The sequence below is a fragment of the Peromyscus maniculatus genome, chromosome 1 (genome assembly GCF_049852395.1).
Source record: "Peromyscus maniculatus bairdii isolate BWxNUB_F1_BW_parent chromosome 1, HU_Pman_BW_mat_3.1, whole genome shotgun sequence".
NCBI lineage: Eukaryota > Metazoa > Chordata > Mammalia > Rodentia > Cricetidae > Peromyscus > Peromyscus maniculatus.
In genome coordinates this window covers 27,924,288-28,483,998 of record NC_134852.1, presented here as the reverse complement: position 1 = coordinate 28,483,998, position 559,711 = coordinate 27,924,288, and the positions used below count along the sequence as shown (strand labels likewise).

At 40.9% G+C, this 559,711-nt stretch overlaps 9 protein-coding genes across 19 annotated transcripts; 1 reads left to right on the top strand and 8 right to left on the bottom strand.

Moving 5' to 3' along the window:
• Nucleotides 1-57,196: 57,196 nt before the first annotated feature.
• Nucleotides 57,197-67,087, bottom strand: LOC102914707 (cell adhesion molecule CEACAM3-like). The gene is made up of 5 exons (XM_006975254.2): nt 66,876-67,087; nt 62,415-62,774; nt 60,428-60,787; nt 60,050-60,229; nt 57,197-57,364 (listed from the first exon to the last, which is right to left on the bottom strand). The coding sequence occupies exons 1-4, from the start codon at nt 66,937-66,939 to the stop codon at nt 60,057-60,059; spliced, it is 957 nt and encodes a 318-aa protein (XP_006975316.2). The 5' UTR covers nt 66,940-67,087; the 3' UTR covers nt 57,197-57,364; nt 60,050-60,056.
• A 15,510-nt stretch (nt 67,088-82,597) lies between these two features.
• Nucleotides 82,598-131,457, bottom strand: LOC102913786 (pregnancy-specific glycoprotein 22-like). Of its 3 annotated transcripts, XM_042272573.2 has the most exons (10): nt 131,161-131,427; nt 129,722-130,081; nt 126,505-126,864; nt 124,788-125,147; nt 95,792-96,151; nt 92,411-92,770; nt 90,797-91,156; nt 86,702-87,061; nt 85,076-85,435; nt 82,598-84,065 (listed from the first exon to the last, which is right to left on the bottom strand). In XM_042272573.2, the coding sequence occupies exons 1-10, from the start codon at nt 131,222-131,224 to the stop codon at nt 83,782-83,784; spliced, it is 3,228 nt and encodes a 1,075-aa protein (XP_042128507.2). In that variant the 5' UTR covers nt 131,225-131,427; the 3' UTR covers nt 82,598-83,781. The 3 variants fall into 3 exon arrangements, with proteins under 3 accessions (XP_042128507.2, XP_076424781.1, XP_006975314.1); XM_076568666.1 differs by lacking the exons at nt 124,788-125,147; nt 126,505-126,864; nt 129,722-130,081; nt 131,161-131,427 and adding an exon at nt 97,238-97,536; XM_006975252.2 differs by lacking the exons at nt 82,598-84,065; nt 85,076-85,435; nt 86,702-87,061; ... (1 more) ...; nt 92,411-92,770; nt 95,792-96,151 and adding an exon at nt 123,092-123,768 and having other exon boundaries at nt 131,161-131,457.
• A 39,942-nt stretch (nt 131,458-171,399) lies between these two features.
• LOC102905673 (pregnancy-specific glycoprotein 22-like) lies at nt 171,400-180,728 on the top strand. Its single transcript, XM_006975253.2, has 5 exons — nt 171,400-171,678; nt 172,764-173,123; nt 176,134-176,493; nt 177,861-178,220; nt 179,266-180,728. The coding sequence occupies exons 1-5, from the start codon at nt 171,615-171,617 to the stop codon at nt 179,547-179,549; spliced, it is 1,428 nt and encodes a 475-aa protein (XP_006975315.1). The 5' UTR covers nt 171,400-171,614; the 3' UTR covers nt 179,550-180,728.
• Nucleotides 180,729-204,199: 23,471 nt separating this feature from the next.
• LOC143272904 (pregnancy-specific glycoprotein 22-like) lies at nt 204,200-400,878 on the bottom strand. 2 transcript variants are annotated; one of them, XM_076569810.1, is made up of 5 exons: nt 400,830-400,878; nt 213,918-214,277; nt 210,775-211,134; nt 208,818-209,177; nt 204,200-207,787 (listed from the first exon to the last, which is right to left on the bottom strand). In XM_076569810.1, exons 1-5 carry the CDS (start codon nt 400,861-400,863, stop codon nt 207,516-207,518), a joined length of 1,386 nt encoding a protein of 461 aa, XP_076425925.1. In that variant the 5' UTR covers nt 400,864-400,878; the 3' UTR covers nt 204,200-207,515. The 2 variants fall into 2 exon arrangements, with proteins under 2 accessions (XP_076425925.1, XP_076425878.1); XM_076569763.1 differs by lacking the exon at nt 400,830-400,878 and adding an exon at nt 217,845-218,117.
• Nucleotides 262,956-312,732, bottom strand: LOC143272877 (pregnancy-specific glycoprotein 22-like). Of its 3 annotated transcripts, none has more exons than XM_076569700.1 (6): nt 312,416-312,732; nt 269,790-270,149; nt 268,259-268,618; nt 266,689-267,048; nt 265,410-265,684; nt 262,956-263,397 (listed from the first exon to the last, which is right to left on the bottom strand). In XM_076569700.1, the coding sequence occupies exons 1-5, from the start codon at nt 312,477-312,479 to the stop codon at nt 265,413-265,415; spliced, it is 1,416 nt and encodes a 471-aa protein (XP_076425815.1). In that variant the 5' UTR covers nt 312,480-312,732; the 3' UTR covers nt 262,956-263,397; nt 265,410-265,412. The 3 variants fall into 3 exon arrangements, with proteins under 3 accessions (XP_076425815.1, XP_076425772.1, XP_076425725.1); XM_076569657.1 differs by lacking the exon at nt 312,416-312,732 and adding an exon at nt 271,494-271,764; XM_076569610.1 differs by lacking the exons at nt 262,956-263,397; nt 265,410-265,684; nt 266,689-267,048; nt 268,259-268,618; nt 269,790-270,149 and adding exons at nt 304,687-307,052; nt 308,104-308,463; nt 309,621-309,980; nt 310,755-311,114 and having other exon boundaries at nt 312,416-312,716.
• Nucleotides 344,445-513,368, bottom strand: LOC143273031 (pregnancy-specific glycoprotein 22-like). Its single transcript, XM_076570899.1, has 6 exons — nt 513,360-513,368; nt 352,837-353,196; nt 349,792-350,151; nt 348,329-348,688; nt 347,011-347,285; nt 344,445-344,968 (listed from the first exon to the last, which is right to left on the bottom strand). The coding sequence occupies exons 2-5, from the start codon at nt 353,039-353,041 to the stop codon at nt 347,014-347,016; spliced, it is 1,197 nt and encodes a 398-aa protein (XP_076427014.1). The 5' UTR covers nt 353,042-353,196; nt 513,360-513,368; the 3' UTR covers nt 344,445-344,968; nt 347,011-347,013.
• LOC143272926 (pregnancy-specific glycoprotein 22-like) lies at nt 440,240-449,206 on the bottom strand. 2 transcript variants are annotated; one of them, XM_076570045.1, is made up of 6 exons: nt 448,936-449,206; nt 447,435-447,794; nt 445,276-445,635; nt 443,783-444,133; nt 442,454-442,728; nt 440,240-440,438 (listed from the first exon to the last, which is right to left on the bottom strand). In XM_076570045.1, the coding sequence occupies exons 1-5, from the start codon at nt 448,997-448,999 to the stop codon at nt 442,454-442,456; spliced, it is 1,410 nt and encodes a 469-aa protein (XP_076426160.1). In that variant the 5' UTR covers nt 449,000-449,206; the 3' UTR covers nt 440,240-440,438. The 2 variants fall into 2 exon arrangements, with proteins under 2 accessions (XP_076426160.1, XP_076426101.1); XM_076569986.1 differs by having other exon boundaries at nt 440,240-442,728.
• LOC143272924 (pregnancy-specific glycoprotein 22-like) lies at nt 477,886-486,598 on the bottom strand. Its single transcript, XM_076569903.1, has 5 exons — nt 486,339-486,598; nt 484,692-485,048; nt 481,492-481,851; nt 479,922-480,281; nt 477,886-478,892 (listed from the first exon to the last, which is right to left on the bottom strand). The coding sequence occupies exons 1-5, from the start codon at nt 486,400-486,402 to the stop codon at nt 478,621-478,623; spliced, it is 1,413 nt and encodes a 470-aa protein (XP_076426018.1). The 5' UTR covers nt 486,403-486,598; the 3' UTR covers nt 477,886-478,620.
• A 5,390-nt stretch (nt 513,369-518,758) lies between the features above and the next one.
• On the bottom strand, nt 518,759-528,427 carry LOC143272829 (pregnancy-specific glycoprotein 22-like). Of its 5 annotated transcripts, none has more exons than XR_013050425.1 (6): nt 528,175-528,427; nt 527,089-527,448; nt 523,905-524,264; nt 522,331-522,690; nt 519,103-521,288; nt 518,759-518,954 (listed from the first exon to the last, which is right to left on the bottom strand). XR_013050425.1 is itself a non-coding variant. In XM_076569134.1 (6 exons), the coding sequence occupies exons 1-5, from the start codon at nt 528,389-528,391 to the stop codon at nt 521,017-521,019; spliced, it is 1,569 nt and encodes a 522-aa protein (XP_076425249.1). In that variant the 5' UTR covers nt 528,392-528,427; the 3' UTR covers nt 518,759-519,224; nt 521,014-521,016. The 5 variants fall into 5 exon arrangements, 3 of the variants coding, with proteins under 3 accessions (XP_076425249.1, XP_076425156.1, XP_076425312.1); XM_076569134.1 differs by having other exon boundaries at nt 518,759-519,224; nt 521,014-521,288; XM_076569041.1 differs by having other exon boundaries at nt 518,759-521,288.
• Nucleotides 528,428-559,711: the final 31,284 nt, after the last annotated feature.

Sequence of the window (559,711 nt, the reverse complement as noted above, 5' to 3'; positions counted from 1 at the left end):
GCCTCGAACTCACAAAGATCCACCTGCCTCTGCCTCCCGAGTGCTGGGATTAAAGGCGTGCGCCACCACCGCCCGGCAAGCACAGCAATTCTTATAAAGGAAAATATTTAATTGGGATGGCTTACGGTTTCAGAGGTTTATTCCATTATCATCATGGCAAGACATGGTGGTGTGCAGGTAGACATGGTGCTGGAGAAGAAGATGAGAGTTGTACATCTTGAGCTTCAGGCAACAGAAGGAGTCTCTGTGTTACACTGACCATAACTAGAGCAAGGGAGGCTTCAAAGTCCACCCACAGAGTAACACACTTCTTCCAACAAGGCCACACCTACTCCAACAGAGCCACCTCTCCTAATAGTGCCACACCCTATGGGGGCCATTTTTTTTAACTAATCCCATGTGCTGAATTCAATCATGTTCAGTTTCCTTATTGTGTCTGTATTATTGTATCTTGTATCTTTGCTATCCATGGATGAAAGCTATTCATTGATGAATCACCAAGCTACTCATGTCCTCCACTCAGAGCCAACGCAACTCTTCCACACCTTAGATCATTCCAGAGCCAGAGACCATACAGATAGCAAACACCACTATCATCCAAAAGTCGTACACACCAGACAAACCTATGCAGGATCTCCTGCCCTCCCTGGCTCTCTCAGAAACATAACAAGGACTCGGTCCTGCTTCTCCCTTTGGAACATATTGACTGCTTTTCCATGTGTCCCTGAAAAACATGCTGGCCTCTCTCCAATAAACAGCCATATCCCACAGTTATTTACTCCAATTGACCTGTGTTTTTATTTCCATAGACTAAAATCTCATAAGTGTGAATGAGACAGGCATTTTTTAGCCTATTGTCTCTGACAGAATTTGATGGTTCTGTGTGTTTTGTGCAGCTTGACTCTAACAGGGAACTTCAGCAGACCTCACATGGACTCCCAGGGCACAAGTCTGTCCCCTTTTAAAAAGTGTTTCTCTTGTTTGTTTGTTTTTCCAGACTTTACTTTTAATTATTTTGTGTGTGTTGGAGGATGGGGAAACAGGGCATGTGAACAAGACTGCAGTGCCCTTGGAGGTCAGTAGAAGCTATCATAACCTCTAGAGTTGGAGTGAGAAGTGGTTGTCAGCTGATCTACATGGACACTAGGAACTGAACTTGCGTCCTCTGGAAGAGCAATACACACTCCTAACTTCTGATCCATCTCTTCAATTCTACCTACTTTTGTTGATACCATACCTGAGAAGGCCCAGATCCCTTTGCTGGCCAGATAATTTGCAACTGTAAATGACTGCCTCCATGCTCACTTCATCTGAGAAGTGGTCCCAGGGAAACAGGCAGGTCTGAGGGCTGGGATGAAAGGCATTCATGAACACATTCAGTTATTTCTAACAGTTTCAAAGATGTTCTGATCAGTGAAGGTCACCTGACCCAGTCACTGCCCTCAGAAGTAAATGGGAGATATTTCATCTTCAGTTTTGAAGGCTATTAGAGCAAGGTATACAAGTCAACATGTGCTGTTATTTTCTGTTATCATTTTAAATTGTTATATTGCAATTCTGTGGTTATAAACAAAGTCTCCAAAAGTGCTGTTCATGTCCTTGTTGAGCTTTGGTTTTAGGGCTCCTCATTTCACACTACCTTTTCATTAATGCAGGTCTTCATTTGGCACTCACCCCAGTCAGGTGATTTATGGATCAAAGGAAATGCCAGAGAATTAAACAAGGTGATCAGGGACATTGAGCTCAACAGCAGTAAAACATTTCTCATTTTTATTACCAAAGCAAGCAAAACCTTAGGTGATGTTTACTGTTGGCTTAAGCAAATAAACTACAGCAAGGGAATAATATTTTGTCATGTGAAAGAACCAAGAATATTCTTTCTAGGCTTTCACCTTTGCCAAACAAATTATGTGGATATAAAGAATTCCCTTTATGTCTTTGCTTTCAAGTGCATTCACTTCTCATAGTTTGTATAATTATTTCTACAAAAATACCTTGCTGGAAGAATATTCTATTTTCTATTCCATCAATAGGTCAGAGTTAGTTCACATCTTTCTTACACAGGCTCCCATAATCTTTAGTTCAGTGAATGTTGAAATTTTATTTATTCATGTACCTGTTTATTTGGTGTGAACATTGCTAAGTTCTCTCTTGGAAAGGATATGCCCATAGAGTTGTATCTGAGAGAACTAAGCCAAATGGTACTAGTATGGTGATTCAAATAAAAATGTCCCCTATTGGCTCATATATTTGAATGCTTAGTCATCAGGGAATGGACTTATTCAAGAAGAACTTGAAGGATTAAGAGGTGTTGTCTTGGAGTAGATGTGGCCTTGTTGGAGGAAGTCTGTCACTAGGGGGTAGGTCTGAGGTTTCAAAAGCTCATGACAGGCCCAGTCTCTCTTTTTCCCTGACCTGCCTGACCTGATAGCACATTCTCATACACAAGGTTGCATGTCCAGAAACCCAGCTGCCACACCTCAAAATCACAAGTATGACTTCATTTTGTCAAAGGTGTGGATCATGTGGGTCTTGAAGTAATATAATTACTTGTGGTCCCCCATGAGGCCCATGTTCTCCTCTAGCTATTGCTGTCAGCTAGGCTGTGCATAGTCCAGACTACCAACTGGAATTTCTCTAATTCAGACCCCCAGAACCCTTGAATCCTTGAAGAATTTGCTGTTTGGCTGTAATGTAAATTTTCAGTCTGACTCAGATGAGTGATACCCTCAAAGACCTCTCTCTCTCTTTGTCTCTCTCTCTCTCTTAAACACACACACACACACACACACACACACACACACACACACACACACGGTCATCAATGGAACCCCTCATCAGAATTTAATGGGAAATAGAACAACTACAGTCTCAGACAATGGTTCTGAAGTAAGAGAAGTTCTTATGAAGGCTCACATCTTGTATGGACTTTCCCAGATGACCTATTCATTCAACTCCAAACATATGTGGAACTCACAGATGCTGTGGGATGGTCTGTATGTCAAATTTCTTTGATTGGTCAATAAATAAAACACTGATTGGACAGTGGCTAGGCAGGAAGTATAGGTGGGACTAACAGAGAGGAGAAAAGAAAGGACAGGAAGGTGGAAGAAATCACTGCCAGCTGCCACCATGACAAGCAGCATGTGAAGATGCCGGTAAGCCACGAGCCATGTGGCAAGGTATAGATTTATGGAAATGGATTAATTTAAGTTGTAAGAACAGTTAGCAAGAAGCCTGCCATGGCCATACAGTTTGTAAGCAATATAAGTCTTTGTGTTTACTTGGTTGGACCTGAGTGGCTATGGGACTGGAGGGTGACAAAGATTTGTCCTGACTGTGGGCAAGGCAGGAAAACTCTAGCTACACAGATAGTTCACATGAAGGTCAACTACATCCTATCCTTGGCACCAAGGTCTTGGTCAAGTATTATCATTATCATCTTTCTGGATTCAAGCAGCCATTCCAGGATGACATCATTCTCCCCATTGCATAAGAGGAAAGGAAGTCTCAGGTAGCTAGAATTCTGGGAGGTTTTTCTGCCATGGTGGCATAAGGTCACATCAAAAACATATTCCCCTGGACTATAGGACCAACAGCTCAGGAACTTGCTACTTTTTTATGTTCTGAAGGATTTGAGGGGTGTTCTTATTTTATTTTTTTACCCCAAGCACAGTTCCCCCTCCCTCTTCTTCTAGCCTCTCCCACTAACCTCCCCTATGATCTCTCATCTATTCCTCCATTTCTATTGAGCAAAGTACAGGCATCCTATGGAAATTAAAAAAATCAAGCATGGCATATCAAGTTGCAATACAACTAAGCACCTACCCTCATATTGAGGCTGAACAAAGCAACCCAGTATGAGGCATAGGGTCCCAAAGTCAGCAAAAGAGTCAGAGAAAGACCCTGCTCCCACTGTTAGGAGTCCCTCGTGGAAACCAAGCTACACAATTGTAACATATATGCAAATGACTTAAGTCAGTCTTGAGGAATGTTTTATATTGTTCCAGTCCCTACAGGACAGGAGTTTTCTGACAGAGTGATGCCACCAAGAAAAATGTCTTCACCTATGTCATTAGGGTCTCCTTTGTGTCTTGGAAAAGATAGTGAATTTTTTTCTTTCTTTAAGTAAGCACACATTTCCACCTATGGTCAAAATATCCTTGAAAGATATGAGAGCTGCATTCTTCAGCTCTCATCAAAAACACTTTTGTTTGCAATAGATGGTGATTAATAGAGGTTCGCAACAGGATAGCTTATAAAGAATGAGACTGAAATGTTCTACCCTAAATGAGGATTTATATACACCCCTCTTATCAAGGCTGAGGGATCATCACAGAAGAAGGAAGTGAAAGATTATAAGAGCCAGAAGCAGTGGGTGACTACAGGATAGTGTTTTCTGGACACAATAGGGCAGTTGCACATATGAACGCACAACAGTTGTGACAGCATGCACAAAATGTGAGAAAGCTCAAGGAAGACAAAATTGAAGTATGGAGAGTGGAGGTAGGCATCAAGCCCCACCACTAGCTGAAGAGGTGCTGGCAACTAATAGCTTCTAGGTGAGGGAAAGTTTGTTTTCTTTAATATTATAGTCCCTGGTAGGTCAACTATACTCTAGAGGACAAGCAAACACCCAAGACAGTTTGAGCACCACAACTGGACTAAATGGCTTAAAAAGACATAAAGATTGGTGTCTATGGAGGTGTAATGGATCTGGGAGCATTTGTGAAGGGTGAATATGGTCAAATACATTTTAGGAAATTCTCATAAAATATTCTTATTTTAAAAATATCTCCACCTTGGCCAGCTTATTCACATTTCCTGTGTTATCTATCTGAAAGCTTTTTCTTATATCCTCATTAAAAATGTACATTCCTACTTCCTCTTTGAGTAAAGAATATGATAGGGTTTTGGTTTTGGACATGCTAGCTGGTGTGAAAGAAGTAGCCACCACCTATGCATTGTCCCACCAAGATGTGATCTACTTGTTCAGTCTGATAGTGTCCTCACAGAACTAATCAACATCATCTCCAGAGCTCCAAGCCATTCCATAGATGTGCATCTTTTCACAAGCATAGTGGTCCAACAGGGTATGGATGGTAATATAATTGATTGTACATTGATTTCAGCCAAAGTGAAAGACATTGAAGTTTAGGCACTGTCAAATGATGGCATCAAACTTAGGGATGTTGGCTATGGTTGTAGACAATGATAATGGGGCACAATGAATCAAAGACTCACAATAATTATAGGGTGTATTTGTAACAAGCTTTCAGACTGACCACTGACTCCTTGATGGAAGTACCATCAGGGAGTAAAACTCAGCATTAGACACCATCTACCAAAATAAAAACAAAGACCTAGTCTACCAAAATCCATAGTTATGAGAATGTCTCTAAATGCACTAACCTTGTTTTACTTTTTAATTCTGTCTTTAACTTCTAGCTAACTGTCTTGTTAACTAAGGTACATCAAGCCAGAATTTGGTTCTTGTGTTTAAAAGCTTGCCCTGAAAAATGCTCAGGGCTCCACTGAGAATCCAAATACCCAGTGTAATTGCTAGCTGGATAATAAAGACTTTCTATTGACTTAAATTGTGTCCATGCAGTCTTTGATGAATACCCCACAATATTTCTGGAGGTCTGACTGAGCTCCCAGGGAAACCAGATATCAGGCTGTCTCAGAGCTATTCAGAGTGTGGAAGAACACTTATGACAGGGGTTCCTAGGGAGTGAGCATCCTGAGATGTTCCAGGTCCCCAGGACTCTCTTTGATCATACCGACTAACACTTCAGAGGAGTCTGACACCACCAACCCACAAGGAAACAAATTAGATAGTTGGCTGGTCTGTCACCTCCAGATGTAAATATGGTTAAGGCACCATTTGTTTGGATATATAGGAGAAGTTGGGCATGGCTGCTGATATAGTGTCCTGTCAGGACATTCTGAGATGCCACATGATTCTCCTGTCTGTTCAGGTGCATGAATGTGTGGAGTCATCCCTAGTTGTCTTTACTGTGTATGTCTGTCTTTATGTGGTTCTGCCAGAATTGGTTTCCTGTATTGGCTAGTTTCTTTCTCTGATGTGAGACCACTACCCCAGTGCCTCTTTTGGGGTACCTGCTAGGTCACCCAGAGAAATTTATTAAGCCCTCTACCTGCCCAATTCCTATATTGTATATTGACTTCTGCTTACTGTCTAGGTTGTTCAGTCGCTGTGTGGAGGCAGGAAGGGGCCAGGCCTCTCATCTTGTGCCTCCTTCAACTTAAACAAATGTGCACATAGTGGGAAAATAGTTTCCTCTGGTATGCATTTCCACAGCTCCCTTGCCTGTTCTAAGAAGCCTCTGGGGAAGAGAAAAAGATGAAGTTCCACTCCTTCCTTTTTTTTCATTAATACATTCCTTTCAGGCAGTCATATGTATAATTGGAAAGCTTAAAACCCATCATTCTCTGAAGAAAATGCAGAAAAATTGCTCTGGACACAGACAAGAAGATCTCAGTTGGATAATACAACCCACACAACACAGTTTTCCCTTCTGTTCAACACTGACCAAGGAGACTTAAAACAACTTTCACTTGGTCCTTTTTAGAAGAGTTAATGAGAGCTTCTAGGAGCTCCTCTTTCTTATGCAATAATTTTCAGAAATTAGGAAAAATGTTGGAAAAATTAAAAAAAAATTTAAAGTAAAAATAGATCCCAATACCTGGCCTTACTCCTGGACTACCCTCTAGTATAGTTTGAGAAATCCACCCACAGCAATCCTGCTATACTCTTGCGTGATGATGGCCTGCAGGAGATCATCAATGACTGTCATGAGTTGAGAGATAAAACCAGATACATGGGAGCTGCCATAGTTACTTTATCTAAAATAATTTGGGCCCAAGACAGGTACCTTAGCCCAGAGAGCAGAACTGATTGATCTAACTCAGGCTTTAAAAGGGGAAAAAGGAAGTCCACCACCATATAAGTGGACAGTTGCTATGCTTTTACTAATTTAAATGTTCAAGGTATGATCTACAGAGAAAGAGGATTTCACGCCTCTGAGGCAAAGGACATTAAAAACAAAGGAAAAATTACTGGCCCTTCCAGGAGCACATTGGCTTCCCCTATGAATTCCTAATCTCCACTGCTGAAGACATCTAAAAATGACCCCCTTGATGGAAGAGGTAGCTAGGCCACTGACCTGGCTATTCAAAAAATGGCCCTATGATCAATGGGGGCCTATTGATACTATGATGACATGCCATGACCCAGTAATTCCTAAGACTCCATGGTACAGCCAAGAGAAAATAGAGGATGCAAACAGAAAATAATGTAAACTTCAAACACACAGGCTGGTGGAAGAAACCATAGGGAAAGATCATTCTCACAGAAACAATTGGCAAGACTCTGGTAACTGATCTTCACCAGGCTATTATTTACCTGGTGTCCACAAAACACTCTGGTTTGCTCAGAGCAAGGTGTGTCAGACCTAGATGGATAGTATGGAGGGGAATGCCTCAAGCACATGCCAAGTTTGTGCTCAAGTAAATGCAAAAGAAAGCCCTTACACAAGAAGGGGTCCAGATGAAAGGCCAACACCATAGCAAACTCTGAGAAACCAACTTCACCAAGATCTTGCTGTCTAGATACAAGTGCTTGCTAGTTTTTATAGATACATTTTCCAGATGGGTAGAAGCTTTTTTCCATCCAGACTGAAATTGTTCCAATCGTAGCTTAAAATGCTCTTCCAGAAACTGGTCTCCCAAGTTAACCTCCCACAACAAAGGAATTTAATAATGGCACAGCTTTCATAGCTAAAATCTCTCAATTAATAGCTAAAGCTTTAGACATAGATTGGAAACTTAATTGTGCATATCGACCTCAGAGTCCTGGGCAAGTAGAACTAATGAACAGGATTTTAAAAGAAAGTGCAAAAAAAGCCTCTCAATAAATTCCAGTAAAGAGTGGATAGATCTACTTCACTTTGCTTTACTTGTGGCCTGCTATACCCCATATAGGGAGGGATTTATTGCCTATGATACTCTGTTTGTGAGACCCCCCCTCACTGCTTCCCTGGCTCAGAGACCAGCAGTTGTCAGAACTCTCTAACCATTTCTTTCTCAAATCACTACAATTCCTTCAGTTTTCCATAAAAAACTATTCATCAGGATATCTTAGAGACCAAGGTAAACTCAGAGTGCACCAGAAGTTTCCCCCTGTTCAAACAAAGTGATACTGTCTGAGTCAAGCATGTAGCCAAAGAGGCACTGGAACCAACTTGGAAAAAACATACCTAGCTGTTCTCTCCACTCCTATGGCGTGAAGGTAGCTGGTGAGGTACCACGGATCCACCACACTCAGGTCAAGAAAGCAAAAGCCATAGATGATGACATAAAATGGACTATCTCCTAACTATGAACCATTAAAATTAAGGTTTCATTAAGCCCCAGCCCCTTTCACTCTCTCTGTCTCCTCCTGAGTCTTATGTTTCACATAAATACAGGGTCATTGTCCAGTGTACACTGTCCTCAGGACTGGACCTGGGAATTTAGGAAGAGACATACAGGGAAGACATTAGCTAGTATACTACATCCCAGCAAGCCATATCCATCTTGACCTTTGTTCACTAATGCCCATTTTAAGTGTTTGGTTGTACTGGAGAAAGAAAAGATGTGGGAATTTATCTTTTGAAATAGGAATATAGAGTTTACAATTCTATGTATACTCTGTGACAGGGTCCCTTAGTTGCCCCAAACAAGGGAATTTCCATTGCAACAAGTGGGATTGTAAAACAAAGGCTTCCTGGAAACACACAGGTGAATATATGTGTATACAATCCAATGGCCATAAAATTTTAAGTCTAGAAATTATTGAAGAAAGATTCTGGCCATTGGAGAGCAGGGAGAAAATGGGAAATCAGGTTCTATGCCATAGGAAGAGAACCTGGGGATAGATTTACTATCTAGAAGAAAGCACCCTTGGGGTCCTAAGACTTTTGAATCCTGAAAGATCTCCTACCCATGCCAAGGCTCCAACTAATTCTCTCCTCCAAAACAGAGTCCCCTTTCTACTGTCCAGAAAGCTGATGATGCCCACCCCCATTTCCACTTTTGACAAGGTCCAATACTTAGTTCATCATCTCCAGACAGATCAGTCAGGATTGCTGGTTATACTGAAATCCCTGGTCCCCATACTACATAGCATAGGGATAGAAAGAAAACAGACTCTCAGCCCATTGATGGACAAGACTCACTGTGACAGGGCACAGCTCAAATTAAAGTTTGAAGATTTACAAGGGGATGAAACTTGTCTAATATCCAAAACCTTTAACCTAGGTATGCAACATGAATTACTAAAGGGTCTTATTAATTTAAAAAACCCTGGAGCCAGATATTGGGGTGAGAGATGAAATATCAGAGAAGCAGAACAAGCCACAGCCAACCTCAACTTACCAACTCCTCAGCCGATCCTGTTTCCGTGAAATCTAAGACTGAAAGCCTTTGTGTCTTCACCCTTGAGGGTCTCAGTTGAACTGCTGCTTAGTTCCTGTTTCCTCATGCCCTGTATACCATTTTCCACCAGCCATGCCACTTTCTGGGATTAAAGGCATGTATGCTTTCCAAGCAAAGGCATGGGATCTCAAGTGCTGGGATTAAAGGTATGTGCTACCACTGCCTGATTTTGTTCCCAGTGTGGCCTTGAACTGGCTCAGAGAGATCCAGACAGATCTCTGCCTCCCAAGTGATAGGATTAAGGGTGTGTGCCACCACTGTCTGGCCTTTTATTAATCTAGTGATTGGCTCTGTCTTCTGATGCCCAGATAAGTTTATTAGGGTATACAATATATCACCACATAGGAACTTCCCCTTATTCTGATGCCTGCTATTCTGCCTTGTGGGTTAGTTCATCTGGACAACAATTATGTGGCTGAGTCCCTCAGACTATTTGGTGGGCATGTAATGTTTTAACTAAATGTGCATCTTCTGATTCTTTGAAAACTAAGAAACCCATTTTATGTGTCTTAGTACAGATTCTTTCCCAGATATTCATATATATTTGGAGGAAAAGGAAAAATAATTTAATATAGACCTTGGAATACAAAGAAAAGAGCTGCACCTGTTCTTGTTACACTTCTAGTTGGAGCCAGCAAACTTTAAGAAACTAAACAAATAGGTTTTTCAGGATCTAGAGGTGTTAAAAATTTCCATCTCTGAATTAAAAAGATAGTGAAGTCTCTTGCAAAAATGGTTCCACAAAACCAGAGACTTAGGCTTCCTTCTCATACGTTAATGAGATTTTATAAGGATTTAAAAGAAACTTGTTTCTATGCTAATTGATCAGGAGTAATTAGATAAAAATCTTACCAGGGTTGGAAAATATACCCTCAAAATAAACAAACAAACACAAATCATATAATTGGTACCAATCTCTGTTTTCTTTGTCCCTCTGGCTAGATATTCTGTTATCAACACTGGATTGGGCCTTTAATTATAATTCTAATTGGATTAATGGCAGGTCCTGGCCCCTTAAACTATATGGCCAATTATGTATCAATTGAGTAAAATTAATAATTCTTAGGACTAAATACACCTCTTCAGAGCAGGATGAGTCCCATGATTTAATTCATTTACTAAGACTAGTAGGGAGTATAACAGGCCCCCAGACCTTAGTTTAACTGACTCCAGGATGGAAGTCACATTCAGGCCATAAAACTCAGCACATAGACATCTGACAAATGAAAACAAAGACCTGTAGGAGGCACAGCTTACATTAAGCATTAGAAAACCCAGAATTGTTAAACACAAGTGTGTTTTCTTCAAGGGAAGAAAATAACTGATGCCTGTTTACCTAGAAGGCTGGAGTAAAGGTTATCTAACAACCTGGTGATTGAGTCAGCCTTCACCTGAATCCCCACAAATCCTGAGTATTGTTTAGGCCCTAATCTTGAGCTTTGTCTCTCAGGGAATAGACCCCATCCCCATTAAAGAAGGCTTATGTGCTTTGCATCCTATATCAATAGAATACATCCTTATGCTTATTAAAAATCCTTCTTCCTTAGGCCTTTACCCTGAGTTCTTTTTATCAAAAGAACTTATTCTGATTGTAATGGTCATAGGTGATTTGCTATTTTGTAAGAGAGTTTTGATGTAGCCATCCCTGAATCTTTGTTGTGATAATTTTCACATGGAAAAATTTTCCCTAAAGTTTTACTGTGCTTAAATATATAAGATAATAAACCTTGAGATTAAACTCTTTAAGGTTTTGATCCTGTGCCTCCTAAAGTGGTGTTGATCCACGTTTTGTTCTTTACCTCACACAGGTCATTTTTCTGCCAACAATGATGCTTGCAGGGACCCCAACAAAGGCCTAATTAAGCAAAATCTTTAAATGTACTAATCTTGGTTTTGGCTTCTATAGTTTCACTTGTGGGTAACTTTTGATGTTGTAAAGGCAATACAGACCCCATGTTAGGGTGGGACAACCATCTTATACCATCTGCTATACTCAGTTCCAAAAAGAATCTCAGGAATGTGCCATGACATTTAGAACAGATACAGGGCAGTATGCTCCTGCTGACATTCTGTCCGTGGTTTATGGCCCTTGAAGATATTTAGATAATCCTGCTAAACAGTCCAGATAGTCCTGCTGAACAAGTTATGGTCCAAACCAAAAGTACAACCAATGGTTTCAAAATGTGGTTTTGCACCCTAAGTCTAGACCAATAGTTAAAAAAAAAATCACCTTGCCCCGTATCTCTTCTACTCAGTCTCAAGCATGTAATTCCCAGCTTGTAGTTTTTCCCTACAAAACCTCTCTAGACCTGGGCCCATGGCCACCATTGCATTTCTCTCCATCTGCAAGCAGTCTTCTATGGTTGATACCCCACAAGATACTGAGGTCTGATGAAGCTGTCAGCCAAGGGATCAAAGTTGTCCTGGTAACCTGGAAAAATTTCATCCCACCAGAGAGTCCTATGATCATTCTGGTGGTCCTCAGCAGCTCGCGGAGAAATCCCAAAGCAGGCATCATCTCACACTCAGTGAAAGAAAGACTTATTGTCTTTGGCCAGATTAAAGTTTTTGCCCCATGTGTTGATCATAAGCCTCAGAAAAGAACCCAGAAAATTGCTTAAATATGATATGCAAATTCTGTTTTTTGTAGAACTTGAAGCCTACATAAAACTAGAGGCAGAATATTTCTAAGTCAGACTGGCCACTTCACTTTGAAAACCAACCTGAAATTGTCAGCCATAATGTAAATGCCAGGCACCAGGCCTTTGAGTTTCCCAGGTCATTTTTGGAGTTTGGTAGGATATTCCCTTGAAAGAGACCCAAACCTGAAATCAAATGATTTCTGAAATATCTATCACTTCTCCAAAATCTACACCATATTCATTGCCTTCAGAAAGATGGTTGATCTATGTACAAGGCTACATCTGAGATGCTATTTTTACCTTCAGACTCTACAAGGAGTAAAAATGAGTGATTCTGGGCACTTGAATGAATTATCAAGGCTACCAGACACATCCTTTATCCACCACTGCTGAATTTTTGCCCAATGTTCCAAACTCTTTTTATTGTAACCCTTCTACAGAATTGTGGCAGCCAGTTTGAGTTGCTAGAGACCATCATGGAGAGTAGGACAGGGAAGCAGGCATCTCTGAGGTGGCAGGGGTGTGCACCTGCCCTTCCTCAAGTTTTATTGGAAAGAGCAGCAGAACTCCACTATTATCTTTCCTTTGAAGACTGAAGAAAATTGCAAAGCAGAATGATGAGTGAGAAACCACTCACAAAGGGTAGAAAGATACAGAGGAAATGACCTGGGAAGTAGACCGACAGATGGAGCAGAGTGGAGGAGGGTTAAGAGATTCTGTTGCTGATACTAACAGGAATAGTCATTGGGTAGATCCTAGAACAATATTCTATGCCAGTCCTTGACTGGGAATAGTCAATAAGGTGACCAGGAAAAATGAATAATACACACTCCTTTGAATGTCTGCTTCCTCCCTCATATTCATCAACTAAAAGATCCTGTGAGTCAGGTTTCAGATGGGTGAGAATGGAAACTACCTTATGGAAAATAAACATATTTAGCAACTAAGCTCATCCATAGTCATCGGTTCATCACTGGGGAAAGGCCCTAGACTTGTTCTGGCATCACCCACATCACACTCTTGTTCTATGAGGTGAATTCTCTTGGGATCTAGCTGGGTAGGAGGGAATACAATCATGTCAGCTTGTCTGGGGCTGTCAGCAATGCAGAAAGGAGAAGCAGGAACAGAGCTCATTAAGAATGAGATGAAGATTCAGGGAAGAACATATTTCATGACTGGATTGAGGGTGGTCCTGGGGTAGAGCATCACCAACAATGAGGACATGAAGGGGAGTCAAGACTGAAAGTAAAACTGGCATAGGAAGTGATATGTAATGATGAATGGAGATATGTCAGGATGGAGTTTTAGTTCTATTCTTCTGATTCCAGTTGCAGCTTCCTCCAGCTGGCTTTGGTTTTAAAGATATGAGGACATTAGAAGTAGGAATTGTTAAGGCAGCCTGAAGCTTATGTCCACCTCTGGCAGAGTCTTTCATTCAACACAGACACTAAGAATGTGTGACAATCTGTGTCATTCTGATGATGACATGACTTGATGTTAACCTGATCTGGAATTGAGTTGGCCCAATTTTAAGAGATATTTAGTGAAAATACTTAAATTTTATAGATGTTCCTCATGCACACTTTCCAACTATGTGCTCAAGAAATATTAGCACCTCCTTTGCCTTGAATCTAGAGGTCCATTTTATAGATTTGCAAGTGAGTATAACTGTCTAAAGATTCCATATTTAGGAAATAAGGAAAAACCAAAAAATTTCAAAGAATATATTGTTCAGCTTTTATGACCATAACAAAACAATTGAGGTATGGTATCTATGAAGGAATAAGTCTCTTAGCTATGAGCAAGTCTGAGGGACAGGATTCAAACATTCCAGATCAATGATGGGTGGCATGTTTGGACCCTAATAAGGCTCCTGGTGTCAGATTCTTCCAGACACAGGGGGTGTTTATACCAATGTGTTGTTTGATACAGAAAATGAAAGGAGAAAGAGAAGGATCCTCAAGTCTCCAGAGCCTCCCTTATTGTTCAAGAGAATTACCCCTTCCTGAGGCATGTGGGCAAGCTTCTATTTAGTATTTTGAAACTTCAACATCTTTTTATTCTTAAAAAAAATTTTAGATTTTTGTATTTTATGTGTATGAATGTCTTAAGCATGCATAAGTCTATGTATCATATGCATCCTGGAACTGGAGTTACTGATAACTGTGAGCCTCCATGTGGATCCTGGGAATTGAATCCAGGCCCTCTATATGAATAAGCGCTCATAACTGCTGAGCCATATCTTCAGCCCTGAATCTCTAACACCTTCAGTGAACATGTTTTTTACTGTAGGAGTTGAAATAGAAGTTTAAGTTTCTCATGTTCCTATATAATTTTGAACATTGGTATCAAATCATTTTAAGGTTCTCATTTAAATGCAGTAAACTGTCTGGAAAGAAAAATAGTAACCAGCTTTTGGAACTCTGAACCTAAAAGAAAGAGTAAGAATGTGAGTGAATGTGGATGACTGGAAGCAATGGAGAGAGAAGAGAGTCAAGTTTAAAGATTCAGAAAGAAGACCTTTGTGGTACAAGTAAAAGTCTAGTGTGAAGAAAAAGCTGGGACAATGAGTTGGATGGTTTAAATATTTTCTTTGTTTGTTTGTTTTCTGAGACAAGGTTTCTCTTGTGTAGCTTTGCGCCTTTCCTGGAACTCACTTGGTAGCCAAGGCTGGCCTCGAACTCACAGAGATCCACCTGCCTCTGGCTCCCGAGTTCTGGGATTAAAGTCGTGCACCACCACCGACCGGCGGTTTAAATATTTTTTGAAATTACAATATAATATAACTGTCATGTCTTCCTAACATTTCCACCCTCCATAAACTCCTATGTAATATATATATATATATATATATATATATATATATATATATATATATATAAACTTAATAGCCTCTTCTTAAAAAATTATTTACACACACACACACACACACACACACACACACACACACACACGTACACACAAATACATATTCCTAAAGACAAGTTGGGGTTTGAAAGAATGGGCTCTAATCCAGGGTTTTTATGTTTATCCTAAGACAATCTTAGCCTCAAGAAGAGACCATGTTTTGACAAGCTTTAACTGTTCAGTGGAAATAGTCTACCTCCAGGTGTCATTACATAAACTGTCTGAAATCAGTTCCTCACCTGGGCAAACATTTTTCAGTTCCATTTTGAGTCATCTTAAAAAATGATAGCCGGGCGTTGGTGGCGCATGCCTTTAATCCCAGCACTCGGGAGGCAGAGGCAGGTGGAACTCTGTGAGTTCGAGGTCAGCCTGGACTACCAAGTGAGTTCCAGGAAAGGCACAAAGCTACACAGAGAAACCCTGTCTCGAAAAACCAAAAAAAAAAAAAAGAATTAAAAGTCACTGACAATTTCTCAGAACATGGAAATAAATGTCAGAGTGAGTGGTGACAGGAATTCCTGCCCAGGCCACATTCATATACTACAAGAGAGACTAAAGAGGTATTGAAATATTTCGCTTCCAACCTGAGCCTTCTCAAGAGGCAGCCCAAATAAGTACTGAGTAATGATCAGTCTGCTGTGAACAAGACCTTCACAGTCCTAGACATTCAGTGTGATTCTAGCCACAGGTGACAAGTGAACTCTTGAAGTGGAACAGCACAACAGAGGGATAAAATATTTTCATTGTCTTTGGATTACATACATGAATATTTCCATAATGAGTACACTTTCCTCTCCAAACTCCTCCTGTGCCCCCAACTAGCTCTTAAATCAAGGATCTCTTCTATCTGTATATCTGTATCTATATGTATCTATGTATGCATGTGTATATAGTGAATCTGTTTAGTGTTGCTATGTACATATGTTTAGGGCTGACCACATGGGATTGGATAACCTATCAGGGAGCTTGATCCCTGGAGAAAACTGACTTCTCCCTCTCTCAGTGATTATTGATTGCCTATATCTTTTTATCTAGGTGTGCAAGCTGATGAATCTTTCCCACTCACAGTGCCATGTCAACTGATGTTGTTATACAAGTCTTGCTTAGACAAACATATTGTTGATAATTAATGGGAACAGCTTTTCCCTCAGGCATTCTGATTCTCTGGCTCTCACAATCCTCCTGCCTCTTCTTCTATGATCCTACCTGCACCTTAGGGATAGGATTGCACCGTAGATGTGTCAATTAGGGCTGGGAAGACCACTGCCACGTATTCTTCACACTGACCAGTTGTGAATCTCTGTATGTTCTACATTTATTACAAAAAGAAGCTTCTTTGATGAAGCATGAGAGCTGTATCTGTGTGCATAAGGATGAAGTTTTAGACTACAGTGAGGAAATATATTGGTTTAGGAGAATGGCAGCAATGAGTCCTCCTTTGGGGTCTGTGCCTTTCAGCAATAATATACAGCCCAGCCCTAGGCTAGCTAGCACTCACCGTTGCTCTTCAGACCCTGCTGACTGTCTCTAGAAAGATCAAGCATACTGGGCTGAGCAACAGTTTATTCCATTGTTACCAGAACAACAAAATTTAGTATTTTGAAATGTCTCAAGCTATTTTATCTAATTTGTTGTTTCTCAGACAGCTTTAACATATTGAATGCAACTGGTAAAATATTCATGATTCTATTTGTATCTCTTCTTAAATATCTGTAAACCATTCTCCTACTTACAAGGGCCAGACCTGAGTTATCCATTATAGTATCTTTATAAATTTGTGTCATAATACTTTGTTTTGGATTTGTTCTCTTTTACTTCTGGCTTCTTCCATGCCCACAGCCACCTCAAACTGGTTCCTATCCTTCCTCGAGTTATCCCTCCACTCTGTGGTCATATCACATGCATTACCTTACCCTGTGTGTTTCTCAACCTCCTTTGAGATGTTTTCCTCAATTATTATAACCCCCTTTCCAGTTTCCTGACCTGCACATGCCTATACATTTACACACACAGACACACAGACACACACACACACACACACACACACACACACACACACACACACACACACACACACATAAGCCTGCATATATAAAAATGCAGGATTTATCTTTTTGGATCTGGCTTATTTCACTTGATATAATTTCCACTTATTTTCCTGAAAATGTTATGATTTCATTTTTTCTTCATGGCTGCATAGAATTTCATGTGTCTAGGCACCATATTCACCTTGTCTGTAAACCTGTTCATGAACATTTACACAAATTCCTCTTCATGATTGTAAATAGTGCAACAATAAACATGGATATACAATTATACTAATTCCTTTTCTGTTACAGGGACAAAATAACATGACCGAAAGCAACTTAAGAAAGAAAGTTTCTTTCAGCTTGTAATTCCACAGGAATAGAGTGCATCATGTTAGTGAAGATATGAAATGTCAGCAGGAGCTAGAAACAGAGATCACATTTCATCTGCACACAGGAAATACAGAGGAGGCAGAGGAAGTGGGGCGAGGCTAGAACATCTCAAAACCAATCCAGAGTGACCTACTTCCTTCAGAGTGATCTACTTCCTCCAGGAAGCCTCTACTTTTTAAAGGTTTCATGACACACCCTGCAAACTGCTCCACCAATGGAGGACTAAGTGTTCAAATATGTAAGCATTTGGGAACATTTCTTATCAAATTGATATCTTCCCCTTTCCCTCTCTCTTCTCCTCGAGGCTGCACACACCTCTGATTTCCCTTCTCTCCTGGTTTCTCTGTCTCTCTGTCTCTCCTCTCTATTATAATAAACTTTCCATGTTGATGCATGTCTGCATGGTTTGAGTAACTTCCCAGTATACCACACTGTCACTTGCCACACCTGCATGGTCTCCCTCACTCACCAGGAAACCTTGGTCCAACCCACCAAGGCTTCCCATGTACTGTATCATTACAATAGTGCTGCATGATTGGCAGGTTCCCCCTGGCATTTTCTCCTACCCACTGGCAGTCTAAGGGATGCTGGGACCCTGTACCTTCCAACTAGAGTATTAGTGGGACCCTTCATCCTGTCAGTAAACTCCCTTCTGGCCATTTTCCACAAGTAAGGATTTGTTTAATCTCTACTATGGTTTCCCCCAGGCCCTTGTGCCTATGTGATGGCAGGTATATGAGACAACTTGTGCCTACTCAGTACTCCATGGCCCATAGCCTTTAGATGACAATCCACTGGCTATCTTGTGCCATCATTGATCCTCACTTACCCTCAGGGATGCTGGATGTCAGTCTGTTGGACTTGTGGGAAATGGAAAATGTGCCTACCCTACCACCTAACATCTATCCCAGCTCTAACCTTCTGGAGTCCTTCCTTATCTCCACATCCTCATACTCCTCCAGTCTCTGCCAAAGCAGTTACATAGTTATATCATCACCTGTTGCCAGGTCCCATTCCACAATATGTTTACCCTTTAAAACTGTCCACCATGCAGACCTCGTTCTCTTTGCCTGTCCCTTGTCCCTTCTTCTCTTTCTCTGTAATTTCATTCCAGCTTCTTTTCTCTCTATTGCTTAACTCTGTTGCCAGGACCTCATTTGATTGTTCCACCCAGGAATGCCCTGACTTGTTGTGGGTGCCCATGGAGGGGACACGTGACCCTGAGCTCTCCTGGTTGATGATGCATGACACCTTGAGGCCCACCCCCCAGGCCAACAGGTGGGCCAAGAGCTGGTATGGGAATGGGCACCCTCTGGTGCTTGGGGGTCCCAGGTCCTTATGGCTGCCAAGGAGAAGGGATGGTGGGTGAGCCTCAGAAATGTCTGGCCATTTGACTGTATTTCTGTCAGATATTTTAAATGCTTGAGGTTCTCTGGTCCTCATCTGTTCAGTATGTCATGGAAAAAAAAAACATGTGACCCCACGGTCAGGTGCCAGAGGAAAATCAAGTGGTCAGGGGTGCCATCTTGACTGAGGTCAAAGAGAGACAGATCATTTCACTTTGTCACCATCTTTGATTTGGTCAGGGCCTGCCTCTCCAACGTCTCCACCCCTATGCAGCCCATCTGCTCCCTCCCACTTGTATCAGGCCTGCTTTCTGATTCATCCTCTTACACTTATGACAAATTTGCTTTCTTGCAGCTTTACAGTTTACTACAACATGAGAGTCAGAGATGAAGAACCACACACTGGTTCTTCCTTACCTTAAGATTTATAGATTTATTTTATTAGATATGATTAAAATTCTGTTAAAATTAAAGAAAAATCAAAACTATTAGCAATGGGAATTAAAACAATGCTTGTTTAAGATATTAAAGCTGCACCTCAATGCTTTTATACCTATGAATACACCTTGCTCTGGCAGCTAAACTTTATAATTTAAGAGTTACCCAGATGATAAAGGTTTGATTATGATTATGCCGTATTTTCTCCCTCTTAAGTTAAAAGAGGATACTTTATGTTTGATGTTGCAGGAAGACATTTGAGAGATTTAAATGCTTCAGATCACTTTCCCCTTCTATGATATTGTTATATTAAGATTTCAAAAGTTCAGATTTTAAAAATAATAGAATTCTGATACTGTTTGAGTCACAAGCTCAGGATTTTAGATTTTCCCTAGTTGTCTTCTAAATACAAACCTAATGTTTCATCAGGCTAGAGATATCTCTGACCAATCTGTACCAGGCTCTCTCTAAACAAAGATTGTACATACCTTTTAACCTAAATCTGTAATTTTGCTAGGACTCAAAGATATGAGCCTAGATATCCATTGCCTGATTTTCTACAATTTGGATTTTAGTACTGATTGATAATACTAATATATCTAAAACTTTTATGTACTTTTATAAAATAAAAATTTATTTGATCAAAAAAGCCATTGGTCCACTTCACAGAGGTCAAAAGAACTTCAGGTAAATGAGTTTTCTCCACCTGTCTATTCCAGAGGATGCCATTTTTCTCTCTCCTGGTCTCCCCTTACCAATAACTAAGACCATGAACCTAAAAGCTCAAAATAAGTTCATAAATTTTAACATTTGTCTCTAGTCTATTTGCTTCAGCAGGTTTCTACTTGGCTGGCAGACACATCCAAGTAGCAGTTGCTGATTATAAGCTGCTCCAAAAGATCACAAGCTCTGGACTGGCTGAATGCCGATGTGATGTGGACCAGTTCAGCCAAACGTAATTGTTCTCTGTCTCTACAGCTAGGTCATATGACTACATACTTCTAATAAATACCCCATTGCCTGAGTTCCCTGCTTACCTTTAACTGGCCTTTCAGCACCCCCTGGGCTCTGACCATCTGTGCCTCATTTCAGCTTGAATAAGTTATGGAAGAGACTATGTCATCCTGTGCTACCTGTTCCCCAAACAGGCTAAAAAGCTAAGTTAAAGGTAAAACCCCTGGCATAGGGAACAAAATGGCTACCTAATGCCCAATGATATACCAGGAAATTGGACACCAAATTGTCAATTGGTAGATTAACTAAAATGATTCTGCAATAAGATAAGGCAATTGGCTGTGTAGCAGGAATCTTAAAGAGTCTTATTAATAAAATCAAACCTGAGGCCAGTTATTGGGTTGAATGCTGGAAGATCAGAGAAGCAGAACTAGTCACAGCTACCTCACCTCACCAGTTCCTCAGCTGGTCCTGTTTCCTCAGACTGGAAGTCCCTGAATCCTTATCCAGAATGAATCTCAGCTGAACTGTGCTGCTCGAAAGCCTGAAAGCTTAACCAGCCAAATGCTGCTAGTTCCTGATCCTCACGCCTATATATCTTTCTGTTTTTGCCATCACTTCCTGGGATTAAAGGCTCACTTTTTGGGATGAAAGGCGTGAGTCACCATGCTTGGCTGTATCCTTGAACAGATGGATTTCTGCCTCTGGAATGCTAGGATTAAAGGTGTGTGCTACCACTGCCTATCCAAAAGTAGCTAGTGGCTTTTCTGTTCTCTGACCCCAGATAAGTTAATTAGGGTACACAATATTTTAGGGAACACAATACTACCACATGGCTGTCTTTATTCAGAACCATAGAGGTATTATGTGACCTTAAGAAATTATTATTTCTATATAAATTGCCCAGGATTATAATCTGGCTGTACTCAAAGACAGGAACTACAAGGCCCTAAAAAATAACAGTACAATGATGTATGTCTAGCCTCCTTATCTTTGCTAGCTGTAACTAATTGGGGAAACTGATAAAATTAAAGAAATTCAGATTTAACTTATATGTGCTCTCAAAGTTAATTTAGAAATACCCAACAGATCTTGTTCCCCCAGTCCTCAAGCACCTTTAGACATCTGAGAATATGGCATTTAATATAAAGGCTTTTTATGATAGACAGGCATGTCAGCTCCTGGGAATATCCTATGTCTTCTCCAAGAAGATGGATGGCTGCAGTAGAACTTCCACCTAGAGGCTTGTGGCAAGGCTGGCCATGCAGTGAAAAGCCACCAATGCTGAGATCTTGTCCAGACTGTGAACTGGTGGGAAAATGGAGGAACTATTGCTTCATGCTGCAAAGTCAAGGTGGGTCAGTCTCCCCAGATTTCTACTCCACAAAAAAATCTGTCCGATTTTCTGGTCTTAGCACCTGAACAACTGCTGCCTTTGGGGCTTCTGTCCCCCAACAACCATGGAAAGACTTGGAACTGCTGCCTTGGTAGCTGGAAAGCTGTCTCAATTCTTCTAAAATTTATCCTTCTCAGATGTGATGGTGTTTGATGACTAGGGTACCAGTTTAACAGTTCCAATCCCAAGACTATAAGCATCTTGATAGCACATTAATACATTTCCTGTTAAAAATACAGACATGTAAGCCTCATTCACAGATTTCATGGTATGGAATAAACTTGTTTCAGATATAACTCAGGAGGTTCAAAGTTTTAATATTGATAAATGCAGTTTTGATAAACTGATAGAGCATTGACTTCAAATAGTTCTTAAGAATCTTTAAATTTTTGTGGATTTTTAACCACTTTGCTATGATGCCAAAATGTAAATCTCTTCCAGCTGTCTTACAGATACCTGCAGGTTTCTGGAAAAAGTTATGCTACTGTTATCAAGAAATCTGGTCTGATGTAAATCAAGTCTCCAGAGCCCATTTTGACTCCACCCATCTTCTGGCATATTTTGCAGCTTCACTTCTCCTGTAGACTCATGCCAAGACCAATCCACAGAGATCTCCTCTAGATACACCAGCCCCTGAATCAGCTCCACGGGTAACAACCACCAACCAAGGATGCCAACTGGGCAAATACTGGCAGGTTGATTTTACCCACATCTTTGCTCATAAAAGGCTCTGAATCTTTTGATTCTTATACCTTTACAGGATGGATACATACCTACTTCTAGAGAAACAGCAGATGTGATGGCTCATTATCCCTCAATTCACTGCTGGTACCACCTCTCCAGGCTCAAGCATGCACCTACCCAGCAACTAGAATCTGGTTTTCCAAGAAGTATCTACTCTAGTGTTTCATTCATTCACTCTTGCCTATTCTGTACAACCAGGACACTTATCTTTTCCATTCTTTCTGACAGTTATCACTTTTTCCATGGCTAGCCCTGATGGCCCATGATAACAGTTCTTTTTTTTTTCTCCTAGAAACCTGTCTTCTCAGCTCCCTCAGGGAACAGAGGCCTGAGGACTCCATAGTGACAGCCAACTGAATGCTTCTTCACTCACACCTTCAAAATGCATGGCCCCAATTCCCAACTTCCCCCTCCCACTTTGCCCCCAAAAGAGCAGGAAGCAATCTTAAGAATTCAGTGCCCATATTCCTCCACATGCTATCCATAACTCACCTTTTTATAATAATCAAAATGGAAGAATGTTGGCATTCTAGCCCGTCCCTTGGGAACCTGACCTACATCCTGACATAAAGTTCCCTTTACGAGGACAAATCCCGGCTAGGTGGCGGCGGCGCACGCCTTTAATCTCAGCACTCGGGAAGCAGAGCCAGGAGGATTTCTGTGAGTTCGAGGCCAGCCTGGGCTACCAAGTGAGTCCCAGGAAAGGCGCAAAGCTACACAGAGAAACCCTGTCTCAAAAAAACCAAAAAAAAAAAAAAAAAAAAGAGAGGACAAATCCCTACCCTTCCTTCTTCTTCCCCTTTCCCTCTCCTCCATGAGGTTGCATGTACTTGTTCTTTTCTTTCTCTCTTTCTCTCTCTCTCTTTGTCCCCCTCTCTCTATTCCCTCTCTATTAAAATAAACTTTCCATGTGGATGTGTGTATGCACAGTGTGAGTAACTTTCCATTATGCCATGCTGTCATGTGCTGTGCCTACACAGTCTCTCTCACCCACTGGGGCACCTTGGCCCAACTCGCCAAGGCCTCCTGTATACCATATCATTACAGATGGATGTATTGTTTTGTTTTGCAGTGCTTAATTGCTACAGTTCTTTGTTTATAAATCCTATGTATAAATATCTTGTCTGCTATGTAGTTGGCAACCAATTTTTCTAGCTTCATTCACCTTTTTTCACCATCACAATTGTTTTATTTTCTTTGCAGAATTCTTTAAACGAGGTTTATCGACTTCTTGGCTTTATGTATATGGGTATTTGCTGGCATTTATGTATGTTAACCATGTGCATGCAGCACCTACAGACCACAATAAAACATCAGATTCCCTGGAACCAGAGTTACAGATAGTTGTGAGCAACCATGAAGGTGCTGGGAATCAAATCTGGGAATCAAAACTTGCCTATTAGATTGATGAAGGAAATGTGGAAGCAAAGGCAGAGGAGATTGAGTGATACAGAAGCAGATTGTCATTTAATCAGAACAGTGAAGGGCAGCAGTCTCTCTGAGGACATGGAAACTGCATCTGGTGCAGGAGGCTTGGAACTTTATAGGGCAGAAAATGGAACTTTGTGGGAAGAAAGTTATCAGTATGTGTGTTCTCTGGAGTTCCAAAGCCAAGTGAGGTGGCAAATGTTCTCAATAAGATGCTTTGTTTCAAAAGGGTGTTCTTATCATTAAGATAAATCAGGAGTTTCTAGCTCATCTGGGTTTCCTTATTTTAGGTTATTAACCTCTCACTATCCACTGAGATATCTCTCCAGTCTCAAGATCATTGATTTTGCACAATCCCCCTGTCAGTCCTTGGGATTATATATGTATGGGGCTTCTTTGTCCTTGGGGATCATTGACCACTAGCCTTTGAGGGAAGAGGGAGCAAAAATCGAAAGCAGGATTCAGACACCTGTGAGTATGATGGAAAGAACCTTCCAGGAGTCACCTTCAGTGAGACAGATCATCTTTATTCCAGAGTGAGGGGAATATATAGGATGGGGACAGTGGCTGGGGCATTATCTAATTTACATTTGGCAGTTCAGTCTTATCATACAGCTGGAGCACAACCCCTAATTATACAAATGGCAGAGGGGGAACATTCTCAGGGAACTGTGTCAAAGGTCAAACTTAAGATAAGTCATGCATGCAAGCTCAGGGACAGCTTCCAAATTAGGTCAGGCAAAGAGCAGGAAGCCCCACTAATGGGGGAGAGGAGTCTTCAATTTTTCACTGAGCTTAGAGAGCTCTCTGGACATAGTGGACTGCAACCTTAAGCAGCAGGTCCCTCCAACTTTTCCCCTATTTTATTTCATAATGGAGAAATATCATTGTAAGCCCTTGAGGATCCTGTCATCTGTATCAGAAGGGTCCAGGACCGGTCGTGAACCATGGCCTGATTGATGTTAATTCTAACAATGGTAGTTATCTGACTATCATTGAATTTAATAAGGCAGAGAACAAGCATAAAAATAAGATATAATATAACCAGGGGGGCAATAAGTGATAGGAGTCAAGAAAACAAAGAGTTTTGGAAACAGGACAAAGATTACTGGGGCTGACCTGGGCCAGGAGAACTTTGAGTAGGCTCTAAGGGTTTTTACATTTTAATCCACTAAATTGGACTCATTGACAAAGATACAACATTCTCAATTCAGGATAATTAAGAAATACAGATTAGTAATTAGTCACTTACTATAATCAAACTTGTAGTCATGTTAGGTATGTTTTCAAAGTCAAGCAAAGATATTTTAGATGGACAGATCATCTTCATACGCTTCAGAGATTTACAGAGTACGGTATTTAACATGTTTTAATAATATACGACTTTTAGTGACAAGTGAGATATATCCACTTCTGGCAGCACTGATCTAATTCAGAGAAGATGATGGGCATTGAAGAGTGTTGGTATTAATACTTCTTTGAAGATCTGGTAGAATTCTGTGCTGAAACCATCTGGTCTTGGATGTTTTTTTGGTTGGGAGACTTTTAATGACTGTTTCTATTTCCTTATTGTTATAGATCTATTTAAATAGTTTATCTGGTCTTGATTTAATTTGGAAATGTGGCACCTATACAGAAAATTTTCCATTTCTTTTAGATTTTCCAATTTTGTGGGGTATAGGTTATTGAAGTATGACTTGATGATTCTCTGGATTTCCTCATTGTCTATTGTTATGTCTCCCTTTTCTTTTCTGTTTTTGTTAATTTGGATGCTCTCTTTCTTCCTTTTGGTTAGTTTGGATACTGGTTTGTCTATCTTGTTTATTTTCTCAAAGGACTAACTCTTTATTTTATTGACACTTTGTATTGTTCTCTTTATTTCTATTTTATTGATTTCAGCTCTCACTCTGCTAATTTCTTATTATCTATTGCTCCTGGGTCATTTTGCTTCTTTGTTTCATTGATTTTTTGTATTGTTCTCTTTGTTTCTATTTTATTCATTTTAGCTCTTACTTTGACTAGTTCTTGCCATCTATTGTTCCTGGATGTGTTTGCTTCTTTTTATTGTAGAGCTTTAAGGTGTGCTGCTAAATTGTTAGTGTGAGATTTCTCCATGTTCTTTATGTGGGCATTTAGTGCTAAGAATTTTCCTCTTAGCACTGCTTTCATAGTGTCCCATAAGTTTTAGTATGTTGTACATTTATTTTCATTGAATTCTAGAAGTCTTTGATTTCTTTCTTATTTCTTCCTTGATTCATTGGTTGAGCATTATTCAATTTCCATGAGACTGAAGGCTTTTGCCTGGTGGTGGTGGCACACACCTTTAATCCCAGCACTCGGGAGCCAGAGGCAGGCAGATCTCTGTGAGTTCGAGGCCAGCCTGGTCTACAAAGCAAGTTCCAGGAAAGGTGCAAAGCTACACAGAGAAACCCTGTCTCAAAAAACCAGAGAGAGAGAGAGAGAGAGAGAGAGAGAGAGAGAGAGAGAGAGAGAGAGAGAGAGAAGGCTTTCTGTAATTTTTGTTGTTGTCAAAATCTAACTTGAAGCCACAGTGGTCTGATGTAACACAGGGGGTTATTCTAATTATTTTGTGTCTGCTGACATTTGCTTTGTGACTGAGTATGTGGTTGATTTTAGTGAAGGTTCCATGGGGTGCTAAGAAGGTATATTCATTTGTGTTAGGGTGGAATGTTCTGTAGATATCTATTAAGTCCATTTGACTAATAACATTTGTTAGATCCCTTATTTCTCTGTTAAATTTCTGTCTGGCCTACCTATTCATTGGTGAGAGTGAGTGTTGAAGTCTCCCACTACCAATGTGTGGGGTTTGATGTGTGATTTGAGCTTTAGTGAGTTTCTTTTATAAATATGGGTGCCCTTGTATTTGGGGCATAAATGTTCAGAATTGAGACTTCATCTTGGTGGATTTTTCCTGTGATGTATATGTAATGATCTTCCTGATCTCTCTTGATTGATTTTAGTTTGAAGTCTATTTTGTTAGGTACTAGAATAGGCACATCAACTTGCTTCATAAAGTCCATTTGATTGAAAATTCTTCCCCCAGCTTTTTGCTCTGAGGTAGTGTCTGTCTTTGAAGTTGAGATGTGTGCAAGAGAAGGATGGTTCCTGTTTTCCTAACCATTCTGTGAGCTTGTGTCTTTTCATAGGCAAATTGAGTCCATTGATATTAAGGGATATTAATGACCTAATTCTTGTTATCTTTTGGTGGTAGTGTATGTGTATTTCCCTTCTTTGGGATTTGCTACTGTGGGGTTATGTATTGCCTGTGTTTTCATGGGTACATCTAACTTCCTTAGGTTCTAGTGCTTTCTGTACAGCTAGATTTGTGGATAGGTATTGTTTATATCTGGTTTTGTCTTGGAATATCTTGTTTACTCTGTCTGTAGTAATTAAAAGTTTTTTCTGCATATAGTACTCTGGGCTGGCATCCATGGTCTTTTATTGTCTGCATTATATCTGTCCAGGACCCTCTTGCTTTCAGAGTCTCCATTGAGAAGTTGGGTGTTATTCTGATGGGTCTTTCTTTATAAGTCACTTGGCCCTTTTCCTTTGCTACTCTTCATATTCTTTCTTTATTTTGTATGTTTAGTGGTTTGATTATTATATAGTGAGGGGACTTTTTGTGGGGTCTTGTCCATTTGGTGTTCTACATGCTTCTTGTATCTTCATAGGTATTTCCTTCTTTAAGTTGGAAAAATTTTCTTCTATGATTTTGTTGAATATATTTTCTGTACCTTTGAGTTGGTATTGTTCCCCTTCTTCTATTCCTATTATTCTTATGTGTGGCCTTTTCATGGTTTCCCAGATTTCCTGGCTGTTTTGTTATGACTTTTTTTGACTTTAGTGTTTTCATTGACTGGTGAATCCATTTCCTCTATTGTATTCTCCAAGCCAGAGATTCTCTCTTCCATTTCTTGTATTCTGTTGGTCATGCTTGCATCTGTAGTTCCTGTTCATTTACTCAAATTTTCTATTTCCAGCATTCCCTTGGTTTGTGTCTTCTTCATTGTTTCTATTTCAATTTTCAGGTCTTGAACTTCACCTGCTCAATTGCTTTTTCTTAGTTTTCTTTGCTTTCTTTGAGGGATTTATTAATTTCTTCCAATTTTTTTGTTTGTCTTTCCCTTAGTTTCTTTAAGGGATTTTTTATTTTCCTCTTAAAGGCCTTTTTTTAGTGTTGCTTTCTTCTGCTTCTTCTGCATTGTGATGTTCAGGTATTGCTGTTTTAGAACTGCTAGGTTCTGGTGGTGCTATATTGATCTTTATGTTTTTATATATATTTTTTTGCACTGGCATCTTCCCATCTTTTCCTCCAATAGGTGCAAGAGGTGTCTGTGTCTGAGGGAGCTGCTCTTGGTCCAATGTGTGCTTGCTGTGTCGGTTTCTCAGAGGGCCACTCTTGGTCCAATTGTAGCTCTTGGTCTAATTGGAGCTGGTGGATTCTGTGTCTGAGGGAGCTGCTCTTGGTCCAGTCAGAACTATCAGATTCTGTGTCTCAGGGAGCCCGTGAGGTCATAGAGGGAAGGATAGTTTTGGGTTATGGAGTAGGTATTGTAGATTGCAGGGTCTGATGGATGTATTGGTGGGAAAGCCTGCCCACAGGAGATTTCCTTGCTGGCTTATAACTGAGGCAGAGATGGGTGGGAGTTGCGAGGCACAAGTTGTACTCCAGGGCCTAGGTTCTAGAGGTAGAACTCTCTGCATGGGAGAAAAGTCACTTACCTCTTGGTCCAATCAGAGCTGATAGATTCTGTGTCTCAGGTAGCCACTGAGGTTGCAGGGGCATGGGTGGATTTGGGGTAGGGAGAGGGTCTTGTAGATTGCAGGGTCCAATGGGGGGCGTTGGTAAGAAAGCCTGCCTGCAGGAATCTTCCTCACTTGCCTGCAACTCCCAAAACTCTTTTAAGAAAGATATTTATTTGGGAAGGAGGAGTCCAAGAGAGTGACTGCCTCTGCCAGGGTGATGGACAGCCAGAAACTGGACTGGCAGCGGGGACTTTTGAGGTTTCATTTTAAAATCACTCATAGATGGCTATATAAAACTTGTCCCTGAAAATGAATTATATTTTTGATCATTCTGATCATTAGAAAGGTGACTATTAATTTTCATGCCTTATTTATCTTTAACAGTACACAAGTTAGCTCAACTTTTTAAAGATTATGATGTTACAGTTTTATCCCTATTAAGTTTAGCCTTTAAGAAATTACATTTTTTTAGTTGAAGTTCTTTTAGGATCAACATAAATCTTGAAATCATAAATACAGTCCATAGGGAGACTGACAACTTTATTTTCCTGGTCCTTTCATAGTGCACCATTGCACAATATCAGTTTCTTGCATGACACAGTTTATTAGAACAGCTAAGACTTAACAAAGTTAGCAAAGACAAGAAGGCTATGCATACATTATTAAGTCAGCTTCTTCTAGCTTGAATAGACCTAAGGTAAGAAGAGCCATTTTACTCTTGTAGACTGCTTAGGTCATTGTTATAAAATAGGAGTATACCATTTTCTGGTATTTAGTGTTTGTTGTTCTTGTGGCCTAAATTTAGTCAGCTGGTGATTATACTGAGTATTTGGGATTCCAGTGTAGCACTGAACCTTTCTCTTGGAGAGACTTTAAGTATACAACCAGGTTTGGGTTTGACATATTTTAGTTAACAAGAACAGGTAGCCAGAACTCCACCTTGGAGTTGTCTGTTCTTTATCTGTTGGCTCCTGCAGCTTACTACTTCTCCTTCTCCCTCATCTCCCTCACGGAGCTTACTCTGGCTCTATCAAAGTTGCATTGATGTGCCATGCAGCTTATCTTGCCCTCATGGGCCTCTATCACATGGGAAGAGATGCTTCTCTTTTATGATTTGGGACAGTTCTCTTCAACAAATCTCTTGGTCTACTTGTTGAATGCCCCAGATAGAAATTCCTGTCATCCAGGACAATTACCTTTCTCTGTCCCCTTCTTGCTTTCCCTCCCCACATGCTCTCAGTTTTCTTCTGGAGCTTATTGGAATCCTTCCTCTGGCTAAGTTCCTGTTTGTGATCCTCTTCCCTCCTTCTCTAATCTTTTCCTCCTCAACTCAAAGATTCTATTATGCCTTACCAAAAATGGCTTAGCCTCATTGCAGCTCAGTCAATGGCCAAAAGTGGGACACTCTATTTCAAAATTCTCACAGATTGTAACAACTTCTACTGCATAAATAAATGATCCCAAAATCTCCTACCTCTAAACTTTCTCTGCTCTACATTCTCATAAAAATCTCTTATCTCTAAGCCTTTTTTTCATTTACTTCCTCATCTCTCTTTCTGATTGCTAAATTCTGTTTTACAGAGACTCAAATATCTCTTGGGTATGGATATATTTTAAAACATCATTTTATGCTATTTTATTCAATAAAAGATGGCTCTGGAGTTGGGTTATGACTCTCTCTGCAGACCTGAGCGTGGTTGTTTAAAAGTTTCCTCTAAGTTTTTTGTACTGGGTTAGGCAGGCCACCTGACTCTGTGACAAGGAGAGCAAGAGAAAAACAGAACATTACAGGTAGAGGCACTTTGTGCATTAAAGCAGATACAAAGTAAACTGTTCCCAGTAGGGTCACTGCTTTTTATAGCATGCTCTTTTTCTTAGTTTTATTTAACACTCTAAATATGCACCTCTCTTACATTTACTTTTGTACTAAAGTATAAACATTATCTCAAGATTTGTAAGACTAAAATTGTATAAACTCTATTATCTCAGAATTTGTAAATTCACTGGTGTGTTTTCAAAATCTGCAACAAAAAGTTAGCCTAAAACTTGTAGCTAAAAGTTGATATCTTAAAATATATATATATGGAGGCTTAAATGAGAATAGCCTCCATCAGCTCTTAGATTTGAATGCTTGGTCACCAAGAAATGGCACTATTTGAAATGATTAGGAGGTATGGCCTTGTTGGAGGAAGTGTGTTACTGGGGTGGGATTTGAAGTTTCAAAAACCTAAGTCTGACCTAGTGTTTTTCTTTTCCTGTTGCCTGCCAATCTGGAGGTAGAAATCTTGGTTCCTTCTCCAACATCATATCTGCCTGCTTTGTACCATGCTTCCTGACATGATAAAAACTGACTAAACCTCTTAAATGGTAAGCAAGCCACAATGAAATAACCTTCCTTAATTAGAGTTACTATAGTCATGGTGTCTCTTCATAGCAATTGACCACTGACAAGTTGTGGTCCATGTTCTAGCTAGAAACCATGTTGAGCCCCACTTCCTTGTTGCTGCCAAAGTCCATGTTGATGTCCATTGTCTGTGTTGCCTCTGGAGAAAACCATGTTGGTGCCCATGATCCATGCTGCTACTAGAAAATATGTTGATATCAGTTCAACTGAAGAAGAGTCTTTCTGATTAAAGCCAAGAGGGTTTACTGTCTGTATTATAAATGCATGTATTTAGAACATGATCCAGTGCTTTTTGAATTTAACTCACCAGCAGATTTAAGCACCCTACACTCATGTGATGAGGTGCTGTGACCTCATCTATGGGCTTTGGAGTGGGTTTGTGGTGTCATATATGGAACCTTTCCTGTGCAGTGGACCTCCCATATAATTTGAGAACATGTTGGTTTGTGGTAGTATTGTGTTCCCCAAAATATTGTGCACTCTAATAAACTTATCTGGTGTCAGAGGACAGAACAGCCACAATATTAAGCATAGAGGTTAGGCAGTGGTAGCATATGCCTTTAATCCTAGCATTCCAGAAGCAGAGATCTGCCTAGATCTCTGTGTGTTCAAGGCCACACTGGAAACAGCCAAGCATGGTGACTCATACCTTTAATCCCAGCAAGTAATGGCAGGAGGCAGAAAGGTATTTAAGGCATGAGGACAAGGAACTACAGCCTGGTTAAGCTTTTAGACTTTTGAGCAACAGGTCAGCAGAGATTCATTCTGGATGAGGACTCAGAGGCTTCCAGTCTGAGGAAACAGGATCGGCTGAGGAACTGGTGAAGTGAGGTGGCTGTGGCTTGTTCTGTTTCTCTGATCATTCAGCATTCACCCCAATACCTGGCCCTGGGTTTGTTTTTATTAATAAGACCTTTAAGATTCATGCTACATTGGTTACCTTCATAATATCTTTGCCACTATTGTACAAGTGGACACATCTTGCTTGGCAGGGTTGATATCATAGTTAGGTAAACAGTGTGGTAAGAATTTTCTCTGCAAAAATCCTGCATAGCATCACATGGCGCTATGAAAGCTACCAGGCAGAAAATAGGTTTCCAACACAGCTCCAGCTTGATAGCTTTGTATCATGTGACTATAATGGATGATATATCAGAAATCAGGTCTTACTACCTAGTTCTGACGTAGGACCCTTACATAGGAGTCTCCAAAGACCATCAAAAACACGAATATTTACATTATGATTCAAAACAATAGAAAAGTACAATTATGAAGCAGCAACAAAAATGTTTTTATGGTTTGGGACTCACTACAACATGAGGAACTGTATTAAAGTTTATACCATTAGTAAAGTTGAGAATCACTCATCTAAGTAGTGCTGTAATGATTCATGTGGCATGAAAGTAGATGGAAGGACTGCATGACAAGGGAGATGGGACAAGTGGGGAAGAGAACAAACACGAATGATCTATAAGGATTGTCTTAGTTAGGGTTTCTATTGCTATGATGAGACACCATGACTATAGCAACTCTCATAAGGAAAATATTTAACTGGGATAGCTCTCTTACAGCTTCAGAAGTTCAGTCTATTATTGTCATGGCAGCATGCAGGCATGTGGTGCTGGAGCTGAGAGTGCTACATTTTGCAGGCAACAGGAAATCAACTGAAACACTGGGTAGTATCCTGAGCACAGGAAACCTCAAAGCCCTCCCCCACAGTGACACAGTTCCTCCAGTAAGGCCATATCCAATCCATCAAAGCCATACCTCTTAATGGTGTGGCTATGAGATTATGGGGTCCAGTTACATTCAGACTACCACAATGATATATATGTGAAAATACCATAATGAAACCTGTTCTTTTGCATGCTGACTTTCAAATAACCTTAAAAGGCTGGGTATGGTGATGTATGCATTTAATTCTAATACATGGAAGGCAGAGACATGTAGAGCTCTTTGAGTTGGAGGCTAGCCTGGTCTACATAGTGAGCTCCAGGACAGCCAGGAATGTATAGAGAGACCCTGCTTCAAAAAACAAAAATAATAACTAAAAAATAACTTCAAAAGCATATGTTCAGAGTATGACAGCTACTGTGTGTTGCCTGAATTTCCACTTACATATATCATTAAGTTGAAAATGACGTATCCCTTCAGGAGATACAAGCAGATCCAATGAACCAGCCTCAAGTTCTTATCCGAACAGTGCTATTTACTCTTCTCTTGCAAGAAACTGAGGCCTTCACTCCCAGATCTGTCTCTTCCAGATACTGGCCTATGGCTGTGCCAGATAGCTCCTGGATAAGGGGACCAGATCTACCACTCTTGGAACAATATGAAAATGACACCATTCTACTCAGAGTGGTACTCATTTTGGAAACTCCAGGAGTATGTTCTGGTCCTATGTTTTGTGCTACTGCCTGGGTTTCCCAGATTAAGGGTCATGAATTCCAGGACCCCAGTCACAAATCCTGATGGCACATCTTCCATGTCTAGAGTCTGTGACAATGGGGCTCCTATTTCAGTCCAGGCTTGAAGAGGACGGATCAGGGACAGCATGGTTGTGTTTCCCCAGAAGTGCACTCTCTGCTGAGACCCACCTTGCCATGCCTGGATGACCATGTGTTAATCCTTCTCACTTCTCTGTTTCTCCCACTTTATCTCCTCTCTTCCTGCAACAGTGCCATTGAAGCTATTCTTCCATATATGATTTATCTAGGCCATTTCAGCCAATGGATTTGCGGGCCACACACTACCAATCAGTTTTTAATAGGGAATATACATCATTTGTTTTCACAGTTGCAGTAGGGGAATTCCAGGCAGGCATATGCAGAATTCTGTGAGCATTCATAGATATTTTAGTGAGAAATCGGAATCTTAATACAGGGAGTGGGTAATGAATCTCAGGCATTGGTGTGCACCATGCAGTGTGGGTTAGTTGAAGGAAAAAGGCACTCCAAGATACATTTTTTTTGGCCTATGTGACAGCAGGAAGGCCCAATGTCCTATGATGGACTAAAGCCAAAATAGTCATACAAGGCATAATTATTGATTGTTACACAAAGTATTTCCTCATACTAAGGTCCATAATCTAATTTACATGTCTTACTAAAAAAAAGCATTACATGCCCCTATGACTGTAGTCCTTTATGATGTATTGTTTGCAACACACAATAATACAAGAGCCTCAGGTTTGCCTGGGGCATCTTATGACTGGAAGTTCCAACCTCCATTGAGAGTCTGGCAACTGTCACGCCTACGAGGCGGGGCCAGGGGAGGCGCCTGGAGACCCGAGAGCTGGATGGGCGAGAGCATGGGGCTCTTAATCCCAGGGGCGTGGGTTCGTGCCTTATGTTGGGCGCCAAATATTGGTGAAATTATTATGGCCACTCCATGTAGTTAAAAGGATATTTATTTAATAGCATAACTCACAAATTAAGGAATAGGTAGGTCGCAGGGTATACACTGGGGAAGGTGTATCACAGTCCAGCAGTGTTCAATGGAGCTCTGCTCAGTCCACCTCCATCGTTCAGTATCCTGGCACCCAGCAAGTACTCGCCCATCCAGATCTTGGGTCTCCAGGTGCCTCCCCTGGCCCTGCCTTGTAGGCGTGACAGTTGCCAGAGTCTCAATGGGGGTTGGAACTTCCAGATCCAAGCTGGAATGGCTACCCACTACAATGCCCCTTTAGCAAAACAGTAACTTTTTCCACAAGTATTCTTTGAGGTCAAATTATTTCTAAAATATAGCTGTTCATTCTAATATCTACCTCAATACAGTGATTCTGCTAAATTCCTATAACACCAGGTTCAGATGCTTGGCTACTGTGGTTGATGAGGGAGTCTATGTGTATTCCAGACTTCTGTCCAAAACATCACACCTTCCTTCTTATTGCAGGTAGTGAGTGCAGTGGGGATAACTATAAAGGAATGTTTTAGTGCCTTCAGTGAGGAGCAATACAAGATTGGAATCAGGACTTCCTGACCCCAAAGCACCCGCACCACATCAGCAACTCTCAGCCTCCACCGAGCCCTGGACTGCACCAGCCACCTTCCTACCATCCCAGCTGTTGTCACCTGCCCTTCTGCAATCTCTCACAACTTGTAGTCCCTTGTGATACACTTGAGTTCTCTTTGGCATCCTAGGATGGATAGGCCTTGGAAGAGAAGTGTATCTGGATTTGAATCTGCAAAGTGAAATCAGATGATTCAGGAAGGCAGATGAAGATGATGTTGAGCTGGAAACCCAGAGCCCTAGCCCCAGTACAGCTGTTATTAGTGTACCTGCTTGGGGAGGATTTGCTGGGCACATGTGCTTGTGTGCATTAGGAAGGGAGAGGGACCTAGCTATGTCCTTGTGTTGTGGGTTCAGCATGAGGGACCTTGGTGTGTGTGTGTGTATGTGTTTTATAGAAGAGTCCCTGGCAAGATATATTTGGTAGACATTTAGATGAACTTTTATGTCTAAAGGATACTTTGGACGTTGGGAGGAAGTGTTCTTGGTTGTCCTTAGCATAGTATCATAATCACAGATTGCTGAGAACTTGGTGGGAGCAGGATGACCAATGCTTATCCAAAGCTAATGGCTCAAGTTTTGTTAGCACTAAGTTCAGAAGGCATATTGTGGCAGTCCACTGGGCTGCTGTATTTCATGGCAACAAGTCTCTACAAGAAGACACAAGGAAGAGCACAGTGAGTGTACATCTTTGTAGCAGGGATGGTTGAGGATTTTTAGTGTCCCAAATCCCAAGACTATGGAGGAAGAGTAACAAACACATAAGCAAAGCCAGAAGGACATTGTAGAGTTAACTGATGTTGCATTGTTTGTACTGAGTCTCCTAGGTGCAATACCACAGCTTCTAAAACATTTAATTAACATAGCTTCTTATTTTGTGTCTATACAGTCTTGTGGTGCTGGAGCTACAGAAATATTATAAGCAAGCTGTGCAATAAAATGGGCAGTTTGCACTTGTTGGATAAGGGTCACTGTGGAAGTAGCTACAGATGCTATAGCCATGACTAATGCAAAAATACTAGTTAAAATTACACATTAAAATCATTTTTTTCTAGAAAGAGATTGATATAATCCAAGGAGAATAAGTTGTCCAAAAACATCATATTGGATATCATTAAGGTACACAGGATCCATAGTAAAGAAAAGCTGTGAAAGCAAGAAAAGGCTGATGGGGTAATGTCTTTCTGTATGCCGAAAATACGTGTTGCTCTGATTGGTTGATAAATAATGCCATTTGGCCTATGGCAAGGCAGCTTAGAGGCAGGTAGGAAATTCAAAGGGAGGGATAGGAAGAAGGCCAAGAGAGACACTAGCCAGCCACCTAAGGAGAAACATATAATAGGAAGGACACAGGTAAAGCCACGGAACATGTGGTGATATATAGACAAATAGTTATGGGCTAATTGAAGATATAAAAGCTAGCTAGAAGAAGGCTTGAGCCATGGCCATGCAGTTATAATTAATATAAGCCTCTGTGTATTTATTTGGGGGACACAAGTGGGAGAGATTTGTCCTGACTGCTGGCAGGCTGGGACACAGAAATTCTCTGATTACAAAGGCTCTTATGAACAGAAGAGGAATGATACATTTAGAGGGGCTATAATCGATGTAGGTCATTTTGAAGTCTTCCTTAGTCTCTTTATAGAGGAACTCCTAGTTAGTAACATATACAGAGGGTTAATAAGGCAGTGAGTTCAAACACAAAATGATGTCTATATCATAATTGTTTATTGTCTCCAAAAATCCTATAGACACTCACACAGTGCAGAGCTGTGGCTAACAGCCAAAGGTCCAGTTGAACATTACCCTCTGGAGACACTATAATAGATGTGGGCAATGAGGAGTCCTAGAAAGTTATTCTCATCCAGTCTAGGTGGGTACCCCCAGCACAAGTTGATCAGTACCTTAGGTTGTTCACTCAGTATGTCAGAATTATTTAGAGCCATGGAGCACACTACCCAAGAGAGAAATCCATTTTGAAAACAGAACACCAGATTCTCATTGCATGCTGGAAAATGTCCATCCAATGGAATAAACTGTGGGTAATAAGAGACTGGAAAACCCAAATGATAGATGAATTGATAATATTTGAAAAACTGTACAGTAGATCCCTCCCAGACCCCAAAGCTGTAGGCTTTATGGGTCACTCAGATGAGCACGTGTCTGTGCTGACCCACCAACGACAAGTAGGAATGGTGGATGATATCACAGCATGGTTAGAGAAGGCAGTCCAGATACTACATGAGAAACATCTAGAATATCAGTTATCTGATACTTTTAATTAACATGTAATAGTTTAAAAGCCAGTTATTTTAAAATAATCCTTGATTTGATACAAATTATAGCCAGTTTTTTCCCTATGTACTTGTTAATCTTAGGCCTTAGAAACTTCAACTTCATATATATTAAGTCTTTTCATAATTTCTGTATATCTTAAATAACTTATTCAGACCTCTGACTTATAAAAAATTTATAAAAGTTTTTAGTTATCTATTTTGTAAACATATCAACTTAATATTCAAATATAAATCCTTATTTATAATTTGTATTTTACATATAATTCTTACATGTCATATTTAATAAATAATTTTTAATTAATAATTTTTAGCTTTTTTCCTAGTAAAATTTCTATTATTTAATACCATATCACTTAATAGTCATATAGGTAGATCTCCCCTTTTTTATTTTAAAGTAGGAAGACAGCAGCTGTTTAACTTAGAAAATAGGGAATAAGTCCTGTATTGGACCTTTAAAAATTCACTTGATTATTAGTTTGTATGTAAAGAGATAGTAGAGTTAAAGAAAATCTTTGAAATCCTTTAAATGTTTATATATATATATATATATATATATATATATATATATATATATATATATATATATAATAATTAAAGGCACAGACATAGGCTATTCTTACCCAAAGCAACCGTCCAATGGGAAATGTGTGTCCTGGATGGAGTAGGAGCAATCACCTCTAGAGGCATTAAGACCTCAGCGGCTCTTCAGAGGCCACAGCTGTCATACTTAGCTTTTCATGTATGTTAGTGTTTTGTATCATGTAAAAACTGTATAAAAATTAAAACAAAACATCAAATAATAACAGCATAAACATATTCCTAGCTCCAGGAAGCTGAGCCCATGGGTAGTTGAGAGATCCATGGTTTTTAAGAGATAAAGATTAGAGGATGACAGGACAAAGTTAATTTTCTAAGTCTCTTTAAGGAATGTCACCAGGTTGGTTTTAACTTTAACCCTGTGTGTATAACATCTTGAGCTTTTTTTGTTCTCCTTTTTCCTGTTACAGAGCCAGAGGGCCTGTCTGGCCCAGGAAAGGGGTTAAGTAAGCACAGACCTAGCAAAAACAGACTTGAATCTGAAGTGGGATGATGAAACTCCACACCCCAGTCAGTGTCCCAGTCAGAACCTAATCAGACAGGACGGTTCTCAAACAGCAGTGGCTCTATTCTTACAGAGATGGTTTATTAACCAAACTAGTATCCAAGTTGAGCTGGAAAAACCTGATGTGTGGAAATACAAACCTGAAGTGGAAATACTGAAGTTGCAGGACTGCAGGGCATGGTGGGGATGCTGGACCAGGAGCAAGGAGTCTGCACAGCACCTGCCTCCATGTTCCCACTGTGTCCTTTTTCTCCACTGTCAAATCCCCTGCTACAGCAGAGGAAAATCCAGGGAAAAATAAAAACAAACAAAATAAACCAAACAGCCTGTTTTTGTCCAAAACATTTTATCCTGGGGCTTAGTCCCCTATGGCTTCCACAAATGAAGTGCAGAAAGCTTTAACAGGGGGCTTCATAATCTGTGTGTGATGAAAGAGAAGGAATGTGTGGCTTCACTAGAGGAATAGGAGCCATTTCAGGGAATTTTAAAACTGTATCATCAAAAAAAAGAAAAAAAGAAAGGAAGGAAGGAAGAGAGAGAGAGAGGAAGAAGAAGGAGGAGGAGGAGGAGGAGAAGAAGAAGAAGAAGAAAGAAGGGAAGGAAGGAAGGAAGAAAGAAAGAAAGAAGAAGGAAGGAAGGAAGGAAGGAAGAAAGAAAGAAAGAAAGAAAGAAAGAAAGAAAGAAAGAAAGAAAGAAAGAAAGGAAGAAAGATTAAGCCGGGCGTTGGTGGCGCACGCTTTTAATCCCAGCACTCGGGAGGCACGAGGCCAGCCTGGTCTCCAAAGCGAGTTCCAGGAAAGGCACAAAGCTACACAGAGAAACCCTGTCTTGAAAAAAAAACCAAAAAAAAAGAAAGAAAGAAAGAAAGAAAGAAAAAAACTTTCTGTTAATCCTCTGAGACATCATAAAGCAAATGTAATCCAAAAACTGACCTTGCTTGGTTCTTGAGATTTTTATGTTGTTTTGACATTTTATTTTTTATCTTCTGTCTCCCTGTATGTTTTGGAATAAAATGACCACATTTACAGGGGTGTTGAACTACAATTGAATGAATTTTGTGCTGTGTATTCGTTCCTATTGTTACTCCTCCACACAATTACTCTTCGTGTTCCACCCTTTCCAGGAAGGTTGGCTGTATGATTACTTAGCACCTGTGTAGTTTCCACACCTTTGTAAGTCAATAGCTTCTATATCCATGCAGCAGAAAAAGAACCGTGCTTACCAAGATCTTTGGTAAGGAAACATCAGAGGGAGGACCCAGGTGTTAGGACATCCATCCTGTTTTAACTGGTGACATTACTGCTCTATGTTATGTTAAGGGGAAGGGTTTGTTTTTTGTGTTTTGTTTGTTTGCTTTTGTGGATAGGAGAGAGAGAACAGCCAGAGGCAACTGGAAGAGTCCAGACCAGAGAAAGTAGTACACTGAACTTAACCAGCAGACTGGCTGGTGGCCATGAGAGGGAGAGAGAAGAGAGAGAGAGAGAGAGAGAGAGAGAGAGAGAGAGAGAGAGAGAGAGAGAGAGAGAGAGAGGGAGGGAGGGAGGGAGGGAGGGAGGGAGGGAGGGAGGGAGGGAGGAAGGGAGGAAGGGAGGGAGAGAGAGGTGACATAGAGAGTGCAGGATAGCTGAGAGAGGGGGAGAGAAACAGATAGAAGGGGATAGAGATAGATAGATAGATAGAGATAGAGATATAGATAGATAGATAGATAGATAGATAGATAGATAGAGAGAGAGAGAGAGAGAGAGAGAGAGAGAGAGAGAGAGAGAGAGAGAGAGAGAGACTATCTAGAATAGCAGGGTTATAAGGAAAATGAGTAGCCTGGGCAGCAAAGCCCAGGAGCTGGGGCAGTTTAGGGTAGGGGAGATGATGAACCTAGCCAGAATGCTAGCTCAGACTTTGAATGTGTAACAAATACTTGCCATACTGAGAGATCCTGGAGGCCAGCATGTTCTTTGATATGCTAATAGGCACTAGAAATAGCCATTTGTCCCTCATGACTTTTGGAATTTGGGGAAATGGAGTTTCCCTTGGATCTGTCATCCTTTCCCTTTCAATCCTCCCTCTGCAATTCCTGCTCTGCCCACTAGCTCCTTGTTTGTCTCTAAAAACCTAGACTCAAACCCAAACTCACCTCCACTTACCTTTCTATATATCTACCTTTTCCCCTACAGTCTCCCCTGCCAGTAACAACAACCCCCTCCATGACTAACCCTCATCCGATTAGTCATACTGGGTGAGAATAAAACCACTACATTTTTTGAGCCAAATTTCAAGCAAGTTTTATTTTATTTTATTTTTGTTGAAGTACACCCCAGAGCTGGCCAGCGACTGCCTCCTAAATCAGACTAGGGAAAGAGCAGCATTGAGCCCATTTCTTAGGGCACTTTTAAGGAGTAAAAACATGAGTAATTGCAAAGCAGGTTATAGAAATGAGAAAATGGAGCAGTGAGGAAGTACAGAAAAACTGCAAAAACAACAGCTGTCACCACATAGTCACTTATTAGGAAAGGTTTGGATGCTCTCAAATACAAGTCAAGGTCATGGGTTGGTGGAGGCAAGATCCAAAACAGAAGCTCAGCTCTTCTAGTAAATGGAAACTTATTTTTTTTTTTAGCAACATGACATAATGGTTACTGCCTTCAAAATGGAATCAGGCAACTTCCTCAGTCCTCACCCCTCATACTTCACCCTCATCAGGCTTCTATCCTGGCCACTTGATTCTCAACTCCAGTCCACCTGTCAGCTCCAATCCATCAGACCCCACAGATACTTCACCCAACCACCCACCCCCTTACCATCCAGGGCAACAACCTTCTCCTACATCAGGCAGTAGGAAGGGATGGCCCTAATTGAACTCACATACCTTTCACAACAGTGGAAATAGACATTATGGAACAAAAACTTGGTTCATTCTCCAAAACCCGCTCCTTTTCAGAAAACAATTCACCCAAGTAATTCAAATACATGACTCAAAAATAAGACATAAGAATTTGGGCAGGTATTGCATTAATTCTGCAATTAATTTTGATAGTGTGAGTATTTTCACAACATTAAGTCTAATTATCTAGAAACATGGAATATTTTCCATTGTCTAAGAGCTTCTGTGTTTCTTTTTTCCATATATTTAAGTTGTCACTGTAGAGATCTTTCATTTCCTTTGTTAAATATATTACTAAATATTTAATTTGAAGGGAGTTATTTTGGATGGAATATTTTTTTCCAAAGTCTATTCTCAGAGAGTGGACTGTTAGTTTAAATGAAGGATATTGTCTTTAATTGTTGATATTTTGTCTTTACTATGTATTTATTAGGTCCAAGTGTTTTCTAGTAGAGTCCATAGGGTCTGAGAGGTTAGCAGCCCCAAACCCTGTGACTTAGTCTCCAAGGGTACAGGAGAATTCACCACTATGCAGTGTCTGAGAGTTTTTGTTGTATAGAGTTTTTATGGAAAAACTGAAGGGTGGGAGAGAAATCAGGTTGCTTGTTTTTGTGAATCCCACACTCCTGATCATGTGATGGCACTGTCTGCTTCCTGTATTTCTACATTCTTGGTCATGTGATGGGGTTGGCTCGATTCTGTAATGGCTGCTTCCTTTTTGTTAATTTTTTTGTGATTTTAAATATAATTACATTTCTCCCTTCCCTTTGTGACAGGGTAAAGCAGTGCAGATTCCTCCATCTTTCATTCTTACTGAGGCCATCTCAAGTTTAACTAGAATTTTATTTTCTTAATGGAGAATCCCATGGAAAATTACCCAACTCTGTTCTAGGAGCACAAAGTCAAGATGCCCCTGCTAACTTAGCTTCTGTTATACTTCTTCATTGTGCATACTCTGGAGTCCTGACATGACAGCTGTGTGCTACCCCACTTGGTATGAACTAATTTTTTAATCACCCAAAGGACCTGTTGACATTTTGTCTTTATTTCTATGTCAGTTACCATATGATTACTTTTCTCTAAACATGTTGGAGATAGCCTCCATTAGAGTGATGTATTGGCTACACCCAATGAACTGTGAAGACTAACAATTATAACTTGGAGTCCATAGGGCACATAGTAAACACCCTGAAAGTATATTTGATCTTGATAAAGAAATATTTCTCTCTCTCTAATCTGATCCACATCCCATCACGAATCTCAATGTTCAGATGCCATACATTTCTTCAATAGAATTCTCATCTTATATACTTGTAGTGGGTAGCCATTACAGCTTGGATCTGGAAGTTCCAACCCCCATTGAGACTCTGGCAACTGTCACGCCTACGAGGCAGGGCCAGGGGAAGCACCTGGAGACCTGAGAGCTGGATGGGCCAGCACACTCTCTGTTCTGGGACCCTGAACGGTGGAGGTGGACCTAGCAGAGCTCCAGAGAACACTGGTGGACTGCGATACACCTTCCCCAGACCCCGCGACCTACCTATCCCTTAATTTATAAGTTACCCACTAAATAAACTTACATGGCAGAGAATGCCTAAGTAGAAACTCTACGGATGGTCACTTACGTTAACCAACACACTAAGTACACCAGCCAGTCAGGACCACCCTGTTTCATGTGTTGGAAATTACTTGTCACAAAACTACAAAGCAACTCACCCTTATTGAATGAATAGGTGTCCAAATTAGAGACTACCCCCCCCCACACACACACCCTATTCTCTCATCCTTTCCACCATCACCTCATTAAGACACACCTCTTGGCAAGCATGCTACCACTGAGCCATGTTCCCAGCCCCTCAATGGGTGATTTTAGGCAGGGGCTCTAACATTGAGCAACATGCCCAGCCCCTCACTGGAGGATTCTAGGCAGGGGCTCTACCATTGGGCCACATGCCCAGCCTCTCTCTGGGTGATTCTAGGCAGAGGCTCTGCAGCTCAGTTCACCAGTCTCAGCTGAGTGGATAAGCACTTACATTCTTAAGTAGAGATGAGATTGTTCAGAATTTTATTTATTTTACATCAGTCACTGTCATTTGTATTTCTTAGGGAAAAATGACAATTTAGACTGTATCATCAAATTCAATGTTAGGATAATTTCACAATATTAAAATCTCAACTTTTTCTACTTTCTCTACATTTACATCTTAATACTATATTTGATATTTTCTCATATTCACTCATTATTTATGCTGCATATTGATTAATTTTAACATTTTGATGGAAGTTTAGCACTGATTCACTGTCCATTGGTTTTTTTTTTTAACATTTCAGCATTTCAGTGAGTTTTCCCCTTTTCATTTCTTCTGCTCTTCTTAGTACTCAGGTAAGCACAATAATTACTGATGGTCAAATAGTGGCACCCATGTTCCATGCAACCACATTCCCTTGATGTGATGTAGACTGAGAGACATCTTCTTAACTCATGGAATGTGCCAAAGGTCACGTCAGAGATGAGGCTCTAAAACCCTTGATCTCCACCTGCTCTTGTGTTTCTCTGGTTCCTCTGTCACCTGCCTAGATTGTCAGGATCCTGCTGAGGAGCTGACTCTGTCCCTCAGTACAGCTGGTGAGAAACTCAGGCCCCAAGAGTACAGTCTTTGGATAACTAATTCCTAGCAATGGCCTCAAGCCTCTACTTGAATGTATCCCCACAGACAGCTGCTGGTAGCAAAAGGCCATGGGAGTATACAGCAGATGACAACTAGTGTTCAAAAGGTCAACCTATCAGAACCTAGGGTTCTGATGGAGGAAACCATCCTGCAAGGCATTTAGGAATTACTCTTTTTTTAAATGAATTGACTGTTTCTTGTTATAAACTTCTTGTGCAATAACAGCTATGATATCTTTCCATTACCATGCATCTTCATAAAATGTATACATGTAATCTCATGACTATATCTCCATCTTATGGGCACATATATTTGTGGGTGGTCAGGAAGATAGCTTTTCATTTAGCTGTATAATTTTGACATATAGAAAATATACTAGGATATGCTTCATAGCCAGATCCATTGTCCCATGAGACTGTAGACACTTAAATCCTGCTTTGTTCCTTTTGCTTAGATTAACACAGAAAATAATAATCTCTCCTCAGTCTAACACAAACTGCACATATTTAGCTCATTTTTACCTCAGAGCAAGTTCAAACCAGACTAAAGTCCTTTGTATATAGAACATAAGTTTAAAACTTCACAGTTATGCACAAAGTCAGAGTTACAGGTATCTACCAAGGCTATTAATATAAAACATCCCAAGGAAAGCTGGCCAATTCTTCACTTACCAAGTCTGTTGATAAAAAGCTGTGTCTCAGAGTTTGTTGCACTGGACACTGTGCTCCCATCCCCTCTGGTCCTGAGGCTTTGGAACCTTGTGTTACTAAGGTAATGACTCTGCTCCTTATTGTCTGTTCTAGGAATGTACTATGACCTTGGGAATTTTGAAACTTTTCTCAGGATTTCAAGGAGTCTCCTAATAGAAATGTGAGAAGTTAGGCAGGAGAGAAGAATCAGAGTTTAAAAGAGGCTATAGACTTAGAGAAAAAGCAAAGAGAGAACAGAAAAGAGATCAGGGAACTGACTTAGAACAATGAAGTGAATGGACTGAAAGACCATAGTGTATATAGATTCTTTTGATATTCCTAAGATTAGATTTCCAGCTCATTGTTAGTTCCTTCCTCAGATCCTGAGAGGGAGTTATCCAGAGCTGGACCCCAATAGCCATCATTATGTCCCCACATATGTGCGTGCGTACACACACACACACGTACACACACACACACACACACACACACACACACACACACACACACCCCTCACACACATTGTTAGATAAGATCACAGCCCTGACCAACACTGTGTCTTCCTGCCTGGAATCTCTGCTGACATTCAAAGGGTGGTGTCTGACTCCTTTGCCTGGGAAGCTCAGAATGATCAACTTTGTATGTTTTTATGTTAAGCCAAGAGCTACCCCTCCTTCATACCCACTCAAGTTTGACCTCTTTATTTCAAATACATCAGATACATCAGTCCAATATGTGCTGCATGTATGTATATGTACATAACTCATATATATATATATATATATATATATATATATATATATATGTTCTGTTTTTCTAAAGAACATTGACTAATAAAAAGTCCTTTTATTTGTTCCCTTACTGCTCTTTCAGGATGTTTCTGCACATATAAAAATCCTATAGATTGTATAGATAGAATGGGAGATTCACCTTAGCACAATTTAGGGACCATATCCAAGCACCAACCATCAATGGCTTCCAGTACTGTAACTGGGAAGGAGCTAGATGTTAGGCGTCCCCTGGTGAAAGAATGGATGATGATGTTCTTTTGTTTTGTAATGTGTTTGGCTACTTTGGATGTCTGACTATGCAGTACCTGCATGTGGTAGCCCTGGATGCCAGAAGAGAGCATTAATTAGATGACCTGAAACTGGAGCTAACTTTACAGATAGTTGTAAATTACCATGTAGGTACTGGCAGTTGAACCCCAGTCCTCTTCAGTGCCTTTAGCCACTGAGCCATCTCTTCAGATCCAATATTTTTATGTTTTAAGAGTATATATTCAACTTGGGAATGAAAATATGTGTTGGAAACTATGGTAGTTTGAATGGGAATAACCCCCATTTAAATGGTTAGTCCCCAGTTGGTGAACTGTTTGGGAAGGTTAGGAGGTGTGACCTTTGAAGGTGTGTGTCACTAGGAGAGGGGCTTTGAGGCTTCAGAAAACTTGTGCCATTCCCAGTGTGCTCTCTGCCCTCTTCTTACAGATGTGAGCTGTTCCTGCTGCCAGGACTTCACTCCACTCTCATGAAGTCTAACCCTCTGGAACTGTTAGCCCAATTAAAGACTTTCTCTTCTAAGTTGCCCTGGTCATAGTACCTTATTACACTGATAGGAAAGTAGCTAATGAAGCAACTCATTTCAGAACACTCAGAAAAATGTTATCTTGGATGGAAATAATGGAAGAGGACCGCCCCCGACTTCCCTTCTGGACCAGAGGTGAGTATCTGGGCCCATCCCGGACCCCATCCCTGGGCTCCAGCCACCCCTGGGGACACCTGCCCAACTTGGCCCCAGGTTCTGGCCACCAGGCAGGTCCCCTTCTAGCCCCACCGGGAAGGATCCCCTTGTCCAAGCCCCCGGCAGCCCCTGCAATCTCCACGCCCTGCCCCCATGCCCATCTGCCTGAGACCCCAGCCACTTCCTGAGACTTAGAGACTGGCCCCCAGCTCCCATCCTGCCCCTGACTTCCCTTCTGCACCAGAGGTGACTATCTGGGCCCATCCTGGACCCCATCCCTGGGCACCAGCCACTTCTGGGAACTCCTGCCCAACTTGGCCCCAGGTTCTGGCCACCAGGCAGGTCCCCTTCTAGCCCCACCGGGAAGGATCCCCTTGTCCAAGCCCCCGGCAGCCCCTGCAATCTCCACGCCCTGCCCCCATGCCCATCTGCCTGAGACCCCAGCCACTTCCTGAGACTTAGAGACTGGCCCCCAGCTCCCATCCTGCCCCTGACTTCCCTTCTGCACCAGAGGTGACTATCTGGGCCCATCCTGGACCCCATCCCTGGGCACCAGCCACTTCTGGGAACTCCTGCCCAACTTGGCCCCAGGTTCTGGCCACCAGGCAGGTCTCCTTCTAGCCCCACTGGGAAGGATCCCCTTGTCCAAGCCCCCGGCAGCCCCTGCAATCTCCACGCCCTGCCCACAAGCCCATCTGCCCAAGACCCCAGCCACGTCCTGAGACTTAGAGACCAGCCCCCAGATCCCATCCTGCCCCCGACTTCCCTTCTGGACCAGAGGTGAGTATCGGGGCCCATCCCAGACCCTATCTCTGGGTTCCAGCCACTCCTGGGAACTCCTGCCCAACTTGGCCCCAGGTTCTGGCCACCGGGCAGGTCCCCTTCTAGCCCCACTGGCAAGGATCCCCTTGTCCAAGCCCCTGGCAGCCCCTGCAATCTCCACACCCTGCTCCCATGCCCATCTGCCTGAGACCCCAGCCATGTCCTGAGACTTAGAGACCGGACCCCAGTGCTCATCCTGCCCCTGACTTCCCTTCTGGACCAGAGAGAGGGCTCCCATTCTGCCCTGGACTTCCCTTCTGGACAAGAGCTCACATCTTGCCCTGGACTTCCCTTCTGGACAAGAGCGCACATCCTGCCCTGGACTTCCCTTCAGGATAAGAGCGTCCATCCTACCACTGACTTTCTGTCTGGACAAAAGCTCCCATCCTGCCCCAGTTTCCCATCCAGATAAGAGCTTCCACCCTGCCCCAGAGTTCCCATTTTGACAAGGGAGCTCCCATCTGGACAAGAGAGAGATAATTCCTGAATCTGTCAGCTCTGTCAGAAACAAGTACACTGATAAGGCCAGGAACGAACCATAAGGAGATGGGTAGACATCAAGACAGAAGTACATACAACAAAATGAATAGCAATACAGCATCACCAGAACCTAGCCCGATTCCAACATCTAGATCTGAACATCAAACATTGGAAGAAGCAGAAGAAAACAGCCTTATGAATAACATCATGAAGAAGTTAGAGGCTTGTATAGAGGAAAAGACAAAAAAATGGGAAAAACACTGTAAACAACTAGAGGAAAGGGCAAACAAATAAAAAAAAACAATAAAGTCCTGGAAGAAAACAATAAAGTACTGAAAGAAAATCATGAAAAGCAATGAAACAAATAAAGGAAACAGTCCAAGACCTGAAAAGGGAAATGGAAAAAATGAAGAAGACGCAAACAGAGGGAATGCTGGAAATAGAAAATCTGAATAAAAGATTGGGAACTTCAGATGCTAGTATAACCAACAGAATGCAAGAGATGGAAGAGAGGATCTCTGGCATTGAAGATACAGTAGAAGAAATAGATTCATCAGTCAAAGAAAACACTAAAGCCAACAAAGTCATGAATCAAAATGTCCAAGAAATTTGGGACACCATGAAAAGACCAAACCTATGAATTATAAGGACAGAAGAAGGGGAAGATACCAACTCAAAGGCACAGAAAATATATTCAACAAAATCATAGAAGAAAACTTTCCCAACTTAAAGAAGGAAATGCCTATGAAGATACAAGAAGCCTATAGAACACCAAACAGACTAGATCCCCAAAAAAGTCCCCTTGACACATAATAATTAAACAACTAAATGTACAGAATAAAGAAAGAATATTAAAAGCAGCAAAGGAAAAAGGCCAAGTGACCTATAAAGGCAAATCCATCAGAATAACACCCAATTTCTCAATGGAGACTTTGAAAGCCAGAAGGACCTGGAGAGATGCAATGCAGACACTAAGAGACCATGGATGTCAGCCCAGACTAATATACCCAGCAAAACTTTCAATCATCATAGATGGAATGAACAAGACATTCCAAGACAAAGTCAGATTCAAACAATACTTATCCACAAACCCAGCCCTACAGAAAGCACTAGAAGGAAAATTCCAACTGAAGGAAGTCAGACACACACTCGAAAACACAGGCAATAGATAAAGCCACAGCAGTAAACCCCAAAGAAGAGAAGTACACACATGCTACCACCAAAAATAACAGGGATGAACAATCACTGGTCATTAATATCCCTTAATATCAACGGACGTAATTCACCTATAAAAAGACATAGGCTTACAGAATGGATACGAAAGCAGGACCCATCTTTCTGCTGCATACAGGAAACACATCTCAAATTCAAAGACAGACACTACCTAGAAATAAAAGGCTGGGAAAAGACTTTCCAATCAAATGGTCTTAAGAAACAAGCGAGGGTAGCCATCCTGATATCCAACAAAATAGACTTCAAACTAAAATCAATCAAAAGAGATCAAGAAGGGCATTACATACTCATCATAGGTAAGATCCACCAAGATGGAGTTTCAATTCTGAACATTTATGCCCCAAACACAAGGGCACCCACATATGTAAAAGAAACATTACTAAAGCTTAAACCACATATAAAACCTCACACATTAATAGTGGGAGATCTCAACACCCCACTTGCACCACTGGACAGATCTCCCAAATTGAAACTTAGCAGAGAAATAAAGGACTTAACTGATGTCATGACCCAAATGGACCTAATAGATATCTACAGAACATTCCATCCTAACAAAAAAGAATATACCTTCTTCTCAGCACCCCATGGAACTTTCTCTAAAATCGACCAGATACTTGGCCACAAAGCAATTCTCAACAGATACAAAACAATTGGAATCACCTCCTGTGTTCTATCAGACCACCATGGTTTAAAGTTAGATATCAACAATAACAAAAACTATAGAAAACCTACAATCTCATGGAAACTGAATAACGCTCAACTGAATCACCAATGGGTTAAGGAAGAAATAAAAAAAGAAATTAAAGACTTCCTAGAGATCAACGAAAATGAAGATACCACATACCCAAACTTATGGGACACTATGAAAGCAGTGCTAAGAGGGAAATTCATAGCACTAAATGCCCACATAAAGAAGTTGGAGAAATCTCACACTGGTGACTTAGCAGCACACCTGAAAGCTCTAGAACAAGAAGAAGCAAAGTCTCCCAGGAAGAATAGACACCAGGAAATTATCAAAGTGAGAGGTGAAATTAATAAAATAGAAACTAAGAGAATAATACAAAAAGTTAATGAAACAAAGAGTTGGTTCTTTGAGAAAATCAACAAGATAGACAAGCCCTTATCCAAACTAACCAAAAGACACACAGAGAGAGAATCCAAATCAACAAAATCAGAAATGAAAAGGGGAATATAACAACAGACATTGAGGAAATCCAGAGAATTATAAGGTCATATTTCAAAAACCTCTGCTCCACAAAACTGGAAAACCTAAAAGAAATGGACAATTTTCTGGATAGGTACCACTTGCCTAAGTTAAATCAAGACCAGATGAACCATTTAAATAGTCCAATAACCCCTAAGGAAATAGAAACAGTCATTAAAAGTCTCCCAACAAAAAAAAAGCCCAGGACCAGATGGTTTCAGCGAAGACTTCAACCAGATCTTCAAAGAAGAGTTAATACCAATACTCTCTAAATTGTTCCACATAATAGAAACAGAAGGGACATTACCTTTTAGGAGGCTGCAATAACCCTGATTCCCAAACCAAACAAGGATACAACAAAGAAAGAGAACTACAGACCATTGTCCCTCATGAACATTGATGCAAAAGTACTCAATAAAATACTGGCAAACAGACTCCAAGAACATATCAGAACAATTATCCACCATGATCAAGTAGAATTCATCCCAGGGATGCAAGGGTGGTTCAACATACGAAAGTCCGTCAATGTAATACACTATATAAACAAACTCAAAAAAAAAAAAAAACAACACATGATCATCTTACTAGATGCAGAAAAGGCATTTGACAAAATCCAACACCCATTCATGATAAAAGTCTTGGAGTTATCAGGAATACAGGGAACAAACCTAAACATAATAAAGGCAATTTACAGCAAGCCAACATCCAACATCAAATTAAATGGAGAGAAACTCAAAGCAATTCCACTAAAATCAGGAATGAGGCAAGGTTGTCCACTCTCCCCATACTTATTCAATATAGTACTTGAAGTTCTAGCCAGAGCAATAAGACAAAATAAGGAGATTAAGGGGATACAAATTGGAAAGGAAGAAGTCAAGCTTTCCCTATTTGCAGATGATATGATAGTATATCTGAGTGACCCGAAAGATTCCACCCAGGAACTGATAAAACTTATAAACACCTTCAGCAACATAGCAGGATACAAGATCAACTCAAAAAAATCAGTAGCCCTCCTATATACAATGGACAAAGAAGCTGAGAAGGAAATCAGAGATACATAACCCTTTACAATAGCCACAAATGACATAAAATACCTTGGGGTAACAGTAACCAAGCAAGTGAAGGACCTATATGACAAGAACTTTAAGTCCCTGAAAAAAGAAATTGAAGAAGATGTCAGAAAATGGAAAGATCTCCCATGGTCATGGATAGGCAGGACCAACATAGTAAAATTGGCAATTTTACCAAAAGCAATCTACAGATTCAATGCAATCCCCATCAAAATACCAACACAATTCTTCACAGACCTGGAAAGAATAATACTCAACTTCATATGGAAAAACAAAAAACCCAGGATAGCCAAAAGGATCCTGCACAATAAAACAACCTCTGGAGTCATCACAATCCCTGACTTCAAGCTCTACTATAGAGCTACAGTAATAAAAAACAGCTTGGTATTGGCATAAAAACCGACATGTGGACCAATGGAATCGAATTGAAGACCCTGACATTAACCCACACACCTATGAACATATAATTTTTGACAAAGAAGCCAAAAGTGTACAATGGAAAAAAGAAAGCATCTTCAACAAATGGTGCTGGCATAAATGGATATCAACATGTAGAAGGCTGCAAATAGATCCATATCTGTCACCGTGCACAAAACTTAAGTCCAAGTGGATCAAAGACCTCAACATAAATCCAGCTACTCTGAACCTGCTAGAAGAGAAAGTAGGATGTAGTCTTGAACACATTAGCATAGGAGATCACTTCCTAAATATAACAGCAGTAGCACAGGCACTGAGAGAAACCATCAGTCAATGGGACCTCTTGAAACTGAGAAGCTTTTGTAGAGCAAAGGATACAGTCAACATGGCAAAGCAACAGCCTACAGAATGGGAAAAGATCTTCACCAACCCCACATCTGACAGAGGACTGATATCCAGAATATATAAGGAACTCAATAAATTAGACATCAAAAAGACCAACAGTCCAATTAAGAAATGGGCTATAGAACTAAACAGAGAATTCTCAACAGAGGAAACTCAAATGGCTGAAAGACATTTAAGGAATTGCTCAACATCCCTAATCATCAGGGAAATGCAAATCAAAACAACTCTGAGATACCACCTTACGTCTGTCAGAATGGCTAAGATCAAAAACACTGAGGACACTTTATGCTGGAGAGGATGTGGAACTAGGGGAACTCTCCTTTACTGCTGGTGGGAATGCAAGCTTGTACAACCACTTTGGAAATCAATATGGCACTTTCTTAGAAAATTGGGAATCAATCTCCGCCAAGATCCAGCTATACCACTCTTGGGCATATACCCAAGAAATGCTCAATCATACCACAAGAGCGCTTGCTCAGCTATGTTTATATCAGCATTGTTTGTAATAGCCAAAACCTGGAAACAACATAGATGCCCTTCAACTGAAGAATGGAAAAATAAATTGTGGCACATATACACAATGGAATAATACTCAGCAGAGAAAAACAATGACATCATGAGATTTGCAGGCAAATGGATGGATCTAGAAAAAATCATCCTGGGTGAGGTAACCCAGACTCAGAAAGACAAATATGGTATGTACTCACTCATAGGAGGATACTAGATGTAGAACAAGGATGACTGGTCTGCTACTCACATCACCAGTGAGGCTACCTTTAATAGAGGACCCCAAGAAAGACACAGGGATCACCCACTGATGGAGAAATGGATGAGATCTACATGAACAGCCTGGACATGAGTGGGAGCAATAAATGGCGAGGGTCGACGGAAAGAGAGCGGGAGATCCCAGCTGGATCAAGATCAGAGAGGGAGAACAAGGAATAGGAGACCATGGTAAATGAAGACCACATGAGAAAAGGAAGAAACAAAGTGCTAAAGAGGCTACAGAAATCCACAAAGATACCCCCACAAAAGACTGCTGGCAATGGCCGAGAGACAGCCAGGACTGATCTACTCTGGTGATGGGATGGCCAAACACCCTAATAGTTGGGCCAGAAACCCCATCCAAGGACTGAGGAATCTGGATGCAGACATCCACGGCTAGGTCCCTGGTGGAGCGCTGGGAGTCTAATTAGTGAGAAAGAGGAGGGTTTATATGAGCAAGAATTGTTGAAACCAAGGTTGGATAAAGCACAGGGACAAATAGCCAAATGAATGGAAACACATGAACTATGAACCAAAGGCTGAGGGGCCCCCAACTGGATCAGGCCCTCTGACTAGTTGAGACAGTTGATTGGCTTGATCTGTTTGGGAGGCATCTAGGCAGTGGTACCAGGTCCTGGGCTCGCTGCATTAGATAGCTGTTTGAAACCTGGGACTTATACAGGGACGTTTGGCTCAGTCTGGGAGGAGGAGACTGGACCTGCCTGGACTGAGTCTATCAGGTCGATCTCAGTCCTCGGGGGTGGCCTTGATCTGGAGGTGGTGGGAATAGGGGGTGGGCTGGGGGGAAGGGGAGGGGAGCAGGAAGGGGGAGAACAAGGGAATCTGTGGTTGTTATGTAGAACTGAATAGTATTGTAAAATAAAAAAAAAATGGAAGAGGACTAAGGTGATAGATATCAAACGTGAATGATGGGTGTGTGGCCACTGTTTGTGAATACATGTTTTATTTCATAACGTGATTTTTAGTACAAATGTTACTTTCTGAAACTGGGAACTGGCATTGTACGCAGTCTTTTCAGTGTCCTGCCAGTCAGCTCTGTCCTGCCAGCCCATGCCCCCCAAAACACACAGAAATTTATTATCAATTAGAAATTCTTGCCTGATAGCTTAGGCTTGTTATTAACTAGTTCTTAGATCTAAACTATTCCTTAATTCCTATATACACTCTACAACATAGTGGTACCTTTTTTTTCCAGCATGGCGTGTTCATCTTGCTTCTCTCTCAGTCTCCTGGTGACTCTGTCCTTCTTCTTCTTCCCAGCATGCTCTCTGTTTGGCTCTCCCTCCTAACCTCTTCCTTCCTAGCTATTGGCCAGTCAGCTCTTTTATTAAACCAATCAGAAGACACCTAGACAAAGACACATCTTCACAGTATACAAAAAGTGTATTACATAACTGGGTACCACATGCCCTGTAAGAAATACAGTTCCTGATATCCTGACAAGATGAGACAAAAGCCAGTAAATCACTAGGATAGAGATAAAGTCATGAATCAGTGGAAAGAGATTGTCTGTCTTCCCCCCAGCCCTCTCCTTCTCTTCTTATTCATTTTGAGTTCTCACCCCTTTGGATACTCACTTCATAGTATGTCTATCCCCTGTTAGTTCTCCACTGAAATGTCCTCACAGACACATCAGAGGTGTGTCAAAACTTCTAAGAAACTTCTAAATCAAACCAAATTCATAATGAAAACTGGCCGTCACAACTCCCTCAAGACATTAGAGATATAAGAGGAGGGCTATAAGCCAGGAAGTGGGTAGATTTATTTTTTTTAAATTGTATTTTCTTTATTTGTGTGTGCATACCTGTTTGCATGTCCTCACTTGTATGTGTGTGCCTGTATGTATGTCTGAGTGTGTGTGTGTGTGTGTGTGTGTGTGTGTGCCATGCAGTATGGAAATCAGTTTTTTTAGAGCAATAGTGATAAACCAAGAACAATTTAATTCACTTTCAAAAGACAAGTGACACCATAAATTACAGTTTCAAAAAATGAAAGTCTAATATGTCTATGAGAAATATTTCTGTTTTTGGGCCTTCAAAGTGATTTGTGTAGCATTATCCTATCCATACCAGGAAAAGTGTGAGACTGTGTGTGCATACTTATACAAATATAGAAAATGGAAACACTGTATTATAATCACAGTTACCTTTGGATTGTGAGCACAATTTATATTTCAGAACATAGAGAATAACAGTATTAATTCTTTGAGAATTTCATATATTGTATTTTGATTGTAGTCATTGTCCACTGTGCCTCTAAGAGTTATAACTCCTTCACACCCACTCAACTTTGTCCTCGTTATTTTAAATCCATCAGTTCCAGTCTGTGCTGCCTGCATACTTGTGGATATGGGACTATCTACTGAAATATGGTCAACCTTCCACACCCTTAAAGAAAACTAACTCTCCTTCTTCATGAATTTATCAGTTACCAATAACTCCTCAACTAGTGGTGGGACTTATTCTCTGAACATTGCTCAGTTATGGGTCTCCATATTAATCACCATTTACAGCAGAAAGATGAGGGTTGAGAGATTTACTAATCTCCCTATAGCCATAGTACCCTGAATGTGTCAGATCTTGTCTGATCTCAGAAGCTAAGCAGGGTCAGGCCTGTTTAGTACTTCAATGTAAGGAGGCATGCATTAATCTATGCTTATAATGACAAATCATTGAGAGTTGGCTTAGTGCTATGTTTACTTAGCCCAATAATAGTACTAAGTTTTCCCATAACACCTGTAACCTGTCTAGCCACAAGTTCATGTCCTGAAATGCCATAAACATAAAATAAAAAGCATAAAGGACAGCTGGGCAGTGGTTGTGCATTTCTTTAATCCCAGAATGTAGGCAGTAGATACTCATGCATCTCTGAGTTCAGGGACAGCACGGTTGACAGAGAGTGTTCCAGGACAGTAAGAACTATACAGGGAAAACCTGTCTTGAAACCTTCAAAAAGTTTAAAGGAAAAAAAGAAAGAATATGAGACATAAACTCGACCTGCATGCATCTGAGGCAAGAAGTTTAAATATACAAATCCAGGTAGTGCTGGAAGAGGCTTCCCCTAGCCTTGTCCAGCTTCTATCACTGAGGAAAAAAATCCTGAAAGTAATATATTCCCCAGGGTTCTATTATATAAGATATAAGATCACCATACACAAATCTCCATCTTAGGTGAGAATGGCAATCAATGTATGATAGGTGATGGACCACCCAGGGGTGCAGCCAGCAACTATGACCTAATATCCCAAAGGATCACCCAGAGCTGAGACACTCTACTGGGAACTAATAGAACGGTTCTGGGATGCGAAACTGAAATGAGTAAACAGACAGTATTGTACTGTCAGGGATGTTCTAGGGATTATGTTTGTTTTCAACTCCACAACAACAAACTCTTTCACCAAAATCATAATAATAGAATAATATTTTCAATGAAGAAGATGTTGGTTGAAATCTTTCATCTTCATTCTTTTGATAGAAGTGTTTGCTGTAGAAGTATTGGGGTCTCATTTTCTTTTGCTCAATTTGTCTTCTAAGCACCAGACTTGATCCCAAAACAAATCACATAGTTGGGAAAAGGACCTAATGGGATATGGCAGAATTGTCCTGAGGAAAATGGAGATAGATAAGATCTCATTTTATTGTACACAGGTATGAAATTCTCAATAATAAAGAAAGATGGGAAAGAATTTAACTAATCTAATAAGCTAACTCAAAACCACAAGGCATGTGAAAACCAAGGTGATGACACCTCTCCAAATCACCTATTCCACAGTAATGGCTTTCAGTGACAGGGAAATAGACAAAATTCCACACAAAAATAGACAAAATTCCACACAAAAACATCAAAGGGAGCTGTGCATGGTTATGAATGGCTTTAATCCCAGCACAGGGGAGGGAGAAGCAGGCAGATCTATGTCATTTTAAGTCTAGTGTGGTCTATTTAGTGAGTTCCAGGACATCCAGAGGTATGTAGAGAGACCCTGTCTCAAACAAAAAGGCCAAATAAATGAGTGCAAGATGTTAAAAAATCAAAGGAGACACAAATAAACTGACACATTAATTGCAACAAAACACAACAAGGTAAAAATTAAGGAATCCAATACAGGATAAGAGGGTGGAATTCAATTAAGAGTTAGAAAGATTGATGAAAATTTATCTGCTATGGAAAATTAGCATTGAATAAGTCTAAAATTCTGTGGAAGCTTTATGGATAAAATGGGTCATGCATAGAGCAGCACTATCCGGGCTTGGAGACAAGGTAAAAAAGTAGCAGTGCTCAGTCAAAAACAAACATTAATTTGCAGGAAGCCATGCATGGAACGTTCTTGACTTAACCACACATTAGCACGGCAGAATTCAAGAGCACTGGGGGTTCACACCATGTGAACCAAACTGGGTTTAGCCATCCATCCTCAATAAGTCAATTAAAAGACCCAAAGGAACACTAGGAAGTAGAAAGATATTTATTTAGAATGGCTAATTTGGAGGAAAGGGCCAAAAAGACAAGTGAATTGCCAATTCCATCTTCGATTCTTCAAAAGTCCATTTTTCACTATCCTCAGCTGATCTTTGACTCTCTGAAATCCAACTTTCAGATCCTGAAGTTAAGATGAACCTTTAAATAGAAAACAAAGGATATATACATCTAAGCAGTCCAGTCAAGCTGTAGACAGGCTCACCACTGCCCCATCATTGTGTGGGCTTCCGTCTCATCGTACAAAGTGGTCCCCTTCGGCTAGAACCTCTTCATTCTCCCAGCATGAGACTACTGGTGAGATTCCCATTTTGGAGTGGACTCCACTGTTTTAATAATCTGATGGGTTGAGAAACACAAATGTCTCTTTAGAATACCATCATTTGTGCCAAGCCAGCTACAAAAGGCAAAAAAAAAAGTTATAAATACCCAGGATCTAAGACCAGTTCCTGCAAGGAATACTTCTCTACAGCACAGAAAGGCCTTAGACCAAGCTCTGAGTTCTTGGGTCCCATTTTGATTAAATGCAGAAGCTAAACCTTGGTTTGAAACTGGTGACTCTGAACAGACAAAGATTTTAGTCCTGTTGAGGACAGCACTGACCAGAGGAAGAGTGTGTGGTTTCTCTACTGTGCAAAATGAGAAACAACCCCCAATGTGCAGCAGTGTCACATGTCACAGTTAGAGTCCATTTACAAGATATCTGTGTGCCAGTTTCTGTGAACAGTGAGGCACAGAGGAACTGGGCCAGCACAGTGTGAAATGTACTTTCTTTTCTTTGGGTCCTGGGAATCACAAAGTAAGTGGCATGAAATGATTTCAGAATGAGCAGTGTAACTGCTGGAGCTTTGTATGGAGTATGTCACTGGGTCACAGGAGCCACCTTGTGGCAGTGTAATGTTATGAAGTGTAGGTTCATATGGCAAAGCCATGAGCCCATTAGACATTGCTGACTGTGTCACCTCTCCTTTGGAAGGCTCATAAACCACAGGAGGATCATGAGCCACACAGGGAGGAGGATATCATTAAAACTGAAATGGAGGAAAGAATCAAGACTTTGGGGCTGCAAGTCCTGTTCTTCTACCTCTAGTCCCCAAGGATTCAATAAGGAGTTGCAGGATATGTTTGTTCCTGTCTCTTGGCTTATTCTACATATCAGCAATGCAGAAGTCAAGAGTCCTGGGCAGGGACACAAGGGGGACTCCTTCTGTGGTGTGTGTGTGTGTGTGTGTGTGTGTGTGCGTGTGTGTGTGTGCGCGCACGTGTGTGTGTGCACGTGTGTGTGTGTGTGTGTGTGTGTGTGTGTGTGTGTAGGGTATTGGCATATTATGGAGCCTCAGAGGAGTGGCTGTTGCACTGATTTCTGTGCCCTTTTCTGTGGCTTGCAAGGGAAGGCCTATGTCCAGGTGTTGGTGAGAAAGGACCGGGAAATGCAGCCATTCATGTGGGGAAGTTAAGGGAACATTGACCTGGGCAGGATGGAGGCATACCTGCCTGAATAAAGGTACAGATCATGAGTGACAGGGAAGGAATAGTAACAGCAGAAATGTGCATGGTAGTGGCAATGGGGGTTAAATGACTTCCAGGACCCCAAGGAACTCTAAATGACTGCTTGAGGGGTATCACTGTGAGAATGCCTGCACACACCAGCATCTCAAGGATCCTCATGTACTTCTCTTTCTCCAGTGGCTTAGGAGAAGAAGGTTAGAGATATAGAACAAGGGTCTTACTTGCAGGATGGATAGAGCATGCACACAGCCAGATATAGTAGGACTTTCCATGTAGCTTCTAATGTCTGGAGGGAATTCTAAGACATCCATTCATAAGCCCATCCATCCATGCCCCAATCTGCTCATAAACCCATCCACTCATAAATCCATCTGCCCACCCATTCACTTGTTCATTTGTTACTCATTCTTTTCTTCCTTCATCACAAGAGTATTAAGAGTACACTGCAAACTAGACCCTGTGGCTTGCACGTTATTGATGGAGGGATAAGGCTGAGTATTCTCCTTATTCTCCAGGAAGAGTGAAACCACCACACCAAGAAACCTATCATCTGAAGTCCAGAGTAGTGGAAGTGGGCTGGGGAAGTCCAGGATTCAGTTGAGGCTTCATTACAGAGTCAAACTTTGTTGCTCATTTGCTTCTGCTGCCTGGACCAGACTTTCCCTGTGAGCTGCTGATTCCTAAGATGAAAGTTTCTGAACCCACAGCTCTGATATGCCCCCACAGACACCTTATGAAGTCTCCTGGGGTGGAGAAACTGGGGTTGTGGCTGTACACAGCTATCTTGTGCTTCTGATCTGACAGTCAAGGGCTGTGTAACTTTTATTCAACCAGTGTCTTCGCTATCTCTCAGTTTCCCTACAATAGGACACGTGGTAAATTATCATTGCCATGATTATAAGTGAAACTCAAGTATTAGCAATGACCTCATCTTGGGACTGAGGAGCTATTTAAATCAGTGGTGCCTGCTACTATTGGTCCACAGGAGACAATTCCCTGCGCTTGACCCTAAGGACAATTACATGGCCAAAAGGATCTGGGCCATCCACTCCTCCTATTGCAGACTCTGACCTTCCTGTGAACTCATAAACCCAACAGAACTGTTGGCTGATGACCTGGGCACCTGTCCAGCTATGCTCCCCATGCTGAGTCTCGGGAAAAGGAGATGACAGGTTACCTACCCTAATCATGTTTGTCATGACAGCTACTGGTTGGTTCCACATGTTCCAAGACTTGGACACATAATAAAGCATTGCTTCCAGTCAGCTCTAGCAGGTAGTCAAATTTAAGCAATATCACAAAACTCTCAGCGGTTACCTGGAGTTCACTTTGGAGCCAGGGTTCCTTGTTTCTCACCACTCTGCCAGGATTCCACATTCTCCTCATCCTCTTTCTGCTCAAGTCCCATCGCACCTTTCTCAGGGCCACATATATGGTGAGAATCCAGAGAGTCTGAGCTGAGGGTGGCATTCTTGGACTGAGCTGCCATCCTTTTCCCTGCAGGTTAGAGTCAGGTGAAGTCTTCTGATCTAGTGCAGTTTTCCTCTCCCATATACGTCCTGCCCTAAGTGCCCAAACCCAAATGAGAAGACACAGTTCAGAGGGGAGATAGGCACAGTCCAGGCCTCACTGTCCTGTGTATACAGAGTAGAACAAAGTCTGCTTATTACCCAGGAGTCACAAAGAATCACTCACTGTTTACTTGGAGGTGCATGATAGCCCATTCTGATCTCAAATCTGCAGATATGGTCCGTAGGGTATAAATTCCTGTGTCTTTCTGGGTGACATTCTTGAGTATCAGGGATCCATTGGAATATATTGTTGCTCTTCTATGATATGCATGCCCAAGTGTGCTTGAATTAATGAGGATTGCATGGCTTGCTATCTTTAAGTGGTCGAGTGGAAGTACCCCTTTGTGCCAAGCAAAACCTTGGAGCTTTTCTGGCAGATTATGAGCCAGTAAAAGAACATTGTCTCCTTCAGCAACCATGGGTGGCACCAACTCAATTGTGAGTTTGGAAGGGGCAGTACGCTTCTTGAAGCCTAAAATTGGTGCTAGAAGGAAATAGAAAGAAATCTGTCAATAGTGAATCCTCTGCATTGGTGGAAAAGTGGGGTCTCTGAGTCTTGAGCAGATGTGTCCATCACTGAGCCTTGGTGTGTGGGTGAGGGTGTGCCTATCCTCCTTGGTAGAGGTCAGCAACCTGAGCTCCATGCCCTCAGTGCCACTGAACTTGTCATTTTCTCTGTATGTAACTCTCTCCTCATCTGTCTGCATGACTCACCCTCACTGCCCCCCATCCCTGTTTACAGCCAGAGCACAAGGAAGAATGTGCCTCTACTGGTCTCTTCCTTGACAGAACCTGGGTCTTTACACTCTGACTTATTTTGCATTAGTTCCTTTGTGGTACTTTCTTGATACCCTTGTTCATGTGTCTTGCCATCCACTACTAGGACTTTGTTGCCAGGGATCAATTTGATCTTTTTAGAAAGCCTATAAAGAATTCAGTGGATAAATGAATGAATGAATGATGAATGAATGAATGAATGAATGAATGCATACTTCGGGAAACTGCAACTCTATGCATTAATTTACCAGATTCTCAGATTCCAAGTTAATTAGTTTTTCATGCTGTAATTTGATTTTTATGTTTATTTACTGTTTGTGGGGGGGCACAAGTGCACATTAATGTTGTATTAGTGTGTGCATGAGTGAGTGCATGCCACAGTACCTATGTGTAGGTCAGAGGACAGCTTGTGTTACTAAGTTCTCTCTTTCCACTATGTGGGATGTGAGGATTGAACTCAGGTCATTAGGGCTGACAGCAAGAGCCCATATCCACTGAGTCATCTCACTGGCCCACTGCACTTTGCTTTTCATTTGAACAGTCATCTTCTCATAGATGGGAACATTAGTCTCCAGAATATAGTTGCCAATGTGATTAACTTGATTAAAGAACAATCCAACTCTCTTCCTGTGCCCCTTAATATTTCCTGCCCATCAAGAGCTTCCTGCTGCAGAGTCTCTGTCTCCCTTGTTGTATTTTCTCCTCTCCAGCAGAAAAGAAAAACCCCAAGTCTCTTCTTAGGCTCTTATCCTCTTTAGGAGATTCTAGGCCATTTCTGAGTGAACCTTCTCCTTCACAGAATAGGGAATGGCCTCGGTATCTGTAGCAGGAGTTTCTGCCATTTTTTATGCCATTTGCAGCAGATGTGGAAGTGGCTCCATGGCCTCTGCTGTCTGTTCTGTTCTCCATCCCTGGAGAAGACATTAGCTCCAGCACTTTCCCCAAGCCCTATTGTTCTGGTGGCAGCTATACTGTCCTTCCTTCTTGTGATCTGAGTCTAGGACAGAAGTTGGGAGACAGAGCCATTTAAGACCTCATGGTTTCCTTATATTTTCCAAAACCCAAGGTTATGTTCATGATGAGAGCCCCAAGAGTCTCTGCTGAGGCTGACATTCTTGACTGAGTTACCCAGCACAGGTCCTCTCTAGAGTCAGGTGAGGAATTATGATCTATGGCAGTTTATCTCCATGAAGCATGTCCTGAACTAAATCCTCAAACCACAACACGAGGGCACAATGTAGAGGAGAGGTAGATCTAGTTCAGGCTTGACAGCACTGTGTATGTACAAGTGGAATGAACCCCATCCAGCACCAGAGGTTACAAGAATGACTTACTGTGTACAAAAAATTCCGCACGTGTTATTTCAGATCTTGAATTTGTATTAAGTGTCTGTAGGATGTAGTATCCTGAGTCCTTCCTGGTGACATTCTTGATCAGCAGAGATCCATTATTGAATGCTGTCTCTCTACCACTGTGTGCAGGACCCAGCACACATGAATTGGTAGCTATTGCACATCTTGCAATTTCACGGCTCTTGAGCACCATAACTCCTGTGTACCAGGAAAAGGCTTGACCATTCTCAGGAAGGTTGTGCACAAGCAGAAGAACATTATCCCCTTCAGCAGAAATGGGTGGCACTGATTCAATGGTGAGCTGGGCAACAGTAGGAGGCAGCCAGCAGGTTAAAAGGGAGGCTAGAAGGGAAAAGAGAAATCCATGAACATTGGGACTTCTATATTTGATGGAAAGATGGAGCTTGTGTCCTGAGCAGACATGCTTATCACTTAGCCTGGCTAGGTGGGTGACAGCAGGACCACCATATAGGAGGTGATGAGCAGATGACCTCTACACCCTCTGTAGCCCCGAACCTGTTGCTTTCTCTATGTGGAATTCTCCCCTCAGGTATGTGCAGGGCTCACCTCAGATTCCTGTTTATATCCAGAGTATATGGGCTGAGGTGATGCCTCCCCTTCTCTATTTGTCTAGAGAACCCAGGCCTTCACGTTCTTCTTTATCTTTTCTCTTTTCCCTCTTTTCTTTTCTCTTTTCCCTCTTTGTCCTCAGTTATCTGACTATTGTTGTGGAATAATCTTTTTGTACACTGTGAAGATTTGTTAGTCACGTTGGTTTAATAAAAATCTTAATGGCCAGTACCTGGGCAGGATTTTCAGGGCAGAGAGGATGCTGGGAAGAAGAAGGGTAGAGACATGAAGAATCAACAGCCAGAGACAGAGGAATCAGGAAAGCAGCACTGGCATTATAGAGTAAAAGTAATAAAGCCGCAAGGCAGAAAGTAAATTAATAAAAATGGGTTAATTTAAGTTATAAGAGATAGTTAGAAACAAGCCTAAGCTATCAGCTGAGCTTTCATAATTAACAATAAGTCTCCATGTTGTTTATTTTGGACCTGGCTGCCTGGACAGAAAAGTCCAACTACAAATGGCACCCAACATCTGGCCATATGTATCCACATAAGATCTGAGAAAGCTTAAACAAAGGTTCTAAACACACAAAAACAGAGCTGAGAAGGGCTTCTTAGTCTTGTGTCTCTCATGCTGGCCATGGTACAGAGACACATCTCCCAGCAGCTGCCTGTATGATTGAGCCACCAGTATGCCAAGAGATAAGCCACATGGCAGGTTTAAGGTTTTGCTCATGCAGACAGAAAAGGTTACAGATATGCAGTAAAGCAGGTTCAGATAGAAAAATCCTCTAAACACATTACAATGTGTTTAACAATATACATAGGCTTAAGGAAAAATGGGTATAGACACTCATAGAAAAAACAACTAGTTTAAAAATAATAAAGTCTTTAAAGGGAGAGTGAAGTAGTAGAAAAAATAAGCCATGTAAGGATGGAATACACAGGGAGTCTGGATCCTATATGGTGTCTTGTTAACTTTGAATTTTTTAAATGCTAATGTAAAAAAAATAGCTGCTGAGAGACATTGGATTATGGAAACTACTAAATTAAACCAACCTTTATATTTTTAAAATGTCTTAACTTCAAAATGGAAGTTGGGCAGTGTGTTGTGTTGGAGGAGAGGTAATGCTTTTGTTACCATGGGAAACAAAAGGCTTTGTATTCCCTCCAGATTAATAGAGATCAGATTTGACCATAGGAGACCTCCTGAGTATCTTGGCTACAGACATATGGGAGGAAGCCAAAAAAAAAATGCTACAGAACGGATGATCTATAAACTGATCCCTTGACATGGGAACAGCTCTGAGATGAGACATGATTAACCTTGTTGGTGACAGAGGCCTTATGACTTACAATGACATATCATACTTTCTTATGGCATGGATAGATGCACATAACAGTTTGATTATACAGTCCAAATAGGTTTACACAGTTGACAGATGCCTTTTACATGACCAAACATAAAATAAAAATTTATCTTTTACTGACTTTTGCATACTGCATATTCCATATTTGTGTTAATGCAGATAAGTATGTTACCTTTGAAAGTTTATGTGTTTTTAAAGCAATAGTACCAGATACCAATGAAAACAAATGGCCCAGGTGAACCAGTATCTCAGAGTGCTTCTGCTGCAGTTTCACGAGAGTTCTGCATCCAGAACAGCTTCAAGGCCAGCCAGGAATTCAGGTAAGCCTTGCACTTTCTGATTGCATGGAGACTGAACAACAAATAATACAGCTAACTCTCCCAAGATTTGACCATTATCCCAATTTTCTCAGGGTCTTCTAAAGATGCCAGTCCCCCAGATAACAGCAATCAGTCTAGAGAACATGACACCCATATTCTCAAGAGGTGGGGTGGATGGCTTTTGGTTATTTGATGGGTTACAGATGTTTGTCATCATTTAGGGGGTTGGTTACAAGTTGTTATTGGTAATGGCCAAGGATCTCTTTCTGAAGGAAAAAGGGGGATATAGTATAAAAATGATGAAATAAAAGGGTGGACTCTTGAGTCTACTTTTAAACAAACACTAGTCCCAAATATTTTACATTGGTCTGGATTTTTGTATATTGATGCAAATTTAATGTTATTTTGTTATACTGTATATATGTTTCTATTCTTGTTTAAGATATTATACCTATTCAGCTCATTTAAAAAGATTGTATAAAGCTTTATTCTTTGAAAGCTATTTAGGGTAATAAATACAGGTTAATAGTCATCTATATCTGTGAACCTAATAGCCATGGTAGGTATGTTTTCAAGACCACACAGAGATATATTTAAGATAGATAGGTGATCTTCAAACACTTAAAAGACCTACATAATATGGCATTTTAAATGTTTTAATAGCATAAAACTTTTCATTCCAATGACTCATGTCTTCTCTTGGTGTCACCAATCTACTTCAAAAAAGAATAATTGGCATCAAAGATCCTCTATATGGCATTTGCATTCTTTGCCACAAAAGCTAGCCATCTGAGCAGGAAACTGCTGTTGCCTCAATTGCTGACATGCTGTCCAAATTGGACCAGCAGGACACAAAGTAAAATGATTGCTGAACTTTGCTAAGACAGGGTAGGCTTCACAGAAAAGTCTGTCAGATATTCTAGGCCTATTGGCCAAAGATGGATGCCTCAACATTGTAGAGGAATCTTGGGTGACTGTCCAGGCAGCCAGTGTTCCTGTCATTTTAGTTTTGGAAATTGCTTGCTTTGCACTTCCTGTTTACTAAAGCAATATTATATCCTTCTGGGGTCAGTCTTTGATGGAGTTGAAGACTAGATGGTCATAGTTTTCCTTGTTTATGATAGAAGGTAAATTAGGTACAGAGCTTTGGCCTCATCAAGATAGAATAAATAATGGAGTATTTTCTTCAACTATGCCAAATACAAGTGGACAGGACATTGTAAATGTAATTTTTACCTGATAATTTTTCTTATTGTTTGTAGTTTCATTATGCTAGAGTTAAATCCTTTTCTTTTTATTTAGACAAAAAGGAGAAAATTTGGAATAATCTTTTCATACACTGTGAGATTTGTTTTTTGGATTGATTTAAGAAAAAGCTGAACAGCCAATAGTTAGGCAGGATTTTAGGGACAGAGAGCATGCTGGGAAGAAAAAGGGGGGAGATGTGGAGAAATGTCAGCAAGAGATGGAAGATGCATGAAAGCCATATGGGCAGTATATGGTAAAGGTAATAAAGCCATGGGGCAGAAAGTAAATTAATAGAAATGGGTTAATTTAAGTCATAAGAGCTAGTTTGAAGCAAGCATAAGCTATCAGCCAAGCTCTCATAATTAATAATAAGTCTCCATGTCATTTATTTGGGGGCTGGCTGCTGGGACAGCAACATCCTCCTTCTAGATATTCTTTCAGGTTTGTCTTTTATCTCACTAGACAAGGGCTGCATGAGAACCAAGATGAGCCTGACATGTTTGGAGAGCCCAATGCCTGATAAAGGCTTGGATGCCTTTGGATGAATGGGTGAATGTATGTTCTAGGATCCTCTTATCCAGGAGTGTATTTTCAAAGTTCTCACATCTGGAACTAGTGATACCTTTAGTACAAGAGTTTCATTTTTTTCTTAGTTTGTATTCTTTGTGTATGTCATGGGTGAATGTATGTATGTGTGTGTACTTGTGTGTCTCTGTGTATGGGTGAGTGTGTGTATAGCATGTACACAGATGTAAGACACTTTGTAGGTGTTGGGGAACTTTCTGCTGCCAAGTGCCTGTCCCTGTCTGTGTCCTCTCCTCTCAAGCCGAGAACAGAAACTCTGAGTCTCCCCTCAAGATCTTGTCTTCTTCAGGGGACTCTAGCCAGGCTCTGAGATGCCCCTCTTCCCACAAAGTCAGATAGTGACCTCCTCACCTGTGAGCAGGAGCCACTGCCAGGAGAAGCAACCCATGCAAGGAAGCACAGCAGAGTCCACCATGGCCCCCCAACCTGCTCTGTTCTCCCTTTGTGGAGAAGGGCTTCAGCTCCAGCACTGTTCGGCACCCTGCTGTCTTAGTGTTAGCTCTGATGTCCTTCCTCCCTTTTATCTGAGACTTCTCCCAGGTAGAAGCCCCTCCTAGAATCACATGTTGTACAAGACACAACACTTCATTTCCCTCTCTCTTCCATCCTCTATCTTTCTCCCCTTTCCTCTCTTTATGTCTCAGACCTCCAGACTGTGCAATGAATGAGCAATAAAGCTGATAAGTCTCCTCATGCTCTAACAGAACAACACCCTAGGGATGACGTCTGTGGTGTCCTTGGCCTTGGGTCTGTCAACATCAAAGAGGAGGACCCCCTCCAGTCCTTTCTGTGTATCCTTTTTGACACAGAAATCCAGCTAAGTGCTTAGTTATCTCTGTGTGCTCTGGAAAGGCAGGATTTATTTCCAGCAGGAATATGACAGAGATACCTATGAGGGATAGAAAGGGACCTGCTTACTGAAGCCTGTGAGAGGGAACTCAGTCATCACCAATCATTCACCATTCAGGGGCAGAGGACAAAGAACAATTGTATCAGGAGTTTCATGTTCTGGATGTGTGGGAGTAGGTCACCTGTGTGTCCTGGGTAAGAGAACTTCTGACTTCAGCATCATTTCTCTAAAATGCCCATCTTCTGTCTGGGTGATTACATTCTGGAATTCTGTCTTTCCCCCAAAGGAAATGACAGGGCACAGGGCTTACACAGGGTCTCCTGGCAGAGCAGTATGTTCAGAGACATAATAAGTAGCCAGGAGGCCAAAGAAAGCTTATGAGAGCAACGTCTGGAACTTTGGGGATGGGGACAAAAACCTAGTTGCAAGTTAAGGCTGTGTCTCATGAAAATAATTTCCTGAGTGTTGATTATGTGTCTGGATGTCACACCCTGGAGAGCATGATGAGACCTGTAGCACTTGTCTGAGGCTATAATAGGAATGATGATCAGGCTCAAACGTAATCTGACCTGATGTCCGAGCACAGGTGCATTGTGGGGACAACCATGTTGTTCACTGTGGCTCTCCAGACCTGATTCTATCCAGTTCCTGATGAGTCTAGGGAAAATTGGAGATTTTAATTGGAACTCCTAGTCCATAGGGAGAAGTAGGATACGCCTAGGGTATGGGCATCCATAGACAGAGCCATGTACTTCCAAAGGAAATCCTGGGGCTTTATCTTGAAATTTAAAGAAGAGCATGCTAGCATGGAGGCCACTCTTGCTCTTGGTGGATCCCTCTTTTGTGTCTACATTCTTGAATCACTTTACCCATATGGTGCTGTGGGATTTGCATATGCAGATATAAAACTACTGTGGGATCCAAATGAATATGCTTTGTGCTCTTGCCAGAAAACTGTTTGTTCTAACTTTGCTTCTACTGTTGTGATAAATGCCCTGACCAAAAGCAGCTTGGTGGAGCAAAGAATTTACCGGCCTGACTCAGGTCAAATCCATCATCGAGGGAAGTCAGGGTAGACACTCAAGACAGAAGCCTGGAGGCAGGAACTGAGGAGGAGAACTGCTGGCAGGGTCATTGTCTCTCTCTCTCTCTCTCTCTGTGTGTGTGTGTGTGCTTGTGTGTGTGAATCAAGACAGTCTTTAACACATTTAGGCAGTGACTTGCAGAAAACACTGACTCAACTGAGTCTCTTTTAGCCCTACATCTGGGACTTTAGGCTGTGTCAGTTTCACAATAAATGTTAACTAGGAAAGGACACTCCATGATCTCCAAGGCTGTGTCCATCCCTGCTGTCAGTGACACATGTGCTCACGTCCACAGCTTCACACAGCCAGATCTTCAAAGCCAGGACTCAGCTCAGAGGCAGCCTGCCCTAAGGTTCACTTTCCCACTTCACTGATCCTCAACCAAGGGACTCTTTGGTGTCCATCGGTGACATTTTTCACCCCCAAGATTAGTGAAATTAGTAACATGTTCTGTTCTGACTGAGGACAGGCCCTACAGGCACCTTCATTTCTCCTTCCAACTACAATGGCACCAGAGGTGAGTCAGGCTCCATGGGAGACAGGAGCAGACCTGGTAGCTCTAAGCTGCCTTTTGTCCCCCATCTATGGTACATGTTCACGAACCATTTGGGTTAACCAACTATGAAGCATGTTTCAAAACCCTGGGTGTTCTTTGGAGGTCATGAATGCCATAAAAGGAAAAGGAGAGGACATGAAGACATGGCTTAGTGACAGAAAGAAATCTACTTGGCCTTAAGGTTCCTACCTTCCCCTGAGATGTCCTACCCAGTACCTGAAATTTTTCAGATCTCCACACATCACAGGCCCAACATGGGAGAAATCAGAGAGGCAGAAAGAGAAGATGACTCAGCCAGATCTGGAGGCTCCATAAAGAGCTGAGATCGGTTGGATCCACACAGGCAGAAATTATCTTCTGTGTCTTTCCAGAGAACCAAAAGCCTTAACTCTAAAGCTTAGTGTAGATCCACTCATCAAAGAATGTAGTTTTCTCAACTGTGGTCCTATTGAGGCCAGTGGCAGAGCTATGGAGGAGGCAGGTATGTGGTTGCTATTAATAGTGATGTCCAGGAAAATGTGTTTTCATAAAGGATCCTGGAGGTCACCATTAATCAGCCCATTAAGACAATACAGATGGGTGAGGGACTTCATGGCAGGAGAGAGGCAGGGGTTTGTTCCTGAATGGAAATAAGAGTCTAAGTTACTGATGTAAATAAGTTACTGATGAGGTATCAGGTGAGAACAGAATAAAGCCTCTTCTGATATCAACAAAGGAATGGGGAGTTCCTGATCTACACAAGGCCACAGCATCTCTCCGGGTTATGATACAACTAAAATTAAATAGATTCCAATCACAGATCAGGGTGTAGCTTAGTGGGAGGGTACTTATCTAATATGCACAAGGCCCAGGCTTCTATCACCATCAGTACACACATTAAAAAACTGTTTTCATGTGTTCACTAAGACTGAGTCCAAGATGCCCCTTATTGTTCCATCACTGAAGGTAACCTGGTCGGTCCCACTCCAAACATAAAGGAACCTCAAGCCCATTCCTGTCCCAAGGCTGGTTTTCTTGGGGATAGCAAAGGATGTCATGTCCAACTTATATGTCCATGTGGGTGCTTTGGTTCATGAACCCAAGAGTAACTGAGAGACCATGCTGTACTCCTTATCTTTATGTAGTTGTAGTCATTAAGGAATGAAATTTATTCTCAGCTAGCATTCAAGTTGGCTGTGTCATTTCAGTTAGCACTCAGTATGTTACCAGTTCAACACTCATAAAATCCTAAGTCATTCATTGTGATACTGGTAAAGTGAGAGTCATGTTTCCTTCAGATGCATACACCCTGTCACCATGTGAGAGGCTCTGACCAGTTGACCACCATAGGCAGTTTGTATTCTGCACCTCAGGTTTACTCTGTGGTGTTAGAGCTGTCCTTGTGATGTTGGCCTTGGGTAGCAGTGCTGTGCAGACCATCCCCTGTGAGACCTCTGATTCTTGCAAAGGCTGCTTTCATCCAGTGTTGGTCTCCATCACCTACATCCTGAATCCATGTTTTTGGGAACCAGCCAGAAGATGACTCCCAGGCAGATGCAGAAGGACCTGAGTGCTCAGAGATGGTGGGTCTCCTGTGCTGTGTGGCAGAAACAGTCTTTATCATGTTTGAACTGAGCTGCAGAGATGGATGGTACAGACCTAAAGGGTGGAGTCAGAGCCCCATTGTCTCTTCTGGTCCTCACTGACTCATTGACCACCTGGCACCACAGAATACTTTGTCCTTCTAGCTGAACTGACATCCATTGCCTGGGCCAGTGCTCTTCAAGGCTTTGCTGTTCAAGACTGTCCTACAAATAGGGAATAATAAGACTTCCCATTGAGTTTTCCTTGAAAGCATTTAACCCTGTCCTTAGAACTTGATGTGTGTACAGAAATATCATGCCTGAAATCAGTTCTGACTGGTAGAATGTAGAAAGGAAGAATTTGTGGGAACTCCAGTTGGTGGGTTCAGGGGTGTTCGGCATATCTGGATTAGGGATTTGGGACACATTTTCTATGTGAGACCATTGTTACTCATATCCAGGATCTAAGGCCAATCCATGAAAGGATGGTTTCTCTAAAGAGCACAACGAGGTATGCTGAAAGACAGATGCTAACATTGTTTGAAATAGTGACACTTTGAGCAGAGAGAGCCCTGTGTTAGATGCAGGGTCTATTGGAAGTGACAAAGCAAAGCCCTGTCCTTCACATTCCAGGAGGAGAGATAGTAGCACATCAGAAAACACATGACTTCTTGTCTAGTATGCGGGCTGCAGAGTCATGCAATTCTGCAGAAATTCTCCAAAGGTAGGGGGCTGAGTTCTAGAATCAAATCTATCCATCCATTTGTTTTCATTTCCTGAGCCAGACATCCCATCAAGCTGCTGATGACAAAGATTAACTCCTCTGTAAAACAGCTCCTCCCCCTCCACAGACACGTGAGAAGGCCTCCAGGGTGGAGACACTGGATACGTGGCTGCAGACAGATAGCTGGTGCTTCAAATCTGCCATGCATGCCTCTCTAAGCCCAAGCAGAGAGAGCCCTGGGTTAGATTCAGGATCTATTGAAAGAGACAAAGCAAATCCCTGCCCTTTATGTTCCAGGAGATGAGAGTGCCACATCAGAAAACACATGATTTTCTCTCCGGTAGGTGGGCTAGGGACTCCCAGGATTCAGCAGAAGTTCTCCAGATGCAGTTTTTTTCTGTATCTGTTTCAAGATATAGGGCTCATGGCAAATGAATGTTGTAATGTCTATAATACAGTCTTAAACATGAGCAGGGCCCTGACACTGGGACAGGACAGCTGTCTAGATCAACAGTGTCTGTTACTCTTGGCCTGAAGGAGAGATGACTATAGACTTAATGATACCTGAGGATACTGAGGTGTCAGGATGACCCAGGTTCTCTGTTCCTCCCCTTGTGGACCCTGACATTCCTGTGAAGTCTCATAAGCCAATCATAACAGTTGCGAATGACATAGGCACCTGTGCAGTTAGGCTCTCCATATTGACTCATAAGGAGATGCCCATGTAACCTAGCTGAACTGTGGCTCCCTTGGCAGATCACTGACTGCCATGAGCTAGGAGACTCAGACAGCTGATCAGTCGTTCTTCTCTGTTAGCTCAAACAGGTCAAATTCCAACCCCACTGACGCTCCTCCAGGTCACCTAAAGTCAGGAGTCTGAGACAATGATCTGGATCCAGGACTTCCTGGTAGTTCTTCCCTTAAGAAGGTTAAGTATTTTGCTCAGCCAGAATCTTATCCAGTCCCAGAGAAATTTCTTAGGGCTAACATTTATGGTGAGGTCCACATAATATGGCCTTATTCCACCATACAACCTCCTCTCAACAGGGTGAATTCAGATAAAAGATCCTAATATTGCAGTTTATCTACACTGGTTGTGTCCTGCACTAAATGCTCAAATCTAATATGGGCACAATATACTGACAAGCATTAGGCAAAGTTCAGACACGATAATCTCTTTGTGCAAAGGAGAAACTCTCCACCTAACACCTAGATGTCAAATAGAACCATGGACTTTAATAAACACCCACAGAGGGGATGATACACATTTTTTTTAAGTTTCAACCTCACCATTTCAGATTTGTAGGGTAAAAATTCTTGTGTCCATCTGGATGATATTCTGAAATATTAGAGATCCATTGGTACACATGGTCTCTCTGCTACTGTGTGCAGTCCCCAGCATATTTTGATTGCTATTATAAAATGCATGAGTTCATGGCTGTCAACCACAGCTACCCCTTTGTACCAGTAAAAGGCTTTGACCATTCTCTGGCACATTAAAAACAAGTAGAACATTTCCCCTTCCACTGCATTGTGTAACAGTGATTCAATAATGTGTTGAACAGTATGGGGAGGGTCCTGTTGAAAATGGAGCTAGGAGCTGGAGAGATGGCTCAGGGCTTGAGAACACAGTCTGTTCTCTCCAGCATGTGCAGGGCAGCTCAACACTCCCTGTAACTCCAGTTCTAGGGAGTCTGATCACTCTTCTGTGTTCTACAGGCACGACACACAGGTAATACAAGAGAACACATGCAGGCAAAACACCTATATACATCAATAAGCCCTAAATAGTCCTTAAAATAAATTAAAAGTGAAACTAGAAGAAAGATAGGGGAATCTTGGGACCTTTGCATTTGGTGGAATGTTGGGACCCATGTCCTAAGCAGTTATGTTCACCCCTCTGCCTCCATGTGTGTGTCTGGGTGTGTCTACAGAAATTGATGGGCAGGACCTACATGACATGACCTCCTTTCAGTCAGTGCTCCTGAACATGTCACTCACCCTGTATGGAACTTTCTTCTCAGGTTTCTAAATGGTTCACCCTGACTGCCTTCAGATCTCTGCTCACACTCAAAAACATATGCGAGTGTGGAGGGGATGTCTTCCCTAACTGCTTTCTCTAGAGTCCCTGGGTCATCTCTTTTTAATTTTTATTTTATAAGATTTATTTTAATTTTATGTTTTGTGTACTTCTATGCCTTGTGTGTGCAGGAGCACTCTGAGGCCAGGGGGCTATGTGGAATCCCCTGGAGCTGGAGATAGGTGAGGCGGTGAAGGCTCCTAAGATGGGTGCTGGGAAATTAGCTCAGGTCCCCTGGGAGAGGAGTAAGTGATTTTAACCACCAAGCCATCTCCACAGCTCTCATCTCTCCTCCTCTTGCTCTGTTGCTTTCTAGTTCCAGTTAACCCCCAAATTTACCTTCTAGATGCCTGTCTGTCTTCCAGACCATTGCAGCTAGAGTTTGGGGATGATAGGAAGGTGAGAAGGTGCAGTGCCTGATAAAGGCTAGACACATATGGATGGATGGATGGATGGATGGATGGATGGATGGATGGATGGATGGATGGTTGGATGCATGGAGGGATGGATGGATAAGTAAAACAGCACACTGTCTTTAGAGGGAGTCTCATGTTCATAGATAATAAAATATACTAATAACCATAGTTTTATTTTTTAAATGTTCATATTTATGCATTTTCTGTACATGTGTATGAGACAGGAAAAGGGAGAACGTGTGTGCATGTTTACTCATTTACACATCAGTGAGTGGGATATAGAGGTTAGAGGACATGAGGGAGTTGTTTTTCTCCTCCCATCATCTGGGATCTGGGAATTGACTCAGCATGTCAGACTTGGCCACAGCCTTGGCAAGCCTTTACCCACTGAGCCATCTCAGTGGTCCACTCTGCTCTGATTTTCATTTGGAGAATTACCCTGTCATGGTGTGGAAAATTAGTCTTCAGAATATGAAGGGTAATGGTGATTATTATTATTATTATTATTATTATTATTATTATTATTATTATTATTATTTTGGTTTTTCAAGATAGGATTTCTCTTGTCTTGGAACTTGCTTTGTAGACCAGGCTGGCCTCGAACTCACAGAGGTCCGCCTGCCTCTGCCTCTCAAGTGCTGGGATTAAATGGTGATTAATTTTGAGTAGGGAACAATCTGTTTGCCCCACCTCTTACCATGTCCTGTTCACCAAGAAATTCCTGCTACTGAACCACTGTTCCCTCTGTCTTCTCCTTGTGCTCTGCAGGAACAAACCTAAGTCCCTACTCAAGCTCTTAAATTCCAGCCATTCACTGAGTTCCTTTCCACTTATTCACTGTCAAGGCATGGTCTCCTCACCTTAGGTAGGACACAGGTCTGAACTTTAGGCCAGATTCCCATAGCATTAGGCAACATCTTCTACAGCCCAGTCTAGGACAGAGAGACAGACATGGAGGAAGCAGGAAACTAGAGCATACAGAATGAAAGAAAGATAAAACCCCCAAGAAAAAAAGGTAGATGACTAGAAACATAAATTAAGTATTAAGAGGTAGTGGGACAGGCCTAAGCTAAAGCTGAGCATTAATAATTAATAATAAGTCTCCATGTCTTTATTTGGGAGCTGGTTGGCAGCCCAAAAGAAATTCCAACTACACCTTCCCTTGGCACTCATTAACTGCCTATAGGTTTTCATCCAGGGGTGAACCTCTGTGAGATTTCCCCATCCATAATGGTATGTGAAGTGATGGTGTCATTGTTCATGTCTCCTTAGATGGCCCTATGGTTGAAAGTTCTTAGATGCAACTTCCCTCTAATAAATAGAAAATACAATTCCACAGTAAGTGTCCTGGTTCTGTGACTCTTACAATTTCTTCAACCTACTCTTCTGAGATGCTCCCTAAGCTTCAAAAAAGGGGATTATGTCACAGATAGATCAATTGAGGCTAGACATCCCAGGGTGTAATTTGTTCATGCATTTGGAAAAGTTTTGGATCGCATTGGTGGTCTCTGTCTGTACCAATAGAGTGTTCTTTGATGGCAATGGGAGCTACAATTATCTGTGGGTATAAGGATGTGTATTTAGAATGAACCTAGAAATTATACTAGTATAAGAAAGTGGCCACAGTAGGTTTTCCTCTAGGATTCTTAACCTCACTAGCCGTATGTATTTTTCTAGGATTCTAATACAGGGTATGATTTCTCTCCTATCAAGGAGTTCTTAAGTCCAATTAGACATTTGTTGGTTACCTTCAAGCTATATGTGTTATTCTTGCACCTTTAGAGATATCTTGCCATGCTGGTCATACTATTGATTCTTTTCCTCTGTTGTTGGCTTGCATAGAGCCTATAAGTATTGTAAACTCAAGCCATTACGGGGGAGGCTTTAGGGTCAGATCCTGCTAGATTCCTCCAAGCCTTGTGTCCTATAACTTAATGGTATATTTAACAATAAAAACATATGTTCAAATTCTAGAAGGAAACCAAGGGGAACAGCCATACCCTATTTTGTTGGGGGAGTCTCTTGAACTCCCATGTCCAATAATTTTGAAGGAGGTTTCTCATTCTTTGTACTATTTATTGTTAGTCTATGGCTCTTAGGGGGAGCATTGTCACACCAGAAGTTTTATATATATATATATATATATATACACATATATATATATATATGTGTATATATATATATATATATATATATATATACATGAACACACACACACATATGTACATATACACATATATTTTAGGGAAACATAAAATAAGACTCCCTATATTTTTTCGAACACCCTGGTATTATTTATCCTACCTCCTTACTTCTGACTCTATATTGTAATCATTCCCTGTCCCAATATAAGACCCTCCTGTTTATCCTATTCCCCCTTTATAATACCTGTGCTCTGCTTCTTCTAAGCCCAATGTTTTGGGTTTTGTTTTGTTTTGCCTTGTCTTGTTTTGTTTTGTTTGAGACAGGGTTTTTTCTGTGTAGTTTTAGTGCCTGTCCTGGAACTCACTCTGTAGACCAGGCTGGCCTTGAACTCACAGACATCTGCCTGGATCTGCCTCCTGAGTGCTGGGATTAAATTGGTGCACCACCACTGCCTGGCCCCAAAGAACTTTTTAAACTTTCATGATTTCTCTGAATCTGCCAGATTATAAAAAACACATCTGATGATTCAGAGCTGAGAACTACAAATGGGAAACATGTGGCATTTGTCTTTCTTGGTCTTCATTAACTCAGTCAGTATATTTTCAATTTCCACCCATTTATCTGCAAAATTTATTATTTCATTTTTCTTTACAACTGAGTAGTGTTCCACTCTATATGTGCATCACACTTAATCATGAACCACACAATCATCCTAACGGAGGTCAAGAAAAAGCCTTGACAAAATCTCACATACCTTAATAATAAAAGTCCTTGAGTTAGCAAGGGATAGAGGAAGCATAATTCAATATAATGAGTCTACAGATGACAAACCCATTGCCCCTGAATCTAAAAGAGAGAAAAACTTGAACAGTCCCACTAAAAATAGAAATAAGACAGGGCTACCCATTAAACCAATGCACTTTAACATAGTCCTGGAAGTACTGGCTGGAGCAAGACAAGAGAATGAAATTAAAGAGATACAAATATGAAAAAGAAGTCAAACCCTTCCTATTTGCATAGTATATAATGTTGTACAGCAGAGATAACAAAATTAAACCACAAAGCCTAACTTTAGCAAAGTAGCAGGATATAAAATCAGTTTACAAAATCATTAGTTTCTCTTTTCACCAACACCAAGCACTCAAATAATTATAAGATATCATGGCCACACTACCATCCACAATGACCTAAGAAAATCTAGGAATAAAGGTAACCTAGGAGGTTAAATTCGAGTTCAATGAAAATTTTCAATCTCAGAAGAAAGAGATAGAAGAAAATATTATAAAATGAGGATATAACACATGCTCATGCATTGGTATAACTAATACTTTAAAAAATAGTCATTTTCACAAGGCAATTTGCACACTCAATTTGATCCTAATCAAAATTTCAGTAATATTTTCCACAGAAATATAAAAATCATGTGGAAGTGCAAAAGACATCAGACAGCCTAAGCTGTTCTGAGCCAAACAAGAATGTTGGAGGGATTGCTATTCCACATTTCCAAGTATATTACAGGTCTACAGTACTAAAAGCAGCATGGTACTGGCAACAAAAACAGACCTATAGACTAATGGAACAACATAGGGGACCCAAACACAAGTGTATGTAATTATGACCATCTGATATTTGACAAAGATGTTAAAAATTTTCGCTGGAGAAAAGACAGCACCATCAACAACTGCTGCTGGGAAAATGGGATGTTCACATGTAGAAGAGTGAATTAGATTCATATCTATCACCCTGCACTAAAATTAACTCCAAATGGGTTAAAGGCCCAATGAAACACTAAAAATGAGAAAAGAAAACATAGGCAGTATCCTACAAGATGCAATTATAAGAAAGGACTCTTTGACCAGGACTCCAATTGCCAGGAATTAAGTCTAACAATTGACAAATGGGAATTTGTTAAAATATAAGGCTTCTCTACACCAAAGGAAACAATCCAGCCAATGAAAAGTATGCCCATAGAGTAAAAGAAAATCTTTTCAAGCTATGCATCTGATAGAGGATTAATATTCTGAAGGTGTTAAAAAAATCTCAGAAATCAGAGATACATGAAAAGAAACAGAGCCTGTAATGGTGGAGTAGGCTTTTAATCACAGCAAACAGGAGACAGAGGCAGGCAGTCCTCAGTGAGTTCAAAACCAGCCTGGTCTACCTAGTGAGTTCCAGGATAGCCTGGACAATATACATAGATACCATGTCTCAAAAACTAAATAGAGTTAGGTAGCAGAGGATAGGGAGGAGGTAAGGAAGAATTGAAAAAAAAAGACAAGTCTAAAATGAGCTATGGATCTGAAGAGAGTTCTCAAAAGAAGGTATAAAAATGACTAAGAGCTATCTCCAAAAGTATTCATCATCCTGAGCAATCAATAAGAGAAATATAAGTTAAAACTACACTAAGACATCACATTACTCTAGTCAGAATGGCTAACAGCCTACAACAAATGTTGATGGGGTTATGGAGAAAAGACAGCCTTCATTCACTGTTGGTGGGGTTGTAAACTCAAGAACCCACTCTACAATTCAGTGTGGAGAACCACCCTCCACACACAAAAATACCTAAAAGTAAATCTACCACATGACCCTACTATAACACTCTTGGTGTTTGATCAAAGGACTTGACACACTGCTCCACAGTAACATGCTCAGCCATGTTCACTGCTACTGTATTTGCAATAGCTATAAAACAGAAACAACTTCAATGGCCTTCAACTGATGAAGTGATAGGTGACGAAGATATGGAATATGTACACAATGGAATAATTTTATGAGTATTGGTTCTGTGTGCTGATGGTATTTCATAGAGAACAAAGGGGACCAGAAGCTCATGCCTGTGGCCACAATAGGAATGGACACCAGGTTCAAATGCTGGAAGAGGCCCGATACTTGGGCACCAATGTACTGCAGGGCTAGTTATCCTGCTCACTGTGACTGCAGACAATGTAGAGTGTCTCTAGAGAGAATTTGTGGTTTGTCCTTGGAACACTTGGTCCAGAGACAGAAATATTATTCATACAGAAGTTAGGCAGACACAGGAGAAGCCTAGCGACTCTATAACTTCACGGAAATTCCTGCCATTGTCTCTTGAGATTCAAGGCAAAGAATAACAGATTAGGGATTGCACCTATAGTTGTCTGGTCTGTCTTTTGGTCTAGTTTTTTTTTCTTAAAAGATAATAAAGTAGCTGGGCGGTGGTGGCACATGCCTTTAATCCCAGTACTCGGGAGGCAGAGCCAGGAGGATCGCTGTGAGTTGGAGGCCAGCCTGGGCTACCAAGTGAGCTCCAGGAAAAGTGCAAAACTACGCAGAGAAACACTGTCTTGAAAAACCAAAAAAAAGGTAATAAAGTATATGAGTAGAGAGAACATTATTTATGCTCCAAATGGAAGTGTTTAATGTTCTCCACTAAAGACTGTCTCCTACTTGTGCTTCTGCTTCTGGGATAAACATGCTAATGTTAGCAGTGTAGGGAGCAAAGGATTTATTTGCCTGACACCTTGAGTTCAAATCCACCCCTGGATGAAGTCATGGAAGAAACTCAAGGCAGAAACCTGAGAGTAGAATCTGGGGAGGAAATTTGCTTGGTGCTTCATTCTCTCTCTCTCTCTCTCTCTCTCTCTCTCTCTCTCTCTCTCTCTCTCACACACACACACACACACACACACACACACACACACACATACACATACACACACACTCACACACACACACTTTCATACACACACACACACACACACACACATACACACACATACACACACACTCACACACACACACTTTCATACACACACACACACACACACACACACACACACACACACACACACACACACACACACTGTCTGCCAGGTTCTCTCTCTGTCTGGATCAAGCTCAGCTATCTTCCACAGACCATCTGCATAGGGATGGCACCACACAGAGTAACTTCGGCCCTGTTAAACATATTAAGACAATCAAGACAATCCCTCACAGATAATTATGCAGACTGCCCTGATCAACCTAATGATTCACTTAAGAAGTGGCCCCCACATTGGTGACAAAGGCCTGTGTGAGTCTGACAGAGAATGCTAACTAGGACAGGAAGTTCCCTGTTCACCAATGGAGTGGCACCCATTGCTGTCTGTGACATCACATGTGCTCATATCCACAGACTCACACAGCTGGACCTTTAGAGCCAAGACTCAGCTCAGAGGCATCCTAACCTGGGGTTCACTTTCCCATTTTCCTGCTGCCGAAACAGGGATTTTCTGATGTCCATCAGTGATATACTTTCACCTTTAAAAATAATCAACTAAGTAGCATCATCAAATCATTGATGATCTGCCTTATCCTGACACAGAAGAGACATCCCTGGCATCTTCCCCACCCAGAGAGTAGAACCAGTCACCACATGAGATAGGAGCAGAGCTGGGAGCAGATCTCTGAGCTGCTGGTTCCCATTAGTAGGGAGCTTTTTCTTCTAATATGAGAAATAAAAGTGTGTGAGCAAAAGTCAAAACCCTGGTGTCCATTCTGCATAACAGCTGTTGTAAAATTAATGGAGGGGCAGCAATGCATGAGTTTTCTGACAAAAATAAATCAACTTTATTTTTTAAGAACATATGCTCCACTGTGAAGTTCTTCCCTTACCTGAGACTGCCCAGGACTGGGAGATAATATACTCACATTCCATGGTGGAGAGTGGGACAGAAGCAATCAGGGAAGCAGGAACGGAGAGAGCTGGAGTTCAACTTCAAATTGTAATGATTAGGACTTGATGGTCCTGGGGACCCAGTCTAGGAACTAACTTCTGTATCTTTTTAGAAAACCAAAACACTTCACCCCAAAGGGTGGTATTGCAGTTCAGGGTTCTGATTAGAAAGGACTGTGATTTTCCTCGCTGTGGACCCAATGAGACCCTTGGCAGAGCTATTAATTGGGTCTGATAACTAGAAATGATTTTGGGGATAAAAATTTTGGGGTGTCTGGTTGAGGCTCCCCATTGATAAAGCAAGAATATTGGGCAGGTCAGTTAGAGGCAGCAGAGGAAGAGTTAGAAGTTTGTCCTTGTTGGTGGTTTCCATGAGAAATGTCCTCCTCATTTTCAGGAGTATGAACTCCTGGTCCCAAGTTGGTGGCACTGTTTGGTGAGGCTTGTGAGTCATATCCTCTGCAGTCAGATCATCACTGGGACAAGCTTTGTGTCTAGCAGCCCTGCACTATTTCCAATTCAATCTCTCTGCTTCGTGCTTACAGTTCAAGATATGAGCTCTCAGCTTCCTGCTCCTGCCACAATATCTATGGCTTGCTACCATGCTTCACTGCCATGATAGACCATAAACCCAAATAAATAATTTTCTCTGTAAGTTACCTTGTTCATGGTGTTTTGTTGCAGTAACACAAAAGAATGAATGCTTGTTGACATGAAGATTGGAAGGGGTGGTTTCTGGAGTAGTAAACTGAACAAATAGTAATGTGACAGTATGAGAGGAATCATAAGCTCCCCATCTTTGGAAGGCCATAATAGCTCTGAGAGCCATGTAAACCTCAATTAAATACCACCCAATTGAATCTAGGTATGTAGTGAATTAGCAAGATACGTGTATGCCAAGCACAACATCCCAGATTTCAAAACCAGCACATCATATCTTGTGAGAACCCCTAGTTACATTCATATGTGTTAACAGAGCCTGAGTCTGAGGTGTCATTTTTCTCCACCACAGATGGTAACCCTGAGGTTCTCCAAGCAGGAGATTTTCCTTCATGCCATTCTTGGCTTCAACCAAGGTCTGGCTGGATATACAGGAGCTAACACAGGATGACACGGCCAACCTAGGTGTTCATATAGATGGTTCCAGAGTCACCGGTTCCCCAAGAATGAAGCATGAATCTAGGAATGATCTCAGAATGTTAAGAATCAAGTCAGGATTTGCAACAGAGCCACCTTTTTCTTGTTGGGTGTTAACATACCTTCTTTTATATGCTTATACCATCTAAAGAACTATTTTGAGATTCAGGTGGATACTGAAGATGTGACCTATAGAAATTAAGGGCAAAAACTTCTGATGGACTGGATATGTTTGACAGGTTGGTGGCTTGTTTCTGCCACCTGAAAGAAGCCAGAGACTCCCATGAAACCTCAAGAAATTGCCTCTGTCAGTTTGGCCTCTGGGTGTGTCTATGGAGCACTTCCTTGGTCACTGATTGATGTTTGAAGTCCCAGCACACTGTGGGTGGTGCCATTCCTAGGGAGGTGGCCCTGAGCTGTACAAAGAAAAGGTAACTGAACAAACCTTGGGGAGTAATTAGGAAAGCATTGATTCTGTATGGTCTAACATCCACAAGTTAGAATAATGATACAAATGAATAACAGTAGGGGAAGTCATTGAATCTGAAGTTGGTTTTTCAAAATGATTAAAAGTATCAATAACCTTTATTTAGATTAGCTTTGCTTTAAATATATTACCATTAACGCTAGAAGTGAAGTTTGAGCCCTTACAGTTCATACTAAAATATACTAAGAGTTCCATGAGTACTCAATAGTTGTGCTAAATGTTGAGTGACCTAGATGAAACAGAAATATTCCTATAAGCCCAGGACCTACAGAGATGGAAGCATGAAGAAACACAAAACTGATTCAACATGTAACTCATAAAACTAAGTCAATAAAGACATTTGACAAAAGTGAACAGTTTTTAATGATGAAAACAGCTGAACAAGGTGTACTGGGCACCCAAGTGTAGTAGAGGAACACATGGAAACCCACAGTAAACTGTACTCAGTGGGGACACTGAGAGCTTTCCCTCTATGACCAGGATTGACACAAGGATGTTGCTGTGGCCACTTCTCTTTAGTGTTACCCTAGGAGTCTTAGAAAAAACAATTAGGCAAAACAAAGAACTGAAAGGTAACCCATCAATCAACTGTCACATATATCTGCAGATGACATGAACTTATTTGGAGAAAATAATAAAAAGATTCTACAGAAGGTTCTGGAACTGGTGAGCAACCATACCCATCTGTTATGTATTTCTATAAACTAATATTTACCACAAACAATTAGATGTTCTGATTTTTCTTATGCCTAGAGACAGAAGTAGAAGGGATATAGGTTTAGAAATGCCTTGTAAATGGACAATGGTGATGTTAACATGATAAAATGAATGTGCTTAATGCTACTCATCAGTGCACCTCAGAAAAGTTAAAGTAGAAAATCCCATCTATGTTTTAAAATATATATAAGCAAGGAAAATAATCATGAACAAGTTTGCACTGTGAGTGCCAGTGTCAGGGTAGAAGCAGTCCACTTGATCCTTACACCATGGATTTTACATCTGTGTATGAAACAAACTGAGCATCAAAGCTATTTAGAAATCAGTCATGTCCACAGATAAACTTGTGCAGTCACTTATCCTGTCACCACTCCTCACTTCACATGGATGATTGGTATCGAGGAAGCATTGGTATTACGTGAAACTACTTGAGCTTATGAGAGGATGTTTATCTCTATGTAAACACTGCACGATTTTAACAGGGACCAAGAGTATCCAGAAGTTTGGGGATCTAAAATTAGTTTCCATAGACTCTAAGAACTGGCTATATATTTGATGGACAACCTAAGCTCTTAACTCCTTTGTAGTTCTGTTTACTATATTTTTGTTTGCTTTTCAGCTTTAGAAACTGAGTATCCTTTTATGTTCTGGCCAGTCCATGTGCACATTTATCCCAGGATTATAAGCTTGAGTCATCTTACCTGAGTGGTAATTGACAATTTTTTACCACATATCTTTTCTCCTTGTTATACGCCATTGATAAAAACTGCCCATACTGTGCTATATAGATTGAAAGGAGAGGTTACTCATTCTTCACGACCAGGATGACTGGGAGACTAGTCTTTGAACTGACTGGGTTGGAGACCTCACATTTATACTCTCCAGCATCCTCCATCCTGACAGGATAAATGCTGAGCTGGCAATTTTGGGGGGACAGGGTCATCCTGTTTGAGAGCAGCAGACTCTGGTTATTGAAGATCCAATGGATGGAGATTCCAGGGTCAGCTGAGAAGCAAGTGAGGACCACAAAGCTTTGTACTGTGACTGTGGTGTCAATGATTCGAATGAAGGGCTGTGTCACAGGCTCTGTGAAGAGAGGAGAATAAATGACAATATTCTTCAGTGAGCTCAACCAGCTCCTCTATACTTCATAATTAATAAAGCCTACAGAGGAGAGAATTTGGACCTGAGAATATATATTGCATTGATCTGCCACCCACAGGCTATATGACTATGATTCAGATACTGAGTTTGCTGCATCTCAAATTACCTATAACAAGACACCTTGCAAATGATAACTGCTTCACTTGTGAGTTAAGCTTAGTTATGAGCAGTGGCCTGATCTTGGTATCAGGGAGATACTCAAATCAACAGCATCAGTTACTATTTACCTGCAAAAGAGAATTTCCTAGACTTGACCCCTGATAATAAGAAGGAATACTGAGTAAATATCATCTCTGTATTTACCCTTCGGGACATTGATCTTCCTGTGAAGTCTCTTAAACCTATCAGAATAATTGGCTAATGGTCTGGGAACCTATCCATTTGGACTCAGAAGGAGAGGATGCCCAGGTGACCTACCTAACTGCAGCTCCCAAGACAGTGCACAGCCAGTTACACACTCTATGGAACTTGGACAGTCAGTAAAGATTTGATCCCTATCAGCAACAACAGGAAATTAAAGCAAAACATTGACAAAATATCCCGTGTTGCCTGGAGAAGAGTCACGGGCAGAGTTTTGGAGCTAGGACTTCCTGGTACTCTCTGTAAGGATCCCATGGCTTCCTCAACCAATACCTGCCTGGAAACTACAAAATCTCTCTTGAGGCCTTGTATGGTGAGAGTCCCAAGAGTCTGGCCTGTGTCTGACATGCTTGTATTGTTATCCATCAAATATTCTCTTCTCTGCAGAGGAAGACCAGTGAGGGTTTCTAATCAATTGTTGTCTACTGTATGTGTGTCTTGCAATCAGGCATAAAACCCAGTGTGGGTACACAGTGCTGTAAGGGAAACAGCAGGCACAACCCAGTTCTGAGAGTGTAATGTATGAAGTAGGATCCACACCCAGCAGTTGGAAGCCATAAAAGCTCACTTACTGTTCACATGGAGTTGCACATATGCTTTTTCAATTTTGTAATCTTTGTTCAAAGTTTCTAGCATGTATAATCCTGCATCTTTCTCAGTGATGCCCTCGATCAGCAGGGATCCATTGGTGTACACTATTTCTCTTTGGCTGTGTGCAAGCCCCCAGAGGGTGGAATTTGTGGCTTTGCTATATTCTGCAATTTCAAAAATGTCTGTCCTATGCACTGATTTGTACCAGTAAAATTCTTGAAGATCTTCTGGCAGATTATGAACTAGGAGAAGAACACTTTTCCCTTCAGCAACATACTGAGGCACTGATTCGATTGTGACTCGGGTGGAGGTTGGATAGTTAGAGCATGTAGAAACGGAGGCTGGAAGAGAAAAAAGCCATCAATTGAAGAACATTAGGTTGGGGGAAGGATGGTAACCACTGTTCTGAACAGAAGAATTCATGCCTCAGCCTAGAGATGCAGATGTGGGTGTGTCTATCCTTCAAGGTGGAGGTAGCAACATGACCTCCAATCCCTGAGTGCTTCTGCATGTGTCATTTCCTCTGCAAGGAGCTCTCTCAGTGGTTGTTAAATGACTCTTTTTCATTGTCCTCAGTCTGACACTGTACACACTCATGAACACTGTGATTTGAGTTGATGTCTCCCTTGAAATCTACCAACCATAGAAGTTTAATTTCTGGCTTTTTTCAGTTTGCTTTATCACTCCCGTCTACTCCTGACCTCACTTATTGATCTCCTTGGTGATTTGTCCTGCAGTCCACAGGACTAGGGCTGGGTGAGGACAGGAGCAGTCTTATGTTCTTGGCAAGCTCAAGTCATAGAAAAGTCTTGGATACGAGGCTGACTTGTTTTATGTCAACTTGACACAAGTTAGAGTCCCTTGGAAAGCAGGAGAGTCAATTTAAAGTGCCACTATCAAATTGACCTGTGGGCAAGACTGTAGTACATACTATACCCACCCCCCACACACCATATTATTAAATTGTAGATTAGTGTGAAAGTATTCAGCTTACTGCAGGCAGTTACACCCCTAGGCTGTCAGTCTTGGGTGATAAAAGGGAGTCAGCTGACCAAGCCATAGGATAAAGTCGGTAAGCAGCACTCCTCTATGGTCTCTGGACCAGTTCCTGGATTTTATTTATGATGCTCTCAGTTTTGAGAGCATCATACATACACAAGTTTTGCAGGGGCAACTAAAAACCATTGTTCCCTATTAAGCTCTGAGAAGAAGTAAGAATAAGTCCTAGACAAATGATCTCCGGGGTCATATGTAGTCAAGCCGGGGAAACATGACAGGGGCCAGGGCTTTCTGGTGCTCATCTCTGTGAGATGCTATGGTTTCCTCACACACATGGATAGAACCCATAGATACTGGACAGAGTCAGACATTTTATGCTGAATTACCTTCCATCAATGACTTCCTCGATATTGGGAGTGGGGGAAGTCAGACTACAGGCAATGATCTATGGCCATTTGTCTCCACCAGATGTGTCCTGTACTCAAACCCCAGTACTCAAACCCCAGCATGGAGACACAGTGCAGAGAAGAGTCACACACAAGCCAGGCATGAGAGTCCTGTGTGTTTAAGCCTCACCCAGCACTGAACAATCACACAGAATCACTTACTGTTCACCTGGAGTTGCACATGGGCTACTTCAGCTTTTAGATCTGTAGTCAGAGTTCGTAGGGTATAGAATCCAGCGTCCTTCAAGGTGACATTGTGGAGCAGCAGGGATCCATTCCTGAACAATGCTTCTCTACCACTGTGTGCAGGCCCCTGCAAACTTGAATCCATGGCTCTTAGGTGTCGAGCAACCTCAAAATTCTTGTATGCAATCACCCCTTTGTACCAGTAAAGAGCTTGAAGATTCTCTGGGAGATTGTGAACAAGTAGAAGAACACTTCCCCCTTCAGCAACACTGGGTGGCACTGATTCAATAGTGGGCTTGGCAGAGTGGGGAGGTTGCCCATAGGTGAAAAGGGAGGCTAGAAGAGAAGAGAGATGCATTAATAATTTGAACTTTGTATTTTGCTAAGATGAGTCCCTCTGTCTTTTACAGCTGTGTCCATTGCTCAGCCGAAGTGTGTGGGGTTTTGTCTCACTTTCCTTCTTGTTGGGGGTCAGCACATGACCTCTACATCTCAGTGTCCCCAAAGTTGTCTTTTTCACTGTATGGCACTCTCTCCTCAGGTGTCAACATGGCCTGGCTCACTGCCCTCAGACCCCTGCTCACATTTATGGTAGATTGGTGTTGGGGTGATGCCTGCCCCTCCTCTTCCCCTACACAACCTGAATCTTCTCTCTCTGATGTTTTGCTATTGTTCTGTTCCTCTTGTGGTTCCAGCCAACACCTTACTTCACCCTCCAGCTTCTTGTACTTCAAGTCCACTCTAACTGGGGCATTGTAAGAACCATGATTTGTCTTATATTTTTAAAAGAAAATGCTGCCTAGAAAAATCTCAGATACCTATAGAGACTCAATCAATGAATGATGTCTCAGAACCCTGTATGCCCATGGATTATTTAAGAAAAACATAGGTTTGGGGGTACAGTGTAAAATTTTTTCACTGGCTTTTTTGGGCGTTTATTTACAAATTATATTTGTGTGAGAGTTTGTGTGCAAAAGCTTGTCTCAGTGTGCATGGGGCATGGGTGCAGGACACAGTACTTAGGTGGAGGTCAGAGGACATTTTGTGTTCCTTGCTTCTCAGTTCATCAGACAATGAACCAAATGCCCATATCCACTGATATCAGGGCCGTGTCACTGATCACTACCAGCTTGATTTTTTGTTTGTGAAGTCATAACTGAGAACATCAGTCTTCAGAATATTGTGGTCATGGTGTATAACTTTGGTTAAGAACAATCACCACCACCCCTTATGGTTTCTTGTTCATTGAGAGCTTCCTGCTGCTGAGCAACTCTCTGGCCTGTGTCTTCTCCCCTACAAACCCTGAAACTCCTCTCAGCTCCTTGTCCTGTTTAGGAGACTCCAAATGGTAAGTCAGACCTCTCTTCTCACACACTCTCAACTTGCAGTTTCACCTGTGAGCAGGAGCCCGTGACAGGTAGCGTACTCTTTGGAGAGGGGTACAGAGAGTGTATTCCTGGTCTCTGTGGCACTGTATGTCTTCTTCCTGTGGCACATCTACTCCAGCACAGCTTGCAAATTCTGTTTTCCTTCCCCACTCTGAGCTGAGCAGGCAGAGCAATCCACAGACTCCCATGGGCTGTGGGTGGGTCTGTGTTCAAAATATTTCTCTGCCCCCTCCACTGACAGTGTTGCCTGGTGTCTTTCTCCCCTTCTGTCTTTATGTTTCAGTTGTGTAGATCACATGTGGACAAGGATGATGAACATCCCTGGGCCTTGAAAGAGCAGCATCTTAATCTAGTGTTGCCCTCTGCTGTATCCTGGCGTTGGTCTGTCAGCACCCAAGAGGGAGTCTCTATACTACCTATGTGGGACAGAAACCCAGCTATATTCAGTCTCCCCTGTGATCTCAATGTTCTGGAAAGATGGAATTGCTTTCACCAGAAAGTGGTCAGAAATGTCTGTGAGGGCTCCAAAGGGACCAGTCATATTGTGCATGAGAAAAGGGACAAAACTTTTCTCTCTGCAGTCACTAGTCAGGGTACTGACTCAGGACAAAGGCCCAAAAGCAGATGTGTCAGGAGTCTCCCTGCCTGGGTGACTGGGAATAGGAGACCCGGGTCACAGAAGGAGGATGTGGATTCTACTGTCCTGTGTAGAGTTGCAAGGCAATGCTCCCACTTCCTCTGCTTACTGAGCTATGTGATGGGTCTGTCCTTTAGTTCTTTTGCCATTCTAAGATACCTTGGACTTCAGTCTAGGTCATTTTGCTTGGGTATCCTACCTTTCCCAAAGAAACGACATAAAGGAGGAGCTGAATATGATGGTCTATCAATGTAGCAGATACAGGAAGGAGACAGTAGATCTGAGAAGACTATCCATGACTTCCAGGTCTGAAGTGACAGAAGTGGAAAGCAGGCTACATGGTAAAGTCCTGATTCAGACAAATGATTTTCTGTGTACTGATTGTGTGGCCTGATAGGTCCCCCTGTTTGTCACTGGGTAACTGCAGCTCACATCTTTGTAGCTGTGCAGATCAGCAGAACCTCTAACCATTTGCCTCCAGGAGAGAATTTCCTGAGTTGAACCCCAGAGGGCAAATACTTGTCAGGAGATCCTGTGTTTTCTGTGCCCTTCTTTGGCAACCATAACCTTTCTGGAAGTCTTATGATTAATCAGAACATTTATTTAAAAGCTTGGGCACCTTTACTCTCCCTGCTTAGTCTCTGAACAAAATGTCTGGGGATCTAGCCTACTTGTCGCTCTCATAACAGTACACTAGCTGGTTCCACATATCATAAGATTTCAAGTGTTAAAATGTTCCCTGACAGCAGGAAGTAAAAATGTAACTCTACTAAAATGCTTCTCAGGGCTGCCTGGTGTTGAGTCTGGGACTAGGTCCTCAACCACAGCTTCCTGGGGCTCACCATTCTATCAGAATCCCATTCCCATTCAATCCATTAACCAGGCCCACTCTCTGTCCCTTGGGGACTTTCTCAGGGACAAATTCCTTATGAGTAATCCAAGAGTATAGACAGTGAATGATATCCTGGATTAGGTTATCCACCATGCATCCAGCTGCCTGCAAGGTATGGTCAAATGAATGATTCTGGTCAAGTACAGTTGTTCTCCACTTTGTGTGTCCTGCAGTAAATACTCAAACCCCAACATGAGGACACAATGCAGATCGAAAGTCTGTGTGTGTGTGTGTGTGTGTGTGTGTGTGTGTGTGTGTGTGTGTGTTGTGCTTTGATCTGCCAGCCATAGGTTGCATGACTCTAATTCAGATACTGAGTTTGCTATGTCTCAGTTTCCCTATAATAGGACACATTGCAAATGATCACTGCTTCACCTGTGAGTTAACCTTAGTTATGAGGTTGCAATGGGGGAGATGCTCACCTCAACAGATTCTGCTACTACTTACCTGAAGAAGAGAATTTCCTAAGCTTGACCCCTGAGAACAAGGAGGTGTACTGAGTAACTGTTGTCTCTGTTTTAATCCTTTGGGACATTGATCTTCCTGTGAAGTCTCTTAAACCTATCAGAATAATTGGCTAATGGTCTGGGAACCTATCCATTTGGACTCAGAAGAAGAGGATGCCCAGGTGACCTACCTAGCTCCCAAGTTAGGGCACAACCGGTTACACACTCTACAGTACTTGGAGAGTCAGTAAAGACTTGATCCCTATCAGCAATAACTGGAAATTAAAGCCAAACATTGACAAAATATCCCCAGTGTCACCTGGAGAAGAGCCACAGGCAGAGTTTTGGAGCTAGGACTTCCTGGTACTCTCTGTAAGGATGCCATGGCTTCCTCAGCCAATGCCTGTATGGAAACCACAGAGTATCTCTTGAGGCCTTGTATGGTGAGAGTCCCAAGAGTCTGGGCTGTGTCTGACATGCTTGTATTGAGTTATCCATAATATATTCTCTTCTCTGCAGATGGAGCCCAGCGAGGGATTCTGATCAATTGTTATCTACCCTATGTGTGTCTTGCAGTCAGTGCCTAATCTTCAGTGTGGGGACACAGTGCTGTGAGAGAAACAGCAGGCACAACCCAGTTCTGACAGGGTAAAGTATGAAGTAGGATAAGCCACACCCAGCAATTGGAAGCCATAAAAGGTCACTTACTGTTCACATGGAGTTGCACAAATGCTTTCTCAATTTTGTAATCTTTGTTCAAAGTTTCTAGCATGTATAATCCTGCATCTTTCTCAGTGATGCCCTCGATCAGCAGAGATCCATTGCTGTACACCATTTCTCTTTGGCTGTGTGCAAGCCCCCAGATGGTGGAATTTGTGGCTCTGTTGTATTCTGCAATTTTAAAGATGTCTGTCCTATACACTGATTTGTACCAGAAAAATTCTTGAAGATCTTCTGGCAGATTATGAACTAGGAAAAGAACGCTTTTTCCTTCAGCAACATACTGAGGCACTGATTCGATTGTGACTTGGGTGGAGGTTGGAGTGTTAGAGCATGTAGAAACGGAGGCTGGAAGAGAAAAGAGCCATCAATTGAAGAACATTGGGTTGGTGGAAAGATAGTAACCTCTGTTCTGAACAGAAGGATTCATGACTCAGCCTAGAGGTGCAGATGTGGGTGTGTCTATCCTTCAAGGTGGAGGTCAGCAACATGACCTCCAATCCCTGTGCTTCTGAATGTGTCATTTCCTCTGAAGGGAGCTCTCTCAGTGATTCTTTAAATGACTCTTCTTTCATTGCCCTCAGTCAGACACTGTACACACCCATGAACACTGTGATTTGAGATGATGTCTCCCTTGAAATCTACCAACCATAGATTTTCAGCTTTTGCCTTTTTTTTCAGTTTGCTTTATGGCTCCAGTCAACTCCTGACCTCACTTATTGATCTCCTTGGTGATTTGTCCTGCAGTCCAGAGGACTAGGGCTGGGTGAGGACAGGAGCAATCTTATGTTCTTGGCAAGCTCAGGTTATAGAAAATTCTTGGATATGAGGTTGACTTGTTTTATGTCAACTTGACACAAGTTAGAGTCCCTTGGAAGGCAGGAGAGCCAATTTAAAGTGCCACTATCAAATTGACCTATGGGCAAGACTGTAGTACATACTACACACACACACACACACCATATTTTTAAATTGTAGATTAGTGTGAAAGTATTCAGCTTACTGCAGGCAGTTACACCCCTAGGCTGTCAGTCTTGGGTGATGAAAGAGAGCCAGCTGACCAAGCCATAAGGATAAAGTCAGTAAGCAGCACTCCTCTATGGTCTTTGGACCAGTTCCTGGATTTTATTTATAATGCTCTCAAATTGGAGATATACATACCCAAGTTTGGCAGGGGCAACTAAAAACCATTGTTCGCTATTAAGCTCTGAGAAGAAGTAAGAATCGAGTCCTGGACAAATGATCTCCAGGGTCATATGTTGTCAGGCCTGGGACACATGACAGGGGCCAGGGCTTTCTGGTGAACAACTCTGTGAGATGCTATGGTTTCCTCACACTCATGGATAGAACCCATAAATACTGGACAGAGTCAGACATTTTATGCTGAATTACTTTTCATCAATGTCTTCCTCGATATTGGGAGTGGGGGAAGTCAGTCTACAGGCAATGATCTATGGCCATTTGTCTCCACCAGAAGTGTCCTAAGTGCTCAAACCCCAGCATGGCGACACAGTACAGAGAGGAGTCATGCACAAGCCAGGCTTGACAGTCCTGTGTGTTTAAGCCTCACCCAGCACTGAACAATACCAGAGAATCACTTACTGTTCACCTGGAGTTGCACATGGGCTACTTCAGCTTTTAGATCTGTAGTCAGAGTTCGTAGGGTGTAGAATCCAGCGTCCTTCAAGGTGACATTGTAGAGTAGCAGGGATCCATTCCTGAACAATGCTTCTCTACCACTGTGTGCAGGCCCCTGCAAACTTGAATCCATGGCTCTTAGGTGTCGAGCAACCTCAAAATTCTTGTAAGCAATCACCCCTTTGTACCAGTAAAGAGCTTGAAGATTCTCTGGGAGATTGTGAACAAGTAGAAGAACACTTCCCCCTTCAGCAACTCTGGGTGGAACTGATTCAATAGTGGGCTGGGCAGAGTGGGGAGGGTGCCCACAGGTGAAAAGGGAGGCTAGAAGAGAAGAGAGATGCATTAATAATTTGAACTTCATATTTTGCTAAGTTGAATCCCTCTGTCTTTTACAGCTGTGTCCATTGCTCAGCCTAGGTGTGTGTGTGTAAGTGTTTCACTTTCCTAGTCGGTGGATCTCAGCACATGACCTCCACATTCCCAGTGTCCCCACTCTTGTCTTTTCCACTGTATGGCAATCTCTCTTTAGGTGTCAACAGGGCCCCAGCTCACTACTTCCTACTTGGTGGCGGTCAGCACATGACCTCCATGTTCTCAGTGTCCCCAAAGTAGTCATTTCCACTATATGTCACTCTCTCCTCAGGTGTCAACATGGCCTGGCTCACTGCCCTCAGACCCCTGCTCACATATATGGTAGATTGGTGTTGAGGTGATGCCTGCCCCTCCTCTTCTCCTACACACCCTGCATGTTCTCACTCTGACCTTTTGTTGTTGTTGTTCTGTTCCTCTTGTGGTTCCAGCCAATACCTTACTTCACCCTCCAGCTTCTTGTACTTCAAGTCCACTCGAACATTGTAAGAACATTTGTGGCATTGTAAGAACCATGATTTGTCTTATATTTTTAAAAGAAAATGCTGCCTAGAAAAATCTCAGATACCTGTAGAGACTTAATCAATGAACGATATCTCAGAACCCTGTATGCACATGGATTTATTTAAGAAAAACATAAGTTTCGGGATACAGTGTAAAATTTTTTCATTGGCTTTGTCTTTGCATTTATTATAAATTATATTTGTGTGAGAGTTTGTTTGCAAAAGCCTGTCTCCTTGTGCATGGGAGATGGGTGCAGGACACAGTACTTGGGTGGAGGTCAGAGGACATCATGTGTCCTTGTTTCTCAGTTGATCAGACAATGAACCAAAAACCTATATCCACTGATATCATGGACATGTCACTGATCACTACCAGCTTGACTTTTTTGTTTGTGAAGTCATAACTGAGAACACCAGTCTTCAGAATATTTTGGTCATGGTGAATAACTTTGGGTAAGAACAGTCCCTTATCCCTTACCATTTCTTCTTTATTGAGATCTCCCTGCTGCTCTGGCACTGTCTTCTCCCCTACAAACCCTGAGACTCTTCTCAGCTCCTTGTCCCGTTTAGGAGACTCCAAATGGTAAGTCAGTCCTCTCTTCTCACACACTATCAACTTACAGTCTCACCTGTGAGCAGGAGCCCGTGACAGGTAGCGTACCCTTTGGAGAGGGGTACAGAGAGTGTATTCCTGGTCTCTGTGGCACTGTATGTCTTCTTCCTGTGGCACATCTACTCCAGCACTGCTTGCAAGTTCTGTTTTCCTTCCCCACTCTGAGCTGAGCAGGCAGAGCAATCCACAGACTCCCATGGGCAGTGGGTGGGTCTGTGTTCAAAATATTTCTCTGCCCCCTCCACTCTCAGTGCTGCCTGGCGTCTCTCTCTCCCCTTCTGTCTTTGTGTTTCAGTTGTGCAGAACACATGTGGACAAGGATGATGAACATCCCTGGGCCTTGAAAGAGCAGCAGCTTAATCTAGGGTTGCCCTCTGCTATATCCTGGCCTTGGTCTGTCAGCAATAAAGAGGGAGTCTCTGTACTAAATGTGTGGTACATGTAGTACAGAAACCAATATATACTCACAGTCTCCCCTGTGATCTCAATGTTCTGGAAAGATGGAATTTGCTTTCATCAAAAAGTGGACAGTGATGTCTGTGTGGGCTCCAAAGGGACCAGCTATGTGGTGCATGAGGAAAGGGACAAAACTATTCTCTTTGCAGTCACTAGTCAGGGTACTGACTCAGGACAAAGGCCCAGGAACAGACGTGTCAGGAGTCTCCCTGACTGGGTGTGTGGGAATAGGAGACCCGAGTCACAGAAGGAGGATGTGGATTCTACTGTCCTGTGTAGAGTTGCAAGGCAATGCTCCCACTTCCTCTGCTTACTGAGCTACGTGATGGGTCTGTCCTTTAGCTCCTTTAGCTTTCTAAGATGCCTTGGACTTCAGTCATTCTGCTTGGGTACCCTACCTTTCCCAAAGAAACTACATAAAGGAGTAGCTGAATATGATGGTCTATCAATGTAGCAGATACAGAAAGGAGCCAATAGATCTGAGAAGACTGTATCCATGACTTCCAGGTCTGAAGTGACAGAAGTAGACACCAGGCTACAAGGTAAAGTCCTGATTCAGACAAATACTTTTCTAAGTAATGATTGTGTGGCCTCAACCCCCCCCTCCTGTTTGTCACTGGGGAACTGCAGCTCACATCTTTGGAGCTATGCAGATCAGCAGAACCTCTAGCCCTTTGCCTTCAGGGCAGAATTCCCTTAGTTGGCCCCCAGATGGAAAGCAATTATCAGGAGAACCTATGTTTTTTGTCCCTCTCTTTGGCAACCATGACCTTCCTGGAAGTCTCATAACCATTTCAGGACATCTATTTAATGGTCTGGGCACCTGTGCTCTCCCTGCTTAGTTTCTGGACAAGATGTCTCAGGATCTAGCCAAACTCAAGCTCTCCTAACAGTACACTAGCTAGTTCCACATATCACAAGACTTCAACTGTTAAAAAAATGTTCCCTGACATCAGGAAGTAAAAATGTAACTCTAGTAAAATGTTTCTCAGGGCTACCTGGTGTTGAGTCTGGGACAGAGGTCCTCAACCAGGGCTTCCTGGGACTCACCATCGCATCACAATCCCATTCCCATTCAATCCATTGAACAGGCTCACTCTCTGTCACTTGGGGACATTCTCAGGGACATATCTCTTATGAGAACCCCAAGAATATAGATAGTCGAAATAGCCTAGGGTGATTTACCTACCATGCATCCAGACATCTACAAGGTCCAGTCAAATGAAGGATTCTGACCTACGGCAGTTGTTCTCCATTTTGTGTGTCCTGAACTAAATGCCCAAACTCAAACATGGGGACACATGTAGAGTGGAGGTAGACACAGGCTAGGTTTGATATTTCTGTGCATCTCCAGTGTAATGAACCCCAACCCGCACCCAGATTTCATACAGAATCACTTACTGTACACATGGAAGTACATGGTTGTTGTAGATACAATTTTACCAGCTCTATTCACTGTTCGTAGGGTATACAATCCTGTGTCCTTCTTGGTGACATTTTTCAGCCACAGGGATCCATTGCTGTACACCATTTCTCTGTCACTGTGTTCAGGCCCCATCACACTCTGATTAGTGTTCAGTGCAAATAGTGCAATTCTGAGGTTCACATTCCTCACCTCCTTGTACCAGGAGAAAGCTAGAAGATTCTCTGGCAGATTGTTGGCACGTAGAAGGACGTTTTCTCCTTCAACCACTTGGGGCGGCACTGATTCAATGGTGACTTGGGCAGTGGTGGACAGGTGCCAGCAGGTGAAAAGGGAGGCTAGACCAGAAAAGAGAAAGACAACCAACACTGAGCAGGTACGTTCATCACTCAGATTAGGTGTGTGGTAGGGTGTGCCCACCCTCCTTGATGGAGGTGAGCAACATGACTACCATTTCCTCAAAGTTTCTAACTATGTCATTTCTCTATATGGGGATTCCTTGCTCCAAGTGTCTACCTGGATCCCCACACAGTGTCCCCACATCCCTCTTCACATAAACAGCATTTGGTGCAAGGAGCAATGCTCTCTGACCTCCACCTCTAGAGAGCCCTCACTTTCTGACATTTTTCTCAGTTCCCTTCCTAGTTCTAGCCACCTTGAGACTTCATGCTCTAGACAATCTGATCTCTGTTCCACTATAATCAGTTGTTTGTGATAACCTGGAGTCTTTGGAAGGTTCAATTCCTGTAAAAGACACAGACACCAGTGGAGAAAGAAAAGAAAATGGAAGAAAGAAGGAAGGAGGACTGTGTCCATGGATTTTTCTACATAGTCTCTAGGTTTGGCAATAATGACAATAATTATAGTCAAGTGTGATTTAATTTTTTTTACATTTACTTATGTGTTTGATGTATGTATTTGTGAAGGACCTGTCTCAGTGTGTGCATGTGTCCGTCTATGAAATGGTGCTCATGGGAAGCATGTGTCCCAATGTGTACATCTGCAGGTCTGTATGTCAGGTCCTCTATGGAGGGCTGGGTTGATCTTTCAGGAGTCTGTTTTATTTGTGTGGGGACTGAGGAATGAATTCAGGTTGTATACCTGGACACTGAGCAATCTCACTGGTCCACCCCTTTTTGATTTTTGTCTGGAGAGTGAACCTGTCAGGGAATATCAGTCTTCAGAACACAGCAGCCAATATGACTGACTTCAAATATTTAGTGTTTGGGGCTTTTCACTTTCCCTCATCACCTCCTGTCTGCTGAGAGCTTCAGGCTGCTGTGCCTCTGACCCTCCCTGTGCCTTCTGCCTTGTGACTGCAAACAGAAACCCCAAGTATCCTCTTGGGCTCCTTTCCTCTTTAGAACACTCCATCCTGCTTCTGAGGTCCCTTCCCTCCACACTCAGAGAATAGACACACTTACCTGTGAGAAGAAGCCCCTGCCAGGGGGTGCAGCCCTTGCATGGAATCAGAGATGACACCTCCATCTCTCTTCTAACTGTGCTTTCCTCCCTTGGAGATGAGCTTCACCTTTACTTCAGGCTCCAAGTTTGGCTGTCCTTTTTTCCTCTAAGGTGTGTGTCTTCCCAGGCACATCACAGAATTAAATGGACTGTGGGTGGTGGGGTCTGTGTCCAAGGCACTGCTCTGTCCCTTCCACTCTCAGTGCTGTCTCAAATCCCTCTCACTTTTTCTCTCCTTATATTTCACCTCCAAGTAACACATCAAGCTACAAGGCTGATAAACATCCTCACACCCTCAGAGAATAAGGGACATCTGCTGTGATGGCCTTGGGTCTGTCAGCTGCAAGGAAGGTGGCTCATTTCTACCTATGTGTCCATGTGACACAGAGATCCATGTAATCACCCAGTGATTCTCAGTGCTGTGAAAAGGTGGGATTTACTCCCAGCAGTAAGGGTACAGGGATGCCTCTGAGGACTGCAAGGACCTTCTGAGTGATGACCAGGGAAGTAGATCAGTCCTTTATCATTGGTGTAACCAGTCAAAATTCTGATGCAGGAGAAACCTGAATCAGTTGTGTGTGCAGTTTCATGTACTCAGTGTTGGGGAAGAGGTGAGATGTATGACCTTAAAAGAACTGTGAGCTCCCTCTTCCTATGAAAGATTTCAAGGCAACCCTCCAGTATGTTGAGTCAGCTGAACTGTGTGAGCCCATGTCCTCTCTGATCTTGCTGGGTCACCTTTTCCCTTTGTCTATGTAATCCTCCTGCAATAATCCTGACTTCTATGGGATATGCTAGGAGGAAGGGTGCTTTCAGGTTCCCCATGTAGAAAGGTGTTCTCAAGCATAGAAAGCATCCAGTAGGTCAAAGCAGGGTTCAGGACAGGAACTCTGAAATAGTGGAGACAGGGATGAAAACTAGTCTGGAATGTGGGTTCATGGCTCAGGGAAGCCATTTTCTGAATGTTGACCATATGTCTTGATATCACTCCCCAGAGATCATTAAGAGGACTGCAGTCTCATGTCTAGGGCTACAGCAAGGATGGTCAACAACCCAAATGTGAACTGCCTGATACCTTCAGTACATGTATGGGATCAACATGCAGTTTCTAGTTCATCTCTGCTGTCTAAATTTTTCCCTTCTCTTTTCCCAAAGGGATCTCTGTATTTGAGTATAGAGAACATTGGTTCAAATGCATGTGTCATACTCTCTTCCCTATGAACTGTTCTAGGATTCTTTCCCTTGCTATAATAAAAACACGCTGGCCGGGCGGTGGTGGTGCATGCCTTTAATCTCAGCACTCGGGAGGCAGAGGCACGCGGATCTCTGTGAGTTCAAGGCCAACCTGGGCTACCAAGTGAGTTCCAGGAAAGGCACAAAGCTACACAGAGATACCCTGTCTCGAAAAAAAAAAACCAAAAAAAAAAAAAAAACCACCCTGGACACAGGAGAACAAAGGATGTGTTTGCCTTCCATGCCTGGGTCATAGTGTAGCAATGGTTCATATTGTGGCTCATGCTAAACTAGCTTTCTTATACAAGCAAGGACCAACTGCCTAAGGATGATACTCCCACAGTGTCCTGAGTCCTCCTATGTCAGTTAAGACAATGGCTCAAGACATGACCACAGCCCATCCTGATAAAGATAGTTACTCTGTTGAGACACATTTTTCACAGGTGACTTTGGGCTATGTCAAGGTGACAGTTAATGCTAACTGAGACACTATTTCAGACCATTAAGTCTTCCTCCTCCACAGGGAGATTCCCAAAGAAGTTCCCCATTCATCAATTAAGTGTCTTTCTCTGTTTGCTGTGGTCATCATATGTGCTGATGTCCACTCTCCCTCAGAGCTGGGCCATCAGAGCCAGGAAAGAGCTCATGACACCTATCCTGGGTTCATTTTCTGATTCCCCAAATCTTCAGCCAAGGGACATTCTGATGTCTACCACTGACATTGTGGAGAATAAGTAAAATAGCATCATCGAACCATTAGCTTCATCTTGATTCAGGAGAGGCTCCCAGGCACATTCATCACCTGACTCTAAAGACTTCACATGAATCAGAGCAGAAGTCATTCATCAACTGAAAAAAAGACAGCAGCTGGGAGGATGTGGGATAAAAGAATGCAAACATGGTTCAAAGCTCTGGGTGTTCCTTTGGGCCATGGAAATCATGAAAGCAAATGGAGGGAACAGGAAGGCATAAGTTATTGGCAGAAAGAAAAATCTACTTGACTTTAAAAACAGTCTGTCCATCTTGGAAATTACTGCTAAGTGGGAGAAATTATTCTCAGTGCAGTCTATCATACAAAAGAGAAATCAGAGATTCAAGGAAAGAGTTGGAGCTGAAATATCCTGAAATCACAGGAGTTTGTGCCAGTAGACACAGACTGGGGATTAACTTCTGTGTCTATCCATGAAACCAAGACTTCACACAAAAGCTCAGTGCTGATATTTACCAAGACCTGTAATTTTCTTAGCTATTGACCTACTGAGGCCAATGACTGAGTTCTAGACATGAGAGATATAGGCACCCTCTGGACCACTGCCAGCAGACCAAGGTGGGGTCAACCTTGTGGATTCCTGAGAGCCTCCCCAGCACCCTGCCTCTCTGCAGTTGTGGGTGATAGTCTGGCCATCCCTTCCCTCACATTTAGTATCCACTTATGAGTGAGTACACACTATATTTGTCCTTCTGAGTCTGGGTTACCTCACTCAGGATGATATTTTCTAGTTACATCCATTTGCCTGCAAATTTCATGATATCATTGTTTTTTACTGCTGAGAAGTACTCCATTGTGTATATGTGCCACATTTTCCTTATCCATTCTTCAGTTGAAGGACATCTAGGTTGTTTCAAGGTTCTTGCTATTACAAATAATGCTGCTATGAACATAGTTGAGTATGTGTCCTTGTGGTAAGGTTGAGCATTCCTTGGGTATATGCCCAAGAGTGGTATAACTGGGTCTTGAGGAAGACTTATTCCCAATTTTCTGAGAAACCGTCATACTGATTTCTAGAGTGGCTATACAAGTTTTCATTCTCACCAACAGTGGAGAAGTGTTCCCCTTGCTCCATATCCCCTCCAACATAAGCTGTCTTCAGTGTTTATGATCTTAGCCATCTGACAGGTGTAAGATGGTATCTAAGAGTTGTTTTGATTTGCATTTCTCTGATGACTAAGGATGTTGAGCAATTCTTTAAATGCCTTTCAGCCATTTGAGATTCTTCTGTTGAGAATTGTTAAGCTCTGTAGCCCATTTTTTAATTGGATTGTTCAGTATTTTGATGTCTAAGTTTTTGAGTTGTTTATATATTTTGTAGATCAGCCCTCTGTCAGATGTGGGGTTGGTGAAGATCTTTTCCCATTCTGTAGGTTGTCGTTTGGTCTTATTGACCATGTTCTTTGCTCTACAAAAGCTTCTCAGTTTCAGGAGGTCCCACTTATTAATTGTTGCTCTCAGTGTCTGTGCTACTGGTGTTATGTTTAGGGATTGGTCTTTAGTGCAAATTTGTTCCAGACTACTTCCCACTTTCTCTTCTATCAAACTCAGTGTAACTGGGTTTATATTGAGGACTTTATTCCACTTGGACTTGAGTTTTGTGCATGGTGAAAGATATGGATCTATTTGCAATCTTGGCATGTTGACATTCAGTTATACCAGCACCATTTGTTGAAGATGCTTTCTTTTTTCCATGGTACAGTTTTGGCTTCTTTGTCAAAAATCACATGTTCATAGGTGTGCAGATTAATGTCAGGGTCTTCAATTCGATTCCATTGGTCCACATGTTGGTTTTTATGTCAGTACCAAGCTGTTTTTATTACTGTAGATCTATAGTAGAGCTTGAGTTCAGGGATCATGATGTCTCCAGAGGTTGCTTTATTATACAAGATTCTTCTAGCTATCCTAGATTTTTTGTTTTTCCGTATAAAGTTAAATATTGTTCTTTCCAAGTCTGTGAAGAATTGTGTTGGGATTTTGATGGGAATTGCATTGAATCTGTATATTGCTTTTGATAAGATTGCCATTTTTCCCCACATGTGACAGAGGACTGATATCCAGAATATATAAGGAAAACAAGAATTTAGACATCAAAACGACCAACAGTCCAATTGAGAAATGGGCTTTAGAACTAAACAGAGAATTCTCAACAGAGGAAACCCAAATGGCTGAAAGACATTTAAGGAATTGTTCAACATCCCTAATCATCAGGGAAATGCAAATCAAAACAACTCTGAGATACCACCTTACGCCTGTCAGAGTGGCTAAGATCAAAAACACTGAAGACACTTTATGCTGGAGATGATGTGGAACTCGGGGAACTCTCCTCCACTGCTGGTGGGAATGCAAGCTTGTACAACCACTTTGGAAATCAATATGGCGCTTTCTTAGAAAATTGGGAATCAATCTCCCCCAAGATCCAGCTATACCACTCTTGGGCATATACCCAAGAAATGCTCAATCATACCACAAGAGCACTTGCTCAGCTATGTTCATATCAGCATTGTTTGTAATAGCCAAAACCTGGAAACAACCTAGATGCCCTTCAACTGAAGAATGGATAAATAAATTGTGGCACATATACACAATGGAATACTACTCAGCAGAGAAAAACAATGACATCATACGGTTTGCAGGCAAATGGATGGATCTAGAAAAAATCATCCTGAGTGAGGTAACCCAGACTCAGAAAGACAAATATGGTATGTACTCACTCAAAGGAAGATGCTAGATGTGGAACAAGGATGACTGGACTGCTACTCACATCACCAGTGAGGCTACCTGGAAAATGAGAACCCAAAAAAGACATGGAGAAATGGATGAGATCTACATGAACAGCCTGGTCATGAGTGGGAACAATGAAGAGCGACGGTCGAGGGAAAGAGAGTGGGAGATCCTAGCTGGATCAAGAAAAGAGAGGGAGAACAAGGAATAGGAGACCATGGTAAATGAAGACCACATGAGAACAGGAGGAAGCAGACAGCTAGGGAGGCCCACGGAGATCCGCAAAAGACTGCTGGCAGTGGTCGAGAGATGGCAGGAACTGACCTACTCTGGTGATGGGATGGCCAGACACTCTGATAGTTGTGCCATAAACCCCATCCAAGGACTGAGGAATCTGGTTGCAGACACCCACGGCTGGGCCCCTGGTGGAGCACTGGGACTCTAATTAGTGAGAAAGAAGAGGGTTTATATGAGCGAGAATTGTTGAAGCCAAGGTTGGATAAAACACAGGGACAAATAACCAAATGAATGGAAGCACAGGATCTATGAACCAAAGGCTGAGGGGCCCCCAACTGGATCAGGCCCCCTGAATGGGTGAGACAGTCATTTGGCTTGATCTGTTTGGGAGGCAGCTGTGCGTTGGTGCCAGGTCCTGGGCTCGTTGCATGAGTTGGCTGTTTGAATCTTGGGACTTATGCAGGGACGCTTGGCTCGGTCTGGGAGGGGGGGACTGGACCTGCCTGGACTGAGTCTACCAGGTTGACCCCGGTCCTCGGGGGAGACCTTGATCTGGAGGAGGTGGGAATGGGGGGGGTGGGCTAGGGGGAGGGGGAGGGGGCGAGAGGGGGAGAACAGGGGAATCTGTGGCTATTATGTTGAACTGAATGGTGTTGTAAAATAAATTTAAAAAAAAGATTGCCATTTTTACTATGTTGATTCTACCTATCCATGAGTATGGGAGATCTTTCCATTTTCTGATATCTTCTTCAATTTCTTTCTTCAGAATCTTAAAGTTCTTATTATACAGGTCTTTCACTTGCTTAGTTAGAGTTACCCCAAGGTATTTTATATTGTTTGCGGCTATTGTAAAGGGTGATGTTTCTCTGATTTCTTTCTCAGCCCCCTTTTCACTTGTATATAGGAGGGCTACTGATTTTTTTTAGTTAATCTTGTATCCTGCCACTTTACTGAAGGAGTTTATCAGCTGCAGGAGTTCCCTTGTAGAATTTTTGGAGTCACTTATGTATACTATCATATCATCTACAAATAATGAAAGTTTAACTTCTTCCTTTCCAATTTGTATCCCCTTGATCTCTCTATATTTTCTTATTGCTCTAACCAGAACTTCAAGTACTATATTGAATAAGTATGGGGAGAGTGAACAGCCTTGTCTTGTTCCTGATTTTGGTGAAATCATTTTGTGTTTCTCTCCATTTGATTTGATATTGGCTGTTGGCTTGCTGTAAATTGCCTTTATTATGTTTAGGTATGTTCCTCGTATTCCTGATCTCTCTAGAGGGGTGTTGGATTTTGTCAAAGGCTTTTTCAGCATGCAATGAGATGATTATGTGGTTTTTTTTCTTTCAGTTTGTTTATATGGTGTATTACACTGACAGATTTTCATATATTGAACCATCCTTGCATCCCTGGGATGAAGCCTACTTGGTCATGTTGGATAATTTTTTGATGTGTTCCTGGATTCAATTAGCCAGTATTTTTTTGTGTATTTTTGCATCAGTGTTCATGAGAGAGATTAGTCTGTAATTCTCATTCTTTGTTGCATCTTTGTGTGGTTTGGGTATCAGGGTAACTGTAGCCTCATAAAAAGAATTTGGTAATGTTCCTTCTGTTTCTATGGTGGGGAACAATTTGAAGAGTTTTGGAATTAGCTCTTCTTTGAAAATCTTATAGAACTCTGCACTGAAACCATCTAGTCCTGGGCTTTTTTTTGGTTGGGAGACTTTTAATGACGTTTCTATTTCCTTAGGAGTTATTGGTCTACTTAAATAGTTTATCTGGTCTTGATTTAACTTTGGTATGGGGAACCTATCCAGGAAATTGTCCATTTCTTTAAAATTTTCCAATTTTGTGGAGTACAGGTTTTTGACATATGACCTGATGATTCTCTGGATTTCCTCATTGTCTGTTATGTCCCCTTTTCACTTCTGATAAATTTGGATGCTCTCTCTCTCTGCTTTTTGATTAATTTGGGTAAGGGCTTATCTAACTTGTTGATTTTCTCAAAAAACCAACTCTTTGTTTCATTGATTCTTTGTATTCTTCTCTTTGTTTCTATTTTATTGATTTCAGCCCTCAATTTGATTATTTCCTGGCATCTGTTTCTCCTTGATGAGTTTGCTTCTTTTTGTTCTAGAGCTTTCATTTGTGCTGTTAAATCACTACTGTGAGATTTCTCTACCTTCTTTATGTGGGCATTTAGAGCTATGAATTTTCCTCTTAGCACTGCTTTCATGGTGTCCCATAACTTTGGGTATGTTGTACATTCATTTTCACTGAATTCTAGGAAATCTTTAATTTCTTTCTTTATTTATTCCTTGACTCATTGGTGATTCAGTTAAGCATTATTCAGTTTCCATAAGATTGTAGACTTTCTGTAATTTTTGTTGTTGAAATCTAACTTTAAGCCATGGTGGTCTGATAAGGTACAGGAGGTCATTTCAATTTTTTTGTATCTGTTGAGATTTGCTTTGGAGAAGGTTCCATGGGGTGATGAAAAGATGGTATATTCTTTTGTGTTAGTGTGGAATATTCTGTAGATATCTATTAAGTCTATTTGAGTCATAATGTGTGTTAGTTCCCTTATTTCTCTGTTAAGTTTCTTTCTGGCAGACCTGTCCATTGGTGAGAGTGGGGAGTTCAAGTCCCCCACTACTAGTGTATGGGATTTGATGTGCGATTTAAGCTTTAGTAATGTTTCTTTTATGAATGTTGGTGCCCTTGTATTTGGAGCATAAATATTCAGAATTGAGACTTCATCTTGTCGGATTTTCCCTGTGATAAATATGTAGTGTCCTTCCCGATTTCTTTCAATTGATTTTAGTTTAAAGTCTATTTCATTAGCTATTAGGATAGCTACACCAGCTTGCTTCTTAAATCCATTTGATTGGAAAGTCTTTTCTCAGCCCGTTGTTCTGAGGTGGTGCTGTCTTTGAAGTTGAGTTGTGTTTCTTGTATGCAGCAAATGGATGGATCTTGTTTTCATATCCATTCTGTTAGGCTGTGTCTTTTTATAGGTGAACTGAGACCATTGATATTGATGGATATTAATGACCAGTTATTGTTAATTCCTGTTTTCTTTTGGTGATAGTATTGTATGTTTCCCTTCTTTGGTATTTGTTGGTAAGGGACTATCTATTGCCTGTGTTTTCATGGGTGTATCTAACTTCTTTAGGTTGGATTTTTCCTTCAAGTGCTTTCTGTAGGGATGGATTTGTGGAGAGATGTTGTTTTTTTGTTTTTTTTTTTTTTTTTTTTTTTTTTTTTTTTTTTTGGTTTTTCGAGACAGGGTTTCTCTGTGTAGCTTTGCGCCTTTCCTGGAGCTCACTTGGTAGCCCAGGCTGGCCTCGAACTCACAGAGATCCGCCTGCCTCTGCCTCCCGAGTGCTGGGATTAAAGGCGTGCGCCACCAACGCCCGGCAAGAGATGTTGTTTAAATCTGGTTTTATCATGCAATATTTTGTTTACTCCATCTATGTTGATTGAGATTTTTTCTGGGTATGATAGTCTTGGTTGGCATCCATGGTCTCTTAGTATCTGTATGATGTCTGTCCAGGGCCTTCTGGCTTTTAGAGTCTCCATTGAGAAGTCAGGTGTTATTCTTGTGGGTCTACCTTTATATGTTACTTGGCCTTTTTTCCTTTGCAGGTCTTAATATTTTTTCTTTATTCTGTATGTTTAGTGTTTTGATTATTATGTGATGAGAGGACTTTTTTTGGATCTAGCCTATTTGGTGTTCTGTAACCCTCCTGTATTTATATAGGCATTTCCTTCTTTAGGCTAGGAAAGTTTTCTTCTATGAGTTTGTTGAATATTTTTTTTGTGCCATTGAGTTGGTATTCTTCTATCCTATTATTCTTAGGTTTGGTCTTTTCATGGTGTCCAAAATTTCCTGGACATTTTGGGTCATGACTTTGTTAGATTTAGTGTTTTCTTTGACTGATGAATCTATTTCATCTACCATATCTTCAATGCCTGAAATCTGATTTTCCATTTCTTGCATTCTGTTGGTTATACTTGCATCTGTAGTTCCTGTTCATTTTTTCAGGTTTTCTACTTCCAGCATTACCTCAGTTTGTGTCTTCTTTATTGACTCCATTTCAGTTTTGAAATCTTGAACTGTTTCCCTCACTTGTTTAATTCCTTTCTCTTGGCTTTCAAGGGATTTACTGATTTCTTCCCATTTTTTTGTTTGACTTTTCCTCAATTTCTTTAAGGGAATTTTTCATTTCCTCTTTTAAGATATCTAGTATCTTCTTAAAGTCATTTTTATGGTAGATATCTTCTGTTTTGAGATGTTAAGGTCTTGCTGATATAGGTTCTGATAGAACCATATTGTTTTTTATGTTGTTGACTGTATTTTTGCACTGGTGTCTACTCATCTCTTTCTCCACTTGGTGAAAGTGGTGTCTGTGTCTGAGAGAGTCTCTCTTGGTCTGATTGATACTCTTGGTCTAGTGGGAGCTCTTGGTGTAGTCGATGCTGATGGACTTTTTTTCGTAGGGAGTAGCTCTTAGTCCAACTGGCACTTGTGGGCCCTGTCTCAGAGAGTAGCTGCAGTCTTAGCATGTGGTAGATGGTGGTAATCTGACCTGTCTGCAGGAGATATGCCTGCTGACTGGCCACTTAGACCATTTGGGTGCTAACAGGCTCTGTCTCAGGGAATAGTTGCAGTCTCAGAGAGTGGATGGGATTTTGGGGGGGGGCAGGGCTTGGGTTACAGGGTCTGATGGGAGATGGTGGTAGTCTGTCCTGTGTGCAGGACTTCTGCCTGCCAACTGGCCTGAAACTGGAACTGCAATGGGTGGTGGTATAGGGGTGCAGGGTTGTGTCCCTGGGCTCAAAGTCTAGGGGCTGGGTGTTCAGGTATGAGGATAAAGACTCACTTCTTATTCTAGTCAGGTGCTCACAGGCTCTGTCTCAGGGAACAGCTGCCTTCCTCGAATTCTTTAAGTGAATTTTTCATTTCCTCTTTAAAGATCTCTATCATCTTCTTAAGGTCATTTTTTAAGGTCCATTTTTTTTCTGTTTCTTCTGTTTTGGGATGTTCAGGTCTTGCTGATATTGGTTCTGATGGAACCATATTGGTTTTTATGTTGTTGACTGTATTTTTGCACTGTCCTCTACCCATCTGTTTCTCCATTTGGTGCAAACCATGTCTGTGTCTGAGGGAGCCTCTCTATGTCTGATCAATACTCTTGGTCCAGTGGGAGCTCTTGGTCTAATCGGTGTTGATGGACTCTTTGTCTTAGGTAGCAGCTCTTAGTCCAATCTGGTGCTGGCAGGCTCTGTCTCAGGGAACTCTTACAGTCATGGAGGATAGGTGGGATTCGGAAGAGGTAGGGCTTGTGGGTTATAGGGTGTGATGAGGGGTGGTGGTAGTCTGACCTGTTTGCAGAAAGCCTGCCTATTGGCTTGAGACTAGGATTGTAATGGGTGGTGGTGTGGGGGACAGGGTTGTGCCCTTGGGCACCACATAGACAAAGAATCATCTCTTAGTCCAATTGGGTACTGGCAGGCTCTGTCTCAGGGAACACTTGCAGTCTTAGAGGGTCGGTGGGATTTGAGGAAGGTGGGGCTTGTGGGTTACAATGTTGATGGGAATGCAAACTTGTACAGCCACTCTAGAAATAAGTATGGTGGTTTCTGAGAAAATTGAGAATAAGTCTTCCTCAAGACACAGCTATACCACTCTTGGGCATATACCCAAGGAATGCTCAATCTTACCACAAGGACACATGCTCAGCTATGTTCACATCAGCATTATTCATAATAGCATGGAAACAACCTAGATGCCTCTCAATTGAAGAATGGATAAAGAAAATGTGGCACATATACACAATGGAGTGAAATCTGCAGGCAAATGTATGGAACTATAAAAATATCATCCTGAGTGAGGTAATCAAGGCTCAGAAGGACAAGCATAGTATGTACTCATTCATAAGATGATACTAGATGTGAGGGAAAGGATGGCCAGACTGCAATCCACAACTCCAGAGAGGCTAGCTAGCAGGGAAAGACTCTAGGAGAGACACATGGATGGACCATTGAAGACAAAGTGGAGAAGATCTACATGAGTGGACTGGGAGTGAGGGGTGGCAGAGGGCAAGGAGTGGGGCATGAAAACTTAGGGAAATGGGAGGTTCAAGCTAGAACAGGGACAGAGTGGGAGAGCAGGGAGGGAGATACCATGATAGATGAGAACATCATGGGAAAAGGAAGAGGCAGGGAGATGGGGACACTCTTAGGAATCCACAAGGATAACCCCACCTTGGAGTGCTGGCAGTGGTCTAGAGGGTGCCAGAATTGGTCTACTCTGTTGACCAGTCTAGTGAATACCCTAACTGTCATTATAAAGCCTTTGTCCAGTAACTGATGGAGGCATTGCAGAGATCCGTGGTCAGGCTCCAGGCTGAGCTCTTGAAATCCAATCAATGACATTGAGAAGGGATTCTGCAGGCAGGGGATGTCAAGATCATTATGGGTAGACATGCAGAGATGTCCGGCCTCACTAGTGGAATCCCATGAACTGCAGACTAGTGGCCGTGGAGCCCTCATGGGACTGGACTAGGCCCTCTGCATACTGAAGACAGTTGTTTGGTTCAAACTGTTTGGGAGGCACCCAGGCAGGGGGATCATGATCTATTCCTGGTGCATGGGCAGGCTTTTGGGAGGCTGGTGCCTCTGGTGTGGTGCCTTGTACAGTCTTGGTGCAGTGGGAAGAGGCTTGGACCTGCCTAGCCTCAGTGTGCTGGTTTTTGTTAACTCCCCATGGGAGATCTTGATTTAAGGGATGTGGGGATATGGGGTAGCTTGGGAAGGAGGGCTGGAGGGTGGGAGGAGGTAGGAGGGGGGAGTCTCTGGGTGGTATGTAGAGTGAATAGAAAATTTCTTAATAAAGAAGAATGAAAAGAGAAAAATAAGAAGTGAGTAAAACTGTAATTAAATGTAAACATGGAAAAACAGTTATATAGAGTTTCCTTTTGAATTAAACATGTGAAAAGTTTAAATATTGAGTATAAAAAGTGTAAATATTGAGTGTAAAAAGTGTAAATTTTGAATGTAAGTTTTTTAAAATATATATTGATGTTCATACCAGAATTGTTCTATTACTCTTTTACTGCTGGAAATGTCTGTACGCTGTGAATGTGTTGCTCTGATTGATTGATAAATAAAACACTGAATGGCCAGTAGCTGGGCAGAAAGTGTAGTATAGGCAAGATAAGCAGAGAGGAGAATGCTGGTAGTGGAATGCTGAGTCAGGAGACGCGGCCAGCCACTGCCACCAAGAGAAGCGAGATGTAAAGTACCAGCAAGCCACAAGCCAAGTGGCAACTTATAGATTATTAGAAATGGGTTAATTTAAGATATAGGAAGTAGATAGCAAGAAGCCTGCCAAGGCCATACAGTTTATAAGTAATTTAAGTCTCTGTGTGTCTACTTGGATCTGGGTGGCTGCAGGCCTGGGTGGGACTGGAGAAATCTCCTACTACATCTTACCTTTAGATATATTTGAACACTTTTTATGATAGCTCAAAATATAATTTTATGATTCAATGGTCCCTGGAAAACATAAGTGAACATGTCATAATTAGGGAAGGTTTTATATCTTCTTCCTTCTGTTTCTGCTCAAAAAGGGATAGGTGTCCTACAAAGGGGTAGACCTCCCACAAATGAATTAGTTTGTTCAGAAATTCTCCTGTGATAGGAACATGTGTACATATGAGGTACTTAGACAGCTAAAAGTGTCTTTATAATTAGCATGGTTTTTGTTTGAGTAGTTACTTTGAAGTGTTTTGAAATGACTATTTTATCCTGGGAATCAAAATAGTCTCTTAAAAATTTTATTGAACATCTCTTAGGAGAGAGTTTTGATTTAGAAAAAGGCTTGGTGCAGCTAAGGCTGCTGTAATTACTTTACACACATTCCAAAAGAGATATTCTATCTTTAATATTCTCTACTCCTTTACTAGAGTAGCTAGAGTTTTCCTGCCTTGCCCACAGTCAGGACAAATCTTTGTCACCTGCCAGTCCCACAGCCGCTCAGACCCAACCAAGTTAACACAGAGACTTAAACTGTATGGCCGTGGCAGGCTTCTTACTAACTGTTCTTATATCTTAAATTAATCAATTTCCATAAACCTATATCTTGCCATGCAGCTCGTGGCTTACCAGCATCTTTTCATGCTGTTTGTCCTGGTGGAGGCTGGCAGTGACTCCTGCCTTCCTGTTCTTTTATTTCTCCTCTCTGTTAGTCCTGCCTATACTTCCTGCCTAGCCACCGGCCAATCAGTGTTTTATTTACTGACCAGTCAGAGCAACTTGACATACAGACCATCCCCCAGCACAGCCAAGTGCAGACCATCTCAGACACCCACACTCAGGCCCGTGGTCCTAATCATCCTCTATGCGGACCTGCTGGGTAAAGCCATGAGGAACCCAAGAACGGGCTCTCACAGGACATACAGAACATTGCACAGCAGGAAAATGTGGCAGCTATGGAGATTGCTGTGGATATTTGAAAGCTCTTAGTAGGAACTTAGGTCAGAACTGAGTTAAGCTCTGTTTCCCCTTTTGCCAAAGGCTGGTAGCCAAAGATAGGTAACTTTCTTCTTGATAGCTTTCTGAATGTATGTATGTAAAATGAATCTAGAAGAATGACCTAAGACAGATACAGTCTATCTGAGGGGCCTGGGGAGCCCTTTATTACATCAAGAAGGAGGATTTGTGGAGGCCCACAAAGGTTTCCTAGTGAGATCTGAGCTTGCTATACCCAGCAGGGCTGCATTAGAGGATTGCTTGACAACATTTGTGGTTACCAGATGATTGGAAGGGTCTGTACTTGACTGTGCTATGCGGAGGTTTTTGCTCCACCCCTTGGAATTCCTATAAAAAGCCCCTTAGGAGAGACAGAAGGGGCATGTGGATGGTGATACAGAGTATCACATGTTTCTATGTTTCTCTCCCCTCTATTCTTTTCTTTCTGAGGCAGGGTTTCTATGTGTAGTTTTGGTGCCTATTTTGGATCTCACTCTGTAGACCAGGCTGGCCTCAAACTCACAGACAACTCCCTGCCTCTGCCTCCCGAGTGCTAGGAATAAAGGCGTGTGCCACCACTGTCCAACCCCTCTATCCTTTTATCTAATATCTCTTATACCTCACTTTTCAAGAGTACCCCGTCAATGAAGCATATAGTTTAACACCACAATTGGTCTTAGACATCAATATTGCTTACCCAGAATAATGTGCAAAATCAATTCTTTCCTTGCAATACAATTTTATTGATCCTGGCAATCACCACTATTTTTTGTTTCTGATAATGGTATAATAAGTCTGATTGCTTTTAATAAAATTGGAACAGCTTCAGTCTTGCAGTGGTCCTTCCAACCTGAGCCTGATTAATTCCTTGAGCAGCCATCACAGGTAATCTTAGCACAGTAGAAAGCATGAACACTTGGAAGATGGGGAATAGACAGGCTTGAAACAGGACGAGCTAGTTTGAATGTCCCCATGATTTCATAGGGAGTGGCACTATTAGAAATTGTGGCCTTGTTGGAGTGTAGTTTTGTTGGAGGAAATATGTCACTGTGAGGGTGAGCTTTGAGAGCTTGAGCATTTCTTATGCTCAAGATATCACCCAGTGGGTCAGTCAACTTTCTGTTGCCTACAGGATGTAACACTCTTTGCTCCAGAACCATGTCTGCCTGCATACATCATGCTCCTTGCCATGATAATGAACTGTATATCTAAAACTGTAAGCAAGCCCCCTCAGTTAAGTGTTTTCATATAATAATTGCCATAGTCATGGTATCACTTCACAGCAATAAAAAATCCCTAAAACAGAAGTTGGTAGAAGGGACTGGGGTATTGCTGTAATAGGCCTGACCATGTGTTTGTTTGCAGGAATTTGGACTTTGGTACTTGGTACTTTGGGTTGTGAAAGCAGAGGAATGCTTTAAGCACTGCCTAATTGGCCATACTAGTAGGAGCAAGGGAGACAAAGGTACTAAGAATTATTTGAATTGTTGGGGGTTCATTCAAGAGATTTCAGAGGAGAAGAATTTTCGTATCTTGCCTAGAGATTGTTCTTGTGATATTTTGGTGAAGATAGTGGCTGCTTTTAACCTTTGTCCAAAGAGTCTGCCTGAGGCTAGTGAAGAGTTTTAGACTATTTCCATTGGCAGAAGAAATCTCAAAGCAGCCTAGTATAGACACTGTTGAGTGGATATTAATGGTAATTCTAATAAAAATTTATAATGAATAGGGAAAAGCTGAGCAGGGTAAACTATAAAATGCAAAACTTAAATTGAAAAGGAACACCAAAAAGTCGAATGGAATTAAGTCATGTGTTCAATGACATAAACAGATCAAGAAATGGAATAAAGGGAGTGTTCACCTCAGGGAAAAATTGCACCCAGCGAAATTTTCACCTTGGTGAAAGAAACTAAAGAAAATCTTAGAGTTGGGTGTGGTGTGACACACCTTTAATCCTGACTCATCCCTGAAAAGGCAGAGGCTGACAGATCTCTAAATCTGAGGTCGGGCTAGTCTACAAACAAGTTACAGGACAGCTAAGCTTTGACAGTGAATACCAGAAAGTTGGTAAAGATGAAATTGAATGAGGGGCCCATGTTCCAGCCCCAGCAAGTAGTAGAAATTAGCAGCTTTGACCACCTGGTTCTGGCTTTAGTGTTAAGAATAGTAGAAACAGGTTATGGAATTTACCTCCATGCTAAGGAAAGATACTGAGGCCAAGCATGTGTCAGGAGTGTCCCTGAATTGAGACCAAGAGAAATCATTGTGTGAAGCTGTCAATTTGAAGCCTGAATTGTCTTGGGGACACCAAGATGTTATTGATTTCACAGTTGTGGGATACCTGTTGAGGAGGGCTGCTAACAGGAAGTAGAACCAGCCCAAGAGAAAAAAGTGTGTTTCAGTCAATAAAGCTGACAGGAGTTGGAGATCTGAAGAGTGTTTCAATATCAGATATCGAGGTGCACAGTTTTCAGTTTGCTCAGCTGGTTTTCTATCTTGATTTGGTATAGTATTTCCTCACTGTGCTCCATTTCCTGCATTTTGGAATGGTTTATCCTGTGCCACTATATGTTGCAAATTTGTGATTTATTTTTATTTTTATTTTTACAGGTGATTACAGTTAAAAGATTGCACGAATCTCAGAAAAGACTTTGGACTTTCAAATATTGTTGAGATAGTTATAGACTACGGGGACTTTTGAAGTTGAACTAAATGCATTTTGCATTATAATATTTTAACACGCTTATTGGCGCCCAAGAGTGGAATGTTGTAGTTTGAATGTAATGTGCCCCCATAATCTTATAGGGAGTGGCACTATTATGAGGTGTGGCCTTGATGGAGTAGGTGTAGTTATGTTTGAGAAAGTGTGTAACTATGGATATAGGATTTGAGGTTTCTTATGCTCAAATTATCACCCATTGAGTCAGTTGACTTCCTGTTGCCTGAAAGATGTAGCACTCTCAGTACCAGAACAACATCTATCTGCATGCACTGTGCTCCCCACCATGCTGATAATGGACTGCATCTTTGAAACTGTAATAAAAACCCCTAGTTTAAATATTTTCTTATGAGTTGCCATGGTTATGGTGTCACTACATAGCAATGAAGTAAGGATCATGTACAGGTATTTCGTGAAACAAAAGTGGATATTCTCTTTCTTTTAATTTTTTGTATATGTATTGTTATTTTGACTGTACACACATTTGTGAAACACAATCATGGTTGGTGTCAAGAGGCAAGAAGAGGACATTGGATTACCTAGAACTGGAGTTAAATGATGGTTATGAACTGCTATGTGTGTACTGGAAACTGAAGTTGAGTCCTCTACAAGAGCATCCAGTGCTATTAACTACTCAGCTATCATCTAGCCCTTGCTGGTAGATGCTTTCAGAGGCAGATCCAACTGGTAGAAGGTAGATATCAAGAATTTTCTAGAAGGGACAGGTATGTTTGGCAGATCTGGGCTAGAGATATGAGACACTAAATGTCAACATATGAGGCCATTCTTACAGATGCCTAAGATCTATGGCCAATCCGTGGAAGTATTCTTCCTCCAAAGAGCACAATGAGCTATGATTAGAGGCAGACGCCAAACTTGTGTGAATTCATTGATACTTTGAGCAGAGAGATTACTGTGTTAGATGCAGGATTTATTGGAAGGAACCAAACAAAGTTCTGTCCTTCACCTTCCAGGAAGAGTGACAATGTCACACCAGAAACATATGATTTCCTGTTTAGTACGTGGGCTGTGGAGTGCTGGAACTCTGCAGAAATATTCCAGAGGCAGGTGTTTTAGTTCTAGATTTAAATCTAAATGCATGTTTTTACCAGATGTTCCCTCAAGCTATCAATGAGTAAGATTAACATCTCTAAAATACAGCTCCTTCGTGCTCTACAGACATCAGAGAAGACATTCAGGGTGGAGACACTGGATACATGGTGGCAGATACATATCTTGTTTTTCACATCTGCCTGTGTGAGCCTGACATGGTCTGTATCTGTTTCCCAGATATAGGACTCATGGTTAACAATATTGCCACGTCCATATTGTAGTCTTAAATATGAACAGGCATCTGACACTAGGACAGGGTGCTGTCTACATCAGTGGTGTCTGTTACTATTTGACTAAAGAAGAAAATTCTCTAGACTTAGTCCCTGAGGATGCTGGGGTGTCAGGAAGACCTATGTTCTCTGTTTCTCCCCTTGGGCACTCTGACTGTCCTTTGAAGCCGCTTAAGCCCATCAGAAGAGTTGGATAAGGGCTGGGGACTTGTGAATCTATGTTCTCCATGCTGAGACTTAGGAGGTGTTGCCCAGGAGACCAAGCCAAACTGTGTTTTCATGGTAGTGCACTGGCTAGTACCATGAACTAGATGATTCAGACAGCTAATAAATTATTCTTTTTTGTTAGTGTTAACAGGTTAAATTCCAACCCTGTCCACATTTCCCCAGAGTCACCTGAAATCAGGAGTCTGTGACAATGATTTGGAGCTTGGAATTCCTGGTGGTTTCCCCAATAATATGTCATATTTTGCTCAGCCAGAATCTGCCTGAGTTCCAAAGAACTTTGTCAGGGCTACATTTATGGTAAGGTCCACATCATTTGGACTTATTCTGGTACTTTGGCCACCACACATCCTTTTCACAGCAATGTGAATTCAGAGAAAAGATCCCGATATTGTAGTTTGTCTATACTGGGTGTGTCCTACACTAAATGCTCAAACTCAATGTGGGCACAAAATACTGATGGGGAGCAGTCAGACTCCAGACCTGATACTTCTGGTTTTGCAAAGTAGAAACATCCCACCTAGCACCCATAAATCACAAAGAGCCAGAGACTGTTACATGATGATACACATGTGTTTCTTTGCTTTCAACTTCAGCATTTCAGAAATGATGGTTAAGAAATCTTGTATTCATCTGGATGGAGTTCTGAAACAACAGAAACCCTTTGGTGTATATTTTCTTTCTGCCACTGTATGCAGGCCCAAGTACTGGCTATTACAAAATGTGAATTCATGGCTGTCAAACAGCATCAGTAAAAGTCTTGAACAATCTCATTAAGAACAAATAGGTCATTTTCCCCTTTAGCTATATTTTGCAATGATGATTCAATAGTGAATTGAGCAGTGTGGGAATATTAGCATTAAAAGTGAGGCTAGGCACTAGGAAGAAGGCTTAGTAGTTAAGTGCACTGACTGCTCTTTCAGAGGTCTTGATTTCAATTCCAAAGCACACACAGGGTAGCTCACTACTGTATGTATCTACAGTCCTAGGAAATCTGACCACTTTTCTGGGCACTGAAGGTATTGCATACCTTTAGTACATAGACACATGTGTAGGCAAAACACCAAAAACACACATAAATTTTAAACAATCTTTAAAAATTAAATTAAAAATGAATCTAGAAGAGACAGAGGGGAATCTTAGGACCTGTGCATTTTGTGAAAAGTTGGTTCCTGTGTCCTAAGCAGTTGTGTTCATCACTCTGCTTCCATGTGTTTTCATGGGTGTGTCTACAGAACTTGATAAACAGAAGCTATGTAAAATGATCTTCTTCCTTTTTTTTTATTATCAAGACATTTTCTGTTCATTTTACATACAACCACAGGTACCCCTTTTCTCCCTCCTCCTGTCTCCCCCAGAATTGCCTCTAACCCACTCTCCATTCCTACCTCCTCCAAGGCAAGATGTCCCATGGGGAGTCAGCAGAGCCTGGAACAATCAGTTGAGGCAAGTCCAAGCACCTCTTCCTGACCCAAGGCTGTATAAAGTGTTCCACCACAGGCACTGGACTCCAAAAGCCCACTCATGCAGCAGGAACAGATCCTAATCCCACTGCCAGGGGCACCTTAAGCAGGTCAAGATAACAACTGTCTCACCTATGCAGAGTGCTGAGTCCAGTCCCATGGAGACTCCACAGCTATTGGTTCACATTTCATGAGTTCCCACTAGCTTGGTTCGGTTGATTCTGTACGTTTCCCCATCATGATCTTGATGCCCCTTGCTCATAGAATCCCTCTTCTCTCACTTTGACTGAACTCCTGGAGCTCAGCCTGGTGCTTAGCTATGGATCTCTGTATTTGTTTCCATCAGTTACTGGATGGAGGCTCTATGATGACAGTTAGGGTATTCACTAATCTGATTACGGGAGAAAGCCAGTTCAGGCACCTTCTACACTATTGTTAGTAGTCTAAAGTGGAGTAATCCCTGTGGATTTCTGGGAACTTCCCTAGTACCCTGTTTCTCCCTGTTCCCTTGATGTCTCCCTCTATCATGGTATCTCTTTCCTTGCTCTCCCACTCTGTCCCTGTTCCAGCTCCACCATCCCACTCCCTTATGTTCTCATCTCACATCTTCTATCTTCCATTGCTCACCCCTCATCCCCAGTTTACTCATGGAGATATTATCTATTTCCCCTTCCCAGGGTGATCCATATATCCTTCTTTGGGTCCTCCTTAATATCTAGTTTATCTGGAGCTGTGGGTCTCTTTATCCTTTGCTTTACATCTAGTATCCACTTATGCATGAGTACATACCATGTTTATCCTTCTGAGTCTGGGTTACCTCACTCAGGATAATATTTCCTAGTTTCAACCATTTGCCTGCAATTTTCTTGATGAATATCACCTCCTTTCAGTGCTCCTGAACATGTCATTGGCCCTGTATAGACTTCTCTTCTAAGGTTTCTAAGTGGATCACCTCTGACTGCCTTAAGATCTCTGTTCCCACTCAAAAGCATTTGTACTGTGGAATAATGCCCTTGTACACTGGTTTAATAAAATGCTGATTGGCCAGTAGTCAGGTAGGAAGTATAGGCAGGGCTAAGCAGACAGGGAGAATTCTGGGAAGAGGAAGAGCAGAGTCAGGAGTCACCAGCCAGACACAGAGGAATCAAGATGAAAAGGCAGACCTGAGAAAAGATATCAAGTCACATGACTAAACACAAATAAGTATTATGTGTTAGTTTAAGTGTAAGAGCTAGTCAGTAATAAGCCTGAGCTAATGGCCAAGCAGTTATAATTAATATAAGCCACTGTGTGTTTACTTGGGGGACATGAGTGGGAGAGATTGTCTTGATCACTGGCTGGCTGGAACACAGGAAAACTTCTGACTACACATTTGGAGTATGAGAACATGCCTTCCACAACATTTTCCTCTACAGTCCCTGAATCATATCTTTACCATTTTCTTTTTATAAGATTTATTTTAATTTTGTTTGTGTGTGATTCTGTGCGATATGAGCACAAGAGTCCTGTGAGATCAGAGGACTCTGTGGAATCCCCAGAGCTAGAGAAAGTTGAGATTGTAAAGTCTCTTAAAATTGGCTCTGGGAACTGAACCCCAGAATGGTTCCCTCTATCAAGATATCTCTTTCATTGCTCTCTTCCATTCCATCTTCAAGGCTATATCTGACCCTCTTCACCTGACTCAAGTCCCCCTTCCTTAGGCCCAACTAGGATATTTTGTCCCTTCCTGCCCTCTTCTTCTGACTTCACTTCAGAGCTGCCTGCAATCCCACAGCTCCTTTAGGCTTTCATGGCTTTTGTGACTCTGTTCTCTAACCTTTTCCTGTGGCTGAGACCATATTCTCCCAGAACTTATATTTTGTCCCCACCTTCTGGCCTCTATGGCTATGAAAGCCCTGGTACTAGGCACTGAGCCTCTCCTCCATGACCCTTGTTGAGAGTGTTGATGATCCACAGAATGGCTTGTCCTCATTTGATCCTTCCTGAGTCCCGAGAATGCCTGCAAATACAGGCTTCAGTGACATTTTTTTCTTCCCTTCTCTCATCCACGGTGTCTTCTATATCCTCTCGTTCCTCCTTTTGAAAACCTCTGTACTCTACAACTGGCCCTGGATCTGATGTATCCTAAAATTATTTACCTTTTAAATCAAATTTGGCTTCAATACCTCTTAAATAATCAATCCAAATGGCTAACTAATGGTATTCTAGATCCTAATATTATGCGAGATCTTTACATATACAGTAAGTAATTTGGGAAATGAAAAGAAATCCCCCATTCACTATTTCTCTTTTCTCTACTTCAAGCTCTATTTGTTTTGCCTGGTCTCCTCTCCCAACACCATGTAAATGTCCTGTCTTTTCAGTTCTTGTTGACGGGTCTTTAAGTTTATTGAAAAGTGGAAGCCAGGAGCCAGATCTAGCAGGAGTGGGGGAAAGCTAAGGAGTAGGTCATCTATAGTATGTACACATTCCTTGTTGGCTGGTGTGCCTCTCAGCTCTCTCTTGCAGCATCCCCCCTCTATAGGCCAGGCTCAAAAAATTTCTTACCTCTAGGCCTTCTTTGTTCACAGTTTACTATATTCAGTTCCACAGGAATTTAGGTATGTTTTAGGTAAGAGCATCATTAAAACATTGTTTTATGCTGTCCCATTTGAATTAAAATCTGTCTCTGGAGATGGGATGTGGCCTCCCTTCCTCTAGACTCAAGCATGTTTGTTGAAAAGTTTCCTCCAAAATCTCTGTCCTATGTCAGGAACTTGAAGGCAGGAACCATGCAAGAAAGCTGATTGCTGGCTCATTCTTGTCCCTCTCTCTGGGTGCTTAAGATTGGCTATCTTTCTCAGACATCCCAGGGTCACCTGCATAGAGATGGCACCACCCAGAAAGGCCCCAGCCCTCCTAAAACCATTAAGACAATCAGGACAATCCCCCACATACAATTCTGCAGACTAGCCTGCTTAAGGCAAAAACTCAATTAAGATAGGGTCCCCACATCCATGACTGTATGCTGTGTCAATAAAGCTCCCTGTTCTCCAATGAAGTGCCCATGACTGCTGTCTGTGACCATGACATGTGCTCCTATCTACAACTTCATGCAGTTATTTACTCTTGGGTGTGATTACTTCTTTTTGTTTTAGAGTTTTCAGGTGTATTATTAAGTATCTAGTATGATATCTATCCAGTTTTTTTAAATGTAGGAACTTAGTGCTATAAGCTCTTCTCTTATCACTGCTTGCATTGTGTCCCATAAGAAATAGTCAAACTAAGGGCTCAAAAGAATAAAATAGAAACAAATAGAACAATACAAAGAATTAATGAAACAAATATCTGGTTCCTTGGAAAAGTAAAAAAAAATAGACAAACCATTATCCACACTAACTAAAAGACAGAGAAGAAATATCCAAATTAACAAAATCAGAAACTAAAAAGGTGATATAACAAAAGACACTGAGAAATTCCAGAGAATCAATGGTCATAATTTTAAAATAAACTGTACTCCACTTAATAAGAAAATCAAAAAGAGTATTTTTGAGATATGTACCACTTAAAAAAACTTAAATGAAGACAAGGTAAGGAATTTAAACAGACTTATAACCCTTAGGGAAATAGAAAAACTAGCTAAATTTTTTTCTATCAAAAACTGCCCAGAGCCAGATGGTTTTAGCTTAAACTTCTGCTAGACATTCAAAAATGAGTTAAGGCCAATAATCCTCAAATTATTCCACAAAATCAAAACATAAGGAACATTGCCCAATTCAGTTTCTGAGGCTACAGCTACCCTGACATTCAAACCATATAAAGATCCTACCAAGAAAGAGAATTACAGCCCAATTTCTCTTATGAACATAGATGAAAAATACCCAATAAAAAACTAGCAAAACAAATTCAAGAACACATCAAAAGATCATATATCATGATCAAGTAAGCTTCAGGCAAGAGATGTGGGAATGCTTCAGTATGAGAAAATCAATAAATAAAACACACCATATAAACAAAGTGGAAGAAGAAAACACACACCATTAGGTGCAAAAAACAAACAACAAACAAACAAAACCCCCCAAAAAACCTGCCTTTGACAAAAATCCAACACTACTTCATTATAAAAGTCCTGGAAAGATAAGGGAAAACAAGAGAAATGCCTAAACATAATGAAGGCAATTTACAGAAAGCTTATACCCAACATCAAATTAAATGGAAAGAATATCAAAGCAATTCTACTAATATCAGGAACAGGACAAGGTTGATCAGTCTCTCCATATCTATTCATTGTAGTGTTTAAAGATATAGCTACAGTAATAAGACAACTTACGGAAATCAAGGGAATACAAACCCAAAGTATTCTTGTTTGCAGATGTTATGATAGTATATATAAGTGACCTTAAAAATTCCAACATAGAAACTTTACAGCTGATAAACACTTTCAGCAAAGTATCTAGATAATAAAATTAACTCATGAAAATCAGTAACCCTCCTATATACAATAAAAAACAAACCAAGAAAGACATCAGAAAAAGAACACCTTTCACAATAGGCTCAAATATTTTGGGGTAACTCTAACCAAGAATGTTCAAGATCTGGATGATAAAATATTCAAGTCTTTGAAGAAAGAAATTAAAGAAGATATCATAATATGGAAAGATATTCCATGTTCTTGGATTCCTAGGATTAACATAGTAAAAAATGTCCATCCTATTAAGAGAAATCTACAGATTTTAATGCAGTCTCCATGAAGATTCCAACACAATTCTTTACACACTTTGAAAGGACAATTGTCAACTTATTATGGGAAAACAAAAAAGCCAAGATAACTAAAAGAATCCTGAATAATAAAAACTGCTGGGGGTATTACCATTCCTGATTTCAAGTTCAACTCCAGAGCTATAGTAATAAAATCAGCATATTGTTACCATAAAAACCTGTTGATCAACGAATGGAATAGAAATGAAGACATAAACACAGACATAAATCCACATACTTGTGGACACCTGATTTTAAACAAAGAAGTCAAAATTATACAATGGAAAAAAGAAAAGCATCTTCAGCAAATGTGCTGGTCTCTCTGGATGTCTGCATATAGAGGAATGTTAATAGATCCATACTTTTCACTGAGCATCAAAACAGAAATCCAAGTGGATCAAAGACCTCAATATAAAACCAGATACACTGAACCTAATAGAAGAGGAAGTGAGGAATTTGCTTGACTGCATTGGCATAGGAGACAACTTTCTGAATAGAACACCAATAAGACAAGTACTAAGATAAACAATAAATAGGACCTCAGGAAACTTAGAGGCTTCTTCACAGCCAAGAACACTATCAGACAAAGAGTCAGTCTACAGAATGGGAAAGAGTTTTGCCAACTCCACATCTGATAGATAACTAATATCCAAAATATATAAAATACTAAAGAAACTAGATTTAAAAAAACAAATAATCCAATTAAATGAAGGGGTACAGATCTAAACAGAGAATTCTCAATAGAGGAACTTCAAGTGGCTGGGAAACACTTAAAGAAATGCTCAGTATTGTTAGCTATCAGGAAAATGCAAATTAAAACTACTTTGAGATTCCATCATACACCTTTCACAATGGCTAAAATCAATAATACAAGTGACAGCTCATGCTGGTGAATATGTGAAGCAAAGGGAACACTCCTCTATTGCTGGTGGGAATATAAACTTGTACAGCCATTACAGAAATAAATATGGCTGTTACTCAGAAAGTTGGGAATCAGTCTACCTCAATATCCAGCTACATCACTCTTGGGTATATATCCAAAGGTTGCTTTGCTCAGCCATGTTCATTAATGATACCCAGAAAGTGGAAACAATACAAATGTCTCTCAACAGAAAAATTAATAAGAAAATGTGGTACATTTACACAATGGGGTATCACTCAGCTTTTTAAATGACATTATGAAATTTTCAGGCAAATTCACAGATCTAGAAAAAAATCATTTTTCTAGATTCTAGATCTGAGTGAGGTAACACAGACCCATAAGATAAATATGGTATGTATTAGGACAATAGCCACACAACTCACTGAACATGGAATAGTTGAGTCTACATGGAGCCTTTGCCCCTAAGTTATATTTTCTTTGGTGCAGGAAAAGGAGAAATGTGAACACCCACCAAGCCACAAAATCTTTGCCCCACAAGTAGCCAATCAATGTCTGATTTTATCTATGACTCACTTCACAAGAAAGAACTGATACCCAATACGGCTTAGGTAAACTGGAACAACAGACTAGACAGCCAAAAGTTGTGAAAACAAATATAACTGCTAGAAATAAAAATTTTAAAAAACCAGCAAAATGATTCCTATTGATACTCTGCTATACTCATAGATCATTTCCTTTTCCAGTCATTATCAGTGAGGCTTTCTCAGGCAACAGATGAGAACAGAAGAGATGCAGAGACCCACAGAAAGACATTATGCAGTGTGAAACCAGTTATGTCCACAGTGAAACACGGGTAGTCCCTTCTGTTGTCACTCATCCTCACTTAAGATGGATTACTGGTGTCCAGACAACACTGCTGTTAGGTGAATTAGTTAAACATGAAATATATTGGGCATGTGATAAGATGTATTTATTTATCTCTATGCAAACACTGCACCATTTTCAAAGCAGACTCAGAGCATCCAAAAGGTTGGGGATCCCTGAAATTAGTTCTCAGGGATTCTGTGGTTTGGCTATATATTTTAAACACAACATAAGCTTTTAATGCTTCTGCATTTCTGTTTACTATATTGATGTCTTTATTTTCCTTTAGAGACATAATCTCACTTGAAATCCTGACCTGCCCTTGTAGACATGTGTATCCTAGGAGTACAGGCATGAGTCACCATGCTTACTGTACCTGAATGGTAACTGACACTTTTTACCACATACTTTTTCTCCTTGTTGTGCCCCATTGATAAACAATTACCCCCATTCTGTTGTAGTATGAGAGGAGAGGTCACTTATTCATCACGGCTAGGCTAACTGGGAGACTGGTTTTCGTACTGACTGGGTTAGAGACCTGACACTTATACTCTCCAACATCCTCCCTCATAATGGGATCTATGCTGAGTTGGCACTTTGTTGGGGACAGAGTCATCCTCTCTGTGAGCTGCAGACTTTGGTTATTGAAGATCCAACGGAAGGAGATTCCAGTGCCGGCTGAGAGGCAGGTGAGGACCACAGAGCTATGTAATGTAAGTATGGTGTTGGTGACTTGAATGAAGGGATGTTTCACAGGCTCTGCAAAGAAACAGAGGAGTAGACCAAATGATAGTAGTCCTTCAGAGAGCTCAACTATCTTCTCTATAGTTCACACTTACTAAAACCTCCAGGGTAGATAAGTTAGAGCTGTGACTATAGACATGTCTTGTACCCTGGATCTGTCACCCATGGCCTCTGTGACCTTGATTAAGCCACTGAATTTTCTGTGTCTCAATTTCCCTACAATGGGACACATTGTAAATGATCACTACTGTGTCTGTGAGCTAAGCATAGTTATGAGCAATGCCATGACCTTGGGATGCAGGAGCTGCTCAAATCAGCAGCATCTCTAACTATTTGCCTGCAGAAGAGAATTCCCTAGGCTGTGTCCATGACAATGTCTGAAGTAGCTGCTTCCTCTCTTTCTGCCATGGGGACACTGACCTTCCTTTAAGTCTTCTAAGCCCAGTAAGATAACAGGCTATGACACCTGTCTACTGAGAATCAGGGGAAGGAGTTGCACAGGTGACCTAACTGAAGCTCTCTTGGCAGTGAACAGCTGGTTCCGCAATCTATGGAACTTGGACAGCCAGTAAAACCTTGTTTCCTGTAAACTCTAACAGGAAATCAAAGCCAATAAGTCACAAAAATTTCCAGTGTCATCTGGATAGAGGTGATGGATAGGGATAAAGTTTGGGGCCAAGGCTTCCTAGTGCTCTCTGTTAGGACCCCATAGCTTCCTCAGCCAGTGCCTGCCTGAAAACCAAAGAGTCTTTCTTGGCACTGTGTGCATAGTGAGAGCCACAAGAGTCCGAACTGTGACTGACATCCTTGTGCTGAGTTATCGAAACATGATACTTTCTGCAGGTGGAGACTGGTGATGGCTTCTGATATATTGCAGTTTGTCTATCCACATGAATGTCACACAATAACAGCCCAAACCTCAGTTTGAGGACACAATGCAGTGCGGTAGCAAACAAGCATAAACCAATCCTGACAGATCAGTGTATGAAGTAGGATAAACCACACCCAGCAGTGGAGACCATAGAGTCACTTACTGTTCACATGGAGATGCACATCTGCTTTATCGATTTTGAAATCTCTATTTAAAATTTCTAGTGTGTACATTCCTGCATCTTCCTCAGTGACATCCTGGAGCATCAGGGACCCATTGGTGTACACCGCCTCTCTTCTGCTGTGTGCACTCCCCCAGGTGGTGGAATTCATGGCTCTGCTGTATTCCACAATTTTAAGAACAAGGGCACTATGCATTGATTTATACCAGGAAAAGGCTTGCAGATCTTCTGGAAGATTATGTACTTGGAGAAGAACACTTTCCCCTTCAGCAGCATACTGAGGTATAGGTTGGATCATGAGTTGGGAAGAGTTGAGAGGGTTACAGCATGGAGAAAGGGAGGCTGAAAGAGAAAATAGAAAAAAAACCCATCACATGGAGATCATCGGGCTGGGTGAAAAGACAGTGACCTCCATCTTGACTAGATGGACTCATCACTCAGCCTAGAGTTGCAGGTGTATGTGTGTCTATCCCACTTAATGAAGGGCAGAAACATGACCTCCTCCTTTCCAAAAGTGTCCTTGATAGTGTCATGTCCTTTGCATGGAATTGACTCCTCAGGTGTCTACATGGCTGCTTTCTTAGTCAGACACTGTGTGCACACATGCACACTGGGTTTTGAGAGGATGCCTCCCCTGAACTCAACAGGCCCAGGATGCTCACTTTCTGTGTTTTGTTTTTGTTTACTTTGTTTTGTTGTTTGTTTGTTTGTTTCCTTTGTGGTTCCAGTCAGCTCCTGACTTCACCTTCTAGATGTTCTTTCCCTCAAGACTGGGACTGAGTGAGGGCCAGGACCAGTCAGATCTTCAGGGCTCTGGTCTTCGAAATAACAGGTTTTATGTCAACCTGACACATGTAAAGTACTTTTGAAAGACAAGGCCTCAGTTGAAAATACCACCACCAGATTGGCCTGTAGGACTCTTTACACTGCTGTCCACCCAGTATATATATATATATATATATATATATATATATATATATATATATATATATATATATATATATATATATATTACATATAATATATTACATATATTATGCACACACACACACGTGTGTGTGTGTGTGTGTGTGTGTGTGTGTGTGTGTGTGTGCACGTGCACGTGTGCATACGTATGTGATTGATGTGGAAGGGTTCAGACCACTGCCTGCAGTCCAGTCCCTAGGCTAGGAGTCCTGGGTGATATATGAGAGCAGGTTGAACAAGCCATGAGGAACAAGCCAGTAAGCAGCACTCCTCTGTGGTCTCTGTGCAAGTTCCTGGATTTTATTTATGACACTTTCAACTTGGAGCTAATAATTACACCAGTTTCACATGGACAGCTAAAATGCATTGTTCCCTATCAGCGTTGAGAGAAAGTAAGTGTTGAATCCTAGCAAAATGCTCCCTAGGTCACTTTAGTTTAGCCTTGGACAGATGACAGAATTCAGGGCTCCCTGGTCTAGAGCTCCAAGAGACTGGGCTGCCTCTGACTTCTCGGACTGAGTTACTTTCCACCAAGGTCTTTTTTGATGCAGTGGGGGTAGTTAGAAGACGGAGTCTGATCTATGGCCATTTGTCTCTAACATTTGTGTTATGTACTAAGTGCTCAAATACCAATATGGAGACAGTACAGAGGAGAGGGAGGCACAGGCCAGGCATCACAGTCCTGTGTGTCTCAACCTCACCCTGCACTGAACAGTCACAGAGAGTCACTTACTGTCCATCTGGAGTTGCACATGTGCTAATTCTGTTTTCATATCTGTACTTAGAGTCCGTAGGGTGTATAATCCAGTGTCCTTCCAGGTGACATTGTGGAGCAGCAGGGATCCATTGCTGTACACTGTCTCTCCACCATTGTGTGCAGGGCCCAGCACACTTGAATTCATGGTTATTATGTGTCTTGCCACCTCAAAGTTGTTGGACACAATCATCCCCTTATACCAGAAAAGGGATCGAAGATTTTCTGGGAGATTGTGAACAAGTAGAAGAACACTTCCCCCCTCGGGAATGATGGGGGGCACAGATTCAATAGTGGGTTGGGCAGATGTGGAAAGGGGCCCACAGCTCCAAAGGAAAGCTAGAAGGGAAGAGAGAAATCCATCAATATTAAGAATTTTGTATTTTGGTAAGATGAAACCCTCTATTCTGAACAGGTTTGTTCTCTGCTCACTCTATCGGTGTGGGTGAGCATCTCCTAATCTGTATCCCTGAATTAGCATGACAACTAGCTCATTGCTGTCAGATCTCAGCTCACATTTACAGTAGATTGGTGTTGGTGTGAGGTCTGCTTGACCTCTTCTCTTACAGACCCTGTGTCTTCACTCTGACTCTTTTTGTTGTTGTTCTGTTCCTTTTGTGGTTCCACTCAACACCTCACTTCACTTTCTAGCTTTCTTTAATGATCTGTCTTCCACTAGGACAGAGGCATCAGAAGAACCATGATTTGTATTATATTAAAAAATGATGCCTAGAAAAAAACTCAGAAACTTGTGGAGCATAAATGAATGAATGAATGAATAAATGATGTTGCAAAACCCTTGTATATCCATGGACTTAGTTAAGAAATCCATAGGTTTAGGTATACAGAATTGAGTCATTATATTAGCTTTAATTTTTTACACTTATTTGCAGATTATATTTATATGTGACTATGAGTTCATGAGCATGCCTCAGTGTGGATGGGTAGATATAGGACACAGTACTGAGGCAGAGGTCAGAGGACTTGTGTTCATTAGTCTCACATTAGTCTCAGCTTGTCAGACAATAAAGCAAATATCTATATCCATTGAACCATGTCATTGATAATAACGCCTTGATTTTTTGTTGTTGTTGTTGTTTGGGATGTCAAGGTGAGATCATTAGCCTTTAGAATATTGTGGTCATGGTGACTAACTTTGGGAAAGAATAATGTCTCCTCCATCCTTATTTTCCAATATTGATTGTTTCCTGATGCTGAGCCTCTGACCCACCCTGTGTCTTCTCCCCTACAAACAGAGACTCCTCTTGGGTCCTTGTACCACTCAGGAGATTCCAGAGAGTAAATGAGTCCTCTCCTCTCACACACTGTTAAATCACATTCTCCTCACCTGGAAGCAGGAGTTCCTAAGAATCAGTGACCCTATGCAGAGGAGTACAGGGGGAAAACTATGGCCTCTGTGGCCTGATCTGTCCTCTTCCTGTGGCATACCTATTCCAGCACAGTATCCAAGTTCTTTTGCCCTTCCCCTCTCTGAGCTGAGCTTCCTCCCAGGCAGGAGCACCTCCCAGATTCCCAGGAGCTGTGGGTGGTTCTCTGTTCAAAACACTGCTCTGTCCCTCCCCGTCAGTGCTGCTCCATGTCCCACTCCACTTCTCTCTTTATGTTTTAGTTGTCCATAACACTGAGTAATCATCAAGGCTAATGAGCATCCCTATTATCAAGAAAGTAGCAGATGACCCTGGGGCTGCCCTCTACTGTGTCCTGGCCTTGGTCTCTAAGCACCCAAAAGGGAAAGTCTGTACAACTGTGTGGCACAGAAACCTAGCTGGTCACCCAGTCATCTTTCCTGTGTTTTCAGTGCTCTGCAAACATGGAATTTGCTCTCAGCAGGAAGGTGATGGAGATTTCTATGGGGCTTCAAAGGGACCAGCTGAGTGATACATGGGGAAGGGGACAGATCCTTCTTACTGAAGTCATCAGTCAGGATTCAGACCTAGGACAAAGGCCCAGGAGCAGATGTGTCAGGAGTCTTACATGCTGGGTGTGTAGAAGGAGGTGACCTAAGTCCTGGAAGGAAACTATGGGCTCTTTTGTCTCATGCAAGATTTCAAGACCAGGCTCCTACTTCTTCTGTTTGCTGAGCTGTGTAATGGGTAGGTCTGCCTATGTGCTCCCTGGTTTTTCTAAGATGCCTTGGACCTCTATCTAGTTGATTCCCCTTGGGTAGCCTATATTTCACAAAGGAAATACAGAAAAGGAAAAAATGGAACATGATCCCCTGGCAGTGTAGCAGACACATAAAGCAGCCAGTAGGCCTAAAAATGGTCTGTTTGTGATTTCAAAGTTGGCAAAAATATGGGATGGGGCCAGTCTTCTAGGTTAAGTTGTTGGTTCATGCAAATAGCTTTCTTAGTGTTGATGCTGTGTCCTGATGCTGTCCCTGGTGATCCCTGGGAGAACTACGGCTCATGATCTGGCAAGCTGTCAGATCAGCATAGCCTGTAGCCATTTGCCTACAAAAAAGAATTCCTTGAGCTGAACCCCAAAGGACAAGCACTTGTCAGGAGGACTTATGTCCTCTGTCCCTCTCCTTGATGACCATAGATGACCATAACCTTCCTGTGAAGTCTTAAAAGGCCATCAACACATAGAGTTAGTTGCCTGTGCACATATCCAGCTGAGATCTCCCTGATGAGTCTCTGGAGATGTCCAGGGGACTTAGACTAACCTTATCTATAATGACAGTACATAGCTGACTCAACATACCACAAGACTAGTAAGCACCATTTTCAACCATCAGGAAGTCAAAATACAACTTTTGTAAAATGATTCTCAGCGCCATCAGAACTTGAGAATGGGACAGAGGTCTGGAGAGTAAGGTTTCTTGATACTCACATCTCTGTAGAGATCCTGTGTTTTTCTCAACAAGGTCCAATGTTGATTCCCTAATGGTCTTTCTTGAGGGTACACTCCTGGTAAGAACCCCAAGAGTCTAGACAGAGGCTGATAGCCTTGACTGAGTTACCCACTGTGTATCCACTATACGGAAAGTGAAATGAAATGAAGGATTCTGATCTATTGCCATTATTATACATTATGTGTGTCCTGCACTAAATGCTCAAATGTAAGAATGAGGACACAATGTAGAGGGGAAGTAGGCACAGGACACTCTCCTGTGTGTGTGTCCAGTCGAATGAACCCACCCAGTACTGAGAGTTTGCAGAAAATCACTTACAGTACACGTGGAGGTATATGGATGTTGTTGATATGATTTCTTTATGTCTGTTTATTGATCGTAGGGTATAAAATCCAGTGTCCTTCTGGGTGACATCTTGGAGATGCAGGGATCCATTTCTGTACACTGTCTCCCTACCACTGTATTCAGGCCCTTCCACTCTTAAATTAGTGTCCAGCGAATAAAGTACAATTCCAAGGTTCATATTTGTCACCCCTTTGTACCAGACAAAGGCTTCAAGATTCTCTGGCAGATTGCGGACAAGGAGAAGGACATTTTCTCCTTCAACCACATCAGGTGGCACTAATTCAATAATGACTTGGACAGTGGTGGGTAGGTGCCAACAGGTTAAAAGGGAGGCTAAAATGGAAGAGAGAAAATCAATCAATATTAAGCAGGTAAGATCATCACTCAGCCTAGGTGATTGGGTAGGGGTGTGCCCACCCTCTTTGGTAGACATGAGCAACATGACCTTCATTCCTCAGAGCCTCTGACTAGAATTCCTCTGTAAGGAATTCTATGATCAGGTATCTGCCTGGATTACCACTTAGTGTCTCCCTATTTGGTATGAGGAATCCTCTCTGGCCTCCTTCTCTAGAGAGTCTCCCCTTTTGACTTTTTTCTCTGTTTGCTTTGTGGTACCAATCAGTCCTTGGTATCATTTTCCATCTATGCTGATGTCAGATCCACTAGAACCAGGTCTTTGTGAGGACAGGGATTAGTCTGACTGTTTCTGAGGGTTATTTTCTAGGAAAAGGCTCAGACACCAGTGGATAATAGAAAGAAGGAGGAAAGGAAGGATGGAAGGAAGGAAGAAAAAAGGAAGGGATGGAGGGAGGGAAGAAGAGAGGGAGGAAGGTATGGACAGGAAAATGTGTCCACATGGGTTTATGTACATAGCTCCTTGGTTTGGAGGTAACAAAAACAATTATAGACATGTGTGATTTAAATGTTTATACATTTCCTTGTGTATTGTATGTGTGTATTTGTGAAGGCGGGTGTTTCAGTGTATGTCTGTGCACACTCACGCTGCAAAAGATTTTGTAAGGCGAAAAAAGGCCAGCAGGAGTCTGTTTTCTCCATTTATTATGTGGGAGCTGAAGACTGAATGCAGATTGTCACGTCCCTACACACTGAGCTGTCTCACTGGCCCACCCCTGCTTGATTTCTATTTGGAGAGTCACTGTGTCATGGTAGGGAACATTAGACTCCAGACCATGGCAGCTGATGTGATTGGTTTGAATAGGAAGCAGTTAAGGCTTTTCCCTTCCATTTATCACCTCCTGTCCACCACCAGCTATAAGCAGCTGAGCTTCTCTCCCTCCCTGTACTTTGTGTTCTATGACTGCAAACAGACACATCGATTCTCCTCTCAGACTCCTGTCCTCTTTAGGAGACTACAGGTATCCTCTAAGTTCCCAGAGATCTGGTATCCTTACCTGTGACCAGTAGCCCCTGCCAAGAGATACAGCCCTTACAGGGAAGCACAGAGGACAACTCCATCTCTCTTCTCACTGTGCCTTTTTCCCTCTGAGGAGAAGAGCTTCAGTTCCAATACAGCTCCAGCCTCTGCTGTCCTTCCTTCCTCTGAGCTGAGTGTCCTTCCAGGTAGGAGGAGCACTTCCCAAAACCCAGTGGGCTGTGGGTTGTAGGATCTGTGTCCAACACACTGCTCTGTCCTTTCCACTCCCAGTGCTGTTCCACGTCCCTCTCAACTTTTCTCTCTTTATGTTTCACCTCCAAGCAACACATTGAACAACAAGGCTGATAAACAGTCCCATGCCCTCAGAGAACAATGGATCATCTAAGGGCTGACCTATGCTGTGTCCTGTCCTTGGGTCTGTCCGCACCAAAGAAGGAACCTCCAACCAGCCTATGTGTCCTTCTGACAAAGAGACCCAGCTGAGTACCCAGCGTGCACTGTGTTCTCAGTGCTCTGGGAAGGTGGGATTTACTTTCAGCAGGAAAGTGACAGAGATGTCTCTGAGGGATGGAAACAGACCAACTGAGTGATTACTAGGGATGAAGATCAGTCCTTTGCCACTAATGTCACTAGACAAATTCTTGATCCAGGAGAAGTTTATGAGGTGTTTTATGTCCTCAGTGTTGAGGAAGATGCAACGTTTGTGTCTTTGAAAGGACTGTGGCCTCCCTCTTTCTATGGAGGGTTTCAAGGCAAACTTCAGCGTTATGTGTTGGCTGAGTTGTGTATTGGATAAATCCATATCCTCTCTGATCTTCCTGAGTCACCTTTCCCATTTGTCTAGGTGATTCTCCAGTGGGAATTCTGTCTTCCCATATGAAGATGTCAGGAGGGAGGGGAGATCAGCTTCCTCGTGTAGAAAGGTGTGTTCAGACATAGGTAGTATCCAGTAGGTGAGAGCAGGGTTGTGGGACAGAGCTTTATGTTAGTAGGGGCAGAGATGGAAATCAGTCTGCTTGGCAAGGTCATGGCTCAGGGAGACAATTTTTTAAAGGTTGAGCATATGGCTTGTTATCACTCCCTGAAGATCTATGTTAGAAAGGAAATCTCATGTCTAGGGCTACAGCAGAGATGATAAAAAAGTCAACTGTGAACTTCTCTGATACCCTCAGCATAGGTGGGATGCAGGGCCTGTTATACTGATCACTGTGCTCATTAGCACTCCTAATTCCATCTAGTGTGGGGTAGTTCTAGACAGGATTTAAGATTTTTCCTGGGAAGCCCTGGACTAAAGTCAAAACAATGTGTAGCCAGAGGATAGGTATCCTTGGGAGGACTTTTGTGCTCAGAAAATTTCAGAGGAAATTTCTAGGACATTTTTCTTGATACTCAAAGGAAAGGACACTAATTTATGGTTGGCACATTCACTTTCTGGTTCATCTCTAGGGTCTAAGTCTTTCCATCTCTTTGCATATAGAGGGGTGAGAGGGTCCAATTTTGAGTACAGAGAAAATTGATTCAAATGAATATGTCATCTTCTCTTCCTTGTACACCATTCTAGGTTTTTCCTCTTGCTATGATAACATCCTGAGTAAAAGCAGCTTAGGAGGGAGCAAAGGATCCAGTTTTCTTCTGGGGCTATGTCATATTGTAGCGCTGAAGGAAGTCAAGGCAGAAAACATGCTGCTTGCTGGCTCATTCACTGACTTCCTCTATTGCTAACCCTGAGCTAGCTTTCTTGTAAAACCAAGAGATGGTCCTTGGTTGTACAAGAAAGCTAGCATGGGACTGGACTAGGTCCTCTCCACGTTCTGTAGCTTGATCTGCTTGGGGGCCCCCTGGCGGTAGGATCAGAATCTATCCCTGGTGCATGAGCAGGCTTTTTGGAGTCCACTACCTATGATGGGGCACTTCATGCAGCCTTGAGGCAGGAGGAAGGGCTTGGACTTTCCTCTTTGGGATGTGCCTCCCCATGAGAAGCCTTTCCTTCTTGTTAGCGGGGAGTAGGGAGTGGGTTAGGAGCGGGAGGCTGGGGGTGGGAGGAGGGAAGAGGGGGATCTGTGATTGGTGTGTAAAATGAATAAAAAATTTTTCTTAATAAAAAAAAAAAGAAAAAAATCCCTCACAGACATGTCCACAGCCTGACCTGATAAAGACAGTTACTCAGTTTAGATTCTGGTTTCAACCCACGTGACATTGGGCTGAGTCAAGGTGACAGTTAAGTCTAACTAGGACACTGTTTCAAACTGCTAAGTCCTCCTCCTCCATGGGAAGACTCCATAGGAAGTGAGTGTCCCTCTTTGTTTGCCACGGTCATGGCATGTGCTGGTGTCCACTCAGAGCCAGGGAACAGCTCAAGGACATCTACCCTGAGTGTCACTTTTCCCACTGCCCATTTCCTGAACTCAGGGACAATTGTGATGTCCACAACAGACACTGAGAAGAGCTAATGAAACATCATCATCAAAACATAAGTTTCATCCTGACTCATGATAGGCCTCCCAGGCACGTTCATCACCTGCCTCTGCTGGAATCAGAGCAGAAGCCAATTATCAGCTGACATGACCATTGTTCAAAGTTCCAGGTGTTCCTTCTGAGTCACAGAAGTCATGATAGCAATGGGGGTGGGACAGGAAGAAATGAGTTAGTGTCAGAAAGAAAAATCTATTTGACCTTAAGTAAAATATCTGCCTAGGAAGTTCCTCACACCTGGAAGGAGTTCACCCCTTCATATCTCAAGACCAATCAAGAGTCACCCAGGAGAAATCAGAGATTCAAGGAGAAGGGGATGAAATGGATCTGGAATCTCATAGGAGTAATGGGATTTGTTTCTGCCCCTGGTGACAAGCTGGGAATTAATTACTGTATCTACCCATGAACCAAATCTTCTCCCCAATGTTCAAGACTGGCATTTCAGTGATCCCCTCACCAAGACCTGTAATTTTCTTCAGTGTGGTCCTATTAATGCCAATTGCAGAGTTCTAGGCAAGGAAGATACAGGATTAGTAGTGATGTTTGGGATAAAGAGCCTATTGGAGGATTACTGGTGTTTCCCATTGATAAGCCAAGAGTATTAAGTGGGTAAATCAGTGGATGTATGGCAGGAGAGGTAGAGGTTTGCCCCTGGATTGAAATGAATATCTGAGGGGGATATTATTGAGACGTCCAGACCATATGGAGCAAACAGAATAAAACGGCATGTGATATCAGCAATGGGAGGGGAGAATTCTGATCTATAAAAGACAATATCATTTCTTTGAGTTGCACTATAACCTTAGATAAGTAGGTCCCAACCAGAGCTGGGGTGTGGATTAGTAGAAGACTACTTATGTAGTACTTATGTAGCATGCACAAGCCCTGATCAATCAGGAGCACAACACACAAAGCACCCCTACTATACAATCATGAGTGTATGGAGCTGAGTCTGAGATGTCCTCTGTCTCCATCATCCTAAGCCTTTCTAGGAAGAAGTCATTACACTCCATTGTACCTTGGGCCTTACTACATGTGCTTGGTCTAGGCCAGGGTGACTACATGTGCTTGGTCTAGGCCAGGGTGACTTGGCCCATGTAGGTATCTGTGTGTTGGGTTAGTGTCACAAACCAAAGAAGTACTGAATGTCCCAGCTCTGGCCCTCTGTATGTAGGCAATTGTAGCCATAAGGCAACAGAAATTACTCACAGGTAGCATGAAGTTTGAATGGGTCATGTAACAGTCATTTCCACATTACGCTGTCAGTGTGACACTGAATAAGTGACAGTTTACTTGCCCTCTGACAGCTTCAGCCTGTCACCTTCTGAGAAATTTTGACCATTTTATTTTTCCTCCACTGGTAGGTTGTAATGTAATGCTCAGGTTCTCACTTTAAGGCTATCATCACTAACCTCCATAGGGTTAGAATCGCCAGTTTTGGTATTGGCATCAGGTAGAAGTTCTGTGCAGGCAACAGACAGATGATGCCCTCCATAGGACCACTGATCTTTGCAAATGCCCCTTTCAACTAATGTTGATCTTTCTAACCTCTACCCCAATCCATGTCCTTACAGAACCAGGCAGAAGATGAATCACAGGCATATGTATGAGGACCTGAGTACTCAGAGATGTTGGGCTTCCTGAGCTCTCTGGGAGAAACCTTCTTTGTCATGTGTGAACTGACCTGCAAAGCTTTAAGGTACATACCTTATCTTCAGAACCCCATTGTCTATGCTGGTTCTCACAGGCCCACTGCCTGCCTTGCACCATGGGATGCTATGTCCCTCCAGTTGCACTGACATCCACTGGCTCAGTCTGGGCCAGAGCCATCCAAGGCTTTGCTCTCTAAGGATGTCCAATAGATAGAACATAAGACTCCCCGTTGACCTTCATTGAGAAGTACCCACAAAATCTCCCCAAGACTCGAAATGTGTACAGAAGCCTCATACTATAGAAAAGAAGCTGGCCTAGTATTCAGTTATCTAACCAAGCTGGAGCATGATTTGTGCCAAAGTTCCCATGTGTTTGATGGAAACTGACATGAGTCACAAGACCCAAAATGACCAAAAAAAAATATCCCAGAATAATGTAGGAATGTGAAGGGAATGGTTTAGGGACCCATGGAGTTGGCCTTTTCTACCTGCCTTCAGACGCCTGCATCCTAGGTTTTTCAGATTAGAGTCCATGGCTCCTCAGGCACTGTATGCTTTTTAGTTCATGAGAAACTGAACCACTCCCTCAGTTTCACTTTGTGTTTTATTCAACCCACTTTGTGTTTCTCTGTGCTATCACAGAAGTCAATGAAACATGCAGTGTCACAAAATAAATGGTCTTAGACATTAATCTTGTGTATCTGTATAGCTTGAAGATGTCATCGTATGCTGGTAACTACAACTGTATTGATCCTGGCAATTGCCATTGTACTCTGTTTCTAATAGAGGTACAAAACATCTGATTGCCCTCAATAAAATTGTCACAGCTTCAGTCTTGCTGTGGCCCCTTCAACCTGAGTCAGATTAATTTCTCACCAGCCATGTCAGATAGCCTTGGCCCAGTAAGTAAGTATGGGTGCTTACAAGTGGCACATTGAACAGGAACCTGGAATACGGGTATTAAAAAAAAGTAAAAGGGGAGGAACCCTTGTGCTTTCATGTGCACACAAGTATAATAGAGCTGGAGAATTAATTGGAGGTAAAAAGATGTGACAGGCTGTGTTGAAGGAAGAACATTTTGCAGAAGTTCTGTAAACTTGTTGCTAGCAAATGGAGTTAAAACAGAACACCAGCAGTGAATAAAATTCCTGAAGTTCATTATGGAATTTCAACCTTCTGTACATGATGAGGGATCTCTGGATCCCAGAACATGGTCCCAATTAGAGAGAGCAATTCAAGGAGAATTAGATGCAAGGGACTTTAAAAATTCCTAGTGATGTTTTCAGCTTTGGAAAGAAATAACAGCGGTAGTAGATAAAAGTGGCACAGTTAAAATTAAAAATGCAAGTTACAGGGGAAAAGCAGAACTAAAACTTGGAATGAAAGAAAAATTAGCTCCTGAAGATATACTATCTAAGGTCTCCCTCTGTGTGAAGCTGACTATTCTTTTCCTCCTTGTGCTGATCTGATTTTTCATCCCCTCCTTCCACCTCCAGCTTCAATTTTCACAGCTCCGAAATTTTATACATCACTGCTTCACTTCATTTCTTTGTGAGGTTATTAGGGAGGATTCTCACCTACCCTGAGAAAATTAATTCCTTTTATTCACAGTACAGGTCTCCCAGCCAAGAGATTGGTATTGAGCCCAGGAGACAGGAGAAGACATGGAAGGATTTTCTTTCACTGGTGAGTGAAATGTCAGATCCTAGCAACCTGGGGCAACAAGTTAAAATTATATAGCCATTTAATTTAAGGATCTTAATCCAGCTTCTACTCAATATGGGCTAACTACAACTTTTACATTTTAGCTCTTTGATTCTATTTCTGGGGAAGCTTTCCATCACTGACTGGAGGATGATAGCAGCGACTTGGAAGACTGTGGAAGACTGCTATTCAGAAAAACAATAGAACCAAGTTATTAGAAATCAACAAAATAATGTGATCATCACTTTTGAAATCTTAACAGGAGATGGTATGTATAATGATGCTCAATGGCAGATTATATATCCTCCTGAAGCATATGGACAAATAAATGCTTTGGAACTGCAAATATGGTGTAAGTTCCCAGATTCTGGCAGGAAAAGACAGAGGAACTCTCTGAAATTAAAGAGGGGCCTCAAGAGCCATATCAAGATTTTGCTTCTTGTCTTCTGTAGGCAGTTAGTCATCTGATAGTTGAATGGGAAGCAGGAATTATTATTGTTAAGCAACTGGTATATAAGTTTACTGATGCTACCTTCCAGACTGATATCTGTCCCTTTCAAAACAAAAGGAGATATTAATGATTGCATTTGCCTCTGTGATGACATTGGGCATTCATATACTTAAGGGTTAACTCTGGCTCTCACCCTTCAGTGGCAGACAGTCCCTCACATATTGTCAGTCACTCAACAAGGAAAAAGGATGGAATAATGGCAAATAACCTGTGGGAGCCCGTTCTGGGGTTCCTTGTGGCTTTACCCAGCAGGTCCGAATAGAGGATGATCAGGACCACGGGCCTGAGTGCAGGTGTCTGAGATGGTCTGCACTTGGCTGTGCTGGGGGAGGAGGTCTTTTGCTCCACCCCTTGGCGTCTCTATAAAAACCCTGGACCAGAGACAGTCCGGCCCGTTGGAATAGGTTCCAGGCCCTCTCGAGGCTATCCTTTATTTTCTATCTGTTTATCTCTGCAAGATTCTCTGCTATAAATCCTTCTATCTAATATTTCCTGCTGCTCGCACTCAAGAAAACTCTGGGAAGCTGTGGGCGTGGTGGTTAAATGCCCCACAATAACCCAACTTTATGTCATGTTTGCTGCTCCTGTTTAAAGAGAACTTAAAAGTTATTTCTTCATACTTTTCTTATACATTATATGAATGATATTCTGCTTTCTGCTAAAATTAATGAAATACCAAAAGATCTGTGTTATAAAAATAAAAATTAGATTAGCTCTTTTAAATTGTGTTTATCATAAAAAATTAAAATTTTTGAGGAATACTTCAGATGATTTAGCACTGACTTTTGCTCCATATCTCTTTCGAATTAGTAACCATTTTCCTTCCAGTAAACTTACTGATATTGTATCAAAACATTTTGTTCTATATCCTAAAAGTCCTAGGATTCAGTAGTTACCCAGTACAGATAGTATTTGCAGATGCCACACAGGATGATATGGTTTCTAGAGATGTTTCACTGATTTTTACTTACCCAGGTGCTTCTGTGCCTTACAATGCTTCCCTCAAACTCTAAACCTATATTCTGATTCACAATACACAGTCCTAACAGTGCAGCATCTGGAAACAGTGTGGATCACTTCATCAGGTACCTCTGTTTATGATTTACTACATTAACTTATCAGAAATTACACACACCAGAGAGTCCAGTTTATTTTGGCCATATTAAGTCACATTCTAATCATCCAGGACCTTTGTCAGAGGAAAATGCAAAGGCAGATTCCTGTTTAACACTGTCTCTTTTCCTAGTAATGAACAACCTAAAAGAAGCAGGAGAATTTCATGCGCACTTTCATCAAAATCCTTCAGCATTGAAAAAAAAAGAAGAGCTTTTCACTAACTAAAGAACAGGCTCATTGATAGATGAGAAATGCCCTTCACATGTAAGAGTTAATAACACATTTCTACCCTCCTGTGATATGAATCCCCTAGATTATTGCAAAATCATATTTAGCACATGGATGCTAGTCATGTTCTCTGTTTGGGGAGGCTTAAATATGTTTGAGTCATTGTGGACACATGCTCATTGCGCATATCTGCTGTTCCCTTATTAGGAGAAGCAGTATGGGATGTTATCAACTTTTTACTCAGAAATTTTGTTGTTTTAGGCTCCTGTAAAATATTTAACTGATAATGTTCCTTCTGTCACTGCCAAGACTTTTCAGGAATTTTGCCAACAGTTTGATATAAAACACTGTAAGGGGCCAAAGTCAACCTGTAAGCCCCACTTGCTTAAGGGCGATGACTTTCTGGAGTGCTGGAGGTTGGAGCTTATGGGAGATAAAAAAACAGGTATTTTTGCCCCCCCCAAACAAATTTGTTTAAATCAACAACAGATAATATGCTAAATCCCATGTAGGTGGGAAGTATGTGAGCAGGAAATAATTCATGATTTGTATTTACCCCTGATTGGCTGTAGGCAGGAGGTATGCAGAAAAAAAGTTGCCAGGATATAAGCTTGACCCTGATTAAACCTGATGGGCAATACAGTGTCCTTGTGGTTTTGCCTTTTTAGGCCTCTGCAAAATGTGATTCATTGCCATTTCCTGGGTACCCTGGAATGGACCTGGTGAGAGCCCATCATCCTGGCCAGTATTTAATTAAGCTTTCTCCAAATTTGGCTCAATCATTGTGTAACTTGTCTTTCTTGTACAAGTCTCAGGTTAACATTTGGGGGGTCCCAAGGAGACTCAACAACAACAACAACAATTCCATAATGTTTTTCTGTGGGCTTAGTGGTTGCACATGAATCTACCAATACTTTAATAATTACCACTTGCAGCCCCTCAGCACTGCAGTTAGTGCCCTGCCAGCCACTCAGGCCACAGCCTGGAGCGACTTCTGGACCTGAAAACCAGCTCTGCAATGGCCATGATATATAGGTTTAAACTGAGTCAGTTTCATTCTATTTTCTTTTTTTTTTGCAATAGCTCCAGCCAGCTTTATTTATACATCAAAAACAAGCATGCTTTTCCATAATAACAAACATGTTTTTTCCATCCTCCATTAACCCCTAGCAAAAACAAATATGTCAAATGTGTTTTTCCCAACTTTAACATCAAAACATCTTTAAACCCAAAACAACAGTTATCATTTTGCTGGCTTGGCCAAATATCGAGTTGGGTACATCCTGTCTTTACAAAACTAAAAGGTAATTGACATAGGCACACATTTTCAAGAACAACAATATCATTCAAAACATATTTACAGAAATAGGTGTGATCTGCCTCCGATCCTGTCAGCTCTGAATCAGAACAGCTCCCAGGCTCTTTGAGACAGCTGGCTTCCCCAGACAAGAAACCTGAGAAGCATCAGCTCCCAAAGAATTTTAGGGGAAAATATTGGAGAAAAATTGGGTTTCCAGGAATGATCACATCTGTTCCATGCAAGATTGACAAAATGACACAAAATCCACCAAGAGAATCATCAATATCACGAGAGAGAAGGGAGAATGCAGGCCGCGTGGTCCCAGCAGTATCCTGCAGTATCCTGAAGTCCACTGGTCCTTGCCGAGTAAGACTGTCCCTGTGGGCTTTAACTTCATCTGAACCTGTTGGACAAGCACTCATATACTGGTCCAAAACTAGACCGCAGGGCTCCCAACAGAGAATCAGTGGTCTGAGGGCATATAATCAACCCAATATGGCAGGAATTTAACAAAGTTGGTCATATTGCTCCCACAGTCAAGAAGCAAGGGTAGATGAATGCTAACACCCAGCTGCTTTCTCTTTTTTTCCTTTTTATTTATCCTTGGACCTTAGGCCATAGGATGGTGCCACCCAATTTCAGAGCTGGTCTCAGTTCAACTTCTCTGGAAATGTTCTTACAGATATGCCCCAAACTGTATCTCATAGGTGATTCCAAACTTGGTTAACTTGACAATGAAAATGAACCCTCAGAGCCCCTATTATCCAACATGACAGATTTCTACTCAACTGCCACTTGTATGTTCAAGAGATACTTTTGAGTCCTATTACATTTGCCCTCATCGTTACTCCTTCCACATTAAAAGCCTTTCTTCTGAGTTCAGTGCCACCCTTTTTTTCTCCTACTGTCTTCTGGCCACAGCTGGGTTTCTTTTTTTTTTTCCCTTTCTTTTTCCTTTTTTTTTTGAAAAAGAAAATATAACTTAAGATATTTGAAAAAAACAAGGTGAATACAGGTTCAAAAATAATTAAGATACACTTTCCTAAGGCTACCTAGAATTAGGCTTTAAAGAATTCTACCATTTCAAGTTTACCACTAGTTACTAGATACCAATTTACAAACAAGATATTCACTTTTTTTGTTCCTTTATCAAGAGAAAAATCTACCTTCAGACTATGAGGGTAGTGATGGGGAGGGACTAGAAAACAAGATTCAAACAATCCCATGTAAATATCACATTTTTCAAATGGAAGAACTCCAAACTGCACTAGAAGTTCCAATCACTAAGACACTTTCCATTGAAATGATTTAAGTACAAATACATGGCACCAAGGTTTAGGCCTAATATAGGCCTGACAACCAAGTCCTTGTTTTCTGGAAGAAAGGCCTCAAAAGTCCCACTCAGTTCCACATAACAATGCTTCAAAGATCAATTAGGTTTTCATTTCCTTAATATTTTTGTTTTTGACTTCTAATCTTAAAGACTAGATTAAAACTTAGCTCATTTCCCAGAAGGCATTGCTTCCCTTTGCTCTATAAAAGAGTCCACCAAGACCTCTTCCTCAAAACCATCTAGCCCCCAGCCTCCAGCCTGTGCTTATGATGCATCTTTCTCAACATCCTGAAAAGGTAATGTAGGTAAAATATGCTCATAAACATTAAAACTAGTTGTTAGAAAGACGTAACTACCTTTATAATTTAAGTTTTAAAACATAAATACTTGCAGCTTGATCTGCACTGACAATGATTGTCAGAGCCTAGAATTCAACATTTACAAATTCTCATTCACACACACAAAACACACTATTATCACACAACTTGTGTCTTGAGAGAATCTTCTGCTTTTTAAATCTTTGGCCTCCCAGTCAATCCCAAGTTCAACCAACTTTAACTAAAACTTCACTCAGAATTTCACCAAACTTTTCACCCACACATTAATGCTTGTCATATCTTTCATCAACTGTCAAAATCTGAAGCCTGTTCAGAGATCGCCAGGTAAAAGAAAATAAATGAAATACACAGAGGTTATTTCAAAACAGAACATGACCATCAAAAAAAATGTCACAATTCCCGATTGGGATCATCCTTTGTTTACTACCAGTAAGAAAAATCCCACAAAGGACACAAGAGCTGGTTCTGGAGCATGCAGTTTCTCACTCAGGTGTCCCTAGAGGAACACCAGGGACAAAGTCATGTGAGGCCTCTCCCATACAGAGGCTGTCTCACAGGGGCAGCGAGGACACCCACTAGTTTGTGGAGATCCCTGAGAAAGTATGATTCTTAAAATCTGGACTGTACATAATTCACATCAGCCCTGTTCAGGTACTCACTGGAAGAAAGATGCAGCTGTTTGCCAGAACTCAGCACTCCACTCTAGGTCAGCCATGTGGCCATGATGGCTTTCTCACAAGTGATATTCTCTAGTTTAAAGGATAATTATGTTGGGCTAAAGATTTTCTATTTCCAAGGATGACTTGGAGTTCATCACTCATCACTTGATTTGAGTAACCATCCCAACATCAACCATCTATTGAAAAAAGAAACTCTTCAAAGAATGACTTCTCACTCTGTAAGAAATAAGCTAGAAACAGCAAAGTAAAAAAACTCTAATGGCTGATACTGAGATTAAATTGTGTTCAATATGGGATCTAGTGGCTTAGTGCAAAAAACAGACCCAGAGAGCTGTAGAACTACACATATGCTCACCATCAAAATAACTTATATGAAACTGCTTCTGGAATAGATCAAGAGGTTAAGATTAAAAAAATAAAAACAAGCCGGGCGGTGGTGGCGCACGCCTTTAATCCCAGCACTCGGGAGGCAGAGGCAGGTGGATCTCTGTGAGTTCGAGGCCAGCCTGGGCTACCAAGTGAGTTCCAGGAAAGGCGCAAAGCTACACAGAGAAACCCTGTCTCGAAAAACCAAAAAAAAAAAAAAAAAAAAAATAAATAAATAAATAAAAACAATGGATTGAACCTGCATGCTCCATTGCTCATAAACTTGCACACACTATTGTTCTGCAAAAAAGACAACTGCAGCAAAGAAAAATGGCCCTTTTGCAAACAAGCCTAAAAGTAACCCCCCAAAAGAAAAAAAATAACATGCATATATGTATAAAGTGTTACTATTAAACACAATGCTATCTCTAGGGGGGGAATTAACTGCATAGGTTATAAAAGAAAAACAAAAAACCATGTGCAACATCTTAAGCCAGTAAAGCACCAAAATAAAAAAAAAATAAAAAACCACCAAAAATCACTTTTCATAATGATTAACATAGAAGCACAAAATATTGACCATAAGTCAGGAAGCAATTACCTGGACAGATACAATGTCCACTGTTGAAAGAATTTTTCTTCAATTTAAATGTCTTTTCTCATCTCTAAAGAAACCTTAAAGTGCTAACTTTACTTATATAAAGCAAGCAAATTCTTCAAGTAATTTGCTACGCCAATTTTTATCAGCCTAAACAAGGAACTAAAAATAGCAAGTGAAGTGAAAAAGGGCAGAACACCCGACCGGTTCCACACAGGTAGACACCCCAGAGAGCGTCACCTACCATCCCGCCTTTCTTCACTGCACTGCACAAGCTAACAGATTAAGTATCTGTTTTCTTACATTAACTCCCTTTTTGAAAGTCACTAGGTAACACATACAGTCCTAAGGAAATAATGTCACTTAAAAAATCAGCACTGGACACTAATTAAAGCGAGCCTGTGTGTGTCTACTGCCTTAAACTAAAAGTGAGGCATTGCTTACAAACAGTGATGAGCCACCCTCCACAGGCCGGCTCACTACTCCTGCCCCTTGGCTGCTTTTTCAAGGAAGCATACATTAACCAGGTGGCGATTGAGGTGCTTGCTGTAATCCTTTCCCTTTCTGAAAGACCGATCACAGAAAATACACACAAACTCTCCCTCGGTTATTTTAACTGCCAACCCCTCCTTCCCACCTTTTGAACTTGCTTCTTGTGGCACTGGCCGAGCCCCATGCAGCCCAGAATCATCACTTCCCTCGGACATATTATCACTCAGGTCACTTCCATCATGGCTGTGGATGCCTTCGTCTTCATCAATGTCCGGTGACTCATTTTCAGCCAAAGTGATAGGAGATGAGGCCGTTATGGTTGGTGATGGGACCGGAGGCAATGGTGACGCCGGTTCAGGTGTTGAGGCTTTCACAGGGACACTGTCTGGGTTCTTCTCAGTGTCCACTTCCATTTCACAAAGCCCAGCTGAACCCGTCTGACACTTAGCATGTAACGTTTCACCACCTGACCCATTTGAGTTTTGTTTCGAGGATAAGACACTGGTAGATTCCTTGGGAGCAGCAAGCGGAGCTAGACTCTTGCCAGCTTCCTCTGTTCCCACTTTTTTGATAGGGGCCATTTTATTTCCTTCCCCATCAGAGCCAATTTCTTGGTCCTTGGGTGTCTCATCTCTTCTTGAGTTTCCCTTTGGAAGATCCTGTGCGCGCCTGCTTCCCTTCAGATGCTGGTTATCTCTAACAGGCACTAAGCCAACTTCAATAAGGACTTGCTCCTGCTGCACCACCTCACTCCGCATGCCCGACCTCTCCTTGGTACTCTCTTTTCAGGGAGAAGACCTTTTGGTGACTGATTTCACTTGAAGAGGTGGCTCCATGACAGCAGGAGGCTCCTTCTGAACAGATCCCATGTGAGGAGGCCCTGTCTGAGCAACCTCCACCTGAGCATGGCCCAAAGGACAAAGCAGCCTCTTCTGACAATGTCCCTGCTGAGACTCCATGGGAGGAGGCGGCCCCATCTGATCAGGCTCCATGGGAGGAGGCTGTTCCATCTGAGTAAGCTCCATGGGAAGAGGCTGCTCCATCTTTGGAGGCTCCGTGGGAGAAGACAGCTCCCTCTGAGCAGGCTCCAGGGGAGGAGGCGGATCCCTCTGAGGAGGCCCCAGGGGAGAAGGCAGCTCCATCTGAGCAGGCCCAGTCTGAGCAATATCCATGGGAGAAGGAAGCCCGGGCTGAGTAGAGCCCGTAGGGGTGACCACCACCTGAGTGAGCACAGGACCGGAAGAGACCTCCTCCTGAGCCAGCTCCATGGAAGGAGGCTCTGCCGGAGCCGTCTCCTTCTGCGTCTCCCGAGCAGGTCTGCTGCCTTTCTTACTTGATTTACCTTTTTGAGGTTTCTTCTTTGCACCTTTTTTAATGGAAGTATTTTGCTTTTTATTGTCCCCCTTAGTCTCCTCCGTCTTGCTGTCATCCTTTGGCACCTCGGTACTATTTTTGGATTTGCTTTCCATCTTTTTTTTTCTTTTTTGTCACTGGTTCCTTGTTCACAGGCTCATCTGACTGATGGGCTTCAGCACCACCTTTATTTTGTTCTTCTTGGCTTTACTCACTTTTTCTTTATTATTTCCTGTATGTACATCTATGTGTTTCGTCTCTGCTGCCTTAGTCTCCATCATGGATTTCCGAGTTCTGGTAGTTACCTGGACCACTGAGGCATTGCCACAAGACTTCTCTTTTGAAACATCCTTTTTCTCTAGATATTAGGATAGCTACACCAGCTTGTTTCTTAGGTCCATTTGCTTGGAAAGCCTTTTCCCAGCCCGTTACTCGGAGGTAGTGTCTGTCTTTGAAGTTAAGTTGTGTTTCTTGTATGCAACAGATGGATGGATCCTGTTTCCTTATCCATTCTGTTAGCCTGCGTCTTTTTATAGGTGAGTTGAGACCATTGATATTGATGGATATTAATGACCAGAGATTGTTAATTCTTGTTATTTTCTGTGGTTGTGTTGTGTTGTCCTTCTTTGGTGTATATTGGTGTGGGATTATCTATTGCCTGAGTTTTCATGGATGTGTTTAGCTTCTTTGGGTTGAATTTTCCCTTCTAGTGCTTTCTGTAGGGCTGAGTTTGTGGACAGGTATTGATTAAATCTGGTTTTATCCTGGAATATTTTGTTTACTCCGCCTATGGTGATTGAGAGTTTTGCTGGGTATAATAGTCTGGGTTGGCATCCGTGGTCTCTTAGTGTCTGCATGAGATTTGTCCATGATCTTCTAGCTTTCATAGTCTCTATTGAGTAGTCTGGTGTTATTCTGATGGGTTTACCTTTATATGTTACTTGGTCTTTTTCCTTTGCGGCTCTTAATATTTTTTCTTTGTTCTGTGTGTTTAGTGTTTTGATTATTATGTGGTGAGGGGACTTTTTTTTTGGATCCAGCCTATTCGGTGTTCTGTAAGCTTCTTGTATCTTCATATGTATTTCCTTCTTTAGGTTAGGAAAGTTTTCTTCTATGATTTTGTTGAATATATTTTCTGTGCCTTTGAGTTGGTCTTCTTCTCCTTCTTCTATCCCTATTATTCTTAGGTTTGGTCTTTTCATGGTGTCCAAAATTTCCTGGACGTTTTGTGTTACGACTTTTTTGTCTTTAGTGTTTTCTTTGACTGACGAATCTATTTTCTCTATCGTGTCTTCAGTGTCAGAGATTCTCTGTTCCATCTCTTGCAATCGGTTGGTTATGCTTGTTTCTGTAGTTCCTGTTCGTTTAGTCAGGATTTCTATTTCCAGCATTCCCTCAGCATGTGTTTTCTTTATTGTCTCAAATTCATTTTTCAGATCTTGGAATGTTTCTTTCATCTGTTTAATTGCTTTTTCTTGGCTTGATTTGATTTCTTCCCATTTTTTGTTCATTTTTCTTCCATTTCTTTAAGGGAGTTTTTTATTTCCTCTTTAATGGAGTTTTTCATTTCCTCTTTAAGGGAAGTTTTTATTTCCTCTTTAAGGGAGTTTTTCATTTCCTCTTTAAGGAAAGTTTTTATTTCCTCTTTGAGGGAATGTTTTATTTCTTCTTTAAGGGCCTCTATCATTTTCTTAAAGTCATTTTTAGGGTTGATTTCTTCTGTTTCTTCTGTCATGGTATGTTTAGGTCTTGCAGGTGTAGAATCACTAGGTTCTGATGTTGCCATATAGGTCTTTATATTGTTGCCTGTATTTTTGCACTGGCATCTACTCATCTCCTCTTCTGTGCGGTGCAGGTGGTGTCTGTGTCTGAGAGTGCCTCTCTTGTTCTAATTTTTAGTCTTGGTTTAGTAAGGGTTCTTGGTTAAATTGGTGCTACTGGGCTGTTTCTTTAGGGGCAGCTGATTTCAGTCGGTGAATTATATACTTATGATTCTGGTGATCTGGTTTGGTGGCTGGGTAGCGCCTTCTTCTGTGTTCCCAGGTCACGTTTTGTTCATTTGTCGACTCCTCAGCTGATTTTGTTTCTTCAGACTTCAAACTGTAGGCATCTGAATCCTCTCCCAGATGGGTTTCAGCTGAGCAGGTAGTCTTACCAACACCTCCAAGTTGTTGGGTTTCACAGGATCAGCAGTTGGGCCCTGGGTTGTCCTCAGAGGGAGTGTTCAGATTCACTCCTGGTCCGACCCACGGAGACAGCCTCCTCCCCAGGTGTTGGGGCCAGGGGCATCCCCACTCCAAGCCGCATCTGCCTGTCTCTGTCCCCGGGCCTGTCCACCTCCGAGGTCCGCCGCCACAGGCCTACCTGCATTGCTGGGCCTGTATGTCCCTGTCAGCTGCCGCTGGGCCCGTCCGCCTCCTGCTATTAATTCTTAATGGTTGTGGTCCTGTCGATCCAAACTATCTCTCTACTGGACTCATCAGCACCTTTCTTCTCCTCCTAGCCACTAGCTTGTGAAGTACCGCTCGCCCTCATTCTGTTTTCTAACAAAGACTCAGAAATCAAATGTGGGGGCAAAAACCTGCTAGATCAGAGAAGTGGAGAAGCAACCAGCTGATCTCCCTTTATGGCCAGATGCCCAGCAAGAACACATCTCTCCATTCATCCCAAACCCCAAAAGATAGCCTGAAACCCCAAGCCCCACTCTACTCCTTTCTGTGTGTCTCTCTGCTGGTATTCCTGGCTCCTCTGAACCCTTCAGGGCTAATTCTGGTCAATTGGTTGCTGGCTTCATCCCCTGAAACAAGGTTGGTTTTATTTAATTAATGCAAATGCAAACTCAATATTTCAGGACTTGTGATTCTTGGATCAGGCAAGATTTACTAAAGAATAAAATCAATTAGGCACACTCATGACAGAGAAGAAGGCAGATGCTGCTGCTGATCCAGCTGTAATTTTCCTGCCATTCTGCCCAAGGGTGAAGGGAAACAAACTGAAAGTCACACTTCTCTGCTGATGGCTACCTGCTCCAACAAGCCCAATAGAGCAAGAGTGAACCCCTACTCATGAATCTGTAAAGGGTCAAATATACTCAGAGAAGACCACACTCATAGGGCCAAACTGCTCCCATTGTTCGTTGGTTTGAATGGCAGAAATCCTACAACATGTCTCCTTTTTTGTTTGAAATAAAAGAAAGGTTCTAATCCTAACATAATGAAAACTATACATAATAAGAACTATTAACATGAGTTGTCAAGAGCGATGGAAAGGTTATAATCTTAACAAAAATTGAAACTACATTCAACAAGAACAATATTCAAGTAAGAAGTACATCCTAGACATTCAGACCATAGGTAATACATAATTTTTGAGAGGGAACTCTAATAGTTGCCCTTTCCTGAAGAATCTAAGTTTTGTAGCTAATATGTTCTTGGTTAAGACTTGGGAGGCTTGTAACCATAACTATCTAGTATTCAATCCCATTAAAAACCTGAAAAGGAAAATAATATTACCTGCGTAAGCAAGTGACTTCAAAAAATTCAATAAAAGACAGAAACAGCTGACTGAGAGTCACTCGAGATTTCTCTATAACATTGGGGCATCCAACTTTGGCTTATAAGCCAATATCTGACAGACCTTCTTAAGAAGCAGGGAAGTTTGAAGGACTATCCTATCTTGTCTTGGCAAAGTTCAGCAGTTGCTTTTTTTTGTGTCCTACTTGTCTAGATTGGACAGTGTGCTTATTGTCAGCAGTTGAGGCTTTTTATAGGTGAATTGAAACCATTGATATTAATGGATATTAATGACCAGTGATTGCTAATTCCTGTTATTTTTTGTGGTAGTGTTGTGTTTTTCCCTTTCTTTGGTATTTGTTGGTGTGGGACTACCTATTGCTTGTGTTTTCATGTGTGTATCTTACTTTCTTATGTTGGATTTTTCCTTCTAGTGCTTTCTGTAGGGCTGAATTTGAGGAAAGATACTGTTTAAATTGGGTTTTATCATGGAATATTTTGTTTATTCCATCTATGTTGATTGAGAGTTTTGCTGGATATAATAGTCGGGCTTGGCATCTGTGGCCTCTTTGTTTCTGTATAATATCTGTCCAGGACCTTCTGGCTTTTAGAGTCTCCATTGAGAAGTCAGATGTTATTCTTGTGGGTCTGCCTTTGTATGTTACTTGGCCTTTTCTCTTTGCAGCTCTTAATATTTTTTCTTTGTTCTGTATGTTTAGTGGTTTGATTATCATGTGGCAAGGGGACTTGTTTTTTAGATCCAATCTATTTGGTATTCTGTAACCTTCTTTTATCTTTATAGGCATTTCCTTCTTTAGGTTGGGAAAGTTTTCTTCTATGATCTTGTTGAATATATTTTCTGTGCCCTTGATTTGGTATTCTTCTCCTTTTTCTATCCCTATTATTCTTAGGTTTGGTCTTTTCATGTTCCAAATTTCCTGGACATTTTGGGTCATGACTTCGTGGATTTATTGTTTTCTTGGACTGATGAATTTATTTCCTCTATCATATTTTCAACACCAGAAATATGCTTTTCCATCTCTTGCATTCTGTTGGTTTTGCTTGCATCTGTAGTTCCTGTTTGTTTACTCAGATTTTCCACTTCCAGCATTCCATCAGTTTGTGTCTTCTTTATTGCCTTGATTTCAGTTTTCAAATCTGAAAGCTCCAACCCCCATTGAGGCTTCAGTAATGGTCACACCTACAAGGCAGGGCTGAGAGAGGATGCTGAAGACCCAAGATCTGGATTAATGGGCCCTCTTGGTTCCTGGACCCTGGATGCTGGAGGTAGACTGATCAGAGTTCTCCAGAGAACACTACTGGACTGCACCACACCTTTCCCAGATCCTGTAAACTATACCTTAACTTGTAATTTACCCCACAAAATAAAGCTCCCTTTTAACTACATGGAGTGGCCTTAATAATTTCACCAGTCCTTAGAAAAAGAAAAAAGTGTCTAAAAAAGGAAAAGAAAAAAATGGAATGGATAGGTATAAGAAATTATGGTAGATTACTGTATATACTAGTAAACAAATTTAGTAAAGTAGCAGCTTTAGATAATTTGCACTGTAATGGATTTCTATATGTTGATACAAATGTAAATTATTTTTATATTCCTGTTTAAGATAATTTGTATATTCATACAAATACAGAACTATATTTGTTATAAGGTACACATATTTTTACTCTTATTTGAAATATTTGTATATTAATACAAATGTAAATTTATGTCTGTCATACTGTATGTATGTTTTATTTCTGTTTAAGATATTCTGTATACTGTTATATATTTAAGATTATTGTCATATTGTACATTGCACTATACATTCCTACCTCTGTTATAAATATCTTGTGTATTGTCACAATTTTGAAGTCATCATTCTTTACCATACATTTGCTTATAGACTGTTTACCTTGTTTACATGAAGCCTTAGTCCTTAGGTTATTTTGGTAGATAAGACTTGTAGATTTATACTCACCTATGCTTGTCATCTCTATAGTTAGGTTAGTTAGGTTATCCAGATTTAAAAATGCATAGGTCAGATGGACAGGTAATCTTCAAACACTTCATAGACCTAGAGAATATGGCATTTAAATAATTTAGAATTCAGCTGACTTGAGACACAATTGCTCCTGGCAGCACCAATTTGATCCTGAGAGAATGTTGGGCTTCTAAGACATTTCCATTTTGAAGTTTGTCTTCTTGGCACAAAATGGCCTATTGGGCACAGAACTGCCCTTGCCTCGACTGCTGACAATACGAGTGCTGTTCTTCTAAACAAGCGGGACACAAGGAAAAGTGACTTCTGAACTCTGCCATGGTCTTTCAGATTTCCTGCTTCAGAAAATGGCCGTTGGATACTCTAGGCCTGTAGCCAATTTGAATGCACCAACAATGCTGAGAAACATTAGGTGACTGTCCACTGTCCAGGTGGCCAGCTGTCTCTGTCTGCTCTTGCAAGATTCCCAAAAGTTGCTTGCATCCATCTTCCATTTCTCAGGTACTATTATATTCCTTCTCAGGTCTTTGATGAGATTGAAGACTAGCAGTTATAGTTACAACTTAGTGTGTGTGTGTGTGTGTGTGTGTGTGTGTGTGTGTGTGTGTGTGTTTGTATAACTTAATATATATAAAACTTAATATATATATATATATATATATATATATATATATATATATATATATATTAGATAGAACATAAGCATTAGATTCAGGTTCTTGAGGATAGTATACCTTTTGCAATGATCTTTGTAACATGCCATTTACCTATGTTCTGTACTTCTCTGGATTTTAGTATGTGTTTCTTGCTTGACATTGTTCTAATTGATTGTAGTTCCATCTTATCTAGGTCATTATTCTTCAGTACTCCTGGATAATATCAGACAACCATTCCTTTGTATATAGTCTTGTGTTAGGTTACAACCTTCTTATATAGACAAAAGGGGGAGATGTAGTGGGTAGCCATTCCATCTTTGGTCTGGAAGTTCCAACCCCCATTGAGGCTCAGTAATGGTCACACCTACAAGTCAGGGCTGAGGGAGGATGCTGAAGACCCAAGATCTGGATGCATGGGCTCTCTTGGTTCCTGGTCCCTGGGCGTTGGAGGTAGGCTGAACAGAGTTCTCCAGAGAACACTGCTGGACTGTGCCACACCTTTCCCAGACCCTGTAAACTATCCCTTCACTTGTAAGTTACCCCACAAAATAAAGCTCCCTTTTATCTACTTAGAGTGGTCTTAATAATTTCACCAATAACCCACCATAAGGAATGGGCTTCAAAAAGCCAGTTCATACACCAGGGATTAATCTTGATCAAGGAAGGAACCCCACAAACAGACCAAGCCATACAGCCATAACCCCAATTCAAAGGGCCTAGTTTGGTCCCATGCAGGTTCCCCAGCTTTCAGTCCAGAGTCAGTGCTCTCCCACTAGCTTGGATCAGCTGTCTCTGTGGGTTTCCCCATCATGATCTTGACCATCACTGCTCATACAATTCCTCCTGCCTCTCTTCAACTGGACTATAGAAACTCAGCTCAGTACCTAGCTGTGGATCTCTGCATCTGCTTCCATTGGTCACTGGATGAAGGCTCTAGGATGACAATTAGGGTAATCAGAATTCTGATTACAGGAGAAGGCCAGTTCAGGCACCATATCCACTATTGCTAGGAGTCTTAGCTGATGTCATCCTTGTGGATTCCTGGAAATTTCCCAAGCAACAGTTTTCTCCCTAAATCCATAATGGCTCCCTCTATCAAGATTTCTCTTTCATAGCTCTCCCTCTCTATTCCTCCCCCTACTCAGCCATCCTGGTCTCTCATGTTCACATCTCCCATCCCCTCACCTATACCCACCTCTCACTTTACCCAGGAGATCTTATCTATCCACCCTCCCAGGGCAATTCATGCTTGTCCTTCTTAGGGCCCTCCTTGTTACCTAGTTCCTCTGGGATTGTGAATTATAGCCTTGTTATCTTCTACATGTTGACTTCCAGTATGCCAGCACCATTTGTGGAAGATACTTTCTTTTTTCCATTGTACAATTTTGGTTTGTCAAAAATCAAGTGTTCATAGGTGTGCAGATTAATGGTAAGATCTTCAATTTGATTTAATTGAGCCACCTGTCTGCTTTTATGCCAATACTCCAAGCTGTTTTTATTTTTTTTCTTGGTCAACTTGGGAAGGTTTATTTGGTATATAGTCGTAGTCCACCATTAGGAACTTAAGGCAGGAATCTTGAGACAGGAACTGAAACAGAGGCAATGGAGGAATGTGATTTACTGGCTTGCTTCTCATGATTTGCTCAGTCTGCTTTCTTACACAACTCAGGACCATCTTCCCAGGAGCACCACCACTCACAGTGGGTGATTAATCAATTATTAATCAAGAAACTGCACTCCAGGCTTACCTACAGGCCAGTTTAATGGAAGGCTTTATCTCTCCAGTCCTTTATGAAACTCTTTTTTTTTGTTTTTTTTTTGAGACAGGGTTTCTCTGCGTAGCTTTGTACCTTTCCTGGAGCTCACTTGGTAGCCCAGGCTGGCCTCGAACTCACAGAGATCTGCCTGGCTCTGCCTCCCAAGTGCTGGGATTAAAGGCATGCGCCACCACCGCCCTGCTATGAAACTCTTATTAGATTTCTTCAGTAGGCATTGGACTTAGCAAGAGAACATGTTCCTAGAAATTAGAAGGAAGAGCAGGGACATGCCCCCAAATAGCAATGGACAATCTGAAGTGTTTCTGTTCTCAGAGTGATACAGAAAATTGTCTCATATATATACATTGTATATATATGAAAAGAATGGACTTCTATGCATTGGTCCTGGTGTCCCATCAGTCTATCTAATCTTGTACCTACTGCTCTCCAACACAACCTCCCAGATATTAGCATAGGATCAATATTCCACTCTACAGCACAAGCAAATGCTCCTGGTCCTTGAACAAGCTGCTGCTCCTTCTTGATGGCTCCATTACTCTTCTCCTAGTCTTACCCTACTTACCTCTGTATGACATATATCTTGCTACTATCTAGCCAGTTACTATCTGAATGTAGATGTTGTATACATTTGTCTGTGTTAGGTTTCTCTGAAATTTGTATTGTTATTGAATTCTAACTTTAAGCCATGGTGATCTGAAAAGATACAGAGGTTTATTCCAAATTTTTTGTATCTTTGAGATTTGCTTTGTGAGAGATTATGTGGTCAATTTTAGAGAAGGTTCTATGTGGTTCTGAGAAGAAAGTATATTTTTTTGTGTTTTGGTGAAATGTGCTATAGATGTATTTTAAATCCTTTTGCATTATAACATCTGTTAGTTCCCTTATGTCTCTGTTAAGTTTCTGTCTGGCAGACCTGTCCATTGGTGAGAGTGGGGATAAAATCTCCCACTACTAGTGTATGGGGTTTCATATGTGATTTAAGCTTTAGAAATGTTTCTGTTACAAATGTGTGTGCCATTGCATTTGTGTCATAAATGTTCAGAATTGAGATTTCATATTCATGGATTTTTCCTGTGACGAATATGAAATGTCCTTCCCCATCTCTTTTGATTAATTTTAGTTTGAAGTCTATTTTGTTAGAAATTAGGATAGATACACAAGCTGGTTTCTTAAGTTCAATTTGATTGGAAAATGTTTTCCAAACCCTTTACTCTAAGGTAATGTCTGTCTTTGAAATTGAGGTGTATTTCTTGTATGCTGCAGAAGGATGGATCCTGTTTTGGTATCCATTCTTGGCCTGTGTCATTTTACAGATGAATTTAATCTATTGATATGAAGAGACGTTGATGACCAATGATTGTTAATTTCTCTTATTTTTTTTAATTATTGATAGTGTGTGTTTCTCTTCCTTGCAATTTGCTTACGTCAGATTATCTGTTGCCTGTGTTTTCATGTGTGCATCTAACTTCCTTAGGCTGGAGTTTTCATTCTAGTCCTTTCAGTAGGGCTGTATTTGTGAATAGGTGTGTATAATCTGGTTTTGTCATGTAATATCTTGTTTTCTCCATCTATGGTGATTGAAAGTTTTGCTGGGTCTAGTAGTCTGGACTGGCATCTGTGCTTTCTTTGTGTCTGCAAAACATCTGTCTAGGACTTTCTGTCTTTCAGAGTCTCCCTTGAGAAGTTGGGTGTATTTCTGATAGGTCTGCCTTTTTATGTTACTTGGCCTTTTTCCTTTGCAGCTCTTCATATTCTTTCTTTATTCTGTATGTTTAGTGATTTGATTATTATGTGGTGAGGGGACTTTCTTTTTTGTCTAGTCTATTTAGTATTCTGCAAGCTTCTTGTATATTCATAGGAATGCCCTTCTCTAGGTTAGAAAAGTTTCCTCACATGATTTTGTTGAATGTTTTCTCTGTGCATTTGAGTTAGTATTCTCCTCCTTCTTCTATTCCTACTATTCTTAGGTTTGGTTTTTTCATTATGTCCCTGATTTTCTGGACATTTTGTGTTATGACTTTGTTGGATTTAACATTTTCTTTGACCAATGAAATTATTTCCTTGATCATATCTTCAGTGCCTAGGATTTTCTCTTCTATATCTTGTATTGTGTTGGTTATGCCTGCATCTATAGTTCTTGTTCATTTACCCAGATATTTTATTTACAGAATTCCATTGGTTTTTGTTATCTTTATTGCCTCTTTTTTAGTTTTCAAATCTTGAACTGTTTCCTTCACTCATTTGATTCTTTTTTCTTGCCATTCTTGGGTTTCTTTAAGGTATTTACTGACTTCTTCCAATTTTTTGTTTGTGTTTTATTCCATTTCTTTAAGTGTATTTTTCATTTCCTCTTTAAGGGCCTCTATCATCTTCCTAAAGTTATTATTAAGGTCATTTTCTTCAGCTTCATTTGCATTGGGATGTTAAGGTCTTGCTTTTGTAGAACCACTATGTTCTGGTTGTGCTATATTGCTTTTTATATTGTTAAATCTATTCTTACACCACCATCTAACAACATGGATTGGGGTACCTCTAGGTACAGGTGTTGATTCTTTGTCCAATTGGTGCAGGTGGTGTCTGTGCCTCTGGGGTTAACTGATGTGCAGCTGATTGGCCTGGGGGAGGATGATGGATTCCTTGATATTTTTTTGGGGGGGGCAGAGTGGAACTTGTAGGTTACAGGGTCAAATGTGGGACAGGGGTGGCAGAGTGCCCTGGCCACATGAGTCTTACCTGGAGATGGGATGCTGGGGCTGCAATGGGTACAGGAGAGGCATATATGTGCCCCAGGGCCTAGGGCCTAGAGTGGGGCTTTACAGCCTGGACAGCAGCTACTCACCTCTTCCTCCAATTGGTGCAGTTGGAACCTGAGCCTATGATGCATGGGGTATGGTTGCCTGGGGGGAGGTTGATGTGTTCTGTGTGTTTGGGGGTAGAGTGGGACTTTTAGGTTATAGGATTTGATGGGTGGAAAGGGTTGTAGCGTAGCCTGGCTGCAGGAGTCCTATGTGTTGGCTAGATGCTTAGACTGCAATGGGGAGTGCATATGATGTGCATGGAGCCTATGGCCTAGAGAGTAGTTATGTCCAGCTAGGAGACCAGCCACTTACCTCTTCCTGCAATTGGTAGAAGTGGAGCCTGTGCCTCTGGGGCCCTATGATGCAGTGGGGGATATTTGACCAGGGGAAGTATGGTGGGTTCTATCTGTTTTGGGGGCAGGGTGGGACTTGTAGGTTATAGGATCTGATGAGTGGTGGGGTGACAGTGCAGCCTGTCTGTACAAGTTTTACCTGATGACCAGCTGCTGGGGCTGTGATTGGTGGAGGAGCTAACCTTCATTTCTTAAGTACCCTAAATAGTTTATAATAATAGCTTTTAAGAACTAGAACTTTACATTTTAAATGAGCTGCATAGGTGCAATGCCTTCAACAAGAGTAGAATCACATACACAGTATGTTGCAACAAAAATATCCTTAAATTTGTATCAATCTACAAAAGTTCATACCAATGTAAAATATTTAAGATCAGTAGTTGCTTTTTAGTCTAAAAGTAGATTCAATAATTACCATTTTATCGTGTCATTCCTTTATCCCCCTTCCTTTTTTTTTTTTCCAGAAAAAAATCCCCGATTCTAACCTCTGTTACTTAGTTTCTTCCCTGATCATGACCAATAAAAACTTGGGACTAACCCCCCTAAACAATGACAAATATCCATAAACCATCAAGTGGCCAAAACTCACACACCCCAAATCCTGTGTGGGCATTGTACTCTTAAAATCACTTTCTATTGTCTGGGGTTGAGTGGACCCTGAGAAAAATGGGATAATGGTCAAGTCTTGGAAAGTCTAGCTGTATAATTTGTTGTTCAGTATCTGTGTGATGGGAATGTACAGGGCTTATCTGATTCTTTCTGGAATAGTCTGTAAGGCTGAACCACCTTATCTAAGGACTTTGAAGTTTCCATGAGCAGTTTGTAGTACAAAGCTAACATTTGGGTGGTGTTTATCAGCTAAGTGGCATTACCACAATCCAGATGGATTCATCATTGAAGGGCACCATCAGCTTCTTAGAGACCTGGGAGGTCACTGCCAGGAATGGTCAGTGTTAACTGCAGAAAACTTAAAACATTTTACATGTCATATATAGCAGATTTCCAAATGATTAGAGGGATGCAATCTATTAAGTACATCTGGGGTAAACAAACTTGTTTGCTAAATATCTGTTTCAGACTCAAACCCCAAAACAGGTACAGGAAGCTAGATAAAGCTGATTATTACTAGAATTAGTTATTACTCTGTATGACTACTAATATCCTGACAGAAAGTTGTGTGTATATATATGTATATGTATATGTATATGTATATGTATATCTATATCTATATCTATATGTAGATATAGAGATAATAACTTTATATATTTTGAGATAATATTTATATCTTAAGAAAAATATTAAGGAGTCAAAAAGACCCAAACAACAAAAGATTATGAGATTAATGGTGATAAAATAGTCCCTTAATTGTGTTTATCTTCTGTCCCATATCAGATGGCTCTTCTGATGTGAGATAGTGGTTTTAGATTTTTCTTTAACAAGCATACTTGAGTTTAGAGAAGGGGAGAGAACCAAACTCCACTCCAAATCCAGTTTTAATTTTTAATTAAATTAAGACCACATTCCTTTTATTTTTATACAGAGCAGCAAAAACAAGGTTTTGAGAAGATTTATGAAATTTGACCCTGTTAAAGATGTGCTATACCTTTAGACAAATTTCCTCTTTTTCTTTGGACATTTTCTCTTGATGAGTAGTTCTTCTTCTTCCCGGGTCTCATTTGTCCAGTTGTTTATAGATTTTTTAGTTGTACACTTTTATTCTCCTGGAAAGATAAAAACAAAACCCTGCCACAGTCTTAACTTTGTGGGGAGGTTTCCTTTTAGGCAGGCTATATCTTTATTAAAGCAAAATGTTTTTGGCAACAAGAAAGATATTGTCTTTTAATTTAAAAACATTTGAAACTAAATGTACCTTGGTATGCATGGATAAAAATATACTTATTTTCCCATTTCCCCCCCTCTCTCCATTACAAAAAGCTAAGATACATTTACTATTTCCTTTTTAGTCATAAAGACCCATCATTTTGAAATTGTTTGCCATACTTTCATTTACTACATGTACTATAAACATATACAATATATACTACAAAAAACATTTTTTAAAATTTTATCTATCAAGAAAGTGTATGATGTTATAATACAATGGCATGTTCATATTTTATTTCAAATTGGTTTGCTTACCACCCATTTCAAGTCATTAATAGTGAAATGTTGCTTATGTAAAATTAAAATTATCTATTTGCATTATTAATAAACAATTCTAAAAAGTAATTAAAATTAACCATGTCAAATATTAGTATCCAAAAATGGGTTCTCACAGAAGTGATTATATAAAACATGACAGCCAATTATAGTTTATTTTGCTCTGTGACAATGTACATGTGTCTTTGACTGGGATTCTAGCACTTGTTAGATTTGGAAGAATATTTGTAAGAAGTGCTTTAATCTCTTGAAGTCCAATAACTGCTACACTACACCCAGCCAAATCTAACCAAAAAGTTAATATAATGGCTCTGAACAACTAGTCACTGAGGAGTTCTTCTGATTCCATCAACAACACACGTAATGAAGAGAGAGGACAAGCCAGCACCAAAGGCAAAGTCAAAGAAAATACAAAAATTCAAATCAGCTGTGACAAGGATTTTCTACAAATATTTTAGATGCCACAATTTTAGGAACAGATTTTTTTTAATTTAATTATTTGGTTTTTGAGACAAGGTCTCACTTTGGAACTCTGACTGTCCTAGACTGCCTCTCTGTTGTTTCATAACTCCATCCAGATGAACACAAGATTTTTTAACCATCATGTCTGAAATGCTGAGGTTAAAAGGGAAGAAACACATGTGTATTATCATGTAAACAGCCTGTGGCTCTTTGTTATTTATGGGTGCTAGATGGGATGTTTCTACTTTGCAAAACCAGAAGCATCAGGTCTGAAATCTGACTACTTCCTGTCAGTATTTTGTGCCCACATTGAGTTTGAGCATTTAGTGAAGGACACACCCAGTGTAGACAAACTACAATATCAGGATCTTTTATCTGAATTCATTCTGCTGAGAGAAGGATGTGTGGTGGCCAAAGAACCAGAATAAGTCCATATGATGTGGACCTTACAATAAATGTAGCCCTGGGATAGTTCTTTGGAACTCAGATTCTGGCTGTGCAAAATATAAAATATTATTGGGGAAACCACCAAGAATTCCAAGCTCCAGATCATTGTCACAGACTCCTGATTTTAGGTGACTCTGGGGAAATGTGGACAGGGTTGGAATTTAACCTGTTAACACTAACAAAAAAGAATAATTTATTAGCTGTCTGAATCATCTAGTATGGTGATATTTTATTTGTGCTGAAATGTGATTTTATTTGTATGTTAATAAATAAAGTTGCCTGGGGGTCAGAGCTAATAGCAAGTCATAGCAGAAGCTGGGCAGTGGTGGCATACACCTTTAATCCAATCACATGGCAGGCAGAGTCTGTGTGTTCAAGGACATAGCCAGTTTGGAGACACACACCTTTAATCTCAATACCAACCATAGAGACCTGGAGGTCTGTATAGACAGGCAGTGACAAGGAGGTCATGTGGTTGGGTTTACAACCAATGAGAAGGCAGAACAGAAAGTCAGTAAAAAGATAGACACACAGAAAGTAGGTCCCTTTCTCAGGGGAAGGATGGCAGCAGCAGTGAGGGGTAAGAAGTCAGTTTTAGTCTCAGCTCTTAGCTACTGCTCTGACCTCTTGGGCTTTTAACTCTGCATTTGGCTCTGTGTTATAATGCAAAATGCATTTAGTCCAACTTCAAAAGTCCCCGTAGTCTATAACTATCTCAACAATATTTGAAATTCCAAAGTCTCTTCTGAGATTCATGCAGTCTTTTAACTGTAATCACCTGTAAAAATAAAAATAAAATAAATCACATATTTGTAACATATAGTGGCACAGGATAAACCATTCCAAAATGCAGGGAAGAGAGCACAGTGAGGAAATACTGGACCAAAGCAAGATGGAAAACCAGCTGAGCAAACTGAAAACTGTGCATCTCCATATCTGATATAGAAATACATTTCAAATCTCCAACTCCTGTCAGCTTTATTGACTGAAACACACTTCTGCCATGTGATTGGATTAAAGGCATGTGCTACCGCCACCTGACTTTTGTTTTATGGCTCTCTATGACCTCTGATGTTCAGTCAAACTTTATTTATTAACACACAACTAAAATATCACATTTTAGCACATATAAAATATCACCACATTTCCCCTTTTATTCTAATAAAAAATAAAAATTATAACTAATATCAAAAAAACTATATACAATAAGTACAATAACTATATACAATATATACAAGCAGCAAATACCTCAAAAGTGTCTAGTCCATTCGCATTTGACAAACTCAGAGAAAATATTCCATTATCTATCCTATTTTGGTAAGTAATGTACCTGAATCACTTTCTATTCTAACTTATATTACTAACAGAGAACTATCTTATAATGCCTTTCAAATTTATACACTTACACCTCTTTAGTGAGTTTCTTTTCTGAAATTATTAACAAGGAAAACTATATAACTATCTCATCTTCAACTAACTATAGCTATAACTACCTAATCTTCAACTCCTCCAGAGACCCAAGAAGGAAATAATATTACCTAGTAAAACATGAAATACAAGCAAGCAGCTTCCAAAAAAAATGTGAGTTAACAGAAATAGCCAGTTACCTGGACAGTCACCTGAGGTTTCTCCTCAATTTTGGGGCATCGTGTAACCTATAGGCTTAGCATATCTGACAGATTCATTTGTCAAGTGGGATGTACACAAGGCCTACAGTTTGACCTTGTATTTGGTGAGAGTAGTCCATGTACCACATTAACCTGAATTCCATCAGTGTTCTGTCATGATTCAGGATTTTAAATTTTGGAAATTGCTGATGATTTTGGAATTTGGCTGTCCATTCTTCTTGGCTTGTGGGTGGCTTCATCTCTTTTATTAAATGCCAGTCTACCATTGAGAGGTTAGACTCCATCATCCTAGTTACTCTTTCAAGAATAACTTTCAGATACTGTTCCACTCCACACCAGAATCTGTCAGTCCACTATATGTTCAGCTGCATTGAAGAAAGGGGCACTGAACCTTTTCTGGATTGCAAAGGTCACTTCAGCAATGGTGCCATATTGTCCTAACCTCAGAGGATGCCTGTTGCTAAAGCCACGACTGCACTCATCTTGGCAAGGATTGGTAATCCTTTGTTTAGTGTCCTATCTGTCCATTTTGTCCTCTTTGTCAGCAGTTGATTTGCGGACACTTTGTTGTTCAGTGACTAACGTTTGCCACAATGAAAATTAACTTGATATGCAGTTTCTTCAATGCCCATATCTTCTTTGAATTAGATTGGTGCTGCGAGGAGCTGACATGTCTCATAGCCATGAAAAAAAGAAAAAAATTCTAAGTTATTAAAATATTTTAAATGTCATATTCTGTAGAACTCTGGAGGATTTGAAGATGACCTGTCTATCTAAAATATCTCTGTTTGACCTTGAAAACTTACCTAATATGACTACAAATTTGGTTGTAATGTCTAATTACTAACTTTCATTTCATTATATCCCAATAGGTGGTAATAATAATATTCAAGGATTACCTAATTGCATTACATTGTTAAATGAACTAAGTACAATATCTTGAACAAGATTAGAAAAAATACATACAGAATTTTCTACCACTATCAATCTTAATATATATAATTTTTATACAATATAAAAATCTAATCCAATCTAAATTATTTAAAACTAGCTATTGTCTTATAAAAATAGATTCAATAATCTACCTTTTAATCTATATCATATCTATATCCTCTCTTTTCTTTTCTGAGTAGATTCAATAATCTCCCCTCCATTCTATCATTTATATATGTCTTCTTTTTTTCAAACAAGAACCTTAAATCTAATCTTCTTTGCTTAGCCCTTTTCCTAACCATTAACAATAACAACTTGTAACCAACCATCCTAAACAATGAAAATTATCCCAGACCTGTAACCAATAGAAACACAAAAAACCACCCACCCCAAACCACCTCTTTGGGAATGTGAGCATTGTGTTCTTAAAATGGCTTCCTGCTGGTTATGGGTGAAGGCATCTTCAGGGGATTCTGAAAAAAAAAACCTTTGGGATTTTTTTGTCAAGTTCTAGTAAAGGTAGCTATATCATTTGTCATCCAGGTTCTGCATAATGAGCTTATCTCAAGTCCTTGTTTGAGTAGTTTGTGAAACGGGATCATCTCAGCTAGCCATCTTGAAATTGTTCTGAGCAGTTTGTAGTCCAAAGCTGATCTCTGGATGATGTTTGTCAGCTTAGTGGTATTATTATTGTCAACTTGGAATCGTTGTGGGGCCCCATCATCTTTCTGGAGACTTCAAAGTCAATGTTAGGCTTGGTCTTGATTCTCTGCAGAAAACAGATAGAGACTAGAACAGAAAAAGTATATAAGCAGCTAACTGAAGCCGTTTTTTCTAGCATTAGTTATTACTCTATATGACCATTAATATCATAACAAAAGTTCATATATATATAAAATTTTATAAATTTTGATATAAAATCCATACCTTAAGAAAAGTTTAAAGAATCAAAATAGAATCTAAGAACTGAGATTAGTAGCAATAGAATAGTCCCTTAAATTTTTATTCTCTTTTGTCCCATATCAGAAGATAGCTCTTTTCTTCTGGCATGATACAGAGATTTTGCATTTTCCTTTTAACAACATGCTTTGGTTTAAGGAAGGAGAGAGCCATTCTCCAACTTGAAATTCAGCTTTAATTTTTTTTAAATTTTATTTTACAATACCATTCAGTTCTACATATCAGCCATGGGTTCTTCTATTCTCCCCCCTACCACCCCCTCCCCTTACCCCCAGCCCACCCCCCATTCCCACCTCCTTCAGGGCAAATCCTCTCCCAAGGACTGCGATCAATCTGGTAGACTCAGTCCAGGCAGGTCCAGGTGATCTAGTGGTTAGGATTCGGTGCTCTCACCAGCTTTAATTTTTAATTGAACTGGAACTACAAAAAGACCATTTGTGTTAAATGTCTTTAGAGAAGAGCAGAAACAAACATTTAGAAAGACTTATGGAACTTTATACATGATATACCAATAGGCCAATTTACTCTTTTTCTTGGGATACTTTTTTCTAGATGATTTGTCCTTTTTCTTCAGATGTCTCATTTTCCCAGTGTTCTTCAGATTCTTAGCCTTCATTCTCCTGAAAGACAAAACCAAAAACCTTTCCCCAAGACTAACTTTGGGGAGGTTCCCTTTTGGCAAGTTATATATGATTAAATGAAAAGCATTTGTTACTGGATAAATTAGTTTAAATTGGATGGTCATGCTGGTTGATTAACTATCACTTCTTCTAGTTAAGAGGTTTCTCTTGTTCAAATCGAACCTTTATCAATGTTCATGATATCCACAGCTTATCTTTTCCTGTAGAAAAAAAAGCAAAACCTCGTCCCCAATTTAACACATACCCTGGTTTCTATTCTGAGGTCAGCACATCCTTAAAGTATATAGGCTGATTTAATTCTGTAGTTTTTGTTCTATTATCCAATGTGTCTCTGCAGCTAGAGTTCCTTTCTCATTGGCACTGAGAAAATTCAAAGTTAATAGAGCATTATGCAATCTATTTCTGGGGGAATATGCTGTTTATTTAGCATAATCTTTTAGAGTTCTATTTGATCTTTCTATAATTGCTTGGCCTGTAGGATTATGCAGTATACCTGTAATATGCTTTATATTGTAATAAGCAAAAACTTTTATTTTATCAGAGACATATACTGAAGTATTGTCAGTTTTAATTTGTACAGGTATACCCATAATGGCCATAACTTCTAGCAAATATGTGATTACAGAATCAGCTTTTTCAGAACTCAAAGCAGTTGCCCATTGAAATCCTGAATGAGTATCAATGGCATGGTGTACATATTTAAATTTTACAACTTCTGCAAAGTGAAATACATTCATTCCTATGAGTACCCTTTAGGTTACATCCTGCTGGTAATGGAGTCTGATTGTAAAAGGAACAAGTAGGACATTTCCTTGGCTTCTTGCCAGGTTATGGAAAAATCTTTTTTAAATCTTTACTATTGACATGATGTTTTTTATGAAATTCGGAAGCCTCCAGCACATTTACTATCAATAATTTATCAATCTCATCATTACCTTTCTGCTAGAGGGCCTGGCAGACACATATGGGATCATATGTGAGTTATATATAAGGGATTCATCCTATTCGTGATTATATCTCATAACTGAATAAATAATGAAGTTAATTCTGCCTCATCAGGGATAAATACTGCAGTCTCAATATGTAATACCACTCTTTCAGCATACTGAGAGTCAGTGACTATGTTGAGAGATTCTGAAAAATCCATTAATACCAACAGAATAGCATACAATTCTGATTTTTGAACCACTTTACTTAAATCTTCTGATTTGTAACTTGCCTTTCCTTGTTTGTTTGCATCTGTATAAAATGTACAACCTCCAGATATGGGTGTTTCCCAAACAATGCAAGGCAAAATCCAGTCAGCACTCTTTATTAGTTCAATTCTATTGCTTTTGGAATATTTGCTGTTAATCTCTCCCCAAAAATTACTGCAAGCTTATTGCCAAGGTTTCCTTTCTGCCCATAATTTTTCAGTGTCCTTCTTAGTTAAAGGTATGGCACTTTCTGCTGTGTCTATTCCTGCTAATTGATGAAGTCTCAATTTTCCTTTTAAAATCAAGTCAGAGATTTTTTTCCGACATAAGTTTTTAATTTTTTTATTCTGTTTATTTGGTAGAAATATCCATTCCAATATATTATCTTCCCTATGCATTAAAATTCCTGTAGGAGAATGCCTAGAGGGTAAAATAACCAAAATGCAATTGACCTTTGGAGCCACACAATCCATGTGTCCTTCCTGTACATTCTTTTCTACCAAGAGCAATTTCTTCTCAGCTTCAGGGGACAATTCTTTTGGACAATTAAGGACCTTGACACCTTCTAAGGTTTTGAACAAATTACTCAGTTCATCATTTTTTAACCCCAGCAATAGTTCATAGATGAGAAACATCTCCAAATAATATTTGAAATTCATTAAGAGTCCGTAATTGATCTCTCTTAATTTGCACCTTTTAGAGTCTATTTTTGTAGGCCTATTTTATATCCTAAATAATTAATAGAATCTCCTCTTTGTATCTTTTCAGGAGCAATTTGTAATCCCCAGCAAGGCAAAATTTTCTTTACTTCTTCAAACATTCATTCTAAAGTATCTGCATTTGAGTCAGCTAGTAAAATATCATCCATATAATATTAAATTATAGATTTAGGAAATTTTTTACGTATCATTTCCGATGGCTGTTGTACAAAATATTGGCACAGGATTGGGCTATTCAACATTCCCTCCATTGATATCTCTTAACCAGCTGAGAATTATTATAAGTAGGCACCGTGAAGGCAAATCTTTCTCTGTCTTTTTCTTGTAAAGGTATTGAAAAGAAACAGTTTTTTAAACCAATAACTATAAGAGGCCATCCTTTTAGTAACAGAGTAGGCAAAGGAATTCCAGATTGTAGAGAGCTCATTGGCTGAATTACTTTGTTAATTGCTCTAAGGTCTGTTACCATTCTCCATTTACCAGATTTCTTTTTAATAACAAATACAGGAGAATTCCACTGTTCTTCTACCAGCTCTTCTAAAGCCTGGAGTTTCTCTGTTGTTAAGCGCCATTGCTGAACCCATACAGGCTTGTCTGTTAACCATTTTAAAGGTAGAGCTGGTGGTGTCTTTGGAAGATCATCAGTTGTTGTGCCCTGTTCTTGTACAATCTGGATGGCTGGTAACCACTCATTAGACTAATACCTTCTAATATTCCTCTTAGAAACATGTGTTAGTTTATGATTTGTTTCTGAGGTTAGAGGAATGTTAATCTGAGTATTCAATTTTAATAGATCACAGTCCCATAAATTCATAGCTATGTTAGCCACATATGGCTTTAATTTTCCTCTGTCCTTCTGGACCTATACATTCGAGCCATCTTGCACTCTGTTTCACTTGAGATAATGTTCCAATCCCTGACAGATGAACATTTACCTCCTGAAGAGGTCAATTTGGATGCCAAAATTCTGGTGCAATTATTGTCATGTCTGTACCTGTATCTACTAAAGAATCCAAGAAATTATCATTTATTCATATTTTTAATTTTGGTCTTTGTTCATTTATAGAAGTTTGCCCAAAAATTGCTTTATGGCTTCTCCTGAATTTTCTGTTCTTTCTGCCTCACATGTTTTATCACCCTGAGCAGCCTGGTTTATTCCAATTGGCATTTGGTTATTTAATTCCTCTGAGTAGGGTTTTCTTCTATGATGGCAGAAAAGGTCTGAACTTGATTTGCTGTGGGGGCCTGCATGAGGCTCCTCTGGGAATTTCCCGAGGACCGAGGCAAAGGATTGTTTTGTCTGTCCCTTGTTGATCTACATTCGTTGGTCCAATGTTTACCCTTACCACACCTTCTGCATATTCCAGAAGAGAGTGCATTCTGTTGCTGTTGTTCCTGGAATAAACATTATTTCTAGAAATGCCCTGTTTACATTCCCATTTTAAATGACCTTGCTTTCCATATCCAAAATGTCTGACATTCCTTTTGAAATTGCTTCTCCTATCCATGTATCTTCATGGCTATGAGACTCAATATTAATTGTGTCCCTGATCCAGTCCTCCAAAGGTGCAGATCTTGCCTTTAACGGCCTGATTATTCTTTTGCATGCTGCATTTGCAGTCTCAAAAGCCAAAGATTCAATTATTATCTCTCTAGCTTCTGATTCTGGTACCATTCTATTTACTGCTAAAGACAGTCTTTGTAAGAAATCCATGAAAGATTCTTTTGGGCCCTGTATAACCTTTGGAATGACTCAATTTTCTTTCCTGGTTCCTCAACTCTGCCCCATGCAATCATGGCTGCCACGCAGCAAAGAATTAATGTTTGGTTATCATACAAACATTGTTTTTGTATTGGCCTTCTCCAAGAAGCTGATCCTGGGAAATTTCTATACCTCTAGCTCTACACTGGTTTTCTGTTGTCTTAGCCTCATCTCTGTACCACATAAACCACTGCAATTGCACTCTGTGTTCCAGGACAGCCGTTACTAATTCTTTCCAGTCTTCAGGAATAATCCCATTACAAGTTGACCAAGAGTTTAACATTTGCTTTTCAAATGGAGAATGCATGCCATAGAATACTATAGCTTCCTTAAATATCCTCAAATCTAACATTTCAACTGGAGTATGGTTACCAGATAAATTAAGTCTGATTGTTTGAAAACAGGCTGTCTCTCTGTAACCTTATAATCCAATCCTGAAATAATTTCACCTTTAAATTCTTCTGTCTGAGTCTGAATTTCTCTATAATTAATTTTCATAGGTTTTTCTAAAGCATTTATCTTGGCACTTAAATTGACCATCTTTTTAAATAGTAAAATAAGGGTAATTAAACAAATAATATGCATATTTGATGTTACATACATTCCATCAACACTAATTATCTCATGTAATTGTTCCATATTCAGACTGCCTAATATTTTATCAAACAAAGACCAATTTTCTTCCTTGCAAAGATATTTCCCATTTTCTAATGTAGAAAAAATTTTCTCTTTTAAGTAGTTTCTCCCTTTAAGATATCTGATATGTTAATTGAATTACCAAGACTATGTATAACAGTAGAAGTCTGAGGGAATTTCAAAACAGCTACCTAGTGTGGTTGCAGTCTGAGATGGAAATCGAGAGAGAGAGAGAGAGAGAGAGAGAGAGAGAGAGAGAGAGAGAGAGAGAGAGAGTCTACTACCTACCAGGAGAAGAGAGAAAAGCTAAAAAGCTTAAGTCCAGCCTGAGCAGGGCCTGAACCAGGGGCCTATAAACCCACAAGCAGTTAGCCACTAGTAACTCCAGCCCCTTTAATCTCCCACGATGTGAGTTTGCAGATCTGGGTATAAGTAGCTCCAGCTGCATGCACCCTGACCACATGTAGCTATATGATCAATTGCAGCTCTGGCTGCATTTAGCTGGACAGCTTGTAGCTCCATTCAGTACTGGGGCCTGTAACTCTAGCCAAACTGGGGCCTGTATCCCCTGGCCTGCAAGGCCACCTATGGTTTTTAAATGAATTATCACCATTTGTGTGCCAAATATAGACAAATTTCTAAACAGACTCATTAAATAAGAAACACAGAACCAAATATAGGGGTAATAGCCAAAGAGATCAGAGCAATAGTGAACTAGCTTACCACCATGCTATAGCTTCCACAGAGAGCTTCTTGCTGTCTAAACTGCACTTTTATTGACTTCCTGTCCTGCCTTCTCATTGGTTCTAAGGCCAGCCACATCACTTCCTCATCACTGCCTGTCTATATAGACCTCCAGGTCTCTATGATTGGCACTGGATTTAAAGGTACATGTCACCATGTTTGGCTGTATCCTTGTCCACTCAAAGACTCTGCCTGCTGTGTGATCAGATTCAGGGTGTGTGCTACCACTGCCAGACTTCTGTTTTATGGCTTGCTATGACCTCTGATGTCCAGGAAAGCTTTATTTATTAACATACAATTAAAATATCACATTTCAGCACAAATAAAATACCAACACAATTTTCTTTCAACAAGACAGAAAGTTATGCAAATCATTTCTAAAGTTCAGAGATTATAATCAGCTTTGATACCATTGTGAAAGTTTTCTTGAGAGTTTGAAGTCAGAGCCTAATCCATCAGTGGCTCTAAGCTTTATTTGGTAACTCTGGGTAAAATCCATTTTCTTAATTTTTTAAAGTTGCTTTTTTTAAGATTACCAGGACCATTTCAAAGTAGCTGGTTGACAAAAGGTATTAGCATTTTAATTGCATCCTGACAGGTAGTTTTTCTGCACAACAAAGAAAATTACAGGTCTTGGTCAATCTTAGCACTGAGCTTTGGTGTAAAGTCTTTGGCTTCTGGATAGATACAGAAGTTAATCCTCATTCTGTGTCCACTGGCACAAACTCCTATGATTTCAGGATATTCCAGCTTCAACTCTTCCTCCTTTCCTTGCATCTCTGATTTCTCTTTTGTGTGATAGATTGCACTGAGAATGCTTTCTCCCACTTGGCAGGAACTTCCAAGGTGGACAGACTGTTTTTAAAGTCTAGTAGATTTTTCTTTCTGCCTATAACTCATGCCTTCCTGTTCCTCCATTTGCTTTCATGATTTTCCTGGCACAGAAGGAACACCCAGAGCTTTGAACCATGTTCACACTCTTTTATCTCACATCCTCCCAGCTGCTGTCTTGTCTCAGTGAATGACTTCTGCTCTGATTCACGTGAAGTCATTAGAGGCAGGTGATGAATGTGCCTGGGAGCCTCTCCTGAATCAAGATGAAGCTAATGGTTCAATGATGCGGTTTTACTTACTCTTCACAATGCTGGTGGTAGACATCAAAATGTTCCTTGGCTGAGGATTTGGGGAATCAGAAAATGAAACCCAGGATAGATGTCATGAGCTCTTTCCTAACTCTGATGGCCCAGATGTGAGGGAGAGTGGACATCAGCACATATGATGACCATAGTAAACAGAGAAGGACACTTAATTTAAGACTGTGGAACTTCTTTTGGAGTCTCCCTGTGGAGGAGAAGGACTTAACAGTCTGAATAATGTCCTACAGCCCAAAGTCACCTGTGAAAAATACATTTCAGTTGAGTAACTATCTTTATCAGGTTGGGCTCTGGACATGCCTTGAGGCATTTGTCTTAACTGATGCAGGAGGACTCAGGCCACTTTGGGAGTATCATCCTTAGGCAGCTGGTCCTTGATTGTACAAGAAAGCTAGTTTAGCATGAGCCACAATATGAACCAGTGAATGAGCCAGCAAGCAGCATTTTTTTTGCCTTGACTTCCTTCATTGCTACACTATGACCCAGGCATGGAAGAAAAATACATCATTTGTTCTTCTATTCAGGGTGTTTTTATTATAGCAAGGGAAAGAAACCTAGAAAAGTGCATAGGGAAGAGAGTATGACACATGCATTTGAACCAATGTTCTCTATACTCAAAAGCAGGACCCCTTTGGGAAAAGAGAAGAGAAGAATTTAGACACCAGAGATGAACTAGAAACTGCAAGTTGATCCCCTACATGTACTGAAGGTATCAGGCAGTTTACATTTGGGTTTTGACCATCCTTGCTGTAGCCCTAGACATGAAACTGCAGTCCTCCTAATGATCTCTGGGGAGTGATATCAAGACATATGGTCAACATTCAGAAAATAGCTTCCTGAGCCATGACCTGGCATTCCAGACTAGTTTTCTACCCTGCCTCCGCTATCCCAGAGTTCCTGTCCTAAACCTTGCTTTGACTTATTGGATGCTTTCTGTGTTTGAGAATACCTTTCTGAATGGGGAACCTGAAAGTATCCTTCTTCCTAGCATCTATCATAGAAGAACACAGGATTACCAGAGGGGCATTTCATAGACAAAGGGCATAGGCGACCCATCAAGATCAGAGAGGACATGGGCTCACCCAACACACAGTTGCATTGGATATTGCACAGATGCTGGAAGGTGCATTGAAATCCTTCATAGGAAGATGGAGCCCATGGTTCTTTCCAGGTCATACATCTCACCTCTTCCCCAACACTGAGTACATGAAACTGCACACACAATTGATTCAGGTTTCTCGTGCCTCAGAACTTTGACTGGTTACACCAGTGATAAAAGACTGATCTACTTCCCAGGTCATCAGTCACTTGGTCCCTTTGCAGTCCTCAGAGGCATCCCTGTCCCCTCACTGCTGGAAGTAAATCCCACCTTTTCACAGCACTGAGAAGATAGGGTGCACTGGGTGATTACCTGGGTCTCTGTGTCACATAGACACATAGGCAGGAATGAGCCTCCCTCCTTGCAGCTGACAGACCCAAGGCCATCACAGCAGATGTCCATTATTCTCTGAGGGTGCGGGGATGCTTATCAGCCTTGTAGCTTGATGTGTTACTTGGAGGTGAAATATAAGGAGAGAAAAGGTGAGAGGGATTTGAGACAGCACTGAGAGTGGAAGGGACAGAGCAGTGCCTTGGACACAGACCCCACCACCCACAGATCATTGGGTTCTGTGATGTGCTCCTGCCTGGGAGTACACACACGTCAGAGGAAGGAAGGAGAGCCAAACTTGGAGCCTGAAGTAAAGGTGAAGCTCATCTCCAAGGGAGGAAAGCACAGTGAGAAGAGAGATGGAGGTGTCATCTCTGATTCCATGCAAGGGCTACACCCCCTGGCAGGGGCTTCTTCTCACAGGTAAGTGTGTCTATTCTCTGAGTGTAGAGGGAAGGGACCTCAGAAGCAGGATGGAGTGTTCTAAAGAGGAAAGGAGCCCAAGAGGATACTTGGGGTTTCTGTTTGCAGTCACAAGGCAGAAGGCACAGGGAGGGACAGAGGCTCAGCAGCCTGAAGCTCTCAGCAGACAGGAGGTGATGAGGGAAAGTGAAAAGCCCCAAACACTAAATATTCAAAGTTTGTCATATTGGCTGCTGTGTTCTGAAGACTGATGTTCCCTGACAGGTTCACTCTCCAGACAAAAATCAAAAAGGGGTGGACCAGTGAGATTGCTCAATGTCCAGTTATATAATCTGAATTCATTCCTCAGGCCCTACATGGAAAGAATAGACTCCTGAAAGATCAAACCAGCCCTCCATACAAGACCTGACATACAGACCTGCAGATGTACACATTGGGACACATGCTTCCCACGAGCACCGTTTCATGGACTAGCACATGCACACACTGAGACAGGCCCTTCACAAATACACACATCAAACACATAAGTAAATGTAAAAAAAAGAAATCATACTTGAATACAATTATTGTCAATATTGCCAAACTTAGGGACTACATAGAGAAATCCATGGACACAGTCCTCCTTCCTTCTTTCTGCAATTCTTCTTTCCTTTCTCCACTGGTGTCTGTGTCTTTTACAGGAATTGAACCTTCCAAAGACTCCAGGTTATCACAAACAACTGGTTATAGTGGAACAAAATCAGATTGTCTAGAGCATGAAGTCTCAAGTTGGCTAGAACTAGGAAGGGAACAGAGAAAAATGTCAGAAAGTGAGGGCTCTCTAGAGGTGGAGGTCAGAGAGCATTGCTCCTTGCACAAATGTTCTTTATGTGAAGATGGATATGCGGACACTGTGTGGGGATCCAGGCAGACACTTGGAGCAAGGAATCCCCATATAGAGAAATTATATAGTTAGAGGCATTGAGGGAATGGTAGTCATGTTGCTCACCTCCATCATGGAGGGTGGGCACATCCCTACCACACACCTAAGCTGAGTGATGAACGTACCTGCTCAGTGTTGGTTGTGTTTCTCTTTTCTGGTCTAGCCTCCCTTTTCACCTGCTGGCATCTGTCCACCACTGCCCAAGTCACCATTGAATCAGTGCCGCCCCAAGTGGTTGAAGGAGAAAACGTCCTTCTACGTGCCAACAATCTGCCAGAGAATCTTCTAGCTTTCTCCTGGTACAAGGAGGTGAGGAATGTGAACCTCAGAATTGCACTATTTGCACTGAACAAGAATCAAATTGTGATGGGGCCTCAACACAGTGACAGAGAAACAGTGTACAGCAATGGATCCCTGTGGCTGAAAAATGTCACCAAGAAGGACACAGGATTCTATACCCTACAAACAGTGAATAGAGCTGGAAAAATTGTATCTACAACAACCATGTACTTCCATGTGTACAGTAAGTGATTCTGTATAAAATCTGGGTGCAGGTTGGGGTTCATTACACTGGAGATGCACAGAAATATCAAACCTAGCCTGTGTCTACCTCCACTCTACGTGTGTCCCCATGTTTGAGTTTGAGCATTTAGTTCAGGACACACAAAGTGGAGAACAACAACAGTAGGTCAGATTCCTTCATTTGACTATAACTTTCAGGAAGCTGGATGCATGGTGGATAACTTAGCCTAGGTTATCTCTAGTATCTATACTCTTGGGGTTCTCATAAAGATGTGTCCCTGAGACCATCCCCAAGTGACAAAGAGTGAGCCGGTTTAATGAATTGAATGGAAATGGGATTGTGATGGGATGGTGAGTCCCAGGAAGCCCTGGTTGAGGACCTCTGTCCCAGACTCAACACCAGGTAGCCCTGAGATGCATTTTACTAGAGTTACATTTTTACTTCCTGATGTCAGGAAACATGTTTTTTAACCGTTGATGTCTTGTGATATGTGGAACCAGCTAGTGTACTGTTATGAGAGCTAGAGTTTGGGTAGATCCTGAGACATCTTGTTCAGAGACAAAGTGGGAGAGCACAGGTGCCCAGACCATTAAATAGATGTCCTGAAATGGTTATGAGACTTCCAGGAAGGTCATGGTTGCCAAAGAGAGGGACAAAAAACACAGGTTCTCCTGACAATTGCTTTCCTTCTGGGGGCCAACTAAGGGAATTCTCCCCTGAAGGCAAATGGCTAGAGGTTCTGCTGATCTGCATAGCTCCAAAGATGTGAGCTGCAGTTCCCCAGTGACAAAGAGGGGGAAACTATCAGGCCACACAATCAGTACTTAGAAAAGTATTTGTCTGAATCAGGACTTTACCTTGTAGCCTGGATTCTACTTCTGTCACTTCAGACATGAAAGCCATGGACAAGGCCTTCTCAGATGTATTGGCTCCTTCCTGTATCTGCTACATTGATAGACCATCATATTCAGCTACCCCTTTATGTAGTTTCTTTGGGAAAGGTAGGGTACCCAAGCAGAATGACCTAGACTGAAGTCCAAGGTACCTTAGAATGGCAAAAGAGCTAAAGGACAGACCCATCACATAGCTCAGTAAGCAGAGGAAGTGGAAGCATTGCCTTGCAACTCTACACAGGACAGTAGAATCCACATCCTCCTTCTGTGACTCGGGTCTCCTATTCCCACACACCCAGGCTGGGAGATTCCTGACACATCTGCTCCTTGGCCTTTGTCCTGAGTCAGTACCCTGACTAGTGACTGCAAAGAGAATAGTTTTGTCCCTTTTTTCATGTACCACATAGCTGGTCACTTTGGAGCCCTTACAGACAGTTCTGCCCACTTTCTGTTGAAAGCAAATTCCATGTTTCAGAACATTGAGATCACATGGTAGACTGTGAATATAGCTGGATTTCTCTCCCACATAGGTAGTACAGAGACTCACTCTTGGGTGCTGACAGACCAATGCCAGGATACAGCAGAGGGCAACCCTAGATTAAGCAGCTGCTTTTTCAAGGCCCAGGGATGTTCATCATCCTTGTCCACATGTGATCTGGATGACTGAAACACAAAGACAGAAGGGGAGAAAGACACCAGGCAACACTGAGTGTAGAGGGGCAGAGAAATATTTTGAACACAGACCCACCCACAGCCCATGGGAGTCTATGGGGTGCTCTGCCTCTTCAGCTCCGAGTAGGAAAGGACAGCAGATTTTGGAAGCAGTTCTGGAGTAGATGTGCCACAATAGGAAGACATATAGTAGTGTCATGGAGACAAGGAATACACTCTCTGTACCCCTCTACAAAGGGTACACTACCTGTCACGGGCTCCTGCTCACAGGTGAGACTACAAGTTGATAGTGTATATGAAGAGAGGACTGACTTACCATTTGGAGTCTCCTAAATGGGACAAGGACCTGAGAAGAGTCTCACAGCTTGTAGAGGAGAAGACACAGGCCAGAGAGTTGCTCAGCAGCAGGAAGCTCTCAATGAACAAGAAACCATAAGGGGTGGTGGTGATTGTTCTTACCCAAAGTTATGCACCATGGCCACAATATTCTGAAGACTGATGTTCTCAGTTATGACTTCACAAACAAAAAATCAAGCTAGTAGTCATCAGTGACATGGCCCTGATATCAATGGATATGGGCATTTCGTTGATTGTCTGATGAACTTAGAAGCAAGGATTCCAAAATGTCCTCTGACCTCCACCTAAGTACTGTGCCCTGCATCCATGCCCCATGCACACTGAGACAGGCCTTTGCATGCAAACTCTCATACAAATATAATTTGTAAATAAGTGCCAAAAAGCCAGTGAAAAAAATTTACACTGTATCCACAAACCTATGTTTTTCTTAAATAAATCCACGAGCATAAAGGGTTCTGAGAAATCCTTCATTGATTGAGTCTCTACATGTATCTGAGATTTTTCTAGGCAGCATTTTCTTTTAAAAATATAAGACAAATCATGTAAGCATTCTTACAATGCTCCAGTTTGAGTGGACTTGAAGTACAAGAAGCTGGAGTGTGAATTAAGGTGTTGGCTGGAACCACAAGAGTAACAGAACAACAGCAAAACATCAGAGAGTGAAGATGCAGGGTGTGTAGGGGAAGAGGAGGGGCAGGCATCATCCCAACACCATTCTACCATTAATGAGAGCAGGGGTCTGAGGGTGGAGAGCCAGGCCATGTTGACACCTGAGCAGAGAGTGACATATAGTGGAAATGACTACTTTGGGGACACTGAGAACATGAGGTCATGTGCTGACATCCACCAAGCAAGACAGCAGTGAGCCAGGCCATGTTGACACCCGAGAAGACAGTGCCATACAGTGGAAATGACTAGAATGAGGACACTGAGAATGTGGAGGCTATGTGCTGACCTCCACCAAGTAGAAAAATGAGACACTTATGCACACATGTAGGCTGAGCAATGGACACAGCTGTTCAAGACAAAGGGAAGCATCTTAGCTTCCTAATAGGACCCAATATTAATACATCTCTCTTCTCTTCTAGCTTCCCTTTACACCTGTGGGCACCCTCCCCCCTCTGCCCAGCCCACTATTGAATCAGTGCCACCCAGTGTTGCTGAAGGGGGAAGTGTTCTTCTACTTGTTAACAATCTCCCAGAGAATCTTCAAGCTCTTTACTGGTACAAAGGGGTGATTGCACACAAGAAGTTTGAGGTTGCCCGACACCTAAGACAAATAGATTCAAGTTTGCAGGGGCCTGCGCACAGTGGTAGAGAAGCATTGTTCAGCAATGGATCTCTCCTGCTCTACAATGTCATCTGTAAGGACACTGGATTCTACACCCTACGAACTCTGACTACAGATCTAAAAGCTGAAGTAGCCCATGTGCAACTCCAGGTGAACAGTAAGTGATTCTGTGTGATTGTTCAGTGCTGGGTGAGGCTTAAATACACAGGACTCTCATGTCTGCCTTTTGCATGACTCCTCTCCACACCGTGTCTCCCTGATGGGGTTTGACCACTTAGTGCAGGACACATATGGTGGAGACAAGTGGCCATAGATCATGATCTGTAATCTGAGTTTTCCTACTCCCAGTATTGAGAAAGACATTGATGGAAGGTAATTCGGCATAAGATGTCATACTCTGTCCAATATCTGGGGGTTCTATCCATGTGTGTGAGGAAACCATAGCATCCTTACAGAGGTGAGCACCAGGAAGCCCTGTTCCCTGTTATGTGTCCTAGGCCCGACTATATATGACCCTGGAGATCTTTTGTCCAGGACTTGATTCTTACTTCTTCTCAGAGCTGAACAGGGAACAATGGTTTTTAGTTGCCGGGGCCAAACTGGGGTATGTTTTACCTCCAGATTGATAGTGTCATATATAAAATATGGTACAGTAACTGGTACAGAGACCATAGAGGAATATTGTTACTGACTTGAGACTTATGGCTTGGCCTCCTCTCTTTTATCACCCAAGACTGATAGCCTAGGGTTGTAACTGCCTGCAGTGAGCTGGATCCTCTCACACTAATCTGCAATTATATATATATATATATATATATATATATGTATATATATATATATATATATATATATATATATATATATGTGTGTGTGTGTGTGTGTGTGTGTGTGTGTGTGTGTGTGTGTGTGTGTGTGTGTGTATGCATGTGTCTAGTATATACTACAGTCTTGCCCTTTGGTCAGTTTGATAGTGGCACTTTTAATTGACTCTCCCACATTCTAAGGGACTCTAACATGTGTCAATTTGACATAAAGCAAGTCATCTGTATCTGAGACTTTTCTATGACCTGATCCTGAAAAAAAGCTAAGACTGCTCCTGCCCTCACCCAGCCCTAGTCCTGTGGACTGCAGGACAAATCACCAAGCACATCAGTAAGTGAAGTCAGGAGTTGACTGGATCCTTAAAACAAACTGAAATCAGCCAGAAATTGAAATTCTATGGTCTGTAGATTTCAGGGGAGACATCTTCTCAAATTGCAGTGTTCTTGAGTGTGTACAGTGTCTGACTGAGGGCAGTGAGAGAGGAGTTATTTACTCAACCACAGAGAGAGCTCCTTGCAGAGGAAATGACACATTCAGAAGCACTCAGGGATTGGAAGTCATGTTGCTGATCTCCACCTTGAAGGATAGACACACCCACATCTGCATCTCTAGGCTGAGGCATGAATCTATCTGTTCAGAACAGAGGTTACCATCTTCCCACCAACCCAATGTTCTTCAATTGATGGCTCTTTTCTTTTCCAGCCTCCGTTTCCACATGCTCTAACTCTCCAACCTTCACACAAGTCACAATTGAATCAGTGCCTCAGTATGTTGCTGAAGGGAAAAGCGTTCTTTTCCTAGTTCATAATCTGCCAGAAGATCTTCAAGAATTTTACTGGTACAAATCAGTGTATAGGACAGACATCTTTAAAATTGCAGAATACAACAAAGCCATCGATTCCACCATCTGGGGGCTTGCACACAGCCAAAGAGAAATGGTATACACCAATGGATCCCTGCTGATCGAGGGCATCACTGAAAAAGATGCAGGATTATACATGCTAGAAACTTTGAACAAAGATTACAAAATTGAAAAAGCATTTGTGCAACTCCATGTGAAGAGTAAGTGACCTTTTATGGCTTCCAACTGCTGGGTGTGGCTTATCCTACTTCATAAACTAGACTGTAAGAACTGGGTTGTGCCTGCTGTTTCCCTCACAGCACTGTGTCCCCACACTGGGGTTTAGGCACTGACTGCAAGACACATGTAGAGTAGACAACAATTGGTCAGAATTCCTCACTGGGCAACACCTGCAGAGAAGAGAATATATGCTGGATAACATAGCACTAGGATATCAGACACAGCCCAGACTCCTAGGACACTCACCATACAAGGGCTCAAGAGAGACTCTGTGGTTTCCAGGCAGGCACTGCCTGAGGAAGCCGTGGGATCTTTATAGAGAGTACCAGGAAGTCCTAGCTCCAAATCTCTGCCCCTGACACTTCTCCAGGTTACATTGGGCATATTTTGAAATGTCTGGCTTTAATTTCCTGTTATTGCTGATAGGGATCAAGTCTTTACTGACTGTCCAAGTTCCATAGTGTGTGTAACTGGCTGTGTACTAACATGGGAGCTTCTGTTGGGTAGGTCAGTTGGGTATCCTCTCCTTTCTGAGTCCAAATACATATTCCCCAACTAGTAGCCAATTATTCTTATAGGTTTAAGAGACTTCCCAGAAAGAACAATGTCCCAAAGGATACAAACAAAAGCAATACTTACTCAATACTCCTCCTTGTTCTCAGGGATCAAGCCTAGGGAATACTCTTCTTCAGGTAGATAGTAACAGATTCTGCTGATTTGAACATCTTCCACATCCCAAGTTCCAGCCACTGCTCATAAGTAAGGTTAACTCACAGGTGAAGCAGTGAATATTTGCAATGTGTCCGATTATAGGGAAATTGAGACACAGCAAACTTAGGGTCTGAATCAGGGACATACAGGCTATGTGTGACAGATCCAAAGCACAAAACACCATATATATATATCCAATCCATCAGGTCCAACAAATTCTCTCCCATGGAGGCTTTATTAAGTGTGAAGTATAGAGGTTGCTGCTTGAGCTGGCTGAAGAATATTGTCATTTAATCCCCTCTCTTTTTTTCACAGAGCCTGTGTCACAGCCCTTATTGCGAGTCATTGACACCACAGTCACAGTACAGAGCTCTGTGATCTTCTCTTGCTTCTCAGCTGACCCTGGAATCTCCATCCGTTGGATCTTCAATAACCAGAATCTGCAACTCACAGAGAGGATGACTCTGTCCCCCAAAAACTGCCAACTCACCATCGATCCTGTCAGGAGAGAGGATGCTGGAGAGTATAAGTGTGAGGTCTCCAACCAAGTCAGTTCAATGACCAGTCTCCCAGTCAGCCTGCTTGTGAAGAATGAGTGACCTCCCCTCTCATCCTATAGGAGAGTGCTGGCATTGCTTTATCAATGCCACACAACAAAGAGAAAAGTTATGTGGTAAAAAATTTGTCAGTTACCAGTCAGGTACAGCCAGCATGGTGACTCAAGCTTATAATACTGGGATAAATGTGCACATGGACTGGCCAGAACATAAAAGGAGACTCAGTTTCTAAAGGGGAAAAGCAACCATAAATATAGTAAACAGAACTGCAAAGGACTTAAGAGCTTTAGGTTGTCGATCAAATATACAGCCAGTTCTTAGAGTCTATGGAAACTAATTTCAGGATCCCCAAACTTCTGGATGCTCTTAGTCCCTGTTAAAATCGTGAAGTCTTTGCATAGAGATAAACATCCTCTCATAAACTCAAGTAGTTTCATGCAATACCAATGCTTCCTCGATACCAATCATCCATGTGAAGTGAGGAGTGGTGACAGGATAAGTGACTGCACAAGTTTATCTGTGGACATAACTGATTTCTAAATAGCTTTGATGCTCAGTTTGTTTTATACACAGATGTAAAATCCATGGTGTAAGGATCAAGTGGACTGTTTCTATCCTGACACTGGCATTCACAGTGCAAACTTGTTCATGATTATGTTCATAATATATATTTTAAGACATAGGTGGGATTTTCCACTTTTATTTTTCTGAGGTGCACTGATGAGTGGCATTAAGCACATTCATATTCCCATGTGAACATCACTATTGTCCATTTGCAAGGCATTTCTAAACCTATATCCCATCTACTTCTGTCTCTAGGCATAAGAAAAACAGAACATCTAGTTATTTGTGGTAAATATTAGTTTATGGAAGAACAGACCAGGTGGGTCTGTTTGCTTACCAGTTCCAGAAACTTCTGTAGAATCTTTATTATTTTCACCAAATAAGTTCATGTCATCTGCAGATACATTTGACAGTTGATTGATTGGCTACCTTTCAGGTCTTTGTTTTGCCTAATTGTTCTTTCTAAGACTCCTAAGGTAACACTAAAGTGGCCACAGCAGCATCCTTGTGTCAATCCTGGTCATAGAGGGAAAGCTGTCAGTGTCCCCTCTGAGTACAGTTTACTGTGGATTTCCATTTGTTCCTCTACTACACTGGCCTGCCCAGTACACCTTGTTTGGCTGTTTTCATCATTAAAAACTGTTAAAGCTTGTCAAATGTCTTTATTGACTTAGTTTTATGAGTTACACATTGAATCAGTTTTGTGTTTCTTCATTCTTCCAACTTTGTATGTCCTGGGCTTATAGGAATATTTCTGTTTCATGTAGGTCACTCAACATTTAGCACAACTATTGAGTACTCATGGAATTCTTAGTATTCTTTAGAATGGACTGTAAGGACTCAAATTTCACTTCTAGTGTTAATGGTAATATTTTAAAAGCAAAGCTAATCTAATTAAAGTTTGTTAATACTGTTAATCACTTAGAAAAACCAACCTCAGATTCAATGACTTCCCCTACTGTTATTCATTTGTATCATTATTCTAACTTGTGAATGTTAGACCATACAGAATCAATGCTTTCCTGTTTGCTCCCAATGGTTTGTTCAGTTACATTTTCTTTGTACAGCTCAGGACCACCCCCTATGAATGGCACTACCCACAGTGTTTTGGGCCCTCAAACATCAATGAGTGAACAACGATATGCTCCATAGAAACACCAGGAGGCCAAACTGATGGAGGTAATTCCTTGAGGTTTCCCAAGTGTCTCTAGCTTTTGTCAGGTGACAGAAACTAGCCAGCAACCTGTCAAATAAATCTGGTCCCACTGGGCCTGTTTCAGAAGCTCTTGCCCTTAATTTCTGTAGGTCACATCATCAGCATCCTACTTCGAGCTCTGCCAGCTAACATATGGCAAATATTTTTTCTCCCACTTGCATTGGAGGCTCTGTTATCTCTGAGCCCTAAGATATCCCTGCATCTGCCTGTGATCCACCTCCTCGTGTATTTTCTTTAGATTCCAGTAGGCAGGGAGATGAGAAGTCAACACTAGTGGAAAGATGTCCTTGTAATGATCAGCACTCCTACACATGGCAATCTTCTCTCTGTCTTCTGCACTGCACTATTACACAAACACAAGCAGAAACTCCAGCCCGGTGGAGGACTCTGTGAGGACTTGGTAGCATTTGCATGTGAACCCAAGATTCGGGATATAAACTACCCTGTGGTTAGTGAGTGGTCAATGCCTCTCAAAAGGTGACAGGCTGAGGATGTCTGAGAGCAACAGGACTTACTCTTTTGTCAGTGCCATTAGGAGTCACAAAGGACCATATGAGTTTGGAATCTAGAACTCAGTGAAGGCAAAACAATGTGGCTCTGCCAACCTGTGTGTTACCTATGAGTAAGTGGTATTCTATCATGCACAGGGGTAGAATACTCAGTTCCTTTTGAACCATCTATATGAACACCTAGGTTGGCCATGTCATCCTGTGTTATCTCCTGCATATCCAGCCAGACCTTGGCTGAAGCCAAAAATGGCATGAAGGAAGATCTCCTGCTTGGAGAATCTCAGGGTTACCATCTGTGGTGGAGAAAAATGACATCTCAGACTCAGGCTCTGTTAACACATGTGAATGTAATTAGGGGTTCTCACAACATATAATGTGCTGGTTTTGAAATCTGGGATGTTGTGCTTGGCATACAGGTAACTTGCTAATTCACTACATACCTAGCTTCAACTGGGTGGTTTTTAGTTGAGGTTTACATGACTCTCACAGATATTATTGCCTTCTAAAGATGGGGAGCTTCTGATGCCTCTCATATTGTCACAATTGTATTTGTTCAGTTTACTACTCCAGAAACCACCCCTTCCAATCTTCATGCCAGCAAGCATTCATTCTTTTGTATTACTGCAACAAAACACCATGAACAAGGTAGCTTATACAGAAAATAATTTAAGTGTGTTTATGGTCCATCATGGGAGTGAAGCATGGTAGTAAGCCATAGATATTGTGGCAGGAGCAGGAAGCTGAGAGCTCATATCTTGTACTGCAAGCACAAAGCAGAGAGATTGAATTGGAAATGGTGCAGGGGTGTAAGACTCAAAGCTTGTCCCAGTGATGATCTGACTGCAGGAGTTATGACTCCCAAACCTCACCAAACAGTGCCACCAACTTGGGACCAGGAGTTCATACTCCTGAAAATGTGGAGGACATTTCTCATGGAAACCACCACCAGGGACAAACTACTAACTCTTCATTTGCAGCCTCTAGCTAACCTGCCCAATAATGTTGCTTTATCAATGGGGAACCTCAGCCAGACACTCCAAAATTTTTACCCCCCAAATAATTTCTAGTTATCAGACCCAATTCATAGCTCTGCCAAGGGTCTCATTGGGATCACAGGAAGGAAAATTACAGTTCTTTCTAATCAGAACCCTGAACTGTCAATACCACCCTTTGGGGTGAAGTGTTTTGGTTTTCTGAAAAGACACAGAAGTTAGTTCCTAGACTGATTTCCAGGGACCATCAAGTCCTAATCATTGAAACTTGAAGTTTAACCCCCAGGTCTCCCCATTATTGCTTCCCTAATTGCTTCTGCCCCACTCTCTACCCTGGAATGTGAGTAGTGGGAAGAACTTCACAGTGGAGAATATGTTCTTAAGGAAAAGTTGATTTATTTTTGTCAGAAAACTCATGCATTACTGCCCTTCCATTAATTTTACACAGCTATTATGCAGAATGGACACCAGGGTTTTGACTTTTGCTCATACACTTTTATTTTTCATATTAGAAGAAAAAGCTCCCTACTAATGGGAACTAGCAGCTCAGAGATCTGCTCCCACCTCTCCTCCTATCTCATGTGGTGACTGGTTCTACTCTCTGGGTGTGGAAGATGCCAGGAATGTCTCTTCTGTGTCAAGATAAGGCAGATCATCAATAACTTGATAATGTTACTTAATTGATTATTTTTAAGGTGAAAGTATATCACTGATGGACATCAGAAAATCCCTGCTTTGGGAGCAGGAAAGTGGGAAAGTGAACCCCAGGTTAGGATGCCTCTGAGCTGAGTCCTGGCTCTAAAGGTCCAGCTGTGCGAGTGTGTGGATAGGAGCACATGTGATGTCACAGACAACAATGGGTGCCACTCCATTGTTGAACAGGGAACTTCCTGTCCTAGTTAGCATTCACTGTCAGACTTACACAGGCCTTTGTCACCAATGTGGGGTCCACTTCTTAAGTGAATCATTAGGTTGATCAGGGCAGTCTGCATAATTATCTGTGAGGGATTGTCTTGATTGTCTTAATGTGTTTAACAGGGCTGGGGTCACTCTGGGTGGTGCCATCCCTATGCAGATGGTCCTGGGAAGTCTGTGGAAGATAGCTGAGCTTGATCCAGATACAGAGAGAGGCTGATAGACAGTGTGTGTGTGTGTGTGTGTGTGTGTGTGTGTGTGTGTGTGTGTGAGAGAGAGAGAGAGAGAGAGAGAGAGAGAGAGAGAGAGAGAGAGAGAGAGAGAGAGAGAGAGAGAGAAGAATGAACCAATCAACTTTCCTCCACAGTTTCTGCTCTCAGGTTTCTGCCTTCAGTTTCCTCCATGAATATACCCACAGGTGGATTTAAACTCAAGGTGTCAGGTAAATAAATCCTTTACTCCCTACTCTGCTAACATTATCATGTTTATTCCAGAAGCAGAAGCACAAGTAGGGGCAGTCTTTAGTGGAGAACATTAAACACCTCCATTTGGAGCATAAATAATGTTCTCTCTACTCATACACTTTTTATCTTTTAAGCAAAGAAATTAGACCAAAAGACAGACCAGACAATTGTGGGTGCAATCCCTAATCTGTTGTTCTCTGCCTTGAGCCTCAAGAGACAATGGCAGGAATTTCTTCTGAAGTTATAGAGTCACTAGTCTTCTCCTGTGTCTGCCTAACTTCTGTATGAATAATATTTCCGTCTCTGGACCAAGTGTTCCAAGGACAAACTACAAAGTCTCTCTATAGACTGCACTCTATGTTGCCTGCAGTCACAGTGAGCAGGATGACTAGCCCTGCAATACATTGGTGCCCAAGTATTGGGCCTCTTTCCAGCATTTGAACCTGGTGACTGCTGCGGGCCACAGGAATATCATGAGAACTCAGCTGGTTATGGCAAAGTCACTACCTGGAGGAATCATGGAATTCTTCCAGAGGAAGCCAAATCCCAAGGAGTTTTTGGTGTTACTTGGCTTGTTATATATCAGCTGTATTCTGTTAATGAAAATCATGTGTGCCTTCATAGTTTTCCCAATTGACTTTTCCCTAAGAAGGGCTAACAGTGTGGACTGATTACTCTCTGGACATACACATTCCAGGTGTTTGGAGAACTGCCTCAGGAAAGGCTTTCTCTGGACTCAGATTCTCCCTTGGCAACTTTCAAGGACTAGCAGTAATAACAGTCCACATGCAAATCTCCTGATTTAAGGTAAATTCCACAAGGAGACACCACCTAAGTCAGGTGGATGTTAAATAATAGCTTTACACAATTTAGCTCAGACCCTCCTTTCTTACAGCCTTACTAACTTTATAGACTGCTAACTCCTTACCTAACCACATCTAGGAATATTTAGATAACCTTCTGTGCTGACAGCTATGCTCAGCCAGGACCCCAGTTCAAGCCTCCCTTAAATTATCATCATTGACAGCATCTGGCCAGGTCCATTCCCAGTTGGAAGAAAGTACCTTATCAGAGATACCTCTGTACTCTCTAAGAACAGACTTAAGCATCCAGGCTACCTGTTTGAGAAAGCCTGGCGAATGTGCCAATTAAGCTTTACTTCTTCCTTTCCCAAATCTTACCTCTGGTTCCAGATTTCCTTTTAACTATCACCAGAGGCATCTTATTGTGCACAGGTTTCCTAGCAACTGATCACACTTTCCCCCACCCTGCAGAAAAACTGCAGATAGCTTGGACAGATAGGAGACACAGGAAAAAAGAAGTTTTATTTTCTCCCATTGACCTAGCAACGTATAGATTCTTAACATTGTCTACCAATCATGTTTAAGACTATAGTCAAGCACATAAGATTCCCTCTTCTTAGATATTACCCGAATTTAGCCTTTAGTTAATTCATTTCCCCATTGGTCACTTCTCTTTGGGGTTGCAAATGATAATTAATGGTTTAATAGTTATTTGCTCTCAATGTGATTCTTATCACCCCTCCGTTTGACCCTGGAAGCCTGGCTTTATATACCAGGACTTCCAGGGCACAGGAGGATGGAGAAGAGACAAGAGAATGGAAGAACTAGGTGGGTAAGAACTTGAGAGGAACAAACTCAGATGGGAAAGAATTAGATTGAAGGGCTAGAGGAGAGTACCAGAGGAATGAGATGGAAGATGAGAAAGAGTCAGATGGGGAAGTACTAGCTGTATAAGAACAAGATGAAAAGGACCTAGATAAGGCAGAGTTAAGACAAGAGAATTAAGATAGAACTTAGAGGAAGCAGTAGATAAATATAGAGAGAAATCAGCCAAGAAAGGAGCCAGACATGAGAACAGAACTGAAGCTGTGTATAAAGGATATTATGCCAGAGGAATTAATGTAAGTGGACTATAGAGCTCGGTGTGCTGAGATTCTGTTTCCTGAAAATAGTCCTCACTGTTAGTAGTTCTCTCTTCTGAGCCCCTAGGATGTATAATATTAAGGCTAGTCCCTGTAATATTATACAAGAGGTGACCATTTCTATTGCAGCCACAGGCATGAGCTTCTGGTCCCTTTTGTTCTCTATGAAACATCATCAGTACACAGAGCCAATACTCAGAAAATTATTCCATTGTGTACATACACCATATCTTTGTCACACACTCATCAGTTGAAGGGCATTGAAGTTGTTTCAGTTTTCAAGCTACTGTAAGTACAGTAGCTGTGAACATGGCTGAGCAAGTTTCTGTGGAGCCATATAGAAAAATCCTTTGATCAAACACCAAGAGTGTTGTAGTAGGGTCATGTGGTAGATTTACTTTTAGGGTTTTTTTTTTGTGTGTGTGTGTGAAGGGGGGATGGTTCTCCACACTGATTTCTAGAGTGGGTTCGCTAGTTTACAACCCCACCAACAGTGAATGAAGGCTGTCTTTTCTCCACAACCCCATCAATATTTTTTGTAGGCTGTTAGCCATAGCCATTCTGACTAGGGTAATGTGATGTCTTAGTGGAGTTTTCACTTATATGTCTCTTATTGATTGCTAAGGATGATGAACACTTTTGGAGATAGCTCTTAGTAATTTTTTAAGTATTTTTAATGATTAATTTATTTGCATTGGTGCATTTGTGTAAGGGTGTTGAAACCTCTGTAATTGGAATTACAGACAGTTGTGAGCTGTCATGTGGGTGCTGGGAATTGAACCCAGGTCCTCTGGGAGAACAGCCAGTGCTCTTAACTGCTGAGCCATCTCTCTAGCCCCTCTTAGTTATTGTTTTATAACTTCTTTTGAGAACTCTCTTCAGATCCATGGCCCACTTTAGACTTGGAATTTTTTCTTCCTTGCCTCCTCCCTATCCTTCTCTCTCTCACTATCTATTTAGTTTTTGAAACATGGTATCTGTATATACTCTATCCTGGCTATCCTGGAACTCACTATGTAGATCAGGCTAGTTTTGAACTCACTGAGGTCTGCCTGCCTCTGTCTCTTGCGTGCTGGGATTAAAAGCCTACTCCATCATTACATGCTCTGTTTCTTTTCATGTATCTCTGATTTCTTAGTTGTTTTTAACACCTTCTGGATATTAATCCTCTATCAGATGTATAGCTGGGAAAGATTTTCTTTTACTCTATGGGCACATTTTCATTGGCTGGATTGTTTCCTTTGGTGTAGAGAAGCTTTATTTTTTAATGAATTCCCATTTGTCAATTGTTAGACTTAATTCCTGGCAAATGGAGTCCTGATTAAAAAGTCCTTTCTTATAATTGCATCTTGTAGGACACTGCCTATGTTTTCTGTTAGCACTTTTAGTGCTTCAATGGGCCTTTAACCCATTTGGATTTAATATTAGTGCAGGGTGATTGTAGCTGAAGTTTTCCTGTGTTGCACCCAGTTTGCAGATGCTCAGACCCAAGTAAACATACAGAGGTGTATATTAATTAAAACTGCTCAGCCATTAGCTCAGGCTAACCATTGACTAGCTCTTGCACTTAAACTCAGTCCATTTCTGCTAATCTATATGTCACCACCTGTTCCGTGGCTTTACCTGCTTATCCTGCCTATACTTTCTGCCTGGCCACTGGCCAATCAGTGTTTTATTAAACCAGTGTAAAAAGGCATTATTCCACAGCAGGTGATAGATATAAATCTAATTCATTCTTCTACATGTGAGCATTCCATTTTCCCAGAAGTGATGGTGCTGTCTTTTTCCAGTGCACATTTTTTAGCATCTTTGTCAAATACCAGATGGTTGTAATTGCATACGCTTGTGTTTGGGCCCCCTATTTTGTTCCATTAGTCTGTAGGTCTGTTTTTGTGGCCAGTACCATGCTGCTTTTCATTACAGTAGACCTGTAATATACTTTGAAATGTGGAATAGTAATCCCTCCAACATTGCTGTTTGGCTCAGGACAACTTAGGCTATCTGATGTCTTTTGCAGTTCCACATGAGTTTTGTATTCTTTTGGAAAACATTACTGAGATTTTGATAGGGATTGCATTGTGTCTGCAGATTGCCTTGTGAAAATGACTATTTTCACAATATTAGTTATACCAATGCATGAGCATTGGATGTCTTCTCATTTTCTAATTATTTTCCTCTATTTCTTCTGAGATTAAAATTTTCATTGAAGAGGTCTTTAACCTCCTTGGTTAAGTTTATTCCTAGATTTTCTTAGGTCATTGTGGATGAGAGTGTGACCATGATATCTTATCTTTATTAGAGTGCTTGGTATTGGCGGGAAGTGAAAGTAATCATTTTGTAAATTGATTTTGTATCCTGCTACTTTGCTGAAGTTGTTTGTTTCTAGAATCTTTGCAGTTTAATTTTGTTATCTCTGCTGTACAACATTATATGATATGCAAATAGGAATAGTTTCACTTCTTTTTCTTATTTGTATCTCTTTAATTTCATTCTCTTGTCTTGCCCCAGTCAATGCTTGCAGAACTACATTGAAATCCCTTATCCATGTTTTTAGTGGGATTGTTCAAGTTTTTCTCTCCTTTAGTTTCAGGGACTATGGGTTTGTCATCTGTAGCCTCATTATATTGAATTATGCTCCCTCCATCCCTTGCTGAGTCAAGGACTTTTATCATTAAGACATGTGAGATTTCATTAAGGCTTTTTCTTCACATCCATTAAGATGATTGTGTGGTTCAAGTTTAAGTGTGGTGCACATATAGAGTGGAACACTACTCAGTTTTAAAGAAAAATGATATAATAAAATGTGCAGATAAATGAGTGAAAATTGCAAATATACTGACTGAATTAATGAAGACTGAGAAAGACCAATGCCACATGTTTCCCATTTGTAGTTTTCAGCTCTGAATCATCAGACCTGTCTTTTTTATAACCTGGCAGAGTCAGAGAAACCAGGAAAGTTAAAAAAGATCATTGGGGTTAGAAGGAGCAGGGCACAGGTACTATGGAGGGGGAATAGCAAAAGCAGGAGGGTCTTATATTGAGACAGAGAATGATTGCAATATAGAGGCAGAATTAAGGAGGCAGAATAACACTAGGGTGTTTGAAAAAGTATAGAGTCTCATTTTATGTTTCCCTAAATTACATCATATATAAGTATGCACATATATGTATATGTGTGTGATATGTGTTTATATATATTATATAAAAATTATATTATACACACTCATCACTTTTGGGGTGACAATACTCCCTCTAAGAGCCATAGGCTAATAATAAATAGTACCAGGAATGAGAGATTTCCTTTAAAATTGTTGGACATGGGAGTTCAAGAGACTTCCACAACAAAATAGGCTATTGCTGTTCCCCTTGTTTGCCTTCTAGAATTTGAAGATATGTTTTTATTGTTAAGTATACCATTAACTCAATGGACACAAGCTTTGGAGGAATCTAGCAGGATCTTAACCTAAAGCCTCACTCCTAAGGACTAGACCTTACAATACTTACAGGTTCTATGCAAGCCAACAACAGAGGCAAAGAATCAATAGTATGACCAGCATGGCAAGATATCCCTAAAGGTGCAAAATGATACCTGTATCTCGAAGGTAAGCAACAACTGTCTAACTGGACTTAAGACCTCCTTGATAGGATGGAAATCATACCTGATATTAGAATCCAAGATATGCATATGGCTAGTGAGGTTATAAATACTAGAGCAGAACCTACAGTGACCACTTTTTAAAGCTGGTATAATTTCTAGGTTCATTTTAAATACACATCCTTATACTCATAGATAAGTGTGGCTCCCATTGCCTTCAAAGAACACCCTATTTGTACAGAAAGAGGCCACCAAAGAATTCCAAAACTTTTCCAAATGCATGAACAAATTACACCCTGGTATGTCTAGCCTCAGTTGATCTATCTGTGACACAATCCCTGTTTTTGAGGCTTAGGGATCATCACAGAAGAAGGGTATGAAAGACTGTAAGAGTCAGAAAACCAGGATACTTCCTATGGGACTGTGTCTTTCTATTTATGAGTGGGAAGCTGCATCCAAGATCTATCAACCATACAACTATCTAAGGAGACATGAACAATGACAACACCACTTTACATACCAGTATGGATGAGAAAATCTCACAGAGGTCCACCCCTAAATGAAGAGCAGGCAATTAATGAGTACTGAGAGAGGGTGTAGTTGGAGTTTTCTTTGGGTTACCAACCAGCTCCAAAATAAAGACACAAATTTATTAATAATTCTGAATGCTTGGCCTTAGCTTAGGCTACCTCCACTAGCTCTTATGACTTAATTTATGTTTCTATTCATCTATGTTTTGCCTTGAGGCTTTTATCTTTCTTTCATTCTGTAGGCCCTATTTCTCTGCTTCCTCCATGTCTGTCTGTCTGGCCCTTGGTGTCCCCCTGGCATCTCTCTCTCTCTTTCTTCCCCAAGCTTAAATTCCTCCTCCTACTCACTCTCCCTGTATGTTTCCTGCATTCCTGATCTCTCCAAGACCTTTATTATGACAGGGTGTTGGATTTCATCAAAGGCCTTTTCAGCATCTAATGAAATGATCATGTGGCTTTTTTTTCAGTTTCTTTATATGGTGTATTACATTGACAGACTTTTGTATGTTTAACTAACCTTGCATCTCTGGGATGAAGCCTACTTGATCTCAGTGGATAATTGTTTTGATGTGTTCTTGGAGTCTGTTTGCCAATATTTATTGAATATTTTTGCATCAATGTTCATGAGGGAGATTGATCTGTAATTCTCTTTCTTTATTACATCTTTGTTTGGCTCGGGAATGAGAGTAACTGTAGCCTCATAAAAGGAGTTTGGTAATGTTCCTTCTGTTTCTATTGTGTGGAACAATTTAAAGAGTATTGGTATTAACACTTCCTTGAAGATCTGGTAGAATTCTTATATTGCTTAATATAAGTTTGTAAACTAGACCTATATAATTTCTTCAAGACATATAGTAATAAGCTCATAAGAAGTAAAGACATGTAGTAAATGTCCATACTAGTTGTAAATGTAAGTATAAATAAGAAGTATATTTTCTAAGATAGTCCTACTGAGTCTCTTTAAATATAAGCTTGTAAGAAATAAAGTAAATCATTAAAAAACCTAGGTTCATATATTAGTGTAGAATATGTGTTAAGGTAGTAAGAATATAAGCTTGTAAGAAGCTTTATGCATAAGACTTAGGTATTTAGGTCTTAGGGACATGATGAAAATTTAATATGGGGATTATTTGGTGAAGGAACCCGGGACACAGAAAACAGTGTCCATAGCATACACAAGCTTGGCAGTCTGAGAAATCTCAGAAGTTCCAGAAGCCACTAAGAATGACAGACACCAGAGACACACAACAGCCACAGCCAGGCATCCACAGCTGAGACCGGCAGAATACCAACATAATGCAAAAAAACCCTGAGCTACCAGCAAAGTCGTTGCAGTTTCTATTTGATAGCTAAAAGAAAGTCTCTTCTGAGAGGACTTTGCACCAACCAGCTCTTACAGAACTAATAGCTTTCATCTTGAAGGCAAAACTGCCACTGAATGCTACTGGAACTAAAAAGGTCTCTGGCCTGAGAATGAAAGTTGCAGAGATGCTTGTTTGAACTAAAACTATTAACTGCAAAAAGCTTTTGGTTGTAAAACATTTCTTCATATTTGGAAATGGAAGTCTAGTACCAAAATTTATTTGAAATTTTTTAACTTAAAAAATGAAATAAAACTATAAAAAGGTTTTGGTTATGAGTTTCTTCATATGTGGAAAACTGGTACCAGAATTTATTATTTGTATTTTGGGACTTAAGAAATGAAATGGACAGTAATAATTTAATTACAGTGGGACAGTTTGAATTTACTTATATAGAGAGACTCTATCAATGATAATGACTTATGAACTGGTTATGGAACTGTTTATGTAAAAATGGAACTGCTTAAAAATGGAACTGTTTAAATAGAGAAGTTTCTCCTAAAATATAAAGAAAAGGGAATGTTAATATTGCTTAGTCTATTTAATTGAAAAAAATTAGTGCTACTTGAGTGAATGTTATGTTTTGTATAGTTCTATTAAGAAATCATTTTTGAATGTATGTTAGAAAGTGTTAATGGTTATATTGAGAGGAGGTTTGTAGGAATTATAATGGTGTAAGTAATGTTCCTGTTAGAGTTATTATGTTGACTTATTGATATCGATGCACCATGGTGTGGTGATGTTAAGGAAGTATTTAAGTTTGATGTGAAAACATCAGAAGTTTTTTCTATGTTTCATTAGCAAGAAATTAAAACGGTTCTTTTTAGAGTTTGCTTTAAGATATAAGGTTGAGGAAATTATACCTATGTATAGCAATTTTTTTTTGAGACAGGTTTTCTCTCCATAGTTTTGGTGCCTGTCCTGGATCTTGCTCTGTAGACCAGGCTGGCCTAGAACTCACAGAGATCCACCTGGCTCTGCCTCCCAAGTGCTGGGTTAAAGGTGTGCATCATCACTGCCTGGTATATAGCAATATTTATGTTAGAATTATGTTAACTTGTTAATGTCAATGATGAAGCTAAGGCACTCTATGTTTGATGCAGTTGCATCAAGATTTTTTTATTTAAAGGGCTTGATGCAGCTATCACTGCTGTAGTCACCTTAGACCAAATCCAAAAAAGGAAATGGCATCTTTATCATTTTCTACTCCTGTACTGGGAGGTGTGGCAGCTATGGAGATTGCCATGAGCTCTTAATGGAGAGATGATTTTATATTTTTTCCATTTTTTAATTACTAAGAATTTTACTATTCACTTTACATACCAACCTCTTCCCTCCTCCTGCCCCCCAGGATTCCTCCCAACCCAACCCTATCCCCACATTTCCCAAATCAAGGTCTCCCACGGGGAATCAGCAGAGCCTGGCACACTCAGCTGAAGCAGGTACAAGCCCCTCCCATGTCGCTGCACCAAGGCTGTGGAAGGTGTCACATCCTAGGCACTTGGCTCCAAAAAGCCCACCCATGTACCAGGGAAGGATCCCAATCCCCCTGCCTCGGGGCCCCTCAAACAGTTCATGTTAAACAACTGTCTCCCATATCCAGAGGACCTAGTCAAGTCCTATGGGGCTCCACAGCTGTTAGTCCACAGTTCACGGGTTTCCACTAGTGTGGCTGGTCATCTCTGCATATTTTCCCATCATGATCTTGATATCCCCTACCCACAGAATCTCTCCTCTCTCTCATTGATTGGATTCCCAGAACATGGCCTGGCGCCAGGCTGTGGATCTCTGCATCCACTTCCATCAGTAACTAGATGAAGGCTCTATGATGACAGACTATTCACTAGTCCAGTGACAAGAGTAGACCAGTCTAGGTACCCTTTTGATCATTGCCAATAGCCAAGGTGGGGTAACCTTGTGGATTCCTGAGAACTTCCCTGGCACCCTGCCTCTTCCTATTCCCATGATGTCTTCATCTCTTCCCTTGCTCTCCCACTTTGTCCCTGTTTTAGCTTGAACCAATCATTTCCTTATGTCCTCATCCCCCATTCTTTGCCCATCATTCCCCCCCAACTAATTGTAGCTTATGTAGATATCATCTATTTCTCCTTTGCTAGGCTATCTCTGTGTCCTTCTTAGGGTCCTCCTTGTTAGCTAGCTTCTCTGGAGCTGTGGATTGTAGTCTGGCTATCCTTTACCTTACATCTAGTATCTACTTATGAGTGAGTACATACCATGTTTGTCCTTCTGAATCTAGGTTACCTCATTCAGGATGATATTTCTAGTTCCATCCATTTGCCTGCAAATTTCATCTTATTGTAGTTTTTTATTTCTGAGTATTACTCCAATGTACATATGTGCCACATTTTTAAAAATATATTATTTGGTTGAAGGGTATCTAGGTTGTATTCAGGATCTGGCTATTAAAAATAATGATGCTATGAACATAGTTGAGCACATGTCCATGTGGTATGATTGAGCATTCCTTGGGTATATATTTGGGTCTTGAGGTAGATTAATTCCCAATTTTCTGAGAAACTGCCATACTGATTTCCAGAGTGGCTGTACAAGTTTGCATTCCCACCAACATTATAGGAGTGTTCCCCTTGCTCCACATGCTCTCCAACATCAGCTGTCTTTTAGTATTTTTGATCATAGCCATTCTGACAGGGGTGAGATGGTATTAGTTGTTTTGATTTGCATTTCCCTGATGACTAAGGATGTTGAGCAATTCCTTAAATGGCTCTCAGCCATTTGAGATTCTTCTGTTGGGACTTCTCTGTTAAGCTCTGTAGCCCATTTTTAATTGGATTCTTGGGTATTTTGATGTCTAGTTTCTTGAATTCTTATATATTTTGGAGATCAGTCCTCTGTCAGATGTGGAGTTGGTGAAGATCTTTTCCCATTCTGTAGGCTGTCATTTTGTGTTATTGACCATATCCTTTGCCCTACAAAAGCTTCTCAGTTTCAGGAGGTCCCATTTATTAATTGTCACTCTCAGTGTCTGTGCTACTGGTGTTATATTTAGGAAGTGGTCTCCTGTGCCAATACATTCAAGACTACTTCCTACTTTTCTTCTAGCAAGTTCAGTGTAACTGGATTCATTTTGAGGTCTTTGATCCACTTGGACATGAGTTTTGTGCATGGTGACAGATATGGATCTATTTCCAATCTTCTACACATTGACATCCAATTATGCCAGCACTATTTGTTGAAAATGCTTTCTATTTTCCATGATACAGTTCTGGCTTCTTTGTTAAAAATCAGATGTTCATAAGTGTGTGGATTAATTTCAGGGTCTTCAATTTGAATCACTGGTCCACCTGTCAGTTTTTTACGCAAGTATCCAGCTGTTTTTATTACTATAGCTATATAGTAGAGCTTGAGGTCAGGGATGGTGATGCCTCCAGAGGTTTCTTTATTATACAGGATTCTTTTAGCTATCCTGGGTTATTTGTTTTTGCATATGAAGTTAAGTATTATTCTTTCCAGGTCTGTGAAGAACTGTGTTGGGATTTGGATGGTGATTGCATTGAATCTGCAGATTGCTTTAGGTAAGACTGTCCTTTTTACTACATTAATTCTACCTGTTCATTGGTATGGGAGATCTTTCCATTTTCTGATATATTCTTTGATTTCTTTCTTCAGAGACTTAACATTCTTATCATACAATTGTTTTACTTGCTTAGTTAGATTTACTCCCAAGTGTTTTATATTATTTGTGGGTATTATAAAGGATGATGATTCTCTGATTTCTTTCTCAGCCAATTTATCATTTGTATATAGGAGGGCTACTGATTTTTTTTGAGTTCATCTTGTATCCTGCTAGTACTGAAGGAGTTTATCAGCTGTAGAGGTTCCCTGGTAGAATTTTTGGGGTCACTCATGTATACTATCATATCATCTGCAAATAGGGAAATTTTGACTTCTTCCTTTCCAATTTCTATCCCATTGATCTTCTTTTGTTGTCTTATTGTTCTAGCTAGAACTTAAAATATTATAATGAATAAATATGGGTAGAATGGACATCCTTGTCTTGTTCCTGATTTTAGTGGAATCAGTTTGAGTTCATCTCCATTTATTTGATGTTGGTGGTCGGCTTGCTGTAAATTCCCTTTACTGTGCTTATGTATGTTCTTTGTATTCCCGATCTCTCTAGAACCTTTATCATGAAGGGATATTGGATTTTGTCAAAGGCTTTTCAGCATCTGATGGGAGCCATAAGCCTAAGGGACCCTTGACACACATGCTGCCATATTTGGACTTCTCTCCTCTTTTCTTAGATCTAGGCCTTGCTTAAGTCTCCATTGCACCAGAACCTCTTTTCACAAATACCAGAACCTCTTCTCAGATATCAGGTGATTGAGCTGCATTTAAGCAATTAGGCAGTTAGACGAGAGTAGATAGATAACTCTCAGAACAACATTCCCTGCTGGCCAAACAGCTCATAGTTAAGTCCCTTCCTGCTTGCAACCCCCATTACTAAGTCCCTTCCTGCTTGCAACCCCTTTTGCCTACCTATATATAACTTGAGAGAAATATAAAATTTTGGAGCTTGATCAGACGTCCTGACTTGTTCTCATTCTTTGTGTCTCTTGTCCCTCTCATTCTCTGGCCCTCCCTTTAGGTTCCCGTTGAGGACCCATCTGGCCAGGGCAAGCATCTAATGAGATGATCATGTGTTTTTTCTTTCAGTTTGTTTATATGGTGCATTACATCAACAGGTTTTCATATGTTGAACCATCCTTGCATCCCTGGGATGAAGCCTCTTTGGTCATGGTGGATAATGTCTTGATGTTTTCTTGGATTTGGTTTACCAGCATTTTATTGAGTATTTTTGCATCAATATTCATGAGGGAGTTTAGTCTGTAATTCTCTTTCTTTTTTGCAGCTCTTTGGGTATCAGGTTAATTGTAGCCTCATAAAAAAGTTTGTTAATGTGCCTCTGTTTTTATTGTGTGGAACAATTTGAAGAGTATTGGTATTAGCTGTTCTTTGAAAATCTGGTAAAATCCTGCACTGAAACCATCTGGTCCTAGGCTTTTTGTTTAGGAGACTTTTAATGACTGTTTCTATTTCTTTGGGGTTATTGTTTTATTTTTAAAATAGTTTATCTGGTCTTGATTTAACTTTGGTATGTGGTACCTATCCAGAAAGCTGCTCATTTCTTTCAGGTTTTCTAATTTTGTGGAATACAGGTTTTTGAAGTATGACCTGATGACTCTCTAGATTTCTTTGTTGTCTGTTGTTATGTCTCCCTTTTCATTTCTGATTTTGTTAGTTTGTATGTTCTCTCTCTGTCTTTTGGTTAATTTGTTTAAGGGCTTGACTATCTTATTTATTTTCTCAAAGAACCAACTCTTCATTTCATTGATTCTTTGTATTGTTCTCTTTGTTTCTAGTTTATTGATTTCAGCCCTCAATGTGATTATTTCCTGGCATCTGTTTCTCCTTGATGAATGTGCTTATTTTTGTTCTAAAACTTTCAGGTGTGCTGTTAAGTCTCTAGTATGAAATTTCTCTATCTTCTTTATGTGGGAATTTAGTGCTATGAATTTTCCTCTTAGCACTGCTTTTATAGTGTCCCATAAATTTGGGTGTGTTGTACATTTTTTCAATGAATTTGAGGAAATCTTTAATTTCTTTATTTATTTCTTCCTAGACCCATTGGTGATTCAGATGTGTTATTCAGTTTTCATGAGATTGTAGGCTTTTTGTAGTTTTGTTATTTTTGAAATCTAACTTTAAGCCATGGTTGTCTGGTAAGATACATAAGGTTATTCCATGTTTTTTTGTATCTATTAAGATTTGCTTTGTGACTGAGTATGTGGTCGATTTTAGAGAAGGTTTCATGGGGTCCTGAGAAGAAGGTATATTCTTTTGTGTTACGGTGTAATATTCTGTAGATATCTATTAAATCCATTTGAATCATAATGTGTATTAGTTCCATTATTTCTCTGTTAAATTTCTGTCTGGAAGAGCTGTCCATTGGTGAGAGTGGGGTGTTGAAGTCTCCCACTACTAGTGTATGGGGTTTGATATGTGACTTAACTTTTGTAATGTTTGTTTAACAAATGTGGGTGCCCTTGTATTTGGAGCATAAATGTTCAGAATTGAGACTTCATCTTGTCAGCTTTTCCCTGTGATAAATCTGTAATGTCCTTCCTGATCTCTTTCAATTGATTTTATTTTGAAGTCTATTTTATTAGATATTAGGATAACTACACCAGCTTGCTTCTTAAGTCCATTTCATTGGAAAGTTTTTTCCCCTGCCTTTTACTCTGAGGTAGTATCTGTCTTTGAAAATGAGGTGTGTTTCTTGTATACAGCATGAGAATGGATCTTGTTTTTGTTAGCCTGTGTCTTTTTATAGTTGAATTGAGACCATTGACATTAATGAATATTAATGATCAGTGACTGTTAATTCCTGTTATTTTTGGTAGTAGTGTTGTGTGTTTTCCTTCTTTGGTATTTGCTGCTGTGGGACTATCTACTGCCTGTGGTTTCACGGGAGTATCTAACATTTTAGGTTGAATTTTTCCTTCTAGTACTTTCTGTATAACTGGATTAGTGGAAAGATATTGTTTAAATCTGATTTTATCATGGAATATTTTGTTTACTTTGTCTATGGTGATTGAGAGTTTTGCTGGGTATAATAGTCTGAGTTGGCATCCATGGTCTCTTTGTGTCTGCATAATGTCTGTCCAGGACCTTCTGGCTTTTGGAGTCTCCATTGAGAAATCAGGTGTAATTCTTATGGGTCTGCCTTTATGTGTTACTTGGCTTTTTTCCCTTGCAGCTCTTAACATTTTTTTCTTTATTCTGTATATTTAGTGGTTTGATTATTATGTGGCAAGGGGACTTTTTATTTTGGATCCAGTCTATTTGGTGTTCTGTAACCCTCATGTATCTTTATAGGCAATTCCTTCTTTATATTGGAAACATTTTCTTCTATGATTTTGTTGAATATATTTTCTGTGCTTTTGAGTTGGTAATCTTCTTCTTCTTCTTCTTCTTCTTCTTCTTCTTCTTCTTCTTCTTCTTCTTCTTCTTCTTCTTTTTCTTTTATTCCTATTATTCTTAGGTTTGGTCTTTTCATGGTGTCCCAGATTTCCTGAACATTTTGTGTTATGACTTTTTTGGCTTTAGTGTTTTCTTTGACTGATGAATATATTTCCTCTATCAAATCTTCAACAACAGTGATCTTTTCTTTCATCTCTTGCATTCTGATGGTTATGCTTACATCTGTAGTTCCTGTTCATTTACTCAGATTTTCCACTTCCAATTCCCTCAGTTTGTGTCTTTTTTATTGTCTTGATTTCAGTTTTTAAGTCTTGAACTGTTTTCCTCACCTGTTTCATTGCTTTCTCTTGGCATTCTTTAAGAGATTTACTGATTTCTTCCAATGTTTTCTTTGCATTTTTCTCAATTTCTTTAACCGAATTTTTATTTCCTCTTTAAAGACCTCTATCATCTTCATAAAGTCATTTTTAAGGTTGATTTCTTCTGTTTCTTCTTCATTGGGATGTTCAGTTCTGCTGATGTAGGTTCTGATGGAGCCATATTTGTTTTTATGTTGTTGATTTTATTTTTGCACTGGCATCTACCCATCTGTTTCTGCACTTGGTGCAAGTGTTGTATGTGTCTGAGGGAACCTCTCTTGATCTGATTGATACTTTTGGTCCAGTGAGAGCTCTTGGTCTAGTCAGGGCTCTTGGTCTAATTGGTGCTGATGGACTCTTTATCGCAGGGAGCAGTTCTTAGTCCAGTTGGCACTGGTGTAATCTTGGATGGTTGTGGGGTTTGGGATGGGTGGGACTTATCTGTTACAGGGTCTGGTGGGGGATGGTGGTAGTTCAACCTGTCTGCAGGATGTCTGTCTTCTGGCCTGAAACTGGGACTGCAGTGGTGGTGTCAGGCTCAAGTTTGTGCCCCTGGGCCCAACACCTAGAGGCTGGGGTGTTTGGCTATTAGGACAAAGGCCATCCTCTTAGTCCAATCGGCACTGGTTGGGTCTGCCTCAGGGAACAACTGCAGTTTGGGGAAGTGGATGGAGTTTGGGAAAGGTAGGGCTTGTGCATTACAGGATCTGGTAGGGGATGGTGGCAGTCTGACCTGTCTGCAGGATGTCTGCCTACTGGCCTGAAACTGGGACTGCAGTGGATAGTTGTGTGGGGGCACAGGGTTGTACCTCTGGCCCCAAATCTAGAAGCTGGGGTGTTTGGGTATGAGGCAAAGACTCATCTCAGTTCAATTGGCACTGGTGGGCTCTTGAGAGTTGTTTTTTATATATATTTTAAGAAAGCAGGACCTGTTGGGGCACATTTGGGCTTTACCCAGCAGATCTGCTTAGAGAGGATGATTGGACCACAAGCTTGAGTGCAGGTGTTTGAGATGGTTTGCACTTGGCTGTGCTGCAAGGAGGTGTTTTGTTCCACCCTTTGGCACCCCTTTAAATACCCTAAAGCAGAGACAGTTGAGGCCCAATGGATTAGGATCCAGGCCCTCTCAAGGCTATCCATTTATCCCATCCGTTTCCCTCCCCTGTATCATTCTATCTAATAGTTCCTGCTGCTTCTACTCAAGAGACGTCTGGGGAAATGTGGGAATGAGGGATGGCACCCCACACCCAACTACATTAAGTTTCTGTTCAAACTCAAGAGCATTTGTGGGTGGGGCATGCCATACATAATTGTTTTTTCTGAGTCCCTGGGTCATCTTTTTCTTATTTTATTTTTATAAGGTTTGTTTTACTTTTATGTATGGGTGTGCTTTTGTACCAAGTGTGTGCAGAAACCTTCTGAGTCTTTGAGAAATTCTCTGGAGCTAGAGTTACAAAATGTAGGTTGTGAAGCCATCTAGCACATGTACTGGGATCTGAACTCAGTCCTCCGGGAGAACAAAATGTTCACTTAACCACTGAGCCATCTCCAACCCCCTCTTTCTAATTTCCTACTCTATGCATGGGAAAATGCGATGGTACAGTTGTGGAAGTTAGAAGAAATGAGGGACTTGATTCTCTCTCTTCACCATGTGGGATCTGAGGATTGACGTAGCATGTCAGCCTTGGCAGCAAGTGATCTACCCACTGAGCAACCTCAGTAGCCACCCTAGTCTTATTTTTATTTGAAGAGTAGCCCTGTCACAGTTGGGAACATTAGTCTTCAAAACATAATGGCCAATGGTGATTAACTTTGAATCAGGAACAATCTTGTTCCCCAACCTTTTACAATGACTTTTTCACCAAGAGTTTCCTGTTACTGAATTTTTGTGCCCTGGTCCTCTCTCTCTGTACTCTATAAGCAAAAGCACTGAGTCAATGTCAAGCTCTTATCTTAGGAAATTCCAGCTATTCTCTGAGATCCCCTCCTTTTATCCATTGTCAATGCATTCTCACCTTACTTTTGTGTTAGGACACAGGCCTGTAGCTTTAGGCCAGGTTCCTATAGCCTTAATCATGCCACATCTCCTGCATCTCACTCTAGGACAGAGTGTTGGAGCTGTCTGTGCTGTGACCTGACTACTCTCAGTTTATAATACCTGGCTCCTCCATGCTCCTTGTCATTTACACTACACTGAACTACATCACATGATGTGAAACTCTCCACCACCCCTAAAATGTTATAAAATATCAGATTTTTCTTTGTTCTGGGGATCAGGAGAAGACTGCTCAATGATGTTACCCAGAAATGGGGTATTATGTGAAGAGGCTCCTCAACTTCCCTCCATAATCACTCTCATGGAAACTATTTTTCATTCTCTCATTCTCCCTAACTCTCTCTCTCTCTTATTTCCACTCTTATTTTTAAAGCTTTTGAAAGTACTTCTTAAGAATTTTCTACATGCATATTGTATTTACATTCTTTTCACTCCTCTCCCACTCTACCTCCTCTCATGGTTCCCAAGTCCTCTCAACTTCATGAATTTTTTATAATTATTATCATATATAATTACATACAAAGTAATAAATTTATAAATACTATCTGCTAGGTCCATTTATTGTTGCCCATGTATATGTTTTTATGACGTACAATGTTCAATTGGATAACCTTTTAGAGGCTCATCCCTGAAGAATATTGATTCTCATTCTCATGATACTCTTTAATTTTCTGGATCTCTTCATTTAAGAGTGGAGTCTCTTGATATTTCCCCATGTATGTTTGTGGCATGTCAATTGGTGTCATTTTTCAGGTTGTGTTTAGGAAATTATGTGGTTGAGATTTCTTGGGGGCAGCTTCCCTTTAATATATAGAAGATACAATCTCACAATAGACATCTTGGTTCTCTACCTCTTACAGTCTTTCCACCTTCTCTTCTGACATGTGCCCTGAACTTCATACAAGGGTGTTGTATTATTCATAGATCAGTTGAGTCTGGCAATCCAATGGTGTCTGTTGTAGTTAGGGTTATATTGCTGTGAAGAGAAACTGTGACCATGGAAACTCTTATAAAAGAAAACATTGAAATTGGACATATTTACAGTTTCAGTTATTTAGTCCATTATATCACAGCAGAAAGCATGGAGGCATGAAGGCAGGCATGGTGCTAGAGAAGTAGCTGAGAGTTCTACATCTTGATCTTCAGGCAGCAGAAGGAGACTGTACAGCATAATGGGAGTAGCTTGACCATACAAGACCTTCAAGCCTGCCTCTACCTCAGGTTTCCTCCAAAGAGTTCACACCTACTCCATCAAGGCCACACTTCCTAGTAGTACCAATTCCTATGGGCCAAACATTCAAACACATGAGGCCTTGAGAGCCACTCATACAAACCATTACACTATCCATTATTTTCTGCATTTGGATCAGGTATGGATTTCTGTGGTGGTCTCTTTACAAAGGGGGGGGAAGCTTCTTTAATGTAGGGCAAGATCTATACTTATCTGTGGGAATATGGATGTGTACTTAGAATGAACCTTGAGATTATGCTGATTTAGGAAAGTGGCCATTGTAGGTTCTGCTTTAGGATCTGTAAAATCACCATCTTTGCACAGTTGAGAAGATTCCAGTACCAGGAATGATTTTCCTCCTATTGAGTAGCCTTAAGTTCATTTAGAAAGTTGTTGTTTACCTTCAAGGAATAGCTGCCATTATTACATTTTTAGGAATGTCTTGCCATGCTGGTCATTGCTGAGGTTTGCAGCCATTACAACTGGTTAGGAAAATTCATTGTTATCCATTGTTGTCAGCTTGCATAGAACCTTTAGGTACTAGTAGGTCTAGACCTCAGAGACGAGGTTTCTGCATCTGATCCAGGTAGAATCAGCTGTACTCATAGATGATTTCCTTACCCTGTCATCATCAGAAAAGCTACTATGGCAACAGATGGGAAGAAAAATGATGCAAAGACCCACAGCCAGTCATTATGTGGAGAGTCTTAGTGGGATGTCTCCTTCAAATCTATCCCCTCTGAACTCCAGGAACCCCCCCCCTCAGAAGAGGATGCAGAGTGTAAGAGCCAGAGGGAATGGAGGACCCCAGAAGTACAAGGCCCTGTGAATCAACTAAGCAAGTCACATATGAACTTACAGAGACTGAATCAGCATGCACAGGGCTACATGAGTCAGCAGCAGGTCCTCTGCATATATATTGTAGCTGTTAGGTTAGAATTTTATTAAAGTCCTGACTCTGGGAACAGGTGGGTAGCTGACTCTTGTGTCTGTTCATGGGACTCTTTTGCTCCTATCAGGTTGCAGGGTCCAATATCAGAGCAAGCAATATCGGAAACTATAAAAATGACAGGGATAGCTGGGTGCCTAGTCATCACCCAAGGTTTCTCTGTAACATTGGGGCATTCATCTTCAGCCTACAGGACTAGAATATCTGACAGACTTTTCTGTGAAGCAGGAATTTTGAAGGACTACCTTACCCTGTCTTACCAAAGTTTGGCAGTCAGTTTCTTTTGTGTCTGGCTTGCCCAGTTTGGGCAGCATATTGTCAACCATCAAGGAAAGGGAAGCTGCTTCCCCAGTGGCTAGCTTTCCCATATTGAAAGAAAACTCCATATGGAGGTTTTTGGGTACCCATCATTTATTCTAAAGTAGATTGTTGTTGCCAGGAACAGATATATCTCACCATCATAAAAAGTGTTGGTCTTTTTATTACTATAGCTCTATAGCAGAGCTTGACATCAGAAGTGGTAAAACCTCCAGAAGTTCCTTTACTGTACAGTATTGTTTCTTATTTTTTCATATGAACTTGAGTGAGTATTGTTCTTTGAGGTCACTGAAGAATTGTGTTGGGAATTGATGTAGATTGCCTTCAATATGTAGATTGCTTTTGGTAAGTTTGCAATTTTTACTATGTTAATCTTACCTATTCATTAACATGAAAGATCTTTCCATTTTCTGATATATTCTTCAATTTCTTTCTTCAAAGACTCAGAGTTGTCATATAGATCCTTTACTTGTTTGGCTAGAATTACCCCAAGATCTTTTATATTATTTGTGGCTATTGTAAAGGATGATGTTTCTCCAATTTCTTTCTCAACTGGCAGGATACACGATTAACTAAAAAAAAATCAGTAGCTCTCCTATATATAAATCTGTTGTTTTGTAATTTGTGGGTTACAAAGAATTTGACTGTGCACATTGACAACAATGTAAAAGTGAGAAATCTTGATTATTTATTAATATCTCCCACAGAGATGCCATTAATTGTAGCCCTTACAGCTTCCCTCCAGGAAAATATTCTCTTTCAGAATTAAGATGGCAGTGGTTTAGTTTGAATGGAACTGTGGAAATTAGCTCTCTTGTTAATGAACCTATCCAATGACATCAACTTGGTATGTCACATCCTATGTTGGAATTTGACAATTCAATTCAGATTAATTTATGGAAATTGGCACATGCCTGATATCCTTTAAAATATGAAAAGGAAAGTTAAACATTAATCATGGTAAGTATACTTTGCCCTTTAGTAATCTCTGTAGCATGTGTACCATTAGCTTATGTATTACTGAAAGGCCTTTACAATGTTACTTGAATAGCTATAGTATCATGTGTGAATTCTGTACTCCCCATACATGTGTTAATGTTAGTATGTCATGGGATATCAGTTCTGAACATTTATATATTCTTAAAGCAATGCTAGCAGTCTAAGTACCAGTGAAGTTGTCAGGGCCATGACAAGAATCACCTGTGCCAATCATAGTCCAGAAACTTGCTGAAAGAATATTAAGAAAAATCTATCAGATGATTGGTTTCTTTATTGCTTTGGTTATTGGAATTAATTACATTGAATGCTATTGTTGCAACTGCTGGATTGGCCCTTCATAAAGAAACTCGCGTTGCTAAATTTGTTTAAAATTGTCATCAGCATTTTGCAGAAGTTTAGGCTCAACAGAATAAAATAGATCATGAGATAGTTAATGAAACAGCTGACCTGGGACAAGTTGTGTTATTTTTGGGAGATCAGTTAAAGACTTTGTAAAAGCAAATTAAAGTAAAACGTTGTTGGAATATTACATCTTATTATATTATTACACCTTTAAGGTTTAATGAAAGCAAGAATGATTGGGAAAAGGTTAAAATTCATTTTTTGAGTCATCCCAATTCTTCTCAAATGATTTATTATTTACAACAAGGAAATCTTTCAAATAAGTTGTTGGATGCATTTGGGGTGGACGTTATGGAAAGTCTTGTGGCCGTGATAGCTTCATTTAATCCTATGGATCATTTTAATAGATTCGTTATCCTAATTATTGTTATACTTGTTTTTGCTGTAATAATTTTATTGGCTTTCAAACATATTCTGACTTATCTGCATAAGACTCTGAGAACAAAGACTGCCTTCACTGTGTGGCTGCATAATCATCAACATAATTAATACATCTTAAAAGGAGGAAATGTTATAGGAATCTAGCAGAGTCACTGTTTCAAGGGTGAATATTAGAACAAAATAGTTGTTTTCTAAATGTGCTTTAACTTTGAAGAAATCTTGTTGGAAATCAATGATTGTTTTCTGTCATTTATACAGTTGGTTTTTTCTGAAGCAGCTTTGCAATCTTTTCACTATTTTGGTCATAAGATACTTCTGGCACACCTGAAGGCCTTGGATTATTGGGTACTGCAAACAGTTCACAGTAAGGACTAAAGTAGCAAGGGTATGATGTTTTCCTTCAAAAAACATATAGATTATATGAGGGACTTTTTTATGAGGAACCTGTTTACCCCTCCAAAGCAATTTTATGCCACAATCAATAAATATATCTTTGTATAGCTTTTCAAGGTTAAGTTTATCAGAGGCTGGACCTTCCTCCTATCACATACTCAGGCCTAAAAATTTGATCTTTGATTGAACACTAACTCACAAAACACAGAATCCCTGACAATGATGGAACAGTACATGTGGGAGTGGCCAACCACTGACTGGTCCAACTTGAAGCCCATGACACAAGAGGAAGCCCACACCTGACACTGCCTGGATGGCTAGGACTCAGAGGCTGGACAATCCAGAAATTCATTATAGAATCAAACATGCCTGGAAATTTTTAAGTGAAATGATTATTAATGATATTCTGTTACATTCATAGATCAGTACCCAGCTTAACTGTCATTGGAGGTATCATGCAGCAATTGATAGGAGCAGATACAGAGACACACAGCCAAACACTCGGCAATGTCAGGGCCACCCCACAGAAGAGGGGGAAAATGGATTGCAAGTACCAAAGGGGCCAATGACACCTTGAAAACATGGAACACAGAATCAATTAAGGAGGGCTTAAAGAGAATTACAGAGACTAAGGTAATAATCACAGACCCTGTGTGGATCTGAGCTAGATCTTCTGCACATAAGTAATGGTAATGTATCTGGGTATTATTGTGGAACATCTACCAGTGGGAATGGGGGATATTTTATTACTTTGTCAGCTTTTCTTCGTACTGGATTGCCTTGCCCAGCACTGGTGTGAGACATTATGGCAAGTCTAATATAACTGGTTATGTCATTTGTGGTTTATCCCTAGGAGGCCTGCTCATTTTTTGAAGGGAAACAGAAGAGGAGTAGCTCTGAGGGAAAGGGGAGGTAAGAGGTTAGGGAAGAGAAACTGTGGTAGGGATGTAATATATGAGAGGAGAATAAAAGAGGAAAGAAATACATAATGACGGAAAAAGTAATCATGTGCAAGGTCCTAGTGCAAATGCCACTCTCAGGATGAAAACAATATGATCTGTCCCTATGTGAATAACTTTACGTCTTTACATAAAACAAACTGTGGATCAAAGCTGTTTAGAAACCAGCTATGTCCACAGTGAAACACAGGCAGACCCTTCTCCTGTCACTCTTCTTTGCTTCCCATGGATGACTGCTATCCAGGCAGCATCGGACTTAGTCAAATTAGTGAATTAGTTAAATATCAAATGTATTTCACCATAGGAGAGGATGTTATTTATCTTTGCAAACATTCCATCATCATTTTCACAGCAGACTCAGAACATCCAAAAGTTTGGCAGCTCCTGAAAATAGTTCTCAAGAATTCTAATGGTTAGCTATATTTGTACCACAATCTAAGCTCTTAACTCCTTTTCATTTCTGTTTACCATATTGTTGTCTTTATTTTCCTTTTTTAAAAAAAATTTATTTTATTTTACAATACAATTCAGTTCTACATATAAGCCACGGATTCCCTTGTTCTCCCCCCTCCAGCCCCACTCCCCTTCACCCCAGCCTACCTCCCCATTCCCACCTCCTCCAGGACAAAGCCTCCTCCAGAGGCCTTTGGAGACATAGTTTCACTTTAAATCATGGCCTGTCCTTGTACACATACGTATCCCAGGATCATAGGTGTGAGTCACTATGCTGGCTATACCTGAATGATAACTGATCAATTTCACTGTATAACTTTCCCCCATTTAGTACTCCATTGATAAAGAAATGCTAGCATGCTACTGTAGAATGAGAGGAGAGGTCACTCATTCATCACCAAAGCTGGACTGGGAGACTGGTCTTTGAACTGACTCGGTTGGAGACCTTACACTTATACTTGCCAAAGTTCTCCGTCCGTAGAGGATATATTCTGAGTCCACACTTTGTTGGTGACAGAGTCATCCTTCTTGAGAGCCGCAGACTCCGGTTATTGAAGAACCAACGGATGGAGATATCAGTGTCAGGAGAAACACAGTTTAAGATCACAGCTCTGTTTGATGAGACTACACTGTTAGTAATGCGCACAAAAGGCTGTGCCACATTCTCTGTGAAAAAAAAAACAGAGGAGAGTTCCAAATGATAATAGTCCAGAGAGTTCAACAATCCCTTCTTTAGTTGATACTTAATACAGCCTCCAAGGGGGCATAGTTTGGAGCTGTGACCATAGACATATCTTGTGCTTTGGATCTGCTACCTAGCGATTCTGCAACCCTGATTAAGGCACTGTATCCTGTGTCTCAGTTTCCCTGTAAATAGGACACATAGTGCCTGATCATTTCCCTGTCCATGAGTTACGCTTAGTTTTCCACAATGGTCTGACCTTGGGATGGGGAGCTGCTGACATGACCAGCATCTGTTACTATTACCTACAGAAGAGAATTCCCTAGGCTGGACCCCTGAGGAGAAGGCAGAATCTGGAGTAGTTGCCTCCTCTGTTTCTTACCTTGGTGCCTTGACCTTCCTGTGAAGTCTCAAAAGCCCATTAGAGCAAGAGGCTAGTGGCCTCGGCACCTAGCCACTGAGAATCAAGAGAAGGAGATAGAGAAATGACCTACCTAACTACAGTGGTCATGGCAGTGTGTAGCTGGGTCTACACTCTAAGGGATTTTGGAAGTAAATAAAGCCTTGTTCCCTGTCAGTTCTAATAGTAATTCATGACAGAGAGTCACAAAAATCTCCCAAGTGTAACCTAGAGTACAGCCAAGAGCAAAGTTTTAGAGTCAGATCTTCCTGGTTCTCTCTGTGAGAATCCCATGCTTTCCTTGTTCACTGTCTGCCTGACTAGCACAGAGTCTCTCTTGAGGCTGTGTGCACAATGAGAGCTGATACTGAGGCTGACACCCTTGCACTGAGTTATCCAGAATACATTCTCCTCTGTGCAGGTAAAGGCAGGTGAGGGATTCTGACATATTGTTGTTTTTCTACCCCATGTGTGTCCTGCAGTAAGTGCCCAAACCCTACTGGGGGGACACAATGCAGTAGGGAAGAGAACAGGCACAGCCCAGTCATGACAGTTCACTGTATGAAGCAGGATAAGCCAGAACCAGCAGCTGGAGGCAATAGAGGGTTACTTACTGTTTACATGGAATTCCACATATGCGTTTTCAACTTTGGAATCACTTTTCAAAATTTCCAGTGTGTATATTCCTGCATCATTCTCAGTGATGTCCTGGAGCAGCAGGGATCCATTGGAATACACAGTCTCTCTTCCGCTATAATGATCACCCCAGGTAACAGTATTCAAGACTATGCTCTCTTCTACAATTTCAAAATATGGGAGCTTATATATTGACTTGTACCAGGTAAAGGCTTGCAGATCTTTTGGAAGATTGTGAACTTGGAGAAGAACACTTTCCCCTTCAGTAGCATACCGAGGCACTGGTTGGATCATGAGCTGGGAAGAGTTGAGAGGGTTACAGCACGGAGAAAGGGGGGCTGGAAGGGAAATGAGAAACAAAAGTCATTACATGGGGATCATTGTCCTCGGTGAAAAGATAGTGACCCCCATCATGAGCAGGTGGGTTTGTTGAAAGGATGAAATGACACTGGTTGTTCAGCAGAAGAGTCATGGCTACCAGAGTTAGAATGGAATTTATTAGAAAGAAGAGGGGATAGGATGGAGAAGCCAGGCCTGGCAGAGAGGAAACAGAAAGAGAGGCACAGAGAGGTAGAGAGAGAGAGAGAGAGAGAGAGAGAGAGAGAGAGAGAGAGAGAGAGAGAGAGAGAGAGCAGGGACCATGGCGCCACCTTATAAAGGCCAGGATGCACCTGCACACACAGGCTCACATGCAGAGATCATGCAGTCATGTCTGCATGGGTTCGTGACCATGTAACCATGGGGCCTGGGTCACACAGGACTTATGACCCAGAAATGACCAGGTGGAGATGACTAAGCGTCCCGCTAGGCATGCACAACCATGGGGCATGGTTGGAATTCCTATCATTTGTCACTCAGCCTAGAGCTGCAGGTGTGAGTGTGTCTATCTAACTTAATGAAGGTCAGCAACATGTCCTGCTCCATTCCATCTGTGCCCTTAAAAGTGCCATTTCCTCAGGACAGAACTCATCCTTCGGGTGTCTTCATGGCTGTTCCCTTACTGCCCTCAGTCAGATGCTGCACACACTCATGCACACTTGGGTTTGAGATGATGGCTTGAGACCCTGAACTCAACAGGCCCGGGATTTTCACTTTATAGGTTTTTGTCAATTTCCTTTGTAGCTCCACTCAACATCTGAAATCTCCCAATAAGTGTTCTTGCTTCTCTGACTGGCAGCCCTCAGGACTGGAACTCGATGAGGCCTGGGTGCATTCTGACCCTCAGGACAAGCTAAGGTCTTTAAAAGGCTTGGGTACTAGGCTAGATGGTTTTACCTCAACTTGATATAACTAGAGTTGTTTTGAAAGACAAGGTCTCAGTTAAAAATGCCACCACCAGATTGGCCTGTGGGCAAGACTATAGCATATTTTTAAAATAGGGGATTGATGTGAAAGGGTTCAGACCACTGCAAGCATTTCTACCCCTGGACTAATAGTCCTAAGTGATATAAAATAGCAGCTTGAACAAGCCATGAGAAGCAAGACAGTAGGCATCACTCCTCCATGGACTCTCTACCAGGTCCTGGATTTTATTTGACACTCTATTTGAAGCTAATACACATCCCATTTTGACGTGGATGACTGAAAATCATTGTTTACTATCGATTTTGAGAGGAAGAGTTAAACACTGGGAAAGCACCCCTTTGGACACTTTATTCTGGCCTTGGAAAGATGACAGGGTTCAGGGATCCCTAGTCTAGAGCCCCAAGAGCCTGGGCTGACTCTGACATCTTAGGTTGAGTTACTTTCCATCAAGGTGGAGTCAGAAGATGAAAGATGACCTATGGCCATTTGTCTCTACCAGTGTGTCCTGCATTAAGTGCTCAAACCTCCCCATGGGGACACAGTACAGAAAGGAGGGAGGCCAGGCCAGCCATGACAGTCCTGTGTATCTAAGCCCCACCCAGCCCTGAAGAGTCACAGGGAATCACTTACTGTTCACCTGGAGTTGCACATGAGTTTCTTCACTTTTCAAATCTGTACACAGAATTCGTAGAGTGTACAATCCGGCATCTTTCCCAGTGACATTGTGAAGCAGCAGGGATCCATCCCTGTTCAACACCTCTCTGCCACTGTATGCAGGCCCAGTTATAATTGATTTCTCATCTTTTCTGTATCGGGCAACCTCATGTTCCCAGAACACATTCATTCCTCTGAACCAGACAAAGGCTTGAAGATTCTCCGGAAGATTGTGAATGAGTAGAAGAACACTTCCCCCCTCAGCAACAATGGGCGGCACTGATTCAATAGTGGGCTGGGAAGAGGTGGAAACACGTCCACAGTTCCAAAGGAAAGCTAAAAAGGAAGAGAGAGGTCCATCTAAATTGGGAATTTTGTGTTTGACTAAGATGAGTTCCTGTATCCTGAGCAGCTGTGTCCATTGCTCATCAAGGTTTGTGGATGAGTGTCACCTTATCCTACTTGGTGGAGGTCTGCACATAACTTTCACTCTGTCAATTTCCCCATACTTTTCATTTCTGATATGTGTCTCTCTCTTCAGTTGTGAACATTGCCTCAGCTTACTGCTATCAGATCCCTGCTCACATTTACACTGGACTGGTGTTGGTGATACCTGCCTGACCTCTTCCCTATAGATCCTATGTCTTCACTCACTGACTTTTGTTGTTGCTGTTCTGTTCCTCTTGTGGCCTGAATCCACCATCTAGCTTTCCTTACTTCACATTCAGTGGAACTGGGGCATCATAAGAACCATGATTTGTCTTGCATTTGCTTTAAAATGCTACCTGGGAAAATAACTCAGATACATGTGGAGACTGACTGAAGGAATGATGTCCCAGAACCCTGTATGCCAATGGATTTAAGAAACTCATAGGTTTAGGAATACAGTATTTGACCATTCTATTTGCTTTGTTTTTTTCTACTTGCTTACATATTATACATGTGTGTAATTAGTGTAAGGGTTAGTCTAGTGTGTGTGTGGGGGGCTAACACAGTACTTAAGTGGAGGTCAGAGGACTTCTGTTTATTGGCTTCAGCTTGCTAGACAATGAAGCAAATTTCTATATCCATTGGACAATGTTAGTTATCCAGACCAGCTTGATTTTTTATTTGAGCCATCAAGCTGAGAGCATTAGAATATTGTGGTGACGCTTCCTAACTTTTTGTTAGAAAAATGTCTCCCTTACCTTTACTGTTTAATATTCAAAGAGAGTATCCTAAGGGTGAGCCTCTCTCCCACTTAAACAATGAGACTCCAGAGAGTATGTCAGTCCTCTCCTCTCACACATGGTCAACTTTTGATCTCCTCATCTCTGAGCAGAAAACACTGAGATGTGGTGCATCCTTTGCACAGGAGTACAGAGGGGCCTCCATTGTCTCAAGACACTGATTTGTCATCCCTCTGAGGTAATTCTGCTCCAGCACTGCTCCAGTACTACCAAGCTCTGCTGTCCTTCCCCCATCTGAGCTGAGCTTCTTCCCAGGAAGGAGCACCTCCCAGAGTCTGATGGGTCGAGGGTGAGACTGTGTTCCAAACACTGCTCTGCCCCTCCAGTTTCAGTACTGCCCCATGTTTCCCATTCTCTCTCTATGTTTCTGTCTCTAGAACACAGAGTGAGTCAAGCGGAATGACCATCCCTGTGACATGAGGTAGCAGCTGACTCTGGAACTGCACTCTGCTGTGTCCTGGCCTAGGTTTGTCAGCACACAAAGGGGAAAATCTGCACAACTGTGTGACAAAGAAACCCAGCTGGGCACCCAGTCTGCTCTGTGTTTTTAATTCTCTGGAAACATGGAATTTGTTCCTAGCTGGAAGGTGATAAAACTGTCTTTGATGCTCCAAAGGGACCAGGTGAGTAATGTGTAGGCAAAAGAACAAATCTATTCTCACTGGAGTCTCCATCAGATTGGGATCTTACTGAGGTCAAAGTCCCAAGAGATGTCAGGAGTCTCACATCTTGGGTGTGGAAGGAGGTGACCTGATTTCTAGAAAGAGGCTGTGAGCTTCTTCATCCTTGTGCACGATTTTCAAGACCATGCTCTCAATTCCTCCATTTGCTGAGCTGTGTAATGGGTCTGCCCATGTGCTCCATGGTCTTTCTGAGATGCCTTGGATCTCTATCTAGTTGATTCCCTTTTAATATCATGTATTTCCCAAGGAAACACATAAAGTGGAAAGCATAAAATGAACTCCTGACACATTAAGCAGCTGGTAGATCTCTGAATGCTGTAGCCATGATTTCCAGGTCTATGAAAATGAGGGTGGAATCAGGCTACTAGGTAAGTTCATGGTTCAAGCAAATAATCTTCTGCAAGTTCATTGTGTGTCCTGATGACATCCCTGGTGATCACCAGGGGAAAAACAGCTTATGTCTGTGAAGCTGTCAGATCAACTTAGTCATTTTCCTGCAAGAGAGAATAACCCGAGTTGGACTCAGAGGACAAGTACTTCAGTAGAACCGGTGTCCTCAGTCCCTCTCCTTGAGGACCATAAACTTCATGTGAAATCTCATATGCCCAATGAGGACAGTTAATTAATGGCCTGGAAACCTGTTGAGCTATGCTCCCCTGCTGACTCTCTGAAGAAGATGGCCAAAGGATGTAGCCCAACCAAGGTTCTCATGACCATGTACTGTCTGGTTCCACACATCACAAGAGCAGTGTTTCCTGCCATTATGGAGTCAAAATCTCATGAACAAAATGTTTCTCAAGGACACCTGGAGTTGAGTCTGGGACAGAGATCTGGAGTCACACATCTCTAGGAAAATCCTGGTGCTCACATCTCTAGGAGGATCCCATGTTTTCCTCAACCAGGCACACTGTTGCTTCCATCAGGGACTTTCCCAAGGAAACATTCCTGGTAAGAATCCCTACAGTCTAGACAAAGGCTAATATTCTTAGCTCAGTTACCCACCATGCATCCAACTGTGTGCAAGATGAAGCCAAATGTAGGATTCTGATCTATTATCATTATTCTATACCATAAATGTCCTGCACTAAATGCTGAACCCCAACAGGGGGCCACAATGCATAGGGAAAGTAGGCACAGAGCACTCTCCTGTCTGTGTACAGTGAATTGAACCTGACCCAGCACACAGAGTTTGCAAAGAATCACTTACTGTCCACATGGAGGTACGTGGATGTTGTTGATACGATTTTTACATTTCTGTCATAGGTCCGCAGGGTATAAAATCCTATGTCCTTCTTGGTGACTTTTTCAAGCAGCATGGATCCATTGCGATATAATGTTTCTCTACCACTGTGCACAGGCCCTGGTGCACTTAAATTGATGTGCATTCCATATACTGCAATTGCTTTTTTCATATTTCTTAGCTCTTTGAACCAGGCAAAGCCTATAATATTCTCTGGAAGACCATGAACATCAAAAAGGACGTTTTCTCCTTCAGCCACTTGGGGTGGCACTGTTTTAGTGCTCACATGGGCAGTGGTGGACAGGTGCCAGGAGGTTAAAAGGCAGGCTAGAAGGGAATTGAAGAAAACCACCAATATTAAACAGATGTGATCATCACTCAGCTTAGGTATGTGAGTAGGGGTGTGCCCACCCTCCATTGTAGACATGAGCAACATGACTTCCATTGACTTGGAGTGTCTGAGTGTGTCATTAACTCTCTTAGGAATTCCCTGCTCCAGTATCTGCCTTAATCCCCTCTTAGGGTCTCATATCCCTCCTAATGTAGAGTATTTGGTGTGAGGAGCAATGCCTTTATGAATGCCTCCTCTGGAGAGTTCTCACTTTCTGATTGTTTTCTCTATTCTCTTCTTGTGTAATATTAGAAGGACCAGCTTAACATTATACTTCCCAGGGGCTTGGGAGAAAAAACTACAAACAGTGAGGACTATTTTTGGGAAATGGAATCTCAGTACACCGAGCTCTTAGTCCAATAGTTTATTCATCCAAATCTTCTTCTCCATCCTCCCTTGTCCTGGGAGTCCTGGTATATATTCACTTACAAGAAGTAATCCCTTGGCAATGCAAAGCCAGGCTTCTAGGGTCAAATGGAGGAATGATAAGAATCACAAAGACGGGCAGTAATTGTTAATCATCATTTGCAACCCAAAAGGAAAGTGACTAATGGGGAAATGAATTAACTAAAGGCTAAATTTGGGTAATATCTAAGAAGAGAGATCTTATGTGCTCAACTATAGTCTTAAACATGATTGGTAGACAATGTTAAGAATCTATAAGTTACTAGGTCAATGGGAGAAAATAAAACTGCCTTCTTTTTTCTTGTGGTTCCTATCTGTCTAAGCTATCTGGTGTTTTTCTGCAGGGTGGGGAAAGTGTGCTCAGTTGCTAGGCAACCTATGTACAGCTAGATGCCTCTGGTGATAGTTAAAGGGAGATCTGGAACTAGAGGTAAGATTTGGAAAAGGAGGGAGTTAAGTTTAATTGGCACATCTACCAGGCCTTCTCAAATAGGTAGGTAGTCTGGACACTTAAGTCTGTTCTTAGAGAGCACAGAGGTATCTCTGAATAAGGTACTTTCCTCCATCTGAGAAAAAAGGTAAAGAAATAATAGGATAAATAGGTAGATCACTGAATCTACACTGAAGAAAAAGGGGGAAGATATAAAAATGTCAAAAGGTAGACTACTGAATCTATTATGAAAAGAAAAAAGAGTGAATATGGATATAAGATAAAAAGGGAGATTATGGAATCTACTTTTAAATAAGATAAGTAATGAAAATTTTTTGGTCTAAGTTTATCAGATGTTACTGGACAGGACATTGTTAATATATATAATGGAGTTTTTATCTGAATCTGTCAAATGTTAATGGACTAGACATCATTAATGTAATTTTTGTCTGTATATATTGTATAAACTTATTAGATAGTTTTTCTTGTATTAGTTATAAGCTTTCTTTAATTTTAGACAAAAAGAGAGGAGATGTGGTGGTATTGTGTTCCCCAAAATATTGTGTACCTTAATAAACTTATCTGGGGTCAGAGAACAGACAGCCACTAGATACAAAGGCTAGAAAATGGTGGCACTCACACCTTTAATCCTAGCATTCCAGAGATAGAAATCCCTCTGGATCTCTGTGAGTTCAAGGCCACATTGGAAACAGCCAAGCATGGTGACACGCCTTTAATCCCAGAAAGCCAGCCTTTAATCCCAGGGAGTGGTGGTAGAAAGCAAAAAGATATATAAGGCGTGAGGACCAGAAACTAGAAGCTTTTGGCTGGTTAAGCATGTGGCTGGTTAAGCTTCAGGCTTTTCAGCTGAGACCCATTCCGGATGAGGACTCAGAGGCCTCCAGTCTGAGGAGACAAGACCAGCTGAGGATCCGGCAAGGCGAGATAGCTGTGGCTTGTTCTGTCTCTCTGATCTACCAGCATGGACCCCAATAACTCGCCTTGGGTTTGATTTTATTAATAAGAACTTTTAAAATTCCTGCAACAGTTATTCCTGTTAGTTCTTGAATGTGGCTAAGGGAGATATCTGATTCCAACACTAAAATGAGAAGAAATGGATGGGCCTGAGGGAAGGAAGTCTTTCCTGAGGTTGTTCTCCAAAAGCCTCAAACATATATGTCCAAATAGTGATCAGTCCACACTGTTAGCAATTCTTAGGAAAAAATCAATTGGGAAAACTATGAAGGCACATATGATTTTCATAACCAAGGACAGCTGATACATAACAAGCCAAATAACACCAAAAGTTCCTTGGAATTTGGCTTTCTCACAAGGAATTCCTTGATCCCTTCAGGTAATGGCTTTGCCATAACCAGCTGAGTTTTATACATATTCCTTTGGCCCATAGCATTCTCTTTGTGATTCTAGTAAACCCATGGCTTCATCTTTCAGATATACTGACCTCACATCCACTAGACCCAAGGCTTTTTGTTCATTTGTTTGTTTGTGTTTTAGTTTTAGTTCTGGTTTGTTTGTTTTTGTTTTTGTTTTGTTTTGTTTTGTTTGTGAGATAGGGCTTCTCTGTGTAGCCATGGCTCTCCTGGAACTTGCTCTGTAGGCCAGGCTGGCCTTAAACTCAAGAGCTCCATCTGCGTCTGCCTCTTGCATGCTGGGATTAAAGACATGCACCACCAATGCCTGGCAGAACCAGGGGTTTGTAAGGGCAGGATTAGTCTGACATTTTTGGAAGGTTTAGTTCCTTGAAAAGACTCAGACACAAGTGGATAAAGAAAAAAAGGACCAAAAAAAAAGCCAGATGGTGGTGGTGCACACCTTTAATCCCAGTACTTGGGAGGCAGAGCCAGTCAGATCTCTGAGTTTTCGTGGCCAGCTTGGGCTACAGAGTGAGTTCCGGGAAAGACACAACGCTGCACAGAGAAACCCTGTCTTCAAAAACCAAAAACCAAAAAAAAAAAAAAAAAAACACCAGAAAAAAGAAGAAAAGGAAGGAAGAGGGAATATGTATCTATGGATTTCTCTTCATAGTTCCTAGATTTGGAGCTTATGACAATAATTATATTCAAGTGTGGTATAAATGGTTTTTAATTTACTTATGAAAATATATATGTGCATTTGTGAAGGCTCGTGTCTCCTTGTACACATATGAAGATGTATGCCACAAATCTGTGTGGAGACATGTGTCAGGGTGTGCATGTGTAGGTGCATGCCACAGCACCTATGTGGAGGACATAGTAGAGCCTGAAGGTATCTGTTATTTCTATCTACTATGTGGGAGCTAAGGATTGGTTTCAGGTCATCATATCTTCACACTGAGACATGTTGCTAACCCTCCCCTGTTGGCTTTCTGTTTGGAGAGTCAGGCTATCATGGTTGGGAAAAGCTGTCTTCAGTTGTTCTTATCTTCAGTCACAATTCAGCCAAAGTAATTCACTGTGAATATGAAGTATTTGAGGCTTTTCTTTTCCTCACATTGCCTCCCATCCTCTCAGAGGTCCAGGCTGCTGAGACTCTCTCCCTCACTGTGCTTTCTGCCACATATGTGCAAACAGAAACCTTGAGTCTAATCTTGGGCTTCTGTACTCATAGGAGACTCCAGACTGCTTTTTGAGTTCCCCTCCCAATACAATCTGAGAATGGGTGCCCTTACCTGTCATCAGAAGCCCCTGCCAGGGGCTGCAGCCCTTCCAGAGAAGCACAGAGGATTTCTCCATCAATATTCTCACTGTGATGTCCTCCCTCCAAGGAGAAGAGCCTCAGCTCCAACACAGAACTCAGGCTTTGCTGTTCTTACTTCTGAGCTGAGATTCTTCTCAGACAGAAGCACTTTCCAGAATCCAATTGGTGGTAAGTGATGGAGTTTGAGTTCAACACACTGCTCAATCCCTTCTACTCTTAGTGCTGCCCAGCATCCCTCTCAACTTCCATTTATGTTTCTCCTCCAATCAGTGCATTGTGCAACAAGGCTGATAAGCATCCCCATGCCCTCAGAGAACAATAGCTCATCCCAGAGCTGACACCTTCTGTGTCCTTGCCTTAGGTCTGTCAGCACCAAAGAGGGAATTTCAGTCATTCCTATGTGTCCTTGTGACACAGAAACCCAGCTGAACACCCAGTCTACCCTGTATTCTCAATGCTCTGGGAGGGTGGTATTTACTTAATCCCTGCAGGGAGGTGACAGAAATGTCTATGAGGGCTAGAAAGAGATCAGCTGAGTGATGACTAGAAATGAAGATCAATCCTTTATCACTAATGTCACCAGTCAAATTAATGATCCAGGAGAGAGGCACAGGAGCAGTTGTGTGAGGAGTTTCATATGTCCAGTGTTGGAGAAGAGGTAACCTGTGTGTCCTTTAAAGGACTGTGGGCTCCACGTTCCTATGGAGGGTTTCAAGGCAATATTATAGCATTGTGTGTTGGGTATGCACAAGTCCTCACTGATCTTCCTGCATCACCTTTACCCTTTCCTAAATGGTTCCCTAATGGTAATCTTGTCTTCCCCTATGAGAGATACCAGAGGGAAGGAGACTTTTATGCTTCCCATGCAGAAAAATATTCTGACAATGGATGGAGTCAGAAGGTCAGAGCAAGGTTTAGGGAGGGAGCTAAGGTTGATTGAGACAGAGATGAAAAGTAGTCTGCTCGGTTGTGGCTCAGAGAAACAATATTTGGAGATTTGGGCATGTGCCCTGATATCACCCCCTGGACTAGGAGAACTGCAATGTCATTTCTAGGGCTACAGCAATCATGGTCAAGAAGCCAAATGTGAAATTCCCCGATAAGTTAGGCACAGGGGGGATGCAGGGCCTGTCGTCCTGATCATTGTGCGCTTTGGGATTCCCAATTACTTCTACTGTAGGGTTTGAGATTTGTCCTGAGAAGCCCTGGACTAACGTTGGATGTAATGTGAATCCAGAGGAATGGCATTCTCAGGAAGAACCTTTTGCTCAGGAAACCACAGAGGAAAGTCCTAGGACATTTCTCTTGAGAGTAAAAGAATAGGACACAACTGGCTCCTTTGGGATCCATTTTCTTTCAAACCATCACACTTGATTAGTGTTACACTAAATTATTTTCTATTATTTGTGCATACTCTGAAGTGTGTTTTAGCCTTGGTCTTTTTTTGTAGTCTATTTATCATTTGTATATAGAAGGGCCACTGATTTTTTTTAGTTAATTTTGTAACTCACCACATCACTAAAGGTGATTATCAGCTCTAGGGGTTCCCTGGCATAATTTTTGGGTTGAGTTATGTATACAATCATGTCATCTGGAAACAGTCATACTTTCAGTTCTTCCTTTCCAGTTTATATCCCCCCCACTTCTTTCAGTTGTCTTATTGCTCTAGCTAAAACTCCAAGTACTCCATTGAATATATATGGTGAGAGTGGACAACCTTGTCTTGTCCAGGATTTTAGTGGAATTGCTTTGGATTTCTCTCCACTTGATTTGATGTTTGCTATTGGTTTGCTGTATAGTGCCTTTATTATGTTTAGATATGTCCCTTGTATCCCTGTACGTTCCAAGACATTTGTCATGAAGGAGTTTTGGATTTTTTCAAAGGCTTTTTAGCATAAAATGATATGATCATGTAGATTTTTTCCTTCAGTTTTTTTTTTCTATGGTGGGCTACATTGAAAGATTTTTATGTATTGAGCCATCCCAGCTTCTCTGGGATAAAGCACACTAGATGACGAAGATGCACACTAAATAATGAAGCACACTAGAAGATGAAGCACATGTTGGATGATATTTTCGATGGGTCCCTGGATACTGTCTGTGAGTTTTTGTTGAGTATTTTTGCATCTATGTTCCTGAAGGAAACAGGCCTGCAATTCTCTTTCTTTGTTGAGACTTTATGTGGTTTGGGTATGTGTGTGGTGGTATTGTGTTCCCCAGAATATTGTGCACCCTAATAAACTTATCTGGGGTCAGAGAACAGAACAGCCACTTGATATAGAGGCCAGAAAATGGTGGCACACACGCCTTTAATCTTAGCATTCCAGAGGCAGAGATTTGTATGGATCTTTGTGAGTTCAAGGCCACACTGGAAAGAGCCAAGCATGGTGACTCATGCCTTTAATCCCAGGAAGTAATGGCATGAGGCAGAAAGGTATTTAAGGTGTGAATACCAGAAACTAGAAGCTTTAGGCTGGTTAAGCTTTCAGGTTTTCAAGAAGCAGTTCAGCTGAGATCCATTTGGGTAAGGACTCAGAGGCTGAGAGTCTGAGAAAACAGGATCAGCTGAGGAATTGCCAAGGTTGAGTTGGTTGTGGCTTGTTCTGCTTCTCTGTTCTTCCAGCATTCACCCCAATACCTGGCTCTGGGCTTGTTTTTATTAATAAGACCCTCTAAGATTCATGCTACATATGTGGATGACTATGACCTCATAAAAAGAATTTGGAAATGTTCATTATGTTTCTATCGTGTAGAACAATACGGGGAGTACTGGTATTAACTCTCATTTGAAAACCTAGTAGAATTCTGTGCTAAAATCATTTGGAACTGGGCTTCTTTGGTTGGGTGATTTTTTTTTTTTTTTTTTTTTTTTGCTTTTTCGAGACAGGGTTTCTCTGTGTAGCTTTGCGCCTTTCCTGGGACTCACTTGGTAGCCCAGGCTGGCCTCGAACTCACAGAGATCCGCCTGGCTCTGCCTCCCGAGTGCTGGGATTAAAGGCATGCGCCACCACCGCCCGGCTGGTTGGGTGATTTTTAATGACTGCTTCTATTTCCTTGGGGGGTTATCGGTCTATCTAAATTGTTCATCTGATCTTGATTTACCGTTGGTAAGTGGTATCTATTGAAAAAATTGTCTATTTTTGTTTGCTAACTTCATGGAAAATAGGTTTTTGAAGTATAACCTAGTGATTCTTCGGATTTCCTCACTGCCTGTTATTATGTGCCCCTTTTTGTTTCTAATTTTGTTTATTCTCTCTATGCCTTTTAGTTAGTTGTTATAAAGGTTTGTCTCTCTTTTTGACTCCTAGTTGCATCAACTCTTTCTCTTGTTCTCTTTGTTTGTATTTTATTGATTTGGCCCTCAGTGTGATTATTTCCTGCTGTCCTCTGCTTCTACTGAGTATGTTTGCTTCATTTTATTCTACAGATTTCAGGTGTGCAATTAAGTAACTAGTATGAAATCTGTCTAATTTTTTTTTTATGAAAGTGCGTAGTGCTATGAACTTTCCTCTTAGCATTGTTTCCATTGGGTCCCATAACTTTGGGTATGTTCTGCATTTATTGTCATTGAATTCTGGGAAGTCTTTAATTTCTTCCTTGACCCTCAGTAATTCCATAGAGAGTTGCTCACTTTTCATTAGTTTATAGGCTTTCTGTTGTGTTTATTGTTATTGAAATCCATCTTTAATCTATAGTGGTTTGATAAAATATAAAGGATTATTTCAATTTTCTTGTATCTATCAAAGTTTGCTTTGGTGACTAAGTATATGACAAATTTTGGATAATGTCCCATGAGGTGCTGAGAAAAAGATACATTTTTTTTTGTGTTTGGGTGAAGTGTTCTGTAGATATCAGTTAAGTCCATTTTAGTCATAATGTCTGTTAGTTTCTTTATCTCTTTGCTTATTTTCTCTCTGGATGATGTATCTGCTGGTGAGAGTGGGGTGTTAAAGACTGCCACTACTAATGCCTGGGGCTCAATGTGTGATTTAATCTTTAGTAATGTTGCTTTTATAAATGTGGGTACTCTTGTATTTGGGGAATAGATGTTCAGAATTGAAATACTGTCTTAGTGGGTTTGTTCTTTGATGAATATGAAATGTCATTCCCCATCTCTTTTGATTAATTTTGGTTTGAAGTCTATTTTGTTACATATACACCGGCTTTCTTCTCAGGTGGTTTAATTGGAACATCTTTTCCCAACTCTTTCTCTGATTTAGTAGTGAGCCTCTGTCAAGGTTGGAAGCTTGTCGTCTGGCAGTTAGTGTTGCCTTGTTGCAGCAGGACTTGTGTGGCTTGTACCTCTTCTTATGATTGTTGTGTCTGAGTACCGGGAGACAGCCAGAAATAGTGATAGGACCTGAGAGCAGTGCATTTGGTGATCTGGGAAAACTTACTCCGTGGTAAGTTTTGTATCTAGGGCGTGTTGCATTTCACCTGTTCTGACTAGTATAGACTATGCCTTAAGATTCTGTTTTCCCCTAAAGTGATTTTGGGTAGTCTTATAGTGACAGTTAATGCTAACTAGACATTGTTGCAAACTGTTAAGTCTTCCTCCTCCATAGGGAGATTCCAGAGGAAGTTCCCCATTCTCCAGGTGAGTGTTCCTCTTTGTTTGCTATGGTCATCACATGTGCTGGTGTTCAATCAGAGCCAGGGTAACAGCTCAAGGATACCTGCTCTGAGCGTCACTTTTCCTACTTCTCAGATACTGAACTCATGGACACTGTAATGTCCACAAAAGACACCATGAAGAGTTAATGAAACAGCGTCATCAAAACATAAGTTTCATGCTGACTCAGGAAAAGCCTTCCAGGCACAGTCATCACCTGCCTCTTCTGGCTCCATTGGAATCAGGTCAGAAGCCAATTACCAGCTGATACAAGACAGGAAATGGAAGCATTTGGGGTAAAGGAACATCAGCATGGCTCAACGTTCTGGGTATTCCTTCAGGGTCATAGAGATCACAATAGCAAATGGGGGGACAAGAATGCATGGGTTAGTGGAAGAAAGAAAAGAATATTTGACTTTAAGTAAATTCTGTCTGGGAGGTTCCTCCCTCCTTGGAGCACCCCTGGCTTCACATTCCAATCAGTCCAAGGTGAGCCAAGAGAAATCAGACATGCAATGAGAGGAGGAAGAATCATAGCTGGAATGTCATATAAGGATTGGGATTTGTTTGTGGCCACGACAGGCTAGGAATTAATTTCTGTGTCAATCCATAAAACCAAGGCTTCATCCAAAGCTTGATGCTATCATTGCCAAGATCTACTTTGCAAGATCTTTAGTTTTCTTTACTTTGGTCTTATTGACAACAATGGCTGAGTTCTAGACAACAGAGATATAGGATCTACAAGTATTAGTAATGACATTGAGGATCAAGAGCTCTTTATAGGATATCTGGGGTTCTCTATTGATAAGCCATGAGTATTGTGCAGAAGGGTCAGAGGCAACACTGCAGAACAGGTTGAGGTTGACGCTGTATATAAATGATTGTCTGAGAGGGATATGATCTGGATATCTGAACCATCTAGAGCAAACTAAGTAAAGCCATATGTGATGCCTGCAACGAAACAAGAAAAACCTGGTACATAGAAGGCCCTAGTATCTTTTCTATTACCTTATTTGGGCAGGTCCTAACCAGAGCTAGGGTGAAGATTAGTAGAATCTAATAAGAATTACTTATGCAGCATCCACAAGTCCTTGATCTGCCACTGGTACAACACACACACACACACACACACACACACACACACACACACACACACACAAATTCACTGAATTCTCATGTGTGCACTGATCCTGAGTCTAAGATGTGTCCTGTCTCCATCACCCTGAGCTTGTCTAGAAGGAGAAGTTTCCCTAGCCCATTCTAGCTCAATGCTGGGTGTTGTTCAAATGTTAAATATTCTTTTAATAAAAAAGTCAGATATGGGATGAAAACTAAAAGATCAGAGAAGTAGAGCAAGCCACAGCCACCACCTATTACCTCACCAACTCCAGAAATCCTTTTCCTGAAATCCTTTGAGTCCTCACCTGAAAGGGTCTCAGCTGAACTGCTTTAGTTCTTTTTTCTTCAGCCTTATATACCTTCCTCTGCCCTGCCATTAGATCATGGGATTAAAGGTGTGTGCCACCACTACCTGGCTCTGTTTCCAATGTGGCCTTGAATTTACAGAGATCCAGACAGATATCTGCCTCCCGAGTGATAGGATTAAGAGTGTGTGTGCCCCCACTGTCTGGCCTCTATGTCCTATCTAGTGGCTGGCTCTGTACTCTGATCCTCAGGCAAGATTTATTGGGGTACACAATGTATCACCACATCTGAGCCTAGCTGCATGTACTTTGGCTAGAGCAGGATGCCTTGGCCAGCTTAGGTGACTTTGTGGTGGGTCTATTTCAATATCCAGCTGTAGCTCTCTGTATGTAGGTAGTTATACATAAATAGAAATTACTCACAAGTAACATTCAGGCAGAATGGGTCACTTTGAGTGGCAGTCACTCATTTCCAGATTATACACTCATAGTGACCTGTGTCAGTGGTGACACTGAATAAGTAAGAGTCCTGTTGCCCTCTGACAGTTTCAGTCTATTAACTTCTGAGAGGCTTTGACCATTAATACCCAATAGGTAGGTTGTATTCAGACACACATGTCCATGCTCTAAGGCTTCAATCTTCAGCCTCCATGGGATTAGAATTCTCACTTCTGATGGTGACCTTGGGTAGCAGACAACAGACAGAAGATGGTCTGCTGTGGGACCTCTGAATTGTGTGAAGGCCTCTTTCAACCATTGTTGGTCTTTCTAACATCCACCCCCAGTCATTATCATTAGAGAACCAGGCAGAAGATTAATCATAGGCAGATGCAGGAACACTTGAGTAATCAGAGATGGTCAGCCTCCTGTGCTGTGTGAGAGAAACAATTTTTGCCATGTGTGAACTGAGCAATAGAACTTGATAATATTGACCTAGGATCTGGAGTTAGTTGCCCATTGTCTCTCTTGGTCCTCACTGACCTTGCACCAAAGAATACCATGATCTTATAGGGGTACGGATTCCTACTGCTGAGCCTGGGCCAGTGCCTCCAAGGCAATGATGTTTAAGGAATTTTAATAGATAGGACAGAATAAGATTTCCTATTTAGCTTCCCAGAGAAGCACCCACAAATATTCCTCAGGACTTGTGTGTACAGAAACTTCACACATGAGACCAGGAGTGGGCCTGTCATTGAGCTAAATGAACAGACTGTATCATAATATGGACCAGTATTCCCAGGTGTTTGTTGGTGACCGAAATGAGGCATGGATTCCTGAATTCAAAGTATGAGTCACAGAATGACCTAGAAGAGAGAAGATTATGGGTTAAAAGTGAGTTTGCAAGAGAACCATTGTCATTGTCTGTGATGCTCTATCTTGCACAAAGGCCATAGTAAGATATTTTCTGAAATGAAGGTTGTTGTTTTTTTCTTTGTCTCTTTCTTTTCTTCCTTCCTTCCTTTCATTCTTTCTTTTCTATCTTCATTCCTTCCTTTATATCTCTTCCCTTTCTCTCTCTTTTTTTTTGTTTTTTCGAGACAGGGTTTCTCTGTGTAGCTTTGTGCTTTTCCTGGGACTCACTTGGTAGTCCAGGCTGGCCTCAAACTCACAGAGATCCGCCTGGCTCTGCCTCCCCAGTGCTGGGATTAAAGGCGTGCGCCACCATCACCCAGCTCTCTTCTCTCTCTTTACTTCTATTTTTTCCTTCCTTCTTTCCTTATTTTCTCTTTCTTTTGACCTTCCATTCTTTCCATGATTATGGGTGTATGATTATTTTTACTGCATATATATCTTTGAACTGCAAGTATGCCTAGTGTCAACAGAAGCCAGAAGAGGGCATTGGATATCCTGGAAATGAAATTACAGATGGTTTTGAGATACCATGGGTGTGCTGAAAACAGAACTTGGGTTCTCTACAAGAACAATCAAAGCTCTTAACCACTGAACCATCTCTCCAGCACTCCTAGGTGGCTGTTTTCAGAGGTAGATCTGACAGGTAGAAGGTGTGAGCAAGAACTTGCTGGAATTCTGGCTAGAAGGGACAGGTGTGTTTGGCAGATCTGGATTAGAAATTTAGGGCTATAGCTTTCTCCATATGAGGCCATTGCTTCTAATATCCAGGATCTAAGGCCGATCTCTGAAAGCATTGCTTCTCTAAAGAGTACAATGAAGCAGATGTTATGATGTTTGAAGTCAGTGACTTCCTGATGAGAGAGAGTCCTGTGTTAGATTCATGATCTATTGGAAGGGTGAAAGCAAAGCCATGTCCTTGTCCTTTCTGGAATAATGACAGTGGCATACCAGAAAACAAATGATTTTCTGTCAAGTAGGTGGGCTTGAGACCCCTGAAATTTTGCAGGAATTCTGCAGAGCCAGGTAGCTTAGATCTAAAGTCAAATCGAACTGTCTATTTGTTTTCACTTCCTGGAACAGACAATCACTCAAGCTGCTGATGACCAACATTAACATCTCTGAATAACAGCTCTTCCCACTGCACAGATACTTGAGAAGGCCTCCAGGGTAAAGACAGTGAATACATGATTATACACAGACAGATGTCTGTCATCCATGGCCTGTGTGAGGCAGATGTAAGCACCATTGTTTCTGTGTCTGTTTCCCAGTAATAGCACATGTAAATAAATGTTGCCATGATGATAAAGTAGCCTCAATATGAACACAGTCCCGACACTGAGAATGGACAGATGTCCACATCAGCACCATCTGTTATGACTTGCCTGATGGAGAGAAATTACTAGACTTAATCCTTGAGGACATGCAGTCATCAGGAGTACCTAATGCCTCTGTCACTCCCCTTAGGCTCCCTGACTTTCATGTAAAGTCTCATAGACCCATCAGAACAGCTGGCTAAGGGCCTAGGCACTGGAGCAGTGGGGTTCTCCATGCTGAGACTCAGAAGAAGATGCCCAGTTCACTAGTGGATGCCTAGGAACTATGTGGAGTCCCTTGGAGCTGGAATTAGGTAATCTTGTAAAGCCTCTTCACATAGGTGCTGGAAACTGAACACAGGTCCTCTGGAAGAGCAGAATGTGCTATTAAACATTGAGCCATATCTTCAGCCTCCTTTCTCATTCTCTTCCTTTTTTTCCTTTGTGGTTCCAGTCAACCCTGATTTCACCTTTTAGATGCCTGTCTGCCTTCTGGTGAATTGCAACTAGGGCTTCGGGAGAACAGAATGCCCCTGCTCTTTGGGGATGTTCCAGTGCCTGGAAAAGGCTCAGACACATGTGGATGAATAAAATAAGAAACAACAGAAGGAAGGAAGAAAGGAAGGGAGGAAAAAATTATACAAGAACACTGAATTGAACAGATCTCATGTTGGTAGATAAGAAAATAGGTTAATTTCATAGTTTGACTTTCAATTTACAATTACTTATGCATTTTAAGTATGTGTGTTTTCTCATTTATGCATCACAGTATGGGTAAGAAAATGCTACTGCACATATATATGGAGATTAGATGACATGAGAGAGTTGATTCTCTCCTTCCACCAAGTTGAATCTGTGGATAGAAATCAGCATGGCAGCCTTGGGAGCAAGTGCATTTACACACTGAGCCATTTTAGTGGCGTACCCAGCTTTAATTTTCATGTAGAGAATGACCCTGCCACTGTTGGGAACATCAGTCTTCAGAATAAAAGGGCCAAAAGACAATGAACTTGGAGTAGAAAACAATGTGGTTCCCTCTCCCCTTACTGTTTCCAGTTCACAAAGGGCTTCCTGCTCCTGAACCTCTGTCCCTCTCTGCCTTCATTTAGGTTCCAAGAACAAACACTTAGTCTCATCTCAAGCCCCTGTCTTAGAAGACTCCAGCAATACTCTGAGTTCCCATCCACTGTCAAGTTATGGTCTTTGCACCTTTGTGTTAGGACACAGGCTTACAGCATTAGACAGAGAAAAGCACAGTAAGTAGAAAGAAGGGATGTTTGAGTGTGAGGAGGTTTGTTGGAGATGACATAAGAGAAGGAGACACCTGGGATGTCAGCTGAGGAGGAAGGTCAGCTGGGTGTTTCTCCAACTCTTTGAGATAGCAGGCTTTCACCTCAGTATCTGACTCCAGATTATTTATTGATAAGATCAAACTATAGCAATTTTGTTAAAAACAACATTTAACAATTCAAGGCATTGCAAGACTACATTGGCAAAAATCATGCAAGCCATTAGATTTGGTAAGACACCTGAGAATACCTCAAGGAGAAAGTTAAGTAATATTAAAAAGAAAGTCTTTCCCACATTAAGGAAGGAATTATAATACTGACCATTATGACCCTGTATAATGTTTCCATAGGAGGCTTGAAAATAGAAGCAGAACATGAAAAGGTAAATGACTGAACTAAGATTGGCATGGTACCTATTATAATTACTATCAATCTGCTAGTTTTATTCTTAATAGCCATAGTGGTTTTTGTGACACATATGAAGAGTGATTTGATACTTATGGCAAACATGAAAGTGGATTGATAAGAGACAACCTTAGAATGACTTATAAATGGGAATAAGAAAAATACTCAAACAAAGACAAAGGAATATAGACAAGAAACAACTGACCAGTGCATGGTGAAACTGCAAAAGGGTGGGCCAATGTTGCTAGAAAACCAATTTTAGTTTATCCACTTAGTATGTAAGAATGACCAGCAGACAGTAGGCAACCTTAAGGTTATGAAAAAGTTAAAAGGAATGCTACAGAAATGTTAGATTTGAGGCAATTTAAGGAAGCAGTTGTTTCATATGGTATGAACTCACCCTATATGAAGCAGATATAAAATTCATGAGCAACTCAGAAAACAATTATCTGAAGCACAATCCTAATCATTTCTAACCATAAAACCACAGAATCAGATATAGAGGGAAAATGTTGAAATACCAGAGAAGCAGAACAGTGATCAACCAGAGACATTTTACCTTTACAAAATCTCAGATGAATGGAGGAGGGTAATCCTGACTCTATGACTCCTCCAACTGAATGGGCTGAGATCCTGTTTCCACCCACCTTATAGTCCTATCTTTACCTCCTCAGAGCTGGGATCAAAGGCTTGAACCTCCCATGTGCTGCGATCAAAGGAAAGGGATCCTTCCAAGTGCTGGATTAAAAGATTGAGACATCTATGTGCTTGGATCAAAGGTGAGCACTGCCACCACTCATGTATATTTCTCTTTCAGACTAGATCAATCTCTTTTAGCCCAGGGTGGCCGTGAACTCCTGATCTCCCTTGGTCTTCCTCCTAAGTGCTGGGATTAAAGATGTATGCCACCACTGCCTGGCATCTATGATTAACTAGTGGCTAGTTCCATCCTCTAGTCTCCAGGCAAGCTTTATTTGTCAGAACACAAACACAATATACAACATTTTCACCATTTTGCCTAAGCTAAAATAGTGAAGGTTTTAACTAACATAGAAAAATTATATACAATAAGTACAATAACTATATATAAATATATAAGGCAATAAATACATTAAAAATGTCTAGTCCACAGAAATTAACAAATTCAGAGGAAATACTCCAATATCTGTCCTATCTTGGTGAGTCCAAAATGTGCATCAAATTCACTTTCTATCCTAACTTGCTTTACCAACACCAAACTTTCTTTTGATGTCCCTCAACCTTATACACTTTACAATTCTTTTGTGAATTTGTTTAAAAGGAAAACTATAACTATAAAGTCTTCAACTCTATCAGAGAGTTGTATATAATATTACCTGAGTAAACAGTAAATGTAGAGCAAATAGATTCCAAAACTAAGAAATGATGAAAACAGCAGGCTGACTGGACAGTCACTTAAGGTTTCTCGGCAACATTGGGACATCCATCTTCAGTCTACAGGCCTAGAATATTTTGTGACTAATTTGTGGAGCCAGATTTTTGTCTCACCTTGTTTTGGCAAGGTTCAGCAGTCACTCCAGTCTATGCCCTGCTTGTCTAATTTGGACAGCATACTCTCAGAAGTCTAGAAAATGGCAGTTTCTTGCTTAGTGGCTAACCTTTGCCACAAAGAAAGTCAACTACATGTGGAGTTTCTTTGATGCCCATCATCTTCTCTGAAGTAAATTGATGCTCCCATGAGAAGACATGTCTCATTGTTATCATAAAAAACTTCATGTGATTAAAACTATTTAAATGTCTAATTCTATAGATTTCTGAAATATTTGAAGACCATATGTCTATCTAAAATATATCTATATTTGACCTTAAAAACATACCAACATGACTGCAAGTTTGATTATAATAGGTGACTAACTACTAACTTGCATTTTTGTCATCCTAAATCATTTGTAATAATAACTTTGAAGGCCTAGAAAATTACATTACATTTCTAGATGAGCTGTATAGGTATACTACCTTGAACAATAGTAGAATTATATGTACAATATGTTCTAATAAAAACAACCTTGCCTTCTGCATAATGAGAGAGTTAAGTAACTTGATCTGCTTAAGGGCCCCCTGGCAGTAGGATCAGAATCCATCCCTGATGCATGAGCAGGCTCTTTGCAGCCCGCTACATATAATGGCACAACTTACACAGCCTTGAAGCAAAGGAAGGGACTTGGACTTGCCTTTACTAAATGCAAATCCCCATGGGAGGCGTTACCTTCTTGTAGGAGGTAATAGGGGATAGGTTGGAAGGGGGAGGCTGGAGGGGCAGGAGGAGGGAAGAGGGTGATCTTTGATTGGTATATAAAATAAATAAAAAAATTCTTAATAAATTTGTATCAATATACAAAAATCCGTATCAATGTAAATATTTTTAAAAAGTAGTTGGTTTTTTGTCTAGAAGTAGATTCAATAATCCATGTTTTTATTTTATGTCTATATCCCCCCTCTTTTTAAAGCAAGATCTCTAAATCTAATATCCTTTGTTCAGTTTTTTCCTGACCATTACTAATAACAACTTGCAACCAACCTCCCTAAATGATAACAAATATCCATAATCCACTGAATGACCAAAAACAACCCACCCCAGCCCTTGGGTATTTGGGTGTCATGTTCTTAAAATTGCTTCCTGCTGTTTGGGGGTAATGGCGTCTTTAGAGGATCCTGAAAAAAATTGAGAAAATTGTCTAGTCCTGAGAGAGTTAGCTGTATCATTTGTTGTCCAGTCTCTGTGTAATGGGAAAATACAGGTTTTATCTCATGTCCTGGCTAGAGTAATCTGTAAGGCTAGACTATCGCAGCTAGCCACCTTGAAATTGTCCTGAGCAATGTGTAGTCCAAAGCTGATCTTGAAGTGGTGCTTGTCAGCTTTGTATGGCATTATCATAGTCCAGGTTGAATTGTCATTGTGGGGCTCTGTCTTCCTTTCAGAGACTTCAGAGATCACTGTTCGGAAAATTTATCACTCACTATAGTAAACTAAAACATCATTAATATCAAAACAGAAAGTTTAAATTTTAAGATAGTACTACGCCTAAAAAAAAACTTTAGAAGAGTCAAAATGAATTGGTGAGGTAAGAGATTTGTTACAAGAACAGTCCTTCAATTTTGATTTTCTTCTGTCCCATACCAGATGGCTATTCTAATATGAGACAGAGACTCTGAATTTTCTTTTAACAACATGCTTGTGTTTAGAGAAGGAGAGAGCCATGCTCCAACTCCAAATCCAGCTCTAATTTTTCATTGAACTAGGACTGTAAAAAGACCATTTGTCTTATGTGGCTGTAGAGAAGAGAAGAGCAGAACCAAACATTTAGGAAGATTTATGAAATTTTATCCTGTTGGAAATTTGATATATCAATAGGCCAATTTACTCCTTTCCTTGAGACATTTTCTCTGCATGATTCATCCTTTATCTTCAGATGTCACAATAGGCCAGTGGTCTTCAGGTTCCATATCAGGTTGCCTTCATTTGCCTGGAAAAACAAAAACAAAACCCTCATCCAAACCTAACTTTATGGAGTTTTCCTTTGGCAAGTTATATCTGATCAAATGTAAAGGACTTGTTAATCTTATAAGTTAGTTGAAAAAAAATAAAAGCCAGGCGGTGGTGGTACACGCCTTTAATCCCAGTACTCGGGAGGCAGAGGCAGGTAGATCTCTGTGGTTCGAGGCCAGCCTTGTCTACAAAGTGAGTTCCAGGAAAGGCGCAAATCTACACAGAGAAACCCTGTCTCAAAAAACAAAACAAAACAAACAAACAAAAAAAGAAACAAAACAAAAAAAAGGACAAACATCCATAATTAATTTCTTGGGAATTTGGGCAAAATTTTCTAGGTTACTTCATGCTGAATGGAAATGCTGTTAATCTTATGGGGACCCTGAAAATTTTAAGATTATGGGTAAGTACTGAATGAAGTATTCTGTGAGGCTGGATCATCTGAGGCAGCATACTTGAAGCTTTACTGGATGCAGAACTCAGAGGAAACTGCAGCAGAGGTACTGTGAAATGTTGGATCATGTGGGTCATCTGTTCCCACTGGAGATTTTACAGGTAGTCTTGCTTGATCAAAGCATATTAACCTGGAAGCAATCCACAGGTTTTCTTCTTCTGTGGAAAAAAAAAGCAGAACCTCTTTTCCAAAGCAACATATGCTTAGACCCAAATGTTGAAGTCAAGATACCTTTAAAATGTATTTGTTGGTTTAATTTAGCAGCCTTTGAAGTCAAATGTCCTCTTGTAGTTAGCTCACTGACAATCAAAAAACTCAAAGAAAACACAAAAATATGCATAATTAAAACTCTGTGTATTTTCCATCCTTACATGGCTGAATTTTTATATTACTTTTTTTGTTTCTTTAAGACTTTATTTTTTATAACTATTTATTTTATATAATTGCTTATTCTCCTTTTCCTCAGTATTCCAAGCCTACACACATATTTATACACACTGTAAACTGTTTAGAGTTTTTTTTCCAGCTGAATCTGTCCTACTGTACCTGTAATCCTTTTCTGATCAGGAGAATTTTAAAATTGTTAAGCTGCATGGCTATCACATAATCTGCAGCTTTGGCTGCTGGCTTCATCCCATGGGCTTTTCAAAATGGCAGAGGTACAATTACTGCCAGCTCTAAGAGCTGTGCTCACTGCCAAATCTAGGAAGCAGAGGGTCTATGTCTCTATCAAGCAGCATGCAGTGCCAAAACCCTATAGCAAAAGGTAAATCTGCTATGCAGTATGCTGTGTATCTTGAAGACACCTATGTGTACTGTGACAAGAATCCACCATGCTGTAGCTCAAGCCCACATGCCTACAAACCCACCAGGCTGTAGCTCAAGGCTGCATGCCATGACATCTCTGTATCATGGCTCACATAAGAGACACAGCTAGGAATCAGTTCTTGACTCCAATTATGTGTTCTAGAACCATTTTAAGTTTTCTCAGGACTATGTGTATCAATGCCAAATGGTGAGTGCCAAATGAAGTCAGAAGTCTCTGGTCCCACCCAGTCCCTCCATCTCGACAACTCTTTCCCACCCACAATCCCACAGCCACTTATAAAATAATCACTCAGAGGCTTAATATTAATTACAAACTGTATTGCCTATGGCATAGGCTCATTACCAATTAGATCCTACAACTTAACCCATTCTGATTAATCTATGTTTTACCATGTGGCTTCCTAGAATTACCTGTTCTCTCATATCTTGCTTCTCCTGGCAGCAACTGGCAGTGTCTCCCCTGACTCTGTCTTCTTCTCCTTGTCTCTCTGCTTGAGTTTCCCATCTGGATCTACTCTGCCTTGCCATAGGCCATAGCAGCTTCTTTATTAACCAATGGGAGCAACACATATTCACAGTGTACAGAAAGACCAACCCAGGAATATAGGGTCCATGAAGACAGGGTCTCAGCCCATTTAGTTGGAGAATTCAGAGTCAGGATTACCCTCCTCCATTCATCTGAGATTTTGTAAAGGTAAGATGTCTCTGGTTGATCACTGCTCTGCTTCTCTGGTATTTCAACATTTTCCCTCTATATCTGATTCTGGGATTTTATGGTTAGAAATAATTAAGATTGTGCTTCAGATAATTGTCTTCTGAGTTGCTCATGAATTGTATATCTGCTTCATATAGGGTGAGTTCATGCCATATGAAACAACTACTTCCTTAAATTGCCTCAAATCTAACATTTCTATAGCATTCCATTTAACTTCTTCATAACCTTAAGGTTGCCTACTGTCTGCTGGTCATTCTTACATAGTAAGTGGATAAACTAAAATTGGTTTTCTAGCAACCTTGGCCCACCCTTTTTCAGTTTCACCATGCACTGGTGAGCAATTTCTTGTCTATATTCCTTTGTCTATGGTTGAGTATTTTTCTTATTCCCATTTATATGTCATTCTAAAGCTGTCTCTTATCAATCCACTTTCATATCTGCCATAAGTACCAAATCACTCTTCATATGTGTCACAAAAACCACTATGGTTATTAAGAATAAAATTAGCAGATTGATAGTAATTATAATAGGTACCATGCCAATCTTAGTTCAGTCATTTACCTTTTCATTTTCTGCTTCTATTTTCAAGCCTCCTATGGAAACATTTTACAGGGTCATAATGGTCAGTATTATAATTCCTGTCCTTAATATGGGAAAGACTTTCTTTTTAATATTACTTAACTTTCTCCTTGAGGTATTCTCAGGTATCTTACCAAATCTGATGGCTTCTCAGTTTGTCCACGTGTTGTATAATTGCTGCCAATGCAGTCATCCAATGCATTGGGGTGCCAAAAGTTGTTTTATCAAAATCTCTATCATTAAATTTTACTAATAAATACTTTGGCACTAGATGGTGGGGTGAAAGCCTGCTATCTCAAAGAGTTGGAGAAACACACAGCTGACCTTCCTCCTCAGCTGACATCCCAGGAGTCTCTTTCTCTATTGCTATCTCCAACAAGCCTCCTCACACTCAAACATCCCTCCCTTCTACTTACTATGCCTCTCTCTGTCCATAATCTTCATTCTCCTGAAATCTCTATATTTTTCTTAAGCATCCTATGGTCAGTTCCTGTGATATTGGTTTCATGCTCTGCCAATTGACCTGTGATTCACTTTATTCAATTCTGTATATAATATTCAAGAAGAAAAGGCTTAGATTAAGATATAGATTAGGCTTGAGCCACACCACAATTTGAAACAGTTTTTTTTACAGTAAATAACTCAAACTCACTGTTCACAGTATTACCAAATATCCTTCAATACAGTACCTCTGTAATATTTTGAAATCTGGAATTTCAACCCCTCCAGCATTGTTTTTTATGTTCACAATGGTGCTCACTACCTAAGTCTGTGCAATTACACATGGATGTTAGGATTTTTTCTCTTTTTTTTTTTTGAGAAAAACATCATGAGAATTTTGATTAGGATTGAAGTAAACCTGAAAGCTGACTAGTTAGAATTGTTATTTTCACAAAATTAATTATACCAATCCATTAACATGTGTTGAATTTCCATATTTGAATTTCTCCCTTCAATCTTTTTCTTCAGAGATTAAAATTTTTCATTGTAGAGGACTTACATCTCCCTTGTAATGTTTATTTTTACACTTTCTGAGGCTCCTGTGGATGGTAGTTTGGCCATGGTATTTTTTCTAGTGTTCTGGTTCCTATGGGATATCTTTCTGTACAGTGTGAATATGTGTTGCTCTGACTGGTTGATAAATAAAATGCTGATTGGTCAGTAAGCAGACAGGAATTATAGGGGGCAAGCAGATGAGGAGAATCCTGGGAAGAGGAAGGGTTGAGTCAGAAGTCACAAACCAGATGCAGATGAAGCAAGATGTCAAGGCAAAATTGAAAAAGGTTATCAGGCTATGTGACTAAACATAGATAAGAATTATGGGTTAATTTAAGTGTAAGAGCTACTCAGTAATAAGCCTGAGCTAATGGCCAAGCAGTTATAATTAATATAAGCTTCTGAGTGATTATTTTATAAGTGGACCATGGGAGGACTGGAGAAACCTTCTGACTACATTTGGCACTCACCATTGGGAATTGATCCACATAGACCTAAGAAAGCTTAAAGATACTGGATGTACAGAAATGGAGCCACACTAGGCTTCCTGGTCTCACGGTCTCATGCCAGTAGCAGTGTAGAGACTCATCTCTCAACAGCTGCCTATGAGATGGAGCTGGCTGTCAGCCACAAACCATCATATGCTAAGCAACATGCCAGATTCCTGCCATAGTACACAATGGTTTCTCTAAGCCATGCAGTGCACTGTGTGGTGGATTTAGTATTTGCTAGTCCAATATAAAAAGAAGAGGTTTCTGTGGTACAGGCTGCTGGATGGAGGCATGGACCCACTACCTCCCAGAGTCACCAGAGAGCAAGGCTCCCAGAGCTGGCAGTGACTACCTCTGCCATGTTGGGAAGCTGATTTGGGTGAAGTTATTAGCCAAGGCTGCCACTTCTGTCCTAGTCATGCAGCAGTTTAAAGCAATTCACCACAAGACAGATTCAGATGGAATAAACCTCTAAATGGTTTATGGTGAGTGAAAATGTACTTAGGCTTAGAAGAGAGAGGAAAAGGAATATATCCAGTGATATAAAGAAATGGATAGTTTTAAAAAATAAAGTAATTAAAGAGACAGTAAAAGTAATATAAAAAATAAGCCAGGTACCATGTAAAGATGGATATTACATAAAGAATCTGGATTGTGTTTTCTTTGGGATTTTTTTTTTTTTTTTTTTTTTTTTTTTTTTTGGTTTTTCGAGACAGGGTTTCTCTGCGTAGTTTTGCGCCTTTCCTGGAGCTCACTTGGTAGCCCAGGCTGGCCTCGAACTCACAGCGATCCGCCTGGCTCTGCCTCCCGAGTGCTGGGATTAAAGGCGTGCGCCACCACCGCCCGGCTTCTTTGGGATTTTTAATCACAGAAAGACATTTGATTGTAAAGGCTGCTGAGTTTATATATATATATATATATATATATATATATATATATATATATATATATATATATTATCTTGACTTCAAAATTTGTGTCAAAGGATATGTTGCTTTGGAAAAGAGTTTGTGCTTTTGTTTCCACGGAAGATAAGATCCTATGGATTGCTTCCAAGCTAATATGGTTTGATTAGCCAAGACTCCCCTGAGGGGTCTCTAATGATAGCCATGGCCCAGATGATCTAACATCCAAAAGAGCTTCAAAGCAACTGGCTGAGAAAATGGAGACTCACAGACTACTCCAGTTAGGACTTGACCATAATTTTTAACTTTCTCAGAATTCGCATAAGACTACCAGCACCCCCTATCAGCAGGAAGTAGCCTAGAACACTACACCCACATTCCCCCCAAAAATGGATTATGTATGTTTGTCTTTATTTAGGTTGTTGGTTACAAAATGTTACTGGTCATAGTCAATCTCTTTCTAAAAGAAGAGAGGAGGATATAATATAGATATATAGGATATTGATACAATAGGATAAAAGGTAGATTTTTGGATCTACTTTTAAAGAGTAACTACTTTTAAAGAGTAACAACTTGCTTAATGTATTTTACATTGCTATGGATTTTAGTTTATTGATACAAATTTAAAGTTAATTTTGTTATACTGTATGTATATTTCTACTCTTGTTTAATGTATTATGTTTATGCAAATCGTTTGAATTATAATTAAGAAATATAGATAAATAATTAGTCCTCTATGATAGTAAAACTTATAGTCATGTTAGTTAAGTTTTCTAGTTATACATAGATATATTTCAGTTGGGTAGGTAATCTTCAAACACTTTAAGACCTACAGAATATAGCATTTAAAATGTTTTAAAAACTTAGAGTTTCCTGACAGTGAGACACATCTGCTCATGGCAGTACAGATTTACTTCAAAGAGAAAGTTTTCTAGGTTAATTTTGTGTTTTTTTTCCAGTATAATATAATATAATCTGCAAATAGAGATAATTTAACATCTTTTTATCCTATTTGTATGCCTTCTATTTTTCTCTCTTATCTTCTTGTTCTAGTCAATGCCTCCAGGAATTTATTGAAAAGGACTGGATTTAGTCAACTTCCCTATCCTATTCCTGGTTTTAATAAGATTGTGTCAAGTGTTTCTCTTTTGGAGAATGAGGACTATGACTTTGTCACATGTAACCATTATTAAATTGATGTATGAACCCCCATCATTACACTCTATAGGACTTTTTCCAAGAAGACATGTTAGATTTTGTCAAAATCTTTTTCTACATCTATTGGGATGATTATGTGGCTTATGGTTACATGTGGTGCATATTCCTAGGGAAACCACTTAGCTGGAAGAAAGATGAAACCACAAGATTTGCAGGTAAATGAGTAGAACTAGAAAATATGCTGACTAAGGCAACTGAGACCAAGAAAGAAGCATATGTTCTTTTACATTTGTAGTGCCAAGCTCTGAATCTTCAGATGGGTTTACATAACCAGGATGTCCAGATAAAGTTAAAAGATACAGTGGGTGAAGGAGGACCAGAGTATGGATGAAATGAAGGGGGAATGGAAAAAGACAGGATCTTAACTGGGGAAGGGGAATGAGTGTAATACAGAGGGAGAAGGTTAGAAGATAAATAATACTAGGGATGTTTAAAAAGTTATACAGAACCAGTAGTTCTACTCAGCTGTGATGCCTTTGAACCAAAGCCGTGACCAGTATGGCAAGATATCCCTCAAACTGCAAGAGTGGCACTTATCTTGAAGGTAACAACTCTCCAATTAGACTTAAGATCTGCTTGATACAAAGGAAAATCATTTCTCATATTGGAATCCTAGAGAACTACAATTGGCTAGTAAGGTCATGAATCATATTGTCATTTTTCTAAACCAGTATAATTTCTAGGTATATATTAAGCACCAAATCCTTATACCCACAGCTAAGTGTAGCTCTCCTTATCATCAAAGAAGCCTCTACTTGCACAGATGGAGACCAGCAAAGAAATTCAAAACTAGTCTAAATTCATGAAAGAATATACTCCACAGGATTTCCAGTCCCAATTTATTTATCTGTATCACCATCCCATTGTTTGAAATTCAGGAAACATTTCAGAAAAGGAGATGAAGTGATTTTATGGGTCAGAAGAGGAGGATGCCTTCTGCGAGACTGTGTCATCTATATATGACAAGGAAGCTGTACCCAACCCTTTACTCTGAAGTAATGTCTGTCTTTAAAGTTGAGGTGTGTTTCTTTTATGCAGCAGAAGGATGGATCCTGTTTGCATATCCATTTTGTTAGTTGGCATCTTTTATATGGGAATTGAGTCAATTGATATTAAGAGATATTAATGACCAATGATTGTTAATTCTTGTTATATTGTTACTGGTAGTGGTATTGTGTGTTTGTGTGTGGGAGTGTGATAGAGGAAGTGTGTGTCTATTTCCCTTCTTTGGATTTTGCTAGTGTAAGATTATCTATTGTCTATGTTTTTGTGAGTGTAGTTAACTTCCTTGGGTTAGACTTTTCCTTCTAGTACCTCTGTAGTTGTGGATTTGTGGATAGGTATACTGTAAATTTGATTTTTTCATGAAATATCTTGTTTTATCTGTCTATGGTAATTGAAAGTTTTCTTGGGTATAGTAGTCTGGACTGGCATCCACAGTCTCTTAGAGTCTGCAACACATCAGTCCAGGCCTTTCTGGCTTTCAGTGATTCCTATCAGGAAGTTGGGGGTAATTCTCATAGGTGTGCCTTCATATGTTACTCGGTCTTTTTCTCTTTCAGCTTTCAATATTCTGTCTTTGTTATGCACATTTAGTGTTTTGCTTGTTATGTAACTTGGTGACTTTTTTTCTAGTCCAATCTATTTGGTGTTTTGTAAGGTCTTTGTACTTTTATTGGTATGTCCATCTTTAAGTTAGAAAAATTATTATTCTATGATTTTGTTAAATATATTTCTGGATCTTTGATATAGGAATCTTCTCCTTTTATTATTCATATTATTCTTAGGTTTGGTCTTTTCATAGTATCCAAGAGTTCGTGGATGTCTTCTGTTAGTTTCCTTGGATTTTGCTATTTCTTCTATCATATCTGCAATACCTGAAATTCTCTCTTTCATCTCTTGTATTCTGTTGATGATGCTTGCTTCTATAGTTCCTGTTAACTTATCCAGATTTTCCAGTTCCACAATTCCCTTAATTTATGTTTTCTTTATTGCTTCTAGTTGAATTTTTAGAACTTGAGTAATTTCCTTCAGCTGTTTGTTTTTCTTGGTTTATTGACATTCTTTAAGGTTTTTATTGATTTCTGCAAATTTTTTGGTTGTCTTTTCCTTGACTTCTTTAAGAGAGTTCTTCATTTCTTCTTTAAGGACCACCAACATTTTCATAAAGTTGTTCTTAATGTCATTTCCTTGTCCTTTGTCAGTACTGGAATGTCCAGGTGTTGCTGTCATATGATACCTGGAATCTTTTGGTACCATATTCCCCAGTCCTTGATTATATTCTTACACTGTTGTCCTTTGTCAGTACTGGAATATCCAGGTGTTGCTGTCATATGATACCTGGAATCTTTTGGTACCATATTTCCCAGTCCTTGATTATATTCTTACATTGTTGTTAGGCTACTGGGATGATTACATCTAGGACCTGATTTCTGAGTTTGTCTTTGTAGGATTTGTGTTTTGTTTCTTGATTCTCTTTACTCTTTGTTCTTCTGATCTTTGTAGACTGGATTTCTAGTCACCAGCATTACTTCTGATCTAGTTTAGAGTCTGAGAAAGTTGAGAATTGGCCTTCTGGTGGTTAGCTTGGTGTTTGGTGCAGCAGGGGACCTGTGTTCTTTTGACTGGTGTGGCCAGTGCATTATCATACGTCAGCCAGAACTGGGCACAGGGCTCAAAACAGGGCAGTTTTGAAGAGCCTTGGCTGTGGGTGGTCTTTGGGAACAGAATCTTGGGAGAGGGACAGTTCAGATGGCAGCAAGACACTCACCTGTTCTTCTGAGTGTGTGGTCTGTGCCTGAATACACCCTTTTCTGTCCAGGTGACCTTGGGCTGTTTCAAGGTGATAGTTAATGCTAACTAGGACACTGCTTCAAGCTGTTAAGTCCTCATTCTCCATATAGAGAATCCACCAGATGCTTCCTATTCTCAAAGTGAGAGTCTGTCTCTATTTGCCACAGTTAGCACAAGTGATGGTGTCCACTGAGAGGATAGGTAGAGTTCAAGAACATCAACCCTGAGTGTGACTGTTCCCACTTCCCAGATACTGAGCTCAGGGATACTGTGATGTCCACAACAGACATTGTAAAGAATTGAGGAAACAGTATCATAAAAACATATTTCATCCTGACTGAGGGCAGACCTCCTGGGCACATTCAACATCAGTCTCTTCTGGATCCATTGCAACTAGAGCAGTAATCAACCACCAATCTGTGACAAGACAGAAACTGTGAGCATTGGGGTAAAGGAACATGGGCATGGTTCAGAGTTTGTGTAATACTTCTGAGTTATGGTGTTTATGAAAGCAAATGGAGGGGACATGAAGGCATGAGTTAAAGACAGAATGAAAAATCTACCAGACCTTACTAAAGTCTATGCCTGAGAAGTCACTCCCTCTTGGGAGGACCCCACACTACAGATTCTAGCACTGGTCCAGGCTGACCCAAGTGAAATAAGAGATACAAAAAGAGAAGAATGATAGCAGGAATCTTATGAGAGGATTGGGGTTTGTTTGTGTATAAAACACAGGCTGGGAATTAATTTCTGTAGATACCAATTTGTAAAATCAATGCTTTATCCCAAAGCCCAATGATGTCATTTAAGGGATCCACTTTACAAGACCTGTAATTTTCTTCACTTTGGTCCTATTGATGCCAATTTCTGAGATCTGATATTTAAATATTAATAGCGATATTGGGAATAAAGTGTTCTTGGCAGGATATCTGGGACTCCCCACTGAGAAGACCAGAATAATGTGCAGGTGGGTGAGAGGCAATATAATAGAAGAGGTTGAGGTTTTATCCTGGATAAAAATGAATACATGAAAGGGATATAATCAGGTTAGTTGCACAATATGAAGCAAAAAGAATAAAACAACATGTTATGTCAGCAGAGGTAAGGGGAAATCCTGGTCTATAAAGTGTGATCTTATCTCTGGTATAACCTTAGTTGAGCAGATCGCACCCAGAGCTGATGTGCAGATTAGTAGAAGAGTACTCATGAAGCATGTACAATCCCTGATCCATCTCCAGCACAACACATAAAACAGCTGCACTGTACACTGTACAGTGTACATGTGTGCACTGAGCCAAGTCTGAGATGCTCCTCATCTCTATCACCCTGAACATCTCTATTCAGAAGTCCTTACCACCCATTCTAGCTCAATGCTGGGCCTGGGTGCATGTGTTTGGGATAGGCAAGAATTTATAGGCTAGCCTGGGTGACTATGCGGTGGGTCTGTGTCACAAATCTATGAAGGAACAAGTGGCCTGGCTTGAGACATCTGCATTTAGGCAGCTGTAATAATTATGAAACATAAAATACTCACAGACAATATCCAAGGTGAATGTGTCTCTTGGGTGGCACTCAGTATGTTCCCAGTTTTACACTCATAGAGTCCTCTGTCAATTGTGGCATTCATCAAAGTGAGAGTCCAAGTTGCCTTCTGACAGCTTCAACCTAGCACCTTCGGTGAGGCTTGGCCATTTTTCCTCCACATATAGTTTGCATTTTGACTCTCATGGACATGCTTGAAGGCTACAATCCTTAAGACTCATGGAGTTAGAATATTAGCTTGTGATAGTGGCCTTCAGTAGCACTGCTGTGCAGACAAAGGAGAAAATGGTCCTATGATACTTGAAAAGGCCTCTTTCAAACAGTGTTGTTTTTTCTAACATTGAGCCCCAATACTTGTCATTAGAGAATGAGGCAAAATATCAATCACAGGCAGATGCAGTACGACATGATTGCTCAGAGTTGATGGGCCACCTGTCCTATGTGTAAGAACCTGTCTTTGTCATGTGTGAGCTGACATGCAGAGCTTGATGATACAGACTGAAGATCTGGAGTCAGATGCCAATTTTCTCTTTTGGACCTCACTGACCAACTGCCTGACTTTCACCAAAAAATGCTGTGTCCCTCTGTCTGTGCTGATCAAGTGCTGGGAATGCTGTGAATGTGTTGCTCTGATTGATTGATAAATAAAATGTTGATTGGCTAGTAGCCAGGCAGGAAGTATAGTGTAGACAGGATAAGGAAAGTGGAGAATTCTGGGAAGTTGAAGGCTGAGTCAGGAGACGCTGCCAGCCACCGCCATGAGGAGCAGAATGTAAAGTACTGTTAAGCCATGAGCCACATGGCAAGGTATAGATTTATAGAAATGGGTTAATTTAAGATATAAGAACTAGCTAGCAAGAAGCATGAGCCACATGTCCATACAGTTTATAAATAATATAAGCATCTCTGTTTATTTGGGTCTGAGCAGCTGTGGGATTGGCAGGTAAGAGAGATTTGTCATGACTCTGGGCCAGGCAGGACCAGAAGATAACCTTAGCTAAAGGGGTCCAAGTGAGCTTAAAGCAAAACCATTGTTTTGGCCTGTAATGTTCTGTCTTTCACAGGTAAGGACCATAAAGAGATATTTACTGAAATGTAGGTTGTTGCCCTTCTTTCTTTCTTTCTTTCTTTCTTTCTTTCTTTCTTTCTTTCTTTCTTTCTTTCTTTCTTTCTTTCTTTCTTTCTTTCCTTCCTTCCTTCCTTCCTTCCTTCCTTCCTTCTTTCTTTCTTTCTTTCTTTCTCTCTCTCTCTCTCTCTCTCTCTCTCTCTCTCTCTCTCTCTCTCTTTACATTTTTATGGTTAATTTTATTCATGTTTATCTATGAACCACAAGTACACTGATGTCCATTGTAGCCAGAAGAGACCATTGGATCTCCCAGAAATGGAATTACCAATTGCTTATGAGCTACCTTGGGCGTCCTGGGAACAGAACCTCAGTCCTCTACAAGAGCAATCATTCCTCTTAACCACTGAGCCACCACTCCATCCCTCCCAGGTGGATACTTTCAGATGCACATATTAGTTGTAGATAGTAGAGATGTACTTGGCAGAACTAGATTAGGGATTTTGGACTTTAACATTTTCCATATGAGACCATTATTTTTCATACCCAAGATCTAAGGCCAACCTGTTAAAATATTACTTCTCTAAGGAGAACAATGAGGTATGATGAGAGACAGATGTGAAAGTTCTTTGAAATAGTGACTTTCTGGACACAGAGAACCATGTATTAGATGCAGGTTCCATTGGAATGTAGGATGCAAAGCCTTTTCCTTTTCCTTTCTGGATAGTGGCAAGAACATTGCATAAAAGGCATGATTTTTCTGTCCAGCAACTGGGTTGTAGAGTTCTGGAATTTTGCACCAATTCTCCTGAAACAGGTAGTTTAGTTCTAGAGTCAAAGTTAACTGTTCACTTGTTTTAACTTCCTGGAAATTGCTGATGATCAACATTGACATCTTAGAAAAACAGCCCCTCTTTCTCCACAGAAACCTGAGAAGGTCTCCAGGGTGAATACACTGTATATATGGTTGTACACCAACAGATTGTTTGTCACCCATGGCCTGTGTGAGACATATCTACACACTGAGGTTTCTATGTCTCAGTTTTCCAATAATAGCACACATGGTGAATGAATGTTGCCATGTCAATAAGGTAACCTCAAATACGAACAAGGCCTTGACACTGGGACAGGATAGTTGAATGAGTCAGCACCATCTGCTACTATTTGCCTGTTCACTAGACTTAATCCCTAAGGACATGAAGTCATAAGGAGGACCTTTGTCCTCTGTCTCTCCTCTTGGAGACCCTGACTGTTTTGTAAAGTCTCATAAGCCTATCAGAACTATTGGCTAATGGCCTGGGCACCAGTGAAGCTTGTGTGTCTTTGCTGAGAGTCATAAGGAGATGCCCGGTTAACTATTGGTTGCCTAAGGATTCTGTGTGATTTCTTTTCACATAAGTGCTGGGAACAAAACTCAAGTCCTCTGGAGCAGCAATAATTGCTACTAAACACTGGATCATCTTTTTCTCTCCAGTAACACCAAGTGCACTAGAAAAATATTGTCACCAAACTCTCATCCACATTGGCCTCAGAAAGACTAAGAATAAACATAATCAAGAAGGTGTAAGACCTCTACCATTAAAACTTTAAATTTTCTAAGAAAAAGATTGAGGAAGGCAGAAAATAGGGAAAAATAACCCATGTTAATGGACTCATATAATTAATATTGTAAAAATAAACTATATAACCAGACAATTTTGAAGACTCAATGTAATCCCAAACCAAGCCCTCATTTCATATTTTTATACAAATAGAAAAATTCCTAAAATTTATGTGGAGCTACAAAAGCACCCAGGTGTTCAGAGCTCTCCCAAGCAAAGAGAACAATACTGGAGAAATTGTAATGATAGATTTCATTGTATTACAAAGACATAATAATAAAAATAGTATAGTATTGGCACAAAGACAAACATATAAACTAATGGAACAAAGTGAAAAACACCAAAGTGAGTAAACATAATTACATCCCTCTGATATTTGACAAAGTTGCCAAATATCCAATGGTACTAGGGAATGTGCACTGTAGAAGAATGAAATTGGTCCAATATTTATTACTTTGCACAAAATTGACTCCAAAAGGCTCATGAACCTATTGTGAAATATGAAATGCTGAAAGTGATAGAAGAAAAAATCAGCAGTGTCCCACATGATATAAGCTTAGGAAAGGCCTTTATAAACAGGACTCCATTTGCCCAGGAATTATAAAAAAATTAACAAGTGGGATATCATAGAAATAAAAGGCTTCTATACATTAAAGAAAATAATCAAGCAGCTGAAAAGAGAGCTCATACTGTGCAAGAAAATGTTTTTCAGTCATACATCTGACAGAGGATCAATATACTGAATATTTTTTTAAATAGCTCATAAAAAGATAGAAGCAAACAATCAAAGCCTGGGATTCTATCACTATTTTTATATCAGTTCTCAGGCAGTAGAGACTGGAACTTTAAATTTGAGGCCAGTCTGGTCTACATAGTGATTTCCATGACAGGTGAGGCTATATAGAATGACATTGTCTCTAAAACCAGAGAGAAAGAAAGCAATGGAAAGAAAGGGTTGGAAGAAGAGAACAACTGAGTTTTAAATGGGCTATGTATCTGAACAGAGATTCCTCAAAAGAAAAAAAAATGAGTAAGGCCTATTTCTAGAAGTGTTCATCATCCTTAGCAATTAGGGAAATATACATTAAAACTACATTGAGATTTCACATCACCCCTATAAGAACAGCTAAAAGCCTACAACAAATGTTAATTGAATCCTTTATTCACTGTTGATGGGATCCAAACTGGTGTAATCACTTTAGAAATCAGTGTGAAGAACTCTCACAAAAGCAAGCAATCAAGCAAGCAAGCAAACAAACAAACAAACAAAAAAAACAAATTTACCACAAAACCAAACTATACCACTTCTGGCATTTGATCAAAGGGCTTGACATCCAACTCCACAGATATATGCTCAGCCATGTTCATTGCTACTGTATACACAATAGCTAGAAATTGTAAGCAACTTAAATGGCCTTCAAGTGATGAATAGTTTACAAAAATGTGGTTATACACAATGAAAAAATATTCTGAGTTTTGATTCTGTGCTTTATGTCACCTGCTTGAGAACACTGCTTGTGTCTGTGGCTACAAGCAGAATGGACACCAGGCTCAAATGCTGGAAAGTGGAATGATACTTGGGCAGAAGTGCATTGCAGGGTTAGTCATCTTAACACTGTGACTCCAAGAACTGTTGAATGAGTCTAGGGAGATTTTTGTAATATTTCCTGGTAATTCCTAGTCCAGAGACATAAATATTATGCATCTAGAGAATGGGCAGACTCAGGAGAAGCTGATTGCCCCCAAAATATCAAATGAAAGGCTTGTCATTTTCTCTTGAGCTCAAGGCAGATGTCAGACCAGGTGATGCTTTTGGGTGCCAAGGGTGCTCTAGTGATAGGATGATAATGGCTTTGCATATGAGTAAGAATATGATTAATTATAATCTAAATAGGTATGTTTTGTGCTCTCAACTAAAGACTCTGTGACCTAGTTGTTCTTCTGCTGTTGTGTAAACACTCTGAAATCAGCAATTTAGGGAGCAGATGATTTACTTGTCTGACATATTAAGGTAAAATCAATCACTGAGTGAAGTCAGGCTAGAAATTGAAGGCAGGAACAGAGGCGAAAAGTTGCTTGCTATCTCTCAGTCTCTGTCTGTATATATGTCTCTGTCTCTCTATCTGTCTTCCCCCTGGCTCAAGCTTAACTAGCTTACTTAAACAACCCAGGACCACCTACATAGCAATGACACTGCCCATAGCTGCCTTGGACCACTTTCATCCATTTAGGACAATCAAGAAATCATTGATAGACAATTCTGCAGACTGAGCTGATTCATAAAATGACTCAGTTGAGACATGGTCCCCACAATGGTCACTTTATGCTGTGTCAGTTTGACATTTATTGCTAACTAGGACAGGAAGCTCCCTGTTCTCCAAGGGGGCGCTCATTATTGCAGTTTGTGATCTTTAAAGGTGCTCATGATCATAGCCTTACACAACTGGACATTCAGCAGTCTACTCATTAGAGCACCCTTGGCACCCAAAAGCATCACCTGTACTCCAGGCCATGGAGATGTTCATTGTACAGACCTTCAACCAGAATGGAGTTGAGATCCTTTGGGGTTGGTGTGATGATTTTTCTCTGGCCCACCAATACCACTAACCTAACACTGTGTTTCTCTTGTCATGTGAAGTTGTTTCTTGACCCATTTTTAGTTTCATTCCACATGGTATTACTCTTCTCTTCAACATCATTTATGTTCTGTGTGCTCTGGCCCACCCACAGGTCTTTGTCATCCCCAACTTGCACATCTATTGTCTGAAGACATCAGAATTCAGAATGTGAACTTGCTTGTTCATTCCTGATGTTTTAATTTTTTTAAACATTTCCACATTTTTCCCCACCATGCTTATTAATTGCCTGGACTTCTCCCGGTGTGTTCTCCAGGAAGCCAGGAAACAGAACTTCTGCTATACTGGCTCCCTTCTACTGATGTAACATCTTCTAGGAGGCATATATAGTAGTTTAAACATCATGGGGGCTTTGCTTTTGTTTTCTTTTTTTTCTTTCTATTTTTGTTTGTTTCTTTGGTTGGTATGTTTTTTTTTTTTTTTTTTTATTTCCAGAATACAAAACTCAGGAAAGAATGTTGACTACTCCAAATTCAAGTTGTCAGTAAGGCTCTGTTCCACAGATTATGAGAGAAACCATTTCCTTACTTCCAGCTTTTAGAAGTTGCAAGACATTTTTCATCAATAAAAGATTTTTCTAGGAGGAGGAAAGATTGCAGGAGACAGAGAGGATTACTATATGGAAACAGTGTCTTCAGCTGGACATTCAGAGCCAGGACTCAGCTCAAAGACATCATACCATAAGGTTCACTTCCCTATTCCTCTGCTCCTGAACACAGGAACCCTCTAATGTTGATCAATAAAATATTTTCACCCTTCAGGAGAATCAATTAAATAGCATCATCAGATCAATGTGAATGTATATTACGCTGACTAATAACAGACTTGACAGGTAGTCTTCACTTGCAAAGTAGAACAGGTTACCCTGTGAGACAGGAGCAGATTTGGGTGGAGAGCTCTCAGCTGCTGTTCAACATCTGTGAGTAGTTTTCTCCTTTCATGTGAGAAAAAAGTCGTGAGCATGTTTCAAAACCCTGGTGTTCCCTCTTTATAGGGGCTGTTATAAAAATTAATGAAAGGGACATGAGTTTGTGACAGGGGCTGTTATAAAAATTAATGAAAGGGACATGAGTTTGTGACAAAAAGAAATCAACTTGCCGTTAAAGATACTTAACCTCCAGGAAAGTCTTTCCTACTTCATGAGACTGCCCAGGGTTGAGAAATAGTATACTCATGATCCAGGCTAGATGGACAATAGGACAGAAAAGCAGGAAAGCAATAATGGGGAGAATCAGGGTAAAATTTCAAGTTGGAAATATTAGGATTTGCTGGTACAGAAGGATACAGGCTAGGAACTTACTTCTGTGTCTTTTTGAAAACCAAAGTATTTCACATCAAAGCTTGGTGCTGACAGTTCTGGGTTCCAAAAGAAAGACTGTGATTTTCTTGACTATGGTCCCAGTGAGACCAGTAGCATAGCTTTGTATAAGATCTGGTTATTAGAAGTAACATTGAGGATAAGATGTTTCAGGGATTCTGGCTGAGATTCCCTATTGGCAGGGCAAGATTTGGGGCAGATTGATTAGACACTCACAGAAATTGCTCCTTATGGTAATTTGAATGAGAACTCCTCATTGTAGTCTCAGGAACATAAACTCTTGATCCCCAGTTCATGGTGCTGATAGGTGAGGTTTATGAGTCATGACCTCTGTAGTAAGATCGTCACTTGGGCAAGCCTTGAGACTAAAAGTGCTGAGCCATTTTCTAGTTCATTCTCTCTGATTTGTGCTTGCAGTTCAAGAAGGAAGTTCAACTTCCTGATCTCACCACAGTGCCTCCAGCAGGCTGAAGTGTTTGTCTAACATATTTTCTTCATATATTGGCTTGGCCATAGAGTTTTGTTACAGCAGCAGATATAAGCCTAAAACATACCTGAGTAAATATTCTAGGAGGCAGAACAGTTATGGCATAAACAGAACAAATCCAAATGTAGAATCACCAGAGCAAAAGGCAAGTTCCTGCCTTTAGAGAGCAGCAGTATCTCTGAGAACTATGTCAACGTCCACAAATATCACCTAATTGAGACTGGAAGTGTATTGAAGTAGGCAGGAGCTTCTAAGACAACCACAAAATCCCTGGATTCCAAGACCAGTGCATCATGCATACTGAAAATCCTTAACTACACTCACACGTGTTAAGTAACCCTGTTTCTGAGATGTCACATTTCTCCATCACAAGTGGAGAAACCCTGAGTGTTGCCACACAGGAGAAGTCCCCCTATGTCATACTTGGCTCCTGAATGGACCTGGATGGATGTGCATGAGTGAGCACAGGATAACATGGCCAACCTAGGTGTTGGAGGTATTGGTGTAGGTGGTTTTATGTCACAAAACCAAAAGGAACTGAGGAGTCTGTCTCTAGCCCTGTGTAATTACACTTTTTTATCCATAGTGGAACAAAAATTATTCACAGTTAATATTTATGTTCACTGGAACACATTTTGTTGCACTCACTGGGTCCCAGGTAATACACTCACAGCTTCCTGAATCAGTCCTAAGGAAACTGAGAAAATCGATAGTCCTGTTGGTCTCAGACAATCTCAGTCTGACACCTTCCAAGAGGCCACTTATCTATCACAACCTAGGTTATATCCTGAGACTCAGGGTAACACATTAATTATATAAAGTTGTTACTTATGATTGTGTGTAACAGAGCTGTTCAGCCAACAGTAACAGAGCTGTACAGCCAAAAGAGAGGAAATTGGCCTGTGTGGGAACTCTCATACTTAAAAAGAGTATCATTTGGCTAGTTTTGGCCTCTCACCAGAGATGGTGGGGCCTCTTGTGCCTTGAAGGAGAAATAGACTTTGTGACATGTGAGCATGAGAAACAGAGCATGCACCACAAAGTGCTGTGTCCTTTAAGATGCGCTGACTTCCACGGGTCAGTATTCTCCAACTATTTGCTGCCTAAGGCTGTCCCATAGATAGGTGGTGATAAGCATTCTCATGTTGCTTCCATGAGTATACTCACAAACTGTCCTCAGGACTTGATGTATGAACAGAAACTTCAACCACGAGACTGGGGGCAGGCCTACTTTTCAGTGGTCCAGCTGGACCACAACATGAGCCATTCTGCTCACATGGTTCATGGTGACTGACATTAGCCACTGGTTACCTAAGGATGAAGCATGAATCTTGGTATGATCTAGGATTATGAAGGATTAGCCAGGCTTTCAACAAACTACCTTTTCCATGAATTTTAATGTTGCTTCTCTCACATGTGTGGATCACATAGAAAGCTTTTGTGAGGTTCAGATGGATAGTGACAATATGACATAGAATATAGGAACAATAACTTGCTGCAACTGGACTGATGGACCTGGTATGTTCAACATGAAGTCGGTTATGTTGTGTCTCAAAACAGAAGCTGGAGACACCTGGGGAAACTCAAGTAATTGCATCCTTCAGCTTGGCCTGTGGATATGTATGGGGATTATTTATTTGTTATAGTTTGGTGTGTGAGCATGCAGAGCACTGTGGAAATTGCCATTCCTAGGCAGGTTATCTTAGGGTATACAAGAAGAAGGTGAAAGTAACTAAGCAAATCATGGAGCGTTTGCTAGGAAGCATCAGTCTTCCATGGTCTCTACTTGACTTCCTGTTGGTTAGAATAATGATACAAATATTAGCTTATAAAATCAATGGATCAAAAGTTTGTTCTTCAAAGAGATCAAAAATTTTGATAAGCTTTAATTAAATTAACATTGCTTTAAAGTGATTACCATTATTAATACTAGAAATGAAATTTAACACCTTACACTCCATTTTCAGAATTCTAAGAATTTCATGAGTACTCAAAGTTACTCGCTAACTGTTGAGTAACCCAGATGAAAAAGACACTTTCCAAGAAGCCCAAAACCTACAGACATAGAAGCATGAAGAAACAAAACTGATGCCATTTGACAAAAATGAACAATCTTTTTATTTTGTTTAGTCTTTCATAACAGGGTTTCTCTGTGTAGCCCTAGATAACCTAGAACACCCTTTGTGGACCAGGCTGGCCACAAACTGACAGAACTCTGCATTTTATTGCCTCCTAAGTACTGGAATTAAAGGTAAGCACTACCTCTACCCAGCTAAAATGAAGAGCTGTTAAGGATAAAAAAATGGCAATTAGGAATAGAAAATTAGGCCAGTACAGTAGGAGCACACATGAAAACCCAGAGCCAACTCTGTACTCAGTGGCAACACTGAGAAATTTCCTCTAAGATGTGGATCAACACAAGTATGTTGCTGTGGCCACTTCTTTGGTGTTGCCTTAGGAGTCCTAGACAGAACAATTAGGCAAAATGAAAAAGGGAAAGATGGCCAATCAATTGGTTGTAAAATATGTCTGCAGATAACACGAACTTATTTGCAGACAATCCTAAAGATTCTGCAGAAGTTTCTGTAGAGAAAACTGGTGAGAAAATACAGCCACTTGAGCTGCTTCTGTAAACTAATATTGACCACAATTAAATGTCCTGTTTTCTCACAGGTATAGAGAAAAAAATAGGTATGGTTATACAGGGCTCAAGGGAATGGGGCAGATTTAATAATGCTTTGGAAATGGTGAGGGCCACATGACTATATCGATGTGTTTATGCCACTTATTTTCTCTCATCAAAATGGCCAAAGTGGGAAATTCATTGGTCACAATAGTTAACAGAAAAGGAATCTTGTGTGATAGCATAAAAAACAGTCCAGGTCAGCATTTTGCTATTGTTTTTAACAAAAGTGCACCAAACAAACTGTGGATCAAAACTAAGAAGCAGTTACATCCACAGGGAAAGAGGGCAGTTCATTCTCCCATCACTCTTCCTCACTTCTCGTGGATGATTGTTATCTAGGTAGCATTGATGTTATGTGAATCAGTTTTATATGAAATATATGTGGGTATGTGAGAGGATGCATTCAACTCCATACAAATACTGCCTAATGGTAACAGGGGACTCAGAACATCCAGAAGTTTTAGGCCTCATGAAATTAATTTCCATGGATTCTATGAATTGGCTATATATTTGATCCAAACCTAAGCTAATAACTTCTTTGCAAGTTTGTTTACTACATAGATGTCTTCTTTTCTACTTTAGAATTGGAGTCACTATATCCTGGCCTTTTCTTGTACATGGCTTTACCTGAGGATTACAGGCATGACCCACCATGCTAGCTGTACATGAGTGGTGACTGATCATATTCACCACATAACTGTTCTCCTTGTTGTATCCAATCAATAAAAAATGTCCCCTTACCTGGTACCTTTAAGCACCAGCCAGATGGGCACTACCAGATTGAGCATATATAGCATGGGGTAGAGAGGGGGCGGGGGAAGAGGCTGAATGGTTCAGGACCTGTGCACACAGGCATATCTGAAGAGATGAAACAGCTAGGGAGCAGGCTGAGATGTTGAGGGGGCTGATCCCTTGACCAGCAGCCACACAAAGGAAAGCAAGCCCTACACCTTGTCTGGGCAGCACAATCACAGATGACCCTGTTGAGGAGAGAACCGATGAGATTGTGAGCATGGGAGACCTAGTCTCACCTCTCATTTCCCATGGGGCCACATGAGCTGGGGAGATTTACCCATCCCCTGCCCCTACCCATCAATGCCTAAGGCAGGTGGGAAAGGTGACCCTTAGGTCATGAGAATGAGAGAATTGTCCCGGCTACCCACAAGCTGCAACACTTGGGAGAACAGGCCCTGAACCTCACCAAAGAAGCACAATAGAGACAACCCTGTTAGTGCAGGTGTGGATGAGCAAGCCCCAAAGTATTGAGCAGTGGAAAGCCATCTCTATCACCCATCTATCCTCTAAGGGCATGAGAAGGGGAGAATTGCCCTCCTTCCTTCCTGCCTATCAATGCCTGAAGCAGATGTGACAACTGGCCCTAAGGTCACAAGAGTGGGAGAGATGTCCCTGACCCCTACCATCTGGAACACTTTGGAGATCCATCCCTGCATACCACCTGCGGAAAAAAATGGAGCCAACCTGCAGGAGGCCATAGGAATGTATTTACAACACCGACAACTAGTGTTTAACAAGTGGACCCACAAGATGAATGATTCCCTGTCGGAGGTCCCACTTGGTAAAGCCATTGGGTTACTGACTGTGAATGATTGGATTTTTCTGTCCATAACTATTCCTGTTTTCACTGGTATGCCTCCATAACATGAACAGCTTTGGTATCTTCCACAGCCCCTTGGTTGTGTGCTTTTCACTTTTGGGGCACACATTTAGCTGTGGCTGGTCAGGAAGATGATTTCTGTTTAAGCTGTATAATTCTGATGAACAGAAATAATATCAGAATATTCTTCTTTACTAACACAGCAAAGTAACAGTATTCTCAATCTCAAAGACAGCTGATTTTAGAGTTCAAAATGAATTCAAAACCAACTAAACTTCCTCTGTACAAAATACACAAAGACTAATTCCCAGGTGTTGTTTATTGCTAAATCAAGGCCAGACTGTTTACACTGAAATATAGATCTCTGCGGTAGTTCTCTTTCTGCACGTACACTAACCTCTCAGGGCTCAGAATGTTGGTTGCTATCTGGGATCCTTTATCAACTTACAGCTGTATACTAAGGTATGTGACATTACTAGCCTAAGAGAAACTACGTGACTTATCTTGTGTTATGAGTATGGGAATGGGCCCTAAATGTAACATAACTATCCAGAGTTTGGCTGTGATTGAGCAACAGTGGTGTGGATCTGTGTAGAAAGACAGCTGTGTAGAGCTATGTAAGAGCAGTTGCTGAATGTGAGTGAAGTGTGTGTATGTGTGTGTGTGTGTGTGTGTGTGCGCGCACACACACACACTGAGAGATGAAGAAACATGAGAGAACTGTGAGAAAGTCAGTGAGTGAAAAAGTGAGTGAGTAAATAGTGAGTGAACAATGTAGAACTATGTGTGTGTGAGTGAGTGAGAGAGAGAAAGAGAGCTGTATAAAAGAGTAGCTGCTATAGAGGCGCTGAGCCTAAGAACTGTGTAAAGTGCTATGTCATCAGAGAACTATGTAAATGAGGTAGTTAGCTGTGTCTGTGTGGAGATTTGTAACTGTGTGGAGACAAGAAAGATGCAGCTGTATAGAAAAAAGGTAGAGAAGAGAAATGTCTGCAAAAGAAAGATGTGCAGCCATGAGAAAAGATGTATGTAAAGAATGTAGCTGTGAGAAGATGGAGAGGATGTCAAGGAAGATTATGTAAGCAGAATGAAGAGAGGTTACCATCAGGAAAGCATGTGCTTGTTCCTTTTTTTCTTAGGTTACCAGCAGAAAACAAACGTGTTGCCTTATTTTTCCCTCAGATAGCAAAGTCCATGTGAAAAGATGTATGTATGTAAAGATATGTCGCTGTAGGCAGCAGTGTGGAGATATGCAGCTGTGGATTCAGAAAGAGTCAGAGACCATTTTTAAGATGAAGTAAAAGAGAAAGTTACCATCAGAAAGCATGTGTGTTTCTTTATTTTTAAAGTCAGATAGATAGAAACTTATTTCTAAATACCCTCAGATAAGAAAGTTTTCTTAACTCCTGGCTACTCTGAGGCATGCTTTTTATTTGCCCTGGATCACATCATAGGAGCTAGCCTAGCATGCTCTCCATTACCCATACTGTTGGGTGAAGCCTGGTTGAGCCTTCCCAGAATTTGTAAGTGTGGGAGAGAGCTGTTTCCACTAGTTTTTGTAATGTGGTGGTGTGGGAAGGTGATAGATGCCCCCTTACTCTTTGCCCCTTTCTGTCTGTAACAAATGAGAGAGCTGACCCACCTCCTTTCCAGCTGCAGCACTCAGGAAACAGACCTTGTCTCTCATGTATGTGGCACAGCAGTGCCACCCAGTGGCTATTGTGATACAGTCCTGATGTTATGAGCAGAGGAGAGCTGTCCCCATTACTCACCAGACATGTGGTAGCTTGGGTGGAGAAGAGATGCCCTCCCCCTGCCTCTCATTCATCAACTACTGAGACAGGTGGAAGAGAGGCTCTGGGGTTATAAGAGTGAGCAGGATGGCTGTCTCTACCCATCACCAGAGGCAGAATGTGGAAAAGTGCCCCTGTGCCTCACCTGGGAAACACAATAGCTGGCCCTAATGGTATAGGCATGGAAGAGAAAAGGCCCTGAGAGTGTGAAAGCAGGATAATCAGCCCCACCTCTCTGTCATTACTGCAAGAGGTGAATTGCCTGGGACACTGATGGAGAGCTCAGTCTGGTGGTAAGGACAGGGGAGGTCTGGCTGGCAATGAACCCTACAGCTGTGCAGGTTCAGAACCAGGGTTATGACTTGGCCTGTCCCAACATCTATCCCATTTATAATCTACTGGAGTGTGTAAAGGGACCTGACAACAGACCAAAATCTGTAGGATCTCCACAATACAGATCAACAAGAGTGTATCCAAGAAGAATCCTAGTGAGGACCTAGCATTAATAATGTAGCAGAAATCAAAGGCCTTGAACCAGACCTATGATTCTTTGCAATGAACAATTGCAAGTAAAGGTATATAGACGAAGGGGATTACTTCATGACTCCCTATGTCACACTGCAACTTCCATGATGACCTTTTTTCCCTCTTTAAAATTTTTCTCTTTATTTTTTTTTTAATTTTGGTGGGGGTTGTAGATGCGAAGAGATAGGGAAACCCATGTGATCAAAATGCATGATGTGAATATGCACAGAATAAATAAAGAGAAAGAAACCAAAAATGAGGTACAAAAAATAGAAATCCCATCATTCTGCTTTAGAGTGAGATAAGCGAGGTCACTCATTCATGAGGGCCAGCCTGGCTAGGAGACTGGTGTTTGATCTGACTGGGTTGGAGATCACACCAGCATCCTCCTTCCTAACAGGATCTATCTGAGTCAGCACTTTTCCAGGGACAGTGTCATCCTTTCTGAGCTGCAGGCTCCAGTTATGGAAGATCCATAAGGTGGAGATTCCAGCATCAAGGGAGAGGCAAGTAAAACAACAGAGTTCCATACTGTAACTTGGATAAATGGCTGTGTCACAGGCTCTGCAAAGAAGGAAGGGAGGGCAATTGTGACAATAGTCCTTCAGGTATCTCAACCAGTCCTGCTGTAGTCAACAGACACTTAATGGAGCTTCCAGAGTAGAGATATCAGGGTTGTAACAGCAGAGATATTTCTTGTGGTTCAGATATGAAACCCATGACATGTGTGACCCTGACTCAGCTACTCTTTCCTGGCTCTCTATTTTCCTTCACTAGTTCAAACATTGTGTGATCATCATTGTGTTCCAGAGTTAAGCTTCAATATGACAATGACCTGCTGTTGAAATGGGGCAGCTGCTCAAGTCAGCAGCATCTGTTACTATATACCTGCAGAGGCATATTCTCTAGGTAGACCCCTGAGGTAAAGCAGCTGCCTGGAATAGCTTTTTCCTTTGTCCTTCCCCTTGGGTGCTCTGCACTTCCTGTGAATTCTCATGCCTATCAGAAAAGTTGGCTTATGTCCACTGAGTAAGCTCAGAATATTTTCGAATGTGGTTACTGTACTCTGTATAGTTTCACTTCAGTTAAGAATAGTTAACCCAGCCAGACAATGGTGGCACATTGCTTTTCATCACATAACTTCAGAGGCAGAGGTAGGCGATGTTGTGTGTTCAAGGCAAGCCTGGTCTAGAGAGTGAGTTCCAGGACAGGCTCCAAAGCTACAGAGAAACCCTATCTAGAAGAAAAAAAAACTAAACAAAAAGGAATGGTTAACCCACCCATCCTCCCAGCCATTATAGCCAGAGTTGCAGGTCTGCTGGCAAGACTCCTGTATGCAGGCCTGACTACCAGCACAGACCCACTATGTTTCCCAAATGCACCCATTACCCCCCCCCCAGAGACCACAGCAGCTCCCTGAGAAACAAACACTGCTAGTGCTAATTGGACCAGGAGTGGCTCCCTGAGACAGAAACACTGTTTGCCCTGATTGGTGAAAGAAATGGGTAGGCACCAGTGCAAGAATATTTTCAACAACAACATAATGACCATTATGGCATCAACAGCACCTAGTGGTTCTGCCTCAGCAAGACCTGAATACCTCAATGTAGAAGAAGCAGAAAAAAATGACCTTAAAAATGACTTTACTAATATGAAATAGACCTTTCAAGAGGAAATGAAAAATGCTCTTAAAGAAATCAAGGAAAAGACAAACAAAAAAATTGAAAGAAACCAATAAGTCCCTTAAAGAAAGTGAAGAAAAAATAATCAAACATGTGAAGGAAACAGCTCATTACTTGAAAATTGAAATAGAGGCAAGAAAGAAGACACAATTTGAGGGAATACTTGAAATGAAAAATCTGAGTAAAGGAACAGGAACCATAGATGACAGCATAACCAACAAAATGCAAGAGATGGAAGAAAGAATCTAGGGGAATTGAAGGTACAATAGTGGAAATAAATAAGTTGGTCAAAGAAAACATTTAAGTCAATGAAGCCATAACACAAAACAGCCAGAAAATCTGTGACACTATGAAAAGAACAAACCCAAGATTAATAAGGATAATAGAAGGAGAAGAATAACAGCTCAAAAGCACAGAAAATATATTCAACAAAGTCATAGAAGAAAACTTTCCCAACCTAAAAAAGGAAATGCCTATGAAGATACAAGAAGCTTACAGAATTCCAAATAGATTGGACCATAAAAGTCCCCCCCCACATAATAATCAAAACATTAAACATACAGAATGAAGAGGGAATATTAAGAGCTGCAAAGGAAAAAGGCCAGGTAACTTATAAAGGCAGACCCATCAGAATAACACCCAACATCTCAATGGAAACTCTGAAAGTCAGAAATCCTAGACAGATGTTATGCACATGCTAAGGGACCATGGATGTCAGCCCTGACCATTATACCCAGAAAAAAAATCTCACTCATCATAGATGGAGTAAAGAAGATATTCTGCAACAAAACAAAATTTAGATAATACCTAACACAAATTCAGTCTTCCTGAAAGCACTAAAAATGAAAAATCCAACGTAAGGAATTTAGATGCATGAAGAAAAACACAGATAATTGTACACCAAGAAATACCATAGAAGAGAAACACACACACACACACACACACACACACACACAACCACTAAAAGTAGCAGAAATAAACAATCACTGGTCATTAATATCCCTTAATATCAATAGACTCAATTTGCCTATAAAAAGACACAGGCTAACAAAATGGATATGAAAACAGGATTTATCCTTCTGATGCATGCAAAAATCACACCTCAACTTCAAAGACAGTCACTACTTCAGAGTAAAGGGTTAATAAAAGACTTTCCAACCAATTGGACTTAAGAAGCAGGTTGGTGTTGCTGTCTTAATATATAACAAAATAGACTTCAAACTAATCAAAAGAGATTGAGAAAGAAATTACATATTCATCACAGGAAAAATCAAGATGAAGTCTCAACTCTGAACATTTATGCCCCAAATACAAGACTACCCATGTATTTAAAAAAAATAAGAAAGCTTAAATCACATATCAAACCACATGCAGTAATAGTAGGAAACTTCAACACCCCACTCTCAACGATGGACGGCTATGCCAGACAGAGACTAAAGAGAGAAATAGAGGAAATACCAGATGTTATGATGCAAAAGGACCTAAGAGATATCTACTCAACATTTCACCCAAATGAAAAGAATATACCTTCTCTCAGCACCCCATGGAACTTTCTCTAAAACTGACCATATGCTCAGTCACAAAGTAAATCTCAGTAGATTAAAAAAAAATTGAACAACCTCCTGTATTTTATCAGATCACAATGGCTTAAACTAGGAATTCAACAACAACACAAATATGAGAATGCCTACAAACTCATGGAAACCAAATAATGCTCAACTGAATCACCAATGGGTCAAGGAAGAAATAAAGAAAGAAATTACAGATGTAGAGAAAGGGGGATGGCTAAAGAAACCTACCCTGACCCTGGAGAGCAGAACTAGGGAAAGATGTCTCAGATAAAGCCAGTGAAAGAAACACAGTTTGGTTCAAATCAGAGCTATTTCTGCTCCTGGCCATCTGACTTGTAAAACCAACTAATCACAAAGCAGGAAGGTAGCACCCTGGTTCTGGGGCCCAGCACCAGGGAAAGAAACACAGCCTGGGTTTGGGACCTGTGCCAGAGAAATGAACACTTTATCCCCATACCCAGAACCAAGGAAACATGCCCTGACTCTGAAACTAAAGCTTCTATAGGACTGGACTAGGCCCTCTCCATAAGCAAGACAGTTGTGTAGCTTAACCTGATTTAAGGGGTCTCTGGCAGTGGGATCAGAATCATTCCCTGGTGCATGTGCAAGCTTTTGGTATCCCAGTGCCTATGGCTAGACACCTCACAGTGCCTTGGTTCAGGGAGAGGGGCTTGGACCTGCCTCAACTAAAGATACCAGGATCTGCTGACTCCCCATAAGAGGTCTTGCTTTGGAGGAGGTGGGGATGATGCAGGGGTAAGGGGGTGAATACTGGGGCTGAGAGGAGTGAGGAGAGGGGGATCTATGGTTGGTATGTTAAATTAATAGAAAATTTCTTAATAAAAAACTCCATAGTTCTGTTATCTAGACTCTCCCTGAGTCCCAAGTTTCTTAGGGCTGTATTTATAGTGATATCCAGACAATCTGGGAAAGTTCTGATCCTTTGCTGAGTTACCCCAACATACATCGTGCTCTCAGCAGGGTGAATTCCGATAAAAGATTCCAATTCCCAACATGTAGAGGGTGGCTCACCATAACTCCAACTCTAGGGAACCAATGCTTCTCCTGAACTCTGCATCCATTGCATGAAAGTGGTATACAGACATAAATGCAGGCAAAACACTCATGGATGTCAACAGATCTTGTAAAATTCTTTTAAAAATAAATCAAAACTATGGCCAGAGATTAAAGAGAGAAATCTTGGTCCTTTTACATTTCATGGAACACTGGGCCTATGTCCTAAGCAGACATGTTTATCCCTTAGCTTCAGTGTGAGTGTCTGGGTGGTTCTACAGAATTTGGTGGAGAGAAGCCATGTGACATGGCATCTTTTCAGTTAGTGCTCCTGAACAAGTCATTCACCCTGTGTGGAATGGTGTTCTCAGGTTTATGAATGGTCAAGCCAAGTGCTTTCAGGTCTGCTCACAACTAAGAGCATTTTGTGAGTGGGGGATGCATTCTCTGTTTGCTATCTCTAGAATCCCTGGGCAATCCCTTTCTCATTTTATTTTTGTAATATTTATTTTATTTTATATATGCATATAGTTCTGTACAAACTGTGTGGAGGAGTCTTCTGGCACCAACGGATATTGTGAAGTCCTCTGGAGCTGGAGTTACAGAAAGTTGGTGGTGAAGCCATCTAATACTGCCACTGGGAATGGAACTCAGGTCCTCTGGAGCGGGTATACTTAACCACTGAGCCATGTCCCCAGCCCTCCTTTCTCATTTTATTGCTCTGTTCATAGGAAAATCCTACTGTAGAGTTATGGAAGTTAGAAGGCATGATGGAGTTGGGACTATCTCTGAACTGTGTGAGACATGTAGATTGACTCAAAATGTCAGGCTTAGAAGCAAGTGCCTTCACCCACTCAGATATTTCTTTGGCCCACCCTGGTTGGATTCACCATGGAGAATCACCCTATAATAACTGTAAACTTCAGTCTTCAAAATAAAATGGTCAATGGTGACTAAGTTTCCCTCCTTTTAATATTTACTGGTCACCATGAGCTTCGTGCTGCTGAGATGTTGTGCCTCTCTGTCCTCTCTCTGTGCTCTGCAAGCACAAACTCTGAGTCCTACTCAAACTCTTATTTTAGGAAATTTGTTATTCTCTGAGTTCCCCTCCTCTTATCCACTGCCAATGCCTGGTCACTTCACCTTTGTCTTAGAACACAGGTCTGCAGCTTTAGGCCAGTTATCCACAGCGTAAGTTAGGGTTTTATTGTTGTTAAAAGACATCAAGGCGGGAGGCAGAGGCAGGCGGATCTCTGTGAGTTCGAGGCCAGCCTGGGCTACCAAGTGAGCTCCAGGAAAGGCGCAAAGCTACACAAGAGAAACCCTGTCTCGAAAAAACCAAAAAAAAAAAAAAAAAAAAAAAAAGACATCAAGGCAGCCGGGCGTTGGTGGCGCACGCCTTTAATCCCAGCACTCGGGAAGCAGAGCCAGGCGGATCTCTGTGAGTTCGAGGCCAGCCTGGGCTACCAAGTGAGCTCCAGGAAAGGCGCAAAGCTACACAGAGAAACCCTGTCTCGAAAAACCAAAAAAAAAAAAAAAAGACATCAAGGCCATGGCCTCCTCAGGCAGCAGAAAGTGACTGTGTGCCACACTGGGAGTACTTTGACCACATGAGACTTCAAAGCTTACCTCCACAGTGACAAACTTCCTCCAACCATGCCACATCTACACAAACAAGGCCTAGGAAGTTCTACTAGTACAACTCCCTATGGTCCAAGCATTCAAAACTATCATTCTATGGGGGACATTCCTAGGCATACCACCAAGCATCCATTATTCAGTACATTTGGATTAGTTTTGAATTTATTTGGTGGCCAATATCCGTGAAAAAAAAGCATCTTTATTGTAGGGCTAGAGCTCAACTTGTCCGTGGGAATAAGGGTGTGTATTTAGAATGAACCTATAAATTAAGCTAGTTTAGGAAATGGCCATTATAGGTTCTCCTCTAGAATCTATAATATCACTATCCATGTAAAGTTAATTGCATTACAGTATCAGACATGATTTCAATCCTTTTTAGCAGCCTGAAGTCCAAATACACAGTTTTTGGTTTCCTCCAAAATTAATTGCCACTCTTGCATATTTAGGGATATCTTGCCATGTTGTTAATTTCTGTAGTTTGTAGGAATCACATCTGGGTAGAAGAATTGATTGTTTTTCTCTGTTGTGAGTTTACATAGAAGCATCAATTACTATATGTTCTAGTCCTCAGAGAAGAGGTTACTGCATCAGATCAGCATACACAGGGAATACAGAAGTGGACAGAAGATCCTCTGCATGTATATTATAATTATTAACCGAGTATCTGTATGAGATTCCTGCCTCTGAGAACAAGTGGGTCTCTGACTATTGTGTCTGCTCCTGAGATTCTTTTGCCACTGTTAGATTGCAGGGTCCAACATCAATATGATAGTTTTTGTTTCATCTTATATTTTGTTTTGTCATGTTTTACAGTTTTTTTCTTAGAGGCCTGTTCTTCTCTAATGAGAGAAAGAAAGGGAGTGTATCCCCATGGTAGAAGATGTGGGGATGAACTGGGAAGTGTTGGGAGAGGGGAAAATATAAACAATATATATTGTGTGAGAAAATAATCTATTTGAATAAAAAGAAAAAGTTCATTTTCACAGTGAATAATGAGATTAACAACCTTTAATTAAATTAACTTTAATTTTCAAAGAGTAACATTATTAACATTAGAAGTGTTTTTTGAGAACTTGCTGTCTATTTTTCAGACTACTAAAATTTCCATGACTACACAATAGTCATGGTTGTAATTGTATAGCAACTTACATGAAACAGACAAATACATAGTTGCCCAGAACCTACAGGGATGGAAGCATAAAGAAACGCAAAATTTATTCCATAAATAACTTGTAAGGCTGAATCACTAAAGAAAGTTGACAAAAGTGAACAATTTTTAATGATGAAAACAAACTGGGGGTAGAAGAGATGCCAGTGTATTAGCAGCACACATGCAAATCCACTTCCAACTCAGTATTCACTGTGGACATTGACAGCTTTTCCTTCAAGGCCAGGATCAAGACAAGGATGCTGCAGTAGCCACTTTTCTTCAATACTCTCTTAGACATCCTAGACAGAACAATCATGCAGCACAAATAAATAAAAGTTGGCCAATTAATTGGCTGTAAAATAGACCCACAGTTGACATGAACTTAGTTTTAGAAAATGCTAAAGATTCTACAGGAGATTCTGGAACTAGTGAACAAACACAACCACATGAGCTCAAATAATGTAAACTAATGTTTCACAGAAATCATTAGATGTCCTGTTTGTCACATGCATAAAAAAGCTAAGTAACAAAGGAGACTCAAGCAGGACCCATATATCTCCCTGGGAAGAAGAATTAGAAAAAATTTTGCAGATGGAATAGGGGCAGGTGGGGATGAGAAGATGAGGAGACAGTTGGGGTAAGTGGGGGTCGAAGGAGGGAGTACTTGCGGTAATGACTGGAATGGTGGGGCAGTTTCAAAGCAATGTGGAAACACACTACAGTGCAATCTCCCTGGAATCTACAAGAATGGCCCTAAAAAAGACTACTAATAGTGAGGGATAGGTAGCCTGAAACAGCCATCTTCTACAACCACAGAAGACTTCTAGAAGTGGGATTGGGACACCAATCCAGCCACAAAACATTTCACCTACAATTTGTCCTTCCTGAAATATGTACTGTAGTAATGTTAAAACAGAACTTGTGGAATTGGCCAACCAATAACTGTTCCAAAATAAGTCCCATGCCATGGGAGAGACCACATACATGGTACTGCCTGGATGGCCATGAACCAGAGGCTTGACAGCACTGAAATTCAGGATGGAAACAAACATGACTGAAAAAAACATTTCAATGAAATGATTATTAATGATATTCACTTATAGTAGTAGATCCGTGTCTAGCCTTATTGCAAGCAGAGAAGTATTATCCACATCATATGGGAACAAATGCAGAGACATACAGCCAAACACTTGGCAGAGCCAGTGGAATCAAACAGAATAGGCAAAGGATGGATTGTAGTAGCCAAAGGGTCAAGGACACCATGAAAACATGGCACACAGAAACAATTAAGCATACCTTACAGAGGATCAAGAGACTGAATTGATGATTGCAGACCCTTTATGGGTTTGAGCTAGGACCTCAGCATATAAGTTATTGTAATATAGATGGGTATTCTTCTGGAACTCCTAACATTAGAAATGATGAACATCTATGATGCTGTTGCCTGGACTTTGAACACTTTTTCTTCCTATTGAGTTACTTCTCCTAGCTATTATATGAGGGATTGTGGCAAGTTTAATGTAACTTGCAGTGACATGTTCTATTCACATCACTGGTAGGCCTGTTAACTTTTTGAAGGGAAAGAGAAGATCTAGGATAGAGGGGAAGTTGGGTTGAAAAAGAGTGGAGGGATGGGAAACTGTGGTCAAATGTAATATATGAAAGGAGAATAAAAAGGAAAGAAATACATATTAGTAAGGAAACTCTCATATGCAAGGTCCCACTATGAATCAGGATGATCAAATCCTTACATGAAGGATTTTACATCTGTGCATCAAACAAACTGTGGATCAAAGCTATTTAGTAACCAGCTATGTCCACAGTGAAACATGGGCAGACCCTTCTCCTGTCACTCTTCCTCACTTCACCTAGATGAATAATGTGCAGCAGCATTGGGCCTAGATTAATTAGTTAGACACTGAATGTATTTGAGCATATGAGAGGATAATTTTCTCTATGCAAACAATGCATCATTTTCACAGCAGACTCAAATAATCCAAAACTTCATGCACTCTTGAAATTAGTTCCCATAAATTCTGAGGGATCACTATATATTTGAACCATAATCTAAGCTCTTAAGGCCTTTAATTTTGTTTACCATATGGATGTCGTTATTTTCCTTTTAAGACAACTTCACTTTAAATCTTGGCCTTTCTTTGTACACACATCTATCCCAGGGTTATAGGCATGAGTCACCATGCTGCCTGTACCTGATTAGTAGGTAATCATTTTCACCACATATCTTTTCTCCATTTTTAACCCCATTGATATAGAAATACTAGCATTCTACGGAGGAAGAAAGGTCACTCACTCATCATGGCCAGGAGACTGGGAGACTGGTCTTCAAACTGAATTGGTTGGAGACTTCACACTTATACTCTCCAGCATCCTCATTCTCAACAGGGTCTATTCTGAGTCCACACTTTGTGGGGGACAGAGTCATCCTCTCAGTGAGCTTCAGATTCTTGTTATTGAAGATCCAACGGATAGAGACATCAGTATCAGGTGAAATGCAGGTGAAGATCACAGATCTACGTCCTGCAACTGTGGTATCAGAGATTTGCACAAAGGGCTGTGACACATACTCTGTGAAGAAACAGATGAGGGTACCAAATGACAGGAGTCTGGAGAGTTCAACTAGGCCACCTTTACTTCATAATTTACAAAGCTTCCCAGAGGGAGGATTCAGAGCTGTGTCTATAGACATATCTTGTACTTTGGATCTCCCTCCCATGAATTGTTTTACCATAATTCAGGTACTGTTTCCTGTGTCTCAGTTTGCCATGTCCATGTAAGCTTAGTTATGAGCAATGGTCTGACCTTGGGATGGGGAGCTGCTCACATCAGTAGCATCTGTTATTCACCTGCAGAAAAGAATTCCCTAGGTTGGACACCATGAGTTGTAGGAGGAATCTGGAGTATCTGCCTCCTCTGGATCTTTAATTGGTGCCTTGACCTTCCTATGAAGTCTCAATCCCATCAGAACAATAGGCTAATGGGCCAGACACCCATCCACTGAGCCTCAAGTGAAAGAGAGGCACAGTTGACCTACTAAAGTACACTTGTGTTGGCAGTACACACCTGATTCTACACTCTATGGGACAGTCAGTCCCATGATTTTGTCAGTAAAGCCTTGTTCCCAGTTAGCTCTCACAGGAAATCTAAACAAACAGCAAATAAAAGCTCCACAATGTCACCTTGAGTCAAGTCAGGGGAAAGTTTTTCAGACAGAGATTTCTGGTGATCTCTGTGAGGACCTTATGGTTTAATCAGCCAGGGACTGCCTGACTCCCACTGAGTCCTTCTGCAGATACATGCATGGTGAGAGCTCCAAGTGTCTAGGCTGCAGCTGACACCCTGTGGCTGAGTTAATCCAGCACATTTCCTCCATTTTGCAGGTAAATATATGTGAGTGATTAAGATCTATTACAATTTGTCTTCCACATGTGTTTCCTGCAGTAGGAGCCCAAACTACATTGAGGTACACAATGCAGTTGGGGAGAGAGCAGGAACAGCCAAAACCTGACAGTTTAGTGTATGAAGTAGGATAACCCACACCCAGCAGTTGAAGACCATAGGGAGTTACTTACTCTTTATATAAAATTCCATATATGCTTTTTCAATTTTGGAGTCTTTCTTTGAAACTTCTAGTGTGTATATTCCTGCATCTTTCTCAGTGACATCCTGGATTATCAGAGATCCATTATTGAACACCATCCCTCTTGTTCTGTGTGCAGGCTCCCAGGAGGTGGAATTCATGGCTCTATTGTATTCAACAATTTTAAGAACCTCAGTCCCATACGTTGATTTGTGCCAAGAAAAGGATTGCATATCTTCTGGAAGGTTATGAACTTGTAAATGTATGTCTTCTCCTTCAGCAGCATATTGAGGCTCCAGTTGGATCACAAGTTGGGAGGAAGTGAGAGGGTTACAGAATAGAGAAAGTGGAGCTGGGAGGAAAAAGAAAAAAAGGCATCACAATGGGGATCATTGTGGTTGATGAAAAGATGGTGACCTCCATCCTGAGCAGATGGATTTGTCACTCAGCCTAGAGGTGCAGGTGTGTGTGTGTGTGTGTGTGTGTGTGTGTGTGTGTGTGTGTGTGTATCCCACTTAATGAGGGGCAGAAATATTACCTCTTCCTTTCCAACAGTGCCCCTGAAGGTTTTATCTCCTCTTCATGGAACTGTCTGCTTGGGAGTGAGTCTACATGGCTGCTCCCTCACTGCTCTCAGTCAGACACTGTTCACATTCATGCACACTGGGGTTTGAGACGATGCCTCCCCTGAACTTAACAGGCCTGGAACTTTCACTTTCTGTTTTTTTTCTTCATTTTGCTTTAAGGCAACACTCAACCCCTGAGTTCTACCAGATGCACATGCTGCTCTGTCAAGTACCCCTTGGTTCTGGGAGCAGTCTGACCTTCAAGGCAAGCACAGATATTTAAAAGGCTTGGGTATTAGGCTGGCTATTTTTATGTAAACTTGACACAGGCTACACTCATTTTTCAAGACAAGGCCTCACTTGATAATGCCACCACCAGATTGTCTTCTGGGCAAAACTATACTGCAATTTTAAAATTGTAATTGATGGAAAAGGATTCAGACCAATGTAGGAATGTCTATCACTAGGCTAGGAGTCCTTGGTGATATAAGTGAGCTGTCTAAGCAAGCATGAAGAGCAATCAATAGGAATCATTTCTCAATGGTCTTTGAACCAGTTCCTGAATTTTATTTATGACACTCTCAAACTGGGGCTATTAAATACCATGATTTGACATGGATGTTTAAAACCATCATTCTTTATTAGCTTAAAGAGTATGTAAGAGCATAGCACTAGAAAAAATCTTCCATGCATCACTTTAGCCCAGCCTTGGAAAGATGACAGGATTCCAGCCTCCCTGTTCTAGAGCTTCAAAATCCTGGGCTGGCTCTGACATTTTAGGCTGAGTTACTTGCCATCAAGGTCTTCCTTGATGCAGGTGGTGTCAGAAGATGGAAACTCAACTATGGTCATTTGTCTCTACCAGTGTGTTCTGCACTAAGTGCTCAAACCTCCCCATGTGGACACTGGGCAGAGGGAAGGGAGGCTAGGGCAGCCATGACAGCCCTGTGTGTCTAAGTCCCACCCAGCACTGAACAATCACAGAGAATCACTTACTATCCACCTGGACTTGTACTTCTGCTTCTTCACTTCTCATGTCTGTTCTCAGAATTCTTAGAGTGTATACCCCACGAGTGTTCTGAGTGACACGATGAAGCAGCAGGGATCCATCACTGTACAAGGTCTCTCTACTACCATATGCAGGCCCCCACACAGTTGATTTCTTATCTAGCATATGTCGGGCAACCACAAGGCTCTTGAACACAGCCATTCGTTTGAACCAGACAAAGCCTACTATATTCTCCGGGGGATTTTGAACAAGGAGAAGAACACTTTTCCTTTCAGGAACAATGGGTGGCACTGATTCAATGCTCAACTGGCCAGAGGTAGGAAGTCGCCCACACTTCCAAAGGAAAGCTAGAAGAGAAGAGAGAGATCCATCTAAATTAGGACTTTGGTATTTGACTAAGATGAGGCCCTGTGTCCTGAGCAGCTGTGCCCATTGTTCAGCCTAGGATTGTGGGTTCAGTATCTCTCTGTCCTACTTTGTGAGGGTCTGCATATGACCTTAATATTCTCAGTATCCCCACACTTGTTATTTCCACTGTATGACTCTCTTTAGTTGTCAACATTGCCCTGACTTACTGCCATCAGATCCCTGTTCACATTTGCAGTGGATTGGTGTTGGGGTTGATTCCTACCTGACCTCTTCCCCGATGGACCCTGTGTCTTCACTCTGATTTCATTGTTATTCTATTCCTTTTGGGGTTTCAGCCAATGCCTGAATCCTCCTTCTAACTTTCTTTACTTTGAGTCCACTCAAATGGGCACATTGTAAGAACAATGAGTTGTTTTGTATTTTTTTAAATATGATGGCTAGAAAATCTCGAATATATATGTGGAGACTGACTGCAAGAATGATGTCCCAGAACCCTGTATGCCCATGGACTTATTTAAGAGACTCATAGATTTAGGGATACAGTTTTGGCTCATTCTCTTTGTTTTGATTTTTTAAACTTGCTTACTGTAGCTGTAGTTTCACTGGTCCCCCACCCCCACCCCAGCTCCCAAGGCCCCATGGTCCTGCAGCTGCTCAGACCCAAATGAACACACAGAGGCTTATATTAATTATAAACTGTATGGCCGACTGACTCCAGCTTCTCACTAGCTACGTCTTACATCTTAAATTAACCCATTTCTATAAATCTATTTTTTGTCACATGGCTTGTGGCTTACTAGTATCTTTACATCTTGTTTCTCATGGGGGCAGCTGGTAGTGTCTCCTCCATTCTGCCTTTCTCCTTCATACTCTCTAGTTTGAATGTCCCACCTATACTTCATGCCTGGAGACTGGCCAAACAGCATTTTTTCAACCAGTCAGAGTAACATATTCATAGCATACAGAGTGACATCACCCATCAGCTTGCCTATTATACTTGTGTGTGAGTAGTGTCCTTAATCTGTACTAAATGTTCAAATCACAACACGGGACACCATGCATGAGGGAGTTAGGCACAGACCACTCTCTTGTATTTGTCCAGTAAAATGAACATCACCAAGCTCACAGAGCTCATAATGAATCACTTACCATGCACATGGAGGTAAATGGATGTTGTTGAAATGATTTTTCTGTGTCTATTAAAAGTTTGTAGGGTATAGGGTCCTGTGTCCTTCTGGGTAACCTTTTGGAACAGCAGGGATCCATTGCGATACACTGTCTCTCTACCACTGTGCACAGGCCCTGGCCCACGTGAATTGTTGTCCAATGTATACCATGCAATTCCTTGTGTCATATTTATTTGCCCTTTGAACCAAGCAAAGGCGATAATATTCTTTGGAAGATCACGCACAATGAAAAGGACGTTTTCTCCTTCAACCACTTCAGGTGGCAGTGATTCAATGGTCACATGGGCAGTGGTGGACAGGTGCCAGAAGGTTAACAGGGAGGCTGTAAGGTAATTGAGAAAAACCACTTATATTAAATGGCTGTGATCATCACTCAGCTTAGGTGTGTGAGTAGGAGTGTGCCCACCCTCCTTGGCAGACATGAGCATCAAGACTTTCATTGTCTCAGAGTGTCTAAGTGTGTGCTAACTCTCTTAAAAATTTTCTGCTCAGATGTCTGCCTCATTTCCCCCCTCAGAGTCCCATATCCCTCCTCACATAGAGTATATTGTGTGAGGAGCAATGCATCTCTGAACTCCTCTGAAGTCCTCACTTTCTGATTTTTTTCTCTGTTCCCTTTTTGGTTTGAGTCAACCCATGCCTTCAGATTTTAGGTTTACTGACATCAGTGCCAGTAAGTCAAGGAAATTTTGATTGTTTTTTTTTTGGTTTTGGTTTTGGTTTTACTTTTTTTAAAGACAGGGTTTCTCTGTACAGTCTGAGTTGTCCTGGAAGGCACGCTGTAGACCAGGCTGGCCTTGAATTCACAGAGATAACCTACATCTGCCTCCTACCTGCTGGGATGAAAGGCTTAAGCCTCGATCTCCCACTCAGAACAAGGAATTTGTGAAGACAAGATTAGTCTGAAAGTTTTGGAAGGTTCAGATTCTGAAAAAGTCTCAGACACAAGTGGATAAAGGAAAAAAGGAAGGAAGGAACAAAGGAAGGAAGGAAAGAAGGAAGGAAGTAAGAATGGAAAGAAGAATGGAAGAAAGGAGGAATGTGTCTACATGTATTTTTCTTCATAGTTCCTAGGATTGGAGCTTACAATAATAATTATATTCAGTGGTAGAATACATTTTAGATTAACTTATGTAAATATATGTGAGTATTTGTGAAGGCTGCTATCTTTTTGTGCACATATGAAGATGTATTCTACAAATCTGTGTAGGACCACATGTGTCTGGGTGTTCATGTGTGGGTACATGCCAGAGAACCTATGTGGAAGGTAGAGTAGAGCCTGCAGATGTCTGTTTTCTTCATCTACTTTGTGGGATCTGAGGATTGGTTTCAGGTTGTCATATCTTCACATACTGAGAAATCTCACTAGCCCTCCCCAATTTGATTTCTATTTGGAGAGTCATGCTGCCTTGGATGGGAACAGCATTCTTGAGCCAATGTAACTTACTGTGAATATGGAGTGTTTGAGCCTTTTCTCTTACCATCATTACCTGCTGTCCTCTGAGAGCTTCAAGCTGCTGAGTTTCTGTCCCATACTTTACCTAGTCTTCATAACTAAAAAGAGAAACTTTGAGTCTCCTCTCAAGGTCTTGCTCCCTTTAGGAGATACAAGCTTGCCTCTGAGTTCCCCCCCCCCATCATAGAGTCAGAGAGTAGGAGTACTTACCAGTGAGCAGAAGGCCATGCAATGGGGTACACCCCTTCCAGAGAAGCACAGAAGTCTCCTCCATCAATCTTCTCACTTACTGTCCTCCCTCTGGGGAAAAGAGCCTCGGCTCCAACACAGAACTCAGCCTCTGCTGTTCTTCCTTCTTCTTCTCACACAGCAGCACTTCCCAGAATCCAATGGGTAATGAGAGATGGGGTTTGAGTCCAAGGCACTGCTCAGTCACTTCCACTCTCAGTGCTGTCCTGCATCCCTCTCAACCTCAACCCTTCTTTATGTTTCTCCTCCAAGCAACACATTGAGCAACAAGGCTGATAAGCATCCCCATGCCCTCAGAGAACAACAGCTCATCCTATGGATGACATCTGCCTCATCCTGGCCTTGAGACTGTCAGCACCAAAGAAGGAGCCCCTGTCCTATCTATATGTCCTTGTGACACAGAGACACTGCTGAATACTGTATCTACCCTGTGTTCTTAATGCTCTCAGAAGGTGGTATTTACTTAAACCTTGCAGGAAGATGACAGAAATGTGTCTGAGTGCTGGAAAGGTATCAGCTGAGTGATGACAAGGGATGAAGATCAATCCTTTATCACTAATATCACAAGTAAAATTAATGATCCAGGAGAGAGGCCCAGGAACAGTTGTGTGAGGAGTTCCATGTGCTCAGAGTTGGAGAAGAGGTGACCTGTGGGTTCTTGAAAGGACTGTTGGCTTGATCTTCCTATAGAGGGCTTCAAGGCAACAGTCTAGCATTATGTGCTGGGTATGCACATGTCCTCTCTTATCATCCTGGGTCACCTTTTCTCTTTCCTAGAAGATTCCCCCATGTTAAATGTATCTTACCCTCTAAGAGATGCCAGAAGAAAAGAGAACTTCTTGGTCCCTCTGCAGAAAGTTGTTCTCAGAAAAAGGAAGGAGTCAGTAGGTCAAAGTAGGGTCTATGGAGGGAGCTCAAGGTTAGGAGGGACAGAGATGAAAAGCATCCTGCTAGATCAAGGGATCAGCAAAACAATTTTTGGATCATTATATATGCAACCTGCCATTTCAGTGATTCCCTTGAAAATACTGGGAGAACCTCAATCTCATGTCTAGGGCTATAGCAAGCATGGTCAAGAAACTAAATGTGAACTTCCTTGGTATGTACAGCATAGGCATGATGCAGGGCCTATCCTCATCATTGTGCTCTTCAGCACTCCTAATTCCTTCTACTGTAGGATAGATCTAGACAGGATTCAAAATTTGTCCTGGAAAGCATTGGACTAAAGGCGGAAGTATTGTGAATACAGAGGAAGGGCATTCTCAGGAGGAGCCTTGTGTTCAAGAAACTTCAGAGGAGATTCCTATTACATTTATCTTTAGATTAAAAGATAGGACACAGCTTGGCATGTTGGTGAATGCCTTTAATTCACCAACACTCAGAAGGCACAGGCAGTTGGATCTGTTTGATCTGTGCTAGCCTCGTCTATATAGCAAGTTCCAGGACAGCTGGGATTATACAGAGAAATCCTGTCTGATAAAAAAGGGAGATGAGACTAATGCAGAAGACTGCACATGAACTTTCTGGCCAATCATTGCTGTGTAAATCTTATCCTGTCTTTGACAAGTTAGTGCTGAGGGGATTTGCTCTTGAGTACAAATCACATTGATTTAAATAGATATGTCTTCACTATACACTCTTCTGTTTCTTCCTCTTGCTGTGATAAAAACCAACCCTGAAAAAGAGCATTTTAGGGGAAAGAGTAGAGTCCATTTCCCTACTGGGGCTGTGTTATGTTGTATCTCTGAAGGAAGTGAAGGTAGGAAAACTTAAGGTCTTCTGACTCATTGTCAGGCTCACACTCTGGCGCATGCTTACCTAATTTCTTATACAACCAAAGACCATCTACATGGAAATGATGCTGCCCATAGTGTTCTGGGCAGTTAAGACAATCTTTCTCAGTTAAGACAATCACTCACAGAAATGCAGCCGGACCCGACTTGGTTGTTCTGTGCTAGCCTGGTCTATATAGCAAGTTCCAATTGAGACTCTGTTTTCTTTGTTGCTGTCATTATTTATTTATTTTTGCATCCTGACCACAGTTTCTCTTTTTGCCTCTCCACCCAGTCCCTCTTCACACTTCCCCCTTTCCCATGATCCATCTGTCTGTTTTTATGCCAATACAATACTTTTTTTTTTTACCATGACTCTGTAGCAAAGCTTGAAGTCAGGAGTGGTGATACCTCCAGAAGTTCCTTTATTATACAGGATTTTTAAAAAAGATATCTTGTCCTTTTGTATTTCCATAAGAAGTTGAGTATTGTTCTTTTAAAGTTTGTAAAGAATTGTTAGAATTTTGATGGGAATTGCATTGAATCTGTAGATTGCTTTTGGTAAGATGGACATTTTCACTATGTTAATCCTACTGATCCATGAGCATGGGAGATCTTTCCATCTTCTGATATATTCTCCAAATTCTTTCTTCAAAGTCTTAAAGTTCTTTTCATAAAAGTCTTTCACTTTCTTGGTATCTTAGTTAGGGTTTCTCTATTGTGAAGAGAAATCATAACCATGAGCTCTCATATATGATAATTTATTTAATTGGGGTGGATCACTTATAGTTTGAGTTTCAGTTCATTATCATCATGGTGGAGAGCATGGCAGTATGCAAATAGATATGGGACTTGAGACCTCACAGAGTATCCTACATCTTCCAGACAACAGTTAATTGTCTATTTGTCATGAAAGTAAAGCTAGAGCAGAAGAGACCCCAAAGCCTTCCCCCAGAGTGACACACTTTCTTCAGCAAGACACCTCCTTACACTGTCACTCCTTTTGTGGGCCATTTTATTTCAAACCACCACACATGTTAAGAGTTAAAATAGTATGTTTTCTATTATTTGTGCATACTGTGAAGGGTGTTGTAGGCCTGATTTTTTCTCATCTGTAATATTATTTGTAAAAAAAACAGAGCTACTGAATTTTTTACTTAACTTTGTCACCAGCCACTTCACTTAAGTTTATCAGCTCTAGGATTTCCCTGGTAGAAACAGTTTTTTTCTTTGGGGCACGGTTATGTATACAATCATGTCATCTGCAAATAGTGATACTCTGAGTTCTTCCTTTCCTGTTCATATCATTTTGATCTGCATAAGTTGACTTACTCCTCTGGCTAAAATTTCAAAGTCTCTCTTCAGTCTATATGGCAAGGGTGGACAGCCTTGACTTGTCCTGATTTTAGTGGTATTGCTTTGATTTTTTCTACATTTAATTTTATGTTGGCTATTGATTGACTGCATATTTTCTTTATTTTTTTATATATGTTCCTGTATCCCTGATATCTTCAAGACATTTATCATGTAGAGTTGTTGGATTTGTTTCAAAGTCTTTGACAGCATTGAATGAGATAATCATGTGGATTTTTTTTCTTTCACATTGTTTATATGGTAGGTCACATTGACAGATTTTAATATGTTGAATTATCCTATTTTCTCTGGGATGAATCCCACTAGAATATGGTGCATGATCTTTTTAATGTGTCCTTGGATACAGTTTGTGAATTTTAATTGATTATTTTTATATCTAAGTTCCTGAAGGAAACTGGTAAGTAATTTTCTTTCTTTGTTGAGGCTTTGTGTGGTTTGAGTATCAGAATGACTGTGGCCTAATAAAAAGAATTTGGAAATGTTTCCTCTGTTTCTACTTTGTGGAACATTATGAAGAGTATTGAAATTATCTCTTGTTTTGAAAGCCTGTAGAATTTTGTGCTAAAACAATCTTCCTTGTTGTCTTTGCTTGGGAACTTTTAATGGTTGTTTCTATTCCTTGGGGGTTACAAGTCCATGTAGATTGTTCATATGATCTTGATTTACCTTTGGTAAGTGGCATCTATTGAAAAAAATATTTCTTTTATATTTTCTAACTTCATGGAAAACAGGTTTTTTAATTATGACTAAATAATTAGATTTCTTCAGTGTCTGTTGTTATGTCTCCCAATTTCATTTCTGATTTTGTTAATTTGGATATTCTCTCTATGCCTTTTAGTTAGTTGGGATGAGGATTTGTTTCTCTTGTTTTTCTCAAAGAATCAACACTTGGTGCTGTGGTATTCTAACTGTACTGAAATGTGATTTTGATTGTATGTTAATAAATAAAGTTGCCCGGGGGTCAGAGCTATTAGAGCCATAGCAAGAGTGTGGCAGTGGTGGCACATGCCTTTAATCCCAGTACTTGGTAGAAGAGCTAGGTAGATCTCTGTGTGTTCAGGGATACAGCCAACATTGGAGACATATGCCTTTAAGACCTGGGGGGCTATACATACAGACAGTGACGAGGCAGTCACGTGTTTGGGTTTACAACCAATGAGAAGGCAGAACAAAAGACTATAAAAAGACTTACACACAGGAAATAACTCTCTTTTGGAGAGCTAGGACCACGGCAGGAGGAAGAGTGAGATTTTAGCTCTGAGCTCTGACCTCTCAGCTATCTCTTTTACATTGGTTCTGTGCTTCTTATTCAATAAGACAGTTGGTTACATCTACATTTGGTGCCCAACATGACAAGAATCCATTAAAAACCACTTGGCTTGGTGGGAAGTTTGGTTTCCCACAAGGGCGGCTGGCTACCTAGCCTGGGCAACTGGCTTCCTAGCCTGGGCCCAGGTCTGCTTGGCCTCAGGCCGGACTAACTGAGAGCTGCTTGCTTAAAGCCTGCTTGCTTAAAGCTGGTGCTACAAACAATTTATTCTGCCCTGCCGAATAAAGCCCCTGCTTATAAAGCCAACGCACATGGTCAGAGCTTAATAAAGCCAGAGCCAAGCCTTGACTCGGCTCAAGAGGGAACACATGGCTGGATTTAAGCTTTAGCCAGCTACGCTTTCTTGCATGCTTTCTCTCTCTCTCTCTCTCTCTCTCTCTCTCTCTCTCTCTCTCTCTCTCTCTCTCTGGATTTACACCTCGGACACTAGGTGGCTGTTTTGAAATTTCCTCAGATTCCAACTGTTCTACACAGATTTGGTAAGTCATAACATATCAGATATTTTAAAGGAAACTATTTAAAAGTGAAATTTTTTCCACATTAAAAAAAATGGGATTTATGTGTACATTTGAAGAAAATTGGGTTTTGTTAGAAATTTTAGGCAGTCTGACAATGGAACAACTATATGAGAAGATTAGTATTGGTGGAATTATGCAGTTTATCACTATGCTTATCCTCATTTTAATATTTAAAAAAGATAGTCAATTTAAGTGCCGGGATAACAGCTTTAGAAAAACTTGTTAAACATGTAAAAATTCAGACAGAAGAAATCAACAGTGAAGTTGTTTCAAGTTTGGATCATCAGGTTACAGAAAGAAAGCCTGTTTTCACACAATAACACTTAATTTATCCTGTAACCATACAACAGTTGCCTGATCAAATGACTACACAAAATATTTTGGCTCCAATTGAAATATTGGATTTAAAAAGGTTTAAGGAGGCAATAGTATCTTATGGCATGCATTCCCCATATGTAAAGCAAGTGTTAAACTCTTGGTCAACATATAATAGGATTATACCACAGGACTGGTGGGAACTGGCACAAGCTGTTCTTGAACCCAGCCAGAGGCTTCAATTTCTAACTTTGTTCAAGGATGAGGCTAAAAACAGAAAAGCAATGGAGGGATAAAGGAACACAAGTTTACCAAGATCAGCTTATTGGAGAAGGCCAATATACTTCAGTACAAACACAATGTTTATATGATGTCCAAACCCTAATTTTATGTTGAACGGCAGGCTTGAATGCATGGGACAGAGTTTAGGAACAAGGAAGAAAATCTGAGTCATTTACAAAGGTTATGCAAGGCCCAAAAGAATCTTTTACAGATTTTTTTTTTACAAAGACTGGCTTCAGCAGGAAGGAGAATAGTCTCGGATTCAGAAGCTAGTAAGGCAATAATTGAATCTTTGGCCTTTGAGAATGCGAATGCAGCATGCAAAAGCATAATCAGGCCATTAAAGGCCAGATCTGCACCTTTGGAAGATTTTATTAGAGACACAGTTAATGTTGAGGCTCATGAGCATGATGATATGTGGGTAGGAGAAGCAATTTCAAAAGGTTGGAGGAATGTTAGATGTTTTGGATGTGGAAAGCAAGGACATTTGAAAAAGGACTGTAAACAGGTCATTCCTAGAAACAATGTTTCTTCAAGGAACAATGGCAACAGAATGCCCTTTCCTTCTGGAGTATGCAGAAGGTATGGTAAGGGAAAACAACAGACCAACAAAAGTAGATCAATAAAGGACAGACAGGGTAATCCTTTGCCTCAGTCTCCAGGAAACTCACAGAGGGGCCTCATGCAAGCCCCCATAGCAAATCCAGTTCAAACCTTTCCTGCAGCTATAGAGGAAACCCCTGCTCAGAGAGATTAAATAACCAAATGCCTATTGGAATAAATCATGCTGGTCAGGATGATGAAACAGAGAGAATAGGAAATTCAGGAGAAAACATAAAGAAAAATTTTTGGCAAACTTCTATTAATGAACAAAGACCAAAACTAACAATAAAAATAAATGGTGTTTTGTTGTCTGGTCTGGTAGACACAGGTGCGGACGTTACCATAATTGCACCAGAATTTTGGCATCCAACTTGGCCTCTTCAGGAGGTAAACGTTCAACTGTTAGGATTTGGGACATTATCTCAGGTGAAACAGAGTGCAAGATGACTCAAATGTAGAGGTCCAGAAGGACAGAGAGGAAAATTAAAACCATATGTGTCTAACATAGCTCTGAACCTGTGGGGTCGAGACTTGTTGCAACAATGGAATACTCAGGATCCCTCCAACCTCAGAAACAAATTATAAACTACCACATGTTTCTGAGAGAAATATTAGAAGATATTGTTCTAATGAGTGGTCACCAGCCATCCATATTATACAAGAACAGGGCACAACTGATGATCTTCCAAAGACACCAACAGCTCTACCTTTAAAATGGTTAACAGACAAGCCTATATGGGTCCAGCAATGGCCTTTAACAACAGAGAAACTCTAGGCTTTAGAAGAGCTGGTAGAAGAACAGTTAAATGCTCAGCATATTGAAGAATCAACCAGCCCTTGGAATTATCCTGTATTTGTTATTAAAAAGAAATCTGCTAAATGGAGAATGGTAACAGACCTTAGAGCAATTAACAAAGTAATTCAACCAATGGACTCTCTACAATCTGGGATGTCTTTGCCTACTCTGTTACCAAAAGGATGGCCTCTCATAATTATTGATTTAAAAGACTGTTTCTTTTCAATACCCTTACAAGAAAAGGACAGAGAAAGATTTGCTTTTACATTGCCTACTTATAATAATTCTCAACCAGTTAAAAGATTTCAATGGAGGGTCCTCCCTCAGGGAATGTTGAATAGCCCAACTCTGTGCCAATATTTTGTACAACAGTCATTGGAAGTGATACGTAAAAAATTTCCTAAATTTATAATTTATAATTATATGGATGATATTTTACTAGCTGACTCAAATGCAGATACTTTAGAAAGAATGTTTGAAGAAGTAATGAAAATTTTGCCTTGCTGGGGATTACAAATTGCTCCAGAAAAGATACAAAGAGGAGATTCTGTTAATTATTTAGGATATAAAATAGAACGACAAAAAATTAGACCCCAAAAGATGCAAATTAGGAGAGATAGACTACAGACTCAATTAGCAGGAATAGACCCAGCAGAAATTGTTGTACCATTAACTATGGAGGACATTGAAAAATTATGGACAGAAAGTGAACCTTGGCAAAGAGCTTGCAGTAATTTTTTGGGAGAAATTAACAGCAAATATCCCAAAAGCGATAGAATTGATATTATAAAGAGAGCTGATTGGATCTTGCCTCTAATTGTACGGCAAAAACCCATATCTGGAGTTTGTACATTTTATACAGATGCCAACAAACAAGGAAAGGCAGGTTACAAATCAGAAAATTTAAGTAAAGTGGTTCAAAGTCCATATAATTCAGTTCAAAACTCAGAATTGTATGCTATTCAGTTGGTATTAATGGATTTTTCAGAACCTCTTAATATAGTAACTGAATCTCAGTATGCTGAAAGAGTGGTATTACATATTGAGACTGCAGAATTTATCCCTGATGCTTCAGAATTAACTTCACTATTTATTCAATTACAAGATACAATCAGGAAAAGGAGTCATCCTTTATATATAACTCACATTTGATCCCATACTGGTCTGCCAGGCCCTCTAGCACAAGGCAATGATGAGATTGATAAATTATTGATAGGAAATGTGCTGGAGGCCTCAGAATTTCATAAAAATAGTAAAGGTTTTCATGTCAATAGTAAAGGTTTAAAAAAGGAGTTTTCCATAACCTGGCAACAAGCCAAAGAAATATTAAAGAAGTGTCCTACTTCTTCCTTCTACAATCAAACACCATTATCATCAGGATGTAACCCAAAGGTTATAGGGTATTCAGAGGAATGGGATCTAGAAGCTGGACTTGTTTCCCTTTGCAGAATTTGGAAAATTGAAATATATACACCATACCATCGATACTAATTCAGGATTTCAATGGGCAACTGCTTTGAGTTCTGAAAAATCTGATTCTGTAATCACTCATTTGCTAGAAGTTATGGCCATCATGGGTATACCTGCTCAAATCAAAACTGACAATGCTCCATCATATGTCTCTGTTAAAATGAAACAGTTTTTTGCTTATTATAATATAAAGCATATTACAGGTATACCACATAATCCTACAGGTCAAGCAGTTATAGAAAGATCAAACAGAACTCTAAAGGATATGCTAAATAAACAGAAATGGGTAACAAAAAACCCCAGAAATAGACTGCATAATGCTCTTCTAACTTTGAATTTTCTCAGTGCCAATGAGAGAGGAACAACAGCTGCAGAGAGACATTGGATAAGAAAAAAAACTACAGAATTAAATCAGCCTATATACTTTAAGTATGTGCTGACCTCAGAATGGAAACCAGGGTATGTATTACTTTGGGGACGAGGTTTTGCTTTTGTTTCTACAGGAGAAGATAAGCTGTGGGTACCATCAAAATTGATAAAGGTTCGATTTGAACAAGAGAGACCTCTTAATTAGAGGAGGTGATAGTTCATCAACCAGCATGAACATCCAATTTAAACTAACTTGTACCAGTAACACATGCCTTTTCATTTAATCAGATAATAACTTGCCAAAAAGAAACATCCCCAAAAATTAGTCTTGGGGAAAGGTTTTTGTTTTTGTCTTTTAGGAGAATGAAGGTTAAGGAATCTGAAGAACACTGGACAAATGAGACAACTGAAGAAATGGGACAAATCATCTATCCCAGGAAACAGAGTGAAATAGCGTATAGGTATATATTATCTAAGAAAATTTTATGTCTTCCTAAATGTTTGTTTCTGCTTTTCTCTAAAGATTTAACACTATTCGTATTCTAATAGTCCCAGTGCTCAGAGCAATTTTGAGATGATTAGCTGAGATGATGCAGTCTCAAAGACTACTTGAATAAGGACTTGAGATAAACCCTGAACTTTGGCATTATACACAGACTGGATAATGAAGGATATAGTTACCTTTCATAGAATTTGACAAGTAACCTAAAATTTTTCTTTCCAGATAATGATAACTTCACCTATACCCAGCAGGAAGCAATTTTAAGAATACGATGCCCACATTCCCAAAGAGGTGGTGTGGGGCGTGTGGTTTTTTGGTCTTTTTAATGGGTTTTGGGTCTGGGATAATTTTCATTGTTTAGGGGGGTTGGTTACAAGTTGTTGTCAAGGGTTAGGAAAAAGGCTAAGCAAAGGAGATTAGATTTAAGGTTCTTGTTAAAAAAACAAAGAAAGAAAAAGACAATTACTAGTTTTAAATACTTTACATTGGATTGGATTGCTTTATATTGTATACAAATTTGAAATTGATATTGTTAGAAAATGCTATATGTATATTTCTAATTGTATTCATACCATTCATTTAACAATGTAATGCAATCTTCTGATCCTTGAATGTTATTATTACCAACTATTAGGATATAAAGAAATGAAAGTTAGTAGTTAGACATTACAATAAAACTTGTAGTCATATTATATATGTTTTAAAAATTGAACAGAGATGTTTTAGACAGGTCATCTTCAAACCCTTCAGAGATCTACAGAATATGGCATTTAAAATGTTTTAATAACTTAGAAAATTTTTCTTTTGTGAGACATGTCGGCTCCTGGCAGTACCAATCTACTTCAGAGAAAATATGGGCATTGAAGAAACTGCATATGGAGTTAACTTTCATTATGGCAAAAGTTTTTTCACTGGACAACAAAGTATCCTCGAATCAACAGGACAAAATGGACAGACAGAACATGAAACAAAGGACTACTGATTCTTGCCAAAACAAGTGTTGTTATGGCTTTATCAAAAGGCATCTTCTGAGGCCAGGACAATATAGCCCCATCCCTGAAGTGGCCTTTGAAATCTGGAAAAGGTACAGTGCCCTTTTCTTCGAAGGCAGCTTAACAGGCAGAGGGTTGATGGCTTCTGTTGTGCAATGGAACAACAGCTGAAAGCTCACACCTCTCGATAGTAGACTGGCATTGAATAGACGGATGTAGAGAAGAAGGAGATGCTGAGATGAAGCCATATATACACAGCCAAGAAGAATGAACAGCTGAATTCAAAAACCATCAGCAATTTCCACAATTTAAAATCCTGAATCATGACATGATGCTAGTAGAATTCAGGTGTTTCTGGTACATGGACTGCTCACCCAATGTGAGGTTGAACTGTTAACCTTATGCACATCCTACTTCACAAATGAGTCTTTCAGATACACTAAGCCTATAGGCTGAAGATGATGCCTCAACACTGCGGAGAAACCTCAGGTGACTGTCCAGGCAGCTGGCTGTTTCTGTTAACTCACAAATTTTTTGGAAGTTGCTTGCATGTATTTCCTGTTTTTATTTTTGTTAGCTAATATTCTTTTCTTCTTGGATCTCTGAGGGAGTTGAAGATTTGTTAGTTATAGTTGAAGATTAGTTAGTTATAGTTGAAAATTAATTAGGATAGAAAGTGAATTAGACACATCTTGGATTTACCAAAATAGGATAGATAATGGAATTATTTTCTCTGATCTGTCCAATACAAATGGACTAGACATTGTTTAGGTATTTATTACTTGTATATATTGTATATAGTTATTATACTTTTGTATATAGTTTTTCTTAAGTTAGTTATAAACTTTTGCTTTTATTCTTTTTATTAAAATAGAAAAGGGGAAATGTGGTGGTATTCTAATTGTACTGAAATGTGATTTTGATTGTATGTTAATAAATTAAGTTGCCTGGGGCTCAGAGCTATTAGAGCCATAGAAAGAGCATGGCACTGGTGGCACACGCCTTTAATCCCATAGATCTCTGTGTGTTCAGGGATATAGCCAGCATTGGAGACATATGCCTTTAAGACCTGGGGGGCTGTACATACAGACAGTGACAAGGCAGTCACGTGTTTGGGTTTACAACCAATGAGAAGGCAGAACAAAAGACTATGAAAAGACTTACACACAGGAAATAGCTCTCTTTTGGAGAGCTAGGACCACCGCAGGTGGAAGGGTGAGATTTTACCTCTGAGCTTTGATCTCTCGGCTTTCTCTTTTACATTGGTTCTGTGTTTCTTATTTAATAAAATGGTTGGTTACATGTACAGCTTGGTTTCATTAATTTGTTTTATTATTCTTGATGCTTTTATTTTATTGATTTAGCCCACAGTTTGATTATTTTTTGCTGTGCTCTATTCCTCCAGAGTGTGTTTTCTTCTTTTTGTTCTAGCGTTTTCCCATAGGCTACCAAGTCACTAGTATGAGAGTTCTCTGATTTCTTTTTTTTTTACTTACAGATTTTTTATTAAGAAATATTTTACATATCAACCAAAGGTTCCTTCTCTTCCCTCCTCTCACCTCACCAACCTCCCCCCAACACACTCTCCATTACCTATTACAAGTAGTAAGACTTCCCCTGGGGATCCAACAGAGCCTAGTCCATTCATTAAAGGCAGATCCAAGCCCCTCCCTCTGCCTCAAGGCTGTGCAAGGTGTCCCACGTCATATAGTGGGCTCCAAAAATCCAGTTCATGCACCAGTGATGCATCCTGATCCTGCTGCGAGGAGGCCCGTTAAGTAAGTCAAGCTACACAACTGTGTGATTTAAGCTTTAGTAAATTAGGTACATTGTGTTCTGACACACATGTACATGCTTTATAGCCTACCATCTTCAACCTCCATGGAGTTAGAATTGTCCCTTGTAATAGTGGCCTTAGATAGCAGTGCTGTGCATAAAGGAGAGAAGATGGCCTGTTGTGGGACCTAGGACCCTTACATAGGCCTCTTTCAACAAGTATTTGACTTTCAAACATCCACCCCAATCCTTGTCCTCATAGAAACAGGCAGAAGATGAATCACAGGCTCAGAGATTGTGGGTCTCTTGTGCTGTATGGGAGAAGCAATCTTTGTTATATGTGTCCTGAGCTGCAGAACTTGATAATACAGACCTGGGATCTTGAGTCAGATGCTCATTTTCACTTGCGGACCTCACTGACCCACTGGCTGCCTTGTACCACAGAGTGCTGTGGTCCCTCTAGCTGACTGCTGCCCACTGCAGAGCCTGGGGCAGTGCCCTCCAAGGCAATGATGTCCTACGAATAGCACAGAACAGAACTTCCTATTCAGCTTCTGTGAGAAGCACCCACACACTGTGCTCAGGACTTGTGTGTACAACAATTTCACACAGGACACCAGGAGTGGGCCTGTCTTTCACCTAAATTAACAGACTGGATCATAACTTGGGCCAGTTTTCCCAGGTACTTGATGATGACTGACATAGGGACAGATCCCTGATTTCAGAGGATGAATCAGAGAATGATCTAGGAGAGGTAAGATTTGGATCAAAAGTGAGCTTGAATCAGAACCATTGTCTTGGCCTGCAATGCTCTGTCTTGCATAGTTAAGGGACATAGCAAGATATTTGCTGTTTACTTTCTTCAATCCTTCCTTTTTTCTTCCTTCCTTCTATCTTTTCTTTCTCTCTTACTTTTTTCTCTTTCTTATTTCTTACTTTCTTTCCTTCTTTCTTCATTTTCATGTATATAGATTTGTTTACTGCATGTTAATCTGTGAATCACAAGTATACCTGGTGCCCATAGAAGCCAAAATAGGGTACTGGATGGATGCCCTGAAATTTGAATTACAGGTTGGTTTTGACAACATATATGTGCTGAAAACAGAGCTTGGGTACTTTATATGAGCAATCAGAGTTCTTAACCATTGAGCCATTTCTCTAGAACTCCAGGGTGGATGTTTTCAGAGGCAGATCTGACTGGTAGAGGGTAGAGAGCAAGAACTTGCTGGAACTGTGGCTGGAAGTGCCAGATGTGTCTGGCAGATATGGACCACAAATTTAGGACTCTAACTTTCTCCATATGAGACCATTGTTATGACACCAAGGATTACGGCTGAAAGCATTACTTCTCTAAAAAGTACAGTGAGGTATGCTAAAGACAGATGTTATGTTGTTTGAAATAAGTATACTACTGACCAGAGTGAGACCTGTGTGAGATGTGTGATCTAAGGGAAAGGTGAAATCAAAGCCATCTCTTTTCCTTTCTGGTGTAATGACAGTGGCATGACAGAGAATCATTGATTTTCTGTTTAGTAGGTGGGCTTGGAAGTCCTGAAATTCTGTAAGAACTCTCAAGAGGCAGGTAGCTTGGATCTAAAGTCATATCGAACTGTCCATTCACTTTCACTTCCTTATAAATGAATTTCTAAATGATCTTATTAAATAAAGACAAACCCAGGAACCAGGTATTGGGGCGAACGCTGAAAGATCAGAAAGACAGTCCAAGCCACAGCTAACCTCACCTTGCTAACTTCTCACCTGATCTTGTTTCATCAAACTGAAAGCCACTGAGTCCTCCTCACATGAATGGATCTCAGCTGATCTGCAACTCAAAAGCATAAAAGCTTAAAAAGCCTCTAGTTTCTGGTCTTCATGCATCCTGCAATCATTTTCTGGGATTAAAGGCATGTGTCTTTCCCAAGTAAAGACATGAAATCTCAAGTGCTGGGATTAAAGGTGTGTGCCACCACACCTGGCTCTGTTTCTAGTGTGGTCTTGAACTCACAGAGATCCAGATGGATCTCTGCCTCCCAAGTGATAGGATTAAAGGTGTGTGCCATCATTTTCTGGCCTCTGTGTTTGTGTAGTGGTTGTACTGTTCTCTTACCCCAGTTAAGTTTATTAGGGTGCACAGTATATTGGGGAACACAATATCAGCACACTTTCTGGAGCAGAATCAAACTGTTGATGACTAAGAGTCAAGTCTCTGAAAACAAGTTGATCCCACTGCACAGACACTCCAGGGTAAAGACAGTGGATAAAGGATTGTACATAGACAAAATGTCTGTTACCCATGTCCTGTGTGAGGCAGATATAAATACTATTGTTTCTGTTCTCAGTTTCCCAGTGATAACACATGTGAATGAATATTACCCTGGTAATAAGGCCTCAAATATGAACAAGGCCCTGACACTGGGACAGGACAGCTGTCCAGATCAGCACCATCTGTTTCTAATTGCCTAAAGGAGAGAACTTACTAGACTTAATCCCTAAGGACATGCAGTCCTCAGGAGGACATATGTCTTCTGTCCCTCACCTTGGGGACACTGATTGCCTTGTGCAGTCTCATAAGCCCATCAGAAGCATGGGCTAATAACCTGGGCACTAGTGCAATTGTAACACTTGGGAGAGCAGGCCCTGCACCTCACCAAGGAAGCACAACAGAGCCAACCCTGTTAGTGCAAATGTGGGTGTGCAACTCCTAAAGTAGTGAGCAATCGAGAGCTGTCTCTATCAACCATCTGTCCTCTAAGGGATTGGGCAATGGAGAGTTGCCCTCCTTTCCTCCCTGCCTATCAATGCCTGAGGCAGGTGTGACAACTGGTCCTAAGATCACAAGAGTGGGAAAGCTGTCCCTGCCACCCACCAGATGCAACACTTCAGAGACCAGGCCCTGCACACCACCTGGGGAACAAAAGAGAGCCAACCTGAAGGAGACCATGGAAATGTACAACAAACTATTGTTTAACAAGTTGACCTACCAGATGCATGATTCTCTGTTGGGGGGCCCCACTTGGCAAAGCCATGGAGTTATTGATGGTGAATGACTGTTTTTTTCCAGTACATAGCCAGTTGTCACTGGTATGCCTCCATAACATGAACAGCTGTGGGATCTTCCATAGCCATTTGGTTGTGTGTTTTACAGTTTTAGGGCACACATTTAGCTGTGGATGGTCAAGAAGATGATTTCTGTTTAAGCTGTATAATTCTGATGAACAGAAATAATACCAGAATATTCTTCTTTATTTACACAGGAAAGTAATAGTATTCTCAGTCTCAAAAGAGCTAATTTTACACTTCAGATTGAATTCAAAACTGACTGACCTGCCCCTGCACAAAACACACAAAAAGTAATTCTCAGCTGTTGTTTATTGCTAAATCAAGGCCAGTCTGTTTACATTGACTTGTAAGACTCTGCAGGAGTTCTCTTTCTGCATGTACCCTGACTTCTCTCAATGTTCAGCCAATTGTTTACTGCCTGGAATCCTTCATCAACTTAGAGCTATGTATTTAGGTAAATGTGACATGATTAGTCTAAGAGAAAATGTGTGACTTATCTTGTGTTATGAATATGGATAGGGTCTTAGATGCAACTTACACTTATCCAGAGTTTGGCTATGGTCATCAGTGGTGGTGTGGAGGAAGAAAGCTGTGTAGAGCTTTGTGAAAGCTGCTGCAGAATGTTAGTGGTGTGTGTGTGTGTGTGTGTGTGTGTGTGTGTGTGTTTGTGTGTGTGCATATAAACACACACACTTAGTGAGAGATGAAGAAGCATAAGAGAAGTGTGAGGAAGTGAGTGGGTGAAAGAGTAAAGAGTGAGTGAATAAAGTAGAAGTATGTATGTGTGAATGAGTGAGTGAGAGAGAGAGAGCATTGTAAAAGAGCTGCTGCTACATAGGGGAGCTGTGCCTAGGAATTGTGTAAAGTGGTGTATTGTCAGAGAGCTATGCAAATGAGGTATTTAGCTGTGAGTTTCTGGGATTTGTAACTGTGGAGGCGAGGAAGATGAAGCTGTATAGAAAAGTGATGTAGAAGAGAAATGTATATGAATGAAAAGTGTATGGACATGTGAAAAGATTTATGTAAATAATGTAGCTGTGTGAAGATATAGAGATGGTCAAAAAGATTATTTAAGTTGAAGGAAAAGAGAAAGTTACTATCAGGAAAGCATGTGCTTGTTCATTTTTTTCTTAGGTTACCAGCAGAAAACAAGTGTGTTGCCTTATTTTCCCCTCAGATAGCAAAGTCCATGTGAAAATGTGTATGTATGTAAAGATATGTAGCTGTATGCAGCAGTGTGGAGATATGCAGCTCTGTGTATTCAGATGAAGTAAAAGAGAAAGTTACCATCAGAAAGCATGTGTGTTTCTTTATTTTAAAAGGAAGACAGAAATTTATTTCTAAATACCCTCAGATAAAAGAGTTTTCTTAATCCCTGGCTACTCTGAGGCATTCTTTTTAGTTGCCCTAGATCTGATCATGGGAGGTGGCATCCCATGGTCTGCATTACCCACCCTGTTGGGTGAAGCCTGTTTGAGCCTGACCAGAATTTGGAAGTGTGGCAGATATGGGAGGGTGATAGATGCCTCCTTACCATTCATGCCTCACTGTGTGAAACAGACGAGAGAGCTGACCCATCTCATTTCCAGCTGCAGCACCCAGGAAATAGGCCTTGCCTCTCACTGATGAAGTACAGCAGTGCTGACCAGTGGCTAGAGTTGAAACTTACACAGACCTGATGTTATGAGCAAAGGAGAAATGTCCCCATCATTCATCTAACATGTGGTAGCTTGGGTGGAGGAGAGACACACTCTTTCAACCTCCCATCCATCAACTACTGAGACAGGTGGAGGAGATGTCTCTGGGGTCTTCAGAGTGATCAGGATGGCTGTCTCTACCCACTACCAAATGCAGAATGTGAAAGAATGGCCTCTCTAACTCACCTGGGAAACACAATAGACCTGGCCTTAATGGTAGAGATGTGGGAGACAATAGATCCTGAGGGTGTGAAAGCAGGAGAATCAGCCCAACACTCCCTTATATGTGCAAGAGTAAATTGCCTGGAAAAATGATGGAAAGCTCAGTCTGGTGGTAAGGATAGGGGAGATCTGGGTGGCAGATCAACCCTAGAGCAGAGCTGCCCAGGTCCAGAACTGGGGTTATGACTTGGCCTGTTTCAACAGTCACCCCATTTATAATCCACTGGAGCATGTGAAGGGACCTGACCACAGACCAAAATCTGTAGGATATCCACAACACAGATCAACAAACAGAGTACCCAAGGAGAATCCTAGTGAGGACCCAGCATCAATAGTGTAGTAGAAATCAAAGGCCTCAAACTAGTCCCATGATTCTTTGCAATGATGAATTGAAATTAAAGATATATGGACAAAGGAGATTATTGAATGACTCCTTGTGTCATACTATATCTTCCACAATGATCTTTATATTTTCCCTTTTTAAAATTCTTTCTCTTAAATTTTGTTTTATTTTGGGAAGAGTTTTTGATGTGGAGCATGGGTAGGAAGAAACAAGAAAACCAATGTGACCAAAAAACACAATGTAAAAGATGTACAGAAAAAATAAAAGGAAAGCAACAAAATCAAAGTACAAAAAATTAGAAATGCCACCATTCTGCTTTAGGATGAGATGAGAGGGTTCACTCATTCATCATGGCCAGCCTGACTGGGAGACTGGTGTTTGAGCTGACTGGGTGGGAGACTTCACCAGCATCCTCCTTCCTGACAGGATCAAAGCTGAGGGAGCATATTTGCAGAGAGAGTGTCAATCTTTCTGAGCTTCAGGCTCTGGTTATTGAAGATCCACCAGGTGGGGATTCCAAAGTCAGCTGAGAGGCAGGTGAGGACAACAGAGATCTGTACTGTAACTGTGACGTCTGTAACTTGAACAAATGGCTGTGTCACAGGCTCTGCAAAGAAGGAAATATGTGACAATAGTCCTTCAGGTATCTCAACCAGCCCCTCTATCATCAACAGACACTTAAAAAAGATTTGAGGGTGAGACATTGGGGTTGTGACAGCAGAGAGATTACTTGTGGTTCAGACCTGATACCTACAGCCTGTGTGATCCTGACTCAGCCACTCTTTCCTGGGTCTCTATTTCCCTTCACTAGTTCAAACATTGTGTGATCATCATTGTGTCCCTGAGTTAAGCTTAGATATGAACAATGGACTGATGTTGGAATGTGGGAGCTGCTCAAGTCAGCTGCATCTGTAACTATATACCTGGAGTAGAATATTATCTAGGTAGGATCCCTGAGGAAAAGCATCTGCCTGGAGTAACTTTCTACTTTGTTCCTCCCCTTGGAGACCCGGAACTTCCTGTGAATTCTCAAGCTCATCACAAAAGTTCCTTATGTCCACTGAGCATATGTCCCCAGCATATATTTGTTTGAGGTTTTTACACTCTATATCATTTCACTTCTGTTAAAAATGGTTAACCTGGATGGGCTTTGGTGGTATACACCTTTAATCCCAGCATTTGGGAGGCAGAGGCAGGGGATATCTGTGAGTTCGAAGTGAGCCTGGTCTACAGAGTGAGTTCCAGGGCATGCTTCAAAGCTATAGAGAAATCCTGTCTCCAAAAACAAACAAACAAACAAACAAACTATGGTTATCCCACCCCGTCCTCCCACCCATTGCAGCCTCAGTTGCAGGCCAGCAGGGAAGACTCATGCAAGCAGGCCTGACCACCACCACCCTGTAATTTACAAGCTCCACTCTGTTTCCCAAACCCACCCACCTCCCTGAGACCCCAGCAGCTCCCTGAGAAACAAACAATGGGAGTGCCAACTGGACCAAGAGTGGGTTCCCGAGACACAGACACTGTTTGCACCAAATGGTGAAAGAGATGGGTAGGCACCAGTGAAATAATGCATTCAACAACAACATAAAGACCAGTATGGCACCAATAGAACCTACTGGTTCTACTACAGCAAGACATGAATACCTCAATGCAGAAGAAGCAGAAGAAAGTGACCTTGAAAAATGATTCTATTAAGATGAAAAATTACGTTTAAGAGGAAATGAAAATTTTCTTTAAAGAAATCAAGGAAATGACAAAAAAATTGAAAGAAACCAATAAATCCCTTAAAGAAAGTCAAGAAAACCAGCAGAAGCTGGGCAGTGGTGGCGCATGCCTTTAAGCCCAGCACTTGGGAGGCAGAGCTGGGCAGATCGTTGTGTGTTCAAGGATACAGCCAGCATGAGACACATACCCTTAATCTCAAAATCTCAATACCAACCATGGAAGACCTGGAGATCTGTACAGACAGGCAGTGACAAGGAGGTCATGTGGTTTAGTGGTTAGCCATTCCAGCTTTGGTATGGAAATTCCAACCCCCATTGAGGCTTTGATAACTACCATGCCTACAAGGCGGGGCCAAGAGAGGGCCCTGAAGACCAGAGATCTGGATGTGCCACCTTCTCTTGTTTGCTGGACTCTGGTTGCTAGAGGTAGACCAAGGAGTGTTCTCCAGAGAACACTGCTGGACTGTGCTGTGTCTTTCCCAGAACCCACAACCTATCTATCCCTTCATTTGTAAGTTACCCACTAAATAAATCTCCCAGTTTACCTAAGTGGAGTGGCCTCAATAAGTTCACCAATGTCTGGCTCCCAACATGGGGCAAATTCCCAAGGCCTTGGTGGTTCCCACCCTCAGCCTCCTCCCCTGATGGCGGGTACCTAAACCTGCCTGCAAAGTTACATATAACCAGGGAACGCCTACACAGTTCCATTCCTGAAAAATGGAGCAGCTAGTCTGGTCTCAGTTCCCTAGCTTAGCCCCCAGATGAGCGAAAAACCGCTGTGACTGAGGCATTCCCCTGCTCCCTGAGTGCTGGCTCTGGCTCCCTGCCATCTGGACTCCTGCCTTCAGCTGTGGCCAGCCAAGGTCGCCAGCAGGCCCTGTAATGTGGTTGGGTTTAACAACCAACGAGAAGACAGAACAGAGAGTCAATAAAAGGACAGACACACAGGGAGTAGGCCTCTTGCTGAGGGGAAGGACAGCAGCGGCAGTAAGGGTAAGAAAAGGTTTTTAGCTCTTAGCTATTGATCTGACCTCTTGGGCTTTTAACTCGGAATTTGGCTCTGTGTTTCTTATTTAATAAGACTGTTCATCTACAGGTGCCTGAAATGGCCTACTCTGGTGATCAATTGGCTGAATACCCTAACTGTCATCATAGAGCCCTCATCCAGTGACTGATGGAAGCAGATGCAGAGATCCATAGCCAGGTGCCAGGCCAAGCTCCCGGAGTCCAATTAATGAGAGAGAGGAGGGATTCTATAAGCAAGGGATATCATGATCATGATGGGAAAATGTACATAGAAGACCAGCAAAACTAGTGGAAATGCATGAACTGTGGACCAATAGATGAGGAGCCACCATGGTACTAGACTAGGCCCTCTAGATAAGTAAGACAGTTGTTTAGGGGGCCCCCAGGCAGTGGGGTTGGACCCATCCCTGGTGCATGAGCTGGCTTTTTTGAGCCTATTGCCTATGGTGGGACATTTTGCACAGCCTTGGTTCAGGGAGGAGAGGCCTGGACCTGCCTCAACTGAATGAACCAGGTTCTGCTGACACCCCATAGGAGATCTTGCCTCAGAGAATGTGGGATTAGGGGGTGGGTGTCAGGAGAAGATTGGTAGGCAGTAGCGGTGAGGAGAGAAAATATGTGGTTGGTATGTAAAATTAATAGAAAATTTCATAATAAAAAAACACCATATTTCCCTTTCTAGACTGTCTCTGAGTCCCAAGGTTGTTCTTAGGGCTGCATTTATGGTGAATCCTGACCATCTGGGCTTTTTCTTTTTTTTTCTTCTTTTGAGGCAGGGTTTCTCCGGCTTTGGAGCCTGTCCTGGAAATTGCTCTGTAGATCAGGCTGACCTCAAACTCACAAAGATCTGCCTGCATCTGCCTCCCAAGTGCTGGGATTAAAGGCCACCACTGCCTGGCTTCTGAACTTTTTCTGATATTTGGCTGAGTTACCCCAGCACACTTCTGCTCTCAGCAGGGTCAATTCAGATAAAAGATTTCAGTTCCCAACACCTAGAGGGTTGCTCATCATAGCATTTAACTCCAGTTCTAAGGAACCAATAACTCAGCATCCATTGCATGCAGGGGGTACACAGACACAAATGCAGGCAAAATACTCACCAACATCAACTGATCTTTTAAACTTTTTAAAAAAATAAATCAAAACTACGGCCAGGGAGAAAAGACAGGAATATTGGTCCTTGTGTATTTCATGGAACACTGGGCCTATGTCCTAAGCAGATGTGTTCATCTTTTAGCTTTAGTGTGAGTGTCTGGGTGGTAATACAGAATTTGGTGGAGAGAAGCAATGTGACATGGCATCTTTTCAGTTAGTGCTCCTGAACAAGTCATTCACCCTGTGTGGAATTGTGTTCTCAGGTTTATGAATGGTCAAGCCAAGTGCTTTCAGATCTGCTCATAACTAAGAGCATCTCTGGGTGGGGGATGCCTTCCCTGTTTGCTACCTCTAGAATCCCTGGGCAATCTCTTTCTTATTTTACTTTTATAATATTTATTTTATTTTCTATATGTGTATGGTTCTGTATAAACTATGTGCAGGAGTCTACTGGCACCAGAGGACTTTGTGAAATCTCTTGAAGCTGGAGTTACAGAAAGTAACTCAGACATCTCTTTGGCCCACCTTGGTTGGAATTTTCATTTGGAGAATTACCCTATAATAATTGTAAACTTCAGTCTTCAAAATATAATGGTCAATGGTGATGAACTTTGAGTAGGAAAAACTCTGGCTTTTCCCCACTCCTTTTAACATTTCCTGCTCACCAAGAGCCTCCTGCTGCTGAACTGTTGTTCTCTCTGTCCTGTCTAGGTACTCTGCAAACACAAACTCTGAGTCCAGCTCAAACTCTTATCTTAAGAATTTACAGCTATTCTCTGAGTTCCCCTTTTCTTATCCACTGTCAATGAATAGTCACCTCATCTATGTGTTAGAACACAGGTCTGCACCTTTAGGCAAGATATCCACAGCACAGGTTAGGGTTTTATTGCTTTTAATAGACACCAAGGCCATGGCCTTATCAGGCAGCAGAAAGTGACTGTGTGCCACAGCTTGACCATATGAGACTTCAAAGCCTACCTCCACAGTCACAAACTTCCTCCAAGCATGAGACATCTACCCAAACAAGGTCTAGGAGTTCTTAGTAGTGCAAATCCCTATGGTTCAAGCATTCAAAACTGTCATTCTATGAGGGACATTCCTACACATATCACCAAGAATCCATTATTTACTGTATTTGGATTAGTTTTGTACTTCTTTAATGGCTTATGTCTGTGCAAAAAAAAAGGATCTTTAATGTAGGGCTAGTGCTACATTTATCCATGGGAAAAGGGACGTGTATTTAAAATGAACATAGAAATTAAACTGGTTTTGGAAAGAGCCTATTTTAGGTTCCCCTGTAGGATACATAATATCACTATCCATGTACAGTTGATTGCATTCTAATACCAGCCATGATATCCATCCTATCGAGCAGCCTGAAGTCCAAATACAGTTTTTGGTGTCCTCCTAAATTAACTGCCACTTTTGCATATTTAGGAATATCTTGCCATGTTGTTAATTTCTGTAGTTTGTAGGAATCACAACTGGGTAGAACAATTGATTGTTTTCCTCTATTGTGAGCTTACATAGAATCATCAAGTACTATATGTTCTAGTCATCAGAAAAGAGGTTACTGCATCAGGTCCACATGCACAGGGGATACATGAGTGGATAGAAGAGTCTCTGCATGTATATTATAGCTATTAGGTTAGTATTTCTTTCAGAGTCCTGACTCTGAGAACAATTGGGTCTCTGACTATTGTTTCATCTCTTGAGACTCTTTTGCCCTTGTTTAGTTGCAGGGTCCAATATCAATAAGGTAGGTTGTGTTTCATCTTATTATATTTTATTTTGTCCTGTTTTATTGTTTCTTTCTTGTTGATATAACCAACCGTCTTATTAAATAAGAAACACAGAAACAATGTAAAAGAGAAAGCCGAGAGGTCAGAGCTCAGAGTTAAAATCTCATCCTTCCGCCTGCGGTGTCCCAGCTTTCCGAAAGAGAGCTACTTCCTGTCTGTTCTTTTCTTTATAGTATGTTGTTCTGCCTTCTCATTGGTTGTAAACCCAAACACATGACTGCCTCGTCACTGTCTGAATGTACAGCCCCCTAGGTCTTAAAGGCATATGTCTCCAATGCTGGCTGTTATCCCTGAACACACAGAGATCTATGGGATTAAAGGCGTGTGCCACCACCGCCACACTCTGTCTATGGCTCTAATAGCTCTGACCCCCGGGCAACTTTATTTATTAACATACAATCAAAAACACATTTCAGTACAATTAGAATACCACCACATTTCCCCTTTTCTATTTTAATAAAAAGAAAAAAAAAGCAACAGGTTATACTAACAAAGAAAAACTATATACAAAAGTACAATAACTATATACAATATATACAAGTAATAAATACCTAAACAGGTATTTGACAAATCAGAGAAAATAATTCCATTATCTAACCTCTTTTGGTAAATCCAAGATGTATCTAATGCACTTTCTATCCTAATTAATTTTCAACTATAACTAATTAATCTTCAACCATAACTAACTAATCTTCAACTCCCTCAGAGACCCAAGAAGGGAATAATATTAGCTAACAAAAATAAAAACAGGAAGTGCATGCAAGCAACTTCCAAAAAATTTGTGAGTTGACAGAAACAGCCAGCTGCCTGGGCAGTCACCTGAGGTTTCTCCGCAAGTGTTGGGGCATCATCTTCAGCCTGTAGGCTTAGTTTATCTGACAAACTCATTTGTGAAGTAGGATGTACACAAGGTCAACAGTTCAACCTCACATTGGGTGAAAGCAGTCCATGTACCAGAAACACCTGAATTCCACTAGTGTCCTGTCATGATTCAGGATTTTAAATTCTGGAAATTGTTGACAGTTTTTTAATTCAGCTGTTCATTCTTCTTGGCTGTGTATATATGGCTTCATCTCAGCATCCCCTTTTTCTCCACATCCCTCTATTAAATGCCAGTCTGCTTTCGAGAGGCATGAGCTTTCAGCTGCTATTCCATTGCACAACAGAAGCCATCGGCCCTCTGCCTGTCCAGCTGCCTTCAAAGAAAAGGGCACCGTACATTTTCCGGATGCGAAGGCCACTTCAGGGATGGGGCCATATTGTCCTGGCCTCAGAAGATGCCTTTTGATAAAGCCATAACCACACTTGTTTTGGCAAGAGTCAGTAGTCCCTTGTTTCGTGTTCTGTCTGTCCATTTTGTCCTGTTGATTCGAGGATACTTTGTTGTCCAGTGGCTAACTTTTGCCACAATGAAAGTTGACTCCATATGCAGTTTCTTCAATGCCCATATTTTCTCTGAAGTAGATTGGTACTGCCAGGAGCCGACATGTCTCAAAAAAGAAAAATTTTCTAAGTTATTAAAACATTTTAAATGCCATATTCTGTAGATCTCTGAAGGGTTTGAAGATGACCTGTCTAAAACATCTCTGCTCATTTTTTAAAACATATCTAATATGACTACAAGTTCTATTGTAATGTCTAACTACTAACTTTCATTTCTTTATATCCTAATAGTTGGCAATAATAACATTCAAGGATCAGAAATTTGCATTACATTGTTAAATGAATGGTATAAATACAATTAGAAATATACATATAACATTTTCTAACAATATCAGTTTTAAATTTGTATACAATATAAAACAATTCAATCCAATGTAAAGTATTTAAAATTAGTAATTGTCTTCTTTCTTTCTTTCTTTCTTTCTTTCTTTCTTTCTTTCTTTCTTTCTTTCTTTCTTTCTTTCTTTCTTTCTTTCTTTCTTTCTAAACAAGAACCTTAAATCTAATCTCCTTTGCTTAGCCTTTTTCCTAACCCTTGACAATAACTTGTAACCAACCCCCTTAAATACTGAAAATTATCCCAGACCCAAAACCCATTAAAAAGACCAAAAAACCACCCACCCCACACCACCTCTTTGGGAATGTGGGCGTCGTATTCTTAAAATTGCTTCCTGCTGGGTATGGGCGAAGTTTTCTTTATCCTGAAAGAAAAATTTTAGATTACTTGTCAAATTCTATGAAAGGTAACTATATCCTTCATTATCCAGTCTGTGTATAATGCCAAAGTTCAGGGTTTATCTCAAGTCCTTATTCAAGTAGTCTTTGAGACTAGATCATCTCAGCTAATCATCTCAAAATTGCTCTGAGCACCTTGTAGTTCAAAGCTGATCTGTGGATGATGTTTGTCAGCTTAATGATATTATTATTGTCCACGTGGAATTGTTGTTGTGGGGCCCCATCTTCTTCCTGGAGACATCAGTTGATGTTAGGCCTGTCCGTGATTTCCTGCCGAAAACTGATAAGAGACTCAAACACAAAAACATATATATATGCAGCTAGCCTTTTTTCTAGAATGAGTTAGTACTCTATATGACCATTCATATCTTAACAAAGTTTGAAATGTATATATATATATATATTAATCTTGTAAATTTTGATATAAAATTTATACTTTAAGAAAAGTTTAAAGAATCAGAATAGAATCAAAAGAGTTGAGATTAGTAATAGAATAGTCCCTTAATTAATTTTGCTTTTGTCCTGTACCATAGCAGAAGATGGCTCTTTTATTCTGGCATGATACAGGGAGTTTGCATTTTCCTTTTAACAACATGCTTGAGTTTAAAGAAGGAGAGAGCCATTCTCCAACTCCAAAGACAGCTTTAAATTTTAATTGAACTGGGACTATTAGAAGACCAATAGTGTTAAGTCTTTAGAGAAAAGCAGAAACAAACATTTAGGAAGACATAAAATTTTTGTAGATAATATATACCCATATACAGTTTCATTCTGTTCCTTGGGATAGATGATTTATCCCTTTTCTTCAGTTGTCTCATTTGTCCAGTGTTCTTCAGATTCCTTAACCTTTATTCTCCTAAAAGACAAAAACAAAAACCTTTCCCCAAGACTAATTTTGGGGATGTTCCTTTTTGGCAAATTATTATCTGATTAAATGAAAAGGCATGTGTTACTGGTACAAGTTAGTTTAAATTGGATGTTCATGCTGGTTGATGAACTATCACCTCCTCTATTTAAGAGGTCTCTCTTGTTCAAATCGAACCTTTTTCAGTTTTGATGGTACCCACAGCTTATCTTCTCCTGTAGAAACAAAAGCAAAACCTCGTCCCCAATGCAATACATACCCTGGTTTCCATTCTGAGGTCAGCACATCCTTAAAGTATATAGGCTGATTTAATTCTGTAGTTTTTTCTATTATCCAATGTCTCTCTGCAGCTGTTGTTCCTTTCTCATTGGCATTCAGAAAACTCAAAGTTAGAAGAGCATTATGCAGTTTATTTCTGGGAGTTTTTGTTACCCATTTCTGTTTATTTAGCATATCCTTTAGAGTTCTGTTTGATCTTTCTATAACTGCTTGACCTGTAGGATTATGTGGTATAGCTGTAATATGCTTTATATTGTAATAAGCAAAAAACTGTTTCATTTTAACAGAGACATATGATGGAGCATTGTCAGTTTTGATTTGTGCAGGTACACCCATGATGGCCATAACTTCTAGCAAATGAGTGATTACAGAATCAGCTTTTTCAGAACTCAAAGCAGTTGCCCATTGAAATCCTGAATAAGTATAGATGGTGTGGTGTACATATTTTAGTTTTCCAAATTCTGCAAAGTGAAACATGTCCATCTGCCAAATTTCATTTCTCTGAGTACCCTTTGGGTTACATCCTGATGGTAATGGTGTTTGATTGTAGAAGAAAGAAGTAGGACATTTCTTTACTATTTCTTTGGCTTGTTGCCAGGTTATGGAAAAATCCTTTTTTAAACCTTTACTATTGATGTGATGTTTTTTTATGAAATTCTGAGGCCTCCAGCACATTTCCTATCAATAATTTATCAATCTCATCATTGCCTTGTGCTAGATGGACTGGCAGACGAGTATGGGATCGAATGTGAGTTATATATAAAGGATGATTCCTTTTCCTGATTGTATCTTGTAATTGAATAAATAGTGAAGTTAATTCTGAAGCATCAGGGATAAATTCTGCAGTCTCAATATGTAATACCACTTTTTCAGCATACTGAGATTCAGTTACTATGTTGAGAGGTTCTGAAAAATCCATTAATACCAGCAGAATAGCATACAATTCTGATTTTTGAACTGAATTATACGGACTTTGAACCACTTTACTTCAATTTTCTGATTTGTAACCTGCCTTTCCTTCTTTGATGGCATCTGTATAAAATGTACGAACTCCAGATATGTGTTTTTGCAGTACAATTAGAGGCAAGATCCAATCAGCTCTCTTTATAAGATCAATTCTATTGCTTTTGGGATATTTGCTGTTAATTTCTCCCAAAAAATTACTTCAAGCTCTTTGCCAAGGTTCACTTTCTGTCCATAATTTTTCAATGTCCTCCTTAGTTAATGGTACGACATTTCTGCTGGGTCTATGCCTGCTAAATGACGAAGTCTCAATTTTCCTTTGTAAATCAAGTCAGATATTTTTTCCACATAAGTTTTTAATTTTTTATTTGGTTTATTTGGTAAAAATATCCATTCCAATATAATATCCTCCCTCTGCATTAATATTCCAGTAGGAGAACGCCTAGAAGGTAAAATAACCAAAATGCAATCCAGCTTTGGATCAATACGATCCACGTGTCCTTCATGCACTTTCTCTTCTACCAAGGCCAGTTCTTTCTCAGCTTCAGGTGATAATTCTCTTGCACTATTTAAGTCCTTGTCACCTTCTAAGGTTTTGAACAAATTAGTCAGTTCATCATTTTTTACCCCAACAATAGTTCATAGATGAGAAATATCTCCAAATAATCTTTGAAAGTCATTAAGAGTCTGTAGTCTATCTCTCCTAATTTGCACCTTTTTTGGGTCTAATCTTTTGTCGTTCTATTTTATATCCTAAATAATTAACAGAATCTCCTCTTTGTATCTTTTCTGGAGCAATTTGTAATCCCCAGCAAGGCAAAATTTTCATTACTTCTTCAAACATTCTTTCTAAAGTATCTGCATTTGAGTCAGCTAGTAAAATATCATCCATATAATGATAAATTATAAATTTAGGAAATTTTTTACGTATCACTTCCAATGGCTGTTGTACAAAGTGTTGGCACAGAGTTGGGCTATTCAACATTCCCTGTGGGAGGACCCTTCATTGAAATCTTTTAACCAGTTGAGAATTATTATAAGTAGGCACTGTAAAAGCAAATCTTTCTCTCTCTGTTTCTTGTAAGGGTATTGAAAAAAACAGTCTTTTAAATCAATAATTATGAGAGGCCATCCTTTTGGTAACAGAGTAGGCAAAGGCATCCCAGATTGTAGAGAGTCCATTGGCTGAATTACTTCGTTAATTGCTCTAAGGTCTGTTACCATTCTCCATTTAGCAGATTTCTTTTTAATAACAAATACAGGATAATTCCAAGGGCTGGTTGATTCTTCAATATGCTGAGCATTTAACTGATCTTCTACCAGCTCTTCTAAAGCCTGGAGTTTCTCTGTTGTTAAAGGCCATTGTTGGACCTATACAGGCTTGTCTGTTAACCATTTTAAAGGTAGAGCTGTTGGTGTCTTTGGAAGATCATCAGTTATTGTGCCCTGTTCTTGTATAAAATGGATGGCTGGTGACCACTCATTATCTTCTAATATTTCTCTCAGTAACATGTGCTAGTTTATGATTTGTTTCTGAGATTGGAGGGATGTTAATCTGAGTATTCCATTGTTGCAACAAGTCTCAACCCCACAGATTCATAGTTATGTTAGCCATATATGGTTTTAATTTTCCTCTCTGTCCTTCTGGACCTATACATTCGAGCCATCTTGCACTCTGTTTCACCCGAGATAATGTCCCAATTCCTAACAGTTGAATGTTTACCTCCTGAAGAAGCCAAGTTGGATGCCAAAATTCTGGTGCAATTATGGTAACGTCCTCGCCTGTGTCTACCAGACCAGACAACAAAACACCATTTATTTTTATTGTTAATTTTGGTCTTTGTTCATTAATAGAAGTTTGCCAAAAAATTTTCTTTATGTTTTCTCCTGAATTTTCTATTCTCTCTTTTTCATCATCCTGACCAGCATGATTTATTCCAATAGGCATTTGGTTATTTAATCTCTCTGAGCAGGGGTTTCCTCTATGGCTGCAGGAAAGGTTTGAACTGGATTTGCACTGGGGGCCTGTGCGTGGCCCCTCTGAGAGTTTCCCGAAGACTGAGGCAAAGGATTACCCTGTCTGTCCTTTGTTTATCTACATTCATTGGTCCAGTGTTTTCCCTTACGACACCTTCTGCATACTCCAGAAGGAAGGGGCATTCTGTTGCCATTGTTCCTTGAAGAAACATTGTTTCTAGGAATGACCTGTCTACAGTCCCTTTTCAAATGTCCTTGCTTTCCACATCCAAAACATCTAACACTCCTCAAACCTTTTGAAATTACTTCTCCTACCCATGTATCATCGTGCTCATCAGCCTCAACATTAATTGTTTCTCTAATCCAATCTTCCATAGGTGCAGATCTTGCCCTTAATGGCCTCATTATTCTTTTGCATGCTGCATTTGCATTTTCAAAGGCCAAAGATTCAATTATTGCCTTACCAGCTTCTGAATCCGAGACCATTCTCTTTACTGCTGAAGCCAGTCTTTGTAAAACAAAAAAAAAATCTGTAAAAGATTCTTTTGGGCCTTGCATCACCTTTGTAAATGACTCAGATTTTTTTCCTGGTTCCTCAACTCTGTCCCATGCATTCAAGGCTGCCGTTCGACATAAAATTAGGGTTTGGACATCATATAAACATTGTGTTTGTACTGAAGCATATTGGCCTTCTCCAATAAGCTGATCCTTGCAAACTTGTATTCCTTTATCCCTCCATTGTTTTTCTATGTTTTTAGCCTCCTCCTTAAAACAGGTCAGAAATTGAAGTCTCTGGCTGGGTTCCAGAACACCTTGTGCAAGGTCCCGCCAGTCCTATGGTACTATCCTATTATATGTTGACCAAGAGTTTAACATTTGCTTTACATATGGGGAATGCATGCCATAAGATACTATTGCCTCCTTAAACCTTTTTAAATCCAACATTTCAATTGGAGCCCAAATATTTTGTGTAGCCATTTGTTCAGGCATCTGCTGTATGGTTACAGGATAAATTAAGGGTGACTGTGTGAAAACAGGCTTTCTTTCTGCAACCTTATGATCCTGACTTGAAACAACTTCACTGTTAATTTCTTCTGTCTGAATTTTTACAGGTTTACCAGGTTCTTCTAAAGCTGTTATCCTGGCACTTCAATTGACTATCTTTTTAAATATTAAAATGTGGATTAGCATAGTGATAAGCTGCATAATTCCACCAATACTAATATTATATAGTTGTTCCATTGTCAGACTGCCTAAAATTTCGAACAAAAACCAATTTTCTTCCAATGTACACATAAAACCCATTTGTTTTTTAATGTGGAAAAAAATTCTCTTTTAGATAGCTTCCTTTAAAATATCTGATATGTTATGACTTACCAAATCTGCGTAGAACAGTAGAAATCCGAGGGGATTTTCAAAACAGACACCTAGTGTCCCAGGTGTAAATCCAGAGAGAGAGAGAGAGAGAGAACAAGAAAGCGTAGCCAGCTAAAGCTTAAATCCTGCCACGTTTTGCCTCTTGTGCCGAGTCAAGGCTTGGTCTGGCTTCCTTAAGCTCCGACCACGTGCGTTGGCTTTACAGGCAGGGTCCTGTTCGGCAGGGCAGGTCTGAGTTGTTTGTAACATCTGTAACACCGGCTTTAAGCAAGCAGGATTTAAGCAAGCAGCTCACCGATAGTCCAGCCTGAGGTCAAGCAGATCTATACCCAGGCTAAGAAGCCGCCACTCGAACTAAGAAGTCGACCGGCACCTGCCGCCGCCTGCCACTGCTGGCTGCCTGCCGCCTGCCGCCCTTGCGGGAAAGCGGACCTGCCACCAAGCCAAGCGGTTTTTAATGGATTCTTGTCACATTGGGCCCCAGATGTTGATATAACCAACTGTCTTATTAAATAAGAAACACAGAAACAATGTAAAAGAGAAAGCCGAGAGGTCAGAGCTCAGAGCTAAAATCTCACCCTTCCGCCTGTGGTGTCCCAGCTTCCCGAAAGAGAGCTACTTCCTGTCTGTTCTTTTTTTATAGTATGTTTTTCTGCCTTCTCATTGGTTGTAAACCCAAACACATGACTGCCTCGTCACTGTCTGAATGTATAGCCCCCTAGGTCTTAAAGGCATATGTCTCCAATGCTGGCTGTATCCCTGAACACACAGAGATCTATGGGATTAAAGGCGTGTGCCACCACTGCCACACTCTGTCTATGGCTCTAATAGCTCTGACCCCTGGGCAACTTTATTTATTAATATACAATCAAAATCACATTTCAGTACAATTAGAATACCACCACACTTTCTTTCTTAGCAGCCTCTTCTTCTCTAATGAGAGAAATAAAGGCATTGTATCCCCATGGTAGAGGATGTGGGGATGAACTGGGAAGTATTGAGTGAGAGAAAATTTACACATCATATATTGTGTGAGAAAATAACCTATTTTCAATAAAATTAAAATGCTCATTTTTCAAAGTAAATAATAGAATTGACAAATTTTAAAGTGAATAATGAGATTAACAACCTTTAATTAAATTAACTTAGATTTTAATAGAGTGACATTATTAACACTAGAAGTGAATTTTGAGAACTTGCCCTCCCATTTTTCATATTACTAAAATTTTCATGACTACACAATAGTCATGAGAGTAATTGCATAGTGACTTACATGAAACAGACAAATACATAGTTGCCCAGAACCTACAGGGATGGAAGCATAAAGAAACACAAATTGATTCCTTGAATAACTTATAAACCTGAATCAATAAGGAAAGTTGACAAAAGCAAACAATTTTTAAAGAAGAAAACAAACTAGGACTGGAAGAGAGGCCAGTGCATTAGCAGCACACATGCAAATCCATTGCCAACTGAGTACTCAGTGTGGACATTGACAGCTTTCCCTTCAAGGGCAGGATCAAGACAAGGATGCTGTGGTGGCCACTTTTCTTCAATATTTGCTTAGATATTCTAGACAGAACAATTGGGCAAAAAAGATAAATGAAATTGGCCGATTAATTGGCTATGAAATAGACCCACAGTTGACATAAACTTTGTTTTAGAAAATGCTAAAGATTCTACAGAAGATTCTGAAACTAGTGAACAAACACAGCCACATGAGTTCAACTAATGTAATCTAACATTTCACAGAAACCATTAGATGTCCTGTTTGTCACATGCATAGAGAAGATAAGTAACAAAGAAGACTCAAGTGGGACCCATGGATCTCCCTGGGAAGAAGAATTAGAAAAGATTTTGTGGGTGGATGAGGGGTATGTGGTGATGAGAAATGAGGAAAGAGGTGGGGGAAGGTGGGATGGAAGGAGAAAGTACTTGCAGTAATGACTGGAATAGTGGGGCATTGGGGAGCAACATGGAAACATACCACATTGGAAACTTCCTGGTATCTGCAAGAATGACCCTAGAAAAGACTACTAATAATGAGGGCTGGGTAGCCAGAACTAGTCACTTTCTGTAACCGCAGAAGACTTCTATCAGGGGGACTGGGACATGAATTCAGCCACAAAACATTACACCTACAATCAGTCCTTTCTGAAATATGTACTGGAGTAATGGTAAAAAGAACTTGTGGGATTGGCCAACCAATGACTTCTCCAAATTAAAACCATTACCATGAGAGAGAGCCTGGATCTGATTATGTCTGGATGGCACAGACCAGAGTCTAGACAACACAGAAATTCAGGATGGCAACAAACATGACTGGAAAAACATTTCAATGAAATGATTATTAATGATATTTGCTGGAGGCCAGCCTCAGCAGTTCAAGGGTCTCGAAGGGAAGGGACGTCTGTCAGGTACAGGAAAAGACTGGGACACAAGACTTGGTCCAAGCTGATGAGTCTTGTCATATCTGGAGATGTGCATTTTCTCTGCCTTCTCTCCTGATCTGACTCAACCCCCGTCTTTTATTGTAATAATACAATGAAATAGGGGATGAGAAAATTCATCAGGTGATTGGGTTCTTCACAATAGTTTCAATGGTTCTTTTTGTAAATCAACAAATTATACCTTGTACCCCTTGATTGCACATAGAAGTTCCCAGGAAGAAAGCCAAAGTATACCAGCTTATTCTTTCACAGGTTAATAATTATCAGAACATCTGAGGTTATCACCCCAGAGGCCATCTACTTGTGGTTTCTCAGAAAGCATAGAAGTACAAGCACTGGTTTAGAGTACCAAGCTGCCAGCTCCCACTCAGCTTAAGGCCTTCTTCATCTCTCTGTAATTCGTCAGGTGTCTTCTAACTAGTTCTGGACAACTCTTGTCTTCTATCCCATCTATATGTCACTCCATCTACAGTTTTCTGCCACCGGCCTTCTGGGCTTTACCTATGACCTGCATAATAGCTTTAACTCCTGCCATTTTCACAATTTCTAATTCCATGGAAACCATCACAGGAGAGAGAAAGAAAATCATAAAGAACAAATAGAGTAGGAGGATTATAAGAACCAGTAACAGTTGGATGGATGAGAACATGACATGCATACTCCATAAAGTCCGCCCTCGGGACACAAGGGTTGTTTTCTCCCTGGCCCACAGAAGGCAGGCTTAGTAGAATCCTGTGGGGCAGGCCTGGAGGGATTGATGTCATCATTCTCTGGTACCTCCAGCACATATTCCACTAACAACACATCAGGCTTTTCATATGCTGTCTTTGGTAGATATTCTCTTCTACTAGTAAATCAGTGTCCAGCCTACTGGCAACCAGAGAGAAATTATCTAGCAACATATGGGAAAAGATGCAAGGATATACAGCCAAACACTTGGGAGAGCTGGTGGAATCCATCAGAATAGGGGAAGGATGGATTGTAGTAACCAGAGGGGTCAAGGACACCATGAAAACATGCAACACAGAAACAGTCAAGCATAGCTTATAGAAGATCAAGAGACTGAAGTGATGATAACAGACACTGTATAGGTTTGAGCTAGGGCCTCAGCATTTAAGTTATGGTAATGTTTATGGGTATTCTTCTGGAACTCCTAACACTGGAAATGGAGAATGTCTTTGACTCTGTTGTCCACATTTTGGACTCATTTTCTTCCTACTGGGTTGCTTCTTCCAGCTCCAGTATGAGAGATTGGGGCAAGTCTAATATAACCCATTATGCCATGTTCTATAGATATCCCTGGGAGGCCTGTTCATTTTTTGAAAGGAAACAAGAGAGGAGTAGATCTGGGGTAGAGGGATAATGGGGCTTAATAAGGAGTGGAGTGATGGGAAACTATGGTCAGGATGTAATATATAAAAGGAGAATAAAAAAGAAAAGAAATACATATTAACAGGAAACATACTCATTTGCAAGGTCCCACTAATTATGCCACTTTCAAGATGAAAACTGTACGATTTGCCATTACATGAAGGATTTTGCATCTGTCCATTAAACAAACTGTGTATCAAAGCTATTTAGTAACCAGCTATGTCCACAGTGAAACATGGGCAGACCCTTCTCCTGTCACTCTTCCTTATTTCACATGGATGATGGCATGCAGGCAGCATTGGGCTGAGTTAAATTAGTTAAACAGGGAATGTGTTTGAATATATGAGAAGATACTTTTCTCTAGGCAAACAATGCATCATTTTCACAGCAGAATCAGAGCATCCAAAAGTTTGAGGGCTCCTGAAATTAGTTCCCATGAATTCTGAGGGATCACTATATAGTTAAACAACAAACTAGGCTTTTAATTTTTGTTTACCGCATTGATGTCCTTATTTTTCTTTTAAGACAACCGCACTTTAAATCCTGGCCTTCCCTTTACACACATGTATTCCAGAACTATAGGCATGAGTCTCCATCCTGGCTGTACCTGAATAGACACTGATCAGTTTTACCACATTATTTTTCTCCATTTTATACCCCATTGATATAGAAGTACCAGCATTCTACTGTGGGATCAGAGGAGAGGTCATTTATTCATCGTGGCCAGGAGACTGGGAGACTGGTCTTCAAACTGAATCGGTTGGAGACCTCACACTTATACTCTCCAGCATCTGCATTTCTGACAGGATATATTCTGAGTGCATGCTTTGTTGGGGACAGAGTAATCCTCTCTGTTCGCTTCATAATCTTGTTGTTGAAGATCCAACGGATAGAGACATCAGGATCAGGTGAAATGCAGGTGAAGATCACAGATCTATGTCCTTCTGCTGTAGTATCATTGATATGCACAAAGGGCTGTGACACATACTCTGTGAAGAAACAGATAAGGGTACCAAATGACAGGAGTCAGGAGAGTTTAACCAGGCTACCTTTAGTTCACAATTTATAAAGCTTCCAGTGGGGGATGGGAGGCAAGAATTTGGAGCTATGTCTATAAGCATATCTCATACTTTGGATCTCCCACCTAGGAATTGTGTTACCCTAATTCAGGTACTGTTTCCTGTGTCTCAGTTTCCCTGTAATACACACACAATGCAAGATCACTGCCATGTTCATGAGTTAAGCTTAGTTATGAGCAATGGTCTGACCTTGGGAGGCAGAGCTGCTCACATCAGTAGCATCTGTTACTATTCACCTGCAGAGGAGAATTCCCTAGGCTGGACTCCGTGAGTTGTAGGGGGAATCTGGAGTATCTGCATCCTTTGTTTGTTTAATTGGCACCTTGACTTTCCTGTGAAGTCTCAAACTCATCAGAACAATAGGCTAATGGGGCAGACACCTGGCTACTGAGCCTCAGGAGAAGGAGATATTCAGGTGACCTACCTAACTGCAGCTGTCATGGCAGTACACAGCTGGTTCTATACTCTGTGGGGTAATCAGTCCCATGACATGGTCACTAAAGCTCTGTTCCCTGATAGCTCTCGCAGTAAATCTAAACAAACAGTAACAAAAGCTCCCAAATGTCACTCTGAGTCCAGCCAGGGGCAAACCTTTGCAGCCAGAGATTCCTGGTGATCTCTGTGAGGACATTATGGTTTAATCAGCCAGGGACTGCCTGAATCCCACTGAGTCCATCTGCAGATATGTGCATGGTGAGAGCTCCAAGTGTCTGGGCTGCAGCTGACACCCTGTGGATGTGTAAATCCAGCACATTTCCTTCTCTCTGTGGGTAAATATATGTGAGTGATTCTGATCTGTTACAGTTTGTCCTCCACATGTGTTTCCTGCAGTTTGTGGTGAACCCCATTTTGGGAGACAATGCAGTCAGGGAGAGAGCAAGCACAGCCCAAAACTGACAGTTTAGTGCATGAAGCAGAATGTGCCACATGTAGCAGTTGAAGACTATAGAGAGTTACTTACGCTTTACATGAAATTCCACATATGCTTTTTCAATTTTGGAATCTTTCTTTGAAACTTCTAGTGTGTATATTCCTGAATCTTTCTCATTGACATTCCAGAGCATCATGGATCCATTATTGTACACCATCCCTCTTCTTCTGTGTGCAGGCCCCCAGGAGATGGAATTCATGGCTCTATTGTATTCTACAATTTTAAGAACCTCAGTCCTATACTTTGATTGGTACCAGGAAAAGCCTTGGATATCTTCTGGAAAATTTTGAACTTGGAAAACTACATCTTCGCTTTCAGCAGCATATGGAGGCTCCAGTTGGATCATGAGTTGGGAGGAAGTGAGAGGTTTACAGAACAGAGAAGGTGAAGCTGGGAGTAAAAAGAAAAGAAGAGCCATCACATGGGGATCATTGTCCTTGGTGAAAAGATGGTGACCTCCATCCTGAGCACATGGATTTATTACTCAACCTAGATTTGAAGCTGTGTGTGTGTCTATCCGATTTAACATGACTTTTTTTTCCAGCATTAGTGTTTTCTACTCTTCATGAAACTGTCCCCTTGGACAGTCTACAAGGCTGCTCCCTCCCTGCTCTCAGTCAGACACTGCTCTCATTCAGGTACACTGGTGTTTGGGATGATGCCTCCCCTGAACTCGACAGGCCTGGAAATTTCACTTTCTAGGTTTTTTCTTCATTTTGCTCTTAAGGCAACACTCAAACCCTGAGTTCCCCTACCAGATGCACTTGCTGCTCTGTCAAGTACTCCTTGGTTCTTGGAGCAGTCTGATCTTCAAGGCAAGCACAGATATTTAAAAGGCTTGGGTACTAGGCTGGCTATTTTTATGTAAGCTTGACATAAGCAATAGTTATTTTGCAAGACAAGGCCTCACTTGAAAATGCCACTACCAGATTGGCTGCTGGCCAAAACTATACTGCAGTTTTTTAAATTGGCAATTGATGCAAAAGGATTCAGACCAATGCAGTAAGTTTAAGCCCTAGGCTAGGAGTCTGGGTGATGTAAAAGAGCTGAGGGAGCAAGCATTAAGAGCAACCAATAGGAAGCACTTCTCAATGGTATTTGGACCAGTTCCTGGATTTTATTTATGACACTCTCAATTTGGGGCTATTAAGTACCTCAGTTTGACATGCATGTTCTAAAATCATTGTTCTCTGTTTGCTTTAGGATGATGTAAGAATAGAGCACTAGAAAAATATTCCCCTGCATCACTTTAGTCCAGCCTTGGAAAGATGACAGGATTCAGGCCTCTCTATTCTAGAGCCCCAAGAGCCTGGGCTGACTCTGACATCTTAGGCTGAGTTACTTTCCATCAAGGTCTTCCTTGATGCAGGTGGAGTCAGAAGATGGAGGATGATCTAAGACATTTGTGTCTCTACCAGTGTGTTCTGCACTAAGTGCTCAAACCTCCCTGTGGAGACACAGTGCAGAGAGAAAGAGGCTAGGCAGCCATGACAGTCCTGTGTGTCTAAGCCCCACCCAGAGCTGAACAGTCACAGAGAGTCACTTACTGTCCACCTGGAGTTGCACTTGTGCTTCTTCACATCTCATGTCTTTTCTCAGAATTTCTAGGGTGTACAACCCACGGTCATTCAGAGTAACACCACGGAGCAGTAGGGATCCACCACTGTACAAGGTCTCTCTGCCACTGTAGGCAGGTCCCCACACAGTTGATTTCCTGCTCAGTGTATATCGGGCAACTACACATTTCTTGGACTCAGTCATTCTTTTAAACCAGACAAAACCCACAACAGTCTCCGGGAAATTGTGAACGAGGAGAAGAACACTTTTCCCTTCAGCAACGATGGGTGGCACTGATTCAATCCTAAGCTGGGTAGAGGTAGCATGGTGCCCAGACTTCCAAAGGAAAGCTAGAAGAGAATAGAGAGATCCGTATAAATGGGACTTGGGTATTTGACTAAGATGAAGCCCTGTGTCCTGAGCAGCTGTGTCCATTGTTCAGCCTAGGATTGTGGGTTAAGTTTCTCTCTGTCCTACTTTGTGAGGGTCTGCATATGACCTTTATGTTCTCAGTATCCCCACTCTTGTTATTTCCACTATATGGCTCCCTTCAGTTGTCAACATTGACCTGGCTACTGTCATCAGATCCCTGCTCACATTTACAGTGTATTATTGTTGGGGTGATGCCTTGCCTGACCTCTTCCTCTACAGACCCCCGTGTCTTTACTCTCTGATTTCATTGTTATTCTGTTCCTCTTGGGGTTGCAGCCAATACCTGAATTCTCCTTCTAACTTTCTTTACTTCGAGTCCACTCAAATGGGCACATAATAAGAACAATGAGTTGTCTTATATTTTTTAAATGATGCCTAGAAAAACTCAAATGTATGTAGAGACTGAATAACTGATACCCCCAAATCCTGTATTCCCATGGATTTATTTAAGAAACTCATAGGTTTAGGGATAAACTTTTGGATCTATTTGCTTTGGTTTTTTTACACTTATTTACCTATTATGCTTGTATGTGAGTAGTATCATTACTCTGCACCATATCTGTCCTGCACTAAATGTTCAAACCTCAACATGGGACACCATGCATGGAGAAGGCAGGCACAGACCACTCTCCTGTATGTATCCAGTGAAATGAACCTCACAAAACTCACAGAGTTCACAATGAATCACTTACCGTGCACATGGAGGTAAATGGTTGTTGTTGATATGATTTTTCTACGTCTATTATAGGTTTGTAGGATATAGCTTCCTGTGTCCTTCTGGGTAACATTTTGGAGCAGCAGGGATCCATTGTGATACACTATCTCTCTACCACTGTGCCCAGGCCCTGGCCCACGTAAATTATTGTCCAATGTATACCATGCAATTCCTCGTGTCGTATTTGTTAGTCTTTTTAACCAGGCAAAGGCATTAAGATTCTTTGGCAGACGATGGACAAAGAAAAGAACGCTTTCTCCTTCAGTCACTTGGGGTGGCAGTGATTCAATGGTCACATGGGCAGTGGTGGACAGGTGCCAGAAGTTTAACAGGGAGGCTAGAAGGGAATTGAGTGAAAACACCTATGTTAAACGGCTGTGATCATCACTCAGCTTTGGTGTGTGAATAGAAGTGTGCCCTCCCTCCTTTGCAGACATGAGCATCAAAACTTTCATTGACTCAGAATGTCTGAGTGTGTGCTAACTCTCTTACAATGTTTCTGCTCAGGTGTCTGCCTTGTTCCCCCCTCATTCTTTCATATGTCTCCTCACATAGAGTATTTGGACTGAGGCGCAATGACCCTCTGAACTCCTCATCTGAAGATTTCTTACATTCTAATATTTTTCTCTGTTCCCTATATGATTTGAGTCAACCCCTGGCTTCAGATTTCAGGTATTGGTACATCAAATGCCCTATTCTGGGACTTTGGTTTGTTTGTTTGCGTTTTGGTTTTGGTTTGGGGTTTTCATTTGTTTGTTTGTTTAGACAGTGTTTCTGAGTATAGCCTGGGCTGTCCTGGAATGTGCTCTGTAGACCAGGCTGGTCTTCATTCACTGAGTTCACCTTCCTCTGCCTCCTACTGGTCAGAAGAAAGGCTTAAGGCACCTTCTTCTATTCAGAAAAAGGAATTTGTAAAGGCAAAGTTAGTCTGAACATTTTGGAAGGTTCAGTTTCAGAAAAAGTCTCAGACATAGTTGGATAAAGGAAAAAATTAAGGAAAGGAAGGAAGGACGAGTGTGTTTTCCTTTATTTTTCTTCATACTTCCTAGGTTTGGAGCTTACAATAATTACATTCAAGTCTGAAATACATGATTTTAGATTTACTTATGTAAATATATGTGAGTATTTGTGAAGGCTGCTGTCTTCTTGTGCACATATGAAGATGTATTCCACAAATCTGTGTGGGGCCACATGTGTCTGGGTGTGCATATGTGGGTACTTGCCAGAGAACCTATGTGGAGTGTAGAGTAGAGCCTGCAGATGTCTGTTTTCTTCATCTTCTCTGTAGGATCTGAGAGTTGGTTTCAGGTTGTCATATCTTTACACACTGAGAAATCTCACTAGCCCTCCCCAGTTTGATTTCTATTTGGAGGGTCATGCTGCCTTAGATGGGAACAGCTGTCTTCAGCCAATGTAACTCACTGTGAACATGGAGAGTTTGAGCCTTTTCTATTAGCATCATCACCTGCTGTCCTCTGAGAGCTTCAGGCTGCTGAGGCTCTGTCCCTCACTTTACCTAGTCTTCATGACTGAAAACAGAAACTTTGAGTCTCCTCTCAAGATCTTGCTCCATTTAGGAGACACCAGCCTGCCTCTGAGTTCCCTGCCCTCACAAAATCAGAGATTAGGAGTACTTACCAGTGAGCAGAAGGCCCTGCATTGGGGTACACCCCTTCCAGAGAAGCACAGAAGTCTCCTCCATTATTCTTCTCACTTGCTGTCCTCCCTCTGGAAAAAAGAGCCTCAGCTCCAACACAGAACTCAGCCTCTGTGGTTCTTCCTCCTTCTGAGCTGAAATTCTTCTCACATAGCAGCACTTCCCAGAATCCAATGGGTTATACGTGATGTGACTTGAGTCCAAGGCACTGCTCAATCACTTCCACTCTCAGTGCTGTCCTGCATCCCTCTCAACCCTGCTTTATGCTCCTCCTCCAAGGAACACATTGAGCAACAAGGATGATAAGCATCCCCATGCCTTCAGAGAACAACAGCTTATCTTGGGGATGACATCTGCCTCATCTTGGCCTTGGGACTGTCAGCACCAAAGAAGGAGTCTCCGTCCTATCTATGTGTCCTTGTGACACAGACACACTGCAGAATAATGTATCTACCCTGTGTTCTTAATGCTCTCAGAAGGTGGTATTTACTTAAAACTTGCAGGAAGATGACAGAAATGTCTCTGAGTGCTGGAAAGGTATCAGCTGAGTGATGACAAGGGATGAAGATCAATCCTTTATCACTAATATCACAAGTCAAATTAATGATCCAGGAGAGAGGCCCAGGTGCAGTTGTGTGAGGAGTTTCATGTGCTAATTGTTGGAAAAGAGGTGACCTGTATGTCCTTGAAAAGACTGTGGGCTCCATGTTCCTATAGAGAGTTTCAAGGCAATAGTCTACCATTATGTGTTAGGTGTGCACATGTTCTCTCTTATCTTCCTGGGTCACCTTTTCCCTTTCCTTGAAGATTCTCCCATGGTAAACATATCTTACCCTCTAAGAGATGCCAGAAGAAAGGAGAACTTCATGGTACCTCTGCGGAAAGATGTTCTCAGAAAAAGGAAGGAGTCAGTAGGTCAGAGTAGGGTCTAGGAAGGGAGCTCAAGGTTAGTAGGGACAGAGATGAAAAGCAGTCTGCTAGATCAAGGCTCAGCAAAACAATTTTTGGAGCATTGTGTGTGTAACCTGCCATCTCAATGATCCCCTTGAGAATACTGGGAGAACTGCAATCTCATGTCTAGGGCTACAGCAAGCCTGGTCAAGAAACTAAATGTGAACTTCCTTGATATGTAGAGCATAGGCAGGATGCAGGGCCTATCATCCTGATCACTGTGCTCTTCAGGACTCCTAATTCCTTCTACGGTAGGATGGGTCTAGACAGAGTTCAAGATTTGTCATAGGAAGCCATGAAATAAAGTTGGAAGTAGTGTAAATATTCTCAGGAGGAGCCTTGTGCTCAGGAAACTTCAGAGGATAGAACTGAGACATTTCTATTGACATTAAAAGGCAGGAGAAAGCTGGGCATGTTGGTGAATGCCTTTAATCCCAGAGTTGAGAAGGCACAGACAGCTGAATCTGTTAGATCTGTGCTATCTTGATCTATACAGCAAGTTCTAGGACAGCTGGGATTATACAGAGAAATAATGTTTGATTAAAATAAGGGGGTGGGAGATGAAACTAATGCAGAGGACTTCACATGCACTTTCTGGCCAATCAATGATGTGTAAATCTCATTCTCTCTTTGACATGTTAGTGCTGAGGGGATTTGCTCTTGCGTACAAATCACATTGATTTAAATACATGTGTCTTCCCTATACATTTTTCTGTTTCTTCCTCTTGCTGTGATAAAAAAAAACCTGAAAAAGAGCAGTTTAGGGGAAGAGTAGAGTCCATTTTCCTACTGGGGCTGTGTTATATTGCAGCTTTGAAGGAAGTGAAGGTAGAAAACTTGAGGTTTTCTGGCTTACTCATAGGCTCACACTCTGGTGCATACTTACCTAGTTTTTTATACAACCAGGGACCATCTACCTTGAAATGATGCTACACATAGTGTTCTGGGCAGTCCTTTATCAGTTAAGACAATCACTCACAGAAATGTGCAGCCTGACCCGACTTTGTCAGGTAAGACTCTGTTTTCTTTGTTGTTGTTATTTATTGTTTTTTGCAACTTGACCACAGTTTCTCTTCTCTCCTCTCCTCTCCTACTAGTCCCTCTTCCCACTTCCCCCTTTCCCATGATCCATCTCTCTGTTTTTATGCCAATACAATACTTAAAAAAAACTATGACTCTATAATTAAGCTTGAAATTGGGGATGTTGATAGCTCCAGAAGTTCCCTTATTGTACAGGATTTGTTTAATATCTGGGTTTTTTTGTTTGTTTGTTTTTACATCAAAAGTTGAGTATTGTTCTTTTTAAGTCTATAAAGAATTGTATTAGAATTCTGATGGGAATTGCATTAAATCTGTAGATTGCTTTTGGTAAGATGGACATTTTTACTATGCTAATCCTACTAATCCATGAGCATGACAGATCTTTCCATCTTCTGATATATTCTCCAATTTCTTTCTTCAAAGCCTTGAAGTTCTTGTCATAAAGGTCTTTCACTTGCTTGGTGTCTTAATTAAGATTTCTGTATTGTGAAGAGAAACAATAACCATGACCTCTCATATAAGAGAATATATTTAATTGGGGTGGCTCACTTAGAGTTTGAGGTTCAGTTCACTATTATCATCATGATGGAGAGCAAGATGGTGTACACACATGTATGTGAATAGAGACCTCGCTGGGAGTCTTACATCTTCCAGACAACAGTTCATTGTCTGCCTGTCAGGAAAGCAAAAGCTAGAGGGGAAGAGACCTTAAAGCCTGTTCCCAGAGTGACACATTTTCTTCAGCAAGACCCCTCCTTATAATGCCACTTCTTTGGAGGCCATTTTATTTCAAACCACCACACATATTCAGAGTTAAACTAATATATTTTCTATTATTTTTACATATTTTGAAATGTTTTGTTGCCCTAATTTTTCACCTCCATTGTATCATTTGTGTATAAGAGGCCAAGTGAATTTTTTAGTTGATTTTGTAAACAGCAATTTCATTGAAGGGATTTATCAGCTCTAGGGATCTCTTAGCAGAATTTTGGGGCACAGTTATATATACAATCCTATCATCTGCAAAGAGTAATACTTTGAATTCTTCCTTTTCTGTTCATATCCCTTTGATCTCCTTCAGTTGACTTATTGCTCTGGCTTAAACTTCAAGGACTTTCTTCAGTGGATATGAAAAGGGTGGACAGCCTTGACTTGTCCCTGATTTTAGTGGAATTTCTTTGAGTTTTTACATTTAATTTTATGTTGGCTATTGACTTGCTACATATTTTCTTTATTATTTTTAGACTCTGATGGCCTGTATCCCTGGTCTCTCCAAGACATTTATCATGTAGGATTGTTGGATTTGTTTCAAAGTCTTTGACAGCATCAAATAAGATGATCATGGGGATTTTTTTCTTTCAGTTTGTTTATATGGTAGGTGAAATTTACAGATGTTCATATGACAAACCATCCCATTTTCTCTGGGATGAATCCACTAGAAAATGGTGAATGATCTTTTTGATGTGCCCTTGGATATAGTTTGTGAGTTTTAATTGATTCTTTTTACATTTAGGTTCCTGAAGGAAACTGATAAGTAATTTTCTTCTTTTGTTGAGGCTTTGTGTGGTTTGGATATCAGGATGACCATGGCCTGATAAAATAATATGGAAATATTCCTTCTGTTTCTATTTTATGGAACAATTTTCGTTCCTGATTTTGCTAATTTGAATATTATCTCCATGTCTTTTAGTTTGTTGGGATAAGGGTTTGTCACTCTTGTTAATTTTCTCAAAGAACCAACTCTTGGTTTCATTAATTTCTTGTATTATTCTCTATGCCTTTATTTTATTGATTTAGCCTTCAGTTTGATTATTTTCTGCTGTGCTCTATTCCCCCAGGGTGTGTTTTCTTCTTTTTATTTTCACATGTGCTGGTAAGTCACTAGTATGGGAACTCACTGATTTCTTTTTTCTTTTACCATTTTTTATGAAGAAATATTTTATTCAGTTTACATATCAACCAAAGATTTCCTCCCTTTCCTCCTCCCACCTCCTGAATATTCTCCCACTACACACACCCCATTCTCTATTACAAGAAGTAAGACCTCCTCTGGGGAGTCAGGCAAGCCTGGTAATCCATTAGAAGCTGGTCCAAGCCCCTTCTCCTGCTTCAAGGCTATGTGAGGTGCCCCACCACAGGTAGTGGGCTTGAAAAGCTAGCTCATGCACCAGGGATGGAACCTGATCCTACTGACAGGAGGCCCCTTAAGCAAATCAAGCTACACTACTGTCTTACTAATGCAGAGGGCCAATTCTAGGCCTGTGAGGATCCATAGCTGTTGGTCTGAATTTCATGAGGTCCTACTTAGTTTGATTTGGTGTCTCCTTAATTTCTTTCTTTATTTCTTACATGATTTAATGGTAATTCCATAGAGAATTGTCCAGTTTCTATTAGTTTATAGTCTATCTGTCGTTTCTGTTGTTGTTGAAATCCAGCTTTAATCCATGGTGGTCTGATAAGATAAAGGGGATTTTTTCAATTCTCTTCTATCTATTGAGACTTGCTTTGGTGACCAAATATATGACAAATTTAATGTTCCATGAGGTGGTGAGACAACGGTAAATTCTTTGTGTTGGGATGGAGTGTTCTGTAGATATCTGTCATGTGTATTTTAGCCATAATGTCTGCTAGTTTCTTTATTTCTATATTTATTTTCTGTCTGGATGATGTGTCCATTGGTGAGAGTAGGGTGTTGAAGTTTTTGGCTATTAATGCATGGGGTTCAAAGTGTGATTTAAGCTTTTGTAATGTTGTTTTTATAAATGTGGCTGCTCTTGTGTTTGGGGCATAGATGTTCAGAATAGTGATATCATCTTGGTGGGTTTGTTATTTGATAAATGTGAAATGTCCTTTTCCAAGTCTTTTGATTAATTTTGGTTTGAAGTCTATTTTCTTACATATTATGATAGCTACACCAGTTAGCTTCTTATGTGGTTTGATTAGATAATCTTTTTCGAATTCTTTAAACTGATCTATTAGTGAGCTACTGTCAAGGTTTGTAGCTCATTTTCTGGCTGTTAACTTTTCCTTTGGTGCAGCAGTAGGGGGTTTTTTCTTACTGGTGTGGTCTTCACCTCTTCTTCTGATTGATGTGGCCTGTGACTGAGCACATAAGTCAGTCAGAAATAGAAAGAGGGCCTGACAGCATTGTATTTGATGCTCAGAAACAGCTCACTCTGTGGGATGGGTCTACATGAGCAGAATCTAGGAAGTGGTGTATTTCAGCTAGCAGGTGGGTCACTCATCTGCTCTTATGACTACTGAGGCCTGTGCCTCAAGATTCTCTTTCCCCCTAACATGATTTAGGTGGTCTCAGGGTGGCAGTTAATGCTAAATGGTTACTCCTCTTCCTCCATAGGGAGAATCTAGAGGAAGTTTCCAAGTCTCCAAGTGTGTGTCCCTCACTGTTTTCTGTGAACATCACATGTTTTAGGGTCCACTAAGAGCCAGGGTACAGGTCAGGAACATCTACCCTGAGTGTCAGTTTTCCCACTTCCCAGATCCTGAGCTCAGGGACACTGTAATGTCCACAGCAGACATAGTAAATAGTTAAGGAAACACCATTATCAAAACATATTTATTCGTGACTCAGGACAGGCCTCGTAGGCACATTCATCACCTGCCTCTTCTGGCTCCACTGGAATCAGAGCAGAAGCCAATTAACAGCTGAGACAAGACTGGAAGTGGAAGCATTTGGGATAAAAGCACATCAGCATGGCTCATCGTTCTGGGTGTTCCTTCTGTGTCATGACTGTAATAGAAAATGGGGGGACAGGAATACATGAGTTATCAACAGAAAGAAAAATATATTTGATATTAAGTAAAGTTTTTCTACCTCAAAAGTTCTTCTCTGTAGTTGGAAGTTTTCCAGTGTCCCAGCCAGACCATGGTCAGGACAAATCTCTCCCACTCTTTTCCCCCAAGTAAACACACAGAGGCTTATACTAATTATGAACTACATGCCCTAATGGCTTAGGATTTTTGCTAGCTAGCTATTACATCTTAAATTAACCTATTTCTATAATCCATACTTTGCCAAGTGGCTCATGGCTTATCGGTTTCTTTACATCTTGCTTCTTATGACAGTGGCTAGCAGCATCTCCTCTCTCTGCCTTTCCCTTTCTCCCTCTCTAATTGGAATGTCCTGCCTAATCTTACACTGCCTCACCATTGGACAAGCAGCTTTATTTATCAACCAATCAGATCTGCAATGCAGATATTTGCAGCATACAGCACAACATCCCCATCACCTCTTTTCTGGGAGAATGCCCCACTTCACATTTCAATACCAGTCAAAGGTGAGTCGAGAGAAATCAGAGATGCAAGGACAGGAGGAAGAATCATAGGTGGAATCTCATGAGATGATTGGGATTTGTTTGTACCCATGATATAGGCTAAGAATCAATTTATTTATCTCTCCATAAAATCAAGGCTTCACCCAAAGCTCATGCTGTCATTTCAGGGATCCACTTCCCAAGACCTGATATTTTTCTTTACTTCTAGTCCTAGTGATGTCAATGGCTGAGTTCTACTCAAGGAAGATATTTGATTATCAAGAATTATTAATGATGTTATGAAAAAAAGATAATTTGCAGGATATCTGGGGTTCTCCATTAATAAGCCACTAGTACTGTGCATGTGGTTGAGAGGCAGCTTTGCAGAAAAGGTTGAAGTCTGACCCTGAATACAAATGAATATGATCAGATCACCTGGACAATGTGAAGCATACCAAATAAAGCCACATGTGGTGCCTGCAAGGAAATGGGAAAATCTGGTGTATAGAATCCTTTAGTATCTGTTCTATTACCTTAGGTGAGCAGGTCCCAACCAGAGCTGGAGTAAAAATTAGTAGAAGAGTACTGATGTAGCTTACAGAAGACATAATCCATCATGAGACAAACACACAAAAAGTTCTACTGGACTGTAATTTGTGCAATGAGTCAGAGTCTAAGATGTCACCTGTCTTCATCAGCCTGAGACTGTCTAGGAAGGAGAACTCCCCCAGCCTACTCTAGGTCAATACTGGCCCTCAGTGCATGTGCTTCAGCTAGAGCAGGAATCCTTTGCCAGCCTAGGTATCTGTGTGTTGGGTCTGTGTCAATACCCAAGAATAGCTGAGATTCACAGCTCTAAATATCTGTATGTAGGCAGTTATATCCATGAGGAAACAGAAATTACTCACAAGTAATATTCAGGCTGAATGGGTCACTGCGTGGCAGCCGCTCACTTCCAATTTATACACTCATAGGGTCCTGTGTCAGTTGTTACACTGAATAGGTGAGAATCCAGTTGCCTTCTGACAGTTTTAGGATGTCACCTTCTGACAGGCTTTGACCATTAATACCCTATGGGTAGGTTGTATTCAGACATACATGTAAATGCTTTAAGGCTACAATCCTCAGTCTCGATGGAGTTAGAATTTTTCCTTGTGATAATGGCCTTGGGTAGCAGTGCTGTGTATACAAGAAAGAAGATGGCCTGCTGTGGAACCCGGTACCCTTGTAAAGGGCTCTTTCAACCATTGTTAGTCTTTCTAACACCTATCCCAAATCCTTATCATTAGAGAAACAGGTGAAAGATCAATCATAGGCAGCTGCAGGGGGACTTGCGTGCTCATAGATGGTGAGTCTCTTGTGCTGTATGGAAGAAACAATCTTTGTCATGTGTGTCCTGCAGAACTTGATACTACAGACATAGGATCTGGAGTCAGGTGCCCATTGTCACTTCCAGACCTCAATGACCCACTGGCTGTCTTGGACCACAGAGTACTGTATCCTTCTCACTATACTGATGCCATCTGCTTAGCCTAGGTCAGTGCTCTCCAAGGCAATGATGTTTAAGGAAGTCCTACGGATAGGACAGAATAAAACTTCCTATTTAGCTTCCTTGAGAAACACCCACAAACTGTGCCCAGGACTTGTGTGTACAAAAATTTCATACAAGACACCAGGAATAGGCCTGTAATTTACCTAAATGAGCAGACTGGATCATAACATGGGCCAGTTTTCCCAGGTACTTGATGATGACTGACATAGGCACAGATCCCTGATTTCAAAGGATGAGTCAGAGAATGATCTATGAGAGGGAAGATTGTGTGTTAAATGTGAGCTTGAAACAGAACCATTGTCTTGGCATCTGATACTCTGTCTTGCACAGTTAAGGGCCATAGCAAGATAATACCTGAATAGCAGGTTGCTGTTGCCTTCCTTCCTCCCTCCCTCCCTTCCTTCCTTCCTTCCTTCCTTCATTCCTGTCTGCCTTCATCTTCCTTCCCTCTCTCCTTTCTTTCTTCCCTTCTGTTTCTTTCTTCCTTTCTCTTCACATAAATAGTTATTTTTACCGCATATTAATCTGTGAATCACAAGTATACCCGGTGCCCACCAAAGCCAAAATAGGGCATTGGATACCCTGAAATTTGAACTACAGATTGCTTTTGAGGTCATGGGTGTGCTGAAAACAGAACTTGGGTTCTCTACAGGAGCAATCAAAGTTCTTAACCATTGAGCCAACTCTCCAGAACTCCCAGGTGGATGTTTTCAGAGGCAGATCTGACTGGTGGAAAGTAGTGAGCAAGAAATTTCTGGAACTGTAGCTGGAAGTGCCAGATGTGTTTGGCAGATACGGACTACAAATTTAGGATTCTGACTTTCTCCATATGAGACCATTGTTATAATACCCAGGATTTAAGGCCGGTCCCTGAAAGCATTATTTCTCTAAAATGCACAATGAGGTATGATAAAGACAGATGTTATGTTGTTTGAAATAAGTAACCTCCTGACCAGAGAGAACCCTGCATTAGATGCATGATCTAAGGGAAAGGTGGAATCAAAGTCTTCTGCCTTTCTGGCATCATGACAGTGGCATGACAAAGAATCAATGATTTTCTGTCCAGTAGGTGGGCTTGGAAGTCCTCAAATTCTGCAAGAACTCTGCAGAGGCAGGTAGCTTAGATCTAAAGTCATATCGAACTGTCCATTCTCTTTCACTTTTTTATAAATGAATTTCTAAATGATCTTATTAAATAAAAACAAACCCAGGAAACTGATATTAGGGTGAATGCTGAAAGATCAGAAAGACAGACCAAGCCACAGCTAACCTCACCTTGCTAACTTCTCACCTGATCTTGTTTCATCAAACTGAAAGCCACTGAGTCCTCCTCATGTGAATGGATCTCAGCTGATCTGCAACTCAAAAACCTAAAAGCTTAAAAAGCCTCTAGTTTCCGGTCTTCATGCCTTATATACCTTTTTGCTTCCTGCAATGATTTTCTGGGATTAAAGGCATGTGTCTTTCCTAAGCAAAAACATGAAATCTCAAGTACTGGGTGGGATTAAAGGTGTGTGCCACCACACCTGGCTCTGTATCTAGTGTGGTCTTGAACTCACAGAGATCCAGATGGAACTCTGCATCCCAATTGATAGGTTTAAAGATGTGTGTGCCATCATTTTCTGGCCTCTGTGTTGATCTCATGGCTGTACTGTTCTCTGACCCCAGTTAAGTTTATTAGGGTACACAGTATATTGGGGAACACAATATCACCACACTTTCTGGAATAGACTCAAGCTGCTGATGATCAAGAGTAAAATCTCTGAAAACCAGTTTCTCCCACTGCACAGATCCTGGAGAAGGCCTCCAGGGTAAAAACAGTGGATACAGGATTGGACACACACATGTTTGTCACCCATGTTCTGTGTGAGGCAGATGTAAATACTATTCTTTCTGTTCTCTGATTCCCAGTGATAGCATATGGAAATGAATGTTGCCATGGTGATAAGGTAGCCTCAAATATGAACAAGGCCCTGACACTGGGACAGGACAGATGTCCAGATCAGCACCATCTGTTACTACTTGCCTGAAGGAGAGACTTCACTAGACTTAATCCTTGAGGACATGCAGTCATCAGGAGGACCTATGGCCTCTATCACTCCCCTTGGGCTCTCTGACTTTCCTGTAAAGTCTCATAAGCCAATCAGAACAGGTGGTTAAGGGCCTGGGCACTGGAGCAGCTGGATTCTCCATGCTGAGACTCAGAAGCAGATGCCCAGTTCACTCATGGATGCCTAAGGACTGTGTGGAGTCCCCTCCAGCTGGAGTTAGGTAACCTTGTGAAGCTTCCTCACATAGCGTCTAGAAACTAAACTCAGGTCCACAGGAAGAGCAATGTGGCTATTAAACACTGGGCCATATCACCAGTCCTCCTTTCTCATTCTCTTCCTTTTACCCTTTGTGGTTCCAGCCAACTCCTGAATTCACCTTCTAGATGCCTGTCTGCTTCCCATGTATTGCAACAAGAGATTTAGGAAGGCAGAATTCCCCTGTTGTTTTGGGATGTTCCACTACCTGGAAATGCCTCAGAAACATATTGATGAATGAATGAATGAATGAATGAATGAATGAATGAATGAATGATACAAGGGCACTGATTTGAATAACTCTCATGTTGGTAGATAAGAAAATAGGTTAATGCCATAGTTTGACTTCTATTTTTCAATTGCTTATACATTTTAGATATGTGCATGAGAGACAGAGAGGGAATATATTTGTTTACTCATGCATACATCACTGTTTGGGTAAGAAAATGCTACTGCACATATATAGAGATTAGGTGATGTGAAAGAGTTGGTTCTCTCACTTCCACCAAGTTGGATCTGTGGATGGAAATCAGCATGGGAGCCTTGGAAGCAAGTGCGTTTACCCACTGAGCCATTTTTGTGGCCTACCCAGCTTTAATTTTCATTTAGAGAATGACCCTGCCACAGTTGGGAACATCAGTCTTCAGAATAAAATGGCCAATGACAATGAACTTGGAGTGGAAAACAATGTGGTTCCCTCTCCCCTTACTTTTTCCAGTTCACAAAGGGCTTCCTGCTGCTTACCCTTTGTCCCTTCTGTCTTCTCTTTAGGTCCCAAGAACAAACTCTTAGTCTCAAACTTATTTCTTAAAAGACTCCAGCCATACTCTGAGATCCCATCCACTGTCAAGTCATGGCCTCTGCATCTTTGTGTTAGGACACAGGTTTGCAGCTTTAGCCCAGGTTACCACAGCCTTAGTCAGGACATATCTCCTGCAGCTCACTCTAGGACAGAGAGTGTGGGAACTGTCTGTGCTGTGACCTGACTGCTCTCAGTTTACAATGACTGACTCCTCCACACTTCTTGTCACTTATACTACACTGAAGTAAACATATGGTGTGAAATTTCCCTCTTCCCTTATAAGGTTATAGTAGATCAGACATTTCTTTCTTTTTTTTTTTTTTTGGTTTTTCGAGACAGGGTTTCTCTGTGTAGCTTTGCGCCTTTCCTGGGACTCTCTTGGTAGCCCAGGCTGGCCTCGAACTCGCAGAGATCCGCCTGGCTCTGCCTCCCGAGTGCTGGGATTAAAGGCGTGCGCCACCTCCGCCCGGCCAGACATTTCTTTCTTGCCAGGAATGTGAAGAAGACTGCTCAATGATGATGTTGCCCAGAAATGGAGAGTGCTCTCAGAAGAGGCATGTTCACTCTCATGGCAGCTTTTTCTTGTCTCTCACTCTCCCTAGCTCTCTCTTACTTTCGCTTCTTTTTAAAGCCTTTAAAAGTATTCTTTTAGAACTGTCTATACCATTATTGTGTTTAGAGCACTTTTTATTTCTCAGTTTTGTCCTCCTCTGTAGATGTAACCAATGGTCTTATTAAATAAGAAACACAGAACCAATGTAAAAGAGAAAGCCAAGAGGTCAGAGCTCAGAGCTAAAATCTTACCCTTCCTCCTGCGTGCTCCTAGCTTCCTGAAAGAGACCTATTTCCCATGTGTATGTCTTTTCATGGCCTTTTGTTCTGCCTTCTCATTGGTTGTAAACCCAAACACGTGACTGCCTCGTCACTGTCTGGATGTACAGCCCCCCAGGTCTTAAAGGCATATGTCTCCAATGCTGGCTGTATCCCTGAACACACAGAGATCTACCTAGCTCTTCTACCAAGTGCTGGATTAAAGGCATGTGCCACCACCGCCACACTCTTGCTATGGCTCTAATAGCTCTGTGTGGTGATATTTTATTTGTACTGAAATGTTATTTTAATTTTATGTTAATAAATAAAGTTGCCCTGGGGTCAGAGCTATTAGAGCCATAGTAAGAGCGTGGTGGTTAGAAGAGCTAGGTAGATTTCTGTGTGTTCAGGGATACAGCCAGTATTGGAGACATACGCCTTTAAGACCTGGAGGGCGGTACTTACAGGCAGTGATGAGGCAGTCATGTGGCTGGGTTTACAACCAATGAGAAGGCAGAACAGAAAGATTATTTAAACAGGGACACAGGAAGTACCTCCCTCTCTCGGGGAAGCTAGGAGCACTGCAGGAGGTAAGATTTTATCTCTGAGCTCTGACCTCTCGGCTTTTCTCTTTTACCTTGGCTCTGTGTTTCTTATTTTAATAATACGATCGGTTACATCTACAGCTCTGACCCCCCGGGGCAACTTTATTTATTAACATAGAATCAAAATCACATTTCAGTACAATTAGAATACCACCACACTCCTCCTCTTCCAATTCCTTTCACTTTCTCTCTAATTCATGACTCTTCTGCAATTATTACTATTACCATTAATATTGCACACATATTTATTTATTTTTATTGTTAAAAGCATTTTACTCTGATCTTTTGAGTATCACTTTTTCCAGATACTGAGCTCAGGGACACTGTGATGTCCACAACAGACATTGTGAAGAGTTATGAAAACAGCATCATCAAAACATGTTTCATCACGACTCAGGTCGGGCCTCCCAGGGACATTCATCACCTGACTCTTCTGGCTCCATCGGAATCAGAGCAGAAGCCAATCACCAGGTGAGACAAATAGGAGAAGGGAGCATTGGGTTTAAAAGAACATGGGCATGTTTCAGAGATTTGGCTATTTTTCTGCATCATGATGCTCATGAGAGCAAATGGAGGGGACATGAAGGAATGAATTAGTGACAGAATGAACAATCTACTCCATTTTAGTAAAGTCTGCCTGGCAAGAAGTTCCTTACTCTTGTAGAACCCCATAAATTCACATTCCAACACCAGTCCAGGATCACCCAAGAGAAATAAGAGTTTCAAAAAGTGGAGGAATAATTATAACAGGGACTATTTGAGAGGATTGGGATTTGTTTGTGCCCATGACACAGGCTGGGGATTAATTTCTGTATCTATTTGTAAAACCAAGATTTCACCCCAAAGCCCAATGATGTTATTTCCAGGATCCACTTCCCAAGACCTGCAATTTTCTTCACTTTGGTCCTATTGATACCAATAGCTGAGTTCTGAACCATAAGATATAGGATCTTTAAACATTAATGGTGTTGTTGGGAATAAAGTGAACTTGGCAGGATATCTGGGGCTCCCTAGAGAGAAGACAAGAATACTGTGCAGGTGGGTGAGGGGCAACAGGAAAAAAGAGGTTGAGGTTTAATCCTGGATAGAAATGAATATATGCAAGGGATATAATCAGGTCATTTGAACAATCTGAGCAAAAAGAATAAAACAGCATGTGATGTCAGCAGAAGGAAAAGGAAATCCTGGTCTATAGAAGGTGATTCTATCTCTGGTATAACCTTAGTTGTGCGGGTCCCACTCAGAGCTGATGTGCAGATCAGTAGAAGAGTACTCATGTAGCATGTACAATCCCTGATCCCTCCCCAGAACAGCACATAAAACATCCCCACTGTACAATATACAGTGAACATGGGTGCACTGAGCCAAGTCTGAGATGTCCCCCATCTCTATCACCCTGTGCCTCTCTAGGCAGAAGTCCTTTCAGCCCATTCTAGCTCAATGCTGGACCTGGCTGCATGTGTTTGGTATAGGCCAGAATTCACCGGCCACCTTAGTTGTCTGTGTGGTGGGTCTGTCACAAACCCAAGAAGGACCAGATATCCTGGCTCTAGTCATCTGCAATTTAGGCAGTTGTAGCCATGATGAACCAGAAAATACTCACAAGCAGTGTTCAATTGAATTCATCTCTTTGGGTGGTACTCATTAAGTTCCCAGTTTTACATTCACAGAGTCCTCTGTCAGTTGAATTGAATTCATCTCTTTGGGTGGTACTCATTAAGTTCCCAGTTTTACATTCACAGAGTCCTCTGTCATTCATTATAGTGAGTGTCCATTTGTCTTCTAACAGCCTCAGCCTTTCACTTTCTGTTAGGCTTTGGCCATTTTTCCTCCACAGGTAGGTTGTATTTTGACTCTCATGTACATGCTTTAAGGCATATCCTTAACCTCAATGGAGTTAGAATAGTAGCTTGTGAAGGTGATCTTGGGTAGTAGTATTGTATAGACAATAGACAGATGGCCCTCTATGGGACCTCTGACACTTGCAAAGGCCACTTTCAAAGAGTGTTGGTCTTTCTAACATTGAGCCACAATACTTGTCATTAGAGAATGAGGCAAAATCAATCACAGGCAGATGCAGGAGGACATGATTGCTCAGAGACAATGGGCCGCCTGTGCTATGTGGGAGAATCAGTCTTTGCCGTGTGTGTGAGCTGAGCTGCAGAGCTTGATGGTACAGACTGAGTATCTGGAGTCAGACGCCCATTGTCTCCAGTGGATCTCACTGATCAAATGCTCAAAAAATGCTGTGTCCCTCTATTTGTGCTGATGTCCACTTCAGAGCTTGCAACAGTGCCCTCTAAGGCAATGGTGTTCAAGGAAATCCTACAGATAGGAAAGAAAAGGCCTTTTCATTGAGCATCCCTGAGATGTATCCACACACTATCCTCCAGGCTTGTCTGCACAGAAATCTCAAACACAAGACCAAGAGTACACCTGTCACTCAGCTAAATGAGCAGAATGGACCATAATTTGGGGCAATCTTTCCAGGTATTTGATGGTGACTGTGATAAGGCTCAGGTCCTCCCCCCCAAAAAAAAATGAGTCTCAGAATGAACTAGGAAAGGGACAAAATAAGAATCCAGGTGAGCTTGAAGCAAAACCATCTTCTTGGACTCTAATGCTCCATCTTTCACAAGTATGGACTGTAAAGAGAAAATTCCTGAAATTATGGGTCATTGTTCTCTTTTTCTTCCTTCCTTCCTTCCTTCCTTCCTTCCTTCCTTCCTTCCTTCCTTCCTTCCTTCCTTTCCTCCCTCCCTCCCTCCCTCCCTCCCTCCCTCCCTCCCTCCCTCCTTCCTTTCTTTCTTCCTTCCTTCCTTCCTTTCTCTCTCTCTTTCCTTCTTTTTTTCTTTCTGTCTGCCTGCCTTTTTCCCCTTCCTTTCTGTTTCTACAGTTATTTTTATTGTATGAATTTTTGTGAACAAGTGTGCTTGGTGCCCACAGTAGCCAGAAGATGCCATTGGATCTCCTGAAAATGGAATTACAAATTGCTTATGAGCTGCCTTGGGTGTCCTGAGAACAGAAACTCATTCCTCTATAAGAGCAATCATTGTTTTTAACCATTGAGCCATCTCTCTAGCCCTCCCAGGTGGATACTGTTAGATGCAAGTATTACTTGTAGATGGTAGAGGTGTGCCTGGCAGAACTAAGGTAGGGATTTTGGACTTTAATATTTTCCATATGAGACCATTATTACTCATACCCAAGATCTAAGGCTAATCTGAAAGAAAAGATTACATCTCTAAGTAGAACAATGATGTATGTATGATGAGAAACAGATGCAAAAGTTCTTTGAAATAGTGACTTCCTGAACAGAGAGAGCCCTGTGTTAGATGCAAAATCCATTGGAAAACAGAATGCAAAGCCTTTTCCTTTTCCTTTCTGGATAGTGGCATTATCTCTAATTGAACATCTATAATAGAACATTCCAGAAAGCACATGACTTCTTGTCCAGTAGTTAGTTGGGTTACAGAGTCCGGGAATTTTGCACAAATTCTGCTAAAGCTGGTAGTTTTGTTCTAGAGTCAAATCTAACACTCCATTTATTTTCATTTCCTGGAACAGACATCCCCTCAAGTTTCAGATGACCGAGATTACCCTCTTTGAAAAACAGCTCCTCTACCTCCACAGAAACCCGAGAAGGTCTCCAGGATGAGTAAACTGTATACATGGTTTTACACAGGCAGCTTGTCTGTCACCCCTGGCTTGTGTGAGGAGATCTGCATAATGGTGTTTCTGTGTCTCAGTTTCCCAATGATAGCATACATGTTGAATGAATGTTGCCATGGCAATAAGGTAGCCTCAATATGTTCAAGTCCGTGACATGTAAACACAGCAGCTGTATGGGTCAGCACCATCTGTTACTACTTGCCTGTAGAGGAGAATTCACTAGACTTGATCCCTAAGGACATGCAGTCATCAGGAAGACATATGTTCTCTATCCCTCCCCTTGGATACCCTGACTGCCTTGTGTGTCTCATAAGCCCATCAGAAGCATGGGATAATAACCTGGGCACCAGTGCAGCTGTAACACTTGGGAGAACAGGCCTTGCACCTCACCAAGGAAGCACAATAGAGACAACCCTGTTAGTGTAGGTGTGGGTGAGCAAGCCCTAAAGTATTGAGCAATAGAGTGCTGTCTCTATCTTTCCACCAAGGACATAGGCATGGGAGAGTTGCCTTCCTTTCTCCCTGCCTATCAATGCCTGAGACAAGTGTGGCAACTGGTCCCAAGATCACAAGAGTGGGAGAGCTGTCCCTGCCACCCCTCACCAGCTGCAAGACTTTGGACACCAGGTACTACACACTACCTGGGGAACAAAAGAGAGCCAATGTCAGGAGGCCATGGGAATGCACAGCAGCAACAACTAGTGATTAACAATTTGACCTACCAGATGCATGATTCTCTGTTGGGGCGACCACTTGGGTTATTGAATATGAATGACTGTTTTTTTCCTGTCTATAACTTTTGAAGTTTTCACTGGTATGCTTCCCTAACATGAACAGCTGTGGGGTCATCCACAGCCCCTTGGTTGTGTGTTTTCCACTTTGGGGGCACCCATTTAGCTGTGGTTGGTCAGGGATATGATTTCTATTTAAGCATTATAATTCTGATGAACAGAAATATTAACAGAATATTCTTCTTTACTGACACAGGAAAGTAACTAGTATTCTCAGTGTCTAAGACAGCTAATTTTATACCTCAGAATGAATTCAAAACTGATTAAGCTGCCCCTGCACAAAATACACAAAGACTAATCCCCAAGTGTTGTTTATTGCTAAATAAAGGCCGGACTGTTTACTTTGATCAACTGGTTCACACAATACAGCTTCACGGACTACCACATAGGCCTAAAATTTTCTTTGCGTCCCCATAAGATACAGCACCCCCCTCTAGCAGGAAGTAGTAAGAGATGCTACGCCCAAATTCCAAATATACCAAGCTTTATTTAGAGGTGGAATTGGCTCACTCCCCCTCTAAACCCAGACATATTGCTTTAAAAAAATGGTTAAGAGATTCTTGTGTCCCAAATTAGAAGAGCCCTCTGGTGTGGGACAGAGAAAAACCAATATTTTTATTTAAAACGGGTTGATTATAAATGTGATCTATTTCTAAAAAAGAAAAGGGGATATGATATAGATATATAGGAGGATATGGAGATGATAAGATAAAAGGGTAGATTAATGAACTTACTTTGAAAGAACAACTTGTTTAAAATGTTTTACATTGGTATAGATTTTAGTTTATGTTTAAAATGTTTTACATTGGTATAAATTTTAGTTTACTGATACAAACTTAAAGTTAATTTTGTTATACTGTATATATATATATATATATATATATATATATATATATATATATATATATTCTTGTTTGAGGTATTATGTTTAACTCATTTAAAATTGTAATGGATAATTAAAATAGATTAATAATTAGTCAGTCATCTATGATAATCATATTTGTAGCCATGGTAGTTAAGTCTTCTAGGTATACATAGATATATTTCAGATAGGTAATCTTCAAACACTTCATAGACCTAGAAAATATGGCATTTAAATAACTTAAAATTCTGTTGACGTGAGACACAATTGCTTCTGGCTGCACCAATTGATCCCGAGAAAATGTTGAGCTTCTAAGACATTTCCATTTGGAAGTTTGTCTTTTTGGCACAAAATGGCCTATTGGGCAAAGAACTGCCCTTGCCTTGATGGCTGACAGTACAAATACAATGCTGTTCTTTCTGGACAAGCAGGACACAAGGAAAGCGACCACTGTATTCTGCCAAGACAGGGTAAGATGGTCTCTCAGAATTCCTGCTTCTAAAATTGGTCTGTCAGATACTCTAGGCTTTTAGCCAATTTAAATGCACCAACAATGCTGAGAAACATTAGGTGACTGTCCAGGCTGCCAGTTGTCTTGGTCTACTCTTGCAAGATTCCTGAAAGTTGCTTGCATCCATCTACCATTTCTCAGGTACCATTATGTTCCTTCTCAGGTCTTTGATGTGGTTGAAGACTAGATAGTTGTAATTTCCTCTGTTATGATAAAAGATAAGTTAGATATAAAACCTTAAACTTACAAATATAAGATAGATAGGACATCTTCTTTAATATTGTAACTGTAATTCTTGCTCAATAATTGTTTTGTTATATGTACTTTTACCATGTTAAAGTTAAAACCTTCCTTTTTTAAAAAAAAGAAGAAGAGGGGAAGTGCTGTGGATATCATTCTATATAAATAAAACACTGATGGCCAGTGACCAGACAGGAAGTATAGGCAGGACAAGGAGAGAGGAGAACTGGGGAAACAAGAAGAAGGAGGAAGGGGGAGACACTGCAGCTACCGCCAGGACAAGCAGCATGTAAAGACGCCAGTAAGCCCCCAGCCACGTGGCAAGGTATAGCTTTATAGAAATGGGTTAATTTAAGATAAAAGAACAGTTAGCAAGAAGCCTGCCATGGCCATAGAGTTTATAAAAAATATACGTGTCTGAGTGATTATTTTATACGTGGATTGTGGGACTGCGGGGCTTGGTGGAGCCTGGAGAGAAGCCCTCCAGCAACAGAAAAGAGATGTAGAAGTGAAATAATTGTGAAAGAAAGATGTGTAAGTCATGAGAAAATATGTATGTAAAGAATGTAGCTGAGTGAAGATATAGAGATTGTAAAAAAGATTATTTAAGTTGAAGAAAAAGAGAATGCATGTGCTTGTTCCCTATTTCTTAGGTTACCAGCAGAAAGCAAGTGTCTTGCCTTATTTTCCCCTCAGATAGAAAAGTCCATGTGAAAAGATGTATGTATATAAAGATATGTAGCTGTAGGCAGCAATGTGGAGAAATGCAGCTGGGATTCAGAGTCAGAGACCATTTTTAAGATGATATAAAAGAGAAAGCTACCATCAGAAAGTATTTGTGTTTTTTTAAAGTCAGATAGATAGAAACTTATTTCTAAATGCCCACAGATCAAAAAGTTTTCTTAATCCTTGGCTACACTTTTTGTTTGCCCTGAATCAGATCATGGTAGCTGGCCTCCCATGGTCTGCTTTACCCAGCCTCTTGTGTGAGGCTTGGTTTAACCTGCCCAGAATTTGAAAGTGTAGGAGAGAGCTGTCCTCAAGACTGTCTGTAATGTGGTGGTGTGGGAAGGTGATAGATGCCCACTTACTCTTCACCCCTTACTGTCTGCAGCAGATGAGAGAGCTGACCCACCTCCTTTCCAGGTGCAGCACCCAGGAAATCGGCCTTGCCTCTCACTTATGCAGCAAAGCAGTACCACCCAGTGGCTAGAGTTGAGACCTACACAGACCTGATGTTAGGAGCAAAGGAGAGCTGTCCTCATTACTCATCTGACATATGGTAGCTCGGGTGGAGGAGAGATGCCCTCCTTCAACCTCCAACTACTGAGAAAGGTAGAGGAGATGGACCTGAGGTCTTGAGAGTGAGCACGATAGCTGTCTCTACCCACCACCAGATGCAGAATTCGAAAGAGTGGCCCCTCCAACTCACCTGGGAAACACAATAGACTGGCCCTAATGGTATAGATGTGGGAGACAATAGATCCTGAGGGTGTGAAAGCAGGAGAAGCAGCCCCAACTCTCCCTCATTGCTGAAAGAGGTGAATTGCCTGGGACAATGATGGAAAGCTCAGTCTGGTGGTAAGGACAGGGGAAATCTGGCTGGCAGACCAACCCTAGAGCTGCCCAGGTCCAGAACCAGGGTTATGACTTGGCCTGTCCCAACATTCACCCCATTTATAATCTACTGGACCATCTAAAGGGACCTGACCACAGACCAAAATCTGGAGGATCTCCACAACACAGATCAACAACAGAGTATCCATGGAGAATCCTAGTGAGTGCTGAGCATCAACAGTGTAGTAGAATCAAAGACCTCGAACCATACCCGATACTTTGCAATGAACAGCTGCAAGTAGAGATATGTGGACAAAGGGGATTACTACATGAGTCCTTGTGTCACACTTCATCTTCAATGATAATCTTTTATTTTTTTCCTTATTTAAAATCCTTTCTCTTAAGTTTTGTTTTATTTTGGGAAGAGTTTTTGATGTGGAGGGTGGATGCAAAGGGACAGGACAATCAATGTGACTAAAAAAACACAATGTAAAAGATGTACAGAAAAAATAAAGAGAAAGAAACAAAAAAAAAACAAGGTATAAAACAATAAAAATTTCACCATTCTGTGTTTGGATGAGATGAGAGGGGTCACTCATTCATCATGGCCAGCTTGACTGGGAGATTGGTATTTGAGCTGACTGGGTTGTAGACCTCACCAGCATCCTCCTTCCTGACAGGATCAAAGGTAAGTTAGCATATGTGCAGAGTGAGTGTCGATCTTTCTGAGCTTCAGGGTCTGCTCACTGAAGATCCGCCAGGTGGAGATTCCAAAGTCAGCTGAGAGGCAGGTGAGGACAACAGAGCTCTGTACTATAACTGTGACATCTGTAACTTGGATAAATGGCTGTGTCACAGACTCTGCAAAGAAGGAAATATGTGACAATAGTCCTTCAGGTATCTCAACCAGCCCCTCTATCATCAACAGACACTTAAAAAAGATTTGAGGGTGAGACATTGGGGTTGTGACAGCAGAGAGATTACTTGTGGTTCAGACCTGATACCTACAGCCTGTGTGATCCTGACTCAGCCACTCTTTCCTGGGTCTCTATTTCCCTTCACTAGTTCAAACATTGTGTGATCATCATTGTGTCCCTGAGTTAAGCTTAGATATGAACAATGAACTGCTGTTGGAATGGGGGAGCTGCTCAAGTCAGCTGCATCTGTAACTATATACCTGGAGTAGAATATTATCTAGGTAGGATCCCTGAGGAAAAGCATCTGCCTGGAATAACTTTCTACTTTATTCCTCCCCTTGGAGACACTGAACTTCCTGTGAACTCTCAAGCTCATCAGAAAAGTTGGCTTATGTCCACTGAGCATATGTCCCCAGCATATTTTTGTTTGAGGTTTCTACACTCTATATAGTTTCACTTCTGTTAAAAATGGTTAACCTGGATGGGCTTTGGTGGTATACACCTTTAATCCCAGCATTTGGGAGGCAGAGGCAGGGGATATCTGTGAGTTTGAAGTGAGCCTGGTCTACAGAGTGAGTTCCAGGACAAGCTCCAAAGCTATAGAGAAACCCTGTCTCCAAAAACCAAAAAAAAAAAAAAGAGAAAGAAAGAAAGAAAGAAAGAGAGAAAGAAAGAAAGAGAGAGAGAGAAAGAAAGAAAGAAAGAAAAATGGTTATCCACCCCCATCCTCCCACCCATTGCAGCCTCAGTTGCAGACCAGCAGGGAAGACTTGTGCAGGCAGGCCTGACGCCCCCATTCAGAACCTGTAATCTACAAGCCCCACTCTGTTTTCCAAACACACCCACCTCCCTGAGACCCCAGCAGCTCCCTGAGAAACAAACAACGTGAGTGCCAACTGGACCAAGAGTGGGTTCCCGAGACATGAACACTGTTTGCACCAAATGGTGAAAGAGATGAGTAGTTGCCAGTTCAAGAATACATTCAACAATAACATAAAGACCAGTATGGCACCAATAGAACCTACTGCTTCTACTACAGCAAGACCTGAACACCTCAATGCAGAAGAAGCAAAAGAAAATGACTTTAAAATAATTCTAATAAAACAGTTCATGACTTGAAAATTAAAATAAAGGCAATAAAGTAGACACAAAGTGAGAGAATGCTGGAAATGAAAAATCTGGGTAAAGGAACAGGGACAAAGTGGATACTAGATGTAAAGCAAAGACAATGTAAAGCAAAGATAGTCAGACTACAAACCACAGCTCTAGAGAAGCTAAGAAACAAGGAGGATCCTAAGACAGATGCATGTGTCACCTTGGCTGGGGAAACAGAGGGTATCTCCATGAGTAAACTGGGGATAAGGGGGACAATAGAGAGGAAGTAGTGGGGGGTGACAACATGAGGGAATAGAATGGTCTAGCTGGGCAAGGCCAGAGTGGGAGAAGAATGAAAGAGATATCTTGATAGAGGTTGACATTATGGGGTAAGGGAGAAACCTGGTGCTAGGGAAATTCCCAGGAATCTACAAGGATGAGACCATCTTAGACTACTAGCAATAGTGGAGAAAATGCCTGAACTGGCCTACCCTGCTAATCAGATTATTAAACAACCTGACATCATAGAGCCTTCATCCGGTAACTGATGAAAGCAGATGCAGAGATCCACAGACAAGCAACAGGTTGAGCTCCAGGAGTCCAGTCAAAGTGAGAGATGCAAGATTCTTTGAGCAAGGGGCATCAAGATTGTGATGGGCAAACATACAGAGCCAACCAAACCAAACTAGTGGGAACTCATGAACTGTGGGCCAATAGTTGTGGAGCTTCCATGTGACTGCACTGTGCCCTCTGTATAGGCAAGACAGTTGTGTAGCTTGACCTGCTTAAGAGGGCCCCTGAAAGTGGGATCAGAATCCATCCCTTGTGTATGTCCAGGCTTTATGGAGCCCAGTGTCTGTGGTAGGACACCTGACAGTGCCTTGGTTCAAGGAAAGGGCTTGGAGCAGCCTCAACTGAAGGTACCAGACTCTGCTCCCTCCCTATGGGAGGCCTTGCCTTGGAGGAGATGGGAATGCTGAATGGGTTGGGGGAGAAGGCTGGGGGGCAGGAGGATGGAGAAGAGGGGATCTGTGGTTTGTATGTAAATTACTAGAAAATTTCATAATAAAAATAGAATCCATACTTCCCTTTCTAGACTCTCTCTGAGTCCCAAGGTTGTTCTTATGGATGTATTTATGGTGTAACAAGACAATCTGGGCTTTTTTTTTTTTTTTGAGAGGCAGGGTTTCTCTGTGTAGCTTTGGAGCCTGTCCTGGAACTCACTCTGTAGACCAGGCTGGCCTCAATCTCACAGAGATTGCATCCACCTCCCAAGTGCTAGGATTAAAGGCCTGAGCCATCACTGCCCAGCCTCTGGACTTTTTCTGATCCTTTGGCCAATTTACCCTACCACACTTCTGCTCTCATCAGGGTTAGTTCAGATACAAGATTTCAATTCCCAACACCTAGAGGGTAGCTCACCATAACATTTAACTCCAATTGTAGGGAACCAATAACTCTGCATCCATTGCATGCAGGGGGTAAACAGGCACAAATTCTGACAAAACACTCACGAACATCAACCAATCTTGTAAATTAAAAACAATAAATAAATCAAAACTACAGCCAGAGAGAAAGGAGAGGAATCTTGGTCCTTTTGTATTTCATGGAATGCTGGCCCTATGTCCTAAGCAGCCATGTTTATCCCTTAGCTTCATTGTGAGTGTCTGGGTGGTTCTACATGTTGGAGACCGACTCTGGACAGCTGTGTCTTGAACCTTGTGTTACCTGCCACGATTTATCAAGCCTCGTGTAAATAAGAGGCTTTTAGTCTAACCTAGGAATGTAGGATTAAATAAACCTCTTTAAATCAGCTAGCTGCAGGGGCCTGGGACCAAAGCGACCTCCTGCTGACCCTCCTTAGGAATTTTCTTTGTCCTCTCCTCACTCCTGCTCCCCCTCCCTACCTGAAGCCCTGTTTATAAGCTCTAACACCAGTCAATAAAGCGAGACCTTGATGCAACTCAGACTGACTTTGTCTTTCTTCACGCGCTTGGTCTCCTTTCCCTCTCAGCCCCCATTGATTCACAGGTGGTCCCTCCTCGAGACCCTCGAATAACCTGGCCTGCTGGACAGAACAAGTGGCGCCCGAACGTGGGGCTCAAGGCACGGCGGCTCACTACTGGACGGCAAAGAGAAAACGTGGTCTGGCCAGACTCACTAGGGTAGAGGTGCCCCAACAGCATCACTCGTGCGCCGCGGGCAGCCTTGAGGTAAGTGCCGTTCATCAATCAATGGGTAAAGCACTCTCTAAAGAGGCTCTCTTCATTAAGGAAATGAAGAAATCAGGGAGAGGGGAATAAGAGTCAAAAACAAAGAAAGAAAAAAAGATTTAACTAAGTTTTTCTGTTTCGTGGAAGAAAAATGTCCCTGGCTGGTTATTAATGGCCCGGGCATCCACCCTTTGACGTGGAATAAAGTTGGAAAGGATATCAATAACTTGCTTAAGGATGGAGAGTACGTCCCTGATGCATTCTTTAGTTTCTATGGAGTAATCAGAGATGATTTAAAGGATTCAGAAAAAGGATAGTAGGGTGTCACATCTTCTGGCACTTGCTGAGGACCTATTAAACGATGTGTCCATCCCAGAAGACGGTAAGAGTGAGGTTGTCACAAATCACATTGAACAAAAGACCAAAAGGCCCCACTAGGACCCTCAAGGGTCCAGAGGTTTATTGACATCTACTGGTAAGAGCGCTCTCTGTCTTGTCTCTGTCTCTGTCTTGTCTCGTTATGTTTTGTGCCGGTCGACTGATTTGTACTTTGCAGACTCACTGGGACAGTGATCCTGGGAGGGAAAGAGAGACGTCTCATTCCCTGATTTGGGCAAGGGACCCCCTAGTCCCGAGCCATTTGGGGCCACCTCAGAGGTGACCATTTGATTTTAGGAGTCTCCTCCAGGGAGTGCTCAGGAGAGGAGCATCTTTGGGTACCTTTCCCCCTGGTGGGAGGAAGTGCCACTTTGTATTTTGTCCCGGGAAATTGTTAGAGACATTTTGTGGGGTTTTTTGTATGTTTTATTGTGGTCATTGTTACTTTACACTCTGTTTCTCTTCCAAGAAATAAGGTACATGTCTGACTGACAGGGATGTGAAAGTCCCCTGATGTCTGTTTGATCAAGGACAGAGATCCTCGAGTCTCGATTGTTTTTGGTGTGATTGAGCCTGGAGGGTCACTCTCCACAGAGCACATCAGGCTGTCATTGTTCTTGGAGCTTTGTTGGTTGTCTCGTTGGGGCAAAGTTTTTCTTTCGTGTGCCCTTGGTCTTGTGTGTAGTGTGTTAACTGTTCTCATTGTTGACTTGACTGTGACGGACGCTATGGGACAGTCCCCTTCTTCTCCACTAGACTTTTGCCTAGCCCACCAGAATGATGTGTGAGCCACAATAGAGGGGCTTGCTTGCTGTGAGTGAGGCCATCATCATCTCAGTGCTAATGTGCCGGTACTTGGATTGCCTGTCTAAATATCATCTGTTTCTGCTACTCATCTCCCTTATTTTCCCGGGGAGAAGGAGAGAGAGGCACAGCGAGGGCCACCTCCCTCCCTCCCTAGCTCTCTTGCTATCAGGACTGCAGGCAGCTGGCTACTCTCACGAGGGTGGGGGTGCGTGCTCTCAGTACAGGCGGGCTAAGATTCTCATGTCCTGCTCTGTACAGGACAATGGCTGCCTGCAACTGACAAAACTGTGTGAACACTGAACAGAGAATCTGACTTTAGTTGGAGGAGTTAACAAAAACTTTTTTTCAGGAACACTGGCAGCCAAGGACATACTTTATGACCACTGCTCCCCCTCCCTTCCTTTACTGTGATAACTTCAAAGTCTCTTCTGCCAGCCAGGAATTTCTCTTGTTAACCCTTCTCTGTCCTGATTGTGAAACCTCAGTAAATCCCCCCCCCCACTTCATCCCCTACAGACAAAGAGAAGTTAAAACCAGGATTCTTAAATGTAGATAAGAACTTAGACGTCTTTTTCCAGGTGGCTTTATCAACTACAGAAACTTAAGAAAACACAGAGTTAGGATATACAACCATCTGGCAGAGACTAAGTGGTCATAAAACATCCCAAACTCCCCACACCCCGGGGACAGCTCATAAAACCCCTAAACACGGTTGCTAAACAAATGAAAAATAAAGATAACATGAAAAACTACTGATATGAACCTAAAGAGGGACGCAGGCGGTGGGAGATGAATTATGTGGTCTGTATTAGCCTCACAAAGAAAGGCGTGTCCTCCTTCCAACCTCCCTGCTGTGTGTGAGAGGTTTAAAACTAGCCCCCCTGCCGAGGCTTGTAAACTTCATTTGTATAAACCTTGCTTTTGCATTCTGTACCTGAGGTCTCCAGTGGCTTCTTTGGGGATGTGATCTGGGCATAACACTGATATTGCTTGATAAAAAAATGTTAAATTACCAGTTCAAGATACTAGGAAAATTATGCTTTTATATCCACAGGAAAAGTAAAAATTTACATGGGTTTTGGTCATTTGAGTTCAATGTGTTACAAATACTTGCCATCATTTAAGAAAATTGGTTTCAAATTATTGTTGGTTAAAATAAAAGTTTAAATAAATGATTTTTTGACTTGAGGAAACAGTTTAAGATGTAAAAATTTAAAGGCTTAAGCATGTCATGAAGGTTTAAAAAATATAATAAAACTTTAAGGTCTAACTTTAAAGTTTAAGTAAACATGTCTCAGATTTCTTTCTCTTGTTATTCTGCTGTTACATGGAGACTCCAAAGGGTCATAGTTTTAAAAAATGTCTGTCTATTCTGCAGGTATGAATGAAAATGTGGCCACATGTATGTTTGGTTTTGAATGTCTGAGTTTGCATGAATGTCCTTCTGTACTAAGGAATACAAGTTAATACTAGTCATCTGGCTATCCAGATACTAGTTTAAAGCATAAACGGTTCTATTTAAATAAAAACAAACTGAGAGGTATATTTGACTAATATATCTATAGGAGAACAAATTAGCCTGGTCATTATTACCAAACTTAGAGATATTTTCAAGATTAGGCCTAGATTTGTTTGGCTCAGATACATTTAATAGATAATGGTCCTCAATCCTGTCAATGATCTGATGAATATGACATTTAAATTATTTGATTAAAAACTTACTATCAGAAACAGAGACTCCCAGCTCCCCAGCTCCTAGCAATGACTCCCAAGGTCTCCAAAGAAGATATGGAATGACAAAAAGATGCCACCTGAATTGCGAACGACACTGACCACAGGGCAAGATGCCCCAATGCAACGCCTGCCTCCAGGACCCAGCCCAGACTGTGGACAAGTAGTAGGACACTGTCAGTCTTCCGTGTCCCTATTCCACAGAAAAGGTACTCTGCCTTATGGGCTTGATGGTGGTAGAAGATTGATGTTATTCTGACTGGAGGTCCAACGCTATAGAGACCTGGGTAGGGATTGATCACTGTAATTTATAGGATTGGAAGCTTCTTGGTCTGCACTCAGATATAGTTTATCTTTCTCAGATTTCTGATAGTACTGATGGCTAGCTCTAACTTTGTCAGCATGGCAGCATCAACCAGATCCTTCTGCAAGGCCATAGCTAGCCTTTTAGCTCACTTTTAAGAAAATGTTCTAAGATGTAAAAATTTAAATAAATCATAAAGGTTCGGGTATGAGTCTAAAATAAGATATGTTTCAGATTACTCTCCTGTTCTATGGTTCAGAGCTTAACATTTAGGAGTCCTGATGAGCTGATAGAGCAATGACCACTTACTGTTCAGTCTCAAGCTCAACATTTTGGATTTGTTTTAGATGTGATCTAGATATGTCTACATGTAAACCTAAAAGTGCTTTTCACCAGGCTTAAAATCTCTGTCCAACTTACACCTGGCTTTCTGGACAGAAAAAAATGCCCAAATCTGTAGTTCTTGTTGGGACTCAAAGGTATAAGTCTACTTCTGCTGTTTTACAGATACCCATTATCTGCTTTGTCTACAATATGGATTTCAGTACAGATTGGTAATACTAATGTATCTAAAACTTTTATGTCATTTTGTAAGTAGGCCTCAAAGGATCAAAAGAGTCATAAAAACATAGACCCACTCCACAGAGGTCGAAAGAACCCAGATAAGTATTCCTAAAGATGGTATTTTTCCTCTCTCATGGTCTTGGGATTAGTGCTTTTCCTATTACTAAGGGTATAGGTATAAACCTAAGGGTTCCAAATAAATTCATAAATTTTAACCTCTGTTCCTAGTTCAAATCTGTTTCAACAGATTTCTACTTGGCTGGCAGACACCTCCAAGTTTCAGTTGCTGACTCCACCGCTCCAGACGACTGTGGACTCCGGACGTGCTAAAGGCTAACGTGGACCAGCCCAGCTAACATGATTCTTCTCTGTCACTATGGTGTCAGGCAGCTACATGCTACTGACAAATGCCCCCTGCCCAGTGTTTGACCAGCTTTTCAGCCTTTTGGGGGAGGGGCCCTGATAACGACACCCCAATGCCAGCTTGAAGCAGTTCCAGAAAGAGAATACATCGTCCCATTTTCCTTGTTCAAAAAAGGCTGAAATTCTGGGTCAAAAGAAAACTCCCTGGCATAGAGATGGCTATGATGGCTAGTTATACATGAACTATGCGTGGCCATTACAGGCCATGAGTTACTAAAATAGGCCATGAGGTACCAAATGTAATGCCATAATTTTAAGATTAAAATTTGCCAAAAAGAAATGGGGGAATGAAAGACCCTAGCCCTTCAGGCTTACACCCCCAAGCCTCAGGAAAAGAGAAAACTTCAAGCACCAGGAAATGAGAAACTAAAAATCTAGTTCCAAGAACAACCTGACTTAGCCATTGTTGAATCTCCCCTGCAACCATATAACAATGTAAAGAGATTTCTGTTAAGAGATGTGCTTAACTGTGACTGGGATAGTTGCAGGTGTTCCAGGAAGGACCACTGTGACCTTTGTGTAAACCCAACTCCCGCCTTGATACCCCCACCTTGAGGTTTCAGGAAAAATGTACCTGTTGATGCAAATTACCCGTCTGTGATCACTCTGTATCCAGACCATGATCTTGTGAAACGAAATTGTATGGGAATTGTAATCTTGTGGGTTTTTCCTTTATAAGCCTTTATGGGGCTGCAGTACGATGCAGCTCTTGCTCTTAGGAGCAGGGTTTGCCCTTCTATATAGAAGCTTTAAAGAATCCCCTTGGCTTTCTACCCTGATCCCCACCCTCCTGGACCCCTGATTATTTTCCTTCTCCTTCTTATTACCTTTGGTCCCTGGGCCTTTCAGCGGTTGACTCGGTTTATCAAAAATCAGATTGATTTGGCCTTACCACGACACGTCTTGATTCATTATCACAGAGTAGATTCCTAGGAGACCAGCCAGGAGCCCCATCAAGGACTCAGATTCAGTGTCCTAAAGCCCTAACGTCCCCACGGTCTTGCTAGAGAGTACTCAATGACGGGAATAGTACAGGGCCCACGCAGGAGACAACAGCGTACAGAGGTCGTTGAGACCGGCTCAACATGGCACCTGCCATGCGTGGGAGTCCCCCTGTATAGCCTAAGACAGAGGCTCTCTCGGACCTCCGCCACCCCGATCACATGGACTTGGTCCATTTTTGAGAAAAGAGGGGGAACTGTTGGAGACCGACTCTGGACAGCTGTGTCTTGAACCTTGTGTTACCTGCCACAATTTATCAAGCCTCGTGTAAATAAGAGGCTTTTAGTCTAACCTAGGAATGTAGGATTAAATAAACCTCTTTAAATCAGCTAGCTGCAGGGGCCTGGGACCAAAGCGACCTCCTGCTGACCCTCCTTAGGAATTTTCTTTGTCCTCTCCTCACTCCTGCTCCCCCTCCCTACCTGAAGCCCTGTTTATAAGCTCTAACACCAGTCAATAAAGCGAGACCTTGACGCAACTCAGACTGACTTTGTCTTTCTTCACGCGCTTGGTCTCCTTTCCCTCTCAGCCCCCATTGATTCACAGGTGGTCCCTCCTCGAGACCCTCGAATAACCTGGCCTGCTGGACAGGACATCTACAGAATTTGGTGGAGAGAAGCAATGTGACATGGCATCTTTTCAGTTAGTGCTCCTGAACAAGTCATTCACCCTGTGTGGAATTGTGTTCTCAGGTTTATGAATAGTCAAGCCAAGTGCTTTCAGGTCTGCTCACAACTAAGAGCATTTTCTGGGTGGGTGATACCTTCCCTGTTTGCTACCTCTAAAATCCCTGGGCAATCTCTTCTCATTTTATTTTATAAGACTTATTTTATTTCCTATATGTGTATGGTTCTGTACAAACTATGTGCAGGAGTCTACTGACACCAGAGGTCTTTGCGAAATCTGCTGGAGCTGGACTTACAGAAAGTTGGTGGTGAAGCCACCTAATATTGCTGCTGGGACTTGAACTCAGGTCCTCTGGAAGAGCAACAGGACAGGTGTACTTAACCACTGAGCCATCTGCTTAGCGCTCCTTTCTCATTTTCTTTCTCTGTGCATAGGAAAACCCTACTGTAGAGTTATGGAAGTTAGAAGACATGAGGGAGCTGGAGCTATCCCTGAACCATGTGGGACATGTGGATTGACTCAAATGTCAGCCTTAGAAGCAAGTACCTTTACCCACTCAGACACGTCTTGGTCCACTCTGGTTGGATTTTCATTTGGAGAATCACTCTATAATAATTGAAATTTCAGTCTTCAAAATATAATGGTCAATGGTGATTAACTTTGAGTAGGGAACACTTTGGCTTTTTCCACCTCCTTTTAACATTTCCTGCTCACCAAGAGCCTCCTGCTGCTGAACTGTTGTTCTCTCTGTCCTGTCTAGGTACTCTGCAAGGACAAACTCTGAGTCCTACTCAAACTCTTATCTTAGGAAATTACAGCTATTCTCTGAGTTCCCCTACTCTTAACCAGCATTAATTCAAAGACACTTCAACTTTGTGTTAGAATACAGGTCTGCAGCTTTAAGCCAGATAACCATAGCATAAGCTAGGGTTTTATTGTTGTTAAAAGACACCAAGGCCATGGCCTCATCAGGGAGTGGAAAGAGACTGTGTGCCACACTGGGAGTAGCTTGACCACATGAGACTTCAAAGCCTATCTCCACAGTGACAAACTTCCTCCAACCATGCCACACCGACCCACAGTAGGCCTAGGAGGTCCTACTAATGCAACTCCCTGTGGTCCAAACATTCAAAACTGTCATTCTACAGGGGACACCCCTATATATTCCACTAAGAATCCATTATTTACTGCATTTGGATTAATATAGAGTTTTTTGGTGGCCTATGTCTGTGAAAAAAAAAAGCATTTTTAATGTAGGGCTACGGCTACATCTGTTCATAGGAATAAGCATGTGTATTTAGAATGATTCTAGAAATTACACTGGTGTAGGAAAGAGCCCATTATAGGTTTTCCTCTATGATCCATAATATCACTATCCATGTACAGTTGATTGCATTCCAGTACCAACCATGATTTTCCTCCTTTTGGGCAGCCTGAAGTCCAAAAACACAGTTTTTTGTTTCCTTCAAAATTAACTGCCACTCTTGCATATTTAGGGATATCTTGCCATGCTTATAATTTCTGTAGTTTGTAAGAATCACAACTGGGTAGAACAAATGATTGTTTTCCTCTATTGTGAGCTTATATATAGAATCACAAAGTACTATATGTTCTACTCCTCAGAGAAGAGGTTACTGCATCAGATCAGCATACACAGGGGATTCATGAGTGGTCAAAAGATCCTCTGCATGGATATTATAATATTTCTATGAGACTGCTAATTAGGAGAACAAGTGGGTCTCTGACTATTGTGTCTGCTCTTGAGATTCTTTTGCTCCTTTGGGATTGCAGGGTCCAACATCAATAAGATAGTATTTGTGTCATCTTATTATATTTTATTTTGTCCTGTTTTATTGTTTTTTTCTTAGAGGTCTGTTCTACTCTAATGAGAGAAAGAAAGGGAGTGTATCCCTGTGGTAGAGGATGTGGGGATGAACTGGGAAGTGTTGAGAGAGGACAAAATATGAACAGTATATATTGTGTGAGAAAAAAAATCTATTTTCAATAAAATGAATACATTCATTTTTCAAAGCGAATGATGGCATTGACAACCTTTCATTAGATTAAATTTGATTTTAAAAGAGTAACATTATTAACACTAGTAGTAAATTTTGAAAAACTTGCTGTCCATTTCTCAGATTACGAAAAGTTCCATGACTACACAATAGTCATTGGGGTTAAGTTTATAGTGACTTACAGGAAACAGACAAATACCCAGTCGCCCAGAACATACAGAGATGGAAGCATAAAGAAACAGAAAATTGATTCTATGAATAATTCATAAGGTCGAATCAATAAAGAAAGTTGACAAAAGTGAACAATCTTTAAAGATGAAAACAAACTAGGGGTAGAAGAGATGCCAGTGCATTAGCAGCACACGTGCAAATCTACTGCCAACTGAGTACTCAGTGTGAACATTGACAGCTTTCCCTCGAAGACCAGGATCAAAGATCAAGGATGCTGCGGTGGCCACTTTTCTTCAATATTCTCTTAGACATCCTAGAAAGAACAATTATGCAGCATAAATAAATAAAAGTTGGCCAATTAATTGGCTGTAAAATAGACCCTCAGTTAACATGAACTTAGTTTTAGAAAATGCTAAAGATTCTACAGGAGATTCTGGAACTAGTGAACAAACACAGCCACATGAGCTCAACTAATATAAACTAATATTGCACAGAAACCATTAGATGTCCTCTTTTCACATGCATACAGAAGCTAAGTAACAAAGAACACTCAAGCAGGACCCATGTATCTCCCTGGGAAGAAGAATTAGAAAAGATTTTGTGGATGGATGAGGGGCAGGTGGGGAAGAGAAGAGTAGTGAGCAGATGGGGAAAGGTGGGATGGAAGGAAAGAGTACTTGCAGTAATGACGAGAATGTTTGGGCATTTGGGGAGCGATGTGGACATCTACTACAGTGGAAACTCCCTAGAATATACAAGAATGACCCTAGAAAAGACTACTAATAGTGAGGGCTAGGTAGCCAGAAACATCCATCTTCTGTAACCACAGAAGACTTCTACTAGTGGGTCTGGAATACCAATCCAACCACAAAATATTTCACCTACAATCTGTCCTTCCGGAAATATGTACTAGAGTAATGGTAGAACAGAACTTGTGGGATTGGCCAACGAATGACTGCTGCAAATTAAAGGCCATGACAGAAGAGAGAGCTGAGACATGATACTGCCTGGATGGCCATGAACCAGAGAAAAGACAACACAAAAATTCAGGATCGAAAAAACATGTCTGGAAAAACATTTCAATGAAATGATTATTAATGATATTCGCTTACACTAGTAAGTGCCCAGCCTACTAGTAAACAAAGAGGCATTATCCAGCAATATATGTGAACAGATGCAAAAACATACAGCCAAACAGTTGGGAGAGCCAGTGGAATCCAACAGAACAGGGGAAGGATGGAATGTAGTAACCAGAAGGGTCAAGGACACCATGAAAACATGCAACACAGGAACAGTCAAGCATAGCTTATAGAGGATCAAGAGACTAAAGTGATGATAATAGACCCTGTGTAGGTTTGAGCTAGGGCCTCAGCATATAAGTTATGGTAATGTAGATCAGTATTTTTTGGAACTCCTAACAGTGGAAATGGGGAACATCTTTGACTCTGTTGCCTGCACTTTGGACCCTTTTGACTTCCTATTGGATTGTTTCTACCAGCTTTTATATGAGGTATTGTGGCAAAGTCTAATATAACATGCAATGTCAGGTTCTATAGATATCCCTGGGAGACCTGTTCACGATTTGAAGAGAAAGAGAAGAACAGTGGATCTAGGGTAGAGGGGAAGTGGAGCTTAGGAAGGAGTAATGGAATGGGAAACTGTGCTGGTATTGTAATATATGAGAGGAGACTAAAAAAGGCAAGAAATACATATTGACTGGAAAAGGACTTATGTACAAGGTCCCACTCTGAATGCCACCCTCAGGATAAAAACAGTATGACTGCTCTTATGTGAAGGATTTTACATCTGTGCATTAAACAAATTGTGGGTCAAAGCTATTTAGTAATCAGCTATGTCCACAGTGAATGAAGGGTAGACCCTTTTCCTGTCACTGTTCCTCACTTTACCTTGATGAATAATGTGCAGGAAGCACTGGCCTTAGATGAATTAAACAGTGAATGTATTTTGAGCATATGAAAGCATGTCTTTCTCAAAGTAAACAATGCATCATTTTCAGAGCAGACCCAGAACATCCAAAATTTGAGGACTCCTGAAATTACTTCCCATAAATTCTAAGGGATCATTATATATTGGAGCCACAACCTAAGCTCTTAAGGCCTTTTAATTTTTGTTTACCATATTGATGTCTTTATTCTCCTTTTAAGACCACCTTACTTTAAATTCTGGTCTTCCCATGTACATACATGTATCCTAGGATTATAGTTGCGAGTCACCATGCTGGCTGTACCTGATTAGTAAGTAATCATTTTCACCACATTATTTTTCTCCATTTTGTATCCCATTGATATAAAAATACCAGAATTCTACTGTGGAATGAGAGGAGAGGTCACTCACTCATCATGGCCAGGAGACTGGGAGACTGGTCTTCAAACTGAGTCGGTTGGAGACCTCACACTTATACTCTCCAGCATCCTCAAACCCAGCAGGATATATTCTGAGTCCACACTTTGTTGGGGAGAGAGTCTTCCTCTCTGTGAGCTTCAGATTCTTGTTATTGAAGATCCAACGGATAGAGACATCAGTATCAGGTGAAATGCAGGTGAAGATCACAGATCTACGTCCTTCAACTATGGTATCAGAGATTTGCACAAAGGGCTGTGACACATACTCTGTGAAGAAACAGATGAGGGTAGCAAATGACAGGAGTCAGGAGAGTTCAACCAGGCCACCTTTACTTCACAATTTATAAAGCTTCCCAGAGGGAGAATTCAGAGCTGTGTCTAAAAAAAAATCTTTTACTTTGGGTCTCCCTCCTAGGAATTGTGTTACCCTAATTCAGGCACTGTTTCTTGTGTCTCAGTTTGCCTGTAATCCGCACACAATGCATCATCATTGCCACATCCATCACTTAAGCTTAGTTATGAGCTATGGTCTGACCTTGGGATGTCGAGCTGCTCAAATCAGGAGCATCTGTTACTATTTTCCTGAATAAAAAAAAATTCTATAGGCTGGACCCCATGAGGTATAGGAGGAATCTGGAGCATCTGCCTCCTTTGTTTCTTTAATTGGTGGCTTGACTTTCCTGTAAAGTCTCAAGCCCATCAGAAAAATAGGCTAATGGGCCGAACACCTGTCCACTGAGCCTTAGGTGAAGGAGAGGCACAGTTGACCTACCTAAATGAACCAGTGATGGCAGCACACAGCTGATTCTACACTCTATGGGACAGTCAGTACCATAACTTTGTCATTAAAATCTGTTTCCTGTTAGTTCTCACAGGAAATCTAAACAAACAGTAACAAAAAGCTCCCCAATGTCACCTTGAGTCCAAGCAAGGGGAATGTTTTTCAGCCATGGATTTCTGGTGCTCTCTGTGAGGCCTCAATGGTTTAATAAGCCAGGGACAGCCTGACTCCCACTGAGTCTTTCTGCAGATATGTGCATGGTGAGAGCTCCAAGTGTTTGAGCTACAGCTGACAACCTGGTGCTGGGTTAATCCAGCATATTTCTTCCTTTCTGCAGGTAAATGCATGTGAATGATTCTGATCTTTTACAGTTTGTCTTCCCCATGTGTGTCCTTCCATAGTGGCCCAAACCCCATGGGGGGATACAATGCAGTCAGGGAGAGAGCAGGCACAGCCCAATCCTGACATTTTAGTGTATGAAGTAGAATATACCACACCCAGCAGTTGAAGACTATAGAGAGTCACTTACTCTTTACATCAAGTTCCACATACGCTTTTTCAATTTTGGCATCTTTGTTTATAACTGATAGTGTGTATATTCCTGCATCATTCTCAGTGACATCCTGGAGCATCAGGGATCCATTATTGTACACCATCCCTCTTCCTCTGTATGCAGGCCCCCAGGAAAGGGAATTCATGGCTCTACTGTATTCTACAATTTTAAGAACCTCAGTCCTATACTTTGATTTGTGCCAAAAAAAGGCTTGCATATCTTCTGGAGGATTATGAACTTGGAAAATTACATCTTCCCCTTCAGCAGCATACCGAGGCTCCAATTGGATCATGAGTTGGGAGGAAGTGAGAGGGTTACAGAACAGAGAAAGGGAAGCTGGAAGAAAAAAGAAAAAAAAGCCATCATATGGAGATCATTGTGCTTAATGAAAAGATGGTGACGTCCATCCTGAGCACATGGATTTATTAATCAACCTAGATTAGCAGCTGTGTATGTGTCTATACGACTTAAAATGACCTCTTCCTTTCCTTAGAGTGTTCTGTCCACTTCATGGAATTGTCCCTTTGGGTGTCTACATCACTGCTCCCTCACTATTCTCAGTCAGACACTGCACACACTCCTGTACACTAGGGTTTGAGATGACCCCTCCCCTGAACTCAACAGGCCTGAAACTTTGACCTGCTGCTCTGTCAAGGACCCCTTAGTTCTGGAGCTTGAGGGGCCTGGTAGCAGCCTGTTCTTTAAGACAAGCTCAGATATTTAAAAGACTTAGGTACTAGGCTGGCTGTTTTTATGTAAACTTGACACAAGCTACAGTCATTTTGCAAGACAAGGCCTCACTTGAAAATGCCACCACCACATTGGCTTCTGGGCAAAACGATACTGCAGTTTAAAATTGGTAGTTGATGCAAAAGGATTCAGACCATTGCAGGAAGTTCAAGCCCTGGGCTAAGAGTTGTGGGTGATGTAAGAAGGCTGGCCGTGCAAGCATGAAGACCAAGCCAATAGGAAGCACTTCTCAATGACATTTGAACCAGTTCCTGGATTTTGTTTATGACACTCTCAAATTGGGGCAAATAAATACCTCAGTTTGACATGTATGCTCTAAAACCATTGTTCTCTAGTAGCTTTAAGAGGATGTAAGAGTAGAGCATTAGTAAAATGTTCCCCTGCATCACTTTAGTCCAGCCCTGGAAAGAAGACAGGATTCAGACCTCCCTATTCTAGAGCCCCAGGAGTCTGAGCTGATTCTGACATCTTAGATTGAGTCACTTTCCATCAAGGTCTTCCTTGATGCAGGTGGAGTGAGAAGATAGAATATGGTCTATGGCCATTTGTCTCTACCAGTGTGTCCTGCATTAAGTGCTCAAACCTCCACATGGGAACACAGTGCAGAGGGAAGGGAGGCTAGGGCAGCCATGACAGCCCTGTGTGTCTAAGCCCTACCCAGAGCTGAACAGTCACAGAAAATCACTTACTGTCCACCTGGAGTTGCACTTGTGTTTCTTCACTTTTCATATCTGGTCTCAAAATTAGTAGGGTGTATAATCCATGGTCTTTTGGAGTGACATCACGTAGCAACAGGGATCCATCACTGTACACGGTCTCTTTGCCACCATATGCAGGCCCCCACACAGTTGATTTCCTGCCCAGTATATATCTGGCAACCATAAGATTCTTGAGCATAGACATTCCTTTGAACCAGACAAAGCCCACAATATTCTCCGGGGGATTGTGGACAAGGAGAAGAACACTTTTCCCTTCAGCAACGATGGGTGGTACTAATTCAATGCTTGGATGGGCAGAGGTAGCAAGGCGCCCACACTTCCAAAAGAAAGCTAGGAGAGAAGAGAGAGATCCATCTAAATAGGGTTTGGGTATTTGACCAAGATGAGGCCCTGTGTCCTGAGCAGCTGTGTCCAATGTTCAGCCTAGGATTGTGGGTTCAGTGTCTCTCTCTCCTACTTTGTGAGGGTCTGCATATGACCTTTATGTTCTCAGTATCCCCACACTTGTTATTACTACTATGGCTCTCTTTAGTTGTCAACATTGCCCTAACTTACTGCCATCAGATCTCTGCTCACATTTGCAGTGGATTGGTGTTGGGGTTGATGCTTGCCTGACCTCTTGCCCTATGGACTCTGTGTCTTCACTCTCTGATTTCATTGTTATTCTGTTCCTCTTGGGGTTGCAGCCAATACCTGAATTCACCTTCTAGCTTTCTTTACTTAAATTCCACTCAATCAGGGATTTCATAAGAACAAGGTACACAGTGGTGTCTCCAAGCCACACAATGAACTGGGTGGTGGATTTAGCGTTTGCTAGTACAGACAAAAAAAGGGTTTCTGGGCTACATGCTGCTGGATGGAAGCATAGACCCATTGCTTCCCATAATTGGTGGTGAGCCTTTTTCCCAGAACTGGCGGTAAATGTAGTTCTACCAAAATAAAGTCTTAAAGAGAGAGTAAAAGTAACATAAAAAAATAACCACATAAAGATGGATATTACACTGAGAATCTGGATTGTGTTGTCTTTGATATTTTTAACTTCAGAAAGAAATTTTATTATAAAGACTGCTAAATTAAGCCAATATATATATATATATATATATATATATATATATATATATATATATATATATATATATATATATATATATATATTTTCAAGGTATCTTAACTTCAAAATTTGGATGTAAGAATATGTTGCTTTGGAAAGGAGGCTCTGCTTTTGATTTCACAGGAAGCAAGAGGCTATGGATTTTTTCCAGATTAAGATACATCAGGTTTGACCAGCCAAGTCTCCCTGAAAGGTCTCCAACAACACCATGGCCTAGATCATCCAACATCCAAAATCAACTTCAAGGCAACTGCCTCAGAGAATACAGCATCACAGACTACTACAGTCAGGATTGAGCATAATCCTAAAATTTTCTTTGTGTCCCCATAAGATTACCAGTGCCCTCTATCAGCAGGAAGTAGCCTAGAAAACTATGCCAACATTCTAAAAAAAATGGATTATGGGTGTTTATCTTTATTTAGATTGTTGGTTACAAATTATTATTGGCCATCGTCAATCTCTTTCTAAAAAACAAGGAGGGGTATGATGTAAAAACATAGGATAAATATTATACATTGCTATAGATTTTTAGTTTATTGATACAAATTTAAAGTTAATTTTGTTATACTGTATGTATAGTTCTACTCTCATTTAAAGTATTATGTTTATGTAACTCGTTTAAATTATAATGTATAATAAAGAAATACAGATTAATAGTTAGTCTTCTATGATAATCAAACTTATAGTCATGTTAATTTTTCTAGATATACATAGATATATGTCATTTAGGTAGGTAATCTTCAAACACTTCAAAGACCTACAGAATATAGCATTTAAAATGTTTTAAAAATAGACTTTCTGAACAATGAGACATGTCTGTTCCTGGCAACACCAAATTACTTCAAAGAGAAAGATAGGCATTGGAGACATTCTATATGGAGTTTATCTTCTTCTTGGCAAAAAAGCCATTTGAGCAATAAACTGTTCTTGCCTGGACCTCTTGAAAAAAATGTTGTATCAATTGGACATGGAGGACCCATAGGAAGGTTACTACTGAACTTTTCAAGGCAAAATGGTCCTTCAGGTTATTGCTTTGCAGAGGAGAATGCCAGATATTCTACAGGACACATAGAGAAGTGATTAAAAAACTCAAGGCTTGTAGACTGAAGATGGATGCCCTAACATTGTAGAAGAACTTTGAGTGACTAACCAGGTAGCCAGCTGTCTCTGTCATTCTAGATTTTTGGAAGTTGCTTACAATGTTTTTCCTGTTATCTTAGGTAATATTATATCCCTCTGAGGACTTTGATGTAGTTTAAAACTAGATAGTTATAGTTGTAATTTTTCTTAGTTATGGTAAAAGATAAGTTAGATATGAAACCTTAGACTCACAAATATAGGATAAATAGAATATTTTCTTTGAATTTGCCAAATATAAATAGACTAGATATTGTAAGTATAAAAATTCTTGCTTGATAACTGTTTTGTTATAAATAATTTTACTATGTTAAAGTTAAAAATATCCTCTTTTAATTAAACAGAAAAGAGGAAATGCTGTGGAATAATGCTTTTGCTTACTAGTTTAATAAAACACTGATTGGCCAATATCAAGGCAGGAAATGTAGGTGGATAATTAGACAAGGAGAACTCTGGGAAGAGGAAGGCTGAGGTGGGAGATGCCAGCCCACCATCCAGGGAGTAGCATGTAATGCCACACAGGTTAAGCCATGGAAAATGTGGCAACATATAGATTAACAGAAATGGGTTAAGTGCAAGAGCCAATCAGTTGTAAGCCTGAGCTATTGGCTGAACAGTTTTAATTAATAAAAGCCTCTGTGTGTTTACTTGGGTCTGAGCAGCTATGGACTGGGTGGGACACAGAAAAACTTTTAGCTACACTCTTCTGTGTATCTCCAGTGAAATGAATCTAACCAAGCTCACAGAGTTCACAATGAATCACTTACCAGTCACATGGAGGTTAATGGATGTTGCTGATATGATTTTTCCACGTCTATTATAGATTTGTAGGGTATAGGTTCCTGTGTCCCTCTGGGTGATATTTTGAAGCAGCAGGGATCCATTGCGATACACTGTCTCTCTACCACTGTTTAAAGGCCCTGGTCCACGTAAATTGTTGTCCAGTGTATACCATGCAATTCCGTGTGTCATATTTGTTTGCCCTTTGTACCAGGCAAAGGCTATAAGATTCTTTGGCAGACCATGGACAAGGAAAAGGACGTTTTCTCCTTCAGCCACTTGGGGTGGCAGTGATTCAATGGTCACATGGGCAGTGGTGGACCGGTGCCAGAAGGTTAATAGGGAGGCTAGAAGGGAATTGAGAAAAATCGTCTATATTAAACAGGTGTGATCATCACTCAGCTTAGGTGTGTGAATAGGGATGTGCCCACCCTCTTTTGCAGACAAGACTTCCATTGACTCAGAGTGTCTGAATGTGTTATTAACTCTCTTACAAATTTTCTGCTCAGGTGCCTGCCTGTTTCCCCCCTCAGTATCCCATATCATTTCTCACATAACATATTTGATGTGAAGAGTAATGCCTCTCTGAACTCCTCCTGTGAAGAGTTCTCACTTTCTGATTTTTTCTCTATTCCCTTTAAGATTTGAATCCATCTCTGACTTCAGATTTCAGGTATATTGACATCAGGTCCACTAGGTCCAGAGACTTTTGATTGTTTGTTTGTTTTTTCATTTGGGGTTTACATTTTGTAAGACAGTGCTTCTCTATATAGCCTGGGCTGTCCTGGAACATGATCTGTAGACCAGGCTGGCCTTGAACTCACATAGGTAACCTGTCTATGCCTCTCGCTTGGATAAAGGGCTTAAGCCACCACCTCCCATTCAGAACCAGGGGTTTGTAAAGACAAGATTAGTCTGATCTTTTTGGAATTTTCAGTTTCTAAAAAAGTCTCAGACAAGTAAATAAAGGAAAAAAAACGAAGGAAGGAATAATGGAAAGAAGGGAAGAGGAATGTGTCTTCATGGATTTATCTTCATAGTTTTTAGATTTGGAGCTTACAACAACAATTATATTCACATGTGAAATACATGATTTTAGATTTACTTATGTAAATATATGTGTGAATTTGTGAAGGCTACTGTCTCCTTGTGCACATATGAAGATATATTCCACAAGTCTGTGTGAGGCCACATGTGGCAGGGTGTGCACATGTTGATGCATGCCACAGGACCTATGTGGAGGGCAGAATAGAGCCTTCAAGAGTCTGTTCTCTATCTACTGTATGGGAGCTGAGGACTGAGTTCAGGTTGTCATATATTCACACACTCAGACACCTTGGTAACCCTCTCCAATTTGATTTCTATTTGGAGGGTCATGCTGTCACAGGAACAGCTGTCTTCAGAACATTGCTACCAATGTAACTAATTGTGACTATGGAGTGCTTGACCCTTTTCTCTTACTGTCATCACCTGCTGTCCTCTGAGAGCTTCACACTGCCGAGCCTCTGTCCCTCACTGTACCTAGTCTCCACAACTGAAGACCAAACTTTGAGTTTCCTCTCAAATCCTGGCCCCATTAGGAGTCTCCAGCCTACCTCTGAGTTCCCCTGTCTGACACAGTCAGAGACTAGGTGTTCTTACCTGTGAGCAAAAGCCCCTTCCAGGGAGTACACCCCTTCCAGAGAAGCACAGAGGATTGCTCCATCAATCTTCTCACTTGCTGTCCTCCCTCTGGGTTAAAGAGCCTCAGCTCCAACACAGAACTCAGCCTCTGATGTTATTTCTCCTTATGAGCTGAAATTCTTCTCACACAGCAGCACTTCCCAGAATCCAATGGGTTATGAGTGATGTGACTTGAGTTCAAGGCACTGCTCAATCTCTTCCACACTCAGTGCTGGCCTGCATCCCTCTCAACTTGCCTTTATGTATCTCCTCCAAGGAACACATTGAGCAACAAGGCTGATAAGCATCCCCATGCCCTCAGAGAACAGTAGCTTATCCTATGGATGACATCTGCCTCATCCTGGCCTTGGGACTGTCAGCACCAAAGAAGGAGCCTCTATCCTATCTATGTGTCCTTGTGACACAGAGACCCAGGTGAACATCTAGTCTACCCTGTATTCTCAATGCTCTGAGAAGGTGATATTTACTTAGAACCTGCAAGGTGATAGAAATGTCTCTGAGGGCTGGGAAGAAATCAGCTGAGTGATGAATAGGGATGAAGATAAATTCTTTATCACTAATGTCACCAGTCAAATTAATGATCCAGGAGCGAGGCCCAGGAACAGCTGTGTGAGGAGTTTCATGTGCTCAGTGTTGGAGAAGAGGTGACCTGTGTGTCTTTGAAAGGACTGTGGGCTTCATCTTCTTATGGAGGACTTCAAGGCAACAGTCTAGCATTATGTGTTGGGTATGCACAAGTCCTCCCTGATCTTCCTGGGTCACCTTTTCCCTTTCCTTGATGATTCCCTCATGGTAATCTTACCTTCCCCTCTAAGAGATGCCAGGAGGAAGGAGACCTTCATGGTCCCCATGCAGAAAGACGTTCTCAGACAAAGAAAGGAGTCATTAGGTCAGAGAAGGGTCTAGGGAGGGTTAGTAGGGACAGAGATGGAAAGTAGCCTGCTAGGTGATGGCTCAGGGAAACAATTTCTGGAACATTGAATATGTAACCTGTTATTCCAGTGATTCCCTTGAGAATGCTGGAGAACTGCAATGTCATGCTTAGGGCTACAGCAAGCATGGTCAAATAGCCTGTCATCTTGATCACTGTGCTCTTCAGGACTCCTAATTACTTCTACCATGGGAAGGGTCTAGATAGGGTTCAAGATTTGTCCTGGAATGCCCTGGACTAAAGTTGGAAATAGTGTAAATACAGAGGAAGTGCATTTTCAGGGAGAGTCTTGTGCTCAGGAAATTTCAGAAGAAAATCTTAGGGTATTTCTGTTGAAATTAAAAGGACAAGACACAACTGGATATGTTGGTTAATGCCTTTAGTCCTAGTACTCAGGAGGCACAGGCAGCCGGATCTCTTAGATCCAGGCCAACCTTGTCTATGGAGCAAGTTACAGAACAGCTGGGATTATACAGAGAAATCTTATCTGGTGGGGGGAAAAAGAGAGGAATCTAATGCATGGGACTGCACAAGAACTTTTTAGGCCAATCACTGCTGTCTAAATTCTACCTTCTCTTTGAGCAGTGGGTGCTCCAGTGGGTGCTAAGTGTGTTTGCCCTTGAGTACAAATCACACTGATTCAAATAGATGTCTTCCCTATACACTGTTCTGTTTCTTTCTCTTTTCAGATGACGAAAACACCCTGAAGAGCTGAGCGGTGGTGGCACACGCCTTTAATCACAGCAGCCAGAAGGCAGAGCCAGGCACATCTCCATGATTTCACAGCCAGTCTGGGCTACAGAGTGAGTTCCAGGGATGGTGCAAAACTACACAGGGAAATCCTGTCTTGAAAACAAAACAAAACAAAACAAAAAACAAACAAACAAAAAACACCATCACCAACAAAAAACACCCTGAAAAACAGCAGTTTAGGGGAGAGAGTAGAGTCCATTTCCCTACTGGGGCTGTGTTATATTGTAGCACTAAAGCAAGTGAAGGCAGAAAACCTGAGGTTTTCTAGCTCGTTCACAGGCTCACACTCTGGCGCATGCTTACCTAGTTTCTTATACAACCAAGGACCATCTACCTTGGAATGATGCTGCCCATAGTGTTCTTCTGGGCACTCCTTCATCAGTTAAGACAATCACTCACAGAAATTTGCAGCCTGACCTGACATGTTTGATTGAGACTCCATTTTCTTTGTTGTTGTTATTTATTTATGTTTGAATCCTAACCACAGTTTCCCTTCTCTACTCTCCTACCAGTCCTTCTTACTTACCCTATTTCCCATGATCCATCTCTCTGTTTTTATGCCAATACAATGTGTTCTTTTATGACTCTATAGTAAAGCTTGAAGTCAGGGATGGTGATAGCTTCAGAAGTTCCTTTGATTTTTTTAATATCTTGTTTTTTGTTTGTTTGTTTTTACATCAGAAATTGAATATTGTTCTTTGGAAGTCTGTAAAGTATTGTATTAGAGTTTTGATGGTTGCATTGAATCTGTAGATTGATTTTGGTAAGATGGACATTTTTACTATGTTAATCCTACTGATCCATGAGCATGCGAGATCTTTCCATCCTCTGATATCTTCTCCAATTTCTTTCTTCAAAGTCTTGAAGTTCTTGTTATAAAGGTCTTTCACTTACTTGGTGTCTTAATTAGGATTTCTATATTGTTAAGAGAAATCATAACCATGACTAGTCTTAGAATATATTTAATTGGGGTGGCTCACTGGTATTTTGAGGTTCAGTCCATTTTCATCATGGTGGAGAGCATGGTCATGTGCAGACAGAAATGGGAATTGAGACCTCACAGAAAGTCCTACATCTTGCAGACAACAGCAAAGTTTCTGTCTGTCATGAAGCAAATCTAGAGCAAAAGAGACCTTACAGCCCATCCCTAGAACAACACACTTCCTTCAGAAAAAACATTACTACTTCAACAAGGCCACACCTCCTAATAATGCCACTCCCTTTCAGGGCCATTTTATTTCAATCCACCAAAAATCGACAGAGTTAAACTAATATATTTTCTATTATTTGTGCATACTCCAGAGGGTGGTGTAGCCCTAATTTTTTTCTCACCCATTATATTATTTGTGTATAAGAGAGCTACTGAATTTTTTTAGTTAATTTTGTATCCAGCTACTTCATTTAAGATGTTTATCAGCTCTAGAGTTTCTCTGGTAGAATTTTGAGTCTTAATTATATATACAGTTATATCATCCACAAATAGTTTTACTTGTAGTTCTTCCTTTCTAGTTCATATCCACGTGATCTCCTTTAGCTGACTTATTGCTCTGGCTAAAATTTCAAAAGCTCTCTTCAGTATATATGGCAAGGATGGAGAGCCTTGACTTGTCCCTGATGTTAGTGGAATTGCTTTGAGTTTTTTACATTTAATTTTATGTTGGCTAATGTTGTAAGACAAATTGTTAAACAGACTTATTAATTAAAAAAAAACAGCAGCCAGATATTGGGGTAAAAACTGAGTGATCAGGGAAGCAGAAAGAAGCCAGCCACATTCTTACTGCTAGAAATCCTCAACCAAAGAGAGCTACTTCCTGTATACTCATACCTATATCTTTTCTGTGTCTTCCTTCTCACTACCTCTCTCTGTCCTACATCTATTCCTTTTTCTGTCCAGCTCTATCACTTCCTGTCTGTCTGTACAGACTTCAAGACCTCTATGTTTAGCTAGCATTTAGAATTAGAGGCATGTGCTACCACCCCTGGTTCTGTTCACAGTGTAGCCTTGAACTCACAGAGATCCAGATGTAGGTCTACCTCTCGAATGCTAGGATTAAAGAAGTGTGCTACCATTGCCTGACTTCTATGTTTAATAATAGTGGCTGGCTTTTTCCTCTGATCTCCAAGTTAGCTTTATTAATGAGAACACAAATAAAATATCACCACATTCCCCTTTTGGTCTAAAATAAAAATTATAACTAATATAAGAAAAACTATATATATATATGTATATATATATATATATATATATATATATATATATATATATATATATATATATGTTCAATAACTATATGGAATATATACAGGCAATAAATACATCAACATCTAGTCCATTTGCATTTGGCAAATTCAGTGAAAAAACTCCATTATTTATCCTATTTTTATGAGTCCAAAATGTATCTAATTCACTTTTTATCCTAACTTGTATTACCAACTGAAAACTATCTTTTGATGTCTTTTAAACTTATAAACTTTACACCTCTTTAGTGAGTTTCTTTTCTGAAATTCTTAACAAGGAGAACTGTAACTATAACTATTAATGAGAAGGAAATAGTATTACCTAGTTAAACAGGAAGTGCAAACAAGCTACTTCCAAAAAATGTGTGTTATGACAGAAACATCTAGCTGCTTGGACAGTCACCCAATGTTTCTCTGTAATGTTGGAGCATTCTCTTCTGCCTACAGCCTGGGTGTCATGTTCTTAAAATTACTTGCTGCAGTCTGAAGCTGAAGGCATCTTTAGGGGATTCTAAAAAAATAAATTTTGAATTAATTGTCAAGTCCTGGGAGAGGTAGCTGTATCATTTGTTGTCCAGTTTCTGCATAATGTAAAAATGCATGGCTTGTCTCAAGTTCTTGTTGAAGGAGTCTGTGAGGCTGGATCATTTCAGCTAGCCATCTCAAAATTGTCCTGAGAAATGTGTAGTCCAAAGTCATTTTTTGAGTTGTGTTTGCCAGCTTAGTGGTATTATCAGAGTCTGTGTGAAATCATCTTTGTGGAGTCCCATCATCTTTCTGGAGACTTAAATTTGATGTTAGGCATCAACATGATTCCCTTCAGAAAACTGATAGAGACTCAAATACAAAAACATGAACACACAGCTAGATTAAACCTTTTTCCTAGAATTAGTTATTACTCTATATGACTATTAATATCTTGACAAAGTTATATATATATATATATATATATATATATATATATATATATATATATATATCTTACCAATTTTGATATAAAATTTATACCTTAAGAAAAGCTTTAAAAAGTCAAAATAGAACCAGAGAATTATGAGATTAATGGCAATAGAATAGTTCCTTAATTTTAGTTTTCTTCTGTCCCATAATAGATGGCTCTTCTGACATGACACAGGGATTTTGCGTTTTCTTTTAGTAAGAATGCTTGGGTTTAGACAAAGAGAGAGCCATTCTCCAACTCCAAAGCCAGCTTTAATTTTTAATTATATTGGGACTACATAAAGATCATTTGTGTTATGTGTCTGTAGAGAAAAGCAGAAACAAACATTTAGCTAGAATTATGAAATTTTATATGTAATATACCAACGGGCCAATTTGCTTTTTCTTGAGATATTTCTTCCAGATGATTTGTCCTTTATCCTTCAAATGTCTCATTTGTCCAGTGTTCTTCAGATTCCTTAGCCTTCATTCACCTGAAAGAGAAAAAAACAAAAAACAAAAAACAAAAAAAAAAAAAAAAAAAAAAAAACGCCCTTCCCTCAGTTTAACACCAGGAGGTTCCCTTCTGGCAAGTTATATCTTATTAAATGGAAAACATTGTTAGTAGTATAAGTTCCTTTAAATTGAATGGTCATGCTGGTTGATGAACTATCACCTCTTCTAATTAATAGGTCTCTCTTGCTCAAATTGAACAATTATCCATTTTGATGATATGAGGAGCTTTTCTCCTCCTGTAGAAACATAAGCAAATCTCATCCCTAATGTAATACATATCCTGGTTTCCATTCTGAGCACATCCTTAAAGTATAGACTGATTTAATTCTATAGTTTTTTTTTCTATTATCCAATGTCTCTCTGCAGCTATTGTTTCTTTCTCATTGGCACTGAGAAAATTCAAAGTTAATAGAGTATTATGTAATTTATCTCTGGGTGTTTTTGTTACCCCTTTCTGTTAGAATTCAATTTGATCTTTCTATGAATGCTTGGCCTGTAGGATTATGTGGTATACCTGTAATGTGCTTTATATTGTAATAAGCAAAAAATTATTTCATTTTACAAGAGCCATTAGCTGGAGCATTGTCATTTTAAATTTGTACAGGTATACCCATGATGGCCATAACGTCTAGGAAATGTGTGATTACAGAATCAGCTTTTTGAGAACTCAGAACAGTTGTCCATTGAAATCCTGAGTAGGTATCAATGATGTGGTTTACATATTTCAATTTTCCAAATTCTGCAAAATGAAACACACCCATCTGCCAGATTTCATTCCTCTGAGTACCCTTTGGATTACATCCTGCTGGTATTGTAGTCTGATTGTAAAAAGAACAAGTGGGACATTTCCTTATAATTTCCTTGACTTTTGCCAGGTTATGGAAAAATCCTTTTTTAAAACTTACTATTGGCATGATGTTTTTTTTTTAAATTCCAAGACCTCTAGTGCTTTTCCTATCAACATTTAATCGATCTTATCATTGTTTTGTGCTAGAGATCCTGGTAGACCCTTATGAGATCAGATGTGAATTATATATAAGGGATGATTCCTATTCCTGATTGTATCTTATAACTGATTAAATAACAATGTTAATTCTGACTCATCAGGGATAAATTCTGCAGTTTTAATATGTAAGACCATTTTTTCAGCATACTAAGAGTCAGTAACTATGTTGGGAAATTCTTAAAAATCAATTAATACCATCAGAATAGCATATAATTCAGATTTTTGAACTGAATTATAAGGACTTTGAACCACTTTACTTAAATTTTCTGATTTGTAACCTGCCTTCCCTTGTTTGTTTGCATCTGTATAAAATGTAGGGGCTCCAGATATTTGTGTTTCCCATACAGTGTAAGGCAGTATCCAATCAGCTCATTTTGGTATTCTCCCAAAATTTTACTGCAAGCTCTTTGCCAAGGGTTCACTTTCTGCCCCAAATTTACCAATTTCATCATTAGTTTAAGGTACTAAAATTTCTGCTATGTCTATTATTGTTAATTAATGAAGTCTCTTTTTTCCTTTTAAAATCAACTCAGAGAACTTTCCCAAATGCTTTTAATTTTTTACTCTGTTTATTTGGTAAAAATGTACATTCCAATATAATATCTTCCATCTACATTAAAATTCCAGCAGGAGAATGCTTAAAGGGTAAAATAACTGACATGCAATCAAGCTTTGGATCCATATGATCTACATGTGCATCCTGTATTTTCTTTTCCAGTGTTCTTTAGATTCCTTAGCCTTCATTCTCCTGAAAGACAAAAACCAAAAACCTTTCCCCAAGACTAACTTTGGGAAGGTTCCCTTTTTGGCAATATATATATATATATATATATATATATATATATATATATATATATGAAAAACATTTGTTGCTGGTATAAATTAGTTTTAATTGGATGGTAATGCTGGTTGATGAATTATCACCTCCTCTAATTAAGAGGTCTCTCTTGTTCAAATTGAACCTTTATCAATGTTCATGATATCCACAGCTTATCTTGTCCTTTAGAAACAAAAGCAAAACCTCGTCCCCAATTTAACACATATCCTGGTTTCCATTTTGAGGTCAGCATATCCTTAAAGTATATAGGCTGATTTAATTCTGTAGTTTTTTTCTATTATCTAATGTGTCTCTGCAGATGTAGTTCCTTTCTCATTAGCACTGATAAAATTCAAAGTTAATAGAGAATTATGTAATCTATTTCTGGGGGATTGTGCTCTTTATTTAGCATAATCTTTTAGAGTTCTATTTGATCTTTCTATAACTGCTTGGCCTGTTGGATTATGCAGTATATCTATAATATGCTTTATATTGTAATAAGCAAAAAATACATAGGACATTTCCTTGGCTTGTTGCCAGGTTATAGAAAAATCCTTTTTTAAATCTTTACTATTGACATGATTTTTTGTGATATTCAGAAGCCTCCAGCCCATTTTCTATCAATAATTTATCAATTTCATCATTACCTTATTCTAGAGGGCCTGGCAGACCTGTATGGGATCTGATGTGAGTTATATATAAGGGATTCTTGCTCTTCCTGATTATATCTCATAAATGAATAAATAATGAAGTTAATTCTGACTCATTGGGGATAAATTCTGCAGTCTCAATATGTAGTACCACTCTTTCAGCATATTGAGAGTCAGTAACTATGTTGAGAGGTTCTAAAAAATCCATTAATACCAATATAATAGCATACAATTCTAATTTTTGAACCAAATTATAAAGACTTTTGAACCATTTTACTTAAATTTTCTGATTTGTAATCTGCCCTTCCTTGTTTGTTTGCATCTGGACAAAATGTACAAGCTCCAGATATGGGTGTTTCCCTTACAATGCATAGCAAAATCCAATCAGCACTCTTTATTAGTTCAATTCTATTGCTTTTGGGATATTTGCTGTTAATCTCGCCCCAAAAATTACTGCAAGCCAAGGTTTTCTTTCTGCTCTTAATTTTTCATTGTTCTTCTTAGTTAAAGATATGACACTTTCTGCTGAGTCTATTCCTACTAATTGATGAAGCCTCAATTTTCCTTTTAAAATCAAGTCAGAGATTTTTCCCACATAAGTTTTTAACTTTTTTACTCTGTTTATTTGGTAGAAATATCCATTCCAATATAATATCTTCCCTATGCATTAAAATTCCTGTAGGAGAATGCCTACAGGGTAAAATAGCCAAAATGCGTTCGACCTTTGGATCCACACAATCCATGTGTTCTTCCTGTACATTGATTTCTACCAAGAGCAATTTCTTCTCAGCTTCAGGGGACAATTCTTTTGGACAATTTAAGACCTTGTCACCTTCTAAGGTTTTGAACAAATTACTCAGTTCATCATTTTTTAACCCCAGCAATAGTTCATAGATGAGAAATGTCTCCAAATAATCTTTGAAAGTTATTAAGAGTCTGTAATCTATCTCTCCTAATTTGCACCTTTAGGGATCTAATTTTTTGTAGACCTATTTTATATCCTAAATAATTAATAGAATCTCCTCTTTATATCTTTTCAGGAGCAATTTGTAATCCCCAACAAGGCAAAATTTTCTTTACTTCTTCAAATATTCTTTCCAAGGTATCTGCATTTGAATCAGCTAGTATCATCTATGTAATGATAAATTATAGATTTAAGAAATTGTTTACATATTTCTTCCAACAGCTGTTGTACAAAATATTGGCACAGGGTTGAGCTATTTAACATTTCTTGTGAGAGAACCATCCATTGCTCTCTCTTAACCATCTGAGAATTGTTATAATAGGCATCAGGAAGGTAAATCTTTTTCTATCTTTTTCTTGTAAGGGTATGAGAAGAAATAGCCTTTTAAATTGTTAACTATAAGAAGCCATCTTTAGGTAAAAGAGAAGGTGAAGGAATTCCAGATTGTAGACAGCCCATTGGCTGGTTTACCTTGCTAATTGATCTTTTTTCTGTTGCCATTCTCCACTTACAAGATTTCTTTTTAATAACAAATTCAGGAGAATTCCAAATGCTAGTTGATTCTTCAATGTTCTGAGGATTTAACTGCTCTTCTTCCAGCTTTTCCAAGGCTTTCAGTTTATCTGTTGTTAAAGGCCTTTACTGAACCCATACAGGCTTCTCTGATAACCATTTTAAAGGTACAGCTGTTGGTGTTTTTGAAAGATCAGCAGTCACTGTGCCACTGTACAATCTGGATGATCAGTGAGTGTTCTTTACAATAATACCTTCTAATATTTTTTCTCAGAACCATGTTGGGTTGTGGTTTGTTTCTGAGGCTGGAAAAATGTTAATCTGGATATTCCATTGTTGTAATAGATCATATATCCATAAATTCATAACTATATTAGCCACATATGGTTTTAATATTCCTCTCTTTCCTTCTGCTCTTATACACTCAACTCATCTTGCACTCTGTTTCACTTGAGATAATGTTCCAATCTCTAGCAGCTGAATATTCACCTCCTGAAGAGGTCAATTTGGATGCCAAGATTCTGGTGCAATTATTGTTATGTCTACACCTGTGTCTACAAAACCCTCTATGTGAACATCATTCATTTGTATTTTTAATTTTGGTCATCATTCATTAACAGAAGTTCACCAAAATTTTTGCTTTGTGGCTTCTCCTGAATTTTCTGTTCAGCTATAACTGTTCTATCACACTAGGTATTATGGTTTTTACAATAGGCATTTGGTTATTTAATTGCTCTGAGAAGGGATTTATTCTATGATGGCAGAGTACTAAATTGAATTTGCCATGGGAGCCTTCTAGAGGCCCCTCATGGATTTTCCTTACGGCAAAGGCAAATGATTACCTTGTCTGTCCCTTGTTGATATTCATTCATTAACCCAATGTTTGCCTTTATGACACCTTCTACATAATCCAGAAGGGAGGGGCATTCTGTTGCCATTGTTGCTTGAAGAAATATTGTTTGTAGGAATTCCTTGTTTACAGTCCCTTTTTAGGTGAACTTGTTTACTGCAATTAAATCATCTGACATTATTATTTTTCTTCAAGCCCCTGGAAATCACCTTTCCTATCCAAGTATCACCATGGTCATGAGATTCAATGTTAATTGTATTTCTGATCCATTCCTCAAAAGGTGCTCATCTTGCCTTCAATGGCTTAATTACCCTTTTGCATGCTGTATTGACATTTTCAAAAGCCAGAGATTCAATTATTGTCTGCCTAGCTTCTGAATTTGATATCATTCTATTTACTGTTGAAGACAGTCTTTGTAAGAAATCCATGAAGGGTTCTTTTTGGACTTTTATAACTTTTGTAAATGACTCAGTTTTCTTTTCTACTTCATCAATTCTATTTCACTTATTTATGGCTGCCATGTAGCATAAAATTAGGGTGTGGTGGTCATCATATAAACATTGTCTTTTTATACCAGCATAAATCATTTTCTCCAAGAAGTTGATCTTGGGTAATTTCCATACCTCTAGCCCTATATCATTCTTCTATAATCTTAACCTCCTCTTTCCACCAGGTTCTCAACTGTAACTTTGGGTCAGCCTCTAGGACAGCTGTAAACAAATCTTTCCAGTCCTCAGGGAAAATTTTATTACTAGTGGACCACAGGTTTAACATCTGCTTTACAAATGGAGAATGTATACCATATGGGACTATAGCTTCTTTAAATCTCTTCAAATATAACATTTCCACAGGAGTCTAGTTAGCTCATACACAGCCTTCAGCATTTGGCAATTCCTATAGGTTACCAGATAGATTAAGTTTGGCTGTTTCAATACCTTAGGCTGTTTATCTGTTACTATGTAATTCAATGCTAAGACATGTTCACATTTAAATTGTTCTATCTGGATCTGAATTTATCTATAATTTGTTTTAACATGATTTTCTGAAACTTTTATCTTGGCACTCAAATTAACCAACTTTTTTAATGCTAAAACAAAAAATGATGAAACAAATAATATTCATAATTAATGATATGTAAACCCAGTCCTCATTGATTATCCTCACATTTAATTGTTCAATTTTCAGACTACCTAATGTGTTATCAAACAGAGACCAAATTCACTCCATTGTAAAAATGTTTCCTATTTTTTTTTTTTTTTTTTTTGGTTTTTCGAGACAGGGTTTCTCTGTGTAGCTTTGCGCCTTTCCTGGAGCTCACTTGGTAGCCCAGGCTGGCCTCGAACTCACAGAGATCCGCCTGCCTCTGCCTCCCGAGTGCTGGGATTAAAGGCGTGCGCCACCAACGCCCGGCTAAAATGTTTCCTATTTTTTAATGTGGGAAAAATTCTCTTTTAACTAATTCCTCCCTTTAAAGTATTTTACTCGACTCACCAAGTCTGCCTACTGTGTAGAACAGTAGAAGTCTGAGGGAGTTTCAAAGCAGCTACCTAGTGTGGTAGCAGTCTGAGATTGGAATCAATTGAGAGAGCCCAAACCCACGAGGAGAGAAGAAGCCAAAGAGACTCCGGTCCTCATGGGGTGAAGACTCTGGTTGTGTGCCGCTTGGGCCTGAGCTGCGGGCCTGCAACATCACAGGCAAGCAGCTTTTTCATAAATTCCTGCAACAAACATTAGGGCACCAACTGTAAGATAAATTGCTAAATGGTCTTATTAATAAAAAAAAAAACAAAACAGTGGCCAGATACTGGGGTAAAAACTGAGTGATCAGGGAAGCAGAAAGTAGCCAGCTACATTCTTACTGTTAGAAATCCTCAGCCAAAGAGAGCTACTTCCTGTATACTCATACCTATATCCTTTCTTTGTGCTTCATCCCACTTCTTCTCTCTGTCCAGCTACATCTATTCCTCTTTCTGTCCAGCTCTATCATTTCCTGTCTGTCTGTACAGACTTCCAGACCTCTATGGTTAACTAGTATTGAGAAATAAAAGTGTGCCACCACCCCTATCTCTTTTCCCAGTGTGGCCTTGAACTCACAGAGATTCAGATGAATCTCTGCCTCTTGAATGCTGGGATTAAAGACATGTGCTACCATTGCCTGACTTCTGTGTTTAATATAGTGCTTAGCTCCTTCCTCTGATGTCCAAGAAAACTTTATTTATTAGAGCACAAATGAAATATCACCACATACTGGTCTGTTGCATATTGCCTTATTATTTTTAGATATAAAGCCCTGTATCTCTGATATCTCCAAGACACTTATCATGTAACATTTTTGGATTTTTTTCAAAGGCTTTGACAGCATCAAATGACAAAATTTTGTAGATTTTTTCTTTCAGTCTGCATTGACAGATTTTTTTATATGTTGAACCATCCCAGTTTCTCTGGGATGAATCCCGCTAGAATATGGTGGATGGTCTTTTTGATGTATCTTTGGATGGAGTGTGAGTTTTTATTGAGTATTTTTACATCTAGGTTCCTTAATAAAATTGGTGAGTAATATTCTTTCTTTGTAGAGGATTTTTGTGATTTGGGATCAGGGTGACTGTGGCCTCATAAAAAGAATTTGGAAACATTACTTCTGTTTATATTTTGTGGAACAATTTGAGGAGTATTGGAATTAACTCTTCTTTGAAAGACAGGTAGAATTCTGTGCTAAAATCATCTTCTTTGGCTACGTTGGTTGGGAGACTTTTAATGATTGTTTCTATTTCCTTGGAGGTTACAACTCCATTTAGTTTGTTCATCTGATCTTGATTTACCTTTGGCAAGTGGTATCTATTGAAAAAAATCATTTATTTTGTATTTTCTAATTTCATGGAAAACAGTTTTTCTAAAGTATGACCTAGTAAGTCTTTGGATTTCGTTAGTGTCTGTTGTTATGTCCCCTTTTTCATTTCTGATTTTGTTAATTTGGATATTCTCTCTATGCCTTTTAGTTATTTGGGATAATGGTTTGTCTCTCTTGTTGAATTTCTCAAAGAACCAACTCTTGGTTTCATTGATTTGTTGTATTATTATCTATGCTTTTTTATTATTGATTTAGCCTGCAGTTTGAATAATTTCTGCTGTTGTCTACTCCTCCTGATTGTGTTTTCTTCTTTTGGTTCTAGAGTTTTCACCTGTGCTGCCAAGTCACTAGTTTGAGATCTCTCTGATTTCTTGATGAAAGTGCTTAATCTTATGGAATTTCTCCCTAGCACTACTTTCATTTCTCCCCACAACTTTGGATATGTGTGCATTCATCTTTATTGAATTATAGCAAATCTTTAATTTCTTTCTTTAATTCTTGCTTGACTCAATGGTAATTCTGTAGAGAGTTGTTCAGCTACCATTAGTTTATAGATTATCTGTGGTTTCTGTTGTTGTTGAAGTCCAGCTTTAATCCATGGGGATCTCATAAGAAATAGGGGGATTGTTTCATTTTTCTTGTATCTGTTGAGACTTGCTTTGGTGAACAAGTATATGACAAATTTTGATTAATGTTCCATAAGGTGCTGAGACAAAGGTATATTCTTTGTGTTTGGATGAATTGATCTGTAGATATCTGTTAGGTCCATTTTAGCCATGTCTGTTAGTTTCTTGATTTCTCTCTTTTTTTTCTCTCTGGATGATGTGTCCATTGTTAAGATTCGGATGTTGAAGTCTCCAACTACTAATACACGGGGTTCAAAGTATGATTTAAGCTTTAGTAATGTTGCTTTTATAAATGTGAGTACTCTTATATTTGGGGCATAGATGTTCAGATAGAGATATCATCTTGGTGGCTTTGTTATTTGATGAATGTGAAATGTCCTTCTCCATCTCTTTTGATTAATATTGGTTTTAAGTCTATTTTCTTACATGTTATGTTAGCTACACCAGTTAGCTTTTTAGGTGTTTTGATTAGAGATTTTTTTTCCATTTTTTATCTGATATGTGAGTGAGCCACTGTCAAGGTTTGTAGCTCATCTTCTGGCAGTTAACTTTGCACTTGGTACAGCAGTAGGGGGGTCACTTCTCACTGGTGTCATCTGCGTCTCTTTTTCTGATTGACATGACCTGTGCCTGAGAACAAGTCAGTCAAATAGAAAGAGGGCCTGACAGTAGTGTGGTTGATATTCAGAAACAGCTTGCTCTGTGGGATGGGTCTTTATAAACAGAATCTAGGTAGTGTTGAATTTCAGCTGGCAGGTTGGTCAATCACCTGATCTTCTGACTAGTAAGGCCTGTGCCTCAAGACTCTCTTTTCCCCTATTATGATTTTAGGCAGTCCCTGGGTGACAGTTAATGCTAACTAGGACATTGTTTAAACTATTATGTCCTCATCCTCCATAGGGAGATTCCAAAGGAAGTTTCCCATTCAGCAAGTGAGTGTCTCTCTTTGCCATGGTCATCGCATGTGCTAGTGTCCACTCAGAGCCAGGCTACAGTTCAAGAACATCTGCCCTGAGTGTTACTTTTCCCATTGCCCATATCTGAGCTCAGAGACACTGTGGTGTCCACAACAGACATAGTGAAAAGTTAAGGAAACAGCATCATCAAAACATGTTTCATTCTGACTCAGGACAGGCCTCCCAGGCATATTCATCACCTGCCTCTTCTGGCTTCACTGGAATCAGAGCAGAAGCCAATTAACAGCTGAGACATGACAGGAAATGGAACCATTTGCAATAAAGGAACATCAGCATGGTTCAATGTTCTACGTGTTTCTTCTGGTCATAGAGATCTTTATAAGAAATTCAGGGACAAGAATGTATGAGTTAGTGACAGAAAGAAAAATATACTTGACCTTAAGTAAAGTTTCTCTACCTGAGAAGTTCACCTCTCCTGGGAGAATCCCCCACTTCACATTTCAATACCAGTCAAAAGTGAGTCAAGAGAAATCAGACATGCAAGGAGAGGAGGAAGAATCATAGGTAGAATATCATACGAGGATTGAGGATTGGGATTTGTTTGTGCTCATGATACAGGCTGGGAATTAACTTATGTATCTCCCCATAAAACCAAGGCTTCACCCAAAGCTCGATGCTGTCATTTCAGGGAACCACTTCCCAAGACCTGATATTTTTCTTTACTTCCGGTCCTAGTGATGTCAATGGTTGAGTCTTACTCAAGGAAGATATTTGATTTTCAAGTATTATTAATGATGTTAGCGATAAAGAAAATTTGGCTGGATATCTGGGGCTCTCTATTGATAGACCCAGAGTACTGTGCAGGTGGGGGAGAGGCAGCTTTGAAGAAGAGGTTGGGGTTTGACCCTGGATAAATATGGATATGATCAGATCACCTGAACAGTAATGAGCATACCAAATAAAGCCACATGTGGTGCCTGCAAGGAAATAAGAAAATCCTGATGTATAGAAGTCTCTAGTATCTGTTCCATTACCTCAGTTGAGCAGGTCCCAACAACAGCTGGAGTGCAGATTAGTAGAAGAGTACTGATGTAGCTTACAGAAGCCATGATCCATCATTGGCAAAACACACAAAAAATCCCACTGGACTGCCATGTGTGCAATGAGCCAGATTCTAAGACTTCCTCTGTCTTCATCCTGAAATTGTCTAGGAAGGAGGAACACTCCCAGCCCGTTCTAGCTCAATACTTGCCCTAGGTACATGTGCTTTGACTAGAATAGGATTCCCTGGCCAGTCTAGGTATCTATGAGGTGGATCTGTGTCAATAACTATGAGTGTCTGAGTATCCCAGCTCTAGCTCTCTATATGTAGGTAGTGATAGCCATGAGGAAACAGAAATTTTTCACAAGTAACGTTCAGGCTGAGTGTATCACTTTCTGTGGCAGTCACTCATTTCCAGATTACACACTCATAGGATCCTGTGTCGGTTGTGACACTGAATAACTGAGAGTCCAGTTGCCCTCTGACAGTTTCAGGCTGTCACCTTTGGAGAGGCTTTGTCCATTTAGCCTTCACAGGTATGTTGTATTCTGACCCTCATGTACAGGCTTTAAGGCTACAATCTCCAACCTCCTTCAGTTTAGAATATTCCCTTGTGATGGTGGCCTTGGGTAGCAGTGCTGTGCATACAAAAGAGAAGATGGCCTGCTGTGGGAACTCTGACCCTTGCACAGGCCTCTTTCAACCAATGTTGGTCTTTCCTACATCCCCATTCACTTCTTGTCCTTAGAGAAACAGGCAGAAGATGAATCATAGGCATATGCAGGTCCTGAGTGCTCAGAAATGGTGGGTCTCTTGTGCTTTATGGGAGAGACAGTCTTTGTCATGTGTGAGCTGAGCTGCAGAATTTGATAATGCAGACATGGAATCTAGAGTCAGATGCTCATTGTCACCTCTGGACCTCAGTGACCCACTGCGTGCCTTGTACCAAAGAGTGCTGTGGTGCCTCTAGTGCTATACTAATGTCCAGTGCTGAACCTGGGCTAGTGCCCTCCAAGGCAGTGATGTTTAAGGAAGTCCTACAAATATGACAGAATAAGACTGTAGCATGAATCTTAAAAGTTCTTATTAATAAAATCAAACCTGAGGCCAGTTATTGGGGTCAATGCTGGTAGATCAGAGAGACAGAACAAGCCACAGCTATCTCACCTCGCCGGATCCTCAGCTGGTTTTGTCTCCTCAGACTGGAGGCCTCTGAGTCCTTATCCAGAATGAATCTCAGCTGAACTGTGTTGCTCCAAAGCCTGAAAGCTTAACCAGCCAAATGCTTAACCAGCCAAAATCTCCTAGTTTCTGGTCCTCACGCCTTATATATCTTTCTACTTTCTACCACCACTCCCTGGGATTAAAGGCTGGCTTTCTGGGATTAAAGGTGTGTGTCACCATGCTTGGCTATTTCCAATGTGGCCTTGAACTCACAGAGATCCAGAGGGATTTCTATCTCTGGAATGCTAGGATTAAAGGTGTGAGTGCCACCATTCTCTAGCCTTTGTATCTAGTGGCTGTCTGTTCTCTGACCCCAGATAAATTTATTAGAGTACACAATATTTTGGGGAACACAATACCACCACATAAGACTTTCTATTTAGCTTCCTAGAAATTTAGGGCTCTTTCTCCATATGAGACCATTGTTATTACACCCAGGATTAAAGGCCAATCTCTGAAAGGATTATTTCTCTGAAAAGTACAATGAGGTATGATAAGAGACAGATGTTATGTTGTTTTCAATAAGTGACTTCCTGATCAGAGAGAACCCTGTGTTAGATGCATTATCTATTGAAAGGGTGAAATCAAAACCATGTCCTTTGCCTTTTTGGAGTAAAGGACAGTGGCATGCCAGAAAACAAGTGATTTTCTGTTTAGTAGGTGGGCTTGAAAGCCCTGAAATTTTGCAAGAATTCTGCAGAGGTAGGTAGCTTAGATCTAAAGTCAAATTGATCTGTCCATTTGTTTTCACTCCCTGGATCAGACTCAAGCTGCTGATGACTAAGATTAACATCTTTGAAAACTAGTTTCTCCCACTCCACAGACACTGGAGAAGACCTTCATGGAAAAGAAACTGGATACATGGTTGTACATAGACAGTCTATCAGTCATGGTCTGTGTGAGGCAGATGTACACACTGGGGTTTCTGTATCTCAATTTCCTAGTGATAGCACACATGGTGAATGGATGTTTCCATCTAAATAAGGTAGCCACAAATGTGAACAAGGCCCTTACACTGGGGCAGGACAGCTGTCCAGGTCAGCACCATCTGTTACTTCTTGCCTGCAGGAGAGAATTCATTAGACTTAATCCCTGAGGACATGCAGTCATCAGGCGGACCTATGTCCTCTGTCCATCCCCCTGGGCTCCCTGTCTTTCCAATAAAGTATCATAAGCCCAGCAGAACAGTTGGCTGAGTTCCTGGGTACTGGATCAGCTGGGCTTTCCATGCTGAGATTCAAAAGAAGATGCCGAGTTGAGGAGTGGATGCCCAAGGACTGTATGGAGTCCCCTGGGGATGGATTTAGTTAACCTTGTGAAGCCTCTTCACATAGGACCTAGGAGCTAAACTCAGGTCCTCTGGAAGAGCAGCATATGCTATGAAACACTAGGTCTTATCTCTAGCCCTGCTTTCTCATTCTCTACATTTTTCCCTTTGAAGTTCCAGTCAAACCCTGAATTCACCTTCTAGATGCCTGCTTGCCTTCTGGTCCATTTTGCAACTAGGGCTTTGGGAAGACAGAATGCCCATGCTGTTTAGGGATGTTGCAGTACCTAGACAAGGCTCAGACACCTGTGGATGAATGAACTGATGAATGAATGATGATACAAGGGCATAGATTTTTAAGGAATCTCATGTTGGTAGAATAGCAAATAGACTAATGCCACATTTTGACTTTTAATTTAATTACTTATGCATTTTAGATATGCATATGACAGAGAGAGAATATGTGTGTTTACTCATTCATACATCAGTGTATGTGTGAGAAAATGCTACTGCACATATATGCAGGTTAGATGACATGAGGGAGATTTTTCTCTCTTTCCACCAACTAGGATCTGTACATAGAAATCAGCATGATGGCCTTGGCAGAAAGTGTCTTTGCACACTGAGCCATGTTGGTGGCTCACCCTTCTCTGAATTTCATTTTGAAGGTGACCCTGACACAGTAGGGAACATCAGTCTTCATAAAACAGTGGTCAATGACAATAAACTTTGAGTAGAAAACAATCTTGTCCTTACTCGCCTTACTCTTTCCAGTTCAGCAATGGCTTTTTGCTTCTGAAACTTTGTCCCTCTCCTCTCCCTTGGGATCCAAGAACAAACCCTTAGTCCCCTCTTAAGCTCCTATCTTAGAAGACTCCAGCCATACTCTGAGTTCCCATCTACTGTCAAGGCATGGTCTCTACAACTTTGTGTTAGGACACAGGTTTGCAGCTTTAGCCCAGGTTACCACAGCCGTAGTCTGGCCACATCTCTTGCAGCTCACTCAAGGACAGAGAGTGTGGGAGCTGTCTGTGCTGTGACCTGACTACTCTCAGTTTACAATGACTGATTACTCCATGATCCTTGTTATATACACTACACTGAAGTAAACACATGGTGTGACACTTGCCTCCGTCTCTATGAGATTAGAGAAGACCAGACCTTTCCTTTGTGCCAGAAACTGGGAAACGAATGTTAAATGATGTTTCTCAGAAACAGAGAGCTCTCAGTAGAGGCTTCTTGTCCTCCCTCCATGATCGGTCTCATGAAAAAAAAAATCATGTTCTCTCACTCCCCCTAGGATTTCTCATTTCACTTCTTTTTAAAGCTTTGATTCTTTTAGAATTTTCTACATGCTTATTGTATTTACACCATTTTCATTCCTTAGTTTTGCCCTCTACCTCTTCCCATGACGTTCACTCTCTTTCCAATTCCTGTCTCTTCTGCAGTTATTATTACTCTTGTCATTATGATTACACATGTATTTATTTATTTATTTATTTTTACAGTTAATAGCATTTTAGTCTATGTGCTCAGGATTAATAATGTGAATATTGCAAATTACATAATTTCTGTTTTAGATCTGCATTACAGAATACACAATTAGCTTTGTAGAAACAAACTAATGACTGCCTCATGACCTTTCAGCATTTATCTGAGATACTACCAAATTTTAATGAAAAATTCATATATATCATCCAAATAAGTTATATCTATGGAATCTGAGGGCTCCTGTATAGACCTAATGGTGGCTTTTCTGGAATATATCTTCTTTTTAGATAAATGATTATTTTTTAATAAATGGGTGTTATGTTAATGTAGTCATGTTTTGGAACACAGGACCCTAATGGCATATAATTCTAGCAGAAACAGGTTGCATCAAGTTCTCTGAGAAAGCCTGTGTCAAAATATTAGGTGAAGAACAATTGAGAAAGACATGTTGCATCATGTAGCCCCCACACCTGAACAAACACATGGGCTAGTACACCCACCCATGTGCATGTGCACACACACAGAAATTTTAGTAAATGGCAACCTTTTGAAACAAATAAATGTAGAAGAACTCTTGATTGTCTAGCCACTGAAGTTATGGGTGATTTAAGTAAACTTGAGAATAGATGCTGTGGTGTATTTTCTGCCAGAGAAGCATGCTACTAGCAATTTCTTCAGAAAGAGAAATATCATGTAGGAAAAGTCTTGGCACAAAAGTCCTTGTATTAGGTTCCCTTGGAAAAAATCAAGAAATGATGGGGGAATTTAACTCTTAGAAATGTGTGCTGTATAAAAAGCTGTTTTCCCCCATTGGTTGAAAGTGTTATATTGCAAGGAGACTTCATACAATGTATACTTATGGGAGAAGGGCTCAATGTGTTAGATTAATGTTTTGACAAGCTTCTACTTGGTAGTATTAAGTGCATTTTCTCTCTGAACTGCTGTGGATTTAATAGGCCTTTCTCTCTGTTTACAGGAGATATTATTATGGGAATTACAGTGGTGCTTTTCAACCCATATCTTTTTAGAGAGTTGAATACAGTTTTTGCCCCTAGTATGCTGCCCTAAAGCATACCCATGGGGGATTTAAATAGCTGAAAATGAACAATGCTATTCAGCACTGGGATGTTTGACAGATAAACACTTGACATAGTATTTAAATAAAGTGCTTAACATCTATATTTATGTGTCAATTCAATGCAAATATGTAGTGCTTAAAATTGACTCAACTACTCCAGTGCCTAACCTTTAGTTTCACATACATTTGCCTGAGAATAATGTAGGATATTGTAGAAATGTCGGAAATGTCTGAGATTACTGTTAGGTTTCAATATGCCCTTTAGATATGATATACGATATGCCCTTTGGATATGATATATGATATGATAACTTTACAAATTATTTCAGAATTAATAAGAAAAATTTTGAGTTCTCCTTCAGGTTTTGCTATCACATAGTATTAATCTTTTTTTGAGTAGGGCAGACTTTTTTATTAAATTAATTCATTTATTTTACATCCCAATGGCAGTTTCCCTCCTTACTCTCTTCCCAATTCCTCCCTACACTTTCACTCAGGCCTCCCCATCCACACCTCCTCTGTTTCTCTTCAGAAAGAGGCCAGTTTCCCATGGGTGTCAACAAAGTATGGCATATCAAGCTGAGGTAGGGCTAAGCTCCACCACTTACATTAAGGGCAAGGCCACCCAGTAGGAGGTATAGTATCCCAAAAGCCACCAAAGCAATAGGGGCACGTCCTCCTCCCACTGATAGTAGTCCTATAAGTAGACCAAGCCACACAATTGTCTTACTTATGTAGAGGGCCTAGTTTGGTCCCATGCAGGCTCCCTGGTTGTCAGTCCAGGCTATGTGAGCTCTTATGAGCAGAAGTTAGTTGGTTCTGTGGGTTTGCTCATAATGACCTTGACTCCACTGGCTCCTACAATTCTTGTTTCCTCTTTTCAATAGGATTCCCTGAGCTCAGTCCAGTACTTGCCTGTGGATCTCTGTATCTGTTTTTGTCAGTTAGCAGATGAAAACTCTCTCATGAAAGTTGGGGTAGTCACTAATCTGATCACTGGAGATGGCCAATTCAGCCTACCTATCCATCATTGTTAGCAGTCTTAGCTGGGGTCATCTTTATTGACGCATTGTAGTTTCCCTAGCACCAGGTTTCTACATGATCCAAAAATGCTCCCCATATCAAGACATCTCTTTCAGTAATCTCCTCCTTCATCCATCCTCAAACCAAATCCTTCATGTTCCAACCCCAACTGCTCCCAGTGTACCCAGGACATTACTTATTTCTCCTTCCTATGAAAATCCATGCATCCACCTTTGGGCCCTCCCAGTTACCTAGCCTCTCTGAGTCTAGTCTGTAGTATGGTTATCCTTTACAGGTACTATCAAGTTATGAGTGAGTACATTCCATGTTTGTCTTCTGGGTATGGGTTACTGAACTCAGGATGATTTTTTCTAATTCCATCCACTTGCCTTAAATTTCTTAATGTCATTGTTTTTAACACCTGAGTAATACTCCATTGTGTAAGTGTGCCATATTTTCTTTTTCCATTCTTTGGTTGAGGAGCAGCTAGGTTTGTTTCCTGTTTCTGGTTATTATGAATAATGCTGCTATAAACATACTAGAGCAAGTGTCCTTGTGATATGATTTAGCATCCTTTGGGCATATTCCCAACAGTTGTATAGCTGGGTCTTGAGGACTCACTCCCAATTTTCTGAGAAAGTGCCATATTGATTTCCAGAGGGGCTGTACAAGTTTGTACTCTCACTGGCAGTGGAGGAGTGTTTCCCTTGCTCTACATCCTTCCCAGAATTTGCTGTCACTTGTGTATTGATCTTAGCCATTCTGACAGGTGTAAGATGGAAGGTCAGAATAATTTTGATCTGCGTTTCACTGGTGGCTAAGGATGTTGAACATTTCTTTAAATGTATCTTGGCCATTTAAGTTCTCTGTTTAGATCTGTACCCCATTTTTATTTATTTATTTCTTTTTCCTTTTTATTTTTTTATTTTTTTTATCTTTTTTTTATTATTATTATTTTACAACACCATTCAGTTCAACATAATAGCCACAGAATCCCCTGTTCTCCCCCTCTCGCCCACCCCTCCCCCTAGCCCACCCCCCATTCCCACCTCCTCCAGATCAAGGTCTCCCCCGAGGACCGGGGTTGACCTGGTAGACTCAGTCCAGGCAGGTCCATTCCCCCCTCCCAGACTGAGCCAAGTGTCCCTGCATAAGTCCCAGGATTCAAACAGCCAACTTATGCAACGAGCCCAGGACCTGGCACCAATGCACAGCTGCCTCCCAAACAGATCAAGCCAAATGACTGTCTCATCCGTTCAGGGGGCCTGATCCAGTTGGGGGCCCCTCAGCCTTTGGTTCATAGATCCTGTGCTTCCATTCATTTGGTTATTTGTCCCAGTGCTTTATCCAACCTTGGTTTCAACAATTCTCGCTCATATAAACCCTCTTCTTACTCACTAATTAGACTCCCAGTGCTCCACCAGGGTCCCAGCCGTGGATGTCTGCCTTCAGATTCCTCAGTCCTTGGATGGGGTTTATGGCACCACTATCTGGGTGTCTGGCCATCCCATCACCAGAGTAGATCAGTTCCTGCCGTCTCGTGACTATTGCCAGCAGTCTTTTGAGGGGGTATCTTTGTGGATCTCCGTGGGCCTCCCTAGCTCTCTGCTTCCTCCCCTTCTCACCTTCTCATGTGGTCTTCATTTACCATGGTCTCCTATTCCTTGTTCTCCCTCTCTTTTCTTGATCCAGTTAGGATCTCCCACTCTTTCCCTCGACTGTCGCCCTTCATTGTTCCCACTCATGACCAGGCTATTCATGTAGATCTCGTCCATTTCTCCGTGTCTTTTTTTGGGGTCCCGTTTTCCAGGTAGCCTCACTGGTGATGTGAGTAGCAGTCTAGTCATCCTTGTTCCACATCTAGCATCTTCCTATGAGTGAGTACATACCATATTTGTCTTTCTGAGTCTGGGTTACCTCACTCAGGATGATTTTTTCTAGATCCATCCATTTGCCTGCAAACCGTGTGATGTCATTGTTTTTCTCTGCTGAGTAGTATTCCATTGTGTATATGTGCCACAATTTATTTATCCATTCTTCAGTTGAAGGGCATCTAGGTTGTTTCCAGGTATTGGCTATTACAAACAATGCTGATATGAACATAGCTGAGCAAGTGCTCTTGTGGTATGATTGAGCATTTCTTGGGTATATGCCCAGGAGTGGTATAGCTGGATCTTGGGGGAGATTGATTCCCAATTTTCTAAGAAAGCGCCATATTGATTTCCAGAGTGGTTGTACAAGCTTGCATTCCCACCAGCAGTGGAGGAGAGTTCCCCTAGTTCCACATCCTCTCCAGCATAAAGTGTCTTCAGTGTTTTTGATCTTAGCCACTCTGACAGGCGTAAGGTGGTATCTCAGAGTTGTCTTGATTTGCATTTCCCTGATGATTAGGGAAGTTGAGCAATTCCTTAAATGTCTTTCAGCCATTTGGGATTCCTCTGTTGAGAATTCTCTGTTTAGTTCTAAAGCCCATTTCTCAATTGGACTATTGGTCCTTTTGATGTCTAATTTCTTGAGTTCCTTATATATTCTGGATATCAGTCCTCTGTCAGATGTGGGGTTGGTGAAGATCTTTTCCCATTCTGTAGGCTGTCGCTTTGCCTTGTTGACCGTATCCTTTGCTCTACAAAAGCTTCTCAGTTTCAAGAGGTCCCATTGATTGATTGTTTGTCTCAGTGTCTGTGCTACTGGCGTTATATTTAGGAAGTGATCTCCTATGCCAAGGCGTTCAAGACTATTTCCTACTTTCTCTTCTAGCAGGTTCAGAGTAGCTGGATTTATGTTGAGGTCTTTGATCCACTTGGACTTAAGTTTTGTGCACGGTGACAGATATGGATCTATTTGCATCCTTCTACACGCTGATATCCAGTTATGCCAGCACCATTTGTTGAAGATGCTTTCTTTTTTCCATTGTATACTTTTGGCTTCTTTGTCAAAAATTATATGTCCATAGGTGTGTGGGTTAATGTCAGGGTCTTCAATTCGATTCCATTGGTCCACATGTCGGTTTTTATGCCAATACCAGGCTGTTTTTATTACTGTAGCTCTATAGTAGAGCTTGAAGTCGGGGATTGTGATGCCTCCAGAAGTTGTTTTATTGTACAGGTTTCTTTTAGCTATCCTGGGTTTTTTGTTTTTCCATATGAAGTTGAGTATTGTTCTTTCCAGATCTGTGAAGAATTGTGTTGGTATTTTGATGGGGATTGCATTGAATCTGTAAATTGCTTTTGGTAAGATTGCCATTTTTACTATGTTAACCCTGCCTATCCATGAGCATGGGAGATCTTTCCATTTTCTGAGATCTTCTTCAATTTCTTTTTTCAGGGACTTAAAGTTCTTGTCATATAGGTCCTTCACTTGCTTGGTTAGTGTTACCCCAAGGTATTTTATGTCATTTTTGGCTATTGTAAAGGGTGATGTATCTCTAATTGCCTTCTCAGCTTCTTTGTCCATTTTATATAGGAGGGCTACTGATTTTTTTGAGTTGATCTTGTATCCTGCTATGTTGCTGAAGGTGTTTATAAGCTTTATCAATTCCTGGGTGGAATCTTTGGGGTCACTCAAGTATACTATCATGTCGTCTGCAAATAGGGAAAGCTTGACTTCTTCCTTTCCAATTTGAATCCCCTTAATCTCCTTATGTTGTCTTATTGCTCTGGCTAGAACTTCAAGTACTATATTGAATAAGTATGGGGAGAGTGGACAGCCTTGTCTCATTCCTGATTTGAGTGGAATTGCTTTGAGTTTCTCTCCATTTAATTTGATGTTGGCTGTTGGTTTGCTATATATTGCCTTTATTATGTTTAGGTATGTTCCCTGTATTCCTGATTGCTCCAAGACTTTTATCATGAAGGGGTGTTGGATTTTGTCAAATGCCTTTTCTGCATCTAGTGAGATGATCATGTGGTTTTTTTCTTTGAGTTTGTTTATATGGTGTATTACATTGATGGACTTTCGTATGTTGAACCACCCTTGCATCCCTGGGATGAAGCCTACTTGATCATGGTGGATAATTGTTCTGATGTGTTCTTGGAGTCTGTTTGCCAGTATTTTATTGAGTATTTTTGCATCAATGTTCATGAGGGAGATCGGTCTGTAGTTCTCTTTCTTTGTTGCATCCTTGTTTGGTTTAGGAATCAGGGTAATTGTAGCCTCATAGAAGGAGTTTGGTAATGTTCCTTCTGTTTCTATTATGTGGAACAATTTAGAGAGTATTGGTATTAACTCTTCTTTGAAGATCTGGTAGAATTCTGCGCTGAAACCATCTGGTCCTGGGCTTTTTTTGGTTGGGAGACCTTTAATGACTGTTTCTATTTCCTTGGGGGTTATTGGACTATTTAAATAGTTTATCTGGTCTTGATTGAACTTAGGTATGTGGTATCTATCCAGAAAAATGTCCATTTCTTTTAGGTTTTCCAGTTTTGTGGAGTAGAGGTTTTTGAAATATGACCTTATAATTCTCTGGATTTCCTCAATGTCTGTTGTTATGTCCCCCTTTTCATTTCTGATTTTGTTGATTTGGATTCTCTCTCTCTGTCTTTTGGTTAGTTTGGATAAGGGCTTGTCTATCTTGTTGATTTTCTCAAAGAACCAACTCTTTGTTTCATTAATTTTTTGTATTATTCTCTTAGTTTCTAATTTATTAATTTCACCTCTCACTTTGATAATTTCCTGGCGTCTATTCTTCCTGGGAGACTTTGCTTCTTCTTGTTCTAGAGCTTTCAGATGTGCTGTTAATTCACTAGTGTGCGATTTCTCCAACTTCTTTATGTGGGCATTTAGTGCTATGAATTTCCCTCTTAACACTGTTTTCATAGTGTCCCATAAGTTTGGGTATGTGGTGTCTTCATTTTCATTGATCTCTAGGAAGTCTTTAATTTCTTTCTTTATTTCTTCCTTAACCCATTGGTGATTCAGTTGAGAATTATTCAGTTTCCATGAGGTTGTAGGTTTTCTGTAGTTTTTGTTGTTGTTGAAATCTAGCTTTAAACCATGGTGATCTGATAGAACACAGGAGGTTATTCTGATTGTTTTGTATCTGTTGAGATTTGCTTTGTGGCCAAGTATATGGTCGATTTTAGAGAAAGTTCCATGGGGTGCTGAGAAGAAAGTATATTCTTTCTTGTTAGGATGGAATGTTCTGTAGATATCTATTAGGTCCAATTGGGTCATGACATCAGTTAAGTCCTTTATTTCTCTGTTAAGTTTCGATTTGGGAGATCTGTCCAGTGGTGAAAGTGGGGTGTTGAGATCTCCCACTATTAATGTGTGGGGTTTTATATGTGGTTTAAGCTTTAGTAATGTTTCTTTTACATATGTGGGTGCCCTTGTGTTTGGGGCATATATGTTCAGAATTGAAACTTCATCTTGGTCGATCTTTCCTGTGACGAGGATGTAATGTCCTTCTTGATCTCTTTTGATTGATTTTAGTTTGAAGTCTATTTTGTTGGATATCAGGATGGCTACCCCTGCTTGTTTCTTAAGACCATTTGATTGAAAAGTCTTTTCCCAGCCTTTTATTCTTAGGTAGTGTCTATCTTTGAATTTGAGATGTGTTTCTTGTATGCAGGAGAAAGATGGGTCCTGCTTTCGTATCCATTCTGTAAGTCTATGTCTTTTTATAGGTGAATTAAGTCCATTGATATTAAGGGATATTAATGACCAGTGATTCTTCATCCCTGTTATTTTTGGTGGTAGTGTGTGTGTACTTCTCTTCTTTGGGGTTTACAGTTGTGGCTTTATCTATTGCCTGTGTTTTCAAGTGTGTATCTGACTTCCCTCGGTTGGAATTTTCCTTCTAGTGCTTTCTGTAGGGCTGGGTTTGTGGATAGGTATTGTTTAAATCTGGCTTTGTCTTCGAATGTCTTGTTCCTTCCGTCTATGATGATTGAAAGTTTTGCTGGGTATATTAGTCTGGGCTGACATCCATGGTCTCTTAGTGTCTGCATTACATCTGTCCAGGTCCTTCTGGCTTTCAAAGTCTCCATTGAGAAATCGGGTGTTATTCTGATGGGTTTACCTTTATAGGTCACTTGGCCTTTTTCCTTGGCTGCTCTTAATATTCTTTCTTTATTCTGTACATTTAGTTGTTTAATTATTATGTGTCGAGGTGACTTTTTTGGGGGGTCTAGTCTGTTTGGTGTTCTATAGGCTTCTTGTATCTTCATAGGCATTTCCTTCTTTAAGTTGGGAAAGTTTTCTTCTATAATTTTGTTGAATATATTTTCTGTGCCTTTGAGTTGGTATTTTTCACCTTCTTCTATCCCTATAATTCGTAAGTTTGGTCTTTTTATGGTGTCCCAGATTTCTTGGACATTTTGGTTCATGACTTTGTTGGCTTTAGTGTTTCCTTCGACTGATGGAACTATTTCTTCTACTGTATCTTCAATGCCAGAAATCCTCTCTTCCATCTCTTGCATTCTGTTGGTTATACTTGCATCCGAAGTTCCTGATCTTTTACTCAGGTTTTCTATTTCCAGCATTCCCTCTGTTTGTGTCTTTTTTATTTTTTCAATTTCCCTTTTCAGTTCTTGGACTGTTTCCTTTGTTTGTTTCATTGCTTTTTCATGATTTTCTTTCAGTGCTTTATTGTTTTCTTCCAGGACTTTATTGTTTTCTTGGAGGGCTTTATTGTTTTCTTCTAATTTGTTTGCCCTTTCCTCTAGTTGTTTACATCGTTCTTCCAATTTTCTTGTCTTTTCCTCTACACAAGCCTCTACCTTCTTCATGAAGTTACTCATAAGGCTACTTTCTTCTGCTTCTTCCAATTTTTGGTGTTCAGGTCTAGATGTTGGAGGCGAGCTAGGTTCTGGTGATGCTGTATTGCTCTTCATTTTGCTGTATGTACTTCTGCCTTGACGTCTGCCCATCTCCTTGTGGTTCCTTCTTGGTCTTATCAGTGTACTTGTTTCACAAAGAGCTGACAGACTCAGGAAGACTCTCTTGTCCAAAAGGGAGTTCTCTTGTCCAACTCTTTGGTCCAGAAGGGAAGTCAGGGGCAAGCTCTGGTCCAGAATGGCAGTCGGGGACAGGCTGGGAGCTGGGGGCCGGTCTCTAAGTCTCAGGAAGTGGCTGGGGTCTTGGGCAGATGGGCGTGGGAGCAGGGCGCGGAGATTGCAGGGGCTTCTGGGGGGGCTGGAAAAGGGGATCCCTCCCGGTGGGGCTAGAAGGGGAGCTGCCCAGTGGCCAGAACCCGGCGCCAAGCTGTGCAGGCCTCCCCGCAGTGGCTGGTGCCCAGGGATGGGGTCCGGGCTGGACCCGGGTACTCACCTCTGGTCCAGAAGGGAAGTCGGGGGCAGGCTGGGAGTTGGGGGCCGGTCTCTAAGTCTCAGGAAGTGGCTGGGGTCTCGGGCAGATGGGCGTGGGGGCAGGGCGCGGAGACTGCAGGGGCTGCTGGGGGCTTGGAAAAGGGGATCCCTCCCGGTGGGGCTAGAAGGGGAGCTGCCCGGTGGCCAGAACCCGGCGCCAAGCTGTGCAGGCCTCCCCGGAGTGGCTGGTGCCCAGGGATGGGGTCCAGGCTGGACCCGGGGACTCACCTCTGGTCCAGAAGGGAAGTCGGGGGCAGGCTGGGAGCTGGGGGCCGGTCCCTGTACCCCATTTTTAATTGAATTATTTGTTGTTTTGATGTATAGTTTCTTCAGTTCTTCATATATTTTGGAGATCAGCCCTCTGTCAGATATGTGGGTGGTGAAGATCTCTTCCCATTCTGTAGGCGTCTGTTTTGTCCTGTTGACAAGCTTTTCAGTTTTATGAGGTCACATTTATTAATTGTAGATTTCAGTGTCTGTGATGTTATTATGCTATTCAGGTAGGTTTCCCATGTGCCAATGTGTTCAAGACTATTTCCCATCATCTCTTCTATCAAGTTCAGTATAAGTGGATTTATGTTGAGTTCTGTGGTCCACTTGGACTTGAGTTTTGTGCAGGGTTATAGACATGGACCTATTTGGATTCTTCTGCATGTCAACATCCAGTTATCCAGCAGCATTTGTTGAAGATGCTCTTTTTTTCTATTCTGTACTTTTGACTTCTTTGTCAAAAACCAAGTATTCACAGGTGTGTGAATTTATGTCTGAGTATTTGAATCAATTCTATTGATCCATGTGTCTGCATTTTTTGTGAATGCCATTCTGTTTTTAATACTATAATTTTGTAGTAGAGCTTGAGATCAGGGGTGGTGATGCCTCTAGATGTTCTTTTGTTGTACAGGATTGTTTTAGACATGTTGTTTTTTGCTTATCCATATGAAGTTGAGTAGAGTTTATTCTAGGTTTATAAGAATTCTGTTGGAATTTTTACGGGCATTACATTGAATCTATAAATCCCTTTGGTAAGATGGCCATTTTTACTATATTAATTTTACTGATCCATGAGCATGAGTCATCTTTCCTCTTATGCTATTTTCCCCAATTTCTTTCTGCAAAGACAATTTCTTCTTACATAGGTCTTTCAGTCTCTTGGTTAGAGGTGTCTCAAGATATTTTATATGATTTGTGGCTACTGTGAAGGGTGTTGTTTCCCTGATTTCTTTGTCAGCTTATTAGTCATTTGTATATAGGGGGCTACTGATTTCTTTTGAGTTAATCTTGTATCCAGCAACATTGCAGAAGTTTTTTTTTTTTTAACTATAGGTGTTCCCTGTTAGAATTTTTTGGGTGGATTTTGCATACTACCATGTCACCTGCAAATAGGGATACTTTGACTTCCACATTTCCAAATTGTATCCCCTTGGTTTCCTTTTGTTGCCTTAACTAAAATTTTGTGCACTATATTGAATAGATATGTAGAAATTAGACAAACTTTATTGTTTCTGATTTTAGTGGAATTGCTTTGAGTTTCTCTCTATTTAATTTGATGCTGGTTGTATGCTTATTGTACATTGCTTTTATTATGTTTAGGTACATTCTTTTTATTCTGATCTCTTCAAGTCTGTTAATATGAAGGGGTGTTGGATTTTTTAAAGGCATTTTCAGCATCTAATGAGATGATCTTGTGGGGATTTTCTTTCAGTTTGCTTACATGGTGGATTAAATTGATAGGTTTTTGTATGTTGAACCATCGGTACATCAATGGAATGAAGCCTACTTCATATTGGTAGATGATCTTTCTGGTGTGTTCTTAGATTTGATTTGTAAGTATTTTATTGAGTTTTTACCCATTAATGTCCATGAGTGAAATTATTGGGTAATCCTCTTTCTTTGTTGAGTCTTTCTGTGGTTTGAGTGTCAGGGTGACCATGGCATCACAAAAATAATTTGGCAGTGTTCTGAAACTTTAGGCTATGTTTCTACAGCCTCAATCAGACCACATCTGCAGCTCACTCTAGGACAGATAATTTAGAAATGCCTTGCTGCAATGACTACTTTCAGTTTATTTACTAGAAAAAAAACCTGTTTCTGACTGTGGTGTCGCTCAGTCCTAGACTGCATTTTAATCCAAGTGTTTTCTTCTTGAATACTGTAAACAGGACTGTATAAAGTCAACCATAGTTCAAGAGGCAGAGCAAGCCACCATGTCACAGGAACTAACCATAGGAAAAAACAATATAGAGTAAGAGGGAGTGAGGAGGATAGATAGAAAGATGCACAGGAATTAGAAGGGAGGGACATTTCAATGTGAGGAGAAGGAAGCTCTAGGTTTGTTAGTTTGATTTTCTCAAAGAACCAACTCTTTGTTTCATTGCTATTTTTATATTGTTTACTTTATTTCTATTTTACTGTGATCTAATCATCTTGGGTATGTTTGCTTCTTTTCATTTTAGAGCTTTCAGGTGAGTTGTTAAGTCACTTCTATGAGACCTACATAATTCCTTTATGAAGGTATTTAGTGCTATGAACTTTTCCCCTACCACTACTTTCATTGTGTCCCACAACTTTGGGTATGTTGTGCATTTATTTTTATTGAATTCTAGGAAGTCTTTAATTTCAACCTTTATTGTTCCTTGACTCAGTGATAATTCAGTAGAGAATTGTTCAGTTTCCATGCGTTTTGTAAGATTTCTGTTGTTTGAAATCTAGTTTAATCCATGGTGGTTTGATAATATGCAGGGGGTTGTTTCAATTTTCTTGTATCTGTTATGACTTGCTTTGGGGACCAAGTATATGATCAGTTTTGGAGAAGGTTTGCTGAAGTGCTGAGAGAGTCTTTTGTGTTTGGGTGAAATGTTCAGTATATGTCTCTTAGGTCTGTTTGTGTCATAACTTCTGTTATTACCCTTATTTGACTGTTTAGTCTCTGTATGGACAATGTATCCTTTGGTGAGAGTGAGAAGTTGAAGTCTCCCACTATTAATGTGTGAAAGTCTGAAGTGCGATTTAAGCTTTTAGTAATGTTTCTTTTACAAATGTGCATGGCCTTGTATTTGAGGCATAAATGATCAGAATTGAGACTTCATCTTGATGGATTTTTCCTGTGAGGAATATGATATGTCCTTCTTCATCTCTTTTGACTAATTTTGCTTTGAAGTCTAATTTGTTAGATATTAGAATAGCTGTATCAGCTTGTTTCTAAGCCATTTGATTGTAAAATCTTTTCCCAACCCTTTACTCTGAGGTAATGTTTGTCTTTTAATTTGAGATGTGTTTCTTGTATGCTTCAGAGGATGGATCCTGTTTTCATATCCATTCTGTTAGCCTGTGTCTTTTTTATAGGAGAATTGAGTCCATTGATACTAAGATATATTAATGACCAGTGATTGTTAATTCCTGTTATTTTGTTATTGGTGGTAGTAGTATGTGTTTGTGTATGTGTGTGTGTGAGAGAGAGAGTGACTCTCTCTCTCTCTCTCTCTCTCTCTCTCTCTGTATGTGTGTGTGTGTGTGTGTGTGTGTGTGTGTGTGTGTGTGTGTGTGTGTTTCCTTTATTTGGATTTTGCTGGTGTGAGATTATCTATCATTTATGTTTTTATGAGTGGAGTTAACTTCCTTGGGTTGGAGTTGTCCTTTTAGTACCCTTGTTGGACTGGAATTATGGATATATATTCTTTAAATTTGATTTTTTTAGGAAATATCTTGTTTTCTCCATCTATGGTGATTGAAAGTTTTGTTGAGTGTAGTAGTCTGTACTGGTATCCATAGTCCCTTAGAGTCTGCAAAACATATGTCCAGGCCCTTCTGGCTTTCAAAGACTCTGTTGAGTGTTGGGCGTAATTCTCAAAGGTTTGTCCTCATGTGTTACTTGGCCTTTTCCCCTTGTAACTTTTAATATTCTTAGTTATGTATGTTTATTATTTTGATCATTATGTGACTCAATGACTTTCTTTGCTGGTCAAATGTATTTGATTTTCCTAAGGTTATGGTACCTTATGTCCTTATGGTACATATATTTTATTTAAATTAGGAATTTTTTCTTTTAATTAGGAATTTTTTTCTTTTACGATTTTGTTAAACATTATTTTTAGATTTTTGATATGAGATTTTCCCCTCTTATTTCTATTATTCTTGGGTTTGGTCTTTTCATAGTATCCCAGATTTCATGGATGTTTTCTTGGATTTAACCTTTTATGACCAATGAAGCTATTTCTTCTGTCATATCTGCAATGCCTGAAATTCTCTCTTCCATCTCTTGAATTCTGTTGATGATGCTTGCTTCTGTAGTTCTTGTTCACTTACCCAAATTTTCCAATTCCATAATTCCCTCAGTTTTTGTTTTCTTTATTGCTTCTATTTCAATTTTCAGACCTTAAATAATTTCCTTTGCTTGTTTGTTTGTTTGTCTTTTCTTAGTTTATTGATATTCTTTATGGAATTCATTACTTCTGCCAGTTTTTTGCTTGTCGTTGCCTTGATTTTTCCCCTTCCTTTCTTGCCTTGATTTTTTAAAGGGAGTTCTTCATTTCCTCCTTAAGGACCACTAACATCTTCACAAAGTTGTTTTTTAAGGTAATTATATTGTCATTTGGCAACATTGGGATATTCAGGTCTTGCTGTCTCATGATAGCTGCAATCTCTTGTTGCCATATTGCCCTGTCTGTTGTTGACTATATTCTTATACTGGTATTTTGGTTTCTGGGTTTGAGATGATTAAGTCTAGGACCTAATTTCTGAGTTTGTCTTTATAGGATTTGGATATTGTTCCTTTGTTTTTATTTGCTTTTCAGTCTTCTAGTCTATGTGGCCTGGATTCCTGGTCACTGGCATTACCTAGTTCAGAGGTCTAGTTCAGAGCCTCTGTCCAAGTTGAGAGATGGTCTTCTGGTATTTAGCTTGGTCCTTGGTGCAGTAGAAGGTTTGCGTTCTTCTGACTGATGTGGCTTATACCTGGTCAGAAGAAGTCAGCCAGGATTGAGGATAGGGCCCAAGAGCAGGACAGTTGGAGTGCTAGAAAAGCTTGGGCTGTGGTACAGGCCTTTGGGAACAGAATCTAGGGAGTGGAGCAGTTCAGCTGTCAAGCAAGTCACTTATAAGTTCTTCTGACTGTGTGGTCTGTGCCTCAAGACTGTTTGCTGTCCAGAAGACTTTAGGCTGTATCTAGGTGACAGTTAATGTTAATTAGAACATGGTTTCAAACTGTTAATTTCTCCTCCTTCATAGAGGGAATCCACTGGAAGTTCTCCATCCTACAAGTGAGTGTCTGTCTCTCTTTGCTACAGTCATCACAAGTGCTGGTGTCCACTCAGAGCCAGGGTAGAGCTCAGGAACATCTACCCTGAGTGTCACTTTTTCAACTTCCCAGATCATGAGCTCAGGAACACCGTGATATCCACCATAGACATTGTGAAGAGATAAGTAAACAGCATCATAAAAACATAAGTTTCATCTGACTCAGGACAGGCCTCCCAGGCACATTCACTTGTCTCTTCTAGCTCCATTGGAATCAGAGCAGAAGCCACTTGCCAGCTGAGACAAGACAGGATCTGGGAGCTTTTGGGGTAAGGAACATTGGCATGGTTCAGAGTTTTGGGTTATTCTTCTGAGTCATGATGATCATGAAAGCAAAACATGAGTTATTGACAGAAAAATCTACTTCACCTTAGTTAAAGTCTCTGCCTGGGAAGTTCCTCTCTCTTGGGAGGACATCTACAGTATGCTTTCTGATATCAGTGTAGGGTCACCCAAGAAAATAAAAGATACAAGGAGAGGAGAAAGAATTGTAGCAGGAATCTCATGGGAGGATTGGGATTTGTTTGTGCCCAGGACACAAGCTGAGAATTAATTTTCACATCAATCCATAAAACCGAGGCTTCACTCCAAAGCTCAATGATGTCATTTCAGAAATCCACTTCCCAAAACCTGTAATTTTCTTCACTTTGGTGTTATTGATGCCAATGGCTGAGTTCTGGACAAGGGAGATATACGATCTTCAATTATTAGTAGTGATTTTGAAAATAAAGTACTCTTGGCAAGATATCTGGGGCTCCCTATTAAGAAGACAAGAGTACTGTGAATGTTGGTGAGAGGCAACAGGGCAGAAGATGTTGAAGTTTGATCCTGGATACAAATGAATACATGTGAGGAATATGATCAGGTCATCTGACAAATCTGGAGCAAACAGAATAAAGCATCATGTGATGTCAGCAGAGGGAAGGGAAAATCCTGTTCTATAGAAGGCTATCATGTCTCTGGTATGACCTTATTTAAGCAGTTCCCACCCAGAGCTGGGGTGCAAATTAGTAGAAGGGTACTCATGTAGCCTGCAAGATACATGATATATCTCCAGCATAACACACAAAATGGCCCCACTGTACACTGTACAATGCACTGAGCCAAGTCTGAGATGTCTCCCATCTACATCACCCTGAACCTTTCTAAGTAGGAGAAGTCCCTCCAGCCCATTCTAGCTCAATGCTGGGCCATGCTGCATCTGTTAGGGATAGGCCAGAATTCACAGATCAGCCAAGGTGTCTATGAGGTGGGTCTGTGTCATGAACCCAATAGGGACCAAGTGTCCTCACTCTAGATATTTGCATTTAGGTAGTTGTAGCCATGAGGAAACAGAAAAATACTCACAGGCAATGTTCAGGTGGAATGTGTCTCTTTGGGTGGCACTCATTCAGTTCCCCATTTTATACTTACAGAGTCCATTGTCAGTTGTGACATTCATTAAAGTGAGAGTCCAGTTTCCTCTGGCAGATTCAGACTTTCACCTTCTGTGAGACTTTGATCATTTTTCCTCCCCAAGTAGGTTGCATCTTGACTCTCATGTAATACTTTAAGGTTAAAATCCTTAACCTCTATAGGGTTAAAGATGTTGCTTGTGGTCATTGCTTTGGGCAGCAGTGTTGTTCAGAAAACAGAGAGAATATGTCCCTCTGTGTGACCTCTGACTCTCACACAGGCTTTTTTTCGATGGATGTTGGTCTTTCTAGCATTCACTCTCAATCCTTGTCCTTAGAGAAACATGCAGAAGATGAATCTGAGGCAGAAGCATGGAAAATTAAGTGTTCAGAGATGGTTGATATCCTGTGCTGTGTGGAAAAACAGTCTTTGCTATGTGTGAGCTGAGCTGCAGGGCTTGACGATACAGACCTAGGATTTGGAGTTGTGATGGTTGTCTCTCCTGGACCTTACTGACTAATGTCTGCCTTACACCACAGACAGCTGTGTCCCTTTATCTGTACTGATACCCACTGGTGAACCTGTTCTAGTGCCCTCCAAGGCAATGATTTTCAAGGAAATCCTATAGGTAGGACAGTATAAGGCTTCCCACTGAGCTTCCCCGAGAAGTGTTACAGACTGTCCTCTGTCCTTAGAGAAATCTCAAACATGAGACTAGGAGTGTACCTGTCATTCACGTAAATGATCAGGCTGGACCATAACATTGACTAATATTCCCAGGTGTTTGGTGGTCACTGAGAAGAGGCACAGGTCTGCAAAAGAAAAATGAGTCTCAGAAGGATCTTGGAAAGGGACAGATAAGGGGTACATGTGAGGTTGAAGCAAAACCATTGTCTTGGCCTGTCATGCTCTGTCTTTCACTGGAAAGGACCATAAAGAGATAATTCCTGGGGCTAGAGAGATGGCTCAGTGGTTCAGAGTACTGACTGCTCTCCTGGAGGACCCGGGTTCAATTCCCAGCACCCACATGGCAGTTCACAACTGTCTATAATTCCCGTTCCAGGGGACCCAATACCATGGCCAAACACCAATGCACATAAAATAAAAATAAATAATAAAAAAGAGATATTTCCTGAAATATAGGGTGCTGTTTTCTTCCTCCCTCCCTCCCTCCCTCCCTTCTCTTTCTTTCTTTCTTTCTTTCTTTCTTTCTTTCTTTCTTTCTTTCTTTCTTTCTTTCTTTCTTTCTTTCTTTCTTTTTCTTTCTTCCTTCCTTCCTTCCTTCCTTTCTTCCTTTCTCTCTCTCTCTCTCTCTCTCTCTCTCTCTCTCTCTCTCTCTCTCTCCTTCCCTCACTCTCTTTCTTTCTTTCTCTCTCTCTCTCCTTCCCTCCCTCCCTCTCTTTCTTTCTTTCTGCTTTTCTTTCTTTCTCCCTTTTTTCTTCCTTCTTCTCTGTTTGTCTGTTTCTCTTTGGTGTGTTTGGTTATTTTTACCACATGTATTTCTAGGAGCCACAAATATGTCTGGTGCCCACAGAAGCCAGAAGGGGCCATTGGATCCCCTGGGAAAGGGTTTACCAATTGTTTATGATCTGCCATGGGTGTCCTGGGAAAAAAATCAATCCTTTACAAGAGTGATCATTGTTTTTAATCACTGCACCATCTTTCCAGTACTCCCAGGTGATATTTGTAGTGGCAAATAATGCTGTAGAAGGTAGAGGTGTGTTTGGCAGAACTAGGTTAGAGATTTTGGACTTTAACATTTTCCATATGAGACCATTGTTATTCATACCCTAGATCTAAGATGAATCCATTAAAAGATTACTTTTCTAAGGAGTACAATGAGGTATGGTGGGAGACAGATGCTAAAATTGTTTGAAATAGTTACTTTCTGGACAGAGAGACCTATGTGGTAGATGCAGGATTTGTTGGAAGGGAGAAAGTAAAGCCTTGTCTTTTGCCTTTCTGGAGTAGTGGCAGCAGGATTCCAGAAAGCCATGATTTCCTGTCCAGCAGGTGGGTTGCAGAGTCCTGGAATTTCTCACCAATTATCCTAAGGCAGGTTGTTTACTTCTAGAGTCAAATCTAACTGTTCATTTTGTTTCACTTCCTGGAATAGACATCCCACCACCTGCTGAGGAGTGAGATTAACATCTTTGAAAAACAGCTCCTCTCCCTCCACAAAAACTTTAGAAGATCTCCAGGGTGAAGACACTATATACAAGGTTGTACACAGAGAGCTTTCCTATCACTCATTACCTGTGTGAGGCAGGTCTACACACTGGGGTTTCTGTGTCTCAGTTTCCCAATGGTAGCACCCATGGTGAATGAATGTTGCCATGGTGATAAACTAGCCTCAAATTAAACAAAGCCCTGACACTGGGACAGGACAGCTGTCCATATCAGCACCATCTGTTACTCCTTGCCTGCAGGAGAGAATTCACTAGATTTAATCTCTAAGGACATGCCATCATCAGGAGGATGTATGTCCTCCCCACCCCTTGGAGACCCTGGCTGTCTTGTGAAGTCTCATAATCCCATCAGAACCACTGGATAATGGCCTAGGCAACAGTGCAGCTTGAGTGTCTATGCTGAGACTCAGAAGGAGATACCCAGTTGACTATTGGGTGCCCAGGGGTGTGTGGAATTCCATAAAGATGGAGTTAGGTGAGCTTGTGATTCCTCTTTACACACGTGCTGGTAACTGAACTCGGGTCCTCTGGAACAGCAACAAGTGCTATTAAAAACAATATTTTCCCAAGCCCCTCTTTCTCATTCTCTTCCTTGTTCTCTTTATGGAACTAGTCAACCCTTGAATTCACTTTCTAAATGCCTGTCTGCCTTCCAGTCCATTGTAAATAGGGCTTTGATAGGACACAACATCTCTGCTGTTTTGGAATGCTCCACTGCCTAGAAAAAGCTGAGACATTTGTGGATGAATGAATAAATAAATGGATGGATGGATGGATGGATGGATGGATGGATGGATGGATGGATAGATGGATGATTATACAAGGTCACTGACTTTTGAAGGCATCTCATGTTGATAGATAACAAAATAGGGTAATACCACAGCGTGACTTATAGTTTACACTTATTTATTTTATGTATGTGTATGAGAGAGAGAATATGTGTGTGTTTACTCATGCACACATCAGCTATTGTATTTATAAGGAGGATAGAAGACAGGAGGGAATTGGTTCTTCCCTTCTACAAAATTGAATCTGGGGATTGAACTCAGCATGACAGGCTTGGAAGCAAGTGTCTTTACCCACTGATCCATTTTGGTGGCTACCCTGCTCCTATATTTTTTAGAAGAAAACCCTGGCTGGGTGTTGGTGGCACGTGCCTTTAATCCCAGCACTCGGGAGGCAGAGGCAGGCGGATCTCTGTGAGTTCGAGGCCAGCCTGGGCTACCAAGTGAGCTCCAGGAAAGGTGCAAAGCTACACAGAAAAAGCCTGTCTCGAAAAAACCAAAAAAAAAAAAAAAGAAGAAGAAGAAGAAGAAAACCCTGTCATAGATGGGAACATCAATCTTCAGAAAATCATTTCCAATGTTAATGAACTTTGATTAGAAAACAATCTTTCATCTCCTCCCCTTAGTGCTTCAGTTCAGTGAGGGCTTTCTGCTACTGAGCATCTGTCCCTCTCCCTTCAGGCAGCAAGAACAAACCCTTAGTCCTGTCTCAAGCTCCTTTCTTAGAAGAATTCAGCCATAATCTGAGTTTCCATCCACTGACAAGGCATGGTCTCCACAACTTTGTGTCAGGACACAAACCTGCAGCTTTAGGCCATGTTCCCATAGCTTTAATCAGACCACATCTCCTACCGCTCACTCTAGAACAGAAAGTTTAGGTGCTCTCTGTGCTGTGACTTGTATATTTTTAGTTTACAATACCTGACTCCTTCGTGCTCCTTGTCACATACACTACACTGAACTAAACACATGGTGTGAAACTTCCCTCTGCCCCTCTAAAATTATAGATCACACCTTTCCTATATGATGGGGATTGGGAGAAGACTGCTCAATGATGTTGCTTGGAAGTGGAGAGTGCTCTCAGAAGAGGCTCCTTGGACTCCCTCCATGATCAGTCTCAAGGCAGCATTTTTTTCTCACACTCTCCATAGCTATTTCTTATTTTTGCTCCTTTTAAAGCTTTAACAAGTATTTTTAGAATTTGCTACATGCTTATTTTATTTAAACCATTTTCATTCCTTAGTCTCACCTTCTACCTCCTTCTGTGCCTTCCACTCTCTCTCTAATTCATGCCTCTTCTGTAATTATTATTATTATCATTATTATTACTATACACACATTTATATAAAATTTATGAACATATGAATACATTCTGCTTGGCCCATTTAGTGTTTCTCATGTGTATATGTGTTTATGATTGATCATTCTGCATGGATAATCTATCAGAGACTCATCTATGGAGAATACTGATTTTCCCTCTCAGAGTTAATTTATTACTGTAGCTCTTTACCTATGGGTGGAGCCCTAGGAGATTTTCTTATCCGTGATACCATGTAAGTTGGTGCTGTCATTGCTTAGGTCTTTTTCAGGCAGACATATGGTTGAGATTTCTTTGGTACAGCTCCTTTGTCATGTATAGAAGACACAGTCTCACAGTAGACATCCTGGTCCTCTGACTCTTATACTCTCTCCACCTCAACTTTTGAGAAGTTCCCTGAGCTCCAAACAAAGGGATTGTGGTACAGATAAATCACTGGGATTGGAATTCCTATGATATCTGTTGTTCTACACAGTTAAACTAATTGTGGAATTCTTTGCTGTTCTCCACCTTTGCAAATAGAGGTTTTGTTGATGACTATGGAACCTACACATGGCTGTAGGTATATGGATGTGTGCTTCAATTTATCTAGAAAAGATATTAGTTTAGGAAAGAGGGCATAGTATGTTATCCTCTAGCATCAATGACATTGATAGCCAATTATAGCTGTCTAAGATTGCTATACCAGAAATGATTTCCCTCCTATCAAGCAGAATTTAAATTTAAGTAGACAGTTGTCAGCTACCTATATATATCACTTTTGAAACTTTAGAGATATCTTCACATGCCATTTATTGCTGAAGTTTGTAGACATCACAACTGTGTAGAACTAATGATTGTTTCCTTTTGTTTTTAGCTTTCATAGAAACTTCAACTACTAGAAGATCTGTTTTTCAAGAAGAAGATATCTGGGCTAGATTCCTCAAAGCTTTCTGTCCTATAAGTACATGTTGTCTTCAATATTAAGGACATATCTTCAGATTCTTGGAGGCAACCCTGGGCAATAGCAATAGTCTATACTGTTTGGGGAATCTCTTGGAGTAGCCTGATCAATAATTTGAAAGGATGTTCCTCATCCCTGGTTCTGTGTTTCTATTGGTGGGGAGCATTCTCATCCCAAGTAGTACAACTTAATTTAAATACATATACTATATAATTTTAGGTATAATATAATAATGAGTCTCTCTAACTTTTCAAACATCTTTAATGTTATTTATCCCCCTTCTATACTTCTTCCTCTGTATTGCACTCATTCACACTCATGAGTCAAGAACCCCTCTTTGGCCATTCTCCCTTCATACCATCTGTAGAATGATCTTCCTAACTCCAGTGCATCTATTAACTTTCTGGCTTCCTCTGGCTTTCCTGGTTATAGGAATTACAAATGTGAAAGAATATATGGCTGTCTTTCTTGGTCTCAGTTACCTCAGTCATTATATTTTCTAGTTCCACTCATTTTCCTGCAAATTTTAAGCTTTCTTTTTTCTTACGGATGAATAATTCCACTGGGTATATGCACACATTGAAAAATAAACTACATAGTCATCCCAAAAGATGTAGGAAGATTTTGACAAAATCTAAAATGCCTTCATGGAAAATGCCGTGTTGAGAATAATGATGGGAAGAACACACATTAATAAAATAAGGGTTACACATGACAAAGCCACAGTCTTCATCATCCAAAGGAAGAAAAATCTTGACATAATCTCATTAAAACCAGGAATAGGGCGAGGCTGTTCACTATCTCCACTTGTTTTCAATATAGTGGTGGAAGCACTGGCTAGAAAAAATAAGACAATAGAAGGAAATGAAAGGTACACAAACAAGGAAAAGAAGTTAAACTATCCCTATAACATTATAGTATTCAGAAAAGAACACCGAATTCCACTAGCAAACTTCTAGGAGCAATCAACAATTCCTGCACAATGGCAGGATACAAAACCAACTTACAGACATGAGTGATTTCTCTCTCTACCGTGACAAGCAGACTTCGAAAAATATTGTCACAAAACTCCCATCCTCACTGACTTCAGAAAGACCAAGAATAAATATAACCAAGGAGAAATAAGACCTCTACCATGAGAACTTTAAATCTCTGAAGAAAAAGATTGAGGAAGGCAAGAAAAAAATTGGAAAAACAAGCCAAGTTAGTGGAGTGGTATAATTAATATTGTGAAAATAAATATTCTTAGCAGACAATTTGCAGACTCAATGTAATCCCAAACAAATTCTCTTTTTGTTTTTTATAATAATAGAAAAATTCCTAAATTTCATGTGGAACTGCAAAAGATCCAGGTAGTCAGTTATCCTGAGCAAAAAGAACAATGCTGGAGGAATTGCAATTACAGATTTCATAATATTACAGAAATAAAGTAATACAAACAGCATGGTACTGGCACAAAAACAGGCATATAAACTAATGGAACAAAACAGAAGACATCACACATGAGTGCACATAATTACATTCATCTGGTATTTGCAAGGATGCCAAATATGCACTGGAGAAGGAGCAGCATCTTCACCAAGTGCCAATGGGAACAGGGAATACCCACATGTAGAAGAATGAAATTGGACCAGTATTTATCACTCTGCACAAAAGTTGAATCCAAATGAATCATGGACCTAATGTGAAATATAAAATGCTGAAAGTGCTAGAAGAAAAAATCTGCAGAAAAAATCCTACATGATACCAGGTTAGGAAAGGCTTTTCTGAACAGGCTCCATTTGCCAGGAATTATGAAAACAACTGACAAGCTTCTATAAATTCAAGAAAATAATCAAGCATCTGAACAGAAAGCTCATAGAGTGCAAGAAATTATTTTCTAGTTATACATCTTACAGAAGAACAACATACAGAACATTTTTAAATAACTCAAAAAAAACAAAGATAAAAGAAATCAAGTGGAGCCTGTTGTGGTAGCACTCACCTTTCATCCTAGTACTGAGGAGGCAGAGACAGGAAGAACTCTGTGAATTTGAGGCTGGTCTGTACTACACAGTGATTTCCAGGAAAGGTGGGGCTATATAGAGATTTATTGCCTTCAAAATTAGAGAAAGAAAGACAAATAGGGAGAAAGAGAGAGGGGTAAAGAGAAGAAATAAGTTATAAAATGGGCTAGGGATCTGAACATAGAGTTCTCAAAAGAAAAAGAAAAATGACTAAAAACTATTTCCACAAGTGTTCATCATCATTAGCAATTAGGAAAATACAAACATTGAGATTTTACATTACCCCTGTAAGAATGGATAACAGCCTGCAACAAATGATGATGGGAATGTGGAGAAAGGGGAGCCCTCATTCACTGTTGGTTGGGTCCAAAGCGGAATAAAAACTTCAGAAATCAGTATGGAGAACTCTCCCAAAACCTGAAAACAATTACTATAGGACCCAGCTACACCATGTCTGGCATTTGATAAAAGGACTTGACATCCTACTCCACATATATATGCTCAGCCATGTTCATTGGTACTCTATTCACAATACCCAGAAAATGAAATTAAATTAAATGGCCTTCTCCCTTGAGCTCAAGACAAAATAAGGGGACTTTCCTCTGATATTGTTGGGGCACTCAGCTCCTCCTGAAACTGCCTGTCCTCTAATTGCATAATCTCCCCCTCTCTCTCTGAACTAGGCATTACCAAAAAGTATCACAAATTCTCCCTAGATTCACTCTTCGGTGTCTGGAGTCACAGTGAGCATAATGACTAGCCCTGCAATGCACTTGTGCCCAAGTATCTGGCCATTTCATATCATTTTATCCTGGTGTCCATTCCTCTTGTAGTCACAGATACAAGCTGTGGTCTCCTACTGTTCTCTAGGTGGCAACATAAGGACACAGAATCAACACTCAGAAAAATAAAATTATTTCATATATATATATATATATATACATATATATATATATATATATATATATATATATATATATATATATATATCACAATTTAAAAACCGATTCAACAATTGAAGGACATTTATCTACCCTATGTGTTTCTTGCATTGAGGGTGCAAACCCCAGTGTGAGGACACAATACACTGGAAGGAAGGTCAGGCACAGCCCAATACTTACAGTCCAGTGTATCATGTAGATTAAGCCATATCCAACAGCTGGATACCATTGAGAGTCATGCACTGCTTACATTGCATCATACATGATTTTTTTTCAATTTCTGAAATCTCTGTTTAAAGTTTGTAGTGTGTACAACCCTGTATCTTTCTCAGTGACATCCTGTAGCAATAGGGACCTGTTGGTGTACACCATTGTTCTACCACTGTGGGCAGGCCCTCGGGTGATGAAACTCATGGTTCTGCTGTATTCTATGATTTTAAAAATCTGGGTGCTATACAATGATTTGTACCAGGAAAAGGCTCACAGATCTGGCATCTTATGAACACAAGGTGAAGAATACTTTCCCTTTAGCAACATTCCACAGCACTGGTTATATCGTGAGTTGGACAGAAGTGAGAGGGTTACAACAAGAAGAAAGGGAGGCTAGGAGAAAACAGAAAATGTTATCACAAAGATCATTGTGTTTGGATGGAAAATGGCAACCTTCATTCTAAGCAGGTGGATGCAGCGCTCAGCCTAAAGATGCTGGTTTGGGTGTTTTGTCCCACCCGGTGGAAGTCAATGACATGATCTTTTTTCCCTCAGTGTCCCTAAATATTTCATTTCCTCTGCATGGAACTCTCTCCTGGGTTGTCTCCATGGCTTTCCCTTGTGGTGCTAAGTCAGACACTGTGCACACTCATGCACAATAAGGTTGAGATTTTGCCTCTTCTTTACACTTCTGCACAGACTCCATATCTTCATTCTCTGTCTCTTTTTCTCAGTTTCCTTTGTGATTACAGTCAATCCCTGACTTCACCTTCTAGATGCCATTGCTCCCGTGCTCTGCAGTCCTCAGGTCTAGGGTACGATAGAAGCCAGAAAATGTCTGATATTCTTGGTAGGCTTGGGTCTTAGGTCTTAGAAAAGACTTAGATACTAGCATGGTTTGACTTATGTCAATTTCACACAAGCTAGAGTTGATTTGAAAGAGGAGGTCTCAGTTGAAAATGTCAACAACATGTTGGCCTGTGGGCCAGATTATAGTAAAATATTTTAAATTGAGAGGTGAGTATCCGGGTCTAACCTGGACCCCATCCAAATTGATGTGGGAGGGTCCAGCACACTGCAAGCAGTTCCATTCGTATCAAAAGGACTCCTGGATATTATAAGAAATGAGGCTAAGCAAGTAATGAAGAGCAAACCAATAAGTATCACTTTGCCGTGGTCTCTGCAACAGTTCCTAGAATTCATTTATGTAACTATGTTTGGAGAAAATGAAAACCCAAGTTTGACATAGATATCAAAAAACAATTGTTCCCTCTTAGCTCACAGAGACATTATTATTCTAGCCATGGCAAAATGCTCCCTAAGGTCACTAATAATTGAGCCTAGGACAGAGGAGGATGGCCAAGACTTCCTGGTGCTCACTCTTCATTAGGATGCCATGGTTTCCTCCATCACCCATGTCTGATACCTATAGGATCTTTCTTAGTGAAATGTGCATTGACATCTCCAGGAGACTGGATGAAGTCTGACATTTTAGGCTGTGTATCTTTGCTTCAAGCTCTGCAGGGAGAGTCAGATGATGGAGTATGATCTATGAATGTTCATCTCCACCATGTGTATCCTACAGAACTAACCTTATTGGAAGACTCTGTTCCTGGAAAAGACTCAGACACAAGTGGCTAACAGGAAGAAAGGAGGAATGTGTCTCCATGGATTTATCTTCATAGTCCCTAGGTTTGGACCTTATGACAATATTTATATTTAAGGGTGAAATAAATGATTTTACATTTACTTATGTAAATATTTCTTTGTATTTGTGAAGTCTGGTACCTGTGTAGAGGCACATGTTTCAGGGTGTCCATGTGTAGGTACATGCCACAGTACCTATGTGGAAGGCAGAGTATTGCCTGCAGAAGTTGTTCTCTCAATCTACTGTGTGGGAGCTGAGTTTTGGCTTCAGGTGGTTATCTCTTCACACACTGAAAAGTCTCACTAGCCCTCCCCTGTTTGTTTTCTATTCAGAGAGTCATGCTGTCAAAAATGGGAACAGCTGACTTCAGAAAATTTCAGCCAATGTAATTCACTGTGAATATGGAGTGTTTGAGCCTTTTCTCTTACCATAATCACCCGATGTCTTCTACCTTCTGAAACATAACTGCAAATAGAAAGCTTGAGTCTCCTTTCAAGATCCTATCTTCTTTAAGAGACTCCATCCTGCTTCTGAGTTCCCCTCCCCACATAGTCAGAGAGTGGGTATAGTTACCTGTCAGCAGAAGCCCCTGCCAGGGAGTACACATCTTGCAGAGAAACACAGAGGACTCCCCCATCAATCTTCTATTTGCTGTCCTTTCTCTGAGGAGAAGAGCATCAGCTCCAACACAGATCTCAGGCTCTACTGTTCTCCCTCCTTCTGGACTGAGATTATTCTCAGACAGGGGCACTTCCCAGAATCCAATGGGCACTAGTGATTGGTGGCGTTTGAGACCAAGGAATTGCTCAATCCCTTCCACTGTGAGTGCTGCCTGGAATACCTCTCAATTTACCTTTATATTTCTCCTCCAAGCAACACGTTGAGCAACAAGGCTGATAAGCATCCCCATGCCCTCCGAGATGAATGGCTCATCCCAGGGCTGACGCCTGCTGTGTCCTTGCCTTGGGTCTGTCAGCACCAAAGAGGGGGCCTCCATTATGCCTATGTGTCCTTGTGACACAGAGACCCGGCTGAACACCCAGTCCACCCTGTGTTCTCAATGCTCTGGTAAAGTAGGAAGGTGACAGAAATGTCTCTGAGTGTTAGAAAGAGACCAGCTGAGTGATTACTGCTGATGCAGATCAATCCTTTATCACGAATGTCACCAGTCAAATTAATGAACCAGAAGAGAGGCCCAGGAGCAGCTGGTTATGTGAGGAATTTCATGTGCCCAGTGCTGGGGAAGAGGTGACTTGTGGTGTGTCCTTAAAAGGACTGTGGACTCCATTTTCAAGGCAAAAATTCTAGCATTTTGTTTTGGGTGTTCACATGTCCTCTTTGATTCCCCTGGATCACATTTGCCCCTTTCTGGATAATTCCCTGATGGTAATCTTGTCTTCCCCAATGAAAGATGCCAGAAGGAAGGAAATCTTCATGGTCCCCACACAGAAAGGTGTTCTCAGACAAAGGAGAGAGCCAGTCGGTCAGAGCAGGGTCTAGGGAGGGAGCTCAAGGTTAGTCAGGGCAGAGATGGAAAGCAGTCTGCTAGGTCATGCTTCAAGGAAACAATATTTGGGTCATTGGGCATGTGCCCTGATATCTCCCCCTGGAGATCACTGAGAGAACTGCAATCTCATGTCTAGGGCTGCAGCAAGCATTGTCAAGAAACCAAATGTGAGCTTCCCTGACATGTTCAGCACAGGTGGGATGCAGGGCTTGTCATACTGATCACTGTGCTCTTCAGGACTCCTAATTCCTTCTACTGCAGGATGGGTCCAGACAGGGCTTTAGATTTGTCCTGGAAGCACTGAACTAAAGTGGGAAATATTGTGAATCCAGAGGAAGGGCATTCTCAGGAGGAGCCTTGTACTCAGCAAACTTCAGAGGAAAGTCCTAGGACATTTCTCTTGAGATTAAAAGGACAGGAAACAACTGGGCATGGAAGTGAATGTCATTAATTCCAGCACTCAGGAGGCAGAGGCACTTGGATATCTTAGTTACAGGCCAGCCTCATCTACAGATCAAGTTCCAGGACAGCCTGGAGAAATTCTGTCTGGTAAAAACAAAAGAAAAGGAGAGGAAACTAATGTAGGGGACTGCACATGGCACTTTCTGACCAATCACTGCTGTCGAAATCCTAACTTCTGTTTGCCCAGAGGGTGCTGAAGAGCTTTGCTCTAGAGTACAAATCACAATGATTCAAACAGACTATCTTCCTTATACACTGTTCTATGTTTCTTTCTCTTGCTATGATAAAAACACCCTGAAAAAGAGAAGTTTAGGGGAGAGAGTAGAGTCCTTTTCCCTACTGGGGCTGTGTTTTATTGTAGCTCTGAAGGAAGTGAAGGCAGAAAGCATGAGGTTTTCTGGCTCATTCTCAGGCTCACACTCTGGCTCAGACTTACCTAGTTTCTTATACAACCGAGGACCATCTTGCATAGGAATAATGCTGCCCAAAGTGTTCTGGGCACTGCTTTATCAGTTCAGACAATCACTCACAGAAATGTGCAGCCTGACTTGGTTGATTGAGACTCCATTTTCTTTGTTGTTGTTTTGGTTGCTTGTTTATTTATTTTTGCATCCTGACCACAGCTTTCTCCCTCTTCCCTAAGCCCATCCAATCCCATTCCATTGATCCACCTGTCTGTTTTTGTGCCAATATGGTTTTTATTACTATAGCTCTATCAAGAAACTATAGGGAATTTAACTCTTATAAATGGGTGCTGTATAAAAACTTGGTTTTCTTTTTTTTGGTTTTTCAAGACAGGGTTTCTCTGTGTAGCTTTGCGCCTTTCCTGGAACTCACTTTGGAGACCAGGCTGGCTCTGCCTCCCGAGTGCTGGGATTAAAGAATGGTTTTCTTTCTATTGGTTGAAGGTGTTTCATTTCAAGGAGACTTCATACAATGTATCCTTATGAGGGGAGGACTCAATGTGTTTGATTAACCTTTTAACAACATTGTACTTGGTGGTGTTAAATGCATTTTCTCTCTGAACTGTTGTGAATTTAATTGGCCATTCTGTGTATTCACAGCAGACATTATTATGGGAATTACAGTGGAGCATTCCAATCCATGTCTTTTTAGAGAGTTGAATACAGCTTTTGCCCCTTGTATGCTGCCCCAAAACATACATATGGGGGATTTAAATATCTGAAAACGAGCAATGCTATTCTGCTTTGGGATGTTTGATAGATAAACACAGGACATAGTATTTCAGTAAAGTGATTAACACCTGTAATTTATGTGAGAATTCAATGCAAATGTATAATGCTTCAAACTGACTCAACTACCCCAGTGGCTAAGCTGTAGTTTCATTTATATTTACCTGAAAATAACATAGGATGTTGTAAAAAAAGTCAGAAATATCTGAGATTACTGTTAGACTTCAATATGCCCTTTGGATATGATATATCATATAATATTGGAAATATATTAGATTTACAAATTCCTTCAGAATTAATAAGACAAATTTTAATTGTCCTTCAGGTTTTGTTATAACATACTATTAATCTCTCTTTTTTAGTAGAAAAGACTTTATTTTTTATTGAATTTCTTCATCTAATTTATATCCCAACTGCAGTTCAACATATGAAAATCTATCAATGAGAACCACCATATAAAAAACTGAAAGAAAAATATTATACAATCATCTCATTAGATGCTGAAAAGGCTTTTGACAAAATCCAACACCCCTTCATGATAAAGGTTATGGAGAGGTTAGCGATACAAGGAACATACCTAAACATAATAAAAGCAGTTTACAGCAAGCTGACAGCCAGCATCAAATTAAATGGGCAGAAATTCAAAGTGATTCCACTAAAATCAGGAACAAGAAAATGCTGTCTACTCTTTCCATGTCTATTCATTATAGTCCTCAAAGTTGTAGCTAGAGCAATAAGTCAACCAAAGAAGATCAAGGGGATACAAATTGGAAAGGATTTCCCTATTTGTAGACAATATGATAATATACATAAATGACCCCAAAATTCTACCAGGGAACTCCTAAAGCTGATAAACACCTTCAGTAATGTGGCCAGACATAAGATTAACTCAAAAAATCAGTAGCCCACATATGTACAAATGTTAAACCAGCCAAAAAGGAACCCAGAGAAATGTTGCCCTTTTCAATACCTATAAACAATATAAAATATCTTGGGATAACTCTAACCAAACAAGTGAAAGTACTGTATGACAAGAACTTTAAGGTTTTGAAGAAAGAAATTGAAGAAGATATAAGAAATGGAAAGATCTCCCATGCTCTTGGATGGGTAGGGTCAACATAATAAAAATGACAATCTTCCCAAAAGCAATCTATAGATCGAGTGCAATCGCCATCAAAATTCCCATACATTTTTTCTCAGATCTTGAAAGAACAACACTCAAATTCATATGGAAAAACAGAAACCCAGGATAGCTAAATAATCATGTAAAATAAAGCAACTTCTGGAGACATCACCATCCCTAACTTCAAGCTCTACTATAAAGGTACAATAAAAATAATAGCTTGGTATTAGCATAAAAACTGACACATGGACAAATGGAATTGAATTGAAGACCCTGATATTAACCCACACACCTATGAACACCTTATTTTTGACAAAGAAGCCAAAACTGAAGAACAGAAAAAAGAAAGCATTGTCAACAAATAATGCTGTCATAACTGGATGTCAACATATAGAAGACTGTAAATAGATCAATATCTAATCATTATGCACAAAACTCAAGTCCAACTGGATCAAAGACTTCAGCATAAATCCAGTGATACTGAACATGATAGAAGAGAAAATGGGAAGTAACCTTGAATGCATTGGCACAGGAGAACATTTCCTAAATATAACGCTAGTAGCACAGACACCGAGAACAACAATCAATAAATGGGACCTCCTAAAACTGTAAAGCTTCCACAGAGCAAAGGACACATTGGATAAGACAAAAATCAGGCAACAAAATGAGAATATATCTTCCCCTATCTTTCATCTGACAGAGGGCTTATCTCCAAAATATATAAAGAACTCAAGAAACTAGACATCAAAATAACAAATAACCTAACTGAAAAATAGGATACAGACCTAAACAGAGAATTCTCAACAGAAGAATCTCAAATGGCCAAAAGACAGTTAAAGCATTGCTCAATATCCTTAGTCATCAGGGAAATGCAAATCTAAACAACTCTGACATACCATCATATACCTGTCAGAATGGCTAAGATCTAAAACACTGAGGCCAGCTGATGTTGAAGAGGATTTGGAGTGAGGGGAACACTCCTCCACTGCTGGTCAGAGTGAAAACTTATACAGCCACTTTGGAAATCAGTATAATGATTTTTCAGAAAATTGGGAATCAGTCTACCTCAAGAACAAGCATTACCACTTTTAGGCATATACCCAAAGCATGCTCAATCATACCACATGGACACCTGCTCAACTATGTTCATAGCAGCATTATTCATAATAGCCAGAACCTGGAAACAATCTAGATGTCTCTCAACCTAAGAATGGAAAAAGAAAATGTGGCACATTTACACAATGGAGTATTACTCAGCTGTAAAAAAATGACATCATGAATTTTTCAGACAAATTGATGGAACTAGAACAAATCACTTGAGTGAGGTAACCCTGACCCAGAAAGACAACATGGTATATACTCACTTGTAAGTAGATATTAGATGTAAACCAAGGACAACCAGGCTACAATTCCCAATCCCAGAGAAGCCTGGTTAGAAAGAGGACCCTAAGTGAGACATATATGGATGACACTGGGAAGGGGAAATAGATGTTATCTCCTGGGTAAACAGGAAGCAGGTGGTGGTAGAACAGAGGTTATGGGGTATGAGAACAGGTGGGAACAGGGTAGTCAAGTTGAGGGAGGAACAGAGTGGGAGAGCAATGAAAGAGTTATCTTGATAGAGGGGGCTATTATGGGGTTAGGGATCAAACTGGTGCTAGGGAAATTCCCAGGCATCAACATGGGTGACCCCAGCTAAGACTCCAAGAAATAGGGAAGAGCATGCTTGAACTGGCCTTCCCTTGAAATCAGATTGGTGAATACCCTAACTGTCATCATAGAACCTTCATCCAGTAACTTATGGAAGCTGATATAGAGATCTACAGCCAATAACCAGGCAGAGCTCTGGAAGTACAGTTGAAGAGAGAGGGGAGGGATTATATGAGCAAGAGGGGTCAAGATCATGATGGGGAATTCCACAGTGACAGCTGACCCAAGCTCATAGGAACTCATGGACCCTAGACCAACAGCTGGAGAGTCTGCATGAGACTGAACTAGGCCTTCTGCATGTGAGTGACAGTTGTGTAGCTTGATGCATTTGAGGGGCCCCTGGCAGTGGTCCCAGGATCTACCCCTCATGCATGAGCTGTCTTTTTGGAGTCCATTCTCTATGGTGGAATGCCTTGCTCAGCCTTCATGCAGGCAGGAAGGGTTTGTTCCTGCCTCAACATAGTATGCCAGGCTTTGTTGACTCCTCATGAGAGGTCTTACCCTTTTGGAGGTGGATGAAGTAGTGGGCTGGGAAAGAGGTGAGGGGGAGCAGGAGTAGGGGCAGGAGGGGAACTGTGGTTGATATGTAAAATGAATAAAATTTTTATTAAAATATCCTGATATCGTTGTTTTTAATACCCAAGTAATACTCCATTGTGTAAATGTGCAATATTTTCTTTTTTCATTATTTTGTTGAGGATCATTTAGGTTGTTTCCTGGTTTAGGCGATCATGAATAGTGCTGCTATAAAGACACTTGAGCAAGTGTCCTTGTGATGTGATTGAGAATCCTTTGGGTGTATTCCCTAAAGCAGTATAGCTAGGTATTGTGGTAGATTAATTCCCAATTTTCTGAGAAACTGCCATATTGATGTCCAAGGGACTGTACAAGTGTAGAGTCTCACCAGCAGTGGAGGAATGGTACCTTACTCTACAACCTCACTAGCATTTTCTGTCACTTGTATATTGATCTTAGTCATTCTGATATGTGTAAGATGGAATCTCAGAATAATTTTGATTTACATTTCACTGATGGCTAAGGATGTTGAACATTTCTTTAAATGTGTCTTGGCCACTTGAATTCTCTGTTTAGATCCTGAATAGAACACTACTATCACAGTCACTGAGATCAAAAATTAATTAATGGGACTTCTGTAAACTGACAAGCTTGTTGAAGGCAGAGGACATCATAGTCAAAGAGTGCTTCTGGGAAAACAGAATTTTGACATGTTTAAGAATGAACTTAGATCAATTCATGTCACCCTGCATGAAATCTGATTCCAAATGGGTCATGGACATCAATATGAAATATGAAATGAATGCTGAAAGTACTAGGAGAAAAAATAGGCATTGTCTTACATGATGCAAGTGTAAGAAAGGACTTCTGAACAGGACTCCATTTTCACAGGAAATAAGGAAAAAATTGGCATGTGGACTTCATAGAAATAAAAGGCTTCTATACATTAAAGAAGATAATCCAGCAAGTGAAAAGCGAGTCCATAGAGTGGGAGAAAATTTTTTTCAGTTATACATCTTACAGGTTGGAAGTGTGGCCTAATGATTCTTTGAATTTCCACAGTGTCTGTTTTGATGTCCCCTTTTCATTTCTGATATTGTTAATTTGGATATTCTATCTCTGCCTTTAGTTAGTTTGGACAAGGGCTTGTCAATCTTGTCTATTTTCTCAAAGAACAAACTGTTTGTTTCATTGATTTTTATATTGTCTTCTTTGATTCAATTTTAATTGATGTTAGCCCTCAGTAGAGAATTGTTCAATTGCCATGAGTTTGTAAGCTTTTTGTTGTTGAAATCTAGCTTTTAACCCTTGGTGGTCTGATAATATGCGGGAGGTTGTATCAATTTTCTTGTATCTGTTGAGGCTTGCTTTGGAGACCAAGTATATGGTCAATTTTGGAGAAGGTTCTTTGAGGTACTGAGAGAATGTTTATTCTTTACTGTGTAGGTGAAATGTCCATTAGTTATTGCGTAGGTCCATTTGCATCATAACATGTTAGTTCCCTTATTTCTGTTAAGTTTCTGTCTGGCAGACCTGTCCATTAATGAGACTCTGGTGTTGAACTCTCACACTATTAATGTGTGATGTTTGAAGGGTGACTTAAGCCTTTAGTAATTTTTCTTTTTACATATGTGGATGCCTCTATATTTGGGGCATAAATGTTGAGAATTGAAACTTCATCTTGATGGATTTTTCCTTTGATAAATAAGAAGTGTCCTTCCACATCTCTTTTGATTAATTTTAATTTGAAATCTATTTTGTATCTATTAGGATAGCTACACCAACTTGATTCTTAGGTCTATTTGATTCCAAAATCTTCCCCACCCTTCCCTCTGAGGTACTGTCTGTCTTCAAGGTTGAGGTATGTTTCTTGTATGCATCAGAAGGATGAGTCCTGTTTTGGGATCCATTCTGTTAACCTGTGTCTTTTTATATACAAATAAGTCCACTGATTTTAAGAGATATTAATAAGCAGTGATTGTTACTTCATGTTATTTTGTTATTTGTGGTAATATGAGTTTGTATGTGTATGAGTGTGTTTGTGTGTGTGTCTATGTGTTTCTCTTCTTAGGTTTTACTACTGTGAGATTATCTATCATTTATGTATTGTGACTGTAGTTAACTTTCTTGGGTGGGAGCTTTTCTTCTAGTATATCTGTAGTGGTGGATTTGTGGATAGAAATTCTTTAAATTTGACTTTTCATGTAATATCTTGTTTTCTCAATGTATGGTGATCAAAAGTTTTATTGGGTGTAGTAGTCAGGACTGGCATCAATAGTTTCTTAAAGTCTGTAAGACAACAGTCCAGGCCCTTTTGTCTTTGAGACTCCTGTTGAGAATTTGAGTATAATTCCAATAGGTGTACCTTCATAAGTTATGTGGTCTTTTTATCTTGCAGCTTTTAATATTCTTTCTTTGTTCTGTATGTTCAGTGTTTTGATTATTATATTACTCAGTGACTTTATTTTCCCTTTCTATCTATTTGTTATTCTCTAAGGTTCTTGAACCTTTATAACTATGTCTTTTCTAAGTTAGGAAAATTATTCTTCTATGATTTTGTTAAATATATTTTCTGGATTTTTCATACAAGATTCTTCTCGTTCTTTTATAGCTATTATCCATAAGTTTGACCTTTTCATGGTGTCCCATATTTCTTTAGTGTTTTCTTTGATTTAACATTTTCTTTGACTGATGAAGCTATCTTGTATCATATCTGCAATGCCCAGAATTCTCTTCCATCTCTTGTATTCCAATAATGATGCTTGCTTCTGTAGCTCCTGTTCATTTATCCAGATTTTCCATTTCCAGAATTCCCATACTTTGTGTTTTCTTTACTGCTTTTATTTCAGTTTCCAGAACTTGAAAAATTTCCTTTATGTTTGTTTGTTTTTTGATTTATTGACATTCTTTATAAGATTTATTGATTTCTGCCAATTTTTGGTTGTCTTTTTCTTGATTTCTTTAAAGGTGTTCATTTCCTTTTTAAGTACTGCTAATATCTTCATAAAGTTGTTTTTAGGGTCTTTTTCTTGTCCTTCAGTAGCATTGAATATTCAGGTCTTGAAGTCATATGATAGATGGGATCTCTTGTTGCACTATTGACTTATATGTTGTTGATTGTATTTTTACACTGTTGTTTAGGTTTCTGGGTTTGGGATGATTAGGTCTAGGATCTAATTTCTGAGTTTGTCTTTGTAGGATTTGCAAATTGTTCCTTTGTTTTTGTTTGCTCTATGGTCTTCTAGTCTTTGTGGCCTTGGTTTCTGCTCATGGACATTACCTATGACCTAGTTTGGAGCCTCTGTCCAAGTTGAGAGCTGGACTACTGATGGTTAGCTTTTGGTGTTTGATGCAGCATGGGTCTCTGTTTTTCTTACTGGTGTGAACTGTGTCCGATCCAAAGAAGTCAGCCAGTATTGGAGAAAGTGTCCCATAATAGGACAGTTGGTGTTCTGGGAAAGCTTGGGCCTTGGGACAGGCCTATGGGAACAGAATGTAGGGAGTAGAGTGTTCAACTGGCAAGCAGGTCATTTATATGTTCTTCTTCTAACTGTGTGGTCTGTGCTTCATTACTTTGTTTTCTATTCAGGTGAATTTCAGCTGTGTCTAGGTGAAGTTAATGCTAATTAGAACATGGTTTCAAACTGTTATGTCCTCCTCCTCTATAGAGGAAAACCACGGGAAGTTCCCCATTCTCCAAGTGAGTGTCTGTCTCTGTTTGCTACAGTCATTACGAGTTCTGCTGTCCCCTCAAAGCCAGGGTACAGCTCAAGAACATCTACCCTGAGTGTCATGTTTCCAACTTCCCAGATCCTGAGCTCAGGGACACCATGATATCCACCACAGACATTGTGATGAAGAGATAAGTAAACAGCTTCATCAAAACATAAGTTTCATCATGACTCAGGATAGGCCTCCCAGGCACATTTATCACCTGCCTCTTCTTGCTCCATTGGATTCAGAACAGAAGCCAATCACTAGATGAGGCAAGACAGTGTCTAGGAGCATTTGGGATAAGGAACATGGGCATGGTTCAGAGGTTTGAGCTAATCTTCTGCATCATGGTGATCATGAAAACAAATGGAGGGAACATGAAAACATGAGATACTGACAGAAAGAAAAATTTACTTGATCTTAAGTAAAGTCTCTGCCTAGGAAGTTTCTCTTTCTTGGGAGGACCCCAACAGTATGCATTCCAACATCAGTGTAGGGTCATCCAAGAAAAATAAGAGATAAAAGGAGAGGAGAAAGAATCATAGCAAAAATCTCTTTGGAGGACTGGAATTTGTGCCCATGACGCAAGCTGAGAATTAATTTTCTTATCAATCCATAAAACCAAAGCTTCACCCCAAAGCTAAATGATGTCATTTAAGAGATCCACTTCCCAAGACGTGTAATTTTCTTCACTTTGGTGTCATTGATGCCAATGGCTGTGTTCTGGACAAGGGAGATATAGGATCTTCAATAATTTATAGTGATGTTGGAAATAGAGTGCTCTTGGCAGAATATATGGGGTTCCCCATGAAGAGAGAAGAGTACGTGCAGGTGAGTGAGAGGCAACTGCACAGAAGAGGTTGAGATTTGATCCAGGATAAAAATGGATACACATGAGGGATATGATCAGGTCATCTGACCAATCTGGAGCAAACAGAATAAAATATTGTGTGATGTCAGCAGAAATCATAGTCTATAGAAGGTTATCATATCTCTGGTATGGTCTTAGTTGAGCAGGTCCCAACCAGAGCCAGTATGCAGATTAGTAGGACAGTACTCATGCAGGATGCCTGCTCGATCTCCAGCACAACAAACAAAACCGCTCCACTCTACACTGTACTGTGTACTTCTGTGAACTAGACCAAGTCTGAGATGTCTCTCATCTCTATCACCCTGAGCCTCTCCAGGCAGGAGAAGACCCTCCAGCTCCTTCTAGTTCAATGCTGGTCCTGGATACATGTGTTTGAGATAAGCCAGAATTCATAGACCAGCCTCAGTTCCTGTGTGGTGGTTCTGTGTCATGTACCCAAGAGGGACCAAGTGTCACCACTCTAAACATCTACATTTAGGCAGTTGTAGCCATGATGAAACAGAAAAAAATATTCACAGGCCATGTTCAGGTTGAATGTGTCTCTTTGAGTGGCACTCATTTCAGTTCCCAGTTTTTCACTCATGATGTCTACTGTCAATTGTGTCATTCATTAAAGTGAGAGTCAACTTACCTTCTGACAGCTTCAATCTTTCACCTTTTGTGAGATTTTGATCATTCCCCCTACAAATAGGTTGCACTTTGGCTCTTATGTCCTTTCTTTAAGGCTACAATCCTTAACCTCCATGGAGTTAAAATCATCACTTGTGATGGTGGCTTTGGGTAGCAGTTTTGTGCAGAAAACAGAGAGAAGATGGCCCTGTGTGTGACCTTTGACATTTGCAAAGGCCTTTTTCATCCAATGTTGGTCTTTCTAACATCCACCCCTAATACTTCTCCTTAGAGAACCAAGAAGAAGGGAGACATGAATGCTCAGAGATGGTGGGTCACCTGTGCTGTGTGAGAGAAACAGTCTTCACCATGTATGAGCTGAGCTCAGAGCTTGATGATACAGACCTAGGACCTGGAGCCATGTAACCATGGTCTCTTGTGGTCCCCAGTGACCCACTGCTGCCTTGCAATACAAAGTGCTGTGACCCTCTAGCTGTACTGATGTCCACTGCTGAGCCTTGTCCAGTGCCCTCCAAGGCAATGATGTTCAAGGAAATTTTACAGGTGAAACAGAATAAGGCTTCCCATTGAGCTTCCCTGAGAAGTACCCACAGGCTCTCCTCCAGACCTGTGTGTACAGAAACCTCAAACATGAGACCGGGAGTGCACCTGCCATTCAGCTAAATGAGCAGGCTGGACCATAACATTTCCCAATATTCCCAGGTGTTTCATGGTGACTGAGATGAGACACAGGTCTCCAAAAGACAAATGAGTCTCAGAATGGTCTAGGAAATGGATGAATAAGGGGCACAGGTGAGGTTGAAGAACAAACATTGTCTTGGCCTAAATGCTCTGTCTTTCACAGGTAAGGACCATAAAGAGATATTTTCTGAAATATAGGTTGCTGTTTTCTTCCTCCCTCCCTCCCTTCCTTCTTTCCTTCCATTATTTCTTATTTCTTTATTTCTGTTTGTCTCTTTCCACTGGTATGGTTATTTTTACTGCATGTGTATCTGCAAACCACAAGTATGCCTTGTGCCCACAGAATCTAGAAGAGGCCATTGAATCCCCTGGAAATGGAATTATAATTTGCTTAGAAGCTGCCATGGATGTCCTGGGAACAGAACATCAGTCTTCTATAAGAGCTATCTTTGCTCTTACCCACTGAGCCATATCTCCAGGACTTCCAAGTGGATGTGTTCAGAGACAAATATTACTGGTAGAAGGTAGAAGTGTGTTTGGCAGAGGTTAGGAATTTTGGACTTTAAAATTTTTTATATGAGGCCATTGTTACTCATACTCAAAATCTAAGGCTAATTCATGAAAGGATTACTTCTCTAAGGAGTACAATGAGGCATAATGAGAGACAGATGCTGAAGTTGTTTGAAATAGTGACTTCTTGGAGAGAGCCCTGTGTTAGATGCAGGATCTATTGAAAGGAGGAAAAGAAAGCCATGTACTTTGCCTTTCTAGAGTAGTCACAGCAGCATTCCAGAAAACACATGATTTCTTGTCCAACAGCTGTGTTGCAGAACACTGGAATTTTTCAGAAATTCTTCTGAGGCAGGTAGATAACATCTAGAGTAAAATCTAACTATCCTTTTGTTTTCTTACTTCCTGGAACAGATATACCCTTAAGTGCCCAATGACCAAGATTAACATTTCTGAAATAAAACTCCTCTTTCTCCATAGACACTTGACAAGGTCCTCAGGATGAAGAAGACACTGTATACATATACATGGTTTTACACAGACAGCTTGACTGTGTGAGGCAGAGCTATGCACTGGGGTTTCTGTGTCTCAGTTTCCCAATGATAAAACACATGAAGAACAAATGTTGCCATGGAAATAAGGTAGCTTCAAATATTAACAAGGCCCTGACACTGGGACAGGACAGCTCTATGGATCAGTACCATCTGTTATTACTTGCCTGCAGAAGGGAATTTGCTAGATTTAATCCCTAAGGACCTGTAGTCATCAGGAGGACCTATGCCCTATGCCTCCCCTAGGAGACCCTGACTGTCTTGTGAAGTTTCATCAGCCCATCAGAACCATTGTCGATGACTTTGGCAGCACTGCAGCTTGGGTGTCTATACTGAGACTCAAAAGAAAAAGCCTAGCTGACTATTGGATACCCAGGGATTATGTGGAATCTCCAGGAGTTGGAGCTGGGTAAGGTTGTGATTCCTCTTGATATGTGTGATGGGAACTGAACTCAGGCCATCTGGAAAAGCAACAAGTGTGATTAAACACTGAATCATCTCCCAAGCATTCCTTTGACATTCCTTCCACATTCCCTGAATTCATCGTCTAAATGCCTGGGTGCCTTCCAGCTTTTCCAGTCCATTGAATCTAGGACTTTGATAGGACAGAATATTCTTGCTTTTCCAGTCCCCAGAAAAAGCTGAACCGTCTGTGGATGAACAATTAAATGAATGATTATGGAAGGGCACTGACTTTTGAAGGAATTTCAAGTTGGTAGGTTCCAAAATAGGCTCATACGTAGCTTGACTTTTAGTTTATAGTCACTTATGCATTTTATGTATATATACAAGATATATGTGTGTGTGTGTGTGTGTGTGTGTGTGTGTGTGTGTGTGTGTGTGTGTGTGTTTACTCATGCATGCATCAGTGTATGGGTAAGAAAATGCAACTGTACACATAAGGCGGATAGAAGGCATGAGTGAATTGGTTCTCCTCTTCCACCAAGTTTAATATGGGGATTGAATTCAGCATGATAGCCTTGGAAGCAAGTGCCTTTACCCTCTAATCCATTTCAGTGGCTTGCTCTTGTTTTCATTCAGGGAAAAACCCTGTCATAGTTGGGAACATCAGTCTTCAGAAAATCATTGCCAATGATGATGAACTTTGACTAGAAAACAATCTGGTTCCCCCTCCTCTTACTGTTTCCAGTTAACCAAGGGCTTCCTGCTACTGAACATTTATTTGTTCCTCTCTGATCTCTCCCTTCAGGCTGCAAGAACAAACCCTTAGTCCCCTGCCTCACTCATATCTTGGATGAATTCAGCTACACTCTGAATTCCAATCCGCTGTCAAGGCATAAACTCTACAACTTTGCGTTAGGACACAAATCTGCAGCATGAGGCCAGGTTACCACAGCTTTAATAAGACCACATCTCCTGCAGCTCACTATAGGACAGAGAATGCAGGAGCTGTCTGTGCTGTGAATTGTAAACTCTGAGTTTACATTATCTGGCTCACCCATTCTCCTTGTCACATACACTGCCATGAACTAAACACATGATGTGAAACTTCCCTCTTCCCTGATAAAGTTATAGATCACACCTTTCCTATGTGCTGGGGATTGGGAGAAGACTGCTCAATGATGTTGTCCAGAACTGGAGATTGCTCTCAGAAGAGGCTGGTTAGACTCACTCTATGATCACTCTCATGGCAGCTGTTTCTTGTTCTCACACTCTCCCTAGCTATTTCACCCCTTTTAAAGCTCTTACAAGTATTTTTTAGAATTTTCTACATGCTTATTGTATTTACCATTTTCAATCCTCAATCTTACCCTTTACCTCCTTCCATGCCTTCCTCTCTCTCTCTCTCTCTCTCTCTCTCTCTCTCTCTCTCCCTCTCATTCTTGCCTCTTCTATAATTATTATTTTACATAAATTTATATAAAATTTATAAATACATATGTACAATCTGCTCAGCTTATTTAGTGTTGCTCATGTGTGTATATGTTTATTACTGACCACCTGGGATTGGATAATGTATCAGAGGCCCAACCATGGAGAATATTGATTTCCCCTCTCTTAGCATTCATTAATTACTGTAGCTCTTTACTTATGGATGGAACCCTGGGAGATTTCCTCATCCACGCTAACATGTAAGTTGGTGTTGTCATTGATTAGGTCTTGTTTACACAGGCATATGATATAATTTTAGGTAAGCAAAATATAATGATATAAGTTTCTATAAGATTTGAAACATCCTTAATGTTGTTTATCCCTCTTCTATCTTTCTATCTGTATTGCACTCATTCTCCTCCACCAGTTAAGAACTTCTCCCCCTTTTTTCAATCCCCTTTTATAGCATCTGTACAGTGCTTCTCTTACCTCTATTGTCTCCTTTAACTTTCCTACTTTCTCTGCCCCCCCTTGGTTATGGGAATTATAAATGTGGAAGTGTATGAGGCTATGTTTCTTAGTATCAGTTATTTAAGTCATTGTATTTTCTAGTTCCACTAATTTACCTGAAATTTTATGCTTTCTTTTTCTTACAGCTAAATAATTTCACTGGTTATATGTACCACATTTAAACATAGAATACATCATCATCTCAATAGATGTAGAAAAAGACTTTAACAAAATCTAAAATGACTTCATGGAAAAAGTCCTGGTGAGAGTAATTATGGGAAGAACACGCATCAATAAAGTAAGGGTTACATATAACAAAGCCACAGCCAACATCATCCAAAAAGATAAAAAGTCTTGACATAATCTCATTATAACTAGGAACAGCACAGGGTTGTCCACTGTCTCCACTCCTTTTCAATATAATGCTGGAAGCACTGGCTGGAAAAATAAGACAAGAGAACAAAATGGAAGGCACACAAACAGGGAAAAAAGAAGTCAAACTATCCCTATTTTCCAATGATACTATATTACTCAGAAAAGATCACAAATGTCCACTGTAAAACTACTAGGAGCAATCAACAATTTCAGCACAGTAGCAGGATATAAAACCAACTTAAACATGAGTGATTTCTGTCTCCACCAACACCAAGCACACTGGAAAAAATATTATCTCCAAACTCTCATCCACATTGGCCTCAGAAAGATTAAGAATACACATAACCAAGAAGGTATAACACTACTACAATTTCTGAAGAAAATGATTAAGGAAGTCAGAAGAATAGAAAATCAACCCATGTTAATTGATTGGTATAATTAATATTGTGAAAATAAACACTCTAACCAGATAATTTGTAGACTCAATGTAATCCCAGTCAAAACACCAATTTCATATTTTTATAAAAATAGAAGGAAGGACAGGGAAATCCATGGCTGATATGTAAAATTAAATCAAATTATAATAAAAAAATATAATAAATGAATAGAAAAAAATTTCTAAAATTCATATGAAACTGCAAAATGTCCCATGTTGTCAGAGGTATCCTGAGCAAAAAGAACAGTGCTGGAGGAATCATAATTACAGATTTCATAATACTAAATAGCTATAGTAATAAAAACAGTATGGTACTGGCACAAAAACAGACATAGAAGCTAACAGAAAAAAAATGGAAGACCCAAAGCATGAGTGCACATAATTACATCCATCTGGTGTTTGACAAAGATGCCAAATATGTACTGGAGAAGGAGCAGCATCTTCAACAAGTGCCAGTGGGAATAGGGAATGTCCACATGTAGAAGAATGAAATTGGACCAATATCTATCACTCTGTACGTAAGTTGACTCCAAATGAGTCATGGACCTAATGTGAAATATGAAATGCTGGAAGGGCTAGAAGAAAAAAATCTGCAGTGTCCTACATGATACAAGGTTAGGAAAGGCCTTTTTGAACAGGACTCCATTTGTACAAGAATTATGGAAACAATTGACAAGTTAGACTTCATAGAAACAAAAAGCCTCTGTGTGTGCAAGAAAAGCAGCTGAAAAGAGAGCTCATAGAGTGTGAGAACATACTTTCAAATTATACATCTGACAGAGGATCAAAATATAGAATATTTTTAAATAACTCAAGAAAACCAAAGAGACAAGAAATCATGCATAGCTTAGCATGGTATCACTTGCCATTAATCTTAGTACTCAGGTGGTAGAGACAGGAAGATCCCTGTGATTTTGAGGCCAGTCTGGTTTACATAGTGATTTCCAGAACCCATAGAGCTATATAGAGAGACATAGTCTCCAAAACCACAGAGAGACAGAAAGAATGAGGGGGGGGGAGAGAAAGAGACAACTGAGTTTAAAATTGGTTATGGATCTGACCACAGAGTTCTAAAAGAAAAAGAAAATGGCTAAGATCTATTTTGAGAAGTGTTCATCATCCCCTGCAATTAGGGAAATATAAATTAAAACTACATTGAAATTTCACATTACTCCCATAAGAATGACTAACAGCCTGCAACAAATGATAATGGGGATGGGGGTAAATGGAAGCCCTCATTCACTGTTGGTGGGGTTCCCAACTGGAATAATCACTGTCAAAATCAGTGTGGAGAACTATCCCAAACACAGAAAACAAATTTACCACAGGACCAAACACCACCAATTCTGGCATTTGATTTAAGGACTTGACATCCTACTGCACAGATACTTGCTTAGCCATATTCATTGCTACTCTATTCACAATAGCTAAAAATGTAAGCAAATTAAATAGCCTTTAATTAACTAAATGAATGGGTTTCACACATTCATACACAATGACATAATTTTCTTCTGAGGACTGATTCTGTGTCCTTATGCTGCCACCGAAAGAACAGTAGGAGACCTACAGCTTGTATCTGTGACCACAAGAGGAATCGACACCAGGCTCAAATGATATGAAATGGCCAGATACTTGGGCACAAGTGCATTGCAGGGCTAGTCATTATGCTCACTGTGACTCCAAGCACTGTGAAATGCATCTAGGGAGACTTTATATTTCCTGGTAATTCCTGCTCCAGAGAAAGAAATATTATGCATTTCGAGGATGTGTAGTTTCAGGAGGTGCTGTGTGCCCCAAAAACATCAGAGAAAAGTCCTCTCCTTTTGTCTTGAGCTCAAGGCACAGGGTGTTCAATAACATACAGGAGGTTATTCCAATTTTTTTTGTATCTGTTGAGATTTGTTTTGTGACCAAGTATGTGGTCAATTTTAGAGCAGGTTCCATGGAGTGCTGAGAAGGTATATTCTTTTTTGTTAGGATGAAATGTTCTGTAGATGTCTGTTAAGTCTATTTGAGTCATAACATCTGTTATATCTTTTATTTCTCTGTCAAATTTCTGTGTGGCAGACCTGCCCATTTGTAAGAGTGGGGATTGAAGTCTCCTACTAGTCTATGGGTTTTGATGTGTGATTTAACCTTTAGTAGTGTTCCTCTTACATATGTGGGTGCCCTTCTCTTTGGGGCATAAATGTTAAGAATTGAGACTTCATCTTGGTGGATTTTTCCCTCAATGAGTATGTAATGTCCTTCCTGATCTCTTTTGATTGATTTTAGTCTGAAGTCTACTTTGTTAGATATTAAGATACCTACATCACCTTGCTTCATAAGTCCATTTGATTGGAAAGTCTTTTCCCAACCTTTTACTGGGAAAAGGCAGTGTCTGTCTTTGAAGTTGATGTGTGTTTTTTTATTTGCAGCAGAAGGATGAATCCTGATTTCATATCCATTCTGTTAGTCTGTGTCTTTTTATAGGCAAATTGATTCCATTGATATTAAGGGATATTAATGACCAGTGATTGTTAATATTGTTAATTCCTGTTATTTTTTGGTGGTAGTATGTGTGTTTTCCCCTTTTTTGGGATTTGTTGCTGTGGGGTTATCTATTGCCTGTGTTTTCATAGGTGCATCTGACTTCCTTGTTGTAAGGTTGTAATTTTCCTTCTAGTGCTTTCTGTAGGTCTGGATTTGTGGATAGGTATTGTTTCAAAATTGGTTTTTTCTTGGAATGTCTTGTTCACTCTATCTATGGTGATTGAAAGTTTTGCTGGGTATAGTAGTCTGGGTTGGCATCCATGATCTCTTAGTGTCTGCATTACATCAGTCCAGGATCTTCTTGCTTTCAGAGTCTCCATTGAATAGTTGGGTGTTTTTCTGTTGGGTGTGCCTTTATAAGTTACTTGGCCTTTTTCCTTTGCTGCTCTTAATATTTTTTCCTTAATTCATATATTTAGTGGTTTGATTATTTTGTGGTGAGGGGACTTTTGTTGGGAGTCTAGTCTATTTGGTCTTCCATAAGCTTCTTGTATCTTCATAGATATTTCTTTCAAGTTGGGAAAGTTTTCTTCCATGATTTTGTTGAATATATTTTCTGTGCCTTTGAGTTGGTATTCTTTTCATTCTTCTATCCCTATTATTCTTAGATTTTGGCCTTTTCATGGTGTTGCAGAAATCCTTAACATTTTGTGTTATGACTTTTTGGTTTGTATTTTTATTTGACTGTCAAATCTATTTCCTCTATTGTATCAGCTACTCCAGAGATTCTGTCTTCCATCTCTTGTATTCTGTTAGTAATGCTTGCATATGTAGTTCTTATTTGTTTACTCAGATTTTTATTTCCAGCATTCCCTCAGTTTATGTCTTCTTATTGTTTCTGTTTCAATTTTCAGGTTTTGAACTGTTTCCTTCACATGTTTAATTACCTTTTCATGTTTTTCTTGGCTTTCTTTAAGGGATTTATTGATTTCATACACTTTTTTGTATTTTCCTCAATTTCTTTAAGGGAATTTTTATTTCCTCTTTAAAAATCTCTCATCTTCAAAAAATTATTTTTAAATTTGCTTTCTTCTTCTTTTACGTTGTGATATTCAGGTCTTGCTGTTGTAGAACTGCTAGGTTTTAGTGATGCTGTATTGCTATTTATATTGCTGTATGCATTTTTCAGTGGCATCTACCCATCTCTTCCTCTAATAGGTGCAACAGGTGACGGCATCTGAGCAAAATGCCCTTGGTCCAAACTGTGCTTTCTGTGTCTGTTTCTCAAGGGGCCATTCTGGGTCTGATATTAGCTCATGTTCTAATTCTAGGTGGCAAATTCTGTGTTTCAGGGAGCTACTCCTAGTCCAATCTGAGCTGGTTGATCTTGTGTCTCGTGGAGCCACTCTTGATCCTATCAAGGCTCTTAGGCCCATGAGAGATGGTGGGTTCTGTGTCTCAGGAAGCTGCTCTTGGTCCAATGAGAGCTCTTGGTTCAATGAGAGCTGAAAGATTCTGTGTCTCAGGAAGCCACCGGTAGGTTTGTAGTAGGGTGTGTGTCTTACAGATTGTAGGGTCTAATAGGGAGTTTTGGGGGGAGCCTTCCCATAGTAATCTTCCCTATTGGTAGGGCATGGGTCTTGTAGAATGCAGGGTCTGATGGGCAGTTTTGGTGGGGGAGCCTGTCTGCAGAAGTTTTCTCTGCTGACTGACAACTGGGGCAGTAATGGATGGGGGTTCCCAGGTATGCATTATCTTGCATCTCAATCTTACAGGCATATATATACCCATGGATGGTCACAAGGATGACTTCTCATTAAGCTGTATAATTTTGATATATAGAAAATATACTCTAAGATATGCTTCATAACTTGATCTGTTGTTCCACAAGGACTGTAAGACACTTAAAAGCCTGCTTTGTTCCTTTTACTCAGACTAACAAAAGAAAAACAATTTCTTCCCAGTCTAAGACAAACTACATACAATTAGCTCATTTTTACCTCAGAACAAGTTCAAACTAGACTGAATGTTTCTGTAAATGGATCTTAAGTTAAAATATTTACAGTTATTTACAAGGTCAGAGTATCAGATGTCTAACCAAGGTAATTAACTCAAAGCAACCTAATGCCAGTTTTCCTCTTGCCAAGTCTAGCCAATAGAACAGACCATGATGACTCCTTGCATAAAATTCTTCAGTGGTTTGTCTTAATGTGCACTATGCCCCTGGGTTCAGATCACATTTTATACATAAGGGACCTTAAAGTCAGGTGTTGCCATCATTACTCCTTTCAGAGACACTCTTTGTAGCTTTTGATTAAAAAATATTTTGCTGTTGAATGTGTATATAAACTTTGGAGAATCAGAGCAAGAGAGCATAGAGATAATTGGAACTAAAGAGAGTTAGAGCTAGAAAGAATTGGAACAGAACTGGAGCTCAATATTTAGAGGTAGAGAATGAGAGAAAGTCAGAATAAGAAAATTAGAGCTGAAGAAAAATAAAAATGAATAACCCTCAGATCATATATGTAAGTCTTTAGCCTTAAGATAAAAAAAGCCCTAAGTTTCATGATACTGTGGCCTTTTTCCTACAATTCTGGGTGTAGCCTTTATAGCTGATCTTTCAGGCTACTATACAAGAGAGAGAAGTGTGTTTCAGTCAACAAGGCTGAAGGGAATTGGAGATCTGAAGGATGTTTTGAAATGAGAATTGAAGACAGAGTTTTGAGTTTATCCAGCTGTTTTTTGTCTTGCTTTGTTCTAGTATTTCCTCCCAATGTTCTCTTCTCTACATTTTTGGATGATAAAATATCCTCTGCCATTATATGTTGAAGTATGTGATCTGTTTTTGCTTTTGATTTTATAATGTGTTAAAGTTAAGAGACAGTATGAATCTCAGAAGAGACTTAGAACTTAGGACTTTTAAACATCATTGAGACTGTGATCAACTATGGGGACTTTTGAAGTTGGACTGAATGCAGTTTTGGATTAGAATATGGTGACAAGCTTTTGAGGGCCAGGTAGTAAAATGTGGTAGTTTGAAAGAAAATGGCCCCCATTTTCTGATAATATTAAGATGTGTGGCTGTTTGAGTAAGTGTGGCCTTGTTGGATGAAGTATGTCACTGTTGGGGTGGGTTTTGAGGTCTCTTATGCTCAAGCTACTCCCAATGAGACACACTATCTATTGTTGCCTGAAAATTATAAGACTCTCAGCTATTTCTCTAACACCAAGTCTGCCAGCATGCCAAAATGTCCCAGTATGATTATAATGGACTGAATCTCTGAAACTGTAGGCAAGCCAACACAATTAAATGTTTTCCTTTATAAGAGTTTACATGGCCCTAGTGTCTCTTCATAGCAATAGAAACTCCAACTAAGACAACTCACTTAAGTGGATATTAGCTGTAAAATGAAGGATAACCATGCTACAATCCAAAGACCCCAAAAGACTAGGTAACAAGGAGGGCCCAAATGGGGATACATGGATCTCACTGGGAATGAGAAATAGATGAGATCATGTGGGTAGACTGTGAGTAGATGGGGATGGAACATGAGAGATGGGGTTGGTGTTGAATGAAGGGGGATAATACTGAAAGAGATGACTAGAAATGGGGGCACATTGGTGTTAGCAACCTGGTGCAAGGGAAACTCCTATGATTCTATAAGGATGACTCCGGCTAATACTGCTAGCAATAGTAGATATGTAGCTTGAACTCACCATCTCCTGTGAGCAGGAAATATTTCCAATGAGGGATTGGGACACCAACTCAGCCACATAACCTTTGACTTAGTCTGTCCTGCATATGGAGTGTGTTGTGGTAAGGGTGACACAGAGATAGCGGGAGTGGACAACCAATGAGTATGCCATCCTAAGACCCATGCCACAAGAGTGAGTCTAACCCCTGATACTACCTCAAGTGCCAAGATCTGGAGAATCAATGTCAGAGAGACTTAGGATAAAACCAAACACAACTGGAGAGAAAAAATGTCACCATAATGATGCCTACTGATATTCTGTTATACTCAATGATTGGTGCACACCTGAATTGTCATCAGAGAGCCTTTATACTGTAACAACAGATGGAAACAGCCAAACACTAGGCCAAACTCAGGTAATCCTGCTCAAGAGAAGGAAGAAGGATTGTATGAGACAGAGGGGTCAGTGACATCACAAAAACCCCACAGAATGAACTAACCTAGGTTCACAGGGGCTCACAGAGACAGAACTGACAACCAGTCTAAGAGAAGATTCTATGAAGATAGCTCAGCATACATGTCTCCAGTCTTGTAGTCTTTCCTATATTCCTTTCTAATGTCTGTAGTCAAGATCCTCAGAATGTCTCCCCTTGTCAAATCTGACCTCTATTAATTTTGAAGGAATCCATAGCTTTTCACTTCCTGTGGAAACAAAGGCATAATATCTCCCTTGACATAACACATTTCCCAACTTCCTTTTTGAATCCAAGACACCTCTAAAGCACATATGCTGGTTTAATTCAACAGTCCCTCCCATAATGCAATGTCTCTCAGCAGCTGCTCTACACTCATCAGCATTCAAAAAATTCAAAGTCAACAAAGCACCATATAGGATCCCTATGTATTTCCCACACTTACATGGCTTATTCTTTATATTATGTTACTCTTTCTTTAAAGACTTTACTATTTTGTTTAAACTATTTTTTCTATGACCATCTATACTATTTTTTAAATCTTCCATGTTTAAAGGTTTTCTTGGTCTGGATCACTTTACTGTGCACTACAGCCTTCTCTGACTGTGTAAGCCATACCTTAAAACTTCCTCAGCTCCACACATGGCACTGGCCAGCTCAAACCTGCAGGCCATGTCAGGGAGCACTGTCTGTGTACACCAAGGCCTGCCTGAGAGTCCACTGGACTAGGAAGCCACATTTGACTTTGTGCTTGCATGTTTGCTTATTTGTAAGCTTTCTCAGATTTTATGTGGAAATGCATGCCCCTATGCTTGGTGCCATATTGATGAGACTTTCTCTGTCATACAGAAATAATGCAGTAGATGACATCATACAGGGCTGGAGGGAGTAGGATGGATTTAGAAATCATTTGACAATGGATAATAGTGATGGTAACATGACAATGTGAATGTACTTTTTTTCTATTCAGTTGTATACCTCAAAAGAGCTAAAGTGGGAAATCCCACACATTTCTCAAGAATATATATAAGCAGGAAAAAGAATCATTTGTGAGTTTACACTGTGAATGCCAGTTTTAGGATAGAAATAGCCTAGTCAAACATTTTGCCATGGATTTTACATCTGTGCACAAAACTGAATGAAAACTATTTAGTAACCAGCTATGTGAATATATATAGAGAGAAACATGGGCAATCAGTTATTCCTGTCATTATTCCTCACTTCACATGGATGACTGGTGTCTAGGTAGCACTGGTGTTAAGTGAAACTATTAGAGCATATGAGAAGATGCTTATCTCCATGTAAAAACTACACTATTTTAACAGGGACCCAGAGCATCCAGAATTTTGGGGCTCCTAAAATTAGTTTCCACATATTCAAGGTTGACTCTATATTTGATTCACAACTTAAGCTCTTAACCTCTTTATAATTGTGTTTACTATATTGGTGTCTCTATTTTCCTTTAGAAACTGAATATCACTTTAAATCTCTTCCTATTCTTCTACACATAATTATGCTGGAACTATAGACATGATAACAATGCTGGTTACACATGAGTAGTTACTAACAATTTTCAACACACAGCCTTTCTCTGTTTTGTACCTCATCAATAAAGAAATGCTCCATTCTGCTGTAGGATGAGAGGTGAGTTCACCCATTCATCATGGCCACCTTGACTGGGAGACTAGGCTTTGAATTGATTGGGTTGGAGAACTCACACTGATGATCTCCAGCATCATCTTTCATGAAAGGATCTATGCTGTGTCGGCACACTGTTGGGTAAAGTACCATCCTCTCTTTGAGCTCCAGACTCTGCTTAATGATGGCCCAGTGAATGGAGATTCCATCATCAGCTGGGAAGCATGTGAGTACTACAAAGTTCTGTGCTGTGACTGTGGTGTCTGTGACTCACATGAAGGCCTGTATCACAGGCTCATGATAAAAATGGAGGAGGGGAGCAAATGCTAGTAGCCCTTCAGAGAGCTCAACCAGCCACTCTATAGTTCACACTTAATAAAACCTTCATGGGGAAGAATTTGTAGCTGTGACTTTAAACATATCTTGTGCTTTGGATTGGCCATCCATGGCCTGTATGACTCTGATCCAGTCATGTTTTGCTGTGTCTCTGCCTCAATTTCCCTATAATTGTACACATGGTCATTGCTGTGTCCATGAACTAAGCTTAGTTATGATCAATAGCCTGAACATGGGACACAGGAGCTGCTCATAATAGCAGCATCTGTTACTATTTATCTACAGAAATAATTACCTAGGTGCCAGGAGCCTGGGTGGATATGTCCTGCAGAGGATGTAAGGAGTCTGCGGGGAAGGAAGTGAGTCAGGCCATAGTGGTCGGGAGAATTTTGCAGCCTCACTGACTAGCAGCCAGAGTGTTCCTTTATTTATACAGAATTTATTTAGCAGGGATACATTGATGATGTTCCAAAACATAGATTGTATTATTTTTGGTTTTGGATGTGTGTCTTACTTCCTTTGGCTCATTTTTTAGTCATCATTAATAAACTATGACAGAACAGAGTTATTATTTCCAATCATTTTCCCTCAAGTTTTGATATCATTAATAAACAGTTATCATTCTTATTCATTGACCCCGTAACCCAATTTTTGAGAATCTAGAGGCATATAACAGCCAGTGCTCAGGCTGGTTGGTTTGATTGTTTCAAGGACACTAACCCAAAACAAAATCTTCCACCACCCTGAACATTTTGCCATGTTCCAAGCAGTGTATTATTAACTCTTAGTGGTCAGAGTGCCCAGGAAAAATCCTCAGGCTAAAGCTGCTGCAGTTATTATTCATGAAATTCTGGCATAATACAATCAATGTTCACATTTATATCTTTATAGAATTTGCCTATATATCTAATCCTGGCATTCTGTTGTTCCTTGGTCATATGACATTACAGTGGCTCCACATGAGCTAACTTCTAAGAGAGGGAGGTCCTAACACCTCATACTTTTTATCATCTTTCCACTCCATACTTTGCTCATCAATCTGTCTCTATGTAGGGCAGAGTTGTATGCCATGTAATTGTTTGTGTGTACAGTGGGAAGAGGCTAGTAAGCTGAACTGTGGCCAACTCATCTAGACCACCTAATCTTGTTGATCTTTTTAATTTTACTTTGTTTTGAATATCTTGTTCCAGTGTAAGTACAGGGACAGGTGTTTCAAGAATGTCTCAGCCTCATGAAGAGACCTGTGGCTTCTTCTTTATGTGTCACAACCTTCAAGGCATACGGAAGACCTTCAAGTAGATAAGGATATCTCCCTAAAAGTTGTGGGGGGAATAGTATGTTCAGGACTTTCCTGGGTGAGCTTAGAAGAAACATTCCTGGGGGAAGCTGTAAATGATTCATAAGGAATTTTCCATCATTCCAATATCTCAAATTGTACAAATATTAAAAGTGCCCCAAGTATGTAACAGGTGGAGATGAAAACCAAAGGTGGCATGGCAGCCATCATGTGGTTCAGCTTTGCTGGATCTTTGTGAAGCAGCTGTGCTGGCTTTATGACTTCTGCCATTCCATTCAGATATGGCTGTACCACCTAGGCTGGGCCTCTGAGGACCTGGAGGAGTCTGGAATAACTGTTTTCTCTGTTCCCTGTGGTACCCTGACTTTCCTGTAAGTCTCATAAGCTTATTTATGCCATGGCACCTGTCCACTGAGACTCAGAAGAAGAAGATGCCCAAGTGACATACCTAACTTCAGCTGTCATGGCATGGCACAGCTGCTTTCACACTCATGGGACTTGTAGAGTCAGTAAAGCCTGTTTCCTGACAGCTCTAACAGGAAGTCAAAAACAAACAGTGACAAAATGCTCCCCAGTATCACCTGGAGTCAAGGAACCCACAAACAGAATTTTGGAGCCAGGACTTTCTGATGCTCTCTGTGAGGACCCCTTGGATTCCTTAGCCAGTGCCCACCTGACTTTGATATAATGTCTCTTAGGGACATGCATGTTGAAAGTCCCAAGTGTCTGTATTGAGTCTGACATCCTTGTGCTGAGTTGTCCAGCACATGTTCTTCTCTCTGACATAGAGATGGGTTAAGGATTCTAATAAATTTCAGTTTGTCTACCCCATGTGTTTCCTGTAGTAAGTACCAAAACCCCAGTGTAGGAACACAATGCAATAAGGGAGTGAGTAGATCTAACATATTCAGGGCAGTCCAGTGTATGAAGTAGGATAAGCCACTCCCAGTAGCTGGAGGCCATAGCAAGTCACTTATTGATTACATAGAGTTGCACATGTGTTACTCCAATTTTGAAATTTCTATTTGAAATATAAATTAAAGTGTATAGAATCCTGCAACTTTCTCAGTGATGTCCTGTAGCTGCAGGAATCTGTTGGTGCATCCTATCTCTTTTCTGCTTTGTGCAGGCCCTCAGGTGGTGAAATTCATAGCTCTGCTGTAATCTGCAGTTTTAAATATTTCTGTCTGATACACTGATTTGTACCAGGAAAAAAGCTCCAATATCTTCTGGAAGATTATGAATTAGGAGAAAATAATGTTTCCCTTTAGCAGCATTATGAGGCACTGGTTCAATCATGAGTTGGGCAGATTAGAGAGTTATAGTGTGTAGACAGGGAAGCTGGAAGGGAAAGGAGTCAAGGCCATCAATTGTAGAGCATTGGTTTGGTGGGAAGATGGTGATCTCTATCCTATGTGGATAGATTCCTCACTCAGCCTAGAGATCCAGGTGTGAGTATGTCTATCATAATTGGTGGAGGTCAGCAACATGAGTTTCTCCATTCCATTAGTACCTCTGAATGTCTCATTTCCTCTGCAAGGAACTCTTTTCTGTTGCCTACATTGCTGCAGCCTCACTGCCCTCAGTTAGACACCACTATACTCATGCACACTATTGATTGAGATGATGCCTCCCCTGAACTCTACAGACCCTGGAATTTCACTTTATGACATTTCCATATCTTGTTTTATGGTTCCAGTCAATTCCTGACTTCACATATTAGATATGCTTGCTGCTCTGCCCTGCAGTCCACACAGGGTGATGGCAGAAACAGTCTTATCTTCTTGTTAGGTCCAGGTCTTGGAAAAGGCTCAGGTACTAGACTGGCTGACTTTATGTCAACTTGTCAGAAGCTAGAGCCCTTTGGAAAGTGGGAGACTCAGTTAAAAATGCCATTGCCAAACTGGTCTGTGGGCAAGCCTGTAGTATAAACTTTTTATATGCATATATATATATATATATATATATATATATATATATATATATATATATATATATAGTGGGAGGGTCCAACTCACTGCAAGAATTTCCACATCTGGGCAGTTTCACATCTGGTCCTGCATGATGAAAAATAGAAGGTTGAGCAAGCCATAAATTGCAAGCCAGTAAGAAGCACTGCTCTATGGTCTCTACATGAGATAATGGATAATAGTTATGGAACTCTCATAGGGAGCTAAAAAATACCTTATTTTTATGTGTAGACAAAAACCATGGATCTCTCCCACTCTGAGGGGAAATAAGTCATGTCCTGGCAAAATGCAACTCAGGGTCACATGCAGTCAAGCCTGGACAGAGAACAGGTTTCCTCACATACAAGGATAGAACCTCAAAATACCAGGCAGAGTCCGGTGTCTTAGGTTGAGTTACTTTCCATCAAGGTCTTCATACAAGGGAAGTGTCAGACTATGGAGTCTCATCTATGGCCATTTGTCTCACGCAAACACAGTGAAGAGAGAAGGGAGGCACAGGAGAGGCATGACAGTCCTATGTGTCTAAGAAATAACCAGTACTGAGCAATGACAGAGAATAATTTACTGTCTACCTGAAGTTGCACATGGACTACTTCACCTTGCAGATCTGTACTCAGAATTCATAGCATATAGAATCCAGTGACACCAGAGGTGATACTGTGGATCCATTGCTGTACACTACCTCAGTACCACTGTGTGAAGACAACAAATGCTTGATTTGTGCCTACTATGTGTCGCGTAACCTCAAGTTTTTTTTTTTTTTAACACAATCACTTCTTTATACCAGAAAAGGGCCTGAAGATTCTCTAGGAGATTTGGAATGACTAGAAGAATGTTTGAACTTTCTGGAACAATAAGCAGCATTGACTCTATAGTGGTCTTGACAGAGGTGGGAGGGTGATTGCAGTTCCAAAGGGAGACAACAAGGAAAGAGAAAAATCCACCAATATTGGTATCTTTTTATTGGGTGAAAATGGAGCCCTGAGTCCTTAGTAGGTGTTTCCATTGCTTAGCCTAACTTATGACTGAGTTTCTCCCTCTCCTCTTTGGTGGAGGTCAGCACAAGGCCTCCATGCTCTTATTGTCTTTGTACATTTGTTTTCCTCAGTATGACACTCTCTCAGCTAGCAACATGTTCCTATCTCACTGACCTAAGATCCCTGCTCATTTTTAGAGTAGATTGGTGTGTTGGAGTGATGCTTCCTAGACCTCTTGCCCCACTCTGCACCTTAACTTTCTGTTGCTGTTCTGTTCCTCTTGTGGTTCCAGGCAATATCTGATTTAAACCTTCTAGATTATTTACTCGTCTTTCTGCCAGTCAACTGGCACTGGGGCTGAATGGGCACTGAGATTTGTATTATACTTTTGAAAGAAGTACTGACTACAAAATCTCAAATGCCAGTGGAGAATGAATAAATGACCCTGTTTGCCTAGGGACTTATTTAAAGAATTTCATAGGTTTGGAGATAGAGTTTAATTTTTCCATTTGCTTTGATTGTTTCACACTTGTTTACAAATTACATTTGTGAGAGAATTTCTGTATAAGTGTGTCCCATTGTGGGTGTGTGAGTATGGCACACAGTGGAGGTTGGAGAAAATCTTGTATTCATTCATTTCTAGGTCATCCAACAATGAGACAAATGCCAGTATTCACTGAGCTATGTTACTGACAAACACCAGTTTGATTTTTTTATGTGGAAAATTATACCTGAGAACACCAGTCTTCAGAATATTGTAGTCATGCTGACTAAGTTTGTGTAAAATAATCTGACCTTCCCTTCCCTTGCTACATTTTGTTCACCAAGAGCTTCCTGATAGACTCTTTCTCGTTCTGTTGACTCTCCTAAAAACCTGCGACTCTTCTATGTTCCTGGGCCACTCAGGAGACTCCAAACAGTAGGTGTGTCTTCTCCTCTCAACACTGTCAAGTTATGGTCTCCACACATGTAAGAAGGAGACTTGGACAGGTAGTATGTTGTGTATTAGTTGAAGATGTGCTACATTTGTTTATGCTGTGGAATAATGATGCAAAGATGTAGTGCATTCTTTTATGTTGCATTTGTTTAACTCTGTGAAGTTGTGTTACTTCGCATGTCTAAAACATCTGATTGGTCTAATAAAGTGCTGAATGGCCAATAACAAGGCATAAGACAGGATAGGCAGGGCTGGCAGGTAGAGAAAATAATTGGGAAGAGAAATTGGGGAAGATAGATTGGTGAGAAAAAGGAGAAGAGGAAGACTCCTGAGGCCAGCCACCCAGCTACACAGCAAGCCATGGAGTAAAAAGTAAAGAAAGGTATATAAAAAGGTAAAGCCTGAATGCAAAAATAGATGGGATAATTTAAGAAAAGCTGGCAATAAACAAGTCAAGATAAGGTCTGGCACTCATAAGTAAGAATAAGCCCCCATGTAATTATTTGGGAGCTGGATGATGGGCCTCCCAAATAGACAAAAGAGTAAAAAACAACCAACTACAAGAGTGCATCCTTTACACAGGGTACTGAGGGTGCCCCTCTGGTCTCGGTGGCATAACATTACTCCTCCTGTGGCACTTCTGCTGCATCACAGCTCCTAAGCTCTGTAGTATTTCTTCACTCTGAGCTGAGCCTCCTGCAAGGCAGTAGCACCTCTCAGATTCCCATGAATTAGGGGTGGTTATGTTTAAGACACTGCTCTTCCCTCTCCACTCTCAATGGTGCCCAGTGTCCTTCTACCCTTCTATCATTATGTTTCCATCCTCCAGACCACATGTGAACAAGGCTGATGAGCATCCCTGTGCCCTGATATAACAGTAACTTAACCAAGAGCTGCCCCCTGCTGTGCCCATGGCCTTGTTCTGTTAGTACCAAAGAGGGAGTCTCTGAACTTCCTGCGGGATGCACAAACCCAGCTACGCACACAGTCTACCATGTGATGTCAAAGTTCTGGAAATATGGGATTTGCTTTCAGCTAGAAGGGGACAGAGATGTCTGTTAGCCCTAAAGGGACCATCTGTGTGATGCATGAGGAAAGGGACACAACTATTCTCACTACAGTCACTAATCATGGTTCTGATTCAAGACAAAGGCCCAGGAACAGATGATTCAGAAGTCTGACATCCTGGGTGTGTGGGACTGGAGACTTGAGACATAGAAAGAGGGTGTGGATTCTACTGTCCCATGCAGAGCTGCAAGACAATGCTCCCACTTCCTCTGCTTACTGGGCTGTGTGATGGATCAGCCCATGAGATCCCTGAACTTTCTAAAATACCTTAGACTTTAGTCTAAGTCATGCCTCTTGGGTACCCTATTTTTCCCAAAGAAATTACATAATGTAGGGAACTGAACAGGATCCCCTATCAATGTCACAGACACAAGAAGGAGCCAATAGGTCTGAGAAGGCTGTGTCCAAGACTTCTAGATCTGTAGTGACAGAAGTAGAAGCTAGGCTACAAGGTAAGTCGTGATTCAGACAAATACATTTCTAAGTATTGATTTGTGGCCTGATAGCGCCCCCTGTTGACCACTGAGGGAACTGCAGCTCATGTCTAAGGAGCTGTCCAGATCACCAGAGCCTGTTACAATTTCCATGAAGGATGGACTTCCCTAAGCTAGAGGCCAGTGGATAAGTACTTGTAAAGAGTACCCATGTCCTCTGACCCTCTCTTTGGTGCCCATGACCATCCAGTGAAGTCTCATAAGCCAACCTGGACAGTTAGTTAATGGCCTGGACACCTGTTGAGCTATGTTCTCCTGATGACTCTCCAGAGAAGATGATCAGGAGACCTAACCCAAACAAGGCTGTCATGACACTGCACCAGCTGTCTTCACACTGCTCAAAACATTGACTACTAGAAACTACTGTTCCCTGACTTTAGGAAGTTAAAATCCAATTCTAGCAAAATGATTTTCAGGGCTGCCTAAAGTTGAATCTCTGACAAAAGTCTGCAGACAGGGCTTATTGGGGCTCACCTTTTAGTGAAGCTATCATTTTTCCTCAAGTATGCCCAACATTCATCCATCAGGGGTCTTTCTCAGGGACACATTCCTGGTGAGAATCCAAAGAGTCTAGGTATCCTAGACTGATATGCTTGGCTTGATATGCTGGGGCTGAGTTACCCATCATGCATGAAGGATTCTGATCTATTGTTATTTTACACCTTGTGTGTCCTGCACTAAATGCTTAAACCCCATGATGGGAACACAATGCAAAAAGAATGTGTTCAGAGGTCAGGCCTTTTGCTCATATGTATGGTCAATGGAATGAACCCTACCTGGCACCCAGAGTTCACAAATAATCACTTACTGTACATGTAGAGGTACATGATTATTGATGTAATTGCTGCATGTCTATTTAAGGTTTGTAAGGATCAAAACCTTTGTCTTTCTGGGTTACATTGTGAAGCAGCAGGAGTTCTTTGCTGTATACTGTCTCTATACCACTGTGTTCAGGCTCACTCACATTTGCGTTAGTGCTATCCCTCAAAGTTTTCAGTGGTCATCACATGTGCTGGCGTCCACAGATATCCACATCTGTATATCAAGGGCACACAGTTCAGAGCATTTATCTTTAGTTTCAATTTCTAGAGCCATTCTGATGTCCACTATGGACATTGTGAAGAGTAAGTAAAACAGCATCATTGAGACATTAGTTTCACCATGACTCAGGACAGGCCTCTGAGCACATTCATCTTCACCTGCTTCTTCAGGCTCCACTGGAGTCAGAACAGAAGCCACCCACAAGCTGACACAAGACAGGAGCTGGAAGCATTTGGAGCTGAAGAACATGAGCATGATTCAAATCTCTGGGTGTTCCTTCTGAGTCGTGGAGATTATGAAAGCAAATGGATCAAACAGGAAAGCATAAATTAGTGACAGAAAGAATCTACTTGACCTTAAAAACAGTCTGTCCACGTGGGAAATTTTTCTCACCTGAGAAAAAGTCTTCACATTCTATATACAGTCCAGAGTGACCAAAGCAAAATCAGAGATGGAAAGAGAAAGGGAAGACATCGAGCTAAAATCTAATGAGAAGACTGCGGTTTGTTTGTGCCCACAGACACAGGGCATTAAGGGAATTAATTTCTCTATCAATAAAACCAAGGGTTTCCTCCAAAGCTCAGTGCTTACATTTTATTTTAGGATCTATTTACCCAGACCTGTACAAGGCCATAGTATCTCTTTGAGCTGTTCTATAAACTTAGTTTAGCAGGTCCCAACCAGAGTTTGTGTGTAGGCTAGTAGAAGAGTACTCATGAAACATGCACAAGCCCCTGATTCATCACCAGTGCAACACAGGAAAATCCTCAATGTACACTCATGAGTGCAGTGAGCCTGAGTCTGAGATGTTTCCTGTATCTCCATTGCCATTGCCATGAACTTTTCTGTTTTTCTTTTCTTTTCTTTTCTTTTCTTTTCTTTTCTTTTCTTTTCTTTTCTTTTCTTTCTTTCTTTCTTTCTTTCTTTCTTTCTTTCTTTCTTTCTTTCTTTCTTTCTTTCTTTCTTTCTTTCTTGTCAAGACAGGGTTTTTCTGTGTAGTTTTGGTGCCTCTCCTGGATCTCACTCTGTAGACCAGGCAGGCCTTGAACTCATAGAGATACAGCTGGCTCTGCCTCCCGAGTGCTGGGGTAAAGATGTGTGCCATTGCCACCTGGCTACCATGAGCCTTTCTAAGCAGTGGAAGTCCCTCCAACCCTTTCTAGCTCAATGCTGGTCCTGGCTACATGTGCTGGGGCTGGGCCAGGATGCCCTGGCCAGCTAGGTATCTGTGTAGTGGGTCTGTATCACCAATCCAAGAGGAACCAAGTGTCCTGGCTCTATCTCTCTGTTTCTGTGCAGTTATTGACATGATGAAACATAAATTACACATAGGCAATATTCAGGTTGAAAGGATTACTTGGGATGTTAATCAGTTCTGGATTTCAAACTCTTGGGGTCCTTGTGCCTGTTGTAATATCAAATATGTGAGAGTCCTTTTGCTCTCTGACAATTTCTGTATTCTAATATCACCACATCCCATGCTTCAAATATTCAAGCACAAGAGTCAGTGTGGGCCATAACTGTTAAAACCACCAGACCTTGGCACAGAAAGTAAGCAGGTGTACTTATAATATGGGAGATATAGAACAGAACCATAGCTTTCTTCCTAGGCTGCAATGCCCTGTCACACACAGATAAGGGCCATGCAGAGATATTTCCTGAATTACAAGTGGCTGTTTTCTTTATCTTACATTTGAATGCATATGGCATTTTTGACTGCATTTATTTCTGAGACCACAAGCATACCTGTTGCCCACAGAAGCCAAGAGAGGACAATGAATCACATGAAACTGGAGTTATAGATGGTTATGAGCTGCCTGTGTGTGTTTGGAATGGAACTTCAGTCCTCTAGGAGAGAAATCATTGCTTTTAACCTCTGAGCCATCATTCTATCAACTCCAGGTGGATGTGTTCTGAGGCAGATCTGACTGGTAGAAGGTAGAAAGCAAGAACTTTCTAGGACTCTGACTAAAAGGGACAGTTGTGTTTGGTAGAACTTGCCTATGGATTTGGGATGCTAGTTTGTTCCATACGTGATCATTGTTAGTAATACACAGGATCTGAGGCCAGTCACTGCAAGGATTATTTCTATAAAGAACACAATATGGTAAGATGAGAGACAGATGCTAAAATTGATTTATTCAGTAACTGCTTCAGTAGAAAGTCCCTTGGCTAAATAAACTGTCTATTGGAAGGGACAAATTTAATCACTGTCCTTTACCTTCCAGGTGTAGAGATAAACAGCATACAAGAAAACACATCATTTCCTGTCCCAGTAGGTGGGTTGTGGAGACCTGAAATTCTGCAGAAATCCTCCAGAGACAAATGGCTTAGTTGTAGAGTCAAATCTAACTGTCCATTTGTTTTCATTTCCTGAACTAGACATCTCCTAAAGCTGCTGGTGACAAAGATTAACATCTCTGAAAAACAACTCCCCCAGCTCCACAGACAGGTGAGGCTTCCAGGATGGAGACAGACTATATGTAGCTGTAGACAGATTGCTTATGCTTCACATCTTCCATCTATGACTTGTGTGAGCCTAATTTGACCACTGTATTTTCTATGTCTCAATAATCCAGTGATATTACATATGGTAAATGAATATTGTCAGAGCAATAAAGGTAGGTTAAATACAAACAAGGACTTGACATTGAGACAGGACAGCTGTGCACATCAGCTGTGTCTGTTACTATGAACCTATAGGAAGGAGTTCTCTAGACATAATCCCTGAGGACATACATTCATCGGGAGGACCTATGTCCTCTGTCCCTCCCCTTGGGGACCCTGACATTCCTCTGAAGTCATCGTAAAACTTTCTTTATATGGATAAAAATTAACAAGTTTTTACTTTTTTGCTTTTACTATCATTCAATGGCAGAATAAGAACAAATATAATGTCAGGCAGTGATGGCACATGCCTTTATCATCAGCACTCAGGAGGCTGCAGCAGATGGATCTCTGTATTTGAAGCCAGCCTGGTCTATAGAGGACAGTCGAGTTACAGAGAAAAACCCTGTCTTGAAAATCCAGAGAGAGAGAGAGAGAGAGAGAGAGAGAGAGAGAGAGAGAGAGAGAGAGAGAATGAGCTAATTGAATATTCTTACCTTCAGCAACATTGTGCAACAATGAGTCTATACTACTACATTAAGTAGTATGAGGTGGGGGTTATCAGCAGATTGAAAGTAAGGATAGGAGCTGGAGGAAAGGCTTCTTGGTTAAGAGTACTGGCTGCTGTTTCAGAAGACATGAGATCAATTCACAGCACCTACAGAGTGCTTCACCGTAACATTTAACTGCAATTCTAGGGAACCCAAACCATCTCCTGGACTCTGCATGTATTGCATGCAGGTGATACACAGACACACAGACACACATGCAGGAAACACTCATGAACATCAACAAATGACCTAAAACTCTTTTTGAAATAAATAAAATCTGAGGGTATAGGGAAAAGAGGAATCCAGGGTACATTTGTATTTCATGGAACACTGAGCCTATGTCCTAAGAAGGTGTGAGTAGTTATAGTAGAAGGTTAGATTCAGTAAGAGTGTCTGGGTGTTCTACAGAATTTTGTGGAAAGAAGCAATGTCACATGACCTCCTTACAATTAGTGCTCCTGAACAAGTCATTCACCCAGTATGGAATTATATCCTCAGGTTTCTGAATGGTTCAACCCTACTGCTTTCAGGTCTATTCACAATTAAGAGCACTTTGTGGGTTGAGGGATGCCATTTCTATTTGCAATCTCTAGAATCCCTGAGCAATCTCTTTCTCATTTCATCTTTATAAGTTGTATTTTATTTTATATATGCATATGGTTCTGTATAAAATGTGTGCAGGAGGCTTCTGACCCCAGGAGACTTTATGGAATCCCACAGAGCTGGAGTTATAAAAAGTTGGTAGTAAAGCCACCTAACATTAGTGATGAGAACTTAACTCAAATCCTCTGGAATAGCATCAAATGCATTTAACCATTGATCCATCTTCCCAGTCCTTCTTTCTCATTTTCTTGCTCTGTGCATGGGGAAAATCCTACCCTGTCTTTACAGAAGTTAGAAGACATGAGGGAGTTGGATCTATCGCTGAATCCTGTGAGACATGGGGATTGACTCAGCATGTCAGCCTCCCCAGCAAGTGATTTACCACTGAACCATCACTTTGGCCCACCCAGCTTGCATTTTTATTTGGAGAATTATACTTGGAAACTTCATTTGTCAAAATATACTGGCCAGTGGTGATTAAGTTTGAGTAGGAAACATTCTGGTATTTTCCCCACCTCTTAACATTTCCTGGTCACCAAGAGCTTCCTGCTGCTGAGCTATTTTTCCCCTCTGTCCTCTCTCCGTACTTGGCAAGCACAAACTCTGAATCCCCTCTCAAGCTCTTATCTTAGGAAATTACAGCTATTATATGAATTCTCCTCCTCTTATCCATTGTCAATACACGATCACCTCATTTTATGGTAGGACACAGGTCTGCAACTTTAGTTGAGATTTCCACGCCCTTAATCAGGCCACATCTCCTGCAGTTCACTCTCGGACAGACTGAAGGAGCTCTCTGTTCTGTGACATGACTATTCTCAGTTTACAATGCCTGGCTTCTCCACATTCCTTATCACTTTCCTTATGCTGAACTGCACCACGTGGTGTGAAGCACCTCACCACTACTAAAATATTATAAAAGATCGGATCTTTACTTTGTTCTGGGGATCAGAAGACTGCTCAATGATGTTGCCCAGAAATAGAGTGTGTTCTTAGAAAAGGCTTCTCAACTTCCCTCCACAATCAGGCTCTTGGTAGCTATTTCTCATTCTATTACTTCCCCTAACTCTCTCTTGTATTCATTCTTATCTTTTATTTTTAAAGCTTTTAAAAGTACATTTTAAAAAATGTTCTAAACACATATTCTATTTATATTACATCCTTTCCACCCCACTATATCCCACTCTACCTCCTCTTAGGATTTCAACTACCTCTCAACTTCATAGCTTTTTCTTTAATTGTTATTATTATTACATATACATTTATGTATAAATCAATAAATATAAATATAATCTGATGGGTTCATTTAGTGTTGCCCATGTGTATATGTGTTTATGGTTGACCCTGTGGGATTAGAATACTTATCAGGGGCTCATACATAGAGAACTACTGTACCTCTCTCAGAACTCATTAATTACCTGAAACTCCTTATGTAGGAGGGGAATCTCTTGATATTCCCCCATGTATCCTGTCATGTCAATTGGTGTTGTCATTTTGTCAGGTCTATTTATGCAGCCATATGGTTGACTTTCCTTGTGTATAACTTTCCCATATTATATAGAAGATACAATCTCACAGTAGACCATCTGCTTTTCTGCCTCTTACAGTATTTCCAATCCACTTCTGAGATGTGCTCTAAACCTCAAACGAGAGGGTTGTGTTATAGATAGGTCAGGTAGGGCTGGACACCCCTGGTATCTATCTTAGTTAGGTTTTATTACTGTGCAGAGACATGGAAGCCATGGCAACTCTTATTAAGGAAAACATTTATTTGTGGCATGCTTAAAGTTACAAAGGTTTGTTCCCTTATTATCTTGGCAAAAGCCATGATAACATGTAGGCATGCTTGGTGCTAAAAAGAGAAGCTGAGAGTTCCACATCTTGATCCTCAGGCAGCAGAAGGAGACTGTGTGCCCCACTGGGAGTAGCTTACTATGTGAGACTTCAAAGCCCTCTTCCCCAGTGACAAACTTCCTCCAACAAGGCCACACCTTACCCACACAAGGCCACATCTCCTAGTAATACAGCTCCCTATGGGCCACATATTCAAACATATGAGTCCTTGGGGGACACTTCTATACATACCATGAAGCATCCATTATTCAATGCATTTACATTACTTTTGGATTTCTTGGGTAGCCTATGTCTGTGCATAAAAGAGCACCTTCAATGTAGGGTTAGAGCTCCTCTTGTATGTGAAAATAAAAATGTGTATTTAGAATGAACCTAGAAATTAAACTGGTTTAAGAAAGTGGCAATTATAGGTTCTCCTCTAAGATCCATGAAATAAGTATTCATGTATAGTTGATTCATGTACATTCCAATACCAGCCATGATTTCCCTCCTTTTGAGCAGCCTATAGTTCAATTAGACAGTTTTTGGTTATCTCCAAGGGATAACTGTAACTCTGGCACATTTGGGAATATCTTGCCATGCTGGTCATTGCTGTAGTTTGTTGGAATCATGACTGTGTAGAACAATTTCTTCTGTTGCCAGAATCTTCAAGTACTATAAGATCTCATCCTCAGAGAAGAGATTTCTGTATCAGATCAGCATGCACAGCAATTAAATGAGTCAGCAGCAGGTTCTCTGCATGTATATTATAGCTTATATATTTATGAGACTCCTGGCACTGAGAACAAGTGGGCCTCTGACTCTTGTGTCTGCTTTTGAGACTCTATTGCTCTTATTGGGTTTCAGGGTCCAACATTAATGTGATAGCTTTTGTCTCATCTTATTATATCTTATTTTGTCATGTTTTGTTGTTATTGCTTGAATGGTAATCCTTCTCTAATGAGAGAAAGAAAGGAAGTGGACCACATGGTAGGAGATATGGGGAGAAACTGAGAAGTGTTGAGGGGGGGACTGTGAACAGTATATATTGTATGAGAAAAGAATCTATTTTCAATAAAATAAAAAAGTTAACTCATCAAAGTGATTAAAGGCATTGAAAAGTTTTAATTATGTCAACTTTGTTTTTAAAAGAGTAACAATAACACTAGAATGTGAAATTTGGGAGCTTGCTGTCAATTTTCCAGATTACTAAAATTTCATTAACTACTCAATAGTGATGGGGGTAATTATAGAATGACTTTCATGAAACAGACAAATAACTAAAAGCCCAGAACCTACAGAGATGGAACCATGAAGAAACACAAAACTGATTCCGTGAATAACTTATAAGACTGAATCAATAAAGACATTTGTCAAAAGTGAACAATTTTTAATGATGAAAACAGACAAACTAGGGGTACAAGAGAGGCCAGTGCATTAGAGGCACAGGTGAAAAACCACTGCCAACTCAGTACTCAGTGAGGGCACTCATAGTTTTTCCTCTAAGACCAGAATCGACACCCAAATGTTGGTGGTGGCTACTTTTCTTGACTCTTCTCTTAGATATCCTAGACAGAACAATTAGGCAACAAAAATAAATAAAAGTTGGCCAATTAGTTGGCTGTAAAATAGATATACAGATAACAGAAACTTAATTTTTGAAAATCTTAAAGATTCTACAGAAGTTTCTGGAACTGGTAAACAAAATCACCCATTTGAGCTCTTCAAATGTTAACTGATATTGCACATAAATCACTAGATGTTCTGTTTTGTCACATGCATAGAGAAGATAAGAAGCAAGAAAGACTATAGTGGTACCCATGTATCTTCCTGGGAAGAAGTAATAAAAGAGATTTTGTGGAAGGATAGGGGGTGGGCAGAGATGGGGACAGGAGGAAACAGGTAGGGTAAGATGGGATGGAAGGAGGAGTATTAGAATAATGACAGGAATAGTGGGACATTTTTGGGAAGAATATGGAAACCTACTACAGTGAAAACTCTCTTGAGTTTACAAGAGTGACCCTAGTATAGACTCCTATAGTGAGGGATAGGTAGCCTGAACCAGCCTTTTTATTAAATGACAGACTTCTAGCAGTGGGACTGAGACACCAATCTAACCACAAAACCTTCAACCTACAATCTGCCCTTCCTGAAATACATACCAAGGTAATAGTGGAACAGAATTTGTGGGATTGGCCAAGCAATGACTGGTCCAACTTAAAGTCCATGCCATGAGAGGGAGCCCACACTTGACATAGAGCCTGGACAGAGCAGAAATTCAGACTAGAACCAAACATGATTGGAAAAACATTTGAATGAAATGATTACTAATGATATTCTCTTATATGAGTAGATCAGTGTCCAGCCTAATAGTCATCAGAGAGGCATCATCCTACAGAATATGGGAACAGATACAGAGACACACAGCCAAACAATTGTCAGAGCCACAAGAACACCACAGAATAGGGGAAGGATGGATTATGGGAACCAAAGGGGTCAAGGGCACCATGAAAACATGAAACACAAACAATTAAGCAGGGCTTAAAGAGGACCAAGAGACTGAAGTGATAATCAAACCCTGTACGGGTTTGACCTAGGGCCTCTGCATATAAGTTATAGTAGTGTAGGTGGGTATTCTTGTGAAACTCATAATAGTGAAAGTGGGGACATCTCCGACTCCTTTGTCTGCCCTATGGACCCTTTTCTTCCTATTAATTTGCTTGTCCAAGCTCTGATATGAGGGATTGTGGTGAGTCTAATATAACTTGCTATGCCATGTTCTACAGATATCCATGGGAGGTCTGTTGATTTTTTTTAAAAGAAAAACAGAAGAGAAGTGGATCTGGGGTAGAAGGGAAGTCAGGTTTAGGGAGTGGTGGTAGGAGGAGAAATTGTAGTTGGGATGTAATACGTGAGAGGAGAATAAAAAAGTACATATTAACAGGAAAAACACTTATGTGCAAGGTCCCATTGTGAATGCTACTTTCAGAATGAAAACAGTATGAACTGCCCTTATGTGAAGGATTTTCCATCTGTGTATTAATAAACTGTGTATCAAAGATATTTAGAAACCAGCTATGTCCACAGTGAAACGTGGGCAGACCCTTCTCCTGTCACTCTTCCTCACTTCATATAGATGACTGGTATGTAGGCTGCATTGGACTTAGGTGAATTTCTTAAAGAGAGAATGTATTTGAACATATGAGATCATGTTTTCTAAATGCAAACAATACACCATTTTCAAAGCCGACTCAGAGGATCCAAAAGTTTGAGGGCTCTGGTAATTACTTCCTATGAATTCTGAGGGGCCACTGTATATTTGAATCACAAGCCAAGCTCTTAAGATCTTTGAATTTTTGCTTACAATATGGATGTCTTTAGTTTCCTTTTAAGACAACCTCACTTTAAATCCTGGTCTTCCCTTGTACACAGTTGTATTCCAAGATTACAGGCATGAGTCACCCTGCTGGCTGTACCTGAGGAGTCACTGATCAGTTTCACCACAATACTTTTCTCCATGCTTTACCCCATTGATAAAGAAATGTGAGCATTCTACTGTAGGATGAAAGGAGAGGTCACTCACTCATCGTGGCCAGGAGAATGGGAGACTGGTCTCCGAACTGAATCGGTTGGAGACCTCACACTGATAATCTCCAGCATCCTCGCTTTTGAAAGGATCTATTTTGAGTCCACACTTTGTCGGGGACAGAGTCACCCTCTCTGTGAGCTTCAGATTCTGGTTATTGAAGATCCAACGGATAGAGATATCAGTGTCAGGTGAAATGCAGGTGAAGGTCACAGATCTACGTCCTGCGACTGTGGTGTCAGTGATTTGCACAAAGGGCTGTGACACAGACTCTGTGAAGAAACAGAGGAGGTCAGTAAACGACAGGAGTCCAGACAGCTCAACCAGGCCCTATTTAGTTCAGACTTTATAAACCCTCCAGGGGGGAGAATTGGGAGCGGTGACTATAGACATATCTTGGGACTTGGACCTGTCACCCAGGGACTGTATCACCCTGATTCAAGCACTGCTTTCTGTGTCTCAGTTGCCCTGTAATAAGACATGATGATTGCCTTGTCCACGAATTAAGCTTTGTTATGAGCATAACTATGCCCTTGAGATGAGGGAGCTGCTCATATCAGCAGTGTCTGTTACTATTTACCCACAGAAGAGAATTCCCTAGCCTGGACCCCTGATGTGAAGGAGGAATTTGCAGTAGCTTCCTCCTCTGTTTCTTCCTTCAATGCCTTGACCTTCTTGTAAAGTCTCATAAGCCCATCATAATGATAGGGTAATGGCCCAGTCACCTGTCCACTGAGCCTCAGGAGAAAGAGATGCACAGGTGACCTATGAACTGCAGTTGTCATCGCAGTACACAGCTGGTTCTATACTCAATGGGATAATCAGTCACATGACTTAGACAGTCAGTAAAGCCTTGTTCCCTGTCAGCTCTCACAGGAAATCTAAACAAACAAGTCTAAACTAATTGTTACAAAAAGCTCCCTAGTGTCACCTTGAGTCCAGCCAGAGCAAAGTTTTAGAGTCAGGGCTTCCTTGTGGTCTCTGTGAGAACCCCATGGCTTAAGCAGTCAGAGACTACTTGACTCCCAGAGTCTTTCTGAAGACATGTGCATGGTGAGAGCTCCACCTGTCTGCACTAAGGCTGACATCATGGGGCTGAATTTACTCAGCACAGGACCTCCTCTCTACAGGTAAAGACAGGTGAGGAGTCCTGATCTATTACACTTTGGTTACCCAATATGCATCCTGCAGTAGGGGCCTCAACCCCAGGAAGGGAACACAATGCAGTCGGGGAGAAAGCAGACACAACCCCAGTTTAGTGAAAGTTTAGTGTATGAAGTTCAACAAGCCACACCCAGCAGTTGGAGACCATAGAGAGTCACTTACTCTTTACATAAAGTTCCACGTATGTTGTTTCAGTTATGGAATCTTTGTTTATAACATCTAGTATATACTTTCCTGCATCTTTCTCAGTGACACCCTGGAGCATCAGTGATCCATTATTGTACACTATATATCTTGCTCTTCCATGTGTGGGCTCCCAGGAGATGGAATTTCTGGCCATGTTGTATTCTAAAATTTTAAGGTATGGTGCCTTATACCAGCAAAAGGCTTGCAGATCTTCTGGAAGATTATGTACTTGGAGAAGTACACCTTCCCCTTCAGTAGGATACTGAGGCACTGGTTGGATGGTGAGTTGGGAAGATGTGAGAGGGTTACAGAACAAAGGAAGGGAAGCTGGAAGGGAAAAAAGAAAAAAGTCATCACATGGGGATCATTGTGCTTGGTAAAAATTTGGTGACTTCCATCCTGAGCAGATGGATTCATCACTCAGCCTATATTTGCAGGGTTTGGTGTGTCTAACTCACTTAATGAAGGGTAGAAACTTGATGTCCTTTCTTACACTGCACCCTGAAAGTGTCATGTCCACTGCATGGAACTGTCCCCTTGGGTGTCTACATGGCTGCTCCTTCACTGCCCTCAGTCAGACACTGTGCACACTCTCATGCACACTGGGGTTTGTGATGATGCCTCCCCTGAATTCAACAGGCCTGGGACTTTCACTGTCTAGGTTTTTTCTTCCGTTTCCTTTGAGTCAACACTCAACCTCTGAGTTCACCTAATAGATGCACTTGCTGCTCTATCAAGTAGCCCTTAGGTCTGGGGCTGTGAGGAGCTGGGAGCAGTCTGTTCTTCAAGGCAGACTCAAGTCGTTAAAAGACCTGTCTTGTTTTACATTAATTTGACACAAGCTACAGTCATTTTGCAAGACAAGTCCTCAGTTGAAAACACTACCACCAGATTAGTCTGAGAGCAAAACTGTAGTACATATTTTTTAATTCAAGATTGATGCAAAAGTATTCAGACCATTGCGAGCAGTTCAAGAAAGCACATTGAGCAAGCATGAAGAGCAAGCCAATAGAAAGAACTCCTTCATGGTCTCTGTACCAGATCCTGGATTTTATTTATGATACTCTCAATTTGGAGCTAATAAATACCTGAGTTTAACATGGATGTTCTAAAACCATTGTTCCCTACCATTAAGAGTAGAGCACTAGAAAATGCTCCCCTGGGTCACTTTAGTCCAGCCTTGGAAGGATGACCGGATTCAGCGATCCCTGGTCTAGGGCCTCAAGAGCCTGGGCTGACTCTGACATCTTAGGCTGAGTTATTTTCCATCAAGGTCTTCCTTGATGCAGGTGGAGTCAGAATATGTAAGGTGATCTATGGCCATTTGTCTCTACCAGAGTGTTCTGGGCTAAGTGCTCAAACCTCCTCATGGGGACGCAGTGCATAGAGGAGGGAGACACAGGCTAAGCATGACAGTCCTATGTGTCTAAGCCCTACCCAGCACTGGACAATCTCAGAAAATCACTTACTGTGCACATGGAGTTTCACAGTTGTTTCTTCACTTTTGATATCGGTTCCCAGAATTTGTAGACTATACCATCCTGAGTCTCTAGGAATGACATCATGAATCAGCAGGGATCCATCACTATAAAATGTCTCTCTGCCACTGTATGCAGGTCCCCACACAGTTGATTTCTTGTCTATTGTGTATTGGACAATCACAAGTCTCCTGTTTGCATTCATCCTTTTGAACCAGACAAAGCCTATAATATTCTCTGGGGGATTGTGTATAAATAGAAGAACACTTCCTCCTTCAGCAATTCTGGATGGCACTGATTCAATAGTGGGTCTGGCAGAGGTGGCAAGGTGTCCACATTTCCAAAGGACTTCTAGAAGAGAGATAGATCCATCTAAATTGAAACTTTTGTATTTGAATAAGATGGGCCCTGTGTTCTGAGCAACTTTATCCATTGCTCAACCTAGGTGTGTGAGTGTCTCCCTGTCCTATCTGGTGGAGGTCATCATGTGACCCCCATGTTCAGTGTCCCCACACTTGTCATTTCCACTCAGTTGTGCTCTCTCCTTAGTTGTCACTGTGGCCCTGTATTACTACCATCAGACCTCTGCTCACATTTACAGTGTTGGTGTCAGGGTGACGCCTGCCAGACCTCTTCCCCTGCAGAAACTGCATCTCCACTTTCTGGCTTTGTTATCGCTGTTTTACTGTTCCTCTTGGGGTTCCAATCAGTACCTGACTCTGCACTCTGCTGTGTCCTGGCCTTGGTCTCTAGGCACCAAAATGAAATATCTGCACAACTGTGTGACACAGAAACCCAGTTGGGCACCCAGTCTGCCCTGTGTTCTCAATGCTCAGAAAACATGGAATTTTCTCCCAGCAGGAAGGTGAGAGAGATATCTGAAAGGCCCCAAAAGGACCAGCTGAGTGATATGTGGGGAAGAGAAAAATCTATTCTCAATGGAGCCACCAGTCAAAAAGTTCTGACCCAAGTCAAAGGCCCAGGATGTGTCAGGAATCTCACATCCTGGGTTATGGGAGTAGGTGCTCTGATTTGTGGACAAAAGGTGTTAGCTCCCTTGTCCCATGTAAGATTTCAAGACAATGCCTCTACTTCTTCTATGCCATGGTCTTTCTGGGATGCCTTGGACTACTATTGAATTGATTCCCCTTGGGTATTACATATTTTCCAAAGAAAACACAAAGGGAGAAGTGGAACATGATCTCCTGGAAGACACATTAAGATGCCATTAGGTCCGAGAATGCTGTGTCTGTGATTGTCAGGTCTGAAAAAACAGGGATGGAATCAGGCTACTAAATAATGTCCTGATTCAGGCAAATTCTTTTCCACTAGTTTATTGTGCATCGTGGTGCCACCCCTGGTAATCACTAGAGCAACTACAGTTCATGTCTGGGGAGCTCTCAGATCAGCATAGCCTGTAGGCATTTCCCTACAGGAGACAATTCCATGAGCTGGACCCCAGAGGACACTTGTCAGGAGGACCTTTATCCTCTCTCCCTGTCCTTGGTTGCCCTGACTATCCTGTGAAGTCTCATAAGCCCACCAGAACATAAAGGTAATGGCCTGGGCTCCTGTCTAGCTAAGCTCTCCCTCCATGTTCAGTCTCTGGAGAAGATGTCCAGGGGACCTAGACTAACCATATCTCTCATGACAATGTACTGGCTGGTTCCAAAGGTGCAGGACTTGGACTACTAAAAAGCATTGTTTCCTGCCATCAGGAAGTCAATATCCAACCTTTGTGAAATGCATCTCAGGCCTAGTTGGAGTAGAGTCTGGAACAGAGGTCTGCAGCCAGGGAAACTTGGTTCTCACATCACTGTGAAGATCCCAATTTTCCCCCAACAGGCCCAGTGTTGATTCCATTGGGATCTTTCTCAAGGACAGGATCTTTGGGTGTGAGAACCCAAAGACTCTAGACAGAGGCTGTTATCCTAGGTTGAGTTAGCCACCATCCGTTAACCTGTCTGTAGAGTGAAGTGAAATGAAGGACTGTGATCTATTGCCATTATTCTATACCATGTGTGCTCTGCACTGAATGCTCCAATCCTAATAAGAAGATGCAATGCAGAGGGGAGAAAGGCACAGAATACTCTACTGTGTGTATCCAATGGAATGAGGCCCACCCAACAGCAGAATTCACAATCACTTACTGTGAACATAGAGGTACATGGATGTTTGCGACACAGTATCTGTGTGTCTATTAAAGGTTTGTAGGGTATAAATTCCTGTGTCCTTCTCATTGACATTTTGGAGGAGCAGGGATCCATTGCCATACACTGTCTCTCTACCACTATATAAATGCCCTGGCACACTTAACTTTTTGTTTGGTATATATATTGCAATTGTATGATTCATGCTTATCTCCCCTTTGATCCAGGCGAAGGCTATAATATTCTTGGGCAGATTGTGGACAAGAAGAAGTACATTGTCTCCATTGGCCACATGGGGTGGGACAGATTCCATGGTAAAATCATCAGTGGTTGAAAGGTGCCAGCAAATGAAAATGGAGGCTAGAAGGAAACAAGAATTACCATCAGTATTGAGCCGATGTGGTCATCACTCAACTTAGGTGTGTGGTTAGTGGTGTGGCCATGCTTGGTAGATATGAGCAAAATGACTTCCATTCCCTCAGAGCCTCTGACTATGTTATTAACTCTCTCAGAAATTCTCTGCTCAGGTGTCTGCCTGGCTCTCCCCTCAGTGTCCCTATATCCCTCCTCACATAGAGTATTTGGTGTGAGGAGCAATGCCTCTCTTAACTCCCCTGCTGGAGAGTCCCCACTTTCTCATGTTTTCCTCCATTTGCTTTGTGATTCCAATCATCCCCACTGCTTCATCTTGCAGATAAATGGATATCAGGTCCACTAGAACAAGGGCATTGTGAGGACAGGTATTACTCTGACCTTTTTGGAAAGTTAAGTTCCTGGAAAAGATTCAGACACAAGAGGATAAAGGAAAAGGAAAAGGAAGGAAAGATGGAAGGAGAGATGGAAGGAAGGAAGGAAGGAAGGAAGGAAGGAAGGAAGGAAGGAAGAAAGGAAGGAAGGAAGAAAGGAAGGAAGGAAGAGAAAAAGAATGTGTCCTCATGGGATTATCTACATAGTTTCCAGGTTTGTAGTTAGTGCCAATAATTACATTCAAAGGTGATTTATATTATTTTAGATTTACTCATGTACTGTATGTATTTCTGAAGGCAGGTGTCTTGATGTGTGCATGTGAAGGTGTGTGCCACATATAGGTGTGGAGGAAAATGTCTCTGTGGGTGCAAGTGTGGGTGTATGTCACAGCACTTGTGTGTGAGCTAATAATTAAATTCAGGTTGTCATGTCTCCACACACAGAGTCCTCTCAATGGCCCATCCCTTCTTGATTTCTATTTGGAGAGTCACCCAGTCAGGGTTTGGGACATCAGTCTTTAGAACATTGCAGGCAACATAGTTGACAGGGTGTTCAAGGCTTTTCTCTTCCCCTCATCACCTCCTGTCTGCTCAGAGTCTCAGGCTGCTGAGCCTCTGTCCCTTGCTGTATCTTCTGCCCCATGGCTGCAAAAGCAAAACCCAAGTCTCCCCTCAGGCTCCTGTCCTCTTTAGGAAACTCCAGCCTGCCTCCAATTTCCTCTCTGCCCACACAGTAAGAGAGTGAGTACACTTACCTGTGAACAGGAGCCCCTGCCAGGTTGTGCAACCTTTGCAGGGAATCACGGAGGGCACTTCCATCTCTTTTCTCACTGTGCTGTCCTCTCTGTGAGAAGTAGAGTGACAGTTCTAGCAAGGCACCCAGTCTCTGCTGTCCTTTTTTCCTCTGAGCTGTTTCCTTGAAGGCTGGAGTACTTCCCAGAAACCAATGGGCTTTCAGTGGTGAGATCTGAGTCCAAGACACTGCTGAATCGCTTCTACTCCCAGTGCTACCCAGAATCCCTCTCAACTTCGCTTTATGTTTCTCCTCCAATAAACACATTGAGCAACAGTGCTGATAAGCATCTCCATGCCTCCAGAGAAAATTGGCTCATCCTAGGACTGACACATGCTTTATCTTGCCTTGTGTCTGTCAGCACCAGAGGGAGCCTCCAACCTGCCTATGTGTCCTTGTGACAGAGAGACCCAGCTGAACATGGAGAGTCTGCCCTGTGTTCCCAGTGAACTGGGAAATTGCTATTTTTTATTATTATTATTATTATTTTACAACACCATTCAGTTCAACATAATAGCCACAGAATCCCCTGTTCTCCCCCTCTCGAAATTGCTATTTTTTAATCCTAGGAGGAAGGTGACAGAGATGTTTCTGAAGGTTGGAAAGAGATAAACTGAATGATAACCAAGGATGAAGATCAATCCTTTATCACTAATGTCACCAGTCAAAGTTTTGAACTAGGATAGATGCCCAAGGGCTGTTGTCTGAGGCGTTGCATGTGCTCAGTGCTGGGGAAGATGTGACCAGTTGTCCTTGAAAGAACTGAAGTTTCCATCTTACTATAAAGGGGGTCAAGGCAACATTTCAGCATTATGTGTTGGCTAAACTTTATGTTGGGTGAGTCGATGTCCTCCCTGATCTTCCTGGGTCACCTTTGCCCTTTGCCTTGTTGATAACCTGGTGGTGATCCTGTCTTCCCCTATGTGAGACTCCAGGAGAGAGGAGATGTTCAGGTTTTCTATGCAGAAAGTTTTCTCAGAAAAAGCAAGCATCTAGTAGGTCTGAGCACAGTATAGTGAGGGAGCTCCAGTTTGGTAGAGACAGGAATGGAAACAAGTGTGCTAAACAAGGTCATTTTCTGACAGTGAATGTGTGTCCTAATATCTTTCCCTGGAGATCACTAGGAGACTATAATCTCAACAGGCAAGGTCAAGAAGTCAACTGTGGCCTGCCCTGATACCCTCAACACAGGTGGGATTCAGGTCTGTTATCATGTTCACTATGCTCTCCAGAATTCCTAATAACACCTAGTATAGGGTAGGTCCAAACGTGGTTGCAGATTTGTCCTGGGAAGTCCAGGACTGAAGTTGGAAGCAATGTTCATCCAGAAGACACACATCCTCAGGAAGAATCTTGTGGTCAGAAAATTCAGAGAAAGTTCCTGGACATTTCTCTTGAAACTAAAAAGAGAGGACACAGCTGGGCATGGTGGTCCATGTATGTAATCACAGCTCTTGGGAGGTAGACATAGGTAGATCTCTATAAATTCAAAGCCAGCCTAGTCTAAGCAAGTTCCAGGACAAATAGAGCTATTAGACAGAGAAACTTAATCTTGAAAAAAGGAGAGGATATCAATTAAAGTAGGGGCTGCACATGAATGTTCTGGCCCATCACTGGTGTCTAAATCCTTCCTTCTCTTTACCCACGGGGTCCTTTCAAGGTCTGCTCTTGAGTACAGGGAACATTGATTCAAATGGATGTGTCATCTGCTCTATGTTTGCTTTTCTCACTCTGATTGAAGAAAATGCCCTGTGCAAAAGCAGCTGAGGGGAGAGTCAAGGGTTCTTTTCCTTCTGGGGCTGTGTCATATTGTAGAACTGAAGGAAGTTAGGGCAAACAAACATGCTGCTCTCTGGCTCATTCACTGTTTCACTCTCCATCCCATGCTTAGCGATCTTTCTGATACAACCAAGGGCCATTGGCCTAGCGATGGTGTTGCACATAGTGTCTTGGGCCCTCCTACATTACCTAAGAAAATTCCTCACATATATGTACAACCTGACCTGATAAAGCAGTTACTCTGTTGAGACTCTTTTCCCCCAGGTGATGTTGGACTGTGTCAAGGTAACAATTAATGCTAACTAGCATACTGTTTCAAGCTGCTAAGTCCTCCTCCTCCACAGGAAGATTTCAAAGTGAGTCCCCCATTCTCCAAGGGTTTATCTCTCTTTCTTTGCTGTGGTCATCACATGCCCTTGTGTCCACTGTGTCCATGGACCCACACAGCCAGACCATGAGTGCCAGGGCACAACTCAAGGACATGTACCCTGGATTTCACTTTTCCCACTTACCAGATCCTGAGCTCAGAGACACTGTGATGTCCACCACAGACATTGTGAAGAGTAAGTGAAACAACATCTTCAAAACATTAGTTTCATGCAGTCATTAGTTGGCCACTCCCACAATTTCTGTGATACCTTTACACAGCACATCTTGTAGAAAGGACAAATTATAGTTCAAAAGTTTTGTGGCTATGTTGGTATCCCAATCACTCCATTCTATATCCCCATTATTAGTAGTTTTATCTAGGATCACCTTCCTAGATTCCTTGGAGTTTCAGTTATACTAGGTTTTTAGCTCCTCTCAGAGATGTCCCCAGATTCCAGTTGTCTCTCTCAGTATTATCTCTCTCTCCATCATTCCCTCATAAGAGCCCTCCTGTTCCAATCTCCACACCCCCATCCAGATGCCAGCCCCCTTTCACCCATAATGTCTATTCTATTTCTATTTCATAGGTGTGGCCTTGTTGGAGTAGGTGTGATCTTGTTTGGGAAAGTGTGTCACTGTGGAAAGGAGCTTTGAGGTCTCATGTATGCTCAGGCAACACCCAGTGAGAAATACCATTTCCTCTTGCTTCTACATCAAAATATAAGGGGATTCTCAGCTCCTGTTCCAGCCCCATAATGAAACCATGTTACACCTTGATGATAATGGACTAAACCTCTGAAAATGTAAGCCACCAAATAAAATGTTTTTCCTCTATTGCCATGGTCAAGGTGTCTCTTCCCAACAATAAAAACCTAGTTAACACAGGTATGTCCCTTGTATCCCTGATCTCTTCAAGACTTTTATCATGAAGGGGTGTTGGATTTCATCAAAAGCATTTTCAGTATCTAATAAGATGACAATGTGTCTTTTTCTTTCAGTTTGTTTATATAGTAGGTTACAGTGACAGATTTTTGTATACTCAACCATCCATGCATCTCTGGGATGAAACCCACTAGATCATGTCCAATGATCTTTTCAATGCATTCTTGGATGTGGTTTGCAGGTATTAGATTAAGTATTTCTGAATCTATGTTCATGAAGGAGATTGGTCTGTAATTCTCTTTATTTGCTGAGTGTTTGTGTCCACTGCTGAGCCTGGTACAGTGGCCTCCAAGGCATTTCTGTTGAAGGAAGTCCTACAGGTTAGACATAATAAGACTTCCTATTGAGCTTCTGAGAGAAGCACCCTCAGACTTTCCTCTGGACTTGTGTGTACATAAATCTCACACATGAGACAAGGAGTAGGCCTGTCATTAAACTAACTACCCAGGATGGACTATAATGAGGGACAATCTTCCCAGGTATTTGATGATGACTGAGATGAGGCACACATCCCCAAAAAGCAAAGGATGAGTCTCAGAATGATCTAGCAGAGGGAAGAATATGGAGTATAGGTGAACTTGAAGCAGAAACATTTTCATGGCCTGTAATGCCCTCTCCTGCACAATTAAGGCCCATAGATAGATATTTCCTGAAATTCAGGTGGCTGCTTCCTTCCTTCTTCCCTCCTTCCTTTCCTTCCTCCCATTCTTCTCTTCCTTTGCATGTATTTGGCTACATTACTGCATGTATATTTGTGCACCACAAGTATACCTGGTGCCCACAGAATCCTGAAGGGGGACTTGGATCCCATGGAAATGGAATTACAGACTGGTTATAAGCTGCCGTGAGTGTTCTGGGACCAGAATATGTCTTCTACAAGAGCAGTCAGTCCTCTTAACCACTGAATCGTCTCCCCAGCACTCCCAGGTGGATGCTTTCAGAAGCAGATCTGACTGATAGAAGGCAATGAACAAGAACTGGCTGGAACTCTGGCTGCAAGGGACAAGTGTGTTTGGAAGATCTGGGTGAGGACTATGGAATGCTGTCTCTGTATGAAACAATTGTTACTAATACCCATGATCTAAGGCCAATCCCCAAAGGTATTGCTTCTCTAAAGAGCACAATGAGGTATGATGAGGGACAGAGGCAAGAGCTGTTTAAATTCAGTGTCTTTCTGAGCAGAGAGAGCCCTGTGTAAGATGCAAGGTATAAAGCCCTTTCCTTTGCCTTTCTGGAGTAGTGATATCAGCATGACATAAAACATAGGATTTCCTGTCCAGTACGTGGGCTGTGGAGTCCTGAAATTTGGCAGAAATTCTCCAGAGGTGGGTAATTTAGTTCTAGAGTCAAAACTAAATCTCTATTTGTTTTTACTTCATAGAACAGACATCTCCTCAAGTTGCTAATAGCCAAGATTGACTTCTGTGAAAAACAGCTGCTCCTGCTCCACATATACCTGAGAAGGCCTCCATACCCCACATCCCACTGGATATGTGGTGTTACACAGCTAGCTTGTCTGCCACCCATGGCCTATGAGACAGATGTACATGTATTTTCTATGTCTCTATCCCAGTGATAATACACATTGTTAATGAATGTTGCCATGGTGATAAGGTAGCCTCAGATAAGCACAAGGTCCTGACACTTGGACAAGACAGCTGTCCAAATCAGCATCATCTATTACCACTTGTCTACAGGAGAGATGGTTCTAGTCTTAATCTCTGAGGACATGGAGTTTTCAGGAGGACCTATGGCCCCTTCCCTTCCCTTGGGGATCCTGACTGCCCTGTGACACATCATAAGCCCATCAGACCAGTTGGTTAACAGCCTGTGAAATGGTGAAGCTGGGTTCTCCATGCTGAGTCTCAGAAAGAGATGCCCAGATGAATAGTGGATACCCAGGGGCTGTGTAATACATCCTGGAGCTGGAGTTAGGTAACATTGTGAAGCCTCTTTACATAGGTGCTGGAAATTGAACCCAGGTCCTCTGGAAGGGCAGAATGTGCTATTAAACACTGGTCCAAATCTGCAGCCCTCCTTTCTCATTCTCTTCCTTTTTCCCTCTGTGGTTCCGGTCAATGCCTTAATTCACTTTCTAAATGCCTGTCTGCCTTCTGGTCAATTGCACCTAGGGATTTGGGAGGACAGAATGCCCCTGCTATTTGGGGATGTCCCGGTGCCTGGTAAAGGTTCAGACACAAGTGGATGAATGAAAGAATGAATGAATGATACAAAGACATTCATTTGAAGGAATCTTGTGTTGGTAGATTACAAAATAGGCTAATGGCACAGTTTGACTTTTAATTTACAATTAGGCATTTTAGGTATGTGGGAAGAGATAGATAGATAGATAGATAGATGATAGATAGATAGATAGATAGATAGATAGATAGATAGATAGATAGAGAGTATTGATGTAATTACTCATGCACACATCAGTGTATGGGTGAGAAAATGCTATTGCACATGAATGGAGGTTAGAAGAAATGAGGGAATTAGTTCTCTAACTCACGAAGTTGAATCTGGGAATTGAAGTCAGCATGTCATCTTTGGCAGCAAGTACCTTTACCCACTAAATCATCTTAGTGGCCCACCCTGCTCTGACTTTCATTTAGAGGGGTACCATGTTATATTGGGGAACATCAGTTTTCACCAAATAATGGTAAATGAGGAAAAACTTTGAGTGGAAAGCAATCTGATTCCCCTCCCCTTACTGTTTCAGTTCACCAAGGGCTTCCTGCTACTAAACCTGTGTCCTCCTCTGTCTTCTCATTTTGGACTGTGAGAACAAACCCCTAGCTCTCTCTCAAGCTCCTGTCTTAGAAGACTTCAACAATACTCTGAGTTTCCCTCCTATCATCTACTGTGAAGACATGGTCTTTGCAAATTTGTTAGGACACAGGTCTGAAGATTTAGGCCAGGTTCCCACAGCCTTAATCAGGCCACATATCCTGCAGCTAGGACAGAGTGTATGAGCTCTCTATGCTGTGACCTGAAGGCAGGAACAGAGGAAGAAAGTTATTTGCTATCTCTCTGTCTATATCTCTGTCCCTGTATCCCACTGTCTTTCTCTGTCTCTCCCCTCTCTTTCTTGCTCATGCTTCGCTATCTTACTTAAACATCCCAGGACCACCTGTACAACCACAGCACTGCCCACAGTAACCTTGGACCACTTACCTCCATTCGGACAATCAAGACAATCCCTCACAGATAATTCTGCAGACTGACCTTTAGAGGGCCACAGAAGCTCTGAAAGCCATGTCAACTTCCAAAATATTACCTTATTGAAGCCAGGAGTCTACTGAAGTAGTCAGGTACTTTTGTGCCAAGCACAACAGCCTGGATTCCAACACCAGTACATTATACATACTGAATGTCTCCAACTATACCCACAAATGTTAAATGATCCTGTGTCTGAGATGTCACATTTCTCTATCACAGGTGGGAACCCTGAGATCTGCCAGACAGAAGTCCCCCGATGTCATGATTTGCTCCTGCATGGATCTGGATAGAATTGCATGATCAATCACAGGATGACATGGCCAATCTAGGTGTGCTATAGGTGGTTTTATGTCATGAAACCAAAAGGAACTGAGGAGTCTATCTCTGGCTCTGTGTAATTACATAATTGTGTCCATGGTGGAACAAAAGTAACTCACAAATAACATTTATGTTGACTGGAACACATTTTGTTGCACTCACTGGCTCCCTGGTCATACACTCAAGCATTCTGAGTCATTCCTAATAAAACTGAGAAATGTGAGAGTCCTGTTGCTCTCAGATAGCCTCAGCCTGACACCTTCCAAGAGGCTCTGAACACTTATCCACCACAGAGTAGGTTATATCCTGAGACTCAGGATAATATGTTAATGCTGCCGAGTCCTCACCCTCCACTGTGTGGAAGTTGTTTCTTGTGGTTGTATGTAACAGTGCTGTGTAGACAACAGAGAGGAGATTGCCCTGTGTGGGACCTCTGACACTTGCAAGGGTCTCATTCGACTAGTGTTGGCTGCTTACCACCTCCCTGCTGGCCAGAGTATAAAGTAATATTAATCATAGGAAATGGATAGTATTCCGATTGCTCAGAGAGGATGGGGTCTCCTGGGCTATAGTGGAGAAACTCAGACTTTGTTACATGTGAGCTGAGATAGGGAGCTTAATGATAAACACACCTAGAATGGTCATGCAGCCCAAAGTACTGTTTCCCTCCAGAGGCACTGATCATCACTGCTCAGCATGGGCCAGTGTCCTCCAAAGATTTGATATCTAAGGCTGTTGTATGGATAGGTGGTGATGAGATTTTCTATCTTATTTCCCTGGGAAACATCACAACCTCTGCTCAGGGCATGATTTGGAACAGAAATTTCAGCCAGGAGACCAGGAGCCAGCTTCCTTTTAACTCCGTGGTCCAGATGAACCACAGCATGACCCATGTTGCTCAGGTGATTCTTGATGACCAACATGAGCCCCTGGCTACCTAACAATGAAGCATGAATCTAAGAATGATCTAGGAATACAAAGGATTAAAGAAGCTTTCAACAGAACCACCTTTCCCCATTAGCTTTAATGTCTCTTCTCTCATATGTGTGAACTATGTAGAGAGCTTTTGTGAGGTTCAGTGATTATGTGACATATAGATACTAAAGTTGATAGCTTTCTGAAACTGGACTGATGGACCTGGTGTGTTCAGCATGTGTGCTAGTTACACTGTGTCTCATAACACAAGCTAGAGACATCTGAGGAACCTCAACTAATTGCCTCCTTCAGCTTGGCCTGTGGGTATTTGGAGGAGCATTTACTTGTTATAGATTGATGTGTGAGCATCCAGAACACTGTGGATATTGCCATTCCTAGGCAGGTTGTCCTAGGCTATAGAAGGAGAAGAGAGCAAATCATTGAGATTACACTGGGAAGCATCATTTCTCCACCATCTCTACTTGACTTAATGTTCGTTAGATACCAACAACGATACAAGTAAATAATAGTAGTTTACAAAACCAATGGATCAAAAGTTGGTACTTTGAAGTGATTAACAGTTTTGACAAATTTTAATTAGATTAACTTTGTCTTTAAAAGTTTAACGTTATAGAGCCAGTGCAGTCCCAGAGACTGGGCAGCAGCTTCCTCCTCCACCCGCTTGCCAAGCCAACCATCCTGAGTAGCTCTACCAGAGCCATATGCCCACCCCCACCCCTCCACTTATTGGGAACAGGTAAGGCACAGATCGCCGGACTGGTCAGTCCAGTTCTCTAGCCTTTAGGCCCCAGAGGCACATTCCATGCTCCTCCCCCACAGCCAGTGCAGCCCCAGAGACCAGGCTGCAGCCTCCTCCATGCCTCCTCCCTAATCATCCTCTGCAGCACCAGTGACCAGAGCCATATGCCCCTCCTGCACTGATTGGAAAGAAGAGCAACCAGAGGACCCACAGGCCCCACCTGCACCAACTGGAAAAAAAAGTGACCTGGAACTCCACCTATACACATTAAAGAATGAAATGGGTAGCCAGCAGTGTAAGAACACCTTAAACAATATAAAGGGCAACAAGGCACCACCAGAACCTGGTGATCCTACAACAGCAAGCCTGAACATCCCAAAGAAGGTGATCCAGAAGATAATGACCTTAAAAACAACTTTATGAAGATGATGGAGGCCACAAAAGAGAAAATAAAAATTCCATTAAAATGGATTAAAAGACAAACAAAAAAAAATGGAAGAAATTGGGAAGTCTCTTAAAGAAAGTCAAGAACCTCCCCCCTCCAAAAAAAAGTCAAACAGGTGAAGGAAGCAGTGCAAGATTTGAAAGTTGAAATAGAAGCAATAAAGAAAACACAAATTGAGGTAATTCAAGAAGAGGGAAATCTGAGTAAATGAACAGAAACTACAGAAGCAAACATAACAAATAGAATACAAGAAATAGAAGAGAGAATCTCAGGCCTTGAGGATATGATAGAAGAAATAGATTCATCAGTCATAGAAAATGTTAAGTCCAGCAATTTTTTAACACAAAACATTAAGGAAATCTGGGACACCATAAAAAGACCAAACCTAAGATAATAGGGATAGGAGCAGGAGAATAATTCCAGCTCAAAGGCACAGAAAATATATTCAACAAAATCATAGAAGAAAATTTTCCCAACCTAAAGAAAGACATGCCTATGAAAGTGCAAGAAGTGTAGAGAACACAAAATAGACTGAACCACAAAAAGTCCCCTTGCTACATAATATTCAAAACACTAAACACAAAGAACACTAAACATAAAGAATAAAGAAAGAATATTAAGAGCAGCAAAGGAAAACAGTCAAGTAACATATAAAGGCTGACTATCAGAATTACACCCAACTTCTCCATGGAAACTCTGAAAGCCAGAAGGTCCTGGACAGATGTTCTGCAGATACTGAGAGACCATGGAGGCCAGCCCAGACTACTACATCCACAAAAAGCTTTCAGTCACCATAGATGGATAAAACAAGAAATTCCATGATAAAACCAGATTTAAAAATTACATATCCACAAATCCAGCCCTACAGTATTAAAAGAAAAAATCCAACACAGGGAATTTAGGCTCAACCACCAAAATACAGGCAATAGATAACCTCACACCAGCAAATCCCAAAGAATGGAAAAATATACACACACACTCTACCACCAAAACAATAACAGGAATTGATAATCACTGGTCCATATTTTTTTTTAAGTTCTGGTAGAATTCTGCACTGAAACCATCTGGGCCTGCACTTTTACTTGGCTTCTATTTCCTTGGGGGTTATAGGTTTATTTAAATTGTTTATCTGATCTTGATTTAATTTTGACATATGGTACCTATCCAAAAAATTGTCCATATCTTCTAGATTTTCCAATTTTGTGGACTACAGGTTTTCAAAGTATTACCTAATGATACTCTGGATTTCCTCAGTGTCTATTATTATGTCTGCCTTTTCATTTCTGGCTTTGTTAATTTGGATGCTCTCTCTCTGGTATTTGATTAGTTTAGATAAAGCTTTGTCTATCTTGTTGATTTTCTTGAAGAACAAACTATTTGTTTTTATTTCATTGATTTCAACCCTAAATTTGATTATTTCCTGTCATCTACTCATCCTGGTGACTTTGGTTCTTTTTGTTCTAGAGCTTTCAGGTGTGCTGTTAAGTTGCCAGTGTGAGGTTTCTCCAACTTCTTAATGTAGGCACTTAGTGCTATGAACTTTCCTCTTAGTACTGCTTTTGTAGTGTCCCACATGTTTGGGTGTATTGTGCATTCATTTCATTGAATTCTAAGAAGTCTTTAATTTCTTTCTTTATTTCTTTCTTGACCCAGTGGTGATTCAGTTGAGCATTGTTCAGTTTCCGTGAGTTTGTAGGCTTTCTGCAATTTGGGCTGTTGTTGAATTCTAACTTTAAGCTATGGTGGTCCAATAAGATACAGGAGGTTATTCAAAAATTTTTTTGTGTCTGTTAAGATTTGTTTTTGGTTCCATGTATGTGCTCAATTTTAGAGAAGGTACAGTATGCCAATAGTCAACAACAAACTAAGTAGCAAGAAACTCAAAGTGATTTCACTAAAATCAGGAACAATACAAGGATGTCCACTCTCCCCATATATATTCAATACAGTACTCACAGTCCTAGCTAGAGCATTAAGACAGCAAAAGGAGATTAAGGGGATGCAAATGGGAAAGGGAGAAGTCAAACTTTCACTATTTGCAAATGATATGATAGTATATATAAGTGACTCCAAAAGTTCTGCCAAGGAACTACTATAGCTGATAAACACCTTCAGTAGTGTGACCAGATACAAGATTAACTAAAAAAAAAACAAAAAACAAAAACACAGTAGTACTCCTATATTCAAATGATAAATAGGTTGAGAAAGAAATTAATGAAACATCACTCTTGACAATAGCCACAAATAACATAAAATATCTTGGGGGTAACTCTAATCAAACAAGTGAAAGATGTGTATGACAAGAACTTTAAATCTTTGAAGAAAGAAATTGAAGAAGATATCAGAAAATGGAAAGATCTCCCATGTTCTTGGATAGGTAGGGTCAACATAGAAATCTTAACAAAAGCAATTTATACATGCAGTGCAATCCCCATCAAAATCCTAATGCAATTATTCACAGACCTTGAAAGAACAATACTCAACTTCATATGGGGAAAAAAAAACTCAAGCTAGCCAAAACAATCCTATTCATTAAAGGAACTTCCAGAGGCATCACCATTCTTGACCAAGCTCTACTATAGAACTATAATAATAAAAATGCTTTTATTGGTATTGGCAAAAAAAAACCCAGAAACATTGATCAATGGAATCAAATCAAAGACCCTGACATTATTCCACCTACAAACACTTAATTTTTGACAAAGAAGCCCAAACTGTACAATGGAAAAAAGAAAGCATCTTCAACAAATGATGCTGGCATAACTGGATGTCAATATGTAGAAGAATGCAAATAGATCCATATTTATCACCTTGCAAAAAGATTGAGTCCAAATGAATTAAAGACCTTAACATAAATCCAGTTACAATGAACCTCATAGAAAAGAAATTGGGATGTGGCCCTGAATGCATTGGCAAGGGAGACCAGTTCCTAAATGTAACACACAGACACTGAGAGCAACAATTAATAAATGGGACCTCTTGAAACTGAGACTGTTCTGTAAGGTGAAGAGCACTGTCAATAAGACAATAAGGCAGTGTACAGAATAGGAAAAGATCTTTACCAGCCCCACACCTGGCAGAGGATGATCTCTAAAATATATAAAAAACACAAGAAACTAGACATCAAAATATCAAATAATCCAATTAAAAAGTAGGCTACAGAGCTAAATAGAGAATTCTCAACAGAAGAATCTCAAATGGCTAAAAGACATTTAAGGAAGTGTTTAACATCCTTAGCTATCAGGGAAATGCAAATCAAAATGACTCTGAGATACATTCTAACACCTGTCAGAATGGCTAAGTTTAAAAAAAAACTGAGGACAAATTATGTTGGAGAGGATGTATTGAAAAGGGAATGTTCCTCCGCTGCTAGTGGGAATGCAATCTTGTACAGCCTTTCTGGAAATTAGTATGGCAGTATATCAGAAAATTGGGAATCAACCTACCTCAGGACCCAGCAACATCACTCCTGGGCATATACCCAAAAGATGCTCAAACATACCACAAAGACATTTGCTCAACTAGGTTCATAGCAGCATTATTTGTAATTGCCAGAATCTGGAAACAACCTAGATGCCCTTCAACTGAAGAATGGTTAAGGAAAATATGGTACATTTACAGAATGGAGTATTACACAGTGGTAAAAAGAATGTCATCATTAAATTTGTAGGCACATGGATGGACCGACAAAAAAATCATCCTTAGTGGGGTAACCTAGATCCAGAAAGACAAACATGGTATGTACTCACTCATAAGTGAATATTAGACACAAATCCAAAGATAACCAGGCTCTAATCCACAACCCCAGAGAAGCTAGGTAAAGAGGAGGACCCTAAGAGGGACACAAATGAATAACCTCAGGAAGGGTAAAGGGTTATGATCTCCTGGGAAATCTGGGAACGGGAAGTAGAGGGGAGGGGATGTAAGGGCTCAAGATGGCTGAGTCCAGGGAAAGATGGAGAGGGAGAGCAATGAAAGAAATATCTTGACAGAGTGTCCCTTTAAGGTGATGGGGAGAAATCTGCAGCTAGAAAACCCCAGGAACTCATGGGGTTGTCCCTAGCTAAGACTCACAACAATGGTAGAAAGGGTGCTTGAACTAGCCTTCCCCTGCACTCTGGTTGATGTCTACCTTAATTGTCATCATAGAACCTACATCCAGTGACTGATGGAAACCGATGCAGAGTCCCACAGCCAGGCACTTGGCTAAGATCCTGGAGTTCAGTTGAATAGAGGAAGGAAGGATTATAGGAGCAATGTATGTCAAGATCATGATGTAAAAAAAACCACATAGATAGCTGACCCATTCTAGTGGGGGCTTATGCAGTCTGAACTGACAGCTGGGGAGCCCACATGGGACCAGACTAGGCCCTCTGAATGTGAGTGACAGTTGTGTGGCTTTATGTGTTTGTCAGTCCCCTGACAATAGGACCAGGACTTATCCCAGGTACACAAACTAGCTTTTTAGAGCCCATTCCCTATGGTGAGGTGCCTTACTCATCTGTAATGTAGGGGGAGGGGCTAGGTCTGGCCCCAACTTGATATGCCAGTCTGTGTTGACTACCCAAGGGAGGCCTTACCTCCTATGAGGAGGGCATGAGGGTGGGCTGTGGGAAGGTGGGGGCAGTGGGAGAAGGGGATGAAGGGGGAACAGGGGTTGGTATGTTAAAGTTGTGAGCAGGGAGGAGCTGCCCCATTTCTCATCTGTCTTGGAACAACATAAAGGAGGGAAAGTTAACTTCTCCTTGGCCCATCAACACCTGAGGCTGGTGGGAGATCTGGCCCCATGGTCATAAGAGCAGGAGAGCTGTCCCTAACCCATACCAGCTGCGAAAGTCAGTAGAGAAGGCCCTGCACCTCACCAGGGAAGCACAATAGTACAAACCATGTTAGCACAGATATGGGTGAGTCAGCCCCGAAGTTGTGAGCATGAGAGAACTGTCCCCATCACTCATCTGCATTGTGTGACATGGGCAGGGAAGAGATGCCATCTTCCATCTCCCCCACAGCCCATCAACACCTGTAACATAAGGGAGAGCTGTTCCTGTGCATAAGAATGGGAGAATGGTCTCTGCTCCCCACCAGCTACAACACTAGGCAGAACAGGCTCTGCATCTTGCCTTGGCAACACAATGGAGCCAAAACTGTTGGTGCAGGTGTGAGTAAGCTAGACCCAAAGTAGTGAGCAAGGGAAAGCTGTTCCCATCACTCATCTGTCCTGTGATGTCTTGGGAAAGGGAGAGTTTCACTCCTCTCCCACTTGTCCTCACTCATCAATGACTGAGGCTTGTGTGAGAACTGGTTCTGAGGTTACAAGACTGGGAAAGCTGTCCTTGATCTCCACAAGCTGCAAAATTTGGGAGAGCAGTCCCTGAACCTCACATAGGGAATACAATTCCTGATGGTGAAGGAATGGGTGAGCCAGCCCCAAAGTTGTAAACATGGGAGAGCTGTCCTCACTACTTGTCTGTCATATGGCAATGTGGGAGGGTGAGATGCCCCCATTACCCTTCCTCACCCTTTACCACCAGCAACAGTTGAGAGAGCTGACCTGCCCTCTTACCAGCTGCAGCACTCAGGAAATCAGGCCCATCCCTCAGCTAGAGAGCACAGCAGAGCTGCCAAGTGGTCAGCGCTGAGGGTGATCTAGGCCCACTGTTAACAGCAAAGGAGAGTGGTCCCCATTACTCATCAGACATGTGGAACTATGGACAGAGGCAAAATACCCTCCCCCCACCTCATGCCCATCAACACCTGAGACAGGTAGAGGTGCTGGCCCTGGGGTTATAAGAGCAGAAAGGCTGGCACTACCCCTCACCAGCTGTAGCACTCTGGAGAGTGGCCACTGTCCCTCACCTGGGTAACACCATGGAGGTGGTCCTAATGGTAGAGGTGTGGGAGAGCAGACCTTGAGGGTGTGAAAGCAGGAAAACTGGCCCCACCCCTTGCTCATTGTTGCAAGAGGTGAATTAGCTGGGGCAATGCTGGAGAACTCACCCTGCTGGTGAGAATATGGGAGATCTGGCTGGTGGACCAACCCTACAACTGCCCAGGCCCAAACCAGGGTGATGACAAAAAATAAGAAATGCCCCTACTCTGCTGTAGGATGAGAGGAGAGAGGTCACTGATTCATCACCAGCTTAACTAGGAGACTGGCCTTGGAACTGACTGGATTGGAGACCAAACTGATACTCTCCAGCATTCTCCTTCTTAACAGGATCCATGCAGGGGTGGCACTTTTTCAGGGAGATTGTCATCCTCCCTGTGAGCTGCAGACTCCAGTTATGGAAGATCCACTGGGTGGAGATTCCAGCATCAGCTGAGAGGCAGGTGAGGACCACAGAGCTGTGTATTGTAACTGTGGTGTCTGTGACTTGGATAAAGGGCTGTGCCACAGGCTCTGCAAAGCAGAAAAGGAGGAGGCAAAGTGACAGTAGTCCTTCAGGTATCTCAACCAGCCCCTCTGTAGTCAACAGATACTTAATAAAGCCTCCAGGGTGGAGACATTGGAGCAATGACAATAGAGAGGTTACTAGTGGTTCAGATCTGACATCCATGGCCTGTGTGACCCTGATTCAGCCACTCTTTCCTGGGTCTCTATTTCCCTTCACTAATGAAAACAATGTATGATCATTGTGTCCCTTAGCAAGCTTAGAAATGAACAATGGCCTGCCTTTGGGATGGGGGAACTGCTCAAGTCAGCAGCACCTGTTACTATTTACTTTCAGGAGACAATTCTTTAGGTTGGACCCTGAGGAAAAGCAGCTCCCTGGAGTAACTTTCTCCTTTGTCCCTCACCTTGGGTGCCCTGACTTTCTGTGAATTCCCTTAAGCCCATCTAAAATGTTGGCTTATGTCCTGGGACCCATCCACAGAGGATGCCCCAGCATACTTTTATTAGTGGTTATTACCTTCCACTCAATTTCATTTCTGCTAACAATGACTAGCCTTTTGTACCAGAAACAGTATCAAAGGTTCTCTGGGATATTATGGACTAGTAGAAGAATATTTTCCTCTTCAACAACATTGGGCAGCATTGATTCAATAGTGAGCTGGCCAGTGGTGGGAAGGTGCTTGCAAGCTAAAAGGGAGAATAGAAGAGAAGAGAGACAAATTCATCAATATTGAGACCTTTGTCTTTGGAGGAAAGATGGGCCCTATGTACTGAGAAGCTTAGATCCATCACTCAGCTGAGGTGGTTGGGAGTTTCTGTCCATCTTCAAAGGAAGTAAGTAAATGACTTCCATGACCTCAGTGCACCTCACTGTATAACTTCCTCTGTAGAACTCTATTCCTCGTGTGTTTCCATACTCAACATTCTCATATGACTGCTCATGATCAGAAAATGTGGTGGGGGGTTCTTTCACTGACATCTTCCTCTACAGACCCCAGTCTTCACATTCTGACCTCTTTGATCTCTTCTATCTGTGTATGCAGTCAACCCCTTACTTCCCTTAGAAGTAGGCTTCCTAGTCTGTCTTTCAGTCCAATATGGGTGGTACATTGTTATGAAAAGCTATTTTGATCTTTCTGGAAGTTTGGATAACTGGACAGGCTTAGATACATGCAGGTCCATAGAAGAATGAATGTCCCAGCACCTTGCATATCCAGGTGATAATGAAATTCTCATATGTGGAGCTACTGAAACTAGTTACAACTCCAGCTTACATTAACTTATGCATGTGGGGGGTGGGAGGATGTGGGTGGATATGAGTGTGGGTGTTTGTGCAGGCGTTGACCATCCTATGTATGGGTGAGTGTGCAGATCACAGCACCTAGATGGAAGTCAGAGGACAACTTAAGGGAGCCTTCCTGTCCTTGCACCTTAGAAGACTCCAGCCAGTCTCTGAGTACCCCTCCTCCCACACACTATCAAGGAGTGTTCTCATCTGTGAGCAGAAGCCACCACCAGAGACTGCACAATTTGTTGGGAAGTTCACAGTGGCCTCCATGAAGGCTACTGTCGCCTCTGTCCTCCCTCTGTGGAGGATACCTTTTGCTCTAGCACTTGTCCCCAAGCTCTGCAGCCTTCCTCCATCTGAGCTCATCCTTCAGACAGGGTAACCCTGACTGTTGTCAGGATGGTGTCCAAAGCCATTCTCTGTCCCTTCTAATCTTAGTCTTGCCTAGTGTCCCAGTCAACTTTTCTCTCTATATTTTTCAGTCCTCCAGAACATTTAATGAGCAACAAGGCTTATAATCATTTCTTTGCCTTAGGACAACAACCAAACCTCTGCTGTGATCTTCTAAAATGTCCTTTATGACACAGAATACCAGCTGAGCAACTGGGTTCTCAAAGCTCTAAAAATCTAAAATGTATAACCTGAAGGAAGTTGTCAGCTATGTCTGGGAAAGGTGGAAACGTGCCAGCTGAGCGATGCTTGGGAAAGGGGATAGACCCATTCTCAATGGACTCTCAAGTCAGGGTGCATTGGAGGATTTGTGTGAGGAGATGCATGTGGGATAAGGTGAGCTTAGTCCTGTAGAGAGGACAGTGGCTCCACCCTCCTAGAAAGACTTTCAGAGTGACCCTCCAACTTCCTGTGATACATATCTTGGTTTTCAATGTCTTTTTAGGGTGCAGCTAATATATGTAAGTGAATTTCCCATATTAGATGCCTGGAGTGGGAATGGTAACCAGGATCCTCTGGTAGAGTCATATGCTTAGAAACACATAAAATATCTAGTATGTCTGAGAATGCTGTCAGTGACTTCTAGTTGTCTAGGGCGAGGGTGGAAGCCAAGCCACGATTAGGGCCATGACTCCTGGAAATAATTTTCTAGATGGTAATTTTGTGTCCTTCTATAGTCAACTAATTATTACTGGAAGAAATGCACCTCTTGTCTGGGAGCTGTCCAGATCAGCATCTCTGTCACTACTAGTGTTTTGTTGCACCCAATAGAATCAATTTGCCTGCAGGAGAGAATTCCAGAGCTGGACCCCAGAGGACAATCACTTCCAAGGAGGACTTGTGTCCTTTGTTCCTCCCCTTGGGTACCATGACCTTCCTGTAAGGTCTCATAATTCAATCAGGTCAGTTAGTTAATGGTCTGGGCACCTGACCAGCTCTATCTTCCATGATGTTTGTCTGGGGAAGATAATCCAATGAACATAGCCTAACCATAGCTCTCATGACCAGCACTGGCTGGCTCCACATACCAATAAAGCCTTGTCCCCTGTCGGCTCTCAGGAAGTCAAAATCATGCAGTGACAAAAAGCTCCCATGTGTCATCTGGAGTCCAGGGCAAGTACAGAGATTTGCAGCCAAGGCTTCCTAGTGCTCTCTGTGAGAATCCAATGGCTTCCTTAGTGAAGGTCTTCCTGACTCTCACAGTATCTTTCTCAGAGACAAGTGTATGGTGCAGCTCCAAGCTGCAGCTGACATCCTGGGACTGAGTATACACAGCACAGGTACTCTACTCCACAGGTAAATACAGGTAAGGGGTTCTGATCTATTGCAGTTTGTCTATCCTATATGTGTTCTGAAGTAGGGGCCCAAACCCCAGTGTGAAGACACAATGTCCTGGAAAGGGAGATCAGAAACAGCCCCAACCTGACAGTTCCATGTATCAAGTAGGTTAAGTAAGCCACACCTAGCTGCTGGAAGCAATGACTAACTCTATACATAGAGTTGAATATCTGTTCCTTCAGTTTTTCAAATCTCTGTTTACAGTTTCTAATGTGTACAGTCCTGCTTCTTTCTCAATGGCATGCAGGAGCAGAAGGGATCTGTTGATGGGCATCACTCATCTGCTCTGTGCAGGCACCCAAGTGATGAAATTCATGACTGCTATTTTCTGAAATTTTAAACATCTGGGTTCTGTACACTAATTTGTACTGGGAAAACATTCATAGAACTTCTGGCTGAATATGAATAAGGAGAAAAATGTTTCCCCTTTAGCAGCATTCTGTGGCACTGGCTCTCTCATGAGTCAGACAGAAGTGAGAGGGTTGCAGCAAATAAAAAGCACACTGAAAGGGAAAAGAAAAAAGTTATCACAAAGACCATTGAGCTTAGTGGAAAGATGACAACCTTCATTCTAAGCAAGTGGATTCATCACTCAGCATAGAGATATAGGTTTGAGTGTTTTATTGCACCCAGTAGAATTAACGTGTCCTCCATTCCTCCAGTGACCCTGAATATGTCATTTCCTCTGCACTGAACTCTCTCCTGGGGTGTCTCCAGGGCTGCTTCTCACTGCCCTCAGTCAAGCACTGTGCACACTGAGGCTGAGATTATGCCTCCTCTGAACTTTTTCTCCACAGATCCCACATCTTCATTCTTGGCATTTTTTCCATTTCCTTTGTGGCTCCAGTCAACCCTGACTTCACCTTTAAGGATGAACTCAGAAAGTCCTGGTGAAGAGTTGGGGGAAGGATTCTATGAGCTGGGGGTGTCAAAGACATCACAAGAAAATCCACAGAATCAATGACCCTGTGCTCATAGTAGTTCACTGAGACTGAACCGACAATCAGGGAGCCAGCATGGGACCAACCTAGGCTCTCTACATGCATGTGACAGTTGTGTAGCTTAGTCTACTTTTGGGACTCCTAACAGTGGGAACAGGGGCTGTCCCTAATGCTTTGGCTGGATTTTGGTAACCTATTCCTCATGATGGGTTGCACTTCCCAGCCTGAATACAGGGTGTGATGCTTAGTCTTATCACAACTTTATATGCTATGTTTTGTTGACATCAATAGGAGGCCTACCCTTTTCTGAACAGAAAAAGAGGAAGAGTGGATTTGGGGGGCAGAGGAGAGAAGGGGGAGGGGATGGTGCGTGGTTTGAATCTTGGAGGTCTTATTAATAAAAAACCCACCCAGAGACAGATATCAGGGTGAAAGCTAAAAGATCAGAGAAGCAGAACAGCCAGCCACTAGTTCTTACCTCTGTGAAATCTTCAGCCTAAAGAGATTGAGTTCCTGTTTCTCCATGCCTTATATAGCTTTCTTTGCCCTGCCATATTACTTCCTGGGATTAAAAGTGTGTGTGCTTCCCAAGCAAAGGCATGAGATCTCAAGTGCTGGGACTCAAGGAATGTGCCACCACTGCCTGACCTCTGTGTCTAATTTAGTGGATGGCTCTGTCCCCTGATCCTCAGCCAAGTGTATTAGGGTACACAGTATATCACCACAATGGTAGGAGAGGAAGAGAGGAAACTATGGTCATTATGTAAAATAAATAAATAATTTTAATTAATAAAAATACTAAATTATTATAAACTGTTAAAAGAAAATTAAGACATGAAAGTTAATGTTAAATCACCTCACAAATAACCAAATTCTTTAAGATGTTCTGACCTATACTTGTAGTCATGCCAAGTACATTACAGAATTAAGCCTTATGTAGCTTCCTGTATAAGTTTTCGAAGTTAAGCCTAAAGCAAGTAGCTAAAAGCAAGTAAAGTTTGTTCAGCTCAGACAGTTAATCAATAATCATCCTCTAACGTGCAAGAGGACTTCTGTTTATGGCATTTAAAATATTGAATGGAGCTCATCCAGGTCTTGGCTCCAATATGACAAAAATAAAGAGACAAAAGTGGTGTCAAAAAGCGGCATGCCCCTGTGCAGCCAACTTACTGCATGAACTGTGCTGTGAGCCCAGAGCAAGGCCACTAATAAGTTCTTTGCTTGGAACATTGTAGAGACCATGGCTGTCAGGGACATAATCAAAGCAAGTGCCTTCCACACTCATGTGCCTCCCAAACTCTTTGTCAAGCTGTATTACTTCATGAGCTGTGCCATTCAGTGCAGTGTATCCAGGAATCAATCTTGGGAAGCCCAGGAAGACTGAACACCCCACCACTACTTAGACCTGCTAGTGTGTCCCACACTGCAACCAAAACCCGTGTGAAGAGATGACATCATAAGAGCAGAAGAAAAACAATACCTTGGAAAAAATGGAAGTCATACTTTAAACACACACACACACACACACACACACACACACACACACACACACAGCTGTAGAACTATGGGATTTATTCTATTAGTTCTTACTGTTATTGTTATAATCATAGCCTCTGCAACTACTGATGTGGTACCTTTAGTTCATGAGTTACATACAACTAGATACATTAATGATCTATCTAAGAGTCTTTATTCCTTGGTAAGACCTAACAGGTAACTGTGTGTGTACCTCAGTTAAGGTTTCTATTGCTGTGAAGAGACACCATTACCATGGCAATTCCTATAACATTTAATTTAAGGAAAACATTTAATTGTGGCTGACTTACAGTTTGAGAGGTTTAGTACATTATCACGGCAGGACATGGTGCTGAAGAAGGAGCTGAGAGTTTTACGTCTTAATTCACAGGCAGCAGAAGAAAATTGTGTACCGTACTAGACATAGCTTGAGCATAGAAGTCCACAAAGCATGCCCCAAGAATGACACACTTTCTCCAACAAAGCCACACTTACTCCAACAAGGCCATACCTCCTAATATCACCATGTCCTATGAACCAGGCATTTGAACACATGAGTCTGTGAAGACCAAACCTATTCAAACCACCACACCTTGGCACAGTGAGTAAGCAGGTGAACTCACAGCATGGGAAACACAGAGAATCATTGCTTTGTCCCTAGCTTGCAATGCCCTGTTTCACACAGGTAAGAACCATGCAGAGATATTTCCTGAAATACCAGTGGTTGTTTTCTTTCTTTTATTTTTCTTTATGTGAACAGCATTTTTAGCTGCCTGTATAACTCTGACCACAAGCAAACCTAGTGCCTTCAGAAGCCAGAAGAGGACATTGGATCCTCTGAAACTGGAGTTATAGATGGTTATGAGCTGCCAGTTGTGTGGTGGGAGCTGAACTTCGGTCCTCTAGGAAATGAATCAGTGCCTTAACCACTGAGCCATCACTCTATCAGTTCCAAGTGAATGTTTTTAGAGACATGTCTGACTGGTAAAAGATAGAGAGCAAGAACTTGCTAGGATTCTGGCTGAAAGGGACAGTTGTGTTTTGCAGATCTCCACTAAGGATTTAGGATGTTAACTTATTCCATATGAGACCATTTGTTAATAATACCCAGGATCTAAGGCCAATGTAATGGTTTTTCTATAAAGAGCACTATATGGTAAGATGAGAGGCAGATGCTAAAATTGATTTATTCAGTAACTGTTTCAGCAGAAAGTCCCTGTGCTAGATATGGTATCTACTGGAAGAGACAAATTTAAGCCATGTATCTCACCTTCCAGTAATAGTGATGACAATACACAAGAAAACACATGATTTTCTGTCCAGTGGTCAGGCTTGGGGGACCTGAAATTTTGCAGAAACTCTCCAGAGACTTAATTATAGATTCAAATCTAACTGTACATTTGTTTTCATTTCCTGGAGCTGACATCCCCTCAAGGCGATGATGACCAAGATTAACATCTCTAAAAAACAGCTCCTCCCCTTCCACAGATACCTGAGAAGGCCTCTAGGGTGGATAAACTGGACCCATGGATGCCAGACAGATTTCTGGGACTTCCCATTTGTACACACGAACTATGTGAACCTAATTTGTTCACTGTGCTTTCTATATCTCCATATTCCACTGATCACATATGGTAAATTAATATTGCCATAGCAATAAGGTAGACTAAATAAGAACAAAGGCTTAACATTGGGACTGTCCACATTAGCCATATCTATTACTATTTACCTTCAGGAGAGAGTTCACTAGATTTAATCCCTGAGGACATTCAGTCATCAAGAGGAACTATGTTCTCAGTCCCTCCTCTTGGGGACCATGATATTCCTGTGAAGTCTTATAAGGCCATCAGAAAAGTAGGGTAAGGGCCTGGGCACCTGTGCAGCTGTGCTCACCGTGCTGAGACTCAGAAGGACATGTCCAGATGACCTAGCCTAACTGTGGCTCTCATGGCAACACTGGCTATTTCCATGATGTACAAGACTCAGACAGCTGTTAAGTCATTTTTCTCTGTTAGCTTTAGTAAGACACATTCCAAGCCTGGCCACATTCCCCAGCTCATCTGGAGTCAGGATTCTGGGACCACGATCTGGAGCCAGGATGTCCTGGTAGTGGGTCCATAGTTCTCTCATGTAGAATCTCCCTGAGTCCCAAGTTTTTTTTTTCCTTAGGGCTACATTTATGGTGAGATCCACACAATCTAGTCTTGTTCTGATCCTTTGGGTGAGTTACCCCACCACACATCCTGCTCTCAGCAGGGTGAATTCAGATACAAGATTGACATTGCAGTTGGTCTGCACTGGGTGGGCCTGCACTAACTGTGTAAACCCTAATGTGGGTTAAAAATAAAATAAAATGAAATAAAAAATAAAAAAGTTGTGTGTCCATCAGGGTGTTGTCAAAAACAGCAAAGACACATTGGTACATATTGTCTCTCTGCCACTAAATGCAGGCCTCAGTAAGCATTGATGGATGGCTATTATGGCTGTGCCTGTCCTTAAATGTCAACCATGGTTGCTAATTTTCATCAGTAAATCTTTCTTTATATTGATAAAAATTTAAAAGATTTACTTTTTTGCTTTTACTGCCATTCCCTAGCAGATTAAGGAAAAATAAAATGTCAGGCAGTGGTGGTGTGTGCCTTTAATACCAGTACTCAGGAGGCAAAGGAAGGTGGGTCTCTGAATTTGAGTCCAGCATGGTCTATAGAGTGAGGTCTAGGACAGCCAAGGCTGCACAGAGAAACCCTGTCTTGAAAAACCAAAAAAGAAAAAAAAATGAACTAAGTAATATTCTCACCTCCAGCTGCATCGCACAACAGTGATTCTACAGTGAGTTAAGCACTATGGGTAGGGTACCAGCAGTTGAAAGTAAAGCTTGGAGCTGGATGGAAGGCTTCTTGGCTAAGAGCACTGGCTGCTCTTTCAGGAGACATGGGTTCAATTCCCAACACTTATAGGTTAGCCTACTATAACATTTAACTCCAATTCTAGAAATCCAGTGCCTTTACTGGACACTGCATGCATTGCATGTAGATGGTACATAGACACATAAGCAGGCAAAATATTGATGAACATCAATGAAATTATTTTAAAAGTTATTTTAAAAATAAATAAAAACCAAGGTTAGATGGAAGAGAGAGTAATCTCGATCCCTTTGCATTTCATGGAACACTGGACCTATGTCCTAAGCAGGTGTTTCATCTCTTAGCTTCAGTGTGAGTGTCTGGGAGGTTCTACAGAATTTGGTGGAAAGAAGCAATGTGACATGACTTCCTTTCAATTAGTGCTCTAAACATGTCATTCACCCTGTATGGATGGAATTATATTCTCAGGTTTCTGAATGGATCAACCTGACTGCTTTCAGGTCTGCTCACAATTAACAGTATTTTGTGGGTTGAGGGATGCCATCTCTATTTGCTATCTCTAGAATCCGTGAGCAATCTCTTTCTCATTTTATTTTTATAAGATTTATTTTTATTTTATATCTGCATATGGTTCTTTACAAACTGTGTGTAGGAGCCTTCTGGCCCCAGGGAACTTTATGGAATCCCCTGGAGCTGGACTTACAGAAAGTTGGTGGTGAAGTCACCTAATACTGCTGCTGGTAACTGAACTCAGGTCCTCTGGAAGAGTAGTAGGTGTATTTAAACACTAAGACATCTCCTCAGCCCTCCTCTTTCATTTTCTTTCTCTGTGCATAGGAAAATTCTACTGTACAGTTATGGAAGTCAGAAGGCATGAGGGAGTTGGAGCTATCCCTTAACCATGTGGGACATGTGGATTGACTCAAAATATCAGCCTTAGCAGCAAATGCCTTCACCCACTGAGACATTTCTTTGGCCCACCCTGGTTGGATTTTTATTTGGAGAATCACCCTATAATAATTGGAATCTTCAGTCTTCAAAATATAATGGCCTGTTGTGCCCACATCATATAATCCCCAAGCAAGACCAACACAGAGCCAATGTCTGAGGCAAAACACACAGGGGTTTATTGATTACAAGCCTGAGCTTTGTCCATATTCCAGCATTCTGGCACAGTGAGTGGAGGATGATGGCCCTGAGCTCTCAGAGTTTATAAAGGGTAAAACTGCAGGCAGGGTGGTACAAGCCTTTGCATCATAGGATTGGGTGAGGATATTTAACCTTTGAATTTACTGTATGGGGTCCAGAGAAATTTTTCAATGACAATCATCAGAAGGACATTTGGGACCAGCAGATGTTGTTTATCAAAATTACTCATTGGCCAGCCCACCCTGATGGGGTCACTTTGACCAGGTCTCTGGCTATTTGTGGTTTCTCTTGGGGTTGTTTAGCTTCTGGCCAAATGCTGTGTGAAATGGAGTTTTCTTTAAAATGGAGTTTGTCTTGCTCTCTGAGGCCAATGGTGATAAACTTTGTGTAGGGAACACTCAGGCTTCCCCCCCTCCTTTTAACATTTCCTGCTCACCAAGAGCCTCCTGCTGCTGAACTGTTGTTCTTCTCTGTCTTGTCTAGGTACTCTGCAAGCACAAACTCTGAGTCCCACTCAAAATCTTATCTTAGGAAATTATAGCTATTCTCTGAGTTACCGCCCTTTTAACCATTGTCAATACATGGTCACCTCAACTTTGTGTCAGGGCACAGGTCTTCAGTTTTAGGCCAGATTCCCATGGCCTTAATTAGGCCACATCTCTTGCAGCTCTCTCTAGGACAGAGTGTAGGTAGGAGCTGTCTGTGCTGAGGCCTGACTACTCACAGTTTACAATACCTGGCTCCTCCAATGCTCCTTGTCACTTACACTACACTGAACTACGTCACATGGTGTGAAATTCCCCACCACAGCTAAAAGGTTATAAAAGATCAGACCTTTCCTTTGTTCTGGAGATCAAGAGAAGACTGCTAATGATGTTGTCCAGAAATGGAGGGTGTTCTCAGAAGAAGCTCCTCAATTTTCCTCCACAATCACTCTCTTGGTAACTGTTTCTCATTCTTTCACTCTCCCTAGCCCTCTCTTATTTCATTATTATTTTCAAAGCTTTGAAAAGTAATTTTTTAAAATTTTCTACACACATATTGTGTTTATATTACATCCTTTCCATCACACCATCTTCCACTCTACCTCCTCCTAGGATTTTGACTCCCTTTCAACTTCATTGATATTTCTTTAATTATTATTATTATATTATTACATATATATTTATGTATAAACCAATAAATAAATATATTCTGATGCGTATGGTATGTAAAATGAATTAAAAAATTTTAATTAGGAAAATTGAACTCTCTAGAGATTTCTCCATGTATCCTACCATGTCAATTGGTGTTGTTATTTTCCAGGTCTACGCAGCCATATGGTTAACTTTTCTTGGGTGAAGATTCCCTATAATATATAGAAGACACAATCTCAAAGTACACATCCTGGTCTTCTGCCTCTTAAAGTATTTCCAAATCTCTTCTGATCTGTACTCTGAACATCAAACAAGGGGGTCACATTATAGATAGATCAGGTAGGGCTGGACACCCATGATGTCTACCTTAGAGTTTTATTGCTGTGAAGAGACATGGAGGCCATGGCAACTCTTACTAAGGAAAGCTTTTAATTGCAGCTGGCTTACAGTTTCAGAGGTTTAGTCCATTATTGTCATGGCTAAAATCATGGTGGCATATAGGCAGGCATGGTGCTGGAGAAGGAGCTGAGAGTTCCACATTGTGATCCTCATGCAGCCAAAAGAGACTGTGTGCCACACTGGGAGTAGCTTGACCTTATGAGACTTCAAAGTCTATCTCCACAGTGACAAACTTCCTCCAACAAGGCTATACCTGCCCAAACAAGGCCACACCACTTAGTAGTGTAACTCCCTAAGGGTCAAGCATTAAGACATGTGAGTCTATGGGAGACATTGCTATACATACCACCAAGCATCCATTTTTCACTGCACTTGGATTCATTTTGGATTTCTTTGGTGACCTCTGACTGTGCAACAAAAGCATCTTTAATGTAGGGCTAGAACTACACTTGTCTATGGGAATAAGGATGTGTATTTAGTATGGACCTTGAAATTAAACTTAATTAAGAAAGTGACCATTATAGGTTCTCCAATAAGATGCATAACATCATTATCCATGTACAGTTGATTGCATTCCAGTACCAGACATGATTTTCCCCCTTTTGTTCACCCTGAAGTCTAATTAGATAGTTTTTGGTTACCTGAAAGAGATAACTACCACTCTGGCATCTTTATGGATATTTTGCCATGCTAGTCATTGCTGTAGTTAGTAGGAATCCAAACTGTGTAGGACAATTGATTATTTTCATCTGTCACCAGCTTGCATGGAATCTTCAAGTACCATAAGGTCTAGTCCTCAGAGAAGAGGTTTCTGCATCAGATCCAGCTAGATTCTGCTATACTTGAAGATCATTTCCTTAAGCATTCATCATCAGAGAGGCTACCTCTGGCAATAGATGGGTAAAAACAGATACAGACACCCACAACAGATACCATGTGTGTTGGGTAAAAGGGTCAGCTAAGGAACACACTCTGGCCCTGAAACCAGAGCCCAACGGTTACAAAGGAGCAGTGAAAGGAACATACCCTGGTCCTGAAACCAGAGTCAAAAAAAACCATATCCTGACCAACTTGGCATGAAAATCAACCAGGCCCTGAGCACAAAATCCAACTAATCCCTGAGAGCACAAATTCCATCCAATTTCTAAGATTGTCCAAGCTCAGTGATTGAAAAGCCAATCAATTCCTACCCTGAAAATCTTCACCCTGGAAAAAACACTGCCCCTAAGAAACCCTATACAAGCCATGTGCCTGTTCAGTTTTAAGCTGCCTTTTTCCACCCTGGCAGAGGCAGCCACTTTCTTGGATTCCTCCCTACCAATAAATCTCTTGAATGGAGTTTGGGTAAAAACCTTCTTTTACCTGAGTGGAGCCAGGCAAAGAAGTAACTGCTTTAGCCTGAGCAGGAGCAGAATTGCTACATTTCTTCAGGAAGGCTCTCTTAGCAGATCAGAGCTGTAATGGCTCTTGCTGGAGCTGGAGCAGAATTGCTATATCTCTACAGGGAAACTCCCTTAGCACAGCAGAGCAAAGCAAAGCAGGCCTGCAAAGGCTCATCTGGAGAAGAAAAGAACTACAACATTCCTGCAGGGATACTGTGCCCCACTGGAACAGAGCTGCAGGTATTGCCTGGCTTCCTACCCGGATACCTTACCCTTCCACACTGTAGGTGTTATCTGGTTTCTGACAGCCAGGAGACATATCTGTTCAGAGCTGTAGGTATCAGCTGGCTTCTGATGGCTAAGATACCTTTCCCTTCAGAGCTGCAACACTTACAGGTATTGCATGGCTTCCAGCAGCCAGGATAACTTTTCCTTCAGATCTGTACAACTACAGGTATTGCCTGGCTTCCTACCAGAATATTTTGCCCTTCCAAGCTGTAGGTATCACCTGGCTTCTAAAGGCCAGAAGAACTTTCCCTTCAGAGCTGCAGGTATCACCTGGCTTCCAATGGCCAACATACATTCCCCTTCACAGCTGTAACACTTACAGTTATTACTTTGATTCAAGTGGCCAGGATAACTTTCCCTTCAGATCTGTAACACCTACAGGTATTGCCTGGCTTCTAATAGCCAGGATACATTTCCATCCAGAGCTATAACACTTTCAATGTGGACAGCCTAAATTGGATGTGTCCATCAAATCTATCCCCTCAGAGATCCAGGAATTCCTCAGTAGAGAAGGCAGAAAGAGTGTAAGAGCCAGAGGGAAGGGAGGACACCAGGAAAACAAAACCCTGTGAATCAACTAATCAAGGTACATATGAAGTCACAGACTGAATCAGCATGTACAGGACCTACATGAGTCAGCACTAGGTCCTCTGCATGTATGTTGTATCTATTAACTCAGTGTTTTTATGAGACTCCTGACTCTGAGAACAAGACTCTAACTTTTGGGTCTGCTTTTGGGACTCCTTTGCTCCTGTTGGGTTGCAGGGTCCAATATCAATATTACAGCTGTTGTTTCATCTTATTATATTTTATTTTGTCATGTTTCATTGTTATCTCTTAGAGGCCAAATCTTATCTAATGAAAGAAAGAAAGGGAGTGAATCTGATGGTAGGGGGTGTAGGAAGGAACTGGGAAGGGTTGAGAGAGGGAAACTATAGACAGTATATATTGTAAGAAAAAGAATCCATTTTCAATAAAAGGAAAAAAGTGTACCCGAGATAGGGAATAATGGCATTGGTAACCTCTAATCAGTTTAATTTTATTTTTAAAAGAGTAACATTCTTAATAATAGAAGTGAATTTTGAGAACTTCTGTCCATTTTAAAGATTACTAAAATTTCCATGACTACTCCATACTGATGGGGGTAATCGTACAGTGACTAATGTGAAACAGAAAAATACCTAGAAGCCCAGAAGTTACAGAGATAGAACCATGAAGAAACACAAAGCTATGTCCACGGTGAAACACGGGTAGACCCCTTCTCCTGTCACTCTTCCTCACTTCACCTAGATGAATAATGTGCAGGCAGCATTGGGCCTAGGTGAATTAGTTAAACAGGGAATGTATTTCAGCATACAAGAGGATGCTTTTCTCAATGTAAACATCATACCATTTTCACAGCAGACTCAGAGCATCCTAAACTTCGAGGACTCCTGAGATTACTTTCCATGAATTCTGAAAGATCCCTATGTATTTGAACCACAAGCTAAGCTCTTAAGGCCTTTGAATTTTTTGTTTACCATATTGATGCCTTTATTTTCCTTTTAAGACAACCTCACTCTAAATCCTGGCCTTCCCTTTACACACATGTATCCCAGAATTATAGGCATGAGTCACCATGATGGCTGTAACTGATTAGTAACTAATCATTTTCATCATGTAACTTTTCTCCATTTTTCACCCCATTGACACAGAAATACCAGCATTCTTCTGTGGGTCTACTGTGGGCATGAGAGGAGAGGTCACTCATTCATCATGGCCAGGAGACTGGAAGACTGGTCTTCAAACTGAATTGGTTGGAGACCTCACACTTATACTCTCCAGCATCCTCACTTTTGATGGGATCTATTTTGAGTCCACACTTTGTTGGGGACATAGTCATCCTCTCTGTGAGCTTCAGACTCTTGTTATTGAAGAACCAGTGGATGAAGATATCAGTGTCAGGTGAAATGCACATGAAGATGACAGATCTACGTCCTGTGAATGTGGTGTCAGTGATTTGCACAAAGGGTTGGGTCACATTCTCTGTGAAAAAACAGATGAGGGTACGAAATGACAGGTGTCCAGTGAGCTCAACCAGGCCCTCCTTAGTTCATACTTTATAAAGCTTCCAGGGGGAGAATTTGGAACTCTGGCTATAGACATATCTTGTGTTTTGGATCTGCCACTCAGGGACTGTGTGACCCTGATTCAGGCACCGTTTTCCCATAATAGGACATACATGATCATTGCCATATCCAAGAGTTAAGCTTAGTTATGAGCAATAGTGTGACCTTGGGGTGGGGAATTGCTCACATCAGCAGCATCTGTTACTATTCACTTACAGAAAAGATTTCCCTAGGATGGACTCCTAAGATGAAGGAAGAATTTGGAGAAGCTACCTCCTATGTTTCTTCCCTTGGTGCCTTGACCTTCCTGTCAAGGCTCCTAGGCCCATAAGAACAATAGTCTAATGGCCCAGACACCTGTCCACTGATCCTCAGGAGAAAGGGATGCCCAGGTGACCTACCTAACATCAGCTGTCATGGCAGTACAAGGCTAGTGATTCTATCCTCTATGGGATAGTCAGTCCCATGATTTGGACCACCAGTAAAGCCTTGTTCCCTGTCAGCTCTCACAGGAAATCTAAACACACAGTGAAAACAGCTCCCCAGTATCACCTCCAGTCTGGCTAGATGGAAAGTTTTCCAGTCGGGGCTTCCTGGAGGTCTCTGTGTGGACTCCATGGCTTCCTCAGCCAGGAACTGCCTGACTCCCACAGAATTTTCTGGTGACATGAACATGCTGAGAGCTCCTAGTTTCTGGGCTGCACCTGATATCCTGGGGCTGATTTTACCCAGCACATGTCCTCCACTCTGCAGGTAAAGACAGTTGAGTGGTTCTGATCTACTACAGTTTGTCTACCCCAAGTGTGTCCTGCAGTATGGGCCCAAATCCCAGTGAAGGGACACAAAGCAGTTGGGGAGAGAGAAGGCACAGCCCAGTCCTGACAGTTTAGTGTATGAAGTAGGATAAGCCATACCCAGCAGTTGCAGACCTTAGACACTGACTTACTCTTTACATAAAGTTCCACAGATGCTTTATCAATGTTGGAATCATTCTTTGAAACTTCTAGCATGTACATTCCTGAGTCTTTCTCAGTGACTTTCTGGAGCATCAGGGATCCATTATTGTACACCATCCATCTTCTTCTGTGTTCAGCCCCCCAGATGGTGGAATTCCTAGCTCTGGTATATTCTACAATTTTATGGATTTGGGTCCCATCCTTTGATTTGTACCAGACAAAGTTTAGCAGATCTTCTGGAAGATTATGAACTTGGAGAAGAACTCTTTCCCCTTCAGCAGGATACCGAGGCACCACTTGGATCATGAATTGGGAAGATGTGAGAGGGTTACAGAAGAGAGAAAGGGAAGCTGGGAGGGAAAAGAGAAAAAAAGCCATCACATGGGGATCATTGTGCTTGGCGAAAAGATGGTGACCTCCATCCTGAGCAGATGGATTCATCACTCAGCCTAGAGGTGCAGGTGTGTGTGTGTGTGTGTGTGTGTGTGTGTGTGTGTGTGTGTCTACCCCACTTACTGAAGGGCAGAGACATGACTTCCTCCTTCCCAACAGTGCCCCTGATAGTTTCATGTCCAGTGCATGAAACTGTTCTCTTGGGTGTCTAGATGGCTGCTCCCTCACTGCCCTCGGTCAGACACTGTAAACACTCATGCACACTGGGGTTTGAGACGATGCCTCCCCAGAACTCAACAGGCCTGGAACTTTCACTTTCTAGGTTATTTCTTCAGTTTTCTTTGAGTCAACACTCAACCCCTGAATTTACCTAACAGATGCACTTGCTGCTCTGTCAAGTAGCCCTTAGGTCTGGAGCTCTGTGGGTGCTGGGAGCAGTCTCATCTTCAAGGCAGGCTCAGGCTAGGTTACTAGGCTGGCTGGTTTTATGTCAACTTCACACAAGCTACAGTCATTTTGCAAGACAAAACCTCAGTTGAAAATGCCACCACCATATTGACCTTTGGGCAAAACTATTATACATATTTTTAAATTAGGGATTGATGCAAAAGGTTCAGATTAATGCACACAGTTGAGGCACTGGGCTAGGAGTCCTGGGTGATGTAAGAGAGCTGGTTGAGTAAGTATGAACTGCAACCAATAGGAAGCACTCCTCCATGGTCTCTGTACCAGTTCCTGGATTTTATTTGTGACACTCTCAAATTGGGCCTAATAAATACCCCAGTTTGACATGGATGTTCTAAAACTATTGTTCTCTTCCAGCTTTGTAAGTGTACAGCACTAGAAAAATATGCTCCCCTGGGTCACTTTAGTCCAGCCTCGGAAAGATGACACGGCTCAGGGATCCCTGGTCTAGAGCCCCAAGAGCCTGGGCTGACTCTGACATCTTAGGCTGAGTTACTTTCCATCAAGGTCTTCCATGATGCAGATGGAGTCAGAAGATGGAGGATGATCTGTGGTCATTTGTCTCTACCATTGTGTCCTGTGCTAAGTGCTCAAACCTCCCCATGGGAACACAGTGCAGAGGAAAGGGAGGCCAGGGCAGCAATGACAGCCCTGTGTGTCTAAGCCCCACCCAGAGCTGAACAGTCACAGAGAGTCACTTACTGTCCACCTGGAGTTGCACCTCAGCTTCTTCAAGTTCGTCATCTCTTCTCAGAATTTGTAGGAAGTACAATCCATGGTCTTTCTGAGTGACACCACGGAGCAGCAAGGATCCATCACTGTACAAGGTCTCCCTGCCAGTGTATGCAGGCCCCCACTTAGTTGATTTCCTATATGGTATATGCTGGATAACCAAAAGGTTCTTGACCCCAATTGCTCCTTTGAACCAGAAGAAGCTTTCAATATTCTCTGGGAGATTGTGAACGAGGAGAAGAGCACTTCTCCCTTCAGTCACCCTGGGTGGCACTGATTCAATAGTGATCTTGGCAGAAGTACCAAGGCGCCCACACTTCCAAAGGAAGGCTAGAATGGAAGAGAGACATATTTTTAAATTGGCAATGTTGTATTTGACTAAGCTGAGGCCCTGTGTCCTGAGCACCTGTGTCCATTGTGAAGCCGACATTTTGTGCATGAAAGTTGCCCTGCGCTACTTGCTTGAGGTCAGCACAAACTTTTATGTTCTCAGTGTCCCCACACTTGTCATTTCCACTATGTGGCTCTATCTCTTCAATGGTCAACATTGCCCTGTCTTATTGCCATCAGATCTCTAGTCACATTTATACTGGATTGGTGTTGGAGTGATGCTTGCCCACCTCTCCTACAGACCCTCTGTCTTCACTCTCTGAATTTATTGTTCTCTGTTACTCTTGGTGGGGCAGTCAACACCTGAATAAAGTATCTAGCTTTCTTTACTACATGTCACCTCAAACTGGGACATCATAAGAACCATGAGTTTTCTTGTATTTCTTTAAAAAAAAACAATACCTAGAAAAAAACTCAAATGCATCTGGAGACTGAATAAATGAATGATGTCCCAGAACCCTATATGACCATGGACTTATTTAACAAACACATAAGTTTAGGGATTCAGTATTGAATCATTCAATTTGCTTTGATTTTTACACTTATTTACATATTATACTTGTGTGTGAGTAGTATAAGGACTAGCCTAGTGTGTGTGTGTTGCGGGGGAGTCCAAGACACAGTACTTCAGTGAAGGTCAGAGGACTTCTGTTCATTGGTATCAGTTTCCAAGACAATGAAGCAAATGCCTGTATCCATTGAACCACACCAGCTTGATTTTTATTTGGACCTCTCAAGCTAAGAGCATCAGTCTTCAAAATATTGTGGTCATGCTGACTAACTTCATGTAAGACAGTGTCTCCTCCAACTTTACTGTTTAGTATTCAATGAGAGCATCTTAATGATGAGCCTCTCTCCCACTCTGTATTTTCTCCCCTACAAACACTGAGACTCTATACCTGTCCGTGTACCATTCAGAAGACTCCAGACAGTATGTCAGTCCTCTCCTCTCACACACCATCAACTCCTGGTCTCCTCATATGTGAGGAGAAGCCCCTGAGATGTGGTGCAGCCTTTGCACAGGAGTACAGAAGGGCTTCCATTGTCTCAGTAGGCTGATCTTTCTTCCCTCTGAGTTACTTCTACTCCAGCACAGCTCCCAAGCTCTGCTGTCCTTCCCTCATCTGAATTGAGTCTCTTCCCAGGAAGGAGCACCTCCCAGAGTCCCATGGGCTGGGGGTGGGTCAGTGTTCAAAACACTGCTCTGCCCCTCCAGTTTCAGTGCTGTCCCATGCTCTTCATTCTCTATGTTTCTGTCTCTAGAACACACAGTGAGTCAAGAGTAATGACCATCCCTGTGACATGAGATATCAGCAGCTGACTCTGGAACTGCACTCTGCTGTGTCCTGGCCTAGGTTTGTCAGCATCAAAAAAGGTAAAACTGCACAATCATGTGACAATGAAACCCAGCTGGCACCCAGTCTGCTCTATGTATTCATTGCTCTGGAAAAACAGAATTTGCTCCCAGCAAGAAGGTGACAAAACTGACTTTGAGGATCCAGAGTGACCAAGTGAGTGATGTGTGTGTGGAAGAACAGACCTGTTCTCACTGAAAGCACCAACAGACTGAGTTCTGACCAATGTCAAAGGCCCAGGATGTATCCGGAGTCTCAGATTTTGGGTGAGAAGAGGTGACCTGATTCTTGGAAAAAGGCTGTGAGCTCCTTCATCTTGTGCAAGATTTTCAAGACCATGCTACTACTTCCTCTGTTTACTGAGCTGTGTAATGGGTTTGCCTATGTGTTCTCTGATTTCTCTGAGATGCCTTGGACCTCTATCAAGTTGGTTCCCCTTGGATATCTTGTATATCCCAAAGGAAACATATAAAGTGGGAAACAGAACATGATCCCCTGGTAGTGTAGCAGAAACATTAAGCAGTTGGTAGTTCTGAGAATGCTGTGTCCATGATTTCCAGGTCTGTAAAAACAGCTACTAAGTAAGCTCCTAGTTCAGGCAAATACTTTTCTGCCAGTTCTTTGTGTGTCCTGATGACATCCCTCATGTTCACCAGGGGGAAAAGTTTATGTCTGGGAAGCTGTCAGATCAGCACAGCCTGTAGCCATTTGCCTACAAGAGAGATTTCCCCAAGCTGGACCCAGAGGAAAGCACTTGTTAGGAGAATCTGTGTCCTCGGTCCCTCTCCTTGGGGACCATGATCTTCATGTTAAAACTCATGCCCAACAGGACAGTTAGTTGATGGCCTGGACATCTGATGAGCTATGCTCCCCTGCTGACTCTCTGAAGAAGATGGCTAAAGGACATATCCCAACCAAGACTCTCATGACAGCACACTGTCTTGATTCCACACATCACAAGACATGGACTACTTGGGAGCACTCTTTCCTACCATCAGGAAATCAAAACCCAACACTTATAAAATGCTTCCCATGGACACCTGTTGTTGACTCTGGGACAGAGATCTGGAGACAAGGCATCCTGGTGCTCACATCTCAGTGAGAATCCCATGTTTTCCTCAAACAGGCACAATGTTGATTCCCTTGAGGTCTTTCTCAAGAAACATCCCTCATGAGAACCCATACAGTCTATTCAGAGGATTATGTCCTGGGCTGAGTTACCCAACGTGCATCTACCTGTGTGCAAGGTGAAGTTAAATGAAGGATTTTGATCTGTTGCCATTATTCTGTACCATATGTGTCCTGAACTATGTACTCAAACCCTGACATGAGGGTACAATGCAGAAGGAAGGTAGGCCTCCCCGCTGTATGTGTCCAGTGAAATCAAACTCACCCAGCTCACAGAGTTCACAATGAATCACTTACCAGACACATGGAGGTACTTGGATGTTGTTGATATGATTTTTCCATGTCTATTATAGGTTTGTAGGGTATAATTTTCTGTATCCTTCTGGTTGACATTTTTGAGCAACAGGGATCCATTGCAATATATTGTCTCTCTACCGCTGTGCACATGTCCTGGCCCACTTAAATTGTCCGTTGTACACATTGCAATTCTTTGTGTCATATTTGTTAGACCTTTGAACCAGGCAAAGGTTGCAAGATTCTCTGGGAGATCATGGACAACAAAAAGGACGTTTTCTCCCTCAATCACTTGGAGTGGAAGTGACTCAATGGTCACATGGGCAGTGGTGGACAGGTGCCAGGAGGTTAAGATGGAGGCTAGAAGGGAATTGAGAAAAACCACTTATGTTAAATGAGTGTGATCATCACTCAGCTTTGGTGTGTGAGTAGGGAACCTCCTTTACAAACATAAGCAACATGAGTTCCATTGATTCAGCATGTCTGAGTGTGTCATTAAGTCTCTTAGGAAATCTCCTCTCAGGTGTCTGCCTGATTCCCCCACCTATGTCCCATATCCCTCCTTACACAGAGCATTTGATGTGAAGAGCAATGGCTCTCTGAACTCCTCCTCTGGAGAGTCTTCACTTTCTGACTTTTTCCTCTGTTCCCTTTGTAACTCTAGTCAACTCCTGGCTTCACCTTTCAGATATACTGACATCATGTTCGCCAGTACCAAGGCTTTCTGTTTGTTTTAATTTTGGTTTTGTCTTTGGTTTGGGGTTTAGTTTTGTTTTTTTTTTGAGGCAGGGTTTCTCTGTGTATCCTTAGTTGTCCTGTAATTTGCTCTGTAGAGCAGGTTGGCCTTGAACTCACTGAGATCACCTGCCTCTGCCTCCCCAAGTGCTGGGATTAAAGACCTGAGCCACTGCCTCCATTCAGAAACAGGGATTTGTAGGGCAGGATGAGTCTTAACTTTTTGGAAGGCACAGTTCCTGGAAAAGACTCAGACAAAAGTGGATAAGGGAAAAAAGGAAGGAAGCAGGAATGTGTCTCCATGGATTTATCTTCATAGTTCCTAGGTTGGAGCTTATTACAATAATTATATTCAAAGATGAAATAAATGATTTTAGATTTACTTATGTAAATATATGTGTGTATTTGTGAAGTCTGATGTCTCCTTGTATGCATATGAACGTGTATGTCACAAATTTGTGAGGAATCACATGTGTCAGGGTGTGCATGTGTGGGTGCATGTCACCGCACCTATGTGGAGGGCAGAGTAGAGCCTGCAGGAGTCTGTTCTCTACCTACTCTGTGAGAGCTGAGGGTTGGTTTCATGTTGCCATATCTTCACACACTGAGACATCTCACTAGCCCTCCCCTGTTTGACTTCTATTTGTAGGGTCACGCTGCCATGGTTGGGAACAGCTGACTTCAGCCAATGTAACTCACTGTGAACACGGAGTGTTTGAGCCTTCTCCCTTCCCATCGTCACCTGCTGTCCTCTGAGAGCTTCAGGCTGCTGAGCCTCTGTCCCTCACTGTACCTTCTGCCCCTTGACTGCAAACAGAAACCTCGAGTCTCTCTTCTCAAGATCCTGACTCTTTAGGAGACTCCAGCCTGCCCCTGAGTTCCCTCCCCACACAGTCAGAGAGTTGGTACACTTACCTGTGAGCAGGAGCCCCTGCCAGGGGATGCAGCCCTTGCAGAGGAGCACAGAGGACGCCCCCATCAATATCTCACTTGCTGTCCTCCCTCTAAAGAGAAGAGATTCAGCTCCAACACAGAACTCAGGCTCTGCTGTTCTTCCTCTTTCTGGAATGCGATTTTTCTCAGACAGGAGCACTTCCCAGAATCCAATGGGTAGTGAGTGATGGGGTTTGAGTAAGCACTGCTCAATCCCTTCTACTCTCAATGCTCCCGTGCATCCCTCTCAACTTCCCTTTATAGTTCTCCTCAAAGGAACACATTGAGCAACAAGACTGATAAGCATCCCCATGCCCTCAGAGAACAACAGCTCATCCCCGGGCTGACACTTGCTTTGTCCTGGCTTTGAGTCTGTCCTCACCAAAAAAGGAGCCTCCGTCCTCTCTATGTGTCCTTGTGACTTAGAGACCTAGGTAAACACCCAGTCTACCCTGTGTTTTTAATGCTCTAAGAAGGTAGTATTTACTTAAAACCTACAGGGAGGTGACAGAAATGTCTTTGAGGGCTGGGAAGAAACCAGCTGAGTGATGACTAGGAATGAAGATCAATCCTTTATCATTAATGTCACAAGTCAAATTATTTATCCAGGAGAGAGGCTCAGGAGCAGTTGTTTGAGGAGTTTCATATGCTCAGTTAGGAATGAGGTGACCTGTGTGTCATTGAAAGGACTGTGGGTTCCATCTTCCTATGGAGGGTTTCAAGGCAACAGTTGAGCATTATGTGTTGGGTGTGCACAAGTCCTCCCTGATCTTCCTAGGTCACCTTTACTCATTTCTAGATGATTCTCTGATTATAAGCTTATCTTTACCTTTGAGAGTTGTCAGGAGGGAGGGGACCTTCAAAGTCTCCTTGCAGAAAGATGTTCTCAGACAAAGGAAGAAACTAGTAGGTCAGAGCAGGGTCTAGGGAGCGAGCTCAAGGTTAGTCAGGACAGAGATGGAATGCAGCCTGCTAGATCATGGGTCAGGGAAACAATTTGCAGGGCATTGGGCATATGCCCTGCTATTGCCTCCTGGAGATCACTGGGAGAACTACAATGTCATGTCTAGAGATACAGCAAGCAAGGTCAAGAAGACAAAAGTGAACTTTCCTGATAAGTTAGGCACAGGTAGGATGCAGGGCCTCTCCTCCTAATCACTGTGCTCTTCAGGACTCCTAATTCCTTCTACTGTAGGATGGGACTAGACAGGGTTCAAGATTTGTCCTGGGAAGCCCTGGACTAAAGTTGGAAGTAGTATGTACCAGAGAAAAGGTATTCTGAGGAAAAGCCTTGTGCTCAGGAAATTACATAGGAAAGAACTGGGATATTTCTCTTGACATTAAAAGGACAGCAGACAGCTGGGCATGGTGGTGAATGCCTTTAATTCGAGCACTCAGGAAGTAGAGGCAGGAGGGTCTCTTAGTTCAAGACCTGACTGGTCAATGGAGCAAGTTCCAGGGCAGCTGGGGTTACACAGGGAAATCCTGTCTGGTAAAGACAAAAAGGAGAGGACACTCATATATGGACTGCACATGCACCTTCTGGCCAATCACTACCTTCTCTTTGGCCAGAGAGTGCTGAGGGGATGTGCTTTTGAGTAAAAATCACATTGATTCAAATAGACATGTCTTCCATATATACTAGTCTATGGTTCTTTCTTTTTGCTGTGATAAAAACACCCTGAAAAAGAGCAGTTTATGAGAATAGAGTCCTTCCTACTGGGGCTGTGTTATATTGTAGCAGTGAAGGAAGTCAAGGCAGAATGCGTGCTGCTTGCTGTCTCATTCACATGCTCACACTCTGATTCATACTTAGCTAGCTTTCCTGTACAACCAGGAACTAAGAGTCTAAGAATGATGCTGCCCACAGTGGTCTGGGCTCACTTGTATGAATTAAGACATTTACTCACAGAAATCTACACACTGAACTGACTTGGTTGACACTCTGTTTTCTATTTTGTTGTTGTTCTGTTTGTTTTTTTATGCAGGCTTACCACAGTTTCCCCTCCCTCCTCTCCTCCCAGTTCCTTAGCCCATTTCCCCCATTTCCATTGATCCACCTGTCTGTTTTTATGCCAATACAATATGGTTTTTCTTACTATACCTCTAGAGTACAGCTTGAGATCAGGAATACCCCAAGATATTCCCTTATTGTACAGAATTGTTTTAGCTATCTTGTGTTTTTTTTGTTTTTCCATGAGAATTTGAGTATTGTTTTTTGAAGATCTGTAAATAATTGTGCTGTAATTTTGATGGGAATTGCATTGAATCTGTACATTGATTTTGGGTAGATGGCCATTTTTACTGTTAATCCTAATGATCAATAAACATGGGAGATCTTTCCATCTTATGGTATCTTCTCTAATTTCTTTCTTTAAATACTTGAAGTTCTTGTCATAAAAGTCTTTCATTTGCTTGGTGTATTAGTTAGGGTGTCTATTGCTGTGAAGAGAAACCATGATCACGGCCACTCTTTAAAAGGAACATTTAATTAGGGTAACTCACTTACAGTTTCAGAGGTTCAGTCTATTATCATCATGGCAGAAAGCATGGCAGTGTGCAGATAGATATGGGTTTTGAGAATTAGCTGAGAGTCCTACATCTTCCAGGCAACAGGAAAAGGTCTGTCACAAAAGCAAAGCTTGAGCAAAAGAGACATCAAAGCCCACCACCACAGTGAAACACTTCTTTGAACAGGGCCATACCTACTTCAACAAGGCCACACCTCTAAATAGCGCCACTTCCTTTTGGGGGCCATTTCTTTCAAACCACCAGTATTGATTAGAGTTACACTAAGTTATTTTATATTAATTGTGGATATTGTGAAGAATGTTTTAGCCCTGATTTTTTTTCTCAGCTTATTTATGATTTGTATATAGGAGGGCTGATGAGTTTTTTGAGTTAATTTTGTAACCAGCCAATGCACTGAAGGTGTTTATCAACTCTAGGGGTTATTTGGAGAATTTTTAGGCTTGGTTATGTATATAATCATATCATCTGTAAATAATGATACTTTGAGTTCTTCCTTTCCAGTTTAAATCCCCCCAGTCTCCGTCAGTTATCTTATTGCTCTAGCTAAAATATCAAGTACTCTCTTCAATAGAAATGGCAAGAATGGACAGCCTTGTCTTGAACATGATTTTAGTGGAATTGCTTTGAGTCTTTCTCCATTTATTTGATGTTGGTTATTGGTTTGCTGCATAGTGCCTTTATTATATTTAGATATGTCCCTTGTATCCCTGTTCCCTCCAAGACATTTACCATAAAGGAGTGTTGGATTTTTTCAAAGGCCTTGACAGAATCAAATGAGATGATCATGTGGGTTTTTTCTTTCAGTTTGTTTACATGGTGGGTTACATTGCCAGAATTTCTTATGTTGAACTATCACAGATTCTCTGGGATCAAGCCCACAAAATTATGGTAGATGGTTATTATGATGTGTGCTTGTATAATTTGTGAGTTTTTATTGAGTACTTTTGCATCTATGTTCCTAAAGGAAATTAGTCTGAAATTCTCTTTCTTTGTTGAGTCTTTGTGTGGTTTGGGTATCAGTATGAATGTGGCCTTATTTTAAAAAAATGGGAAATGTTTCTTCTGTTTCTACTTTGTGGAATACTTTAAGGAGTATTGGTATTGACTCTTCTTTGAAAACATGGTAGAATTCTGTGCTGAAATCATCTGTCCCTTGGCTTCTTTGGCTCAGAGAATTTTAATGACTGCTTCTATTTCCTTGAAGGACATTTGTCTACTTAAATTGTTCATCTGATCTTGATTTATCTTTGGTAATTTTTGTCTATTGGAAAAATTGCCCATTTTTTTTGATTTTCTGATTTCATGACATGACCTAATGATTCATTGGATTTCCTCAATGTCTGTTGTTGTTTCCCACTTTTTATTTCTAATTTTGTTAACTGGATATTCTCTGTCTTTTAGTTAGTTGGGATAAGGGTTTGCCTCTCTTGGTGATTTTCTCAAAGAACCAACTCTTGGTTTCATTGATTCGTTGTATTGTTCTCATTGTTTGTATTTTACTGATTTAGCCCCCAGCTTCCTTATTTCCTGCTGGCATCTACTCCTCCTGAGTGTGTTTGCTTCTTTTTGTTTCAGAGCTTTCAGGTGTGCTTTTATGTCACTAGTGTGATGTCTCTCTATGAACTTTCCTCTTAGCACCACTTCCATTGTTTCCCATAACTTTGGGTATGTTCTGCATTCATTTTTATTGAACTCTGGAAAGTCTTTAATTTCTTTATTTCTTACTTGACTCAATGGTAATTCCATAGAGAGTTGTTCAGTGTCCATTAGTTTATAAACTATCTGTTGTTTCTATTGTTGTTTAATCCAGTTTTAATCCATTGTGGTCTGATAAGATACAGGGGATTGTTTCAATTTTCTTGTATCTATTGAGACTTGATTTGGTGACCATGTATTTGGTCAATTTTGGAAAGTGTTCCATGAGGTGCTGGGGAAAAGATATATTCTTGTGCATTGTGCATTTAGTTGAAATGTTCTATAGATATATGTTAGGTCTATTTTAGTCATAATGCCTGTTAGTTATTTTATTTCTGTGTTTATTTCTGGCTGTTTGACATACACATTGGTAAGAGTGGGGTGTTGAAGTCTCTTACTATTACTGCATGTCATTCAATGTGTGATGTAAGCTTTAGTAATGTTGCTTTTATAAATGTGGGTGTTCTTGGATTTGGGGCATAGATGTTCAGAATTGAGATAGAGTCTTGACACATTTGTTCTTTGATGAACATAAAATGTACCTCTCTGTTTCTTTTGATTAATTTTGGTTTGAAATATATTTTGTTACATATTAGGGTAGCTGTACCAGCTTACTTTTTAGATGGTTTGATTGGAAAAAACATTTTCCAATTCTTTACTCTGATCTAGAAGTGAAGTGAGCCTCTTTCAGCTTTTGGAGCTCATATTCAGGCAGTTAGCATTGCCTTTGGCGCAGCATGGGTGTCCCTGTTCTTCACACTGATGTAGCCTGCACCTCTTATTCTGATTGATGTGATCTGTGCCTGAGCAGCAGAAGTCAGTCATGAATAGAAACAGAGCCCAACATCATTGCAGTTGATGATCTGAGATGTCTTACTATGTGGGATGGGTCTTTGGAACATAATCTAGGGACTGTTGAATTTCACCTGGCAGGCAGGTCATGCACCTGTTTTCTGACAAGTGTGGCCTGTGCCTCAAGGCTGTTTCCCCTAAGGTAATTTGGGGAAGTCTCAGGGTGACATTTAATGCTAACTAGAACATGGTTAAGTCCTCCTCCTCCATAGGGAGATTCCACAGGAAGTTCCCCATTCTCCAAGTGAGTGTATCTCTTTGTTTGAAAAGGTTATCACATGATCTGTTGTCCAAATAGAGCCAGGGAACATCTCAAGGACATTTACCCTGAGTGTAACTTTTCCCACTTACCAGATTCTGATCTATGGAACACTGTGACAGAAAGAAAAATCTACTCAACCTTAAGTAAAGTTTCTCGACTTAGGAAGGCCTTCCCTCCTGGAAGACCACCCCAATTCACATTAAAATAGCAGTCCAAGGTGAACCAAGATAAATCAAAGATGCAAGGACAGGAGGAAGAATCACAGCTGGAATCTCATAACAGGATAGGAATTAGTTTGGCCCATGACACAGGCTGGGAATTAATTTTTGTGTCTATTCCTAAAACCAAGACATCACCCAAAGCTTGATGCTGTCATTTCAGAGATCCAATTTCAAAGACTTGTAATTTTCTTTACTTTGGTCCCATGGATGCCAATGACTGAGTTCTTGACAAAGGAGAAATAGGGTTTACAAGTATTAGTTATGATGTTGGGGATAAAAAACTTTTGACAGAATATCTGGAGTTTTACAATGGTAAACTAAGAGTACTATGCAGGTGGGTGAGAGTCAACATTGTAGAAGTTGAGATTTGACTATGGCTATAAATGATTATCTGAGAGGGATATAATCAGATCACCTGAACCATATGGAACAAACCAAATAAAACCACATTTAATGCCTGAAAAGAAATGGGAAATTCCTGGTGTATAGAGACTCTAGAATCTGTTCTACAACTGTAGTTGAGCTGGTCCCAACCAGAGCTGGGATGAACATTAGGACAAGGGTACTCATGTAGCATACACAATCCCTTTATCTGTCACTGGCACAGCACACAAAAAAATCCCACTGGACTCTCATATATGCACTGAGCCTGAATCTGAGATGTCCCCTCTTTTCATCACTCTGAGCCCCTCTAGCAAGGAGAAGTCCTCCCAGCCATTCTAGCTCAATGCTGGTCCTGGCTTCATGTGCTTGGGCTAGAGAAGGATTCCCTAGCCAGCCTAGGTATCTGTGTGGTAGGTTGTATCAATATGCATGAGTGGCTGAGGGTCCCAGCTCTAAATCTATGTATGTAGGCAGTTACACACTCACATGGTCCTGTGTCAGTTGTGACACTAAATAAGTGAAAATCTAGTTTCTCTCTTACAGTCTCAGACTGTCACATTCTGAGAGTCTTTGACCATTTATCCTCAACAGGTATATTGCATTCTGACACTCATGTACATGCTTCAACACTACCATCCTCAACCTCTATGGGGTTAGAATTTTTGCATCTGATAATGGCCTTGTGTAGCAGTGCTGTACAGACAACAGACTGAAGATAACATGCTATGGGACCTCTGACTCTTGCAAAGGCTTCTTTCAACCAGTATAGGTCTTTCTAATATCCACCCCCAATTCTTGTTCTTACAGAACCAGGCAAAAGATTAATACAAGCAGATGTAGGAGGATTTGAGTGCTCAGAGATGGTGGGTCTCCTGTGCTGTGTGGGAGAAACAGTCTTTGCCATGTATGAGCTGAGCTGCAGAGCTTGATAATATAGGCCTAGGATCTGGAGTCAGATGTCCATTGTCTCTTCTGGACCTCACTGATACACTGGCTGCCATGCACTAAAAACTAATGTATCCCTCTATCTTTACTGATGTTCACCACTGAGCCTGGGCCAGTGCCCTCCAAGGCAATGATGCTTAAGGAAGTCCTACAGATAGGACAGGGTAAGACTTCCTATTTAGCTTCCCTGAGAAGCACCCACAAATATTCCTCAGGACTTGTGTGTACAGAAATCTCACACATGAGACTAGGAGTGGGCCTGTCATTCCACTAAATGAGTAGACTGTATCATAACATAGCCCATATTTCCAGGTGTTTGATGGTGACTTAGATAAGGCATTGGTCCCCCAAATCAATGTATGGTCACAGAATGATCTAGAAGAAGGAAGATAATTGGTTAAAAGTGAGCTTGAAACAGAACCATTATCTTGGCCTGTGAAGCTCTGTCCTGCACAGTTAAGGCACAAAACAAGATATTTCCTGAAATGCAGATTGCTGTTTTCCTTCTCTCTCTCTCTCTCTCTCTCTCTCTCTCTCTCTCTCTCTCTCTCTCTCTTTTATTTTCTTCTTCCACTTTATATGTATGAGTATTATTACTGCATGGATATTTTTGAACCAAAACTATGTGTGGTACCCACAGAAGTTAGAAGAAGACACTGGATAGCCTGGAAATGGAATTACACATTGGTTCTGAGAAATCATGGGTGTGCTGAAAACAGAATTTGGGTCCTCTACAAGAGCAGTCAGTTCTTCACAACTGAGGCATCTTGGCAGCACTTCTAGGTAAATGATTTCAGAGTCAGATCTGACTGGTAGACAATAGTGAGCAAAAACATGCTAGGACTATGGATAGAAGAGACAGATTTGCTTAGCAGATAGGGCTCTAACTTTCTCCATATGAGACCATTGTTGCTAATACCCAGTATCTAAGGCCAATCTCTTAAAGCATTACTTCTGAAAAGTGTACAATGAGGTACCATAAGAGACAGATGTTAAGTTGCTTGAAATCAGTGACTTCTTGACCAGAGAGCTCCCTGTGTTAGATGCATGATCTATTGGAAGGGTAAAAGCAAAGCTATATCATTTGCCTTTCTGTAGTAGTGACAGTGGAATGCCAGAAAACATGATTTCCTGTCCAGTAGGTGAACTTGGGAGTTATGAAATTTTGCAGGAATTCTGCAGAGGTAAGTAACTTAGATCAAAAGTCAAGTTGAACTGTTAATTTCTTTTTACTTCTTGGGACATTCACTCAAGCTGCTGATGACCAAGATTAGCATCTCTGAAAACTAGTTTCTCATACTCCACAGACACTTGAGAAGGCTTTCATGGAAAAGAAATTGGATACATGATTGTACACAAACAACTTGTCTGTCACCTATGGCCTGCCTGTGTGAGGCACACGTATACATTGGAGTTTGTTGCCATAGAGATAAGGTAGCCTCAATATCAACAAGGCCATGATATTTGGACAGGACAGCTGTCCAGATCAGCACTATCAGTTACTATTTCCTGTGAGACAGTATTCATTAGACTTAATCCCTGTGGACACACAGTCGTCAGGAGGACCCATGTCATCTGCCCCTCCCTTTGGATTCCTTGACTTTCCTGTAAAGTCTCATAAGCCCATCAGAACAATCAGCTAAGGGTCTGGGCACCAGTGCAGGTGGGCTCTCCATGCTGAGACTCAGAAAAAGATGCCCAGTTCACTAGTGGATGCCTAGAGACTGTGTAGAGTCCACTGGAGCTAGAGTTAGATAACCTTGTGAAGCCTTTCTACATAAGTGCTGGGAACTGAACTCAGGTCCTCTGGAAGAGCAGCATGTGCTATTAAAAACTGGGCCGGTAGTTCAAAATTTAAGATAAAATATGTTTTCATTTTTACATGTGTGATAGCCATGTGTAATATTTGAACCATACAAGTAAGTTACTAAGGCAAAGTCACACCCTCAACCATCCAGTTTTAGCAGTGACTTCAGATTTGCCATTAGTAAAGTATGGTATTTAGAATATAAGAAAATAAACCTTGAAATTGAATGTTCACACTAAGAACAGTCTAGAAACACTTGGAAAGCATTTCGTATAAGCTAAGGCAGCTTTTAGTTATAGAATGTCGCTATTTATCTAGACCTTTGTGGTCATCCAGTGAAATAGTTATCAAACAAAATAGTTTGTCATACAATTTTCAAGGAGATTTGAGATCAACATATTTTCAAGTTATGGAAAGATAAAATGTAATCTGCATTTGTGAAATATTGCCATGTACTAATAACACTGTTCTAAACACCCCAGAGATAAAGGAAAACAGTATACACATACTTGTGTACATTCATGAAGCATTAAGATACTAAATAAATTATTAAAGAAAAAAAAACTGGGCCGTATCTGCAGTCCTTATTTCTCATTCTCTTCCTTTTTCCTGTTGTGGTTCCAGTCATCTCCTGAATTCATCTTCAAGATGCCCGCCTGCCTTCTGGTCCATTGCAACTAGGGCTTTGGAAGGGTATAATGCCACTGCTGTTTATGATGTTACAGTGTCTGGAAAAGGCTCAGACATGTCTGGATAGATGAATGAATGAATGAATGAATGAATGAATGAATGAATGAATGAATGATACATGAGCACTGATTTGAAGGAATCTCAGGTTGGTAGATAAGAAAATAGGCTAATGCAACAGGTTGGCTTTTAATTTAGTTACTTAAGCATTTTAGATATGTGTATGAGATAGAGAGAGACAGAGATAGAGACACAGAGAGAGAATATGTGTGTTTACTCATGCATGCATCAGTGTGTGAGTGATAAAATGCTACTTCACATATATGTAGGTTAGGTAACATGAGGGGGTTGGTTCTCTGCTTCCACCAAGTTGAATCTGGGATTGAAATCAGCATGACAGCCTTGGCAGCAACTCCTTTACCAACTGAGCCATTTTTGTGGCCAACCCATCTCTGATTTTCATTTAGAGGGTGACTCTGACATAGTTGGGAACATCAGTCTTCAGAAAATAATTGGCAATAATAATAAACTTTGAGTAGAAATAACATGGGTCCCCCCTCCCCTTACTGTTCCCAGTTCATCAAGGGATTCCTGCTACTTACTGAATGACTGCTCCTCTCTGTCCTCTCCCTTCAGGCTGCAAGAACAAACCCTTAGTGCACTCTCAAGCTCCTATCTTAGAAGGCTCAAACCATGTCACTGTCAAGGCATGGTCTCTGCCACTTTGTGCTCTGACACAGGTTTGCAGCTTTAGCCCAGGTTTCCACAGCCTTAGTCAGGCCACATCTTCTGCAACTCACTCTACAACCGACAGTAAAGGAGCTCCCTGTGCTATGACCCAACTATTCTCAGTTTAAAACACCTGGATCCTTGTTACTTCACTGAAGTAAACACATGGTGTGAAACTTACCTCTGTCACTATAAAGTTATAGAAGATCAGATACTTCCTTTGTGCCGAGAATCTGGAGAAGACTCATCAATGACGTTGCCGAGAACTGGAGTGCTCTCTCCCAGAAGAGGCTTCCCTCTTAGCCTCCCTCCATGATCACCCTCATGAAAACTATTTCTTGTTCTCTCACTCTCTCTAGCTCTCTCTTATTTGCACTTCTCAAAGCTTTTTAAAGTATTTTTTAGAATTCTCTAAATGCTTATTGTACTTACCCCATTTTGTTTCCTCAATCTTCTGCCCTCTACCTCTTCTAAGGCTTTCTACTCTACTTCCAATTCATGCCTCTCCTGCAATTATTATTACCATCATTATTATTATTACACATATATTTATTTATTGTTACAGTTAATATCATTTTATTCTTAGCAGGTTGTAGTTTTAAAATGTGAATATTGGAAATTACATCATTTCTATTTTAGATCTGCATTATAGAATAATTAGAAAATTAGCTTTGTAGAAATATCTAATGGCTTTCTTATGACATTTCAGGGTTTATTTTAGTTATTTCAAATTTCTTAATGAAAACTACATATATATCACCCAAAGCCAAGTAAATTCTATTCTCAGAATTTGAGAGCTCCCGCATAGATCGAACAGAGATTTTTTTTTGGAATATATTTTATTTTTAGATAAATGAAGATACTTTCTTTTCTGAGTGGATTTAATGTAGTTACTTTTTGGAACCCACAACCTACATGCATATGCACACATATAACAATCTGTACATACATGCACACATACAGACATTTTAGGAAATGAGAACATTCATAACAAACTGGTATAGAGGATGAATTCTTATATTTTGGTTGTGAGCCTAGCCTTTAACGGCTGAGCCATCTCTCCAGCCGGAGGATGAATTCTTGATTGTCTAGCTACTGAAGTTATGGGTGATCTAAATTCAAGGACGTGAACTTGAAGTGAGATGCTGTGGTTTATTTTCTGACAGAGAAGCAGGCTATTAGCAATTTCTTCAAGTATGCATGAGAAATAGCATGTAGGAAAAGTCTTGGCACGAAAGTCCTTCTTTAGTTTCCTTTGAAAAATCAAGAAGTGATGGGAGATTGAAGTCTTATAAATGTGTGCTATATAAAAACCTGGTTTTTCCTCCATTGGTTGAAAGTATTACATTGCAGGGAGACTTTATAAAACATATCCTTATGGGAGGAGGGCTCAATGTGTTAGATTAATTTTTGACAACCTTCTACTTGGTAGTGTTAAATGTGTTTCTCTCTGAACTGTTGTGAATTTAATGGGTCACTCTCTTTGCTTGTAGAAGATATTATTATGGGAATTACAGTGGAACATTCCAATCTAAATATTTTTAGAGAGTTGAATAAAGTTTTTGCCCCTAGTATGCTGCCCTCAAACATACCCATGGGTTATGTAAATCTCTGGAAATGAACAATGCTATTCTCCACAAACATGTTTGATAGATATACACTTAACACAGTATTTCAACAAAGTGATTAACACCTAGAATTTACATGTGATTTCTATGCAAATATCTAGTGCTTAAAATTGACTCAACTTCTCAAGTGGCTAAGGTTTAGTTTCACGTATATTTACCTGAGAATAACATAGGATATTGTATAAATGTCAGAAATGTTTGAGATTACTGTTAGACTTCAATGTGCTTTTTGGATATGATATATAGAAATATACTGGCTTTAAATTTTTTGACAAATTTTTAATTGTCATTTACATTTCACTATCATGTAGTATTAATCTTTTTTGAGTAGGAGAGAATTTATTTATTAAATGTATTCATTTATTTTACATCGCATTGCAGTTTCACTCCTTCCTCTCCTCCCATCCCCTTCCCCCATCTCCACTCAGGCACCCCCATGCATACTTCCTCTTTTTCTGTTCAGAAAGGGGCTGAATTCTCATGGGTGTCAACAAAGCAAGACATATCAAGTTGAGGTAAGACTAAGCCCCTCCCCTTGCATTAAGCCTGGCAAGGCAACCCAGTATGAGGGATAGGATCCCGAAAGCCAGCCAAAGCATTAGGGACAGGCTCTGTTCCCATGGCTAGTAGTTCCACAAGTAGACCAAGCCAAACAGTTTTCACACATATGTGGAGGGCCTAGGTTGGTCCCATGCAGGCTCCTTGACTGTCAGTCCAGAGTCTGTGTGCTCCTATGAGCACAGGTTAGTTGGTTCTGTGGGTTCTCTTGTGATTACCTTGACCCTACTGGCTCCTATATCCCTTCTTCCCTCTCTTCAACAAGAATCAATGAGCTCTGCCTAGTCTTTGGCTGTGGATCTCTGTATCTGTTTAATTGGGTCACTGGATGAAGGCCCTCTCATAAAAATTGGGGTAGTCCCCAATCTAATACCAGATGGCCAGTTCAGGCTACCACTATCCACTGTTGTTAGGAGTCTTAGCTGGATTCAACTTTATAGATTCATGGTATTTTCTCTTGCACCAGGTTTCTACCTGACCACAAAATGTCCCACATATTAAGACATTTCTTTCACTAATCTCCCCCTCCGTTCATCCTACAATCCAATCCTTCATGTTCCAATCCCCACCCACTCCTAGTCTACCCAAGAGATCACTTCTATTTCCCTTCCCCAGGGAAATTCATGCATCTCTTTGGGCCCTCGTTACCTAGCCTCTCTGGGATTGTGGACTATAGCATGGTTATCCTTTACTTTAAAACTAATATCTACTTATGAGTGAGTACATACAATGATTGTCTTTCTACATATAGGTTACTGAATTCAGGATTTTTTTTCTAGTTCCATCCATTTGCCTTAAATTTTCTGATGTCATTGTTTTTAACAGCTGAGTAATACTCCACTGTGTAAATGTAACATATTTTCTTTTTCCATTCTTTGGTTGGGAAGCATCCAGGTTGTTTCCATTGCTATAAATATACTTGAGCAAGTGTCCTTGAGATATGATGGAGAATCCTTTGGCTATATTCCCAAAAGTGATATAGATGGGTCTTGAGGTAGATTATTTCCCAATTTTCTGAGAAACTGTCATATTGATTTCCAAAGTGTATGTACAAGTTTGCATTCTCACCAGCAGTGGAGGTATGTTCCCCTTGTCCCATATCCTCACCATCATTTGCTGTCATCAGTCACCATCATTTGCTGACATCAGTGTTATTGATCTGAGCCATTCTGTCAGGTCTAAGATGGAATCTCAGAATCATTTTGATTTGAATTTCACTGATGGATAAGGATGTTAAACATTGCTTTACAAGTATCTGAAGCATTTGAATTTTCTCTTTATATCTATACACCATTTTAATTGGGTTATTCGTTGTTTGGATGTGTAGTTTCTTGAGTTTTTCTTATATTTTGGAGATCAGCCCTCTGTCAGATGTGGGGTTGGATCTTTTCCCATTCTGTAGGCTTCTATTTTGTGCTATTGACAGTAACCTTTGCTTTCACAAGTTTTTCAGTTTTATTAGGGCCAATTTATTAATTGTTGATCTCAGTGTTTTCAATACTACTGTTCTATACTGTGTCAATGTACTCAAGGCTGCTTCCCATATTCTCTTCCATCAAGTTCAGTGTTATTAGATTTATAATGAGGTCTTTGAACCACTTGAACTTGAATTTTGTTCAGGGTGATAGATATGGATCTATTGGGATTCTTCTACACTCTAACATCCAGTTATGCCAGTCATGGTTGTTGAAGATGCTCTTTTTCCCATTGTCTAATTTTGGCACCGTTGTCAAATCTCAAGTGTCCATCGGTGTGTCAATGTATGCCTGGGTATTTGAAGCAATTCTATTCATCAATGTGTCTGTATTTTATGCCACTGTTTTTAACAGTGAGAACTACACTTAGATATGGGTAAAAAGATTTGTGCTTGATATTTGCCTAGAAATTATGCCGGTTTAGGAAAGTGGCCATTGTATATTTTCCACTAGGATCCATGACCTTACAAGGCAATTGTAGTTGTCTAGGATTTCAATACCAGAAATGATTTCCCTCCTATCAAGCAGATCTTAAGTCTAATTATACAATTGTTGGTTATGTCCAAGATATAAGTGCCACTCTTGCAACTTGAGGGGTATCTCTGTGTGGTTACTTGGGTCTGAACAGCTGCAGGACCACAGGGCCACAGGAGACAGGTGGGACCAGGAAAACTTCAGCTAAACTTGTCCTTACATAACCAGGCAGAAGATGAATCACAAGCACATGCAGGAAAACTTGAGTGCTTAGACATGGTGGGTCTTCTGTGCTGTATGGGAGAACCAGTCTTTGCTATGTGTGAGCTGAGCTGAAGAGCTTGATGCTACAGACCTGTGATGTGGATTCAGATGACCATTATCTCTCCTGGACTTCACTGACCCAATCCTTCCTTGCACCAAAGGGGCCTGTGTCCCTCTGGCTGTGCTGACGTCCACTGCTGAGACTGGTCCAGTGCCCTCCAAGGCAATGATGTTCAAGGAAATCCTATAGGTAGGACAGAATAAGGTTTCCCACTGAGCTTTCCTAAGAAGTACCCACAGACTGTCCTCTTGGTGTGTATAGAAATCTCAAATATGAGACCAGGAGTTCACCTGCCATTCATCTAAATGAGCCTGCTGGTCCATAACATGAGCCAAACTTCCCAGGTGATGGATGGTGACTGAGAAGAAGCGCAGGTCCCCAAAAGACCATGAATCTCAGAATGATCAAGGAAAAAGATGAATAAGGGGTACAGGTGGTTTTGAAGCAAAACCATTTTCTTGGCCTGTCATGCTCTGTCTTTCACTGGTAAGGAACATAAAGAGATATTTCCTGAAATATAGGCTGCTGTTTTCTTTCTTTTTTCCTTCCTTCCTTCCTTCCTTCCTTCCTTCCTTCCTTCCTTCCTTTCCTTCTTTCTTTCCATGTATATGGTTATTTTTACTGCATACATATCTGTGAAACACAAATATGCATGGTGCCCACAGAAGCCAGAAGGGGCCATTGGATCCCTGGGAAATGAAATTACAAATTGCTTATGAGCTGCCATGGGTGTCCTGGGAACAGAACCACAGTCCTCTACAAGAGAAATAATTGGTCTTAACCACTGATCCAGCTCACTAGCACTCTCAGGTGAAGGTCTGCAGAGGCAAAAATATTACCAGTAGAAGGTAGAGGTGTTTTTGTCAGAACTCGGTTAGGGATTTTGGACATTTTTCATATAGTAATATTGTTACTCATACTAAGACCTAAGGCCAATCTCTAAAAGGACTATTTCTCTAAGGAGGACAATGAGATATGATGATTGACAGATGCTAAAGTTGTTTGAAATAGTGACTTCCTGGGCAGAGAGAGCTCTGTTTTAGATGCAGAATCCATTGGAAGAGAGAAAGCAAAGGTTTTTCCTTTGCCTTTCTGGTTAGTGGTAAGAACATTCCAGAAAACACATGATTTCCTGTCCAGCATTTGGGTTGCAAAGTCCTGGAATTTTGAGCAATTTCTCCAGAGGCAGGTAGTTTAGCTCAAGAGTCAAATCTAAATGTCCATTTGTTTTCACTTCCTGGAACAGACATCCCATCAAGTTGCCAGTGACTGAGATTAACACCTCTGAAAAACAGCTCCTCTCCTCCCACAGAAAAATGAGAAAATCTCCAGGATGAAGATACTGTATTCAGATTGTACACAGAGAGCTTGCTGTCACCCATGGTCTGTGTGAGGCAGATCCATACACTAGGGTTTCTATGTCTCAGTTTCCCAATGATAGCATCCATGGTGAATGAATGTTGCTATAGTGATAAAGTAGACTCAAATATGAACAAGGCCCTGACACAGGGACAGGAGTAGCTGTTACTACTTGCCTTCAGGAGAGAATTCCCTAGACTTAGTCCCTAAGGTCATACAATCATTATGACTTATGTCCTCTGTCCCTCACCTTGGAGATCCTGATTCTCTTTTAAAGTCTTATAAGCCCACCAGAAGCATTAGCTAATGGACTGAGCAACAGTACAGCTTGAGTGTGTATGATAAAACTCAGAAGGATATGCCTAGTTGATCATTGGGTGCCCAGAGACTATGTGGATGGAATCCCCTGGAGTTGGAGTTAGATGAGGTTGTTGGGAACTGAACTCAGGTCCTTTGGAGCAGCAACAAGTACTACTGAACACTGGGTCATCTACCCAGCCCCCCTTTCTCGTTCTCTTCTCTAGATCTACTCAACCCCTTAATTCACCTTCTAAATGCCTGTCTTCCTTCCATTCCACTGCAACTAGGGCTTTAATAGGATAGAATACTCCTGCTATAATGGGATGTTCTATTGCTTGTAAAAAGCTATGATATCTGTTGATGAATGTATAAATGAAGAAATGAATTATTATACAAGGGTACTGACTTTTGAAGTTATCTCATGTTGGTAGATAACAATATAGGATAATACCACAGTTTGAGTTCTAGTCTACAATTACTCATGTATTTTACGTAGGTGTATGAGAGAGAAAGAATATATATGTGTTTATTCATGCATATATCCACTGTATGGATAAGAAAATGCTACTGTTCTTATAAGGAAGACAGAGGATGTGAGAGAATTGGTTCTCCCCTTCCACCAAGTTGAATCTTGGTATTGAACTCAGCATGACAGACTTGGAAGCAAGTGCCTTTACCCACTTATCCACTTTAGTGTCCCATCTGGTTATTATTTTCATTTAGAGGGAAACATAATAGTTGGGAACATCCGTCTTCAGAAAATAATTGCCAATGATGAAAACTTTGACTAGAAAACAATTGGGTTCCTGCTACCCTTACTGTTTCCAGTTCACCAATGGATTCCTGCTACTGAACATTTGTCCCTCTCTCCCCTCTCCCTTCAGGCTGCAAAAACAAACCCTTTTCCCCCTCTCAAGCTCCTCTTGTAGAAGACTTCAGTCATACTCTGTGTTCCCATCCACTGTCAAGGCATGGTCTCCACAACTTTGCATCAGGACACTAATCTGAAACTTTAGACCATATTCCCACAGCTTTAATCAGGCCACATCTCCTGCAGCTCACTCTAGAACAAAGAGTTTAGAAACTTCCTGTATTGTGACTCATATGCCTTCAGTTTACAGTACCTGACTCCTCCAAGCTCCTTGTCACATACACTAAACTGAACTAAACAGCTGTTGTAAAACTTCCCCCAGCCCCAATAAAGTTATAGATCACACCTTTCCTATGTTCTGGGGATTTGGAGAAGACTGCTCAATGATGTTGCCCAGAAGTTGAGAGTGCTCTCAGAAGAGGCTCCTTGGACTCCTGCCATGATCACTCTCATGGCAGCTGTTTCTGTTCTCTCATTCTCCCTAGATCTTTCTCATTTTCACTCCTTTTTAAAGTTTTACAAGTTTTTTTAGCATTTTCTACATGCTTATTTTATTTACCATTTCATTCCTCAGTCTCACCCTCTACGTCCTTCCATGCCTTTAAAATACATGATTAGAGAGTGGCCATTCTCTCTAATCATGTATTTTATATAGTTATTATTATACATTTATTTCTGTAAAATGTATGAATATATGAATACAATCTACTGGGCCCATTTAGTGTTGCTCGTGTGTATATGTGTTTATGGCTGATCATGTGGGATAGGATAATCTATCAGAGACTCATCCATGAAGAACAGTGTTTCTCTCTCTCTCTCCATTCATTAATTACTGTAGCTCTTTTTTGATGGGTGGAGCCTTGGGAGATTTCATCATTCATGATAGCATGAAAGTTGGTGTTGTCATTGCTTGAGTCTTGTTTAGGCAGGCATATTGTTGACAACTCGGTTCTAGCTTCTTTGTCATACAGAGAAGACAAAATCTCACAATAGACATCTTGGTCCTCTGACTTTTATAATCCTTCCATCTTAGCATTTGAGATAACCCTTGAGCTCCAAACAAATAGATTGTGATGTCTGTTGTTCTATATATTAAGACAACTTTTGGAATTCTTTACTGGTCTCAATCTGTGCAAATAGAGGCTTCATTGATGATTATGAGAGCTACACTTAGCTGTAGGTATAAGAATGTGTGCTTCATTTTACCTAGAAGTTATACTAGTTCACGAAAGGTACCTTAGTATGTCCTCCTCTAGGATCTATCATCTTACTAGCCAATTGCAGTTGTCTAGGATTCCAATACCAGAAATTATTTCCCTCCTGTCAAGCAGGCTTTAAGTCTATTTAGAAAGTTGTTGGTTACCTCCAAGATATAAGTGCCACTCTTTCTTTCAACTTCAGGGCTATCTTCATATGTTGTTTATTGCTGAGGCTTGTAGACATCACAACTAAGTAGTAATACTGATTGTTTCCCTCTGTTTCCAGCTTTCATAGAAATTTCAAGTAATATAAGATCTGTTTTCCATGGAGAAGACATCTGAGTCAGATCCAGTTAGATTCCTCAAAGCCTTGTGTCCTATTAGTGCAGCATGTCTTCCATAACAACGACCTATCTTCAAATTCTCAGAGACAACCAAGGGCAACAATAATAGCCTATAGTGTTTGGGGGATCTCTTGGACTAGCCTGACCAATAATTTGAGAGGAAGTTTCTCATCCCTAGTTCTGGGTTTTTGTAGGTGGGGAGCATTTTCATCCCAAGTAGTATATGAAGTTGTACTGCTTGGGATGAAAATGCTCCCCACCTACAAAATTATATGTAATTTTAGAGAAACATAACATATTAATATTATATGAGGCACTATAATGTTTCCAAGATCATTAATATTATTTATCTCTCTACTGTGCTTCTTCCTCTCTTGGTCTCAGTTACCTCAGTCATTATATTTTCTAGTTCCACTCATTTACCTGCAAATTTTAAGCTTGCTTTTTTTCTTACAACTGAATAATTTTACTGGGTATATGCACACATGGAAAAATAAACTGCAAAATCATCCCAAAGGATGTAGAAAAAGATTTTAACAACATTTAAAATGTCTTTATGGAAAACATCCTGGTGAGAGTAATGATTGGAGGAACATGCATCAATAAAGTAAAGGTTATGTATGGCAAAGCCACAGCCAACATCATCCAAAAAGAGAAAAAACTTGACATAATCTCATTAAACCCATGAGTAGGAGAGGGTTGTCCATTATCTCCACTCCTTTTAAATACAGCGCTGAAAACACTGGCTGGAAAATTAGACAAGAGGAGGACATGAAAGCACATAAATAGGGAAAAAGAAGTTAAACTATCCCTATTTGCAGATGATATTATATTATTCAGAAAACACCACAAAATTCCGCTAGAAAACTTCTAGGAGCAATCAACAATTTCTTCACAGTAGAAATTGTTGGGCACATATTGTTGCCCAATTCCCATCCACACTGGCGTCAAAAAGACTAAGAATAAACATAACCAAGGAGGTGTAAGATTTCAACTACTAATACTTTAAATCTTTGAAGAAAAAGATTGAAGAAGGCAGGAAAAAAGGAAAAACAATGTATGTTAAACCTATGGATTGATATAATTAATATTGTGAAAATAAACATTTTAACCAGATAATTTGCAGACTCAATTCTCAATGGAGTCACCATTCAGAGTGATTTTCATGAGGCCCAGGAATTGTGTGAGAAGATTCACGTGGTTGAAAAAAGCAGGAGGTAACCTGAGTCCTGGAGAGTAGTAGGTGGCTCCATCATCTGAGGGAGAATTTCAGAGGGACTTTTCAGCTTCCTGTGATAGCTGAGCTGTGTATGGGGTCTGTCCATGTCCTTCCTGGGATGCAGAGACCTAGCTGAGCACCCAGACTGCCTTGAGCACCCAGTCTTCTCAGTGCTCTGGGAAGGTGGGATTTACTCCCAGATGGAAAGTGACAGAGATGTAGCCGAGAGCTACAAAGAGACCAGCTGTGTAGTGACTAGGGATAAAGATCAATCCTATATGACTAATGTCACCAAATTCCTGACCCAAGAAGGAGGCACCGAAGCATGAGGAGTTTCATGTCCTCAGTATTGGGGAAGAGGTGACCAGTGTGTCCATGAAAGTATTGTGGGACCCCTATTTCTATGGAGGATTTCAAGACAGCTTTCAACATTGTTTGGTGCCTGAGCTGTGTATTGGGTAAGCCCATATCCTCTCTGATGTTCTTGAGCATCTTATGCCGTTTGTCTAGGTGATTTCCCAGAGAGAATCCTATCTTTCCTTCTGAGAGTTGCCAGGAGGGTTGGGAGTTTAATTGTGTAGGTAGGAAAGTATTCTCAGACATAGGAAGCAGCCAGTGGGTCAGAGCAGGGTTTTGGGAGAGAGCTTCAGGTTAGTAGGGACAGGGATGGAAATCAGTCTGCTAGGCAAAGAAAGCTCAGGGACATGATTTGGTGAGTGTGAGCTCGTGTCTTGATATTGTCCCCTGGAGATCAATAGGAGAACTGAAATCTCATGCCTAGGGCTACAGCATCAATGGTCAGTATTTCAAATGTCAACTGTCTGGATCTTCAGCACTGGTGGGATTCGAGGCCTCTCACCCTGATCACTGTGCTCTCCATACACCCTAATACCATCTAGGGTAGGGTAGGTCTAGATGGTTTCTGATTTTTCTTGGGAAGCCCTGGACCAAAGTCAGGACCAGTTAACATCTGACTTTACCTTCTAGCTTCTTTAATTGTCTGTCAGTCAATTAGCCCTGGGGCTTCATGAGAACTGAGATTTATCTTACAATTTGAAAGAATTACTGCCTTGAAAATCTCAAATACCTGTGGAAATTAATGAATAAATGAAGGATATTCCAGGACACTCTTGGCCTAGGTGATTATTTAAGAATTTTATAGGTTTGGGGATACAGAGTTATTATTTTTCATTTAGTTTGAATTTTTTACACTTATTTACAAATTATATTTGTGTGAAAGTTTGGGTTCAAGACTGCATCTCATTGTGGGTGGGTGAGTGCTGCAAACAGTGGAGATCAGAAAAAATCCTATGTTCATTCATTCTTAAGCCATCCAACAATGAGGCAAATGCCAATATCCACTAAAACATGTCACTGATTAACATCAACTTGACTTTTTTATGTAGGATGCCATACCTGAGAACACCAGTGTAGCTAGAGTTTCCCGGCCTTGCCCACAGTCAGGACAAATCTCTGTCACCCGCCAGTCCCACAGCCGCTCAGACCCAACCAAGTAAACACAGAGACTTATATTGCTTACAAACTGTATGGCCGTGGCAGGCTTCTTGATAACTGTTCTTTTATCTTAAATTAACCATTTCCATAAATTTATACCTTGCCACGTGGCTGGTGGCTTATTGGCGTCTTCACATGCTGCTGGTCATGGTGGCGGCTGCAGTCAGTCCTTCTGCCTTCCTGTCCTTTTATTTCTCCTCTCTGTTAGTCCCGCCTATCCTTCCTGCCTAGCCACAGTCGATCAGGTTTTATTTATTGATCAATCAGAACAACTTGACATACAGACCATCCCCCAGCACAGCCAAGTGCAGACCATCTCAGACACCTGCACTCAGGCCCATGGTCCTAATCATCCTCTATTCGGACCTGCTGGGTAACGCCACAAAGAACCCAAGAAGGGCTCCCACAGGACATACAGAACATCCCACAGCACTTCCCCTTTTCTTTTTTTAAAAAGGAAGGTTTTAACTTTTACACATCTTTAAAGCCAGCTTGGTATATTTGGGAATTTGGGCGTAGCTTCTCTTACTACTTCCTGCTGGAGGGGGGCGCAGTATCTTATGGGGATACAAAGAAAATTTTAGGTTCATGGAGTAGTCCGTGAGACTGTATCGTCTGAGCCAGTTGCCTTGAAACGATTCTGGATGTTGGATCATCTGGGCCATGGTGTCATCGGAGACCTTTCAGGGGGTCTTGACTGGTCAAACCTGATGTATCTTAATCTGGAACAAATCCATAGCCTCTGGCTTTCTGTAGAGACAAAAACAGAACCTCTTTTCCAAAGCAACATATCCTTACATCTAAATTTTGAAGTCAAGGTACCTTTAAAATATACATTTTGGCATAACTCAACAGCCTTTGCAATCAAATGTTTTTCTTCAGCTACAAATATCAAAGAGAACATAATCCAGATTCTCTGTGTGATAGCCATCTTTATGTGGCTTATTTTTTATATTACTTTTACTTTCTCTTTAAAGACTTTATTTTTTTAAACTTTCTATTTCTTTATATAACTGTCTATGTTCCTTTTCCTCTCTCTTCCAAGCCTATGTACATTTTTACACACATTGTAAAGCATTTAAAGTCTTGTTCCATCTGAATCTGTCTTATTGCGAACTTATTGCTTTAAACTGTAGCCTTCTAAGCCTGAAACGGCTCTGTGGCTGCTGGCTCCGCCACCTTCAATTTCCCAACTTGGTGGTGGTACATTTTCCACCAGCTCTGGGAGCCATCAAGTCTCAGAAATAGTGGGTCTACACTTTTATCCAAGCAGCGTGTAGCCCAGAAACCTCTTTTTTTGTTTTGTACTAGCAAAGGCTAAATCCACCACGCAGCTTAATGTGCCACTTGCAGAGGCCTCATTTCCGCCTTACTGCAGGTTAAGCGCACACGCCAGGAACGCACAAGTAGCTCAAACCGGCAGCTGCCGCTCATTTGAGAGACACAATTAGGAAGCTGTTTTTAGCTCCATTTTAGAATCTTTTCTCAGGTTTTAGGTAGAAACTCTTGCCAACACGTTGGGCGCCATTTGTAGCTAGAGTTTCCCGGCCTTGCCCACAGTCAGGACAAATCTCTGTCACCCGCCAGTCCCACAGCCGCTCAGACCCAACCAAGTAAACACAGAGACTTATATTGCTTACAAACTGTATGGCCGTGACAGGCTTCTTGCTAACTGTTCTTTTATCTTAAATTAACCATTTCCATAAATTTATACCTTGCCACGTGGCTGGTGGCTTACTGGCGTCTTCACATGCTGCTGGTCATGGTGGCGGCTGCAGTCAGTCCTTCTGCCTTCCTGTCCTTTTATTTCTCCTCTCTGTTAGTCCCGCCTATCCTTCCTGCCTAGCCACAGTCGATCAGGTTTTATTTATTGATCAATCAGAACAACTTGACATACAGACCATTCCCCAGCACAGCCAAGTGCAGACCATCTCAGACACCTGCACTCAGGCCCATGGTCCTAATCATCCTCTATTCGGACCTGTTGGGTAACGCCACAAAGAACCCAAGAAGGGCTCCCACAGGACATACAGAACATCCCACAGCACACCAGTCTTTACAATATTGTAGTCATGCTGAATAAGTTTCGGTAAAAATAATCTGACCTTCCCTTCCCTTTGATGCTTTTTTTTTAAACCAAAATCTTCCTGATGGTAACTTCTTTTTGGCTCTATCTTCTCCCCTACAATCCCTGAAACTCCTCTCAGGTCATTGCGCCATTTACAAACTCCAAACAGTAGGTGTGTTCTCTCCTCTCATACATTCTCAGGTTATGGTCTCCATACCTTTAAGAGGAGCCCTGAACAGGTAGATAGTGTGCTTTGGGATATTAGTTGAAGATGTGTTACATTTGTTTGTACTGTGGAATATTTGTTTATTGATGCAAAGATGTGTTGCATTCTTTTATGTTGCACTTGTTTAACTCTATGAAGCTGTGTTACTTTGCCTGTCTAAAACACCTGATTGGTGTGATAAAGAGCTGAACATCCAAAAGCTAGCAGGAGAAAGGACCACATGTGAACAAGGCTGAGGAGCATCCCTGTGCCCTGAGAAAACAGTAGCTTAATCCAGGGCTGCCCTCTACTCTGTCCTGTCCTTGGTCTGTCAGCAATGAAGAAGGAGTCTCTGTACTTCCTGTGGGATGCACAAACAGAGCTATACACACAGTCTACCCTGTGATCTCCATGTTGCAGAAAGATGGAATTACTCTCAGCAAGATGGGGAAACAGATGTCTTTGAGGGCTGTAAAGGGACCAGCTGCATGATGCATGAGGAAAGGGACAGAACTATTCTCACTGAAGTCACAAGGCAAGGTTCTGACTCAGAACACAGGCCCAGGAGCAGATGAGTCATGAGTCTCACATCCTGGGTATGTTGGACTAGGAGACCTGAGTCATAAAAAGAAGGTGTGGATTATACTGTCCCATGCTTAGTTGCAACACAATGTTCCCACTCACTGCTTACTGAGCTGTGTCATGAGTCTGCCCATGAGCTCCCTGGGCCTTCTAAGATATCCTGGACATCAATCTAGGTCATTCCCATTTGGTACCCTCTTAATCACAAGAAAACTACATTAAGGGGGGAACTGAAGATGATCTCTTGCCAATGTATCAGACACAGGAAGGAGCTAATAGGTCTCAGAAGGCTGTGTCTGTAACTTTTAAGTGTGTAGTGACAGAAGTGGAAGCCAGGCTACAAGGTAAGGTCCTGATTCAGACAAATACTTTTCTGAGTATTGATTGTGTGGCCTGATAGTGCCCCTGTTTATCACTAGAGGAACTGCTGCTCATGTCTAGGTAGCTGTACACATCACCAGAACCTGTTGCCATTTCCCTAAAGGAGAGAATTACTTGAATTAGAACTCAGAAAATAAGTACTTGTCAGGAGGACCTGTTTCCTCTGGTTCTCTTCTTGGTGACCATGACTCTCCAGTGAAGTCTCATAAGCCCATCAGGACAGTTAGTAAATGGCCTGGACACCTGTTGACCTATGTTCTCCAGATGACCCTCCAGAGAAGATGACTAAGGGACCTAGGCCAACCAAGACTGTCATGACAGTATCCCAGCTGGCTCCACACAACTGAAAACTTTGGCCCCTAAAAATTACTGTTCCCTGCCTTCAGAAAGTTAAAATACAAACCTAGGAAAACTATTTTCAGGGCTACCTGGAGCTAAGTCTTGAACAAAAGTCTGCGGATAGGGCTTCTTGGGACTCACTTCTCTGTGAGGCTACCTTTTTCCTAAAGTAGACCCAACATTCATTCCTCAGGGTCTTTCTCAGGGACACATTCCTGGAGAGAATCCAAAGAGTATAGATACCCTAGACTGATGTCCTTGAGCTGATATGTTGGGGGGGAGTTACCCATCATGCATCCAGATGCCTGCAAAGTGAGCTTAAATGAAGGATTCTGACTTATTGCCATTATTCTATACCATGTGTGTCCTGCACTAAATAAATGTTTAAACACCAAGATGGGGACACAATGCAGAAGGGATGTGTGCAGAGGCCAGATCTTATGCTCACGTGTGTGGCCAATGGAATGAACCCTACACAGCACCCAGAGTGCACAGAGACTCGCTTACTGTACATGTGAAGGTCCATGGTGGTTCATGTAATTTCTGCATGTCTGTTTGATGTCTATTAGTGATAGAATCCTCTGACTTCCTGGGTTACATTGTGAAGCACCAGGGATTATTTTCTGTATAATATCTCTCTACCACTATGTTCAGGATCACTCACACTTGCATTGCTGGTAAGTACATATAGTGAAATTCTGAGGCTCCTATTCCTCACCCCTTTGAACTAGGCAAAGCCTAGCAGATTCTCTGGCAGATGGTAGGCATGTACATGGATATTTTCTCCTTCAACCCCTTGGTGTAGCACTGATTCAGTGGTGGTTTGGACAGTTGTAGGAAGATGCCACCATGTTAAAAGGGAGTCTAGAATGGAGGAGAGAAAACAATACTGTTCTGGCATGTTCATCATTCAGCCTAGATGTGTGGGTAGGGGGTGTTCTTATCCTCCTTGAGGGAGGTGAGCAACATGACCTCCATTCTCTCAAAGCCTCTAATTATGTCCTTTCCTCTATATGAGATTCTTTGCTTAGGAATTGTCCTGGCTCCCCACACATATCCTTCCTCACATAAAGAGTATTTGGTGCAAGGAGCAATGCCTCTCTGAACTCCTCTTCTAGAGAATCCTCATTTTCTAAGGTTTTTTTTCCTGTTCCCCTTTTGCTTCTAGAAAACCCATGACTTCATCTTCTGAATACTCTGATGTTGGGTTCAATAGAATCAGTGCTTAATGAGGACATCGAATATTCTGACAGCTTTGTAAGGGTCAGTTGCTGTAAAAGACTCAGACAATGGCTGAGAAAGAAAAGAAAGCAGAAAGGAAAGATGAAAAGAAGAAAGGAAGGGGGAGGGAGGGAAGGAAGGAGGATGGAAGGGAGGGAGAAAAGAGGGAAGGAAGCTAGGAATGAACAGTGTCTCAGTGGGTTTAATCTACATAGGTCATGTGTTTGGCACTAATGACAATAATTCTACTCAAATATGATTTGAATTTTCTTACATTTAGTTATGTTTTATGTGTGTGTGTGTATTTGTGAAAGCATGTGCATGAGTGTGCACATGTGCCAGTCCATGCAACAGTGATTGTGTGGAAGCAAGTACCCAGATGTATACATCTGCAGTTACATGCATTAGCACCTGTGTGGAGGGCAGGGAAGTGCCTGCAAGAGTTTTCCCCTCTATCTACCCTGTTGGAATTGAGGAATGAAATCAGGTTGTCATGTCTCTACACACTGAGCCATCCTCCTGGCCCAACCCTGCTTGGTTTCTTTTTGGAGAATTATCCTGTCAAGGTTGAGAACATATGGCTTCAGAACATGACAGCCAATGTGACTCACTTTGAATACAGAGTGGTTGGGGCTTTTCAATTTATTTCATCATCTCTTCACTCACATCTTCTAGCTGCTGAGGCTCTGTCCTTCACTGTATCTTCTACCCTATGACTGTAAATAGAAATCCTTAGTCTCTCCTGGGGCTTCTGTCCTGTTTAAAAGACACCAGCCTGTGTCTGAGCTCCCATCCACCATCACAGTCAGAGAGTAAGTACTCTTACCTGTGAGCAGAAGCCATAGCCAGAGGGGGCAACCCTGTAGGGAAGCATAGAGGATGCCCCCATCTCTCTTCTCTCTGTGAGAAGAGCTTAAGAGCCAACATGGCCTCCAGGCTCTGCTGTCCTTCCTCACTCTGAGATGAATGTTCTCCCAGACTGATCATTTCCAATAATCAATTTGGTATTGGGTTATTGGGTCTGTGTCCAAGGCACAGCTCTGTCCCTTCCACTCTCAGTGCTGTCCCGCATCCTTCTGAACTTTTCTCTCTACGTTTCTTCTGCAAACAAAACATTGAACAACAAGGCTGATAAGCATCCCTATGCCCTCAGAGAACAATGCCTCATCCCAGGGCTGACATCTGCTGTATTTTCGCATTAGATCGTGACTCACAGAAGTAATTTCCTGACTGTTGAGCATGTGTCCTGATATCATACACTGGAGATCACTAATAGAACTGCACTCTCATGTCTGGGTCTACACAATGGATGGTCAACATATTAACTGTGAGATGCCCTGATGCCTTCAGAACAGGTGAAATGCAGCACCTGCCATTTTGTTCATTGTGGCTCTCCAGTATACCTCTTCCATCTAGTAGGATGGGTCTATTAAGGGTTCTAAACCTGCCTGGGAAGGCTGGACTACAGTTAGCTGTTGTGTTCATCCACAGAATGAGTGTCATCAGGAGGAGAATTTTGTCCCAAAATTTTCAAATGAAGGTCCTTCAACATTTCATTTTTCTTTATACTCAAATGAAAGGATAGTATTGTAGGGGCTGCAGCTACACTTCCAGCCCATCTCTGGTGTCTAAATCCTTACTGCTCTTTTTCTACATTGGGAAAAATTTCCAAAGACCACAGCTTCTCCCTGGGACAGACCCAGCCATCTCTGATTGGACCAAGATATAACACAAAAAGCTAAACAGTCCAATTAATAAAAACCCAGAACCAGATATTGGGGTAAAGGCTGAAAGATCAGAGGAATAGAACAAGCTAGCCACAAGTTCTTACTGCTAGGAAATTCTCAGCCTGAGAGCTACTTCCTATATACTTACACCTTATATACCATTCTGTGCCCTGCCATCTTCCACTCTCCACCCAGCTACATCACTTTCTCTTTCCACCCAGCTCTATTACTTCCTGACTGTCTGTACAGTCCTCCAGACCTCTATGTTTAATTAGTGCTGGGATTAAAGGCATGTGCAACCATGCCCGGCTCTGTTGCTAGTGTGGCCTTGAACTCAGAGAGGTCAGGATGTATCTCTGCTTTCCAAATGCTAGGGTTAAAGGTATATGCTAACAATGCCTGACCTCTGTGTTTAATATAGTGGCTGACTTTGTCATCTGATCCCCAGACAAGCCTTATTCCTTAGAGCACAAATAAAATACCACCACATTTCCCCTTTCTGGTCTAAAATAAAAGAAGTTATAACTAACATAAGAAAAACTATATACAATAAGTACAATAACTATATACAATATATACAGGCAATATATACACTAACAATGTCTAGTCCATTTGCACTTGATGAATTCAGTGAAAATATTCCCTTATCTATTCTATTTTGTTGAGTCCAAGATGTACTTAACTCACTTTGTAACCTAACTTGTATTACCAACTGAAAACTATCTTTTGATGTCTTTCAAGCTTATACACTTTACACCTCTTTAGTTTCTTTTCTGAATTTGTTAACAAGGAAAACAATAGGTATCTAATCTTCAACTCTCTCAGAGACCCAAAAAGGAAATAAATATTACTGTACACTTAAGGAAGTTAGCAAACATGAGTGAGTTGTGTGTATCCCTCAACTACATGTAACATGTGGAATGACTCAGCATATCAGCCTTATAGCAGCAAGTGCCTTTACCCACTGAGCAATCTATTTGGCCCATCCTGGTAAGATTTTCATTTGGAGAGTCACCTTATCATAGTTGGGAACAGCCGGAACTGACCTACTCTGGTGGTGGGATGGCCAAAAACCCTAATAGTCTTCATAGAAACCCCATCCAATGACTGAGGGATCTGGATGGAGAGATCCATGGCTAGGCCCCAGGTGGAGCTCCGGGAGTCTAATTAGCAAGAAAGAGGAGGGTTTATATGAGCGAGAATTGTTGAAACCAAGGTTGGATAAAGCACAGGGACAAATAGCCAAACGAATGGAAACACATAAACTATGAACCAAAGGCTGAGGGGCCCCCAACTGGATCAGGCCCTCTGAATAGATGAGACAGTTGATTGGCTTGATCTGTTTGGGAGGCATCTAGACAGTGGTACCGGGTCCTGTGTTCATTGCATGAGTTGGCTTATGCAGGGACACTTGGCTCAGTCTGGGAGGAGGGGACTGGACCTGTCTGGACTGAGTCTACCAGGTTGATCTCAGTCCTCGGGAGAGGCTTTGCCCTGGAGGAGGTGGGAAAGGGGGTGGGCTGTTGGGAAGGGGAGGGGGGCAGGAGGGGGAAGAACAAGGGAATCCACGGCTGATATGTAGAACTGAATGGTATTGTAAAATAAAATAAAAGGAAAAAAAGAACTGATTATAAAGTACTAGCTAATAATACACATAAATTTTATTTGGTAATGGAAATATATATATATATATATATATATATATATATATATATATATATATATATATATATATATATATATATATATATCAGCTAATGGTGATTACCTTTGACTGGGGAACAGAGTAATCTGGTCACATCACAGAGCAGTCCCCCTCCTCTTAACATTTCCCACTCACCAAGAGCTTCCTGCTGCTGAACTGCTGTCCCCCTCTGTCTTTTCTTGATACTCTGCAAGCACAAACTCTGAGTTTCTTCTGAAACTCTTATCTTAAAAAATTACAGCTATTCTCTGAGTTCGCCTCCTCTTATCCATTGTCAGTACATGGTCACCTCACCTTGATGTCAGGACAGAGGTCTTCAGCTTTAGGCCAGGTTCCCACACCCTTAGGCCACATCTCTTGTAGCTCACTTTAGGACAGAGTGTAGGACTTCTCTGTGATGTGACCAGATTACTCTGTTTACTGTATCTGGCTCCTCCATGTTCCTTGTCATTTACACTACACTGAACTACATCAGTTGGTGTGAAAAACTCCACTACTACTCAAAGTTTATAAAAGAGCAGACCTTTCCTTTGTTCTGGGATCAGGAGAAGACTGCTCATTGATATTGCCCAGAAATGGAGGGTGCTTTTAGAAGAAGCTCCTCAACTATCCTCCAGGTTCACTCACTCTCTTGGTAGCTATTTCTCATTCTCTCATTCTCCCCAGCTCTCTCTTAATTTCACTCTTAATTTTATAGTTTACAAATGTACTTTTTAGAATCTTCTACATGTATGTTCTATTTACATTCTTCCAATCCCATCCTATCTCACTCTGCCTCCTCTTAAGCTTTTGACTCTCTATCTACTTCATGGCTTTTTATTGTCATTATTATTACATATATTTAATTATAAATTAATAAATATATAAATATAATCTGGTGGGTCCATTTAGTGTTGCCCATGTAGGTATGTGTGTAGGTGTTTATGGTTAACCATGTGGGATTTGATTACTTATCAGGTGCTCATCCCTGGAGAATACTGAGTCTCCTTCTCTCAGAAATCATTAATTACCTGGAGCTCTTTATATAGGAGTTAAGTCTCTCAGGATTCCCCCATGTGTTCTGGAAAGTCAGTTGGTGTTGTCATTTTTTCAGGTCTATTTATGCAGCCATAAGTTGAAATTTCTTGGGTGTAGCTTCCCTGTAATATATAGAAGACACAATCTCACAGTAGATATTCTGGTCTTCTACCTCTTACAGCATTTCCCATCCTCTTCTGAGCTGTGCTCTGAACCTCAAACAAGGGTGTTGTGTTATAGATAGATCAGGTAGTACTGAATACATAATGATGTCTATCTTAGGGTTTTATTCCTGTGAAGAGACACTGAGGTCATGGCAACTCTTATTAAGGAAAACATTTAATTGTGGTTTGCTTACACTTTCAAAGATTTAGTCCTCATTTTCATGGCAAAAAACATGGTGACATGCAGGCAGGCATGGTGCTGGAGAAGGAGATGAGAGTTCCACATCTTAATCATCAGGCAGCAGAAGGAGATTGTGTGCCACACTGGGAGTAGCTTGACCATATAAGACTACAAAGCCCACCACAAGAGTGACAAACTTCCTCTAACAAGGCCACACTTCCTCACAGTGCAACTTCCTAAGGGCCAAGCATTAAAACATGTGAGCCTATGGAAAACATTCCTAAATATACCACCAATTTTCCATTATTTACTGCATTTGCATTAGTTTTAGATTTCTTTGATGGTCTCTGCAAAAAAAAAAAAACAGCATCTTTTTTAGTGTAGGGCTAGAGCTATACTTCTCTGTGGGAATAATGATGTGTATTTAGAACAAACCTAGATATTAAACTGGTTTAGGAAAAATGGCCATTATAGGTTCTCCTCTAGGATACATAAAATCAGTATCCATGTACAGTTGATTGCATTCTAGTACTGGCCATAATTTTCCTCCTTTTTGAGCAGCCTGAAGTCCAATTAGTTTTTCACAACCTCAAAGGGATAACTGCCACTCTTGCACATTTAACGATATCTTGCCATGCTGGTCATTGTTGTCATCTGTAGGGATCTCAACTGGGTAGGACAATATATTGCTTTTCTCTGTTGCTAGCTTGCATAGAATCTTCAAGTACTATAAAGTCTAGTCTTCAGAGAAGAGGTTTCCACATCAGATCAGCAGGCACAGGGGTTACATGAGTCAGCAGCAGATTCTCTGTATGTATACTATAGCTATTAGATTAGTATATTTATGAGACTTTTCACTCTGAGAACAAGTGAGTCTCTGACTCTTGTGTCTCCTCTTGTGACTTTTTTGCTTCTGTTTGGTGGCAGGGTTCAACATGAATATGAAAGTTTTTGTTTCATCTTATCATATTTTATTTTGCAATGTTTCATTGTTATCTCTTAGAGGCCTGTTCTTCTCTAATGAGAGAAAGAAAAAGAGTGGATTCCCCCTATAGGAGGTGTGGGGAGGAACTGGGAAATGTTGAGAGAGGGGACACTATAAACGGTATACATTGTAACAAAAAGGAATCTAGTTTCAATAAAAGAAAAAAAACTTAATTCTTCAAAGTGATTAATGGTATTAACAATATTTTGTTAGATTAGTTTTGTGTTTAAAAGAGTAACATTGTTAATACTAAAAGTGAAATTTGAGAACTTGCTGTCCATTTTTCAGATTAATAAAATTTTCATGACTATTCAATAGTGATGGGGATAATTGTAGAGTGACTTACATAAAACAGAAAAATACGTAGAAGCCCAGAAACTGCACTAACATGAAGAGACATAAAACTGATTCCATGAATAACTCATAAGACTGACTCAATGAAGACATTCAACAAAAGTGAATAATTTTTAATGATGGAAATTACAAACTATGGGTAGAAGAGAAGCAATTGCATTATGGGCACATGTGAAAAGCACTGCCAATTCAGTAGTCAGTGGGGAGACTGACAGTTTTCTCTCTAAGACCAGCGTCAACACAAGGATGCTGCATTGGCCACTTTTCTTCAATATTCTCTTAGATGTCCTACACAGAACAATTAGGCAACACAAGTTAATAAAAATGTGATCAATTAATTGGCTGTAAAATAGATCTGCTGATGACATGAACTTATTTGTGGAAAATCCTAAAGATTCTACAGAAGTTTCTGAAACTGGTGAACAAACATACCCACCTGAGATCTACCACGGTAACTAATATTGCACACAAGCAATTAGATGTCCTGTTTTGTCACATGCATAGAGGGAGAACCTAAGTAACCAGGAAGACTCAAGATACAGGAACCCATGCATCTCCCTGGAAAGAAGAAACATAAAAGATTTTGTGAATGGACTGAGGGAAGGTGGGGATAGGGACAGGAGGAAACAGGTAGGGTAAGGTGGGATGGAAGGAGAGAGGACTTGGAGTAATGACTGGAATGGTGGGACATTTGGGGAGCAATGTGGAAACCTACTACAGTAGAAATTCCCTGGAATCTACAATAGTGACCTTAGTAAAGAATCCTAGTAGTGAGGGAAAGGTAGCCTGAACCTGCCATATTCTACAACAACAGAAGATTTCAAATTGTGGGACTCGGATACCAATCCACCCACAAAACATTCGACCTATACAATCTGTCCTTCATCAAACATGTACTGGTGTAATGGTGGAACAGAACTTGTGAGAGTAGCCAATCAATGACTGCTCCAAATTAAAGCCCATGCCATGAGAGGGAGCCCAGACCTTGACACTGCCTGGATAGCCAGGAACCAGATGGTGGCCAGCCCAGAAATTCAGGAACAAACCAAATATGACCAGAAAAACATTTCAATGAAATAATTACTAATAATATTCTTATTATTAGTAGATCAGTGTCAAGCCTAATAGTCAATAGAGAAGCATCATCCAACAACATTTGGGAACAGATGCAGAAACATACAGCCAAACACTTGGCAGCACCAGAGGAACCTCAGAGAATAGGGGAACGGTGAATTATAGGAACTAGAGGGGACAAGGACACCATGGAAACATGGAACACAGAAACAAGTAACCAGGGCTTGTAGAGGATCACAGAGTCTGAACTGATAATCACGGACCCTGTATGAGCTTGACCTAGGGCCTCAGCATATAAGTTATGGTAATGTAAATGGCTATTCTTGTGGAACTCCTAATAGTGGAAGTGGGGACATCTCTGACTCTTTTGCCTGCCCTTTACACCCTTTTCTTCCTACTTGGTTGTTTTCTGAGCTCATATATGAGTGTCAGTGGCAAGCCTAATGTAACTTGCCATGCCATGTTCTGTAGATGTCCCTGGGAGTCTGCTCATTTTTTTGAGAGGAAACAGAAGAGAAGTGGATCTGGGGTAGAGAAGAAGTGAGGTTAAGGGAGGGGTGGAGGGAGGAGAAACTGTGGTCAGGATGTAATGAATGAGAGGAAAATAAAAAGTAAAGATATACGTATTAACAGGAAACACACTCATGGGCAAGGTCCCACTGTGAATGCCACTTTCAGAATGAAAACAGCACGACCAGCCCATACATGAAGGATTTTACATCTGTGTATCAAACAAACTGTGGATCATAGCTATTTAGAAACCAGCTATGTCCACAGTGAATCATGGGCAGACCCTTCTTCTGTCACTCTTCCTCACTTCACATGGATGACTGGTGTGCAGGCAGCATTGGACCTAGGTGAATTAGTTAAGCAAGGAATGTATTTGAGCATATGAGAGGATGGTTTTCTAAATCCAAAAAATGCACCAATTTCACAGCAGACTCAGAGCATCCAAAAAATTAAGGGATCCTGAAATTAGTTTCCATGAATTCAGAAGAACTGGTATATATTTCAACCACAACCGAAGTTCTTAATGCCTTTTATTTTTGCTTATCATACTGATATCTTTATTTTCCTTTTATAATAACTGCACTTTAAATCCTGGCCTTCCCTTATACAGACATGTATGGCTGGATTATAGGTATGAGTCACCATTCTGGCTGTAGCTGAGTAGTAACTAATCATTTCCACCACAAAACTTTTCTCTATTTTATACCCCATTGATAAGTAAAGGCCCCCATTCTGCTGTGGGATGAGAGGAGAGATCACTCACTCATCATGGCCACCAGACTGGGAGACTGGTCTTCAAACTGAATCGGTTGGAGACCTCACACTGATACTCTCCAGCATCCTCATACCCAACAGGATCTATTCTGAGTCCGCACTTCGTTGGGGAAAGAGTCATCCTCTCTGTGAGCTGCAGATTCTGGTTATTGAAGATCCAGCGAATAGAGATGTCAGTGTCGGGTGAAATGCACGTGAAGATCACAGATCTACGTCCTCTGACTGTGGTATCAGTGATTCTCAGAAAGGGCTGTGTCACATATTCTGTAAAGAAACAGAAGAGGGTACCAAATGACAGAAGTCCAAAGAGTTCAACCAGGCCACCTTTAGTTCCTACTTTATAAACCTTCCAGGGGGAGAATTTGGAACTGTGACTATAGAAATACATTATACTTTGGATCTGCCACCCAGGGACTGTGTGACCCTAATTCAGGCACTGTTTCCTGTGTCTCAGGATCCCTGTAATAGGACACACAGTGAGTGCATGATCATGGCTGTGTCCATGAGTTAAGCTTAGTTATGAGCAATGTTCTGACTTTGGGATGGGGAGCTGCTCACATCAGCAGCATCTGTTACTATTCACCTGCAGAAGAGAATGTCCTAGGCTGGACCCCTGAGGTGAAGGAGCAACCTGGAGTAGCTGTTGCCTCTGTTTCTTCCCTTGGTGTCTTGACCTTCCTGTAAAGTCTCAAGCCCATCAGAACTATAGACTAATGGCCCAGACACCTGTCCACTGAGCCTCAGGAGAAGGAGAGGCACAGGTGACCTACCTAACTGCAGCTGTCATGGCAGTACACAGCTGGTTCTACACTCTATGTGACAGTCCCATGACTTGGACAGTCAGTAAAGCCTTGTTCCCTATCAGCTCTCACAGGAAATCTAAACAAATAGTTTCAAAAATCTCCCCAGTGTCACCTTGAGTCCAAACAGGGGCAAAGTACTGGAGTTGCAGATTCCCGGTGTTCTCTGTAAGGTCCCCATGGCTTCATCAGCCAGGAACTGCCTGACTCCCATAGAGTCTTTCTGGGGACATGTACATGGTGAGAGCTCCAAGTGTCTGGGCTGCAGCTGACACCTTGGGGCTGAGTTTACCCAGCACAGGTCCTCCTCTGTACAGGTAATGACAGGTGAGGGGTTCTGATCTATTAGTTTGTCTACCCAGTGTGTGTTCTGCAGTAAGGGCCCCAACCCCATTGGGGAGACAATATAGTAGAGGGGAGGGCAGGCACAGCCCAATACTGATAGTTCAGTGTATAAAGTAGAGTAAGCAATACCAAGCAGTTAGAGACCATAGAGAGTCACTTACTCTTTACATAAAATTCTACAAATGCTTTTTCAATATTGAAATCTTTGTTTAAAACTTCAAGTGTGTACAATCCTGCATCTTTTTCAGTGACATCCTGGAGCATCAGGGATCCATTTTCATACACCATCCATCTTCTCCCATGTGAAGGCCACCACAAGATGGAATTCATGTCACCACTGTATTCTACAATTTTAAGTGCGAGGGTGCTATACTTTGATTTGTACCAGAAAAAGGATATCAGGTCTTCTGGAAGATTATGAACTTGTAGAAGAACGCTTTCCCCTTCAGCAGGATACTGAGGCACCACTCGGATCATGAGTTGGGAAGATGTGAGAGGGTTACAGAAGAGAGAAAGGGAAGCTGGGAGGGAAAAGAGAAAAAAAGCCATCACAATGGGATCATTGTGCTTGGTGAAAAGATGGTGACCTCCATCTTGAGCAGATGGATTCATCACTCAGCCTAGAGTTGCAGATGTGTGTGTGTGTGTGTGTGTGTGTGTGTGTGTGTGTGTGTGTCCAACTTAATAAAGAGCAGAAACAAGACCTCCTCCTTTCCAACAGTGTCCGTGAGGGTGTCATGTCCACTGCATGGAACTGTCACCTTGGGTGTCTACATGGCTGCTCCCTCGCTGCCCTCAGTCAGACACTGCACATACTCATGTACAGTGGGTACATCATTTGAGATGATGCCTCCCCTGAACTCAACAGGCCTGGAATTTTAATTTTATAGGTTTTTTTTCCTTCAGTTTCCTTTGAGGTAACACTCAACCCTTGATGCCACCTAATAGATGTACTTGCTGCTCTGTCAAGTCTAGGACTTTCTGGGTGCAGTGCGCAGTTTGATCTTCAAGGCAGGCTCGGATCTTTAAAAGGTTTGGGTACTAGGATGGCTGGTTTTATATCAACTTGACACAAGTTACAATCATTTTGCCAAATAAGGCTTCACCTGAAAACTGTCCACCGCCAGACTGGCCAGTGGGCAAAACCCTAGTACATTTTTTAAAATTGGTAATTGATGCAAAAGGATTGAGACCAATGTAGGCAGTTTAAGCCCCGAGCTAAGAGTCCTAGGTAATAAAAGAGAACTGATTGAGCAAGCATGAAGAGCAACCAATAGGAAGCACTTCTCCATGGTCTCTTCACCAGTTCATGAATTTTATTTATGACACTCTCAATTGGGAACTAATAAATACCCCAGTTTGACACGAATGTTTTAAAACCATTGTTCCCTATCAGCTTTGTAAGACTAGAGAACTAGAAAAATGTTCTCCTGCATCACTTTAGTCCAGATTTGGAAAGAAAACAGGATTCAGGGCTCCCTGGTCTAGAGCTTTAAGATCCTGAGGTGACTCTGACATCTTAGGCTGAGTTAATTTCCATCAAGGTCTTCCTTGATGCAGGTGGAGTCAGAAGATGGAAGATGATCTACGGACATTTGTCTCTACCAGTGTGTCCTGCATTGTGTTCAAACTTGCATAGGTACCCAGGGCAGAGGGCAGGGATGGTAGGCCATATATGACAGCCCTGTGTGTCTAAGCCCCATCCAACACTGAAGAATCACAGAGAATCACTTACTGTACACGTGGAGTTGCACTTGTGTTTCTTCATTTCCCATATCTGTTCTATGAATTCTTAGGGTATAGAGTCCAGAATCTTTTTGAGTCACACCATGTAGCAGCAAGGATCCATCACTGTGCAACATCTCTCTGCCACTGTATGCAGGCCCCCACACAATTGATTTCCTGTCTAATAGAAATCTGGCAGCCACAAAATTCTTGAACTCAGTCATTCCTTTGAACCAGACAAAGCCTAAAGTATTCTCTGGGGGATTGCGAACAAGTAGAAGAACACTTCCCCCTTCAGCAACTCTGGGTGGCACTAATTCAATAGTGGGCTTGGCAGAGGTAGCAAGGTGCCCACACTTCCAAAGGAAAGCTAAAAAGGGAAGAGAGAGATCCATCTAAATTGTGACATTTGTATTTGACTAAGATGAGGCCCTGTGTCTTGAGCAGCTGTGTCCATTTCTCAGCCCAGGTTTATGGGTGAGTGTCTTTCTGTCCTACTTGGTGGAGGTCTGCAAATGACCTTTATGTTCTCAATGTCCCCATACTTATCATTTCCACTATATGTATCTCTCTCTTCAGTTGTCAACATTGCCCTGTATTACTGCCATCAGATCTCTGCTAAAATTTACAGTTGGTTGGTGTTGCAGTGATGCCTGCCTGACCTCTTTCCCTACAGACCCTGTGTCTTCACTCTCTAAACTTATTTTGTTCCTCTTGGGGTTGTAGCCAACACCTGAATTTACCTTCTATCTTTCTTTACTTCAGGTCCACTCAAACTAGGACCTCATAAAAAACATGAGTTGTCTTATATGTTTTAAATGATGCCTAGAAAAGAGTCTGATGCTTGTGAAGACTGAATTAATGAATAAATGAATGAGTGATTTCCCAGAACCCTGTATGTCCATGGATTTATTTAAGAAACTCATAGGTTTAGGGATACAGTATTGAATCATTCCATTTCCTTTAATTTTTTTACACTTGTTTACATATTATACTTGTGTGTGAGTAGTGTAAAGGCTAATTTAGAGGGTTGGCAGGACCAGGACATAGTACTTTAGTAGAGATCAGAGGACTTCTGTTCATTGTTCTCAGCTTGCTAGAGAGTGAAGTAAATGCCTATATCCATTGTACCATGTCACTGATCCACCCAAGCTTGATTTTTATTTGGGCTATCAAGCTGAGAGCATCCGTCTTCAGAATATTGTGGTCATGCTTAATAACATCTTGAAAGAACAGTGTCTCCCCCACCCTTACTGTTTAATATTCAATATCCAATGACAGTATCCTAATGCTAAGCCTCATTCCCATTCTGTATTTTCTCCCCTATAAACACTAAGACTCCTCTCATATCCTTGTGACACTCAGTAGACTCCAGAGTGTATGTCAGTCCTCTCCTCACACTGTCAACTCCTTTTCTCCCCATCTGTGAGCAGAAGCCCCTGACATGTGGTTCACCCTTTGCAGAAGAGTGCAAAGGGGCATCCATTGTCTCAATAGGCTGATCTGTCTTCACTCTCAGGAATTTCTGCTCGAGCACAGTTCCCAAGCTCTGCTGCCCTTCCCCCCTGAGCTGAGCCTCTTCCTAGGTAAGGAGCACCTCTCAGAGTCCCATGGGCTGAGGATGAGACTGTATTCCTTCCCAATTCTGTCTTTATGTCTCTATCATGTGGAAAACAGAGTGAGTGTTGAGTGAAATGCCCATCCCTGTGACATGAGATAATAGGAGCTGACCCTGGAACTGCACTCTGCTATGTTCTGGCCTAGGTTTGTCAGCATCAGAAATGGAATATCTGCACAACTGTGTGATTAAAAAAAACCTGCTGAGCACTCAGTCTTCTCTGGAAACATGGAATCTGCTCCCAGCAGGAAGGTGACAAAACTGCTTGTGAGGATCCAAAGGGAGCAGCTGAGTGATGTGTGGGGGAAAGAACAGCTCTATTCTCACTGGAGTCACCATCAGACAGGGTTCTGACTGAGGTCAATGGCCCAGGATGTGACAGCAGTCTTACATATTGGGTGTGTGAAAGGAGGTGACCTGATTCCTGGGAAAAGCCTGTGAGCTCCTTCATCCTGTGCAAGATTTTCAGGAACATGTTCTTGCTTCCTCTGTTTGCTGAGCTATGTAATGAGTTTGCCCATGTGCTCCATGGTCTGCCTGAGAAGCCTTGGACCTCTATACAGTTGATTCCCCTTGGATATTGTGTATTTTACAAAGGAAACACATAAAGTGGGAAACAACATGATCTCCTGGCAGTGCAGCAGACACATTAAGCAGTCAGTAGGTCTGAGAATGCTGTGACCATGATTTCCAGGTCTGTAAAAACAGGAGTGGAACCAGGCTACTAGGTAAGTTCCTGGTTCAGGCAAATACTTTTCTGCCAGTCCATTGTGTGTCCCAATAACATCACTGGTGATCAAGGGAACTACAGTTCATGTCTGGGAAACTCAGATCAGGATAGCCTGTAGCCATTTTCCTGCAGGAGATATTTCCCCAAGCTGGACCCAGAGAACAAGCAATTGTCAGGAGAACCTGTGTCCTCGGTCCCTCTCCTTGGGGATGATAACCATCATGTGAAATCTCACTTTCCCAACAGAATAGTTAATTGAGGGCATGGATAACTGTTGAGCTATGCTCTCCTGCTGACTCTCTGAAGAAATAGCCAAGGGACATATCCCAACCAAGGTTCTCAAGACAGCACACTGCCTGGCTACACACATCACAAGCCTGTGACTACTAGGGAGCACTGTTCCCTACCATCAGGAAGTGAAACTCCAACATGTATAAAATGTTTCTCATGGACACCTGTAGTTGAGTCTGAGACAAAGGTCTGGAGACAGGGCATCCTGGCACTCATATCTCTGGGAGGATCCCATGTTTTCCTCAATGAGGCACAATGCTGATTCCCTTGAGGTCTTTCTCATGGAAACATTCCTAGTAGGAACCCCTGGAGTCTAGACAAAAGCAGATATCCTTGGCTTAGTTACCCATCATGCATCCACCTATGTGCAAGGTAAAGTCAAATGAAGGATTCTGATCTATTGCTATTATTCTACACCATGTGTGTCCTTCACTAAATGTTCAAACCCAATATGGAATCACAACGCATAGGGAAGGTAGGCACAGACCTCCCTTCCATATATGTCCAGTGAAATGAACCTCACCCAGCTCACAGAATTCACAATGACTCACTTACCATGCACATGGAGGTAAATGGATGTTGCTGACATGATTTTCCTGTGTCTGTTAAAGGTTCGCAGGGTATAAAATCCTGTGTCATTCTGGGTGACCCTTTCTAGCAGCAGGGATCCATTGCGATATATTGTCTCTCTACCACTGTGCACAGAACCTGGGCAACTTAAATCACTGTGCAGTGCATACAATGCAATTCCTTGTGTCATCTTTGTTCGTCCTTTGAACCAGGCTATGGCCATAATATTCTCTGGAAGATCTTGGACAGGGAAAAGAATGTTTTCTCCTTCAGCCACAAGGAGTGGCATTGATTCAGTGTTTACAGTGGCAGTGGTGGACAGGAGCCAGAAGGTTAACAGGGAGGCTAGAAGGAAATTGAGAAAAACCACCAATATTAAACAAGTGTGATCAGCACTCAGCTTTGGTGTATGAGTAGGGGTGGACCCAACTCACAGACATAATCAACATGACATCCATTGTCTCAGAGTGTCTCAGTGTGTCACTAACTCTCTAAGGAATTTTCTGCTGAGGTATCTGCCTGGTTCCCCTATCAATGTCCTATATCCTCCTTACAGAGTATTTGGTGTAAGGAGCAATGCCTCTCTGAAATCTGCCTCTGGAGAGTTCTCACTTTCTGATTTTTTTCTCTGTTACCCTTGTGATTTTAGTCCTCTAGACTTTTTTTTGTTTGGTTGGTTCTTTTTTTTTTGGTTGTGGTTTAAGTGGTGGTTTTTTGAAACATGGCTTCAGGTTGTCATAACTTCACACACTGAGACATCTCACTAGCCCTCCCCTGTTTGATTTCTATTTGGAGGATCACACTGCCATGGTTGGGAACAGCTGTCTTCAGAACATTGCAGCCAATGTAACTCACTGTGAACATGGAGTGTTTGAGCCTTCTCCCTTACCATCATCACCTGCTGTCCTCTGAGAGCTTCAGGCTGCCGAGCCTCTGTCCCTCACTTTACCTTCTGCCCCATGACTGCAAACAGAAAACTTGAGTCTACTCTCAAGATTCTGTTCCCTTTAGGAGACTCCACCTTGCCTCTGACTTCACATCCCCACACAGTCAGAGAGTGATTACCCTTACCTGTGATCAGCCACTGCCAGGGAGTACACCCACTGCAGAGAATCCCAGAGGACTTCTTCATTAATCTTCTCACTTGCTGTCCTTCCTCTGAGGAGAAGGGCCTCAGCTCCAACACAGAACTCAGATTCTGCTGTTCTTCCTCCTTCTGGGCTGAGATTTTTCTCAGACAGTCCAGAATCCAACAGACTGTGAGTAATGGGGTTTGAGTCCAAGGCATTGCTCAATCACTTCCACACTCATTGCTGCCCCACATCCCTCTCAACTGCCTTTTATGTTTCTCCTCCAAGCAACACATTGAGCAACAAGGCTGATAAGCCACCCCCATGCCCTCAGAGAACAATGGCTCATCCCTGGTCTGATATCTGTTGTGTCCTTGCCTTGGGTCTGTCAGCACTAAAGAAGGAGCCTCCGCCGGGCGGTGGTGGCGCACGCCTTTAATCCCAGCACTCGGGAGGCAGAGCCAGGCGGATCTCTGTGAGTTCGAGGCCAGCCTGGGCTACCAAGTGAGCTCCAGGAAAGGCGCAAAGCTACGCAGAGAAACCCTGTCTCGAAAAAACCAAAAAAAAAAAAAAAAAAAAAAAGAAGGAGCCTCCATCATGCCTATATGTCCTTGTAATACAGAGTCACAGTTGAATATCCAGTCTACCCTGTGTTCTCAATGCTCTGAGAAGGTGGTATTTACTGGATCCCTGAAGGAAGGTGACTGAAATGTTTCTGAGGGCTGGAAAGAAACCAGCTGAGTGATGACTAGGAATGAAGATCAATTCTTTATCACTGATATCACCAGTCAAATTAATGATCCAGGAGGGAAGCCCAGGAGAAGTTGTGTGAGGAGTTTCATATGTTCAGTGTTGGGGAAGAAGTGACCTGTGTGTCCTTGAAAGAACTGTGGGCTCCATATTTCTATGGATGTTTTCTTTTTTTATATTATATTTTATTTATTTTATTTTACAATACTATTTAGTTCTACATAACAGCCACAGATTTCCTTGTTCTCCCCCTTCCTGCCCGCCTCCCCTTCCCCCCAGCCCATACCCCTTTCCCACCACTTCCAGATCAAGGCCACCCCCAAGGACTGAGATCGACCTGATAGACTCAGTCCAGGCAGGTCCAGTCCCCTCCTCCCAGATTGAGCCAAGCGTCCCTGTATAAGTCCCAGGTTTCAAACAGCTATCTCATGCAGCAAGCCCAGGACCTGGTACCACTGCCTGGATGCCTCCCAAACAGATCAAGCCAATCAACTGTCTCACCTATTCAGAGGGCCTGATCCAGTTGGGGGCCCCTCAGCCTTTGGTTCTTAGTTCATGTGTTTCCATTCGTTTGGCTATTTGTCCCAGTGCTTTATCCAACCTTGGTTTCAACAATTCTTGCTCATAAAACCCTCCTCTTTCTCGATAATTAGACTCCCAGCGCTCCACCTGGGGCCTAGCCTTGGATCTCTGCATCCAGATTCCTCAGTCGTTGGATGGGGTTTCTGGCACAACTATTAGGGTGTTTAGCCATCCCATCACCAGAGTAGGTCAGTCCTGGCTGTCTCTCGACCATTGACAGCAGTCTTTTGTGGGGGTATCTTTGTGGATTTCTGTGGGCCTCTCTAGCACTTTGTTTCTTCCTTTTCTCATGTGGTCTGCCGCAGACCACCCAGAGGGAGACCACCACTGCGGGAGAACCAGGGAGAAGGCTCGAGGAGAAGTCAGGAATCCGCAAGGAAATGACAGACAGACACACAATGTGTTGATGTGCTGCTGCAGATTTACTTCTGCAAAATCAGTGCTTATATTCTTTTACAATCAAGGAACTTGGCAGGGGATTACATCAGACCTTTAACTTTTACAATTACTAAGAATCAGCAAAAAAATAAAGTACATCAGTATCTATTTCTGTGTAGTGCAAGAGACAATAACAAAGTACATCAGTATCTATTTCTATATAGTGCAAGAGACAATAACAAAGTACATCAGTATCTATTTCTGTGTATCACTTCCGCAGCTTGGAGTTCATTGCAGTTGTTGCTTAAGGGCATGATCTCAGAATTTTGTGAAATCTGTCTCGTGCCAAAGACCACATCTGTGAGAACCAGATTTTTACCAGCCAAGGTTTAATTCACCCTCTATATACTTTTGTATAATTTCATTTATTTCTTCCTCACTCCTATATATCCACTTATCCTTCCAGTTGTCATATACCCTTCTATACCAATACCTTAGGGCTGGCTTCATATTTTCTATGATCTGCTGTCTTTCTTCTTTACGATAAAGGCACCAAGGCTTTCTAGTCCTGGCTAGCCTTTCCATAAAAGGCAAATCACTCCAAAGTTGTTTCTTTCCTTCATGATTCACTCATCTATTCCCAACTTCATCATAGCCTCCCGTATATGGGGAGCAGCTCTAGGTAATTTCCACTCTCAGGGGTCCACCTAGGGGCTGTCCACCAATGCCTCCCGCCCCCCCCCCACACACACACAGAAAAGACATACAGAGAAAAAGCATGATTAGTGCCAACAAGGACTGTCGCCAAGGCCATCTTGTCCTCCAGGGCCTCCTGGAATCCTCAGGCTGCATGGCAACTGCTGATTGCGGGGGAACTGCCTGAGGCCCCGCTCCAGAAAGCTCCAACCTCAACCCTTCAGCTGCCGGACCCCAGCGCAGTGGCATGCTTTGCTACAGCTACGCAGGTGTCACAGCTGTGGGCATAGCTGTGGTCTTTATTTAACATGGTCTCCTATTCCTTGTTCTCCCTTCTTGATCCAGCTGGCATCTCCCGCTCTCTTTCCCTCGACCCTCGCTGTTCATTGCTCCCACTCATGTCCAGGCTGTTCATGTAGATCTCATCCATTTCTCCATCATTGGGTGATCCCCGTGTCTTTCTTGGGGTCCTGTTTTCCAGGTAGCCTCACTGTCTTGAATGCATTGGCATAGGAGATCACTTCCTAAATCTATGGATGTTTTCAAGACAATATTCTAGAATTCTGTGTTGGTTGTGCATATGTCCTCTTTTATCTTCCTGGATCACTTTTGCCCTTTCCTAGATGATTCCTTCATGGTAATCTTGTCTTCCACAGACAATGTGGCAGAGATGCCAGGAAAGAGGAGACCTTTACAGTCCTCATGCAGAAAGGTGTTCTCAAACAAAGGAAGGAGACAGTGGGTCAGAGAAGAATCTAGGGAGGTATCACAAGGTTAGTAGGAACAGGGATGGAAAACAACCTGCTAGGTCATGGCTTGGGAAACAATTTTTGGAGCATTGAGCTCATAACCTGCTATCACCCCCTGGAGACAACTGGGAGAACTGCAGTGTCATGTCTAGGACTATAACAAGCATGGTCAAGAAGCCTAGTGTGAACTTCTCTGATATGTTTGGCACAGATGGAATACAGAGCCTGTCATCCTGACCACTGTGCTCTTCAGGACTCCTAATTCCATCTACTGCAGGATGGGTCTAGACTGGGTTCAAAATTTGTCTTGGAAGCCCCGGAATAACGTTGAAAGTAGTGTGAATCCAGAGGAAGGGCATTCTCAGGAGGAGCCTTGTGCTCAGGGAATTCAGAGGAAAGTCCTAGGACATTTATCTTGAGATTAAAAGGAGAGGACACAGCTAGGCATGGTTGTGAATACCTTTAATCTAAACACTAGTGAGGCAGATGCAGGCGGATCTCTTAGATCCAGGCCAGCCTGGAGTAGGAGCATGTTTCAGAACAGCCAGGGTTACACAGAGAAATCCTGTCTGGTTTTAAAAAGAAGAGGTCACTAAATGTAGAGGGTGGCACATGCACTTTTTGGCCAATCACTGCTGTCTGAATACTATTTTCTCTTTGTGCAGAGGGGGATGAGGGGGTTTGCTCTTTAGTACAAATCACATTGATTCAAATACACATGTCTTCCTTATACATTGTTATGGTGATATTTCATTTGTCCTGAAATGTGATTTTATTTGTATGTTAATAAATAAAGTTGCCTGGGGGTCAGAGCTAATGGCAATCCACAGCAGAAGCCGAGCGGTGGTGACACACGCCCTTAATCTAATTACATGGCAGGCATAGTCTGTATGTTCAAGGACATATCCAGCTTGGAGAAACATGCCTTTAATCTCAATACCAACCATAGAGACCTGGTGGTCTTTATAGATAGGCAGTGATAAGAAGGTCACATGGTTGGGTTTACAACCAATGAGAAGGCAGAACAGAAAGTCAATAAAAAGACAGACACACAGGAAGTAGGTCTCTTTCTCAGGGAAAGGATGGCAGCATCAGTGAAGGTTAAGAAAGGGGTTTTAAGTCTCAGCTCTTAGCTATTGTTCTGACCTCTTGGGCTTTTAACTCTGCATTTGGCTCTGTGTTTCTTATTTAATAAGGCTGTTACTTCTACACATTGTTCTATATTTCTTTCTCTTACTGTGAAAAAAACACCATGAAAAACAGCAGTCTAGGAGAGAAAGTAGAGTCCTTTTCCCTTCTGAGACTGTGTTACATTGTAGCACTGAAGGAAGTCTATGCAGAAAACATGCTGTTTGCTGGCTCGTTTCCAGGCTCATGGTTAGCTAATTTTGTATACAAGAAGGACCATCTGCTTAGGTATGATGCTGTCCACAGTGCCACAGTGGACAATCACTCACAGAAATGTACATCCTGACCTGACTTGGTTGAGACTCTGTTTTCTTTAATTGTTGTTGTTTTCGGTTGCTCGTTTGGTTTTGCACCCTGACCACAGTTTCTCCTCCCTCTTCTCCTCCCAGTGTCTCTGCCCACTTCTTTCCTTTCCATTGATCTGTCTGTCTGTTTATGTGCCAATACAATATAGTTTTTATTCCTATAGTTCTATAGTAGAGCTTGAAATCAGGGATGGTGATACCTCCAGATGTTCCATTATTGTACAGCTATCTTGGGTTTTTTGTTTTTCCATAAGAATCTGAGTATTGTTCTTTGAACATCTGTGAAGAATTGTGTTAGAAATTTCATGGGAATTGCAATGAATCTGTTGATTGCTTTTGGTAAAGTGACCATTTTTACTATGTTAATCCTACCAATCCATGAGCATGGGAGATCTTTCTATCTTTTGATATCTTCTCCAATTTCTTCCTTCAAAGTCTTGAAGTTCTTGTCATAAAGGTCTTTCACTTGCTCGATGTCTTAGTTGGGATTTATATTGCTGTGAAGAGAAACCATGACCACGGCCACTCTTACAAAGGAACATATTTAATTACAGTTTCAGAGGTTCAGTCCATTATCATATTGTCACAGATCATGTCAATGTGCAGGTAGATATGGGGCTTGAGAAGTAGCTGAGAGTCCTACATCTTCCAGGCAACAGAAAATGAGCTGTTTGTCACAAAAGCAAAGCTTGAGCAAACAAAAGAGGCCTCAAAGCCTACCCTCACAGTGACACATTTCCTTCAACAAGACCATACTTACTTCAGAAATGCCACACCTCCTAATAGTGCCACTCCTTTTGGGGAGTATTGTCTTTCAAAACTTCACACTTAAGAGTTACACTAAGATATTTTGTACTACTTGTGGATGTTGCAAAGAGTTTTTTAGCCCTGATGTTTTTCTCAGCCCATTTATGATTTGTCTATATTTGGCTATATACATATACATATATACATAGTTTTTTAAAGTTAATGTTATAATCAGCCAATTCACTTAATGTTCCTTATCAGATCTAGGGGTTCCCTGGTAGAATTTTTAGCCTCAGTTATGTTGTTGTTTGTTTTTGCTCTTTTGGGGGCCTACCTCCCAGCACCCAAATAAATCACAAATGGAGACTTATTCTTAATTATAGATGCCCATCTTTGTTTGTTTCTTGCCATTTTTTAACTTTAAATTGACCTATTTGTCTTTTACATCTGGGCTTCTGCATTTATCTATTTTTGTAAACCTTTCTTTCTTACTCTGTTGCTGATTGTGCAGCTGGTGGTTGACCCATGATGTCCTCCTCTCATTCTCTGGCTCTTCTCTTTCTTCTCCAGATTTCTTCTTCTATATATTTTCTCTGCCTGAAGCTCTGCCTATCCTTTCTCCTGCCTCACTATTGGCCATTCAGTTCTTTATTAGACCATCAGGTGTTTTAGGGAGGCACAGTAACACAGCTTCACAGACTTAAGCAAATGCAGCATAAATAAAAGTAACACACCTTAAAATACTATTTCCCAACATTTCCCCTGTTTGTCTAAGTAAAAATGAAAAGTTTTAAGTTTAACATAGTAAAACTATCCACAAGAAAAACAATTATCAAGTAATAACTTACAATATTCAGTCCATTTGCAAAACTAATTATTTAGTCTTTAACTCCATTAAAGACCAAGAAGGATGTGATATTACCTAACAACAGAGACATCTTGTTGCCTGGACAGTCACTCACAGTTCCTCTGCAACATTGGTGCATCCATCTTCAGCCTACAGACCCATAGTATCAGGAAAACTTCTCAGTGAAGCAGGAAATTTGAATGACTGTCCTGCCTTGTATTGGAAAAGTTAATCAGTCACTCTTCTTTGTGTCTTGTAGAATATCTGACAGACTCTTCTGTGAGGCAGGAGTTTTGAAGGACTGCCCTGCCTTGTTTTGGCAAAGATCAAATGGCTTTTTCCAACGTGTCCTGCATGTCCAGTCTGAATAGCATATTGTCAGCAGTCAAAGGTAAAAGTAGTTTCTTTGCCTCATGGCTGACCTTGCCACAGTGAAAGCAAACTTCATAAGGAGTTTCTTCAATGTCCATTATCTCTGAAGTAAATTAGTGCTGCCACCAGTAGATGTGTCTCATTGTCATGAAAAAAAACTATGTCAACAAATCATTTTGAATGCCATATTCTATAGGACTTTGACTTGTTTGAAGACCCATTTACATATCTAAAATATACCTATTTAACCTAGAAAACCTAAATCTTTGATTATTATAGATTAACCACTAACCTCATTTCTTACTTAAAAATTGCATTTTTAAATGAGCTACATGAGCACAATACTACAAACAGCACTAGAAACATACATATGATATAACAAAATTAACTTTAAATTTATATCAATATATCAAAATCCATTGAAAATGCAAAATATCTGTGTTAACAGTTGTCTTTTATCTTATAGTCCTATACTCCTTTAAGTTACAACAAACATCCATAACCAACAAATAGCCAAAGACCATCCACACCACCCAACTCTTGGGAATGTTAGTATAGTTTTCTCCATACTGCTTCCTGCTGCCTGCCCCTGAGAAAATTTTAGATAATGGCTAAGTCCTGGGAAGAACAGCAGTAATCTTTGCTGATAGATATCACCTGCCAAGATTCAGAAGGCCTTACCTGATCAAACCTGATCCATATTAACTCTGAAAGAATCCACAGCCTCTCATCTCTCCTGTGGGAACAAAACTCCAAAGCATTTTTGGTTTCCATTTGACAAATATATTTTTTGACTTCCTTTTTAAAGTTAAGGCATTCCTAAAGCATCTAGGTTACTTCAATTTAGCAGTGCTATTCACAAGCCCGTATCTCCTAGCAGCTGTCTTTTGCCTCTCAATAATCAAAAAATTCAAAATCAACACAATAACATACAGGATTCTGTAGCTGGAGAGTTTTCTCTCCGGGTCCCACCAAGCCTCAGCAGTCCGACAGCCCACTTATAAAATAAACACACAGATGGTTATATTTTTTAAACTGTTTGGCCTAATGGCTCAGGCTTCTTGTTAACTGTTCTTATATCTTAAATTAATCCATTTCTCTAAATCTATACCTTGCCACGTGGCTCATGACTTACCAGCATCTTCACATGCTGCTTGTCATGGCGGCAGCTGGCAGTATCTCCTTCTGCCTTCCTGTTCTCTCAATTCTCCTCTCTGTTATTCCCGCCTATACTTCCTGCCTGGCCACTGGCCAATCAGTGTTTTATTTATTGACCAATCAGAGCAACACATTTGACATACAGACCATCCCACAGCAGGATTCAAACTCCCTGTGTATTTCCCATCTTGCATGGCTTTTACATTTTACTTTCTCTTTAAATACTTTATTTTGCTTTTAAACTATTCATTTTTTTCAATGACTATAGCCCTTTTCCTTCTTTCTTAAGCTTATATACATTGTAAAACACACTGAAACCCATTTAGATTGTTTCCCATCTGGACCTTCTTAATGCATATCTTTTAGCCATTTTGACTGCATGAACAAACTTTATACTGCTAAGCAGCATGGACCTCTCCCCAGGGCTTTGCAGGCTGGTTCCACTCACGTCTCAGGTCCTGAAGGTCAAGCCTAAAGCTCAGGCACCCAGTCAGAGGTTCATGGTGAAAACTGCATTCAACATTCCTAGAGTTCTAGACTGACAATACTTGTGCTGTAGCAAGCATTTGTTCTTAGGTTTTTTTTTTTAAATTTTTTTAATTTATTTTATTTTACAATACTATTCAGTTCTACATAATAGCCACAGATTTCCTTGTTCTCCCCCTTCCTGCCCCCTTCCCTCCCCCCCAGCACACCTCCCTTTCCCACCACCTCCAGATCAAGGCCACACCCAAGGACTGAGATCTGTTTTGGAGGCATCTAGACAGTGGTACCAGGTCCTGGACTCGCTGCATGAGATAGCTGTTTGAAACCTGGGACTTATACAGGGATGCTTGGCTCAATCTGGGAGGAGGGGACTGGACCTGCCTGGACTGAGTCTATCGGGTTGTTCTTAGTTTTTTGTTCCAACTTAACTTACTGGCTGTCCAAGGGCTTACCAGCAGGCAGAAACAGTTAAAGGATCTGTATCCTTTTAAAAAAAAGCTTTCTCAGACATTATGGAAATTCAAGTGTCATGTTGATACAACAAAATATTCTTGTTTATTACTCTTTGTCTCTCCAGCAGCCAAGCACCTAGCCACCCAGCCAGACATGAGGTAAAAGTAAGGTTACAGAAGTAAGAAAAAAAATCCCAGAGGCAAAAGGTGAAAGGGGCAACTTAAAGTTAGAAAAAAATGGCTCGAAACACATAAAGTTAAGGCTGGAAATTGTAATTTAAATGGCTCCTATGTGATTTATTTGAGAGCTTTTTGGTAGATTCCCCAAAGAGACAAAGAGTAAGAAAACAACCAAAAAGACAGTTATGTATTCAATCATATCATCTGCAAATAGTATTACTTTGAGTTCTTCCCTTCCAGTTTATATCCCCATGAACTCCCTCAGTTGTCTTATTCCTCTAGATAAAACATGAGGGAATCTCTTCAATAGATATGGCAAGAGTAGACAGCCTTGTCTTGTCACTGATTTTAGTGGAATTTCTTTGAGTTTTTTTTACATTTAATTTGATATTGGCTATTGGTTTGTTGTTTATTGCCTTTATTATGTTTAGATATGTCCCTTGTATCCTTGATTTTCTAAGATATTAATCAGGAAGGAGTGTTGGATTTTTTAAAGGCTTTGTTAGAATCAAATGAGAAGCTTATGGGGCTCTGGAATGAAGCCCACTAGATCATGGTGGATGGTCTTTTGATGTGTCCTTAGAATCAGTTTGTGAGTATTTTATTGAGTATTTTATTGATATTCCTGAAGGAAAGTAGTGTGTAAATCTATTTGTTGAGGCTCTGTGTAGTTTGGTTGTTGGGGTGACTGTGGCCTCATAAAAAGAATTTTGGGGTGGGAAAGATGGCTCTGAGTTTAAGAGCACTAGCTGCTCTTCCAGATGTCCTGAGTTCAATTCCCAGCAGCCACATGAGATCTGGTGTCCGGTCCTGGCATGTAGGCAGAATACTGTACACATAATAAATAAATAAATAAATAAATAAATAAATAAATAAATAAATAAATAAATAAATAATAGACAAATAAATCTTAAAAAAATAAATTGGAAATGTTCCTTCTGTTTCTGTTTTTTGAAATAATTGGAAGAGTATTGGTCTTTACTCTCCTTTGAAAGCCTGGTGGAATTCTGTGCTAAATTCATCTGGCCCTCAACTTTTTGGGATGGGAGAATTTTAATGACTGCTTCTATTTCTTTGGGGGTTATAGATCTATTTAAATTGTTCATCTGATCTTGATTTACCTTTGGTAAGTGGTATCTATTGAAAATATTGTCCATTTCTTTTAGATTTTCTAATTTCATGGAAAGCAGTCTTTTAAAGTATGACCTAATGATTCTTTGGATTTCCTCAGTGTCTGTTATTATATCCCCATTTTCATTTCTGATTTTGTTAATTTGGGTGTTCTCTTGGTGCTGTGGGATGTTCTGCATGCTGTGAATGTGTGTTGCTCTGATTGGTTGATTAATAAAATGCTGATTGGCCAGTAGCTAGGCAGGAAGTATAGGCAGGATAAGCAGACAAGGAGATTTCTGGGAAAGGAAGGCTGAGTGAGAAGACACCAGCCCGCCATCCAGGGAGCAGTGTGTAATGGCACAAAGTTAAAGTCACAGAACACATGATGACATATAGATTATTAGAAATGGGCTGAGATTAAGTGTAAGAGCTAGTCAGTAGTTAGCAATTTTAATTAACATAAGCATCTGTGTATTCCTTTGGGTCTCAGTGGCTGCGGCCCCATGCAGGACCTAAGAAACCTCCAGCTACATCTCTCTGCCTTTTAGTTTGTTGGGGTAGTTTGTTGGTTTGTCTCTCTTGTTGATTTTCTTAAAGAATCATCTCTTGGTTTCATTAATTCTTTGTATTGTTCTCATTGTTTATATTTTATTGATTTGGCCCTCAGTTTGATTATTGCCTGTTACTATCTATTCCTTGAGTGTGTTTGCTTCTTTTTTGTTCTAGAGTTTTCACGTATGCTGAGAAGTTACTAGTATGACACTTCAAAAATTTCATTATGAAAGCACTTAGTGCTATAAACTTTGTACATACCACCACTTTCATTGTGTCCCAATACTTTGTGTATATTCTGCATTCACTTTTATTGAATTCTAGGAAGTCTTCAATTCCTTTCTTTTATTTTTCCTTGACTCAGTGGTAATTCCATTGAGAGTTGCTCACTTTTCATTAGTTTATAGGCTTTCGATTGTTTCTGTTGTTGTTGAAATCCAGCTTTAATCCATGGTGGTCTGATAAGACACAGAGGATTATTTCAATTTTCTTGTATCTATTAAGACTTGCATTGGTGACCAAGTATATGGCCAGTTTTGAATAATGTTCCATGAGGTCTTGAGAAAAATGGTGGTTGGGTGAAATGTTCTACAGATATCTGTTAGGTTCATTATAGTCATAATGTCTTTTAGTTTCTTTATTTCACTTTGAATTTTCTCTCTGGACCATGTGTTCATTGTTAAGAGTGGAGTGTGGAGGTCTCCCACTGTTAGTGAATGAGGTTCAATGTGTGATTTAAGCTTTGGTAATGTTGCATTTTATAAATGTCATTGCTCTTGTATTTGGAACATAGATGTTCAGAATTGAGATATTATTGTGGTGGGTTTGTTCTTTGATGAATATGAAATGTCCTCCTCCATCCCTTTTGATTAATTTTGGTTTGATGTCTATTTTGTTACATATTAGGATAGCTACACCAGTTTGCTTCTTAGGTAGTTTGACTGGCAAATCTTTTTCCAACACTTTACTATTGTATCTAGTAGTGAGACTGTGTCAAGTTTTGGAGTTTATGTTCTAGCAGTTAGCTTTGCCTTTGGTGCAGCAGGGGTTTCTGTTCTTCTTAATGGTGTGGCCTATATCTTTTCTTCTGATTGATGTAACCTGTACATAAGCAGCAGAAGTGAGCCAGAAATAGAAACATGGCTCAACAGCAGTACATTTGATGATCTGGGATGGCTTTCTCTGTGGGATGGGTCTTTGGTGACAGAATCTAGGGACTGTTGCATTTCAGCTGGCAAGCAAGTAATGCACCAGTTCTTCTGATAAATGTGTCCTGTGCCTCAAAACTGTTTTCCCCTAAGGTGATTTTGGGCAGTCTCAGGGTGACATTTAATGTTAACTAGGACTCTGTTAAGTACTACTCCTCCATAGGGAGATTCCAGAGAGAGTTCCCCATTCTCCAAGTGAGTGTTCCTCTTTGTTTGCCATGGTTATCACATGTGCTGATGTCCAATTAGAGCCAAAGTACAGCTCAAACACATCTATCCTGAGTGTAACTTGTCCCATCTCCCAGATACTGATCTCAGAGAAACTGTGACAAAAAGAAAAATATACTCAGCCTTAAGTAAAGTTTTTCTACCAGGGAAGTTCCTCCCTCCTGGGAGAACACTCCACTTTACATCCCAAAGCCAGTCCAAGGTGACCCAAGAGAAATAAGAAATGCATGGAGAAGAAGAATCATAGCTAGAAAATTATAAGAGGACTGGGTTTGTTTGTGCCCATGACACAGGCTATAAATTAATTTCTGTATCTATCCATAAAACCAAGACTTCACCCAAAGCTTGATGCTCTCATTTCAGATATCCACTTCCCAACACCTGTAATTTTCTTCACTTTGGTTCTATGGATGCCTATGGCTGAGTTCTTGACAGGGGAGATATAGGACTTATAAGTATTAGTAATGGTGCTTGGGATAAAGAGCATTTGACAGAATATCTGGGGATCTCCATTGATAAACCAAGAGTACTGTGCAGGTGGCTGAGAGGCAACATTGTAGAAGTTGAGGTTTGACCCTGGATACAAATGATTATCTGACATTTGTATGATCAGATCACCTGGACCATATAGAGCAAACCAAATAAAGCCTCATTTGACACCTGCAAAGAAATGGGAAAATCCTGGTGTTTAGAGACTCTAGAATCTGTTCTATTACCTTATTTGAGTAGGTCCCAACCAGAGCTGCGGTGCAGATTAGTAGAATAGTACTCACATGGCATACACAAGTCTTTATCCATTACTGACACAACACACAAAAAATCCCACTGGACTCTCATGTGTGCACTGAGCCTGAATCTGAGATGTTCCTTAACTTCGTCACCTTGAGCCTGTCTAGGAGGAATCCCCCCTACCCCCCGCCCATTTTAGCTCAGTGCTGGCCCTAGCTATATGTGCTTGAGCTAGAGCAGGATTTCCTAACTAGCCTATGTATCTGTATGTTGTGTCTGTCAATACTCAAGAGTGGCTGAGTATCTCACTTCTAGGTCTCTGTGTGTAGGCAGTCATAGTCATGGGGAAACAGAAATTACTCACAAGTAACATTCAGGCAGAATTGGTCACTTCAGGTGGCAGTCACTCATTTCCAGATCATACACTCATAGTATCCTGTGTCAGTTGTGACACTGAATAAGTGAGAGTCCAGTTGCCCTCTGACAATTTCAGCTTGTCACCTTCTGAGAGGCTTTGACCATTTATCCCTCACAGATAGTTTGTATTTTGACTGTCATGTAGATGCTTTAGTGCTACTGTGCTCAATCTACATGGGCTTAGAATTCTCACTTCTGATGGTGGCCTGGTGTAGCAGTACTGTAAAGACAACAGACAGAAGATGGCCTGCTGTGGGACCTCTGACCACTAAAAAGCTTCTTTCAACTAGTGTTGATCTTTGTACATCCACCCCCAATTCTTGTCCTTACAGAACCAGGCAGAAAAATACTCACAGGCAGATGCAGGAGGAATTGAGTAATCAGAGATGGTGGGTCTCTTGTACTGTGTGGAGGAAATAGTCTTTGCCATGTGTGAGCTGAGCTGCAGAGCTTGATAATGCAGACCTAGGATCTGGAGTCAGATGCACACTGATGCACACACAGATGTCTCTTCTTGACCTCACTGACCCACTGTCTGCCTTGCACCAAAGAATTCTGTGTTCCTCTAGTTGTACTGATGTCCACTGCTGAGCCAGAGCCAGTATGCTCCAAGGCAATGATGTTTAAGGAAGTCCCACAGATAGGACAGAATAAGACTTCCTGTTTAGCTTCCATGAGAAGCACCCACAAACAGTTTTCAGGACTTGTGTGTACAGAAATCAAACACATGAGACAAGGAGTGAGCCTGTCATTCATTCAGCTAATTGAGCAGACTGGATCATAACATCAGCCAGTCTTCCCAGGTGTTTGAAGGTGATGAGGCATGGATCACCAAATTCCAAGAATGAGTCACAGAATGATCTAGAAGAGGGCATATTATAGGTTAAAAGTGAGCTTGAAATTGAACCATTGTCTTGGTCTGTGATGCTCTGTCTTTCACAGTTAAGGGCCATAGCAAGACATTTCCTGAAATGCAAGTTGCTGTTTTCTTTCTTTCTTTCTTTCTTTCTTTCTTTCTTTCTTTCTTTCTTTCTTTCTTTCTTTCTTTCTTTCCTTTCTTTCTTTTTTTCTTTTCTTTCTTTCTTTCTTTCTTTCTTTCTTTCCTATTTTCTTTCTTTTCACGTATATGGGTATTTTTACTGCAAGCATATCTGTGAAACACAAGTATGCCTGGTGCCCACAGAAGCCAGAAGTGGGCATTGGATACCCTGGAAATGGAATTACATTTCGGTTATGAGATGTCATGGGTGTGCTGAAAACAGAACTTGGGTCATCTACAAGAGCAATCAGAGTTATTATCCATTAAGGCATCTCTCCAGCACTTCCAGGTGAATGTTTTCAGTGGCAGATCTGACTGGTAGAAGTTAGTAAGCAAGAACATGCTGGAACTTTGGATGGAAAGGACAGGACAGGTTTGTTTGGCAGATTGGGAATAGAAATTTAGGACTCTAACTTTCTCCATATGCAACAATTGTTACTAATACCAAGGACCTAAGACCAATCTCTGAAAGCATTATTTCACTAAAAAGTGCAATGAGGCATGATAAGAGATAAAGGTTATGTTGTTTGAAATCAGTGACTTCCTGACCAAAGAGAGCCTTCTGTTAGATGCAGGATTTATTAGAAGAATGAAAGAAAGCCTGGCCCTTTGCCTTTCTGGAATAATGACAGTGGAATGCCAGAAAACAAATGTTTTCCTGTCCAGTATGTAAGCTTGGGAGTTCTGAAACTCTTCAGAAATTCTACAGAGGCAGGTAGCTTAGATCTAAATTCAAATTGAACTGTCCATTTCTTTTCACTTCCTGGAACAGACATTCACTCAAGCTGCTGATGACCAAGATTAGCATCTCTGAAAAACAGCTTCTCACACTCTACAGACACTTGAGAAGGCCTCCAGCGCAAAGACACTGGATACATTGCTGTACATAAACAGCTTGTTTGTCATCCATGTCATGTGTGAGGCAGATGTACACAGTGAGGACTTTGTGTCTCAGTTTCCTAGTGATGGTACTCATGGTGAATAAATGTTGCCATGGAGATAAGGTAGCCTCAAATATGAATAAAGCCCAGACACTGGGACAGAACCACTGTCCAGATCAGAACCATATGTTGCTACTTGCCTGCATGAGAGAATTCACTAGACTTAATTGCTGAGGACACACAGTCATTAGGAGGACCTATGTCATCTGTCCCTCCCCTTGGGCTCCCTGACTTTCCTATAAAGTCTCATAAGCCCATCAGAACAACTGGGTAAGGGTCTGGGCACTGGAGCAGCTGGAGTTAGATAACCTGATGAAGCCTCTTCACATAGGTGCTGGAAACTGAACCCAGGTCCTTTGGAAGAACAGAATGTGCTATTAAACACTGGGCCATATCTGCAGCCCTCCTTTCCCATTCTCTTCCCTTTTCCCTCTATGGTTCCAGTTAACCCTTGAATTCACTTTCTCGATGCCTGTCTGCCTTCTGGTCCCTTGCAACTAGGGCTTTGGAAGGACTGAATGCCCCCACTGTTTTGGGGATGTTCCACTGCCTGGAAAATCCTCAGACATCTGTGGATGAATGAATGAATAAATGAGTGAATGAATGATGATACAAGGGCACTGACTTTTGAAGGAATCTCAAGTTGGTAGATAACAAAATAGGCTAATACTACAGTTTGACATTCAATTTACATTTACTTATTATTTTTGGATATGTGTATGAGAGGGAAGAGAGAATACATGTGTTTACTCATATATACACCAGTGTGTGGGTAAGAAAATGCTACTGCACATAGGTGGAGAACAGAGGACATGAGTGAACTGGTTCTCCCCCACCAAGTTGGATCTGAGTGCCTTTACACACTGAGCCACTTTGGTGTCCCACCCTATTCTTATTTTCTGTGTTCTGGAGATTGGGGGAAGAATGCTCAATGAAGCTGCCCAGAAATTGAGAGTGCTCTCAGAAGAGGCTCCTTGTCCTCTCTCCATGATCAGTCTCATGGCAGCTATTTCTTATTCTCTCAATTTCTCTAGCCCTCTTTTGTTTTTACTCATTTTTAAATCTTTTAAAAGTATTTTGTTTAGAATTTTCCACATGCTTATTGTATTTTCACCATTTTCATTCCTGGTCTTGCCCTCTACCTCTTCCCACACCTTCCACTCTTGCTTTCCAATTCATGCCTCTTCTACAATTGTTATTATTGCCATTACTATTATTACACATATATATTTATTTATTTATTTATTTATTTATTTATTTATTTATTTATTTATTTATTTATTTATTTATTTATTTTTTTACTGTTAATAGCATTTTACTCTTAGCTGGTTGGGATTTAAAATTTTGAATATTAGAAATTATATACTTTCTATTTTAGATCTGCAACACAGAATAATTAAAGCATTAACTTTTAGAAATAAACTAATGGTTTTCTTATGATCTTACAGTGTTTATTTTAGGTATTTCCAAATTTTTAATGAAAAATACATAAATATCAACCAAGACAAATGGGTTCTATTCTATGGAATTTGAGGGCTCCTATATAGACCTAATGGCATCTTTTCTGGAATATATTTTATTTTTAGATAAATGAAGATTCTTTTTTTACTGAATGGACTTTATGTTAACTGAGTCACTTTTTAGGACCCAGGACACTGCTGGCCAACAAGTCTAGCAGAAATGGTTTGCATCAGGTTCTCTGAGAAAGCCTGTGTCAAAATATAAGGTGGAGGATAATTGACAAAGACGTATGACATCATGTATCCTCCACACCTGAACAAACTTATGGGCAAGTACACCCTTCCATGTGCATGTGCACACATACAACAGTCTGTACAAGCATGTACACATACAGAAATTTTAGAAAATGGCAGACTTTTTAAACAAACTGTTGTAGAGGACAAATTCTTTATTGTTTAGCTCCTGAAGTTGCAGGTGAACTAAGTTCAAGAAAGTGAAATTGAAGTTAGATGCTGTGATATATTTTCTGCCAGAGAAGCAAGCTATTAGCATTTTCTTCATGTATGAGAACTAGCATGTAGGATGTCTTGGCATAGAGGTCCCTGTATTATGTTCCTTTGACAAAACCGAGAAATGTGTTCTATATAAATGTGTTCTGTATAAAAACCTGGTTTCCTTTCCATTGGTTGAAGGCGTTGCATTGCAAGGAGACTTTATACAGTGTATCCTTATGGGAGGAAGACTCAATGTGTTAGATTAATTTTTTGACAACTTCCTACTTGGTGGTGTTAAGTGTATTTTCTCTGTCAACTGTTCTGAATTTAATGGGTCATTCTGTGTGTTTGCAGGAGATGTTATTATGTGAATTACAGTGGAACATTACAATCCATATATTGGTAAAGTGTTTAATACAGATTTTGCCCCTAGTATGCTGCCCCAAAACATACCCATGGGGGATTTAAATCTTTGAAAATGAGCAATGCTATTTTTCATTGGGATGATTGACAGGTATATACTTGACATAGTGTTTCAATAAAGTTATTAACACCTATAATTTACATGTAAATTCTATGTCTAGTGCTTAAAATTGACTCAACTACCCCAGTGGCTAAGATTCAGTTTCACTTTTATTTACCTGAGAATAACATAGGATATTGTATAAATGTCAGGAATATTTGAGATTGCTGTTAGACTTCAATATGCCTTTTGAATATGATATATGATATGATATATAGGAATGTGTTAGGTTTACAAATTCTTTCAGAATTAATAAGACAAATTTTAATTGTCTTTCATGCTTTGCTATAACATAGTATTAATCTATTTTTTGAGTGTAACAAAAATTATTTTTTATTAAATTCATTCATTTACTTTACATCCCAGCTGCAGTTTCATTCCTTCCTCTTCTCCCATTCGCTCCCCCACCACATCCCCTTAGGCCTGCCATCCACATCTCCTCTGCGTCTGTTCAGAAAGAGGCAAAACTCCCATGGGTGTCAACAAAGCATGGTGTATCAAGTGAGGTAGGGCTAAACTCCTCCCATTATAGTATTAAGGTTGGACAAGGCAACCCAGCATGAGGGACAGGATCCCCAAAGCCAGCCAAAGCATTAGGGTTTGGCCCTGCTCCCACTGCTAGTAATCCCACAAGTAGACCAATCCACACAATTGTCACACATATATAGAGGTCCTAGGTTGGTCCCATGCAGGCTCCTTAGTTGTCAGTCCAGACCCTGTGAGCTCATATGAGCACAGGTTAGTTTGTTATATATGTTCCCTTATGATGACCTTGAACCCATTGGCTCCAACAGTCCTTCATCCCTCTCTTCAACAGGATTCCCTGAGCTCAGTCCAGACCTTGGCTGTGGGTCTCTGTGTCTGTTTTCATTGGTAACTTTATGTGGGCTCTCTCATGAATAATGGGGTATTTACCAATCTGATCATAGGAGATGGCCAGTTCAAGCTTCCTATCCACTATTGCTAGGAGTCTTAGTGGGGTCATCCTTTTTTTTCTGTTTTTGTTTGTTTGTTTGCTTATTTTTTGTGGGTTTTTTATTTGTTTTTTTTAAGACATGGCTTCTCTGTGTAGCTTTGTGCCTTTCCTGGAACTCACTCTAAAGCCCAGGCTGGCCTCAAACTCACAGAGATCCACCTGGCTTTGTCTCCAAAGTGCTGAGTTTAAAGGTATGCTCCTTCACTGCCTGGCAAGGGGTCATCCTTATAGATTCATGGTAGTTCCCATAGTACCTGGTTCCCACCTGACCCCAAAATGTCCCCCAAATCAAGACATCTCTTTCAGTACTCTCCCCCTCCATCCATCTCCAAATCCAATCCTTCATGTTCCACTCCCCACCCACCCCAAGTTTACCTGGTAAATCACTTCTATTTACCCTTGCAGGGAAATCCATGTATACCTTTTGGGTGCTCCTTGTTACCTAACCTCTCTAGGACTGTGGACTGTAGCATAGTTATCCTTTACTTTACAGCTAACATCAACTTATGAGTGAGTACATATCATGTTTGTCTCTCTGGGTATGAGGTACCAAACTCAGGATGTTTTTTTTTTCTTGTTCCATCCATTTGCCTTAAATCTCCTGATATCCAGTAGCCCTGGTGACACAAACACCACCTGCAGTGACTGGACAAAGAGTTCAGTGACTGGTCTTCTGGCTTGACAGCCCCATCTCTAGGCCCTAGGCTCCAAGGCACATCCCATGCCACTCCCTCATCCATCACTGCCACTCTAGCTTGTACTCAGGCAAGACTCCTGCAGACCATTCCATTAGACTCTGTAATCTACAAGTCCCACCCAAGCCCACAAACCGAACCATCCACCAGCATTAGTGACCCTCAGAGGCACAGACACCGCCTACACCAATTGGATGTAGAGCAGCTCCCAGAGCCATGGGTACTGCCTGCACCAATTGGAGGAAGAGATGGATAGATGCCAGTGCAAAAATACATTCAACAACATAAAGAACAATATGTCACCACCAGAACCTAGTGGTTCTACAGCAGCAAGACCTGAACATCCCAACACAGAAATGGCAGAATAATTTTATGAAGATGATAAAGGCCCTTAAAGAGGAAATGAATAATTCCCTTAAAGAAATCGAGGGCAAGACAAACAAAAAAATTGGAAGAAATCAATAAACTGCTTAAAGAAAGCCAAGAAAAAAAAATAATCAAACAGGTGAAGGAAAACAGTCTTGAAAATTGAAATAGAGGCAATAAAGAAAACACAAACAAAGGGAATTCTGGAAATGGAAAATCTGAATTAATAAATGGGAACTACAGATGCAAGCATATCCAACAGAAGACTTCATGCTGGTGGGTTTTTCCTTTGATGAGTATGAAATGTCCTTCTCCATCTTTTTTGATTAATTTTTCTTCAAAGTCTACTTTGTTAGGTGTTAGAATACCTACACTAGCCTGCTTCTTAGGTTCATTTGATTGGAAAATATTTTCCCAACTCTTTACTCTGAGGTAATGTCTGTCTTTGAAGTAGAGATGTATTTCTTGTATGCAGCAGAGGGATGGATCCTGTTTTCATATCAATTCTGTTAGCCTGTGTCTTTTTATAGGTGAATTTAGTCCATTGATATTCAAAGTTATAAATGACCTGTGATTGGTAATTCCTGTTATTTGGTTATTGGTGGTGGCAGTATGTGTGTGTGTGAGTGTGTGAGTGTGTGTGTGTGTGTGTGTGTGTGTGTGTGTGTGTGTGTGTGTGTGTGTTTCCCTTCTCTGGATTTTGTTTGTGTGAGATTATCTATACTCTATATTTTTGTGAGTGTAGTTAATTTCCTTTGGTTGGAGTTTTCCTATATTATCTTTTAGGGCTGGATTTGTGAATAGATATTCTTTGTATTTGATTTTTCATGAATTATTGTGTGTTCTCCATCTATGGTGTTTGAAAGTTTTGTATGGTATAGTAGTCTGGACTGGCATCCATAGTCTCTCAGAGTCTACAACACATCAGTCCAGGCCCTTCTGGCTTTCAGAGACTCCTACTGAGAAGTTGAGCATAGCTCTAATAGGTGTGCCTTCATATGTTACTTGGCCTTTTATATTTTGCAGCTTTTAATATTCTTTCTTTGTTCTGTGTGTTTAGTGTTTTGATGGTTATGTGACTCAATGACAATCTCTTTGGTGTTTTCTAAGGTTCTTGTCCCTTTATAAGGATGAAATTCTTTAATATAGGAAAATTTTTCTTCTATGATTTTGTTAAATATATTTTCTGGATTTTTGAAATGAGCATCTTCTTCTTTTATTCCTATTATCCCTAGGTTTGGTCTTTTCATAGTAACCCAGATTTCCTGGATTTTTCTGTTAGTTTTCTTGTATTTAACATTGTCTTTAACTGATGAAGTTATTTTTTCTATCCTATCTTCAATGCCTGAAATTCTGTCTTCTATCTCTTGTATTCTATTGATCATGCTTGCTTTTATAGTTCCTGTTCACTTTCCCATATTTTTCATTTCCAGAATTCCATTATTTTGTGTTTTCTTTATTGCTTCTATTTCAATTTGCAGAACTTGAATAGTTTCTTTCACCTGTTTGTTTCTTTCTTCTTGGTTTATTGACATTCTTTGTGGGACTTATTGGTTTCTGCCAATTTTTGGATGTCTTTCCCTTAATTTCTTTTAGTAAGGCCTTCATTTCCTCTTTAAAGACCACTAACATCTTCATGAAATTTTTTTAAGGTAATTTTCTTGTCCTTCAGCAGCATTGGAATATTCAGGTCTTGCTGTTGGATGACAGCTGGGCTCTCTTGGTGCCATATTGTCCTCTCTTTTATTGACTGTATTCTTACACTGGTGTTTAGGTTTCTGGGTTTGAGGTGATTAGATCTAGGACCTAATTTCCAAGTTTGTCTTTGTAGGTTTTGTGTTTTATTCTTTTGTTTCCATTTGTTCTTTGGTCTTAGTCTTTATGGCCTCAATTTATGCATTAATGCATGGACATTATCTCTGATCTAGTTTGGAGCCTCTATCCGAGTTGCGAACTGGCCTTCTGATGGTTAGTTTGGTATTTGGTGCAGCAGGGATCTGTGTTTTTCTAACTGGTTTGACATGTGCCTGATCAGAAGAAGACAGGCAGGATAGGACATAGACCCCCAAGACCAGGGCAGTTGGTGAGCTGGTAAAGCTTAGGCTGCATGACAGGTCTTTGGGAACAGAATACAGGGATTTGGGGGTTCAGCTGGCAGCCAGGTCACACACCTGTTCTTCTGACATGTATGACCTGTGCCTCAAGACTTTGTTTTCTATACAGGTGACTTTGGGCTGTGTCAAGTTAACAGTTAATACTAATTAGGACACTATTTCAAACAGTTAAGTCTTCCTCCTCCATTGAGAATCCACTGGAAGTTACCCATTCTATAAGCAAGTGTCTGTCTGTGAGTGACTGTCACAGTTATCACAAGTGCTGGCATCCACTCAGAGATAGGGTAGCTGCTCAAGAACATCTACTATGAGTGTTACTTTTCCCACTTCTCAGACAGTGAGGTCAGGGACATTGTGATATCCAGCACAGACATTGTAAAGAGATAAGCAAATAGCATCATCAAAACATAAGTCTCACCCTGACTCAGGACAGGCCTCCCAGGCACACTCATCACCTGCCTCTTCTGGCTCCATTAGAATCAGAGCAGAAGCCACTCACCAGCTGACAGGGTCTGGGAGCATTTGGGGTAAAGGAACATAGGCATGGTTCAGAGTTTTGGGTTATTCTTCTGGGTCATGATGATCATAAAAGCAAATGGAGAGGACATGAAAACATGAGTTACTGACAGAAATAAAAATCTACTTGACGTTAAGTAAAGTCTCTGCCCAAGAACTTCCTCTCTCTTGGGAGGACCCCACACTACACATCCCATTACCACTCCAGGGTCACTGAGAGAAATAAGAGATAAAAGGAGAGGAGGAAGAATCATAGCAAAAATCTCATGAGAGGATTGGGATTTGTTTGTGCTCATGACACAGGCTGGGAATTAATATCCATATCTATCTGTAAAACCCAGGCTTCACCCCAAAGTGCAATGTTGTCATTTCAGGGATCCACTTCCCAAGACCTGTAATTTTCTTCACTTTAGTGTCATTGATGCCAATGGCTGAATTCAGGACAAGGGGATATAAGATCTTCAATTATTAGTAGTGATGCTGGAAATAAAGTGATCTTGATGGGATCTTCAGCTGCCTATTGAGAAGACAAGAGTACTGTGAAAGTGGGTGAGAGGCAATGTGTCAGAAAAGATAGAGGTTCGATCATGGATACAAATAAATACAAGTGAAGGATATTATCAGGTTACTAGAAAAATCTGAAGCAAACAGAATGAAACATGTTATATCAGCAAACGGAAGGGAAAATCCTGACCTATAAAAAGCTATCTTATCTCTGGTATAACCTGAGTTGATCAGGTCCCACACAGAGCTGGGGTTCAGATTAGTAAACGTGTACTCATGTAGCATGCACAATCCCACATGTGTACAATGAGCCACGTCTGAGATGCCACCATCTCCATCAACCTGAGCCTCTCTAGGCTGTAGAAGTGCCTTAGCCCATTCTAGCTCAATGCTAGGCCTAGCTGCATGTATTTGTGATAGGCCAGAATTCACAGGCCAGCCTAAGTGTTGTGTAGTGAGTCTGTGTCACAAAGCCAAAAGGGTCCAAGTGTGCTGGCTCTAAACATCTGCATTTAGGCAGTTGCAGCCATGATGAAACAGAAAATACTCACAGGCAATGTTTAAAGTGAATTCTTGCCTTTGAATGGAACTCATTAAGTTCCCAATTTTACATTCATAGAGTCCTGGGTCAGCTGTGGCATTCATGAAGTAAGAGTCCTCTTGCTTTCTAACAGCTTCAGCTTTTTATCTTTGTGAGACTTTGACAATTTTCCTCCATAGGCAGGTTGTATTTTGACTCTCATGTACATGCTTTAAGACTACAATACTTAACCTTCTTCAGGTTAGAATTGTTGCTTGTGATGGTGGCTTTGAATAGCTATAGAGAACAGACAGAAAATGTCTCTCTATGTGACCTCTAACCCTTGCTGGGGTTGATCTTGAAGCAAAACCATTGTCTTGGCCGATAATGCTCAGTCTTTCACAAGTAAGGACCATAAATATATTTTGTGAAATAGGTTGCTGTTTTCTTTCTTTCTTTCTGTTTTTCTTTCTTTCTTTCTTTCTTTCTTTCTTTCTTTCTTTCTTTCTTTCTTTCTTTCTTTCTTCCTTCCTTCCTTCCTTCCTTCCTTCCTTCCCTCCCTCCCTCCCTCCCTCCCTCCCTCCCTCCTTTCTTTCTTTCTTTCTTTCTTTCTTTCTTTCTTTCTTTCTTTCTTCCCTTCTTCCCTCCTTCCTTACTTCCTTCCTTCCCTTCTTTCCATGCACACGATTTTTTTTTACTGCATGTATATCTGTTGAACCACAAGTATGTCTGGTGCCAACAGAAGCAAGAAGGAGCCATTGGATCCCCTGGAAATGGAACTACAAATTGCATATGAGCTTCCAAGGGTGTCCTCTACAAGATCAATCATTGCCTTTAACCACTGAGACATTTCTTCAGTAATTCCAGGTGGTGGATGTTTTCAGAGACAAATATTACTGGTAGAATGTAGAAGTGTCTTTGGTAGAAATAGGCTAGGGAATTTGGAGTATGGCTGAATTCTTCTAGATAGGAGCTTGAGAGAAGACTAAAAGTTTGTTGTTCTAGCATAAAGGGAGAGGACAAAGAGGGAGAAATGTTCAGTGGCAGGAAGTCATTGGTGAACTGGAAACAGTAAGGTGAGGGAAAATCAGATTGTTTCATAGTCAAAGTTTACCACTTACACTACACTGAATAAAATACATGATGTAAAACTTCCCTCTTCCCCTATAAAGTTATAGATCACACCTTTTCTATGTGCTGGGGATTTGGAGAAGACTGCTCAATGATATTGCATAGAACTGGAGAGTGTTCTCAGAAGAGGCTCCTTAGACTCCCTCCATGATCACTCTCATGGCAGCTATTTCTTGTTCACACACTCTCCCTAGCTTTCTCTTATTTTCCCTCCTTTTTAAAGCTTTTGCAATTTTTTTAGAATTTTATACGTGCTTATTTTATTTACACCATCTTCATTCCACAGTCTCACCCTCTACCTCCTTCTATGCCTTCATCTCTCTCTAATTCATGGCACTTCTATAATTATCATTATACATATGTTTATATAAAATTTATGAATATATGAATATGATCTGCTGGGCACATTTATTGTTGCTCATGTGTATATGTGTTTATGGATGATCATTTGTGATTGGACAATCTCTCAGTCTCATCCACTGGTTAAAGGCAATGATTGATCTTGTAGAGGACACCCTTGGAAGCTCATATGCAATTTGTAGTTCCACTTCCAGGGGATCCAATGGCTCCTTCTTGCTTCTGTTGGCACCACACATACTTGTGGTTCAACAGATATATATGCAGTAAAAAAATCATGTGCATGGAAAGAAGGGAAGGAAGGAAGGAAGGAAAGAAGGAAGGAAGGAAAGAAGAAAGGAAGGAAGGAAGGAAGGAAGGAAAGAAGGAAGGAATACTAGTTTTCTCTTTCTCAGTACTCATTAATTATTGTACATCTTTACTTATAGTTGGAGCCCTGGGAGATTTCCTCATTCATGATAGCATGTAAGTTGGTGTTGACATGGTTTGAGTCTTGTTTAGACAGGCATATTGTTGACAACTCTTGGTTCTAGCTTCTTTGTCATACAGAGAAGACAAAGTCTTATTGTAGATATCTGTTCCTTTGATTCTTACAATCTTTCTACCTCACTTTTGAGATGATCCCTGAGCTCCAAACAAGAGGATTGTGATGCAGACAAATAACTGGATCTGGACATACTATGATGGCTGTTGTTCTACATATTTGTACAATTTTTTAAATTCTTTGCTGGTCTCCATCTGTGCAAATAGAGAGTTCTTAGATGACAATGTGAACTATGTAAACTGTAGGTATAAGGATGTGTGCTTCAATTTATAGTTTAGGAAAGTGACCATAGTATATTCCTCTCTAGGATTCCTGACCTTACTAGCCAATTGTAGTTGTCTAGGATTCCAATACCAGAAATGATCTCCCTCCTGTCAAGCAGGCCTTAAGTCTAATTAGGCAGTTGTTGGTTAACTCCAAGATATAAGTGCCACTCTTACAAAGTTAGGGATATCTTCATATGCTGTTTATTGTTGAGGGTTGTGGGTATCACAATTGAGTAGTAATATTGGTTGTTTCCCTCTGTTTCCAGCTTTCATAGAAATTTCAACTACTATACGATCCGTTTTTCAGGGAGAAGACATCTGAGTCAGATCCAGTTAGATTCCTCAAAGTCTTGTGTCCTATTAGTGCAGCATGTCTTCCATAACAAGGACCTATCTTCAAATTCTCAGAGACAAGCAAGGGCAACAGTAATAGGCTATATTGTTTGGGGAGTTTCTTGGACTAGCCTGACCAATAATTTGAAAAGTTTCTATTCCCTGGTTCTGGATTTCTATAAGTTGAAGGCAATTGGTGGGGAGCATTCTTATCCCAAGTAGCACAGCATCTATTATACACACACACACGCGTGTGTGTGTGTGTGTGTGTGTGTGTGTGTGTGTGTGTGTGTGTGTGTGTGTGTATACATATATATGATGTAATTTTAGGTAAATATAATATAACAATATGAGTCCCTATACTTTTCAAATATCCTTAATGTGATTTATTGCTGTGGGATGTTCTGTATGCTGTGAATGTGTTGCTCTGATTGGTTGATAAATAAAACACTGATTGGCCCATAGCCAGACAGAATGTATAGTATAGACAGAGAGGAGAATTCTGGGAAGAGGAAGGCTGAGTCAGCATATACTAGCCCACTGTCCAGGGAGCAACATGTAATGGCACACAGGTAAAGCCACAGAACATGTGGCAACATATAGATTAACAAAAATTAGCTGAGTTTAAATGTAAGAGGTAGGTCTGAGCTAATGGCTGAGCAGTTTTAATTAATATAAGCTTCTGAGTGATTATTTTATAAGTGCCTGCTGTTTCTGTGGGGCTAGGCAGGACTGTGGAAAACTTCAGATACAAATGGTGTCCAATGGGTTGGTTCAAGTTTCCACCTGAAACCTGAGGATACTTAATAAGGAGACAAAAACAGGTCCCTGCTTCATGTCTCATGTGGGTGGCGAGACGCTGCAACATGCAGGCTTGAGCTACAGTATGGAGGGTTCTTGGCATGTGTGCTAGGGCATGGATACAGATTACTGCCACAGTACACAGAGATGTCTCCAAGCTGCACATTGTGGTGCCTGATGATTCAGTCTTTGCTAGTACAGACAAACAAACAAAAGGTTTCTGGGCTACATGCTGGCTTTGATAGAAGCATAGAACTACTACCTCCCAGAGTCTGATGGTAACCATGTTTTCCCCAGAGCTGGTGGTAAACATAGTTCTGCCATGTTGGGAAGCTGAGGTGAGTGGAGTCAGCAGCCAAAGCTGCCATTTCTTTCCTAGTAATGCTGCAGTTTAAAGCAATAGATTCACAATAAGTCAGATTCAGATTAAATAAACCTCTGAATGATTTACAGTGTGTGTAAAAATGTACATAGGCTTGAAAGAGAGAGAAAAAGGAATATAGATAGTTATATAAAGAAATAGTTTTAAAAATAAAGTCGTTAAAGAGACAGTAAAGGTAGTATAAAAATAAGCAACTTGAAGATGGATATTATACAGAGAATCTGGATTGTGTTTTAATTGATATTTTTAACTGCAGAAAGACATTTGATTGTAAAGGCTGCTCAGTTAAACAAATATGTATATTTTAAAGGTATCTTGATTTCAAAATTTGGATATAAGGTTATGTTGCCTTGGAAAGGAGGCTCTGCTTTTGTTTCCACTGGAAGCAAGAGGCTATGTATTTGTTCCAGATTAAGATACATCAGATTTGACCAGCCAAGACCCCCTGAAAGGTCCCTGATGACACCATGGCCCAGATGATCCAACATCCAGAATAGTTTCAAGGTAACTGGATCAGGCAATGCAGCCATACAGACTATTTCAGTAAAGACTTAACCAAAATTCTTAATTTTCTCAGGATCCCCATAAGAATACAGAGCCCTTTACCAGCAGGAAGTAGCCTAAAACATTATGCCCACATTCCCAAAAAATGAATTATGGATGTTTGTCGTTGTTTAGGTTGTTGGTTACAAATTGTTATTGGCCATAGTCAATCTCTTTCTAAAAGAAGAGAGGGGGATATGATATGGAAATATAGGATATATATATATATATATACATATATATATATATATATATATATATATATATATATATATATATATATATATATATATGATAGTATAAAAGGGTGGATTGTTGAACCTACTTTAAAAGAGGAACTTGTTTAAAATATTTTACATTGCTGTAGATTTTAGTTTATTGATACAAATTTAGAGTTGATTTTGTTATATTTTCTAGTCTTCTTTAAGGTATTATGTTTATGTAACTCATTTAAATTATAATGGATAATTAAGAAATGCAGATTAATATTTAATCATCTATGATAATCAAACTTATAGTCATGTTAGTTTAGTTTTCTAGGTATACATAGATATATTTCAGCTAGATAGGTAATCTTCAAACACTTCAAAGATATACAGAATATGGAATTTAAAATGTTTTAAAAACTTAGACTTTCTTGGACAATGAGACACATCTGCTCCTGACAGCACCAATTGCTTCAAAAAGGATGGGTGTCAAAGACACTCTATATGGAGTTTATCTTCTTCTTGGCAAAAATAGCCATTTGGGCAAGAAACTGTTCTTGCCTGGACTGCTTGACATGTTGTATAAAGTGGACATGCAGGACCCATAGGAAGATAACCACTGAACTTTGCAAGACAAGATAGTCCTTCAGGTTCCTTCTTTACAGAGGAGACTGCCAGATATTCTATAGGACACAGGAAAAAGTGACTGAGAGACTAGGCCTATGGATGCCCCAACATTGCAGAGGAACTTTAGGTGACTGTCCAGGCAGCCAGCTGTCTCTGTCATTCTAGATTTTTTGGAAGTTGCTTACAATGCTCTTCCTGTTTATTTAAGTAATACATCCTTCTGAAGTCTTTGATGTAGTTGAAGACTAGATAGTTATAATTTTCCTTGGGTATGATAAAAGATAAATTAGATGTAAAACTTTAGACTCACAAATACAAGATAGATAGAATATTTCCTTTAATTTTGCAAAACATAAGTAGATTAGATACTGTAACTGTAATTCTTGTGTGATTACTGTTTTATTATGTAATTTTACTATGTTAAAGTTAAACCCTCCTGTTTCATTAGACAGGAAATGGGAGGTGCTGTGGGATGTTCTGTATGCTGTGAATGTGTTGCTCTGATTGGTTGATAAATAAATCACTGATTGACCTGTAGCCAGGCAGGAAGTATAGTATAGATGGGATAAGCAGAGGGGAGAATTCAGGGAAGAGGAAGGCTGAGTCAACAGATGCCAGCCCGCCGTCCAGAAAGCAGCATGTAATATCACACAGGTAAAGCCACAGGATATGTGGCAACATATAGATGAAAATAAATGGGGCTGAGTTTAAGTGTAAGAGCTAGTCAGTGGTAGGCCTGAGCTAATGGATGAGCAGTTTTAATTAATATAAGCTTCTGAGTGATTATTTTATAAGTGACTGCAGGGTCTGTAGGGCTGAGCAGGACTGGAGTAAACTTCAGCTACAATCTATGTCTCTTCTGTCCTTCTTCCTCTGTATTGCACTCATTCACTTCACCAATTAACTCCCCCTTTTCCATTCCCCCTTCATAGTATCTGTACAATGATTCTCCTACCTCCATTGTTTCTTTTAACTTTCCTGCTTTCTCTGGATTTCCTGGTTATGGGAATTGTAAATGTCAAAGAATATAAAGCTGTCTTTTTAGGTCTCAGTTACCTCACTCATTATACTTTATAGTTCCAATTATTTACCTGCAAAAGTTATGCTTTCTTTTTCTTACAGTTTAATAATTTCACTGCGTGTATGCAACACATTTAAACATACACTACGGAATCATCCAAATAGATGTAGAAAGGAACTTTGACAAAATTTAAAATCCTTTTATGGAAAAGATCTTAGTGAGAGTAATGACAGGAGGAGCATACATCAGTATGAAAAGGGTTACATATGACAAATCTACAGTCAAAATCACCCCCCAAAAAGAAAATCTTGACATAGTCTTATTATTGCTCTTATTGAGCAATCAACCATTTCTGCACAGTGGCAGGATACAAATCCACCTTACAAACATGAGTGGTCTATCTTTGCACCAAAACCAAGCACACTGGGAAAAATATTGTCACCAAACTCCCAAATACATTGTCCTCAGAAAGACTAAGAATAAACATAACCAAGGAGGTATAAGACATCTACTATGAAAACTTTAAATTTCTGAAGAAAAAGATTGAAGAAGGCAGAAAAAAATGGAAAAACAATTCATGCTGATAATGGATTGGTATAATTAATATTGTGAAAATAAACATTCTAACCAGACAATTTTCAGATTCAGTGTAATTCCAGATAAAACCCCCATTTTTTTTAAGAAAAATAGAAAAATTCCTAAAATTCATGTGGAATTGCAAAAGTTCTCTAGTAGTCAAAACTCTCCTGAGCAAAAAGAACAATGCTGGAGGAAATACAATTATAGACATAATATTACAGAGCTATAGTAATAAAATGGTATGGCACTGGCACATAAACATACATATGGACTAGTGGAACAAAATGGAAGACACCAAACATGAGTGCACATAGTAAAATCCATCTAGTATTCGATAAGGATGCTAAGTATGCACTGGAGAAGAGATGGCATCTTCAACTACTGCCAATGGGAACAGGGAATGTCCACATGTAGTTGGACCAATATGTATCACTCTACACAAACGTTGACTCCTTATGTGTCATGGACCTCAATGTGAAATATGAAATGCTGGAAGGCCTACAAGAAAAGATCAGCAGTGTCCTACATGATACAAGTGTAGGAAAGGACTTTCTGAACAGGACTCCATTGTCCCAGGAAAGAAAACAATTGACAATTGGGACTTCATAGAAATACAAAGCTTCTATAGATAAAAGAAAATCATCAAGCAGCTGAAAATAAAGCTCATAGAGTGCAAGAAAATGTTTTCCAGTTATATGTCTGACAGAGGATCAATATACAGGATATTTTTAAATACATCAAAAACAAACCACAGAAACAAGAAAACAAGCAGAGCCTGGTATGGCTCACCTTTATCTATATCACTCCCCTTTAATCTCAGAACTCAGAAGGCAGAAACATGAGAATCTCTCTTATTTTTGAGGCCACTTTGGTCTACATAGTGATTTCCAGGACAAGTGGGGCTATATAGAGAGGCATTGTCTCCAAAACCAGAGAGATAAAGACAGAGAGAGAGAGAGAAAGAGAGAGAAGGAGGGAGGGAATGAGAGAGAGAGAGGGAGAGAGAGAGAAGAAAAAACAAATATTGTAGTCATGCTGATTAAGTTTGGGTAAAAGTAATCTGACTCTACTTTCCCTTCCTACTTTTTGTTCACCAAGAGCTTCCTGATGGTAGCTTCTTTCTGGTTCTGACTTTTCCTGTGCAATCCCAGAAACTCCTCTCAGGTCTTTGTGCCATTCAAAATATTCCATACAGTAGCTGTGTCCTCTCCTCTCATACATTGTCAAGTTATAACCTTGAAACCTTTAAGAGGAGCCCTAGACAGGTAATATGTTGTGGAATATTGATTGAAGACGTGTAACATTTGTTTATGCTGTGGAATATTTGTTTATTGATGCAAAGATGTGTTGCATTCTTTTATGTAGCATTTGTTTAACTCTGTGAAGCTTTGTTACTTTGCCTGTGTGAAACACTTGATTGGTCTAAAAAAGAGCTGAACAGCCAAAAGCTATCAGGAGAAAG

Coding starts and splice junctions, on each gene's coding strand:
- LOC102914707 (XM_006975254.2), bottom strand. CDS start 66,939: ATGGTGGACTCTGCTGTGCTTCCTTGCATGGGTTGCTTCTCCTGGCAG. Junction 62,775..66,875: donor GCAGTGGCTCCTGCTCACAG/GTGAGGAGGTCA, acceptor TTTCCCTTCTAG/CCTCCCTTTTAACCTGCTGG. Junction 60,230..60,427: donor CATGCACCTCCAAGTAAACA/GTGAGTGATTCT, acceptor TCTAACCTGCAG/GGAAAAGGATGGCAGCTCAG.
- LOC102913786 (XM_042272573.2), bottom strand. CDS start 131,224: ATGGAGTTGTCCTCTGTGCTTCCCTGTAAGGGCTGTATCTCTTGGCAG. Junction 126,865..129,721: donor CATATACCTCCACGTGTACT/GTAAGTGATTTT, acceptor CTTCCCTTCTAG/CTTTCCTTTGGAGCTGTGGG. Junction 87,062..90,796: donor TGTGCAACTCCATGTGAACA/GTAAGTGACCTT, acceptor CTTCTCTTCTAG/CCTCCCTTTTCACCTATGGG.
- LOC102905673 (XM_006975253.2), top strand. CDS start 171,615: ATGGAGGTGTCATCTCTGATTCCATGCAAGGGCTACACCCCCTGGCAG. Junction 171,679..172,763: donor GCAGGGGCTTCTTCTCACAG/GTAAGTGTGTCT, acceptor TTTCTGGTCTAG/CCTCCCTTTTCACCTGCTGG. Junction 178,221..179,265: donor TGTGCAACTCCATGTGAAGA/GTAAGTGACCTT, acceptor TTTTTTTCACAG/AGCCTGTGTCACAGCCCTTA.
- LOC143272904 (XM_076569763.1), bottom strand. CDS start 217,908: ATGGAGAAATCCTCTGTGCTTCTCTGGAAGGGCTGCAGCCCCTGGCAG. Junction 214,278..217,844: donor GCAGGGGCTTCTGATGACAG/GTAAGGGCACCC, acceptor ATTCCCTTCTAG/CCTGCCTTTTAACCTCCTGG. Junction 211,135..213,917: donor CACGTACCTCCATGTGGACA/GTAAGTGATTCT, acceptor CTTCCTTTTTAG/CTTTCCTTTGGAACTGTGGA.
- LOC143272877 (XM_076569610.1), bottom strand. CDS start 312,479: ATGGAGGAGACTTCTGTGCTTCTCTGGAAGGGGTGTACCCCAATGCAG. Junction 311,115..312,415: donor GCAGGGCCTTCTGCTCACTG/GTAAGTACTCCT, acceptor ATTCCCTTCTAG/CCTCCCTGTTAAACTTCTGG. Junction 307,053..308,103: donor TGTGGAATTTCATGTAAAGC/GTAAGTAACTCT, acceptor GTTTCTTCACAG/AGTATGTGTCACAGCCCTTT.
- LOC143273031 (XM_076570899.1), bottom strand. CDS start 353,041: ATGACACACGGAATTGCATGGTATACACTGGACAACAATTTACGTGGA. Junction 350,152..352,836: donor CATTAACCTCCATGTGACTG/GTAAGTGATTCA, acceptor CTTCTCTCCTAG/CTTTCTTTTGGAAGTGTGGG. Junction 348,689..349,791: donor AGTGCAACTCCAGGTGGACA/GTAAGTGATTTT, acceptor TTTTTCTTCCAG/CTTCCCTTTCTCTGTTCTGT.
- LOC143272926 (XM_076569986.1), bottom strand. CDS start 448,999: ATGGAAGTGCCCTCCGTGATTCCCTGCAAAGGTTGCACAACCTGGCAG. Junction 447,795..448,935: donor GCAGGGGCTCCTGTTCACAG/GTAAGTGTACTC, acceptor GTTTCCTTCTAG/CCTCCATTTTCATTTGCTGG. Junction 444,134..445,275: donor TGTGAAACTCCATGTGCACA/GTAAGTGATTTT, acceptor TTTCCCTTCCAG/CTTCCCTTCCTTTGTTCTGT.
- LOC143272924 (XM_076569903.1), bottom strand. CDS start 486,402: ATGGGGGCGTCCTCTGTGCTCCTCTGCAAGGGCTGCATCCCCTGGCAG. Junction 485,049..486,338: donor GCAGGGGCTCCTGCTCACAG/GTAAGTGTACCA, acceptor ATTCCCTTCTAG/CCTCCATCTTAACCTCCTGG. Junction 481,852..484,691: donor CAAGTACCTCCATGTGTCTG/GTAAGTGATTCA, acceptor CTTCCATTCTAG/CCTTCCTTTGGAAGTGTGGG.
- LOC143272829 (XM_076569041.1), bottom strand. CDS start 528,391: ATGCCTTGGACTCAAACCCCATTACTCACAGTCTGTTGGATTCTGGAC. Junction 527,449..528,174: donor CTGGCAGTGGCTGATCACAG/GTAAGGGTAATC, acceptor ATTTCCTTCTAG/CCTCCCTGTTAACCTTCTGG. Junction 524,265..527,088: donor CATTTACCTCCATGTGCATG/GTAAGTGAGTCA, acceptor TTCCCTTTTTAG/CTTTCCTTTGGAAGTGTGGG.